This window comes from Callionymus lyra, chromosome 11 (genome assembly GCF_982586985.1).
Source record: "Callionymus lyra chromosome 11, fCalLyr1.hap1.1, whole genome shotgun sequence".
NCBI lineage: Eukaryota > Metazoa > Chordata > Actinopteri > Syngnathiformes > Callionymidae > Callionymus > Callionymus lyra.
Genome location: NC_141828.1, coordinates 20,602,544 through 21,047,170, shown reverse-complemented (window position 1 = coordinate 21,047,170; position 444,627 = coordinate 20,602,544). Strand labels below are relative to the sequence as shown.

Sequence of the window (444,627 nt, the reverse complement as noted above, 5' to 3'; positions counted from 1 at the left end):
TCGGGAACGGTGTCAAGGGCACTCGGAATCTCCGGAGAATTCCTCAAATATCATAAGGAGCAGCAATTTCAGGGTGTTATGATGAAACGAGAGGGCGACCCGCTCCACACAACAGCGCGAACCCACCACTCAGGAATCAGTGGACAACCCCGAGACTGAAGTGTGCAATTTCACACTCCCGTCATCAAACAGTGGGTCAGGAGAGGAACCCGCCCTGGCGTTTGTCCTCGTTCATCTCGCCCATGTGCAAACACCATTACCCCTGGGTTATCGTAAGTGGTGGTGGTGGAGCTCCTTCGCTCGTCCTCCTGCCGGGGCGAACAATGGCGGGCGGGGAGACGCTCTCGGGGCGGAGGGAGGGGTGAAGAAACTGGCGGAGCAGATGTTTGTTTGGCTGCTGATTTGTTGGCCAGATAAGGATGATGCACGGCCAGTCCAAATTGATGGCTTGTTAGTGAGGACGGGCTCCTCTGTGAGATGTTTTCAAAATGATTGATTTACAATAGAGTGGCTCCGGGTGGACGCATGCAAGCAGAACTGATGCAGATCAATCCCAGAGAAATTGATTGATCAGCCATTTAAGCTCGGCTTGTGTGTTTACTGAACGAAGCCGTGCAAGACTCCCACCTTCACCACTTCTTTTCCCCCCCCCCTGCACCCCCCGAGAAATGAGAAATGCTGTCCCCGGGCCCGTCATGGCTCGAGAGATAGCTGCGAAAAACAAACCATATCAGGATGAGAACCATAAAAATGTAATCATCGGGTGAGAAATGCTGGTGTAAATGTTTATGATTGTGTACTTTATTCTGCTATCAATGTGTCCCTCTTATTCCTTCAAGAGTAATGACTCCATGCAAGAGGAGCAACACGATTTTCCTTATCAGGGTTTGCACGTCGAGGCGTTTAAGAGAGTTTGCTGAGCGAGGAACGTTCTTTCAATCAAGTTGTGTTTCAAAAATCGCTGCTTTGAATTCCTTCATGGTTTGATGTCGGTGTCTATCAACACAACATGGATGACAAATTCAAAAAACAACTTAACACGTGGAGATGTTGTCTTTTGAGAGTTTAGATAAAGTCTTCAAATCTCTAAACTTGGGAAAATGTTGTCACATCACGATCTGGAGTTTATAATCCATGTGTCTGTGTCTTCTTGTTTCGACTATTGTAATTGTTTATTCTTTTGTCTAAATAAGTCTCGCCTACAGTTAATACAAAACTCTCCAGCGAGAATTCTGACCTGTTCTAGTAGAAGAACTCACATTTCCATGATCCTTAAAACTGCCAGTTTCTTTCAGGATCAATTTTTTAAATTCTGGTTCTTACTTTCAGAGCTATTCATGGTCAGGCTCCTCCTAACATCAGTGATCTGATCCAGCCTTACACCCCAGCTCGGGCTCTGAGGTCTGTGGATCAGAATCTACTGATGGTTCTGTGAACACGCTTCCGAACCAGAGGAGAGAAATCCTTCCAGACTGTTGCTCCTAAGCTTTGGAATGATCTTCCTCTCTCTCTGTGTTTGATGGAGTCTACTGACTGAAGAAACATCTCAATACATTATACATATTTGTGCAGGCTTTTCCTTGATTTTCTGGGACTCCTGTGTTTGTCTAGGTGGTGTCCTGACCTTTTAAGTATAACTATAACTTACGTACTTGTTGTTTTCTTTTATTTAGAATTGATGGTGGAGAAGCATTACAATCGAAACATAACTGCACTAACCTTGTGTTATTAGACACATTGTTTTGCAGTTTGTGTCTCCTCCTAACTGCTTCATGTAGCTCTTGAAGATTCTTAACCAAATATATTCCTATAGAATTTGGAGATAAATATACAATACCTGATTTCGTATCAAATATATAAGTGGGCACATGTCGTGATGGTCTGATGAGGCTTCTTGAAGCACTGTATCTATTTTCGAGGCCATTAGATGGCGGTCTGTGCCCAATTTTCCTCTGTTTTGATCATTTTTTAACTGATGGCGCCACCTACTGACCTCTAAACGACATGATACTGTTTCATGATGCTTTATCAGCACATCACTAGTCAAATGGACTTTCTTTCTCAAGATGACACGAAAATAAAAAGGAAATATTTCCTAAATAAATCTGGAGAGATCCAAATAGGTTTCTATAAATTCAAAAACTTTTTAGAAAATACAATAATTAAACTTAAAAAGAAGAGACTCTTCGTTAAAAAAACAAAACTTTAATCTCCAGAAAACTGGTTATTGAACTGACAGACAAAAGAATAATATAATGGAAACATGCTTGGTATGCTAACATTTCTGAAGAGGGAAGTTTTTATTATAAAAGCTTGCTTTTGTTCTGTATTCAAAATAATTCCCAAACTCTGTTTGAAAACTAAAGAGTTGATGATCTCTCACATGACTCCTAGTTTTTAAGGAGCTCCCTAATATATCAGCAATTTGTCCAAACATTGCATGAAGAGTGTTTTTGTGAAGTAGGTTTATTGTTGGGTATATCATCAAGGACAACATTTACCAGGTGACCTCTGTGACTTCCACCGCACTTCCTGCCAAAACAAACCTCTCCAGGTGCTCCGCAAAGAACTCGAATCATCTCTCCTTGGCTGCCCAATCCTGTTATTTGGATAATTGCCCACCGGGACAAGGTTTTTCTATTGTCGCGATGACATGCGGCGGACACGTCGTGCTCCTTGTTATCAATTTTGCACACTTGGTCGCAGCGAGAGAGTGTCACAATGCCAATAATATTTACCGTCTGCTGTGCGGGCTATTTAGTGTGGCTGATTGCCTGACACAAGCTGACAGCGGCGCGGACCTAAGATCCTTAAAAATCGACTTCCCTTTCTTCTTTGTGCAGGTGATTGAGCCTTTTAATCCCGGTACATGAATTATGACTGTGTTGAGCAAACCTTAGCAATATTTTTTATGCTGATGTAGGTTGTTTCCAAGATGGCAGTAAGTACAAACTTAATTCTTATGGACTACATATTTTCCCAGAGTACACAATTACAGATGTTTGTCAAGTTCAACCAGGTTTCATTTCGAAAGCACGTCTGTGGATGTGATGAAACGTCAGGCAAGCATGTGACCTAATGCTAGTCTACGTTTAACTTCACTAGATATTTCTCTCAAATCTGTTTTTCGTGTATTTCAACTTTATTTTATACTATAACTATAACTATATATTCAGACTATCAACATGTCTGCAAATGTATCCTTTTTTTATTAGATAATGTTTAATAGATGTTGTTAATATTCTTCATGTGATTGTGTAACTGAGCTTTCCAACGGAATACAATACGCTTAGAATAAAACTAACTCGACCACAATATACCAAAACATTTACTTTATGGAATTTCACTTTTTAATTTACAAGGTGTAGATATATCATATATTTGAAGTTATAGTTCCCCAAACGACCTAGCTGTTAGGCTAACTGCTAGACAACATCCTACACAGACAGGAAGAATTTTGGGTAAATATTGCGAGCATTTCCACTCTTCTGTCTATACTGAAAATCCTTGCAATATTTATTCGGAGTACTTCCTGTCTGTGTATAATGTCGGTGTAGCAGCTAGCTTAACAGCGTCCGCTAAAACGATCTTCAAATATAAACTTTTTTTTTTTTTTTTTTTAACAATTCTTCATGTCGAGGCTTCAATACATTCATTTTCTACCGCTTAATCCCTTACCGGGGTCGCGGGGAGACTGGAGCCTATCCCAGTATCAGAGGGCGAGAGGCAGGGGACACCCTGGACAGGATGCCGGTCTGTCACAGGGCACACAAAGACAGACAACCATTCACACACACACTCTCATACCTAAGGACAATTTCCCAAAGTTATCAATCAACCTCTGTTTTTTTTTTGGACTGTGGGAGGAAACCGGAGTGCACAGAGTAAAGCCATGCAACACAGGGAGAACATACCAACTCCTGCTTCAATACAATTAATTTAAATTAATTTTTTTCAGTCGTTATTTTTTAATTAGTAGACTCCAATAGACTGAGAATCTATTTTTTGTCTTATTACAACAGACTATATAAGTAATCCTAATCAATTAAAATATTAATATGTAGGAAAGTATTTTTCCTCAGGTAGGAAACTAATGAAAGTTGACAATGAGACGATCCATCAGTCTTAAGTCGAACCTTGTTGACCCCTGAAGCCTTTGACCATGATGGTGAGCAACAACAGGCCATCCATGTGTGCATCAGATTGAAACCTAGAAGATGAGGGGGGGTGGGTGGTGCTGGTCTGAAGATGGAGCCCGGTCTCAATTCAGCAGTGATAATAGTTTCCATGACGATGAGGCATGCTCGGCGCATCAGTTGTGGCCCAGATAAACAGTGATCCTTTACGAAAACAAGAAGGTCATTACAGCAGCTTGTCAAATCAATGCCCAGTGTGTCCGAGTTGATTAAGACGTCTCCCCTCCACCCTGACACTCTGTCAATAGAGCAGCAGCGCACGTCCTCGGCGGGGGGAGGTGTGTGTGCGTCTCATTACACACAAACACACACTCCTGCGCAACACGCACACACACACACACACAGATGATTGGAGTGAAATACCCATCAGTCAGGGAGTCGAGGTGGACTAATGATTCCCTGTGCTGCCTATTAGAAGTACATGACAACTCAATCCTGCTCACAGAGAGAGAAATGGAGGCGAGACAAGTGTCGGCGTGTGAGGAGTGGAGGGTGGACTTGAATACAGAGACAGGAGAAGAAAAGAAAAAGTGACCTTGTAGCAGCAGCGTCTTTCCAGGCGGAGCTCGATGGGCGAGAGCAGCTAATCTTTACCTGGGGCCGATTAACAGAATTAAAGGAGAACAACAAAAGCATCAGGGTTTGGCTTTTCCCCTTTTTTTTTAATCTGCCATGGCTGCCAGTCCTGATCTGTGTCAAACGTCTTCTTCGGGAAAAGTTGGTGGATCTCTGGTCCCTGTGTGGAAACACTGATGAATGTCTGGGCAGCAGATAGAGTTTATTTCGATAGACCAGATCTAAATCCGAAAACGTTTAAACTACTTTCCCTATAGTCCACGAAAACAAAATATACAAAGTGAAGGTCTAGAAAACAACCTTACTTATCTTTGTTTAAAAGTGCAACAAATGTTGTTCTGCATCTGAAGAGTCTTTTAAAGTTTAAAGTGATAGTTTCAAACTTCACTCATTTTCTACTCACCCTCATGCCGACTAAGGGTTGGGATTATTTTCAGAGTAATCTGTTCCTTTTTAGAGTTATAGACAAAAATGTTTGTTCATTTTAATGTAGCGACTGGAGCTCAGTTGTCTTCATCTTTGTCCAAAAAGACACTTAAAAACATCCAAATACCTCCATACTGCCCTCTTGTATTGAAGCCTCGACATGAGGAATTGTTTATTAACAAGTCGACATTTTAAACTTGTTTGTAAGAGAAGCTTAAAGGCTAACATGCTACAAACAGGAAGTTTTTACCCGGAGTTCTTCCTGTTTGTAGCATGTTAGCCTTTAAGCTTCTACTACAAACAAGCTAAACATGTCGACTTGTTAAAGTCAAAAGGAATATTACAGACTTGCAGAAGTGAGATGTTTGGATGTTTTAGGGGTGATTTTGAGCACCAGTCGCTACATTAAAATAAACATAAAAAAAATGTATGACTCTAAAAAGCAACAGATTACTCTGAACATAATCCCAACCCTTAGTCGACATGAGGGTGAGTAGAAAATTAGTGTTTGAAAAGTTTGGGTGAACTATCACTTGCACTACACTTTAAAAGAGAAAAGAAAAACTGGTCCCAGATAATTAAATAGAAGTATATAAAATGCATCCTCCTTAGGAAAAGAAAAAAATATTTGCTACAAATCCAAGTAGAATGAATCCAAAAATATGACCTGGTAATTAAAAATAATTTTGTGGAAGAAGGGATTTTTCAAATCCTTCCAATACCAACGCCTGTAGAAGAATCAATCAAAACTAAAAATACAAATGTAGGTCTTGAAAACAACCTTGTGTTTTTATCTTTGTTAAAAAAAAAAATCAAAACAAAGCGCACCAAATGTTTTCCTGCATCTGAAATAATTGTTGGGAAGAACGCTCTCACGACCTGATCAATATGTTTGGAAAGACTGGCAAGGTCGGGTCAATCCGACTGGAGGCGAGAAGAAAGCGTTAATACGACAGACAAGGTTCACGGCTGGTGTTTACACACATGGAGGAGAGAACCACTGAGACTCCTTAGAACTGAGGTCATCGACCTCTGTTGCGCTTGTAATACCAACAATTTTTAATGATCACATTAGATATATTCTGCGATATATATATGGAACATTCAATTTGATCTAAATAACAAATCTAAACATATTTATCTCAAGACACTTCACAGTTTAAACAACTTTTTATAACAGAATAATTTATTATTTAATATATCGGTATGTAAAAAGTATAACATTTGAAGCGAATATAATGAAACGTTTACATGTATGTGCGTATGTAAAAATAATTCACATGATTCAGTGAAGTATCGCATAATTTTTAACAAACAAACACACACACAGAAAAAAACAAAAACAACACAATAAGAACAAGAAACATGAGGGATTGTCCTGGATCGTTGTAAAACATCTGCATGAGTCAATAAAAATACATTAACCCCCTCTGTTATCTCTGGGTCAAGGTGACCCGATGGCCTGACACTAAATGTGTTTGAGGTATCCCTTGTGTTGCATTCACCTGGACCCAGAAGCATCAGATGGGATACCACAAACACGTTTGTTTTTAGGCCACCGGGTCACCTTGAGGTGGGGTGGCACAAGGGTTAGGAACAGCTAACCTTTGCTTAGCTATACATTTACATTTAAAAAACGTAACATTCTGTACATAAAATGTCAGCTTTACATATATTTAAACTTTTTTTCTCTACAAAGCAGCAATTCGAATACAATTTAAAGATTTAGTTTAGATTTTTAGAGAGTTTCTCTTAGCTATTGCTTAAAATTTCTTTTTGTATATTATTTAAGTTCAAAATATGAAAAATACATTATAAAAATGTAAGCCTGCTCAACTATCTCCAGCTAAACGAATATAAAATGGAGGCCAAGTATTTATCATCAATTATTGAATTGAAATGTTCTTGATAGAATATAAATAAATACGCTGCAAACGATCAACATGGTAGTCAAAAGCAGAATCCACTGATGTACTGATCTCATTGGTAACATTTTTTCGCCTCCCTCTTTAAGAAGCCCTAACTTACGTCTCCCTCGTCATTATTTCCGCCGAGCTGCCGACTTTCATACCTTAGAAGACGTATGATTTTCAATATGGTGCGTTCAAGTGCCGTCCGAGGTAAAAGAGTAACAGCCTACTTAAAGCGCGAGGCTGTGCGCTGACCACCGGTATTACTGTCATAAATGGAGGATGAGATGCAGTAAATAGCTGCTCAGTGTTATTCGTGATTCAAGGTTTTAATTTGTACACCGCCAACAACCCCCCCCAGGACTCCCCCAGGCTGGCCCCGTGTCTCCCGGACTGGCCGCGACACAGATCTGCCTCACCTTTTCCTCACCATTAGTCATGGCCCCGTGTCGAAAATCGACTGCTTCTGTTCGTCATTGTCATCGTCCAAGGCCAAAGCCGTTTGAGGGGTCTGCATCCCACCCCCCCCATGCCCTCAAGAGATGTGACCAGAGGGCTGCAAGAAATACCAACCCCCCCCACCTGCCCCCCCTTTGGTCATATGTGTATTCATATGAAACGTTTACACTTCAGAGACATTTACATTGATGGGGCTGCAGGGGTGATTTCTGCGCTCACCGGCGGCGAGACAACATATCAGCGGCGGGCGAGCATCACTTGAGGATGTGTGTTCAACCGCCGAGCTCGTCCGACCCCTCCTGCCTGGCTGGACTGAAGCAGAACAGGCCATGTGAGAACATCTCTGTCTCCTTCAGGCCTTTTTTCTGGATCGTGACTGTTTTTCTCAGACGCCAATGCTCGTCTGCTGCCTCGGGAGCTGCCAGAGAGAGCCAGGAAATGCCAACAGATCAACCAACGGGCGTCTCAATTGGCGAATAAACACAACGCTCTGGTTGAAATCATGAAAATATTTCCAGTTTAACATGTGGAGTTCGTGGCGCAGGTTCAATTGCTTAGTAATGTTAGTAAAAGTTGTGTTTCACCAGAAAAAAAATCCTTCTTCAAAATAGATCTGTACCAAAAAAGGAACTTTTGAAAACCATCAAAACTGGATCATATGTTGATTGTCAACATATAGAATAACCAATAGCCTTGTGGTTGAATCCCAGCTCTGGATATGTTGTGACCCCTCAAGAGACTTAACACGGATGAGCTGGCGCGCTGCGTCACAGCCTACTCCCATCCTTGGTTGAATGAGAGCCTTGGTGTGAAGTGCTTTGAATGCTGAATAAGCAGAGAGTGCGATTTAATATACAGAACTATTAATGCGTTGATGAGGGGGTGTCGAAAGTAAAGAGGACGCTGCACAGATACAAAACCCATGACCCTTAAATTCCAGCCTCGTTGTTTCCCAGACGAATACTCTTGGTTATACAACTGTAACAGACTGTGTCTCTACTGTAAGAATAATGTTGGGGCAAATTTATGTGCAGGGCAGCTCTGGCAGCACTGTTGAGCATCTGCACAAGTTGAGAAACAAAAGAAAATAAACGCTTGTCCACTTTATCTTCTCTAAACGAAGAACGCTTGGTTACACTAACTTTCTTTTCCAGTAATTGCGCTTCTTTTTAGATCTGTATCTCTACGTAATGCTGTAAAATTATATGATATATACTATTTTACAGACGTCGCTTATCCCAAATAACAGAGGGGGGGGGGGTAATTTACAAAACACAGAGGTACCCAGGTAATACTTATGCCGTGCGAATAGGGCTTCAGTGAAGACACTGTATCATGATATGGTAACTTAGTTTTGAAAATGATATGAGTTTTCATTGAGATTAGATAAAAAGATTATGAACCAGAGAATAATGAAACAATGTCTTGAACTTCAAAACGATTTCAAGTCTTAGTAGATCAAATGTTATAAAGCACATAGTTCCTGATTTATAATCTTTCTCTGATCTACTCATTCAATGAATTATCATAATTTTCAAACTCAGTGTGACGTCTAGTGACCTCTAGTGAACTCTAGAATACACCAATCATTATCTGTGTCTTCACTTCAGAGCTGTATCATGAGGCCTCATTTCAAGTAAGAACCATTTAGCGAAACCTTAATTCAGAACCTTGGACAGAGACAGAAGAGAATCGCAGAATAGGAAATTAAATAAATAAATATATATATGTACACATGTGCTGCTGATTTAAGTCCTTGTTTTTGACATCAGACACAAATGAAACACTGCAGTATTTTTCTCTTTAGACAAAAGCATATTTTAGAAACAGCCCTTCTAAAATAATTGTTAAAGAGAGAAATTGCACTTTTTTTTCATTTCTACAAGCGTCCAAAACATCGTTTTTTCAACATTTAAAACTCACTTGATGAAAGGTAGTCGTTCAGGGAAGTGCAGATCTTCAGTTGTGGGCAGCAGGGAATTGAACTCTACAGTCTTCTCAGACTTAACCCCTGAAACGCCTGATTGCTCCAGTCAAGCGTGCATAATCGATGGCTGCTGCTTTGTGTCGTGATAAATACAGCCACGGGGCTTCTGGGCGCTAACATTCGAATGCAAACATCACATGCCATCCACCGTTCCATTTGTGTAATCACGATAACGTCGCCTGTCAGATGAAGCCCCAAAACGTGGAAGTACGATTCGTCTGAAACGTGTGAGCGATTTATTTATACATCTGTGTCACAGGACAAGACAATAATTGACCTCATCAGCTAATTATTAATTACCTCTTACATGTTTTGACTGTACCTGTCACTGTGTTGCACACAAAAAAACTCTCTAACCCCCCCTCCTTCCTCCGTGGCCCTGTCATTACAAGACAAATTAGCGACAGTGACTGCGGATCAGTGGGAAGGAATCCAACTCTCGCTGCATCAAAGGATGTTCCTCTTCAAAAAAACAAGCGCGTTGCATTGTTGTCGTACAGAAGTCGGCGGTGACACTGACGGTGATTAATATTCATGAGAGTGCGACTCTGCGGCCCCTCAGGATGGTTAAATTAATTATGCTAACAGGGTCATTTAGCCGCTTTATTCAAAGGATGCGGCTCGACTGCAATAAATGACACAATAATTATACACACAATCTTAACGAGGAGACGGTGACAAGTGGAGGAGTGACACACTCATCTACATAAAGCACAAACCTACGCACGCGAGCTGAGCTGAAACGTATTCATCGTCGCAGTGAGTCCCTTGTCGTGACCATGTTTCGAAGTTATTACTTTATAAAGTTCTCCCCCGTATGAAATCTCGGCGAACAAGAGGTTACAAGAGCGGGGTCCATGTAGTTGTAATAGTGGCTTCGCTCCTCCTCCAGCCAGCTGTAATCACGCCTTGCTTTGTTTGTACAATGAGTTCCTTGGATGAGGAGACTTCCTGGATTGATGATGCGAGATGACAAACCTTGATGTTTGACCGAACATAGCAGAGTGGGTGTGGTTATGGTTAATAAGAGTTCATCTCCAGAAAAACAGTGTTTTCAGTGGGCAGAGCTTAAGAAACATCAGATTTTCTAATGAAAAGAGAGTTTTGTACAAACAGACACATACTGATGAGTACAATAGAGTCCAACATCTATTTAATACACACTTAGTGTTTTCAGGAAATACTAAAATACAATATCAAGTTTGAATTAAATAAACCTGAAGCCATAATGTGCACTGCTTAAAGCTAATCTAGCATTTCTAATTCCAAAAAATGTCTTTGTCTTTATTTATGGCAGTCAAATCAAGTCTCCTTGGTGATTAGAAATGCTATATTAACTTTAAGCAACCCACATTATGGCTTCAAGTTAATTAAATTTATACTTGATATTATATTTTACTATTTCCTGAAAACACTTTGAATAACTTAATAATAATAAGTACTTTCGTACATTAAAGGCTAAATAATGTGTTGATTTAAGTGTTTCTTAAATAGATCTTGGACCTCTATTCATAAGTATGTGTCTGTTTGTACAAAAACTCTCTTTACATTGGAATATTTACTATTAGAAAATACACATAACTCCCACCCACTGAATTGACTTGACTGCCATAAGTAAAGACAAATACATTTTTTGGGACATACTAATCCCGTCACAACTGGGTTGAAGGTACCATGCCAATAATTCTGTGCACATATAGTTCTCTATGTCTCATTAAATCACAGGAATTTACCTGTTTTAACAAAAGATGATCATTTTGACTTAAATGAGATAGTTTCTCGCCACTAGATGTCGCTCGATTTTTACCCCCAAACTGAAGAACAACCGGATGCAGGTTTTTTTCCTACTTCTGTGGGTTTAAAAGTAGATATGAATTGTTACTGTGTGTTATTATTGCACCTTATTCATCTTCCCTGTCAGCCGGCGCGGAGGGGTAATAGAAACGCCAACGCGGCGGCTGATTTACTTAGTAAAATTTTCATCTCAAGGCCTGCGAGTTGTGATTGGAGCCGGTAAGAGTAACGGGGAAATCATGCATTATGTAGGCGAATGTGACGCAACCTTGAGACTCCCCGGCCCCCCGACCGTATATTACCACCCGAGCGACCTTCGTGCGCGGAAGATACATCAGATGTGTTTAAGGCTGTTTTACAATGCATTAGGAGGCTTTACATGCGCTGAGCTCACTTTATTTGCTCATACATTTCACAGGAAGAGTTTAGTGTCAGGCTGATGGCGACCATTCCCGGTGACTGACTCGCTTGTCGAGACAAATGATGCCGTGAAAGCGGGCGGAGAAAGTGGATAATAAGCATTTCAAAGCAAATTCCCACTTTTCTCTTTTTTATTTGCTTCCAATAAACCCGGGCCGGGCTAATCTCGGCACAGACTCTCACCTGCTGCCATTGATCAGCCCCTGCATCTTGAAGCGGGATATAATTTCTTTTCCCATGGATGGATGGAGTGTCGGGATCAATATTCCCACTGTTGCTTAAGCTTTTGCAACCTTTAGAATATCAGCTCCGATCGATCACTCTCACGTAATTGTCTTCGCTTAAAATAAAGTCGTCTTTCTCGTCAGGCTTTTAAACATGGCACTGACATTTTAAATGCCTGCCGGTCGAGCTTTATGACCCGGAGAAATGCTCAAGGTAAAGGGCACAAAAGCAGATTCATTAGCATGTTACATTTATTGTCATGTCCCCGCTCTGCTACATTTCAAGCTCTATAAACATGTTGTATTTCCATATAAAAGCCCGTAATTACAAGGGGGCTGGAGACGGTTGTCCCCTTATCGTGGAAATGATAAGAGACTTCCAGGCTGCCCGTTTGACAGAACAGTCCATTTGGATATAATTGGCAGCGGAATTATTTATGACATTAATTGCCACATTATCGACTGGCTGTCAGCTCCCATGTCACTCTGTCCATCTTTCTTAACGGAGAAAAAGCCAGCTCAGCCCGCTGCCCGCTGACAAGCTAATTACAACAGCTCGGCCCGGAATGACAAATGCGACTCATCTAAGAACGGGCCGGAAATAAGAGCCACTCTCTCGGCGGTGGAGTGCTGCCAAATGTTTCAGGTGCAGGACGGGTTTGGATGGAGTAGGCCTGGATCCAGAGCTCGACTGGATCTTCTGCAGTCTCTTTTTGAAATGGCGGGAAGATGATTCCTGCTGCATCCACAGAGTTATATGGTCTGGTATCACTAACCTGTGGTTGGAATTTGGTTGGTTGAGATCAAATGTAAGTATGTGTTGGTCTTTATATACCCTGAACCAGCAAATCTCTAGTAGGCCACCTTAAATATAAATATGTACTATTGATGGGTTGATAAGGTTAATGAGGACATTTTCAAATGGCACCGTTGGTTCTGACCAACTATTTAAGGTGATAGTCCACCGAAAATCCCTCGCATTTTCTACTTACCCTCATGTTGACTGGGATTATTTTCAGAGTAACCGTTCCTTTTTAGAGTTATAGGCAAATATGTTTGTTCATTTTAATGTAGTGACTGGAGCTGTCGTCTTCGCCTTCATCTTCATCCAAAAAGACACTTAAAAACATCCAAATACCTCCATACTGCTCGCCTGTAACGTCCATCTTGTATTGAAGCCTCGACATGAGGAATTGTTCTGAAATATATAAATGATTTATTCTTTAAATTTGTTTGTAGCAAAAGCTAAAATGCTAACATGCTATAAAGAAAACACTCCAGGTAAATATCGCAAGAGCTCAAAGTTTAGATGCTAGTTTGAAAGCTCCCAGGATTTTGGACGAAGATGAAGACAACTGAGCTCCAGTTGCTACATTAAAATGAACAAACATTTTTGTCTATAACTCTAAAAAGGAACAGATTACATTCCAACCCTTACTCGACATGAGGGCGAGCAGAAAAGGAGTTCACTTTGAATTTCGGGTGAACTATCACGTTAATGAAAAATCGTATCATTGTTAAACCAACGTGACCACCTGGTTGTGTAGTGGTTAATACTAGTGATGGGTTGATGAAGCCTCATGAAACAGATATAGATATAGTAAAATCACTGTATATTGATACAGTGTTTTTTATTTTAAAAACGTCGCTATATGGCCTTGGGATCTGATCTACTTATTCAATGAAACCTGTTATTTTTTTAAGTCATTTCAAATAAGCTCCTTGGCAGAGGCATGAACTGTCTCAAAGCCTTTCTAGTTCCTTATTGCGCATAGAAGTCACAGTAGTCAATTTTCCTGACGTCCAGTCCAGGGCAGCGACATCCCGTCTTGGTCTCTCAGCATCAGGAAGGCGAATGAAGTCCTGCTTTTTAAAGAACACACTCGCTGCAGGGCTTCCACGGCAGAATGTCACTGATCTGCCGTGATGAAGTGGCGTGCCATTTGTGCAGCAGCAGAGTTCCCAGGGAGCGTCGGCGAGAGATTGAGCCCAGGGTCAGGAGGGACTCCGGGGGTCTCGTACCTTAATTAATCTACCTTCCGAAAAAGAAAAAAAACGCGGCGACTCAAAACAAAGACGCGCGTCAAGCATATGTCACCCTGTCGCGGCACTACCCACCCATCCCATAATGCAGTTTGTGTTGGTGTGGCAGCTCTGGTTGCGTCCTTGACGAGGATAGGAAGTGACACGCACCAAACTCAGTGTGTCCCCAAGCCAGCTCCGGTGGCTCGGAGCCTGTCAATTCCAGCTCCGTCAGTGGCACTGGCTCAATGGCACTGCCTGTGACACATGTCACAAAGTTTTAAATGTCTGCTCTTTTCAGCAGGATGGTTGGGCTCATGCTGCAGCCAGGGGAAGGATGACATTTTGTATTGTGTGTGGATGGGGCGGGGGGGTACTTGTTGTGGCTCCCTTCTTCCTGCCTTTCCGCGCTGTCACTCCCGGTTTCCTCTGAGCATATCAAAACACAGACAAATAAACCTTGTCATTTTGAAACGCCAGCACTAGTGACCGGGCTCCTGAACGACATGTCAGCTGGAATATGGTCATCGAGTCCCTGTAAACACTCGCGGATTATCACATGCGAGGAGACACGCGGCTGCTCTTCGGGTGTAATCATGGACACCTCCGGTCAGGCTGCCATCTTTTCGCACCTCGACATGTGAACTGAAGTCGCCCGAGACCAGACGCCTATAAAAATAGCCAGGATTTGCCGGCTCATGTGCAGGTCAAACCTGTACCAGAGGTGCGCGAGATGCGACTTTTGTCGTGAATAATTCCATGTAGTGGCGTCAAAGCAAGCTAGAGCGACGTCTTCTGTGGGGATTTGATCGAACGGATCGAATCTCACGAGCCGTTCTAGCTCGTGGATCATTCCAGTCGACAATTATCCTCGACATGTTTGGGTTCCAGTGACTGGTCGGAGAGAAACTTTTGGTTTGAATCCTTTAATCACTCATCAACATAGAATCTCATGTCTTTCGAAAATATAAAACATAAATGTAAACATTTAAAATGCATTAAATTTATACAATCATTGAGTTGAATGCACTTCGACATTCACAATTTACAGATAAACATTTGAAACAAAGGTTTGAAAAAGTTGAAAAAAAATGTTGTTGAATATTTAGCCCAATAATGATTGTGTTAATCTTTAATGATTAAAATGGTGTTTACATGATAAAAAAAAAGGTCAGGATAAGCACACATCAGAACATTTTATTCAATAGACTTGATAGTGCACATATTTAGCAATCTAGAGCAGCAGAGTTGAAAAGACGAGAAAGAAAGTGGTACAACTGAACATGATAAAATTAAGAAGAATACAAACATACCAATAGTCAAATCTCTTGGTCCTAAATCTAGTGGGAAATTCTGGCGCTTTTTAGTAAACCTTTTACAGTGCATTTTAAATTAAATTCTCAGCTCATTTCCCCATAAAACAGCTGAAAGATCTGATAAACTTTTAATGTAATAGTTTAATAGTTTATGTAATTGGTGTGTTTAAAATTTAATTTTCTACTCACCCTCATTTCGACTAAGGGTTGGGATTATTTTCAGAGTAATCCGTTCATTTTTAGAGTTATAGACAAAGATGTTTGTTCATTTTAATGTAGCGACTGGAGCTCAGTTGTCTTTGTCTTTATCTTTGTCCAAAAAGACACTTAAAAACATCCAAATACCTGCTTGTCTGTATCGTTCATTTTTTATTGAAGTCTCGACAGAAATTATTCCTAAAAAAAACTTTAATTAGTCTATATTTTAAGCTTATTTGTGGCGAAAGATTCCAGTCTCTCAGCTCCTGCTTCAAGTGTTTCAAGTGGGACGTTACAGACGACCAATATGGAGGTATTTGGAGGTTTTTCAGTGTATTTGAGGACGAAGACGAAGATGAAGCTCCAGTTGCTACATTAAAATTAACATACATTTTTGTCTATAACTCTAAAAAGGATCAAAATACTCTGAAAATAATCCCAACCCGACACAAGGGTGAGTAGAAATATTTGAATTTTGCCTGAGCTACCACTTTAATGACTAACAAAAACAGTGGTGCGAGTTTGATTCCTGAATATTTTTTGATTCCTGAATATTTTTGTCATGATTCAGCTCTGGAATGAAAGTGGTTTTAATTGTTTTAAATTGAAGGAAGAAGATCCTTGAAAAAGCCATTGAAATGAAAGTTACATTTAAGTTAAATTTAAATTTCAATCCTCAATTTCTCCCTGAACGATTCATAAATGTGCATGTTTTTTAATAACATTATTACACTAAAATAATACTAAAACATTCACTGGGAACAGCGTGTTTTCATTCTCACTGTGGTCTTTCGATCGTGACGACAGGAAGATGAAGCCTCGTGGTTTTGTCGCTGCAGTTATGTTTTAAACTGCACTTGTGTGTGTGTGTCTGTGTGCGATACAGAGGAGATGAGCACATGTCGGGCCTCAGGTGTGTGACCGTCACCCCTTTCACCCTTGATTAGTGGCAGCAGAAGACAGGTGATCCATCATGGCTGTCAACTGCCGGCACTGCAATTGGCTGGATCCGCGTGTCACTGACTGGGTAAGACACACCGAGGATGGGAAGGTGTGTGTGTGTGTGTGTGTGTGTGTGTGTGGAGATGGCTCATGCTTAGAGGCAATCATGTCAGTGGGAGTGTCATCTCAGAGCTGGAAGCAGATGCAGCTCAGCGGGGGCAAAAATTTATGTTGTTTTAAAAAGGCTACTGCTGCACATTCCTGCACTTTGCTGCGAGACGAAACTGTATCACGACTGGTGTGAATAAATACAACGATACTTGATTGTGTCTCCGTCTGTTTACATCCATTGCCACTCATGTCCCCCTCACCCCCCCCCCCCTCCGTTCGCCGGCGGCCGTCCATCAGAGCTGGTCGTTCTGGATGAATCTGTTGCCCTCCGAGTGTTTGCCGTAGTAGACGTAGCGACACTTGACAAATACTCCTGCCAAGAACAGAGGAGAAAAAGGTATCAGGGATGATGTCTTGCTTGTCATTTTTTGTTTTCTTCCGTGTTGAAATGACATTTTTATAACAGACGGATTCATGTGAGATAGTATTACTTGAGTTTCCTCAGCCTCGAGTGAGAAAAATACAAAAAAATAGTTCTTGAGGAACTGTTGGGTTCACAGATTATATTTATATAATACTAATCTGAGTTTACAATACTAACTCGTTTGAAAACCCAACTCTCCTGACTCGCTCACATGTTTTAAATGTTTAATTCTTTCTCTCCAAGATGCAGTAAGTCTCTCATCATGACCATGTATTCAAGTTAATACTTTATAAAGTAAGTAACTAAGTAATAGTTATTTGTAAATTGACTTTCTAGACCAGGGTCACAAAGCGCTTGAACAATGAACAGTTAAAAATACAAAACTCTTAATGGCAAGGACACAAATGAACATGTCTTAAGATGTTTCTTGAAGGAGTCAATAGATCCATCAAACACAGAGGGAGAGGAAGATCGTTCCAAAGCTTAGGAGCAACAGTCTGGAAGGATTTCTCTCCTCTGGTCCTGAACTGTGTGCGAGGAACCATCAGTAGATTCTGATCCACAGACCTCAGAGCCCGAGCTGGGGTGTAAGGCTGGATCAGATCAGTGAAGTAAGGAGAAACCTGACCATGAATAGATCTGAAAGTAAGAACCAGAATTTTAAAGTTAATCCTGAAAGAAACTTGAAGCCAGTGAAGAGTTTTAAGGATCAGAGAAATGTAAGTTCTTCTACTAGAGCAGGTCGGAATTCTCATTGCAGAGATTTGTATTAACTGCAGGCGAGACAGCTGCTTCTTGTTAAGAAATGAAAACAAACTGTTGCAATAGTCTAAACAAGAAGACACAAATGTCTGAAATCTTGGCAAAAGTGAGGTTACAAGAGCGGAATCCATTATGACGTAATAATGTCTTCACTCCTCCTCCAGCCAGCTGTAATCACGCCCCCCTTGTTTATACAACCAGTCCCCTAGAGGTGGAAACTTCCGGGATTGATGATGTGCGGCGACAAACATCACAGCAAACCAATAACAGCAGAGTGGGCGTGGATAGGGCAAACAAGATTTCATTTAAAGTGAAGTTTTTTCAGTGGGCGGGGCTTAAGCACATTTTCTTATGTTAATATTATAATAATAAGATTGAGCAAGGCTGCGCCTCTTCTAATTACGACTGTAGAAAAAGTTGAACTAAACTCTAAAGAAAGATTTTAAAATGACACGTTCATTCAAATTCACTCTGAGTAACAAAAAACGCTTGTCGGCTGCATTTTGACACCTTAGGTACTTTTTACTTCAACAAGGATTTGTGATAAATCTATTTCCCTCCCCGTTCATCTGAAGAAAACCTCCTGAAATACAGTTCTTCCACAGGTCCAGGAGGACATGTATCTCTGGTATAATGAGAGGTGCATCTGTCCAGGAGGAACGCTGCCCTGCTCTCGCCACACGAGGCAAGGACAAGTGGCATTAGTGCCGTCCATGATGCTCTGACAGCGTCGGCGATAAGAGCTCTCGCCTCCTTAAAACAGACATCAAGTGCATTATGGGAGGGCGAGGTCCGGGGGGCTGCGAGACAGGCCAGGGGGGTCGGGGGGGAGTAGATGAGGGGGTACCGAGTACGATCACGTAACCCAAAGAGACGCTGTCATGGCGGGGAGAGGATGGCAACTAAGTGACAGGAAGCAGAGACAGGGACAGAGATACCGGTGCCATATTAGTGCCAAACATATTCTGATGCCACCCTCCATTCTAACCAAACCTGACACGTCGCTCGCTCTCCCCACTCCTCAAAGTAGGATCTAGTAAGTCTCTCGCGCACACACACTGGCGTCTCCGGGAAGAGAGACACAAACACACACCAGTCCCTCGCAGCGGTAGTGGGTGTTCTGTCAGGGAGAGCAGCAATACGACGGCGGCGGCCCACAGGCCCGAGGACAAGCTCAGTCAATCTAAATCTGGACTTTGTAGTGGAGCAGTGCTCATTTCCCCTCATCGCCCAGCGACTTGAGGTGATCCAAACATTGAAGTGTGAGGAGCTGTCACCTCCGATAAAATCCGGGACCAGCTCCATGCCTGCCTGCTCCCCTGTGCGCGACTACATATTGTGTGACACCGAGGAGGGTTGTAGAGAAAGGGGGGGGGGGTTGAATTCCAGCTGCCATGATTGGCCGAGGGGATGTAGGTGCCATGGTGGTGGACTGGGTCTGACACCACAGGACCAGGGTTGTCTCAAAGCCACTCTGATCACATGAGGACCTTTCACTTATTCACAGTTTAGCTGGAGAAAAAAAGTCTCTTTAGGGACAAAAACCCCTCAAAGAGATTTTTCCACTGAGATAGCAGAGCCTTCGTTCCAATGTAGGTTTTGAACCAGAGACTTTTAACAACTAACCTTCACAGTTGAAGCAGCTGAACATAAAGACCTCTGAACACAGACGACCATGAGGTCCTGCAAGACTGAGGTCTCAATGTGACCCATTGGAGCTAAAAAAAACATTTATTGACAGGAACTTTCTTCTAGATTTAACTTCTGGTAGCACTCAATTCTTATTAAAACAACAAAACCTCAGTGTTTATTTTGTGTTTTAAACATGCCTATGGTGGCCTGGAAGTGAAAAACAAACTTATAAACAACATTTTAACTTCCTAAAACAAATTGAAGAACTCTTGAAACAAATTCTAAATGTACTAAAACAAAGGAAATTGTCCACTTTAAAAAAAGAAATCTGATTTAAAAAAAAGTATTTATTATTAATCTTTTTAATTAATCTATTAATCTGTTTTTAGTGTTTAAACATTTGTTTTACTGATTCACAAATTTGTTTCAGATTTAATAAATATTTAACAGTAATTAAGAATTTGCTCAAATTAAAAAAATTAATTTGTTTCAGTAAATTGGAATTTTGATCCACAAAAAAGGTACATTTGTTTCATAGTTTGTAAATAATTTTTCAAGGAAATTGTAAATATGTTAAGGGTTCTTACATTTGTTTAAGAGTTTTTATATTTGTTTTTTGAGTTTGTAAATGTGTTTCATCAATTAGTAAATTTGTTTCGGAGTAGTTTGTGATTGTTGTTTTCAGGAGATTTTCAATTAGAGAAACGCATTTGTTTCAATAAATTGTAATTTTGTTTAAGAGCTTTTAATTCTATTTGAGCGAGGAATTGTATTAGTTTTTTCAGAGTTAGTAAGTTATTTTTCTAGAAATCTATAAATTTGTTTCAGTGAAATGTGGGGATTTTGTGTCATGAAATTACAAACTTGTAAAAGTGCTACAATAGTAAAGTGTTTTTTATAATGTATACATTTATTTTAGATAGTAAATGTGTTTTTGATAAATTGAAATTGTGTTTAATAGTTTGTTAATGGTTTTCAGGAAATTGGAAGATAGTTTCAGCTCCTGAACTCAAGCCACCATGAAGATAGGATACATTTATAGTAACAACAGCACTGGTTACAAACCTATCAAATCCACAACATGTGGTCCAATAATCAACAACAACACATTCTGTCACATGATTCATTTGAGTGATATGATTGGATGCTGGGTCTTTTACCTGACACACACACACACATGCGGATAGTGTGAGTGTAAAGCATCAAACACACCGACGATGATCACAACATTGTCCACGACTACACTTCCAGCGCACAAACACAACACGCTGGGAGAACAGTGGGGTCCGCCATTAGCGTGACAGATTAACAAAGACGAGTGTTTTCATCACGACCTGGCAGAGGAACACGCCACCCTTTGTTCTGTATGGACACCATGTTGTTTTTAAGGGGAGTAACTAAGCGTCTTGTCTTTATTAAAAGGCACTGCGGTCGCCATCGCCGTGAACGCGGCAGAGACACTTTATCGTGGAAGAGACTCTTCAGAGCTGATTACCCTGAACATGTGTCGTCGCCACAGGAGCCTGATGCTCGTTCTACCACCAGTCACAGAGTCACAGAGTCACAGAGTCACGGAGTCACTTCAGCATCTGCAGCCACACTCTCTACACTCTCTACACTCTCTACACTCTCTACACTCTCTACACTCTCTACACTCTCTACACTCTCTACACTCTCTACACTCTCTACACTCTCTACACTCTCTACACTCTCTACACTCTCTACACTCTCTACACTCTCTACACTCTCTACACTCTCTGTGGGCATCATGACACCAGCCTGAGAGGTCACATGTGCGACCTGGACCCGACACAGGTCAAGCAATTTATATTATACAATATATACTGTGTATATATATATATACAGAATAAATATTGTATTTGAAAATATTTAGTTTTACAGCGACATCCTTATGGGGTTGTACTTATAGTCTTAGACTAAGATTTAGATTAAGTTTTAGATAAGGAGATAGATTTAGTCTTAGATTAAGATTTAGATAAAAAGTGTAGGTAAGTATTTAAATACAATTTATATGAAGACTTAGATTAAGTTTTAGATCATGACTTGATTAAGATTTAGTTTGAGTTTTAGATTCAGATTTAAATTCAGTTTTGGATAATGTTTTGGATTAAATTTTAGATTAAGATTTAGATACAGAGTTGGATTAAGTTTTACATTTAGAGTTAGATTTGGTTTTAGACTAAGACTTGGATTACAATTTAATTTAAGTTTTAGATTTAGTCTTAGATTAAGTTTTCGATAAAGAGTTAGGTTAAATTTCAGATTAAGATTTAGATCCATTTTTAGATTGAGTTTTAGATTAAGATTTAGATTTAGTTTTAGATTATTATTTAGATTGAGTTTTAGATTAAGATTTAGATTAAGATTTAGATTGAGTTTTAGATTAAGATTTAGATTAAGATTTAGATTGAGTTTTAGATTAAGATTTAGATTAAGATTTAGATTGAGTTTTAGATTAAGATCTAGATTAAGATTTAGATTGAGTTTTAGATTAAGATTTAGTTTAAGATTAAGATTGAGTTTTAGATTAATATTTAGATTAAATTTTAGTTTTAGATTAAGATTAAATAGACATTTAAAATGAAGAAGTAATACAATATATGAGTGAAGAAAATAAAACCAAATGTAATATATATATATATTTTGTCATTTTAAAATAATAATAAATAAACAAGTGGAAAAAGTACTCAAGTAAAAATACTATGAATGTACAAGACCCACGGAAATTACTCAAGCATTCAAGTGCTCACGTACAAAAGTGCTTTGTTACAAATGTATTTGAGTTTAGATAATCAAGTAGTACTCGGAAACAAAAGTATTAGAGAAAGAGTATTCATGTTAAAATACTCAGAACAGTTATCGATTAAAAATACTGAAGTAAAAGCATAGGTGTACAAAAGTAAAACTTGAATAAGGGATAATTGTAAAAGAAAAAATAGTAAATATGAAAAGTATATATTTTTTGAATAATAAATAAATGACAGAATACGACGCAGTGTCACGTCAACACGACGACGGCTCATATCTCTTGGGTGAAAAGGGCATTTAATCATCATGAATCATGCATGCGCTCACTCTCTTCAAGAGAAGGAGGGAGATGGAGTGAGTTTAATGATTGTTCGCCGCATACAATCAGCTTGACTTGATTCAAGGGCCATCAATATGTCACGGAGAGACATCCGACGGATGTAGCTTTTAACATCAAGGTTATCTATTCCTGGCATGAATCCACTCAGAGTTTCTCATCCCGTCTCCTTCTCGTGCCCTCAAACTTATTCCTCCCTTCTCCCCTTTCTTCGGACTTTTCCCTTAATTTCCCTTCTTGTCTAGACCTGCAATATATACGCAGAAGAATCCTGTAAGAATAGAAGATTCTAAAAATATTAATAAAATCAACAATTTTTTTTTAAATTAATTGATTTAACATTTTTGTCCAAGTTTACAATAAACGTTTCATTGCTGTTTAATTTCCTTTTTTTTCATTATTATTATCGCTTATTATCCTTTATTTGATTTCTTATGTAAATTTTGAATTTATCTAAAAAATTATGTTCTTGATGAACACTGTTTACTATTTTGAGTGTATTTTGTACTTTATTTCTTTCCTTTATTGTATTAGATTGTAGATATACATATATATTTTGGATATTGTAAAGTAAACAAGTAAAAAGACAAAAAAACATTATGTAAACTTGGTAAGTAAAGTAAGTAAAAAAAGTTATTGGATTTAAACATAATCAAGTAAAATACAAAAGTAAAAATACTTTGATACAAGGATAATCAAGTAAAAATACTGAAGTAAAAGTACTTTGGTACGAGAATAATCAAGTAAAATACTGAAGTAAAAGTATTTTCATACAATGAAACTCAAGTACAAATACTGAAGTAAAAGTACTATCATAAAACTTTCATCAACTGAGAACAATGAAGTAAAAATACTTTGATACAAGAAAAATCAAGTGAAAATACCGAAGTAAAAATACTCTAATAAAACAATAATCAACTGACAATACTAAAGTAAAAGTACTTTAATACAACAATAATCAAGTAAAAAATACTAAATTAAAAGTACTTTGATAAAACAGTACTCAAGTGGAAATACCAAAGTAAAAATACTATAATAAAACAATAATCAACTGACGATTCTAAATTAAAAGTACCTTAATACAACAATAGTCAAGTGAAAATACTGAAGTAAAAATACTCAAAAAACAATAATCAAGTGAAAATACGTTGAGAATACAAAAAGTAATCGTGAATTTTTTTTTTAATAATAAATAAATAATGAAAAAAACAAAAAACAGTGTCAAATCAACAGGACAAAGTCTTGTATTTCTTGTATACTTGCAACATTCGTTATATTCATTTTAAATTTTAGTAGAAGATCTTCAGGTTAGAAAAACATAGTGAACACAAAACTATTTAACACGTTATCCCAACATAAGGACTCATAGCAGCAGTAATATTATTTTAAAGCTGACATTCGGGACATAAAGCCTGAATGGGAGTGAAATGGTGAAATTAAACTGTCCAGCACTGTCCACCCCTCAGTGTAACTTTGAGAGCTAAAGTGACGTTTGTCTAAAAATATTTAGTCCATTACACATAAATCGCTGTCGTGATGATGCATGTCCGGAGCTCTCTCGCCTCCCGAGTGTTTACTCCGGTCCAACTACTGCATGTTTTCAACTTCAGCGTATTGATTCAACTTTCAAAATGGCCGCCATACAACCCTGGGACATCAGGAAGATTCATTGGCGTCAATGTTCATCTGTAATTCATTAGCCATTTATTCTCTCCACGCAGGCTATCAGGGAGATGCAGACCATTTTTCAAACCACCCAGGATGTGGAGCGCGGGAGGAAGGGGGAGGAAGGGGGGAGATTACAACACGGGAGACAGTCACGTGTGCAGGTGCTAACAAACATTAGCAGTTAAAAACTATTTATCATTTGATGTCACTGGTTGAATCTGACGTGTATTAGCAACGTCAAATCAACATTTTTTCAAATTACATATAATACATAAATACATATATACATGAAGGATAATCTGAAGGACCTCTTCAACTTTTAAATTACAAAAATAAACATTGATTTGTTTTTAATTATTAAAGGGATAAACAGTGATGACATCAACAATATAAACAAAAACAAAGTTAATTTTACTTTGCAATTTATATCGATCTAATCTAATCTAATGTAATCTATTAATTTGTTGAAGTTTACTTATGGAACTAAACAGTTAATTATATATATATATTTTTAACGATTATTGCTTATTATTTATTATGTTTATATGTATATATTTTTAAATATCTTTTGAATTGGTTTTTAAGATTATCTTTTTATTTTGGATTCATATTTTTTGTAGTTGTAATAAGTGGTTTATTGTATTAATTTTTATAAATATTTCTTTAATTTTAATCTTTTCTTTGCCTTTACATTTAAATCATGCACGATTCAAAAACAATATTTTGCTCCTACAATAATAGAACTTTGGACTGTAATCAAAAGTATCAATTGTAGTTCAACACTTGACAACTATAATCAAACTATTTTAGCTGTTATAAAACAATAATCAACTTTAATCCATTTTTAACTAAAATCAATACGTTGTGAACTATAATCAAACAATTATTTATTATCATTAAAAGATGGATATGAAGGGCATAGTGGTTGTAGGAATAGTATAACAGTAACAGTACAGAAGTACTTAAAGTACTTGAATGCAAAATTTATCAAGTAAAAATACTCATGCAAAAGTACTAACGTAACCAAGCAAAAAAAAGGAAAGTAGTAGATTATAAAAGTACTGAGATAAGAAATAAATACAATAAACAAAAAATAACATAAAATTAATAATCAAATAAATACATACTAAATATTATATAACTAGATTAAATAAAATATTAAGCAATAACCATGAAGAAGGGAAATTAAATTTTAATTAAATACAAAGTGTTATAGATAACACAAGTACAAACATGCTGACAAAAGGAGTAAAAATTCTCAAGTATAGTTTAAAAAAGAAAAAAATAAATTTAATAATAAAGTAAAAGTACTGCAATACAAACCTGATCAAGTAAATATACTTAAATAAAAAATACTTTACAAAGGCATAAAAGTACTCTTGAAAATTGTAAATAAAAAGATGATAAATTATCATGTAAAATAATATATAATATACAGTATATAAATGTAATATAAATGATCGAGTAAAAGTACAAATACAAAGGAAAAACACTCACGTACAAAACAGTCAGGAAAAATACTGACTATACATCTCTCTATATATATATAAAATATATATAATGGTAATAGAGTAAAAGGTTTTGGACACAAAGAAAATCAAGGAAAAGTACTCAGACACAAGAGTAATCCAGTGAAAGTACGTGGATACGGTGAAGGATTCAAGGTACTTCGGTTCAGACTCGTGGAAGACGTGACCTTCAGTCGTGCACCTGAAGGCACCACTGGAACATTTGGCCTCGGTCATATTGTGATTCACTGGTTAGCATCCAGACAACGGCTAATCCTGACAAATACAGCAAAGCAGATCAAGGGTATTAATGCTCCGACGCTGTGGTCGATAATATTTGGCATCATTAATTTCCAAGCCCCCGAGAAGACGTCCGGACCCTATTATGTGGGAAATCTCATCCCGGGCTCCTCCATAGCTCAGCTGTGGCTCAACCAAGCAGCCGAGCAGATAATACGCTCCGAGCTCTGAAACATGTAGCATTATAATTAGCTTTGTCAGGTCCGAGCCCTACAACCCTCATGCAGATAATATGATAATACGTCTTCATAACCGACTGACCTTACACACTCAATATTTCTCTCCTTATGGAGATTACGTGTCAATAAAGTCATCGAGTCCCGGCCTGTGTGGCAAGTGAAGATTTAGATTATTGGACTTTGGCCGTTGTGAGCTACGAGCGTTATTATTCCACCTGTCTGGAGATATGCGGGGCTGAGGGCGGTCCGAGGAGAAAGGGAGGGCCAGATAAGGGCGAGGCGAAGGAGAGGGGACGGCGAAGGAAGGCGAGACGAAGACGGTGGGATTTCTTACAAGAGGGGACGGATATTTAGTGATTCACTGGCTTCACCGAGAAGAAGTGGAGCTACATGAAGCCGTCATACTTCAATATACATCAATGTAAAGACAGATCTATCGACGAGGTCATCATCTCAGGACACACCTGACGTGAGAAAAGTGTGACCAAGGGGTCAATTACGGTCGCTCCAAGCCAGACCAGGACAAGAACCAATGGCTGAAGATACAACGATATGAACCACAGACTTCAAACTCTCAGGTGGTCATAATCTGGCAGCTCACAGACAGAAACAATGAGATTTACTTTTTGTTTATTTTATTCTCATCTTGTCCTTCACATGGCTTTACACTATATTTTATACAATCGTACTTACCAAATCAAAACCAATATAATCAACAACAATTTTCAACTATAATCAAACAATTTTCATTTATATTCAAACAATTTCCAACTATAATCAAATAATTTCCAATTTAATTAAACAATTTTCAATTTATTCAAACAATTTCCAACTATTATCAAACGATTTCCAACTATAACCAAACAATTTTCAACTATAATATAATAATTTTCAATTTAATCAAACAATTTCCAACTATAATGAAATAATTTTCAACAATAATCAAACAATTTCAAATGTAATTAAACAATTTTCAACTTATTCAAACAATTTCCAACTATTATCAAATGATTTCCAACTATAACCAAACAATTTTCAACTATAATATAATATTTTTCAATTTAATCAAACAATTTCCAACTATAATGAAATCATTTTCAACAATAATCAAACAATTTCCAATGTAATTAAACAATTTTCAATTTATTCAAACATTTCCAACTATTATCAAATGATTTCCAACTATAATGAAATCATTTTCAACAATAATCAAACAATTTCCAATTTAATTAAACAATTTTCAATTTATTCAAACAATTTCCAACTATTATCAAATGATTTCCAACTATAACCAAACAATTTTCAACTATAATATAATAATTTTCAATTCAATCAAACAATTTCCAACTATAATGAAATAATTTTCAACAATAATCAAACAATTTCCAATTTAATCAAACAATTTTCAATTATAATGAAAAATATATAACTTTAATTTAAAAAAATATTTTTCTATCGTCAGTGAACATAAGAGATGTGTAAGGTGCTCACCAGAGGTCAGAGGTCAGACAGAGACACAAGTCAAGGTGGGACAGTGTCCAGAGATGTTTTAATGTCCTTCCACATCAGGCCCACAGACTGACACGCCTCAGTAAGATGGCGCTCACATGTGAGTGATCCACTCCCTCCACGGTTGTGACAAGCAGCTCGCGGCTAACACTCATCCGTGTTGATGGGCCCACCCTCGGCCCACCAGGGCTAGCAGAGCCACCTTCCTGTGAGTCGCACCGCCATCTTCCTCCTTTGATTCTCGCTGCCCTTCTCTGCTGTTCTCTGTCACGGTGTCATGTCCAATCACTGTTGGTCCGGCCCGGCAGCAGCCTCAGGTACTAAAGTGCTTGACAAGCATCAAGATAGGCACCGGAGTGACTCTAATAACAGGGGGTTCTGTGGGGACCAGAAGGACGTGTCAGTCAGCAGGGCCGGGATGCTGAGGAGTAACTATGGGATGTTTGCTGGGAGACAATTTATAGAGGGTTGGACCAGTGTTGAGCAGGTGGACTCAAGACACAGCTGCACTCATGGAACATCCAGCTGGAGTCGCGTTTCTTGAACTTAACATATATTCTAGGATGGAAGGAAGTGTAGAAATATTTATTTTTATTAATATCTATTTTTTCTTTCATATCATAGTACCTGGACACAATGTTGTATTTCATCAAAAACACCTTTAGAACCGTAGTTATCAATACATCAGAAAATATATGAAATATTTGTTATTCCCTATTCCTACATATATATACACACACAAACACATATATATAAATATATATACACACATATATACGTATATACACACACACACATAAACGCATTTATATAAATATATATTCATACATATATACGTATATACACACACAAACACATAGATATAAAAATATATACAGACATATATACGTATATACACACACAAACACATAGATATAAAAATATATACAGACATATGTGCGTATATAAACACACACACACACATATATATATAAATATATAAACACAAATATATACGTATATAAACACATACACAAACACATATATATAAAAAATATATATACACACATATATACGTATATACACACACACACACAAAAATATGTATAAATTCATATACACACATATAATATATATACACGTATATCCACACAGACATATATACTGTATACATATATACTGTATATATACACACACACACACACGTACGTACTAACATGTACACACATTCATTCCAACACAGAAACACATACTGGCATGCATGCATGCATGCACACACATGAACACACAAGTATATGCACACACACGTGCACACACATACACACATAGGGATGCATACCTGCATACAAGCACACGCATATCCACACAAACACACACATATACACACACACGTATATGAATGCAGTTATGTGTGTGTGTACATATATATACACAACACACATATATACATATACACACACACACACACAGATACACACACATATATATACACACATCTATATATACATATATACACAAATATATATTTACATATACACACACATATACGTATATATATATATATATATATATATATATACACACACACATATATATACACACACACACAAGTATATGCATACAGTTATGTTTGTGTGTACATATATATACACAACACACATATATACACATATATATATATATATATATATACACACATATATAAATATATATATATACACACATATATATATACATATACACACACACATATATATATATATATACACACATATATATATACATATACACACACACATATATATATATACACACATATATATATATACATATACACACACATATATATATCTATATAGTTGTTCTAAAGTTGTTTTCATGTGTAATTGTTTTAAAAACGTCCCTCACACTCGTGTCAGTCTCGATCCGTCCGCTTGACTGATTCGTCAAAACGTTACGAACACTCGGTCCAAACAGTCCAAGCGCTTGTCTTCTCGTGGCTAAACGCGCCGGCAATCTTCGATTTGATGGAAATTGCCGGTGACAGGTAGCGAGGTGCCATTTTGTCCGGCGACGCGTGAAGTCCATCATTGTCTGTGCGGTTGAGTTTAGTTAACACGGCACTTAGCGAACCGACGCCGCCTTCAAAAGCCGGTAAAACACCGTCATTGTCATGTCATTTATCTCTCGCTCGCCAATTTTCATCCTGTTCCTTGATGTAACGTCTCGCCGCGGCCTTTCAAGTGCAGGCACGAGTGTTTTACCAGCCGTCGGGATCCACGCAGAACGAGAACCTGCGGGTTTTTTCCCAGAAACCTCCCCGGGATGAAGCATCTGCCGCGGCTATCTGGTAAACTGGCTGCTTCCCTGCGAGCACTTTTTATGTGGCTGTAATTGACCTGACAATGGGCTTCATTATGCAGACTCGTTCATGCTGTTTTGCCTGATAATTATTATTTAATGTGTTCAGATGGAGAGCATCATTAATTCATCCCTTCCTCCAATGTCAAAGAGATGAACAGTGAAGTTATCACTCTCTTGGTGATTAATACGACGCTCTTTTGTTATTGAATCCTGTCCCAGTGATTAAACCTTCATCCCGTGACTCGCCGGCCGCCTCTTATTAACGCCACCATTAAGAAGCTCTAATTGGCTTTTTTTTTATTTTGGGGGGTTTCAGGTTTGAGACACTTCTCTGTGCTTTTTTTCTTTTAATTAGAAAAACTCTGGCTGTAATGAAGGACGCGATCCATCAGTGTCAGACGCGTTCATTTGTAATCCACATGTTGACGGAGAAAATGAGCACTTATGATTACTGGCGTCATTAGAGGCTTCATCCGCCCTTAAGGGCACAAGAAAACTCTTAAGAACTCCGTAAATAACCAGCTTATCATCGTCTTCCTGTCTTTCGGCTCGTCTCAGGTTGGCTTCCTGAGGAGAACCTGACGGGAGTAAACGTGCGCCGTCAGATTTAGAATATGAATTTTGTAAAGGTGAATTTTCACAGCATCAAAATCAGACATTGTGATTTTAAGCTCTGTCATTTTTTCGCCATCTTTTTTTTCCAATGTTCAAAAAAATGTAATGTGATGTTCAATTCTTAATGTAAAAGAAACTTGAAAAAAGGTTGTAGTGAACATTATAATCAAACAATTTCAAAATGTTATACATTTTTCAACTATAATCAAACAATATTCAAATATAACCAAGCAAATCTCAAGTATAATGAAACCAGTTTCAACTGTAATTAAACAATTTTCAAATGTAATCAAACAACTTTAAACTATAATCAAACAACATTAAACTATAACCAAACAATGTTCAACTAAAATCAAACAATTTTCAAATGTAATCAAACAATTTTCAACTATAATCAAATAATTTTAAACTATAACCACACAATGTTTAACTAAAATCAAACTATTTTCAAATGTAATCAAAAAAAATAAATGTAATCAAAAAATGTTCAACTATAACCAACCGATTTTCAACTAAAATCAAATAATTTTCAACTATAATCAAACAATTTTCAAATGTAATCAAACAATTTTCAACTATAATCAAACAATTTTTAACAAGAATCAAACAATTTTAAACTATAACCACACAGTGTTCAACTAAAATCAAACAATTTTCAAATGTAATCAAACAATTTTCAACTATAATCAACCAATTCCTCAACTATAACCAACCAATTTTCCAACTATAATCAAACAATTTTGAACAAGAATCAAACAATTTTTAACTTTAATAAAACTATTTTCAACGGTAATCCAACATTTTTTAAATGTAAAACAATTTTCAACTAAAATCAATCAATTATCAAATATAATCAAAATATTTTGAACTGTAACCAACCAATATTCCAACCATAATCAAACTATTTTCAACGAGAATCAATCAATTTTTAACTTTAATCAAACATTTTTTAAATGTAATCAAACAATTTTCAACAATAGTCAAACAATTTTATTTTGATATTGTAACAGTTAATTGTTCATTCATATTCAAAGTTGCACGGAAGTTAACACAGATTTATTGTCACTGAATATATTACACTGAATGTTTTTTTTTATACCATAAATTGTAAACCTTCATTTCTTAAATTAATCGTTTAATTAATTTCTACAATTAATTGAAAAAATAGACAGTGGAAAACAACTGTGCCTAAAACTTGATAGTGTGTAAAAATGAATTTAATGCCTTAAATGTGATAGAAATCCCGTCTTGGACACACATTCACTTCCATACACTCTGACTTGAACCGCGGCTCTTATCTCCACACAGCAGAGACACTGTAACCCATGTTCCCTCGCGGCTCGACCTGGAATAAATGTCACCGAAATTAATTTCACCATTTCTTTTTCCCATTAGACCCCCCGCCACGGTAATCTCATGCCTCGCTCAAAATTTATGTGCCTCAAAATTCAATTTCCTCCTCATCCCCGTGAGTTAGAAGTACAACGTCTGATAGGCATTTATCTGGTCATAACTGTAATTCAGCCATCAGTGAAAAATGTCATCCTCCATTTTAAGTGTTTGATTAAAGTCATTTGGGAACTGACAGGGATGAGACTTTCATTTTCGTATGCAACGCTGACAGGTTTACAGCAAATACACAATGTCTTTGACGAAAAAGTCGATTTTACCACAATGCGTTTGGACGGCTTCGACTGTTGCTGTGCATTTTGGGGTTCAGGCTAGGAAGGATGAGGGGTCGGTAGGTTTAGTGTTGGTGAAAAAGAGCTGAGTCAAGAGGTAAAATCTTGCTACGTTATCGCTCTCTTTGGGTAACAAGAAAAAAAAAAACGTAGCCAAAATTATCTTAGCTTTCTGAAGGAACTTGATGACTAATATCTGGATATCGTAGTTAAGAATCAACAAAAGTATACATATATAGTAGTTTTCAATATAAAAACCAACACTATTTCTGGACTGTCCCGACGTAAACGGTTTCTATCCACATGTCCAGGACCCTTTTTTTCAGTTTCCATCCACACGATAGAAAAGTGGAGCGAACTAAGAGAGATACGGTGCCTTCAAGTGCTGTGTAAAAGTGATTATGAGCTGTTAAGTGGCTCTTCTTCAGCCCTCGCTGATAGCATGAAGGACGGATGCCTCCGGCCGCTATCGCCACTCTTCCCAAGGTTATCCGAAAATCACGGCAGCGGTTTCACAAATACAATTTTCCGTAGCTACACGGAGCGATAACACGAGTGATGAAGACCAAGACGTATTGTGAACTATAAACTTCTAGTAACCAGTGACCATAAGAGGAAGATATTTCAAACAGGCGTCATCTCACGAAAAACTCAACAGTTATTTTGAGATAAAAATTCTCAAGATTACTGAAAACATATGATGCGTTTAAGTGACCTTTGTTTTACCATTGAATTATCTTTATACTGAGTCAGCTTTGTTACTCTCTCACAGGTGCTACGGAGCTGCTCTTGGGCTCAAAATGGCCGCCAAGAATTTCTCTGTGTGGGCGAAAAACCGTCTCCCTTATGTTAGTTGAAAATGAGCGTTAGTAGGCTAATTTTTTATTATTCCAAGGTACTTTTTGAACTTATAACAGTTCTGTGGCTTGAATATTAAGCAAGTTACAGCTTTTCAAAAACTGGACTAAGCTGGATTTCTTGTTTTTTTTTCTTGTTTTTTTTCTTACGGTTTTCGTCCACAATGGCCAAAAACTGTCATGCGCTAACTACTCCCTTATTATTAGTGCTACAACAACGCGAATAGGCAATAGTTTTTAAATTCATAACAGCTCTGTAGCTCGAATATTTAGAAAGTTAACATTCTAACATTTTTGGCCTTCTTTTAGTCTTTTTCGTAATTCTCGGAATCTGTCACAACCATCGGATAAATTATGCTATCACCATTTTTAGTCCAATCAAACATGCTATAGTGTAAGTAAAATATTTTAAACCGAATTACACAGCCTTTTCATTTTTCATTTAAAATATTCTTTTGTGGTTTTGTATCGTTGGCTAGTTAATAATATAGGGTACCTTCAGGCAGCTTGGTGACCCACTCACGGGTGCTGCAAGGGTGCTACAGAACTACAGAAGGTTTTTGATCTTATTTATTCGCAATGGCCAAAACGGCCGAAAATGCTAGTAGCCCTAACTACACCCTTATTATTAGTGCTACAATAGCGTGAATAGGCTCATTTTCTTTGGACTTCTAGTCTTAAAACTAAATTAAAGCTCTGAAAATAAAATATTAAGCAAATTACCGCCTTTTAAAAGTCCAAACATGTTTGGCCTTCTTTTAGCCTTTAGCACCTTTCACGCCTTTTTTCGGAATCCGTCGCGAATGGCCGAAAAAATGGTGCTACCACACTTTTTAAATCCATGCAAGCATGATAAAAGGGACACTACAATATTTCAAACTAAATTTCATTAACTTTTTCCAATTTCAATTTTAGTTCTATTTATATTTTTTATTAAATCTCTGGGTAAAATTTAGGTTAGTTTCCTTGAATTGTCATTGAAGGTGATCTATCACAAAATCTTATACAATGGCACGAAAAGCTACAATATTATTTAGCATTTTGAAGGTATCCTTTCATCTCATAAGGGAAGAATACACACAATAAAAAGGAATAGTTTGTGTTAAATGTCACTCAAGTGTGGTTTGATGAAATAAGATCGTAATAAAACCATGAAATCTGCAGAACATGTAAATCTGCAGCAAATAAAGCTGCTCTGTCCGTCATTTAAAATGACTTGATGAATAGATTTTAGCTGAGCTGAAACACTGACATTATTAGACTCAGCAGCAGACGTATGGAACTTGAATTCATGCCCCATTTTTATGACGGATTAAAGGAATGCTAGATGCACTTTAAACAAACTTTGACTTGGATTAACAGCACAGGAAGGGAATAATAGTCGTCTCTTTACGAGCCGAGAATCCAAACAAGGCTTTTTATGTGACCTGAGGCGATGAATAATCCTAATGGCACTTAATGTTGAGCTATGCAGATACTCTGACAATAGTCTGTGTTGAAACATCACAGCTTAGTGTCTCCCAATTGTGTATTGATGCCGCGGCAGCTGACGATAAATCACCGGGTTCGGCGGTGAGTGAGAAAACTGTTTAGACAACGACCCAATGGAGCTTACCGTAATTGACAAATGAGTTTGGCTCTTTCCACAACAATAGCAGCGGAGCTACCTGGGAATAAGTGATTCTGGGTTTCGTTGCCACGTCGGAGAATAACCGCATATTTATCAGGTTTTATACGACGCTTTTGGTTTACGAAAATAGACATTGTCTTTTTAAGATAGCTTTGCAGCATTTTTTCTTTTTACTTGATACGATGGACGAAAATCAGATTACGTCAAAAGCTTTAATAGATTCTTAGTTTTGCGAGTAATATTTAAGGTGGAATTTTTAATCAAGGTAAAATGAAAAAAAGGATTTATGAATCTCATATATTTGCTAATGCGTCAATATAACCAAAATTACAATGATCTGGACATACATAGATATTTTTTTAAAACGACATAATCTTTTTTATAAATTAATATAGCAGTACTATGCTAACGCATAAACTCAAGAAACCAACTATATTTATTTTATTTAAAAAGAAATGACATGTTTAAAATGATGATGAATAAAAAATATGTATATTCATCATTTCAATTTTTAAACTATTGTAATTAAAGAACATATAAACATCTATATCATTTAGAATTTAAAATAGCGTATTTGGTAATCAACTAAATTTTATTTAAAGGGCAACTAATGTGATTTAATTGTGTCTTAAATAGATGTTGGACTCTATTGTTCTCATCAGTATGTGTCTGTTTGTACAAAACTCTTTTTTCATTTAAATAATAACATTAGAAAATGTTTTTAAGCCCCGCCCACTTAAAACACTGTTTTTCTGTAGATTCAATGTTATTGACCATAACCACACCCACTCTGCTTTGATTGGTCAAGAATTGAGGTTTGTCATCAATCCTGGAAGTCCAAGGGACTCATTGTATAAACAAAGGGGGGCATGATTACAGCTGGCTTGAGAAGGAGTGAAGCCATTATTACGTCATTATAGACTCCGGTCTTGTAACCTCCCCTTCGCTGAGATTTCTGATGAGGGAGAACTTTATTAAGTAATAAATTCAAAAAGTGGTCTTGATGAGAGACTTACTGCATCTTGGAGAGGAAGACTTCAACATTTGAAACATGCGAGTGAAAAAAGTTGGGTTTTCACATTAGTTCCATTAAAAAAAGCATGTACAAACTTTTTACCTCTCAGCTGCAATAAATGAAACCATCAGGACAAAGTTTGATCTGATCCTTTCCCCCCACTCTTGATGGCAAAACTGTTCACTCAAAGCTCTTCTGGAATATTTATAAAAGAAGTCAGTATATCAGAGCGGGGAATATTTACTTTCGTGACAGGAGATGTGGAAGCGAACACTCCCGAATAGCTCTGAAGTTGACAGTTCCATCTTTTCATTTTAACTTTTCGCCCCGTACGTCCGACGTCAGCCGAGGAACTGAAGGTGCTCGGCGAACTCTCGCAGCTACATCAAACGGTCGGGTGGAAACAATAGTGTCAGTGACATTTCCCCAAAGTCGACACAAACAGAATTATTCAGAAAGTGCGAGAGGAGTGCCATCCTATAATGGAGGGATAATGACACTTGGTGGAAGGCAGCTTCCTCAAAGCTGGCACATCAGAGATCAGCAGTTAGGCCTGTCACGCAAGTTGAAGAGGTTACGGCGGTGTTTTAATCTTGGCGGCTGCTGGAGGAGGAGATGTGCAGGATGCACCCGCACTGGGTAATAACAAGGGGAGGCTCGCTGCCAAAAGAAGAGCTATCATGGCTTTGGAAGTGGACAATAGGCTGGGATATTAGGGCCAGAGTGATGGACCGAGAGGCCAGGTCGTCCCGTTCTGTCTCCGATCATCCATCTCAATATGACAAACATAATGGATATTCATGCTACCGAGAGTAGCCGCTCCAGGGAGGGACGGCTAAACATCATCAGACAAATATTTTCTGTGTTTATTCAAAGCTACTATGTCCCAGTTTATCCTCCATGACTGAGCTAATACCTTGATAATATACATATTTTATATCAAATTAAACCATCACTGGGAATCCCAAATTCAAGATTAGGAAACAACTGAAAAAACCAACACGTTGATAATGGGAAAACGACAAGATAATTCATAAAACTATCCATGCATCTTGGAAGGTCTTTGTAGTGAGACAGAAGCACAATCGATAGCAAAACTTCTTGAGGTTGAAATATAATCTTGAGCTGAATTAACACCAAAAGCTATTCATTTTGTCAAAAGTATTTAAAATGTAAAATATGGATATATGTAAATAAAAGTAAAGTAAGTAAAATAAAAAGTATGACAAGAGTATTGGCTTTAAAAAAAATGGAATTATGGATGAATGAATGAATTATGGATGATCGACGACTGCACATTTGTAATCTCTGATGCCAGTATTTTAGTTTCAATTGAATACCATTAGAGTAAAAGTTAGGACTTTGGACTCTAAAAACGGTAAGAACAATTTTAGATGTTATTGTAGCTGTCAAGAAGTTATTAGAATACATTGTGAGGAGGCAAGGGTGTTGGGAGGTTGTGAGATAATCCCACAATAAGTAAAGTAGATTATATGTTAGAAATGCATTTATAAGATTAAAAAAGTACTTGAACAAAACACTATTACATTTCTTTTTAACCTAAAGAAAAAGAGAATAATTGTAACATTTTTTGAGAATGATCTGAATCAACCTCAGTGCAGGTATGGTGCATGGTATTTACACACTGGCCAAGCACGTGCACTATCTTAATGTGTACTGCAAAGCAGTGCACTTGGAGAACGCGATTTGGGACACAGCCAAATAAATTAAATAGATAGTTCACCTAGATTTCTAATTTTCTACTCGCCTTCATGTCTACCAAGGGTTTGGATTATTTTCAGAGTAATCAGTTCTTTTTTAGAGTTATTGACAAAATGTTTGTTCATTTTAATGTAGCGAACGGGTGAACTATCGCTTTAATAATTGTCGCCAGGTTATTTATTTGTCACAACATTCTTCTTCTGACATCAGATGGGATTTTGTCGTCATAGAGCTCAAAACACCGTCTTGAAAAAGCTTTAGAACATTGAGCCATCAGTCAAACCATCAACCCACCTCTTCCTCATGACAACAGTTAAGTTCCAGCACAAGCAGTGTACGCCTCCATTAGTCATGTATCTCGGCCAGATGTCTGCTGGTGGAGGAGGAGATAGCAGCAGGTGTAGATCTCTGTGAGCCCAGCTGAGCTCTAAAAGCCAGTGCTTAGCACCCAGCGCTCCGTCATCTGGCCTCTCCCTCGTCTCCAGCAGCCTCCCGACAGCCCATTCCTCATCATTTACCCCTTTTTGGCAAAGCCCACAGCCTTTCTAATGGGCTGCGCTGAATGCTTCCAGATGTTTGTTTATTTGTTGTGCAGCAACTGTAAAACAGTTTACTCTAAGTTTGGCTCTGATCCCATGACTCCGTGTTTTTCGGGGGCGCGGAGGGACGTTGCGGTGCAGATCGGCTCGACGTTTAATGAAAGAGAACCGCCAAGCAAATGTGATGTGCCCCACGGGTCTCGTCAGGGAGTCCATTTTTTTTTTCCTCCTTCTTTTGTTTGGAGCTTTGAAGGCTGTTTTATCCTCTCGGGATTTTAACAACAGTTGTGCACCATTTAAGGTACATACATGCGAAGCAGTTGGATGTGAGCCCAAAAAGTGCACGATTAAAGGGGCCCTAGTTCCTGTTTACTGTTCGTCTGGTTTCATCAAATAACTGCAGTTTCAACGACCTCTGCACAAATCGTATGTAGAAAATTAGAGCATAGATTTTAAAATAAATGAGTATATTTATTGTGTGCATGTGTGTTTCTATGCAGGAGTGTGTGTATTTGGGTCGTCAATGGACATTATTATAATGTATTAGAGAGTTGTTTGTACTCATAATTAATGAAGCATCTACTGAACGTCTACAATGACTTCTGTACATGTTATTGTGATTATTTTTTAATCCTAATTATTTGATATTATTTTAGTGAAAAATAATGTCGGTCTTGAACTGTTGGACGATGAATCGGGCTGACAATTGTAACCAGCAGTGAGACTAAGAGTTGAGGCGACAGTGTTCAAGGATCCTCCGGCCCCTCTTGTCAGACCTAATAGTCCGACTCCTCTATGTGTCATGTCTTCGACCACAGAGTCGCTCTCTCATGAGTATTAGTGTCAACTACTTTGATATGTACCTTGATATTCTCATGTATATACAGTGGAATTCAAAATATAATTACTTGTTATTCTCTAAACATTCTCTGATACTATAGACAGTAGTACTAGACGAATCAATTAATACTATTTTTGCTATGATATGAAAACATTTTTATATTTTTTTGGCTCTCTAGTTTCTTTTCTTTTCTAACTAATGAAATATTATAAGGCAAGAGTATCCTCTGATGGATTTCATTTACCGGTAATTTATTTTGGAAAATAATGTTTCACCAACACATGTTAGAACAAATCCAATAATAACAATAATATTAATAATCAAAATAGTAGATTATTTTATTTACCTGTGGACCGATAAGTGAATGAAGAAGAGGAATACAAATAATGATAAAATATACATTATTATGTCATAATGGACTCCGCTCTTATAACCTCTCATTCACCAAGATTTTTGACGGGGAGAACTTTATAAAGTAATAAGTTCAAAACATGGTCATTAAGAGGGACTTACTGGATCTTGGAGAGGAAGACTTCAACATTTGAAACATGAGAGTGAGTCAGGGGAGTTGGGTTATCACATTAGTTGACCTTTAACCCTTGAACCGTTTTTTCAGGATCAAGGTGACCTGGAGGCTGAAAAATAAATGTGTTTTTTGTACTCTTTTGTTGTCTCTGGGTCAAGGTGAACAACCTCCACCACGAACTGAACTGCATATGTATTTCTTGAAGCCAGGGGAGTCGTTGACCTTAAACCAAAGATAACACAAGGGATACCACAGACACATTTATTTTCCGGTCTTGGGGTCAAATTTTAAGAATAAAAATACATGTGATACTGGAGGATGATCAAACAGGTTAAAGTGGAGGATGATAAAACTCTTTTACACATTATAAAAACAATGTTTTTTTGTATGTGTGACACTTTAGATCTTTTGCTCCAGTTTCTCTGTTGGGGGTGAGAGACCCTTGAGTATATTCATTCCTCCCACACACCTCTTCACTTCCTCCTCTGGTTTAAACCTGAGCAGAAGTGAATTTGGTGTTGAGGCTTCACTGTAGTCGTCGCCTCGGCGGAGACGACCAACCGTCTCCCACCTCAGGGAGCTTCAAGCCAGGCCTAATTACCTGTGGCACCTGAATCTGGGGGGCTTCCAAGACAGGTGATAACGTAAAACTGGGGAGGGCACACAGGGACGGGAAAGAATTCGACTTTAGTCGCCATGATTAAGATTCTATGTCGTACATTGTTTAATGATTGTTACAGAAATATAGTAAAAGCAAATCATTCACTCCCAGCATGAGTTAAACTATTTAAGAAATACATTTGATAAAGTAAGAAAATTATCACATGAACTGAAGGCAAGTAACAGACGTGTGAAAGGAGTTGAAGGGCAGAGTTGAGGACTTCCTTATCAAGGAGTGCAGTGCCACATTGTAACAGTAACAAATGGAGACTGTCACTGTTGCTCAAATCTGAGATGGAGGGGGAAAATATTTCATGTGTCAGTTCGCTTCACCTTTAAAACGGTTGTAGGCGAGTCTGACAAATCACGAGGCCCTTCTGTCGGCGAGCTGAAACACTGAGGATGCTTTATGAGCAGGATAGCAAAACAGACGTATGGAAACAACTGTGTCAAAGATGGAGGCTTGTTTTTAGTGGTTCACTTGATAATGGATGTAAAGATGGTTTTAAAAAACCATTACTCAGCAACATTTTATACTGAGACTGTTGTGACGGGCAATAAAGCTAAACTACAAAGGGAAGGAACAAAAAAACTAGGACCATATTAAGATGGTATAATTATAAAATAAGCACCTAAATAGGTACAAAAGTACCAGATTTAATTATCAAGGTAAAAACCCTTTTTCTAATATATTTTAAGGGAAAACACAGCATAAAAGTAATTTATATAATGAACTAAAAAACATTTAATTTAAAGGATAGTTCACCAAAAATTCAAATTTCACTAATTTTCTACTCTCTCTCATGTCGACTAAGGGTTAGATTATTTTCGGAGTAATCTGCTCCTTCTTAGTTATAGATAAAAATGTTTGTCAATTTTAATTGTTGTCTTCATCTTCATCTTCATCCAAAAAGACACTTAAAAACACCTCCATACTGCCCGTCTTTAATGTCCATCTTGTATTGAAGCCAAAAAGATAAATAAGTCTTGATTTTAAGATTATTTCTAGTGGAAGCTCCAAGTCTACAGGTTTATCCTCTTTAAAACACACTACAAGTGTCAGTGAGAAAGATTGAAAGACGAAGATGAAGACAAAGACAACTGAGCTCCAGTCGCTATAATAAAAGGAACCAACATTTTTGTCTATAACTCTAAAAATAAAAAGATTAATCTAAAAATAATCCCGACCCTCAGTCGACATGAGGGTGAGTAAAAGATGAGTGAAGTTTGGGTGAACTATCACTTTAACATTTCAATATTATTGTTGGTATGTGACAAAAACAAAATATCAAATAAAGAAGTTGAAAAGTTTGAATAGCAAATTAGAGTTACGTCGCGAAAAATGTATGTTCTGGTGATAAAAAATTATAGCAGTGCAAGTCCGATTGAACTGCACGTTTTCATGTATGTTTTGTTTTTATGCGCTCAACAGTGCGGGACGTGAAAAGTGCCAAAAACGGGGATTAAAAATAATAAGAGACAATTATGGCTCTGCTATAGAGCTGGCCAGCACAGCCACCTAAAAAAGAACCAGGAAAAACCAAAAGTACATTGAATCAATTTTGAAACATGGTCAGGAAACATTGGTATCTGATATTGACACAACATTGGAAGTGTGCCCAACTGGCCACAGATGTCCAAATCCATGCCACAAATGTCCCCATCATCTATTTGTCTTATGTTGAATCAATGTTTTAATGTTGAAATGGTGACAGTAAATCAACATTGACTAAACATGGATTACTCAACACCAACCAACACTAACAAATCTGACTAATAATCAACATTGAATCAATTAAATGTATTATCTGGGAAGACAAATATGGTAATTATTAATTGCATGTCTGTTGGTTAGTGACCAGTCAGAAGCTATTATCCATCGTAAGGACCACATTAATATAGGCACAGGGCTGCATGTGGCTCACAGACCGTGTGTTCTAGTGCACAGTTGCTGATCTCCTGCTAACCTAACATTTGGCCTTTGAACAGTTCACCTACAATATGGAGTTCATGAGTGACTATTATTCTTCTCAGAATGTTTGATGCACAATTAGATCAACTGCCAACCGCAGGTCAATACCAGGTCGGATCAATGTCTGCCAATAGATCAAGGATCCTTCATCCTGAACATGAACACGGCGCTCCCACGCATACGTTCACTTCAGACCTGATTACCCGGACTTATTTCCACTATCTACGAACCGCACAGATGACGGGAGATCAATAAGAATAGATAGCATAACTTCATGTTGAACACGAGTTCAATAGATTCCCACTCGCCGCAGCCAGGAGGGTTCTGACTTTCATTTCCATAATCCATGAGTCTGGGGTTCTGTTTTAATGCATGATAATACTGTGCGGGAGATTCCTGTTTATTTGGACGAGCAACATCTGAAGCCGCTTCCTTGAAAAGGTTAGAGAGCCTAAAGGTCTTTGCTGTAACTCGTACCTTTGTGGTTCTTTGCATCTCTCGAACCTCGGGGTAGAGGAGTGTAGGGTAGAGGGTGACTCTCTGATCTGCTCTCATTAGACGGCTGGAGGAAGAACATGGAGAAAGAAAGAGAGTTAGTGTAAGGATTGTACAGGGAGGGAGGTCATCACATGGAAAAACAACAGTTCAAGGACGCTCAAAAGAAGAAGCTTGTTTGATGGAGAAATGGACAGAAATGTCAGACTTTACTGTATTATTTATAGAATAGTAATGGTTGTCGTCAATCAAAGAGCATATCAAATGACAGATTGAGGATACAAAAAATTAACCCTTGCGTTATCTCTGGGTCAAGGTGACCCGGAGAAGACATAAGGTATACCTCAAACACATTTGTTTCCGGGCCAACGAGTCACCTTGACCCAGGGTTCAACTTTTTTTTTTAGTTTACAGAGCAGATGTATCAGTGTGATGCAAAAAAAAAAAAAAAAAAAGTAAAAAAAAAGACTAAGCATGTTTTTCAAGGAGCTTATTATTATAGCAAATCAAACAACAACCTTTATAATGACTCAAGATTTGTTTTGGTCCCCAAACGTGCACTCAAAAGGACCCTGAAACTTGAAATATCTTTTATTTTTAGTGATTCCATTGTATTCTACTGAGCCCCAGACATGACTTGGCCACAAGATAATATTAATATTTTAATTTGTTAATGTCCGTTTACCCCACTCATATCATCACATCAACATATGGCTCCTGACACGAAATCTCGGGATCCATACCCATCTAGTTATTGTCATTTTTACATGATCACTTTTTTAATCTTATTGTGATTTAGCGATTGATATATTTGGGCATTATCCACAATGAGAGACATTGTTTTGAGGAATAACTAAACCTTGACAAACTGTTTGATTTATTTTTTCTTTTTCTCAAGACATTATTTATATTCTCACATTATTGACACCAGAGAGTTTATTCTGAAGAATGTACTACCCCAATATTACTAACATGTGTTGGACTTGAAGAGATATATTAAATTGTATTTTGTAAAAAAAAATCGGAATATTTATACGGAACCAACTTCAAAACAGAGAAGACTTCGGTTGTGGCTTCAAGTAAGTAAGTAAGTGACTTATATTTGTAGACCAGGGACACAAAGCACTTAAACAATCAAAACAATACTCCATAAACTATATACTTGAGCCTGACCACGAATAACTATGAAAGTAAGTAAGTAAGTAAGTTTTATCCTGACAGAAACTGGCAGCCAGTGAACAATTTTAAAGATCGGAGAATTGTGAGTTCTTCTACTAGAGCGTGAAGATTTGCTCAGTTATCCTATTTTCCAAGGTTTAGTTATTCCTCAAAACACGTCTCTTATTGTGGTTAATGTCCAAATATATACATCGCTACACCATGTCGTGGAGAATTAAGGGTTAAAGGAGCAGCTATGTGACCAGAGCACACTTTCAGGAAACCCTGCCAGAAGTGGATGGAGCAGAAGACAGGATGGCCAAATACGGTACAATAATGTGGTAACATCCGTTGTTATTGGGGAATCAGGGAACTTTCGGGAAAACAAGTCATATCTTAGGAGGAGCTTCAGTATATGGGGAAAAACCCACATTGTATCATGTATGAAAGTATCGTGAGATCATTGATGTTCTTGGAGATGATTTTTGTGAATTTGTGATGTACTATGGAGGGCCGCGTCCCTAAACCCAGACATCCCGGTGACCTTGTGACCTCTCATCTTTTCGAGTCGACTCCCTCCTGCGCAACAATCATAATAAGATTTAGAAATGAATCACGAAAAACGTTTCCCTTTACTCTTCTTTCCGGTCATCGCTTGCCTACTTTATTTTACCAGCTAACATAGAGAAGAGGATTGCACTGCATCCTTGACAGAGGAGTCAAAGTATAACTTAGGTAACTACTGTTGATAAGGCTAATGTTTCAGAAAGAATGAATCAAAATTAAAAAAGCATCATAACTCATAACTCATATTAATTGCCTTCATCTGAATATTATTATTATTTATTGGTATCATGCCCACTTAACTATCCCCGGAGACGTATGGACAGACAACCAGTCACACCCACAGTTAGTTGAGTTTAATCTAGCAACACGTTTCCAAACAGGTCAAGAGTTTCTCATGCTGTATTTCTCTGATGCACTTTCAAGGTCTTTAACTTCCCCTTTTCTTCACCGCAGCGAGAGCAGGTACTTTGTCATGACACAGCGATATCTGATGCCTTTGGAGAAATACTTTCCTCTCCTGCAGGAAGGAATGGACCGGCCTTTTAATCATCGCCACTAAGTCAACTGACAAATGGGTATTAGAGACGCTTCTCTGCTGCACTTTTATTGTTGTTCCTCTACATGCCCATGCATAACCTTGAGAAATGGAAGAGCGGCGCTTCTAAATGGAAACATAGTCCTCGTGGGCAGAGAAGACACTTTGAAGAAGACTAAAGATCACATTATATTCTGGGAGATAAGATCTCCAAAAGGCATTAGCGTCTGATAAAACGACAAATATATGTTTGATGGAAGCGGAATATATTTCTCTTTAAAGCACTTTAACTGGTAAAGCTGGTAAAGCTTTTGATTTGATCCATTGTATGGACTTAAAGATGTTAAAGGACGGATATGAAGAATATGAAGATGGTTCATCATTCATTTTTCACTCTTTACTGTCATTAACGGATCACGTGGTGCACAAGTTGTCCCAGTTACATTAGAGAATAGTTAGAGGAAACCCTGGAAAGGTTTAGAATCAGACTCTCAAGAGAGAATTTTGTCCAGAAGTCTGCAGTCCTGACCCCACCACCAGACTTGGCCAGAGCAGTTTTGGCTGTTGGTGAAGTTGTAGACATACATATATGTAGTTTCTCTGTTGTATTACATTTTTTATATCCCAGCTTAACTAGAACATATTGCCACGTTTGATTTCTGAATATGGGATTTTACTGCAACAGTTTACATTATATTTTTAGAAGCATTCTGAAAGACCAAAATATAATTTGTCAGTTTCTGTCACTGGCTGGAATTTAGGATTATTTAGCTAACTTTACTAACAAGTCTCAAAAACACAAAAATCTCAACCTTTAATTTTTTTTTTTTTCAAAATGTCGTTGTTTAAAGTTTTATTAATATTTGTGTGGTTTCACTGTAAATTTGAGCCATTTTAACAATTTGTTTTATCCTAACAAAAAAAGAAAATCACATCACAATCCAGGTAGATCTGATCCCTCCACGCACTCTTCTGGCTCGAATGATCACACACCCGGGGCCTCCTCCGGCCCACTTGGCCCCACACAGCTCCTCCTAATCCTGCTTGCCCACAATTAATCTTCTTTGTTGCGGCACTATTAGCAGCACCACCCACAGTCTGAGGCAGATGTTAAAGGAGAAGCGCCGGGGTGGCATGGAGCTTGAATCATGGTTCGGATGGATCCTGCTTTTTAATCCCTAAAGTCGCTCACCAGCCACCCCGATTCATCCCAGCGTTCTACCGTCCACTCGCTTCACGCCCGCTGAGTACCAACAAATCAATGCCGCTGATGTTCGCTTGAGTACATTTGCTTAAATTTTCCTTCGTTCAATAGTCCGGACAGAACATTACCTGAAGTCAGCGTGAGTGTCTTAGCTTCCTTTATTTACTTTTATTGACCGAGAGCTCTGATAATGGACAAAGGAAGTACAGAAGAGTCAATGTAAGGAATATAAACGGCAAAATTTTGACACCATGAAATGTAAATGATCAAGGTTTTTTCAAAGAAACACAAATTAATTAATTAATTTTTCGATTATTTATTTGAATTTGTAGAAAAACGCTTTTTTTTTCACTATTCTTTCCTGTATTTAAAGTGATAAGTCAACCAAAATCCAAATCTCACTCATTTTTTACTCCATACTTTCAAACAATTTCTCTTGTCGAGGCTTCAATACAATAGGGACGTTACAGACGAGCAGTATGGAGGTATTTGGATGTTTTTAAGTGTCTTTTTGGACGAAGATGAAGACGAAGACTACTGAGCTCAAGTCGCTACATTAAAATGAACAAACACTTTTTAACTATAACTCTAAAAAAGAACAAATTACTCTTAAAAATCATCCCTACCCTTAGTTTTTGGGTGAAATAATCCTTTTACCTCTACTGTTTTTAGTGCAAGTCCGGGGTCCATGTATAATATATATATATATACTGTATATATATATTTAATATATATAAAACAGTTTTATGTTGTGTACAGTGTCTGGTTGCTAGACCAAGTCTTGAGCACTAAGAAGAGCAGAAAGGTAAGACAAAAATACGAGAAAAGCACTGAAGAAACTCAAATCAATTCAATCTTCTTGGAGCTGTTCCACCTCCAGACAGGGGGAGGTGCTGCTGCGTTGTCTATTCAAGACGCTGCCAGACCACCTTCATCTCTGCCTCTCTTGCAGTCTCTCTCTTGCTGTCCAGATTAGTCTGCTCATCAAGCTGAGCATTGTTTTAATTTGCTCGGCCCGGGGCATATGCTGAGTGTTCACATCATTATTGTCTCCGTACAGTGTGAGTTATCGCCGCAGCTTATTATAATGTGGCACGAATTTACACGCACGGGAGTCTCCATGATAATAAAAGGCCGGACAGAGAAAGAGAGTGTGATGTTATGTGTGTGTGTGTGTGTGTGTGGACATGAGTTACAGCGCTGAGGAGAATCTCCATGGGCGGCGTTATGAAAGATGATCCTGACAGAGGATGATACATCACACAAGTCTGTCTTCTACCTTCATGTGATGTTGGAGGGATAAATGCTGATGAAGCCACCGGCAATCACGGTTATTACTCCCAACCATCCAGGAGAAGACGGGGACGAAATAAAAGAAAAGAAAAGTAAAAACTCAAAGAGAGCAGCTTTAGAAGTACTAGCAAAAACTGTCGAAGCTTCTAGATCAATTTAAAGTTTGTTTTTACATCCCTACACTTGACAGTACTGTGGTAACATCCAGCGCTAACATTTTTTGTAAATCATTACTACAAATGATGGGACTGCAGCTCCGCTCAGTCGACATGATAATTGAAACTTTTATAAATAATGTAGTAGAAAAAAAGGAAAAGAACTAATGCACTTTTCTATAGAGATGCTTGCTTTCTCTCAAAGTCTGAAATTTACCAGACGTGAACTCATTTTTGAACAGTAACTTGTGCAATGGCAGCAGGGATTCAAACCAGCACCAGGTAGAAAGAAGTGGATCGAAAAAAAAACAAGTACTTTTAAAAAGAGGTTTTTTGTTTTTGTCTCAAAATAAATCAATGTCCAATAATCACGTACGTTCTGAGTACCATGAGGCCCACAAACCTCCATTGGGTTAGATCTAAAAGACAATAAAGAACAGCATTAAAGGTACTAGCAAAACTTTAAAAATATATATATTTTTATATCCATACAATTGACAGTTCTTCAAAATCCAGCGCTACAAAAATGTTATTGTCATTTGACGATACTAAGTGTCATGCATACAACCTTCACTACGAATTAAATGAATACATCTTGACTTTTGTGAACGTTACCCAAGTAAAAACGATAATTGTGCCTTTTATTAAAATCTAAAAGCAAGAGCTAATTGTACAACTTTTCTTTTCGCTTGCCATCTCTATCCGTCCAAAAAAAACTACCTGGAAATGTACTAGACAAACTAATGCTGAACAGTAACTTGCTCATTGGCAGCATGTATTCAAACCAGTACTAGGAAAAAGAAAAAATGTTAATAAAGTTGTATGTTCTGAGTAACATTTGGCCACACAAAACTCCATTGGAATAGAACTCAGACAACATAAAAGAAAATGACAGACAATAAATGCGAAGAGTCTGTAGTGACTAGTTTGACATCTAAAGTCACATTTCTAAAATAAGGCTCGTAACCCCTTTAAAACATCATCCTGTGAAATATATCTAAGCTCAACAAAAGTCTATTCTATGTTTTCTCAAAGTGCGATATCATTTATTTATACTCCATTTATAGCACTGTTTGGAGTTTCTTCTTTTCTTTGCACTTTGGTTTTATATTTTGTCCAACCAATTCCGAAGACATCGACAGCCACAAAAGATTCCACGTAAATACTGTATATCAATAAATACTGGTGAATAAAGCTGCCCTTGAATAATTCAGAAAATATATCTTCATGAAAGCGTAAATAATACTTTTTTTAGCAGTACTTTCTACATCCAAGTGTTTCTATTATCACTTTTAGTGTTAGTTTAATGAACTTTTTGTATTGGCCGGTGACCGAGGCTGTTCAATTCCATCGCCACGGGAGTGAGCTTTGTATTTTTAAAAGAGATAACGTCTGAAAACGAAGATCGCGGGGCCGTGCCTCCGAGGCCCTCAACCCCAGCAGCTCCTTCCTGCCCGGCCTCACCTCCCTCCTTAAGACTGACCAGCAATACAATCTAATTACAGGCGCGCTACAGAGGGAGACCAGTGTAAACACCAGCCCTTTTTATCTCCTTATACATCTGGACAAGTAGACAAAGTGCTAAAAGGAAATAAATGTGGCCTGACAGCCACATCAAAGAGTTCAGCCAGAGGCTTACTGCTACTTAGGGCACAGGAATGTTGTTGCTAAGCATCAGCTCGCAACCTATCAGGGTGCAAAGAGGACCCTGTCCTGCCTCCGAGAGCGAAAAAAAAGGGGAAAAGAGAGAAATGAAGAGGGTGGAAGGGAGGGGGAGGCTGACATTGAGTAGAGGCTAGGGACTCAAGGAGATTTTTGTAGCTTAAAGCAATTGTTGGAAGAAACAAGCCTTCTGTTTTGTTTTCTCTTGACACCATTTCAGCTTTTTGTACTTGCAAAAGACATGTAGAAAAATGTCTTTTGATATGTTTTCTCTCTGGGTCTATATCAAAATAGTTCTTTTGTCTCTGCGCATGGAACTTTTTTCTTTTTTTTTTTTCCTTCGCTCCCCTTCTCTTCGTGTCTTGTCTCGGCAAACTGGTGCCGCTTTCTGATCATGTTAGAGATCAGAGGGGACGCGACTTGTGCACTTATTCGAGTCAACGTTTAATGCTCGGCATGACACGTTTATTTGTTTGCTTGATTGAATTTTTTATGATTCGCGTCTCATCCTTCTGAAGTTTTGCCGTTACACACAAAGAAACACAACACTTTGAGAGATAAACTGTGAACACGTAAATAGCTCGCGGCTGCAGATACAGAATTCCTTCGTTGGTTTTTGAATATTAAACCTAGTATGTGGTGAACTAACACATTAAGATTGGTGTTTAATAAACTACCCTCATTTGTTTCATTTTCATTCATAAACTGCACTTTTTTTTTTTAATTCAGTTAAGCAGTACATTCAAAAGCCTCCACTGGATTCAGCTTCTTAGACACAATTTTACATTCTATACATTAAAATACTCAATTGTCAGTGGTATGGATAATATTAAGATGAGGATCCACCACTAAAAAACCTTTTTTTAAACAATAATTTAGTGTATTTTGTTGATACGCCTTTAAATAATATGTCACTAGCATTAGGTTAGTTTTTTTTAGTTTTTTTAAACCAGATAACAACACAATACTCATCAAAGGTATGTTAGCTATATTTGACTTAAGCCAAAGCAGCTACCTTTAAATAGTTACTTAGTTACATTTATTAGTTACTTTTTTCAAAAGTAAGTCAGTAACACGATATTTTCAAAGTAACCAGTTACCAGGAAAAGTAACTTTTCTATGAAAGAAGGACAAAGGCAGATTGTACGTATGTAAGTTTGGATGCGGTGATAAAACAGATTGTGAAAAATGGAAGAACAATAATTAATACAAAATATATAATTAGATAAATCAGGGGAGAACTGATTATCGTTTTTTGGGCCGATACAGAATTTTTTTTAAATACAACATTTTTCTACCGTTTCTGTTTAACACTGTTTTTTTTCACCATTGATCACTGAAACTTGAAAGTATAGTAAATAACTTAAAAAATAAGGACAACAGTAAACTAATCAAACCCACAATATAAACTTGACAAAAAGGAGCGTTTATGTCGTATCACCTGACAAACATCCTCTTCATTCATGCAATTTTAGCAAATAGAACTGTATTGAAAGTCCATGTGTTTTATGTTCATTTTTCATCGCAGTGATAGTGTTCAGTTATACAGTGTGTTGCAAAGAGGGGCAGTGAAAGTTTGCATCAGTCTCATAAACGTATATATTGTTATTTTATTTAAAGTAGTGACTACATAAAATAAGTAAATATATGCTTAAAATGCACTTTTGAATTTTTGTTGGCAACTTTTGAATGATTTATTCATGTCTTTTTATATGTTTTGTATGTATTTATTGTATTTATGTGATGGTTTTTACATGTATTTGTGTCTGTATGGATGGATGTGTTATTATTGCTGGACAAAAATAATTTCTCCTACGTGGGATCAATAAAGTATCCATCCTTCCATCCATCCATCCATCCATCCATCCATCCATCCATCCATCCATCCATCCATCCATCCATCCATCCATCCATCCATCCATCCATCCATCCATCCAGCATCCTGTATAAATATAAATAGCATCTTGTAAAAACTTAATGCAAGAGTCTTGTATGATAAACATGCCGGAACGTTGTTACTCTTAAAGATTTGGACAGCTGTCTTGTCCTAATATAAATAGCAGATTTTCATACCTTAAACTTCCCTATCCTATTTCAATAAAGTGATTCAGGGAAAAAACAAAAACAAAATAAAATCTGTGTTTACATGAAATCAATGAAAAGGATGTTATACACATGGCAGGCTTGTTACAACAGCAACGCGACTCTAAATCTAAAATGGTTACAGTGATACAACATGTTAGCTTAAACAGTAGTTTCTGGACGTCGACTATCTTTCTTTGGAAAGTTAAATCCACATTTCCTCGGATAACAAGACCATTAGATACAACTTTTACTTGCCTTTAATGCAGATTTTGGGGGTGAAAACCTTATTTTATAAAATCTTATTTAGTTCCTACAGGTACTGGTGGTTATGCCAACATGTACTGTAGTGAAGTATTACTTAAAGAAATAAAACTTTTTTAAAGAGAGATCATAGTGTTAAGAAAACAATAAGATGAACTTCTATTGCTCACCTCATATCCGTGCACATACGCGACCATTAACAACAAACCTGCCTCTTTGCAAAAACCAAACCTAATATTGCAGTGTAGTAATCTGCAAAGTATTACATTTGGATGTTAAAAAACTTACCTCTTAAATTCACATTTGCCTTTAAAATCAAACCTGCTTTGCTCAAACGATTCATCATCATTTTCAAAGTGTCCAAATTCAATTGTGAGCCTGATACGTTTGGCTTGGGGGGTGGGGGAGACAGAGGAAATGTAATGTGTTTTAAATTGCTGTTGTGCGCAGGAGAGAGTAGTCCTCGTGTTTTCTTAGGTAATGGCAGAGGGAAGAACATTTGATGTAATGGCGGCTGCACTCGTGGCTAGTAAAGCCGGGCCCAGCAGGACGACTGCTGAGCGTGTGTTTAATGATTTACCAGTTCTACTCCAATGAACTGGCTCTGAGTGAATGTATCATATGATCAATGATCACAAGAGCAACTGTTTTGATGTTTCGCTCTGGGCTCGGAGGCACATGGAGCGAGACCGGCAACAGAGGACCGCGGAGGGTTCTGTGTGCGGCCGAGGCGGCCAAAGGTTGAGTGCTGCCGGACGTTAATCATCCGTGGCCATGACTCACGGATGGTAATGAGGCCGTGTTTCTTTTTGAGCTGGAAATTTAGAAAGTCATTCGACCTTTTCCCGGGGAGCGTCTCGCGGAATAAGTGCAGGTGACTTAAGAAATGTAAGCCCACGTTACGGCAGCGCAGAACAATTAGCCTGCAGCTGTTTCCTATCTTTTCGCCAAGTCTGACCTTTCCAATCGTTCCAACTCAGGAGAGAACAGAACAAACATTGAATCACATAAAATAACTGTAACGCAGTCAAAATAAACAAATAAAGAACAATAACTTTTCTAATGTGTTATATTCATCTTATTAATTCATTTTCAGGGAACTAAACCTGTAAGTAAACTAACTTTTCCTAAATTGTTTATGTTAAATTTGAATTCATTGGTGCATTTAACCAAATATTGTTCAAAATAAGATTCTATAAATAGTTCAAATGCAATATTTATTAGTGTTATTATTACATATCCAAAGTTATTTGAACGTGATGAATCCTGGAAGTCTAAACTTTTCAGAAGACGGACGTATTTGATAGCATGAAAACAAACGAGGGACAAATGTTTGAAAACAAAAACTTCCTTATCTAAAAACAGTCGAAAGGACTTATTTTTACAATTGAAAAGTTTGTAGTTTACATTTATTTCTATGTCACTTGATGGCAATGTTCCTTGTTTTCTTTTAATTGATTGTATTCTATTTTATTTATATTATTTCATTTGTATATTCTGCAATGCCAACACAATAAATTGTGTTGTGTTTACAACATTGGCAGTACAGTTTTTATGAATACACTGATGTTTAATAAAAATTGTAAAAATGCAAGTGAGAATAAATCTATCATCCCAACCAAAATTAAAGTTCATATAAAGATGGTTATTTTATTATAGGTCAATTTAACTTATTTAAATACTGTCAAGTTTTACATCAACATAACAACTCAAAGTTACAGAGATTTATAGCCATTTATTTATTACAGTTAACCAATTTCTTAAATTATTCAGGGGATTTTAAAAACAAATTGATGATCATATTTCATTTAATAAATCTATTAATTTATTTATATCATGTTATTCATTTTTTATATTCTGTAATACCACCACAACAACTTCATTTGTTATGTTTTCAACACTGACAATTAAAGTTTTTCTAATTAAATTAGATCCTGATCTAAAGCTGTGTTGAACTTAACTAAAGAAAAACTACTTAATTAAATAAAATAAAATCCAATAGTAGTTTTACAACTACTACAATGTATGGTCGTTTTCATATTTCTTCAAGTTATAACCTAGATATCGATCAGACAATTTCATTATTATAATTAGGTAAGATAAAGAACCAAAAACATAAAAAGGAAAAATTAAATACCACTGATTATTGAGCAAAATAACATTGAATTATGGTTAGTTAGTATGAAGATGCCAGACAATATAATTTACAACCACAATGATTTTGAAATAAATAGTATTTAAGTCATTTAAACGTATACTTTGAATGGACATCAAAGTTTAAAACAGTAGATAGAAAAACTTTTAAACTCTTACGTCATAGCTGCAGAACATTTCTACTACTTTTTAAAAAACTTTAAACGCATATATATAAAGTTATAATGTTATGTGTTCTGTTTTCAAGCACTTCTTACAGATCACTCCGAGTATCTTTAATCCAGAAAAATACTTGAACCTGAAACACACTGAATCTCGTGATGTCGCCCCCTATGGATCAGTCGTGGAACATGCTGACTTTTAAAAAAATGTTTTTCTTGTTTATCCGTTTTCACCTGAACTCACAAAACCACAGCAACTCAGGAGTATGGCATATCATGACGCTTTCTGTTTCGATTAGAGGCTGAAGCGAACGTCAGGCCTGTTTTCGCGAGTGTTGGATGTTTAATAATTGAAGAATCCGGGAGCGGGCCTGTCACACCGGCTTGTCTCCAATGTTTCCTATGCAATTAGACGCCGAGAGACATTTGAAGAGGACCCACAAAAAGAGGCACAAAAAAGTGACATGTGAACTTAAAGGAAATTAGCTCTTCACACGAGTGAAATGTGAAGGTTACTTAGCGATGCTTAACTCAGACTGCCGCTGTGTGAAGTGTGTGTTTGACTCAGCCCCGCTACCGAGACGGCGATTTTCTTTCTCTTTGAGCCGGCTTCAGTCAGTAAGATCACAGGAGGAATGAAAACTAATTTTGACTCAAGGCATACAGGAAGAAAAAAAAAAAAAAAAAAGAAAAGAGGGAGAAAGAAGAAAACCTGAGACGTGTCAAAATAATGAGATCTCTTGATGTTTTCCGGGAAGATATGTGATGATGCAGACAGATGCACCACTTGCATCTTCAACCCTGGAACACACACACACACACACACACACACTTCTAAACACACACTCGCCTGGACTGTTTTAAAGCTCACGCACAACATGTGTAGGCAGATCTCTGACCTCGATGTAACGCAGTTCAAAAGGAATCCTTGTTTGTGCTCGAGGGTGTTTGTATTTGGGAGATAAATTGATCGAGTAAACGCACGATAATGAATCATAATCCAGACTTTCTCAGGCGACATCTCACCCCGAGAGAATGACACTTGCCTTTCATCTCTGCATAAAGTGGGTTCGTCTAAAACAAGAACAGTTTCAAACTGGTTGGTATTATTCAAACTCTCCAGACTTTTGCTTAGTTTTATCGACTTTTATCCACTTTACAAATATGTGGGCAGCAATAAAATCAACATGTACTTTCATAGGCTTGTATCGTTTCCTTCAGGCACTCCGGTTTCTTCCCACAGTTTTAAACCAAACACCGAAACTACTCTTTTCGTAAAAAGACGGCTGCCGTCCCCTGCCTTGTGTCCCAGGTAGCCTGGGCTACACCAAAAATACTGCACCAATAAAGCTACATTTTTAAGAGTCTTGTACCACTAGAGCTGCAACAGAAGCATAGAGCAAGTTTGAACTCACAATGTATAATTTACAAAGATTTAATCTGTGGTTTTAAGAGATCTGTAATCTCATGGTTTATTATTGACAAAGATCACTCTTTTCAACACATGAACCACAACAACAACAAGGATCAACACAACACCATACAACATTATTTGCATTTTTCTGTCTGCTGAAGTATCTGGTTAAGGTATGTTAATTAATATATATATATATATATATATATATAAATATATATATAAACCTTTTAGTAGTATCATTTTTTATTTTTAATTGATTCTCATCAGATTTATCATGTTTTAAACACAAGTTAACGATACTAATGTAATGCAAAAATGACCAAATTTCAAGTGAGAATAAATGGAAAATATTCCAAAAATTCTAAATTACCTGATTTAAATTTTTTTTTTAACGTTTGGTAGAATTTGTTACAATTAATCCTTAAAAACTTTAAACAGTGTATTACACTTGTGTTTTTATACATCATGTATTAGTCGCTATCAAAGATCTGCATTTATTTAATCATTTGAACCTAAATTGAAGTGTCTATTTTATTTAAGTCAATGGAAATTCTTTTAATATTGTCCTTAACTTGTTTTACACCGACACAATAAAACAAAGTGATTGCCAGCGTTGTAAACACAACACAGGAATATGTCGTGGTGGCATCACAGGATATGAAAATAAGAAAATACCAATTAAATAGATTAAAAGTATACAATGTATTAAAATAAAATAAGAAACATTACCATAAGATGGCATGTAAATGTATATATTAAGAATTAATTTAATTAATTTAATTGAACAATATTCATGGTCCGGGCAGCAGAGGGATAGAACAACTACATGTTACAGACATTTATTGCAATTTATTTATTACAGTTAACCAATAAAATTATGCAGGGATCATTAAAACAAATAATAAAGTATGACATAAGAAAGGAATATTCAGTACATAGAGAAGAGATACATTTAAAAGGTTGAAAATAATCAGCAAAGAGCGACATATTTAGCCGAGCTAAACCAACATGTAATTGTGCGGTGGCGTAAAACAAAAGATAAGTGATGTGTCACAGCTCCCTGACAACAGTAGATCTCCCCGCGCCCTCATCTTTTGAGTTCCAACATAGCTGTGATAACGCTGTCATCTTCCACACCGATCATAAGTCACCGACAAACGACCCAGATTCTGCGTGGCGAGACAGAACCCTCTGCGGGCCTGTAAGCTGTATCATTACACCATGTCATCTTTATGGCACGGAGCGAAGCCCGGCGCTCTAATTACACTCTGCCTCCTCCATTTACACGGAGCAGCAGGCGAACATTAAAAATGGAGCTCTCCTCTTCCTGCTCGACGGTCGCCCGTGTCGTGCTGCTGGTGGCCGTCATCTTGTTGTTGTTGTTGTTGTTTTATGAAAATCTGCAGAGGGAAGATAGCGCCCTCGCCCTCCCCTCCTTGACTTCCCCATCCTTTTTTTTTTTTTTTTTTACCTCAGAAGGACTTGTGAAGGTGAGTGGCGGCGTGACAGCTCCGGGATAAGAAATTAAATAAAAAAAAGTAGCTGTCTTAAATAGTAATTGCACTCCTTTGCTGAGCGCGCGTTCAGATATATAAACCTGATTTACCGTCCGTGTAGCTGCCACAAATCAGAAGGCCCCTCTGAGAAACACTTGTGCTATGAAATTGTTTAATCTCATCAAGTTGTGCTTTCACAGCAGGCCATAAATCACATGGTCTTTGTTATCATAGACCTGCACCAGCGCCGCCAAGGCTGCCACCGGAACACGGGGGCTATATATATATTTATATATATATACAATCTTGACGGAGCAAATACTCAAATACTTTCAACAGTAGCCGAAGGGCAGATGGTGCACGAGGGCTAACGACGATGATGAATTTGGTGTCGTCGGTTAATTCGTTTAGTTCAAATGATCACGACAGAGAGAACAAGGATCTACTATCCGGATTTAGTTCATCTGTAACTATGTATTACACTTAAAATTGACACAATCTTATTAACGAAATGCATTTACTTGGTTTAATTCAATAATTATAATTATCATAGTTATAATAGACATGTCGTTTTAATGCTAACTAGGTCATTCTACAAAAAACGTGCCAATATTTTTGATAAAATAATCTTATTTTTTTTAATAGAAATAAAGACACTGTTCCTTTAAATCTAAAGCAGGTAGTTAGATTTCGATATAGATTCCTTTTAGCTTTACCTTGTTACCCAGTATCGCCTGATGATTCCTGAAACTTTTTTAAACTAAATCAAACATCTAGGCTTGATCTAGTTTTTTAACTTAAGTTTTAAACTACAATTAAAGGGATAGTTCAACCAAGATTTCACTCATTTTCTACTCACCCTCATGTGGACTAAGAGTTGGAATTATTGTCAGAGTAATCTGTTCCTTTTTAGAGTTATAGACAAAAATGTTTTTTCATTTTAATGTACCGACTGGAGCTCAGTTGTTTTCATCTTCGTCCAAAAAGACACTTAGAAACATCCAAATACCTCCATACTGCTCGTCTGTCACGTCCATCTTGTATTGAAGCCTCGACATTAGAAATCTTTCTAAAGAAATTTAAAGAAATCTGTATATTTTAAGATTGTTTGTAGCAAACGCTAGAAAGCTAACATGCTACACAGACAGGAAACACTCAGTGAGCTCTCCCTGTGTAGACAAAATACTTTTTTGAGAGTGTATTTTTGGACAAAAAAAGACTGAGCCTGTTTGCGACTTTCATAAGGTCTATATAATTCTATATTTTGAGATAATTTATAGCAGAAGCTACCAGGCCGAAAGCATAAATGTTGCGCACGGACACTTGCAATGCGTTTGAATGAGGATGAACTTGTAGCCACAGCTGAGGGACGTGGAGCTTCTGCTACAAACAATCTTAAAATAAAGACTTATTGATTTAAAGCTTCAATACAAGATGGAAGTTACAGCGTGCAGTATGGAGGTATTTGGATGTTTTTAAATGTATTTTTGGATGAAGATGAAGACAATTGAGCCCCAGTCACTACACTAAAATGAACAAACATTTTTGTCTTTAACTCTACAAAGGAACAGATTACTCTGAAAATAATCCCAACCCTTAGTCGACATGAGGGAGAATAGAATTTTTTTTTTTATTATCACTTTAATGCTGCTATGGTTCACCCGTCACTCACAAATAAAACTACCAGATAGCAGGGCTATCATCTTAAACAAATATGCTTGTTGCATGGAAATATATATCGGCTTGTTAACTTAATACGAAGTACTTTCACAGCGACTACTTCTATCTTCACATGAATTTCGATCAAAATGATTTCCAAATTATTTATTTTTTCACCTTAAAAATCCAGATGCGGCGTCGTCGAAACTGGGCCTGCGATCGGAATGAATTATTCATAAAGTGAGGTGTTTGTGGGGGTGGCGGAGGTTGTTTATTCAGCTTGGGCCGTTTATCAGGCATTGAGGATCCCACGGCGGGGATGAGCCGGGAGATTTATCTGTGTTTGGGCTCCGAAGCAGATAAATCAGAGGCGGTAATCACACTCCGAGTGGCCCAGCTGTGACCTCGTCGTGAACTAATGACACGCGGATATCTAAGCCCCTCTTCCTGTTCCTGGGTTAGACCCTTGGCTTATTCTGCTGTCAGGCAAAATAAAAAAACTTTCACGTCCCTATTGTCCTGTTTACTGCACACAACAGCCCGCTGGGATTGTTTAGCCGGGGCCCTGAAACACACCGAGGGCCCGGGATGACAATGTTTGCTCAAACAATAGGAAACAGTATTGATTGCAAAAGGGACGAGTCCACGAGCTGTGATTCAGAACAAGACCATGTAAAAAGATACCGCCGCTTGGCTGATGATGTCTCCGGTTCTTCCCTTTCCCCGCAAAAGGATTTCTCTGGAAGTCTGATTTATCATGTCTTCTGCTAGCAGGCTGTCCACTGATTAAGCCAGTGGAACTTTGTTTCACTCCCCTCTCTCCTTAATCTGTCTCTCAGCGAGATAAATTAGCCAGTGCAGTGCCAGCTTCTGCTCCCTTTACCTCCCTCCCTCCATCTTTTCCCCCTGTTTATCTTCTCTGTCTGTCACACATCGAGAGGAGAGCCGACACATCTGCTCCTGTGCTGCTACAGGAGATAGACACTCTTATCAAATCGCCCTGTAGTACACTAATGCTGCGATTCCAAGGATGCTACGTCACAAACGCCGTTCCATTTCCAAAGTATGGCTACTTCCTCCCTAGACAGCTCCGTATTTAGGGTCTAACAATGTCAAGCATTTAAGTTAAGCATTAGTTATTAAGTATTTATTTTGGATTAACAGAACACACCAGGATACCAATGACGCTGACATGGTTTACAATACACTACAAATAAGGACAATCTATGCTATCAAATTAGCTCAAGCACTGGTATTAACACGTTAATCAATGCTGTTTGTTTTTAAAGTTAAACTTATGTGTTGATTTAAGTGTGTCTTAAATATATATTGGACTCTATTGTATCATCAGTATGTGTCTGTTTGTACAAAACTCTTTTCATTGAAATATTTACATTAGAAAATGTAAGTAAGCCCCGCCCACTGAAAACGCTTTGTTTTTCTGGAGTTTAAATCTTGTTCACCTTAACCACACGCGTTGTGCTGTGATCGGTCAAGCATCAAGGTTTGTCACGCATTGTCATCAATACCCAAAGTCTCTACCTCCAAGGGACTTGTGTATAACACGTGTGGTTTGAGTTGGGAGTTAAAATGTAATGTAATGTCTAAAAAGGACACATTTCACAGAACACTAACCTACGTTTGCTTCATTTAAGACCAGCTGTATTCAATTATATTCTGTGTTTTTCAGGTTTTTAACTTTGTTCTTGTCTCTCGGATATTTAATAAAATATGATCGAGTATAAAGATGCGACCGAAACAGTTCTTACTTCAGAGTGAAATTATTTCTTAAAGAAGGTTCTGTATTAATCTCTCCTTGCAAGTAAAATGGTTGTGACTTTAAACCAATTCTGATACCTGATATCTTATCTTTAACTTCACAGCTTTAAGTCAGATTCCTATCCTGACATAAACCAATATATATGTAATTATTTGTTGATATTATAATAAATATAATTAAGTCTGATTTTGTGAAGAACATGAAGTGCTTGAGACCTCAGAGGATTCAAAAAAATCCTTGCATATCTCTTGGCTAATAACCAAAATCACAACTGTTACTGCTTTTAATGTGTGTCAAATTGAGGTGACATATAAAATATACTCTAAATATTGTATATACAGAAAAGATAATTTGTATCTAACATTGTATTTTATATTTGGAAGCTGCTGTAGAAGTATTTTGATGATATTACTGCCTTCTTGTTTTCGCCTAAATAACTTCAAGTGGTTCAGGAATTGTTTAAAGAAATGTGGTTAAAAATGCATCACGAAACTAAAGGGGAAACATGAACTGAGGAGATGAAGTTAAACAATTAAAAAACTACATTTTACCTTTTACAAGTACACAGATACATTATTTATTTCTTATTTTTTTGGCTGGCAAAAAAACAACAAGGTCACTTTATCGCTCTTACACGTAGATATAGCCAATAAACACTTTTAATATAATTCAACCAAATTAAAGTTTAATAAAACTTTAAATAATGTTTTAAAACTTGTTAACAAAAGACAGCTAAAAATCTGTTTCTCCTCAGACGCAACAGAAGCTGGACGGACATGCACTATACGACCCTTCCAATCGTCCTCTCTTTGTTGTCCGACTCTAAATCAGGAACTATTCACGATCCGTGATCTCTACTCTGGTCTTTTAACGGCAACACGTTTGTGGATGAGTTAAAGCTGGCTTTCATGCTTCAGGCGGCGGTCCAAAGTGAGGCCTCTGAATGTTTTCTCTGCTCCACTCCTGGACAGGCGCTAAATCTCGCTCAGCGTCAGCCCGTGCTACGTCCCTGCGCGTCACTGGGGAAAGCAGGAAGCACTGGGCGTAATTCTGTCCATCACTTTAATTTACGGCATTGGTAGCTTTGTAATCTCTGTCCTATAAATCGCGGCCGCTGACAGACAAGAATTTGGTTTCGGAGTTAATCAGGATTCCGGCCCCTGAATAGAGACTTTATTCCTCCCTGAGCTTTCTGCTTTCAAATTAGGCAGAGAGATAAATTTAAAATTCAAATACCACGTGTCGGAATTGATTGAATTCAACTCTATAAACCCTGGTTGAAGCTTCCATGACGCTTTTTTTTAAAGAGTGTGTGCCAGCTCGGGTTGTAAAAAAAAGGGCCACAATAGTTCCACTAAAGGTCACATGATCACTGAAAGAAACAAAGTTAGTTGACTATTAGCCAACATTCATATGTATATATATATTAGACAGAACCACCAGGAGGGAGGCGTGACCTTGTTTGAGGTTTCATTCCAGGTGAAATATAAAGCCCAGCACAAGGGCACTGCCGCGGCATCTGCTTTGCAGATAGTGCACTTGGCTCCTGTTCCGTGAATAAATCAGCCGAGGCATCTCAATGGAAGGTCTGACTTCTAGAGGCCAACAAATCTTTAACATGAGATTAAGGCCTCAGTGGAGTCATCCATCGTTATGTGAGATGGAGGAAAATATGAGCCCAGCTCAATGGGCAATATGGTTTTATTGAGTCAGCACTGGCCGCACTGGAATGTGAAAAATATTTCTTATTCCATCCTTTTTATTTATGAAGAGAAACATTTTTATGTGGGCATAAGATCAACGTGAGTCAAAGGGAGAATCAAAGAATAATAAAGACGGGGGATTTTGAAACCGCTTTAGATATTTAGATGATGGACGACTATGCTTTTTGATTCATGGCACATTTGCCGACTCACAGCGGCAGAAGATTAGAAGCTAAAGTGAGTTTATTGAGTCCTTCTAGTTCAGCTCGTATTGTTTGGGAAGGCAACAAATAGCAAACTACAAAAGCAAGAGGCTGAGCATACCTCTGCCAAGGAGCTCAATTCACAAACACAGCATAGAATAAAACATAAATCATTTACAATTTAATTTATCCATAGAATCACCAACACATTAAACATCAGAATTTTCTTGTGGCTTTGGTTACTGATGGTATAAACATATATATTACAATGAAAATAAGGGGAAATGAGTAAACCGAAAGTCAAAGATAATAATCAAAGTGAAGAGCAGTTTATATATATTCCCTGAAAGTGTAGATGAGAATTTTTAAGTTATGTTGCACAGACTAAACGGCAGATAGATGAACCCTGTCATCAACATAACCACCATGTCAAAGGTCAAATTAAATAGTTTAGATTCTTCAGATGTCGGTCGACAGTTTCAGAGTTTGCTCTCCTGTGTAAGGAATAATTAAAGAGCAACTAATATAAAAACCCAGATGTTTGAAATGATTGCAGCAAATGTTAAGTCTTCCTCTCCAAGATGCAGTGAGTCTCTCATCATGACCATGTTTTTAAATTATTACATAACAAAGTTGTCCCTCATCTGAAATCTTGGCGAACGAGAGGGTACGAGAGCGGAGTCCATTATGACATAATAATGGTTTCAATCCTCCAGCTACCTGTAATCATGCCCGATAAACGATAAACATTTGTTGATACAACGAGTCCCTAGTAGGTGGAGACTCACTGGATTGATGACACGCAGTGACAAACATTAATGTTTGACCAATGACGTGGTTCTGGTAAATAAGATTTAATCTTCAGAAAAACAAAGGGTTTTCAGGGGGCGGGGCTTAAATTCACTTTATAAATGAAAAGAGAGTTTTGTACAAACAGACACATACTGATCAGTACAATAGAGTCCAACATCTATTTAAGATACACAATAGTTGAAATGTATGTTGAGTCACATACAGTATAAAAGCTACAAAGATTCTATTTGCCTACCGTGCCTCATGCACATAAGAGATGAAAGTATCTGTAAATGATGTTCTCTATGTTGCGACAATAAAAAGGAAAAGTTAGCCTTAAAAGAAACCTGTGTTTACGCTAAAAGCAGTGTTTTGTGAGTTTGACCCGCAGATGACAACGAGAAACATGCTCATGGGAGACGATTGTGTCGCGCATAAAAGAGAACACAGAACCCGAAGGGCGTTCGCCACAAAAACATATCTCCCAGAAGCCCTTTCAATGCACTCATTTACATATCAAGCCACCAGCTCCATAAGTAAACGCATCTTTTCCCGACGACTGTCATTTTCATCCTCCTAGATAGAGCAGACAGGACCGTCCTGTGTCATCATCCACGGGAGATAATGGTATTGTTGCACATCCTTGATCAGAGGGGAGTCTCACGGCTTCTTGCTCCGTCTTCTCACTCATCTTTTGTCTCGCCCTCTTTCAGTGCGTGCACACAAACACGGGCGAGCAAGAATTCCAGCACACTTCAGTGCGATAGCTCCTCTCCTCTTCCAGGGTTTCATCTCAATAGCTTTTTTATCTGAGCACTTCAATTTGCAAGCCTGGCTGGAAGGCAGCTCCTCCTGATATGTTAATTGCAGGGTACTTAAGCGCTAAAAGATTAACATAAAACCCTTTGGAAACAAGCTAATAGTTTATGATAATTTGTGCATGGCCTTTGTCTGTCTATCATTGCTTTGCCTCTAGCAGTAATTTTATCAAGGGCCTGTAAAATATCATTTAAACAAGTTCACTATCGGATAATTAACAGGAGAAAGTGTTTGATTTCAATTGAGTCCCCAGCAGAAGCGTTAACAATATACGCTGTGATTAAAGTATTTTATTTCATTAACCTCAGGGTATGATGACAACGAGACGGTCGTGTTACACACAGAGACACACACACGCTCATGTGTGCTGAGCAGGCAATTTCAATCATCGTTGCTTCAAAATAAATGTGTGGTTAGCGCGATCGCTTAAAAGCAAGAAGGTTGCTGGTTCGCTTCCAGGTTCGGGAAGGAGCCAACTTGTGACCCTTTAAAACACAGTTTGTATGTTCTCCCCGTGTTGTGTGGGCTTACTCTGGGCACTCCGGTTTCCTCCCACAGTCCAAAAACATACAGAGGTTTATTAGGAACTTGGGGAATTTGTTTGTAGGTATGAGTGTGTGTGTGTGAATGGTTGTCCGTCTTTGTGTGCCCTGTGACAGACTGGTGTCCTGTCCAGGGTGTCCCCCGCCCCTTGCCAGACACTTTTACAGACCCCAGCCCCCCACTACCATCAATAAGGGAATGAACAGCAAAAAAAATAAAAAATTAATGAGAGTAGAAATGTTTAAAAGCTTAGAATGTGCTCTTTGTTGTAATCAGTGTCGGGAGTAACACGTTACAGTACACCCGCGTTAGTTGTTGTGGTGCAGTAACTAATTACCTTTTCAAAAACTGTAATGCAGTGGTCCTCAAACTGTAGCCAAATTTGCCCGGCCCCCTGAACAATAGCAGAGATGTTTTTTTGGGGGGGGTTTTTGCATATAAAGTGTGTGACAAAAACATCACATATGTTAAGCAATAAATTATTCCTAAGAGTAGCTAAATAAAAATAAAGACTATGATTTTTGTTGTTCACTTACCTACATGTGTTTACTCTCTAAGAAGGAATGGTTTGAAATATATCAACATTTTAGGGCCTACAATTTTGAATCCAGAGATGTATTTTTGCTCATTATTTATTATATAAATAGTGTTTTGTTTCCTGACTTCCTTTTTGTAAAGGGAAATTTGGTTACGTCTGGAAAACAATACATTTTTACTGCGATCTTCACACATTTTCTGTTACAAACTGACCCCAGCCCTGCATCAGAGAAGGCTAAAGTTAAGTGGCCCTCACAGGAAAAAGTTTGGGGACTCGGGCGTCATTCGGTTCAGTTAGTTAACTTGCAGAGCAACATAGTCTCGTACGATGGTAATTGATCAATGGTTCCAAAACATTTTTTTTTTGCAACCAGTGCTGGGAGTAAAATGTTGTTAAGTAACGCGTTATAGTCACTACATTGGTTTTTGCGGTAACACGTTCAGTAACAAATTAATAACCTTCTCAAAAACCGGAATACAGTGGTCCTCAAACTGTGCCCGAATTTGGACAATACCAGTGATGTATTTTTAGTATTTTAGTTGTTAGGTGAGGGTTAGAATTAAAAGGATAATAGAGACACATTGGCCACTTCACACCTACATGCACACACACACATACGTGTGCGACATCTTTTCATGAATAATACAAAACCCCTCTTTCACCAAACAGCGAGTCATTCATCTGCATACCTTGAGCTCTGCAAAATGATTGGCCTGCCATTATTGAAGAAAAAAAAACAGACAGAGAGAAATGTTCCCCAAACAATTTGCTTCAAAATGAGACAGGAATGATTCTGTTCTTTTCACCCACAGAGACAGGGCCCTGTGCATAATGATGTTAGCGTAATGGGGTGACAGATAGACTGGGAGACCATGACATTAGCATGAGAAACGCACCAGTGAGCAGGCGCTCAACTGTGGTCTCAGAGGGCCCTCAGACATACACTCTGAACATCATTTGTCTCACAGCTCTACAAGCCTGACAAATGAAGACACACCGGGTTTTACACCGAGCAATATAACATTCCACTTTAGCGAAGGCATGAGTTAATGACAGGGGGGGGTCTCTTCAGTCCGTCCACTGTCTCTTGTCTTATTAGTGAGGAAAACGCTCACTTAAGGATGGAATAACACGTTTCCTGGAGATGGAAAAAAACCAACACTGTAAAGAGGAGGTAATAAAACATTTCTGTACAAATAAATGCAATTGTAAGCAATGTATTTATGTTAAATACAAATACACGTATGCTCCTGGACTGGCAGGATAGGAGGTTTTAAGTCTTAAAGGGATTGTTAACTCAATTTAAAAATGTAACCCATTATCTACTCACCCTCATGTCAAGTAAGGGTTGGGATTATTTTCAGAGTAATCTGTTCTTTTTTGTTCATTTTAATGTAGCAACTGTAGCTCAGATTTCTTTGTCTTTTTCTTCGTCCAAAACGACAACATCTAAATATTTAATCCCAACCTTTAGTCGACATGAGGGTGAGTATAAAATGAGTACAGTCTAGGTTGCTGGCAGGACTAAAAGTATATTTAACAAACTGTATTAAATGAGGAGTATGACACTGATTTCAGTATTATCTTTTCATAATCTATGCTCATCTTCTATGTGTTTGTCGTACTTGAATAACAGTCCCATAATAATTAAGCTAATCTTAGCTAGGAAACATATATCATATTAACATTAATATAATTAAATTTTGAGCCACCAATCCAAAGTTCATAAGACATTTCACTACTTTAATTTAGTAAATAAATAAAATAAATAAATAATAATAATGAAGGCCTTTTTGCTATGGAAATCTACAGCAAAAATCTAATGTAGACTGTAGAGTTTCTACCGCTTATATGATATTCCAACTTAAATATATATTTCAACTTATATTTTAGTCATTTTTCTTAAAAAAAAACAAACAGGCATTCCCAGATTTGACATCTTCTTGTATTGTCCGCTTTTAATTTTTATTATTTCGTACAATTATTGGAACCAAGCTTCAGATGGTTCGCGCATGTTGGAAGTATAAATTTGAAGATAGCAAAATCAGGCAAAAGAAGAAAAAGCAAACAATGAGGATCAGTGATGCTGAAGTGATAAGCCAGTTAACAGCTCATCTATCAACAGAGTGTAAATGTTTAGACTTGAAGAACTACACAACTCATCTATTTATACAGAGCGACGTGATTGTATATTTCCTTCAGCCAGTGTTCACAGTTTGAGATAGAAAGTTATACACTAGGCTACTATCAGTACAGGATTCTCAAAAGAATGACACGGTGGACGGGTGAATACCTCCTGTACAACATTATTTATCTCCTCAGAGTGTGTGTCTGCGTGTGGTTTGGCCTGGCGACAGGAGCTTCTCGGAGGCTTTATCTGTGGCATGACAAGACAACCTGTAATATACGAGCATCTGGAGCTCTTCTTCAAACACAGTCTTATCTCATGCCAAACATTCCCCGAGGCCGGAGTACAGAGTGGCCCCCGGACCGACCAGACAGGACCTCACACACACCGACAATCCCACTAGAAAGAGTCGGCAAACGTTTCCACGTTCGTGTTTACAGGCGGAGTTCGACAGCCGACGACAACAACGTGAGGGAAATCGTCTGCTCGGACTTTTGCTTCCAGTCTGTAAATCAAGCCGAAGGTTAAAGGAAAGCACACAAACGGACACGACGCCACTCATCATACTTGCTGCTGTTTGGGGATATTTATTTTACATAAAAACCCTGGATAAACAAGCCATGCCATTACTGACACTACAACTGCAAGTTCGAACTCTCACGGTGAGTTAAAGCAGCCCCGAGAAGATCTTTCAAACAGTCGAGTGCTGGGATGTTGTAATTACAAACTCGCTGGAATCGACTTCTATAGTTGTGTAAACATCACACGAAATAAAGAGTTTCACAGCCCAGAGCACTGGTTCATCTCATGTGTGGGTGAAGACTCGGCAGTTTGGAAGTTTCACGCGCTGGTCTGCTCGGACCGCTGCCTTCAGCCTGCCTGTTGGGGGGATGCAGAGATGCCCCTCTCTGGGGTCTGTCTCTACATATGGCCTGTGCCTCACTTCAAAGAGAGGGCACGAGGGCAGAACACCCCCTCCCGTAAAAACAATTCTCTCACAGCTGATTCGCCTCAGTGTCTATGTGTGGATGTGATGCATGTCTCACTTTGACTCTCTCTAGGCCCCTCTAGCTGTTAATGTCAGACTACTTTTGATCCTTTGATTCGCTCTTCCAGAGGACACACAATAGAGGGGATGAAAGAACAAACACTTGTTGGCGACTGGTGGAGAGAATTCTGTGATTAAATAAATACAAACAATACATCCCGTTTCTACTTTTGAAATCTTTATAGTCTTTATTTAAAAAATAACAATTGAATGCATTTAAAACTAGAGCTATTTTGGAAATAAAAAGGCTGAAATGTACTATCAATCTGTTGTATCGTATCTATTGTATATAACTATCGTAACATATTGTATCATATCTATCATATTGTATAATATCGATTGTATTTTATCATATCTATCATATTGTATCATATCTATCGTATCTACCTATCATATAATTTTGTATCATATCTATCGTATTGTATCGTATCTATTAAGCGTATCGTATCTATCGTATCGTATGTATTGTATCTATCGTATAGTATCCTATAAATTGTATCGTATCGCATCTATCGTATCTACTGTATCATATCTACCTATCGTATCGTATCGTATCCATCGCATCATATTAAATCGTATCGTATTGTATTCATTGTATCGTATTGTATCTTATTGTATAGTATAGTATAGTATAGTATTGTATCGTATCGTATCGTATCCATCGCATCATATTAAATCGTATCGTATTGTATTCATTGTATCGTATTGTATCTTATTGTATAGTATAGTATAGTATAGTATAGTATCGTATCGTATCGTATCGTATCGTATCGTATCGCATCCATCTTATCCTTCGTATCTATCATATCTTTCTATCGTATCTAATCCATTTTTTTATATCTATATCTATATATGGTTTTACTTTCATCAGTATTGGACGAATTGGAATCTTGGAATATTGTCATTTATATTCGGCCCTCTTCTCTGACCCCATAAAGAAGCCCTGGCGACTAAAAAAAAAGGGAGGTCAGAAGTCTACTTGCTTATCTTCAAGACATTTTGTCTTCACCAAAATTTGGATTTATTTGAATTTTGAGCACCCTTATAATTAAGAAAGGGATTTCTGGAAATATACCCTCAATTTAGTATTTAATAAATATAGTGTAACTATCATAAATATTAATATAAAATCTGTATTTTATTATGTTAAATATTTTTTTTGTTAATGACAAAACACTGATGTTTTTTAACCAAGGTAATTTACAAACATCAAACTCTAGGTCAACCACTGAGCTATGAGAACCCTGCGAGGCACATTCAACTGAAAAACCAGACCAGGAAGTATTTGATTCCAATCTCTTTGGATTTACAGGCCAGCTCGTTGAAGCACCTTTCATTGCTGCCTCCTGATTCCCCGGCTCGTCCTTGTACACCTCCCCTTCATCGTCCTTATCTCAGATTATAATTGTGGCTGAAAGACGACCCCTTTGATTTCACCTGCATGCCGAAGTGCTATCAGGGAAGAGGGTGTCGAAAAGTGTCGTGAGCTGCTGTCTGCCTGCAGGATGCGAGGAACGGACCAACTTCTCCTCCAAATATATGTGGCTTCTCTCAACAAGTCAGACAATATCAAAGCTGTCCGTCACCGCCGAGGGCAGAGGGTCACCGGAGTGGGGATGGAAACAGGTTGGGCAAAGAACAAAATAAAGCACTCTCATAATAAATCCCAGATTCCTGGTCTTCCTTTTATTTTCTGTGACACACAATTGCAGCCATCTGACCACTATAGTGTGTTTCTCAATGTTTAAAATCACACTTGAGTGTCCTTGCCTTTTGATAATCCTGCTGATGGCTGCTTCCACCTAAACATTTCAACAAATGTTTAAATTTCATGTGCTGGGTAATGAAGGTCCAATTTATCAATCTAAGTGGAATTTTTCTTTTGTTCAGTTTGTTTCTGTTTGTACAAAACTCTCTTTTCATACATTAAAAAAATGATCAATTAAGCCCCGCCCACTCTTTCTTTCTGGAGATAAATCTTCTTTACCATAACCACGCCCACTCTGCCGGGTGTTAGTCAAACATCGAGGTTTTTATACACGTGTTATCAATCCCAGAAGTCTCCACCTCCAAGGGACTCTTTGTATAAACAAAGGGGGAGTGATTACCGCTGGCTGGAGGAGGGGTGAAGCTATTATTACGTTATAATGGACCCATGCTCTCGTAACCTCTCCTCCGCTGAGATTTTAGACATGGGAAAACTTTATAAAGTAAAATCTTTAAATCCTCGTCATGATGAGAGATGTTTCAGACATTACAAGTAGAGTCAGACAAACAAAAAGCGTAAAGAAAACAGCAGAAAATGTTTTAAAATCAGTTTTCTTGGATTCAACCATTTCATAAACGCATAATAAAAATGTCTTATGAATAGAAACACTTTGTTTTGTCCTTTTTTTTAATGAACAGATAAAAGTACAAGCTTCCCTCTGTAGCTGTTTTGCTTCTCTTTTAAAATGCCATCATTTGTTGCTGCTCAGCAGAGGTTGTGTACCCTTCCATGTTTGCCTTGTTCACTGTCAGTGTTTAACCTTTTCAATATGATGTTTCAAAGACCTTTGGTGACTACCGTGCCGTTACAGGAAGGCTTATTGTCTGGAGGTTTCATATTTTTAGGAACTCACCGAATGCTTTGACCTACTCAAAGAAAGGAAATGTATTCCGCAGGAGCCGCAATTAAATTCAACTTGATGTCGGCTCTGGGAGGGAACATCTGCTTTCATTAAACTAGAGAGTCGTTTCAACACGTGACGAGTGACTCAACAGAAGCTCAAAGAGTCCGAATCAAAGTGGATATTGTGTTGGAAAATGTTGTCATTTCTCTAGTGTTAAAAGGATAGTTCAAAATTCCAATTCCACTAATTTTCTACTCACCCTCATGTCGACTAAAGGTTGTGATTATTGTCAAAGTAAACTGTTCCTTTTTAGAGTTATAGACAAAAATGTAGGTTAATTTACTGAGTTAAGTTCTGGGCATATATATGTGTGGGAACTACTGTACTTCTCTAACGTAATACTGTAATACTCTGCACCTCTACACACCATCTTGAATGTCAACCTTTTTTCCTGATGTGTGATCTAACCCGAACAGTTATCATGATTGATTTGATGTGTAGAAAAACATGTACAAACAATATATAGGAGATGTATCTATATTTGTATAGGGTATGTGACAAGATGGGGGATGGAGGGTGAGAATTAGTGAGCGCCTCCTGGGGAAAGACATTCTTTGTTATCGGTGCTCTGACTTCTAAGCAGACAGCTATCAGGAAGAAAGAGTGCACCATGGAGAGAAGAAAATACGTGAGTCACAATTTACCCCTCCTCCTTCTTTTCTCCCCGAGGTTTGAGATCTCCCTTCCCAAAAAAAAAAAAAAAAAAAAAAAGTAAAAAGGATCAAGTTCCTGTCACTGTCACCGAACAAACATAAACTTTTCTGGCACCTAATAAATAGGCAGTGTGGCATTGTTCTCAAAGCCAGACAGGTGTGTCTGCCTCGGTGATGATGGATTCTATTATTCTGTATGGAAAGCCTGTTGGCTTTCTTGTCACATGTTGTCACACATCTCTGTCTCCGGGGAGAGAGGGAGGTTTGAAAGATGGCCAAAAGTAATTACACAGTTGCTTCCCTGATGCCGGTGCCATGTGTTTTTTCTCCTGCTCATCACCTGGAAGGGTAGAGTCAAAATGTAACCCACAGCTATGGTTTTAGGGAGACGTGCTCGTCTTGCTGTGTTGATTGCGAGCTCATTAACCCGTCAGAGTTTTTTTTTTTTTCCCAAGCTCTGGGAAAAAAAGGGCCTCGGGCGGCTTTACTCATCACCGGGGTGGAGCAGCAGACCTGGATTTGGACGTGTGGTGATGACATTATTTGTGCCTGAATGGATGTAACATCAACATCACCTTGTAAACGCATCAATGGAGAGACAGCGTTACCTTTGTTCTCCTCGCAGCCCACTTGGGTTCCTGACAGCTGCTGATTGATATTATCATCCCTAATGTCGGCAAACAGTGCCGTGATAGATAAAGACTCGGTTTCCTCTTGTTGCTGAAGAGCTCATTTATCTCTCCACAGCTCACCTTGGCGTCTGCCAAAAATTGGAGACGGAAGTCCATTTCTGATCTTTGCTTTTCTTTTAAGTCATAATCTTGCTCTCACTACTGCAACCTCAGAGAGTTATGCAGGTTTAGTACTCGTGCATGAATCAATAATCTAAATGATTAATGGAACGTAAAGGTAAACTACTATGAAAACCCAACTCTCCTGACCCATGTTTCAAATTCAAAAGTCTTCCTCCTCTCAAAGATGCAGTGAGTTCCTCATCATGTCCATGTTTTAAAGTTATATTTTATAAAGTTCTCCCTTTTCTGAAATCTGGGCGAAAGAGAGGTTACGAGAGCGGAGTCCATTTTGACATTAAAATGGCTTCACTCCTCCTCCAGCCAACTGTAATCACACCCCGCTTTGTTTATACAACAAGTCCCTTGGAGGGGGAGACTCCTGGGATTGATGACGACTGGTGACAAACCCCAATGCTTGACCAATCACAGCACAGTGGGTGTGGTTATGGTAAACAAGATTTCAACTAAAAAATATATATATTTTCAGTGGGCGGGGCTTAAACATTTTCTAATGTGAATATTTCAATGAAAAGAGAGTTTTGTACAAACAGACACATACTGATGAGTACAATAGAGTCCAACATCTATTTAAGACACTTAAATCAACACATTAGTTGACCTCCTAATACTACAGAAAGCCCCCCACCCTCCAAACACCACAAGTTGAAGCCTCAACATGAATAATTGTTCCGGAAAAACTTAAACAAGTCTATATTTTAAGTTATAGTATACTGAAAATAATTCCTACACTTAGTCGACATGAGGGTGAGTAGAAAATGAGTGAAACTCAAATTTTGGGTGAACTATTACTTTAAGTATTATGAGATAACATGAGTATATTGAGTAGCTGTGCTATCAGTGACAATAATGGGGTTGAAATCTGAGATAGCCCAATGTTTCTGGTAGGTTGATTGTTATTCTAAATCAATTAAACGACCAAAATAATTGCAATAATACACGCGGTAGGCCGTGAATTAGCGAAATAGGTGTTTTTTTTATTCTTAATACACACACCAACCCTGGCTGTCAAACCGCCATGTCGCCCGAACAGCCGCAGCCGTCATTGTTACAGTTAATAATTAGGCCTCCCTCGGATACAATACAGAGTGCCACGCTGACAAAAGCCAGTGGCGATTGAGGTGGCGGCTCGGCTGTTTCATTATAAACAGTCTGACCGGATGATTAATGAGCGAGGCCACCGAGGTAAAGCCGCAATCTAGCACGCGAGACAAAAGCCTGCCACGGTTGCGGAGAGCGAACATTAAACAAAACACAACAAGACAAGCCTTGTCTTCAACCCCCCCAAAAAAATTGAGGCAGGAAAAACGTGCCAGGAAAAATAAAAGATTGAATCTTAACCGACAGGATGTGACAGGTGGGAATCCTCATTAATATTTTGACACTCTCAGTTACATGGCAGGACTGGGCAGGTTCTGAACATGGACGGGAATTGAGTTCTAAAGGTGATTAATCAGGAATTGCAATTGAGGTAGTAAAAATGTAAAAAAAAAAAAGATGTAAAATCAAACACAAGACAGGAAATAATGACAGATCTATGCCACTTACAGGTTCCTGAGGAAAAGTTTCTACTCTGCCGAATTTATCTTGAATATTTGGATGTGAGGTGGCGCTACAGCAACTTTATTTTCCATTAGATGGGTCTCATTCTTCTCCTCCACTTTGTCCTAGTCATCCAGCCGAGCTCTCACTCGTCACAACATCTCCTTTTAAATGCCCCTGACAGGGGGTTATTTGCTCCCATATATGTTTTCTCTCCAATTACACCATGGCAGACCGGGCTTCTGTCAAGTCCCGCTGTCGAGATGCTGATGGTCACCTCTTTGAGTAGTCCTTCCTGCCGTCTGCACTATATTTTTCATCTTTTTAGATTCTATTGGAAAGGAGTACACCCTCATTTGTCTGTCCTTGGTCCAAAGTGTTGTTTAACACTTGACAGGCAACGGCGGCACAATGCCAACTCTTCTGTGAGAGGGACCTCAATTTTGCCTTCAAAGTGTACAACAGGTAAGAATGTGGGATGAATAATTGAAGAGCTCCAGAGAGCAATTCTTAAAATTCTAACAACATTGTTCATATTGAAAGAGAGGCAGACCTTGGGATCGATACAAGAGGCAGAGTCGATGGTTCTTGAATACAATTCGCAATATGGATTTCTCTGAAATATTTTGAGAAAAGAAAAAAAAAAACACTTGAAAATGTTTCTCATTATTTTCAAGCTAAGATGAAAAATATGTTAGTTGGTTCTCTTAACAGAAGTACACCATTGCTATTATGAAATATATGACTATTTATATATAGAAACAAAATGTTAATTCATTTACTCATTTTAGACAGAGGACCTGCAAAACAAATTTTCCATTAAAACATATGTTGTTGCTTTTCCAATTTCCCAATGCTACTGTACATTTATGAATTGCTAATATAGTAACAAAGAAATGTAATTCTTTCACAGCTTTAGCTCATTTTAAACCTTTATCCAAACCATTTATTTCAAAATAATTGCCAAGAAGATTCATAAGGACAATGTCCGGACAATTTAAATCCTTCCCAGCAAGGAAGACGTAGCTGTGCTGTGAGTATCTAACACTCTTATTTTATAATATCGTTTCTTGACTTTCAATGATTCTGTCACGTTTCCTATTTTATTTTGTTGATTCCCTTCCGGGATAATGTGCGAACGGCTGTAATGACTGATTAATGACAAAGGACTTCTCCAGCCACGAAGAACGCAAAGAATTATGTGGCTTTTAAAAATTGTAGATGCTACGTGATTCCCATTTCCAGCCCTGCCTCAAGGAGACCCGTAGGCCAGAAAACAAATGTGTTTTTTGTATCCCTTGTGTTATCTCTGGGTCAAAGTTAACGACCTCCCTGGCTTCCATTAATACATATGCAGTGCTGGAGGTCATTCACCTTGACCCAGAGACAACACAAGGGATACCACAAACACATTTGTTTTCGGGTCTTTGGGTCACATCGACCCAAACATAACACTAGGGTTAAAGACTGTTTGAACTCTTCCTGTTGGACTTTGATTGACCGTTTCTGCACTTCGGTTATTTGACTTATGTATGACTGCTACATGACAGATTGAAGGATTCAAAATATTTTCTATTCTAATCACTAGGAATGGAATGAATTTAGATATCGCGGCCTAACAGAAAGAGAAAGCGAGACAACATCATGTGGAAAAAACATCAAAATCGAAATAAAATTACTACTTTTACCACTAATAATAACGATAAGCCATTTTCTACTTTCAAGTAGAGTAGAGTATTAGTTCACCCAAAATTCAAATTTCACTCATTTTTTACTCACCCTCATGGCGAATAAAGGGTTGGGATTATTTTAGTATTCTGTTTCCTTTTAGAGTTATAGACAAAAATGTTTGTTCATTTTAATGTAGCGACTGGAGTTCAGTTGTCTTCGTCTTTGTCCAAAAAGACACTTAAAAACATCCAAATACCTCCATACTGCTCGTCTAACTTCTTCTTGTATTAAAGCGTGGAATTGTTGTGGAAAACTTAAACAAATCTATATTTTAAGATTGTTACAGAAGCTTAAAGGCTAACATGTCACACAGACAAGAAGAATGGATGTTTTTAGTGTCATTTTGGACAAAAATGAAGACAAAGACAACTGAGCTCCAGTCGCTACTTTAAAATGAACAAACATTTTTGTCTAGAACTCTAAAAAGGAAAAGATTACTCTAATAATAATTCCAACCCTTAGTTGACGTGAGGGTGAGTAGAACTTCGGCGAAATTTGCATTTTGGCTGAACTACCACTTTAACACACACACTTACTTAATTTGAACAAACTGTCTACACTTGAATATTAAAAGCAAATTAAACTCTTAATCTCCACCAAAAGATTAATTGGGATAATTCATCGACTTCTTCAGAGGTTGTTTACAACAATCATGTTGATCAAAGACACAGTAAATTGATACCAGGGGAGTGATATCTCAAGTACACAAACCCACGAATCAATAGAGCAAAAGAGACAGCATTTGTGAGTATAGCTTTAAGCTAAATGGGATGCCAAACGCAAAGGCTGCCATTGATACCAGCATGAAAAATGCATGATTCCAGCACGAGCACTCTTTTATCTAGCAGGCAAGATCAATAGTGGGAAGGGGTTATGGAATCAAAGTTGTTTTTGCAAGAGTTGTTGCTAACTGACACTTAAAAACATCTAAACACAATTTGAGAGAACAAAGCCTGCTAAAAGACAATCGGAGGAGAACGAGGTGAAGTTCTGTGGGCTGATAAACTTTCTTTTCACATTCAGAAATGAAGTATCAAACACTGAGAGAACAGGGCACCGGGAGCCACGTTCATTTACTTCTGACAAGCTCAACACTGAGTTCTAACTTTGCCTTCTTGACGTTGTCTGCTCTCTAAAAAAGACTAAAGAAAACATACCTTGTTAAACTGCTGCTTTTTCAGAGCTATGTTTGTGGTGCCAAGTAGACCTTGTTGTTCATGAATGTCATTTGCTTCTGCTCCCTGGAGCACTTTAATAAGTTTAATGTTTGTTTTTTTTCTTGGGATATTTTTGAAACTTTACTCACCACATTTGATCGCAGCAGAAACAAGAAATGATCTTTAAAGTAGGAGCAATTATTTCACAGTTTGTCCATATTAGCCCAAACGTATTACTACTTATCTATATCTTAACAGTTTAACTACACTTATTGTACATACACACAACTTTATCTTTCTAATTTTTTTTATCTTTTTGTATTTGAATACAATATTTCAACTTGTGTGTTTTCATTTAAATTGCTATAAGGAAATGTGGCTTAAAGGTCATAGTATCTTTGTGCTGAAAGATTTTAAACCTCATCGTAACATTTTAAATTTTGTAAAACTTAATTAGGTCATTGAAATGCTTTTTTTAAGCAACAAATATTTTTTTCTAATTTAATTAAATAATTTCTATTTTATATATATTCTTTTTTATTGAATAATCTAAATTTAAAAAAGAATATAATTTTTTTTTAGAAAATTAATACATTTTACATGCTTATTACAATAATTAAAAAAAAGAAGGTTTTCGTAGCCTTTTAAATTCCTTTAAATATTATAATATAATAATTTGTATATTGAAATGTTGAATTCACTTTTATTGAATATTCCAATTTAAAAAAATAATAAAATAGTTTTAAAAATGAATGAGTTCTTTTTTCTCTCTTTTTTACACAGAGTTTACGCAGATTTTTTTTTAATTCATAGGCTTTTAAATTCAATATTTTAAAACTCGAAGCCCTTTAAATTCAATATATAATGCCCCTATAATAGTGCCACCAGATGATACCAAAAAGAGTCCCAGGCTACTTTCAATTTAGATAATATTGTGTGTCTGGAAAATTGGCTAAAAGTTCGATAGCTTGGTACTTTTTCAGAATTGCCTGGCGGCACTATTTTAGGAGTATGTTATATTGAATTCAAAAGGCTACATACTGGAAAAAAAATATTGAATTTAGAAAATTCATTTTTGAATCACTGGAATAATTCAATAAAAACACGAGAAACGTTATATATTAATATTAAAAAACAAATTCAACCTGGTTTAAACTTGATAAGGATAACTAGTTCTGAATCATTATTTAAATACAAGTTAAACTCCAATGACCTACTTACCATCTATTAATCTAAGTGCATTGCTTTAAAAATCACTCTAGAATAAGCACCATTGTTATACATTGTTCGCACAATCAAAATTGTCAAATGACTCTGAAGTTTGACCATCCTTTGAGAGTGTGGACCGAAGATCTGTCCGGCCAGAGCTGAGACGGGAGAAAGCCAGAGCAGAAAGTGGGAGAAAAGGAATCACGGCATCTCACACTCTGGAGAAATTGAGACGCGAGAGAATGAGACAGAAGAGAGGCACAAAGACGAGGGGAAACATGAGAGACGGAGCGCTGCTGAAAGTCAGCCAGGATGAGTGACAGACAGACAGGCAGGCAGACAGACAGACAGGAGGCGTCGTCACAGAGCAGGAGTGAAGGTTGGGGGGCCACAGAGGGACCCGGCGAGAAAAGCTAACAGATAGCAATCTAACTTTTCACTCAGAGGCTAACAGCTAGCAGCTAGCCTGTCACTGCAGCCTAAACAAGCCCAGCGGTTTCATCTCCATATACACAACGCGGCACTCTGTCTTTTCTTCTGATGGAGATAAGATGTATAAATTATGAGCAGCTGACAAAGTCTACTCCAGCGCCCCCGGCATCTCATCAATCACTTGCCCGTGTGTCAGCAGGTAACTGACGTGGCCCCTGGAGGCACAGCCCTCCTCTTTCAGGAGTGTGTGTGCAAGAGTTGTGTGTTTGCTACTGTGCGTTCGGGGCTTTTGTACATGTCTGAGTAGCGAGTGTCGGTGCGAGCAGCTGCCGTGAGAGACGGCTTGTGTTAACAGCTGATTCAATCGAAAAATCTCTGCTGCAGAAGGCAACAAAAGGGGGCCCGAAAAAAAATCACACCAAAAAAAGAAAAAGCACAAACAACTCTGGAGGATGAGAGTGTAAACTTGATGTTTGGCTGGAACAGCTCACGGTTATCTAATGTGCTGATGGAGAGAGAAGTGGTGGGCACTAGAGGGGCACTAGGGTCGGACCCGAGGACCCAAGAAGCCCCAGTAGCAGACTAGCTGTGATAAAAAAAACAGCTACACACACGCCCAAACAAACACAACACCAATTACGACTCTGTTGCTGTGTGTCGACAAAACGGACAACGTCGCTGCGTAATTATAGGAAAACATCGTAATTATTAGGATCTGCAAGTCAGTCAGTGTCGGATTGAACAAGTTTGGCTCTATTCACGTTTTGACGCAAATACTTTTGACACGAAAATTACACGACATAAATTCAGAGAATATTTTATGTTGCATCAGATCCCTGTGAGTTATTATAACTTATAATAATGACTCTTTTATTATGTACATGGTCTTTACTTTTCAGTTGGTATTACTGTGGACAATATATCTATGCAATCTCAACACTTTTTTCTATTTTTGGTTGTTTAAATAACAATTTGTATTGGTTATTATTGTCAGAAATGTGTTTTGTTTCGACAAAAAGAAGTAAAACTAGCTTGTTAATCAACTTTATTTAAAAAAAAGAGTGAAATACAAACTATACAGGATTTATTTGATCTTTTTTTATCTGAAAGTAGGTCCGTGGTGCAAAGAAACATTGGGGAACCCCTGGTTTGAATAATCATGTTTTTGCCAAACCACCATCATTTTTAGTTGAACACATTAGTGAACTGCTACCAAAGTATCTTTCTGATTGGTTGAGTACATACATGAGTATCAGTGGCTCTAAAACTGGGCGAGAATTGGGTGTTTAATACCAGGCTGAAGATTAAACACTATATTGAGTATGTTTTTAAAATATTGTGTCCCATGAGGGTGGATGTTTGTGGGCAACTTGTCACTAAAAGAAGGGCAACAAACAAGGATAACAACATGATAATGTCCCACACATTTGTAGTGATGCAGGAACATTAACATTAAGAAACTATTGAAGAATGTGCAGATATTCAGCGGAATTTCAAGATTCTGTTTTGAACCCAGGAAGTGACACAAGAAAGAACTCATCTCGGTTCCAAAGAGAAGGAGTGCTGTCATGTTTTGTGTGATGAGCTGAAAGACTGGAGGCTTCCTGCAGCAGCAGGATATTCCTTTTCCTCCGAAACAAAGTGTTCTTCGCCACAGAGAAGGAGACGAGACCGTCAGACAACACCAGAGGTTTTTCAGCTCCACTTCATGACACCATGATGGATGGTAGCTCGAAACAATCTACTGAACCTGACCTTAATAGCAATAAGAACAGACAATAATTACCCAAATGATTGTGTTTGAGAGAGAAAGAGAGGATGACAATGTCTGGAATCCACCTGACAAAAGCACTCAGTCAACCTGAAATCTGATCGGGCTGACAGGATGTGAGTCCATCTAATCCACCGCTGTCTCAAACTTCATTCAATTCAGAAGAAAGACGAGGACAGGCGACAGCGTTTTCAGTTCGGGTGTGATGAAAGTTAAACTCACTGAGGCCCGGCCCGCCTCTCAGGTTACCCTCAACGCGTCGGCGGAGAGACGCTGTCAGCTGGCAGACAAAACTCAGGGGAAACGATGCCCATTGTGTGACGCGTAGAGGACATGTGAGGTGAAGCATCGGCTTATCTTTATTGTGTTGTATCGTATCTTAAATGTCATTATCAAAACGAACAATAATTAATAGCGTTCTCTTTTTTTAAATGTTATAAATAAAGTAAATAATAGTAAATAAAATATTTCCAATAATAGTAGTTTACAAACAACACTTTAACATCATTATATAACAGATTAATTTTCTAATTAATTCCAATTTAATTGGCATTAACCCCCTAAAAACCCGCTACATCCGCGCCGATCCTTCACAGGCCTCGCCAACACTTTCATGAATGAAACCTTTGAGTGTCTCTTGACCTGTCCGACCCCTGGCTGACCCCTGTAGTAGCCTAGACGGCCCTCAACTCTTTCAAATATTCTCACGGTCGGGAGCAGGAATGCGTCTCCTCTTCTTCTCTGTTTCAAGTTAATTTCCTCTATTCATGTTCAAATCTCCCACCACCTTGTCCGTCACCTTCTTCTTCATTCACAACTAAAGAGGGGTTTTTTGAAAAAAGAGAAAGAGGCGATTGATCTGAGCGATTGGTGGGAAAAGAAAGGTGGTCATTTTTTTTTTTCGGATGTGAAGTGGAACTGGTGGAGACGTGGATGGCAGGTGCACATCCTTTGAATGTGAACTGCAACCAGGATAAATTGAGTTTGAGAAATGCTTGTTGTCACAAATAGCTGTTTTGTGTGGGACTTAAATATGAAACTTAAATAAGGTGCGGTTAAAATAAAGTTTCAGAAAAGTGCAAGATTGCGATTTGAGTTTGATTTTGTCATAAAAAACGAAAACACTGATGTCTTCACCTCCATGACAGTTATGGCATAAACCAGATGGTTAAATTATGATGATTCAATTATTAATTTATACAAAATTATACATTCAAATGTTAGAATTTATTTTTACTTCAAATCTTAATTTAGTCATTGAATTCTTATATGTGTGGATTATCAGTGGCAAAGTCACTGTAACTTAACAACAGCATCAAACTGCTGTCAAGATCCGTAGTTCGGGTTTCTCCAATCATGATGCACTTAAATCTGAGTTCTTACTAGAATTTACAGTAAATTCCCCTAAACGCCATTCAGAAGGAGGAAATTAACTTCCAACTTTCAAATTAAGTTTGAATTAAGAGCATCAGAGGAACGCTCAGTCTGCTTCGTTTCACAGTCATGCTGTTTAAAGTTTACGTTTGGTTACTTTTTTATTATTTATTATATTTTACCATATATAATTATTTTTATTATTTTTTTGTTTCAATATTTTTATTGGAAAACAAGAAATTAGATCGTACTATACATCAAAAAACTGAAAAGCTAATTAAAGTGTAAGCTAATTTAAAATAAGTTAAAGTTGCAAAATAACAACATTTTATAATATTTGTATATAGAATTTTAGATAAAATGATGATTAAAGCATAATATTTCAGCTGTGACTCATACACGTCATTTTCAAAGATGACATGTTTACGATGTTATGAACGAATAATGATCCCAAGTTACAATCCTTTATTGCGTCAGATCTCTCCTTGAAGATTTAGACATCTATCCCACAAAATATCACAACTATTTATTGTAGACTTAATTAAATCATCCTATTTTAACCTTATTCATACGTCTCTGTCAAAAATGACAGGTTCATGGTGCTATAGCTGGAATGAAGGCGTGAACATCAGTCGTATTAATTGTATAAATGGACATAAAAATTAAAGTTGTTGTTTTTTTTGACGAGTGCTTCGTGACACTCAAATCTCGCTCTTGTTATTTTCTGAATTCTGAATTCCTGGATAATTAGAAGAAAATATGTAAAAAGGTTTCTTTTTAATTTGAGACTGTTAAAGTTAAGTTAAAGTGACTTCAATTGAAAACCATGAATCGGGAAACAGTCGCAGGACAGTTTGAAGAAGACGTGTTCAGTGTCAACTGCGAGCGTCTCCCTCCGTCACCGAGACTCTTGACAGCTTAAGCCCTTAATGGACAGGATTTGACTTGTTAATCCGTCTTGTCTCTCAGGTGAATAAAGGTTGCGAGGCCGGTCTCGGCTTTCTTCCGACCGCGGTCCTCCTCTCCCCCCTCTTAGCCCGCAACCTAAACACAGCTTCAGCCCCTCATCATCGGCTCCCCTCACCCCTCCTCGCCCACCTACGCCGCCCCACATGCTACAAAGCTGGAGGTGTCAAGACTACCTGTCTCAACAGCTACACCCTTGCCTGACCAGCGGATCGCCCTCGGGGACATTAATTATAGAGCAGTCTGACTTGTTGAGAGGGACGAGACAGACAGACAGTAAGAGGGAGAGACATAGGGGGGTGAACGACAGAGAGAGCAGAGGAAAGATAAATGCAGAGATGTTGTTACAGAAGCTGTCACCTCCTAATCATGTCATCCTGCCGCACAGAGGTGATGCTGCGGCTTCACTCGATCAGGTTTCCCATTCATCACCGGAGCCGGGAGGAGCTTTCAGGAGGGGATGATGTAGAGTCGCGGCTTTTATAGTCAGACGTGAACGACTGGATATGGCAAATGTCAAAAAAGAAAAGACCTTAATGACACTTCCAGGATCCGTCCTAAAGTCGGGCCATGTTAAAGTTATAGTTCACACAGAACTGAGTTTTCACTTATTTTCTACTCACCCTCATGTCGACTAAGGGTTGGGATTATTATTAATTTTTAGAGTAATCTGTTCATTTTTAGAGTTATAAACAAAAATGTATGTTCATTTTATTCTCTATATTTTAAGCTTGTTTTTAGCAGAAGCTACTACACCATTAGTGTAAATCTGTGTGTCAATGGCAAAACACTTGCTGAAAAACTGGGAGCTTCTGTCACAAATAAACTTAAAATATAGACAATCCCTGATGTCAAGGCTCCAATACAAGACGGACGTTACAGACAAGCAGTATGGAGGTATTTAGAGGTTTTTAAGTGTTTTTTTCGACGAAGATGAAGATGAAAATAACTGAGCTCCAGTCACTATATTAAAATGAACAAACATTTTTGTCTATAACTCTAAAAATGACCCGATTACTTTGAAAATAATCCCAACCCTAAACCGACATGAGGATGGGTGGAAAATTAGTGTAGCGTTTTTGATTAAGTATTATTTTAAGATAATATATTGCTTTATAAAGCAAGTTTTGCTTCAGGGGCACAGATATACCTTACTATATACTATATATTAAATACTCTATATATATATATATGAACAGAGGTGCAGTATTGTCAGAAAACAAGTTGCAATGACAGAGAAAGATTCTTCATTCTGTTCTTCAAATAACAAGTACCTTTTGAGAACAAATTATTGCAAAGTAAAGAACTGGCTTCTCGTTGATCAGACAATATGTATTAATCTGCAGGTAAACCACATTTGGGCCTGACTAACTCACTTGTTTAAATGTTGATTGAATCTTCCTCTCCAAGATGCAGTTAGCCCCTCATCATGTCCATGTTTTGTAACGTATTACTTTATCAAGTTCTCCCCCGTCTGAAATCTCAGCGAACAAGAGGTTACGAGATCGGAGTTCATTATGACTGAACAATGGCTTTACTCCTCCTCCAGCCAGCTGTAATCACGCCCCGATTTGTTTATACAACGAGTCTTTAGGAGGTGGAGACTTCCGAGATGAACGATGCGTGGTGACATGTGACCAATCACAGAAGAGTGCGTCTAGTTATAGTAAAAAGTTATTTAATTTCCAGAAAGTTTTGTATACTTATTATACATTTTTACTAATCTTTATTTTGTTTATTGTAGCCACACAGAACAACATAAAGAAAACAATTATTAAATACAAGTTTAAAAAGCGTCTTCGCACCTTAAAATGAAGTGCAAAGTAAATAACCTAAACTTATAGAAGTGGAAAACAAGCTACTTTAAGAATTCCCTGAGGAACAACAATAGGCTGAAGCACCTGAAGAAGAGCCATCTACAGACTTGTTTTTGAAAACATTATGAACAAGATTTAGTACAAATAAATACAAATACAAGAGTAAATGTTTGGAATACTTGTGACGTTTGTTTTCAGATTAATGGAAAAGCAACTAATATTGCTTAGCCTAATGCTAGTATACTAAAACTCCATGGATATCCATTTGTGTCCAGCAGCATGACATATGATAACGTGACATTTGCGTGAGTCTACAGCGACATCTACTCTGCAACCATGTGATCATGACAATCTGTCCAAACAAATGGAGTCTCCACACGCACCGTACAGTGTGAGATTAGAGGAAGTGTCGCCATTTAATTCCCTACTGTCCTGACAGCTCCCGCGTCTAATGGACAAGGGAGGGGTTCCCGGGGAGAAAAAAAAAAAGACAAAAACACAGGCGAGGGTCAACATGTTTGAAGGTTATCCTGTCGGGGGAATCAAAATAAATAACGTTCAGGTGAGCTATTCTCTGTCAGGCTACTGTCTTAATGACGCCGAGTTAACACGCTAAATAAGAGCGTCTCGGTGCGCGCTGACAGCCTCAGAAATAATTGACCGGCCTGCTCCGAACTGAGACTCCGTCGGCACAGAATTCAATCCTTGCCGCTGACAGAACCCATTGAGCACGTCACCAGACTTTGCATTATACACAAAGCAATGTCAGGTCAGGGATGCCGCCGCCTGCTAGCTATCCGCCACTGCATCTCCGCAGGTAAATTACTCGGCGTTCCATAAAAATGCTCTAGTTAACTAATTTCCCCCGTCCCCCGGAAGAAAAAAGTCTCACACCTGTCATAACGTGACTTCTTTTTTTTTGTCTCTCCTCTATTCTGCTCGCCAAAAATACTTGGCAGCCTCGCCACTTGGAGTATTCAGTGTCTTTTCTTCCAGAGGACATCTCTTATTCCCGACAACAACATACGGCTGGAAAAGAACAAAAAAAGGGATTATGTTTGAAGGCTAGCGGCAGTGTGTCATTTCATCCACATGTTCCCATGCATGCTCTCCGTGAGGAAACAGGGAGAATCCATTATCAGCTCCCCCCCCCCAACCCCCCGCCCGGACCTGGGCGCCTTGACATGTATCCACACAGTCCGCGGTGTCCTGTCATTTTGTTGTTACACATGTGCAAATCATTCACGATCTGTCAGACATGAGGCTTCGACAACAATGCCTCACCTCGCCCGGCAGGGTCACGGCGAAATGTGATCCCCCCGCAGACAAAGCAGGAGTTTTATCTGCAAGAGTGCGACCTGCCGCCCCCAAAGCGAGGCGATCACGAGGAACCCGGCGAAGGTGCAAAAGACCGCCTTAGAGATCGGCGAGTGGAACAATAAACCCGTCAACTTAATCTTAACTTCACAGTCTCCATCTTAAAACTCCTGGTTTAGCCGAAGACATCACAAAAAGCGATATTTTTTTTATCAATTTATACTTTATAATTCTTTGCAGAATTTATTCAAAATCTATATTGAAATACTTCTTGAATTGTGTTCATTTATTTTTTCCTCTACTTTGAAATTGTGTCTTATATTTAATATTTTATATTTATACGTTTCTTGATAACATTTATACAGATTCATATGAATTTGTTTCTGGTCATGTTTAGTAACAACAATAGTTTGTGTTATTCTTTCCTTTTTGTTTCTTAAGGATATTTGCTGGAAACGGAGGAATACTGGAGAAAATCTTGATCGCCATAACCCCACACCCTCTGCCGTGATTGGTCAAGCTAGGGACTTGTTGTATAAACAAAGCGGGGGATGATTACAGCTGTGGACAAGTGAAGCCATTATTATGTCATAATGGACTCTCTTTCGCCGGGATTTCAGACGGGGGAGAACTTTATAGAGTAATAAGTTCAAAACATGGTCATGATAAGAGACTTGGTGCATCTTGGAGAGGAAGACTTCAACATTTGAAACGTGTGAGTGAGTCAGGAGAGTTGGGATTTCACATTTTCACCCAGAAGTTAAATGGTGAATCTAAATTATCTGTAAATAATAAATGGCTTTTACTCATAAAGCTTTATTCTATGCATCCTTCAGCAACCAAAGCGCTTTACACCAACTTACACATTGCCCCGCTCACAATCACACACCGATGGCAGTAGGCTGCGACGCAGCGTGCCACTTCATCAATTGGCAGCAAGCAGGGTAAAGTGTCTCGCTCAACCAGATATTGGAGATTGAACCAGCAACCTATAAGGCTGCAAGCCAACCACTCTACCATCAGTATTCTGTTCTGAGTGTCTCCTGCCTCTCACCCTAAGTAGCTGGGATTGGCTCAAAAGGATTCGAGCCAATAAAGGTATAACAAGAAGACAGAGAAAAGGCTTTATGAAACAGGTTAAGTGAACAGAAACGTCATGAAAGTGTGATCTGCGTGACCTCCTTGTTACCATTGTCACAGACTATGTCAAAAGTTCTCGGGGCGTCTTCTTTGTACGGGGTCCAGCTGGACGATGTGGTCGGAACAATGACAGAAGGTGGAAACACGAGCTTTCATTACACACAAGTATAAATAGTGTAATCTATCAGGCCCGTCAATCAGGATGATTGATTACCCTCTGTCGCGGAGGGTGAGTGACACATTAGAAAAGTTTGGTTAACAATGCCTGTAGCCGGTGCCGAGCCCGCCGCCACCCAGCCCGGTGATTAATGCGTTGTCAGCCTGTAATCCCACACCCACGCTTAATGAGGCAAGAATTTATCATCGCGGCGGAGTGGCAGATGTCACGGGCAAAGGAATCCAAGTGGCTGGAAACAATATACTTTTTTTTTCTAGACTTTTCGTCTGACACGCCTGACAAGCGGCGAAAAAAGCCACAAAGAAGGAGTGTGTGAGCACAAACTTCACGTGCTCATGAAAGTCACAGCCGCTGAAAGACGACTCCGACTGTAATGACGAACAAACACAAGCGCTACAATGGATTGAAATGATCCCACACACTGAGTGATTGAAATGTCAGATGCTACCAAACTTTTTACACCCCCCCGAACCCCCCGCCTCACTTCACACTTTGATCTTTAGAATTATAGCGGTATCTAACCCATCTTGATGTCGACATCCAGAGTCAATTAACTTTTTCATACCACATCTGTGTTCCATAAACATGAATTATCTGATAAAAATCAGGGTGAAAGCACGAGTGTCGAGCGCTGGTTCGTATCACAATCGACTTCAAAGTCAACTATAAATACGAGTGCTGAAATGGTGATTAATGTGCACTGTCAACATCAACAACGCAGATAGGAATAACTGATCTCTCGGAGATTTAAAAGTTTGGCCAGATCTTGTGGAAACACCCAGTGGGGAAAGAAGGATGGGATTTTATTTTTTTTTTATAGCCGAGAAAACAGTGAGCCAGCTGTCTCTCATTAGGCTAGCAGCATCTTCCTGTCACCGCGGAGACCAACGCAAAGGATTAGCTCTGATTGAGCTGATAGAGGAACACGCCGGGAACGCTTGCACTACGTAACAGCTAAAAAGCATCGTTTGATAAGAAGTGTAATTGAAGTAATGCCTTAGTGGCTGTCGGGGGGCGAAGCCGCAGTACTTCGGCGCGCGGTAGTTTGCGCTGAAATAATGCTTTATAAGGAGCGTAATATCTGTGAGTTGTGGCCGCGCTAAATCTCCCTTGCATGTGGGGAAGTCATTAAGTGTTCGCCGAAACATCGGGAACTGTAGTTTGGAGCGCTCCGACGGGACGTTTAATAAATCCAAAGTTATTGTGAAACCTTCTCCAATAAATCCAGGTCGAGCATGTTCAGCCAGAACGATCGCTCTGAATAGAAAAACACAGCGGCGTTGTGTCTCGAAAGACAATCTGTTTCTCTGTGGGAACACAGACATTTGAAGGAAACTCTTTTTTTTTAATGACAGGACGTGCTCAGTGTGGATCAATGGATTCAATTCAAAATCATTCTTGCCTCACTTTGCTAGGGAATTAGGTAGTAAATCCTAAAATCCCAAACAAGTGTTATACCAGAAAGTAGATTTGTTAGGATGTTAGAATAAAATATTAAAATCTGACAAAACCCTAAAAATGGAAACAAGTATTTAAAAAAGCCAAATGATTACCAACATTGGAGATTACATTAGTAAAATAATGGTTTTTAGCATTGAAATAATTGTACTTCTTTAATAAGTTAATTTAGAATAATTATATTACAAAGGGAAAACAATTCAGTCTGAATTATTGTATTATGGCATCTTTAATGAAAGAAGGTTCAATTCCAGACAAGGGCAGAACTGGGTTTCGATAAGTGGGTCCTTGTTCTGTGTTTGTAGCAAGTAGTCGTGATAGCTTTTAGCTCCAGATCCATTTCATTAGTATATACAGTTGTCATGATACAAACCTTTCAGTAGTAAATACAATATGCTACGAGGTTTTTTCAACCCCTGCCATGAAATTAGGTAGTAAATCACAACATCTGAAAGTTTCATACATGAAAGTAGATTTATTTTGCTGGTACGATAAATTATTTATATCTGAAAAAGCAATAAAAAAAGCATTTAAAAACCCAACATTAAGATTACCAACATTGAATACTTAAATTTACTCAATTTATGATTCTAAGCCAAAGAGATAATTACATATATTTGATTTCTCAAAATCATCCTTTACCTTTTCCACCTAAAAAAGTTAATTTAGAATAATTTAATTAAAAAGCAAAAACCTTTTTTTTCTTTATGGAGTTTTAACAATTGTTTTAATTTATTTTTTATATAATATAATATATTTATATAATATTAAAAACCAAGGATTAAAAAGAAAAGAAAAGTAAATAACAGTGAGAACTGATGATATCAAATTAGTTGAAATAAGAACTACAGCAATATACTTTATATATATATTATTATTTTTCAGTGCTTTAATATAATAACAGTGTTTCAGTTATTATGTGGTACTGACATTTTGATACAAATTTAACAAATAAGGTTGAGAAAACAAATCAGCTTTCTTGTTACTTATTTGAAAAACGGACAAAACTCAATCACACACACACTCAGGGGCTCACACACACACACACACACACACACACACACACACACACACACACACACACACACACACACACACACACACACACACACCTTCTTCATGAGGCAAGAATAAGCAAATCTGTTAACACAACATGGTGATACATTCCTGACACAAATATGCTCCGGGAGCGAGGCCAACATCCATCATGCTAGCACGTGAGAGTGAAAACCGCACAAAGGTCATGGACTCCGAGTTCAACAAAAAGCTTTTACACAAATCAATCCCGGGCCCATTACTTTCAATTAACGGCGCTTTATAGTTTGACGGCGTGTTTACGATGGGCTCGGCCCCGACGTTTTATGTGGACGGTGTGAGTCACGGCTTATAATTGCTGTTTTCTCTAGCGGCTAACCTTTCCTGGACCTCCTGTCTTGAAGTGCCATAACTTCAGAACTGATCCTGTCGCAAAAAAATCCAAACACTGGTTTCGGATCTTAAAAAACCCACAGGCCTTCCCCCCTCACACACACCTGAGAGAAAAAGCACATGTGGCTGGATTTATTAGACACAAACACGCACGTCTAAGTGTTTATAAACAGTGTTACGATGGGTGACGAGGTGTCACTGGAAGACAGAGAACAGCTTGTGATGTCGTTCACAGATAACAATATGGCCAACAGATCTGACAGTGGGATTACTCGTGTGATACAAAGCAGATACAGCTGTAGTGTCGTCCTCACTTGCCCTTTTGTACCGCTCCAGGACATGAGCAGGAATGAAAACAAATCCCCGGCATGTCGTAACATTATCCGTTACTGATGCAGAATCAAGGATAATAAACCTGCTACCGAAGCAATCCGCCGGAACATATCTCCTGCTCTTGTTGAGAAGCTGGCGGGTTTTTCCTCCGAGGACACATTTGTTTGGTGAAATGATTCGCAAAGGGCTATATTGCATGTGTTTGTTATGTTGGAGAGCTGCGAGGAAAGTCGTAACTCTGAGGGAAAAGGAGATGAACAGGGCGACTTCATAAAGTACACTTGAGGTTTTAAAAGGAGGCGAAACGAGCGTCTTTGAGCGAAAAAACATGAGTGTTTTAGAAGTCACAGATGCAAGGAAGTAAAAATCTAAATTCTAGTTCAACCTATGAAAGCTTTGTCACATACAAATGAAATAGATCTGGAGCTAGAAGCTATATTTACTACAAACACAGAACACGGACCTTACCATACAATATGTTTTTTCTCAAAAAAAAGTAATATATATATAAATATAAATAGTATATCTGAATTTTCAACTCTGAAAAGTACTTTGAACATGCTTCCCCTTTCACGACACAATCCATGTGAAGTTCTGTCAGAACTATTTTGGGATAAACGGTGTGTTTGATTAGTGCATGAGGAGCTTTGTTTAGCACAGCAGAGTAATCTGTTCCTTTTTAGAGTTATAGACAAAAATGTTTTTTCATTTAATGTAGCAACTGGAGTTCGGTTGTCTTCATCTCCGTCCAAAAAGACACTTAAAAATATCAAAATGCCTCCATACTGCTCGCCTGTAACGTCCATCTTCTATTAAGCATCTTAAGATGTTTTTTATTTGTTCAGGCTTTTCCTTGATTTTCTGGAACTCCTGTTGTGTTATCAGTTTTATCTTGACCTTTAAAGTATATAATTTAATGAGTATTGTTTTGATTGTTTAAGCGCTTTGTGACCCTGGTCTGAAAAGCGCTATAAAAATAAAAATTACTTACTTACTTACTTATTAAAGCTTCCACATAAGAAATTGTTGGGATGAAACAAGTCTATATTTTAAGCTTGTTTTTAGCAGAAGCTTAAAGGCTAACATGCTACACAGACAGGAAACACTCGGGTAAATAAAAAAGCTCCGAGTGTAGACGGTAAACACTGGGAGCTTGCACAAAATAAATAAATAAATAAATACATTTCCACCGCGTTGATAGAAACTCATGCAACAACACCGTAGCAAACTCATAATATCGTAGTCAAGTCTTAGACGAAGACTGTGGCCTTTAGCACCACCGCTGTCAGCTGAGAAGCAGGTTGGTGCGTCTGGAGAGGAAAAAAAACAGAACTGAAAAGATCCACTTGAGGACTTTCCTGGCTCTGTCACTGTCAATTCATTTGAAGAACTGTTACTCTGTGTACGGGCCTCCCGGGACCTGAAGCTGGCTCAACCACCCTGCACTGCAGTCTGCTTTACATTATACGCAGAAGGATGTGAAGGGGAAAAACTCATGTTCCTGCAAGAAAATCAAGTCAAATCCTCCGTCCGGGCAAAATCTAAATGACACGCGGGGAACATTTATGTCCGCTGACGTAGATCTAGGCAGCGCTCGGTGAGAGGAACCATGGAGTCACTTTATTCGCTGTGAAACGCTCTTCAACATGTGGCGGCGAGCAAATGTTATTCTACTGCTTCAATTTGCCGTGCACTTTTTTTTTTTTCATCGCTGCGCCCAAGATCTGAAAACAGAATGTGCCGTCATGGTTTTTTGATGGACAAGCGAGTTCAACCCAAGACTTTGACAGCTTTAAGAGGGCAGAGGGAGGTGGTGGAAGGAAGCCAAATAAAAGTCCCACAAGCTTTTTTCCAAACACTGCACAAAAGAGTCTCGATGGCTCGATGTGGTTTAACGCCTTTACATTCCCAAGCTTCCAAGAATTATCACATTATAACGTCCAAAAAAAGATCAATTTCTTTAGACCAACCAGCTTTTAACCAGTTATGTTACTAGTTTTTTTTTTATCTAGTCCTTTTTAATCAGATGTAAAGTTTGCTCTTAGGCTGTTCTACAAAAATATTTTTGTTAAGTCTTTTTCATGAGCTCCTAAAAGGGTATAAATGTGAAAAAATGTATTTTCATAACATAATCCATCATAATATCATTGTTAATGTAAATAAAACATTTGAAGTCTTTAGTTCTTTAACCAAAAACATGGTTAATTCTGACTTGATTTTCATGCATTCCATTATTTAAAGAGAAACTAATTTGACTGTCATGAGAATGTTTTGAAGTTATTACTTTATAAAGTTCTAGCCCGTCTGAAATCTGGGCGAACAAGAGGTTACGAGAGCAGAGTCCATTATGACAAAATAATGGGTTCACTCATCCTCCAGCCAGCTGTAATCACACCCCACTTTGTTTATACAACGACTCCCTTGGAGGTGGAGACTTCCACGATTGTACAATCCTCAATGCTTGACCAATCACAGCAGAGTGGGCGTGGCTATGGTAAACAAGATTTCTGCACATAATACTCAGTATATCCATACATAAGTACACTTTAAAAAAATAAAAATCATGACTCATGAGCATATTTGCCATCCAGTAACTCTTGCATGTCCTGTGTATTAGAAAGACACTGTTTTTTTTAAAAAGTGACATCAAAAAGAACGGATCAAATCTTAACTCTTGCAAGAGCCAAGGTCCTAAATAGGCCAGTTTCCACAAAATTGTATGTTTGTTTTTTTGGCAGTTTGATTTAATTAAATTATAACCATAATGGTAATAAACAAGTGCTAACTTAGCCTTTACGATTAATCTCTCATTAAATAACAGGGATTTTCTGCTATGTCAAATTGACCCGAAAATGTATAATGTTTGAAATAAATTGAATTATTATGTCTTATATAATGTGCGTCTTGTCTGCTATGAGTAAAAATAGAATATAAAATGAATAAATCCGCTCTAGAAACAACGTTAAAATGATAATACTCTTTGAATTTATTCCTGACGCACATGTCATTTGTGTATTAAATACGGAGAGACCTCTGTGACCTTTTTAAACATCCCATAGACTTGGAAAAGCTGTGTGACACTTTGGATTAGATCATCAAGACATAAATAGATGTTTCCTTCCACCATTTTGAATCATCGCATTGTCTCGTCTTTGAACGGACCCGTGAATATCTGCTAACTGCTTTCTCGCGTCTGGATTTCATTTGGACAACATGGAAAACATTGGAAAGCCTTTAAAAAAAAAAAAAAAAAAAAGCGCCACATGGCTTGAAACCCACAAGCGCTTCATCAGTACCACGTGACTTTATTTAAGGGCCATATCGGCACAGAGGAGAAACTGGTTTGAATCAATAGGACTCAAGCGAGTCGAAAGTTCACTTGTGTTTATTTTACAGAGACTCCTGTCAATCAAAGCCGCGGCACAAGAAAGACTTTTCACAAATCCTTGAATCGCTTCTAGATCTCGTTGTGTGCGACAGCCCGACGGCTAATTAACATCCATTGTAATGAAGTAAGAAGACAGGGAGCGACACCCCGCTGTAGCAAACACAAATATCTTATCACGCCATCATCCGGGCTCGTCTCGCCGCTTCGCTGCAGACGTTTCTTAATTGGTGGCCTGCACTATTGGTGATCTCCAAATCGCTCGGATGATGTGAGCAATTAGAGCCGCGAGTCACTCACGGCCCATCGCGTCGGTGAAAGTTGAGGCATCAAATCAAGCTCAAAAAAAAAAACATTCTGCGGAGGCACCTCCTGGCTCGCGTGAACTTACGGAAACTTGTCTCCTTGAATATTTCTCCCTTCATTTCTACAAACTTTACTTGCTGCTGCCTCAGAGCCAGACGGTTGCTGGTTTGATTACAGACGGATTCAGGGTTCGTAGCAAACCCTTTTGATCACCCAAATATACATGTAATTGCTTGTCTATGAGCACTGTAATAGCTTTCCAGGGTGTCCCCAGCCCCCTGATGATCAGGTCATGGTCATAGACATGCTCAGTTGCAATTACACTTACAGCCGCTAGATGGCAGTAGTCATTACGCCCTCCGCAGCTAAATCAACATTGAAAGATCCCGGGGACGACTGAGGACGAGAGGATACAGTGGACTCCAGCGGCTTTTAAAGCTGATGTTTGGACATATTTTGGTTTCAAAACAAATGAAAGCAGTTACGACTTCGACAAGAGTCATGAGGCCTGCAAATTCTGCAACACCAGATTCAAGTACTTGTCAATACTAGAAATATTATCATGGTTCCAACGACTGAGAACGAGAGGATACAGTAGACTCCAGCAGCTTTTAAAGCTCATGCTTTGACATATTTTGGTTTCAAGACAAATGGAAGCAGTTACGACTTCGAAAAGAGTCATGTGGTCTTTAAATTCTGTAACACCAGATTCAATTACTTGTCAATACTAGAAATATTATCATGGTTCCAGCTGTATCGCAATATATTGTATTGTTGTCCGTATTGTATCGCCACATTCTTGTCAATACACAAATCTAATATTTAGTATTTAAGTCATTAGAATCATAGCAGAAAAAAAGGAGACATTTTTTTAAATAATTTGACAATCCAAAATTATTAATAACATTTTTAAATAATGACACTAACATTTGCAATATTTGAATGATACTTCAAATACAAAAATCGCCTGAATTTATTTATAAACAGTTATAAAAAAGTTATTTAATGTACACAGTAAACTTTACTTTATGTGCAAATAAAAATATTTATAAAAAATATATTTTAGTTCACAGCAGTTCTGAAATTACAGTTGAATTTCAAACTTAAAAAGACACATACGTATTGTGAGTAACAATCCCTGATGAATGGATGTAGGGGCGCCATTACCTTTTGTTTAAAGATTAGAATAAATAATGAGGCAAATTCAATGTCACCAATACTTAAAAAACACACTTCATGTCATGTCAGCAGGATTCATTGATTATCTCCACTTTCATCTGCTGCTGTGGTGACAAAGGCAAACATTTCCCCTTTTTCCCCACTGACAAGCTATGTAAACAAAATCTCATGAAGTGACTCCGGTCTGCCAAAAAACCATCGCCAGGGTCCTCCGTTTCTTTTATTTAAAGTGTATGAACAATGTTTTCATTCCACTTTCCTCCCTCTAGCAAACATGCCAGACAGAGGTTCAATTCTATCAGTGTTTAGCTTCGCACTCGCCACTTGCATGAGCGGATCAAGAAGGAAACGTGCGAGAGCCAAGAGACTATTTTTCCTTGATTGTCTGATTGAGTAAATATTTTGTTTTGCTTTAATCTGACTTTCATACACATGCTCTTGATTTTGCCTTCACTCTGTTTATTTCTCCGTCAGAACCCCGGAGAGCCTGGAATGACAAAGCTGAGCTGAATATTTCATGACCTTACAATTACGCCAAATGAAAATCAAAGGCGCCCGGATGTTCATTTATGTCGTACCATCAAAAGGAAGACGCGGTGAATCCACAAGCTTTAATTAAAGAAACGGAGAAGGGCGTGCGACAATTAAGCAATTGTGAACGGGTGTGTGTACACGAGCTGTCACTCCGATAGTCAGCCACGTCACGTCTTCTGACGCTCCGGCGACCGGACAGCCGCCCGTCGTCTCTGATCTGGTGCTCATGCGTATGGAATCGGGTCAGCCCGTGGTCAGAGTCGCACAAGAAGACGCGAGTCAAGAGCGACACTTTATAAAGGGCATGCTTTTCGGGACCTCTTTTCGGGAAAAGAGACCGACAGTCGTGGGCATGAACGCAGACAGAAGGTTTGGATAAAGAAGAAGAAAAGGAGGATGGAATTCCGTAGAAGGAGCAAAAAAAAAAAATGGAGGCTTGACTTACAGCGTCGGATTTGGGCTTGACCACTTTCATGAAGGCTCCTCTGGCTTGAGCCTCCGCCACTTCTTTTCTCGTGACTCTCCTCGTGTCCAGAAACTTCAGCTGCGGCAACTTGTGCAGAACAAAGTACCTGCGACAAACAAGAGCGTGTTTTATTTTTACCATGAAAAGGCTGCCGCGTGTGAAGTCGAGCGAACCCGGGATGTATTTATCAAACGGACGGAAATGTAAATGCGGGCGTCAACAACTCTCACAAATATGTCGTGTTAATGTAGTGTTAATGATTTTTTTTTTCCTTCTTGTATCTAATAACCTTCAAAGCTGATACGTTTGACATAAATAGCACGGAGAGAGGAGACGCAACCCGTCTGCCAGAGCTGTCATTCCGGCAGCATCACAGATATCTCTCCGAGCTGTTCAGACTGACTCCGTCTTTCATCGGGAGGGAGAGGAACGTCAAAAGATAATGGTTGGAATACATGGATGACAACAGATCCTTTCACAGGCAGGCAGTGAAGGAGGAACCGGTGTGTCAAAGACTGAGCCGGACACTCCAAAAAAAAAAAAAAAGACATGAAAAGCAAATGAGAGGGTAAGAAAGACCTGTGCTGAGGGATGAATTGATGAGATGGAGATGGCAAAGCTTGTGTCGGGGATTAGAAGCTTGGAATGGATCCGGTTCAGGGGTACACCCCCCACGAGAATACATCGAAAGATAAAGAGGATGAATATAAACCACACAAGGACTCCTGAGGTTAAGAGAGACTATATGATATTTGCTTTAAAAGATGACGGTGAAGGGACTTTGTTCGGGTCATGATGAAACGTGAAGATGCCCTTGGGGAAGACGCGGTGAGGTTATTCTCTGTAGGTAACCTACCATCACAGGGTCAGAGCAGATGACACGGCTCTGTCAGCCAGTAGGGATATTAATGATTCAGACAAACCGCAGAGGGGGGTGAAAGACATGAGGTGTTTGGGAAGAAGAGAAATGATGGAGGGGAAAAAAAAGTGTGTACAGTTGATAAACACATTTGGAAGTCAAATTCATTCTCTTGAATAATGTGTAGCGACTTGATTTTGTTAGTTATATTTGATTATCTGATGTAATAATGTACTGTGAATTGGTACGTATAAAGTACACAATTAACTAGATCAGTACAAACATATTGTAGCTATTTGATCTGCCTTCTTATCCATCTATCTATCTATCTATCTATCTATCTATCTATCTATCTATCTATCTATTCTCATGAATAACCCAACACAAATGAAGCAACTCTATTCAAAACTTAAAAACAGTTCGCACAAGCTTCAAAAACTCAAAATTATACTTTAATTAAACTTAAAATGATTGTACACCAAAATTTCACTCATTTTATACTCGCCCTCATGTCGAATAAGTAATGGGATTATCATCAGAGTAATCTGTTTCTTTTTAGAGTTATAGACACAAATGTTTGTTCATTTTAATGTAGCGACTGGAGCTCAGTTGTCTTCATCTTCGTCCAAAAAGACACTTAAAAACATCCAAATACCTCCATACTGCTCGTCTGTAACTTCATCTTGTATTGAAGCCTCAAGGAGAAGAATTGTTGCAGAAAAAAGTAAAAAAATATATATATATTTTAAGTTTGTTTGTGGCAGAAGTTTAAAGGATAACCAGCAAGGAAGTACTCCGGGGAAAACATCGCAAGCGATTCCAGAGCGCATACGGTCTACTGATTTCTCTGGGAGTTCTTGCAATATTTTACCTGGAGTATTACTGGTTATTTTTTTAAACCTCTGCTAAAAACAAGCATAAAATGCAGACTTTTTTCCAGAACAATTCTTCATGTTGATGCAACAATACAAGATGGACGTTACAGGCGAGCAGTATGGAGGTATTTGGATTTTATTAAGTGTCTTTTTGGACAAAAATGAAGACAAAGACTGAGCTCCAGTCGCTATATAAATGAACAAACTTTTTTGTCTATAACTCTAAAAAGGAAAAGATTACTCTGAAAATTATCTCAACCCTTAGTCGACATGAGGGTGAGTAGAAAATTAGTGAAATTTGAATATTGGTTGAACTATCACTTTAAGTGAAATCCAGAACATGGAAGGTCAAAAAACATATTTTGAAATTGTGGTTAAAGTAGACTTTTGGATTCATAAACGTGCTAAAAAAACCACATAAATGTTATGAAGTGAGCATCTTAAATGAGCCATGAAAGCAGCGAGGTGCAGTTCCTTCGTCGTCCTCTAAGTACACGCATGGTTGGCCGGGAACAGTGTGACTTTTAATCTCCCCCTCTGAGCGCGGCGTCCTGTGTGAATGAATACCGTTTCTATGTCATTGCACTAATTGGGGACTCGTTGCGACGCACCAGCGTATTTCACTTGAGAGACCGCAAGCTCCTGAGGCTCCGGGTGGGGTATTTATCGCCCAGGGCCAGTGCTGTCACGACCTGCACGTAGCCTAACCTTGTCAGACATGAAATCTGCATCACGCTCAAATTGATGTTTTACTATGTGACACATTATGAATATTACATTACAGGACCAAGAGACGCTGTCACTCAACGACGGGAACGGCTTTCCTCACCAGTAGGATTGCGAGGAGAAAAAGGGGAGCAAGGGAGAGGAGGGGGTGGCGAAGGGAGGATGAGGGTGAAAAAAAAAGATTATTCAAGAAAAGGGTGGTAAATGATTAATAGGCAACACGGAGTCAGAAACAAGCACTTAGGGCTAAAACAGACAAAAGAGAGTATGCTTTTCGCCTTTTATCACATTTCATGTAAAGGACCTTGACAAATGGTGGTCATATTGCATGGCTTCGGGCCTCGCTTGATGTTTAATGCATCATCTGCTCTAGTAAAGGCAGGGGAGTAAACACTCATTTGTGGCGGTGAGTAGTCACACATGAAATCCATTTTGCAAACTGGAGTGTAGAGGGGCCAGTTGACAAAGCTTTTAGAGGGAGGCAGCCCCCCGATCGGCAGGAGATGTAGGCATGTTAAAAAGAACACGACATCTCCGAGCCCATTACGTACCAAAGCTATCAGTCCGAAGAGCTCAGCTTCAAACTGTCTGGGTGTTCAAACACACCTCGACCCACTTCACACCTACACAGACGCTCTTCAGCGTTAGCTCGTCGTTAATGCTAGCAGACAGACACGGGGTTCTGAGGGCTGGAAACCGACGGACTTTAGCGTCGCGAGCGTGGTCCACCCACGTGTGGCCCTGTGACTGTACGTTCTGTATATGATCAGTGTAAAATAATAATTAAAATCTACCGTCTTTAACTGTTTCAAATCATCAATATTCAGAAATCAGAAAACCTCTATTGCCAGTTTTTTAAAGACAACACAGTAATTTGTTTCTGTGGCATTAAAGGATATAAAAAATATATAATAATAATATGAATTAAATAAATTAGATTAATAAAAAATGTCTATAAAATAAGAGGCATTACCATACAATGTCATATCGTTAAATAATGAGCAATTAAAAAAAACAACATTACGTTTAATTAAGTAATATTTATGATCCAGACAGCAGACGGACAGAAAGAGTTCTTTCATCATGACCATGTCTTGAAGTCAAGTTCCCCTGCCTGAAATCTGGGCGAATGAGAGGTTACGAGAGCGGAGTCCATTATGACGTAATAATGGCTTCACTCCTCCTCCAGCCAGCTGTAATCAGCTTTGTTTATACAACAAGACCTTTGGAGGTGGAGACTTCAGGGATTGATGATGCTGCGTGACAAATTTCAAGGCTTGACCAATCACAGCAGTGTGGGTGTGGTTATGGTACGCAAGGCTTCATCTCCAGAAAATAAAGTGTTTTCAGTGGGCGGGGCTTAAGCACATTTTCTAATGTAAATATTTCAATGTAAAAATACTTTTGTACTAACAGACACACACTGATGAGTACAATAGAGTCCAACATCTATTTAATACACACTTAAATCAACATATAAGTCAAACTTTAAAGCCATTATTTTACCCCTCTCTCTTTTCCTGTGACTATCACAATGGTATATAATGTGACCCTAGGGAACCACTGAACCCCCCCCCTACCCCTTCTTTCAGTTTAGACTCTACGAGTGACTTTTCTGTCGCTATCAGGCTAGCTCCAGCGAACATGAACTCTGTCCGCCCATCAGCGACCATCACACGAAACGTCCATGTTCTTGTCGTGTCGCGAAACTGACCTGTATCTCTGGTAGTCGTCCTCGTCCTTATCCGGGCTGACCAGCTGGTTGGGGCAGGCCTCATTTCCCAGCAGGCTCAGGTACCGCAGTGACGGGGTCACGTCAGCCAAGTGCTCCAGCAGGGCCTCGATATCAGTCAGGTGTCAAAGGGCGAATGTCAAGGACCCCGTTGCTGTTAATTACATTAGCATTTACTCCGTCCCCCCGAAAAGCCTGTCGGCACTAAAACACATCACTGTCAAATTTACCGCGGCGCTCAAACAGGGCCAGTCAGTGGCTTTGTGCGACCGGGCAGACAGAGGGGCAATTTAAGGTGCAGGCTTTTGGCATATAGCAGTGACACAATTTGGCTGCCGCTGCAGCTCCTTTTTTTTCTCTAGATCCCTTTCATTTCCTAGGTGGCCGGCTGCAGAATAGTGACAAAATGATGGATGCCCTGCGGTTCGAAGCGTTCGTGCCTACCAGAGCCGTGCCGTGGAAAACTTTTGAGAACCGTGGAAAAAAACAAACAGCCGCTAAGCAGGCACATTCATCACTAATACATTCACTTGGAAAATTGAGCCCCAAAGTGTCAAAACACAACAGCGCTAATGCAGCGCTCCAGCTATAAAATGGCACAGTGCCACGACAGGATGTACATAATTGGCCTATTAGCATGTGCCGACCACTTCACAACCAAACCCGGCACACAGTCCCAGACGCACACTTCAAGGAGCCCCAGTTTTAATGTTGACTCTGGAAGTTGTGTGTTTGTGTGCGCAAACGCGGGGAGCATCGTTACACAGACGGATCTGCACAACCAGAGGAAAAACAGGACACATTGCTAAACCTGTTCAGAAGGGAAGTTCAAACATCCCTGACTGATCATAAACAGCCTCGCATTGTGTCACAGCCTCCAGTTTTCGGGGCAGCCGTGCCGAGCTTTTGGTTGGAAATGTGTTTACAGTCGCTGGAAAGTAGGACAATCAATCATCTATATCCAAAACAAGGTCTGGTGAGTTTATCTAAAGTTTGGCTGAAAAGCTTTTAATTCAGGGGGCGAGTAAGCAAAGCTGATGTATAGTTTTTATTCCCTAGTCCAAGTTACTATTTTAGACCCAAAAATTTAATACACTGTTCATTGTGTGTATATTTTTTTGAGGTTACTTGACGATATTTTCCAGAATTTACTCGTGAGCGTATGCAGGAGTAATTTTTATTTATGTTATTCGTTTCAACGGTCTATAGTTTGATTGTTTGTTTTTTATTTAAAGTATTTATAAGAACAAATGGAATACACATGTTTAAATGTAAATGTGCAGGTGACCCCTTAAAACAATGTTAGGATACCATTTCATTGAGCATATTAAATTTCATATATATATATATATATATATATATATATATATATATATATATATATATATATATATATACATATATATATTTATTTATTTTTATAAAATTTAATATATATTATATTTGATGAAAAAGTATCCTAACAATAATTATTTTTAAATATATATATACATATATAAAATAAATAAATATAGGATAAGTAGTAGATACCATAGTTATATACTGTATATATAAACTTCATTACATATATTTAATTCAAAAATATCCTAACAATAATATTACAATAAATATCTAGATTTATATTAAAATAACATATATTGTATAGAATAATATATTTATTTGTTCAATTAATTTATACTTACTTTCATAAATTAGATATTTTGCATATCATTATTTCTATTACACACTATTGTAAATTAAGCATCTTTTTATTAACGGTACTGTCGTGTGATTATTTTTAGTTTTTCTGTAAACAGAGACGCAGTAAAAGAAAGAACCAGTAAGTTAACTGTCACTGGATTTATCTGTTATATTAAAATATGACAAACATATTTTTCTCTATGAGTGATGTCACTAGTGAGACACACATCCTGTCGACGACAGTTAGAAGAAAAAAAAAGGTCTTTAAACCTTTTAAAAAAAACGAGAACCCAGACTCCACTAGAGGTCTCTGTGGTTCAGAAACTGCTCCTGCACCCTCCAGTATTCCACCGACCTGACCACACAAACCTTAAACATCTACAGAAATACTGAATTAAAAAGGATATATAGTTCTTGTTGACCATCAGGGTGTGGAGATTGGGTAACCGTGGCAACCGGAGATCGTTTCCCAGCAGATTGTTGTCGGCGATCAGCTCCTCCAGCTCGGCGAACATCTTCAGGCCCGCCAGTGACCTGCAGTGATCGTGGCGAGAGGAGAAAAGTGTTATTGTGCCGGGAGTAAATATTTAAACCTTTCCGTCTTTGACGGAACGCTGAGAGTCGGAGCCTGTCAGGGAAGTGAATGACAAGAATTAGTGGTGCTGAGCTCCCCTGGCATGGAGAGGCATCCTTCAGCGCTTGGCAGGATGAGGGATGGGGGTCACTTGTGAGTAGCCAGGATTCAAAACAAAAGGCTTCAGAAACGCGGCCGGCAGGATGAATTTGTCAATGTCTTGTGCCTTGAGGCGCCCGGTTTCGCCTGACCCTAACCCTCCATTCCCAAGACAAATCACTCTGTCACAGTTCACCTTCACTCCGCAGACACAAATTTAACTTGTCATCCATCATTTCCACAGAATACACTCACCAAGAAATGGAAAGGAAACTTTTGACGGCTGCACCGAGTTAGGTCTTTGTGGAATCGATGCCGAGCAGTGAATGTGGACGAGTCGCTTTGAAAGGAGATGATTCAAAGATTTTTGGTTCAGAAAAAGCACTGAATAGAAGCAGACGTCTGCCAAGCAGCTCACTTGTTTTCCATCCTTGTTGTGGACAAATGTTATTGTCCTATGTTTATTTGACTTTAGAAATGAGCTCAATAGGGCATTTAAGTGATCGCTTGCACAACACACACAATATTCATGAGACAAGAAGGAGAGCAGACAGAGAGTGCTGAATATTTGTGGATCCAGATGGTAATTTTGAACACTGTGACAAATGAATGATCTCTTCTTTGTCATTCAGTATCCTTGACTTAATATAGGAGTGCCATGAAAATCTATAGCTTTTATTAAACTATGATTATTTAACTGAGATTTGTTTGAATTGCAATTGTTGCAGTGCAGTATGGGATGACTTGTGGGATTTTTTGATAAAAGCCATTATGACATGAGTAAGTATATAATGTTCTGGATGTTGCCCACAAACATCAGGTTTCATATGAATATTCAATATAAAGTGTGTTTAAATGTAAGCTCCTAAGATTGTTGCAGTTTAGTACGGGATGACTTATGAGGACTTTAATTGTGACATGAGTATATTATGATCTGTATGTTGCACAAAAGCTTCTTGTTTCTTATGGATCATTTATGAGAAAGTTTATATAAAGGTAAGTTCTCAAAATGGTTGCAGTGCAGTATGGGCTAACTAATAGGAGACATTAATAAAAGCCATTGTGAAATGAGTACGTATATTGTTCTGGAAGTTGCCCACAAGATTCTGGTTGCTAAAAAAAATAAATATAAAGTGTGTATAAATGTAAGTTCTTAAAATTGTTGCTGTGCAGTTTAGGACATATGTGAGAAATTAATAAAAGCCATTATGAGTAATTAAATAATGTTCTGGATGTGGGCCACAAGCGTCTGATTTCTTATAAATAACTAATGCAAATTATATGTAAATGAAAATCTTAAAATTGTTGCAGAACAGTATGGGCTAACTTATAAGACACAGTAATAAAAGCCATTATGACATGAGTAGGTATATTATACTCTGGATGTTGCCCACAAGCTACTGGTTTCTTATAAATAATGAATACAAAGTGTATATAAAGGTAAGCTCTAAAAATTGTTGCAGTGCAATATGGGATGAATTATGTGAGGAATTAATAAAAGCCATTGTGACATAAATCAGTATATTATGTTCTGGATGTTGCCCACAAGCTTCAGGTGTTTATAAATAATTCATATAAAATGTATATAAACCTAAGCTCTAAATTGTTGCAGTGCTTCATGGGACATATGGGAGACATTAATAAAAAACATTATGACATGAGTCAGTCAGTATATTATGTTCTGGATGTTGCCCACAAGCTTCAGGTCTTTATAAATAATTCATATAAAATGTACATAAACGTAAGCTCCTCAAATTTTTGCAGTGCATTATGGGACATATGGGAGACATTAATAAAAAACATTATGACATGAGCCAGTATATTATGTTATGGATGTTGCCCACAAGCTTCAGGTGTTTATAAATAATTAATTATAAGTGTATATAAACGTAAGCTCTTAAAATTGTTGCAGTGCATTATGGGACATATGGGAGACATTAATAAAAAACATTATGACATTAGTCAGTATATTATGTTATGGATGTTGCCCACAAGCTTCAGGTGTTAATAAATAATTAATTATAAGTGTATATAAACGTAAGCTCTTAGAATTGTTGCAGTGCATTATGGGACATATGGGAGACATTAATAAAAAAACATTATGACATTAGTCAGTATATTATGTTCTCGATGTTTTTTTTCCACACAAGCTTCTTGTTTCTTATAAATGATTAATATAAAGTATATATAAATAATAAATATAAAGTGATTAAAATTTCAACACAATGTTCAATAGATAGGACATCGAACACACACGAGTAGGTCAGTGTCAAACACCCCAAATGATGACTGGGGTAACAACTGAAGATATTAAAACTATAATAAAGATTAAAATGTTGTTTTATACGATCTCATGTGATACAACTGCATGTATTTATTTACACGTCAGAACGTTCGGTAACTGTTGTTTGTACGAGATCATTTGTTAAACATCTTGTTGATCATAATCCGAAGGTGCTAACTAACTTTTAACATCCGTGGTTGTGTGAATCATTGTGTGTGTCACACTGGCTGTGTGTGTGTGTGAGTCTAGGGGTGTGTGTGTGTGTGAGAGTGGCGTCAGTCCACTGGGTTATGTTATTAGCTGCTTGGTTAAAGGGAGCCGCCTGGCACAGGGGGGAGCCTTATTAATTGTTGTTTTCATGTCACCACTGCTGCGTGCACCGGCTGATTTAATCAGTTAAATTCACAGCCAGGGGAGAGTTGCTAAGTCCCATCCAGCATTAACTACAGTGCAGGGATTGAACTCGTAACACTCCCTTGGCTTCGCCTGCGAGCTCCCTCCAGATTTCCGTCACCGCTTTCATTAGTTTTTATAAGCCGTTTTAATGTGCTGCTTGGAAAACTAACAAAGTTGTAGCAGTAAAAGCGTTTCTCCTTCGAAAACAAATGAAGGTGTTTGCTGTAAATTCAGTTAATGAGAATAATGGCTTCATTCTTGCAATACAACGTAATCAACAACGCAAATTCAGGAAGTTCTAAATTAACAGTTTGTTGCAAGGAAACAATGTTTTCAAAGAGATTAAGTGGCTTCTACCAAGTACGTGTTTTAAATAAAAATGATTAAATGATTTAAATCTTTGTTTGTAGTAAACTTGGCTTAGTCTATGTTAAGCAGTGAAAGGTAACACCTTAATGTATTTGTATAAAAACACCATGTGCCATAAAAACACACACATACAACGTATTCAATTGGCTACTGGTTATTTCATATCTCAACAGCATTCTTCACACACATATAAAGATGGTTTAAAAAATATATGATTTAATTCATAATTATTGAATTGTAATGATATGTTTTGGGATATTAGTCTACATCCTCTAGATCTATGGCAGTAATCGATTGTGGATAATTATTGATTTATAGTTTCATAAACCTGTCATGTTTGACATTGACATAAGAGTCAAAGCTGAGATATAATGTTTTAATTATTAATTAATTTAAAGTTATGTGTTCAAAATCTTTAACCATATTTAATGATCTCAGACCTTTTAATTGCCTGAAAATCTTAATTTGATTTAAACAATCAATGGATATAGAAAAAGATGATTGAATGAATTAATAATTTTAAAATAATTAGCAAACAGTATAGAGTATGACCGTGATAGTAAAGGATTACAAGGAAGACGCAACTGAGTTGTAATGACAGATGGAACCGTCTTTTGTTGCTTCTGATTGGTTAATATTGCGTCAGGCCTTCTGTGATTGGCTAGACTTACGAAAAACGGAACAATGTTTATTATGGTGAAAAGATCAATTTTGAGTATTAAATGGGTCAATATAAGCATGAGAAAAACAAATATTTTTATTTTATTTTGTTTTTAAATATTTTACTGTAAATCGCAATAAAATAAAAACATGATTTAGAGTCAATTTGAATAATATTATACGTTTAAAAGAACTAATTTTGTAATGTAAATGATGTCATTCCAAGAAAGAAAAATAATACTGAAGAAAAGAAATGGCAAAATAATTAACATGATGGAAAAAAAACACAGCTAAAGATAGTTTAAGAAGAATTTAAACAAAATACCCTCAAGAAAATATATTGAAAGCTAACTTTTAATATTGTAAAAAATATATATATTTAAAATAAAAAACAAACAAGATATGCAGTTATATAGAAATATGGAAAACTAATCGATCGAATACAAAACAGTTGTGTTGTGAGAAGGTGGACTTTGACTTCTATTGTCGAGGAAAGAAAGAAACCAATGTGTGTGAGATGATGGATCTGCTGCTTGTTAAGATAATTATGATCAGCGTCATTGTCGGGCCCTTCTTCACGCTATGATTACCACTTTGTCTTTGTAACTCACACTCATACATCATATATGTGTGCATCCAAGTGTGCGCTCGCACGTGTGCGTGTCGAGACTCGTCGTGTGATTATCTGTCGTCACACCGTTGACTTAACACAGCTCATAAACAAACGCTCGAGCTGCAACGCACATTCGGCAGGAAGCCGCGGAGAGAGAGTGGAACACAGCGGCGCGATCAATAGAGTAATAGTGAAGTAGACAAAGTGATTGATAAACCACAGCTGACAACGGAGGGAAGAATGCTCTCCGCCATTATTGGCTAAAGTGTCACTCACTCTCGCCAGTGTTGTGCACACGTGTCATGTCACATCTTGGACAGCCCATGAAAAATGGAGAGCGCCAGGCGGAGCTCCTTACGCAGTTGAAGAGTCAACCTTGACATCATCTCCCCAAAATCTAATAACTCAATGCGACATTTCTTCACCTTTTGCTGAGAAAAAAACCCATGAATTTCACATAGATTGGGTTGTTAGATTATTATAGATTGTGTTCCTGTCTGTGTAGCACGTTAGCCCTTTAGCTTCTAAGCTACAAACAAGCTTAAAATATAGACTTGTAAAACATTTTTCGTACAATTTATCATGTCGAGGCTTCAATACATGAGGCACGTTACAGACGAGCAGTATGGAGGTATTCGGAGGTTTTTAAGTTTCTTTTTGGACAAAGACTAAGACAACGGAGCTCCAGTCGCTACATTAAAATGAACAAACATTTTTGTCTATAACTCTAAAAAAGAACTGATTACTCTGAAAATAATCCCAACCCTTAGTCGACATGACATATTTATATGAGTATAATAATCTTACAAGTGTATTTATACAATTGTATATGAATAATTTAACATATATAAAATGTTCTAAAACATCGTAGAATTTTCATCCATATACAGATTTTTATTGATATATTTTCTGCCAGTATTTATTTATTCATTTAAACATTATTGTGTAAAAACAGCAGAAAATAAGTTACAAAAAGACAACTGAATGCTGCCATTTTTCATTTAAATGTTGTTCTTGACGGTGAGGACTGACGTGCAGACGGTCCATGTATACATGTGTGATGAATAGATGTAAAGAAGGCTGTCAGATGTGGACAATAGACTTTTCAGAGTAGACTTGAGATCAATACATAGGATAAAGGACTGCGAAGAATCTGAGAAATGGCTGCGGAGACAAAAAAGCCGCCATGTCGTCTTTGATAGACGACCATCCTGGATGTACTAGTAGGTCTGTGCATTGGCAGTAATATGGCGATACGATACGTACCACGATGCAGGGACAACAGTATAATATATTGTGTATAGATTGCGATACTATAGGAACAAGGATAAATATTTGTAGTATTTTCAAAGTACTTGACTTTGTTTTGAAACCAAAATATGTCCAAAACATCAGCTTTCAAAGCTGCTGGAGACGACTGCATCCTCTCATCCTCAGTCATTGGTGGTATCTCGCGGGATTTTATTGTTCCTTTAGCTGCGGAGTGACTGTCGGAAGTTTAATTGCAACACAAAAATGGTAAAAAGCCGTGAATATTTGCATGTAAATTGTAAATAAATTTGAATTATTTTATTTTAAAAACACATATTAATTCACTTTACACCATTAAAGAACTATGATAGACAATAGAATATAAGATTAGAAGCCTAAAAAAGCAATCAAAACATGTTAAATATCAATACAGTATCGTGAAAATAATGTTGCAATATATCACCATGTCAATATTTTCTAACACTCCTCGTATCTAGTATTATATTAAAACTAGGGATTTAGGATTTTTGTCTCAAAACTTAAAACATGTTTTTATTAGATAACTACATTTAGACTCGGGTTGGTTGCAAAATATGGAAAAAGAAGATGCAAATAAACATCAAAAAGTGAACATAGAGCATCAAAAGAATATCAGGATTAACTCAAAGCAAATAACGTGGCATTATCTATAAAGCAAATTGATTCCCTGCAACCCTTCAAAACCTCCAGCATCCACTCCCACCACCTCCACACACTCTCCCCTCCAGCGACAGACCCCACCCCCTCTCGTCTCACCTTCCACTCCCCTGACGTACACACCGTCCGGCCCCCGACACCCCACTCTCGGGAACCATCAGGCCTCAGGTGGCATTCATTTAAAGATCACACGTTCAGGACACACTTGGCCCGCCCCGTACCGCATGTCAATTCACACATGGGAAGGGGATTACACGTCTCTTTCCAGGCAGCTGTAAATTACTATTAATGGCAATGCAAATCATTAGAGAACATTCGGCGCCGCCAGCGTATCGCTTTTCTTCGCGGAGCTTCACTCCTAATCTGTTTTGAATGCGCTCACTCCCGTGTAAACACATGACAAGCTACAAGCCCGAGAATTGAACGTGACGCGTCAGTTAAAATTTACATTGAGTTCCCGCCTTTGATTGGCAGACGTATTGTTTTGAAAGGGAATCTGAGTTCTTCTTCTTTTTTTCCTAATGTAAAAATCTCTCTGCTGGAGCTTTCGGCAAAGGCTGGAACACAAAGACGAAAACAGAGGTTTGCTCTCTAGAAGTGACGTCTGTATTAGATGGTCCTTCACTGAGGATTGAATGGAACCACTTGTCATGATTGGATGTGACCTTGGATGAGTTTCTCACAGCTGAAGATTCCTTTTTTTATTACAATCCTGAGATTCTTCATCAGTGTCAGGTACTCTGCTGCATCACAACATAGAAGAGGTTTTGATAGCTTAGCCGCAAGTGGTCCTTAAATCGTGCAAAGGGTGGATTTCACGTTAAAAAAAACATGTTATTACTTTACAAAGTTCTACCCCGTCAGAAATCTCGACGAACGAGAGGTTACGAGAGCGTAGTCATTATGACATAATAATGAGCTGGGATTATTAATCTGTTCCTTTTTAGAGTTATAGACAAACAATGTTGTTTATTTTAATGTAGCGACTGGAGCTCAGTTGTTCTTTATCTTCGTCCAAAAATACATTTAAAAACATTCAAATACCTCCATACTGCTCGTCTGTAACGTCCATTTTGTATTGAAGCCTTGACATGAGGATTTCTACCAAAATAAATTAAAGAAATCTATATTTTAAGAATTTTTTTAGCAGAACATGCCAGGCCACCAGTGTAAATCTTGCGCACTGACATTTGTAATGTGTTCAAAAGAGTATAAACTTCCGAGACTGGGGCGTCCATTACAAAAAACTTAAAATGTACATATTTATTTAAGTTTTTTCTGTCAAGTCTTCAATACAAGATGTACGTTACAGACGAGCAGTGTGGAGGTATTTGGATGTTTTTAAGTGTCTTTTTTGATGAAGACGTAGACAACTGAGCATCAGTCACTACATTAAAATGAACAAACAAAAAGACAAAACTTAATGGGTGAGAAAAAATGTCCCCTCAAGACTGTGCAACAATCCAGTGTTGCCTGGGATGTGCTCACGGACACGGCAATGCATCTTGTGAATGTTTGTGTTGAAAGATTAGTTGTCTATCCACATGACAAACACTCTCAGCAGAGAATCAATTCACTGACGGTGACTCAGTCGGCGAGGACATCAGTCCAGCACCAACAAGAACACGCTGGCCAATCGAGTGAGCTGGAAAACCAGACGCATATCTTAGACTCACAGTGACGACTATCAAGTGTAGCATAATACGATTGGTTGCATTTCAATATAAAAATAGAGTTAAGTTGTGATAGAAGGTGCAAGGAATGGTTAGATCAAATCAAACAATGCTAACATGTTGCCGTGCTACATGCTAATTAAAACAAAACCTTAATAATTAATTGAATTGCTCCTTGTCCAGGGTGTCCTGCTCCTCTCATCCTACTGGCTTCAACTCCCAGTGCAAAAGAACAGCTTTTATCAAGCTAATACATTTGCGTTTACGTTTTTGTTAGTGTCCCCTAAATGAACAGAATAGAGGATGTGTTGCCAAAGTAATATTATTTAAAGATTGCCGATGATGTTAGATATCTCTCATCTTAATTTTGTTGAATTAAAATGAAAATGTATTGAAAATGATCCAAACCTTTGAAGTTTACATTGTTATCCCTTTGACTAATGTTAGGATGGAAATGCTTATATTTCATATTCTTAATAGATTAATTATAATTATAATTAATTACAATAATTATTTATAATTACCTTAAATTATTGCTTTAAATAATCAGACATTCTGACCTAAAATTAAAGAGAATTTTGACCCAATAATCTGAATATAATCGATTTGTTAGTATATAAAACACGCCAGAGGAAAAGCTTTGTGTAAGAAATTGCTCCAAAAACAAAGCCTAAATTGTTGTTTTTCAACGGAATACATTGTGAACTATTAGCCCATTAGCATGGGCCAGTGTGTGCCACGTGTTTTTTTTTCCTTAAATAAATTCTAAGCGAACCAGGACGAATGTTCTCTCGGTCCGTCTGTGAAGCAGTCTGTCATTAGGCTGTTCAGGCTTGTCAACATTTCCCTGAGAGGGGGAGCCATCCCACATTACGTTTGAGTGAGTTCAAACTGTCAAATGCCAGCCATTTGTATGCCTCAGCATCCACCTAATAGCAAATAATCACTACCCTGCGCTCTCTTCATGGCAAATGATCGATGTTGTCTTGAAGTCTGATGGATGACCCTGCCAGAGTGATGTCCAGGCATGCATTGAAAACCACCTCTATGAAATGTCTGTCAGTCTGATGAAGCGGCGAACGGAAGAAAATCACAAACGTGCGAGCGCGTTGACAGTGAGGAATGCGCGAACAGAAGGGAGAAAATTAACTGTGATCCGTTTCAAACCATAAAGAAAAAGGGCCGTAAATGTCTGTATTAGCAAAAGACGGAGTGGAGCGTAAAGAGCCACGATGATGGGATTGGTAGACCGTGTTATGTATGGTCTAGATATGATATACATATAATGGTTAACAATACATTGAATTTGCGATAAAAATGTATTTCTAGTAGAAATAGGAAATGTTACCATTGATCTCACGGGAAAAAAAATAGCTTTACAAACTAAATAGACAGAGGGAGGTGTTCCAGAATGAGCTTGAATTATAGAAATCAATAGTATATAACAAGCATTTAATATGGTATACATTTCAAAGAAATTTGACCCATTTAAAGGTTTAATTTAAACTTCACTGTAACCTTTACTGTAGGAAATTAAACGTTAACATTTTTAAGACACTTAGTCAATCATTTTGAGAGTCTATTCGTCATGAAGATGGTGCCGTAACAGACAGACCGACTATCCTATATGTAAACATTAAAATAACATTTTATATTTATAATAATTTATAATAAATAACTTAAATATTCCAAACAAACCCGTCGTTACCATCAGCTATAACTACATATAGCAGGACGGAAGCAGTGAATTTTTGAACCTCGTTCAATAAAACTCACTGTATTTGAGGATTGTTTCTCATAAAGTTTGGGTAAAATTATGATAAATCATTGCTAAAATTATAATTTCACTGTGGAACTAAGCCTAACATGGGAAACTGTTAAAAAGTTCAACACAAAGGAAAGAGCGTACAGTCAGTTGGATGTACCTTCAACTAAAAGATGATTAAAAAAAGAGCTTAAATGATGTTGCATCCTGTAGAAATAGACATTCATTACATTACAGCATCAACTGAGAACTGTTCCTTATGTCTGAAATATCCCTTAAAAATTACTTACAAATTGAAGTTGTTACTTTATCAACCCGGCAAACGAGAGGTTAAGAGAGCGGAGTCCATCATGAATAAATAATGGCTTCACTCCTCTTCCAGCCAGTTGTAATCACGCCCCGCTTTGTTTATACAATGAGTCCTATGGAGGTGGAGACTTCCGGGATTGATGACGCATGGTGAAAAACTGATGAGTAAAATAGAGGTTCATGATCTATTTAGGGGACACTTTAATCAACACATTACCCTAACTTTCAGAAACAATGATTCAAGATTCACAAACTGTATTATTGTTGTGTTTACTGCATAAAAGGGCAATCAATACAAGTTCAAGCTGAATATTGACACCACGAATGGTGCATGTGAATTCAAGCCTCAACATATTTCCTGCAAAGGTTATGGTACATCTACTGTTGCTCTAGTGCGGCGTTGGTCATTCATCGCTTCACAAAGACTTGAGGATGAGCACGTCGGCGACAGCATCAAGGAACATTTAAAAGAACATGGAACCCAGTAAGGGGTCCAAATAGCTGCTCCCCCCCTTGACAAACCTGCGCTCCACAGGGGAACTTGTAATGACTGTTGTAACAATAAAGCAGGAGGAATCATAATTGGAACACACTAGCACAGTAAAAAGGGTTTGGAACAAAGTAATTCACTTGACAAGGGATTCAATTTGCTCAAAATATCATTTGAGACGAACATATCATTTAGCGGGATTTGCATAATGATTACAAATGCTCTAAATTCTAGAGGGAAGACGATGAACAAACACGTTGTAATTAAAAAAAAGAACTTCCTGTTTAGAGCCGTTTCAATATTTTTAAGATGAAGCGACAACTTGAAAGGTGCGATCATTTATCCGCCGGCCCGCCGTTCTCCCTTCAACGAGCCATTATTGTGATATAATTAGCTGCCTTCCTCGCCTGTTATTAAGTGGCTCGCAGGGTGTCAGGTACGCAGACGCCGCAGAAATGACACACAACAAAGCAATCGCTTCCCTTGTTTCACAAAAAAAAAAAGATAATTACACGATCTCAGCATGAAAAGCAGGAGGGAGAGTGATAATTAGACAAGTATTACCGCCAATTAAAGTATTAGAGTTTGTATTTCAACTGTGCGCTTCACTACGACGCTGTATCGCGGAAGAAGGAAACAGTTTTGATTGTTTGAAAAACACAAAAATAATTTAATGAATGTCTGAAAAAAAATCTGCCTTTTCTTTTGAATATCTCCACTGATGAGCAGTTGTTGTTTTGTTATCATTTACAAGAAGCTCGAATGGTTTTATTTTCATAAATTTGAGTACACTTTTTTTTTTAAATAAAGTATTTATTTTAATGAAATAGTTATTTTAATTAAACAAGTGATTTATGAATAATATATTTTATTGTATTTCAGTATTTCGATTTTAGGATTTTCTTTTAGTTTAATATTCAAATAGATGAAAATGTCTTACAAAAACTGTGTTTTTTGTGTCCATTTAACTCCTACCTAAAAAGGCAAAACATAAATTTGTCATTGTGAAATTAAAAAGATCAAAATTGTTGCACAATGCATGTTTAAATGCCACTTTAAGAAGACAAACTGTTACTTTATTTATTTTTTTAAACAAAGAACCTTGCCATTAATGTTACTATTTGCATAGGTTTCTATTTCTATTATTGTTGTTGTTGGATGAATTTAAATTAATTGTTGCGTATAAATAAAGCGAAAATTTAAAGTACAAGATCTAATACCCCTTAAAACGGAGGCTTTTAAAACCATTCCTGTGCTTTTATAATATATATATATATATATATATATATATATATATATATATATATATAGTTTATGATCAAAGAGGTTATTATGAAGGACTACTGACACAAAACGTATGTTTTCACATCAAATAATCTATTTGTCACCAGCGTCAAAGCTATTGTTAGCATATTTACTTTGATGTGCGATGTGACAAACAAATGACAATCGTATTTATTAAAAAAAACAACTGATATTTCTGCTCTTTGTTGCTCACTTGCTTTACCATGGTCACATATTTACATTGTTTCTTGGTAAATCTATCATACCCCTCCGTTTCAAGTGTGCCTAAGACCTCCCTCGTTTTCAAGGGCTAGCTAACCCTTAAAGTAAGTAAGGGTAAAGGTAGAGAGGTTTAATGAACAACAATACAAGTTGTGAATTTGTTCCAAATTTGTCCAGATGTACGATTTAGTTCGGAGAAGACGGTAAATCGATGATGGACAGGAAAGAGTTCCAACATCAAGAAAAAACACGGAAACAAGTAGAAAGTTATCGATCTGACCTTTTTAACAGCGTTACTTCTTTTATCTTGTCGCTTCTCCTTCTACAAGGCGACATAATGGAACATGTCAGCACACAATGCAGTTGGAAATTGAACGCCATCATTTTAATTTAAACGTCACATTCTCCTCCGACACCTCCCTGGATGCATAATTGGCACTGAATCCCAGTTAGGATGCACATATTTATCATTCAGTGCAGGGTGCTCCGACGGCAGCAGATATGTTACTTTGATTGCGTGACAGTGAAAGATATGAGGGGGAAGTAGACGCACAAATCAACTGTCACACTGTCAGTTGAGCTTTTAGTCACAAATGTGAACATAAAAATGCCTGATTATGAACAGCAAACGAGCTTTACGTTTAAATTAGAATCTTCTCTGAACCACCGAGTCAAATAATAGCCTCCATCAGTGTTCTTTCTTAAAGGTGCGCAAATTGTTAGCATGTTGGGTTTCAAAAATACTGACTTTATGGTGATTCTCAAAATATTAAATCAGATTTTCTTTCAATCTGAAGGTTCTAATGTGTTTTAAAATGATTTTACTGTAAGAAAAGACATCACACTTTGTGCTCTCATATTCTACACCAGTCTTCCTGTTTGCCTTTTTTCCTGGCATCTCACCATTCTAGTCCAACCCATCTCACCCTTCCATGAGTAAATACTTCATTTAGTCTGATCTGATATCATAACAGACCAATAACCATTAAACCAACAGAGAAAAATGATATGAGAATCTTACGTATTGCTGCTTTAATGAATCATTGTTTTTCACCTAATCAAGTGCTTTATATTCTGTCTAATATAAGTCTTGTTTATTGTCCTTTTATGTCTTATGTACCATTTTTGTCATTGTCATTTAAACTTATAAAAGTGTAATTATTCTTTCTTTTTCTGCCTGAGGACTGCAATTTCATGTGTTGTGCATATGGTATATTTGACAAATATCAAACTACAACTGATAAATATTTCCTTTCATTAAATCTATTTGTAAAAAGGTTTCTGGAACTCACTAGCACAACACACATTGTAGCAAGTATAGTTGATGAAGCTATCAGAAAAAAGGCAACGACTGTCTTTACATAGTTGTCAAAATTTTCTTCAAAATGAACTCCAATGATTACAAAATCTGCTTAGCTGAGGTAAAAATAAAAGGTTTGTTATGCTACACATTCAAAAACTAATGTAACACTCACTTAACTGTACAATATTCTACTTAACGTCTGGAATTTAGATAGCAATTCACTGAATATATTTATTAATTTGTTTTTTTTTCCACTCCTCTTTTTACTGATTCACAATCAACATTAAAATAATTGTAAGTTTAATATTTTTTGCAAACATTTTCAACTTAAAGCGAAGAGCCAAGTACATTTAAGTTAAGAACACTAGGTGGTCAGTGAACGCCTCATTAGCAATACAGGCCAAGAGACAACGAATTGGGGAAGCATTCTACAAAGTATTGTCGTAATATGAATTAAATTCTGATTAAAAAACAGGGGGGGAAAGGAGACGATTAAATATGATTTTATAGCTATTTGATAAGAATGTGCAGTCCTTAGCTGAAGGTAGGCAGCTAAGTCAAGGATTTTTGCTCTTTTTTCATGTTTTGTTAAAGAAAGAAAAGAAGGTATTCCTACATTTATTTTTAAACTTATAACACTTCTAACACAACACTATTTAGTACATTTTGTCTAATCAATAATAAATAACAATTGATAAGAGAGAGAGATTAAAGAGGGCAGTATTTGTATTTCACATATACACTGATCCAAAGACAGCACCAACTCAACCTTAAGAGTTCACAGAGGGCTATTTCTAGAAAGAATAAAATGAATAAATTCCTCCCTCCTTCTCACCGTTTCCCCTCTCCCCGTCTCACCGCCGGCCCATTACCTTTACAGAGTGAGGCTCATTAAAGACGGCAAGTTGAGTCAAATCTTTCTGTAATTCAGCAGAGGTGAATTGCTGTCAACATCATTAAACGTCATCTCTCCAACTCACTTCAGTACTTACGAGCTTGTTCTTTATTGTGTAATGATCCAAATCTCTTCTCTAAATCGCACCTCTTGGAAAGGCCCCAGAGGACGTACCACCCAGGCAGCCACCTGACATGCTGGTGGGCCACATTTCACCTCATCCTCACATTCCTATGGAAGCGTCAGGCCGGACGCTTTTCTTACTTGACAGGAGTTTATGACCCATTGAATGAATTTATGAATTCATTATCCAAATATAATCAATTTTTTATGTTCAATATGGCTCTATTATTTACAGCATTTCCTATATAAAATATTGGCAAAAATACAAATGAATTTAGTACTTGAAGTCTAAATTAGGTCAGTTACAAAAATGAATAGTAAAAATACTTTTACAATACAAATGAATTACCTTTAAAATCTTGTCATTTTCATTAACATATTTTAAACTATACTTTAGCCCGGCCACCCCACAGCAAGGAGTTTACAGGTTTGTTTCCAGTTTAGAGAAACCTGCTGTCTGGAATTGTGGAGACTTCCTGGATTGAAGACACAAAATGAGAACCTTAATGCTTGACCGATATATTCAGCTTACGATGCGATACATTCACCTCACGATACGATATATTCAGCTCACGATACTATATATTAAGCTCACGGTACGATATATTCAGCTGACAATACAATATGTTTAGCTCACGATACGATATATTCAGCTCACGATACGATATATTCAGCGCACAGTACGATATATTCAGCTCACGATATATTTACCTCACGATATGATATATTCAGCTCACATTACTATATATTCAGCTCATGGTACGATATACTCAGCTCACGGTTCAATATATTCAGCTCACGATACTATATATTTAGCTCACGGTACGATATATTCAGCTCACGATACTATATATTTAGCTCACGGTACAATATATTCAGCTCACGATACGATATATTCAGCTCACGATACTATATATTTAGCTCACGATATATTTAGCTCACGATATGATATATTCAGCTCAAGATACAATATATTTAGCTCACGATATGAAATATTCAGCTCACGATACGATATATTCAGCTAACGGTACGATATATTCAGCTCACGATACTATATATTTAGCTCACGGTACAATATATTCAGCTCACGATACGATATATTTAGATCACGATATGATATATTCAGCTCACAATACGATATATTTAGCTCACGATACGATATATTCAGCTAACGGTACGATATATTCAGCTCACGATACTATATATTTAGCTCACGGTACAATATATTCAGCTCACGATACGATATATTTAGCTCACGATACGATATATTCAGCTCACGATACGATATATTTAGATCACGATATGATATATTCAGCTCACAATACGATATATTTAGCTCACAATATGATATATTCAGCTCACGGTACGATATATTCAGCTCACGATACGATATATTCAGCTCACGATGATATATATATTCAGCTCACAATACGATATATTCAGCTCACAATAATAGTGGATATGGTTATGGTAAACAAGATTTCTGCTCCAGAAAAACAAAGCATTTTCAGTGGGCGGGCTGGCGATAAGATACATTCAGCTCACGATATGATATATTCAGCTCAAGATACGATGTATTGAACTCACAATGCGATATATTCAGCTCACGATACGATGTATTGAACTCATAATGCGATATATTCAGCTCACGATACGATGTATTGAACTCACAATGCGATATATTCAGCTCATGATACGATATATTCAGCTCAAGATACGATATATTCAGCTCAAGAGACGATATATTCAGCTCAAGATACGATATATTCAGCTCAAGAGACGATATATTCAGCTCAAGATACTATATATTCAGCTCACAATATGATATATTCAGCTCACGATACGATATATTTAGTTCACGATATGATATATTCAGCTCACGATACGATATATTCAGCTCACAATAATAGTGGGTATGGTTATGGTAAACACGATTTCTGCTCCAGAAAAACAAAGCATTTTCAGTGGGCGGGGCTTATGCACATTTTCCAATATAAATATTTAAATGAAAACAGAGTTTTTTTTACAAACAGACACATACTGATGAGTATAATAGAGAGTCCAAGATCTATTTAAGACACACTTAAATCAACATTTTAGTTCCCTGTGTCAATCAAGCCAAGATAGTTTGAGTGTTAAAAGGGTTATTGGTAGTTTGGTGATCTCATAAGGCGATTGGTCAAGCTGGCTCCATAGCTAATTACAGTGAGAGCTGCCCTGCTTATCATGCTAGATGTCCTGTCTTCAGAGAGGCCTCCTTTGTGCCTCCGCCATTGTGTGTCCCGCGGTGCTCAGTGTCATGCTATTAGATGTCCTCTAGGCCTTGTATTGGGGGAAGCCGCTTTTGTACGCACACCATTGTGTGTGCCCGGCGCTACACCCCCTGCTGGGTGGAAACATAGACAGAGTGCAGCAGGGGAATGCTTCTCAGGGTCCTAAGACCTACAGTAAATCTTCAAACAATTTCCACAAACAAAACCCGCCGCTGCGCAGCGGCGAGCGTAGACAAGGAAAAGCAGATGAATAAGCAACATCAATTACCGGGACTTTGACCTGCGAGCCCCCACACCATGACACACATTTCACACCAAATCGCCCCAGATTGAAGTTGACACTGCTGGAGTGGAAACACTGACCCCTCACAAGGCTAGCGCCTCAAAAACTTCAGTCCAGAGAAAGGCAGGGGGGAGTGACAAACTACAGAGGCCAACGTGGAAAGGAGAGTGAATAACAAAAAAAAAAACAGGCGCATAATAGGTCCTAGTTTGTTTCAAAGTGAGACAAAATGGCTCAATTTGTGCACTTAGGCCGTCGAATTGGTCCGGCTGAGGGACAAGAAGAACATGCGAGGGGACAACCGCGTCGGGCCACTGATAAGAGGAACAAAGCTGGATGTCCAAGAGGCTTACGAGTGAACCTGCGAGGAGAAGCACCTTCTTTTAAAGTTGTTTGATGAATAAAGTGTCGCTTCCCCGAAAGCTTTTTCTGGACCCCCCCCCCCCCTCTCCACTCCCCGGTACTTTTTGTGGACCGGGACAAAGGTAAAATAAACACATGGGTCACATTCGTTCAAGACATCGCTGTAAACGCAAAAGTTCCTGAAAGACTTCTTTCACCTCCAGAGAGGTAGCGGTGGTGTTATCTCTCACTTTCCGCTTTGCACAAAAATAGCCTTTTTTTTGCATCCCGACCCGATTGAAGAAGAAGCTTCAAAGGATTTTCTGGCGAAGGTGAGAATATCTAACCCAGTCCTATCAGCGTTTGTCAAAACAGTGTTAATTAAATTAATAACAAACTCTTCCGCACAACATGCCCTGAGCTGACAAGCAGACGCGCAAGTCTAGCGTCTGCATCGACACGTTTGGGGGCATCAGGCTCCTGTGCATCCAGACAGACCTAAACCATCTCCCAATTAGCCAGGGGGGGAAGCACAAAATATGTCTTGGGTTCAGAGAGCTAGCGTGAAACCTGATAATATGACATGGCATCAAAAGAGAGAGCACGGCTTTTTATAGGCACACGAAGTGAAAAAAAAAGATAGATTGTGAAAATAATTAACAGCTTTTTTTTCAAGGTAGTGAGATGTAGAAATTGTCCACTGATCTCAAATAAACTGAAAAACTAAAACTATATGTTCAATATTAAAATAAAAGTTTTGTTATAATTAGTATTATCTTAACACAAAAGTCCAATTTAGAATAATACTATAATTATTACTATATTATGTTATAGTTTTAGTTGTATTTATTGTGTGGATATCTGTGTAAAACAAAAAAAATAATTAAAGGGGTAGGAAATAAATGAAAAGTACTTTACTTCATCCTGCTCCTATTTCAAACTACAGGGTTTTGTTATGTTTTATTTTTTTTATTCTGCTTTTTTGTTTAATTTATGTTTTGTTATTTTGTATGTACAGATAATTTACACATTTTCTGTGCAAAAAATAAGTTAATTCATTCATAAAGTCATAATATCAGTTTATTTTAAGGTAAATGTGTATTACTGGACAATATGAAATAAAAATTAATTAATTCTAAATCAATTTAGTGTGCTTGTTTCTAGATTCAATAAACATACAAAAAAAAACACTTTTGGTCTGTGCCATACTGTATTTTTTTAATTTGTGTTTGTAATTTATAAACATGATATTTTAATTTATACTCAATAGGATTTTTTTGTAAATATTATTTATTTTTTTTCACTTTTGATTGATTTCTAGACTAAATAACAAGATCAATTACATTCAAATGTGTCACATGATCGAACAATGAATCACAGACATTTTGAATCAAACTAAGACATAATGATTTAACGGCATCAGTCGTCGCTTAAAGTTAAACAAAATTAAATTATTTGTAACAATTAAATAAAGTTGTATAGAGAAATACCTTTCCGGTTGTGTTGAATAATCACAGTTTAGTTTGTACCATAGTGTAGTTTTTATTTGTATTTGCAATTTAGAAACATAGTATTTTAATTTATACTCAATATTATTTGTAATTATAATTATTATTTTGTGTACAAATATTTACAAAATTGCTTCACACCCATACTTTTTTCTCAGTTTTCTTACGTCATACATATGTGATGTGTTTGATAAAAAATAAGTTTAATTTCAAAACATATTTGTTGGAAAAAAAACTTTTTTATCAGAAGATAAACATGTTTTTTTTTACCAGCATTCGTGTCAGATCTCTCCTGAAACCCTGGTCATAAGATAAAAAAAACCTTGTGAATCTGGTCACAAAAGCTAACAATAGATGTGAAGTCAGAAGTTAACCGGTTGACAGATAAAAAGATTCTTCAAGAAATCAATCATCTAAAAACTCTATGAGCCTCAGCACCCTTTAAACAATGACACCACTCGCCTCCTCCGTCGCAGACGTTCACACAGTGATAATGGAGCCGATGCCTGTCACTCAAGTGAGCCTCTGCAAATGGAAATCCTGAGACAAGGTGGATCATTCTATTCAGCTGACGCACATTACAACGGCGAATTTTTCAAACCGGAGAGCGTTCAAAGCTTTCAGGTCAATTACCATGTCGAGACTGTCAGTGCAATATGAAATGTATATCTTCCGAGCAGGAGTGAAGAAAGGATGCAGAGATGAACTGGTGGAGATTAGGAGAAAATGGATAGTTGTTCTATTTCCTTAAGAGTGGTAACACAATTATGATGGATTCGAGTGTTATTACATCAACCTGATATGGTCCGAGTCATCAAAAGAGATAGATTTGGGAGTTTATAGTAACTTTCCTAGTTGGCCTTAGGCTGCCCCAGGGCTTCCTCAAAAGTCAACAAGATCAGAATCCATCACTAGAAAACTTGAAACAATGGAGGAACCATATTATTACACGGCATCTGTCAATCATAAGGTACTGCAGCTCTATTTTGAGTGTCTCCAGAATGGCTGAGTTCCCTTTGCGTCTACATTAGAATTCTGATGTATGGTTTACAGGTGAAAGTTAAAGATGAACTAATGTGTTGATTTAAGTGTGTCTTAAATAGATATTGGACTCTATTGTACTCATCAGTATGTGTCTGTTTGTACAAAACTCTCTTTTAATTTAAATATTTACATTAGAAAATGTGCATAAGCCCCGCCCACTGAAAACAATAAGATTTTCTTGAGATTAAATCTTGTTTACCATAACCACGCTCACTCTGCCAACTAGTCAAACATCGAGGTTTGTCACCATGCGTCATCAATCTCAGAAGTCTCCACCTCCTAGGGACTCGTTACATAAACAAAGCAAGGCGTGATTACAGCTGGCTGGAGGAGGATTGAAGCCATTATTACATCATAATGGACTCCGCTCTTGTAACCTCTTGTTCGCTGAGATTTCAGACAGGGGAGAACTTTATAAAGTAATAAGTTCAAAACATGGTCATGATGAGAGACTTACTGCATCTTGGAGAGGAAGACTTCAACATTTGAAACATGTGAGTGAGTCAGGGAAGTTGGGTTTTCACATTAGTTGCCCTTTAACTATTATTAATCGTAAAAAAAACAACAACAATTGGTAGAAAATTAAATTGGGACCTCAATAATCTTAAATCAATAGAACAGAGAAACAGATGAAACCATCCTAATGGTCACTGACAAAAACAAGAAGGAGATTCAGTTCAGCAAACCTACACAATCCACCTTCAAAGAAACAAGAAACAAACTTTGTGTTCCTGAAGTAGTTCTTTTATTCAAGCCGGCACATCTACAAGGAATAAAATAGCGGCCGTGCGACAGTGACAGACAAGTGGAATTAAGAATAATTGCGGTGTCAGAAAGAGAGACAGCTGCATGATGAGATTCTATGTCATTTAGACAATCAGAAACTTAAGAGGCAATGTGACACATCACTCCCCCTCCATCCGACAGGCCTCGTGACATGGCTGGTGATAATTTCCAGAGGAGAGAAAAAAAGAGTGAAAAGTGGAGGGAGTTCAGATGAGAAAGAAAGTCACAGAAGGAAAAGGTGTGATTCCTGAGCTTCTATATGCAGTGCCTTCATTCCTGGAATCAAGACGACATATCCCCTTTACATGTCAAGCTGCCATGCAGATAAGAGGTGTCTGAAGCTCTGTTGGTGAGATTAATACTTCCCCGCCACAAATGACAGGAGCTGAAGGAGGGATGTTGATCTTTGTGCTGTAAATCCACTTTGGCAACACTACAAGACTTACTTTACAAACAAAATGAGATATTTGTCTAGAAAAAAATTACACACAAACAAACACGCAAAAACGTGTATAATATGTTTTGGTGAATATACAGAACAGTGGGCAAGATTATTCATTAAATAATTTTAACCCACACTGTCACTTTTCAATAGTAGCAACACGTTATTTAAGTTATTTTTAAGAAAATAATTCATTAACATCAGAGAGTGTCCATGTGTTCATAAGGAACCAACAAATATATTTTTGTGCCATGTAATGATCACCTGTTTCGGGTTTAATAGCACAACTCAGCTTGAGTTCCTGTGACTCGTCTTACTTGTCAAAAATAAATTTGAAAATTAATCTTAAATACAAAATGCTAGTTGAAACTTAATGGGAATAAATGATGGAATTCTTCGACAGAGGATTGTCCCTGAGACACTTCAACCCTTATATTATATGGTTTAAGTTTACTTTAAGACTATAGAATAACATTTTAAAAGAATAGTTAAACCAAAATAAGGGTTTGGATTATTTTCAGAGTAATCTGTTCCTTTTTACAGTTATAGACAAACATGTTTGTTCATTTTAATGTAGCGACTGGAACTCAGTTGTCTTCGTCTTCATCTTCGTCACTTAAGACACTTAAAAACATCCAAATACCTCCATACTGCTCGTCTGTAACGTCCATCTTGTATTGAAGCCTCAACATGAGGAATTGTTCAAAAAACATTTTTTTAATGTCTTTATTGTGACGGTCTTTGGATTTAGTGCTTCCTGTCTGTGTAGCATGTTTGCCTTTTAGCTTCTGACACAAACAAACTTAAAACATAGAGTTGTTTATATTTTTCTGATTGTTTCCTCATGTCAAGGCTTCAATACAAGATGGACGTTACAGACGAGGAGTATTTGGATGTTTTTTAGTGTCTTTTTGAACGAAGATGAAGACGAAGACAACTGAGCTCGAGTCGCTACATTAAAATGAACAAACATTTTTGCCTATAACTATAAAAAGGAAAGGATTACTCTAAGTCGACATAAGGGTGAGTAGAAAATAAGAAAAAATGGAATTTTGGGCAAGCTATCACTTTATGAAGAAAAAAATTACCTCAATAAGTAAAATTAGAGAAAATTGTATTGTTTCATTCATTTTGCCAAATAATTAGTAAAATGTCCAGGTGTACCAAATAATCTCGATTTCTCAACACTGCTCTGTCTTCCTCCTCCTCCCACTCAGTGAACTCATCGCTATAGCTGCATGTGCTTCTCATCATCATGCATCTGTACGCCACACTTCAAATCTTACCAAGATTGTTTTCGCAAGATGGACGGTTAAAACAAAGAGACCCACACCTCTTTCTCGAAGAAACCTCCCAACGATCCGCCAGAAGATCAATGAGGTGTCCACAGAGATACAGGGCTGGTCTCCTTCTGGTCACTTGTGATCCAATACATCATCGGTGCAGCTACACGGGTGAAGCTCAAGGTTGCACTTGGGAATTTTAGGCAAGCCATATGAAGGTATTTAACTTTTTAAAGGGGAACAAATAATAGCATTTTGATTGTTCCTTCGCTTTTTCTCTTAATATATATATCAACAAGTTGACCTTTACATACATGCCGTGATTCACGTCTTTTAAAATAAGTCGTTACAATACAAACTTTAAAAGTTCAGAAAGGAAGCAGCGAACAAAAAGTGAGTGTAAGTCCTTGTTCCCCGACTCCACATTTCATTCCCTCCCTATTTTTTCCTCCCTCCGTTCTGCAGTTGTGTGTCCTGACCTTGCAGCTTCTATGGCCCATCCATCTTGGGCTGCTTAGCCATTTCGCTGGCTTCATACTGCGCAGATTAACACAATTCATCACCACAATCATCCTCCATTCATCACCCTTTCCAATGAATGTTTTGACATCCAGTTAATTTTCTGCTGATGATTTATCAAATTATAATTACCATGCTCTGAAGGGCTCATTTATTATGTTGATACATGATAATGATGCCAAAGTGGATTGAATTTTAAGTAAGTTCTCTCTGCGATTATAGCATATGCGTTATTGTGAATAATGCTGTGCCAGTGGATTCTTTACGGCCTGGAAAATTACAGAGTTTTAATGCCCGTGTTGAGAAAAATCAATGCAGAAAAATATAAATAACAAAGTAAGGGCTGGTAATTCAATTTCTCCACAGAACAAATTGTTTGGCCGCGGTGCAGCAGGCATGACAATGTTCAATTACATTCCGAGCTCCCGTCTTGGATGCTCAGTAATTAAAGGCAGCGCTAATTCAATCAGGTCGCAGGACTCTGGGAGTCGGCCATTTCTTAATGGGTTATAGGTTATTTCTCACACACTGCCCACATAGGCACTTCATTAGCCTCCCACTTTACAATTCAATCGGCTTTTTTTTTTTTTTTTTCCCGGCCTCATTATTATCCAGATCTATTAAAAAAAAATCCTACGTCTATCTGTTTCTATTAGCGAGGGGCTGACCGGCGTAATGCGGCGGGTCACGGCGGAGGGCAGACGTGTTTATGAACGGAATCGTGCTCGGCTTGGACGAGCAAATATTGGTGCGAGCAGAAAGTGCCCCTTGACCGTAACCTGCTTCCATACCATACATAATTAAACCTTCTTTTTTTTCTTTTCAATTGGCCAGTGAATTCTACAGGACAAATCGGATTTAATTTGGCCCGGATCTTTCGCCTTTGCGTTCGTGCGCAGGTGCTGGCATTTGATCCACGCGACCCGTACTTAGACGCCGAGCTAAATCACTGGTCAAAAGATGCGGTTGCTGCAGAACAGCAGTGCATTCTGGGTCACAGGCAACCCAGCTCAGGGAGATGAGGGCTTAGGAGGAGTTAAAGGTTATTGAATGCAGGAGAATTCTCCTGGCGGCGGAAGCATTGTTTACAGCTATCTATTTTTTTGACTCTTTGCCCTTGGGCTGCGGCCCATAAACAGAGCTGCTACGCCTCCCCCTTTTTTTCCTGCCCCAACCCCTGCTAGTGGAGAGCGCGGAGCATAATTGTGAGTCCCCCTTGGATGTCCCAAAAGTGAAAGATGTGTCTGGTAAGTGAGAGAGGTCAAACACGAGCATGGATATTTATTACATGCACTGCAACCAGATGGAGGCGGCCCATCCATCAAGTGGAGCTGTCACGCTGGTCACAAACGTTTCCCATAAAGGCATCCCCCCTCTTCCAAATACTAAACCCACCCCCCCTGAACCCCGCTCTTGCATCCGGATCTGTGAGGGCAGGAGGTCCACTTATGTGAGAAGAAGACGAGGACTTTTTCGAACTTAAGGAAGAGCACATCTTATGGCTAGAATCTTGTCGGACCGGACATTGCCTAGTTTTTAGCCAAACTCTGTGGATAGAGTTTCTGGAACATACACACTCAAATGCTTGGATATAGTAGAGGAATTTACCGGGTGAACCTAGATCTTGGACCTCTATTGTACTCATCAGTATGTGTCTGTTTGTACAAAACTATTTTAGTTGAAATATTGACATTAGTAAATGTGCTTAAGCCCCGCCCACTGAAAACACTTCTTATGAATTTGACATATTGTTAACCACGCCCACTATGCTGTGATTGGTCAAGCATCAAGTTTTGTCACCGTGCGTCACCAAACCCAGAAGTCTTTATCTCCATGGGACTTGTTGTATAAACAAATCGAGGCATGACTACAGCTGTAAAATGTGTAAAATTAAACATGAAAAATCGATATTTTCTTTAAGTAATATTGACAAAGCCATTCGTTTATTTTTTGGAACCGAAATTGTATGAACTAGGCAGGGGTTTGTGATAACAGGAAACAAGCGAGTCCACGTCTTCAGGAACAGCAACGGTTTGGTCAGATAGGAGAGAGCAGGACAGGAAAGCAAACCGCCGGGCAGCTTGGGAGATATTAAAGGAGTAGAAGGGGGAGCAGTGGAAGGGCGTTTCTGACACTTGCTCCCTCATTCATCAGACCCTCATAGGCCCGTCGGTGACAATGAAAAGATTTCACAATACAGCCGCGGCAGAAACTCATTCTGGCCCTCATCCATCATGCTCAGCCCGCTAGCCGTTCCACTGACCTAATCTGTGATGCCTCGCTGCCTGCACCCCGCTCCTTAAAGGCAGGCTTCATTACTGTGAGCGAGAGCAGGAGATAGAGGCCAGGGGCCAAGGGCCTGGAGAGAAGGGCCAGAGTAGTCATATACACACAGAGACTCAAGGTACATAAAACACCGAGACAGTCTATTGTCACAATCTTTAGTCGGCTGGAATGCGGCGTACAACCAGCGTCGTGTCAATAAACGGGAGGCGGGGACTATAAATACAGCAGGTGGTTCGAAGATCTGATCAATTCCGCTGTCGAGGAGACGTCCGACCATCTACTTTCCAGCCATCAATCAAGTGATTAGGCAGCTTGTTACTGTCACAAACAATTTTCTTAGATGACTGATAAAACTTGAGGCAGAAATGCCAAACTCACGGAGGCAGCGTTTCCTTCAGATACGATCACTGATGCACAAAGAGATACCTGGTTTTATAACCTTCAGCCTCACTCAATAATGACTGAAAACAAGTGCGTCTTAAATAAAACCCTGGACCTTCAAAGAGACATAAATAACATCCTAATTTAATTAAAATGTTTTTCATTTATTCACGTAAACTATTAATTTGCAGTACAATTATAAGCAACGCACCATGAAAGTTTATAGGCCCTTTAAAATCAGCGGCAAATACATTAAATGTATTATTGTGTAATAACAAAAAAATGTTATTACTATGTACAATTAGAATTCTTCAAGGGCCACATTAAATTCTGTGAATGTTGTTAGGGGCCGTCAAGAAAAAACGACGAGAAAATCCGTAAAAAAAAATAAGCTGCAACTTTATTCTTGAATATATTAGTTTTTTTCAAAACATTTTTTATAAGTTAGTTGAAGAATTTTTTGAAAAAAACTCATATATTCAAGAATAAAATTGCACCTTAATTTTTTTTAGGGATTTTCTCGTCTTTTTGCTTGATGGCCCCTAACAACATTTACAGATATATACTTGAAAAATTACACACAAGAAAGGAGGGAACATTTAAATAAGTGTGGAAATGTAAATGTAAATGAATTATTAATACAAAATACATTTGTTAATGCATTAAAACCATTAATACATGATCATACTTTGACATTAAGAGGGCCGTGTAAAAACAGTCAAAGGGCACCCGGACCGCACTCTGTCCAGGTCTGATTTAACCGATAAAACCAAAAACGCGTTTGATTCTCAATATAACTCTGAAATTATGGAGTGATTTCAGGATAGATCCGCTCACATTAGATTAAAGCTAATTGACGTAAGGACGTACAAACAAGACGACTCAAAATGAGGGGAAATGTTTTCAAGCCTTGCATCAGCTTTAAAGCCACGTTTCTTCAAACAAGTATGCCGTTAAAAAAATAAAAAATGTCAAACCCAGGAGTAAACTCAACATGAAAGTGGCTCTTTTTTTATTCATGGTATAATGAAAACAAAAGGGAAAGTATTTTAACACATTTTGTCTAGGATAAAAAAAACAGGTCTGTGAGGAGCATTTTGTGTCTGAAAAGATGCTTTTATAGAAAGCAACTAAGGAAGTGCACAAGTGATGCTTTTGACAATTTAACTGGTTCTGCTGACACACAAAATGACTTTGCTGACAACTTAACTGCCCTGCCAATCAATATTTCCTATTACTTTCATTGTCAATGGGAGGAAAAAAAAAAACACGGTGTTAAGGTCACACCAGGAGTGACATGATGTTTAGGTCCCACCGACAAGGTCTTATTAATGCAAATAGTGCATCAGAGAGTGAAGGACATGACCTATGATTTGAGAATCGCTTTAACAATTTTTTTCTTTTTTATGAGTGATACATTACAGCAAATATATTTACAAATCAAAGTATTTAATACACAATTATTTATCAATATGGACATTTGTCCCATAAACGGTTTACTAATGTCCAATTGAATTTCCCATAGGGCCACACTATGTACTGTGACTGTTGTGAGGGCCACTTGTGGTTCTGGGGCTAATAAAACAATAAACAATTGGAAACAGGAAAAACAACAATTTCCGTGATGACCTTATGGTGCATAAAACCTAATAAACACATTTATATTACATTGTAATATATAGCTATAAAAGGCAAAATTAACACCATGAATTACTCTGTGTCTGGACTAAGCCTTGTTTTGTCAATTTTGGTCTCATTTGTCCGCAAAGGCCGGAAATTGTTGTTTGCCTACTACTACCTTATTGTTGAATAGGCTCCTTTCTTTGTCTCAATCCAAAGAAACTGAACTAAATTCATTTTTGTGTACCTCAAATATTAAGCAAGTTACAGACTTTTTAAAAGTGGTCCGCCTTTTTTTGTCCTTAGAAATTTCCCCGTAAATTTTTGGAATGGAAATATTTGGAAAAATATTCAGCTGGTGTTTATAATGCTTTATAGAAGAATTAAAGTAAATTATAATACTATATATATATATATATATATATATATATATATATGTTATAAAGAGTGGTGGACGTTAAGAGCTAACCTAACACAACATTGTAAAAATATGTCCAGATCAGTGTTATTTGTAATTACATTGTTATTGCAAGAAATTAACTTAATTTAAAGCTCTTAACATCCTCCACTTATATAACATCATAAAGCTAGATATACATTGTCACTCACCATCAATTTTAATCTTACAAATGTTTTTTGGAATGCATTACAAACGAGGCGGATGATGTATTAGTCTATCCTGGTGATGGAAGAGCTGAGCGAAATAGCAATTTGAGCAAAATACTCTACATGTGGTACTTTAAACGGACACGGGATAAGGGTTTCATGAGGGCAATATCAGCTCTTTACAGGATTTGAATGCGGGTAAATGAACAAATGACGTTTCACTGAACAATAGCACCCGCACTAAGCTGCTTCTCTCCGCCCACAGCATTAGAACCCAGCAGGTTCCACATCAATGTGAGGAGGAGGAGACAATTAACCAGGGGTTTAACCCGTCACTCAGTCCCTGTCAAACTTTCAGATCCGCCTCCTGCTTAACTCCCTCTGTGATATGCTGCTGGCAGTTTGGATGGCTTGACTGACAGCGGCCCGGATACAGGCGATGGGAGGCGCCTCGCCCGGACGTCTCGGCCCGGAGACGGGCAGATTGAGGTGGACGTGTGATGGTGGAAGTGCTAAAGGGAGAGGAGCGCGTCAGAAATGTCCTGTTTTGTCCTAATTAGCTGTGCAAAGAAGTGAAGCGGCGGCTGGATGGAAGAAGAGTGTGGAGGCAGATTTACAACTAGAATATTGACCCACAGTTACTCAACGGTACTTCATTAACAACTCTTGATATAATCTGGACGAATACGGACCTGGATGTCAGGGTGATAGTTAGAATTAGTTATAACCCAGATAGAAGAGATTCATATCACTTTAAACCAAATTTGTAGGGAATATATTTGGTCATTTTTGAGGACTTTGAGGTAGCAAAGTGTATTCCACAGAATGTGCAGTCTCGATCCGTTGTGTTAACTGTTCCCAAAAGTTTCCCTGACTCAAAGTAGTCGGTCAACTTTGATTTTCTGATTTAGCTGCTAAGACTAAAGCTCTTAAAGGTGCGTATGGTTTGATGGAAAATAAACAAAAAAAAAGGAATAATAGATAAAAAATAATGCACAGCAAAAGTTTGATTTTTTATCTTTTCCACTTCTTTTACTATATGCTAAATCTGAGGTACACTATTGAACAAAAATTGTCATTTTAAGTCTGGGAATATTTATTTACTGGATAGCTGTTGAAATAGTTTGTTGCTAAACTTCTGTCCATTGTGTTTTCAGATACAAATATTCAGGGTTTCATAGTGGACTAAACACGTACATTATTAGCACGAAGCTAGCTTAAACATAACTTATATCGGTGGTGTCTCAAATCTCACACTTCTCTAAATGCACTGCCTTACAGTACACTGTAAAACAGTGCACTTACTTGCCCAGCGCAAATTTGAAGGGTAGTACTGTCTCAAATCCAACACCACACTACACACTTACCGGAAATGACTCGACAGCTTCTTCTTCTACTACTTTTTAAAGCTGATTTCAACCAGCTGTTGGAACCCTATCGTTGACAGCGCTTGTCTCCAATCGAAACAAGTTATTAAGTTGTTTTTCATTGTGTTATTGTTGTTGTTGTGTTGTTTTGTGGTAAAAACAAGTGTTTTCTCGAGACATTTACACCAGTATCTGCTACGAAGATGTGTCGTCGGTGACATATCTTCCATTTAAAGTCGTCTACGGCACTAAGATGGCGGCCGTTAAGGGTGAAAAGTGTCCATCGATCCACACTCTGGACGCACCGATGGTACCTAAATAACCGTCAACTGAATATGCTAACCAGGATTTCCAAAAAAAGCCACTTTGGGTCAATCAGAGCCTTATTTAAGAAACTCTATATCAAGACACTCACAATTATTAATTGCGTAAAATTAGGGAATATTTGAGATCAATAATGGTGAAAAGATTTATTTAAAAAAAAAAACATATTTTATATCTCCAGAGTCTTCCCTTAAGATGCCAAAACCGTCTATCATTCGCTCGCCTCGGATGGTCCAAATATCTTCTCAACTCATTGGCTGTGTGTCCCATTATTCTGCACTCTCCTTCCAAGCCGTTGGATTCCATACTGTTCTGTTAACCATCAGCAATTATCTTCCTGTCAGTGCTAAAGGTAACAAATTTTCCTCATCCAGCCAGCCGCTATCATCCTCTGGACACCAGCATCAACTGACAGGAGCTAAATCACACCAGCCAGCCAAGACTCCTGACAGACAAATGGACTACCTTGGAAAACCTGGGCCCATCACTCTAAGAGGGAAGGGGGGTTGAAGGAGAGGAGGGACTCTCTCCCTGCTGACCTTATACTTCTTCCTTTTCTCCCTCCCCACCCTTCTTTTTTTTCTGCAAGAGATGAACGGCCCTGCACTCTGTAAGCACAGGGCCCCGTTCCCAAATAAGAGAATTATTAATGGAGCTTTCCTTGGTGCTGTTTTATCTTGTAGCATCACACCAGGTCCAGGCTTCCCCTCCATTACAGATGGACACGTCGGGCCAGGGCAATGACTTATCTCCACAGTAGCCACGATACAACACTGAGGTTTAACCACACACACCATATTTCTGCCACCTGGGAAACTTTCGAGCACCTGCTCCTTTAGCAAAGGTGAAACAAGAAAGTGTTCCATCATTCCCAGGCTTATCAGCAGCCAAACAAACACGGGAACAATGGAAGCACGGGAGTTAAGCTCCATTTGCCGGAGCAAAGACAAACTTATTTGGAGGAAATTGATGTTGGAAAGAATGCAAAAGTAAGGGAAGGGTTATATCGTGAAAAAGATAAATCTAGAATGTTTCTAAAGGTCAAGATGAATATATGAATGTTTTAAATGTGTTGGTTAAAATGATTCAATGATTGAAGTCAGGATCATCGTCAGAATATTAAAATATAAAATCAGTCCCAAGAGATATAAATATATATATATCAATTTTCCGATACTGAAATTATGTCAAAATGGGTGTCATGTAATTTTGCTAGCAGTATCACTTGTGAGGGTCAGTCAGTGTCATATTTTGTTTTGCATGTTTATTCCAGAAAAAGATAAATAAAAAAAAAAATAAATAAAAAATACTTAAACAAATAAATAAATGAAAACAAAAGTAAAAGTGAATACTGATTAAAAAATGATATTATAGTATGCTACGGACTTAAAATATTAAATATACAGTATGTATATATTATAAATACAAAAACTGTACTGAAAGAAATGTATAAAAAAGTTAACATTTCTTTTTAAAATGTCACATACATAGTTGGATAAAAAAGAGATTATATTTATATATATATATATATATATATATATATATATATATATATATATATATATATACATATAATGAACAACATGAGGGTCAGATAATAACTGACAAAAGGTCACATGTGGTCTGCATACCACACTTTGAAGACTTAGTCAGTTCATAAATTGCCATTATTGTACTGTAAGGTTTCAATATGATTGTAGTCATAGACACACAAACACACACACAGATTAGTGTGATTAATGTAGGACACTGACAGGTGAAGTTGGAGCCATAAACCGATTCTGACTCTAATTGACACGACCTTTTCTGGGAGTCAAACATCTTCACTATCAAAGTCATTGGCATGTCAGCGCCGCCAGCGTCTCACCTTCCTACTCCCTCGTTTCATCAGAGCACCTTTTCATGTCTGAACGACGTGGTCGGGGGTTCCACAGAATAGTACAGGAGGGAAAGTGCGCAGGGATAATTCTAAGTAACACACAGTTTAAACTGGTCACCATCAGATACGTCTGGATTTCAGGTGGATGTATTTGACCCTTTTTATCAGTGGAGGGAGGGAGCACATGGCAGGGACCTGTCAAACCAGATCTGAGGTAGTAAAGATTAGTGCTTGTATCACACACACACACACACACACACACACACACACACACACACACACACACACACACACACACACACACACACACACACACACACACACACACACACACACACACACACACACACACACACACACACACAGAGGATTCAAGGACATTTGAAAAACCACAGAGGTCAAAGGGAAGAGGAGGGTCAGAGGTTAACTGGTTTGGGGTTTTAAAATATCAAATTGTCTAATTTGCTGGAGTGAAATGTTGCTACAGAGTAATAAACAATAAACAAATGTTTATGTTTGAAGTAATTAGTTTATATTATGAAGTTCTCCCCGTCTGAAATATGGGAAAACTAGATGTTACGAGAGCAGATTCCATTATTTCGTAATAATGGATTCACTTCTTTTCCAGCCAGCTGTAATCACGCCGTGCTTTGTTTATACAACGAGCCCCTTGGAGGTGGAGACTACCAAATGTTGATGAACTGCGGTGACAAACCTTGATGCTTGACCAATCACAGCAGAGTGAGCGTGGTTATGATAAACACAATTTAATCTCCAGAAATACAAAGAAAGTATTTTCAGTGGGCGGGGCTTAAGAACATTTTCTAATGTAAATATTTCAATGAAAAGAGAGTTTTGTACAAACACAAACATACTGATGAGTACTATAGAGGTCCAATATCTATTTTAATACTGTAGCCGTTAAGACTGATGCTTTCAGTACAACATCCATTGAGAGAAAATGTGTGTTTCTGATGCAATCTCACGTCAATGAGACCCTCGATAATAGCAAACAATAGCAGATACAAACATTACGCCTAAAAAAAAAAATCAGCATCCTCCATAAAGACAAGGGTTGAGTGCGATGCAATATAGACGCGAGTCCACTAGGGTGTGCTTGGAGGAACTAAACGTACACACATGCACACCAGGCAGGATCAATATTTGTTGGGATTGCACCTTGTTCCAACAATGCAAGATTTACGGCAGGCGTGGGGATTTACACTTTGTCTTCCGAGCAACTCATCAGTGCGACCCAATTACTAACCCCAGACAGACAGCATTAACATGGTGTTGTTGCTTTATGGCCTTTCAGCCGCTCTCATTCCCGCCTGTTCAGGTGCTGCCACCGTAACTGATACTACACTTAAAATGTGCTCACAGGAATGAATTCTCTGTCTTTCATTACTCCTTCTGTGATTTACCTCATATCATTCCACATCCATGGACAAAGATAACACAGTAAATTATTGTCATCCTGTCAGAGCACTACAGGGGAGAGCGGTAAGGGGGAGGCAGAGGGAATAGAGAGGGGTTGGTGGTGGGGGGGGTGTAGTAGCAGGGGGCTCAGGTGTCTCCATCAGGGGTCTCTTTTGACAAGGATTCATTTCTGTTAGAGAAATCATTCGTCTTTGTCAAACCTGGGATGTCGGGGTGGTGTCAAACATGTCCTACAGTTGAGCGTGAGAGTTTAAATATCAGACAAGTTCACTGTCAATTTGGTACAAATGAGAAGAAATCCATGATCAGATCTGCTTACAGCCTTCCTGGGACACTTACAGTAGTTCCTGAAATACAACAGTGTTCATGGAATACCACCACCCACCCCTGCTAATGTTGCTATTAAAAAGTCATTTTCTACTCACCCTCATGTCGACTAAGTGTTGGGATTATTTTCAGAGTAATCTGTTCCTTTTTAGAGTTATAGACACAAATCTAAGTCTTCAGTACAAGATGGACGTTACAGACGAGCAGTATGTAGGTATTTGGATTTTTTAAGTGTCTTTTTGGAAAAAGAGGAAGACAAAGACAATTGCCCTCCAGTCGCTACACTAAAATGAACAAACATCCTTTTCTATAACTCTAAAAAAGAGATTACTCTGAAAGTAATCTCAAAAAAATGAGTGAAAAAAGGGTGAAATAACACTTTTTAGCCGAAATTCAAGATAAAAAAAAACACAAATATATTGCACAGGAATGTATAAGGAATGGATTTACTTTAAAATGTAACTAAATGTCTTCATCTGCTTAGCACCGTCAGATGACGAATTCCCCGTCCACATTCAGTGCTAGTTTATGTTTTGACATTTCTATTTATAATGACAGATATGAAACCGAAAAAAAACATTGAACACAAAGTAAAAATAAAACTGAATAATATTACGGTTCCACTATTTGGACATTTTCAAATCACAACTTAAAACACACCTCCTCAAACTGTATCTTTCTCTGTGGTATTTTAAATATATTTTACTGTGTATTTTCAGAGTTTTTATTGTGCTGCTTTTATCCTCTGTAAGGCGTGCTTGGGTGTCTTGACAGGTGCCATTATATGTTATGATTTTTTGTTATTATTATTAATTGAATATGGAAAATGTAAATCTTAAAAACTTTCTCAAAAGTACCCATTAACCCAACAATATTTTCTATATGTAGCATTAGCTTTGTCTAATCAGTAGCTTTCTTTGGAAGGTGAATTGAGTATTAACCACAAATGTGTTCGTTAACTTAAGGGCATTGATGTTGACTGTCTTTCTCTCCTATAAAGCACCTTATTTTGTATATGAGCTGATTTCTGACATGAAAATGTACAGAACATATACAGGTTGTTTAGACTGAAAAATATAAAAAAAATGTTTTATTAAATAAGACAGATGCTTTGTTCATGTGTAAATAAAAGGAAATTAAAATACGTTGGGGTAATGTAGTGTAACTTAAATTAAACTACAGTCCCAGTGTGTTTCCTATAATGTATTGTATTAAAATGTGAATTAACATCAAAACATTAATTGGTAATAAAGTTAAGCTCAAAGCAAAAACTTGGTATTGAAACACCAAAACTAAAATAAAAAAAGTGACACATTATGTTGTCACAAGCGTATGTCTTGGCTGGTGTCACTATTTTGACCTCAGGCAATTGACACTTGCAAGTGCTCCTCGTGTCCACTTTTGACACCCTTGTGTGAGTTCGGGAAGACTCTGCCACAGGCCTGGACTCCTTGTTAAATAAACCCTCTCAGCCTCTGGGGCACATTTTTGAACTAAAGCTCCGTTCAGTCCGTCAGTCACTGTTGAGTGAAGTCAAAACTGCAGCAGTTGGATTTTTTTTTTTGACCATGACTATGAATAAATGAACCACCTGTCAAGTCCAATAAGCACCAAACTGGTCATCCCATGGTTTTCCGATTATACTCTTTAGTATTGACCCACTCAAATAAAAAGAAACAACCAAGAATACAATGAATAGATCTGCGGACATGTTGGTGATTTTGTTGTCTTGTTAATTTCCGTTCATGGCTGTTAACCTGTTCATTGACCGTGTCAGGAGTTTTAATGAGATATTATATTATATTATATTGTGTAGTTATGATCTTCTCAGGGAGTGAATGTGGCTCTTCAATGTTTTTTATGTTGGTCCTTGTCTTTGCAAAGCTCACTGGAGCAAAATATTTTTTCATTGTTCATAATACAATTGTTATATATGTAAACTCTTTGGTTTTACTTGTGGACCCAATAAGTCCAACAAAGACACTAGTGACTTCAAACCTAATCACACAGTTGTACAATAAGTCTTAAACTTAAAATGAGTCTTAGATAAACAAAGTCTTACCAGACCTTTGTATGTTCTCTCCTTGTTGCTTGGGTTTATTCCGGGCACTCTGGATTCCTCCCACAGTCCAAAAACATTCAGAGGTTGATTGAGAACTTGGGGAAATTGTCTGTAGTTATGAGTGTGTGGTTGGGTGTATTTGTGCCCCCCACACCCCTACTCGACACTAAAGATTCTGACACAATTTAACTCCACATAGTAGTATCCTATTTTAGGGGGGAGTATGGTCGCCCTAAAAGTAGGTATTGTATGCACACCAAATACATTTCATGGACATCTGGGTAAGCAAAACGAGCGCACCTTTCTAGAAACTGAAACCAAAGCATGCCCTGTATATATAATAACAATACATACATTTATATGAAGCATTTCACAACAAAACTATCAGCAAATAATGTTCTCCTCAACAACAAGATTGTAATAATTGTGTATAAATATATATTGTATATATATTATACTATATTAATATAAATATTCAGATTTTGTACAAAATACAATCTAATATCTCTCTTCTAATCCAACCAATTGGAGAACGTTTAAGGTAGCACATTTTTTTCAGAAAAAAACTATTTGGTGTCAATTATGTGAGGATATAAATAAAGTCTAAACAAAAAGAAAAAATAGAGTTAGCCTCTTCTTCAAGGGTTAGTTGTTCCTAAAAATAATGTCGCTCATTATTGCTAAATCAAAAAATATATAAATAACACGTCGGCACTAAACGAAAAGAAAGAAGTAAAGGAGGCAACGCAATACGATTTTAAAAATACCCACGTAAAAATGAAAATGCTGAGTCGCGGTCAAACTTGATGTTCTTTAGCATTGAGCTATCTGAGCTAGTGACGTACCGAGGTAAAATACAATCCAAAAGTATATAATTGTTTCTATTTTATTATAACATTTCTTGTCTGAGGCTCCATTATTCAGAATGAAACAACAGATTCGCACTTTAAGCTATAAGAAGATCAATTTAAATACCTTTTTTCGGTAGATCCTATTAGCTTTTAGCCTAGCAGCATTTTGTATAGTATAAAGTGCTTTGACCATAGTCGCGAAAAAACCTACATTTATGACCTAAATACGTGTTGTACAAAGATAACGAGGCAGCGGTAATGTTATGCAGAGCTCGATAAAAGGGAATTTGTAAACCAATAAAGAAGACACACATTTATAAAAACAGAAGAGGCTGTTTTCTCCGTCAACACACTTGCAATGGTGGCGTCGCTGAGGACGAACCCATTGATGTGGGCAGTAGTAAACCCCCCCCCCCGCCCCCCGCTCTCTGTAATTTCCTCCATCCTATTTCAGTGCCTGATAACTAAGAACATTAGTTTTATGCCACTTGGCAAGCTCAAATGAAAAGAGAGCTAACTTTAATGACACCGCAATTAATCGGCCCAATAGACAGACAGCTAAAAGACGAGATATTGACTTCATTAAGGATAATGTATTATGTCATTAAGTCAGGAAGGGTCACCTTGTGTATCATACAAGCCAGCTAATATATTGGCATTTGCCATGAATAAGATAAATTCACGGCGACGAGATAAAGCTGATTAGAAAATGCTTCATCGGCGGTGGGGGGTGTGGGGCTGTCGGCGAGTCTGGCGAGTGGAGGACCTCGAGCGGGAGAGAAAACAGATAATGTGTTACCAATCATACTTAATTAGATCGCAGATTGATTTCGCCGCATCGTTATTGTTTAGCTCTAATCTACAAAGAGGGACACTCCAGACACAAATGTCTTTATAGCGCAAGTCATTTACTTCCAAATGTTTACACGATTAAAAGAGAGGAATAAACTTGAAGTGTTGACAGTTATAGAGGCAAATCTTTTTGCGATCGGAAATATAGAGCCACTGTCCACTGCGATGACCCTTTGGACGTCTCCCTCAGGGTTATTGAGAGGTATGGGCTTTCTACTGCGACCTTGCCGCCTTCTTTTTTTTGGGGGGGAGGGGGGTGGGGGGGGGTCTGTGTGATTATCGGCAGTTTCTCATCTGGCGGAGTGGCCGGCTCATTTGTCATGATTATTGCGGAGTTCTGGCCTGTCATTGGCCGCCCGAGATCAATGGCTTTGGACTTTCTCTCTGTTGTACAGGCAGCCTGAACAGTCTTTTCTCTGCTAAATGAGGCTTTCCCTCGATCCATCCATCCATTCTATCCGTGCAGCTTTCTTTCTTTCTCATCCCCCCACCCGCCCGCGAGTCGTTTCATCAATTCACCGGTCTGTACATCTTATTTTCCAATCAGTGTGGAAATAGTTACTCTGAAGGCAGTAATGGAGGCGCGAAAAAATAGTGCCACCGCTTAAGAAACCACATTTTGCTGCCTCTTTTTTTTTTGTTTGGATCAACAATAGAGTTTAATTCTTATATAAATTGCTTTGTATTAACAGTATGTTAATAGAAAGAAGACCTGGTTAATACAAGAAAAACAACAAATAAAAGCCAACAAAGCAGCTCAAGAGTTATAACTAAAAAATGCATTAATCCGTCTTTTCTTTACTATGATTATTTTCGGAACAAAGATTAAAATCTATAATCCCTCAACTAATAACTGTCGAATTTAAAGTTCAACTAATGTGTTGATTTAAGTTTGTCTTAAAAGGATCTTGGACCTCTATTGTACTCATCAGTATGTGTCTGTTTGTTTGTATGAGTCCGCCCACTGAAAACATTTTGTTACCTTAATCACACCCACTCTGCTGTGTTGGACAAGCATCAAGGTTTGTCACCTCACATCATTAATCCACTGAAAACTCTGTTTTCTGGAGATGGAATCGTGTTTACAATAACTAACCCACTCTGCCATGATAGGTCAAACATTCAGGTTTGTCATCAATCCCTGAAGTCTCCACCTCCAAGGGGCTCATTGTATAAACAAAGCGAAGCGCGAAGCCATCATTACATCATAATTGACTCTGCTCTCGTAACCTGTTACCCAGATTTAAGACGGGGGAGAACTTTATAAAGTAATAACTTCAAAACATTGTGTAATTTAAACACAGAGTTAAGCAATAAACATTGTACAGTACAAATAGTTTTCCACTCCACTGCTATAACCTTTATTAACCCAGACAACTAACAGTGTTAAGTAAACTGGCATGTGTAAGGCAGTTGTCAGGTTTAATTACTTACACATATTTTTTTTTTCCTTTACACAAAAAGTCCTTTTTGATGTCCGGATAATGACATTGATAGAGACCAACACATTCCAGGCTGTTTATTTAGTACGTTCAGTTAAAAATATTCTACATGATGTAATACACTCCAGGTGTACACCTGTGTGATGTCACCAAATTCAAGTTATTAAATGTAAGATATGACAAATTACATAACGTTAGCATCAAATGTGCATAAATCCTTTCTCTAAACAAAAAAAAATACTATGGGGTTTGCAAGGTTTACACACATTTCTGATCTCAAATGCTATGTTAATAAATATGTAATACATATGTTTGTTATCAAGTTTGACAAAACACATTTTCTGCCCTTAATATGAATGGGATCTTAGAAACATCTGTGATCTCTATTGGTTCGCTGTAGACAGTCAGGATCTCACTGACTCAAGCAGTACAACCTGTAACTTAACTTATTTCATGGTAGTTACCCTTAAAAGACATTAGAATTAGAAAAAACAAAGTGTCAAATTTACGGTTTCTTCTTTCGGTAGGATCTCTGTAAAGCACCAGTAGGAAGTTAGTGAAGAGCAAATTTTCGAAGGTTTCATATTCCAAGTCTTGGGGCGTTAGGAAAATGTTTACCCAGATCCTAAAAAAAACCCAACAGACTGTTAGCGTAGATTAGCCCAAAGCCGCTTCCAGCAGGCGGGGAAACCATTGATAACCTCCCAACCTCTCATTTTAAAAAACAAGAACTAATTAGGAAGATTCTTCTGCCAGTGGGTAGAATTCTGATCTTTGGACGGAGCAAGTTTGACGGTTTATAGCTTTTCATCCCTTCCATGTCCGACTTTTGGCCATGACTTGAACTCGGACGTTAATTTGAGCCATAGAATAATGAATAATAAAAAGAAAAGCTCGTTGATAAAGTGTTTCATCTCAAGGGGCGAACAACTGGACACAGTCGAGCAGCACAACCGTCCTGGTCAGGTCCTAAAAAAAAAAAAAAAAATCCTAACCTTGTGGAATAACCTCGTGGATTAAGTGGATGTGAGACGCTCGAGGCAGTAGCTGGAATTTAACTCGTGCAAACAAGAGCAGCCTCTAATGTCCTCGTTAAAATCCATACACACTCTCTCAATCAATCGCTGGCGAGCATAAAGTTCACAAGCGAAGACATCATTATACAGTGATCTGTGATGATATGTTCTTAGAATAACTCTTTTTTTTTTTTTTTTTACGATGCGAGTCAGTGGTTAGTGGCCCTTACATGTGCGGAAAATGAAAATGGAGAATCTAATGTGGAAAGAAGCCACAGAGAACTTTAATTATGTGTCCTTAATGAGAAATAAATTATGGCAAGACTAATTACTTTTGAATGTGGAGTCGCAAATCATGGCTCTGCCTCGTGCACACACACACACACACACACACACACGTGCACATCGGAGACAATGGAGACTGTTTTGAACATTTAAAATAAGACATATTTTTTAAATAATAAGAAAGTAAGTGAGATGAGCTGAAAGATGATTTAGAAATAAAGACAACGAGATTATACATAGGGTAATGGGCAATTCCCTGTCGTGGAAATCGCAAGAATGGGCTGACCGCTTTGCCCCGTGACGAAAAAACTATAAAAGCTACAAAATAATTAAAATCCCACGTTGATTATTTGGACTTTCATCTACATTTTAAAGTTTGAATGGTGTTTCTACGTTAACCTATGCAAGAGCAGGAGATGTTTGAAAACGTTGCAGATTTGCGACTTTTTTGACCTTGTCCTATTCATTCCTTATGTAAAAAAAAAAAAAGATTTTCTGCTGTTCAAATCAGATCGAGGCGCACGTTTAGATGTATTTTTCGTTTGTATGCACTCAGCGGTGCAGGGTGTGAAAATGAAAGGAGGATGAATAAGAAGAAGAGGCGCGAGCAATAACAATAGCCCGATAATTATGTGTATGATTGAAGAGCCTTTGTTGTGAAACTTGATCATACAAGGGTCAAAATAAACATGTATTTAATAAACAGAAGTGTGGGTGTTTTATTTTGTATCATAATTACGTAATAATGTGCGTTTGCTCTTCTTATACTTTCTGTCTTTTAAAGACCGCTTTCCTCCAACATCGGTTTGAATCTAATTGGAAGTCCTTGTTTGATTGTTTACATGAAGAAAGTGTTTTTATTTATCTTATCCTAAACCATGTTGCCTTTGTAGGTCATGATATTAACATTATTTTAAGCCACTTTAAATGACTAAGATTATTGAGAGGTTTAAAATAAATTGGGGTGAAAATGATAGATGCATTCTATAAACCTTAAAGTGAAACTAATATGTTGATTTAAGTGTATCTTAAATAGATATTGGACTATATTGTATCATCAGTATGTGTCTGTTTGTACAAAACTCTATTTTCATTAAAATATTTACATTTGAAAATTATCTTTAGCCCCGCCTACTGGAAAAACTGATTTTCTGTTTACTATTACCACGCCCACTCTGCTGTGATTGGTCAAGCATCAAGGTTTGTCACTGTGGGTCATCAATCCAGGAAGTCTTCACCTCCAAGGGACTCATTGTATAAACAAAGCGGGCTTGATTACAGTTTGCTAGAGGAGTAGTGGAGCCATTATTACGCCATAATGGACTCTACTGTCGTAACCTCTCATTCGTTGAGATTTCAGACGGGGAAGAACTTTATAAAGTAATAAGTTCAAAACATGGTCATGTTAAGAGACTTACTGCATCTTGGGGAGGAAACATGTGAGTCAGGAAATTTCTAACATTAGTTTCCCTTTCAATCATTTATCAACTGATTGATTAAAAAAGCATCAAATAGGATCAAGACTGAAACTTCTGTAGAGAAGATCTCAGGAACATGAGGGTGTGGACGGCGGGTGAACACAGGTGGACCTTCATTAGACGGAGCTCACCTGGATTCACAAGGCTGATGAGCTTCATCACCTTCCCGACCACCTCACTCTGCAACTTCTAATTGACGTCTGGGTCTGGTTCCTCCGTCCCACACAATTTCCCCATCATGCCTCTCTCTCCTTCCGCCACGTAACTCCTACAACTCATACCACGGTTCCTCCACCTCCATCTCTCTTCCCCTCCGTCTTGCTTTGTTTTTTCACCTGTATCTGTTTTCTACCTCCTGTTCCTGCCGCGCCGGGGCTCGTCGGAGAAAAGGCCCTGACAGGCGGATCCTTTTGCTTTTCACTGCATTAAAACCACTTTCTTGCTCTGACAGCATGCTCTCTCCTGCCACCTCATAGCTCTGGTTTCACACTTCTGTGGGCAGCCACTGCCTCTTGACAGACCACTGTCACTTCCCATCATGCTCTCTGCTGATCGCACCTCCCTCCTCTGCCGCTCTGACACCCCCCCCTGTACTCAGCCAACCCCTCCTCGCATGAGCCCACTTCCATACCGGTGCAATTATTTTTTTGACAAGCCATCCATCAGCCTTAACTTTAAAAGCACTCTGCGCTGATATCCATTGTTAAGCCCCCCCCCCCCACACTCTTTTGCCGCCACAGCCTCCGAATAGAGCTTGCATGAGAGAGTATGATATCAGACATCGCCAAACCTACCAAACCATGTAAATTTACTTTGTTCTCCGCTATGTTTCCAATTTCACGTCCAATTTTTCGGTACATTATGCGTCGTTGTTGTGCCTAATACAATCTTGTCAACACACATTAGACTTAACTCCCTCAGCCGCCTCGGAAAAAAACAGGTTACCATCAGTATTCTATACGTGCATCCCCGGTTGAATCTTGTTAAAAATGATCTGTTCAATTCTCACGTTCTTTTTGGTCCGAGCAATTTGCAAGCATTAGCAAAGACACATATGAAAATGTCAGCGTGTCAACCAATAACAACTAAGGCAAAGGGAGCGCATCACCGCGAGTCAATAACGCCGCCTTGCTGGTGACACAAATTTGATGGTAATCTAAGAAAATGAATAAGGAGGAGAAGCTCGGCGCCGTTTTGAATGGGAATCTTGTCCTCTGTTGGATCATTTGGCACTCTTCCACTTGGCCTACATCTTAGTGAGGAGTCAGGGGGTGCGGCGGGGGGGCACGACAACAAAGTGCTCGCCCATCATTGCTGTCTGGTGTGTTCCAACTGCACACGTTACATGTGCATGATGAATTGGCTACATTATGCACAGCTCAAATGACTCTTCCCTTCATCCGACTCTCGTGTAACGGCGAGGGATGAAATGTCTTCGGACGACAAATGCGTAATTAAAATAATGTCCCGCCGCAGCATAGATCTTAGGAATTAAAATAATGAACCCTGTTTTTTTTTTTTTTGTATATATGGGCCACAGTGTATTAAACAAGCTGGTTAGACGTCAAGAGACTTATGTATCCCATCATGGACTCTGAGTTGCATTTGCAAATTAAAATAATAACCTTTTCAATAACAGGACAAGGGAGCTAATAAGCTAATAGCGGGGAGTGCTAGGAAAACAAATCATATTTCGGTCAACAACAACAATTATAAACTTTGCAGCGATTTACAAGATTAGGTAAGTCATGATTCATTATTTGGACTTTATAAATGATAGTTGTAATAAAAGCCAGAAACAATAAAGCTTGTTTACTGTTTTTTTAATCTGGGAGTTGCTTTACAAAGCTAACAAAGCTAGTTTAGCTGCTCATAGTTGTTGATCAAATGTCATATTTTCATTCAAAGTATATTATTTATTCATTTATTTTCTTCAGAAATTAAACAGGAAACACAGTTTCCTAGGCCAAATTAGATTTATTAAACTTGAACTAATCATAAAAAAAATTAGGATTTGGAGCTTTTTGTCAGAGTACTACTGCATTGTATTATGGGACGTTGTAGTATGAGTTTCTAGGGTGTCTAAACTCTTCTACAAAACAGTTAATGTGGTCACAGTTGTCAGGTTTGCAAACTATACAAAAAAATGAGATAAGAATCATTTATAGAGCTCCACGACCAGGCCCCTGAGGACAAAGATTAAAAAAATAAATGAAAGAAAATGTTCAAGGAGCATTAAAAAAAACTACAATCACTAACAGCTCAATGTGTTTTTTTTTTTTAAACAAATATGTTATTAAACTTAAAAACAAATCACCAGGCTTAATTGCAAACATCTTTTCCAATACTTGTTCCAATGTTTTAAAAAATATATTTATTTTCAGAACATTGGATTTTGCCATCTAATCAAGGGCCACAAATGGCCCCCACGCCTGACTTAAAAAACCCCAAGGTGTGCCCCAAGCCAGAAGTTGGACATGACAGGTGAAGTTATCGTCAAGAAAACTATTTTATAAGCTTTTTGCTGCAGGTCACGGCACCAGTTGCATCGATTCCATTAAATACATATGAGGGATGAACTGACTGTAAATCTAAGTTCTCATTTATTAATCCAGGTTTGGAGATAAACACAGTGGAAGCATTTTTTAAATACTTCGGCCCAATTGCATTCAAAACCGACTCGTCACAATAGGGAAAAACAAAATTGGCATTCCATAGAAGGACGTGCCAGCATGTGTCTCTACAACTTAATGAACATAAGATTATACACAGACACATATAAATCACCATTATCCCCCCAATTTAATTGATCCCACAATTAAAAAAAAGACAAATGCTGCTCATGGAAACTTCCGCCATCGGAGAAGATCCGTCTTCTTCCTCGTGCTGGAAGCTAATTTCACAATAGCGAGCGGCTAATTAACAAGGACAGACAGACTATTTTAGCAGGAGCTCATTCCATTGTTTACAGCGGGGAGCCTTCTGTTGCGAATCATTTGCGGAGCTCATAGGAATCCCGGTCGCACGTGATGACATTTATCACAATGAGCCATCAGCTTTTTGACTGACACAGTCGTTCGCCTCGTAGACCAGATTTAGGATATTACCTGTCAGCGTTTAAAGATTTATAACGCGGAGATGTCCATCAACACGCTTTCATTACGCTGTCACTTCATCACTTTTCTGCTAGTTTGAGAACAATTAAGTAACATGTACACCTGTTGGATTAGCAATACATCACCGTGAGTAACCAGACAAGTGCAGTCAGTCTTCACTGACAATGAATATTAAACGTTTTTAGGTGGAAAAGTAATTTACTTTTTGGACCCATTTCAAAATTTCATCCCATTTTAACATTAATTAAATCACCAGAAGTTGTATGAAGGTATGCTATTAAAATGAAGAGAGAAACATGTGACCCAGTTATAACCCTTTACCTGCATTCATTTTATTAATTTTTATTTTTTTGTCTTTCACTGACAGAGAAACTGAACCAAATAAACCTTACTGCAAAATCTTTATATATACATCATACTAAGACAGGGGTGGACAATTATAATTCTTCAAGGGCCGCATTCAATTCCGTGAATGTTGTTAGGGGCTGTCAAGCAAAAAGAAAGACGAAAGAATCCCCACAAAAAAAAAAGTTATTCTTGTATATACAAGATTTTTTCAAAAGATTTCTTAAACTAAATTAAAAAAAAATGTTTTGAGGGATTAATATATACTCACAAAATACACACAAAAAGAAGGAAAAACAAAATAAATGCTATGTGTAAATGTAAATGAATAATAAATACAAAATAGATTTGTCAATGCATTAGAACCATTTATACATGTTCAAACTTTGACATTACAAGGGCCGCATAAATACAGTCAAAGGGCCGCATGTGGCCCCCGGTCGGCACTTTGCCCAGGTCTATACTAAGAGATGTTTCCTGAATTTTAACTTTTTTTTATTTGATTATAAATGTGGACAAGGGAGGAAGAAGACACTCCCATAAAAAAGTTACATGGGTCCAATTTCAATAAAATATTTAATACATACTCAATATATAAGTATAATAGTATTATTATATATTTAGCCTCCCATAATCCTCCTAAAGTTACTCTCTTCTCCTCTTTTTTTGTTAGGAATTTAATTGAGTTGTTATTCTATAATTTTTTTTTTTTCGCATTACCATTATATTGTTTTTTTTATTGATTTCTTTCCAAACATTATCCCAAAAATCTTTGTTCTATTCTTTTTCACTAACATTTTATTTTAAAAAGTTAAACAAAACAAGGAAAAAAAGGCCACTTTAAACTTAAATTTGACCATTAGTTGCAGAATTTATTTTTAATAAATGGTATTCATACAATATTTTGTCTCTTAAACATGTTTAATAAGTATTACATTCAGCATTAAAGGATGAACAGCATAAACCAAAAAAAAAAATTGTAATTAAAGGCTTTGTCGTGCGTGTGGATCATATTTTGTTGGCGTGTTCATGACGTTTGCTTGTTGTGTTACAACATCTTCAGTGGTCCTGACAGCTCCGGTCTCTCCCGAGCTCGGGCGTCAGACATCAGCATATGCTAAGCCAAGATCCAGATGGTTGGTGCTCGTCTGCAGACTGACAACTCGGCTCCTCCATTATCAAACACTGGTAATTAACCACAATCAACAAGGTGTTAATGAGACATAATGAAGCAATTTCTATCTGGTCAGAGAACCACTATTTGCCAATTACTTCCACGATAAGCTCCGGGTGCTGCGAGTCTCCGTCGGGGGAGCAGCAGGAGGCCAGATGAGCGGCGGGGTTGTTGTCGGGGTTTTTGATTTGTTTCAAGATTTGGGGAAATTGAAACCAACAATTCCCTGATTGGACAGTTTGTGGGCGCCGTCAGACTCAGGGAGGAAGGCGTGTGTCAGAGTGGTCGATGACGGCTCAAGCTAGGTTTGAGGTAAAATCTAGTCATTAAACAGGTTGCACTTTGACCCTGAAAATTGAACTATACACACAACTTGAAACATCAAATTGCTTTTGATATGATTGAGTAAAATCGTGGGAAATTAAATTAAAAACTTCGTCACTTCTCTCCTTATATAAAGAAAAAAAAATGTCGCATTTCTGTGGTGAAAAGCTTTTATTCTTTCAGTAAAACATGCCGTGAACACACAAACGATTCGCGATTTCAAAAGTAGTTGTTACTTTAAAAGTAACTAGTTACTAGGGAAAGTAGTCATTTTTAAGAGAGAGATTAAGAAACATTGGCCAAGTGAGTAAAATCGTGGTGAAATAAATTCAAAACTTCGTTTTTTTCGCCAATGTAATTTGGTTGCTGTGATTAATACATTCAGAAAAAAGTAAAAAAGAAATAACCAAATAAATAACATTGGCGGTGCACGGATCGTTATTTTTGTGACCCGATATAAATCACCAAATTTTTGGAAGTCTTAAAAGTCAGACACAGATTTTCAACCCTGAGCTAATTGAGTTGAATATTAAATTGTGAAGTAACAAGAGAAACGAGCGTGTTTAAATCGTGGTAATGAGTAACGCGTTATGGTTTTAATGGACGATATGGACAAAGTCATTAGTGACATTACCTGGTACCAGAAAAGACTGATGTAATTACGGTTTATTAAGCGTCACATCCAACACTAGTCTTGAGACATATTGGGCCACTGACAGCACATCATGTTTAAAGTATGATTTAAAAAATCTTGCGGGCAGAAGTTGAACTATCTTATCTGGACTAGCTGCGCTTGTTTGGTTTAGTTGCCCCTGTATGAAGAGTTTGTGTAGCACCGTGCCATCCAGTGGATGCAGTTAGAACAGCTTCCCATCTTTATTTTGTTGCAAATGTGGCTGAATGTTGTACAAAACAATCTTGAGGATTGAACCTGTTGGGATGTTTAAGTCGGACTATAGGCTCATTTTTGGACAAAGATGAAGACGAAGACAACTGAACTTTTTCGTCTATAACTTTAAAAGGAACAGATTACTCTGAAAATAATCCCAACCCTTAGTCGACATGAGGGTGAGTAGAAAACTAGATTCATTTTGAATCTCACTGTCAATATGTGTGTCTTACAAGTTGCTTCCTTCACTCGTCCACGCCGTTGACAAGTTTGAAGATTGAGATATAAAAAATGATGTTTTGCTATTTGAGAAATGGAATCTTGAGATTCCTTCCCTGAGAGGTGCTTCTTCTTTTGTCATGACATAAGAGTCATGAGGGGGATGTGGACAAGAAGGCTGCCGAGGTGCTGAAGCCTGAACTGCTTGTCAGTGGCATGACGGATCACCGAGGCCAAGTCTAAAAGGATTGCTGGTGGAAATAAAGACAGCAGCATGTCAGCTGTAAGCTCCTCAGAAGGACCCATCAGACGAGCTGATGCGTATTGACAGGCCGGAGACAGACAGCGAGCGAGAGAGAGAGAGAGAGAGAGGATAGAGAGAGAGAGAGGGGGAAGACAGACAGAGAAGAAGTGTCCGACAGTTGCTCACCTTGGCTCGGGCTGCAATGTCAGCCGACCCGGTGGCCATCACTCTCCGGACCTGTCCGGGGTATTATTTAAAGCCAAACAAATACCCGAAGCCCTGAATGTCACCGCAAGGACACCGGTGCCGCATCTCCACCAATCAGTGTCTCGGGTTTCAAATCACCCTTTCTCCTTCCTGCGGTCCGCGAATCCATCTTTCTCATTCCGATAGCTTCACACCACCCCCCCCCCCCACCCCACCCCCCGCTCGACCCCTGACTACCGCGCTGAGGGGCGGCGCCGCACAACAGATTTACGAGGCCGCCATCCCGGGCCGAGCAGGATTTATTGGCATTGGTTGTCAGCTTTCTTTTTGAGGAATTGCACGTAGAATTAATTTTAACTATGTCTTAATGTTAAATATCCTGGAAACACTAAATTTCATGGAAGGTGATGCTCAGCGCCGCATATATCAACTTCTTGGCTGCCTTTTTTTAAGACCTTAATTTAATAAGGAGCAGCTCATAACTGCCTCATCTCAGATGTTAATTACTCATCCTTTATGCTGAGGAACGAGCTTGGGATGCTATTTAATGCACCAAAAGTTTAACTGATTTAGTTTTATTATTTTTATTACTTAATTGTGTTCAAGGCCAGATCAAGACAAAAGGAGCGCATTGGAACAAAAAGTACAAGTTCCCGTCAATGGGAAAGACTTGGGCTCTAGTCAGAGTCTCTCCCGGTTGTTCTTGTTTCTCTGTTGGCTCACCAACCAATCAGAAAAGAGGCAACATATAGGATGATGTATAGAGAGGAAAAATGTATCAGCAAGATTAATAAGCAAAATTTTATAGTGATAGTTCGCCCAAATTTCACTCATTTTCTACTCACCCTCATGTGGATTTAGAGTTGGGATTATTTTCAGAGTAATCTGTTCTTTTTTAGAGTTACAGACAAAAATGTTTGTTCATTTTAATGTAGCGACTTTTCTTCTCTTCATCTTCGTTCAAAAAGATACTTAAAAACATCCAAATACCTCCATGGTGAAGTATTCTCATCTCAAAGGTCAACACAAGGCACAAGGTACCCTGGGTAAATATCATGAGGGTTTTCAGTCTACTGATAACACAGGAAGTGCTCACAATATTTACCGGGAGTACTTCCTGTCTGTGTACGATGTTTGCCTTGGAGCTAGCCTAGCCGAATTTTCTAAAAACAAGCTAGAAATATAGACTTTTTAAAGATCTTTCAGAAAAAAATCCTCTTTTCGAGGCTTCAATAGAAGGTGGATGGTACAGTCGAGCAGTATGGAGGTATTTGGATGTTTCAAAGTGTCTTTTTGGATGAAGATGAAAACGAAAACAACTGAGCTCCAGTCGCTACATTAAAATGAACAAACATTTTTGTTTATAACTCTAAAAAGGAACAGATTACTCTAAAAAAAAATTCAACCCTTAGTCAACATGAGTATGAGTATAAAATGAGAACCTTTTCTTGATATTTTATACTAAATAAAGTGTATTACATCAGGTTTAGGGATGATAATATTCAACACACAAGCAGCATTTTAGAATTTTACATCCTGGTATTTTTGACAGTTGACAGAGAGGCAAGTTCTTTCAATAAACATGTAAATCTCCATCAGTTTTTTTTGCATTGCCGTCAATAGCAGCTGCCATAAAGGCCTGCTGAGCACCAGCAACCATAAAACTATGTAAAATAAATTAGGGGAGCGTAATGAGAGGCTCCAGACCCCCCCCCCCCCCCATAAATATAACATAACGAGCACAAATAAAATGTCACCGAAACCCATAAATCAAATTATCGGGGACAACAGTGTCTTTACGAGCTGATCACATATTTAGACTAGTTTTGTTAGTCCTCTCTATCATAGCTTCACAGAATGATTAACCGTCTATGGATCATTAAACTTGACTAGAATCTGAGCAACCACTGTGGAAGTTACGGTGACTTTTACAACAGTTTATGGAGGTTGACGAAAAAAGATAGAGATTTATGTGGTTATACCTGAAGAAGAAGTTGTTTGTCAGTTGGAATGTGCTTTGGTAGAGATTTTGCTTCTCACTTACCGATAGAGGGGGAGGAAGGTCAACTTTTTTGGACGGTTTATCTTATATTGCTGACACTTGTCTGCCTCTGAAGCTTTGTTACTCACTCCCCCTTAATCTCCTGGATTTTCTACCAAAACTGATTACCTCCATGTCTGAGCCTACGAACATGTGTGCCTGGTTGCCATCTTACCTTGTCCACCTTCCTTATTAATTTCTGGTGTGCTCATTAGGGAATCAAACCATGTGACAAAATCCTAAATTTGCATCTTGGGTCCTATACTGTAGTAATACATATGTATATCTCAAATAGTTAATGACTACATTCAAAATAAACGGCATGCTTTAATTCAACCTCAAGACCATGTATATGATGATAAAAGTTGCATAACAGTGTCCTACATGACAAAGTGTGTCCTAGTGTTTTTACAAAGAGAGGGAGATGATAAACTAGACACTAAGTAGGTTTTTATGACCAGCCAGTTAATGTTTGGCAGATGTTGACTGACTCTAATTTCAACCTGTAAATTGTGAACACGCCATTTAGGGCAGTTCGGACAATGTGTCACACAATACATGTCATGCTTGAGTTCATTTTAGGGTTTACATTGCACTTGGAACCGTTAAACTGAAAGTTCACCCTGAATTAAAATTTCACTCATTTTCTACTTCATGTCAACTAATGGTTGGAATTATTTTCAAAGTAATTGGTTCCTTTTTAGAGTTATAGATAAAAACATTTTGTTCATTTTAATGTAGTGACTGGAGCTCAGTTGTCTTCGTCTCCACCTTTGTCTGAAAAGACACTTAAAAACATCCAAATACCTCCATACTGCTCGTCTGTAACGTCCATGTTGTATTGAAGCTTAAATATTGTGTATGTGCACAGATACAGATGTGTTTTAATGAGAATAAACTTAAAACAGACTGGGAAATTCTGCTAAAAACAAACTTAAAACGTACAAATAATTTAACTTTTTTCGGAACAATTCCTCATGTCGAGGCTAGTTTTTTGACTTAAGGGTGAGTAGAAAATTGGTGTCATCTGAATGTTGGGTGAACTAACTGTTTAATGGTAGAAATCTTAGGACTACTGGTATGTATCAGGCCATATACATTGACAAAAAAGGAACCTATACAAGTTTGTTTTTTTAAAACAGACAGTTGAAAACCCGCTGGTGAAGATCTGCCGTCAGCAAGGGGATCATCCTGGACGTTGGTATGAAAAAAACAAACAAAAGCCTCTTGCACACTTCACCCATTAAACCAATAGAAGACTAACCTATAGGTTGGGATTTAAAATACGGTCTGACCCAGTGTGGTGAACTGTAATGTGGGAGAGCAAATTACAGCTCAACCTTCTCTCATGTGTTCAGTTCTCCTCTTAAACTCTGTCCATCAGACCCAGTCTCGAGAGGTGGCTTGTTCATGAAACAATTAGGGAGGTATACAGAGTCATTTGCAGTCAGCCGGCCTCGCTGGGCAGACCGGTCCGACTGAGCACCTCTCACAACTGATTTATAACACTGTCGTCCTGGCAAGGCAACATAATTAATAGGAGCATGGACTTCTAATTCCAATGACTTCCACACCAAGTGCTTGTGGTTTGATTTATGATGGCCGGCAACTTTGCATTTTATCAGTTCATTCGGTCGTTATTTATGCTGATGACTAATTTCAATGGGTCTCTATCATCCAACGTGCAACTAATCAAAGAGAATTAAGGTTCAATGCATTATTTAGAAGCTACTAATTCATCTTTGATCCAAGGGCACTTTCTGCCGCACGCCATAATGAATCTAGCTCTGCCATCCCTTTCCCTGTGTCCGTGTATGCCCATGAACGCCTCATAAAATAAAGCACAAATCCTCTGGAAAAGAGTTTTAGATGGTGTCATCCGAGGTCCCGTGCACCGTGTGAGGGACGAGGGAGTGATGGATTTAAATATGTTCCGAGACAGATAGAAAAGTATCATTTAGATCATGAAAGAGCATAAGAGAAGCAGACACTTTTAAGACTCCAGATTTTTCATTAAGTCCAATAAATGCCAAGAGTCCAGAAATCAAAGCGGTTGCTAACTAGGCAATAAGAATCCGCCTTAACTAACATCAACCTTTTGCCTCTTCACATTAGACGCCTCGTCGGCTTGTAGCCTATTGATTCTGACACGTCTCAGCGCATATTGGAAGATAAATTGGGGTGGAGCACTCAAAAAAGTGGATTCACACAGCCAACCTTCTCAGCATGGAGTCTAATTTCACTTCAAAAGGTGACATATTCCCAATTTATGACTGGTAAATCTGAAGTGATTTGGGGAATCGGCCGGCATCGCGATGACCAGCTTCTGCCCGAAGGCTCAGATGGACTTATCAAAGCAAGACGTCTCTCCCGGTGTCAATATCAGAGCTCATCATCTGGATGTGCTCAGTGCACGGAATGATAAGCAGATTTATACGAGACAGACATCAGTTGATTTGGAAGTAAATTTCCCTTCACTTCAAAGGCACTTCTTAAAATTCAGTGGGCCCGGCATGAAAAATGCAACGCGCAATTTATGTCCACCAGAGAGCCAGCAAAAGTGAAAACAGGTACGACTGTTTAGAATTCCTCTGAAGCTTAATAGAGAAATATTTACCAATAACATAATTTGCTTTAAATTATAACAACACTTTCTAGGAATTAGCAATGTGGAACAACTTTGTTAAGATTTGTTAGCCTATTGGTATTCAAGCCGCTAACTTACAACTCCTCACTCATTTTTACTACCTAGATCTTACATTTGGCATTTTAGACATGTATTTTTTTTGTACGTGTATTGATTTTACTCGATTTTAAATTAAATAACACCTACATTTACATAATTATATCATTTAAAATGAGGCAACAGTGCAAAACTAAAAAAAATACAGTAAAGAAAATTGTTAGAATCAAAAGTTATTTACCCCTATTACGTTTAACAGTTTTAGTATATGTATATGTTTATTTAAAAGTTAATTTTACTTGCAGTGGTCATTAAGGTTTGACAAAAGTACTATAAAGATTAATATGATAATCCTCATTCTTAGTCAAGACAGATGCAAGTACTTTTTTTCTTTTCAATGCCAGGATCATGAATAAAGGGTGAGCTAATGGCTGCGCTCGAACTGCAACTCGAAAGTAAGGGTTTTCTTCTACACACATCTATTCTAGTGAAATGTCAAACCAAATCTTCAATTTCTTCTGAAATGTTATTTCCTCACAAATAACAGTTAAATTAACCATTTTTAAATTGTGATTTATGTGTGTTTTATTTTTCCCAACATTTTGAAGACATTTAGATATTTTTACATTTAAATTTTGTGATAAACTTTTACAATCAAAACGAATAATTGAATGTAATTTATTCCTCACATCCTTTAAATATTTTTATTACTAAACCTCTTTTGTACCATATATCATGGGGAGATGTGATTGAATTCGAAGTCAAGGACTTTACTTTCTTCACTACTCAATAAAATATGCAACAACTCACCTCCAGTCCCTTTGAAACAACACACACACAGAATGCAATTTACTGTACTAAGATGAAAAATGCACTTCTCAAACATTTGACAACAGGAATAACCCAAATGATCAGATTCCATTTGTAAGCTTGTTCCCTTTGCCCAATAGCGCGGTGATGAATTGCATTTAGCAACTCGCGGGAGGCTAAGCATTGTTGACATGTTTTTATTGATTTGCATGAGCTATATGCATGTAATCCTGTCGGCAAGTAAATCAGACTATGATCAAATTCACTGCGGGTTTGCTCAGGGAATACAAAATGGGTCGGTTCTGGGTGGGAGGTGGAATAGCGCCGGGGCTGAATGGGATAGAGATGTGGCCGCCCATTGGTATCTGGGAACCTCTATTAAGATTTATAGGTGTTGGGATTCGGGGGACCTGGAGCATTATTCATGGTAAAGCCTTTCTGTCTGGCTCTGTTTATAGAATGACGCCGGCCTGACAAAGATGGAGGCCCAACACGACAGGGCCAAGCTGCTCGAACACGGGGCTCAGTCACCTGACCCACCCACGCCATCGCTGCAGCATTTAAGATACATTATCACGAATAACACTTTTGAGTGGAATTGATGAAAACATGTGTTTATAGATGCATACATTTAACAGTAAGAGAGGGAATAATAGTGCTATTAAGTGTATCCCTTTTATGACTGATGTTTAAGTGATTGTAAAGGTTATAATCACATGAATAGAACCAGTACTGACTGGATCAGATAATCACTCGAAATTAAACTACAATGAAAATGCAACTCTCTCCAAGGAAGACAGACTAAGATGGTTCCTCAAAACTTCACTTTTAACATAGTGTGAACTCAAACACTTCACATACAAACAAATAATCGACTAAAATAATATAATGCAATAACAATAATAGAAATACCTTTTTGGCCGCTTGTAGCAAAAAAGTTTCTTGTGATTTAATGGTACGTTCCAGATGCTGTGAACCTATATGTGACAAATATTTGGATGATTCTTAACTCAAACTATCATTTTCATCTTATTCAATAATCATATTCATAGACCTCAAGTATCTTATGATCTTTTAAGGGGAACCCATCAGTGATGTACTCTAAATTGCAATTTTCCCTGGAAAGAAGAAGCTCTTAATTTACTGGTTGACCCACATCCTGACCCGCACGTACAGTTAAAAGCTCAAGTGATTAAAATGGCCGCAAATATCAGCGATAGAAATGGAATTCTGGTTGAGATGGTGAAAATAGGATATCATTTAGAAGCATTAACTATACTTACTCCTAACTAAAACTATAAATATATATTTACACACTAATAACCAGAAGTATAATTGACGTTGTATGATGGATTTAGCCAACGGTTAAAACATTACTTAACAGCATTAAACATGTAATAGATTTGTGCTGGTTAATAAATGATATTGTGTAAGCAGTAAAAGGAGAGAAAAAAACCCTATCTTTTTTTAGAACAATGAATGAATGGATTGCATTTTTAAGTAATTTATCATAAAGAAAATGATAAAAGATTGTTGACGATTGTTGACAAAATAAAGTTGACAAAACAAAATTGGGGCAAAAATGAATTCCCAAAGTTATCACTTAAAGGGAAAAATCTCCCAACTCAATCACATGTTTCAAATAATGAAGTCTTCCTCTCCAAGATGCAGTAAGTCCCTCATTATGACCATGTTTTGGACTTATTACTTTATAAAGTTCTCCCCCGTCTGAAATCTCAGCGAAGGAGATGTTACAAGAGTGAAGTCCATTTTTGACATAATGATGGCTTCACTCCTCCTCCAGCCAACTGTAATCATGCCATGCTTTGTTTATTCAATGAGTCCCTTTGAGGTGGAGACCTTCCGGATTGATGAAGCCCGGTGACTAACATTGATGCGGGACCAATCAAAGCAGAGTGGGTGTGGTTATTGCAAACAATATTTAATCACCAGAAAAAAAATGGTGTTTGGGCTTAAGTACATTTTCTAATGTCAATATTTCAATGAAAAGAGAGTTTTGTACAAACAGACACATACTGATGTGTACAATAGAGTCCAATATCTATTTAAGACACACTTAAATCAACACATTAGTTGTACTTTAAAAAATAACATTTCATTGAGCAGTAATTAAAATGTTAAAAAATAATGTAAAACTTTATTTGTACTTTATTTGTAAGAATCAGAATCACAAAACGGCTTCATTGCCAGTTTAAGAAAAACATTAAAAAAATTACTACAATATTGCTTATATTTATGCCAATCAAACTATTCGTTCTAGTACTAATGATAGCAAAAGTACAAACCACCTACCTACTAAACAAATATAGTGATTCATGAGCAGACGATAAATCTTAATAGTTTAATCCAGTCTTCCGCAGTACAGCGGTGAGTAAAAGAGCGTGTCAAGAACTCCACTGACACCGTTTTCATCATTTCAAGCAGACATGAAACCAGACAAAGCACCTTTGGTTCTTGTTAAACAAGATACAGTCGTGTTGTTTCGCTTTAGTCAGCATTTTCTTCAGGGTCTCTCATACTTTATTTGGCCCTATTAGATAAAAAACATAAGCACCACCTTCAACGTTATTAATGACGCTTCTCCGGGTGAAAGATTCCGCTGGAAATTTGCAACATCTGTTTGCTGCATTCACTTCTTAGCGGGCTCCACCTATTCCTCATGCCTAATGATGCCGATCCGCTCGGCAAGTTTTACGGACAAATGTGTATTTGCCGACATTCATCATCATGAATGAGTGTTGCTGATGAGGCATCCCTTGGCCTGTTTCACCGTTTCTAGCATGAGTTAACAAATGACAACTCCTGCCACATGTTTTCTATTTGGGGTGATACAGGCAGAGCCAATGAGAGGGTGATGGCTAAAAAAAAAGGACAGCTAGCTTCAATGGAAAAGCTCTAAAGACTCTCCCATCCTCCATTAATTATTAAAATTATGTAAAGCTTCTTGAAAAAAAAAGGCCCGCGTGGCATTAGCTTGTGACTGACGTAGGATAACCACTACAGAAATAACTGGTTGGACATAAAAGAGCCATGAGAAAAAAATATATAGCTCCGGTCAAGAACATTAACTTAAAAAAAACAAGTCCATGTTTCCTGGAGTCACTTCCTAATAAATCACACTGCATTTGATGTGCAGCTGTTTATGGGTTCAGGCGAGCGGTGGTTGTAGAGAACATGATTCTGGCATCAGGACAAGAGCTTTACTCAAATCTTGGGAATCCAAGTTAAGCAGAACTCTGGGGACGAGTAAATGTGGTAAATAAGGTTATAAATAAAGAGCTGAGCCAAAGCAGATGTCAGTGATTACATTGCTTCACTCAATAGTGCATCATGGGTAACATATCTTCGTTATCACCATTGCAAAGATATTTAACGTAATAAAGTGATACGCAGAGAAGTAACTTTGTTAAAAAACACGGCAACTTTCGTTGATTTCATGACCTACAAAATAACATTATTTAAGCTGAGATAAAGAAAAGATTACACAGAGATTTCCAATAAGATAAAAAATAAAGTTGACGGAAAGGAAAAACCCAACTTTCCTGACTCACTCACATGTTTCAAATGTTAAAATCTTTCTCTCCGAGATGCAGTAAGTCTCTCATCATGACCATATTTTGAACTTATTACTTTATAAAGTTCTCCCCAGTCTGAAATCTCAGCGAACGAGAGGTTACAAGAGTCTTTTATGACATATTATTGGGCTTCGCTCCTCCGAGAGCTCAGTGGTTGTCATCTTCGTCCAAAAAGACACTTAAAAACAACCAAATACCTCCATACTGCTCGTCTGCAAAGTCCATCTTGTTTTGAAGCCCAGACAGACTTCAAGCTTGAGCTGAAAGACTGGGATGTTCCACTAAAAGCAAACTTTAAATAAAGACTTGCTTAATTTTCTTCCCTAATGATTCCTCAAGTACAGGCTTCAATACAAGATGGGCGTTAAAGAAGAGCATTATGGAGGTATTTGGATGTTTTTAAGTGTGTATTTTTGGATAAAGATGAAGTTTTGTGAACATTTTGTCAAGTCGTTACAACTAGAAGGTACAAAAAGGTCCCGATGCCAGCTTACTTTGGAAAATGGGACTCACAGACTTGTTAGTTTGTGTAAAAACAAATAAATAAATTGCCTCCCAACATTATTAATGACAACCATTTGGTCCAAGTCTTTGATTCTGCACTAAAAGTACAGAGTGATAAATGGCACTAATAGAGAAACATCTGTAAGTTGTAAGAGGTTGGGATTTAATTTGCATTAATTGAAATCCTGTAGCTCTGAGCCGAGTCTCCCTTCTGCTCGGAGCACACGTGGGCCTGCATGCACAGATGTTTTTCCTGAATACTCCAGGGGTTTGCAATGAGCCAAAAGATTTTGCTGCGGCAAATGAATGTTCCTTCAATGGGATGGTATGTGTACGTGCGGTGGAAACAGCTGGGCTGCTCGGTATGAATCAAAATTGGGAAGTCAAAACAGATGCAGCGTGAAATCTCAAGGTTTTGAGTAATGGACAGTAGATGCAGATGTACCAGTGGCTGCCATTCTAAACAGACCCTCTCAGGAATTACCTCTGAGGTCACATTCCGGAAGATTCCACACCTTTAGGATTATTTTCAGAATAATCTGTTTCGTTTTAGAGTAATAGAAAAGGGCTTGTTCATTTTGATGTAGCATCTGGAGCTCAGTTGTCTTTGTCTTCATCTTCGTTCAAAAAGACACTTAAAAACATCCAAATACCTCCAAACTGCTCGTCTGTAATGTCCATCTTGTATTGAACTTAAGTTAGTAAGTAAAGGTTATTTGTAAAGGGACTTTGTAGACCAGGGTCACAAAGCACTTTAACAATCAAAAACAAAACACAGTTAAAATATATACAGTACTTTAAAAGGCAGAGACACTGTAGGAATTGTTCAGGAAAAAATAAAATAACAATAAGTCTATATTTTAAGGTTCTTTGTAACAGAAGCTAACGGGCTAACATGCTACACAGACAGAAAACCATCTGGGTAAATATCGTGAGAACTTAAAGTCTATTGTCTGGATTTGGAGTGAAATATCCCTGAAGATGGCCAAACAAAATGTATATTTATCAAACTGTCTTAAACAAGAATTATGAGTTTGATTGTTTCATTCTTGAAAGACCAATCCATCTTAATTATCAGTATCTGTGACATCAGTTTTACTTTTATCAATAATTGTTAATGTTGACCCTCCCAGTTCCTTGGCTGATTTTAAACTTAAATCTAAATAGGTCACTTTTAGCATTGAAATGAATCCATTTTAAATTTGAGCCAACCACCCGAAGGGCCACATAAATTGACTTGGTGGACTGGATTTGGCCACAGGGACTTCTCAGTGTACTTTGACACAGTAAATTCCCAAGATATCATGCAGGGAACTTCTGTTTGTTGTGATCTCTCGGACAACAACATTTTTGGAGATTTTTTCATGTGTTTTGTACGACTGTGTTCATACAACGTGCCGTGGAAAACACAAAACGTATCCAAACCGAACAACTTAAGTGTTTCAACCCCTTCCCGAATCCCATCGGCACCACGGACAAGTGTTTCATTAAACCATGTTGGTTTTTTTAATCTTCATCTTCTCACAAAAATGGCTAAAGTATCATGAGATCCAGATTTCCATCTGCAAGTATTCTAAAAATCCAGAGTATCTGCACTCGGACTGCCAAGTTCTTGTGAAGAGAGCGCGAGTCATTGCAGGGTATTTGTCTGCGTCGGCCCTTCATGACAAAGAAAAGCTAAATGGAATCTGACTTCAAGACCGCAGCGAGAGTCATTAATGGAGAGACAAACACCAGCTCAAAGTAAAACATGAAGGTGGATATGTTTATCACGATGTGCTCCGCATTAGGCTCAGATGATCAATCAGAACTGGAGCACATTACTCCAATTTTCTCTGACCCTTGTAACAACAAAGTTCATAGACACCATATCAGTTTTAAGGGAACCCGGGGGCTACAGGCACGGAACACTGTGCAGTATGAGACATTTATAATTTATGTGTATTTGATGTAGTGATATGTAAAAAAAAACTTCAGAGGAATTTTAATGGGTTTGAGGCAGAGAGAAGGGAGAGAAAATCTCCCAGACGGTTGTTAGGCCCATTTCTTTTCTGGTTCTTCAACACCAAAACTTATTTTTTTGGAATCCAACAAATTCTGTCGTCGAGTGAGGAATCAATGAAGAGAGACAAAAAAAATGGGATTTCATCCTCTTATATCAACACTTTATCGATTCCAGCGGACGGGTTCACATAAGCTCCATTACGTGGCCGGAGCGGTGGCCGGCAACACTGTCCAATCGGGTGGACGGCGGGAAGCTATTTCCATTCATCAATGTCTCTCCACACATAACAGATAGAGATTGATAATACACTTCAGCAAAAATCCAACAGTCGATTAAGGCTTGATGAAATAAACAGTCTGTGCCGGGACAACACATGGCGTCGCGAGGCGGAGGCAAACTAAATCAGCGAAACTGGAAAGTGTACACCTTCCCTTTAAACGAAAGCATAATTTATTAATCTCTCAGACAGATGGCGCGTGTTTGTGTAGGCTATTGATCAGCAGTAACCTTTTATTATTGTTTCCCCCATTAGAGCTCCAGATTAAAATAGATGAGAGTTGTTTAAATCGCTAACACCCACCTCCCCCCCGAATCAAGACGCCCTCTGGAAGTCCAAATGTTTTGCACCGATTCTCTGGTCGAAGGAAATCATTGCGGAGCAGCTTGAGCTTGCACATTAATTTGTGGGCATATTAGGAAGAGAAAATTAAAAAAACAACCTCTCCTGACGTTGATCTAATCTACACAGGGGAGTGTCTGAGCTCATTGAGCAGCTTTATTTCATCAAATGCTAAATTTGATAAGGAAAGTCAAACTGAGTAGCAGGTTTATGGACAAGGAGACAAGACTGTATATTCTGTTTGATACTTAGTAGAACATTTAGACTCATGATTCAATGCTAAAGACAGATAATGATGATATATCAGTAAACAAGTAGCGTTTCATATTTTGACGTAGATAAATGTGTCAATAGAGACAGAAGGATGAGTGAAAGTAGAGGTAGAGGCAGTAATGAAGATGAAAAAGAGAGTGCAGGCAGAGCGAAGTGAAAGAGAAGTTTTAAATGACAATAATGAGACCTACCGTGCATGTTCATTTAATGGAAATAGAGTTAGAGACGAGAAACAACTATATCAGAAATTAGTATATTTGATGAGAAATGCCAAACAAAGATCTAAAAACCTATTGACATCATAGACTGGCTATAAGTTTAATAGAGATTTACGTTGTTAAACATATTATTCATTGACTTTTCATCACTTTCTCGTCCAACTTTAATTGTATGTGATGAATATTTGATCAAATTACTTATTACTATACTTATTATTATTATTGTATCGTTGACTTTGACTAATGGAGAAAAAAATTAGGGGGTTTGACGTTACATTTTTAGAAAGGGATTCAAAAAGGGAATAAATTAATTTATTTTAGCAAAAACCTTTATCACACTCAATTTGATATTCTCCTCCTTTTATATCATGTCACGTTTAATTATATGTTTTAACCAGCATAGCATGTAACCATTTGAGATATACAATGACGGCACAACAAATACAAAGTATTTTGATTAGTATATTATTGTAAGTTTAAAATTTATATAAATTTTAAAAAATCATCAATTAAAAAAATTTGCAGTAGACATTTTTAAATGTATATGTACATATTATCATTTACTTTTGGATCTATTGCGTATATTTAACAAGAAGTACAATTAAAGATTTAACCTCATAAACCTGACCATGTTAAAAGTTTTCTTCTTGTAATGTTTCTGCTTTTATGTGTCAGCTTGATCTGGAAAGTGATTTAGACGATGGTTAACTGATGATAGTGATGTTAGAAGAACATAAGGAACTTTCTTTATCCAAGAGTCTTCAAGAATATTAACCTTATCATTACGATTTTACTAAGATCTTAAATTTGAGATTTTTCACAAAGATTCCAATCATCAACGAGATACTCCAGGAAAAGCGTTCAGTTTATCGTTCTGCAGATCCGGGGCCAACACAGTCCCTCAGCCAATATCCATCAAAATTAGGCTACATCGGCTCCAGGGACAGTACTTCAATATATATATAAATATTCGATTGTTCCATGTAGGACAAAAAGCATCAGTCAACTTACCAGCCCTCCATCTCCCCCAGATAAAACCCACTTTCCCTTCATTATCCTTTATCATCAAGTCCACCGGGAAGAAAAGCTTAGAAGTGCTTTAGTCACTCTCCGCTTTCCAATTTCCACCAGGAAGCTATCTGATCCCACATACCATCCCCCGAAAGAACAGAATATTTGTGGATTTAAATTAAAATCTGTATCATTTATCCCAAATGTTTTCTCACGGTGCGATCAATCACTAAAGTCAAAATGCCACGCGTGCTCTTGAGATGTCATGGCTATACTCTCGCTGAAAGCTACGATGTCGAACCGCGGATTTTGAGACACAAAAAAAAAAGACGCCGACATGCTCCTGCTTGTTTGCCTCGACGAGTGTGACGAGTGTGACAGCTGTCATATGCGCGTCAACTGTCTGGATCTTAGACACTCCGCGGAATGATGGAATTTGAAAAAAAAGAAAAAGTTCATCCGTCTCCTTAATAAATCCATTGTCTTTCTTGAATGAGACGCGGAGTGACGGACACATCCGCGGTGACAAACGGGCGTGCGGTGAAATATCGCACATTCAGACGCTCGTTCAGTTTAAGTGAGAGTGAAAAGTGAGTTGATGTGCTTGAGTAAACAACTCAACATCACTCAAGGGAAAGACTGACAGACAGGACAGGACGTCGCAGCAACTTAGAGGATATGAATTACCAGTCAAGTTTGGTTTACTTTATCCAGAAAAGTTTCTTTTCGCGGGTTCAAAGTTGAACCAACATCAAGCGCATCACTCCTCAAAAAAAAAGGTGTTCGACCAGAACACCACAAATATACTTTTTCATGTTGCCAAAAAAAAAGAGTGTAGCCTGGTGTTTTTCACATGACCTGTCAAGATCACGCAACAACGAGGCCAAGCCAGAGAGAAAGCTTCTTACGTAAACTCCTGCACCGAGCATCCCACTGCTGCAACCCGGGCAACAATGCCTCCTTCTGTGCCCAAACAGAAGCTTTTGAACAAAACTCAACATCTTGTGTAGCGAGGAGTTGAAGGGTCATGTAAACTTGCAGCGGACTAAAAAGGTCCGGGAAAGAAAGGAAAAAGAATCCTCTTTTCAATCTCAGCATTGTTTGTGGAGAGGGATCCCTGCCATCACAAACATGAGCCCATTTTTTTTTTTTTCCTTTTTTTACCGGGCAAAGGCGCTGAGACAAAGAGGGCCCAAAACAACATGATAGTGTTTAAACACCGAGTGTGTTAAAGAGGTCCTCTATCCAGCATGAGGATCACTGACAACTGAGGACCCCCTGGGGATTTTTGGAAGGATTTGCTTTCCGTTAAAAGAGCCCGAAGCTCCGTAAAGAAATGCAAAGATCGTGTTGTCAGCCTGATGTACAGAAGCCATGTTGACAGAGCTTGTTTGAGCTTCATTAAAGTGTCATGAAACAGTAATCCAAAATGTTTGGGGAAAAAAGTCACAGTGTAAATACATTAGAGTGAATAAATTAAAGTGTGATAAAGACCAAATCTAGAATGTACTTTTAAACATGTCACATTTTCTTGGAAATTGTCTACAATTCTTGGCATTGGTGCAAATCAAATTACCGTATTTTCCGCACTATAAGGCATACTTAAAAGCCTTTAATTTTCTTTAAAAAAAATGACACATATATGAAAATTACCTGGTGAGTGACTTGTTTACAAAAACTTTCATGACTCTGCGCCGACTGAGCCCGCACGCCGTGGGCGAGATTACGTCATTGTGTCATCACGGGCTGGGATTAAAGACGCACGTCATATCATGGCGGATGGCTATGGAGTGATATTACTGCCACCGGTTTGAGCGAGTGTGTCTTGGTTGTTGTACACTCAAAATCACTCTGCTGCGCACTCAACCAGTCATACACGTGCGTTCAACATGTCATACACGCGCGCTCTGGCTGTCATACAGGCGCTGAACTTTACTGCTGCTCGCTCAACATTTGTCTGCTCACAACACCAGTCTCGCATGCTGCTGCTTGAAGCTTTTTAGACATCATTTGAACATTGTTACCATGGGCGTGAACAGAGTTCAGTAACACTTAATAAAGTTCAACCCTATCTGACTGTTTTGTTGACATTCCCTTAAGCACAGCTTTATCTAGTGGATGTATAACGCAACCCCAGTCAAATGTTTGACTGTATCTTTTATTGTATGCGCCTTATAATCCGGTGCAACCTATTTATGAAAAAAGTTCTAAAATAGGCCATTCATTGAAGGTGCGCTTTATAATCCGGTGCGTCTAGTAGTGCGGAAAATAGAGGTAATTGATCCAAAATCAGACCGATGACTTCTACTAAGCTAAGACTAATCATTTCAAATGTTATGGCTAGCAATTAACTCCATGGGACAAAAGTTTGCAAACGCATACAGAAAACCTTCACAATAATAAAGCAAAAAGAGGACGTTGCTACAGAAAGGTCATTTTTTTTTCCCATGAAAGATATTGGAAACGCCACGAAGTTGGAGATTAAAAACAAACTTATATCAAAATGAGAGTGTTTATTATTTTAAGACTGGATGTTTATGTGCAGTACTTTGCTCATGGCTAAAAGAAAGTATTATTTCGATTAATCTGTGGTATAACTATCTTCCTAGAAATAAATAAAATGAAATGGTGATCAATCTCATTCCCTGTCTATCATTCCATACAGTCTTTATAAAAATTATTGACATCGTCTTCTAGTGTGAAGGAGTTCCATCGTCCAAAAAGAATCCAACTGGTTTTAAAGCTAACCTGGAAAATTAAAATTCAAACTTTTAATCATTACTTTAACTCATTATCTCACATCCAATATGTTCTTTTCCTCTATGTCCCAGACAAGTTTGGCTGATTTCTCAAATCCAAAAGTACCAGCAAGTATTCAAAAGAACGTGCACTTTGAACAAATATAGTCTTCCACAAAAAAAGTCCTGTAAGTACTAAAAATGGTGAGGCGATATGTTTCCCATGTTAGAGGTCAGAAAGAAACGAGAAGTGGAGCATCTTCAAATCTTCTCCACCCACTTCCATCGTGCCATGAGTTCTCGTGTCCACAGAGATCCGGCATTCTTGCAGCTTTCATCACTAACTAGCCGGCCAATCAAAGCCTTCTGGCCATGGAGCAATTACCAACTCTCCAAGGCAGAGGTGGAAAAGGAACCAGCAACCCCTGCAGCTTTTTTTCCTCTCTCTCTCTGTCTCTCGAAATAACTACAAACGCCTCACTGGGTCTCCCACTTGTGTCTAATAAAGAGGGAAAAATGATTTTTATTCCACGGAATCAACCGAGATCACATTTCATGCCATGCCAAGTGCAAAGGCAGAAATTGCAGGGGTGGATTTTTCATGTCTCCGTTTTGCAAGGCGTGAATTTGTGTCATTACGGCAATTTATTTCAATGTCATTTCCTGGAGTTTCAGTTTGTCTAAATATATGGAAGACAACATGAGTCAAATAGGGAGTGAAAACTGCCCAACCCACCTACTGGACTGATAGAGATACAAGGGTATTGACACGTTGAGTATAATAAACATAATGTAGTGAAAAATTTATATTTTCTGAGGTCAAGTCTTTGTTGAAGGCAGAAATGCTTCAGGAAATTACTATTCTGCTTCCTGTTAAAGAAATTCCAGTGACGAACAATGGTGTGGTTGTTTGACTGAGGTTGTGTGTTGACAAGTTTTCCCTAGTATTGGTTAAAAAGTTACTCAACTTTGCTCATTGTGAAATCCTGACCCTTTATTGAACAATCAACTTCAGTTTAGAACGTTTTGATAGAGAGTTTGGAGATGTAACAAGGTTTGGCTGTTTCTTCAGCAACACTGTCCAGCGGCCTTTGGCTGCACTCGGTCAGATCGGCGCTTCTCTGTGAAATCCAAACCGACTGATCCAGGACAGAGCCAGGATGGCAGCGATCCCCCCCCCCATCTAAGTTCTGTCCCTGACAACAATGGTTTTCCTGTAGCCACAGTCAAGTGAGTCGTTAGTTGGTCAGTGGGGCCACTGGGCAGTGGTTCGGGTCCACTGTGGGAAAAAGGAAAAGGTGTTTCTACATAATCATCGAGGTTTCAAACTACAACGTGTCCAGTTGCCCATTAGGAGCCAACGATTCTACAACTTGTTTCGAGTGTTTGGGGAAGTTGATATGTCAGTCACAAAACAAATACCAATGGAAAAGACGTGAGAACGTCAATTAATAATGAAATGATGAGTTGCTGTGTAAAACTTTACGTCCATGACATTTTAAATGGAAACACAGATGGAACAAAAGTCACCTTATCAGCATCACTTCCTTACTAGAATGAATCGTAATCAACAAATAAAACAATGAAACCTTGTTCGGCCCAGGATCAATAAAAGCGATAATTTACTTAGAAACCACACTAATAATTGAAGGTTTTAATAATACATTTAAAGATGTTTAAAATTAAAATAAGATGTTAATACTAGACAAGAATGTTGGTATACATGGTAGTGGTGTGTATTGAAAATATGTTTAACGATACAAGGGCTACGATACAATTGTTGTGATACTGTAGGAACAAGGGAATATTTGCCATATTGTCGAGTACTTTACTCCGGCGTCGCAAAATTTAAAACTGCATGATTATAGACAAAGTCGTAACTGCTTTCATTTGTTTTGAAACCAAAATGTGTCCAAACATCAGCTTTAAAAGCGGCTTGAGTTTATTGTATCCTCTCGTCCACAGTCATCGCCGGGATGTTGCAGGATTTCAATGTTCATTTAGCTGCGGAGAGCTTAAAAACTGCTTCCATCTAGTGGCTGGAGGATGCGACAGAAAAATAACCAGTGTAAATATTTGTTATTATGTTAAATATAAAAAAAAAATGTTTTTTTTTGGACAAATTATTGAGCTATAAACCATCAATGAGGGATCAATAAAGTTCTACCTACCTAACCTAACCTATCAAAAACTATAGTAGCACATAGAATGTGATTTTTATATAAATATTTTTTAAGTACTGTCAAATATCAATACAGTATCGTGAAAGAATATCGCTACTTATGTAGGCATAGCTATATTTTCAAACACCCCTAATACACTGTATTAGGTGTATTGGAACATCCTCAAATATGCATTTATGAACCGACTCATTCACTTCTGGTCCCTGCACGCCACACAAAAGACAAGACCTCTGGTTCAGCGCTCGATCACATCTCGGTGACAAGCAGCTCGATACCTCCCTCTACAACTACACACGCCCGTGCTATTGATGATCGCTCGCAGGACACAACAGTGTATCGTTTGACCAGAAATGATAATTAGACGTGGAATGCTCCGGACCTGCCAATAGTCGTGTCAATAGGAGAGACTTTTAGCGTCTGTCATCCTGCGGATCGATGACGATTTTCAGTGACACAAATGATGGTTTTCAAATACACGGCAGGGGAGCATTCAGCCGTGAGAGTTCACACATAATAATAACCATTTAAATTCATAGCTATAACTGCCTACCCCACTGAGGTCCAAATGAATATATTCAATTACTATTGTACGTGGATCAAACAATCCGTTACAAAATTAAAAATATATTTTTAGCATTGAAATGTATCCTGATAATATTTTGTATTCCATTTTCATAAATACATGATTATTATTATTTATTATTATTAATTATACCTAATGTTTTGAAGTACATGTCAAGGGAAGCTCAACCCTTTTTTTTTACGATGTTCAAGTCCTTTTTTTAAGTTGGTCAGTGATGCCATTTTTAATGTTGCCCTTCCAAAATAATCCTTGTCCCCAGACAAACCAGAACCACAAGCAAAGAAAGATGACGGTCTTCACGGAGGTATCGGGGACCAGTGAGTTGGGGAATCTTCCAGAGAAAATGAGAGCCACTTATCCACTGATGAGAGCTTAATGAGGGTCCCGCTAACTAGCTACAGTTTTTCTATTTCCCTGGGAGAAACATTCGTCTCGGGCGCAAATGTGATTCATGCATCATTTCTATTGTGAGCGAGAGAGTTCTGTAATAACCAAATAAATCACCAAAGGGCTTAGGTTGGGGTAATGAGACTTAAATCTCTTAAAACAACACCGTGAGCTCATGTGAATGATAAAACGATGTGGCGAGGGGAAAGACTAGCTTCTCGGGGTAAAGCTACACTAACTCTCTCTGCAAAAGGCATAGAAGGCTTTTGGCAGCGCTAAAGCTCTACTTCATCTACTTCTGACAGGCAATTTAATACCACAAAATTACTAACCTTAGGTTTGCAATTACTTTTCCAGCACTGAACCTTCCAGAAAGCCCTCTATTGATGTAATGTTCAGGTTAAAGCTCCTGGTCAAGACAAACCTCAAGGTCTGAAGTGATCATTTGACAAAAGGAAATTAGGTCTGTTAGATGTAAAATAATACATACTTTCTCAAAAACATTGATCTTCTTCTTCCACCATCTATTCTCTCTGTGATCTCATCCATGAACCTCACTGGTTGTCGTCCTCTTTTATTACCTAGTATATCTCCAACCTTCTCTGTCCACCATGTCTCACCATCTTTGACTTCTCCATCCCCATGACAATCTCAGAATCTTTATATCATCATAAACTAAAGTTGTATTTCTCTAAGCCAAGTTTTTAACATTGTTATTAAATACGAATTTTACATTTCCTGTGCAAATATATGCTTTAAATTTTTGTAGTATACATCAAAATCCTTAGATCTTATATTAACTATTATATAATAGGATACTTAATTAATTACATTTCAATTCATGATGCGAGTAACAATACATACTTTGTTTTTCTTCTCTTTAAATCCAGAAATTCTATACATACCTTCTGAACCTGCGAAATAAATAAACTTTTGAATTAATAACAGTGCAGTACCAAAGATAACAGGTACTTTATAAACCTTGCAGCAAACTTGAAGTAAAAACATTTTTGTAACGTCTGTTTTCCTAATCTTTCCCTTTGATTCTATTACATGTTTCGGTTACACTATATAATGGGGAACACATATTAAATAAGTAACTGTTAATATACATTAATAAGATACTTATTGATATCTGTATTAACAGCAAATTATCCATGTATTATCGATCATAAAGTACTAACCCACACCTTGTTCATTGTGACTATATTCTTCTGTTATTAGCATGATATTAAGGAGTTCACTCAGAACTACACCTTATTTTTTACTGATTATTAACAGGGAATAAAGCAGTAATTAAAGATAAATTTGGGTGAAAAATAACTTCTCTCTATTCACCCCTTTTTAAATCTACCATTAGATAATTAATCCACTCTTAATAAATACTGTCTCTTAAAAAGAAAAAAAGAAAAACAATAAAAGTATTAATAACATATTAATTTATAAAAAATAATATTTCTAATTGTGAATCAATTATGAATATCCTGCCACTTTAGGACAGGGAACATTTTCACAAGTATTTGAGGGTTTATAATGCCAAAAAGTTTAACACTTAGTAATAGTAGCATCCTAAATATGGACATTTTGTGTTGACCCCAGGTAGAAAAAGACTTTTAAAGTTGTGCTTTTTTCCTTTAAAAGGTAATTTATCAGAAATAGTGAATTCATTTTCTCATTATACTTCAACCTAATTTGGGGTAAATAGGGGGAAGTTAGTACTTTATGATGGTTAATATAGGTCTAATTTGCTGTATAGATATCAATAAGTATCTTATAAATAGGGAATATGTGTTCCCCATTCTAAAGTGTTACCTATGTTTCTCTTAAAATTTAATTTAATTATTTTTTAAGTTGTTTTTTTCTCTCTTTTGACCCTTGTGCTTCCTCCTGGTCAAGATGAACAAACTCCCTAGCTTCCAGAAATACATTTGCAGTGGCTGAGGTCATTTACTTTGACCCACAGATATCACAAGGGATACCATAAACACATTTGATTTTGGGCCTTTGGCTGACCTTGACCCTGTGATAAGGCAAGGGATTAATTACCTATTTTTACTTGAATCGTATCCTTCAATTCCATGGATTATAGGTCGTTTTTATGGTTTTAATGTTTTAATAAGTTTAAAAAAATGAAATGCTGGACTTCACTCTGGTCATCGGACCTAATCGTGCCTCATTTCTAATTTAGTCCTCGGGAATAACCTTCCGAGTGTCACTTCTTTAATGAATGGCCTCTTCACATGAGAGACAGTTTTATCAGCGGGTGAGAGAGTGAGAGTGATTCGCGCTGATCGCTCTCTGCTCTCCTCCAAACTACAGCGTCACTGAACATCTGACAGATGTCCTCCTGTCTAATTAAGAAAATGGTCATTTTTCCAGCTCGCAACGTGGCGCGCTAACCTTTCATTTGAAAGATGACTGCCACGCCGCCGCTGACATTCCTGCGTTTCCAGGTCCACGGGATGAATATTGACATTCAGATTCCGCTAAGCTTTCATCTTAGAACAGATGTCACACTTGGCAAGTCGTCTAGACGGGAACAGCAGGTAGGACGCGACTCAAGGGGTGGTGGTGGTGGTGGGGGGGGGGACAGGACACGACATGCAAAACAAGCGGCTGTTTCACATCAGTCTGTCGTCTCCTGTCCCAGCGTCACCGCGAACCTGATGTCCTGCTAGCGCCCGACCTTTTCTGTTGTTCTGGTCGGCTCACGGCCTTGGCCGAGTGCCCGAAAAGACAAATCAAGGGCTTGCACTTATTGACAACGGGAAGAAACCCAATCCCGTGGATAGCGTGGGCGCGGATATTCTGATGTCACGTCTATTTGCAGGGGTGTAAACTTGTGGAAGAGCTGCTATCGGATAAGATATCAAAGTCAACAAGTCTGCTGCTCTTCGCTGATCTCTATGTCCACTGAGAGACTCCATCAAAAGCCCAGAGGACTCTTCAAATGCTTCCCCAAGTGCAACCTGATCCACAACAGACAGAGTCACGCAGCTCCGGCGCGCTATCAACACTCGGCGCTCAGCAGGAGCCCTCTTATGCCCCCATTCCTGCCTGGCAGCCAGGAAGCACTTGAATAATCACACAGTCGAGCAGGGGAAGTTCACCGACACAGCAGTCGCCGTTTATCACCCACCTGCTGACACTCCGCTAATGGACGCTAAATATAAAAAACACGACGGTTGCGGATGCACGATTCCTCAATTGCAGAGGAGGCGAGTGAAAAATCACTGCATCAGGTCAACATATATTTATCTACGTTTACGTTTTAAATCAATCCTTCGGTAGGTTTTGAGACAGCCGAGGACACGATGACTAGATCAATGTGACTGGAGCGTTCTGCACTTTCTAACATCTAAGAGAGGGAAACATCTTTTCCCGCCTCAAATATATATGATTTATTTTATCCTTTTTATATTATTGTAGGAATGTAATATTAACTTAAAGGGCAACTCATCCTGACTTTGTTACACGTTTCAAATGTTGAAGTCTTCCTCTCCAGTAAGTCTCTGATCATGACCATGTTTAAAACGTATTACTTTATAAAGTTCTCCCACATTTGAAATCTTGGCGAACAAGAGGTTACGAGAGCGGAGTCCATTATGACGTAATATTGGCTTCACTCCTCTTCCAGCCATCTGTAATCACGCCTCGCTTTGTTTATACAACGAGTCTCTTGGAGGTGGGGAATTCCGGGATTGATGACACGTGGTGACAAACGTTGATGCTTGGCCAATCGCAGCAGGTGGGTGTGGTTATGATAAACAAGATTTATTCTCTGGAAAAACAAAGGTTTTTTTCAGTGGGCGGGTCCAACATCTATTTAAGACACACTTAAATCAACACATTAGTTGACTTTAATTGTGTAAAAACATCATTCTAAAATGATTTTAACTTCCCTTGAAATCCATCAGGTGATGTAAGGTTTTTAATGTTTTCTGTCCAGAATCTTTTGATCTATTTTTGACATAATACAGACATGAAAATACCACAATTTAAATGTGTTTGATGTAAGCAAAAGCCAAACTTTATTCATCTTAAGCAGGTAGCACCATTGTGCTTATGGCTACATTTGATAAACGTATACAAATATGAAAGAAAACGGTAACTTAAAAAATAGAGTTTAAAAATGTTTAAATCTCAGTGTCAAACATGGAACCCTAGTAAAGCCTTCGTAGCACTTTTCATTAGTCCAACACGATGCTAGCGTCGCTGGTTAATCACAGCAGCAGCTCCAACAACCCTGTCAATCATCAGAGATCAGCGGAGCATCTCGGTGTCAACAACAAGTCACGAGCGGAGGCTCCTCAGGTGATGAAGGTACTTATAAACCTACATATATTTATGGGTGCCATTAAAAACAAAACTGCTATAAAGAAAATAGCTGACTGAGAGCAAAAAGCCCGAAGGACCCAATTTCCTCCTGAAGCACCTGATGGACACACTGACAAGCAGATTGCTTTCCAGTACCAATTTTTGGAGCATGTGAAAAATGGTCGGTGCAGCCGCTATGTGGTCTGAGATGAGTCATAAATCTTATTTTATCTCCACTGTGGTGGTAGCAGAAAAGGATGAGTTGCTTTTTTTTTTCATCTCATTCACATGTCTATCTGTCTGTTATCTGTGCCCTTGAGCAAAGATTACTGATGCCCTGTCTTTGATATATGACACATCACAGCGAGCAGCTTTTCATCCCGTGAATTAACCCAGAGAGGGAGGGATGAAAAAAAAAAAAAAAATGCAAACCTGACTGCCGTCAGCCAGGGGCCTCCTTCTCTCGGTTCCTTTGTGCTCCTCGCACCCCACCGTCTCCCCACCTTTCCTCTCCTCAGACCCCCCCGGTTCCCCTCCTCTTCCTGCTCCTGTGATATAGTGGCGCGGAGTGCATCATGGGTAGCCAAGTTTGGTGGCAAATTGTTTATCTGACCTCTGTGCGTCTCTGCATTTTATAATCTAGTGTGTGTCATGGCTGTCTCATCCTCATAACAAATAGTCCCTGTCACTTCCCGCTTCCTTTATCAGAGGGAAGTGTGAGGCCACAGAGTCCAACCGGATGAGAACAACCGTCGCACATCGGGGAAAAAAAACTCAACACAATTCACGTGACGTGAGATTCCTATAAGGATGCATTGAGGGCAAGAAAAGGGAAGAGAGTTAGATATTTCAGGAGCTCTCAAATAGATTAAAATCCATATTATGAAGCGAAAAAACAGACGATACCATTAACTTGTTTCCAGAGGTATTCAAGGTTCTTTAATATGTTAATAGGTGTGTTACATCTAAGAGCAAACCATAGTATTAAATCAACTATTTTATTTATTTCAATTTTTTAAAAATATATATTCTGATTTAAATATTCACTTAATTATTATTTTATTATTTTCATTTTAAGACTGTTTTTAACGCACATGTACCTAAAATCACTAAACACATTCACCATTACATTTTTTCAGTAATAATATTACTAATAACCTTTGTTATCTTTTATTTATTTATTCATTTTTTAATTATAAATATATATATATATATATATATATATATATATATATATTTACATATATACACTTAATTTTATTTTTATTATATATGTATTATTATTATATTATATAAATTATTAATTTGTATGTCATTTTATGGTAATGTATCTCAATTAATTTTTATTTATCGCATTTTATTTTGTTAATCTTTTTTTATTACATTCATATTATTTCATTTTTTTTTATATAATGCCACCACAAAACATTTTCAAGTTTTCTGAAACCGATTATAAAGTTAACCAAATGGCAAATATATTTAAGGTAGCCCTTGTGTTGTCTCTGGGTCAAGGTGAACAACCTCCACTAGAGGGATCACAAGGGATACCTCAAACATATTTGTTTCCAGGCCAATGGGTCACCATGACCCAGAGCTAGAACAAGGGATACCTCAAACACATTTGTTTCCAAGCCATTGGGTCACCTTGACCCAGAGATAGCACAAGGGACACCTCAAACACATTTGTTTTCAGGCCATCTTGACCAGAGATAGGACAAGGGATACCTCAAACAGATTTGTTTTCAGGGCCGACAGGTCACCTTGACCCAGAGATAGCACAAGGGATAAAGGATATTAGATCTTGTATTGATAAGGAAAATGACTTCCTGTACAAAGACAGGTATTGTTATTATACTTCCATATAACATGTAGCTAAAGCCAGTATTTTCTCCTGGAGGTTATTTGTCTTTGTTCCTTTACCTTAAGCAGCTGAGATAAGACCCTCTTACCCCAATATAGGAAGAAGCAGCATGAAAATGAATAAAAGACTGGAAAGGGAGTGAAGTATATTTGACCAAATAAATATGGTAGTCTTATCAGGCTGACGCCCAAAGTCCACCAATTTGAACATTATCGCAAGAGGATATTCTGGAAAGAAATGGTTGAAAAAGCATCGAGAGCTAACGTATCATCTGCTCATACATCTGAATAATGGAGTTTAAACGAGGAAGACAAATAGCAGTGTCCACTTTAAAGCAATCTAAAACAGAATGTAAAATAACACATTAGGCCCGACTGCCAGGGTGAAAATTAAAAGACTACATTACCGGGTAATAACCATTCCTCTTCTGACTCCAGACTTCATTAACCCGCCGCTAATCTCCCACTCAAACGGCATGATCTTCACATGCCTGGGTTGGAAACGGCCTTTGATAAATACTTATGTTCCGACCACGGAGCAGAACAACTTTCTTTCCGTTACTTATCCCCATCCAAAAAAAAGGCATAAATAACGGATGGCACCGGGAGGAAATCGCAGTCATCCGTTATCATAATGGCAACATTCATGATCCATTTCATTAACATGCAGTCTTTAACCCAAACAAATGTGTTCCTCACCTCCGTGCTGCAGACCTTTTTTCACCGTACAAATGTGCTCGTGTGTCTTCACGCAGACAAGTGCAGGTGCCATGCATCACCCGCGCAAACAAGCTGAATTAAGCGTTTGCAAAACGTTCACTGTCTCTCTAAAGATTATGTTCAGGCAAAGCCAGGGCAGCTGTGGGAAAACCTGTTAGTACGGGTAGATCTTTATTGGACAGAACATGAAGTTTAAACTGAAATATGAAAGTGTATTTTGAAGGTAAGTTAATTCCATTTAAAGTCGAACATCGATCAGAATGTGTTTAGTTTGTTTCAAGCGTGTTACTAAAGATGAACACATGATCACATGCGTGTCGTATTTGTAAACCATTGTTTAATTGTTATTGCCTCTCAAGATGGGCGCCATCTTTAATGTGTCACATTTAACAAGCCAAACTCACAGATGTCATCAACCAATTATAACTTGTGAAAGACGATATATCACTTTTTAAATAAATATTATCCATGCATTCGTAACAACATCAGCTATGTCAGGTTTGTGTTTTTAGTACTGCTTTTATTAGCAGTAGCATAGCTTAGCTTTAGTAGCCTAGCTAAGCTAGCATAGCTTACATTAGCTCCCAGAGTTTTTTACTCCTAAATTATATCACTGACAGAAAAGAGTTAAAATGTTTAAAATTATATATTCAGATAGATGTTGACATATATATATGTTTAAAATCATATATTCAGATAGATTTTTGACATATATATATATATATATATATATATATATATATATATATATATATATATAAGTAAAATTATGTAAAGTATAATTGCACGGATTCATTATAGAATCAATTGGATGTTAAAATGAGTCCAGAGTGAACCAGGAACTAGTTTGTGTTTATCCGTTGTATTAAAGATGTATACAGAATTAAATGGCATTAGAAAAATAAATAAAATATGATTTCTATCTTATTATCAATCGGGTCATTTATTTTTCCAGCTAGCTCAGAGTTTTAGTTTTGTGTGAAAATGTGTCAATTTTAATTCTGCTGCTTGTTTGCTCTGATAACTACAATACAAATGAATCCACTTTTTAATTTTATTTTATTTTATTCCTACAGTCGTATGATGTGTGATCTCAATTAAACGTACATACGGTATGTTTGTAGTCGTTTTTTTATATCGCATAGTATCACTTCTTAAGACTTTTTACACTGATGCATTCAAAACTGGTCCCTAATCTCTTCAATCTGGGATCTTGTAAAATATAGAAATATCACTATCAAAACAAAAGTAACATTTTTAGTCAAATTTAACGAAAAATGTATCATTTCCCTCACACCAAAGATCCTTGCATTGAATTGTTTAACTTAATTTCATCAACAATTCTCTTGATACTTAATTTTATAAGAATAAATGGTTATTATCTCTTAAAATAATATTTTTACAAGCTTGCCCTGCAATCTTGAATACCAAGTTGTTACACTTTATCTGTCATTAAAGACGGTAGATCAGTCTAAATAATGTAAAGTAGTTAATAATAAACACTATTATCAATGTCTACCAGGTGTTAATTCTGATGAGCATCTCTGAACCTGATGGAGGGTCAGTCGAGGTCTACTCACAGACGTGTCCCGCTGACATTCACACTCCAAGATGAATCCCACACGAGACGGCAACATAAAGCTAGAAGGCACAGGAGCTTTTACCAGCGTAAGTGTGACTGTAACCTTTTCATCCAGTGGCCCGATGGCTCTCCCGCATCAATCCCCCCTCAGTGTCCCTCTGCGTCGGTACTCCTGGCACCTCTGCAACTTGTTCCATTTGTTATATTGAGCTCCATCTGGCCCGGGTCATTTGGCTTTTTAATTCAGTTGTCTCCTGCTCTCTCATTTGTCTCGCATTTACAAATGGCGCGAGCCGCCCTGTACCAAGCTGCCCCTCATCAGAGACACGAGTACATTCTCCCCAGAATCACGGCGGCTCGTAAATCTGCATCAGGGCCGTATTAATGGATGGTAGCAGATGTTTACTGATTGTTGATCACCAGTGCTGTTGACCAGTAAAATCTGTTCATAAATGCCACGGAATTTATCACAGGAATTAAACTTCAAACAGGCAAACGTGGTGTAGGTACTCTCCTGTTTGAAGGAGACGTGATTGACTCTAGGTATTAGCAAGTGTTGATTTAAGTCTTAAATTGTGTCTTTAATAGATGTTGGACTCTATTGTACTCATCAGTATGTGTGTGTTTGTACAAAACTCTTTACATTGAAATATTTACATTAGAAAATGTGCTTAAGCCCCGCCCACTGGAAACACTTTACAGTTTATCTGGAGATTAAATCTTACTTACCATAACCACACCCACTCTGCTGTGATTGGTCAAGCATTGGGTTTGTCACCACATTTCATCAATCTCAGGAGGTCTTTACCTCCAAGGTACTTATTGTATAAACAAAGCGGGGCGTGATAACAGTCGCCTTGAAGAGTGAAGCCATTATTACGTCATCATGGACTCGCTCTCGTAACCTCTCGTTCACCAGGATTTCAGACGGGGGAGAACTTTATAAAGTAATAAGTTCAAAACATGGTCATGATAAGAGACTTACTGCATCTTGAAGAGGAAGACTTCAACAGTTGACACGTGAGTGGGTCAGGAGAGTTGGCTTTTCACATTACATACATAAATACCTTATATGAACAAAATGAAAAGATATTAACATATTCCAGAATATATATCAACTTATATGTGTCATTCCCTTTTGGTTACAGCTCTGTAACATGTAAAGAACTGACACATTTTAGTTGTCACTCAGAAGATGTCAGTCTGACGTCGCCATATTCCTGACAGACTTCAAACTGGTTAAACATCCTCTGGTCCAAAATGCAACACAACCCAAGATCATGCCGTAGCTACTGCTAACCATTCCGCTGTCAGAATGCAAGTCATAGTAATAATAAGTCATACATCTATCAATTGTATTCATTTCCCATCTTCCTTTGGATCTGTCGTCCAGAGTATGACTGAAGACCCGATGCAAGCCTTTAATCAGCTTCCATGTGGGTTATACATTTAAATCTTTTCCCCTCCTTATCAAACCGTTAGACACCCATGTTTTAGTATCACAACTAATAGTAGTTCAAGGTTTGTTCCACAAGGAGGAACATCAGTATACAAGGAGAGATTACTTCTAATGGAATTGTGTATCGTGACACTCCCCCAGCACTGGTAGAGCTTTTCATTTTGTAGTAAGAAAAAGCTTAAAAAAATGACACAGTAAGTACATGGATGAAAAACTTCTTCATCAGTTGTCTCACAACATAGTACATAACAAACTAGGGGTGTTTGATATGGAGATAAATTGCTATATTAGTTTCCCCAATACAGTAGCAATATTATGTTGCAATTACAGCTAATTCACTCATTATCATTAAGTCCTACGCAGCTCAATGAACATTGCAATCCCGAAGATGACTGAGGACGAGAGGATACAGTCGACTCCAGCAGCTTTTGAAGCTTTTGCTTTGACATATTTTGGTTTCAAAACTAAAGAGAGCAGTTACGACATCGTCCGGAGTCATGTGGTCTGTAAATTCTGCAACACCAGAGTCAAGTACTCGGACAATACCATATGAAATTATCGGAATATATCATATCGTTGCACCTGTATCGTGACATGCATCGTATCGCAAGATTCATGTCATCATGTTTTTGTAGGTCATCATCAACCAGTTTGATGAATTATAAAAGGTTTTTTCTTTGAGTCCTTTGATCTTTATTGGGACTGAGCTAAATATTATAAATGAAAGAACTCTGTTTTTGAACCTTTGTAGTTTTCTTTCCTCCTGTTTTCACTTATTGACTTATACGACTGACCCTTACCTCTGCGTCTGCTTTAGACAGTGCTGGGAAACTGGAAGCTCCACACGACACGTTGCAAACTGCGACAAGTAATAAAAGTTTAAAGCAGACAGTAAATAGCTCCGTCACTCAATCCTCCGTGTTATATTACCTGGACACGTTTATCTGACGGGTGGTAAATCTAAATCCTCCCTTTTTTTTTTCTTCCTGCCCCCCCGAAAAAAAAAACCCGGCACAGCGAGCAGACATAAATGCATAAAGAAGGGCAAAACTATTTGATCAAATGAACATGATGTTTGGGAACAGAGCGTCATTAATAACGTCGACGACATGTGACAGTGCGGAGAGATGCAGGAGTCAGAAGAAATTAATTTAGAAATGCTTCTTCCTGCCAACGGTCTGCGGAAACATGTTGTTTTTCCTAATCATGTTTCTTTCTGTTGCTTCACCTGCCTGATATCCTTCAGCCTTTTCCTTCACTAGCTGTCAGAGCCGCCAAGTATAATATATGGCCTCTCCAATGAGAACAGCTGTAGCTACTCTCTCCGCCGCCGCCGCTACCCTCCCCTGGCATGAAATAATACATCAAGATTAATTGATTTCCTGTCACACTCTGAGAGAAAAGAAAATTAATTTTCATGTATCTTTTCCCTCCAACCTCTAGCATACGAATTTCGTACATGGCAAGTAATTTGGATTTTTTTTTTTTTTTTAATTATTCATGAGGACTAAAAACATGATTAAGTGTTCGACATCAGGCCCCAAGGCCGTGGCCGAGAGCACATCGTGTTCCAGGACAACAATCGCCTTCCAAAGGCGCCTCGGTGAATTATAGATGTATTTACGTTCTTCAGGGGCCACAGGAATCCCCTCCAGAGAGGTGAGTGTTGATTTAGAGAACGTACACCGATGTTTAAGTAGCGACGAGGAAGGTTTTTTTAAAACGTTTTATCTGGTCTTTGTTTAGCAGTTTTAACTTGAACGCTTCTTATTCTGCTGAAAATGTGTTGATTTAAGTGTGTCTTAAATTGATGTTGGACTTGTCTTGTTTACCATTACCACGCCCACTCTGCTGTGATCCCTTAAGCATCGAGGTCTGTAATCACACGTCACAAACCCCGAAAATCTCAGCATCCATGTGATGTGTTGCGGTAAAAACAAAAGGGGGTTTAAGCCATTATTATATCATAATTAACTTTACTCTTGTAACGACTTGTTCGCCAAGATTTCAGACGGGGGAGAGCTTTATAAAGTATTACGTTCAAAACATGGTCATGATGAGGAACTTACTGCAAAATAGACTTTAACATTTGAAACATGTAAGTGAGTCAGGAGAGTTGGGTTTTCACATAAGTTGCTCTTTAATGATATTTGAAAATTTCATAAGATGTTTTAAGGCCATTACAAAAACAAAACTGCCTACTTATAGTCAAATTTTAACAAAAAAAAAAGAAAGATCCTTTACCTTAATCGATCAATTTCCCTTTTTTTTAAAAAATTAATTATCCTCTTCATTCATACTTCAAAGTTTATAAACACAAAAGGGTAAATTAATATTTATGAAGAAATCTCTGTATATGCGTAGAGACAGATAGAATCACTTGATTCCTTGCTGGAGCCAAGATCTTAAGCAGGCAAGTTCTCACTGGTCTTTTGAACCATGGAAAGATGAATTGGGGTCCACTAGGATTAACATTTGGAAAAACTATTTAAAATAACTTTGTTCTTTTTTAAGTGTTATGTTAAGTAAAGTGACCTTTACATTAAATGCTATGCTTGCTAGCATAGCTAGTCGATAACCCCTTGTATCTTTAAATGTGTTGAAGAATTGGTTAAGAATTAAATTAAATTACAAACAAAAAAAAAACAATTTTTTCGTTAGAGGGTGGATTTGCTCTATGAAGTTAAACTAGCAATATTTCGAAGGATTTAGGTAAAAGAATAATAGTAATTAAGAGAATGACGAGCAACACAGTGTTGGTAATAAACAAACATTTAACAAGCATTTCAAACAAACAAATAAATGTATGACTTTCAACGTAGTCTTTCAAAATTAACCAACTATGTGTTGAGAAATATGTTTTCTCCAGGCTTATAAAAGGAGGCCCACAGCTTCCACGCCCGAGCCAGAGCAGGATGGCGTGCTAGCCAGCGCCAGTGTTTGACTGGCAGTCGAGGCTGCAGGCCGACGTGCGTGTGGCACCGGGATCTCTGCTATAATGTGACACCAGCCACGGTGATGATCGCGAGGTTATCACATTCTCAAATGTATCTCAAGCTACTGTGCGTGCAAGGAAGTGCTAAGTGAGGGCGTAGTTCTGCATTCTTGCCAAAATATCTTTGGTCGGATCATGATAGCATTAGGTTCGTGACTCACGGCTGGTTTAGGGATGTTGTTTTTCCTGAAGTATGCATAAATAAAAAGGAGAAATAGTAAAAAAAAGTGAAGTGAAAATTGAAGCATCTTGAGAAAACGAAACCAGCCTACAGATAAAATGAGAAAATAAAAGGGTGCACTTTTAGATTATCAGTCAAACTAACGTCGTCCAATTATCTTATTAAGACTAACCAAGTTCTCGGGAACAAAGGATCCGTTTAAACACTCGTGAAGGTGCAGGAGCGTTGGACTCTCTCTTAGCTAGTTAGCGAGAGTGATTATGAGGTGGGATGTGTGTGTGATATCATGTGTGTGTGTGTGTGTGTGTTTCATCACGGTCCGTCTCGTGGAAGCGTCTAATTATGGTTGTAGAGTCTAATTAGCATTGAGTATAACCGCAACAACAAATGCTGAGAAATCACACTCGTTTCAAATGAAACCGCTCCCGTCGTAAATCATCCAGCTGCTTCGCCATGAAGTAAGAATTAATAGCAACACATGGCAACAGAACAATTTGCCACTCCTGCTGGGCATGTTAAGTCATTTGCTTCCTTCGGTTTCTTCCCCATCGACGGGGAGTTCCAGGAAGCCTAACAAGCAGCACTTTCATATTATACTTTCGGAAAGTACATTAGTAAACTTTTAAAGAGGTTTTTTTATGATCAATGTCAAATTTACTACCGAACAATCCCACCGAGGTCTGTTGAATTTAGAAATAACTAGTTTTACCCATAACACACTGCAATAGTTAGAACTGTTATGGAACTTTATTTTAAAAGAAACAAAGGTTAAATACCTTTTTTTTTATTCCTTACTAAACAGTCAGTTTGACAAAATGAAACTGTTTTTTGTTGTTGTTGTTTTTTTACTGAAATTTGTGATCAGTTTGGTTTTATATCTAGACTGTAACATCAAATAAAAAAGCTGTAAGAAAATATTTAAAAGTATTGAAATGAAGAGAAACAAACGTATTCACATTTACAAATATTCACAGAATTTTTGTTTTTAAATCGAGTAAAAAAGTGGCTTTAAACATCAAATATATCAATTTAAAGACATCAGAATAAAATAAAAATATATATACTGTAAATATATATTTAAATATAAAATAAAATATATGAATAAATATAAATAGGCTTAAAACACGAAAAAAGTTACTCAATGTCAACGTTAGAAAGAGAAAAATATTTTTTAATTAATTTAACTTTTAAATTCCACATTCAGTTAAATTATTATCCTGATTAATCACTTCATGAATATTTACCGAACATAATATCTGCATTTCTCAGTTCTTGGTTTATTATTTTTCATCTGGATTAAAACGAAAATATCTTTAGTTTTGACAAGATAATCTTGATTTAATGCTGACACTAAATTCATTTTAGTCGGTCATCATTTGTTTTTGTTAATACTGTGTTATATGTATTTATATCCATGTTTCAAACATGCTTATTAAATATCCCTTTTGTACACTGAAGAACAAGGGTCCGGACTTGACCTCAGACACTGAATTTGCATTTAAAATACAACAAAACAAAGTTGAAAATCCAAATATTTATCCATGTTATTTTAATATCTATTCATCCCTGGAATTAAAACTATAAACTTGAGCAACTCTGTCCACCTGTTTCCACCGGTCCAGGAGTACAAGGTTTTTGCTGTCACAACAAACCTCCCTCTTGTAAAATATGTTAACAGGCAACCCTGACTGATGAAACTGGCAATAAATCCTCAGAAATGACTTCATTAAAAAGGAGCCAACTGTTGAAAAAAAAAAAAAAAAGGCTCCACACATGCGATCAGAAATATTAGATACAGATGGTTGGCTAAATGACGATATGGAAAGATGAAGATTGGTGAAAGAATGCGTATGCCAATAGATGATTGTGTAAGAAATAAAAATCTTCATTTCAGCACATAATCGCTGCCGACTGATACATTATTTACTCTCGCTGACATCTGGAGTTAATGTTCCTTATCTCGCTAACAAAAACAATTTAGAAAAGCAACTTCCACAAGTCAAACTGCACATTTCCCACAATCTCGCTCGCTATCTGTCTCCAGTGAAATATTCACTATTTATTTTGGAAAACTTAAACAACTGCTGTTGTGTCCGCCTGAAGCTGCCACAAGCCGAGGAGCAGATTCATCACTATAATACTTAGCGGGCGAGAGAGGAGAGCGAGGAGCTTTTGCTGCAAACATGATTTAGACTCCGCAGTGGCCACAGGAATTCAAACTGTCAGACACTAACGTAAATTTAGTTCCAGTAAATAATCAGAGGGTCCAACGCTAGCAAATGTTGTTTGTTGTGCCAACCTGAGGGAGGATTGACAGGAACCCAGCACAGGAATGAGCATTGAAACCAAGAAGCAATGGCAAGTTAGCTATTTCTGAGAATGAATGAACATCAATGTGACCGTTAGCTACTGAATATGAATAAGTATAAACAAGGCAGCTAAACAAAATATAAATTGTATGTAGCAAAAGGCTTTGTTTTGGCAAGACTCTGGCCATACGATACACAACATGATACAGGGGCAACAATATAAAAGTAGTATTGTTGAGTACTTGACTAGGTTTTTGCTGAATTTACAGACAAAGTCGTAACTGATTTCATTCGTTTTACAACCAAAATATGTTCAGCTCTAAAAGGTACTACAGTCGACTGTATCCTCTCGTCCTCAGTCATCGCTGGGGATCCCGCAGGATTTCTCAGGTTTCTACACAATCCATGTGGTTTGAAAGTGAATCAACTGGAGTGAGCGATTGAAGAACACTTTCTACCACACATAAATAAATGTATGTTAACAATCAGACCATCCTTGTGAATCGGATCTTTTTCCAAGCATCCGTCTCGTTGTCACTTCTTGGTCTGACGACACGCATGAATATGTTCTGGCTACATGTGACAACGACGCTTATTTGCTGAACCATGATTGACTAAAATAACTTTTAAACGTACATGGATAGACACATTCCGTCACAGGCCTGTTTTTGCTAAAAAAAACATGTTTAATGTTGGTACAAAGTGTAATTTATTAGCTCAGTTGACGTTCTATTCACTCATAAAAAAAGATTTAAAAAATACGTTTTCGGTGTGTGACGTCATCACGTAGGAAGTGCCCGGACCAAAATGACAGGGTGGACCGAAATGGTACTGACACTTGGTATTCCTCACTACACTGGAGAGCATACAACGCATTGCTCCGTTTGTGCCTGGGTGTTTTGAATGGACCAACGTAATGAATGCTGCCATCCAGTGGACGGGAGTTTAATTGCAACATAAAAATGAACAAACTGAGATTATCTGCGTAAAATGTAACAGTTTGATTTTACACACAATACAAACCATTAAAAGAATTATGATAAAAAAAATAATGTTTGTAATGTGCGATATCATTTTTAAACTTCAATCAAGAAGGATGCTAACAAAAGTAGGATGTTTTTATCACTGGCCGCGTATATATGTCACATTGTATTTCATTGACTTTGTCTTTATAGTTTTAACATAAATTTGATTAATCTTACATTTTCAGCTGTATTTAATACATTATCAGTCTTATAAATATTTCTAAACAACTAAACGCAAACTGAACTAAAACAAAAAAAACACACTTTAATTTATCAAATTGTATGTTCAGCAACATCTAGTTATAACCCATGTTACTCTACAAATAAAAATGTTTTTTTTTTCTTTTTTCAAGCCACAGTCAGTGACGAATGACTGATGAACTGACCGAGTGGACTTTCTTCTCTATCAATATTGACATTGCGAGGACGAGTGAGAGAGAAAGCACTGATGTCGACACTATTCCAGAAGCTAACATCGCTATAAAAGCTCGCTTTTATGATTCCTCATCAGTGGAAGTCCAAGGGCTAGAACATAAAACTGCTCAGCTCCGATGCGTTCTGTGGAGACGAGCACGGACCTGCAGACTACAAGCTCCACTAAACTGCTGAGCACAAGGTCGCGGGGACGTACGCTGGTGTGAATTCAAACAGCAACTTTGCTGTAAAACCAATTGGAAGTGAGAAATGATGGTTTAAATAGTCTTGACAGACCTTAAAACACTTCACTATATCTAGGCTTTGGGCATCATATGAATTTGATACTATAATTGAAATTGTTAATGTTGAAATTGAGATTATAAATCACATTAAAACCTCACAAACCCACGGATAAAGTGTATTAATCAGATTTTACTTTTAAATTAAAACTAATATATGATTAATACTTCTTCTTTTACACATCATCAACTGATTTTAATCATTTATTTGTAGTCACATGATTATTTTGTTTCATCGCTTCAGTCAGAGTGTCATTGTTTCCTTATGCATGTCAATAAAGTTTAAAAATAAATAAATTAGTGATTTTTAGCTGATCATATTCAGTCATGACACCATAGAAAGTGAACTTATTTGAAATAGAAGTTCAAAGAAATGCATGTAAAACATACAAAATCACAAGAACAATTTACTTTGCAACATTTAGGGAGAAACATGAATCTATGCCAGGGGAGGGCAAAGAAAATCCCATTAGGGGCCACATAATACAATATACTGTGACTGTTACAAGGGGCCGTCAAGCAAAAAGGAAGAAAAAATAAATAATAAATAAAAGATCTTAAATAATTTTTTGTATTAATAGTTTTAGTATTAATTAATTATTGTTTATTATTAAATTTGAATATGCATTTTATTCAAGGATTCTAAAATAAGGACATTTCATATATTTTTAATTTAAAATAAAGTATATCAAAAACATTATGCCATAAACTAAATTTTGTAAAATTTAATTTAATTAAAAAATCCATTTGAAAATGTGATAGAAAAGCTCTTTATTTTATGAAAATTAAAAATAACAAATAAAAAGAACAGAGAAAAAAACAAGAGAAATAAAAATTACCAATATCTTTAACAAGTTACATGAAGAGCTGTACTCGTAATAAAATAGCTAGAAAGACATCAGAAACGTTTGAAAAAGGTTTGTTTTATGCTATTAGTTTGACCTCAACCGTGCCGCATAGATAAGGTTGGGGGGCCAACTTGGGCCTGCCAAGTCATTTTACATGGCCCAACGGATGGTTATCTTAAAATCAAAGTAGATTAATGAACATGTTTATTTTTTGGACTATAAATATGTCAGTGTTTAAGATAAGATAAGATAGATAACAGAGATTCAGGGTGTCTACAATTATACAGAGACTTATTCTAAGAATAAAACGGAGGTTAAGGGTTTGAATATAATTGAGTTTGGTGAAGAAGGACAAACAAGTAAGTTACGAATAATCCCTGTTACAGATGGTTTGTTCAATATAGTTTTAGTTTGATGCCTTTGTTATCATAGTATGAAAATGATCAACCAACTATCACACAAACTATATTAGAAAAAGCTAATTTCAAGGATTTACAAACCAAAAATGTGTCAGAATTGTATAGAAAATAAAAGCGGTCTGCACTAAAAAGGCTTTAATTTGAATTCATGTCACAGCATCTAACAATCGAGGAAGCCAAAAACAAAAAGGGTATTCTGAATATTCACAAATCGGCTTGTGATGCGATTAACAGACTCTCCTATAAACATGTTATTGTTTCATTCGTCTCTGTCACTAAATCCTATTTGTGCCTTTCCTCGGGTCCCCTTTAAAAAAAAGGCTACATTTGAAAAATGAAACCTGCAAAGGATGTCGGCCTCACTCCCGATGCCAGACGCAGGCATTTATAAGGTAAAAAAAAAAAAAAAAACTGACTCGTGCGTACCAGGTATCCAATTATTCTTCAGCCAGGAAACAGTTCTAAAGCGGAGCGCTGCAATGATTTACTTGCTAACCTCTCCTTTTATTAAAACACTTTGTCTTATTGTTTTATTGATTTACAATCCGTCCTACTTTTTGGCATCTGAAAACAATCAAGGCGCAGGGCAGCAGAATGTTTGGACATTAATCGTTAAAAGACAGTGTTTTATTCCTGGCCTGGGGTTTGCCGCGCCAGCTGCTGTGCATTCTGGTACGAGGCAGTGATTTATGAGGCGGCCGCAATAACGATGAGGCGTGCCCATTAACATATCGACAGGCTCCAAGATGGATCATCAGCATTGATTATTTCATGGCCTGTTGATGCCCATTTGTTAAAAAAAACAGGGAGGAGCGGGGGAAGCGAGGAGGAGGAGGAGGAGGAGGAGGAGGAGGGAACGGCTAAGTTCTCGGAAGGTGTGAGGATTTCTCACTCGACGGAAAAAAGGAGAAAAGACCAAAAAAAAAAGTGACTCCTTCAATCACCGCAGCCATCACTCCGGCGTCAAGAGAGTGAGATCAATGATTGACAGCACTTAACCAGTCTTCAGCATGTGGTGGATCCATACAGAAGAAGAAGAAAAACATAAATAAAGGTGCTTAGTCGGGGAAGGTCTTCACGGATCTGGCTGTGAAACATTACTTCACAGCGAGGATTACAATATCAATCAGTCACTGCGACTCTATTCAGAGACGTGGAGCAAAAGTCGGGTGTCATTCTTGTCTGGGCTTCTGGCTGAGCTTTGGTAATGTGCCCGACTACTGATCTGCTAAATGGAGGCACGTTACCAAGAGGTTTAGACGCCAAGTCTTACGAAAATAAAGAAGCAGGAACTAACTTTCTTCGATACATCATCAAAGCTCAAATAAACTTAAAGGGCAATTATTATTGTTATTTATCTAAAATAGATGTTGGACTCTATTGTATCATCAGTATGTGTCTGTTTGTACAAAACTCTCTTTTCATTTAAATATTTACATTAGAAAATGTGCTTAAGCCCCGCCCACTGAAAACACCGTCTTTCTGGAGACTAAATCTTGTTAACCATAACCACACCCACTCTGCTGTGATTGGTCAAGCATCAAGGTTTGTCACCACCAACATCTATCTCGGAAGTCTCCCCGTCCAAGGGACTCGTCGTATAAACAAAGCAGACGTGATTACAGCTGGCTGGAGGAGGAGTGAAGCCATTATTACTATTATTACACTCTCGTAACCTCTTGTTCGCCGAGATTTCAGACGGGGGAGAACTTTATAAAGTAATAAGTTCAAAACATGGTCATGATGAGAGACTTACTGCATCTTGGAGAGGAAGACTTCAACATTTGAAACATGCGAGTGACATTGACATTAGTTTCTCTGTAAATTGCTAATAATTTTAACTCTACACAGTTCAGTTGACTCGCTTTGAATTTTAAAAACAATAGAAATATCTACTGAAGAATATGTATTGTTGCATAAATACATGAAACAATAATCTTCATAAACTAGCTTCATTAAGTTCCTACAACATTCCTAAAATGTATTGACCCACTTTTTTTAAGTTCCATCCAATAAGCTACTTTAAATGGCAAAAGGAATTATTTACAGAATTATTATCTTTATTAATGACATAAAAAAAATCACTGAGGGATACTGTCAAATTATGAATACAAAAATAAAGTAAAAAAGGCAGTATAATTAGTGGATTAATTGGAGTAAATTAATATTATTTAACTACCAAACATGAAAACATTTTTTAAAAGGTTTTGTAAAAAGTAAAAAAGAAAAATGAGGCCAATGTCGTATGTGAACATAATTTTGTTATAATTAAAAAAAAAACTGTAAACAGACTCAAAAGTATATATTTAATTTGCATTTCTGAATTATTTCATTTCCTGGATGTTTCATTTTTAGCCAAAAAAATAACAACAAAAACCCTTTAGTTGAAAAAACGTTATTTAATTTGTATGATTTGCATGAGAACATAAGCAAATATTTAACATGTTACGTTACATTACAAGAGTAAAAATTATACTTATGATATACATTAACAGTTTGACTAATGAATCATTAAAACTACAGTACAATACCAGTAAACTATTCTTAATGAATGACTAAAGTAAAGATCTTTCTACTGTGCCATCGGATCCCAAAGATCGGCGCGAGGACAGTGTTGCCACGGCGACAGGTGCTAATTGATGTGTTCATCATTCATAGTTGAGTGACAGCAGCACCGCCAGTGACCCTGACCAGCATTCTTCTCGACAACTGTCACTGAGGGACACAAAGCAGCTGCGAGTTTACTGTGTGGTCACTCGTAAATCCTAAAAGAAGTCTTTCTCACACGCACACGTGAGCGTGCACGGTGTGAAGTCGCACCCGGATCCTTCACACAATGGCCTCCTGACATGTGAGCCGATAAAATGACGAGGTCAGGAAAAATAAAGCAATCGTGTAAAACGTTTATTAACGTCTTGTTATACGCGTCAATTCGTGTGGTTAGCTTGTGGCTAGCATAATGAATCAATAACAATACTAATCATCAGCTGTCATATAATTGGCCACTAATCCTCGCTAATGTCCCGGAATAACCCGGGACCCGGGCCGGAGTGTTCGGTTAATACGTGGCCCTTACCGACTCTTCCCTGAATTCATTTGAATACATGAGCTTTCGTAAATCCCAGCGGGACCGTTTTCCAGTTCCAAGAACTCGATGATTGAGCTGTGCATTTGTGAGACTATGTTGGCGAGTCTCTGCGAGAGTGTGTAGGTTGGAGGGAAGTGTCCCCTCACCCTCCTCCCCCCCGACTGTGGGGGCTTGCCCTGCCTCTTGTACTGTAAAGACGGGGGCTTTAAATTGCTTCCGTCACCAGGTCCTGAGTAATGAGTGTGATTCTAATCGCAGTTCCTGGGGCCATCGACATTAGTCTTAATCTGAGTGGGGCACTCCGACACCACTGACAAGTAATGCAGAGCAGGTAGAGCTGTAATGAGAGGATGCACACATGCACGCCCGCGTATGCTTCCCCACCCAAGTTGCCGGGGAAGGCATTTGTAGTTGGACTAAGATGCAGGAGAAATGTACATCTCCCTCCTCCAGGCCTGGTTGGAAAAAAAAAAAAAGTCTTTCTTATGTGACAAAAAGATGGTCGACCGAGAACAACTTTAACTTCGGCTGAGTCAGCATGTTATCGCAGTTCATTTATATATACATTTCCAAAATCTTAAAAAGACTATTAGTATTTTTAAACGGGAAGAAAGACAGAATCATCTACATATTTGTAAGTAAGTAAGTAAGTAATATTTATTTATATAGCGCTTTTCCAGACCAGGGTCACAAAGCGCTTTAACAATCAAAACAATACTCAAAAAAGTACATACTTTAAAGATCAAGATAATACTGAGAACAACACAGGAGTTCCAGAAAATCAAGGAAAAGCCTGAAGAAATAGAAATGTCTTAAGATGTTTCTTAAAGGAGTCAGTAGACTCCATCAAGCGGAAAGAGAGAAGAAGATCGTTCCAAAGCTTAGGAGCAACAGCCTGAAAAGATTTCTCTCCTCTGGTCCTGAGCCGTGTGCGAGGAACCATCAGTAGATTCTGATCCACAGACCTCAGAGCCCGAGCTGGGGTGTAAGGCTGGAGTAAATGATTAAAATAAAACAAAAGTTATTAAAAAAAAATTGATTAACATCAAATTAATCTGGATTTAAATGTAAGTAATACAATCGTATGTGTTTATGCATCAACTAGCATCAAGCTAGCTCCTAACACGGCATGTTAAACACATGTTTACACACTTTTATATACACGTCTATTGCAAATGACTTGAAATTGACGCCCAAGCGATCACACAATATAGTCTGTCATGTGGGGTCTTTAAGATGTTTACTGCACTCAAATTATATTAAAAAAAAACGGTTCAAACCCATTTATTTGGGATCATGGGGACGGCATTTAGCAAGATGATAACAATGCAACCAATGCCTAGTTTATTTAACCCTGCCTAGCTCTTTGACTGTATTTTTGTCACGTAGACACTAATCATTTCATTTCCATTAATCATTACTAGTCTCTAAATATGTGATATGTTTTTTTGTTTTATGACTTTTGTCGTTGTTTGTTGCCCCTCAGGACTTAAGAGAAGTACGATGTAAAGTGATAGTTCACCCAAAATTCACTCATTTTCTACTCTCCCTCATGTCGACTAAGGGTTGGGATTATATTCAATCCGTTCCTTTTTAGAATTATAGACAAAAATGTATGTCGAAAAGACGGTCCCCGAACGAAACAGTGTCTATTGTCTACACTGGTAGCACTTTCCTTTCTGTGTAGCATGTTAGACTTTTATCTTCAGCAACAACAATCTTTAACTATATACTCGTTTAGTTTTTTCTTTTAATCCCTCATGCCGAGGCTTCAATACAAGACGTTACAGACGAGCATCATGGAGGTATTTTGGATGTTTTTAAGTGTATTATTGGACAAAAAAAGGACGAAGTAATTGAACTCCGTTCGCGACTGATATACAAACATGTTTTTCTAAAAATCTAAAAATGAACAGAAAATAACTACTTGTCAACATGAGGCTGAGTAGAAAATGAGTGAAACGTTAATTCTGTGTGAACCTTCACTTATTTAGATATTTAAAAATTACAAATATATACGTATTAAATACCAAAATAAACCATATTTAGCATATTTATCTTCATTTTAAACTTTTTGCAACGGCCACTGCTATGAGGAAAATATTTTGCTGGGTAGTTTATAGACCAGGTGAGGGTTCTTCACAAGAGGAGTCAAGACCTAGCATGGATAGCCCTCAGAGCTAAAGGCTACATTAAAGAAAATAATACAAACTGAAGAATCTGGTAGTGAAATGATCACAGAAAGTGAAATCCTAATGAAAGTCATGTGAGACGGTACCATGACTACGGACAAAAACACATGAGCATGAAATTAACAAAACTTAAAACGACAGGAAAAGGCTTCTCATGATTCAACTTGACATTGCGATACAATTGCAGCAACCCCTGAATTCACTCCGGAGTCCTCCGGCCTCTGCATAGTTGATAGTGGCACCGCCGCTACTGGGTTAGCGCCGAGCTAAATTGCTGTGGGACCGCGAGCAGCCGACTCGGGCGAGCAGGTCGTTCCTCTCTGTCTCTCTTTGTTTGCCGATGTTAAACTCCCTCCTCTGCTCTCATCCATCCTCTTATCCAGTCTCCACCTCTGTCCATCTATCAATCCCAGCACTTTGTCAGAGCCCACTCCATCCTCACCGCTGCAATAACAACAGAGAGTCGGCTTGAAGGGCGGCGAGGGGGGGAATGGTGGAGGGGGGTCACGAAGAAGCAACAGACAGATTCAGAGAAGGAAAAAAAAAAAAGTCTCTGCTTGCACCTTCAACTAGAGTCTTGGTGGCAACACTGAAGAGCTTTTCAGCTCCCATCTGCATCAGCGCTGATGTGCTGACAGAGGCCCTGACGCGTGTCGGCCTCTATTGCACCGGCTAGCAGAAACGCTAATGCCGCTGCACCCCACCCTAGCTGGACCACTCGCCCCGGCCCAGACATCAGCTGACTGGGGTACGGTGGACGCAGAGCGGGAGGTGAGACCTGGATCAGAGACCAAGGGCTGCAGTGGGAAGAATGGACTGAGAAGGTCGCAGATATACAGTGATTGAAACATATACACGGTGTTTTAACACCAACGTTGCCATCCCATAATAACATATCACAAGCCGATATGATTCGTTTGTGTAGTAACATGACAAATTCGCCATGAACCGCAACGATTTACCGTTGGACAATATGTGTATAAAGTGGATTCCAGGGGGGCCGTAATCAAGTGAAAGAGTATTATTAGATAAAGCAGTAGAGACAGGACGAGTGCGGTCAATGGTTTGTGCGGTCCGCAGGGATAATGGGTCAGTTTGGTTTTCGTCTCCAGCATCGATAGGAATCACGGGGAGAAAATATCTACTTAATTAAAGGCTTGATCAGCGGCATGTCACTGGCGGTTTGTCGGCCGAGCACCGCGCCGACTAAAGCGAGCACTTGATATATACAAAGAGGAGTAAACAGGCTCCTAGCAGACCTTCAAAATAAAAGATTTAAAACATTGGATTTTTGTTGTTTTGTACAGTATTATTATAAATAACTTTTATCTGACCATTTGTAATGGACCAAAGTCAAAGATGTTGATGTGTGTCTCTCTTTTCATTGAAATATTTACATTAGAAAATGTGCGTAAGCCCTGCCCACTGAAAACATTTTTATTATGTATATGAATATATGATCACTGCATGTCTTTAATCTAGGAAATCTCCACCTCCAATGGATTTGTTGTATAAACAAAGTGGGGCGTGATTACAGCTGGCTGGAGGAGGAGTGAAGCCATTATTACGTCATAATCGACTCAGCTCTCGTAACCTCTCGTTCGCTGAGATTTCAGACGGGGGAGAACTTTATAAAGTAAAAAGTTCAAAACATGGTCATGATGAGAGACTTACTGAATCTTGTAGAGGAAGACTTCAACATTTGAAACATGTAAGTGAGTCAGGAAAGTTGGGTATTGTACTTTAAATATAATAAGACGAACAATTGGGAGACATAGAAGACATACAAACAATAGATACATATGTAACATGTAAAGGAGCAAAAATCCAAAAGGGTAAACAAATATAATGAGTCGAGTTGACAAGTATAACAGATTTAATTTATAAAAACAGTGCTGGAATAAAAGGAAAAAACGTTCACATTATTCTGCATTCATTAACGTGATACCTCACTATTTGTTTTATACCTATATTTATGTTATTGTGCAACAAATTGTAGTAGGTTTTACATAAAGAAATTACTTTTAGAGTCAATTTACGTATTTAGTCACCTATTCAAGCTGTTCATCGAAACAGATGCATATACATTTTTAATACTTTTTTACTCATTTTTGTAAAGTGATGACAGAATATATAAACATATCTTCCTTCCTTGTCCTTGTTATGTTAAATAATATTCAACATATTGAAAAACACATTATGCATCATCCTAAAGCAGAGTCTTGGAAGAAATAAACCCAACACTGCCATGTAAAATGCAACAAAGGCAGTGCGCTAAGCTAATCTCATTAATGCTACATCTCTGAGCCAGTCGTTGCATGATCTTCAGTCAATCTAAAAAACTAGAAATCCGACAAATTTATTTTTATTTATCTAATTTAACGATGAGCTAAAATCTATCTGCTGTATTAAACATCTTCCCGCTATGTCTTTAAATCATAAAGAACTAGGATCAACTGGTGTATCTGTTGATGGTGTGATGCTCCTGGAGTACAAAGATGCTAGAATGGAGAGAGATAAAGTCTCTCATTAATGGCCGTCGTATATTTACGAAGCTGCTGCAGCACATTAGCCGACCTGTGCCTGGAGAGAGCTCTTAGGTCTGGAGAAATGTCTATTGACAGAAGAGAGAGGGACAGGCTCCTCCAAGGCAGCTGAGACAATCTATTAAGTGTGTTTTTCAACATCTTGATTTCCACCAGTTTATCAGGCCCATGAATTGCGTCTCTAGAGGAACATTTATGACGGACTGTGATTGGATTACACTGAACACTAACCAAGCGTGATTGGTTTAGCTGAAAAATATTAAATTCCAGTCTAAATGGACCGAGGGGGTCGATATCGTGTATTTTACTGTTGGAGACGGGGCGAGGGGTGAAGGTAGAGGATATTATATTTCATTACTCATTTCATGCTTTAGTGCAGCGTCGAGACTGACACTAATGCATCGGAAAGACGTGGCGCTGACAAGTCAGCAACAAATTTCGTGTCAAATCACCGCAGCTTCAAGAATCTTCCAAGGAAATACATCCTGAAAAGTTGAAGTGGGAGTTGGAATGATCATCTGGTTTTCTCATAGCTGGTTATGGGCTGCGAGATAAAATAATAACCATGGGATAGAAAAGGATAATAAAATCCAAGAAGGTGTGTGTGTGTGTGTGTGTGTGTGTGTGTGTGTGTGTGTGTGTGTGTGTGTGTGTTCTTTTCGACAAATATAAAAATCAGTTGTTGAGCAGTTATAGTCAAGATAGTTACTAAAAGGGTTATCAATACGTGTTGAGTTAATAAGACCTATAAGAAACGGTTCATTTTACAGTCACTGAAGCAGGACACATTAAATAGTGTTTATGTGATAACTGTGTAGTTGTCAGGCAGTTTTCACACACTGTTGAGTGTCTCATCCCCACAAACATTTCAAGAGTCAATCTCTACGTAAGCAGCATCTGACGTATCTTCACAATTTCCAAGTTGCATTTGCCTTCAAGCCACAGAAAAATCGGTGTTTAAAAGGGCAACTAATGTCAAAACTAAACTTTCCTGACTCACTCACATGTTTCAAATGTTGAAGTCTTCCTCTCCAAGATGCAGTAAGTCTCTAATCATGACCATGTTTTGAACTTATTACTTTATAAAGTTCTCCCCTGTCTGAAATCTTGACGAACAAGAGGTTACAAGAGAGGAGTCCATTATGACATAATAATGGCTTCACGCCTCCTTCAAGCCAGCTGTTATCATGCCCCGCTTTGTTTACTAAACGAGTACCTTGGAGGTGGGGACTTCCGGGATTGATGACTTGCAGTGACAAACATTGCAACTTTCCCAATGAAACAGAGTCTGTGTTGTTGGGGTAAACTCGATTATATCTCTGGAAAATTAGGGATTTACAGTAGGTGCGTCTTAAGCACATTGTCCAATGTAAATATTTCAATGAAAAGAGTTTTGTAAAAACTAACTGATGATTACAATAGAGGTCCAAGATCTAGTTTTTCCTGCACGTCAGAAACATAGTCGTTCATGCATCCAGACTTTGTTCTATAACGTATGGTATGTGTAAAGCAAAATAAAGGACAACTTTCAAAATGAAACACTGTGGACAGAAAGCTGTCAAGTGATGATCAATAACAAATAGACAACATCACAGATTTAAAAAAACAACACATTTTTCTATTGTAAAAATCGAGTGTGTGATACACAAGCAGCCACTTGGTGGCGCTAGTCAGGTAGCTGCTCAAAACAAACAAGGAAAACATTTAAACACAATTTATTAAGATTAGAAAATTGTTATTGGTCGTATTAAGAAGCAAACATAATGAGGCACAGATATATTTTCACATTGAAAACAATAATAAGAAGCTTAGCATTGTTTACCGTTTAGTCAGGAACTTTTGACTAAACCAGAACTAGTTTTAGTTTTGATGTTGGTCCATTCCAATCATCCTTGTAACTTACGATAAGAAGGCGATTTTTTTTTTTACTTTCATTGTTGACTGACCAGTAGATGGCACTGCATAGGTCTGAGAGGTACAGATTGGATATGTACTAATTTTTAAACTGGTTAATTTATTTAAAATACATCATCATGAAGAAGATGTCTGAAGTGACGTCCAGAAAGAAAAGGGGGGGAATTCTATAAGAGAACCAGGTGTAAAAAAACGTGGAGAGAAATCTATAAGATGCAAACTTTGTGTCCTGTGAAGAACAAATATGAAAAAAGGGGCCTCCAGTAATGAAAGATTGTTTATGTATTCTGGCATGAAATGAGGCGGTGTTGTGAGGGCGGCAGACACAAGGAGACGGATGGACGAGAGTGACAGGCTGGTATTCATCCTGCACGCCCCAGCGGCCGGACTGCTACTGGCGCTCGACAGAGCAATAAATCACCGGCTCTCCAGTCTGTACCTACAGCTTATTACATCCAAGATGACAAATAAATAATAATCCCTGTCATGCCGGGCCTTTGCTCAAGGATTGAGCCAGAAACCTTTGGCTCATCACTCCTGATCTTAAGTGAAAACACTAGAACAAGGGAATTGAAGGCCATGCTTTACTGAGCTTATGAAAGTTGGAGTGAATGAGAGAGAGAGGGGGGGGGGGTAGTGAGAGTGAGAATGATGCTGCAGCTACAAAGCTTTCCTGGGTAAGAAGGGAAATGATCCAAATAAGGGGGGCAGGACAGGGTTGAGTGAGGTGGGGGTATGAGTGATGCTCATTCAGTCGAATTGGACTCTGGAGGATACAGAGAATCTAAAACCTTCATCACTAAACAGAACCAGGAAAATGGCCCGTGAGCATTTAAGCAGGAACAACTTGCCGGACCATTAGGGGTCTCTGGTGGCGCTCAAATTAAAACCTTAATATTTATCATTTACCCTGGCTCTTCGTGGGGAAGCTTGAATATGAGGTGTGAACAGGAAATACATGAAATAAAATGCATTTTGTGTATTCTTTTTTTTTTTAAATAAAAATGTTGAAGTCTTTCTCTCTAAGATGCCGTAAGTCCCTCATCATGACCATGTTCTGAACTTTATAAAGTTCTCCCCCGTCTGAAATCTTGACGAACGAGAGGTTACAAGAGTCCTTTATGAAATAATACTGGTCTTCACTCCTCCTCCAGCCGGCTGTAATCACACCCTGTTTTGTTTATACAACAAGTCCCTTCCAGAATTGACCTCTTGGTGGCAGACCTTGATGCTCGACCAATCACAGCAGAGTGGGCGTGGTTATCAAATGGGTTTTTTTTAGTGGGCGTGGCTTAAGTACATATTCTAATATATTTCAATGAAAAGAGAGTTTTGTACAAACAGACACATACTGAAGAGTACAATAGAGGTTTAGAGAGTTTGATACACTGAAATCAACACATTAGTTGCCCTTTAAAGTATCATTAGCATGCCAAGCACGTAGCATTGGGCAGAAAACGGTTCATAAACAACACTGTATGAGGTCGCTAACTCAACATAAGAGTTAATATGTACAAATGTATTTAAATTGAGGCTTATACCCTTTGATGCCCACATTTGTTTTAGGCATTTGAGTAGCAGTTTTAAAATTCCCCTTTGGATGTTTGGAAAAGTGTACTTGAGGTTATCGCTAAATTTATTTGTATTAATATGTAGTATAATTTGTGTTACGTAATTAATTTCATGCTAAACTGGGACGTGGAAAGATGTTAACTACAATTGACCATGTGAACTAGAGAAACTTCAAAGAAAATTGATGGGATAGAGAGACAGATGAAGAAGTAAAGTATATGTTAGCACGGTAGCTAGTAATGTTTAGATCCACTTGTCCACCACTTGAGTCAACATAAATAATTTCCCAACTGTGGTTTAAAAATACCTTGTTTTTTTACTAAAAGTATTTTCTTTTTCACCTCCACTTATTTGTAATATGACAATTGCAAGATGATGTATACTGTATTATATACCATACAAGCATACTAGTATAGTACTGTAAAACCCCTCAACCAAACCTTTCCTGACCTCCTATAAGTGATTCATCCATCCATCACAACAAAATCAGCTCCTCATTAAAAATGCAAAAAAAAGGTTTTGGATATTAAATCACAACGAGAGTCTCAGGTTGTGTTTCTGCATAAGTGTGCGACTGTGTTTTTCCACTGAGGAAATGGGGGGTCTCTGATTAAAGAGTGAACTGTCATGGAGGTTAGCGAATTGCAAATGGTCCCCTCCATCTTCTCTTTAATGGTTACACGAAAGACTGTGTGTGTGTGTGTGTGTGTGTGTGTGTGTGTGTGTGTGTGTGTGTGTGTGTGTGTGTGTGTGTGTGTGTGTGTGTGTGTGTGTGTGTGTGTGTGTGTGTGTGTGTGTGTGTGTGTGTGTGTGTGGAAGCGAGAGAGCCATGTAGCCATGATAGGAATATAAACACGCGGCCTCGACCAGTCCCTTCACTTCAGGGGACATTAATCACTAGATCACCAAGCCATGGTTAATTGCATGTTGTATATCATGCAGCATACTCTGGCTAAAGGGGGAAGGAAACTCATTATTTCAGTTAGCTGGATGCAAAGCCGGGTGCGTCTCATCTGGACTGCACCACCTCTGCCTCTTCGTCAGCGTCCACCTGGGACCGAGCGAATGTGACAAGGAAAAATTGACTATGCAGTCACCTCCTAATTAATATAGCGCTGCAGCTATTGTTGTAGCACTGAGGGCTTCACAGCTGATCACAAGCACACTCATGCGATCGCAGACTGACGGCAGGATTTACAGTCTCTTCCTCGGCGATCTTACACAATAGCATCCGCGCGACTGTCGAGGTCACAAAACCGCACTTTCAGCTGAAAGTAAAATGGGAGCAACTCCCAAATGAGCATTTATCGGGTCCCCGTGCTTGTGTCGCCAGTATGGTAATGATAAGGACTTGATGAATTACTCCTAATATTTCCCCGACATTTGGCTTCTCCTCTGAAGTTTAGCAAGAAGCTAACAAGACGCGCTCGGCCATTAGATCAATTTTAAGCTAGCTTGATATTGCCTCGCATGTTAGCGATGATGGGGGGAAAATAAAGAGCTTGAAGGCAGAGACCAGTGATCAAACATTGTCGTCGAACATAGACACACAGAATAGATGATCACAAACTGGACTACACATACGTGTGTGTTTGTGAACACACTTCACAAGATGAGCTAAAGTGTTGGTGAATGATTACAGATAATAAGGATAATACACATGAAATATTGTAAATAATATACAATATAAAGAAAGCCAACAATGTTGTCATAAAAAAATAAATTAATTCATTGATATTTAGGCAAAGTTAAGTTGAGTTACGATTTGAGCAAACTTTCTGAGACAGGAGTGTTGGAGTAATTTGTTAATTAATCACATTTTATATTCTTTATATATATATATATATATATATATATATATATATGAATCAACAAGTTAATCTATCTTTCTATTCCTAATAGAAATGCTCTAGAATTTTACCTTTTATTACCTAAAATAAAAATAATTTATATAAGTTATTATCAAATTGCTCACTTTTCCTAATTTATCATTATTGTTTTTGTTTTTTTTGTTGTTGTTTTTTGGCGATTAACTACTCAAAGTATGGAAATATATCACAATATCATTCACAAGATAATGTATCGATAATTGACGGCAGTGAATACAATATTTTATTATTTATTATTTTATTTGTTACCATAGCTTTCATGCAGTTCAATTAGGTAACGTGTAAAAAATCAGGTTATTTGTTCATTTTTGTGTTGTTATTAACCCTCCGGCCGCTAGATGGCTGCAGTCATTATGTCCCCCACAGCCAAAATAACTTTAAAAGCCTGCAAGAGCCTGGCAATGACTGAGGACAAGAGGATACAGTGGACTCCAGCTGCTTTTAAAGCTGATGTTTAGAAATATTTGGGATTTAAGACAAAGAAAAGCAGTTACGACTTTGCCAAGAGTCATGTGGTCTGTAAATTATGCAGCACCAGAGTCAAGTACTCTACATACTAAATACTACAGATATATCGTTTTTACTACAGTATCGCAGTATCGCAATACCCAAACCTTGTTTGGGCAGTATAATAAAGTGGCAACAAAAAAGTATATAGTTAAATTCAACTTTTTGAAATATATTAAAGTATATTTCCTACACCTTTACCAAGAAATAGGAAAGCCACTACTTTACTTTCTCACTGAGGGAACTTTAGATGACCGCGACGCTCTTGGCTGCTCGTTGTTAAACTATATGACCTGTGAGGACCAAAAGGTCAACCGCCTGATGGTTAGCCAGGAGGTGAGGGGTAGGTTCCCATGTAGATGTTAAAAAAAAGTATTGGCCAAGACGCTTGGGAAGTAGTCAGTTGAGGGTCAAAGTGCACGTAAAGTTCACAGGGCTAGGAAGGCGGAGTTTTACTGTCACAAAAGGGGGAAGCTACAGAAATACAGGACATGCTGGAGTTCATTGATGAAGTCTGCTGCTGAGAAGTTAACTATTGAATGCTATTCAAAACCACACCAGTTAAATAGTCATGCTTAGATAGTTAATAGGTTATTGATGCAAACAGATAAATGCACGAGGCTTCATAATAAAACATTTGTTTACCTTTTATTTTTATTCACAGAAGATTAATTGATGAAACTATCGCAAAGTTTAAAGAGAAGTAGAATTCTGTAGCAACCCTAGTTTGCTTCTAGACAATATTATGTTATCAGATTACCTTGTTTTTAATCCTCCACTGGATTAAACGTCTTTTTGTGTTTGTTTCCCTGCTTGTTTTGCAACATATGTAGCAAAAAAAAAAAAGGTTAAAATCACATGTCAAAACATTTATTTGACTTAAACTATACATCATGCACACTTTTGATTCAATATTAATGACACAAATAGATATTTGAAGTAAAAACACTCTTTAAATAAAGAATTTTGTTGCTGTAAGGCACCTTTTTCTTTTATTTGCAGCATCAAAGCGTCTGCTGCTTGTGTGAAGCCAAAGCCGAGCAACAATGCACTCGCCAAATTTGGCAGGTAGTAAATTAGTCAACAATAAATGCCTTCTTTTATCAGATCATAAAATCTGCTTGTAGGCATTTAATTTCCCCCCTTCCTGCTTTAACAGGCAAACAGGCAGCCCGGAGATACGCGCCTTTGTGTTTTTATAGAGGTTACAGGAAAAGTTGTATGTGTAAACGGGGCTAAGCCACGCACTTCTTATAGATTTGTTTTTGCCTGCGAGCGACAGCAACAGCGCCGGGGAACTGCCAGTCTTGTTAAAGCAGGTACGAGAGCTCTACAGATTTTACTTGACAGGTGAATGAGGGAAAGATTGTAAATGAACGCCTCTTTTCAGCCACTCACGAGGCGAGTGCTGCGAGGCAATATCAATGTTAACTGTTCACAGTTGAGAAGATTGAACCTGGATGAGGTGAGGTCGCAATTCGACTGTCCTGGTCCGTGAGGTCGCGGTGTTTTGTTCTTTTAAAGCCACTCACGGTCAAGGATGAGCTGTTCTTGGATTTAACAACAACACTAAATATTTATCAATTAAGCAACTGTTAAGTTGTATCTTTAATTGTCTAAACTTCACTTAAATAGTTGCAGAACATTGTGGGTATGGAATAATTGTAAGTAAGTAACTAAAGGTTATTTGTAAAGCGCCTTTCTAGACCAGCGTCACAAAGCGCTTTAACAATCAAAAACAATACACAGTTAAAATATATACTTTAAAAGGCCAAGACACGTAAGACAAACACAGGAGTCTTAGAAAATCAAGGAAAAGCATAAATAAGAATGTCTTAAGAATTGTGTCAGAGACCTGTAACTGAACATAAAATAATAATTAATTTTATTTCATGGTTCCCTTTCAAGACACCCAAAGACGCCTTACAAAGGATAAAAGCAGCACAATAAAAATATTGAAAATAAAAAACGTAAAAGTACTGGTTATAAATGGATTGTAGGTCACCCTGTAAACGCTCTATTTAAGCTGGAAAACATGACAAGATTTTGATTTGTGAAAAAAGATTTGGGGAAATCAAGCCATACTATAAATATTTTGTCATATTGTATATAGTTTTATCGTTGTTTTCCATATAATTTTCTTACAAAAATACTTTTTCTTTTAATTATTATTCAACTTAAATTGTAGTTCCTTAGATGTATACTTACAGAAAGGTTGAAATTATCATTATGAAGTAGGAAAGCATCCAATAATATCAACCACCCTTATAGAAACAACATAAAAGTGGAAATTAGGTATCACTTTAGCATCTAATTTATTCTCTCCATATATATCCATTTTGTTTTGTTTTTATATCAATATATATATATTTTAATGATTGTGAATATTGAATCAAGTAATACAGAAATTAACAGGGGAGAAAGATAATAATAATAATAACTATGAGACAATTAAATCTCAAACATATTAGCTAGACTTTATTAAACCATCAATTATTAAATCAATAAACACCTCAAACATATTCATTCAAATCTTTTTCAGACTCTTGTTCTGAACCAGATGATGTCGTATCCTTCTCGTCCTTTAGAGGCAGCATTCCCTCGACTTTCCTCGCGGCTCTTTGTGTCTCGAATCCCACTAAACCCCTCTGGCCTCTTAGAGCAGCAGACCATATAAACACCATTCACTGAGCTCCCTTTTACACGAGGTGAGGTCAGAAGTTCAGCCTTCAGGTTTTAACGTTGAAGGCCGAGCTGTGAACTTGTGACCTCCCGCGGTGACTGGGAGGTAGGAGGCGGGCAGGAGGAAAGAGAGGCAGGAGGGGTCATCCCTCTTCAATGCAGAGTGGCTGGATTTACAGCTGCATGCTGACTGCATTGCAAGCACAGCAGAAAACACCTGATAGCATCTCCTTGGGGGACGAACCGCCCGACCCCTTTGTTGTCTCACTAACAGTCACCCCGGCGCCATAAATCATGTTAATTACTTGACTGATGGAATAAATCTTAGAAAAAGTCAGTTCTGTGGCAGCCAAAGTGGGACCGGGAGGTTCCCGGCTCTGCAGTTCTGCTGGCGCTGCCTTATCTGTCATCCCTTAGTCACTGTGTAATCTGTCCGGTTCTTGTTGTCAGAGCCGGACTTTTGAAGTTGCGGACGGACCCGGGGAGGGCCGCATGTTTCCGACACAGATACGCCCGTGGCAATCCGTCTTCCTACAGGTGGTCCTTTCGAGACGACAAAGCTGATGGTAATGTTCGCAAACAATGGCCACTTCCTTCTTCTTATGAATACGTGTCGAGCCTTTAACTCGCGCAGGACAAAAAACATGGTAGAAAAACTGTGAAAATGTCACTCATTTTCTACTCACCCTTATGTCGACTAAGGCTTGTGATTATTTTCAGAGTAATCTGTTCCTTTTTAGAGTTATAGACACAGTTGTATGTCCATTTAAAAGTCACAATTTTTTCGAAATGCCTCAATACTGCTTGTCTGTAACTTTTTAAAGCCTCGACATGAGGAATTATTCATAAAAAAACATAAATGAGTCTATGTTTTTTAAGATGAGCCAAAAGGTTTGTTTGTAGCAAAAGCTCCCAATCACCAGCTTAGAGTATTTCCTCATTGAAACAGATTGCAAGTGTCGGTGCACAAGATTTACGCTGAAAATGTGGGATCTTCCACTAAAAACTAACTTAAAATATACTTTATTCCTCATGTCAAGTCATTTGAATGTTTTTAAGTGTCTTTTTGTACGAAGACAAAGAAGAAGACCACTGAGCTCCAGTCGCTACATTAAAATGAACAAACATTTTTGTCTAAAACTCTAAAAAGAAACAGATTACTCTGAAAATAATCCCAATATTTAGTCGACATGAGGATGAGTAGAAAATTAGGAAAATTTCAATTTCGGCAAACTATCACTTAAAACTTCTAATTAAAAAGTAATCAAAAGTTGTGGCCACTATAAAGAGTTTACCTATATAAAATATTAGTGTACTACATTTATCATTCCCTTTGATACAAAGCATTTTTATTCTTTTTTTTTATTCATCTCCTAGTGTTTTTCTAATCATTTTAATTTCTAAGCCTTTTTTTTCCAATAACATACAGAGTGTCCGGATAATTAATGTTGGCAGCTATTTATACTTTGTCATCCCTTGCTCTTTGTTCTTTTGTTGGAACTTTGTTCTTGTTTTTTATGAAACTTGCTGTATTGAACTGGAAACACAATTTCCCGAAGGAGATCTCCAGAGGGCCATCCATCTATCCATTCATACATCTTTTTCCAAAAGGTGATATGATTCAATGCTCCAGAGTTTAATGTATACATCACAGTACAGATTGGAATCAAGTATGATCTGGAATCCTACTAGTACAGATTGGATTCCAATCTAGTAGGAATTCCAATTTGTACTAGTAGGATCTGGAATCCTACTAGTACAAATTGGAATTCCAATCTGTACTAGTACATTAGTAGATTGTAGTTCCAATCTGTACTAGTATAGATTGGAATTCCAATATGTACTAGTACATTAGTAGATAGGAATTACAGATTGCGTTGGACGGTATTTTAATTGCATCCTATGACAAATTTTGATTCCAATCTATCTATTGGGACAATCCACAATTGGTCCAAATGAATAAGGTCTATGACCTGGACCATACGGTGTCACCATGGTTACAATGTGTATTGGAATTGGAGATTGTCCTGGTAGAATTCCAATCTCTACTAGTAGAGATTGGAATTCCAATATTCAGATCCCGATTTCAATCTCTACTAGAAGGGTTCCGGACTCTACTAGATTCCAGTCTCCACTGTGACATATATATGATATATCAATATATAAAGGTTTGTCCACCTCTGGTGTTCATAAATGGCTCCACTTGAATACATATTATAGTGGAGGTCGAGGACCGACCCCTTCAAAGAATGTTATTATCTCCACTGTTATTACACAAAAGCATTCTTTCTGGAAGTGATTATCTACCGAACTACATGTTTATCACCCACAACAACATGCTAGTAGGTAACACGGAACCGCACCAGTGCGACTCGGAGCCACAAACCTGCACGCCAAAGACACGAAAGGACATTCTTATACAATAACAATCCTTCCAAGAGGTGCACTCACAGGCTTGTGGGTAATTACAGTTCTTTGGCTGGAGTGTTTTGTGTTTCGCTTTGCTTGTCCTGTCTCAAGAGCTAACAACCGTTCATTATTCACGGTTCGAGTTGGCCTTTTTCTTCCGTCGGCCCGGGCAAATTACATGCGAGAGTGACAGCTCTCAGAGAAGGAGAAGGACCGAACGGCCTCGCCAGGTTCTGGTAAGTGCAGTCTTAAATCACAGGGGCAGGGAAGCTGACTGCAGCCTCGCAGTCTGTTGACTTTGTGGCAAGGGCAGCGAAAGGTTAGGGATGTGGATACAGTGCGCTCTCCAGACCCAAACAACGATGAAATACGACCCGTAAACACACGTCAAGACACTTGATAGGTAGAACTAATGCTAAAAACAATGCGGCTACGTTTCCTAGCTGCGACGACAATACGCGCCGTAAACACGATCTTGTTAAACTTTTTATTTATGACTCAATACCCAAAATATTTTTTTAATTATTTCCAAAAACAGAAACAAAAGTCAAATGTGGATTCTCATTGTAGATTGTTGGTCTTGCGCGTCCTTTTTCTTACCTTATATTATTATCGTCTTTTAAATATATTTGACCAGAGAGACGACGACGCGTGTTCATACTTGGCTAAGTCCGGTCCACTGTTGAGCATTAGTTACCTCTGCCAAGGAGGTCATTGACTGACTGACTGTTAGCATTATCACTTAAAAGGTTTAAATTTATTTTACATGTTATTTCTAAAGCAGGTTGATAATATGATATTGTAGATTGCTGCTCACGCTTTTAGCTCCCTTGTGATATCTCAGGGTATAGGTGCCAGAGACAAAACAAAAATACAAAAATACATTAAAAAAAAACATTTGTTTTCAGGCCTTCGGGTCACCTTGACCCTGAGATAACACAAGGGTTAAGAACTAGCAAAAAAAAAACAGACTAGCTTGAATAACATATATAAACCAAAGTGAATAAATTGTTGAGAACTTTTCTCATTTATTCATGTACCGTTTTTTTTTTTTTGTGAATTTGTTTTATTTTTTTTTGAAGAATTCATGGTGTTTGCACAGTGTAATACATAGTTTACTTTGTGCAAAGTAAATGAAAAAAAAAAAAACACAGATTAATGTAACCATTATGTACACACTTGATTTATTGATCCAATTATTTGTTTAGATATGTTTGTTTGTTTATTCAGCCGTCCTTTGAATAGCAACATATTTTCCAGTAAAAATTTAATTTTACAAAATGTGGGGAAAAACTACTAGTACAAAATGTAAAACATTTAAAATAAAACAAAGTATTCTATTCAATATATCTGACAGTAGAAAAAAAAATGTTTTCCTCTCTTCCATTCATTGATTTAAGATTAAAAGAAAACAGATTGTGTTACCTGTGGTTATTACCGTTTACCTATTTTGCCAAGATCCAAAAGAAACATGTAGTTCATTGTTTGCTGTCTTTAAGCTTACTTCTGCGCATTGGTAAGTTACACATTATGTTTGTGCTGAAAAGTTTGTTTGATTAAAATAAAAAAAAGTATTTTGCATTTTATGTTAGCAATACAGGGAAAATATTTAGCTGAAATGAACTTATATTGTACAAAAAAGACTCAAACTGTTATGTCGTTGCACAGAATCTTTCTTAACACAATATTTAAAAACAATTCGAGATACATTAAGGTTTTAACATTTGATTTTATGAATAATGTTTTATTTATACTTGCATAAGTTAAAAGTTAAGGCAAAAAGTGTTAAATCTCCCCGCTAACAAAAACTAGCAAAACTAGCATAAAAGGGTTAGCATTTTGTGCTAACTCTAGTTACCCGGCACCATTATTTGGTTTCCTTGTGTGAACAAGACAATGTTTATCTTAGTTAAATATAATTTATTGGAATAATTAAAAAGAAAAGAGTAATGGTCAGATTAGGGAATATAAAAAAGACATCTTTCTTCTGCTTTCAACACATCTTGTTGCGTCACACACACGTTCTCACTCCAGCCAGCTTGGATCTACCTACACAGTTGAAAAGCGTTTCATCTCTTGATGGATTTATGTTGGCAAACAAGATAATGAAACACAGAGAGATGTTTACTGGCACTGTCAGAGCTTATTATCATTGTGGAGGAAAATGGGGTCAACTTGAAACACGTCCTGAACAAAAAAAAAAAGGGTGTTGTCTTGGAGGCTGAAACAAAACAACAATCTTGCGTCTGTGTCACCGGAGCGCTGTGATCTCAAACAGTGGGGTCAGTGTTGCAGCATCAAACATCAGCAGCAAGGCGAGAATAAACGAGCGATTCACTGGAAAGGTCTGTTATTTCGGATCATCTCACCACGCCGCTTCTTTTGCCCGTGGTGTTCTGTTTAATTAGTTCGCCACGCTCCATAACTTTTACAGTGCAGCTGATGTGGCATCTCTCTCCCTCTCTCTCTCCAGTTCACGACGTCGCCATGTGAAGATGATTTATCTTCCTCGCAACAAAAGAGGGTCTGATGTCACCGGCCGCTGTCAACAACAATGACGAGGCATTTATGAGAGAATCTTGTTTCCTACACAAGATTGTCTTTGATAGTTTAAGAACCTTGAGCCTTGTATATACATTTTAAAACATTGGGATTTATGATTAATGATGAGGAAAAACTGGTTACATCTGATTTATTTTCTTTACTTTTCTAACATTTTTTATTTTTGCATTAACTGTTTTAAGATAATTAAAAACTTACTATTGACAATATTTTTTAATGCATAGCATGTTTTTATTCCTTGATATTTTCAAATTTTCATTATTATTCATTGTTTTAATGAATGGTTAATATTATAATTATTGATTATGTTCATTTTAGATGATAAGTAAAATCACATTTTCTGGGTTTATTGTTACATTTAATACATCTTTTTAATAAATGTTTGTATTTTGTTTTTGAATGGAAAACTGGACACAATAACAAAATGAAAGCAAAACTTTTTTTTTTTTTAAAGGAATGAAAACAATGTCAAAAGCAAGTTTTTAATGATCTTATCCGCTTGTTTATTTTACAATTTCTTTTTATATCAATCATGTTACTTTATTATTCATGTTATAATATGATAATATATTTAAAGATGATCATTTAAATCACTTTTTTTATTCCTTTCGGGTTAATACGTTTTTATTGTTGCATTAAATACAGCATTTTAATAAATATATTATGATATGATACATATAACCACTATAAGAAAAACTACAAATATCAATACAATTATGTATTTATAATTAACAATTTTCGAATTAAATAAAATAAAGTAAATAATAAAAATATATATATTATATTATTGACCTATCAGAATCATAAACCTTTTTTGCCAATGTTGTAAACACAACATAGGGTATTGTTTCTGTGGTAGCATTACAGAATACAATTATGAATTAATATAACTCAAAAAATAGGCAATAGAAAAACAGAACCAAGCACCATTCTATGGCGCCTTTGATGAACATGTTTAAATATTTGGCTTCAATAACTTGCAGAATGGTTGTAGGAAATGTATTTTTAAAATATAATTTAAAAGTTAGCAATATTTAGCAGCATTAGCATTCTGCAACAGTGGATGTGTGGAGGGAAATTGACATAAATCTTCATTATACACATATTTCATCTCATCAACTGTCTAGTCTGCAGAACAATGATACATAAACTAAAAGATTATTTAACCATACAGGGTTATATTGAAGCTGGCGTTGAAAATAAAACATCCAGGTAGCATATTCTGCTAATGTGTCAACCCAGCTTGTCGATATTGGAAACTATTCATCTCATTAGACCATCAAGGGGACATTTTCTATTCGCACAAAGTCACTGTGATCCTGCTCACCAGGATTATTGTGATGATGCGAGCCGATACATCGCATCGATCATGGCATTTAACTTGACTGCCTAAGAAAGGCTTGTCAATACAATCAGGTGAAAATGAACGCGCTGTCCAAGCTCACGTCTCCGAGGATAATTCATACGTCCACGAGGCCTTAAGAGCAGAGAGAGGAGGGATCTGTCCACGCAGTTGTCAGGCTGAGGTTAGAGTGGAAGGAAAGAGAGGATGAGTATCAATGCAGAGTTAGCACCACAAGAGCAGAGATCACATGCTTCTACTTAAGGGATAGTTCACCCAAAATCTCACTCATTTTCTGATCGCCCTCATGTCGAATAAATGTTGGGATTATTTCAGAGTAATCTGTTCCTTTTTAGAGTTATAGACAAAAATGTTTGTTCATTTTAATGTAGCACATGGAGCTCATTATCTTTGACACTTAAAAACATCCAAATACATTTAAAAAAATAACTTAAAATAAAGACTTATTTAGGTTTTTTGGAACAATTCCTAATGTCGAAGCTCCAATACAAGATGGACGTTACAGACGAGCAGTATGGAGGTATTTGGATGTTTTTAAGTGTCTTTTTGGACGAAGATGAAGACAAAGATAACTGAGCTTCAGTGGTTACATTAAAATGAACATACATTTTTGTCCATAACTCTAAAAAGAAACAAATTACAAATAATCCCAACATTTAGTCGACATGAGGGAGAATAGAAAATGAGTGACATTTGAAATTTGGGTGAAGTATCACTTTAAGATATTCATTAATTGATGCTCATAAAGTAAACCATCACTTATACTTATACAAAACTGGATTTTGTACAAATTTCCCAATGAAACTCTGAATAACAAATCAACAACAGACGCCCAGAAACGACTTTCAACAAACAACACAAGCGAGCTACTTTCTCACCGGCAGTCACCTTGTATCCTTAACTCTCCACCGTCATTTCCTTCGGGGAGACAATTTAAATAGATCACATTGTTCGACTTCCATTATCCATCACGGCGACCTCATTCATCTTAAACGCATAATTTCAATGGGTGATGTGTTGCAGCTCCTAATGCATCAACGTTATTTATGGTTTGACATTATAAAAGTAAGGGGAATAATTTATGGACCCAAATTAATGCACTACCTTCCAGTGCTCTGTCTGTTTTTCAAAGATCTAAAGCCAGATTGCAGCATGCCAAAACTATGGAGCAATCCCATTTACTGCTGCACAGCTCACGGCGGACATGATTTATGGCAGCAAATTAAAAAGAATGAAAAATTTATGACAGCAATTTGTGGGTAGTCATAAAACTATTATAGAACTTTGAGGTTCCGTTGTGTCCTTTTGCGTGTAAGTGAGACAAGATGATCCGACCGTACAGAAATATCACGTCTCATATTAGGAAAAGCCGCCGAGTAGCTAAGCGACCATGTGTGTTAAACCTAAATAGTGTTTTATCGATTAGCTCTAATGAGGAACTGGAATCTGTGGCGGTACCAGGGTCACGAAGGAGTCCCACACACCTATTTTCATTTAAATATCATTAGCTTTCAGGTCCTGGTCGTAGGAAATGTAATACATCTCACTCTTTAAATGTTGCTCAAGTCAACTAACGCAGGAAATGAGAATCTTTATTATGCTAGTCTGATGGATGGCTAAACCCATAAACCTATACTTTTGAAAGTTTTGTATGCGATAGTACGAATAGGCAACCATGTAGTTACTATTACTTGTTGGACATTAAACAGAAACATAATCCATTAAAGTGATAGTTCACCCAAACTTCAAATTTCACTTTTTTCAGTTTCTACTCAACCTCATGTCGACTAAGGGTTGGGATTATAATAATCTGTCAATTTGATGGGTTGGAATTTTTTTTCTTTTTTCGTCCAAAAAGACATTTAAAAACATCCAAATACCTCCATACTGCTCGTCTGTAACGTCCATTTATTGAAGCCTCGACATGAGGAAATGTTCCGATCGAATTAAAGAAATGAACAAACATTTTTGGCTTTAACTCCAAAAAGGAACTGATTACTCTGAAAATAATCCCTTTAACAACACATTTCGTCAATGGCATCTGTTTGTACAGTTGACCATTGTTACTTAAAACCAAAAAAAATCCACTTGTTGATGTAGTTTTTCGAAAAGTAACCCAACCATGATACATGTTTGAGAACCAATATCAAACATATGTGTTTGTAGCGGTGCTGGAACCGGAAGTTTAAGTTTCAAAACAGTGGCATGATAGAACCTTATCATCGTCACCATTCATATCAAAAGTAAATTTCTATCACAAAAGCTTCCAGTATACACAGCAGTTATTACAAGTTTTTTCGTTTGTATATGGTTAACCATATGATTTTGTTTCCAGCTTGATTGATACCAGGAGATCTGTACCTTCGTTAGCTTCTGCGAAGCCTTGGATAAACAACAGTGTCAAGTCCTCAGAGTGAACCACAGATGACTTTACAACATTTTATAAAGTTAAAGTGGTGACAAGCATGAACGGCCTTATATAAGTAGGTCGTTAAACACTTTCTATAAAGAATCATATGAAAGGAGTTGACGCTGAATTGGTCCAGAATTTGCAGACATTGAACATGAATTCTAGGCTTTGTCTTTTGTCTTATTGGTTTAATCTGGAGAATATTGGTAAGTAGAGTCATTGAAGTAAAAAAAATACCCTGCAAAGAAGTTTGCTTTTTTTTTAAATATTGCGAATAAAAACAACTTTCCTGACTCACTCATGTTTCAAATGTTGAATTCCCTCATTGTGACCATGTTTTGAACACTTGAAACTTTATAAAGTTCTCCCCCATCCAAAATCTGGGCGAATGAGAGGTTACAAGAGCGGAGTTTATTAAGACGCAATAATGGCTTCACTCCTCCTCCAGCCAGCTGTAATCACGCCCCGCTTTGTTTATACAACAAATCCCTTGGAGGTGGATATTGATGACACGCGGTGACTAACTGTGATATTTGAACAATCACTGCAGAGTGGTCGTGATTATGGTAAACAAGATTGAATTTCCAGAAAAACCAAGTGTTTTTTCAGTGGGTGGGGCTTAATCACATTTTCTAACGTAAATATTTCAAAGAAAAGAGAGTTTTTTTTACAAACAGACACATACTGATGAGTACAATAGAGGTCCAAGATCTATTTAAGACACACTTAAATCAACACAACTGTTGCCCCTTTAAATCCTCGTTACAAGTAAATCAACTTATTATCCTGCCCAAACCATGGCCTCAGACTTCAAGGTTGACTCTCAAAGTACCACGGACGAGCAAACCTGCAATCCCGAGGACGCTCGTCCGCAAACAGTCTTGAAACCAAAACCTCATTCCAGTCCAGAGTCTGCTCAGCGTTGAACTTCTCTTTTGCATGAAATGGAAGATCCAGATGGCATTTGAGAGCGTGCCATGCCATGATTGAATGAAAGCCCATCGCTGACTGACAAATGATATATTAAGCTTTCAGTCAGCAGGGGGGGGGGAACCCGGCATGTCAGTTACCTGCCCCGGCAGAAACTCAAGTTGTCAATCTGCCATTGGCAGGTCTAAACAAGATCTGAAATGTTAAAAGCCCCGCGCTCGCTGTAGTTTCTCACTTCCTCGTGCGTCCCCGGCACTTAGACACATCAGCCATGTGACGGCTATGAATCACCGTCGGCCATCAATGTCAGGGTGTCGCGTTTATAAGCGAAATACCATTTGTTAGAGCCCCGTGGGCGCCGCCACAGATTCATGCCAGAGCATCAAAAAAACGACTTGACGCGACCGTGACCTTCACCGGGTGGAGGGGGGGGGGGGATATTCTATCAGGTTCATCACGGCGACACGTTTTCCTTCGCGGGAGCATTAGCCACGCTCGATTAGAGCGCGAGTTAAAGTTGGTGGTTACGTGAGCGATTATGTTTGTGTCTGGTCTGTGTGTGGCCCATTAATAAAGATCCGAGGCGAGCCATTCTGACGGAGGTCCGTGGGCAGCGTTCGGGAAGCACGGGGTGACCCCTCTCCTTGACTCTGACAGTGTTGATTATGGATGATTAATGGCATCGAGGGACAGGTGAGGAGAGGTCATCTCCCGGGTTGGAGAGGGAGCAGCTACGTTGGGAGTAATTAAAACACTTGTGTAAGCATGATTAATACGCACACGGCGAGGCTGAGCGACCGTAAATAAGGGAAGCAGATGCTCGAGCGATGCACCGAAGGGGGTTCTATTCCTGTAAGTATGACCGCTTTAATAGTGGCTCTGTGACAGGAGTTTCATGCTAGAGTCTGTTTATTTTGGATAGTAAACAGCTTACCTGTTTTGTTGAACGTCGTCCAATAATCCGGGGAACAGATGGACATAAAAGAGAAAAGAGAAGGATGAAAAAAACGTTAAACACGGCTATACATTGTAATACATGAAATATTAGATTCAAGTGGCAAAAGTGGTTTTCACGTAAAAAAAAAATCATCCTCCAAATTTACAGCTGCTTAATTTGCTGGATTGATGAGCGTCCGTTTAGTCGACTTGCCAAATGTGGAACAACTTGACTGCTAAAAAGGCTACTTATCCATCTGCTACATTGGCCTCAGCTGAGAAATGATAAATGACTCGCTGGCCAATCTTTGAACACATCTAGCTGGAAAAGAAATTGCTTAATTACTTTCCACAGTAAAAGTGTAAATCAATGTATTTTCTTAAAATTGTCAATATCTTTCAAATAACTAGGTATTCTAAATGCTAAACACCACTAAAAAATGTTCTCAAGATGACCAAGAATGTCAGGATCTATTTAAACATGTTGAATGGACATATATGCTAAAAATGTAAAATATTTAGCTGGTTTTATGCTTCCATTTATCATAGGAATGCTTTTACTATGCATAGTTATTTCTAGCAAATACACTGTTATTGCGAAATACAATGTTATCCACTCAATTGTTTTTAATTGAATGGAAATGTAATTTTCTTTTACCATGACCTTTCATTTAATTTGATTTAATGTGTCATACATATATTTACACTAAAATGCAGTTATTGATGTTGATGAATAGGTTTCTGTGATCAACAGTAAAAGAAATAGTGACTTTTATGTGGGTTTAGTTTCCTTGGGAGAAAAAAAAATGGCAAACATTTCTATCAGCCTTGAGAGTTTAAAAGAAATGGCGATCTATTCTCCACAAAAACAGTGCAACACTAATTTATTTTATTTTCAATTTGTATTTGTTTATTTAATTTATAGTTATTACCTTTTTGTCTGAATTGTTTAATCACAGCATCCAAACACACACTGGCCCATAGACTTCTCTTACAAAAAGTTACTTTCTAAGTAAACTTGAGTATTAAATATCTTAAACATGCTACCAAGCCATACTATCAATTTGTCATTTTTAGAATACTGCAATTTAGTTAACATTTTCATCAAGATAAATGCTAAATTCTACTGATATCCTGAAAACTTTTATTTTAAACTAGTTAGAAGGCAACTTTTTATTAAAATAATATGCTATATTTTTTAATAATTATACTACTTTCCCATCTGTGGAACGAATAAAAGGTTTATTTTATCTTATTACAGTGCAAATCTAGCCTGAAACATGAAGAGTATTGAGATTGTAAATGACAAACGGCAGATGAGTCTAACATAGCACAGAATAAGCAGCTACAGTGTTTACAAGAGAAGCAAACGGCTGAGAGTAAGATCTGAAAATGTAAATGAGGGCGACCCAAGTTGACCCTTCACCTCAGAAAACCGATCAACGTCAATATGTTCTCACTCCAGGCGACTCCTGGAGAGAAGCGATCAGCACATCCTGTAACCAGCTCCTGCTCATGTTACCCTCGTCGTAATGGATCCAGCACACACAACACAACACATGCGCTGCAGGACAGCAACGCAGACCGAGTTCATCATAAAATATCTCTCGTAATAAGTGATGCTAATGCAAGACATTTGGGGAAGACTGACTCCCTTGTTCAGGCCTCCCGCTCCCTGTGGCCCTCTCTCCGTCATGTGACAGACTTCAGGGGGATTAACTTCATGGTGTGCATGAGTTAGGCCACTCTGGGAGACACATGTCACTTCACTCCACTAAGCAAAGTTAACTTCTGTTCATGGTGCCGTTGTTCTTTTACCAACCGTGTCTGATTTAACAAGTACCCCAGCACAATCCTGAAGCTAAGTGAGGTGGACAAAGAGAGGGGAGAAAAGATTCAGACTCCAGGCTGGGTGTACATCACATGATCGTCTCTGGTCGTCCACGAAGAGCCCGCTCTGGAAAATTGTAAAAAACCAAACTGGGATATAGTTCGAGGTCGTCTACAGCAGTGGTCCCGGACTAGTGTTGGGAAGTTCACTTTCTATGGGAACTATTCAAAGTTCAGTTTACCTGTTTTAAAATGAACTAGTTCATAGTTCATAAATGAAAAGATTTTAAAAGGTCAACTTGTTTATTTTTTCCATACATTTCTACAAGCTATTATCTTTCCAAATGATTGCCACAGGCTATTTATAACCATAGACAGCAATTATTTTATGTTTTAAATTACAATTATGGACCATTTTTCATTGTAATATCAGAATCAGTAAACATTTATTGCCAATTTGTTAGTGGGGTTTTTAAATGAATTATATAATTAAATGCATTAAATAAAATGCATATAAAGGAAGTATGATAATTAAAACACAATATAAATAAGTGAACTCTACATTAAAGAAGGCATTTAAAAACAAAAAAAAACTTAAGTGTTCAAGATCTGGAAATTCGTTCAGAGACCCCTAGAATGAACTTGTTCCCAACAGCATTCATTGGGTAAAATACACTACATACTAGTTCACGTTCACCCCAAATAGGAACAAGTTCATGAACTGTCATTCACTGAACTAGCCCACGCACAACATTGACCCCAACCACGATATTGGGGGACCAGTACCGGTCCACAAGACATGTATTACTAGGCCACACAGAAAAAGAAAATACATTTCTGTTCATCCGATTATAGGTGTCCAAAAGGGGTTTTATTTCAAAATAAAAGCTGGTCATATAAGAATGTCACTCTTGACATGTCAAGACGCCATTTTCAGTCAAGTTAACCCACAATAAAAGTCGAGAAAAATTAGTAAAACAAACTCTATATGGGGCCATTTTGTGGTAGAAGAAGAAACTAGCCAGGGGCACCTGCTGATTCAGTGTTATGTTGATTTTTGGTTTAATTTTTGTAGGTCGTGCCATTTTATTTCGGTTATTTTTCTCCGTTAGCCGAACAGTGAGTGTTATCCAGACATTAAACCCCAATGTATGCATTTTTTCTGAACATCTTAAAAGTGGTTCCCACCATTTAATAAACAATTCCTGGACGTTCCCTTCCTATAACTGGTCCGCCTCTACAGTATTTAACCTCTGGCGTTTGTTGATATTATCAATGTTATTTATAAATATACTTAAAGTGATTTACAATATGGTGAGTCTTTACCGTATAGCTTTTTTAGTAGAGTTGAAACATGCACACAATTATTATTAATAATTTCCATGAAAGTATTAATACAAAATCAAAGGGTAGTTTGAACAGATATACAGTAATATTTACAGAATATGATAAAAGTATTAGACTTAGCCAAACATTTCCAACTTATAAATAGGATTTTAAAAAGCTTTTGCATCTTTGACATAACTTCATCTAGTTCACATTAGCACAAGACATAAACTAATGTCTCTTCACCATCAAGTTCACGATGACTGATGATGGTGATGGTCACTAAGGACTCAAACTAATCGCGCTATTAAAATAATAGCTGACAAAGGTCTTTATATTCCGCTGCAGTCTAACAACCACCGACAGTAGAATAGTGCAGCGATAATCACGCTGACGAAACTCATCATGAAGGCACCGGGGCTCGGGGACCGGGGCTGTTGGGATGTGAGGGTATCGAGACCACAATAGATCTGAGGAAGGGGTTCAGCGATTGGAGATTTACATCAAGAATCCATGATATGTTTTTCTGATTCTTATTGTTAATTGTTTCTATTCTAGTTGCTTTAAGAGTTTGTGAAATGATACATTACAATAGGAAAAAGGTGGCCAGCTTTAAGATGTGAAGAATTTCCCCCAAAGACTTTACTGTCAAACTTTCAGCGGCAACACTTTTATTAAATGGCATCAAAATCCACACTTGGTTTAAGAAAAGTTAATAATGCCAGTGGCTGGTGCTGTGACGTCTGTGGAGTGTCATAAGATTAGAAAACAAAAAATATTTCAAGTATATACCGGACTGAAATCAATTAAAAAAACAAAACAAAACAAAAAAAACAATGATAACTAACTCTTGATTGTCCATCGTTGAGTACTCTTCCTTCAGAACCATCACACCATTGGCAACTATTACTTCATTTAACTTTTCACTTGTACATTTGAATTATTTCGCCATTTATTAAGGTTACATGTTGGTGTGTGTTCATTTCTCTCCATCTATAAGCAAAACAAAACCTTAATACTTCAATAACATTTTCAGGAAATGTTAAAACTACTTATGCTTACATCTGGATCCACAATTATTTTGAAGAATCTGTCATTCTCTGTATAAAAAGAGCACCTTCTTCTCCTTAAGTCTATTGTGTGTTAGGTGCCAGCAAATCCTATTTAGCTCAATATAGATTATTTAAAAAAAGAAAGTATTTTTATATTTATATATATATATATATATATATATATATATATATATATATAAATACTTCAGGATCAGGTAAAAAATACAGCAAGGAAAAAGTGAAATCAAATGGGAAAGATAACGAGAAGAAAAAGGGGATAAATAAATAAATGATCAATCAATTATGATTATATTTATTATAAGTATGTAATATTGTATAAATAAAATGAATAAAATTCACAACTTTTTAATTTAATTACCACCTAAAAGTTTAGAAAAAATAGCTACAAAAACAAAAATAATTACCATTGTTTTTTGTATTAACTTTAATTAAATGCTCCATTCAACGTTCGTCAACAGAAAACCATCATGGATGGCTGCAGTCTTTCACTTCCTGTTCATCATCTGATTCCCATTTAGGGTTTTGCATTCTTTCAGCGTGAGGTCAACATCTGTTTAAAAGCAGCTGAACAGTGGCCGTCATGACGGATTCATGCTCTTCGGGACGGCACACAGCTGTCTCCTCCCTGTACTCGTAGAGGCGGAAGGGTCCGTGTGTCATACTCTTTCCTGGCTAATTGTAAGTGAGTTTAAACATCAGGCCTACAGTTTGCTGCCCGGCTTCACTTGTCAACATATGGAGAAGGAACAGAGCTGACAGTCACCAACAGATCCACACGCTAACCCGACCAGAGGCTCAGTGATCTGATTGTTCTCAAGAAGACAAAGGGATGGGCTCCATATGGCCATGAATCACAGCCTTCAGAAAGAAAAAATGAATTGATCTGTGACGAAAATCGCAAAGACGGTGCCAGTAAACTGGGGCCAAATGCTGGTTTAAGGCGAAAGCTGTTTGCAATGTAAGAGAAGGACTGATTCGAGAACTAATCGGCACGTTCATTTCATTTTTGTTTTCCTGTGATGACCTGAAATATGTTTAACAGTCTGACCACACAGTTCATCAACAGCGGAGGAGCCGAGCACATATTTGTACAATCAAGAAAACTCCAGATTCCCGGGAGGAGACAGAAAGCAGGACTTCTTACTTCCTTACACAAAGTGCTCACAAATGTTGGCAGCATATTTCCTGTTGGAACTCTGTGTCTACTTTGTCCTGTCCAAGTTTGTTAAACCGCTGTCATTTCAATTGTTCTGCTATAGAAAAATTATAATCCACCTGTCAACAATGACAGGGTGTTGGAAAACTTGGATAATGGATTGTGTAAGGGCCTTGAAATTCCAAGCAGAACACTTACCGCCAACTAAAACTATTACCGACTGACAATTCTTTCTCAGTTTATTTGAAATTGCACTGAATCACCGCTGTCTCTGCGGCCATCTAACCGCAATCAATTCTCCCGACCAGACCCAGATATGAATGAGGGAGGGAGGAAAAAAATGAAATATAGACTCATTTGGCAAAAGCTTTTATCGCTGTTCATTGTTGACAACGCCATAATAAAACGTCGGCTCACTTAACCATTTCCCTAACTTACAGATAACAGATGGCCCTTTGTTTTTCAGAATATAAATGAATTTATAATTTGAAAAATTGCAAGACATTTTCTTCTAAAATAAACCTTTTTTTTCTTTGGATTATTGTTACAATAGAGCCAAACACAGTTAACCTCAAAAGATAATAATCATTTTTGAGACATTCTTTATAAGACATTGTATAAAAAGCTTTAGTTTTTGAAAATTGTGGTTTGATTGAAAAGATAAAATGTACTAACACATGATCAGCACAATCCTCTGTGTTCTTAACACTACTTAAAATCTAAAAGACTAATTTTTGTGTGCAAATTGTGATAACACGTAAAATATTAGAGGTCTTGGGTCAAATCTGGGGATCTAATGAAATATTGAAAATAAAGAATTGGTAAAAAAAAGACAATTATACATTTGTTCATTCGTTAATTTTCTACCGCTTATCCTTTACCGGGGTCGCAGGGAGACTGGAGCCCATCCCAGTATCATAGGGCGAGAGGCAGGGGACACCCTGGACAGGATGCCAGTCTTTCGAAGGGCACAATAAGACAGACAACCATTCACACACACACTCATACCTATGGACAATTTCCCAAAGTTATCAATCAACCTCTGTTTGTTTTTGGACTGTGGGAGGAAACCGGAGTGCCCGGAGTAAACCCACGCAACACAGGGAGAACATACAAACTCCACAGAGAAAGGTCACAAGTTGGACTGTGACAAAGACAATAATAATCAAAACAAATTAGAGAAAAATAAAAGAAAATAATAAGAGCTCCAAAAAAGTTGCATAAAATCCTTAGTTTTATTTGGAAAGTAAATGATTATTCTTAAAGCACGTGTTAAATAAAAAAGCAAGATCATAGATAAGCAAACGATCAAAGAAGTTGAAACAAATGCAACATGTTTAATGTTATAAATATTTTGGCGAGAGACTCCACAAGCTAGCCGTCAGGTGCAAAAACAAGAAACACATTGTCAGCAGATGTTGTTATGAAGCCGTCCAAACATATTAAAAACTATCATAAAAATCATCAGTACAACAAAACAAAATCACCTCTTAACACGAAACGTGCACCGAAAATCATACAGTATAGCATTCATAAAAAAAAAGTAAACGTCTTGTGCTTCGTTAGGATAAAATAAATGAATCCGACGACTGGTCTCAAAGTTCAAAGAGCCAGGAAACGTCAAGAAAATGTAGTGCCGCTCCATCTGCTGACCTCGGCACAGTGAGCATGCTGGGAGTTCTCCAGTGTTGTAGGGGATTGGTTTTGTTCACACTCGAGGTCCGCACACCAACAGCCCACTGACAAAGGCGGAGAGCGATCGCTTTGATCACCATGGCTCACTAAATCAACACCAGACAAGGTTCACGCAAAGGTCAGCGAAGTCATCTGATCGTCACATTCCAAGAGCCGGTATTTCTTGACAGCCATAAGCTTGTACGGGTCAAATGTCACCCAGAGTTCACGGCATGACGAAGGAAGACGGACAAATTTAGCATCCAACACCGGAAAAGAAATAGATGTGGATTTATGACGGGGGGGGGGGGTGGGGTTGTCAGAAAGTTTCTACGGCTTTGTTTTGAGGGGAAAACTTATTTCGTTTGACCTTGAAGCTGAACTTAATGGTGAAACACATTGTTCCGTGTTTACCTTTTACTATACCTTTGATTTGAACACTACTGTTCATCAGAACAAACATGTTTGGGAGGAAACTTGTGTTCATAAATCATCTTAATCCTGCTTCTGTGATTCCATCAGAAGCAACAGAACGTGACCAAGTGCAGATTCCAGATGACTCAGACTCAGTGTGTCCACTCAAGAAGCGTAACTTTCTAATCCTGAACAACTGAAATAGGAATCAAGCAGGGAGGGGAAAGTACGTTAGGCTACTGAAGCCTGTTGTTCCTAGCATTCATCACTCAGGTCAGGTGTTTCTTTATGTTCTTAGGTTTTAAGGATCGTTTTATTTACTTATTATTAGTTGATAAAACACTCTCGAGATACCCCAGAGGCAGACTTGGGTACTGCTAGCATAGCAGGTTGTTCAAGGTTGGTTTTGGTATTGTGTGGTATTCTAGGAGCTAATTCATTAACCATTTTCATGACTTGACATACGTTGTCAGAGCCACGTCTTGGTGAATTGGTAGAGGGAAAAAACACTTTCTTTTAGCATTCCAGGTATTCTGTGACAAAAGTTTCCCGAACAGGAATCAAATTTTGAAACTTTTTGGACCGCTGAGCCACCAGTGATGTTGACTTGTGATGAAGTAATTTCGTTTCATTTCAGGGAAGAATTACATGTCGTTTTACGCCACCGAAATCCTAGCTAAGCTAAACAGGATGGTGTGATATGGTACCTTCGTTCAAGAACATGGATGCAGATGTTTAGAAGCTGATTTAGTCCTGTAGTTTTCTTACTTTTATACACGTTAATAAATAAACATTGTACACTTTGGTTGATGGACAGACTTTAAGAAACACGATGTATGTTAACTTTTTCTTTGCCGTTTCTCACACGATTATTTGTGTTGCCATTATCAGTGAAGGGTTCACCAATCAGGAATTTGCTTTGGTAAAGTTGTGCAACATTAATGAAAACACAGTCAAACTATTAACACAATTCAGATTAAGAATTAGGGGTGTGTTACTGTAAGTTTGTGTTCTAGAGTCGTATTGTCGAGGGGATAAAAACAAGAGGTTCTGGTTGCATTTAATGTGGTTGGGATCGCTATGGTGCGTTCTAGAGCATATGTTTTACTTTATATCTGAACTGTTTTTACTTCTATGGACAAACTAACACACGTTAGCTAATTTAAACAGACCTCCTGAGGGATCAATAAAGTTTTACCTTACCTTACCTTACGTAAACTAAACACATTTCGCTTTCCATTTTAAGGCTTTATTTTTCTTAATTTTCAATTGACAAAGGGTTATTTATGCATTGTCCCGTTTGTAATAAAATGCCTTTACACGTCTCATATGTCAGGCAGAATACCAGCTCAACTGCTCCTCTTTTCTTTCAGCTGTTGCACTTTGTTGTAGTAACTCTACATATAAAATACACTTTACTTAAACACACTTTATTTGTATGGGAGAAAAGTCATGTGCCAAATAAATATTCTCGTAAAGTTGTGATAGAATTATTATTTAAAGTTTTTAGAAACTATAGAAATGCCTTGATATTTGTGAGGTACTAATAATTCAAGTTCTTTGAGGGTTTCCATCCTTGGTTACCTGGGGCCTCATGTACTTTGGGGTTATACGCACAAAAACATGCTGAGCCACCTTTCACGTCAAAGTCCATATGTGTCAATACTGAAAAGAGCGAGAAAAGTTTGTAATTCCTTGTTTGTAAGTCTGTAGATCGCATATGCCCGGATCAGCTGCTCAGATGCATGTCAGCCTCACTAGTCACGTTTAGTATATTCACGTTAATAACTGTATATAAAAAATATAAACATTTACACCGGAGGTCGTCTGCACTATTTAAATGTAAGTATGTGATCCATGTCAGAAATGTTTAAATGAACAAATATAAACGGTTCATCCAGTTTACATTCGTTTGCTTCCGGATATATTTAGTAGAAGATCTTCGAACTTCTTAGGACATGAGGCCCTTACTTTTTGGCTTTCGGTTTTTGAACAAGAATCTTTATTTCATTGCGTCCCTACTCCCCAAATATGGACAGCAGTGGTCTGAGTTCACCGTGATTGAGACCGTGTGTTGAAGGAGTCTATAACACAGAGGTACAGCCGGGTGTGTGTACTCCATGCACAGAGCCGTACACTCATTTCCGGGGCTTCAGGGTACGAGCAGCAACAGTCTCGGATCAGGGAAACACAGCAGTCGACAGTCATTTACACGGGGTCACTAGTCTTCACAGCAGAGCAAACTTATCATAACACAGCTGTGAGCGCGGACCTCCTTTGTGTTCAGAGGAAATAAAGGGGGGTTAAAAGATGATCCAATTAAAGTTGTATATCATTCTGTTCTCTTCTGTCAGGGAATACTTCTGCACCCCCCCCCTCCACCATAGACAGTGTAGCTCAGTAATTACACCTCCTCTCCTGACAACCTGCATGATTGTTTTCCCAACACTGTATCCCAGGCTTTATTTTTAAAACTGTCACTTTGCGCGCCGACTCGTCCCCCTGATCTCCTGCGCGTCTGTTTATCATAGCAATCATTAATAACTGTCACTTGCCAACATCCATAGAACAAACTCATTGCCTCATTACCATGTTGCCGGCGTTTGTTGCCGGCGCCCGTGTATCGCTCACAACAGGGCCAAGCCAATTACTTTGCTGAAATGGAATCGCATTAATCAAAACTTAACAAGGTGGCAAATTTAAAGATATCACATTGCAAAAGACAGCATAACTAATATGTCACTGTCGCGGCCCCGGCTGTGGAGGTATGCGGGCGGACGTGGGCGGAACGCGTCAGCTTCCAGAGTACATATGAGTTTTGACGTCCCGGGTTATACACGCGGGATTAAAGAGGAAATGGACGGAGCGGATACGAGGGTTTGGTCGTGTCCAATAAGTGCTTGTCTCCTATGAAGGTATACAGTTTATTAATATATATATATTTATGTATATATATATTAGGAGGAGGCAATATATTACTGTCACACTATAGCTGCGCTCTAGTGGGGGGAATTCCCAGCACAGCTTGTTTGAACTTGGACAGAACATTCTTCTTTTCTACATGAAATGTTTGTCCAGTTTTTTTATCGTAGAATGCTGGTGTACGTTGGGTGGAAGCCTAGCAACTTGTGGCAAAGGAAATCCCCTTTTGACTAATGGAAAAAAAATATTGAATACCACAGATTTACTTAACTTAAAGATGGGGACGACACATGACAAGGACTTCTTACATTTTATTTCCCCTTTTTCCAGTCACCCTTATGTCTATAAATGGTTGGATTATTTTCAGATTAATAAATTTTTTTCTAATTTTTTTAAATTCCAGGTTAGAATGTAGACATTGGGAGCTCTTGAGATATTTACACAGGAGTGTTTCCTGTTTTTGTAGCATGTTAGCATTTTAGCTTCTGCTACAAACAAGTTTAAAATATAGACTTAGTTAGTTATTTTGAGACGATTTCTGTTGTCCAGGCTTCAACACAAGATGGACGTTACTGAAGAAAAGTATGGCGGTATTTGGATGTTTTTAAGTTTGTCTTTTTGGACAAAGAATTGAGGCGGGACCGTCAACTGGACTTAAAATTCTGCTTCTATATCTATCTAAAAAGGAACAGATTACTCTGAAAATAATCCCAACCCTTAGTCGACATGAGGGCGAGTAGAAAATGTGTGTAATTTTTGGGAGCCATCTCTTTGAATTTCCATGTTAATGTCCTTTTTTGGAATTATTCAGTCTGGGAGATCCAGTAAATTGATTAAAGGAACAGAGAAATGGTCCAACAGGTAAAAACATCTGAAAATGAGAAGGTAGGAAGAGAGCGAGGTGGAAGCACAAGAAAAAAAAGGGGGAAAAACAAGAGAAAAGGGAGGGAGGAAGCACCAAGCGTGTCTCTGTGAGCGCCAGCAGGCGGCAGTTCATCATGTCTGCCTTCACAGAGACGTTTTCTTTTACACTTTAAATGATGATACTCATCAATCACCTGCTGACAGCTGCATCAAGCCAGCTGCAAACATGCAAAGGCCAGCAGTGTGAAACCTGCTGACGACACCCATCGCGGCGTACAGGAGGAATCAGTCAGTCGGCCTCCGCCCAGGATTTATCTGCTGGTGCTCGACACCAACGTCATTTCTCTTCCAGCAAACCTTGAGCCAACACAGTCCAAACCAAGAGGAGGAATGTGTTGATATTTCTAAATACATTTAAATGAAATTAAAACAGGAACTACTATAAGATTAGGGCTGGGTATTGAACTATCGTTATTCTTTGGAAAATTTGGAAAATAACTGACCAGTGACAAAGGTAGTAAACCTCATATTTATTAGTCACTTTTTAGAGTGTTCTTTTGCACTAGTTTTTTTTAAATGTAAGAAAACACGTGTTGAGTAAATTTACTGATAATACAAAAAAGAATTACAAAACATTTGTACTATATGTAATGTTTATTTCTTCCTGGTATAATTAATATTATGAAATTGGTATCAAAAAAGGTTGGTCCAGGAACCAGTATCGAATTAAAGGTATAAGTACTTTTGGATCAATACTCAGCCTTATATGAGATCCACTTTATCCTCATTAAACATCCATTAGAAAGTTCGATTGGTGACCAGAATAGACAGTATTTAGAATACATCTAAATAAACTAAATGAAACTATTGAATGAAAAAGCTAAATAATATGTCTGTCTGTGAGCAAAATAACCCAGAACAGATTTTAGGAATGTTGAAAGTGGGAAAATAAAATGATGAATTTGGCTAGTTTTCTGTAAAGTCAACTGGATCCACATTTATTTTGAGGGATCTGATACGCATTTCCACAACACAATTGACACAAACTTAGCAAATTTAGCTAAAATTGCTAACAATAAACGATAATTGAAATCCTAATATGGGTTGAGAGAATAAATATGATCAAAAATATGATCATTAAAGATCTTTGTGATGAAGTTGCATCAAGTTAGCATAGCACTCAAAAGTGTCTTCTAGGTGAATGTAAAAAGTAAAATAAGTAGTAATAGTGTTGACCAGTGACAATAATATACATTTTAAATTGTATTTAAATTAGCAATATTTAATGGATTTGCAAACAAGTGATAATAAACATACAACGTTTATTTCTACCAGTGTTGTCCCCATTACAGAGTGGTTACTTTAAGTGATAAGACTATTGTTGATGATGATTCTGTGATATTTTCATGATCATAATAAATTGTTCCTATTTTGCGAGAATGTTTAATCGATCCAAACAGGGGCTTTATTGATTCAAGATTGATTGTAATTTTTCTCCATCAAAGATCCATCCCTCGGTGAGAGCCAAAGGTGATCCATGCAGCGATGACCAACACCGCTGCTCTTAAGATTGCTCCCTCCAGCTCACACTCTCCACCTTCTTCTTATTTAGCGTTTCAGTGACTGCTGTTTTTTTCGGGACCGGGGAGGGGGGCCGAGCCGAGCCGCGTAAAGCAGATGGATGTGAATTCAAAGTTTCCTGATCTTTAGCAGAAGTTATGGAGGGTTATCTTTGGCTGTATATCTGGGCCTTGGCAGCTCTCCCCTGGTGATGAAGGATTAAGCAGCACAGCTGTCTCTTCCCAGAATGATGCAGTGCAGTGCTCCCCGACACGACAGCATCACTTAATCTTAATGTCCGCTCCTCCAGCGCAGACGCACAGGACAAAGCCAATCAGCATCACATGCCACGGGGATGGACCCTGCTGCCTGGCCCGGGAGTCTCTCACCCTCACAGGCCGATTAATCAACTTCAGACAGCCCAGTTCAATCCCAACCACAGCTCCCCCTGCTCTGATGTGCTCACTCTGTCTTTCTTTCTCGCACACATACATATATAGGCGTGCACGCTCTCCGACCGCTGTGATGCGTGGAGCAGGGGCAGGGCTAGCACGATAGGATAGCTTAACACAAGCGGACCATAATATGCATGACTTCCTGTTTAAGACTGCACAGCGAGGGGAGGAGCCATTATAGCCCCACGGCTGTCACACAAGTTTAATTGGTTAAAAGATGAGCCGTCAGATCCAAATAAGAGGTTAAGAATTATCCATGGACGAGGAGAATATGTGCTTTTTAAATGAAGAGGCATTGGCTATAGTCGGTACGTTTCAATATTGCAAGATTTTTCGGGCATATGTAGCGCTGCCAGTACCACAATTTGAAATAAGTATTCACACACTGTCTCTGGACAAAGTGGAAGTTGTGTAGCACAAATGTGTCAAACACAAGGTAAATCAGGGCCACAAACTAATTGTATGCAGCTCAGTAAAAACAGTTTTAAAGTGCTTTTAAGTGCATCAAAAACCTTTATTATCCACTCCACTGTACATCTTACACGTCATGCTTTACCTGGGGATATATCAGAAAGAGATGGAGGAAGTTTCGGTAGGTAAGCCTGGGTCGCTCTTATTCAGCTGCTACCAATCTCAGATTAAGAACATGGATGAATGGATGGAATGTTGGGCCATATTTGGACGGTGATATCATACCAAGAGTTATGACAGTGAGAGGTTCAAAATAGAAAAGCTTCTATATCTGCATCAAAACTTGTTCACTGACGGGGGGAAAAAGTTATTAATATTTAAGAATTAGAGACAATTAGATACTAAACTTGTATGGGCTTAGAACAGTGCCAGATTAAATTGATATTGGAAAATAAAATATAGGCTAAACAAAAGTGACATAGGAATAAAAAAAAATAAAAATAAAAATAATTATTTTTACAAAAAATATTTTTCACTAATTACAATATAATACAGGACATTACCTTAACAATGGATGTGAAAAACATGAGGCTTTAACTTATATATATTCTCAGCATTTTTTCCATGTCATTTTACTTATATTCAAATATGATATTTGAACTGACATTTCAATTCCATCTTTTTTTCCTGGCAATATTTTTCAATTAAAATTTTGGCTGGGCCCATTTAAAGCCTATACGTTGTATGCCTTTTTTTTCATAGATAATATTTCTTTGAAAGCCTCTGTCGCATTAAAAACTTTCAATTTCTTACAATTCAAAAAGTAAGTTTTCTACATTCTTTGGTTCATCCGTGTGAAATCTGTTCAAATCAGTGTAACTCTTTGTTTACCAAGTTTGAATTAAGCTTTTAAACATATCTATGCATTTTTGGTGGAGGAGATGTTTATTTTGTCTATTTATTTGCGATTATATTCTGCATTTGCTAACAACGTGATGATGACGTCTGTATTCAAGTTATTTTGATTTAATATGCGTTATCAGCATATAGTATCACATAAAGAACTAACCATATTTATTGTATTTTGGTCTTACTTTGCTCCCTCAATCTTGATCATTGATGATGAAGATGTTTTATCAAAGGTCATTCATGATGTTGCCAAACATTACAGAAGACAGACAGGGCTGTGATTTGCATTATTGGATGTTTGAGGTGTATGTTTATGACGAGACATGGGGCTTAGTTTGTGTATAGATACAGAATATTAGCTCAATAAATTATTCTCAATCTGTAGTGTGTCTCATTACTCACAGGCAGTTCACTGTTTTGGAAAATGATGAATTATTTTTGGTGTCAAGGAGAATAAAGAGCAGAATAGTACATTAATACATGCAGGACATTCAAGCATATAACCTAAAAGACAGCCTTGATTTAGGAGATCTAATTTAGGGCCATAAGCATTGACCACCATGAATGCATCACGGCGATTCAAGTACACTGTACGACCTTGGATAAGCAGTAAACCAACGTAATGGCGTTCTTTATCGGAGAAATAGTCTAATCTTTCCTCAACACACTGTCTAATATATGTGTTGCTGCGCCGAGCTTTAATAAAAGACATAAAACCTGCAATGTTTACATTGTTGTATCTGTTTCACCACTGAGCTGCGATTCATAACCCAAACCACCGCAGGGTTTGACAATAAAGTCTCGTGTTTGTTATAAGAGTTCATTCTCATAAACAAAAGAAGGATATTTGGAGTCTAATTCAAGTAGAGAAGTTATGAAGAAGTCCAGGCCAGATAGACCAGGAAAATCTGGTTTCGCTTACCGCCGTCATTCTCAATCTGGGAGATTTACATCCTAGCAGTCTACAAATCTAATAAGTCAATGAGGAAATAGAATATTCACCAGCGGTCATTTACACATAGTTATGTTGTTTCAGGGTAATCGACGTTGGCGGAGGCACAATGAACGGTCCCGACTGTTGGTGGCGTCAGCAGCCGATTTGTAGCTTTATAATTCATTCTTGCCTGAGCGCCTTGATGGAAAACCGCTCCAGTTTTTTTTTTCCCCTGATCAGAGGTTTTGCTCACAGACTGTAAATTAAAAGATTCAACATGTCACCCATAATTCTAGTCTGTTTTTCAGTAAACCGAATACAGAAAGTCTACAGGAATGTGAGCCACATCGGTCAAACATGTGCCGAATGCAAGGTTATTGCTGCCCAGGTCATGTTGGATCTTTAGATCTAGTCATATTTAAAATGCCCTGTGCGAAAGATAAAATATCATTATACATTTTAGAATATTCATGAGTCATGAGAGTTGTTAACTAGATTATAATAAATGTATGTAATGCAACCTAAAAAAGCACATGACAGCGTATACCTCCCTCAAGGATCTAATTCCACATGACATAAAAAAAACAAAACAAGTAGCAATAACATCAACATTTTTCAATAATTATAATCACCCGACCACATATTTTTTTGTGGTCAACATTCCAAAGCATCAAAGCGTTTATCAAAGAAATAAGATATTAAATAAATAAATTATTCATCAATTGAGTCAAATAAAAGTTCTCATATTTAAGTGATTTAAAAAATTAAAAAGTAAAAGCATATTTATCTGTTTTTGTGCCAACTCCTGACAGAACTGGTTGCATGAGCAGCAGCAGCAGTTAGAGGCCATACACATGGTGATTCCTTCAAAAGCTTACCAAATCCAAATGGAACCCAATAACAACACTATGTTCCTTTTACAAAAAAGAAATCCATTTTGAATTAGAAAAACCACCACATAAGACCCAATAGTTGAACCTAGACGCACCATTTACTTTGGTTATTGCTTAAAACTCAAGGTGTAACACTGTACCCTGGGCTTAAAGCACCAACTTTCATAACCTTTGCGTTATCTCAGGGTCAAGGTGACCCGAAAACACATTTATGGTATCCCTTGTGTCGCCTCTGAGTCAAGGTCAACTACCTCCCTGGCTTCCAGAAATACATATGCAGGGGTGGAGGTCGTTGACCTTGACCCAGAGACAACACAAGGTTGAATTTAATTAAAAAATAAAAGAGATGATTAAACACCATTAATATCATATAGAATATCAACATAAACCACAGTCAAATCACACTCTGTGTCCTGATAATACAGGGCACTGCCCAAATATTACCGCAGCACTGCGCCGTTATAGATCTCCACCTGCACTGTGAAACCATCAATGGTCTTCTAATGATATGATGATAGAGCCGGCGACATAGTTCCGTTAATTCATCATTCTATATTCTGCTCCGCAGCTTCCAGAGGAGCCCGCTAATACAGACATCATCTCCTGTCCCATGCACATAATAAAGGCCTGTCAGATCTACAGCGTTATTAATTAGCTCTTCTCCGAGGTGAAATTCAATCAATTGCGGGCTCGCTGATAGCTTTTTAGTCGGGTACGCAGAATCGAACGTGACCAAGCGGTGTCGCTTCCAATGGCGGCGGGGTTAGGATGGAGTTTTCCCTGCTCTGCCACTCTCACCCTGTCACACACTCATTAGTTTGAACCTCCAGACCTCTGAAGGCATCAGACGGGGCGAGGAGAGAGTGGCAAGAGGGGGGTGGTGGAGCCTTAATGTTCCTTTAATTAGAATAAGACATATGGCTTCTGGAGCACAGAGGGTGACAGATCCCGCAATGACTCACCTGAGACAAATGGAGCGGCAGCACTCAGACAACATGACATCATAGGAGTGTAAAAATGATTTGAGGGTCATAAATCAACCAACTGTCCTGAACCGCGAGAGCAGGATTTGAATGTTTATTACGACCAGACTGTAAATGGGGTTCTACAGCAATTCAGCTTTAGCAAGAACGTCTGTGCTTCCGAGTCCCAAATGAATTCATCCAACCTCATAAGTATAGAAAAGTATAATCATACATTCTTTTATTGACACTGATCAGGAATAAAAAGTGGACTATTAAAGTCAAAGTGCATTGTGGGACCTGTAGAGTTTGTTTACAATCGGACGAAGACAATAGCTCGACGAGGTGGAGATAGTGGACAACTATAGGTACCTCGGTGTGTGGATGGACAGTAAACTGGACTGGTCCTGCAACACAGACCATGTATATAAGAAGGTTCAGAGTAGACTGTACTTTCTGAGGAGGCTTCGATCATTTAACATCTGCAAGAAGCTCCTCTGCATGTTCTACCAGTCTGTGGTGGCCAGTGTCATGTTCTATGCTGTGGTGTGTTGGGGTGGAAATGTGTCCAAGAGGAGTGTCAACAGGTTGGACAGGTTGATCAGGAGGGCTGGTTCTGTGGTTGGAATGAAGCTGGACTCACTGGTGACAGTTGCTGAGAGGAGATCAAACTACTGTCCATCATGGATGATGACAGTCATCCTCTGAACACTGTCATCAGTGAGCAGAGAAGCAGAATGAGTGCACGAATGCTCCTACCCAGGTGCAAAACAAATAGACTCAGGGACTCATTCATCCCTCGGGCTATTAAATTGTACAATTCTGAGTTCGGGGGCAGGAGTGGAGTGAAAGTATCTGGATGTTCTGTTCCATGTTAGTCTTTGTATCCTTTGTCTTTGTTGTTTTTCTTTCCTTGACCTATGTTCTTTGTCTTTAGACCTAGATTGTGTCATCTTGTTCTTCCTCTTTATGTTCCTCTTTATTTCCCGAAGGAGACCTCCTGAGGGATCAATAAAGTTTTACCTTACCTTACCTCAATTAAGCCTGTTCGTCAAATTTTTATCTAATGTCATAACATTCATGTATTGAGAGAGAGAGATAAATTCAATTTATTGAGTAATGTCACCAAACTATCAGAAGGTTGTGCTGTACACAAATCCAAACCTAGTTGGCAGCTGTTGAAGGGGCAACTTATGTGAAAACTCAACTCTCCTGACTCACATGTTTCAAATGTTGAAGTCTTCCTCTCCAAGATGTAGTAAGTCCCTCATCATGACCATTTTTTCTTTTGTTTAAAGTTATCACTTTATAAAGTTCTCCCCAGTCTGAAATATCAGCGAACGAGAGGTTACGAGAGCAGAGTCCATTATGATGTAATAATGGCTTCACTACTCCTCCAGCAGGCTGTAATCACGCACCGCTTTGTTTATACAACGAGTCCCTTAGAGGTGGAGACTTCCGGGATTGATGACTCACAGTGACAAACCATTATTCTTCACCGATCACAGCAGAGTGGGTGTGTTTATGGTAAACAAGATTTAATCTCCTATGCTAAAATCAAAATGGTCCCAAATATTAGTTTATTTAAATATAATTAATTAAACAAAATGGCTTCTATAAAACTTGTGAGAAATATTGAGCTAAAACCAGGACTAGAAGCTGATTTAATCTAAATGATGCTAACATTTATTAGGCGTAATTAGCTGGATTTCTTTAGGTAGTTTAGAAAAAAAACAAAACAAAGCTCTTTTATATCGTATGATTCATTCAGAGATGCTATGATGATGATACTTTGATATTATTAACTAGTATCTTTTACATCCAAATACAAACTAATTTTGCTTTGTCTGCATTTCGGCCTATAGTAATATACAGTATATAATTGCATATATTACCACTATAAAGTATTTATTCATGAATGATTACATCAAATTTCAAGAGTGAAGAGTTAACCAATTTATCTTAATCGTTCATTAGCGTGTGTTTGGATTTCAACTAGTTTAAACAAAAAAAGCTACTTGACTGAAAGTGCTTTTTCTACGAAATAAATAGGTTTTCCGCTGCCAACATCGTTGGACACCAAATCGTCAGAAGCTAAATGTGATGCAATGTAAACAAGGCGGTGTCAAGCAATGATGCAAAACAGTCCTCTCAGCTTTTTTTTCCCCTAATGTAGCCATAAATCCTGCAGCCGTCTCCTGCACAGTCAGATGTTTTCATTCCTATCATATCAGACTCATTGAAATTACCGGGGACCGCGTGTTTTAATAATTGTTGGTTCTGCAAAAGCGGTTGTAGCAATTTTCGAAAAGGGAGATGCAGCCCTGTATTCTGGATCAATTCCCTGCTCTCCTGGGACCGGAGAAGGCATGTGGTATTGGAAAAAGGCACAGGGGCCCTGATAGATTGTGTAGTTACCCCGTGACGGAGACAAACAGTTTAAACTGTTGTAAATCGGCAGGCGCGGTACAAGATTGTTTTATACAGGGATGTAAATTGCGGTGTCAAAATCAGTCATCTTCTGCGTAAGGGGCTTAACAGGAGCCACTTTAGAACGGGAAAAGACAAAAGCTTATCTTACTCCACAAACCCTGGAGGAGGCACCGAGCCACCTGGCTGGCAGGGAGGAAAACACTGTCAACCGAGAAGAAGCGCAAATACCTGCTGAATAAGGTGTTTGGGATGAATCAAAGCTGAAAACTATGACACAAATGTGTGCATCGTGCCGACTGCAGAGTGGTTTTCTTATCGTTTCACTCTAATAGGATCTTGGTGCAACCGAAAACAACAAACTTGAGGTAGGAAGAAAAAAAAAACCCACGACATCGTAATATAATAGTCAGTTTAAAATGGCCAGGCAGCAGCGGTTATGGAGGTAATGCATGTGTTCCTCCTGTTTGAATTATCTATGGTCTATCTATGCATAATGCATACTGGGATGGCTCCCATTATTATGGCGGAGCCGGGCAAATGAAAAATCCCTGGAGTTTTCCCTGCGACACAGTCCACTAAATCAATGCAGCACTTTGATAAAGCTGTGTGTCTAGATAATAAGTCAGCAATAACTACTTGCAATCATTTCATTAGGTACAGTATGGATGATACAGTTAGGGAAATGAGAAAAAGAGGCTTGAATCTCTAATGTGGAAAGTGCTGGCAGCGTGCCCGATTCTCTGTACTGCAACTTTGTCATTTGCTACTTCGTCCAAGCCACTGTAGACCTGAGAACATGTCAAAAGACAAACAATATCAAAGGAAATCTTGGCCTTTAAGACCAACCTTCAAGTCGTTTCTCTTTTTTGATCTATATAATTTTTTTCCCTGTATTTGTATACCATGTTCTTTCTGGATTTTAGTGAGATTATACTGTAGACCAATGTGCCTGTTCTTAGTCTACCTCACTTGTTCTAGTTGTTGTGTAGTTGATTTGAGTTGTATAGAAAGATTAGTAACATTATTTCATTGATTTTAAGTCAATTTTAGAGATATAGACAAAACTGTTTGTTCATTTTAATGTAGCGACTGGAGCTCAGTTGTCTTCGTCTTCATCTTCGTCCAAAAAGACATTTAAAAACATCCAAATACCCCTTTAATGCTCTTCTTTTGAAGCCTTAACAGGTGGAATTGTTCTGTAAAAATCTACATTTAAGCTTGTTCTTAGCAGACGCTGCTAGGCCAACATCCTACACAGACAGGAAGTACTCAGGGAAAGTATCACGATTGTATCCAGTCTACTGTCTACACTGGAACTGCTTGCGACATTTACCCAAAGTACTTCCTGTTAGATGTTAACTAGCCTAGCACCTAATCTGGCAGTGTCTGCTAAAAACAATCTTAAAATATTAACTTGTTTAATTTTATCAAGAGGGATGTTGCAGACAAGCAGTATGGAGGTATTTGGATGTTTTTAAGTGTCTTTTTGGACGAAGGTTAGGACGAAGACAACTGAGCTCCAGTCGCTACATTAAAATGAACAAACATTTTTGTTTATAACTCTAAAAAGGAACATATTACTTTGAATATAATCCCAACCCTCTGAAAATATTAAAAAAAGAATTTTGGGTGAATTAACACTGAGAGATGGACATGGGCTAGCTTGTCAGGGAGGCTAAATGCTAGTAGCGCTAGCAGCCTTTAACATTCTTCCTAGCAAACAACTGCGCAGCAACAAAAAAATGGCTGTAACAACTAAGATCTATGGCTTATAGCTTTTACACAATAAACACTCTTGAATACTTTGACGAAAACTTTCGTATACTTTATATGGTATATTGAAAATATCAAGAAATAGTCTCTTGGTGGCTTGTTATGGTGACAGAAATAGATGTAAAAGCCGGAATACATGAATGAGCGCTCTATTGATGCGAACAGTCAACAGCGTGTTTACCATGAGTTTCCTTTATACTGTAAACATAATTGGGTTTGGTGTGGTGCCCAGATCGTAGCGACTATACGTCCTTCTTCACACACATCCACACCAACCGTTTGTTCTCATTAGATCCCATTTTGGCCGTCCGCAAACATCCGACAGCTTTACGCAATTGTCGACAGTAGATATACTCCTACATGACGTGTCTTACTGCACTTAACAGGCATTACATTTTAAAAGTGTCACAAGAAAAGGCATGGAAAACCACTTCCAAGTCACACATGGGAGGAAATGGAGAAAGTATATTGGCAAGAATCGATACGGACAATCAATCTCTCCCTGCAGACGCGCCATAATTCCTCCCATATTTTCCCCCGTGCTGCTTGGAGAAGAATCACAGCCTTCAGATCTCAGAACCATTCATTACATTACAATACAAGTCTGTCATTTGCCGGGGAAAGAAGAAAAAAAAAAGAAAAAAACACGTCGGAGTGACAGTGAGGAGAAGCATTAGCAGGCAGTCTTGGGTCTGGATATGAGAGAAGAGCCGGGGTTTTTTTCTTTTTTTCGTAGCAGTGTGCACAGACAAGGCTGCAGTGAGAAAAGCTAATGGCGATGATTAATGACAAAGGGCCAGAGGAGAGCCGGGACACAGACGCTACATATATCATCCTCTCCCATCAGTCTGTGCACCTCCCAAGACCCTCTCTCTGCAGAGGAGAAAGGGGAGGGAAAAGAGGGAGAAAACAAGAGGGAGAGAGTTATCTACGCCAGTCCTTTACACACAGGAATTGCTTCTCTCTTTCTTCTTGGGAGAAAAGTGGAGGAAAAAAAACAGGTGACAAAGAGGCGATAAGGTGAACAAGAAAATGGCGTGTAAAATAACCGGGAGATATTCTGTGAGGGAGGAAGAGGTATGGGAGCAGTCGGTGATCGCGCCTGATTTGAAGCAACTTGACTCTTCGCATGCCGAAGCCACATTTCCAAGGTCTTATCTGCCATATGGTCGGCCCTGTTTAGATGATTTATTAGGTGAGGAAAAAAGCGCACTGATAAATTTTTACTGCGTTTCGCTGCATCGGCAACCTGTGGTGTCAATAACAAAAACTCGGGCCCGTTTTTATGAAAACTTTTAGCGCCCGTAAGAGTAGCCCTTCCATTTATGAGTCACGATAATATTACACCAGCGAAAAGACATTATCTGAGCTTCTCACGCACTCCTAGGGAAAAAAGGGGGCTGAATTAAAAAAACGGAGGGGCGAGAGTACAGATCATATCCATATGTCAGCGGCTCCCGAGCGCCTTGAATGCAACGCGGTGCTGCTGTATTTCTGCTTAATTGAAGCATTCAGCTGTTTACTGCTCACACAAAAACAGCACGGGCTTATTTATGGCCAATTATAGAACAGTGTTTTGAGTGAAGGAGGCCCATTATGGATTCCAGGCCTTTTTGATTCTAATTAGTCACCGTGTTCAGGTTTTTTGGTTTACATGATTTACTAGAGGGTGAGGCGCAGGGGGTGCAAATTAATTTCCTATTAAACAACATATGCCTGTTTCTAAATCAGACAAAGGCTTGCTGGGGATCGCAGCACCCCAACAATAAATGCCAAACCCCGGTGTTTACCTCTCAACTCAGGCTTTTTATGTGCAGAAGTGGAAACAACAGAGACAACTATGGACGTGGTTTATTCCACCAAATACTCATTATTTTGGATGAAGTTGCATAAGAGCATTTTACAGCTCCATTAGTCTCATATAAAGTTGTTTTACGATACAAAAACAGAATATACGAAACCCTTTGAGGGTTTTTATTTACCACCTGGATCATAATTAAAAATGAATATTATTCTGATTAGTGAAGCTAAATAAACACATCAAATACAAAACACAAGGGCCAAACCTAGTCCACCAGCTCATTCTTTCGTCCACAGGATGTTTAGATACACATTGATGGCTGAAATTAGAATTCAGTGCTACCATAAGTACCATAAAAGAGGTACCTCTTTTTTTAACATTGGCTCAATTTTAGACCGTTATTGATTAAGGTAAACTATTGCTACTTTTGGACCAATATACATTATGCAATACTATGATGTTAAAATATGCATTAGGGTTCCTAATGTGTTTATTAATATAGACTTACCTGGGAGTGTTGTTGGAATGGCTAACAGAAGCTGGGATGGTCTTAACATTTGTAAATAGAAGTCTGAAGATTACAAATGAAAAAAAAATGTTGGCAATTTGGAAAGTCTTCCATCTGACTTCTGCAATCCGTGACACTAAGCTTCCACATCCTCACTTAAATATTAAAATTAAACTGTGAAACTTTAATGATGCAGTATTACTTCTGAACTTCAATAAGAGTGCTGAGGGCTAAAAGGTTTTCTCAATAAGATTTTTATCACTTGAGAAGAGAAATCTATAAATGAGTGGTCGATCATATTTTAAAGTAGAACTAATGTGTTGATGTAAGTGTGTCTTAAATAGATGTTGGACTCTATTGTACTCACCAGTATGTGTCTGTTTCATCGAAACATTTAAGAGAACTAAAGTAATAAGTTATGGTCATTGTGAGAGACTTACTGCATCAGTAAGTTAGGACATTGTTTAAGCTAAATATTTTTTGCGTTACGTGTTTGAACCTTTTCTTTGCTACTTTGACAAAGTGGTATTTAAATGAATAACGTATAAAATGACAATTTTTCTTTCATAATGTTACAGTTAGAACCTTACCAAGAAAGCTTGTGTGTTCTTTTCTGTTCTGGCCCAATCAGCAAGATAAATATTTAACAGCACCTCTTCTTGTTATTTTTGTAAATATGTTGTATATATAATATGGTGCATATTTCTATTTTATTCTATTTAGATTTTTTTCATTTTATTATTTTATTTCTGGGTGTTTTTATTTGTTTGTATATTGCTCTGCTGTTTAAACCGAATTTCCCCTCACGGGACAAATAAAGGATTCTGATTGTGGTGGAGTCAAGCCTGCAGACTTGGCTGGCCTTGACAAGTAAATTCCTCAAATTCTCCTTTTTCAGATTTCTGACATTTTCTGGGAAGTTTTATAAAACTGATCATACTGTTTTAGTTTGTAGCTAATAAGTAAATAAATATGTATCATTCAAATATACTATACTTTGGACAATAATGGTGTTTTTTTTTTTTTTTTTTCCAATATTGTTTTATCCCCGTCAGTCTTTCATTTAAATAAAACCAAAGGTGGAAAAGGGAAGGAAACAACTGCAATTTACATGTGAATATATATAAATAATATTGATGATAAATCACAGGAGCACAGGACAATAGTTTACGTATAAACCTTTCATTACACTCTCCTTACAATCCAATGACATCTGTAAGTCATTCATTACGTGAAAACCAGCTTGCCAAACATGTGTCAACAGCAAGCCGACAAAGACCTGTTAATTTGCAACCAAAAGAAAGTTTTTTAAAAGGTTTAATTTGCAAGCCAAAGGTGGATTCTTTGAAGTAGAAATATCTTTCATTTAACATTGAATAACAAAGGGTCAATGAGGACAAAGGGGATGATTCACGGAATTCTCAGTCAATATGTTACCAAAAGCCTTTTGTCGCCAGTTCTCATAGTGAACCAATAACCCAGAGTGGCGCTGAGGGAAAACTGTTCTCGTGCTCCGCGGTATGAAGTCAGATCAGATTACAAGAAGGCAATAAAAGTAGTTGTGTTTGATTTAATGTTCTCTTATTTTATGAACATCAAATACCGTCGTGCTCTACTTCTTTTTCCCTTCATGGACTGCGCGGCAATTAATACCGCACGGACTTCATTGTCATCTTTCAGGCCGTTCCCCTGGAAATGTTCTACACCCCGGTAATGGCCCCTATAACGCTGTAGCTGTCATGTCCTGGACAGCTGCATCTTTACAAGACAAACTTAGAGACGTCACGCTCACGTCTCTGTGGACAAACTTGCTGCTTCATTGCTGAACAATAAACACACATCCGTCGGAGCCACACAGAGGCCAAGGCCAGCAGCTGTTAATGGCAGCACGAGAACTTTGATTAATATCTCACCCCTTGTTATGGGGTTGTTGAGCAAGTGTCACCTTCCAAACCCAGTCCCGGGAAACCATTTCTTACCGGGGCCTCACCTTGTGAGGCAGGGATGATAAATCTACCCTCCCTTCCCAAAACAAAAAAAACGCCATCAAGCTAATTATGGTGTAGCCATGCAGATCTGATGCACGGCAATGTCTGTGCCAGCGTGCACATGTTCGGGTTTGGACTCCAGCCAGGTGAGCAGGAGTAAAGATTGAATTGTCACCTTTCAAATTAGCAAGATTCAGATGTTCAGCGTCAGCTCAGGAGCGTTTTTTTTTTTCGGAATTTGGTGCAACCTTCACGGGATCATTTGCTGTCCAAACTCTGCTCATCCCAGAGGAGGCGTTTTGGCTTAGAATTCTGACTTATTCAGATGTGACGGGTATGGAATGTGGTACACACCCGGATGCTAGCTAGCGCTTCTGCCTATAAGGAGCTAAATTATAGCAACAGAACTTATTTATATGCTTCACAACTCATGATCAAAAACTACTTTTTTACCCGACATACAGTCTTATAACAATATTTATCATGAACCTTAGCTATTGTAAGCATACTACGTTAAAAAATCACTAAAACTAAAGCAAGCTTTTTTTGTGTGCTGTCGTCCATTTTAAAAAGGATTCAAAGCCTTAAAATACTAGATTCCTAAACCTTTCTGTTGTTTTTAGCTATTCAGTATATGGGTCATGTGCAAATTTCCCATACCTGTTAAGTCTATATTGGTTGAGCCAAATATTTTCTCTAACAATTTATTTAGGCCTGTTTGATAGATCAGCAGGACAGCAAAAAATAAAATGTCATTATTAAAGGACGACTAATGTCAAAATCCAACTCCCTAACTTACGTGTTTCAAATGTTGAAGTCTTCCTCTCCAAGATCCATTAAGACCCTCATCATGACCAAGTTTTGAACTTATTACTTTATATAGTTCTCCTCTGTCGGAAATCTCAGCGAATGAGAGGTTACAAAAGCAGAGTGCATTACGACGTTATTATGGCTTCACTCCTCCTCCAGCCAGCTGTAATCACCCCTGCTTTGTTCATACAACGAGTCCCTTGGAAGTGAAGACTTCCGGGATAGATGACACGTAGTGACAAACCTTGATGCTTGACCAATCACAGCAGAGTGGGTATGGTTATGGTAAACAAGATTTAATCTCCATAAAAACCAAGTGTTTTCAGTGGGGCTAAAGATACTTTTCTGATGTAAATAGTTCAGTGAAAAGATAGTTTTGTACAAACATCCAAATACATGAGTATTCAAGACACATTTAAATCAACACATTAGTTGCCTTTTAACATGGAATAGTAAAAATGTATTTTCAGTTTACGTTGACTAACTCAGCAGAGCATGCAAGACAATTATTGGAGATTAAAATCACACATTACACATCCCAAAGACCTGATTAGGTGTTAAAGAGGTGTTATCAGTCACAGCCCGTTACCCGTCTTTTGTTTTCTCACTTGTAAGTGGCGTTTTGTGATTATCACCCAAAGATATAGACACGGCAAAGAGAAACGTCAGTGAATTTGATTTTTTTTACACCGGGATGGCGGAGCGTTTCCGTCAGCCGTTCTCTTTTTGTTTCCACACATACACCTTGCATTGTTTGCAACACCTGTCGTCCCCTGCTGCGGCGGTTTGCGGAGAAGCATGGAGGACGGAGAAGGTGTGCGTCACCTCGGGTCCCTCGGCGGAGAGAGGCCCGTCATGCCCATCACTGCCCCCAGCAGGCCCGCCAATCACACCAAGACAGACCCACGCTGAGACGAAGGCCAAAGAAAACAAGCAAACAAGACAACAATCTTTAAACACGCGTGTCATTCTCCTCTGAGAGATTTCCATCTACTTAAGTGGCACAAGACAACCGTTCCCGCACAAGAACAGTCGTTTTTAAGTCCTTGGAGAAATCGCCTCGCTCGGTTATTTAGACGAGAGACGGATAATCTGCAGATTGAGGGAAACTGGCGCAACATGCGTTAGCGTGTCACACCCTCACTAGGTTGTGTACAGTGTGGCATGTCATTTTCGCGTTGTTGCTCAACATCAAGAGAAATCGATGGGTTCTCCACAGGGGTGGAGAGGCCTGTGGAATAGGGGAGCTCCTCAGGTCTCTTTGAAGTCATTTTCTTTTCTGGGCGGTTGCCCCCTCACTCAGCCCCCTTAGGCATCTCCCTCACAGCGGGCCCTGACAGCTTGACACATTGACAGCTGCCGCTGAATGACAACTGATTTGTACAAATTTCAAGCCTTATAAATCTACCTGTCACAACAAGAGCATAAAAGAGCTCGGACCCAGCAGGTAATTCGGAAGTGGTGGGGGGAAGAAGAAAAAAGACCCGCTTCCTCTCTCCTGACAGCCCAGTCTGAGCGGAGGACGACAAAGACGAGGGATAGAACTTTTTCTTTTTTAAATGAGTTCTTTATTTATACCTCTCTGGCCAGGACACCGTCATCCTAGGGTTCGCTTCAATGAGAACTGGTGGGAAGGCTTTCATGGCGACAGGCAACAATCATTTAGAGATTGTCGATGTCAGACGAGGAAGAAAGAAAAAAAGGGGGGATTTTATTTTACACCGACGATGCAGTCGCAGCACCTGCGACTCCCAGGATTATCACACCAGAGCGTTCATAGGACTCTCACTGGGCTAAATGAGAGGGCACTTTTTACGCCGTTTAAACAATATCAGAAGTTGCTTCGCCGTGGTTGCCGAACCCTAGCAACCCCCCCATCGCCAAGCCTTTCATCTGTTGATAATGAGGCCCTAGCAGGGAAAAACCTGCAGGTGTAAAAGCCTTCTCCGGCAGAATATCTTGAAGATTCAGGGGGGCAGAAATATCAATAACAGCGACAGAGATGAGAGGTTTTTATGTATTCATACGAAGCGATTTGGTCGGGTGAAACGTCATTACACATTAAACACAGATACATGCAATATTCATCTTTTGTGTGCATCTGGTTCTTCTAGGGAACAACATGAGATTTGGGGAAACTAAAGAGAAGTCATGAATTTGGATCCCTGTAGAGCTTGGAATGCGGCTAAACTCAACCGACATTCCATAAGTGACTGATGGCGTTTGCCCACTGGTGGGTGAACAAAAATGTCCAATAAACGAGGTGTTTTTGATGAATACAATTCGGTCTTTAATTCTGTAGGAAAAGAAATGGGAAATTACTGTTTATATGTATATAACAACATGAAAAAACTTCTTTGTTGGCAACTTTTTAGTCATTTTGATTGTTTTTAACCAACTTCAAATAGTCCAGCTTCTATCATTAGTTCTTATGAAAGGATTATAGTGGTAAGAGTTGTTCATGTAAAAACGGTATAAACATCACAAGACCGAGCCCTTAGCTTTATTGTTAACTTGCATTAGCTCATACGTTCATGTTGTTTTTTTAAACAAAATACAATGAAAATGGCAGAAAAAAGTGAAGACAACTCCTTCTCTGAATTTCTCAATTTGATTCTGAAACAACAAAAGTATTTGTGTCTTTAAAAGGATACCAGACTTGAGATAAAATGGAAACAAATGTTTAATCACAGAGAAATGCTTGAGAAAAGATTTTATCAAGGAGAAATATGTCAACCCCTCCAAAGAGGCTTGTTTGGTTTGCGGAATCTGAAACATTAACATTTGAGTTCATTAGAACAAATCAGTTATTTTCTACACACCCTCATGTCAACTGAACTTTGGATTATTTTCAGAGTAATCTGTTCCTTTTTAGAGTTATAGACAAAAACATTGAAAAAGACACACTTAAAAGGAGCCACGTCCCTCTTGTATTGAAGCCTCAACCAGACGAATTGATCCAAAAAAAACTATACAAGCCTTTATTTTAAACTTGTTTGTAACAGAAGCTTAAAGGCTAACTAGCTACAAACAGGAAGTCACTATGGGTAAATAAATAGCTATTACTTTTATAGCACTTTTCTATACTATTTCACTCACACGATCACACACATGCGCTTCCAGTCTACTGTCTTCACTACAGTTTTTTACCTTAAGTACTTCCTCTCCGTAGTACTTCCTGTCTGTGTAGCATGAACAGATTACTCTGAAATTAATCCTAACCCTTACTTGACATGAGGGTGAGTAGAAAATGAGTGACAATTGAATTTGGGGATGAATTATCACTTTAAGAATTGAAACAGGAATCAAACAGATACGAAAAGATGATTTTGAGGGACAGTTTGTCATCAGTACCATTTAATCCCGATGATGAAAACCACACAAAGTGCTTCCGTGATTTAAAGCTTCAGGGTGAAACTATTTGTAGGAGACTAAACCTCCACTTCCCTAAACTCCAGGACGTACTCTATCATTACTCCAGAAGAAACAGCTAAACCTCTCATTTGCACGCGGGCCAAAGAGTCTAATCCTTCATTTGTGGCTATTCACCCTCGCCCTAAATGTGCCCTCCCAAGCTCCAACCCCTGAAAGACACTTCCCTTCTTGGAGCCAGCTACTTCGGCTGTTTGATTAAGACTTAGCCCAACACTTTATCTGGACACGACCCCGGCCCGGCCTGAGGCGCGAGTTAACTAAAGGATTATCAGTGGCTCTCCGACCGAGGACAACGGACACAGATCAAAGAATCTTCCATCAGTCAATCAACCAGGGTGGACTTTCACATTCAAATGTGAGGAAAAAGTGCATTTATCAAATTAAATATTTGCTATGTTTACAGATAAAATGAGGAAAAAAAAAGTATGGCCAAATCAGGTGTACAACAACATTTATCATAAAGCTATTAACAGATATTATCGCTCAAGAAAGAATATTTTAATTGTGTTCAACTTGTAATTTGTCACTTAAAAACACTTTAAAGTTCCAGAGACCCTTCCAGAGAAGAAATGTGTTCTTTGACCATAGGATAGAAACACACACTGTGTCGCGATATCACAGCTAAACAAACATTTTACTGAACGCAATGGCTGGAATGTCAGAAAAAAAAGACCTCTAAAGCAACCACAAAACGAAAAGTTAAAACGTCAAAATGTTCATAGTAGTGGTTGTAGTACTAGTAGTAATCATAGTAATAAGCCAACAGTTGTCATGAAATGACCGTTTCTTTCCCCAAAAACGTTTTTCTCCACAAAGAAAAAGTCTATTTATAACACCATTTAGGTTCTTTTTATCCCATTTTCCCAGGGGGGGATACAAAAAACATTACAAAAGAAAGTATTTTACAGCAGATGTTAGTAAAGTATGTAGGTATATGGAAGTGCTATGAAGGCACATCTTATCAGATGGATACGATAAAGAAAAGGCTTCTGACCAGTAAGACATTCATTATAAGGCGCTGAATGATTCCTATTATGGCTTCTGAACCCCAGCTGGCCTTGGTCGCCTGTAGTTCAGCTGAGGGTCTTGTGATCCAGAGTGTGTGTGGGTGGGTGGGGGGGGAAACACTTGTGAGAGAAGGCCTTGGTAGGGGCAAAAGGGATGACTGATGGGCTTAGGGTTGAATGCCAAAACCATAAATCCAACCTCGGTTTGACCCGGGGTTGCTATAAAGTTTATTTACATTTGCACATTGAGCCCTTCTTTAAGACGTCTATGTTTAGACGTTTGAAAGCAGCAGGACCGGGCCGTAAATCCTGCCACCACAGAGGACCAGTTTATCTCAACCAACCTGTCCATCTACTCATATTCTTCCTTTTGATGATCACGCAAAAGAGCTTTTATGATTTTTTTTCTTCCATTTAAAGTGTCCTGAAGTTGAGTGTGGGGCTACAATCTGCTTTTAAGGGAATTAGTGGCTTTTAACTGTGTATTGTGTTTGATATCTTTTCCACATGTTATTCCCACAGTAATTCACTGGTGTTTACTTAGTCTATGATTCAAGGCTTTATTTAAGAGATTAAATTAGATTAGCTGGTGGATTTTGGCAGTCGTGCACAAACCGCAGTATCACTTTCCCCAATGTAGGGTGTCGGGGGAATCTCGTGTTTACACTTTCATTTCCTTGATTATTTTCTTGAAGGAATCAGTTTAGTGTTTGCTCATCAGATCCGGCTGAAATCACTCCTGGCAACTCAACAGTCGCGACTAGTCAAGTCAAATTAAGGGAGTTTTTCACCGTTTCACACGACTTTTTAAAAAAAGGGCTCCAGATGGTGCTTAATGAGAAAACATATTTGAAAATTAAGAACAAAAGACGATTTAATTGACTGGGGTGAAGTGAATTCTTAGCGCTTTGACTTGTTTGAGGTTTTGTAAACGTAATTCTAGAAGCTGTTTAACTCGGTGTGTCTCTAAAAATGGAGCTCCTGAGTATAAACAACCAGTTGACAAGATTGTTTGGGGGGGGGGGGGTCCGGGGTGTAGTTCATACATAGATACAGCCCCTGTAATGTCAATTCTGGATTTATATTTTAAAAGATTTATAAAGGATAAAACAAGACTAATTTCGAGAAGCATCTTTGGTTCCCAGCTACTATTGTTCTTTATTTACATGATATCCTTCTTACCTTAAGCACTTTTTTTTCCCAAGAATTACAATCATAGGTTGGGATGCATCGAGACATTGTAGTCTGGCTCTATTCTTGTAGTATGTATGTAGACCAACAGAGGGTTGAAAATACTACTACGATCCCTCTTTTACTCATTTATTGAAATTCTCCTTCCTTATTAAGACAACTTGAATCAAAACTCATATCCAACATGGTGTGGGCATTCATCCCATCACCTTTCAAAAAACAATTTACCAGTTTAATGCTCCATTTTTGGAAATATAGACGTATAAATAAATACATGAAAACAGCGTCGTCCCCGTTCTCCTCCCTGCAGCCTTCATACGCTCGTCTTTTTGATGTGAGGGCCTGTTGAGAAACCTTGTTTGGACAGCCACGGGGAGGAGCTGCCAAGCTTATAAGTCTGCAACATGAACACAGGCACACACAGGGCAGCCCGCAGGGGTCCTCTCTTCGGCAGTGGGAGGGGATTCTAGCACCTTAGCGGGTGAGAAAGGCACAGTATTATTACACCCCATCAAGGAAACTCCAGCTGACAATAAATCCCTGAGTGCTTTACAGTGCAGACAGTGAGCACGGACCAGCGCCACTGAGAAGAGAAGGGAGGAGGCTGGGAGATGAGAGGGGGAGATGGGGGAGATGGGGGAGGTGGACCATCCCTAAAAAGGCCATAAAGCCTTCACTCTGCTTTTTAGGGTGAGATCCATTGCGATGTAAAGCATGGGGGAGTGATCTTTTTCAGTTATTACCTAACCTTTCAGATGAAAATAAAATCTCTTATTTATATCAAATATTTCAAACTTAAGGGGGGCCAAATCTGAAGCGCCAAGTTAATTTATGTGGCCAACTGGATGGTTGGCTCAATATCAAAGTAGATTAATGTTTATGGGGATTAAGTGATTTGTATATATTCCGCTGTTTAAAATAAGATTATGGATCTTAGCAATTATACAGACACTTCCTTTAGGAAGTAATTCCCAGAATTAAAATTGCAGCGACGGATGTCGTTCACGTTGATCCAGAGGAAACACAAGGGATACCACAAACAGGGAGCCACCGGGTCACCTTGACCCAGCGACCGCAAAAGAGTTAAGTGAAACTAAGTCTTTGGCCGAGGTATGCACTGTCCCAGTGCCTTTTTATCAGTAATAAAACATAAAATTCAAGTTCAAAACACAAAAAATGGCTGCTATAACAAAATATATAATCTGTTTTCGAGCCACCGGGTCACCATGACCCAGAGACTGCACAAGACTTAAGTGAAACTAAGTCTTTGGCCGAGGTATGCACTGTCCCAGTGCCTTTCTATCAGTAATAAAACATAATATTCAAGTTCAAAACACAAAAAATGGCTGCTATAGTAAAATATATAATCTGTTTTTGAGCCACCGGGTCACCGTGACCCAGAGACTGCACAAGACTTAAGTGAAACCAAGTCTTTGGCCGAGGTTTACACTGCCCCAGTGCCTTTCTATCAGTAATTAAACATAAAATTCAAGTTCAAAACACAAACATCGCTGCTATAGTAAAATATATAATCCGTTTTAAAGCCACTGGGTCACCTTGACCCAGAGACCGCACAAGATTTAAGTGAAACCAACTCTTTGGCCGAGGAATGCCTTTCCGCCAATGCCTTTTTATCAGTAATTAAACATTAAATTCAAGTTCAAAACACGAAAAATGGCTGCTATAGTAAAATATGTAATCCGTTTTCGAGCCACCGGGTCACCTTGACCCATAAACCACACAAGAGTTAAGTGAAACTAACTCTTTGGCTGAGGTTTGCACTGTCCCAGTGCCTTTCTATCAGTAATTAAACATAAAATTCAAGTTCAAAACACAAACATGGCTGCTATAATAAAATATATAATCTGCTATTGCTGCTGACTTACTGTTGACTTCTGCACTCATCGCACACAAGCTTTAAAATGTAAACGTGACAAGTCAAGACGGTTTGTTTTCGTTTATTTTAGAAACTGAAAATTGGTGGTGGTGTAGATGTAACCATCTAAACAATACACAGGGCAAGTGGCCTCGGGCAAACCCATTATCCAAAGAGTCTGCCGTCAGAAAAATCTGCCAAAGCTTAAAGAAAAAAAGGCCACAGCTGAAATAATCACTGATGATTCTGGGCTGGCGTTGTGGTGGAGACAGTGCTGTATGGCCTTGTGTGAGAAAAGAGGGAACATGCCTAAGTTATTACTGCAGGAAGGCAATCTGTCAAAGCCGGGCTGTTCTGGCGTAGCCAATACCACTGGTGAGATCAGAGAGTCAGATTCTGCTTGCAATTACTGCTAAAGGACCTTGGATGCAGGCAGCCTGCTATCAATTATTTTCCTGGCCCTATACACTTGGAGCTGTCAAAGCCCTACTGTCTTCTGTTTTGTAACAGAGGGCCCTCTGAGGTTTAGAGGAAGCCGAGCCGCTCTCAGACAGCGAGGGGAGATAGTTTGTGTCATTAAGTGGTGCTATTACACATTCACACACACTTCAGAGTGTGATTCGCCCACTTTTTTTTTTTTTTTTATGAACTCTTACTGTATCTTTGCCATAGTGCATCTGCCCCGTTTATCCTCCTCCCGCTAGCATCGACACAATAAAAACAGAAACTTGTCTGAATTTGCACTGCGGGCAAAAAAAACGTTTGCGGCGCATCTGACGCAAATAAAACGGTTTTTATGTCGAATCTGTTTGCCTGAGTCAATCTTGGCTATTGTCGGGGATCATAGGCAAACAACACGACCGACCGAGAAGTCCTTTTCAGACCGAGGGGAGGAAACTAGAGGGTCTCAGTTAAGGGAGTGGATGACATGATGGACCCTGTAGAGTCAAAGATGATGACAACATAATGTTAAACCATTCATGCTTCTGTTAACAAGATTTAATCTCCAGGAAAACTAATGGTTAACAGTGGGCGGGGCTTAAGCACATTTTCTAATGTAAATATTTCAATGAAAACAAAGTTTTGTACAAACAGACACTGATACTGATGAGTACAATAGAGATCCTTTAAAGATGCCTTTAAAGACTTAACTCTACTCTTCTGTAGCTCATGTCTCCACTAGAAAAAATAAATGACGTCTTCTTAGATTTTCAGACAAGCTTCTACAGGCAAAAACAAGGCATGGTCTGTTTTAGCAACAATAATGACACCTCATTAATCACGTCTCCTTTAAGCCGCTGCCAGGTTTAAGAGCATTATCGGTGACAATTGCGTTCTCATGGTAAGCAAATGTGCTCCAAAGCTACCCCACGGCCAATTGCTTGAGTGTGTCAGTGAAGCGCTGAAAGGCCATATCAGAGACAAATGTTGTGTGCTGATGTATGGCCCGGGTTCATAAAACGATGGCCCGGGTTATTGTTATAAAGGCAGTGCGAGGTCAACCGGCGCCATCAGCACTGGTACGACCTTCTCTCGCTGGCGTCCATTTTAATGAATTGCCTTGTCCGTGAGGTTCCAAAGTGGTGGTCAAGCAGATTACATATGTTTTTTGCCCTGAGAAAACCCAGTTGAAAAAAATTGAAAATTATTTTAATAGCCTGATGCTTTCCTGAGTTTCTGTGGGTGTTTTTTATTAAAAGGGCAACAAATGTGTTGATTTAAATGTGTCTTAAATAGATGTTAGACTCTATTGTATCATCAGTATGTGTCTGTTTGTACAAAACTCTCTTTTCATTGAAATATTTACACCCACTATTTACACAACACTTTGTTTTTCTAAAGATGAAATCTTGTTTACCATAACCAAACCAACCCTGCTGTGATTGGTTAAGCATCAAGGTTTTTATCACTACCTGTCATCAATCTGGGAAGTCTCAACCTCCAAGGGACTCGTTGTATAAACAAAGCAGGGCGTGATTAAAGCTGGCTGGAGGAGGAGTGAAGCTATTATTACGTCGTAATGGACTCCGCTCTTGTAACATCTCATTCGCCGAGATTTTAGACAGGGGAGAACTATATAAAGTAATAAGTTCAAAACATGGTCATGATGAGAGACTTACTGCATCGTGGAGAGGAAGACTTTAACATTTGAAACATGTGAATTTGTATGTTTCTTCAATCAAATCTGACTGTCACAGTAAGAATCATTATTTTTGATAGGTGGATATAATTGTTGGGTATTTAATTTTTACCTGTAAATATCTCTAATACGAATAATGCTGAACTACACTGTATTTGGGTAATAAGAATGCCAACATTTTTTATTATGAAACCTAAACCACAGATTTGTTGAACTACAATAGAAAGTAAAGTCAACTTTTGTGGCCTACTTTAAAACTTTTTACCCATTTTAAACTCATCCGCTCCCCACCTCCAGAGATGATCTCCGTTTATAGAAGTCAGATACAACTAAAGTGTTTATTTAGTATAAATTGTGACGAGATTAGCCTCAATTTTTTTTAATTAATTCGAGAGATTGGACGAGCACAATAGATTGAGACACACCGACAAATCCGCGTTACATCAAGTGAGGGGGGAAACCTGACAAACACGTAGCATCTAAGAGGATTCCAATCACACTTTGTCGGTTCGCCACCGACTTGTTTTGGTTGGGAAATTAAACTGTGGCTTAGAACCTATTGAGTCTTCTTATCTCTCTTTTCTTCAGCAGGTGAAGTCAAGCGCGGAGAAGGTGCTCTGAAGTTTCCAAATCACTCCGGAGAGATGGGGAGGAAACTCCCGATGTCAGGATCTTTTGTAAAGGGGTTTAAAGCTTAAAACCTTTTGCCCCATACATCGGTGACCCCCTTTCCCCCCCCTCACACTCTGAAGTTTCTCCAAACATCAAACTTGGGATTATCTTTTGATTTCCCCCTTAGGTGAAAAGAGTTCTTAAGTCCACAGCTGTGGGGTGCAGCCGACAAAAGGGGGGCAGGATAAGTGACTGTTAAGTCTCCTGTGATCTCGGGTGTGCCGACTCTTTTTTTTTTTTTTTTTCCTCCCGACTCCTCCACATGCTAATTGATTATATATCACACACTTCTACAAACAACCTCAAAAGACGAACCTTTCAGCACCACCCCCGTTTATTTAATCCCACTTTCCCTTTTTCCCCGTCCCATTTATTTCCTGTTTTACCCCCCTCACCCCCCCCCCCCCCACAAACAGACCCCGCACCCCCGCTCCGGGCTGACGCTCTGTGGGGGGACGCGAGGTCTGTCAAATCAAGTCAAAGGCCTATTAGCATGCTAATCTACAATAAAAGCTCGATATCTCATGGGCTATATGTGTCTCTTCCCTAAGGTCCAATCAGACATGCAAGGAGGCGCCGATGACTTGTAGCCAAATCTAACTGATTTTCTTTCAGCGGGGATTCGGAGCATAAGCTCGTGGCGATCACGAAATCCAATCAAGAGATTGAGAACTGACGGATCCCAAACATGCACGGGGAATGACTCGGTAATGTCACACTATGTCATTGAAGGAGACGTTTCTTGAAAAGCCGCTGACATTTATCACGGCACCACAGACAGAGAGATGAAAACGCTCGGCAGACATCATCATTCGGATGCCGACCCAAAGCCAAGAGGGACGCTTTATTGACAGCAGAGGACTTTTTAAAAACCACTGTAGGCTGTTAGTTCACCCACCTACTAGACTTTGAACGCATCCTCACAGCATTTATGACACATGAGACGGGTTTGTTTTTAAATACTTTTGAAAAGATTATTGTCCGTTTGAATATCCAGATACCTACTATATTTTCTATGTGACTTTAAAAAGCCTTTATGGTCCCTTTTGAGTCCAGTTTAATATATTAAAACGATCAAAACTGTTTATTTTTGTCAATTACATGATTGTTTCCATGTCTTTGTTAATATGATACTAACTAATAGCTGAAGAAGCATTTATATTTATTGTCAGCAAATACTTACTTATAAATAATTGAAATAAATATTAATGTGATACGTTAATTATCGTTTCCCAAAGCATTATTCCCAATAATAAAGTAGAATCTTTCAATTTGTTATAGTTACAAATTGATTATAAATAAAAACCCGATTAAATACTGGTTTTGAAAAGGGTTACCTTATCTTATATTTTGTGCTTTTGGTAATATATTGTATTTTTAAAATAATCCAAAAATAAAGCAGTTTTACATATGACTCTGTCATGCTTTTATGTTCAGACATTGTTTAAGTATCACATTATCAACATCATAGACAACATATTTGATAACTCAAACCCTTGTAGGAGCCAAGGTCTCAAGGTAAAAAAAAAACAACAACCTTTTTTTAACTATTTTATTTTAGTAGTCATTTGAGATATTCTTTATACCCTATAACAGTGGTCTCCAACCCCTGGTCAGGTCCATGAGAAATGTGTTACTGGTCCACAAATAAAGAAAGAAAGAAAGAAAAAAAGATTTTATTATTACTGCCACGAAGGTGTTTCATATGAAAAAAACACCAGATTTCTTTTAAAATAGCACTAGCATGTGTCTCTTGACTCGTCAAAATGAGTAAAACACAAACTTCTGTTTCCTCATTCCATATAAATAATGGCAAAACACGAACTCACACATCGGCACAAAGTCTCTAAAAGCTAGGAGACACACACATACAGAACATCATCAGCATACAATCAAATGTGCAATGATGAAAAAAACACCTTGTCCAAACCACAGCTCCTGCTGATTCAGCGTTATGGTGAGATGTTGTTTTTTTCCATGTACTTAATTGTAGTTTATTTGCAGGTCATGCTATTGTATTTTTACTTTTGTCCATCTGAACGTCGGCCCGTTGCCCCTAAAAAGGAATTAAGTAAATATAAAAAGAAAAAATGTATCAGATTGTTTTTAAATACATTTAATATAAAAATTACTTGATTTTATGCTTCTTTATTTTTACTTGATGGCCCCTTATAAAAGCAACTAGCTTTTGGCTAACGTTAGCAGCTAGCATGCTAACGTTAGCAGCTAGCATGCTTGCGTTATCATTTGTTACCGTCAAATTGTATTTCATACAGTCATTCAACCACATTCTCATCACACAACATCTCTTATAACCGTCAAAATAGCTTAGCATTCAGCCACATGTACAGTTGAAAACGATCGGGCCCCTGAAGGAATTGGATTACCAACCACTGCAGCAAGTCATGATCAATAGGGAAACCAAAAGAATAAAAACAATAAAAAAAATATTCTACTGAAGCAACTGAAGACTTGCTTTCCTAGCCAGTTAATAAATACAAAACGTGGAGATGGCACCAGTTTTAGAATGACCCACGTAAAACTACTTTGAATAATACTATTATTATTAATAATAGGCAAGAAAAAACATGTGTTGAGATCAGACTCAACAGCTCATAGTGGTTCAGGACGCGGAAGATAAATCTAAACCTGAGACGAACATGAGAGGAAATATAATGTGTCCCGCAGCAGTTTTGGAAAAAAAAGAAAAGAAAAAAGAATCCTGCTTTCCGGAGAATGGCAGAGATGGCTTTCACATAGGGAGATCAGAGAACATGGCCGCTGTGGTTCGCCTGCTACCATCAATCAGACCCCAAATGGCTTCCCTGACAAGACCACTACTCATTTTCCAGTGTGCCTTATGTGGCCGCCATCCTGAAAAGAGCAGCAGGGAAAGATTGGTGAGGAAGAAAGGCGATTTTCGAAAGACAACACAGGCAGGGGATATTGGCTGAAATCACACGCGGCGTGTTTCCAAACATGATCTTCCAGAGGCCGACTGTGGCGTCGTCGCAGCGAATCTAGATCTTGTCAATACGTGAGTAGCAGTAATCACTCCATTCTTCACCCGCATGTGTTCCTCTTGCCCTCCTATTCCCCTCCTCCCCCCCTCTCTCTCCGCACAGGCCAGAGTCAAATTTACAACAACTGTCAAAGTCACGGATGACAGATAAATTAATCTTCTCTTCATGAGTTTACATCCCAGGCATCTGGGCTGCTGATCTGGCCCCTAACAAGCACGGGGTCTCAACGAGCTGTCTTTTAAAGCTGATGTTTTCATGGCCAGAGATGAATTACCCTGTCATGGGAATCTATTTATACAGCAGTTAAAGGGCGGGGCTCTGGATGCAGGACAGCATGATTTCATGGGTTAAGGTCCCCTTGAAGCATCTGTTAAATCCGGTTCTGTCAAGACACACGTCAGCAGCCAGGCACATCCTCGGAGCGTCGTTTCGCATTGTGTGCGTCTTTCTCCGCACGTTGTTTTCATCAGAAGCACGTCTGCTTCGTACGTCCAGGCGCGTCCTCTGAAAGTTCTCACTAAATAGATTCAACCTTCTCTCTCTCTCCATTAGAGGGTTTTAGAATATTGATGAGCCTCAAAAGCATAATGTACAAATGTGAATATCAATATCTCAAAGTCAGAGGGAAGATGGTGCTGATGGATGTGGCACTCTGCTGCTGGACGCATAAACAAAGTCAAACAGGTAAATGCTTCGCTTATAAAACACTCTTGATGATGTTCCAGGGAAGTAGAAATAGTCCTGCGAGGGCCTGTATGAGCTCTTAAATTGTATTTTTATTTTTTATTAGATTCTTGGTTATAAAAATCTGGAAATTCTATGATGAGGTTGTATTAATGCTTTTAACAAAATGTATTTGAGTCTAGAATAATTGATAACACAAGCAGTCAAAAGAGTGTTTTATAATTTAGTATAAATATTTATATTTTAAAAGTTATCAATGCCATGTGCTCTTGGTTGTGCACAAAAAAGAAAGATCCAACCTCCGATTTGGGTTCATCTTTATTATATATTATTATATAAACTTGGGGTGCGGCATCTGGTAGCTTTTGCGGGGGTCCTAGTCGGTTTTAAGAGTTGTCGGGTCACGCTTTTAAGCCATTCTCACGCCACAAACGCTTATATTTACCAATTTAATACTCTTAATTGTTTTTTAATGGTGATAAACTTTGGCCAATCACTGCGCAATATTAACCAATCAGAAGCATCGTAAGGCGGGTTTTGGCGTCTCTAACTATTCATAAGGCAACAGCGTGATCGAGTCATCGTGACTTAAGTAATTAAGTTTTATTCGTATAGTGCCGTTCACAGACCAGGGTCACTTAACAACATTTAAATACAACAGCGCTGACATTGTTCTGCGATCAAGCTATACGTCATTCAGGTTTCATGCATTCATGAGCCGCACTTTAATCTAGAATGTCATTGATTAACTTCACGGTAAATTCACCAAAAGTCATTAAGAAGTAGGAAATAAACTTCCGTCTTTCAAAGCTTTCAGCTCCGCTCCGCCTTCCTTGTAATCCTTCAATATCAGGGTCATACTCACTACTGTTTAAAATGCACATGTGTTATTCATTATTTTATTCATCAAATGACTGTTTATAACAAGTTTTGAATGGTCAGCCAGTTAATAGGTTTCAGATTATTCAAATGGTTAATTTAAGATTGTGATAAATCAATAGTTTCCATTGCTGTCAATCATGGACTGATACTGATCTCTTCTTGAATATGTGGACTTTCCCACACAATATCACATCATTTGTATGTCGAATTGAGAGAAATTGATAATTCAATCATAATATTGTAGCTAGGACGCGTATCATTCATTGTCAAAGACGACTGGTTTAAGATATAAATCAATTATTATTAATTAATTATCCCAAGTTAATATTAAATGGATGCGGTACTGGCCTGATGACAGTACATTCGGGGAGATGATGCATTTGCTCAGAAGGGGAAAAAAAATGTTGAAAATAAATTAAAAAAGTTTAATGTTTAAAATATGTTTTTAAAATCAGAATAAAGAAAAAATAATTTACAGAAAATTGAACAAATTGGGGAAAATAAATGCATCATTATAATGTTAACAAAAATGTAAATACTTTTGGAAGTAGGTTCACATTTTATTCATAGGTTTACAGTGTTCTTGATATTTTTAAGTGTAGTTTCTCTTGGTAACACAAATCCATCCATAGTTTTAACACAATATTAAAATATGATTTGTTGTTGACAGTCACAAACTGTCAGAGAAAAATGTTATATTTAAACAGCGAGTATGTCTTGTACTAAAGAAAATAATGAATAGATTTGTTAATTTTTTGGCATTTATTTTAACGCGTTTAGTAATACATTAAAAGCATTTTTTTTGCTCATTGGGTTCTAAATAAGCTCTATAAAGCCATTCAAGTATCAAGTATTTTTGGCTTAAATGTCACATTAAAAATGACATTAAATGCTCTTTTCATTGAGCAGACGAGTAGATCACAGAACCAAAAACAATGTTCAAAATGATTCACAAAAAAAGCTAAGTTATGATTGTGGCCACGGCTCTTGAAAGTGCTGATGACTTTCTTGTTTCCCTCTCTCTCTCTTTCGCTCTCTCTCTCTCATACTGCCTCCTCGCAGCTCATTCATCTTAAAATGGATTGCTCTGTCACCTGGACTAACACTTCACTGAGAGCAGCCATCAATACTTTTTGTCAAAAGCTGCAGGCTGAGCCAGACATGTCATCAATCAACATTTACATAAAACAAAGAGCCTTCTATGGCTGCCAGTCAGGGGGCGCCACTGCACTCAGGTTAGTGGAGATGAAAAGAGCCGTGTCATAGGTCTGGAGTGAGACACTGTCTGCTCTGTGGTACTTCGTGTCAATCACACACGGCTGTTTGTCAAACAAAAAAAAATAGTTATTTTGCGACGTCAGCAGTTTGATGTTGACAAATTCTGTTTTTTTTAAATAAGACAGCGCTCGTGCTAACCGTTGGAACCCTGAGCTTAAAGAACAATGATGAGTTGAAGCTGTGCATCAGGTTGCATCACATGCATCTGCGACTCGTCAGGGTCCATCTGTGTTTGGACGACTTCCTGAGAAACATCAACGCCATTCCCACACCCGCCCCATCCATCACCGGGAGACCAAAATAAGCTGCTTTTTCTTCTTTTTTTTATATGAAACACGCCGGTTCCAGACGTCCGCACTCATAGCTTTTGACACCCGGAGGAGAAAAAAAGCAAGATTTCATATCATTTATTTAACACCGGAAATATGGTAATCGAGCAAATAATTGTAGCCGCCGCGATCCATATTTCGCAGACAAACGCGGTTAGCCGACGGAAATATTCAGGGATAATCTTTTCATCCTATATGCTTTGTTATTTTGGAAATAATCTATTGCCTAAGCACAAAACTGATTCACTAGAAAGTAACAAGATTGCGTCTGTTTCCTCTCTAAGCAAATGTTTCAAGCGCACAAGCGAGCATGAAAACACACACACACACACACACACACACGTAAAGAATTCAATTTGGAAACCATCATTGGAGCGCAGAGGAGAACTGGAAAGTCATATTGCTATAACGCTCAGATTATCAATCATTCTGACAGTTTATTGGCTTTATCACTGTACATACCATTAAAATGATGTCTGGGCCAGATTGTCAGGGGGCAAACATTAAACAGGCCCGGATTAAAATGCAGATCCCAAACACCTTCCCTTTTTGGAGCTGAAATTGCACAGGACGAGGCAGCTGACTAGTGAACGTGCTGTCAGAGGAGACACTGCATCACCGCCGAGCTGAACTGACGAGGAGATAGATAGTGTCACACTCAGGAAATGCACAGGATTCCCTCCATTTATCACACACTGTTGTCAGTCATTGCACTAAAATAGTGATAACAAATGAGGAATGGCAACATCTGTTAATCTCTCCTTGCTCTTCTAATCAGACATCACCGGCAAACTCTCCTGCCCTTGAACGACACGACGGCGAGTCGCCGGCTAATGATGCACTTTCGCACCAACAGGCCTTGCGTGAATCATTCTAGTGGCCCTGAAGCTGTGATAAAAATAAAACATGAATATTTCAAGAGGTGTAAAAAGGTTGTTAATGGTCATTTAAATGATACTTTCACCAAACCAGCCAGAGACCTAATAGAGGGAGAACTTCGATTCTGGTACCAATGGAAATGATTTAGTAGTATAGATAGAGTATCGAAACATGATTTGTCTTTCGGTACAAAGTTTTGGTACCCACTTGGGATCAAAACTGGTTGATATCTGGATTTTCCTGAGCAAAAACTGATGTAGGAAGTGAATATCAGATTGACTTGACAAGTGTTTTTTTGCACTTGAAATATTTTGTATTTATTTATTTCTGTAAGAAAACTGCTTGGAGTGGAAATTGAACAAAGCCGAAAAATGAAACTCGAGATTTCTTGTAATAATGTCCTTTTCTTTTTGTTAGAATCGATCTTGTGAAATTGGTATCGAAAAAGTATCATTTAGAAAGTATTATCAAAGTTAAGATATCTGTATCAGCACCAGTATCAAAAATTTCCAATCAATACCCAGCTCTACGAAGCAGCCTCATAAATGAACAAATACATGCAAGAAATTCTACTTATTAAGAGTTTAGTGACAGTTAAAATCTCAAATGAACAACAGCTACGCCAAAGAGTGTAACCTGGTGTGTTTCTTTGTTTGTTTTAAACTGAAATGAAAAACAGATTCATGTATTTTGATGAAACTAGATTGAAAATTGACTAGCTTAGCATGTATGTTTCTTAGGGCTATTCGTTTTTAAAGGGAAAATAATGTGAAAAACCACCTTTCATGACCTGTTTACATGATTTACATTTTGAAGTCTTCCTCTCCAATTTGCAATAAGTCCCTCATCATGACAATGTTTTGAATTTATTACTTCATAAAGTTCTCGCCCATCTAAAATCTCAGCGAACTAAAGGTTATGAGTCCTCTACGACGTCATAATGGCTTCACTCCTCCTCCAGCCAGCTGTAATCACACGCCGCTTTGTTTATACAATGAGTCCCTTGGAGGTTGAGACTTCCAGGGTGATGACGTGTGGTGACAAACCTTGATGCTAACCAATCACACCAGAGTGGGCGTGGTTATGGTAAACAAGATTTCCTCTCCAGAAAAACAAAGTATTTTCAGTGGGCGGGGCTTAAGCACATTTTCTAATGTAAATATTTCAATGAAAAGAGAGTTTTGTACAAACAGACACATACTGATGAGTACAATAGAGTCCAACATCTATTTAAGACACACTTAAATCTACACATTATCTTCTCTTTAATAAGGTCTAATAGTAACATCACCCTGTTACTCATTAATCTCTCACAAATGTAACAGAAATATTACATTTTAATAGAGTGAGTCTAATGACCAGAAACAATATTTCCAAAAAAACAGTTCATCTGCTTCTTTTGCCAAACACACACTTCAAGAAATACTTAGGGAAGTGGATTGTGTGCGACTTCAATCTCTCTCTCAAACTGAACAAGAGCCCTGGAGATCTGTCGAGCCAAAAAGCGCAACAAATGTTGAGATAATTGTGTGATAAAGTCTTGATCATGCGCTAACCTTCGTAATGAAGTGTCACAGAGGAAGAGCTGATGAACAGCCGCCTGAGATGAAGAGACACGAGTCCTCCTGTACTGGGACTTCGGGGGCCGCCACAAAAGGCTCGAGATAGCACTGGTACTCCCATTAATCTCCCAGTGGGGGAAATGAATGGAGCGACAGAGCTCCACCATTTTTGTTCTCTCATAAAGAGAAACACAGAGAGGAACTGTGCACATTATGAAAGCTATTATCTTCAGCTGCCACTCTCAGTGAGAGCAAAAGAAAGCTGGTAATCCAAAACTAATAGGCAGAATGAAAGGTGTAAAAAAAAAGAAAAAGAAAGACTGGGTCAGACCATCTTCATCACTTTCCCCCCTCCAATTACTGACAGACAGCTGAGTGTATGAAGTCAGACTGAAGGATGAGAAATATTCAGATTTCCCCTGAATGAAATTAAACCCTGACAAAATAAAAGAAAATGGTTTCAATGTTGACCGTGGATTAAATCTGACAAGATATTAAACTGATTCAAAACACAGACTGTGTGCATCAAGCCAGAGACTAAATGGGATGTTCCTGTCTTAAGTCATAAAGGGAGATTTAGAACTCAAATGACACAAATTGACATTTTCATAATGACGGTTCCAATCCATCGCTTTGACCAAATAATCAGTCGAACGGGCTGTCGTCGAGCCCAGACACGTGGTGATCTTGGGAGTTGAAATACTGATGCAAGCGACGACTTGATCTGCGGTCAGTCAGTGCAAACAAAATCCTCTAAATCCCGGATGACAAAAGGAAAGTCCTCCAGCAAACACATCCATCATAGCAGAGGTTGCCAGAGGGTAATTGAGGAAAAAGACACGGTTGCGATCAAACCTATCCGAGATCAGACTCAAGAGTCCTTCATTTATTGTTTTCATTTGACTAGTAAATCCTGTAGATAACACCAACAACTGGTGTTTCTCCTCAAGTTCATCAAGACCATTGTTAGTTGTTTTTTTACTAAAGCATCAGCGGGAGCGAGGAGGAGAGTGCAGACAGGGTGGGACAGATGAAGAATGAGAAAGAGAAGAAGAAAGAGAAGCAGATATGACGATGGTCGGGCCGTTAGAAGTAACCAAAAATACACTTAATGTTCATCAGGTCAACACTCTAGGAGAAGATGGGTCTGGACGGGTTTGGGACATGCTGGACAATGGAGATACCTCAAAAAAGAAAAGGGAGACGATAAACAAGGTTCATGGATGTAGGACCTGACGATAATACTGTAGTTATTCTTCGGAAGGATGGTCAAGATAAGCTTTGGCAACCTGTGATGATGGATTCATTCATTCATAACAGCTTAAATACTACCTTATAGTATGAGAAAAATGGTCATTTCACAATCGCAATTTTGTTTCTCGAAATTGTGATTAATTTAATATATTATTTAAGCTATGTGATCATGAAACCAAATAACTGCTTATATTTTATATTGGTTTATTTGAATGCAAGATACATTTGCAGGATTTCATCTGGACAGCAATTGTAAGAATTGTAATTAAAAACAACTTCACACAACTGTCACTTTAAAATTATTCTTCCTTCTCGGTCAGTTTGAATTTCCTTAGGCATTATTCATTGTATTTTATTATCCATTATACCCAACATAGGCCATCGTTACTTCATTTATTGACCATTATATGAACTTAATTTTTGGATTGATAATTGAATAATCTCATAAACTATGATTTTCTTTAACTATCAAAGAACTATTTAAGACACTGTTTACTCCAGAAACACATCCAGAGAGTAAGTCACAAAAATCCAGATCTTTGTCTCACCAGCAAACGGCCACAGAAGCCTTCTAGCTCCCGGATATTCTTTTCAGCTGGAGCTACCTCGAGCATCCTCCACTGACTCCTGCACTTCAAAAACACACCTCATAAAAAAATCAGGAGCCCTGTCTGACATGTGTCCCCGTGCCCTCATGGCATGCCAACACCAAAGACCCGCATTGATTTTCTGTAACACCGGGTCGGATTAGCCCTCTGCAGGGATTAGCTGCCTGTGCACGGCCTCGGGGTTCGCTATAAAACTAATAATTAATTTAAACAGCCAGACCCATGGAAGGATATACTCGGTGTAGACTGCGAGCATGAGGGGGCAAGTGTGAGTGACAGGATGCCCCACTGTAGATCAGGAACAGCTGTGAGTTTGTAGTGTATGTTACACACAAGACTATTAACGAATGAATACATTATTTGAGCTGTACGATATGTATTTTAGTGTGTGTTTGGAATGGCTAATAATTGAACAAAATAACCAAAGATCAATTTTATGGTGTAGTATTGAGCTCTGATTTTATGTACACCTTCATATGTTCAATATAAATTGCTCGTGGAAAAAATGTCAAATATTAAACGTTTGAAAAGAAATAAAGTACAAACCTATTTGTCTTCCAAGTTCTTTAATGCCTGATCTCAACTGTAAAAAAATATCTTTAGTAAATGTTGTTTTGTAAACAGAATGTTGGTGAAAATTGGTATAAGAAAATTAAATTAGAAGGCACAAAGAAGCAAACCATCTGAAAATAATTATCTCTAAAGCACAAACGATACTGAATCTGATAGGGTTCCACTACACACTATTATTTATCAAATAACTCCAAAAGGAAATCATTTTTTTTATCATCTGATTTTTGTTCTGAATGACCAATAAGGCTTGTTTATAAATCATGTAAAGTGTCATTAAGGCTTTTTTGGATCAGGAATACATAGAAAAAGATGATGACGACTCAAATGAATATAATTTGTATAAAAATGGCTATTCCAAGGCTTAAAAATCATTTATACCACTGAATGTAATTCTTATTGCTACTTTTACCTCGTGTTTTTTTACATACAGTAAGTTTATTTTATCTTTATCATTAAATACATTTTGGTATCCATACAATGCTATGGAACTTGCCACAGTAACTGAACAAGAAAATGGGTCAAACTAGCGCTACGGTTCGAACAAGATGGTAGAGGGTGTTGCTTGTACAAGATCCAGATGGTAATTCATGACATTGCCAAGATTTAATAGTGTGTTCCTATTGATGTTGAGTAGTCTTTTTAGTTTGTTTTCTAACAGACACATACATGTTGAGGAACAAAAAACATTACCGAGTTAAAAATATAAACGGGTTAAGCATGAGACCAATTGTTCTATATTGATCCATATCTTGAGCATTGAAATATGCATTCTCAGGGTCAAGTGACCCGAAGTCCCGAAAATGTGCGTTTCTGCTATCCCTTGTGTCGTTTCTGGGTCAAGTTGAACGACCTCCCTGGTTTCCAGAAATACATATACAGTGGTGGAGGTCATACACCTTGAACTACTGCACATGACTCTTGACTAAGTCATAACCGCTTTCATTTTTTTTTTTAAACCAAAATATGTAAAAACAGCTTTGAAAAGCTGCTGGAGTTGAATGTATCCTCTCGTCCTCAGTCATTGCTGGGATCTCGCAGGACTTCAATGTTTATTTAGCTGTGGAGGACATATTCACTGCTGTCATCTAGACAAGGGCTTAATTGCAACACAAAAATGAATAAACTGCTGGTAATATATCCATCTTAATTGTAAAAATAGAAATATTTTACTTTAGACACACATTTTCTAACTATCAACCATAAACAAACTATGTTAACCCAAACAATTTCACACAAAAAAAATTATAAATCGATACAGTGCAGTCGCATTTCAATAGAGTATCGTGGAAAATAATTTCGCAATACAACTGGACGTAAAAAACACAGCCAAAATCACTGTAGTGTGTCAACCTTCTTTTGTCTGCATCTGTCCAGCTAAAACAAAAACAACAACGACCAGATGTGTGTTTACCTCGCAGTCACAAAACAATGCGCTACGAGTTCAAGTGCCTGCATTGTCTGCTATCACCCCCGTCTCCTTCTGAGCCCTCAATGCGGTTTCTCCATAGTCGGAGAAGCTAAAAGGGATTTCTTGTGCTCTTCAGCAGACTTTGATCAGACTGACACACAAACGGGCCTCAGATCACAAGTCTGCAGACCCTGTTGGGCCTCTCTGCCTGGTCTGCTTGTACATGTTCAAGCCATCCCTAAGAGGATACCTTTCCTCCTCCCTCTGCACTTCCTCACTCCTTTATACCTTCTTCTTGCTCATCGTTTGCCTCCTCCTCTTCCTCTGCTATCCTGTTTTTCAAACATCCGAGTACAGGAATATTCTGAGCCGTGGAAGACCCAAGAGGGGGGCCTGGATCCAGACAGAGGAAGAAAAATAAAGAAACTCCACAGTGCCCCCGGTACAAAAGCTATCTCGCTCGGCACCGCTGGGGAGAAACTCTGAAACATCACCAAACGTCTGGACGGACTGAGAAGATCAGAAGCACCGTTTGCTCTGTTGTTCACAATCTTACTGTCAGTTAATGGTGTAGTCGGCCCCTCGCTGAGGAGCCGCTGTGATGGAAGTCAACGTATTTTTCCTTATGGACAGACAGACGGGATTTATGAGAGAAAACTGTGAATAAAGAGAGCTGTACAACACACGCCGCTAGTCGCTTGTTTCTTGTAGTTTTGCAGCAAAGATATGTCAGCAGCTTGGACATGAAACATGCAGTCACTGTTTCTTATCTGAATATGTCCCTGGTTGGGAAAGTGAGGCAACGGCTTACTGATGTCTTGCAACGTGTCCGACCATTAAAACATATTTCCATTCTGATGGATGTCAGATGTTGCCTTAAGAAACCCCATTGTTGCCAGTGATAACTGAGCTCATTCTTATTCACACTTTTCTTAACTTATTCCTCATGTTTCTCAAAAGGACGAGGCAAGAAGGACTAAAATCAGATTGCAAACCACTTTCTGGTCGACTGGATGTCAACAATAACTATAAGTGGTTGACGGTTGACAACCTAGTGGGGTTATCAATGTGGTTCCTTAATGGAAGTTCTAAGTCACTTTGGATAAAAGCATCTATTCCGAGACACGTCTTTTTTTCCTTTTTACTAAAAGTGATAGATCACCGGAAAATTCAAATTGCACTAATTTCCAACTCACCTTAATATCGACTAATGGTTGGGATTATTTCCAGAGCAATATGTTCCTTTTTAGAACTACAGGCAGAAATGTTCTTATGATGTTACGAACTGTACTCACTTTTCTTCATCAAAATAGATACACTCAAAAACATCCAAATACCTCCATACTGCTCGTCTGTAATGTCGCTCTTTCATTTAAGCCTTGACAAGAGGAATTGTTTGGAAAAAAGATTTTTAAAAGTCTATATTTTAAGCCTGTGTTTAGCAGAAGCTAAAAGGCTAACATGCTACACAGACAGGAAACACTCCAGGTAAATATTGCCAAAACTATTTATCAAATGTCTTTGGCATGATTCAATAAACACTGGTTGTAACTTAATATTGTTTTATAGTGGTATAAACAAGTCTACAGGTGTATCTTTTATGACAGGTGTGAGAAACACAATAATAAGACGGACATTTTGGCACTGCAAATCATTTCATGCAGTCTGATAAATCATAATACACGTTGTTGAGTTGAAAATAAATAAAATGTGAAAGAATTAAATTATTGAAGTCATCAAAAAAGAGATCAACCTCAATACAAGTTGTTAAAGTCCTTATCATGGATTGCCAATTTATCAACTGCTTTCTAGCAACCCAAGTTCACCAAAGTCTACAGTTTATAAGTTAATATCTACTTATTGAAGGGTTTAAAATTGAGTTCATTGTCATAAAATTGCACATTGTAAATGAAGAAATGACTTTCTTTGCAATTAGCATCAACTACATTATTTATTTATACAAAAGCCGTCTCTAACAGGTGAAAAGTCAGTTTCCTCCATGTGAAAACGTGTCAAAAATCCCGAAGATCACCAATTAATATTGGCTCATTAAAAGGCTTATCCATGGCTGACATTCCCAATAAGAAGGTAAAACCAAACTCTATACGTAAACGCTTTAAACATTGAGACATTTAGTGTTCCTCCATGGAAATTCAAAGTTCAACATAAACGGCAATCTTCCTCTAAAATCTTGGCAGCGACACATACACATGTCTGTCTTCACTCTTCACCTCGCGGTCTTCTAGGAAAGTCTGAGTGAGATTGAAAGCCATGAAGTGACTGAAACTGCCAGGACCATGCGAGAGTAACCCGCTTTGTTCTTCTTGCCAAAGCAGACTCCAAACTTTTTTGTTCTTTTTTTTTTCCCAATTGGGTCTCGGCCAAGGGAAGTGGAGGAATGGTTGGCCCTCTCCATGCTCTGTTCTAATATGTTCCATGCCTTCCAGTTGCTTACATCATCAATCTGCAAGACGGCTAAGTGTGATAGAGTGAATATAAACAGTTCATGAGGCATGAGCTATCAGAGACACATGCTGTGAGTTCAGAATAACTGGCTCGACTCTCAATTCTGAAATGGAAAAAACGTTTAGGGAAGACACAAGCGAGGAGGTCATGATCGGTAGTGTTGCTTAAATATTTCCGTGTGTTTGTTCTTTAACCCTGGTTTTTAAAAAATGACACTTTACTTCCTCATTGCCCACATTTATCAACACGCCTTAGATACCTCGGCTTTAACAGATGACATCGTTCCTACCATGATACTCAAGGTGAAGCAAAGCCCAATGTAGACATGTTTCCTTAAGATAGTTCTTCAAGTCCCTTAAACCTTGTGTTTTCTCTGGGTCAAGGTGAATGGGCCACCGGGCCATAACACAAGGGATACCTCAAACACATTTGTTTTCCACCCAATGGTTCACCTTGACCCAGAGATAACAAGGGATAACTCATAAAAAATGTGTTTTCTGCACACAGGGTCACCTTGACCCATAGATAGAACAAGAGATACCTCAAACACTTTTGTTTTCCACCCAACGGGTCACCTTGACCCAGATATAACACAAGGGATAACTCAAACACATTCGTTTTCCGCACACAGGGTCACCTTGACCCAGATATAACACAAGGGATACCTCAAACACTTTTGTTTTCCACCCACCGCGTCACCTTGACCCAGAGATAACACAAGGGATAAATCAAAAAGACATTTTTTTCCCCCCACTGTGTTAACTTGACCCAGATATAACACAAGGGATACCTCAAACACTTTTGTTTTCCACCCACCGCGTCACCTTGACCCAGAGATAACACAAGGGATAAATCAAAAAGACATTTTTTCCCCCACCGGGTTAACTTGACCCAGATATAACACAAGGGATACCTCAAACACTTTTGTTTTCTGCCCACCGCGTCATCTTGACCCAGAGATAACCAAAGGGATAACTCAAAAAGACATTTGTTTTCCGCCCACCCGGTCACCTTGACCCAGAGATAATACAAGGAATAACTTAAACACATTTGTTTTCCGCACACGGGGTCACCTTGACCCAGATATAACACAAGGGATACCTCAAACACTTTTGTTTTCCACCCACCACGTCACCTTGACCCAGAGATAACACAAGGGATACCTCAAACACTTTTGTTTTCCACCCACCGCGTCATCTTGACCCAGAGATAACCCAAGGGATAACTCAAAAAGACATTTGTTTTCCGCCCACCCGGTCACCTTGACCCAGAGATAATACAAGGAATAACTTAAACACATTTGTTTTCCTTCCACTGGGTTAGCTTGACCCAGAAATAACACAGGGGATATCTCAAACACATTTGTTTTCTGCCCACTGGGTCACCTTTAACCAGAGATAACACAAGGGTAAAGAACCTTAAAGGTTGCAGAAGCCTGAATGGGCTGCCATACAATTGAAATATGTATACAAACGAACGATCACCCATATTTGCGGGTCACCAGTTATGTCTTTGGATTATGGGAAGAAACTTAAGTGCCCAATCAATCAGAGGAATGACCCATACTCTACACATCAATGACCCAGGGTCGCTCTGAACCCAGAGTTGCCTCGTATTAGATTCAAAATAAAAACCACGAACCAACAGAACTACCCGGTTTAATACTGACGGCTAAATGTCACTTTTCATAATGGACTTTTGGACGGGACTTAAAAATGCACACCCAATGTCAAAGCCTTTCGTAGACACCGACTCGCCCCGAAAGCCTCGTTGCTAAAGATGTCGTTAATGAATAATAGATCTGACTTTTACCCACTTCTCTCATATTTACATGTTTTTTTTCAGGCGAGTAGTTGTAAAGTATTTAATAAAATATGTAGGAGACTAAAGATCCAGGCATGCTGTGCACACAGATGTTAACACGGAATCAAAAGACTTTGTAGATGTGATCAACAAATTAGTGACATTTGACAAGAAACATATTGTTGCCCTCACAACATAATACACAGCTATTGATCAAAAAACAATCTTTTAGTCATCGGAGAATCTGCGTAGATCCATCACTGGTGCTACTTTGAAGTCAGTACGTGAAGAAGTGAGACTGTAACGGATGCCAAAGTACCAAAGAGGAAAATGAAGCCGGTGGTCAACCTAAAATATTAAAACGGCACGCTATCACATTTTTCAAAAAAAAATAAAGATAAAAAAATGATGTAATGGAAGCTCAGCCGGCTTAGAGGGGCAATGCATTGAGATATATTTAGTGGGTGATAATTGAAAGCCTCGCTGAAGTCATTACTGCTGACAAGTTTCTAAATAATACTCAATAAATCCAGTCTCTTTAGCAACGGCCCCAACGACAGCTGCCAGTGCGCAAGATATAAAGTACAGAAACAGAATCTCTTTTTGTTTCTTTTTCTTTTCTTTTCCTACCAGACCTTAACTCTCCGTTCCTTCACTCCATTCCCGAGCCAATAAAATGTCAGCTTTTATTCTCCTCCTCCGGAGTGTTGGCGTTATGTCAGCAGGCCCTTCTAAAGCTCTGCCACTGCGAGCTGAAGGCCTGTAAATCTGCGTGTCAGAGCCTCGCCATTCGTCTTGGGATATACAATAAAAAATGTGACGGGCTCGTAAAAGGAAAAGCACTGCTGCCCAGTATATATAATGTGAACAATAGGAACATAAAGATGTTCCTTTTCCATTCAGAAGCCACAAGATGGCCTGAGATTGAAGAAGAATGTTCCAGAAGGTTGATGGAAATCCTAAAGGGGATTAATAGACTTTTAGTTTGGATTTTGTTGTGAACACAAACGCTTTTGTTTTATTGTAAAGCAGCAACATGGAAGGATGTTGTTAAATATTACGACAAAAGCAATGAAACAGCAATGTCAACAGTACATCCTTAATATTATATTTTACACATGGTGCGTTTACTTTCTGTCCGGCCACACAGACTTGTCAAAACAGCATCTGAATTATTTTTTTATTATCTTCATTGTACAGCTGTTGTCATTCTTCAAACGTCTAAAACATTGTATCATACATTTCCAAGATGTCGGAAGCTTAAAGTGATAGTGATAGTGCCCGAATATTGGCAAAAATGTTTGCTACTGGGACTCAGTTGTCTTTGTCTTCATCTTCGTCCAAAAAGACACTTTAAAACATCCAAATAACTCAATACTGCTCGTCTGTAACATCCATCTTGTATTGAAGCCTCTACATGAGGAATTGTTCCAGAAAAAAACTTTAATAAGTTTATATTTGGAGTTGGTTTTTAGCATAAGTTATCAGTCTCTCAGTTCCTGCCTTATGTCATTTCTTATTGAAAAACATTGCAAGTGGCAGTTTTCATGTACGAGTTAGGCAGCTAGCCTAGCAGCAACTACTAAAAATAAGCTTAAAATATAGACTTTTAAAATGTTTTACCGGAAAAAATCCTTATGTCGAGGCTGGACTAGGAGCTAGCCTAGCAATTTCCGCTAAAAGGAATTTCAAAATATAGATTTGTAAAATATTTTTCTTAACAATTCCTCATGTCAAGGCTAAAATACAAGATGGACGTTACAGACGAGCAGTTTGAAGGTATTTGGATGTTTTTAAGTGTCTTTTTGGTGGCAGATGAATCATCAGTTGAACATTACAATTACAACTACAATTTACATTTTTGCCTACAAAAATTAAAAAGGAACAGATTACTCTGAGAATAAATAAGTCGGACTTCAAGTCGGTGTGAGTAGATAATGACAAAGTTTGAATTTTGGGTAAAACAACCCTTTAAATATCTCTGTATACTAGACTATTACAATCAATACAGAAGAAGTTAAACACGGTCAAAAGCAGGAGCAATCTAAGTCCATTTTTAAAAATGGATCTACACAATCATGTAGTCGAGTATGGTGCATTCCCTAATTTATCAATTGGTACGTACCAACACAGAAACATTACACACTTTATAACAAGAGGAACGTGATAGCATACACTGGATCAATAAAATAAATATTTTCAGGATTTTTGAAGAAGCCATACAAGTGATACACCGCTTAAACTACTCAATCTTCTTCCATACAAGAACATTGTCATGTAAACTAAATACACAGATTTCAACAAAACCCTCAGTTCTCTGAATGTTGGCAAGAGGGATTTCGACACAACATTCCATTGCCAAGTGAAGTGACAATTTACCAAACACAGTTACAAAGTTTATTTTTTTTCCGGCTGCTTGACACATTTGGCAGCTGCCTCTCGAGGAAATTGATGTGTAAATCACTGTCACCCTCGGTTATCCTTCTTCACGATCTTGTCAGGAAAAACAAAAAGCCGATTTCACAAAAGTTGATGGAAAGTTTTGTTGACGGTACGACATGTCACTTCTATAAATAAAAGTGACGGAAATGGAAATAGGAATCTTTCCCCCCCCCCTCCACCATTATCTTGTGGCATTTTTTAAGATGCTGCACGGTCTTGATGGATCAATAAACTTCTCTTGATTTTGAGTCGATCTTTATTATATCGGCCTGATTTTTTAGGTTGGGCGTCTTGCGACGGTAGTCATCCATAAACAGATAAAAGCGTACGCTCTCCACTGACCGTTTTAGCCAACCTAAACAATTTTATCAGCAATTGGAAACTCTATTATAATCTCCAATTGGAAATATGGGGGGGGGCGCCAGACAAGTCATCCATTAAGCCTCTTGAACTCGCGTCTCCCACTTCCCACGGGTAGCACATCATTTTTGAAAATATATTCCTGATCAAATTAATATGGTTATTCCACTTTCATTGCGAGAGGAAAAAGACTCCAAATATCCATGCCCTTGACTTGAATAAGTTATTTCCCTGTCAGACCATGTCCCTCTCATCTTCCTGGTTTAAAATCTCTTAAGGCTGCAGGAGCGCGGCGCCTCCTTAATTTATGAGACGCCGATCAGGTTATGCAAGAATATGGGCCTAAACAGGCTTGATAGATCGGATATGGAATATATTTCCTTCTGCAGAACAGAGCGCACCAGCAGTATTACAAGGCGCACACACACACACACACACCGAGTTAAGTGATTTGAGGACTTCATACTGCCAATGTTTCATATCCTCTCCTCCTAACTGACACTTTATCTGCATACCGGCATCCCTGCAGATTGAACACTTAGTGCGAGACAATGACAGGCTCTCTTTTCCTGTTGTCACTTCTCATTCCGGGACCGGGTCTAATGCTCCTTACTGGGGCCACCGCTGGTAGGAGACGTCACCCCCACCTCGCTCCACAATCAAACCCCACCTAGCCGGGGACGGAAAGAAAAAAAAAAAAGAAAAAGGAGCGCTTGATGCCGGTGACACTCATTTGTCAATTAGCGGCCCCTTCCTGTGTTGACACACAGCGACTTGAAAGACGGAGTGCAGCCGTGATGAATTAGGAGAGACGGATGAGTGAGGCATGAGCGGCGGAGTAATACTATAATGTTCTTCAGATATGAATATAAAATGACACGGCTGACAGGCCATACACGGTTTTATTTCATTTTTCAGTGTAGCAGGCCTCCCTACTTTGTCTTCTTTGTTCTCCCTTCATCAGACTACTTACAGCTCATCTTGACAACCGGGCGACTTTTAGAGCATTTTTGTTTTAAAACTCAACTTTGCATATTTGATTTAGATTTAGAGGGCAACTAATGTGTGGATTTAAGTGTGTCTTAAATACATGTTGGACTCTATTGTACAAAACTCTCTTTTTGTTGAAATATTTACATTAGAAAATGGGCTTAAGCCCCGCCCACTGAAAAATTGCATCATTCTTCTGTTGATGAAAGCTTGTTTTTACCATAACCACGCCCACTATGCTGTGATTGGTCATTGACGTTTGTCACTGCACGTCATCAATCCTGGAAGTATCCACGTCCAAGGGACTTGTTTTATAAAGAAAGTGGGTGTGATTGCAGCTGGCTGGAGGAGGAGTGAAGCCATTAGTTCATCATAATGGACTCCGCTCTTGTAACCTCTCGTTTGTCGAGATTTAAAAAGGGGGAGAAATGTATTCATCAAATAATTTCAGAAGGTTCTTTTTTAAAATACTAAGAGGAACTAAACTTATGATGCATCCTTTTTTACACCCATGCGTGAGTGCATGTGTGTGGGTGCTAATAAACAGTAAATGTCTATCATTTGTTTAACAAAAGAAATCCATGGGAAAATGTAACGCAACATAATGATATGAGTGTTAGTGAGCTTCTATTTTGCTTCTTTTTTTCTCACAGTGTAAGTCGGATGACACTGACCAGAAGCAAGAGAAACTGCAGCTAAAGTCAAAGAGAATATATAAAAATATATGCTTATTAAAACTGTTTAAATGTATATTAGTTGGAGTTTTTGTTATTTATCCAAACATTCATAAGAAGAAAAAACAAATCTGCTCATCAACACCATTTGAATTTATGATAGTTGTTGGTATTGTTTGTGTGCATTTAATAAAGTTGTTAAAAGAAAAGGTCTCTTTTTTATATAACCATGGTATCCAAGTATCGTAAAAAAAAAAATAATCCTGCTATCAGACTTCTGAAATGTTTGTATCTTGACAACCCTGATTGGTTCCCACCCCTGAAAAAAAAACATTTTTTCATTTTGTGTTTCAGAAACAGGAAATGTAAAAGGACAATCTAACAACATCTCGAGTCAGATAACAGAGTGATAACAGCAGGCTGTGAAGGCAGGAAATGCGGCACTGGCTCTTTTAATAGTCTGTTACTGTCTTCCTTAAGCGCCCGTGCTGCTATAAAGCACTTTATACTGGCTGTTAAAAAGCCAGTCAGCCGGAATGAGCTTCATCATAGTTAATAAAAGCTAATGTCCCAGTTGTTTTTTTTACATGTTTACAAGAATACGACAAGCGCGGTCGCGAACCAGCACATCACATGACAGTCATTCTTTTGGCACGGTTGGTTTTCGTCTTGACGTCACATCAGAAGGACGAGCCCAAAATCTAACAAGGGGTAGATTGCAGCACAGAGTCACACACACACACACACACACACACACACACACACAAACACACACACAAGTCCAGAGCGATATCATGGCTTGTAAAAGATCATGACACGCCGTCACACAGTGGAATCGTGTCAACACAACACATGCCCACTCTGAGCACCACATGCACACCTGACCTGAAACAAAGTGGACGCCACGACAGCGTCTCCCCGCCTCGTCCGGAGACAGGAATCTTCCGGGGGCCCAGCCAAACTCCTCACCACATTGATGAGACAGAAAGATGGCGCAGCACACCTCGACAGGAAGGTGTAGGTGTGACAGGCCGCTGTAATAATTCCATCCTGCCATTACCTGCCCAGCCACTCGCCGTCACGCTCGCAGCACCCACACACAAACACGCGGGGCGCACACATCCCCGAAGTTCAAAGTGACGCCGGCAGCTCGTTTCTCATGGTGACTCGTTGTCAAGTCGCTGGATCACCTTTGTCAATGGTGTGGACAAGAATAAGCTTATTTGCCACAACAGACTACGGCGATGTCTCAAACTAGATTTGAGTCCAAAAAGAACAAGATGTATCGGAGCTCCAGTGACGGGGGGTCGGACATTGACACGCGAACAAGGGGTCATCGTGTTGAATGTCTTCACCACAGGAGCCAACAGAAACTAGACAGCGAGGGGTCCGGCTCATTTTTAGAAGCAGCATAAATACAACTATGGACGGTGGAAGACACTACAAAGACATGTCAGTGTCAGAACAAGCCGATGACTAGGATAATATGAAATCATCTTTTGTCTTGAGTACGATAATACTTTTGAAAAAGCTTGATTTTAGCGAAGCCTTCAGTGCATCCCAAACATTATATTTTTAAAGATCAGGAAGTAAAGTTACAGGTATTAAATCTAACCAATTATACCTAAAACTTAAACAAAAAAAAAGTCTATATTTTTAGCGTGTTTGTAGCAGAGGCTAAAATGCTAACATGCTAAACAGACGATAAATATTGTGAGAGATCACAGTGAAGACAGTCGACTCAAACGGACATACATCTTTCCTTATAACCCCGAAAAGAGACGGATTCATCTGAAAATAATCTAAATTCTTGGTTGAAATGAGGGTAGAGTAGAAAGTGAATTTTAGGGGAACTATCACTTCATGGGTTGGTAAATTTAACTAGCATTGATTTGGAACTACTGAGAAATAAAATGAAGTAAAGTTTTACTTAACACAATTTATCTTACCTAAATTCAAAGTGGGAGGTGGGAATTCCATCTTGAGGACTTGGCTCCTTGGTTTCATACATAATATGACATCTACTGACTGTGAAGCCACTTAAAGAAAACAGTCTCTTTGTAATAGCCAGAAGCATCTAGGTTAATTTGCAAGGTCCTATTTAACATAGCCTTTTTCTATTTTGAAAAATAAAATATTTCTTGATTGACTCCATCATTTGAAACAAACCTCCCTAAAGTGTAGTGTATATGTTTATGCAAGAGTTTAGAACTATTTTGAAGCGGATTCAACGTTTATTCGCACATCGAGGGATGTTTTTCGCTAAAACATAGCTCAAGAAGGAAATGAAAACACATACAAATGCTTCCACTTCTCATTGAAAGTAAAAACTAATGATGCCACTTCACGACCTGCCAGTCCTGCAACCTCCAGACAAGAGCTGCACAACAAACCATCATCTCCGCACCTCGACACGCCAGATCAACTCAGCTCACCCTGCTGCTGAAATGGCAGCCCCTCTGAAGCAGCTGCCTTCATGTCCCGACCGTGGCATCTCTTCCCTTCGAATTAGCGAGTCACATCTATCGACCGCACCTTTTTTATCCTGGCCCGGCGTGGGCAATGATAGCCGCTCCTGCACCGGCTCTACTCTTTGGTCGTGCACCTCAAATACAAGGCTCCAGAAGACATGTAAAGACAGCATGTTTGAAGGACGAGTCCCTCACCTGAGCAGGTTGAAGCTCAAATCCAACCGCGTGGCAAAGTGGCCGTAGGTGTTCCCGAGGAATTCTGGGATTTCTTGACAGTCGTGTCCGATGAAGGCGATCTGAAAAATAATAAAAATATTCAAATCGATATCCTCTTATGATAAATAACCCTGGGCCAAGAACCAGGGGTCCCAGAAATAAGTTGATGTGTCCCTATCAGATGCACAAGATCAGGGGTGGGCAATTACAATTCTTCAAGGGCCACATTCAATTATGTGAATGTTGTTAGGGGCCGTCAAGCAAAAAGAAAGATGAAAAAATCCCTAAAAAAAAAAAAGGACATGCAGCTTATTTAGCTTTATTAAGCTAAATGAGCTGCAATTTTATTCTTGTATTTTCAAAACATTTCTTCAATTAACTTAAAAAAAACTGTTTTGAGGGATTAATATACACACAAAAAATACACACACAAAGGAGGGAAGTGTTATGTGAAAATGTAATTGAATAATAAATACAAAATACATTTGTTAATGCATTAAAACCATTTATACTTGATCATACTTTGACATTACTTACTAGGGCCGCATAAATAAAGTCAAAGGGCCGCATGTGGCCCCCGGGCCGCACTTTGCCCAGGTCTGCACAAGATAATTGATTGACATATAGTGTTTTATTTTTTAAATCTAAGATGAAAAATGGCTCTGTCAAATATATGTTGGACAACCACATTTCACCTTCTTGTCAGTGTGCTGCTCGTTTTTATAGCCAATTTTAAAAAAAATAAACATTACTTTGTTTATATTTAATGATCTATAGCAAGTCATATGACATCTATATGTTTTACCCGTTTTATATCATCAGTTTTTGTTTGTTTGTTTTTACTTTTCGGCGGTATTTTGAAGGAATGAATGAGGAGAATGTGAAGTAGGAGGAACCAACATGGATTACAGCAGTGAGTCACATGACTTCAATGATGACGATAAGAAAAAAACAGTTTTAATTTTGTTCTTCATATATATTAACCAACATTGAATGAAAAATAAAGTAATAAACGAAACCTTAACTTGGAAGACTTGGAAGAAAAAAAAAAACTTACGTGAGTTCCATTGAGCGCGACCAGCTTCTCGGCGCGCGTCATAACTTTATCCATAACAGCCTGGTTGACAGTCCGCTCCAAGTGCGTCCTCCGATGGTTTTATAAAAGTTTCTATTCAACGTGTGGCATGAGCTGCAGCGGTGTCGTCGCTCGATTTGGTAAGATTTGATCTCGTTTAACAAATGACTTTACAGTTTCCGCGTGTCGCATGTGTGTCAGCTGACCTGCTCATGTGCGGAAGTGAAGGAGCCGCTGCTGCTGAGCGTGAAGTCAGGTTTAAGAAAACACTGATGTGTCTTAAGGTTACACTTATTCATGGCTTTGAATTGTAAGAGAATACAACGAGGGTTAGTTAAAGGAATACATTTGAATAGAAAAACATTGCAACATGAATAAAAGATGAGTTAAATGTTGTTGTTTTTTTTAAATAAATATTTTCAGATTATGTTTATGTTTGCTGTGTAAGGACTGTTAAAAATGTTTTAATTAAATATAATATATTATAATATAATGATAATCTCCTGTGTTGTTCTCGGTGGTATCTTGACCTTTTAAGTATATATTTTATTGGATATTGTTTTGATTGTTTAAGCCTTTGTGACCCTGGTCTGGAAAAGTGCTATATAAATATAAATTACTTACTTACTTACGTATTGTTAAGTGATGATATGTCATTGATTCAAACCCATTTCATCATCATTCTAAGCTTGCTAGTTGCTTTTTAATTTTGGGAGGAAACCAGAGCACCCGGATAAAATTCAAGTAAGCACAAGGAAGATATGTTCACCCTTTGTCTTACTTTCCTAAATATTCTTTAATATAAAGCAAGTTGTTACACTAGCAAGTCTTTAATTCTAAACATCACCTGTAAATATTTCTCATTATTCTTAGACGTGACTGTTGATGGTCAGCAAGCAGGATTGACTAATAGAGTTATGGTCTTATATGGTTATATAAATACTGTTGTCTTTTACACATATAGACTTAATGTAAGTAAGTAAGTAATTTGTATTTATATAGCGCTTTTCCAGACCAGGGTCACAAAGCGCTTAAATGTTGTATTGTTGGGCCAAAACTCGAAGCTCAGGAGCCAAATCCAGGCAAGCTAGTCTTTTTCACATAGCCGAAAACTGAAAATGAAATTGACAAAATCATTTTGTTGATGATACTTGGTTATTTTGTTTGGTACTGTACCATTCGACAAGATGTTTCCTAGTGACAGGAGATGAGCGGCGACTTCTAACAACAATGCTCACCACAGGAGACCAGAGGGACAATAGAAATCGTAAAACATTGGCGAAGTAACCTCGGTGTTAGCAAGTCATGTGATCTTCAGAAATGCTAAGTTCTTTGTGCATGTTAGGTAATAACAACATGACTGATAGATCTGTTGTGATGGCAAAACAAAGGTGTTGGCCGACTGCTGTCTTCGCTGTAACAGTTACGTTCTAGTTTCTGTTAGTCAAAACAGCTGATAAACGTTCATCTACTTAATTGTGTACATATGTTTTTTGTGTTTAGATGTAATGGCAGTAATTTTGTGTAGTAGCAGAACGGTTTCAACATTTCTCAATCCTCACGTCATTGTTCCCTTTTGATACACAATATGAAACAACCATATAATCTAAAAAAAAAGGCTGTGATGTAATCTTCAGATAAGTTCCCTTTTATATTGTAAGAAAATATATGCAAAAGGGTTTCAGGAAAACAATTTAATATATTATTAAGGGCTGTAGCGATATACTAATCTCAATATATTCAACTCTCAATACAATATATTTTGATACAATTTAATCCACCTAAAATGATTACGGAAATAATGCATTATTTCCGTAATCATTTTAGGTGGATTAGTATGTGTTTGCTGAATTTTAGTGGCATCTTGTGATTCTTAAATGAATACAACTGAAAGCCAAAATATGTTTACTATCCTCTCATCCTCAGTCATCACTGGGATCTTACAGGATTTCATTGGTCCTTTAGATGAGGAGGACATAATGACCGCTGCCATCTAGCGGCCGGAGGTTTAATTGCAACACCAAAATGAACAAACGCTGTGATGACGCATGTTATTTGTACATTAACATCAAATTACTTTACTTTACAGACACTAAATTGAATATAAATAAACCAAAAAATATTTATGATAAACATATAATGTGATGTAAATTCAAAAAACAAAAAATGAACATCTAGTATGGGGAATAAAGTATTAATACACACACACTACACACTACAACATAATACCTTTGTTCTTCCCACTTTGGGGATATTTGAGATTCAAGTCCAAATCTGCATTTGGGTTGCATATTATTTCATTTGTATAATCATTGTATTAAAAGATCATTAATAAGAATCAGTGGAACAAGTAAATTGTAAAATAATCATCAAGAAAACATGTAAATATAATAAAAGGGAATTTTATTTTAAGGTGTTTTTTTGTTTTTTTCAAATGTCTTTACCTTTTATTTAAGACCTTATATTTGTGGTTGAACTAATAATGAATACGTTACAAATAAAATGTTGTTTGATGTTAAAGTTCAGTTTTGGCCCCCACTTTTTAAGTTTCGCTCATAGTACATACTGTATTTATAATTTATATTCTAGAAACAAGTTTAAAACAAACTATATATGTATATTAGTATATGTATATATTAGTGTCAAATACACTATTTGATTAATATAATATTAATATTCTTGCTCAAAGCCGTGGCTTACAATGCCGCTCCTGTGACGTCACTAGCCACCTCCCCTTCATGGAGGAGAGAAAGGAGAGGAAGGAGCGAGCGAGAGCTGAAGCTTCAGTCTCCTTCCCGACTCCTGAGAATCTCTCCACTGGATTTATTTGACTTATCTTTAACCTTCCAATTTTCACGTGTATTAAAAACAAGGGGATCGCTTTCTAGTGACGTCACTCTATCGCCGGGATTTATTTTTTTAATTTATTTTTTTTAAATAAACATTGAGTCAGGTAAAGTGGTGATGAGACGGACTTGACTTACCTTTCACAGGATTAAAAAAATAATAATAAATACATATTGTTACAGCGGATCATTATATTTTCGATATTACCTGAAGTATTTTTTTGGGGGATAAATATTTTACGCACGACGTAAACTTTAACGAGACGCGGCTTCAACTTGTTCACGCTCCCAGACAACATATATTTAATTTTGATTTTTGGATATCGCTTTTTTATTTTTACTTAACCTATTTTGTGTACTGTGTATATACAGTATATATTTAATTTTTTTATTTCCACGCAAATGGTTTTAAATGTGAATTATTTTTTTGTATGAAATAAATGTCACGTGTGAATACTTTGAAGGGTGTTCGTGTGTTGCTGGTGAGACATTTCTGGGGTGTCTGGAGCATGAGATCACTCCTCAGCGGACATTAAAGAGGGTTTTTCGAGCTGACAGGTAAAATTGATGGTCGTCCTTCTTCGCCCTAATAACTCACCTACTGACAGCCAGCGCGTTATCAATCACACAGCTTGCGGGGAGAGAGAGAGAGAGAAAATAAGCATCCAAAATAAGAATATAAAGAATAAAAATGAAGCTTTGGGAAGTACAAATGAAGTGTGTTAATCATTAGGAGTGCACCAAAAGCAGGATCAAATGAAGCAGATCTCCCTCCGTTGGCCCTCCACTCCTAGCTTTTCTTGACCTGTCAAGCCGATTATCTCAGAAAGAGATTAATGGCCGAGGCGGGTTTCGCAATAATAATCGTTTTTGTTTGATGTGACAACTTTGATTTACTCACAAACTGATAGACTTTTAATTGAGCGTCTCCATTCGGATCGAGATGAAAGCAGGAGCGATCGCCCCCAGACTCAATACTGATTAGCGATCTCAAGTGGTGAAGAGTTCACTGCTTTTCTTCTTGTACTTCCAGACCTGACGGACCACGTCAACCTTTTTCTTCTTTTTTTTCTTCCGAGAAACATATATCCCAGCCCCGGGCATTATTTGTTAATAAAAAACCCGTCAAAGTGGAGCTTCTTATTATATTAAAAAATGTCACTAAAGTATCATCATTTGATGTAAAGACAACGAATAATGTATTTAGTGAAACTATTTTGAAAATACCTACTAAATTATTATAAACAAAAAAAGACTAGTTCCAATTGAAGACAGAAGAAATACGTATGAAACTGATACATTTCCAGTAAATAAGTTAAGTTATTCAAAAATATTTGTTGTCAAATTGCTTCGTAGATTTAAATAGTATCGCTATTATTCAAGTTAAGACTAAGATTAACTTTATAAACCTAAAATAATATCTAAATCTAAAACTGTATTTTAATGATGAGTTCATCCATTTAGGAAGTTGTTTTTTTAACACACACATTTAAGTAAAATGACGTGTCAAGATTATTTTATATTAACATTTACTAGCTGTATAACTATTAAGGAAGAAAAATATATAATATGAAAAATAAATTAATTGTTGATGCCTGATAATATATGTTTATATAACATTATAAGAATATATAGTTTGTTTTATCTGTAATAGAATACACGATATTTACCCAAAGTTAATATATATCTTTTGTTCAATGCTTCTTATTTTTTTGGACATTACACTTTAAAACTGTTTTCATCATCTAAAGATTACTAAAGTTTATTCTAACAGCAGATTGCACTCAAATTGAAATTAAATATAATCGACAACGTTGAAATTATATTGTTTTTTACTTATTATTTGGCACTTTTTCATGCTATTCGAGGCCTTTTATGTGAGATGAAGTGAGGCTGTATGACCAGCCATACCTACCACTAGAAGTTGCTTCATGGTTCCCGAGGACGTCACTTATTGTCAATCCTTACCCCGAAAGACAAATGCGTCCTAACTCCTGAGCGATTTATTTGTTGTAGGAGGCTGGTGTGTGTGGCACCAGAGCCATTTGTTGTCGCGCTGGCATGTAATCAGACACAATAGCTGACATAAATCAAGGGCAGGATTGACAGCGACTGACAAATAACTGATTGATTGCGGTGGAGCAGAATTGACACTTGACGGAGGGGTGGAGATGGAAATAGAAGGGCGGTGTGTATTATACTGAAAACATGTGACATTCACGTCCCTCCATCACTGCATCGCTCTAGTCCTGTCAACGCTTGTCTGTGCGAGGAGCTCGGCGGCGCTCGCTTGGTCTTATGGATGACGGTCGCTCCCCGAAGATGTGTGTCCCCCGCTCCATTTCACGACTATGTCAAAATGTATTTTTTTAAAAGAACCAAACAAGTATTTGTTTGTATTCAAGTATTTGGATCATAAATTGTATTTTTTATTAATTAGAAATATTCACGGATAATATGGAAAATCTGTCGTAGACGTTGAGTTATTGTCTTGCGTATTAAAATATGGTATTTTATCAATTTATTTTCTTTTATGATGACCCTTACGCTCGCACACTCTGTTTCAACTAAACTCCTGCAGGAGCCAAGGTATCAAGCAGGTAGGTTGGCAAGGTCAAAGCTGAACTTTATCATAACTCACAAATAACAAGACTTTTTAAGTATTTTTTTTAAAATTCATCTGAATAAAGTGAAGTTTAAGATATATTTGCTAGTATAGCTGCTGAATAGTTCCACACTTAACTAAAAACAACTATTTGTTTGTATCAAATTAAAGACATTTAAATAAAAGTTTGCATTGTGACTTTATTTGAGTAATTAACTGGCACATCTCGTTTTTTTTGTTTTGTTTTAACTTGACATTGTTTAAGTTGTAGCTTTCATGAAGGATTGTCCTAAACTACTTTAATTTCAAGATATATATGTATTTACTAAAAGCAAGACAAGTCAGGTGGACCAGGATTACACATAGTATAAGATAGGTCAGTATGAACAGACGAGTAAACTCAAATTAATGTACGGAAGTATTTAGCAGATATTTATGAGTATGTTTTCTGTGAAATATTTATTAAACGGATAAAGTTGCGTCGAAAAGTTTGCAGTGTGTGTATCTCACTCGGTGCGGTGAATAAAAAAAACAGTGCAAGCGCTCCCGCCAGCCAGACTGCTCCCCTCCTCCGAGGCTCCTCCCCCCGAGCTGTCAAAACAGAGGCGCTCACAAAGAGGAGAACGTCACATCCCCTTGACCCTCCAATCACCTCGGGGTCCCATTTGATTGGAAGGCGGCAAAGGCTTTAATCTCGGGACTAATTCAGATGCTTTTGAAGTGAACATTTCTACCAGTTCGAGCTCCGGGACTACAGCGAGAAGACCTGCTGACTGACGCACTGAAGGAAGACGCTGATGGTGAAACGCGCGGATCTGTTCTCTCTCCATCCTACCTTCCGAGGATTACTGCTTTTTTAAACACTTTTCATTCTTTTTTTTTGTTGCTTTTTCCTCGTTTTTTTTTCGTAAATGCATCTGAACAAAGCGTCGCCGTTTAACTCCCTGACTTGCGGGACATGAGCACATCGCCCTCGGTGTCTGCTCCTAGTACTCCTGATCGCGTCCGCGCCGCCGCCTGGGAAAGCCGCAGTTCCAGTCGGAATAGCAAGTCGCCCGCCGTCCTCCACCCGGAACCCCCGCGACACCCGACACGGCAAGCGAAGCGACTTCCGATCAAGGTTCTGAAAATGCTCAGCGCACGGTCGGGTCACATTTTGCACCCGGAGTACCTGCAGCCGCTGCCGTCCACTCCCGTCAGTCCGATCGAGGTGAGAAAATAACATTTTTAAGACGATTTAAACGTTTTTTATGTGCTTGGAATTTAGATTTTATTATAAGATGTATTAGGAGTGGGTGGTAAATGGGGCGCTATCTGTTCAAAACAACAACAACAAAAATGTTTTTATGTCGATTTAAACGTTTATTATGTGCTTAGAATTAAGCGTTTATTATAAGGTATATTACGAGTGGGTTGTGAATGGAGCGCTATCTGTTCAAAACAAAAAAAAAGGGTCTTAAAGATTATTTTCCCCCCTTTTTTTATTTTTAAACAGCTGGACGCCAAGAAAAGTCCTCTGGCTCTCCTGGCTCAGACCTGCTCTCAGATCGGCAAGCCGGACCCGCCGCCCTCCTCCAAGCTCTCGTCCGCCGCGAACGGGTCCACCGAGAAGGATTCTAAATCCGGTCCCTTGAAGCTGAGCGACATCGGCGTGGACGACAAGTCCAGTTTCAAGCCCTACTCCAAGCCCTCCGACAAGAAGGACGGGTCCTCGTCCTCGTCCGGAGACCACCGGGAGAAGTCCGGTTTCCGAGTGCCGAGCGCCACCTGCCAGCCGTTCACGCCCAGGACCGGGAGCCCCAACTCGTCCAGCACCTCGGCGTCCCCGATGCCGTCCGAGGACAGGAAGTGCGACGACAAGAAGGAGACCGGAGAGTGCCACAAGAGCGGCGGGTCCCCGGAGCGATCCGGGACCACCAGCCACAGCCGGATCAGCGTGAGCTGCGGTGGGATTAACGTGGAGGTGAACCAGCACCAGGAGAGCAACGCGCACAACGGGGGGAAATCCAGCTCCACGTCCGAGGCGGTGACGTCGGTCAGCTCCGCGTCCGTCCTCGGCTCCGGCGGACTCGTGGCCCCGGTGTCCCCCTACAAACCGGGTCAGACTGTTTTCCCGTTGCCGCCCGCGGGGATGGCGTACCCGGGGAGTTTAGCGGGGGCGTACGCCGGGTACCCGCAGCACTTTCTCCCGCACGGGGGGAGCCTGGTGAACGCGCAGCTGGCCAGCTCCCTGGGCTGCAGCAAGGCGGGGTCCAGCCCGCTGGCGGGGGCCTCACCCCCGTCCATCATGTCCGCCAGCCTGTGCAGGGACCCTTACTGTCTGAGCTACCACTGCGCCAGCCACCTGGCGGGGGCCGCCAGCGCCAACTGCACCCACGAGTCGGCCCTCAAGTCCGGGTACCCCCTCATGTACCCCACGCACACCATGCACTCTTCGGCGCCATCCTTCGGCGGCCACCCGCTGTACCCCTATGGCTTCATGCTCCCCAACGACCCCCTGCCCCACGTTTGCAACTGGGTGTCCGCGAATGGACCATGCGATAAGAGGTTCTCGTCCTCAGAGGAGCTTCTGAACCACCTGAGGACTCACACGGCGTTCACCGGGGCGGAGAAGTTGATCTCGGGGTACCCGGGGTCCTCCTCACTGGCCAGCGCCGCGGCGGCAGCCATGGCCTGCCACATGCACATGCCTCCCTCAGGGGGCCCCGGGAGTCCAGGGACTTTAGCTCTGAGGAGCCCGCACCACGCACTCGGACTCAGCAGCCGCTATCATCCGTATTCCAAAAGCCCCCTGCCCACCGGGGCCCCCGTCCCCGTCCCCGCAGCCACCGGCCCGTACTACTCCCCATACGCACTGTACGGACAGAGACTGACCACAGCGTCTGCGCTGGGATACCAGTGAGAAAAAACAAAAAAACTCTATCAGAATGCAAATATAAAGACTTTTATAGAAATGGGCGGGATCCGTGGACTGTATTTATTTATATTTCAGCTTAAAAGCTGCGAGATGGAGTAAAAATAAATATTTGAGCAACTCAAAAAGTGCATTAAAAATGAAAACACACACACGTTAAATTCAAAAAGTTTTTTGATTGTCTTTGATTGTATTTGTTCTTATTTAATGTCTCATCGAGAAGAAGAAATATTAATTTACATGCATGTTTGTTTCTTAAAAAAAACTCGGAAAAAAAAGTGTCCACGTTATTTTTCAGGTGTTGGAAAGAAAATTGGTATTTTTTTGTATGTATTCTGGAGAAAATAAGAAACAACTCTGTTCCATATAACTCCGTGTGCCTCATTTTCTGAATTGTTTCCATTATTCACGTGTTCTTCAAATATCCCTGTCATGGAGGGGAAATTGCGCTGTGATGAACGAGCAAGGCCCGATACAGATTTAAGAAATTTCTAAAAATGTAAACCCATTTAAAGCTTATTTAAAATCTAAAAACAAGTCCATTTTTTATTTAAACGAAACGGCATATAATTAACTTATTTTTATTCATTAAAACAAAAATATTAAGAGTAAAGTTAGAACTACAATTGCACTTTTTAACATGCATTTTTTTAATTCGTAAAAGTGTTTTTACGAGGCCTCGAATGGAAAGGACAAATGTCTGTTCGGAAATAATATTTATTTACCAAGATTGAAGCTTTTTTTTTGTGTCTAGTAAGGAACACGGGTTGACATTGTTAAATGTAAATCGTCAAACACGCTGGATACGTTAAACCAGATAAATTATTGTGTATTACACACATATTAAATGTACTTTGGCAAAGTTAAAATTTACCCCAAATCGCCATAGGCCTAAAACATATTTTTTAAATGCAAAACTCTTAAAATTATTTGTGACTTTTAAAAAAAAACACGAAGGTTTCCTTCCATTATTAAATACTTGTTTCAGCTGCTGACCCACCGGCGATTATTATTATTTATCTTTAAATGTATTTATATTTTATTAATAATATTATAATCAATATTGTTATTTTTTATGTCCTTGGACTCGACTGACAGTTCTTCTCTTTTGTGAGTGTTCGGGGTCCACACGCGTCCTAAACTGATGTAATGACGGTAAAAAAGGAGCAATTTCCATTTTTTTTTACCCACATCACGGTGGCTTCGGCTCGGAGGTCCCCGGTGGAAGGCAATTTATCATGCGCCCCTCCTCCCACCCCGGTGCTGTCACTGGAGGAACAGGCAGGCACATGTGTGCATGAATTACCGACCCACCTCCCACCTTCCAGCCCTCTTCCTCACCGTGGAGAGGTGACACGCACGAGAGAAAACACGAGGATTAAAGTCTGCAAGAAAGTGCATATTCACTTTGTCCATCACGACCGACTCCATTCGGGTTTTGGGGGGAGTTAGAATTAACATAAAACACGAGGAGAAAACTAAAGGCAGTAGTTTTGTCTGTGACAAACTTTGAAAACAAAACTATAGTATAATAAAGTATAATTTCTTTATATTTTGGTAGAGGATTCTAAATACATAAAAAAAGAATCTTGTTATAACTTGCATAGAACAGAAAATAGTTTATTCAAGCATTTGAATTGAAGCTTTAATTTATTAAACTTAACGTCATTAAATCTTCCCTAACATTTTTTTAACTGGTTTAAATAAGAATGAACTGAAGACTAATTTAATATTTTATATATGTATAACACTTGTGGTTAAACTAATGAAATTATAATACATTACATTTAAATGATCCTGCAAAATAGAGACTTAAAGCCTTAAAAAAATAAAAAGATGATCAATTAATTTCATTTTGAAATGGTAAAATGTATTAAACATTATTTACATTATTGTCTACACATTTTTGGATATTATTTATATCATATATGGGAAACGAAGTGGAGGAAAAAGAGGCATGAATACACTTTCATACGTAGGAAGAGAAAGGCAGGATCTCCTTTTTTGGTCACAACAATCGTTTAGAACATTCAGAGGAGTTGTCAGACTGGCTTTTACTACTGGCTTGTCCAGTTCCCAAACAAAAAAAATTAACAGACATGATTGTAGTCTAGACACGACTAAAGAAAAGCTAATTTTATCTCTAAGGATAAAGTTTTTTATTTAGAACCATCGAGATCCGGACAACATTCTCTTGTGGAAGATTATTTACAAATTTGTAGGTGAAGAAATCCTTCAACAAAACCAAATAAACTTTCAAGACTTTATAAAACATTTCCATTGCTAGTGTTTTTAAATTTATACATCAAGATTTTCTTTACATTTGTTACATACATTCAATATTGTTTGACTGATGGATTCAAGGACAGTCGACCAAGGTGTTAAAGGAGGATTTTTTGATAATGTGAAAAGAATTTAAAAAAATATGAGGTATAAAATACAAATAATTACTTACTCTGGTTTATAACACTTAAAACATAGGATTTGGGAAATAAAACAAAAACCTATTGAAAAAAAAGTTTCAATGATTAAAAAAAACAACATACGCAGGAGATTTTAACACATTTTAATACTTTTTAATACTGAATTATTAGCCAAAACCATGGAATACATTCAAGCATGGTCTAGATCTTTTTATTCGTCTAATAACAAAAATGTAATATGAAGCTATAGCTTGTGCTGTCAAGATTATTCATATGCATTATTGCAGTAACCCAAAGCACCACTAGACGTCACTGGATCATGGATACTTCTGTATTTAAGGAAAAATTAGGTTAATCTTTAACTTGATAAACGTTTTAATAATTATTTTCATCATTAAAATATGTAATGGATCAAAACTAACCAAAAAAAGAAATAAAATGAAGTAAAACATTTTCACTCTGTGAGATTCTACTGACTTGGTACCATTTTCTTTTAAGATTCTTGCTTCACAGTTGGAAACCTGGCATGACATCTGGCCTGGACGTGACTCATACACCTTCCACCCCCCCAAGAATTACCAGCACTAAAGCTGTCATTAACGAGTGTGTGTGGCGCGATATAAAGACGCGTCTGTAGTTCGGCTAACAGCTGTGTGAATGTACGGAAGCTGCAATAATAATGTTCCAGATATGATTAAAACAACAATGATTATGTTTTATGTGCTCGGTTGTGCATGACAAACACAGCAGACCCATCAATAGTTCCTTTTGATCCGCCTTTAAGTTGCAATTATGTTTGACAAGACGTCACTTTCTTAATTATATTGATTTCAGTTGGTTGCCATGATCTCGAACATTCACACACAACTTTACTGTACGTGTTCACATCCCTCAAGAATGTTAAGTGTCACGTTTTGATACAATTATCTAATGATTTGTTGCCGTCAAGCATCGAGTCACGTATCGACACTTAAATGGATAGTTCACTCATTTTCTACACGCCCTCATGTCGACTAAAGGTTGGGATTGTTTGTAGCACAAACTAAAAGGCTAACATGCTAGGCTAACTTCCAGTCTACTTCACGGCGTGTCTAAAATCACATACTTGTGTACTTAAACTTAGTATTTTTAGTGCATAAGTGCGTCTCAATTCTTAGAATGCAAAATGTAGCACGCCATGCACACTATATTGGCGTACTAAAACGCCCACAAAACTGAGTTTCTGAGTAGTAGAAACTAAAAGGCTAACATGCTAGGCTAACTTCCAGTCTACTTCACGCCGTGTCTCAAATCACATACTTGCGTACTTAAACTTAGTATTTTTAGTGCATAAGTGCGTCTAAATTCTTAGTATGCGAAATGTAGCGCGCCATGCACACTAAATTGGCGTACTAAAAACGTCCACAAAACTGAGTTTCTTAGTAGTAGAAACTAAAAGGCTAACATGCCAGGCTAACTTCCAGTCTACTTCACGGCGTGTCTAAAATCACTTACTTGTGTGCTTGATGGAGTCTACTGACTCTTTTAAGAAACACCTTAAGACGTTTCTATTTGTTCAGGCTTTTCCTTGAATTTCTCGAACTCCTGTGTTGTTCTCAGTATTATCTTGATCTTTAAAGTATGTACTTTTTTGAGTATTGTTTTGATTGTCTAAGCGCTTTGTGACCCTGGTCTCGAAAAGCGCTATATAAATAAATATTACTTACTTACTTACTTACTTACTTACTTAAACTTAGTATTTTTAGTGCATAAGTGCGTCTCAATTCTTAGTATGCGAAATGTAGCGCGCCATGCACACTAAATTGGCGTACTAAAATGCCCACAAAACGGAGTACGGATCGGTGAACACTTTCTACCCTACATGGCCGCCATCTTAGTGACGTTGACGTAAACGGAGGTTACGTCACTACCACTTAAATGGAGTGCATTTTCAGGTGCATTTTCAGCCAGCAGTAGGAGGATGACACGTCTTCGGTGCTGCGTAAATATTTATTTTCTCATATTTCTTGATCCAAACTTGAGAAACGTGCTGCCAGCAGTTCCTACAGCTGGTTGCAATCATTATTAAGTAGTAGTAGAAGAAGAAGAAGCTGTCCCAGCCTGGTTCTATTTTAACCGTTTTTCCTCATTTTCTTACCCACAATTCAAGCCCCTCTAGCCCGCCACCTGGTGGGGGAACATGCCGCCTGCCCTGGTTCTATTTTATATTTCAGGTAAGTGCGTGATTTGAGACATAATATCTGTCGAGAATTTCCGTGCTAGTTAGTACTAACACTATCCTGATGCATACTAGCCGCAAGTATACTAAGAGAAGTATGAGGTTTGAGACACAGCGCCAGTGTTTCCTGTCTGTGTAGCATGTTAGCCATTTAGCTTATGATTCAATCAAGCTTAAAAAAGACTTGTTGGATTTCTTTCTGGAACAATTTCAGGTCCAGGCTTCGATACAAGATTGACGTTACAGACGAGCAGTATGGAGGTATTTGGGTTTTTTTTAAGTGTCTTTTTGGATGAAGATGAAGACAACTGAGCTCCAGTCGCTACATTCAAATGAACAAACATTTTTGTCTATAACTCTGTAAAGGAACAGATTACTCTGAAAATAATCACAACTCTTAGTCGACATGAGTAGTACCACTCTCAGACATGCCTATCTTTGTTATAAAAAAGGGCTTGTCTGTGAGAAACTACAGTATACACTCTTGTACACAAACAACATTTTTTCAGAAACCAATGCAAAACATACAAATCCCGCACAGAAAGCATTCGTGTTCAGTTGAAAACTCTCTGTTTGTCATCCACGAATGTAGTCGCACAGTTCTCGTCGTACGTGTCAAGCTTTTCCGACAGACTGATCCTCAAATGTAGTTCCCAACTGAGAGCAGTAATGGGAGTAATTTGGATCTCAAAAATCTGTGAAAACCCCCCTCCCCAGCGCTCGTGCACATGGTTACCCTCCTCATTGATTTACAAATGTGAAATGCTCATCCAGGTGATGTGAGGGAAGTGGCAGCGTTGATCTCTCTACGCCACTCAGATCCGGAACCAGCGCCACACTTTCTTGTGCTTAGACAGACTAATTGGGGTCATTTCTGTCGGCTCTAGGATCTACAGTGCACCGGGGTGTTCTAGTGTTCAGATAATTTGCCCATTTTCTCATTCCCACAAAGAATATTTTATGAAAATGCGCCCTTATTTCTGGCACCTTAATGGAGTGTGTTGGAGCCGGATGCTGATGAGGTTGTTGTCCGTCCCGATGAATGTTGGAAACAGAGGAAATGTCAGTGAAGGTTTTTTTTTTACGACCATGTCTACAGCAGCGTCTGCAGGGCGTAGCTGCATCACAAGGTTATCCTAATTATTTAAAGTCTAATATAAGCAGATCTTAGCGCATCAAAGACGGCGTCATCCATCTTAATTTGATATAAAAGACGACGTTTTTTTTCTGACAGGTTGAGGTTTCTCTCGACCACATAATTGCCGTCTTGTGCCGTTCTCTCCGTTCGTTAAGTAAATCCTCATGATGTGTCACTGGCTTGACATGACAGCACGACTATATGAAGTCATTTCCATGGGTGTGGATCACTGGTCGCCATGACTCACAACATTTTTAACAACACGACCATGAGACCAGACGGCAACTGATCACATCCGCCATTTTTTTTCCTCATAAACTCCACAAAAGTTATTAATTAATAAATAAAAAAGGCAAAATTCGTAAATAAAGAAGACACTTTTTAAAGACGAAGCATCACATCTAAATATAGCACAGGCAAAAAAAAGGAGGTTTTATAGTATAGTTTGTTTCCTTTTTGTTTATTACAATCCAAACTTATCCTTTACATTGTTGAACAGTATATTTGTACCTTTTAATACAATAGTACACATTTCTGTTTCAAATACATCATACATAAGAATTAAATGAGATTGAAAAGGAAACAGTTGTCTTATTTTTCTGGTCTCTTTCTTGTTCATACTTTCCTATATTATTTAACATAATATTTAATTTAATTTAATTCTTCACCCTTTGAACGTCAAACTCAATTAAATAATTTCTTCTTTTTTAATTTAAATTAGATTTATTTATTTTCTTTATTTAATTAATTATTTAGATTTAATTTCTATATTCTGTTATGCTACCAGAACAAATTCCAGTGTAAATCTCTGCACTGGTTTCACAAAATGTAAAATCCGCCTCTGTTTTAATTCTTCAATGCCAATCTCTCAGTAGTTAAATTTTCCTTCCCATTTTTTATACTTTATTATGTGTATTTATATCTCCGGCTAAATAAAGAGTTGGCGGGCCAGTGTTGTGTTTGACAAATATGGTTAGCAAAGCTTTTTTTTTCTTCTTTTAACCACAGTGAGCAACATTACAATAGTTCAAGGAAAGAACACTTGTTTGTAGATCTGTGTCTAGTTTCAACATGACTTACTCATACAAAAAAACCCAAGTAAAACAAAACCACAAGTACATATTTCAGTGAAAAAAGATAAAACTCAAGACCTCAACCATTTATTCACTTCAGTTTTCAGAATTTGTAAATCAAAACTAATGTGGTATAAGTTGTTTTTTTCAGCAAGTTGAAAAAGGGCAAAATACTTTGTCCAGTTTTTGAGAATGCCTAAATCTTTTTTATTTCGAGAAGTACAGAACATCTCTCACCCAGTGAAAAAGGAAGGGGGGATAACCAATTTCCAGTAAATAAATATTTTTTTCTTGCAAGAAGAGTAACTAACGCTATGACATCTTTTGTAAAAGAGGATATGGAAGTAGAAATCCCGAATATAGCTGTTAATACATCAGGTGACACATATTTTTCCAAAACATCTTTAGCACATATGAAAACAACAACTGTACATATGTGACTCAAATTATTTGATTTACTAGCTTTTAACCGCAACACTTCTTACTACTCAAAGAAAGGTGCGGCTTATTTGGCTTTTTGACTATGGAGTATTTGCGAGAGCATTCTTTGGCTCACCAGCCGTCATCCACCTACACACCGAACTAACAACCGAGTGCTGCTACGACGACTCTCTGAGGAGTTATCAAAGAAACACCGAGTGGGCGTGAATGAATGAAGATAAAGGGAAGTCGACCTAGCTGATACTTTAGAGCTTAGCAGTGTTTGCGAACGCTTAAGTTTGCGAGTTTGTTTATAATGCGAGTTATTAGTGATATCAGTGTTTTTTACACCTTTTGAACTGTTGACATGATACCGTTTTTTCAAGTCTAGCTAGCTTACGAAGCCACTTGTAACTCGAAAGAAAGACAAAAATAAGTGGAATTAAAAAACAGTGCATTCCCAGAAACACTGTTAAAAATACCACAGATCTTCTAAAGTGAAAAATATTCCAGCACTCCAATAACCTCCAGCGACTCCTTGTCAGCCCAGCACAAGCTAAACAACAATATATACAGCTCAGGTGATTTATGAGAGCTATATTTATCAAGTTGATAAAGCCTATTCAACTATTACCAGACTCCATATTACTCCAGTAATCCATTCTTGTCACAAACAAATACCCTCCCGTCTACGCCCGCTGGGCCCCAAAATACACTTCTTTGACTTTCAATAGAGACCTCGCTCAGAGGAAATACAAATGCGGTAAGTTATGATGTCGAACATTGATCTGAGTCATTTCAGGAAGCCAAACGTATTAAGGAGAGACAACAGTCGACTAATGTGGCTGACTGGGAGACAAATCTAGCCAGGAATACAGCAGTACAGCCGGGGGATAAACGTGGGCTCGTCTCCTTGTTATTACCTAAAACACATTTTAGTCTTAACTGGGAAATTGAACCGTGGACTTCCCACAATCTCATTCTTTTTTTCCGGTACAGGCAGGTATAATACAGGCGAGTATTCCACACCTCCAGTTAACGTTTGTTTTGCACTTTTCCCAGCAATAGTTGCGTTTAATCTCTCCCGCATAGTCTACGTGAACTGAACTGAAATTATATTAGTCCTGCCTAATATTTCTGGGCCAATTTTTATTTTCTTAAAGGGTATTACAATTAATATACAAACATGATACCATGTGAAATAATCTCTCACTAGTTTTCTTTGTCACTTCAAATCTCACAAAATTGACCTTTTTTGGGTCAATTGCTAATTTAACGGTTCAACATGTATGTGAAAACGTAAATTTGAAAAATGGAATAAAAAGATTAGTATTCACTGAGCAGAGAATGTCTGCTTTAAGTTGCCTATCTAAGAGATGATCCAGGAGGTCTGGATGGGCATCAAGGTTCTCAACTTGAAAAACTGTAAATGATAGTACGACCAAAATTTCACTCATTTTCTACTCACCCTCATGTCGACTAAAGTAGAGTAATCTGTTCCTTTTTAGAGTCATAGACAAAAACGTTTGTTCATTTTAATGTACTGGATTGGAGCTCAGTTTCTTCATCTTCAACTTCGTCCAAAAAGACTCTTAAAAACATTCAAATGCCTACATACTGCTCGTCTGTAACGTCCATCTTGTATTGAAGCCTCGAAATGAGGAATTGTTCTTGAAAACGTATATAAGTCTATATTTTCAGCTTGTTTTTATTGGACACTGCTAGACCATCAGCCTAAACCTTGGGCATTGACACTTGTATTGTGTTTGAATGGGGAAAAACTTTCAGTCAGAATCTGAGAGACTCATAATTTAGGCTACAAACAAACTTAAAATAAAGACTTCAATACAAGATGGACGTTACAGACAAGCAGTATGAAGGTATTTTAATGTTTTTAAGTGTCTTTTTGGACGAAGATGAAGACAACTGAGCAAAAGTCGCTACATTAAAATGAACAAACATTTTTGTCTATAACTCCAGAAAGGAACAGATTACTCTGAAAATAATCTCAACCCTTAGTCGACATGAGGGTGAGTAGAAAATGAGTGAAAATTGTATTTGGCGTGTACCATCACTTTAAAACTACACAAGGAGCGCCAACAGCCTTTAATGAGGGAAACATGTGTTCAAGGCAAAATACTTTCCTGGATATAAAGGCAGAAACCCAAACATGTAATCCTGTTAAAATTGAAGAGCAGAAAGTGGGTTTGAAATAAGTATAATCGTCCTTCAAGACAAACATACTCACATAAAAGCATTTCACTGCCTTACTTGTACAACTATAACTGCCCCCGGGGGCCTCCATTTGGATTCTGTGAAATCAAGATTTGAGGGACTGATGTCTTGGAAATGTCCGAATAACCATCAAGATTTTCAGGGAGAGCGTCTGAACGGATCCCAATCAGTTCCTGCGGTCTTTTTTTTTTATGGTTGTTGATCAGATTAGTAACAATAACACTGGAAAATAGCTGAACAGAACCAGAAGAGTAATAAGAAACAATGATAATTTGTTCATCTGCTCATCATACGCTAATGACTCTTTCAGGACGTCAGTAATGTGGATCAGCTCGGAACAATCTTCCAATTGAAGCTCATTCACAAATGAATTCCTGAATGGAAACTAGGAAAAAAAGGTCTTTAAAAAGAGATCCAACCACTGTCAACAGCCACTCTTACAAGTCACAGAGCTTGTTTTATGCTAACTGCTGAGCAATTCCCAGAGTGACGCAGGCAGAGCAAACGTACGCTGTAAATCCTTCACAGAGCAGGAAATGGTAAAATGTTTCTCATAAAAAAGTCAGAATTAGTTAATTTTCGCAAGTGTGGCAGAAGCTTGAAATATTCCAAAAGTGAAGCCGAGAGAAAACACACGCGCTGACACGCAGCATAGAGGAGCAGTCAGTCAGAGGAAGAATAAACAGATGAAAATTGAGTGAAAGTTTGAAGACAGTGCAACTGTCACCGCCATGATTCTCCCCACAAAGAAAGTGGGGGAGACAAGTGAAGGGATCTTTTGAAAGCTTGGGTAAATAAGAGAAATCAGGCATTGAACATCCAGGTAATAACTGATGCTATGACTTGGCATTTGCTCTGACACAAATGTAAGACAGGAACATTAAAAGATATCCAGTGTTTGACAGGTATCACGGTTCCCCCAGGCTAGAAGGATTCTCAGTTTGATGAGTGTGTCAGTCACTGTGACGCCTGTCGACAAGGCGGATCTGAAGCCCAGACACTCAGGAATAAACTCCTGCCTCAACATTTGTTTCTCTAAAACATCTGATTAAGAACATATGTAAACTGTAGGGTTCAACAGGAAATATACCATAATTACTACTTCATCCATCTTTAGCTTCAAAAGTATCACCATTTATTCATTTATTTGATCTCAATACAGTCATTTGGAAGTTTTGTTTTTGTGGGAATTGGATTTTTTTTTTAATCAAAAGGTTAAACTTTGTCCAACAAAAGAGGAACACAATCTTTATTGAAAACTAACTGGTTTTAATATTTTCTATTAAATTGGTCTTACAGTCTCAATGATAGCCAAAAAGTGATGGAAGTCTATGGAGGTGTCAAAGTGTCAGGTAAGCATTTGACTTAAGGCGTATTTGTCTCTGGTTTATTTTATGATTTAACTGATAATCTAAAGGAAATAATGTGAAATTTGTCCATACATATCCAATAGAAGAGGTGTTCCCAACTTTTTTTGTACCAAGGACTGGTTACATTTCAGGAATATATTCACGGGCCGGTGTTCAGATAAAAAATAAGTAAAAATACAATAGCATAACCTGCAAAATAACGACATCTAAGTGCCTTAAAAATATTTCACCATATCGCTGAATCATCAATAGATCTGGACTGGCTACAACAAGATGTGTGTGTGTATTTGCATCCATGTATATTTGATTGTATGCCGACGATGGTGTGTCAATGTTTTTTTTTTAGCCTTATTGATATGGAATGAGGACTCTGAATAGAAGCGAGTGACCATCATTGACCACCAACTGACGAACCAGTAAAATTGAAAAACAGATCAGGGCTGCCCAACCTTTGACTGGTTTAAATGTAGATGTTAATTTCACAGATCAGCCTCCAAAGATAGATGAATGGCAGAAAATAAGATTAAATATTAGCTAATGTGTGGATTTAAGTGTGTCTTAAATATATGTTGGACTCTATTGTACTCATCAGTATGTGTTTGTTTGTACAAAACTCTCTTTTCATTGAAATATTTACATTAGAAAATGTTCTTAAGCCCCGCCCAATGAAAACACTTGGTTTTGCCTCAAGCTAAAATCCTACCATAACCACAACCACTCTGCTCAGGAAAGTCAGGTTTTCACATTAATTGCCCTTTAAAACCAAAGTTCAGAAAATGAAAAAAAACAAACCATTACAACGGTAAAAATCAGTTGGTGCCGTGACCTTGTTTCTCTGGTACAAGATGGTCTGATCTAGTGTTGTGCCTTTTATTTGTAGCAGGTTTACATGTGACCGAGATAAGAGTCATCATGTGAGGTGAAAAATACAATAACTTCAGTAGCAACGAAACAGAAATTAGATCAGGTATTACATGTACATTGTCTTTTGCCTTTGGGGGAATTCTACAGAAAGTTTTGTGATTATATTATCTTTGTATTGGATCTTAATACCTAAATAAAGGCACAACCGTAAAAATCAAAGAGAAAGATTCTGGTTAAAACTTTCTCATTTGCGACAGATAATCGAGAGCTATTGTTTGTTTATGTAGAAAGGGTCTACTTGTATTCATCTGTGAAGATTTCACCAAGAAGAGGTAGATTCCATTGTTTTCAACCTGGCCGTGAGCATCTATGCGCCCCAAGAATAGATCAATAAATACGCCAGTTTGATGTATGAATTATAAATTACGTTAATTTTAATAAAAAACTAGCTTTCAGAGAGCTCGACTTTCCAATCACAACCCCTCGAAATCCCCAAAATGTATCACCCGTGATCAATTCCGGTAAATGAGTTGTGACTGAAGGCGACAGGGCGGCGGAAGAGATGGCGGGCGACAGAGTTTTAAATGCCACGCTCGACGCCATGAACGGTGGCTCTGTATGCATTTTTCACTCTGGCGTGTGTCATGTTCAGTATATGACACTCATGCTGATTTACTGCTGACTCGCCGCTAAATAATTCACAGGGATATGGGTCTCAGTGCTTTAATGGCTGTTGTATAGACCTGCTTGCCTTTAAAATGTTCCACAGGCAAGCAGCCATGCCGGGATGGATGGGAGAGCTCTCAGCTCTGATTAATAAGCTTCTCGCTGCTTTACTGCAAACACGGTGACGGGAAACAAACACGACGAGAAGCAGCAGCAGCAGCCGCCGAGTGTGTTCTCTGTGTGTGTAGGTGTGTGTCTGTGTAATTGCTGTGCATAAGTCTCAGTCCGAGTCAATCCCTTTGTTGCAATAGCATCAAATATTAACAGCATCTTATTAAAAATATTACACTGAAAAAGTATTTGCTACTGAAGCTCCTCCCCCCTTTTTTAAATAAATACACAAATATACACAAGAAAGACCTTTGAAATTAATATATTCTTAAACGTCTATTTTGCTTTAGACCATCAATTCATGCAGTACATTTTGGTTACTTAAATAATTATAATATACTGTATAACCACAATATAAATAGACAAACAAATACTTATTTTTTATACTTTAGCAAAAAACAATCTTACTACTACTGTCAACTAAACAACAATGCTTTTGATTCTGAGGACATTTACAACACTGTTTGGTTTTTCATTTTTAATTGAATTTAAGTCAAAATATTTCTTCATGTACTCCAAAAACCTTTTACTTGACAATGATATGGAGGTAGATATGTTCCTTTATTATTCTCTTTTTTTAAAGAAAAGTTACCGTGTAATAACTTTTTATAAAAAATGATTATAAAAAAAGACATTTTCAATAATAAAATAATTTTTTTCTCCAATCTAAACTAAATGAGACTTATTTGAGGATTAAATCATGAAGGCACAAATATCCTACCTGACACAAAAAGATTACTTTAATCAAAGAAAACCATTGAAACATATTTATTTATGATTTAAACAAATATATTTGAAGCACCTTTTTTATTGAAAGTACTGTTTTTGATCAAATTAATTGTTAAATTGAATCATTAATTATATATATAGTTAATAAATACATATATAAATATAAATAAAATATATAAAGAAGTATATAATAATTATACTGAAGCAACGTTTTTGATAGAATTAACTTTTTTTAAACTGAAAATATTTTTTTTAAAGGGAAACTGCAAACGTCTTAAATCCAGGTGCCGGATTTATCTTCCATTTTTACTTCCGCTTTTACTATATTTAATTTCATCAAGCTTGGTTGTTAAATTGTCAGGTGAGAAAATGAGCATTTGAAATACAAAAATAATTTAATTTCAAATTGCAATCTAGTGTAGTATCCGACTTTTTAATCCCACTAAAGATCTGCAATATATCACGGATGTCAGTGGTGAACCTACAGATGGTGAAGTAAGCAAAGACAGTGGTGCATAAAATGTAAATCATTTATTCAACATCACGGTCCATTTAGCGTTTAATTAAATTCTATTAACACGCTTATAAACATGTTGCGTTGCACGCCAATTCAAACAGACACACCTTCATCATCCCACCGCTGTTGGCAAGCAGAGACCGTCGTTCATCATCACTATAATACTCGTGTAATGTCATGGGTGCTGCCAATCAAAAGGTATTATGAGCTGCAGTCAACTTCATCGGCAAACAATCAATTATCGACGGCTATTCTTTCACTGCACCTCCATCATGAGCCTTTTGTAATGCTCATTACAGCATTTTGCACTGTCTTCTTTGGGGAAAATAGACCAAATTCTTTCCTTGTTCAACCTTGTGTTATCTCAGGGTCAAGGTGACCCCGAAGCAAACAAATGTGTTTGTGGTATCCCTTATGTTGTCTCTGGGTCAAGTTGAACATCCTCCACCACTGCATATGTATTTATTGAAGTTCACCTTGACCCAGAGACAACACAAGGGATACTACAAACACATTGTTTTCAGACCTTTAGGTCATGTTGCCCCAGAGACAACACAAGGGATACCACAAACACATTTGTTTTCAGACCTTCGGGACACCTTGACCCAGAGACAACACAAGGGATACTACAAACACATTGTTTTCAGACCTTTAGGTCACGTTGCCCCAGAGATAACACAAGGGATAATACAAACACATTTGTTTTCACACCTTCAGGTCACGTTGCCCCAGAGACAACACAAGAGACACCAAAACACATTTGTTTTGAGGCCTTCGGGTCACCTTGACCCAGAGACAACACAAGGGATACTACAAACACATTGTTTTCAGACCTTTAGGTCACGTTGCCCCAGAGACAACACAAGGGATACTACAAACACATTTGTTTTCAGACCTTCGGGTCACGTTGCCCCAGAGACAACACAAGGGATACTATAAACACTTTTTTTTTTCCAGACCTTCGGGTCACCTTGACCCAGAGACAACACATGGGATACCACAAACACATTTGTTTTCAGACCTTCGGGTCACCTTGACCCAGAGACAACACAAGGGATACCACAAACACATTTGTTTTCAGACCTTCGGGTCACCTTGACCCTGAGAAAACCCATGGGTTAAACAAGGAAAGAATTTGGCCCTGAGATAACACAAGGGTTAACGATGTCCTGTGAATATACGGAAATGGGATGAAGTCGTCTCAAGGTTCAAGTGAGGGTCGTTCATGTATCCCCACCCCTTTTTTTTAAAATCCAACTCCACCTAATCGTTGGAACATCTCACCACCATCCCACATTCAGATGCCGACGCGTAGTCTAGCTTGCAATTTCCATGAGGCGACTTCAACTCATCGGCTAAATGTGCTCGTTGAAAACGGCTCAGGCCAGGGATCTGCTTCAGATTTAATTTCCAAACACACTCTGAGCTTTTAGCTGCTAGCTGACGCTCTTGAGAGAGAATCCTGGCCCCGCGCCATCGGAGAGTCCATCGTTTAGGTATCGCATGGTTAGCAGGGCTTCCCACTGCTTAATTCATGCACTCATACTGTATCCCCTTTCATTGAAAGCCTCGCCAGCGGCTGGTTTTTCTTCGTAAGAGAGAAACCATTTACAAGCAGACGGGCAGCGGAGGAAGACTCGTTAATAGCTTGAATTATTTTTCTCACTAGATGAGATGTACGGAAGACTTCAAGATTTTTTTTTTTTTTGCCAAACTTGTTGAATGTACATTATTAGAATATAATCATAAAGTGTTTTAGGGGAAAAATAACAATTAACATTGTTCATATTACATGTATAAATGGTCAAGTGTGTGTCATGGCTAGTAGTATCTGTCAGTGTTTAAATTTTTAACTTTAAACTTTGTTTAAAAGCCTAAACGAGTCCAAACATAAGCTCTAAAAGCTACTTGAGTCTGGTGTATCTTTTCTTTTTCACTCATTTGCTGCCATTTCGCCAGGTTTTGTTGTTACTTTGGCAGAGGAAATGACGAATGTTGTTCTCAGTTTTATCTTGACCTTTAAAGTATATATTTAAGGGAGTATTGTTTTGATTGTTTAAGCGCTTTGTGACCCTGGTCTGGTAAAATGCTATATAAATACAAATTACTTACTAACTTACTTACTTTCGAATGAAGTGGCCAACTAGTGGCCAGAGGTTCAATTGCAGCACACAAATGAATAAACACTGTGAATATTTAAGTGTTAATTGTAAAATAAAAAATCGAAAGATTTTCTTTCATACACACACTATTAATATGTAAACCATAAAACAACTAAATAAAAAAAAAAGTTATTTTAAAAGTAAAATAAATAAATAATATTGATTCAGTTCTATTGAATATGGATAAAAAATATTGCGATATATTTTTATATTGATATTTTCTTAAACTGATCAAAATATATTTATTTTACTAAAACTGGCTATTTTTCCATCAAGAATAAAAATGTAAACTATGTTTTGGTTTGTAATAACTGGTGCAGTGCATTATGGGGGTCGTAGTATAAGTGGTAGTAGTATTTGTGATTTGACCATTGATTATAGCAACATTTTTCAATAGCTGTTGAGTTTGAAACTAAAGTGCAGAGGTAACATTAACACCCGCTCTTGTCTTTCCTGCATCAATTTGGAAAGTCTGTCTCCCTTGATGTAATTGCCCTACGTTTCATAAAAAGATTTATTGAAAATCAAATCTCAGGTTACGGGGCCTCGGCGACAGCACAAGAAAAAGGTGGAATTTATAGTCTGCTTTTACAGCCGGATTTCAGGAATAATTGTTACGGGACATGACGGTGAGTTAGCAGTTATAAACCTGTCCTCCATATAAATTACCTAATCAGGAGATCCCAGTGGTTAAATAAATGGAGGCACTCATTCGTCTTCAATGGCCTGTGTGTGCATATAAAACCACAACGACCATCGTATACTTGGCGGGGAAAGAGGGGAGCTGTTGCTGTTTACAGAGTTAGAGGGGGGAATGGATGACTTTTTGCATGCTCAATCAACTGTGAAATGTCCATTTAATCATCCCTCGAAACCCCCTCGGTTTATTTGTGCTGCAGGACAGATTTACATTTTCAAACATCCTCCATATTAATCATTACTTCATCACGCCCTCCAACTGACAAGACGCATAAACTAACTCGGTGTAACGGCGACGTCTTCCAAGAGTGTCTAAGAGGAGAAGCACGGACTTTGATTCACCCGTTTAGAAATATTGCGACGGCACTTTTGGTCATCATGGCTCAGTTAATGGTTTACTGCTCAAATAGCAGGACCGGTTGATCTGGAAAATAATAATTATAATAATCTGTAGCAGATATAGGCAAAACAATTAAAAATAATGTTTCTTTTTGTGGAAACTGACCATATTTTATACGTACAAAAATACAACTGTCGCCCCATACTATTGTCTGGTGGAAAAGCTTTTTTAATGGGCTTAAACAGAAACAAAACAGACATTATTAAGTAGTCAGGTGGGTAATACGTTATTATATATTGTGTGTTTCTGCTGTAATGCTTACAAGCGTACACACAAACCATTACACAACTGTACATGACGAACCCTAGACATGATCCAAGTCATCTTCCATCACATTTTTCCACCCAGTCAGCACTTTCACAATACTAGCAGAGTGTCAAACTGAATGACGCAAAATATATATTTATCGAACAGTCAATGTATTAAATAGAATCTCGCTTTTGTTTATTGGATTCTAATTGGTCTAATTTTAACATAAAATATATTTTAAGATAGTTTAAGAAAAAACAACCTGTTTCCCCATCATTCACCAAATTCATTGCCTTATGTTTCCAGTTTAATTACAATTGTTAGTTGGATTAATTTATAATCTCTGCCCAAAAATGTAATCAAATTGTGATTGTTTGACACCCGTGCTCCACAGCAATGCCTGGTTGTCACTGAACAACCGGCAAGTGTTGGAGCGACAGTATATTAGAAGTCATAACCATCAAACAAGATGGGGAAACGCATAAAGAAGAAACTTAAAGTCAGTGCATGTCTTGTATATTTGAAGCACTATATGGACACTGTAGCACTTACGCTAGCTGTAAATCTGCCTTGTAGGACACTTTTATTCGTGCAGGCTTTTCCTTGATTTTCTGAGACGCTTGTGTTTGTCTCGGTGTTATCTTGACCTTTTAAGTATATATTTTATTGGGTATTGTTTTGATTGTTTAGCACTTTGTGACCCTAGTCTTGAAAAGCGCTCTATAAATATAAATTACTTACTTACTTGTACTTTATATGAAACAACGCATGTTAGCAACAACAGGCTTAAGAAACACTAAATAAAAATACTAATAATGAATCAGTTTATTTGATATCTGTACAAAGTCAAATTTGGTGAACCCTTTAAAATTGTAAATTAAGATTGTTTTGCAAAAATCATCATGCAAATCGCTACAGAACAAAGAAACAAATGAACAAACCTTTGTACATATGTATCTATTTGAAGTATAAATATGATGCTGGCTGACAAATTTAAAGAGATAGTTCACCCAAAATTATAAATTTACACATTTTCTAGTCTACTGTAAACACTGGAAGTGCTCGCAATGTTTACCCAGAGTACTTACTGTTTGTGTAGCATGTTAGCTTCTGCTACAAATCAGCTTAAAATATCGACCTATTCTTCTTGTCGAGGCTTCAATACAAAATGGACATAACAGACGAACAGTATGGAGGTATTTGGATGTTTTTAAGTGTCTTTTTGGACGAAGATGAAGACGAAGACAACTCCAGTCGCTACATTAGCATTGACATACATTTTTGCTACATATTTTTTTTTTGTGACATAGTATTTTATCATATCAATATCCTGGCCTTTGTACATGTACATTCAAGAAAATTCAAACAAATGAATCCTCTGGATCTTTTTGTCAAGGTCCATGTTTCTACCTCCGCACCGTCGGAGAGAAAGACACTATGGAAGTTAAAAGCATTTCGTCTCTTTTGGCTAAAACTAATAAAACGTCTGGGATCAGCCCTCACAGCCCGACAGCTTGAGTAATTTACATGTAGCGTGCAGCTGCGGGATTACCTTGGAAGAGACACTCTACCTGCTTCTATAATGAAATTCAGGACGTTTCGCCATCAACAATGAATCCTTCATAGAGGAGTGAAGTATGAGTTTATCACCCAGGATGAGAAGCATGTTACATTTGCCACTTTAAACAAGATGAATGGGTCACTGAGCCATTTACATTCTCATACATTTTTATGACTCTGCCATGAAGTGAATTTGATCTATTGGTAACAAGATAAATGATGAGCATAAAGCTTTGGCAGCTCTGACTTTAAACAATCTTTCATGTGTTGCCGCTCTTTTACATTTACATGACGCCGTGTCACTCGTAACAACCTTACATTAGAATCATAGATGAATTAGGAGAAAATGTCAACACTCTGTTGTGATGGAGGTTTTTTTTCTCTCAAGGAAAGTCATTTGACCTCCACCGTGAACAAAAGAACATTGTGTACAGCTCAGCGTTGTATCAACACACTGGCAAAAAAAGTCAATCGAGAGCTTCAATTCCTTCCCCGACTCTGACAAAATCCATGTGGAAAAATGAGCTGGACGGCGGGAGGTTTTACATCAAGTGTTGTAAAATGGCAAATGAAGCAAAAAATGCGAGTGATAGAAGACTGTGTGTCTTTTGTCTGCTTCCCATTCGTCTCATCATATTTAACCGAGGTACGGCTGGTCGGACGTCAGATTCGGAAACATTGAGAGTGTAATCCATCTCTCACTGTCACACAGATGAATCTCACAGGACGGCAGATTAAAAAATGTTCCCGTCAGAACCGCATTGATGGATACTCGTGGAAAACCCCTGAACCGCAGCGGTGGAATATGCGACTAGTGCTGCCACATGTGGCCATCAGTGCACACTGCAGACGTGATCATTTGTGAGGTCCCTGTTAAAGGGTTAGTTCCTCCAAAAATCTAATTGAAAACCCTTTCTTTTCACCCTCATGTCGACTAAGGGTTGGGATTATTTCCAGAGAAATATGTTTCATTTTAGAGTTATAAACAAAAATGTTTGTTCATTTTAATGTAGTGACTGGAGCTCAGTTGTCTTCTCCTTCGTCCAAAAAGACACTTAAAAACATCCAAATGCCTCCATATTGTTCGTCTGTATCGTCCCCCTTGTTGTCACACCTGGACCTTAGCAATTGCCCCTATGTCTATATTTTAAACAGGTTTTTATCAGAAGCTTAAAGGCTAACATGTTACAGACAGGAAGTACTAAATATTCCAAGAGCCATCAGTCTACACTCACGTCCGAAGACGGACAGTGTGAAGGTATTTGGACGTTTTCGTTTTTTATGTATTTTTGGAAAAAAAAAGAAGCACATAAAAGCTCTTGAATTGTATCTTGTCTGAATATGAGTTAAAAACATTCTGGCTCAACTTTCAACCATTTGCAGCTGAACTAATAAATATGTCATGCTTGTCTCTGACTAAAAAGGCTGAATATTTTTTCTATCATCCCACAAAGCTATTTTTATGGCCCCATCCATCTGCTGTCGGCCACCGTCATGACGGCAGGAACGGTTGCTACACTTTTATCATGTGAATTCTGCTAGGTAGGTAGATAGATAGGTAGTTAGGTAGTTAGGTAGTTGGGTAGTTAGGTAGTTAGGTAGTTAGGTAGTTAGGTAGGTAGGTAATCAGGTAGGTATGCAGGCAGGTAGGTAGGTATGTAGCTAGCTAGGTAGGTAGGTAGGTAGATAACTAGGTAGCCAGGCAGGCAGGCAGGCATGTAGACAGACTGGTAGGTAGGTAGGTAGGTAGGTAGGTAGGTAGGTAGGTAGGTAGGTAGGTAGGTAGGTAGGTAGGTAGGTAGGTAGGTAGGTAGGTAGGTAGGTAATCAGGTAGGTATGCAAGCAGGTAGGTAGATAACTAGGTAGCCAGGCAGGCAGGCAGGCATGTAGACAGACTGGTAGGTAGGTAGGTAGGTAGGTAGGTAGGTAGGTAGGTAGGTAGGTGGTTAGGTAGGTAGGTAGGTAGGTAGGTAAGTAGGTAGGTAGGTAGGTAGGTAGGTGGGTAGCTAGGTAGCCAGGTAGCCAGGTAGCCAGGCAGGCAGGCAGGCATGTTGGCAGACTGGTAGGTAGGTAGCTAGATAGATAGGTGGGCAGACTGGTAGGTTGGTGGATAGATAACTAGGTAGGTGGGTAGGCAGGCAGGCAGACAGGCAGGCAGGCAGACTGGTAGGTAGGTAGGTAGATAGATAACTAGGTAGGTAGGCAGGCAGGTAGGATGACAATATTTATTTTAGTTGAGAAACAATGAGACGATTGTAAATTAATTAAATCAAAGGAAAGTTTATTTGGAAATTAAAAAGGAATTAAAGTAAAATTGTTTGGTTAATATCAAATTGTTGTTTTAAAAGAAAAGAAAGTTGGAAAATCGTGTTTCCTGCCGTCACACCAGCGTCAGTTGGGATAAAATGGTGGGTTTTCAAAACACTTCATAAAGTAGATGTTGAGTGACGTGACAATAGACGGTTTTGAGTACAGAGCAAAAAGCAACTTTACAAAAAGACATACACACAAAAGAGAAATAATAAGCTCATCAGACTTGATTCACGATATATAGCGTCACGAGCAGGATAATTCATAAGCTGGTGAGTCTGACTCTGTTGCTGCAGAAAGGCTACTGTTACGAAGCGAGTGGGAGGTACGAGGAAAGGGCTTCATCATGGAAAAGGGAGCTCCTGTCTACTGCCGGTGTGGGACAAAGCTGAAAGCTCCCAGACGCCCCGGTATGATTAATGACTTACGGCCACGCCGTGTGGAAGGCTGGTAATTAGCTACAGGCTGATTAAAGACAAGTAAACTTCTGCTGATAACCCGATTCTGTTTCTCCCGAGCGCCGGCGCTGGCATGTGGAAGCTCTTACTGCCAGGGTTGCAAGAAACAGACCAACGTTGAGTATGATGAATGTAGTCTCCAACAGGCGTATACAGGCTCTAATTTAAAACTATTTAGCGTGTGACATATTGGCATTGTGCTCTCTCTGTCTCCCTCCGCTCATGTTTTTGGGTTTGTGATGTGGTCCAAGTTTCATGGGGCTGTTGTTGAGCGTCTGGGAAAATCATGAATAAAGTTTTGTCTTGGCTGCTTTCCTAACCTACCCACTCCGCACTCCCCCCTACCTTTTTTTTTTTCAGAGATTTCCTCGTCCAAAGCAGCATTTTTTAAAAGATACAAATGAACGAGGAGAGCCTGCCACAAAGATTCGTCAAGCAACAGATTTATCGTTTCTTGTGGTTCAGAAGTTGACGTGAGAGTTAAAGATAAGCCAGGAGTTTTGACAGAGTTACTCATGATTTACCTTATAAATCCTAACTTAAGCAGTTATTAAAGACACGTCCAAGTTCTGCGAAGACATTCTCACAACACCGTCCAACATTTTGACCCTTCATGCGGGACAAGGGGTGGAAGATAAAGATTAATGGGGTGCAAGCTACTTGAAGCTGGTGTCAGTTGCTTTGAGGTTTAGTTAGAAGAACACACACTAAGCCTTTAGGAGTGAAAAACAACCATCTCCTATGTTTGTTTAGACTTTTTCTCTGACGCCAGAATTATGGAATCAACCTTTTTGAGTTGTGAAAATAGAGAAAATCACAAAGATTAGTTTAGTTTGGGCCTGGGAAAGTGGAAAAGTTGCATCGATACAATCGAGGATGGATTTAACAGCAACAGTCTGGAAGTCGTCTGGTCCAGAAACGTTTTTGCGGAATCATAAGTAGATTCTGATCCAAGAGCCCGAGCTGGGGTGTAAGGCTGGATCAGATCACTGATGTAAGGAGGAGCCTGACCCTGAATAGATCTGAAAGTAAGACTCGGAATTTTAAAATTGATCCTGAAAGAAACTGGCAGCCAGTATAGAGTTTTAAGGATCGGGCAAATGTGAGTTCTTCTACTAGAGCGGGTCAGAATTCTCGCTGCAGAGGTTTGTATTAACTGTAGGCGAGACAGCTCCTTCTTGTTTAGACACGAAAATAAACTGTTACAATAGTCCAGACGAGAAGACACAAACGCATGGATTATAAACTCAAGATCGTGTTGTGACAACATTTTCCTGAGTTTAGAGATTTTCCTCAATTGAAGAAATGAAGGAATTGCAGTGTTGAACTAGACATGTCTTTGTCAAATACAACACCCAGGTATCAAAGCTATATGTGGCACGGAGGTGAGAACATACGATTTATTTATGGTATAAATCTACATTAAAAACGCCAAGCATGTGTTTACACTCAAATCTCACACTTGCTATTTTCTGAAACTCACCAGCTCTGATATATAGTAACTCATTTTAATTTTTTTTGCAAATACTATCTTCAAATATAAATCACAAACGATAGAGTAACAATTGAAAGCTACCACATTTTTTTTTTAATATCGTATGAGCTTGTAAATATTTTTAACCCTTGTGTTATATCAGTTTCAAGGTGACCCGGAGGCCCGAAAACAAATGTGTTTGTGGTATTCATTGTGTTCTGTCTGGGTCAAGGTTAACAACCTCCACCACTGCATATGTATTTATGGAGGCCAGGGAGGTTTTTCACATTGAAACAGAGGCAACACAAGGGATACTACAAACATATTTGTTTCCGGGCTTTCGGGTCATCATTAGCCTGAGATAACACAAGGGTTAAAAGGTTAACAGGTAATCAGTCTTTTTTCTTTCAATATTTGTATTGTTTATTGTTTGATAACAACAAGTACTATATTAAATCCAGTTAAGTATGTTCTGTGTGCTGCAGTTTAACCAGCAGCAGGTGAAAAATGGAGCGATCCCTTGACGACGTATTGGAGTGTTTCTCGCACGTTTTCTTGCTAGAAAAAAGGACAAAGCCACGGGGCAAGTCTGTGTGCGCCGAGATGAAATGGCCAGCCACCCACTCGTTCTCCTTTTATCACCCCTCTCATAATTAGGTTGGTTAACATACCGCCGTGAATGCGGTCATATTGACTGCAAGCTTAATCACATTACTATTGAGTTCCCGTCCTTGCTTGCCCCAGGTGGCGCTTGTAAGTCCAGAGTTATGGTCCTAACCTATGGGAGGAAATTAGCTGTGGACACAAGTTTGTTCTTGTTCTCCGCCCTCTGTGTGAAAATATTTAGCGAGCAGGGCGGGCGACAACAGTGAGAAATGGACCGGGCGACCACAATGTTCCATGTAGAGTGGCCATGAAAAATGTAAGAAGCGCAGAAAGAGGTGCGGAGAGTGTTCGTTTGGCTGGCAGTCCATTAGGCCTGATAGACGTTTCACTTACCAAAGTCAAATATAACAGTCAGGCATTCATTAATATGAGGAGGGGTCCTCGGAATCAAACCCACCATCTGGTTTAAGACGACAGTATAATCTACAACTCATGATTAGGTCTAAGGAGAGGAATTTCACTTTAATCTTTTTTTCAGGGCTTGAAATTTCCATCTGCGCCGTGCACCACATCATTTTTCTTCAAGACAAATGTGCTGTTTTTCATGTTCCAAAATTAGATCAGAGGAAAACGATTAATCATGTCATGGCCTGGGAAGGGAAACAAAGATCTGATTTTCCTCTCCTTGCTCTATCTTTGCACCCGTTCCCCTCACCTCTTCCTTTTTCTCCCCCTCAAGCATCCTCTCTTCCCCTTCACAAGACCTCCCCACCTCCTTCCTTTATCTCTTTTCCAATGACGCTCTTTTTTTCCCACCCTGTTGTGGAAACCTTCCTCCCTGTTCACTGATCAACAGTCATGAGCGTTTGTTGTTTATGTTTTTTATGGTGCAGTAACATTTGTTAGTCTGTATAAACTAAAAATTTGCATATTTAAAGATTTTAACACAGAAATCACTCACATTTATTGTCCCTGATATATTGACTATTTTCTTTGATGTTTAAAAAAAATGCAGGATCTATTTAGATTGTGGGACTTACTTCAAAAAAATGTAATTAAATTTGCATTTCAGTTAAATCTGAAGTCGCAGAGGAATTCTTATCATTTCAGCAATTGATACATAGGAAATGGTTTTGAAGAGGTTTTTTCTGAACAATTCCTTATGTTGAGGCTTCAATACAAGATGGATGTTACAGATGAGAAGTATGGAGGTATTTGGATGAAGACAAAGACAACTGAGCTCCAGTCGCTACATTAAAATGAACAAACATGTTTGTCTATAATTCTAAAAAGGAACAGATTACTCTGAAAATAATCCCAACCCTTAGTCGACGTGAGGGAGAGGAAAAAATTGAGTGAGATTTTAATTTCGGGTGACCAAAATGGTGCATTCTATTGTAAACAACTTTTTCTTATGTGATGTCAGTATTATTTTGGAAATAAAATTGCATCTAGCGTGACGACCATGGCCAGGTGAGTTCTGGAGTCTGGTCATTACAAGGTTTCTGCTAGTGGCAGTATTTTGTTGCCTTATGTCCGTGTAGGTTCTCATTCATCCAGGTTGTGGTTATCCAGAACTCATCAGAGAGGCTTTGTTAGTTCTAAATAATTAATCTAATTCATTCCTTGTTGTGCCATTGCTTGTTCTTGGTCATGCACTAGAGCTGCCCCGCTGCTATAGATTAAGTTGACTTCAAATGTTAATATTAAATTATGAATTCTCATACTAAACATGTAATATAGTACAGATATCTCACACTAAAATACATAAAAATTTGATTTTCTGGAAAATGGATACCTCAAAATACAGAACAGATTGTCTCATGATTGTTTTTTCCTCTCTATTTGTCATTAGTGAAGATATGTGTATTGATTACTTAAATATGGTATGTTTAAAATACACATGACATTTCTGTAATTGAGTTTTTAATTGAAAATTAAACTGTTCTCTCCCTGTTTCTTTTCTCAACTCCTTCTTTCTTCAACCATCTGTCCCTCTTTTCCATTCTGGCCGGTCCCCAGAGAAGGCCATTCGCACTGCATCTGGTTCTGCTTGAGGTTTCTGCCTGTTAACAAAACTCAATTTTCCTGACTCACTTATATGTTTCAAATGCTGAATTCTTCCTCTCCAAGATGCAGTAAGTCTCTCATCATGACCATGTTTTGAAGTTACTACTTATAATACAAATATAAAGTTATCCCCCGTCTGAAATCTGGGCGAACGAGAGCTGTAATCACACCTCGCTTTGTTTATACAACGAGTCCCTCGAGTGCCTCACTAATCACACCAGAGTGGATGTGGTTACAGTAAATGTGATTTAATCACTTTAATGTTTTCAGTGGACGGAGCTTAAGATCATGTTCTAATGCAAATATAAAAAGAGAGTTTTGTACAAACAGACACGTACTGATGATACAATAGAGTCCAACATCTATTTAAGACACACTTAAATCAACACATTAGTTTCCCTTTAAAGTATGTTTTTTCATCCACACTGTTGCTCATTTTGATTCACTTTTTTTTCCTCTTTTTTCAGTGTCACAGATCCGGTGGTGTGTATTTGGACTTGCTTAAACTTAATCTGACATTAAAAGAGATAAAAGAGGAAGATCTTTAATCATCATAACTTCTCATTCACCGAGCAGCAAACACCACATGGACGCCTGTTTGTTTCTGACTTCCCGTCCAAAGCCAGGTTTTGGAGTGCGAGTAATATGGAGTGCAAATTAGTGAGGCCACACAACTGTCGGGCCGGCGCTGACAGTTGTAGCCATTACGAGAACATTGATGTTTTCACAGTGTGACAAAAAGGATTCCTTTTTTTCCCCCCTCCTTACAGAGGACCTGTCTGTCAGCCTGCTCTCAAGTCATAACAAATCACTGGCACTCAGCTGAGGCAGAGCATTGGGAACGTCAGGGGAAGATAAATGACCTGCAGGTCTTTGAAGTGCTTTGGCAGTTCAGATGGCTCGGCGGCGCTGACAGAGAAATATACACAACAGCGTAACCAATAATGAGAACATTAAACATTCCTGCCTCCTGACAGGCTGACAGGAAAGCCCAGCCTGGCATCAATCATCTTCCGAGGCATAACCTTGACAATTAGTCTCCTCTCTGCCTCCAGCTCTCACCCGCCGCTCACAGGACTCAAATACCCACAGTGCACTGCCAGGCTGCGGGCGGAGAGAGGACGGTGAAGACGACAGCAGGAAGTGGTGAGGGATGAGGGGGCCCGGGATTGGTGGGCCGGAGCAGGTTTCCGATCTGGAAATGGCCCTTGAAATGGATTGAAGTGATGACAAACGCCTCATCCCTCTGTTTTCATTCAAAACTTTATTAACACTGAGCTTCCTATGTGACTCCTGATGATAATTCCTATTCATTAAGCGAGGGAGGAATACGTTTCAGGAGCTCTTGAAAATGTAAAATAAATTCTTTAAAGGGATAAAATAGTTGCTACATGAAGCTTTTTTTAAAAAGTTGTTGCCTATGAAATCCTTATTTTTATTTATTTATGTTTTCATTTTTACAAGGACATGGCCCATAGCCCCACATCAATAAAGTCTCAGTCTAAACATATTGATTTTTATTCCAAGAATTTCATTATAAAATATATATGAAGTTGATACTTTTCATTAAAAAAACACACAAAAAAATCACTCAAACCATTGCAGGAGCCAAGTACGGTATAATCACAGCAAACGTCATTTAAGAGCAGATCCTTTTGTAACTTTCTGCTTAATATGTACATATCATGTTGCGGAAACAATTCTAAAATAGTTATCAGATATCCCTTGGTTACTTTAAATTGAAGTATTTTTTTTCTTTTTTTTTTTTGTTAATCATGGAGCATTTTAGCACAAGTTATGTTAATTATTCAATACTAATACATTCAAAAGTGTTCAAGCTTCGTCATTCAATACATTTCTGTAGCAATCACAGATTATCAATGTTAACTGTTGTCTTATCTCAGGGGACACCACAATGGGACACCTCAAAAACATTTGTTTTTGGGCCTCGGGTCACCTTGACCCTAAGATAAATCAAGGGTTAACATTAAGAATGATAAGATGGAGAATTTGTTGAAAGACTTATCATGTTTTTGGGGTGTTTTTGCATGTTTTTTGCATATGTAAAATGGGGCGAAAGATGGTTTAGTAATAAAGAGTATTACTTGAAAAAGAAAAACTTGAACAAAAAATGTGACAAATGTCAGTAGTATTGTGAAAACACAACTTTCCTGATGTCCTGAAGTCTTCCTCTCCAAGATGCAGTAAGTCTCTCATCATGACTATGTTTTGAACTTATTATTACTTATTATTACAACTTTATAAAGTTCTCCCCTGTATGAAATCTCGGCAAATGAGAGGTTACGAGAGCAGAGTCCATTATGACATACTTATGGCTTCACTCCTCCTCCAGCCATCTGTAATCACGCCCCGCTTTGTTTATACAACGAGTACTTCGGAGGTGGAGACTTCCAGCATAGATGACGCATAGTGATAAACATTGGGGATTGACCAATCACAGCAGAGTGGGCATGGTTATGGTAAACAAGATTTAATCTCCAGAAAAGTGTTTTTATTAGGTTGTTGTTATTATATTCTAATGTAATGTAAATATTTCAATAGAGATTTGTACAAACAGACTCATACTGATGAGTACAATGGAGTCCAACATATATTTAAGTCACACTTAAATCAACACATTAGTCGACCTTTGACACCACTAGCCTATACGGTTCCGCAGCAAATCCAAACAACCAACATAGATGACAACGTCACTAAGTTCTTGAAGCACCGCTAAGCTATAAAAACCTCGTCAAGTGTCTCTGTCATTGACCGGTAAAGTCTCGCGTTACAAGCCCAAACATACCCATCGATCAATAACGTGTCCACAAACAGCATGAGAAGGCAAAGTCCCCGAGCTGCCACATTTTTGCATACAGTATTTCACTTGTGTTTCCTCCATTAGCCGTCTGCATGTAAATCAACACAGACAAGCTGACCCTCCGAATGTTTATGCTCTCCAGTTTCCAGCACTTGCACACTGCTTGGGCCCAACATTTCCCTGCCACCCCGGGAGATATGATTTATGTGGAATGAAGACATTTCCCCTTTGACTAGCACATTTGCAAAAAAAGGTATTCCAAGGATGCGAGGTGCACGGAACAGGCAACCTTTCAGGAGAGTATTTTTTTACCGGCTTATTGGAGGAGCAATAAATATCCGGGTGACACGGCCTTCTCATGGTTACAAAGCTTACCTGCAACTGAGCTGGATAATTAGCCGGCTCTGAAGATGATGTATGACTTTCATTACCCTTTGGGATGGGGCAAACCAAATGAGGACACAGTTAATTGCCGTGTAAAGCAGTCTGGCGTGATGGGGGGAAAATGCAGGCGGCACTTCTCCCCGGGTCCTTCTTTTGTCGCAAAAAAAAAAAACCTGCTTCGCTCCTGGGTCTATGATCTTCCTGCTCGTCCCTGCCTGCTGAGTCCACTGACTGTCCATAAATCAGGAGCTGCTTACAGCTGGAACTACCCTGAGTCATCAACATGCAATAACCCGAGTGACAGATTCCGTTCCGGGCTAGATTAAATCTCAGTTGATGTCCACTACTCTGCTTTCACATGCCTCTCACCTTTTAAACCGCTTCACTATCTCACAGACCGGCAGCCACATCTTTAATCTAAACCAAACCCTGAAACAAAAAAAAAAAGAAAAAAAAGGGGGTTTAATCACCAGAGATCGGCGACATTCGAAGGCCCGGCGATCTTGGAGAGTGATTCCAGAAACATCAAACTCTGGCGCCTGCACCTGAATACCTGCGCTTGCGTGACGTGTTTTAAGATTAAGTCATGCTCTGGATCAACGCTGTCAAGGAGAGTGTCCAAAATGACATCATTCCTTTAAATAATATTGTGACTATCAATCGCTTTTATGTCATCCCAAGAAATATTACTAATTTACAATTTTCAAATATGAAAATGAAATAACACAAATGAAATGAAAATACATTTAAACAATACAACTGATTAAAATTAAATTACCATAAAATGGCATAAATAAATAATTAATTAAAGTGCAATTAAAATTGATTCATGATTAAGGCCCATCCCAGCATTTTGTATAGTACTATGTAACTGGCTACTACAAAGAACCTGTTTCTTTAAAAATTTAATTTCTTTTTGCTTTTTTTATTTTCTATTCTTCAAGTTCTTGTTCTTGTAATCCAAAAAATAAATTAAAAATAAAACTAGATACATTACCATAAATGGCATATAAATAATAATGAATTAAAATCAAACTTAAAACATGAAATTTAATTAAACAATATTCATGATCCAGATGACAGAGAGCAATAAGAACCTTACAAATGTTTTATTTTTCTTATGAAGCGAATTTCAGGAATTTAAATATTACAATTATGACATAAAATTAAATAAAATGATTATTTTTCAGATAAAATTTAAATTTCTTATATATATCAAAAATCATGATTACAAATCAAATCAAAACGACTTTTTATTTATTAACAATGTTTAGAATTGAAAACAAATGTGGGCCACACTCATAATCAGACTTTAAAAGGAGAGATGCTCCTGCAACATAATGATGGCATTGAACAACTTCAATTCAAAAGATGTCTGATAAAATCTTAATGCGTTGTTTTAATTCGATACAATACATTTTAAGATATATTTCTTTGATATTGTCCCTCAAAATCTTGTGTCTAGTATGTGAACCAGCGGACGATCCCAGCACTAGTTCAATAATTACTCTTAAACGTATCATAAGTGGGCAAGTGTAGCGATTTGTGACCTATTTGATTGAATTTTGAGTGACCCGCCGCAGAGATCTGGCCTCGATTAAACTCATTTCCATTCTAATGAGGAGGTCAATCTCCACACAGGGTTAGATTCACCCACTTTTTCATCACTTCTGCCAAAGAACTATAAAACACAGCCCGAGAAGTCGATTAATTGAAGTCGAGTTCTTCTTCCGTCGGTCTCACCTCGTGCTTATCAAGGGATTGTTTCACGTGTCAGCGTTTGTTCAGAGAGACACAGAAAGGCTTTTGGGCTGTCAGGAGATGTTTGGTTTCTACGTGTCACTCGGGCAGATCTGAGAGAAGAATTTAGAGGTTCAGTTTAGAGTCATAGTCTTTAAATGGGTCCAGTTGGTTCTGACAAAGTTCCACCTTAAATGATTGGTCCTCAGAGTGTTTAACTCTCTAGTCAGATGACATTTACTTCTCATTATAGGAAATTAAAAGGTAATAAAACAACTATCTACTACTTAAACTGTTTACTTTTCAATATTATTTTGAGTAAAAATCCTTTATTTGTTCTATCCTATTTGTTCTTAATGGTTTTCACTCTATACCTCCTTATCCAGGATGGAATTGTTGCGGAGCACAGCAGGGAGCAAAATGAAAAAAAAAAAATCGTCTGTGATGCTTCTTGTTTATCTCAAGGTGAGAATTGTTTTGTTCTCACCATCTTCGCAATGCATCTCCCTCTTTGGCCTGCAGCTCAGGGGGGGCAGCGAGAAGGCGGATGATTCAGGAACAGAGATGTTTTCCGTCTATTCTCTTGTTTTTTTAATGAGACTGTATCGTGTATTTGTGGTGAAATGTAAACCTTTTGTGGTTTTTGACGTCTCTGAGAGCATGTCCTCTTGGATTTACAGTTGTTTTTTTTCATTTATTATTTTATTAGATAAACACCACTGGGTAAAGTTTAGCCGTAGATACGTCCATGTATATGCTTTGGTCTAAATCGGCCGTGGTTTTGCAAAGTAACAAAACTTTTATACAATGAGAAAACAAACTTAAGCACTCTTTACACAACCTTAAAGTGATAGTTCATCCAACATTCTAAATTCACTTATTTCCTACTCTCGTGTCGACTAAGGGTTTGGATAATTATCATTGGAGTAATACGTTCTTGTATTCAAGCCTCGACATGAGGAATTATTACGGAAAAAAATCTATATTCTAAGCTTGTTTGTAGCAGAAGCTTAAATACAAGTGCAGACAGTAGACACTGGAAGTCCTTGCGATATTTGCTCGAATTGCTTCCTGTCTGTGTAGCATGTTAGCCTTTAAGCTTCTGCTACAAACAAACTTAAAATATAGACTTTTTTTTCGTAATAATTCTTCTTGTCAAAGCCTCAATACAAGATGGACGTTACAGACGAGCAGTATGGAGGTATTTGGATGTTTTTAAGTGTCTTTTTGGATGAAGACGAAGACAATTGGCTCCAGTCGCTGCATTAAAATGAACATGCATTTTTGTCTATAACTCTTAAAAGGAACCCATTACTCTGAAAATAATCCCAACCCTTAGAAAATGTGTGAATTTAGACTTTTAGGTGAAGTAACCCTTTGATTCATGTACATTATACTTCTTTGTTTTTCACCTTTTTCAGTCAGGGGTTCCACAGAGGTTTAGCTTCCCAATCTCCCTTTCCCATCTCAATCCTCTTCATGTTCTCTTAAACAAACTCTGTGACCCTCAAATGTGGTCTTTCCCCTCGACACCTCCACTTCCAACATAATTGTTTGTTCTAAATGTTTCCTCTCCGCGTGTGAAATCCCAAGTTCCTCCCTTATGTTGTATCCAAATTTCCCCACATAAGCTCTTCATCTAATAAACTGAACTTATCCTAACAAGTAACTCCCTACAAGATACACTGCGTCTTCAAATCTGATTATTGTCAATGGTTCTGTCTCTAAACCAAAGCTTCCCTTTCACTCTTCTGTCCCTGATAACTGTCTCCTCCCTTTACGCCCTGCCTGCACTCTTTTCTTCACCTCAAAATTAGAAAATTGCAAAAGAATTTGATTCAGTTCTTCACACAAAGAATGATGGTCAAAATGTATGTCTATTTTTATATTTACCCGATTGCACTTTCTCTTTAGCAGGAAATTACTAACCAATAAATAAAAACCTATTGACTAGTAAGTGTTTTAGTTTTAAGGTAAATAAATTAGTTAAATTAGTTGTATCGAGTGACTTAAAGTGATAGTTCACCCTGGAACTCTAAAAAGGAACAGATTACTCTAATAATCCCAACCCTTAGTCAACATGAGGGTGAGTAGAAATGAGAGTAATTTCAATTTTGGGTGAACTATCACTGTAAGTTACTTTTTCATGGCATTATAAAACAGCAAGAATTTTGGATTTATTGCATGATTTCACCATTTATAGTACCTAATATGTTTCCATTCATGATTAAAAACCTTTAGAATGTCTTCTATAAACCCTATATTTTTGCCATGCATTGAGATTGTTGAAGGTGTTAAAGCAAAGTGGACCACTTACATCTCCTCTGCAGACTGAGGTGACCCTCTGATAATCACAAGATTTTTCAAACAAATCTGGGCCATATGTTGGGTCAATGTCAGCACTAACTGTTGAGTTCCCAGACGTCCAGATTTTTCCTGTGGATTTAATGATTCCGAGGAACAAAACGCCTTCAAAACAAATCCTCTCAGGCGGTGAAGGTAATTCATAACTGCTGTTTTAACTAATCCTAAATTCCTACCTGACCACGCTGAAGTTTTTGAACGTTTCTATCACGAGGTGTTTCTCAGAGATTTTTCATCTTGCGGCATCATGTTTCATTGTAGTTGGCAATGAGGAAATAACAGGAACAAATGAATTACAAACTTTGAATCCGGCCAAAGCTCTTAAGTAATGAATCACAAATGAAACCGTATCCGAACATCATCCGACTTTGTTGATATTTTCCATAAACTCTGCTGCTGCTGCTGAAATAAAAGTGGTGGAATTGGGAATGAAACCTGACAAGCGTCAATAAATCATCCTAAATCGTGAATCGATAACAAATGCATTCTAAATGATGAATAATGGCCAGGCAGTCATAGAGTAACACAAGCACAACTCAGCGGCCCGGCTCGCTTCACGGCAGCCGGAAAATAAACAGACACATTTCTCTCACAGCTCTAATACATTTCTGCAAAATAGAAAAACTCTAAGAGCAGTCCATCTGCTTCCAATAATTTTTAATTTCCTTCTCTGTCCTGTCCCTATTAGGTATTCCGCAGAGATATTCCGAAAATTGCTTCATTTACCTCGTCCCATATGCGTCCAATTACATTTCCCTGTTTCAGGCTGTTGCCTGCCCTCTCCTGAGTCTCCCGCTAAATTTTCCCCCCACCTGCATCTTAAGCAAAGTTTTTGCTTGTTTTATTATCTGTGAAATGCAATGAGTCATCCAGCTCCAGTGGTTTGGATCGAGATTTCGGTTTGATGGTTCTGGCTCTGGTCACTGAACACCTGCGCCTCCTTCCAGGCTTATCTATTAGCCAACTAATTGGAGCCACAGATGCTCCGCGCCGGCAACTGCGAGATGTTTAGACAAGATCCAGAGGACGGAGATGTGAGCTCATTTATGACTAAATCATCTTCATCAGGCTGATTCTCAAGGGGGTCGTCAGCTCTAAACGCTTTTAAAATGGCCCTTAACAGCGATTCCACCCGGTGGATAGTAGAGGATGCATGACGGAGAAATATGTCTGACATAGAACCGACAACAATTAATGAACCTGTAACGTAGTTTATCTTTTGTTCAGCCTCATCATTTCAAACAAGACATTTTTAGAGATATTTCCATTAACGTGTGACACAAACAACCGTCAAACAAGATTTACGAGAATAGATTCCATGAGTCGTTTAATACCTATAGCACAAACAAAGTTGTGTTAGAAATCAGCGGTGGCAGGTGACAAATATTCTAGGTGGGGCTCTCTTCCAGGACATTTTCCTGCCTATAACATTAAATAATCAGTCACAAAAATAGTCTTAACTTAGACAACATTAATTACATGTGGAAATCAACACTTTGACAGCTAATGATGAATAATAATGTTTATTATGCTCCTTCTTTAGATACAAATGAAAACACATTTTAATTATAGTCATATATATGTTCTACCCACTAATCCCAAACAGACACAAAGACACTGCAAATAATAAATAATAATAATAATAAAAAAAGAAGTAAATGTTTCTTCCTCGAAGTTCAAAATCAGTGAGTGCTAGCAAGTGAGCTAAACAAGCTAATGTCATACCTTGCTATCAGGGTCGCTTTTTCCAGCGCCCAGAAATCATAATCGGAGACGATGCTTCTGTTACTTTTGTGACGGTGTATGATTGGCTGAGTTACAGAAGCGTGTTGGGCTCTTCAAAAAGCGACCCCCAGATAAACTGGATATGACGACATAAACCAAGATTCTGATCAGAACGTGAACGAATGCAAGTAATGGTTTATCATTTTGAAGAGTTCTACAAACATGCAAAATCCTAAATGTTGATTATTATTTTCAATGTAAAGAAGAATAAATAATTAAATTAATTATAAAAAGATAAAGAAATAAAAAATAAAAAAAACACACCCAGATCTTTTGGATGGCAGCACCACAGTGTCCTCTATATTCCCCCACTACTGTTAGAAATAAAAAAAACATTGGTAGGGAGGTAGAAATAAATTGTAGAAATCTATTTTTGGTTGGTATATATACATAAAACTAGATAAGTTTGTGTGTTAGTTCACACACAATTCAAATTTCACTCATTTTCTACTCAACCTCGTGTCGGCTAAGGGTTGGGATTATTTTCAGACTAATTTGTTCCTTTTTAGAGTTATAGACAAAAATGTTTGTTCATTTTAATGTAGCGACTGGAGCTCAGTTGTCTTTGACTTCATCTTCGTCCAAAGAGACACTTAAAAAACATCCAAATACCTCCTGCTGGTCTGTAACGTCACTATTGTATTGAAGCCTTGGCAAGAGGAATTGCTCCGGAAAAACTTAAATAAATCTTTATTTTAAGCTTGTTTGAAGCAGAAGAATAACAAGTGACACAGACAGGAAGTACTCTGGGTAAATATAGCGAGCGCTTCCAGAGTGAATACAGTCTACTGTCTACATCGGAAGTGCTCACAATATTTACCCGGAGTACTTCCTGTCTGTGACTTCAGTGGAAGTGAAAAACTGATAAATGACAAAGGATGATATAAAAAGTAGCCCCTTCCCTCAAATAAAGGAAGAGAGAGGGGGATAATAGAAGAGAGTAAGTTCAGAAAGATAATGGAAAATATTTGTATTTAACATGTATTACATATGGTAGGAACTGCTTCAAAAAAAAGTATCCATATTTGAACTTTTTCTTCACCAGTAATGTTAAAAAGTAATTTGTTTTTGAAAATCTCCATTACTAATGAATAAATATTGTTTAAATTTCATCAAAATTAAACATTTTTGCTACTTGGACCCCCTTTCTCTTGACATGCTCGAGTTGTGCCCCCCTATGAACTGAGAGGTCAGTAAACTAAAATTTTAAAGACATTTTGTCCATTGGTTTAAGCATCTTTAAGACATTAGGTGGAGACACACACTTAGACTTACAATTTTTATATATATATATAGGAGTCAGATCGAGTCGCAAATTATCCCTATTTTTTTCCGATCACAGTACAGTTACAAGGTCTTCAGACAAAAGAACAGAGAAGTAAATGACTAATGGAGAAGGACAAGTGGACACTGGAGCGGAGGACAAAGGTCCATTTACAGGAACAGCCATGACTTTGTTCCCGGTGACAGGCGTAGGGGACTGACTGATAGCTGATTTCACAGTTGCATAGTTGGCAGTTTTGGACTTGAACATGTGGTTTGATTTACTACTCGGTTCAAGAGGACAAGCGTGACAAGTACAGGTTTAGATTGAATGACATGTTTGGCAAGAAAGACATAATTTATGGTTTTCTCGTTCTTCATCGTCACTTATGTCAGCCGCCGAAAGAACCGCAAACTTCCTCACCGAGGGTCATTATTTCCACGGAAAGACCCACAACAGGAGAAAACATATCCAAACAAATGTGATCGTGAGATTTAACGAGCTGGGTTCGGAGCTCTAATTTAAGTGATTTATGCTACGGCGTTATCTAGAATTACACCAAAACTGGGCACGACACATGAGGAAGGACTATTTAATTAATCTGTCTCTTAAAGATTTACAAGAGCAGTTATTACACACATGCAGAGAGCTCTGATAGCTGTCAGTGGAATGGTAAAAGATTGCAGTTAAGTAAAGTGCTCTTTGGAGAATTTACTGGCACTGCAAGGGACGAGGAGACGAGAAAGGGTAGATGCCTGTTTCTGCACTTGACAGTTTGATGGCCGTGTGAAACCCAAGAAAGGCCAAGCTGGTTTGTTTTCAAGCCGTTTATAAACTGTGCCAACATGCTCCCACTGCGCCGGAGCAGCTAACTCATTGCAGGGTTGAATCAGTCATCCTGCGATTGCTCATGGAGCCGTGTTGAGTTCTCTGGTGAGTTATGGGGGCACAGGTGGGAACAGATGAGGTGGCACAAAACTCGCTTTGACACGAAACGTTCTCGGTGACTTGTCGAGGCGACGCAAAAATATGGTCGCAATATTTAGCAAGTTGTCACTTTTGTATGGTTTACATCCTGGACAAAATAAGACAAGCTTATTTCTGATGAAGTGTTGATCTAATATTTTATTGATTTAAAGGTCTACTAATGTGTTAATTTAAGTGTCTTAGGACCTCTATTGTACTCATCAGTATGTGTCTGTTTATAAAAAAGTCTATTTTATTTGAAATATTACATTTTTTACTAAAACCCCTAACGTAAGCCACTTTTGCTGAGATAAAATATTGTTTACCATAACTACAACCACTCTGCTGTGATTGGTCAAATATCAAGGTTTGTCACCACATGTCATCAATCCCGGAGTCTCCAACTTCAAGGGACTCATTGTATAAACAAAGCGGGCGTGATTACAGCTGACTGGAGGAGGAATGAAGTCATTATTACGTCATAATGGACTCCGCTCTCGTAACCTCTCGTTTGCCGAGATTTAAGACAGGGTAGAACCTAATAAAGTAATAAGTTCAAAACATGGTCATTATGAAGGACTTACTGTAGCTTGGAGAGGAAGACGTGAGTCAGGAAAGTTGGGTTTTCTCATTAGTTGCCCTATAAGTCGTTTAATAGAGAGAATCTTTAAATTACCATGATAGTAGTAAGTAAGTACCAAAGTAATATAATAATTTGTATATAAGATATTTTTTAAATCGCCTAAGTGTCTAGGGCCTAGACTGATGTCGACACGTAAACAATAAGTTAAAACTCACTTTACATTAAAAAAATACTTTTACATTAGTTGGTGGTAAGGCTTAGCTTTAAATACAGTAAATGATATTGAATTTGTAGGAACTGCTTGAGACCTTGGATCTTGCAAGGGTTTGAGTTGTGTCATTATCTTTCTGTTGTGCCACTTAATGAAACAGTAATAGCCAGAGCATGATTTGTATAGAAGAAGTTGTACTTCTAATAAATAAATACAAAGTAAATAGTACACATGAATACTTATAAAAATGCAATTTATTACAATTTGGTTAAAAAGCAATATATATTAATACTGTTCATTCAAGTCATGCTCTGTATGTTTATAACAGTCTCATCAGAATTTTAAATTAAACATTTTTTAAATTAAAAAGTTCTTGTTATTTTAATCATTTAATTATTTTTTTCTATATCTAAAGGTGACAATTGTTTTAATGGACTCATTGAAAAATTATAACATTATTTTTTACCGCATAATACATTTTTCCAAAATTTAACTACTTTTAAATTCAATAAAAATATTGTTAGTATAATAGTGTCACGAGACAATTCAACATTCATCCAACTTTCAGCCAATCATGTGATGATCAGACAATCATGTTACGGTTTCTTTAAGTAGCTGCGACACTTTTTTTAATTATTGGAACTAGAAAATCAAACTCTATATTAAAAAAATATAGTATTTTTGAAAATATTCCATTTTTTTTAATTCAACTATTCTAATTATCCTTAAATATGCAATTACAAATGATTAGCAAAAAGAGGTTTTCGAAATTAAACAGACATTACGCAGTTTAAAGCACTTAAATGAATATATTTGACCATTTATAATGCATCGTGACACATTCTTAAAGGCTTTTTGGTTTTATTAAATGGTCTATAAATCTTGCAGTGACAAAAAGTATTCCTGTTCATGTTAAGCTATAATTGACTTTAATAGATGTATCAGTTCAGAACTGGCTCTACATATAAAACCAACTTAGACACACCTCATGCTCGTCCAGTGAAGAAGAGACCAGAACCTAAATATATACCACAGACCACAAAAAGTCCATATAGAATTTGAACCTTTCACAATGTTCAACTGCCCTGCAGCCTAGTAACTCAGACGACTTCATCATCACGGGTCTAATCTGGGTCAGAACATTCCCTTCATTCACAGGACAGTTGTCAGTACTCCCCGACAACAGATGCTTTCCTGTCAGAGCCACTTCAAGACGATGGATGGACGAACATGCTGCGTGGAGCTCTTCTCTTAACTTACAGTGGAAAATGCTTAACACTTTTGACCCTCCGTCCACTTAAGTGATAGGTGGGTGTCAAGGGGTCCCAGGCGAGTGACCCTGAGATCCGATGCAACCGGTGTTGATGGTAAGACCAGTAGGGTGTTTACCGGTAATCACAGTAAGTGACATACTGGCTCTTCCAACTGAAGACAGGGGGGCCCTTACTAGACCCAGAAGCAATTTCACGTGGGCCGCAAGAGTTTTAAGACAGAATAAAATTGCTCAAAATTAAATACCTTAAAAACAGAAACGGTGTCAAGGGACTCATTGTATAAACAAAGCGGGCGTGATTACAATTAGCTCTCGTATCGTCTCGTTCGCCAAGATTTGGGCTTCAAAATTGGGTCGCTAAGAAGGCTCTTATGAGTGGGTCACCTCGATCTTACATTTTCTTCATAGTGAAAGATCTTCTTAAAGAAAAATTGATTGTTGATTTAGAAAATATGCTTAAGCCCTGCCCACTGAAAATGCTTAGTTTTTCTGGAGATTAAATCTTGTTTACTGTAACCACACCCACTCCACTGTGATTGGTCAAGCGTCAAGGTTTGTCACCACGCGTCTTCAAACGGTGAAGTCTCCACCTCCAAAGGAACTCGTTTTATAAACAAAGCGGGAGGTGATTACAGCTGGCTGGAGGAGTGAAGCCATTATTCTGTCATTATGGACTCTGTCCCGCTCTCGTAACCTCTTGTTGACCGAGATTTGAGACGGGGAAATAACTTTCAAACGAAGCATCGTCATGATAAGGGACTTATTACTTATTGCATCATGAAGAGGAGTCATGAAACTTGGAGATTCACATTAGTTGCCCTTTAAGCCAAGAGCAACTTTCAAAGTATTCTTAAGAGCACTAAGAAGATCGTAGCACTTAAGAGGTTCTTAACAAATCTGGGAGACGTTGCGATTATCTTCAGCTGGGCTGTCAAGATTTTAGCCCTTTGCACTAAACACTGCAGAATTTAACCTACAAAAGTAGGAAATATAGCAAAAAAAAAATAAAGAGCTATACAAACATGAAAGAGTGACTGATACTGGAGTTCATATGAATGGTACAAACACCACTTTAGGTGACGTTCAACTCTGCCATCAGCGAGAGGGATCAGTCAAAATAGCTGTCTTTGAGGACCAGTTGAAATGGCACTTAATAGACTCCAGGGCCAAGGTTGTCTCCAAGGTCTCCGGTTTCACTGCTTCATGATTGAGGCTGCCAACCTGACAGTCCCACCTGCCCAGCAGCTCCAGCCAGCTGGCTCAGACAATGATTAACAGCTAGCGTAAACTTACTCAGCAGGACTCAGACACATTTGTGCATTCACTCACACTTCAGGGTGTTACATGATGCTATTACCAAACAGGGTGCTGCGCCGAGGAAGGAGGCCTGGCGTCCATTACCGTGGGGAGGGGGTGCACATTCTGACTCTTCAAGAAAAACAGACTGACGGTTGTCAATAAACACGTTACACCAGAGATCAATGCAGCAGATTTATGCACCGCCGTATGAGAAAGAATGAACCTGAAACCTGGATTTCATTCCTGCCTTGAGCTTTTACCCCCTGCCTCTTCCATAAAAAGAAAATGGCACCATAAAGAGTAAAACTGGGCTTGATATCAGACTTCCCAGCCCTAATCCCTTGGAGCTTTTTGGTACCTTTGATTTTCATTTTTCAAGGGTTGGCATACTATTAATCTTTTTTCTTTTTTGTTCAAGGTGTGAAAAAAACTAGCTCTGGGAAAGATCGTCAACAACTTTCAAGCTATCGACCTCTTTTCAGCGGGTCAGAGAGTCGAACTTCATCGGAGCTAGAAAAGTATCCGCTCGTCTTTCTGCCTGTCACCCTTGACTGGCGGTTATACTGCGCATAGTAAGACGAGATGAGACAGAAGTCTGAATTAGTCATAATGTTATCGGTGCTCATCGGATGGCAAGTGTCTGGCGCCTTAGGCGGGACAAGGCCTTTTTTGGACTCCAGTCAAAAACGCTGTTTGTAACAAAAGGACTGAACAAGAAAGTTTTATTTGTTTTCAGCACACATCGTAAAAAAAACATGTCCATCTATAATAAAAAAAAATCATGGCTTATCCTGCTTCGTTTACATTAGGAACAATTTGCCTGGGGTTCAAGTTAAAAAAAAAAAAATTACTAATCAAACATCAAGCTTCCTTTAAGCCCCGCCCCATTATCTGCTTCTGCAAGTTTACATGCTGGCACATGCAAGTAAATTACCATGTATCACAACATGTATTTAAAAGTTTTGAGATGGAAAGCAATATTACGTCTTTTAGTGATAGTTCAACCAAAAATTCACCCCCACTCACCCTCATGCCGACTAAGGGTTGGGAGTATTCTGTTCCAAATTATAGAAAAACTTGTTTGTTCATTTTCATGTAGCAACTTGAGCTAAATTGCTTCGCCTTCATCTTCGTCAAAAAAAGACACTTAAAAAAATCAAAATACCACCATAGAGCTCAACTTTAACGTCCATCTTGTATTAAAGCCTTGACATGAGGAATTGTTGCGAAAAAATTACCTTTCGACGAAGTGGGATGAAGACAAGTGAGCTTCAGTCGCCACATTAAAATGAACATACATTTTTGTCTATAAATTGTATCTATAACTCATATCCCATGAAACAATGCATTTTGGGTCTAAAGAGATTCAAGGTTTTAACATGAAGAGAAGGCAAACTAAGCTGCAAAATTCTTTACCAGAAAGGGTAGTTTATGATCTTTTCGTTTCCGGGTATTTTGGGCCGAGAATCTATATTATGATTGAAACCTGGCACCGCCTTGACATCATACTTTAAGACGAGACTGACACATTTTTCATTTTAAGCTGTCGAATTGCAAGAGTTAAGGAGTGCTTTTGCATTCTCTACATTACAGCAGTAAAAATGTTTTCTGCCGCATCATCAAATAACAATAAAACAAAAGACTATACAAGATTTCCACTTTTCTTACCACTATTGCTTTTTAAAGCATCATTAGAACATAAACAATTGCCGTCCGTTCTTTAAACCCAGCCATTTGTTCATTATGTGGATATCGATAAAGGAAATCAGCAAGTGGAGGATAGTTGGTATTCCTGAAAGGGTTCTTGGAAGAAAAAAAAAAAAGTCTTTTTTTTGTGTCCCTCTCTTTTGGAACACCGCGGTTGCTCCATTGCTCCAGCTCCAATTAAATCCTACACCCCATTCATATTACTCTTCCCGTGTAAAAGCAACAGTTTTCTAATTGCATCCATCACTGGAACCCACACTTAAGCTGGGCTAGTATATTTATTATCACACTAACTGGGTCTAAATTATTAAACCTTAATGATGTGGGCTCTGGAAATATGTTGTCCTTTATTTTCCCAAAAGAGAATCAATGTTTAACATTAGCAGTATAAATTAAGTAATACTTTACCTAGGCATGTTGCCGCCTTCAATATTCCTCCTCGCTGAGATGTATTCTCACAGTCCGGTGGCTCGCGGGCGCCTCTGGGGAGGGGATGATATAGTTCATTCTAATGAAAGAGCGCGCTGCTGCTAATGGTTTAAATGATACATTTGTGCAAGAGCTGCAGAGAAAATACATATGAAAGATCTGGTGAAAACAAGATAATTCATGCTCCCGCGGGGATATGATGTCATCGGACGTATCGTGTACTCCGAGACTCCAGGGAGGCCTCAGAAGAAACGGCATATTCCCAAGTGATATATGTGGGTCAGTAATAGAAATGGGCAATATACCATAAAGTCCATCACACTTAAAGGTTAATTACAACAGCCACAGTCGTCCTACCTATTTATGAGGAAAGTGCTTGTTATTAATCAACTTTAGAGTGCCTCAGAACATTATAAGGTGTAGAGAGGCTTAATAGTCTGACACAGTGTAATTTCTGTCTTTTTAGGATACTTAAATAAGACCTTTATTCTGAGATTATAACGGAAAAGTGCCAATTAGCAAACCAAATGAAGGATTAAACATTAGCTTTCATAAGGAAAGTAATGCGGGATTCCAAGAGAGTTGGAAATACCCATTGGATTGTCTTTTTTGGATGTAAGTGGTTGTGTCAGGTGGAGGGAAGGAAGGGAATGATCAGTGCATCGTCTTTAGTAATGGAGGATGCTGTTTAATTCAGTCTTGTTGAAGAAATAGCTTCATGTTAGAACTGTCAATCTGCTAGTCAATCTGCATTCCTGCCATGAAGTATGGCCAATTATGGTTTCAAGGAATGACTGAAAGAACAAGGTCACAGACTCTAGACTCTTTAAAGGTGGGACAGGTATTCTTCAGCAAGCTGCGTTTGGAATCCCAAAATGCAACCCCTCTTTCTTAAGCCACCCTTCAGCATCAAAATTTATACAAAAAAATTATAAGTACCATATTTTCTGGAATTAAGGCAAACTTAATAGTAAAATGTTCTAAAAAATCAACAGTACATTATATAATCTGGAGGGCTTTATATATGGATTATTTCGGGTTGTCCTCACCTAGAAGCGTTTTTGTGTTACATGGCGGTCAATGCGCTCTGTTAAAATGTTTTAGTACGACTTTGGTAAACCACACAGCCACAGTAATTGCAGCATTTACAGCTACCATAGTCAGGAGCGTTGCGGAGTAAAATATACTGTAATGTACTGTACTGTGTGAGGGACTCAAGTAAGAATGAGTGTTCTTGGCTTTATTCAACAACTAACGGAGTACTTTCCTGTCGTGCAGATCACCATCAAAACAAACACAAGAAACCGGACCCAGGATGCTCAATTTTGACCACGTCATTCTCGTGGTACGAACTGTTACTATGACAACATGAAAAAGAACATGCTTGTCAACATTGCGGCTGGATTAACTAAAGAACTCAAGCTAGATATTGGTATCAATGGGGCATTCAAAGTTGGGAGCGACGTGGGAGCAGTGGATGACAGAAGGTGAACACATTCAAGACATCCACCAACTTTTAAACCCGGACACTGAAGATGAAGAATTCAAGGGGTTTGTGGATGAGGAATGACGTTTGATTTACGCATTAAAACTGAACGAAGTGTAAGTTATTGTGAAAAGTTTGTCTGACTCACTTTTCTGACTGTCTTGTTTTGCTTAATGCACCTTATAATGGGGTGCGTTTTACACATAAAAAAAAGTTCAATTGACAGTGCGTCATACAGTGTGGAAAATACAGTATTATTTTAAAGTTAGACCTCTTATTCGACATCAGTCATCTGTCTTTTGACAGTAGTTTGAGGGCTGAAACGTAGGGGTTGGAGTTGAAATGGTGTAGCATGACGACAACGTTCAAAGCTGATTACACATTCAGGCCGAATCGAAAGGGATGTCCAGATATTTCACAGACGGAACAAGATAGGATCTTCCTGCCTTGTATCTCCTACAAGCAAAATAAATCCCCACTGATCGCTAATTGTGTGATTCTTCTTGTCTACATCAACTTGAACCCGACAGGTTATTTCAGCTTGTTATCGGGAAAACATTTATCCAGATGGAATTATTACTGTGCTCAGGCCTCTGGTGAACACAAACAGTAGTGAATCTTTGAGAGTTATGGTAAGGCCTCTCCTCATTAGACGGCCAATCGACTAGCGGAGCACGGGGTCCAATCCTGGCCCTTTATTGAGTGTTAAGGAGACACGCTCTGACATTTACATCTCTCGCTTCTCCACGACCGGCTCTGTAGAAAATGGCTGCCATAGATCCTGGCCCTCAGAAGTGGCACCTAAGGTCAGACAGTCGGAGGCATCTACATCTTAGAGCGATGCTTCACGGGCCAGATAGCGCATTTGCAATGAGACTGAAATGAAGGGCGGAAAATAGAAAGCGGAGGTAAGTCATATGTCATTCGGATGAGCGCACGATTCGGCGGCACGAAAACAATCGCTGCTCTCTCGGGGTGACAGAACTCACCAAAAACAAACCCAAAAGATGTAAACAAGACAAGTCACCTAATCTCATCTTGTCTGTATTGACTTATTGAGCAGACGCGGAGGAAAACACTGCTGCGTATAAAGCACCAACCAAACCTCAGCGGCCCTCCACTTGTGAGGCGTTTTTTTTCATTCATTGGCAATTACAGTCCACACCTGGCAACGCCGAAGACACCCCAATTCCTAACAACACCGCAGAGGAACTCTCTTCCAAAGTACCTTTCCTAAATTGGCTGTGCAGCAGCGACCCAATTAGGGCTGAAATATGGTAACTGCGTCAGCCATTACAGAACCATGGCGACGCAGGGAGAAGTTGTGAAGGTTAGGAGGGGGGTAGCTGCAGGAGTGATGCGTTACAGGAAGTTCTGCTTACACTGCAGAAAAGAGGACAATGATGAGGAGACAGGAGCGGGAATAAAGAAGCCAAGGAAGACTGATAAATTAAAGAGAAACAAACAAAGGATGGTACATTGCCTCTAGAGGGGAGGGGGAAAAAAGAGTAATGACTTTTTGGTGTCAGAAAGAAACTTACAGATATCCAAAAAATACTTGTTGACTTGGCAAACAAGGAAACATGAATGTTTTTATTTGAGAAAGCTCCATTATTTATATTTCTGTGCGACCTGCAAAAAATCACTTTTAGTTATTGTTGAAGGCAAAAAAACACATTTTAATGGACAGAATGTGTCTGAATATACTGTTGTGGTATTTCCTTGAGGCTCTAGAAATTCTCTACTGGTGAATATGTTAGTTTTGCTGGTCCTGTCTACATGTTTTTTTGTTAACCTACAGTAAAAACATGTTTTAGATGTCTTGGGTTTACTTGTTTTTAAAGGTGGAAGTTGTATTAAAGTCACAAGGAGAGAAAGAGTGAGAGAAAAAAGTTGTTTATTTTAAAGCTAAATGATAAAGTGATTGGTACCTTTTAAGGGCAACTAATGTGGAAACCCAACTCTCCTGACTCACATGTCAAATGTTGAAATCTTCCTCTCCAAGATGCAAGTCTCTCATTATGACCATGTTTTGAACTTATTACTTTATAAAGTTCTCTCCTGTCTAAAATCTCAGCAAATGAGAGGTTACGAAACAGAGTCCATTACGACGTAATATAGGCTTCACTGCTCCTCCAGTCAGCTGTAATCATGCCTGCTTTGTTTATACAATGAGTCCCTTGGAAGTAAAGACTTCAAGGATTGATGACACGTGGTGACAAACCTCAATGTTTGACCAGATCACAACAGAGTAGTTGTGGTTATGGTAAATAACATTTTAGCTCCAGAAAAACAAAGTCATTTCATTTTCTAATGTAAATGTTTCAATTAATAGAGAGATTTGTACAAACAGACACATGGGTGGCCCATTAAGTAAGTGAAAATAGTTTAAAAGCTCTTGTGGGCGAAACCTAATTCCGTCACTGACGTTGGTGGTCTTATCCAAGTGATAATCCTGTTGCTATTTGGAACTGATGTAGCAGCAGAAACATGGCCAAGAGAACACTCAGACGCTGGTTTTACAGCTCGACAATGACTTACAGGTATTCTGATAATTGCTCTCCTCCATTGACCTCAGATGAAAAGAATATTTTCTACATGATGAGAACTTATACTAAAATAATGAAACAGCTGCGTTTTTTTTTTTTTTTACATGTGTACCCTTCTTAAAATTCAATGAAAACAACTCAAATAAATGTTATTTATTTAACAAAACTAATTGTCTTCCCCTTACCTATGGTCATGATCAGTGGGCAGTGACAGAAGAAACAAGACGAGCCAAACTAGTTTCCTCCTCAGAAAGACTGGTTCCGCTGATGAGACCGGTCGAAGGGTTCTTGGACCGGGATGTTCTGGTCCGTATCAAGCTCAGTCTCCTGTTGGACGAAAGCAGTTACAATCCTGCCTGCACACCTCGATGTCCTGGTGATGTACAGCTCCTGCAGAGATGGAAGAGGGAAGCCAATCACCTTCTCAGCAGAATAGATGGTCTGTTTTTTTCTGTAACTGTTGCAGCAGAGTACCACACGGCGATGGAGGAGGTGATGAAGGACTCCACAATGGCAGTGTCAAACAGCACCGGCATCGATCGAGGGAGTTGGAATTTCCTCAACTGACACAGGAAGTACATCAGCTTCTTCCCCAGGAGTACAATGTTCATCTCGAACTTAAAACGGATTGTGGATAAACGCAACAATCTCGACCTGGAAACCGCTGAAGATAAGAGGATTTGGAGTGTCTAGAGCTCTAAAAAAAATATTTAGTAAGTATATAAGTAATTTATATTTATAGAGCTTTTTTCCAGACCAGGGTCACAAAGCACTTAAACAATCAAAACAAAACTCTATAAAATATATACTTAAAAGGTCAAGATAACGAGAATAACACAGGAGTTCCAGAAAATCAAGGAAAAGCCTGCACGAATAAAAATGTCTTAAGATGTTTCTTGCAGGAGTCAGTAATAGAGGATTTATCTCCTGTGGTGTGCGAGGAACCATCAGTAGATTCTGATCCACAGACCTCAGAGCCCGAGCTGGGGTGTAAGGCTGGATCAGATTTAAGTAAATTATTATTTACATTCATTTTTATTTAATTTGTTTATTATGTATTTTTTATGGCATTTTAAGTACATTTATCTTATTTTATTTTTGTATTCTATTAATGTTTTTTTATTTCATTCATATTGTTTAATTTTTTAATTCTTTAATGCCTCACACAAATTCCTGTGTTGTGTTTACAACATTAGCAATACAAGTTTCTGATTCTGATGTATTTAAGTCTGTGTTTTCTTTCCTGAAGCTGCTGCCCCTGTGATCCGACTCTGGATAATGAAGCACTCTCATTTATCTCAACAGTATTTCTAACCGGACGAACAAACAAAGCATCACCCTATACGTCTTCCTGGTTAGCCGTCTATCCCCTACGCCTGTTTCCGACAGCTGGATAACTGATGTTCCTCTGCTAGCAAAGGGTTCTGATTTGATATAAGCATTCTAAGCTGTCGTCGGTGAGATATGGCATCTGTCACCTACTGCAACGATTGATTCTCCCTCACTCTTAAATGCAGCGCTTGCAACGCACACGCCAAGGACACTCGCCTGCCTGGTCAAGTCATGACAATCGTCTTTAAGGAATAACGGCCCGAACGCTGCTTTTGAAAAGTTACCAGTCCGCGTCCGATAATGAATTCCTGGTCGATGACACATTGATAGATTCCTCTTCTTCGGGTAGGACACCGTAGCTCGCAGTTTAATTGACAAGAAATGAATTCAGGAGGTAGTAGAGGAAAGGCGGTAGGGAGGGAGGCAAGAGGGGAACTAAATTCTGTGTGATCAGCAAGGTTTCAAACAATCATTGGCGAAGTGAAGTCTCTGCCATATCTATAAGTCATCATGTTTTATAGGCCATTAGGATCTCCAGAGAAGGGCCGTGTTGAGACCGTGGCTTTTTGTCGAAATTAAAATGTCAGAGAGGAAGAAATAGAACAAAACAGGGAATCTGCAATTAATTACCTCGCCATAAAAATTCAATAATCGTGGGGCAATGCTGTTTTCTTCACAGCAGTAGTCCTGATCGCAGCAAAGTGCAATAGAATGCATCCATCTCTCCAAATTACATTTCTAATCTAAGAAAGGATGCACTGAAGTGGGAAGCTTCATCGCTGAAGTGTACACATGCTTTGGTTCTATATGAATAGAGATTTTGATTCCATTATACCACTGAGAGAAAAGTGCTAAACTGGTAGGGACATTGGACATGTGAACTGGTATCTTTCCTGTCCGGTCCATTTCATCAGCTCTAAAATATATCATGATTTTCCTTTAAACTATTTTTTTTTATTATTTAATTATCTTCAAGATACAATTATGTGTTTTTTCTTTTCTCCTTTTTTTTATTTCGAAATAAAGCTACAATTTATTTTACAAAAAAACATTGTTAATTCCCAATCAAAATCAAATGTTTTTTCTTGCAAAATCACTGAAAACAGGATCCAAGGTCTTAAGCATTCAAGTGCTCAAACAATTCAGAAATATTGTTTTGCTTGTTTGATGGTCATACGAAAGCTCTTTAAAATATATTGTTGTTAACCTTGCTAGCTTAGCAGTACACAGCTGTACACATTCCAATATTAATTTACCACCTCATAACAATATAATTTAAAGACTATATAAACTTAATTATTTTAATAACTATTTAAATGACAAACATGTGTATATATTATATTAAACTGAGGGAATTTATATTAACATTTTTAATTAAATTAATTTTTACAATTATTTTAATTGTCAAATTGTTATAGAGATATCTTAAGACTTTTTACAGTTTGAATAACATTATATAAGAGAAAAGAAAAAAAAAGGTTTCAACCAATCAGAATGAGCGACAGTGAAGAGGAAAATTCCGTTCAACAGGCAAAAACCTTGAGCAGAACCAGACTCAGTGTGAACAGTCTTCTGCTGTGAAGGCCTGGGAGGAAGAACAAAAACAGGGTGATGGAGAGCCTCAGTCTAACTATAAGCTACAGGGTTTAAGATCACTCTTAAAAAGAGAGGTTGTTTACCCAGCAGAGGGGCTTGATAACTGAATGCCCTGGCTCCTTATATATACTTAGAGATTTGAGGTATAACTAATAGATCTGAATTTGTCTATGATATTAATAATAATAACAAAATAATAATTTCCTCTTATACAGTGACTGCTTTGTTGTATTGATCTATGCGAAATAGAATATTTGGGGTGTATATGTTTTAAAGACAGACCTTATTCAACTGGTCAAAAACTGACCATTATGACAACACATTGCAGTAAGTGTGACTCAGCATTTTGTTGTATAAAGATAAACAGTTTTTACATATTAAATTTTCTCTCCCGTTTTTTGTCTCATATTATCTTGGTAAACATCCCAGGTACCAATATGATATATTCCCGCCAGAGTTCCATCCTATTTCCACAGTGATTAATGAGTGATGGATGGATAAGCGGGCGACGGAGATGTATGGCTCGCTGGCACATAGAATATGTATGATTATCAGCTGGTGCAAGAAGCCTCGGCCTGACTGATTGGTGCGCAGAGATAAATCTATTAAATGACTCCATTTCCCCAGCCCAACGTCACAGGTAGAAGACATTTTTTTTTGTCCCTTCTTTTTGTCCCATCCCAGGCCTAATTCCAGAGGAAGATTACAGGAATCCTTCTACTAGGAACAGAGGAGAAATAAAGAATTATGTTGAATATTGAAGTCAGTTTTCTGTTGATGGAACATAAAAACAACCATCACCTTATTTAACCCTGAAACACAACTATCCATATCACCAACATCATGTATTTTAGCTGGTGAACCACTAGTTCTGACCCAAACATTTTCCTTTACTAACATCAGTGAGCAGAGACAATAAATCATGAAACAAGAATTTGTCAAATTATCTTTAAAACCGTTGATTATCGTAGTTCAGTACTAAATACAATATGATTTTACAATCAAACTAGAGCAGAAAGGCTACTTTAAAACATTCAAAAAAATGTTTGTCATTCAATAAAAGGACATAGTTCTGCGCAGACAGTGATAAATGACACAAACTTTGTCTTTGGTTCTGAAAAGGTGAAACCATAATTGGCTCAGGGAAACACTGTAGATTATCTTTTGTGGCGCCGTAATTCCGTCTAACCTCTGATTTAGTTATCATACCCATCGACATCAGTGAGTGCTCTGAACATCCATCCATCCATTAGCTATATCGCCTTCAACAGTCGACTCCTAATTGATCGATAGGACGTTGCCATAAATCCCACTTCCAATGGAGCATATTGATCTTGGTGGAACACACACACACACACCTACACACACACTCGCACACAAGGCATATTTTATCCACCGGAGGCATTATCATATGCAGACTGCATTGTTTTCTGCATTTGTGAATTACTGCTCGGCAGCACGTCCTGGATGACGCCCTGGAGAGGACTTCATTTCCTATTCACCTTCATTTACATTTACACGAGGGTCATAAATAACACTAATGCAACGAGGCGGTTTGCTGGGAGTAATTGTTTATTTGCCTCTGAGTGGACATACTTGACAATATTGCTAATGAACACTCAAATATGTAACCTTGTAGATATCCAACTAGCAACTGTGACATCATGGATTGAGAACTTTTGGAATCTATGGGTGGAAAAAAAAAAACATTTTATTTCGGGGATTTTTTTTTCTCTTCAGGGATGAACAAAATTCAAATGAGGTGAAAATAATTGGAAGAGGAAAAATGGGTCTTAACAGAATGTGATACCAATCGGGCTTCGATTCTTTGAGACTACTTGGCTTTCTTATCTGTTCAGTCTCTCGTTCCAAAGATTGACCGTTGCCGGGTTTCCATTACCCTTAGATAACAGCAAAATCTCAATCGCGCGAAATAAGATTTCAGGTTTTTCGAGATATTTTCGATTTTTAAAATAATCAGGTTTTTTTTCTGCAATTGTAATTTCCTCCAAAAATACTAATACATATTACATCATAACCCAAGTACAATGTACAACATTGCACCTATTGTCAACATTTTGGTAACTTCAAATACAGTTTTGATGTATTTAGTTTATATATATAAAAAATAAACATTTAAAGGGAAACTAATGTGTTGATTTAAATGTATCTTAATGTGTTTGTTTGTACAAAACTCTCTTTTCATTTAAATATTTACATTAGGAAATGTACTTAAGCCCCGCCCACTTAAGAAGTTAGTTCATTTTAGAGTTTAAGTCTTGTTTACCCCAACCACGCCCACTCTGCTGTGATTGGTCCAATATCAAGGACTCTGCTCTTGTAACCTCTAGTTCGCCAAGATTTCAGACGGGGGAGAAATTTATAAAGTAATAAACATCGTCATGATGAGGGACTTAGTTGCAGCTGTGGAAACCAGTACATTAAAACACCTTCTGCACAAGAAATAATCCTTGAAGAACATAAATCTATTCCTTTCCTTATACGTAATGTTTCCGGATCATTGTAGACTTTTGAACCACATCACAAAGCACCTAAAAGGCACTTGGGTGTAAGACTGGGCCCCGGGCCTGGAGTTTTCCAAGTGGTATAAGGTGGTCCATTTATCATGACCACAAAATAAAAGACTCTTGAAACATATTCACTAGTTCATCGTATTTGATTATTGAAAAAATACCCACAAAGTAATAAATCTATCACTGGACCTCTCTCTGGATGACTTACGCTAACTATATATTTCCAGTTCTCTCAGCCGTCTATTTACCCCAGAGAACATGACCTGTCCTTGATGAATGACTCACGCCGGGCTCATCTGACGGTGGCACGTGTCCAAACAGAGTCCACGAGGTGAAACAATGAGAGGATTTGTTGTCTCATAATTGTAATTTAATAAAGATCTCACGTGGTATCAGCGAAGGTCTGACAGGCAGGGCCTTCCGGCACTTGTTAATGCAATTGTTCTGGTCAGCCAGCACCGACACAAATCATGTTGAAAGTTGGGTGACAGGTCGTAGAGCGGAGAAAGCTGAAACCTGGTTTGGATAAAGCCAATGAAAAACTGAATACAACATTTTTATTGAGTGGTTTCTGGATTTATTATTTGGCAGATACGTTTAATAATTAATGATGGAATATAATATCAATTCTAACATAACTATATAACAAAGGAAATATTTTGTCATTAAATATTAGCCTTATTTGGAGACATATAAACCTAATTCCGATATTTAGTCTTTCCAAAAATGGACGCCCTTGAGGTTTAAACAATGCTATGCCCTTCCACCTCCCTCCCTCCCCTGCTCTGGTTTCATCTCTCTCGTGGTGGTGATGTATGGCTGATGTGGGACAGGGGGAGCTCCAGTGAAACACTGCATACATGCCAAAATACATTTTACAAGCGTTGCTCTAATCAGGCAGCAGCTGAAGGCTCATAAATTGCCTCAGTGTGTCTGGAGTTAGTGAAACAAACCCGTGGTCACCGCTGATGGCTGGATATACAGCAGGCCACGCTCCCGGAGCAGATCCAACTCTGAGTGCTGCCGGTGACGTTTTGCACGTCCACTCGATGAAAGGCGGAACAACGGGTGCCTTTATATATCAAGAAATGACAAGAGCGGTAATTTACGTGGATGTTTAATCAAGTGAGTGCATGTAGGCAAATGTTTGCATACTGCGGCTGCTTTTATACTGTACTGGGTTGTCAGGCGTTACCTCAAATATTAGGGATGTTAGACGCCATGACAACCCAGAGTTATAACAAAATGATTTCAAGTCACCAGCAGGTAGACTTTGTCCCTGTTGCTGTCGGTGTGTTGTTTTGTTCTTTTTAATCTTGGCTGTAACCTTCAGCGTCCTCCGCTGACAGGAAATGCAATTTATCAAGCGGGGATGACACCAGCCGAGGTGATATATGCAGGACTGTACTTCCCCAGATAACTCTAATAGCATAAAGCGCTGCTCCCATTCTGCTCCTCAATTCCCCCAGCCTACAAGACAAATCCCGAGCTAGCTTGATCAAGTAAGTGATCTATTCGTTCTTCGTCTCACGATGACTTCACCGAGTCCTCGACTGACATCTCGCACCGAACCAGACCTTGTCATCATTCTTCAAAAGGCAAGTTTCATGTCTCGGTTTTTATGTGTGTTACCCCCCACACAGACATGTGGACTGCAATTGTAACCGCCACAGTGTGTATTATATACGACGACCCGAGGCCACGAGAGTTCATGGACGGGATAAATACATGATAGTAGGATCTCTGGCATTTATCAAAGGATAAAATGTGGCTTTTACTGAAGGTGCACCGACAAAAACACGTACAGGCATTGTCCCGAAAAACCTAAGGAATCCACTAATAACACTTTATATAGAACAATGTTATGAAGTGTTATTGCTTCTGCCAAAGACTTGAGGGGTTAAAAGAGTGTGTTGAGGTGATGTTTCTTTGTGGAGTATTATGAATAGTGTATTATGAATGTGTGTGATTTTAAATAACGATGTAATAAAAGATGTAAGTAACATGAACTAAAAAAACCTGCTAAAGAAACCCCAACAATTCTGGACTATTTGTACTGGCTTAAATTGAGGACATCGGCCAAGCTTTTATTTCCAGGACTACGATTTGAATCTTATTTGTATGACGTGCTGTTGTATTTTTGTCAATATCAGGCCTCAGAAACTAATTCCGCTATATTAATTGACTGGAATGCCAATAAAAACCTTGAAATCTGATGCTTCATGTCCTTTCTTAACCCACGTGGCAAAAGTGTTTTCTTAATTTCAACTTGTATGATGGCTGGTGTTTCAGGAAGGGTAGGGCGAAGCCTGAATCTCACCCAAGAAATCACAATTTGGTTCCTCAAATAAGGACTTGACATAATGTGTCCAGCAACATTGAACCTGATCAATGGATAACATAATACATTTGTAAAATATGCAACAACCGTTTTTTTTTTAAAGATGCTATTCCATCTAGAACCCAGACAAAAACTGTAACAAATTCTAAGACGAGATCGTAGATTAAAAAATATTGGACCAGACAAAGACTAGAAATTCACTTCCAAACATCCCGTCAAGCTTTATACATTTAAAAAAACAGTAGCTGTGTAAAGAGTCATATAAAATATTTGAGGGGAAACAGGAGTACCAGAAATGTGGAAATCCAAAACAACTACCAGCTGTGAAACAACTTCAAATCAATACACGACATGTTTTCCACATACAGACTGTGTCTTTAGGGGTTTCTGGGCAACAACTATGAATTGGTTTTCCTGTACGGTGCTTTATTTATTTCAATCATATGCGATGCAGAATTTACAACCCTTCCTGTCAGTGTACGTTTCGAGCAGATTTAGAGTTCGAGAAGGAGCACAGAGGATTCTAAAGCACGTTTATACCGGGTTTCACCTTCAACATTTCCTCACTTTTACATAGCTGGCAAATAAAATCCCCCGCAGAGGAAAGCTCATAACCACTCGGAGAGTATAGCCCACGTCTATGAAATCCAAGATTTGTAGCTTTTTATTCAAAGGATAAGGCTTGAGTTTGTTTACAAAAAAACATAGTCAAACACGCAGCGTATGCATGGCCAGTCAATAAGCAGACTTTGGCAGTGCTCTGTCTTATTTACAGGACGTTTGTTGCACTTGACATTTATCATGGCTCCGGGGCCGTGAACTTCATGCAAACGGCATCGAAGCATTCAATGCCAAGGGCCCGGGGCCTCCTGTCTCGTCATCATCACAAGTCTTTTCACGCTGAGATAAATCACTACCACAGGACCTCTGGCGAAGGGGATGGCTGGAAGAAGGAGGGGGTGGAGGGAGAGTTCAGTCATGGAGGATGGGAGAAGGGCAGAGAGAGAGTGATAAGGTTCGGAGAGAATTGTGTTCATGTCGAAGGAAATACCCGGAGGTTAATGCTCGCCCCATTTCTCCCTCATTAATTGTTGGGCACGTTCACACAAATATCACTAGCCATTATGAAGGCAGCATATGGTTTAGGTAAATGCTCTTTAGATCTTAGAGGGCTGTAAATCTTAACATCACATGACTCGGCTCGGGCTCATGACCACAAGACATAAAGAACCTCCTTTACTATCTGATACATGAATCATATGGACCGGAGAGCGGGGTCTGAAATGTCCATTATTCCTTCAGTTCCTTTCCTATAATCAAGTATAAAAACCATCTTCAAGAGAGAAGATTTATTCCCACGATAAAGGTTCTCGTGGAAGGGATAGACTTTAGAGCTTTTTATCTGATCCACATCTGACCATCACGATAATGTTGCAAGGTCATTATACCATATCTAAACATGTGAAGGACAATAGGATTCTTCTTGGTGAAGGCATATCAACTCGTATCTATCTATCTATCTATCTATCTATCTATCTATCTATCTATCTATCTATCTATCTATCTATCTATCTATCTATCTATCTATCTATCTATCTATCTATCTATCTATCTATCTATCTATCATAAGATCATAAGGGCTTGAGAATGAAGTATTGTAAATATGTTGATAGATCTCCAGATTTCCATGTTTAAGAGAAAATAATTCAATCAAGTGTAAACATACATACTGTACATATTTAGTAAAGCAATTAATGACAGAAATTGTACTAATAATACAATTGTTATAGTCAGTTTTATATTCTATTTTTAACCATCTTCTTATTCATCTTTACTTCTCCTAAGTTTCTGTCCATTAACTTTTTTCATCCACTTCCCTTGAACATATATTAATGATAAAACAACAAGGTCAAATCTGTATCTATCCATCAATAGCGACTGTAAAACTCAAATATATTTAATCACACATCACCAGCAAGCCTTGAGGTGTACATTATAGTCGTGTAAAAAAAAAAAGTGATAAATGATCAGCTATAGCCAGCAATGTTGTTGAGAAACACGTTGATTGAAAGGTCTGACGTACAGGAGGTGCTTTCGGTGCGATAATCTCAGGAACCGAACAAGACCTAATAGAGGTATGCATTAGAAATTGCTCCAGTGTGGAATGATAGATGTGTCTATGGTGTGGACCAAATCTTCCCTTTAGCTCTCAGGGCGATATATTTACACCCTGACAGCGTCGGAAAATAAATCAAACTTCTCACGGGTTCATTTGATTCATTACAATGTATTGACAATAATTTACTGAAGCGGTTTTCCAATGCTTTTAACTTTGCAGAGGCAGTAATTTACAAACCTCAAGAGGAAAAATGAAAACAACGCTGCGGCATTTTGTCTCCTTGACTGACAGTGCTGCAGCTAAGCAATATGGAGTGAAAAAAAATTAGAAGCCTGATGAAAGCCCATTGATTCAAATGCTTGATGTTCTTTCTTGGAAGTGCAGAAAAAAAGGGTGACACAGATGTATTGGCTTCAGGCTGCCTTCTAAGCATCTTACTGAGGGGCAACAACCACGGATAACCAGGCTTAGTGCGAAATATGATGAGAACAACAAAATACACCCAAGGCAAATAGAGTAAGCAAAACAAAGAAACATTTAATAAGATCAACAGCATTGAGCACAACAGGAACAAGAAGTATTACCCGAAGAAAACCCTGGATTTTTTTGTTTCTTAACAAAGCTATAGTTCACTTTTTAAAGTTCACTTTTCTACGATTGTAAGGTTGTCTGTTTTAGCTGCAAAGATGTGGGAATTCTAGGGAGGGCCTTGTTTATCAGAGGCACATTTGGACATCCAAACACTCACAGGTATTCAGAAACTTTAGAACACAGGTGTCAACTACATTTGTACAGAAATATTAGTGGCAGGTACTGGGAGGGCCTTGCTAAATTTTCATTTTTATTTTTAATTTTTTTAAACAACTTGTGCCCAAAAAAAGTGACAAACAGAGTTAATAGTGCCGCAAAAATATATGATCATTTTATCATCTTTAAAAGGGAACTACCACATCATGGGAAATAACCATTAGTCACACAGAAGGCCAGACACTTAAAGTGATTGTTCACCCAAAATTTCAACTTTTCTTATTTTCTACTCACCCTCATGTCAACTAAGGGTTGGGATTATTATCTGTTTATCTGTTGAGCTCAGTTGTCCTCGTCTTCATCTTTGTCCAAAAAGACAAAACATCCAAATACCTTCATACTACTCATTTGTAATGTCCATCTTGTAATGAAGACTTGACATGAGGAATTGTTCCGAAAATACATTTTAAAAGTCTATATTTTAAGCTTGTTCTTAGCAGACGCTGCTAGGCCGGCTTCATCTTCGGCCAAAATGATGCACTTTAAAACATCCAAATACCTCCACACTGCTTGTCTGTAACGACCATCTTGTATTGAAACCTCGACACGAGCAATGTACCGGAAAATTGTGTATATTTTAAACTTTTTTTTAGCAAAAGCTTGAAGGCCAGCAGCCTTATTCTTGCGCATTCACACTGACACTTGTTTTTGAATGAGGAAAGACATAAGGCAGGACTGAGATACTGATAACTTTCGCTACAAACAAACTTTAAGCAATTACTAATGTCCTGCTTTTTAAGATACAAGATGGAAGTTACAGACAAGCAGTATGGAGGTATTTGGATGTTTTTAAGTGTCTTTTTGGACGAAGATGAAGACGAGGACAACTGAGCTCCAGTTGCTACATTAAAATTAACTTACATTTTTTGTAAAAAAAAATCTGTGAAATTTGAATTTTGGGTGAACTATCGCTCTAACCGAGAATATAAATTATCAGAAAATGTTTGATTAAATATGCTTGATGGTCCAGATTACTTTCGGTGTCCAAGGTGTGGCCCACAGGCTTCTAGCTGGAAGTCCCTGATTTAGCATCAACTACTTACTTGGACTGTGGGAAGAAAATAGAGAAAATCAAGTGCCTTTGGGAAACCCACAACAGCTTGCTAATAATAAACAAGCTCCACACAGAAAGGAGTTGCTTAAAACTGGTATCGAACCTGTGACCTTCTTGTGGTTAGGCTGATGCGCTAACCACAACCACACTGTGTTCCCCCTAGCTATCCATTTTTATTAAATTATTAGTCATGTGTTGAGGAGTAAATCCAGTCACTTATACATTTTAGTAATTATTAATCGATATTGAAACATCGCACAGACATCCATCTACACAGTAGATGATGTTTTTAGCTATTTTTACTGTCATGGTTGGTAAATTCATCATTTTTTTCATATATATTATGTATTTTTTAAATAATTTCACTTTAGTAGCAGGGTAAAGGGAGTTTGTTTGCTGTCTAAAAATACTGTACAATAATTGAGAGAAAATGTTTATAAGTTGAGTGTACCAAATGCTTAAAATAATTAGAATTATATAGATAAAAAACTGTGTTAAAAGTGGCTTAATATATATGATAAAATGTTTTAAAAAATGGTATTATGCTGGAAAATATCTTATATTTAAAAAAAATGGGAAAATTTCTTAAACATAAAATAGTTGCTATGAGGGTCACGGATGTGTTATTTTCTATTTTATTTATTAATTTGATCACAGTGTTTTGTAAATGTTCTTCTTTGTGGTTTAAAGGTTTTTCACCCTCTAATAACCAACTGCTTCTATACCTACAAATTCCAAATACCTAAAACAATGTAAATTGAAACTGCCAAAATAAAAGAAGGAAAAATGGAAAGAAGTGTTGGTCATTGACTGATATTCTATCAGTTTGGGGTATATCGATCAGACCAAACAAAGAAGTTGCGCAAAACACTACTTGACAATCATTCTTGAAGAAACTTATCTTCCTCCCTTAACTAAGATCGCACAGTGTCCTGAAGAATTTGGTGATATGACTGGATATCAGCTTTTCTATGCTTAAAATCATCTCGCCCACATAATAACTATTATCTCTGAAGTGATAACATATTCAATTATGCAGCTCTTGGGAAGTTATTTTTTCTGTTGAGTTTTCAAGTATTATTTATCTGATTATATACAAAGAGAGCCCTTTGACCCCAGATCATTTAAGAGGAGGAACATTAACAGCTTAAACCGTTTCTATAAGGCTGATGGATGTCGCAATCGTAAAGTGGCCGCTTCTCCATTACAGGTACAAGAGCTGATGGTGACAACATTGCCAACCCGGAGCACAGACACTTTAAAGGTCAGGCCAAATGCGAGTGATGTGTAAGCAAGGACTGTCTTCCTGCTCAGCCTCGGGCGCTCCAGCTGACGAGGCTCTCCAAAAAAATTAGCACAGGGGGTCATCATCTCAAATTGAGAAGCACTTAACTTCTATGTGCGTCTCTTAGGGACGAGGTGGGTGACCGAGGGGCGCATGGATTCAGCGAGACCTTTCTCTCATCTCTCTGCGTATGTAGTGTCTGTTCCAGTCGCTGAGTGAATTAATTAATTACAAAGCTGGCGCCGAATCAAAGGTAAATGATTTAATTATATTCCCCGTGTCTTTGTTAAGAAGCCAACTGTCAGGCGCTGGTAAGTGAGGCCCTTTGTGTTGCCTCAGGCGGGTTTTAAGCGTGTCTTTTTGAATCGCAGAAGAGGAAAAAAAAAGGTTATCACAACATCATGTAACAGAAAATGTGGTATATAATGGTTGTAGAAACTTTAGTAAGAGCATGGGACCAACAAAGATCAAAAAGTAGCAACAAGAGATGAGCAAAACAGTAGAAAAGACAAAGAAGCTGAGTTCAGGAAGGTACATTGCTGTATAAACATATAGCTTGTTCAACATTTCGACTTGCTTAAAGGAAAAAATGCTCACAAGAGTTTCATTTAAAGTGTTGATTGAAAGAAATTCATCATTTTCTACTCACCCTCATGTCGACTAAAGGTAAGGATTATTTTCACGGGACTATGTGTCTTTATAAGGTTATAAGAAAAAATGTATATACAGTGGAGGCTCTTGCGATATTAAGCCTGAGTGGTTTCTGTCTGTGTAGCATGTTAGCCTTTTAGCTTCTGCTACAAACAATCTTAAAATATAGACTTGTTTTTTTTTTCAGAACAATTCATTATTGTTAGGCTTCAATACAAGATGGACGTCACAGACGAGCAGTATGGAGGTATTTGGATGATTTTTAAGTGTCTTTTTGGACGAAGATGAAGACAACTGAGCTCCAGTCGTTACATTAAAATGAACAAACATTTTTGTCTATTTCTCTAAAAAGGAACAGATTACTCTAAAATAATCCCAACCCTTAGTTGACATGAGGGTGAGTAGAATATGATTGACATTTGAATGTTGGGTGAACTATCCCTTTAAGAGCTAGTGTTTTATTGATAATAACCAGTTCTTACATGAATAGCTATGACATTGTACTGACAAAGAGAGTGCTTTTACGCATTCCACGTCTTCTTGTCTGTCTGTTAGTCGCACGATACACACAGGAGTTACTACTTGATTGAGAAAAACAAAGAAAAACCAGCTGATCTAATCATTTTTTACTAGACAGTATCTAGAATATATTTTGTAAAACAGCTTGTTGCTGGTGCGGCACGCATTTTATTTTGTGAACTGATCATTAATGAATTTATTTTCCACTGCTGATTCCCTTAAAGTGATAGTTTACCCACAATTAGAATTACACTTATTTTCAACGAGAATTTTCAGAGTAATCTGTGACTTTATGGAGTTGCAGGCAGAAATGTAAATCCATATCGCACCCAATATTCTCTGTCCTCCTATTAAAAAAAATACAAATACCTCCATACTGCTCATCTGTAATGTCCATTTTGTACTGAAGCCACAACTTGACGGAATGTTCCGTAAAAAATTTGAATAATAATATTTATTTTAAGTTTGTTTGTAGCAATAGCTAAAAAGCTAACATGCTACACAAACAGGGAATACAGGGTATATCTGTGTCTGTGTGTTGATGCTGAGTTAAATACTGAGTGCTCTCCCAAGATTTGTTTGTAATTGCATTATTAACGTTTTGTTTTTTAGTTGATGCAGAAAAGGTAGCTCCGTTCATATGGACATACATTTCTGCCTCTGGAAATAATCCCAACCCCTCGTGAATTTAAAATTTCGGGTGAACAATCAATTTAAGGTGGTGGTACGGTGCTGGAATCCCAACTACTTTGGGCAAGAAGCAGGAAAATAAATACGTTTTTCACAAACTTTTATTCAAACTAAGGGAACCACATGTTTGTCCAAATACAGACTATCAAGAGTCTAAATAAAACGCATTGACCCTTTGTAAATGGCTGTAATTGACAATACCCAAAAGACAATTTTATAGGCTCTTTAAAACGCATCCTAAAAAGTAAATCATTACAAACAGATTTTCAGGATTGATACTGGGGTGAATCACCACTCAAATAAGCCCCACAAGCACAAAGAAGTGTAAATGAAGCAAAGACCAAAGGCCATTACCAACCTGAAAGATGGCCGCCTTTTGTTTTAACTGTTTTAGAATTGAACTGCGGTGTCTTTTTTACTTCGTAAACCTGCATCAAACTGTGGGGCTCAATAATTATAATGTTCAGGATCCTTCTGAGGGGCGAAGAAAATCAATAGACTAAGGACAAAGAACCTATAGCCATCACTTAATTCTCTTATCGCTGTGATTTAGAGGAAGAGGAGGATGTTAAATAACTGTAAATCTTTGGCTATGACTTTGAGGGTGCTTTATGGCACTTCTTACAGCATCTCCCAGACAGAATGTCCATACCTTCCGTAGACCACACAATTTATAGCTTTATTACCCTTTGTCTTAAAGAGCAGGGAGACGGAGCAGGCAGGAAGGAGATAAGAGCCAGCCCGAGCTGCAGTGTGGCACTCGCGGAAAAAAAGGGAAAAGTAAGATGCCATCATCGACAGAGACATATCTCCGTGACAGGTTTATGGCGCAGGAGCAGGGCTTCCATTTGTGGGTGGCAGATGAGAAACGGTGGTGGAATTTTGTTTGCCAACCTTACATCTTCCACATGGACATGGACAGAGCAGATCTGAGTAAAACTATTCCTACATGGACCTAAAATCATCCAAAATAAAATGTATATAGACCTAAAATGTATCAGAAAAATAATCAAAATACATTGATTGGATTTAAATATATATATATGGCATAAACGTATATATGGCTATTTATGTAATCATAGTGTTTGTCTCATTTCAAATCCAATCAATGTATTTTGATTAATTTTCTGATACATTTTAGGTCTATATACATTTTTATATTGGTACTTTGGTCAAGGTAGGGGAAAGGGGGACTCAAAGAATGAATGAATGAATGAAAGATACTTTATTAATCTCCATAGAGAAATTCACAAGTGATGCTGTTGAAAATCTAGGACAAAGACGTGGTAAAAAAAAACCCATTTGTTCCATTTGTTTTTGTTTTGTTTTATAATTTAAATAATTATTCCATACCATCCTTTGTCATTTCTTAGTTGTGTATTTCTATTTTTCTACTTTCTGGAACTCAAACTTTGAATTACAAAAATGGAAATCACTTCTTAAAACCAACCTATCAGAATACAATGAAATTTAACTATCTATTTAGAGTTTTTGACTACTTTTGTACCAGTCTTGTCCTTTGTTTTTATAAAGCATCTTCGAAACGATAATTTTTCGTATTGTTGTTATTTTGTCCCTTTTCTTCCAAGGCTATTTTAGAAAGTATCTACATAGCCATGTAGGTACATGGCTTTGCTTTATCAGTTTGGTCATGCAAAGGTCACACTAAGAACTGAGCTAGAACAACAGTCCAAAAGAAGCACTTCTTCACAGTCACGGGTCCCCCCTGATTAAACTTTTGATTATTATTCCCTCCTGACAAATGTCTCATTGTTGCCACAGTGCCCCAATGATGAGAACCAGCCGGAAGCTGTATTTACTAACACGGAGAGTGATAGTGGATCAATAGATGACAGAGGATTTCCCATGAACTCAAAACCCACAAGTCGTATCAGCTGCGTTTTAGCGTGATTGCGAGGCCTCTTCTTTGACTTGGGGCAACACTTTCGGCTCAAACAGAGGTCGCAAATGAGAGTTAAACTCAGGCTGAACCCTGTTGCATGGATAATCTTCCAAACCTGTTCCTGTTTGTGTCACGCTGTGATGAATGGCTAAAGGTGAATGAGGCTTGTTGTGTTGAGACTCACGCAACCTTATGTAAAGCTTCTTAAGGTTCAAGGTTGACCCTTGTTTCTTCCTTGATAACTGCTCTCCAGCAAGTATTTCATTACTTCAAGATCCATACGACCTTCTGTTAACGTTGAACATGATACATAAACTGTCGGGCCTTGTGGAGTTTGATTAAAAATGGAGAAAAAGGCACATAAATAGGGATGGGTGGTGCTTTTATCAATCTCTATGAGAAAATATGAGGCAGGTTGCCCGTTATACTCTCCGTCAATGCCTCAGAGGAAGTTGAGTCCATGATGGTAAATGGTAAATGGCTCTTACTTATATAGCGCTTTCTATGCTTATTCAGCACTCAAAGCGCTTTACACTAAGTTACAAATTCACACACACAATCTCACACTGATGGGAGTAGGCTGCGATGCAGCGCGCCAGCTCAACCATCAGGAGAAATCAGGGTAAAGTGTCTTGCTCAGGGACACAACGACACAATCTCGTCCGGAACAGGGATCAAACCCGCAACCTCTCAGACCACGAGTCAACCACTCTACATTCTGAGCTATGATGATGGTCAAGAACTTCATATTGTCTCTATTGTGCACAATAGACTTTGCTGCTCATTCTAAAGGCTTGAGATTTATTTTCCTATTTTCTGATAAGCTTGACAATTGTTGTCGAATGTTCACTACTCCAGAATACGACAAAGTTTTTGGTTTTAAGAGAGACGGGGATAAAGAAACCATGGCCCGAAAACCAATGTGTTTGAGGTATCCCTTGTCATTCACCTTGACCCAGTAAAAAAAAAAGTCTAAGCTAGCTAGTTTTAACCACAGTTTACTGAGGTGATGATAAGACATTTTACAAAAATGTTCAACAAAAATGTTTTTTACAAAAATGCGTACATAAGTAAGATATTAAAAACATGTGTACAGTAAAAATATAGAAAATAAAACATCCATCTTCAGATGCAATAATGTCAAATACAGTTGCAATTAAAATTATTTAACCCCCACTGCAAACAAGTTTATTGGCAAAATGTAAAAATTAGCAACTGCAATAGCAATAAACGAATCAAGCAATAGCAACTTAGATAGCTCAACACAACTAATTTTAGTGGTTTCTCCAAAAACAAGACAACATCTTATTTTCAATGACCACTGCAGTTCCATAATTATTTAACCCCTTCATGACAAGCAACTTTAATACTTATAGTAGAGCACCCTTTTGCTGTTATGATCTCGTGACGCATAGCCAGACACTAGCTTCTGGTTTCCAGTGCAAGAGGAAGCAAAACAGCCCCAGAGCATCACTGAGCCACCACCATGCTTCACTGTAGGCAGTGTTCTTCTTCGCATATGCTTCATTCTTCCTCCTCCAGACATACCGCTGATCCATAGGCCCGAAAATTTCCAGTGTTGTTTCATCGCTCCACAGAACAGAATCCCAAAACCTCTTTGGCTTTTTAATATAGTGTTTAGCAAATTGGAGCCGACTTCTCTTGTGCCTTTGGGTCAGTAGTGGTGTATGTCTTGGAATTCGGGCATAGAGCCCTTCAGCATTTAGTGTGCGCCTTACTGTGGACACTGAAACCTCAGGGCCTGCTGCCACCAAGTCTTGCTGCAGGTCTTTCGAAGTCAGTCGGCCTAGTAAGGACTCTGGTAGCAGACATTGATAACTTCTTCTTTCTGCCAAGTCCAGGTAGTGTAGCCACTGTTCCTTTCACTTTAAACTTGTGAACAATGCTTCCAACTGTATCTCTAGGAACATTTTTATTTGTGCAGGCTTTTCCCTGATTTTCTGAGACTCCTGTGTTAGTCGTTGTGTTGTCTTGATCTGTTAAGTATATATTTTATTGGGTATTGTTTTGATTGTTTAAAAGCTTTTTGACCCTGGTCTCTAAAAATATAAATTACTTACTTAATTTGCAGTGGGGGTTGAATCATTTTGAGTGCAACTGTAGGTTTTACTTATTCAATCCATTTGGTCCACATCTTTTAAATTTCAGTTCGTAAAATGAAAAGTGTTTTGAAGTTTCAGTGACTATAAAAGGCCTGTTTCACATGGACAAAAGAATATTTTGCGGTAGTAACCATCCTCAATTAATGTGAGTGTTGGGAAAGCTCATTATTTTAGTCACTTTAATTACTTCATTTTACTGTGAACACCTGCTTCTCTTAACCCCTACCGAGGGAAACGTAACACCGGTATTAGCCAGACTTGCTTTAGCTATGAACTCCTTTGTATAATGCATTCAAAAATTCTCTTGACCTCACGACTCTTTTGCTCCATATCAACTTAAAGCAGTGGGGAAGCGACGGGACATAAATTTCAGGGTACTCAACCGTACCAATGGTCGGTAGGTGGAGCAGAAGTGAGGCTGTCCTGGCCTGACATCCCCCCCCCCCCCCCCAGAGCCATAGAATACATTAACCACAGCTCTGAGAATAATTACTCATCCCTGCCATGTGACACCCTCAATAACTTAAAGTCCTGCTTTAATCTTTAAAGGCAAACGCATACTGTGGCCATCACTTGGAGGTCGCCCTGTTTGTGCTCTTGAATTATCTCTTGTAACATTGTGTTACCACATGCAGTAACTGAATCCAGTGGACGAACACAGATGAACGAACAATGTGCCAAAATGTTAAAGGGGGGAAGAAAAGGAATTGCCGTGCAAAAAACTTGCATTAAAGAGTGAATATTCGCCTTCACAATTAATAAATTCTAGCCCATCAAACTGCAATCTAATTATGAAGTATGCCTTCATCTGCCATGAATCATCCCGGCCCTTTATTAGACACTTTGGGGGAAATAATCCAGACACATAAATGAGATTTAAATTAGTAATTCTTTTGTTAGTGGAAGTTATTACCCTTACAGAAAATGAGTTTTAAAACCCCGTAGCTAATGGCTTTAAAGAAAATGTAATTATGATTTAATAATTGACAAATTAAGCCTGGGCAGCTTACGGATTTTGGCAATGACCATGATCCATAAAAATCTGTTTCAGGAACAGCTGCATGTCTAAAAGAGGTAATTACATTTCTGTAAACACATATAAAACCCTCGGCAAACACACCCAGCAGACGGTTATGGATTAAGGGTGAGACGGAAATGTCATCCATGTCGTTACGGTGGCACATCTGGAAGATAACTCTAGAAACACAGCTGCTGATATGGTTCCCAGCGTTAAAAAAAAAGAAGAAAAAAGGCGTAGATGCTGGTGCTTGAACTGCTCTGACAAGCAAAAGACAAACTCACAGAGCTATGTTGACGAACGCCGACACGGCTGCTCGACAAAAACATGACAACCTCAAAAACTAATTACATGTCACACTGAGCTGATATTGAGATCACTTTAGCTGCTTTAGTTTACAATAATATATATATATGGAACGAGCTGAGAAAAACTCGAGGGAACAGACAAGGTAAAGGTAGTTTAAGGGGCCTGAAATGTTGATTTGTTTTTAATTCTAACAGTGACAACATTCTCAATAGCTCAAGTCCTCCCTGTCTTCCTCCCACTCTACCGCCAAAACTTGAAAATACACATCATCTTCCACTCTATAAAGCTGATAAAACTTTTCCTCCTTCCTGTTTTAACATTTGCTAATGATCCCCACATGGAACTTACAGCCAACACGAGAGGACTTGAGGCGTCTCTAGGCTAATATGATGATATATCATGAATAAAATATTCATCTTCTAGTTCACCTCTTTGGGAAAAAAACCCCAATGACATTAACTATAAGTTGCTCATAGAGAAGTTCCATTTATTTCCTTTGTAGAATACCTGGCAGAATTTGAGATTTCTTAGATTAAATTAGATGGTTGGGCATGAAAATATATCCAGAATCAAAGCGTCAGACGGATTCGCTGTGACGGATTCTAATTTAAAATGAACAAAAATGTTAAGATATATAGCCTTAACATTAAAATCAAATATTCTTATTTGTCTGAATGCCAACTTGACAATCTGATTTAGTTATTATAACACTGTAAAATATAATTTTAATAATATTTTCCAATTCTTATTATTGATCGCAAATGCAATTTTAAAATAAATCCTAAAAGAACTGGCAGCCGATGCCGAGTTTATGGATCTTGGAAATGTGAGTTCTTCTACTAGAGCAGGTCAAAATTCTCGCTGCAGAGTTGTGTATTAACTGCAGGCGGGGCAACTCCTTCTCGTTTAGACATGAATATAATCTGTTACAATAGTCTAATCGAGAAGACACAAACGCATAGATTATAAGCTCCAAATGATGTTGTGACATTATTTTTCTGAGTTAAGAAAATGTTAACGTATTATGGGTTTAAGAATACATTTAGCACTTATGTACACACACAGTAGATATGCTGAAAAGTCTATAAAAATTCCTGCAAAGAACCACGTCTGTTAGTGTCAGGAAGGGAAAGTGAATGTGATGTGCAAGATTTGTAAAGTGATTAGTCTTCCCTCTAACCTGGGCCTTTCCGTCAAAGGCAGAAATGTTAAAGATCACAAGACGCATCAGGAGACGCTCCGCCGTGATGAAGGTCCTCAGCTGCCGAAGCTCATTTTCATATTGACAGTGAGAGTGGTTGAAAGTGACTCTTAATGGCATTAAGCTCCAAACCTTCACCTTTGATTAGGCAGGGGAGGCGAGATGAAGAGAAATCATTTAGCGGAAGGTAAGTGTGTCAGAAGAAAACGGCTCCACAGGTTTTCACGGCGTCGGAAAAACGCAGCTCCTCCTCCTGGCGCTGATGAAACATTGCATCAATCGGAGAAATCGGGATGAGCTCGGGAGTTGATTTTATTTCTTTGACTTTCAACTTCAGCGTCAGCGATCCCTGTGTGACAGCGTTCCGAATCACAAAATACTCCCTCAAAATCAAGCCATGTCAGAAAGTAATTGTCTACAGAAAGTGCACTCGCTGAGCTCCTCACACATGTATGGTTGAATCTTAAATGAAGTCTGAGAAAGACGTCCTCGTCACCTGGAGACTTAAATCATATCCGGGAAAACACTAAATCCTTCAAAAACTTTATGAGTGTTCTCTCCGCCCTGGCCAAAACAAAACATGATGACAGGTGTCAGTTTATGACGGGCCTCTCTTTATCTCTCGTCTCCTCAATTTCCCCCGACAGAGAGAGGAAAGACGGGGAGAGACAGAAGAGAGAGAGGGAGCGCCGGGACCAGAAGTGTGTTTAGGAGGAAGATGGCTGTCAGTAGCTGTCAATCGTGAGCTTTTTGATGCCATCGTCTTAGTAGAGGCTTGTCTGTCTCACAGTGTAACAGCTATCAAAGAGTCACTCACAGCAGAGACAGACGCTCGGGTGCAAAGGCAAGAAAATCCACCCGTTCTCTCATTTACACCTGGCATATAAACTTGGTGAAATCTAGGTCTGGATTGTGATGGATGCTTCCACTCTCACCTGGCCTCGAAGCCATAAATAAAGTATGATCGATGCAGCTGACATGTACATGAAGCTGCTCAGCTCTTGTGATTTTAGGAATTGTTTGATGTAGAAAAAAAACAAATGTAACAATCGTGTGACTCAACCATCGGAATAATGAAAACACATGATTCGCACGAGCGTCAATTATAACACTATTATCTCTTTCAGTCTCCAAATCTTTGGAGTAAGATCTTTAATGTCTTGCGATACTGGGATGAAGATATAACAGCAAACTAACAGCTCTGTGCTTCAGAAAGGATTCTTACAAAAAACTCTGTGTTATTCTTCTTTCTCAGTTGTACACAAGTAAAATGTGTCTCTTTAAAGTTAAACTATTGTGTTGATTTAAGTGTCTACTAAATAAAACTTGGACCTGTACTCATCAGTATGTGTCTGTTTGTACAAAACTCTCTTTTCATTGAAATATTTACATTAGAAAATTTGCATAAAAGTGTTTTCAGTGAGCATTTACCATTACCACACCCACTCGGCTGTGATTGGTCCAGCATTAAGGATTGTCACTGCGTGTCATCAATCCCGGAAGTCTCAACCACCAAGGGACTTGTTGTATAAACAAAGCGGGGGTGAATACAGCTGGCTAGAGAAGGAGTAAAGTCATTATTACGTCACAATGGACTCCGCTCTTATAACCTTTCGTTCGCCGAGATTTCAGACGGGGGAGAACTCTATAAAGTAATAACGTCCAAACATGGTCAAGATCAGAGACTTACTGCATCTTGAAGGGGAATACTTCAATATTTGAAAGAAGTGAGTGAGTCAGCAGAGTTGCATTTTCACATTAGTTGCCCTTTAAATACTTCTTTCTTTTCCCATAATCAATATTTGCAGACATTTCCAGAAAGACGTGGACAAAAATACCCACTTATATACAGTATATAAACTGAGATCTGGTAAGGGTTCACTGTAATTAAAGATAAGTTAGGAACATCTCGGGATTTTCCAACATTCAAGAGGCAACTTACAATAAATGTCAACAACATGGTGATGACAAGACGACTCAATTATGTCTCAACAAAACAACATTTAGTTATTAATCTAGCAGAAGACAAGTTTATTAGGAAAACATTGACAAAATCATAAATAACTTTCTGATGGGATTTGATGAAAAAAAGTTTACTTGCCATTTACCTGTCATCCACGTCTCTGTGTCCTCGCGTCCTTGGTGGACCGCTGTCTGCTTCTCTCTTTATTGGTCCGAGACAGGATCAGGATGACTGCGTCTGGATGACCACATCAGCGCTGGACGGAGAGAAGAGGAGGTCCCGCCTGTCAAACGTTTGACTTTGACTCCTCAGCTGGCAGGTACTCAGACGGATCATCGAAACATGACAGGGCCCCGACTACACAGCTCAATCTCTGTCCTTTTGCCTGCCGTCTGCGGCTGCCATTTGGGAAGTCTTGTCAACGGTTTGGCCTTGAACCTCTGCTAAACTACTGACTTGATCATGCATAATACATGAAAAAAGATGCACCTCCAAAAAAGGCTCCGGCTGCCTGTTTACTGGCACTCCATAAAGCTTCCTCTGCAGGATGAGACGCGCATGCTCTACTGTACTATTGATGGTGTTAAACACAAAATATAAACCATAAAATGCAATAATAAACACGAGCGGAGCAGATAAATCAGATTCATAATAACCCAGAGGTGGGATTTATATGTAAGCAAAGACTCTTTGTGCAAATTGATGGCGCAGACGCTGTGAAGGCACCGCTGAGACACTAATGCAGTCTTATAAACACAGAGACAACGCTCTGAAGTAGTTTAATCTCTCTTCTTGGGCCAACCTCGCTGCTTAAGTAATGTATTGCTTTCATAAGTGTGCCACCTTCGCTCATGAATATATGTCTTCATCACCTGGGTGGTGTGATTAAGGCAAAAAAAAAAAAAGGGGTACAGTGTTACCATGAATACATTATCCACGAGCCATAAAGTACGACTGAAGCCGCTCTTATCAGCCTATAATCATGTGTTTGTGGCTGCACGGCAATAATCTCATAAAGAAACTGCATTTACAGTCGTTTATCAGCAGTCTTACCTGTCAGCCCAACTAAATTATTATTTCGAAATTATTCAACGAAGCAAATCCTAATCATAGCCGCGGCGCTCGTGTGTTGACGCCGTGTGTTAGTCACCTGTCTTGACTGAGAGGATGGCTGCCATCCCGGGGCCACACCAGTCAACTTTACAGCCTTCATTTGGTCTGAGGAATGACCAGCTGCCTTATCTGTCCCCTTGCCTGCAAACTCAAGTGGTTCCCCAGAGCTCCACGCTGCCTGTAGCTTCCTCTGCTCTTTCACTTGCAGCCTTCAACACATCTATTTTGAAAGACAGCAGAAGTACACAATTACACACTGAAGCCTCATTTACACACAAAGGTTGTTTTTTTTTTTATTAAAGAACAAAACAGACTTGGGAACCATTCCTGTCATATTTTAAAGCTTTGCAAGTTTTGCCTGATTGAGAGTGGTTAAAGATATTACTTATCATTTTAACTTATCTAAAGGTTACTTTATATTGATGACGTTATGAATGCCAGGATACAGGGAGCGTGTGGGTGGGTGTGTTGTTTGAGTAATTGTATTGCTTTTTGTTTTTCTTCTATTTTTTTAATTTTATTTTTATTTTTTGCAATGTTAAAAAAAAAGAAGGAAAAAGACAATGAAAGTTGTTTGATGTACACTGGGATCTAATTTGTTGTTTTCAATTAGAAAATATTGAAACAAAAAACAAACAAAACAAAAAAATCAGCTCTTTGCTTCAGAAAGGACTCAGACAGACATGTAAACTCTGTGTTTTTTCTCACTTGTATAAGTAAACTTGCAAGTAAAATGTGTGACTTGTATCACACATTTTATATATATATCTCATTTCTATTGTTTGTAAAAAAGTAAGTAAAAACGTTAAGTCAGATATCTTAACTGACAAAAACAAAATGAACATCAAAACACCACTACATTTAAATACTTACTGAAATTTTCAGAAAGACAAAGAAAGAAAAACACTAATATTTATAAACTGCGATCTGGTGAGGGATCATTGTAATTACACCTCAGTTAGGAACATCTTGGGATTTGTCAACATTTAAGAGGCAACTTATAATAAATATCAGCAACATGGTGATGACGAGAAACTAAATTATGTCTCAACTGAACAACATTTAGTAATTAATCTAGAAGACGACAATTTTTACTCACAACCTTCTACACATCTATATGAAAGAAAACAGAAGTACACAATTAGACACAAAGGTTTTTTTTTTAGGTTTTTTTAAAGATGCCGTCTGGTTCAGGAGACGTGATGGAATAAAAACAATCCACAGAATGTAGAGACGACTCACGCATCTAGTGGAGAATTCATCAATTTGATTTTTCCCGTATTGTCTTCACATAAAAAATAAAAAAAAAAACAAGCTCACAATTTTTTCCCTCCAAAGTGAACACAAAAGGAATCGCACCTTGCCTCCTCTTGCCAAAATAATCAACGCTCTCCAGAAAGGGACTTGTGGGGCGACAGGCGTGGAGGAGAGGCGGGAGGATGCAGACGTAGCTTCAGGGCTCTGGTTGTGGATAATAAGTGAGGAGCAGTCCTTGGGTATGCTTTACAGCTATCAAGACTCATCATATTTGACATGCATTCTGGTGTTTACACAGTCTCCTCCGTAAAATCCTCTGCAGCTACAGAGAAGGATACGGGGAGCACAAACACGGCGGCACGTACACACTCGACACACGAAAGTACTTAAAAAAAAAAAAGAAAAAAAAAAAAGAACCCCGCCATTGTCTTTTCCTTCGCCAGTCTTCTCTCGGTGTCCCATCTCACAATTGGCGGCGTTAGCACCTGTCAGCTGACTGACTTCTTGTTCCCGGTGGCTTATGAAAAAATCATGGCTGCTGGGCTTCAGAGACTGCTTTCCCATCAATATGAATTCACCATGGTCTTCATGCAACATTAGGCCAAGCCCTGTTTTCATACAGCCAGCCACACGCAGCTTTGCGTGTAATACACAAGAGGAAATGAATAGAGTAAATAGTCCTTTTAGAATGTTGCATTCGATCAAGGGTGGAACTAAGTCGCCTATGAAAGCGGCCGCTATACTCCGCTCTCAAAAGCACATTTGCTTTTCCATTCCCAGATGTTGCACACTGTTCTGCAAGTCTCTGATTAGTGTGTCCCTATTTTCCTGTAAAAGGAATAGTAAAAAACAGCTCAGAAACCATACCATGATTGCTTCTCTGTTAAAATGTACTTTGACACGAGTTCTTTTTTACGTATTCGAGCCCACAGAGATTATTTTTTACACTCTGATGCCGCCAACAGATCAAACCCAAGCAGAAAAACGAACTGAACTAGCTATAAAAAAATATAATAATTTACTCTTAAAATGCTTCATCAATCTAGCCAAGTCAAAAATGAAAAATAGCAATGCTAAAGAAATAAATAGTAAGTAAATAAGCAAGCAATTATTATTTGTAAAGTTCTGTATTACCAACTATTTGACAGAAAGTTGAAATGATGGAATAAACAAAAAAGACAGATGTGGAAAATTGGAAATATACAGAAAAAAGTTTAGGAGAAAATGAGTATAGAGGAAGAGAGAAGTAGAAGTAGAAGTAGTAGTAGTAGAAGTTGAAGTAGAAATAGTTGTAGTAGAAGTCAAAGTAGTAGTCACAGTAGGAGAAGTCGAAGTAGTAGTCCCAGTCGTAGTAGTACTAATCCTAGTAGTAGTAGTAATACTAGTCCTAGTAGTAGTACTAGTCCTAGTAGTAGTAGTACTAGTCCGAGTAATAGAAGTAGTATTAGTAGTGATATGTAACATCCTACAATAGAACCTAAGTCGAGTGTGTAATTTTGGATGAAGATAAAAAGGAAGACCACTGAGTCGCTACACTAAAATGAACAAACATTTTTGTCTATAACTCTCTGAAAGGAACAGATTACTCTGAAAATAATCCAAACTCTTAGTCGATAGGAGCGTTGGGATCATTCATCATGAATTTTGGGTGGTATTACTATAAGGGTATATAGGAGTTTTGGTACTTTTGATAACATTTTGACACAAAATACTCAAAGCTCATATTTTATCTTGGACATATTTTAGCACTGTATGCTAACATGCTAAAAATGAGGAATAAAAGTATAATTCTGTAAGTACAGTGTAGTTTAGCAATATCATCTTTACTCCAGCAGGAGTATCTTTGACTCCATGATATCTTTAAAATGAATTATAAGCCCCGTTGTGAGGTGAAGTGTATCTCTTCCAAGTGGTGTTAATGACAGTCTTGCTCAGGCTCGGTCTCACCTCCATCCGTCGGTGTATCCATCACCGCTGAAAGTCAATTATCCACACTACTTCTCCCTGACGTGGGCGCGCTAATACAAGCTGCTCTTGACCTTATGTTTGTGTGTCTTGTGTGGACGGGAGCTCCATGCTTCCCCCCTGATTGGATTAACTTCATATGTTGTGTGTGTCCGGGTCCATTACACATGCTGTGTCGTGATTTTGATCCTCGGGGTTCCCTCCTCCTCCTCCTTCCTCCTTCCTCCTCCCTCCTCCCTCCTGGACCCGGAGCCACTGCTCCAGCCCTCTCTTATACACCTCCCTGAAGGCCTGGCTCCCTCTGAACATGCCATGCCCTGACACCCCACACACACACACATGCAACCCTTGTCACACACACACATACATATGCATCTGCTCAGGCCTCCCAACAGTCATATCCCATGTGTCTCCTGCTCGCTGATGGAATGCCTGCAGAAACGTTCACATCTCGGCATCCACACCCTCGGTCCACAGGGTCACCACAGCGCGATCAACCCAATTAACTGCGTCCGATGCTAATTTGAGTAATAAGATTATCATCAGAGCCCTGAGTGTGATGACTGTGATACAGAGGAGTCCACAGGAGAAGACTCTTTTACTGGAGATTTAATAATATAGATGATTAGCTTAAATATTCACTTAAATAAAAACATGTTTTTTAAAACAATATTCTTGAAATATTTTTCATAAAATGACTTATCACCTCTTAAAATGTGGCTAAAACTCAAAGCTAACTTAGACTTAACCCCTGTGTTATCTCAGGGACAAGGTGGCCCTACAAACAAATGTGTTTGTGGTATCCCTTGTGTTGTCTCTGGGTCAAGGTGGACGACCAACACTGCGTATGTATTTCTGGAAGCCAGGGACGTCTTTTAAATTGGTTTTCCGGGCCATCGGGTCACCTTGACCCTGAGATAACACAAGGAATAGCTCAAACACATTTGTGTCCGAGGCCTTCCGGGTCACCTTGACCCTGAGATACAACAAGTTAAGATAAATGCAACCAAATACTTTCAACAGCTTTTTACGACCACAAGCAGTTTTACGTAGAAAAGATAATAGTCATACATTGAAATGTTTTTTCCCCTCGTAACATAAGAACATTGGAACCACGTCCTGAATGTCCTGAAACCTTTGTTGCCACGTTCCACACTTTCATTTGCTTACTTAACTGTCGTGGATCATGAATGCGTTTCTGGGTAATTTCAAGAAGTCTCCAACTGTTTGAGGTGAAACTAATCATCACAAAGAAAACATGTGAGTAGAGCAGGAACAATAAATGTAATTCACAAAAAGAGAAATATAGAACGTACATACCAGTGAGCGGAAAATTATAATCTGGCGCCTGTTGCTGAAGGAGAGGTTGCTTTGAACTCTGCTGCCGTGGTGTTGATTATTAGATGAGCTGCATCTGCTGTGAGAGCAACAGGCACCGTAGAACTCAGAACACAGAAATGAGTATCTAAAAGTGAAAAAACAAATATGTATAGTGACAAATCATGACAAAAGTATGAAACTATAAATTGTATTGTGTGTCCTGCATGTTTTAAGGATGCATTTGTGTTGTTGTTGTTCCTATTGAATCATTAGAAAAGTAACTATTTACTCTCCTAACACACAACTACTAGCTTAGCGCTCAGGAAACTTTCAAGGTATAGCATATCCCAGCTACATAGGGCGAGAGGCAGAGCACATATAGACAACTACTCAAACACTAAGTTAATTCTGATTTACTTAATCTAATCCTAATGCAGAATAATCTATCTGAAATAATGTTTAAATCTATTTAATCTTTGTTTATTGACTGAAAAAGAAGGCACTCATCCACTCGACTATCGAGGACATTTAATCTAATTTAACTATTTCGAATTATTGAGTCAACTTTCTACGACGTATTGTTTCACAGGATGTTTATATGAACCTTCAAAACAAAAGCTTTTTGAACTCTGACCTCCAAGATATTCAAATTGAGCCGCATGACATCTTTTTGTTTGCAAGTAAAGATGACAGCTGTCATAAGGCACGTATTCAGCGCAAGATTGATCATCCTTCATCTGACAGTGATTGACAGGCGGTTAAAGTTCGTCCACGACACTGCTGGTATTTCCAGTCATGCAACAACAGAGCTGCTGAGACCTGAAGCCTTTAGAAACCGCTGCGGTTCCACCCAGTAATTGTTTCTCAGGATATGACATTTGTCTTTTTTTTTGTGGCATGATTAAGGTGTCAGCACCTTTCATGCACTCCAGATTTCTCACCGCGTCGCTCGTGCCCCGCAGCGGCCCGTTTGATCTTCCCGAGGACTGTCAACGTAAGGCTCGACTCCATTGAGTTTCAATTCTCTATTTATTTACACACCGGTTTAATAGAATCGAAGCGGCGCTGATTTGAAAGTCAAACAACCTCACCTGCCATTCATTTTTATTTTTATTTTCTTACTTGCCAACGCAGATCTTTTTATTCTGGTCTAGCATGTGACACAAAGAAGTTTTGAATAGCTTTGCCCTTACACTGCAGCGATGAACCCCGGTTCTCATCAGCCAAGGGAAAAAAAAAGGAAAATTTAAACAAACAAAGCAAGCGTTGTTTCTTTTTCTGACAACATCAAATGTGGCAAAAATAAAGCGAGACATCACGGCAGATGATCTTGATATGTATCCCAGAATTGTTTCATGAGAATTAAACACCTGTAATTTCAACACAAAGTATTATCTCCGTTGAAATCATTTATTTTTCTAAATCTTTTATATTTATCTAAAACAAAGTATACGATTTGGCGAGGTTACCCTTGATAAGTTTTAAAATAAGAAAATAATCTGTTCATTTTAAATTATGTCAGGAAGAAAATTACTACAGAAAACATTTTACTATAAAGACGACAAATTTAAAGGTTCAAAAGGTGACATGTAGCTGTTTTTTTAAGGGAAAATATAATTTAAAAAAGGTAAATACACTCTTAGAGGAACTGGAGCTTCATAGGGAGAGACAATCAATAATATGCCTAATGGTACAATATATATATATATTGCACTTTATTTTCTTCCAACTGCGCTGTTGTGAAAGTGTGTTTCCCCTCTGGGGATGAATAAAGCCTTTCTATTCTTTCTATTCTATTCTATATTGCAATATTTAATGATACTGTTGGTACTTCTAGTACTGTCCGAGTACTTGACTCTGGTGTTGCAGAATTTACAGACCACATGACTCTTGATGAAGTCGTAACTGCTTTCATTTGTTTTGAAACCAAAATATGTCCGAACACCATCTACAAAAACTGCTGAAGTCAACTGTATCCTCTTGTCCTCGGTCACAACCGGGATTTTGCAGGATTTCAATGTTCATTTCGCTGCGGAGGACGTAATGGCTGCTGCCATCTAGCGTGCCAGAAGTTTAATTGCAACACTAAAATTAACAAACAGCATGAATATCATTTAAAAAGGTAAATACACTCTTAGAGGAACTGGAGCTTCATAGCGAGAGACGATCAATTATATGCATAACGGTACAATATATATATTGCAATATATAATGATATTGTTGGTACTTTTAGTATTGTCCGAGTACTTGACTCTGGTGTTGCAGAATTTAAAGACCACATGACTCTTGACAAAATCGTAACCGCTTTCATTTGTTTTGAAACCAAACTATGTCCAAACACCAGCTATAAAAACTGCTGAAGTCGACTGTATCCTCTCGTCATTCCCGGGATGTTGCAGGATTTCAATGTTCATTTTCGCTGCGGAGGACGTAATGGCTGCTGCCATCTAGCGGGCCAGAAGTTTAATTGCAACACTAAAATTAACAAACAGCATGAAAAATTGGATGTTGAATGTAAAAAATTTAATTATTTAATTTTATACACACATTATTGAACTATAAACCATAAAAAAAACTGCCGTAACAAATAAATATGTCAGAAATTAAGTATATATATTATGGATACGGTGTCGTCGGATACTCTATCGTGGAAAGGAATATTGCGGTACATCGCCATATCAATATTTTTTAACACCTCAGCTGGAATGTGAGTTCGGTTTGAGCATCCCAGTTAATAGACTTCTGGATTGAGTCTAGGTTCAACGTGAAGACTTGGCTGAGATGACATGGTTCAAGAGGGAGAGGGAGGATCTTCCTAAAGGGACTCTCATGCATTTGTCATAAAGTCTATCCAGGTACAGGCTTGTTGAGATGATGATGGAACCAGAAGCAACGTGGCCCAGTTTAAAAAAAAGGAAAAAAAAAAAAAAAGATCTGGATTGACATGAGTGAAAACTCTTGGTGAGCCACTTCAAACGATCGTGTCATGTCGAGAAGAAGCTGCTGTCAAACTCTGGAAGAATGCGAGAATGACACTTGAATGCTGTCACTCAGCCTTGACGTCTTGTGTCGTGATTAGCATCGTGTTCATAGTCACAGGGCTGGTGGCGGTTGGTTGCCGGTACGATCGCGGGCGAGGATGTAACAGACGGTTTTGGCGTCGATGTGAGGCGCCCCTGTGGACGAGGTCAAAGGTCAACTCAACAACAAGACAGTGATCTTCCGGGAGGAGGAGTGTGGTCGGGGAGCCGACTGATGGAGGATAGATTAGAAGAGCAACATCGTCACCTGCTGTTTGAAAGCCAGTACTGCGCCAACCCCTGTCAATAACAAGTCAGTTCTAAGGGTTTAATTCACCCCAAAATTCTTTCATTTTCTACCCACCATCATGTCGACTAAGGATTGTGTGTGAAAATGTTTGTTCATTTTAATGTAGCGACTGGAGCTCAGTTGTCTTCATCTTCGTCCAAAAAGACACTTAAAAACATCCAAATACCTCCATACTGCTCGTCTGTAACGTCCATCTTGTATGACATGAAGAATTGGTCAGAATTCTTTTTTTTAGGTCTATATTTTAAGATCGTTTTTGGCGAAAGATCCCATCAGTATAAATATGGTGCATGCGCACTGACACTGATAAGATAAACTTGTAGCTGGAACTGAGAGAGAAGTATCTACAAACAAACTTAAAATATAAAGATTTATTTAACTTTGTTGAGGCTTCAATACAAGATGGACGCTATAGACGAGCAGCATGAAGGTATTTGGATGTTTTTAAGTGTCTTTTTGGACTAAGATGAAGACAACTGAGCTCACTACATTAAAATGAACTAACAAATTACTCTGAAAATAATATCAACCCTTAGTAAGTAAGTAAGTAATTTTTATTTGTATAGCACTTTTCCAGATCAGGGTCACAAAGCACTTAAACAATCAAAACAATATTCAATAAAGTTTATACTTTAAAGGTCAAGATAAAACTGATAACACAACAGGAGTTCCAGAAAATCAATGAAAAGCCTGAACAAATAAAAACATCTTAAGATGTTTCTTAAAGGAGTCGGTAGACTCCTTAGTAGAAGTATAAAAGTAATGTTTATCTTGTCATTTGTGGTTAAACACACTGAATAAAAAAATATTAATTTGCATTTAAATCAATAATTCCACTGGGATTTATTGTGGAAAAGAAAAGGGAAAGCAAAAAAAGAAAAGGTTAGGTAAAAGCACTATAATATTCAATAAGTAAAATGATAATAATTCCTTCTTTAGGTTATTTTAACTAGTTTACTAAATGTGAATTATTCTATACTTTTCTTCAGCTTATAAGATAAAAATAAACAATATCTAAAATGATCTGCTGCAGTGCGCACAGGTTGAAATACATTTTCTACCTCAACTTGAAAATACGGTAGCGTCGCGCTTCCACTTGCTTCACACAGACGCTTAAATGCATCACAACAGGAACCTCTTGAATTATTTTGTTTCATATTAGCAGTTGTACGTGTCACTTTCTGTTCTCTTGTTTCTCCGCCACATTGGCTTTTTTTCCACCTCAGAGAAAGAGAGAAGGAGTGAGCGTGCGCCTTCATGACAGTGGCGGCCCGGGAGGAGGAACAGTGGTTGTGCTCGCTCGCAGATGGCAGCACACTTTTTTTTTTTTTAGTTCTTAAACAGACACAAAAAGCAGCTGAGGGACCAGGGCCTGTCTGTAGAATGTGCCGGCGAAGAGTAGGTACTTGGCACAAGTAGCAGAAACAATTAGCGTCATGTTAGCAGAGGCCTGGAGCAGCAGGGGAGAGAAAGTAGTGGAAGGAGGAGGCAAAAAAAACAAAAAAAAAACATGTCTTCCACACAAGAGCCTCGACACACTCCCAGACATCCCCTTCCTTTCTTCGTCACAACTCAAACATTCTTTTAAAAGACACTCGGTGTCGAGGCCCATTTAATTGACGCGCCGGTGTTTTTGTTTGTATCTCTGCATTCTTAATTATGGACGAGACAGAGGAAGTCGTGTGTCCTCGGAGAGCGCCGGCATCCTACTCACATCCCAAAAAATTCCCAGCTACAATGGGCTCCCTTTTTGAAGTGGCAACCGCGAGATGATTGAAGACATAAATCATGTAAAAAGAAAAGTTTCAGAAGCAGAACCCACACCAACACTTTTGTGTAAACTTTACCTGCTTATGGGGAATGTTTAAAATATTTCCAGAGCGTTGTTTGAACAAGGGTTTAAAGTAGTAGTAAAATGGTTATTACAACTCTTAATCAAATGAAAAGAATCATTTTAAATCATTGACTTTCACTCCCTCTTGGACTTCAAGCGGAAATTATGTCAGAGGATTGAGAGCTATGCAAACACAGCTGTTCATTACGAAACATTGCATATAGTATTCCGGAGAAAACCAAAGGATTTTAACAAAATGTCTTGTAGGTGTGTGTGGCCACGGATTGGGCCAACATGAACAGACCCGGGAACAGCATGTTTAGATGTTCCTAAAATGAAGAATTCACAAGTTCACTTGAGTCGCATGACTACACACTGCTGGCACTGACGATATATTCACTGGGTTTGGTCAAAACATGTGTGGTTTGTTAATAAAGCTCATTCAAACCCTCAGAAGAGGAAGCTATGGTTGAACTGGATAACATGATATGGACATCAGACGATGGTGTAAAGAGACTCATGACACATGAAAGATTAGAGAATACATATTCTGTTAGGTATGAGCGCACCTGATATCAGCTCAGCTGCATGACTGACATATACTGTAAGAAGTCAGAGAAGATTTTATATTCATATTTCATAAGATGATTCATGTTTTTGTCTGTGCTGACGGCATTTGCGCAAGATGCCGTTACCACCGCTATAACATCACACTGAAACCATCTCTGATCACTGCACTGCAAGTTAAACTTTTATACATAAATAGGCATGAGCCATTATTATTTTAGCAGATATTGTCTTTTATATTTGCTAATGGAAAAGGATGACATCTGTATGCTAACTAACTCTGATGAGACAAATTTCTGACTCCCGAGTTCATTTGATTACATTTTTGTTATCGGCGTATTTTAGATAAAAGTCCTACGTGAAAATCATATCAATGCACTATCACCGATGGATCATACAAAAAGTATGTTGAAAAAAACTCACTTTAAGACCTTGAGCTAAAACGGCTATCCGTGTTTCTTGTGCAAAAGTGAAAGGTACAAAGGCAAAGCCTTTCATTCATGACGCTTTTAATATTTAAACAAGAGAAGATATTTTAATTCAGACACGTGAATTAAAGAGTCATCATTTTACTTTCGTTAGAGTTGTTTATCCAATTCAGAACTAGGTTAATAGTTTGTACCAACAGAGGATGGTGACTGGTGCTGCTGTTTAAATGTTTAACGTCAATGTTGATTACAAGCCTGACCTCTAGTGGATGTTATGTGAATCGCAAGGAGATTTGAGTCCGTTTTTTGAGATTTCACGCTACGATCGTCTTAAAATAAACACTTGTAAGTGACTACAATGAATTGCTGATTCACGTGAAAAGGTAATTTCTCACATAGAATTTCAAATTTTACTCATGTATTTTTTTTAAATAAATTTACATTTATGGATATCACAACATATGTGCAACCATTTTGATATAATCTGTACTTCAGACAAAAGCCATGTTTTAAATCAGGTCACCTTGAAAATAATCTAATCAGAACGTATTGACAACTGCCAGTAACTAATGTGATGCAAAATAAATAGTTCCAGAAGGTTAAGCAAATGGAACAAAGTTCAAACTAAAGCAAAGTTGTATAAAAGAAAACTGAAAACCTACCGTTCTTTGGCTGAAACCCAGGCGTGACCATGGACTTCATTTATTTAGGGCTTTTTCTGCTTTTGTCAGGTGAGATGAGCAATAGAAAATCCTTAATTTAACTGAATGTTTCATAATATTTTATTTTGCATCTTCAGGTTGCGGAGAGTCTGCACTGACAGACAGTCATGACCCTGTGCTTCAATACGTCGCCAACAACTCGTTAAGAGAAAATGAGGTTCTTACTAAACTCCGACTGGTAAGTAAAAATAAAGGTCTTTTCTGAGAACCTGTATTTAAGAGGATAACTTTGAGAAAAACGATTTTTTGTTTTAAATACAGCATCAGTTGCAGTATATTTTCAGACCACTAGATGGCAGTGAATGTGATTACAAAGCCTAAATAACAGGATGATGTGATTTCAGAAAACTCTTGAAGAGCCTTCAGGCAGAATGATGGCTTCTAGTGAGCTAGCTCAACTCATGGCAAACCTCATCAAACTGATCAACGGAACAAAGGCCATTGAAATTGGTGAGCAAATAAATAAATGAAAGACAGAGGTTTGAGAAAGTTGTGATGCAAGTGAATTTGTCTGCAGGGATGTACACTGGTTACAACGCTCTCAGCATGGCTCTGGCTCTACCCGAGAACGGACGTGTGGTGGCTTGTGAAATAAACCAGATTTATGTAGACATTGCTGATGTATTCTTTAAAGAGGTAAGTAGATGGAGCGTTTTTAAATGTTAAACATGATGCACTATTTTTTCTTTTTAGGCTGAAGTCGAGAGTAAAATGGATGTCAAAGTACAAGCAGCGTCGACCACACTTGGTAGGCAATTAAACTCTTAATGAATCTGAAGCACTGACACTATGACCTTTGATCTCGACAGATGAACTTCTCGCCGCTGGAGAAGCTGGAACGTTCGACTTCGTGTTCATCGACGCTGATAAATCCAACTATGACGTCTACTATGAGAAGTCTCTGCAGCTGATCAGGAAAGGAGGAATCATCGCCATAGACAACGTGAGTGAAACAACTAGCACTGCATTGAAAGACGGGATTAAACATGGCCGTTTTGTTTGAAGGTGCTGTGGGGTGGAAGGGTCGTAAATCCTGCAGCCGATGACATCATATCACAAACTATTGACGCGCTCAACAAGAAGCTGCACAAGGACCAGAGGATCGACCTGAGCATGCTCAGCGTGGCAGACGGACTGACCCTTGCCATCAAGCGTTAAAGAATGTTTGTCAATATGTGAGAAATAAAAGCCACAGAGTTGATGACAGGCAAAAGATTGTATTGATTTGAGCATTAATGGCAGTGCTGGACATAAATATAGACAAGATATATAAATAATTTGCCACTGGGCGACTCCTGTACAGATGCAACTAATAGTTATGAAAGCAACATAAGTGTAAAATGCACCGACTAAGTCGGTACAAAATAAGTGTGACGTCTGAGCCTTTCTGTGGATCTCTTCATGATTTCCTTGCTGGTTTGAGTTGGAAATGTAATTTAAGGCCAGATAGTGTTGCAGAGTGAGGAACGTTTACGCTTCCAGTTCCAGGCCCAGACCCAGTTTGTGGCCTCCGGCGTTGATGTTCTTTCCATCGACCAGAGCAGACAGGTTGAGTTTGACACCTACAGATGAGAAACGATTATATAGTTGTCTAATACAGTGACAAGTTTAGATCAAAGAGCCAAATCTGAGATTGTGATGGTTCAACAGTGAAAACTTTTGTTTTATACACTCATAATTTTAGTTTAAATACACGTTTTTCTAGTTTATCAGCACGAGCCATTTTACCTGATCTGAGGGTCTGAGAAAAACCAAGACCAACAAGGCTGTTGTTGTTCACTTTAGCCTGAAATCAGAAACACAAACACAATAAGAACACAAAGATCACCACATGTCTAATCTTCACCTTTCAGTATGTCAAGTTACACCTTTGTGTTAAAATAGGATTGTACGCTTTAGTGTCAATAGACTATGCAAAGGCAAGACGATAGGTTTTAAGAAGCTTACATTGACTGAAGAGTCCTTGTCCAGCTGGTACTTTGCTGCGACTCCAAAAGATGTGCTGTTGCTGCCAGAGATCCAGGCCAGATTAACACCCATCTCCAGCTTGTCGTTCACCTTCTGGTAGATGGAGCCTCCGAACTCTGAGCCATCATTGCTGTAAATGCAATTACCAAAGTTCACAGTTTGAACGACCACAAGCTACTAGATGCCAAACATGGTACACAATTGTAAAATGCAAGAAAGAAGTTTGAATTCTGCTTCAAATCTTCTAGTCACTAAAAAAAGAAAATACTATAAGCCCAAACACAATGGAATTTCGAGGACTAAAAATCGCAAGAACAACCCTACACACTCTACAGTTTGAAGAAAATACTTTAACATGCTTGATAACTTTTCTGTGATGAACTAAAACAGCTCACAAGACCAACACTTACACACTAGTGTGGAACTGGAAATCATCCGTCTTGCAGCCAAGAGAAAAGTTGTTCTTTGTCATCTTAGACTTGGCGGTGTCAAAGGACATCTGGTAACCGGCGAGCAGGCCCTCGTAGCCGATGACGGCTGCTCCGTGGATGGTCGGCCCGGCAAAGTCAAAGTCAACATCACAGCCCAGGTTGATGTACTCGCGCTTGTATGCCGTCTTGACTTTGCCACTCTTCTTGCTGGTGAGAGAAAAAAACTTTGTGGTTATGAACGTTCTAGTGGCTTGTGTTTATACCTTCAACCTTAAAACACATCACAGGCAAATCACATCAACAGTTCATAATCCATTTTGGGACTGGAGTCAGATTACGCATCGAGTCACAGGCAACCAGATCTGAACTGCACATCAACACAACACTCTCCAGGCAGAAAGAGTAGCATATATTTTTTATTTATTATACACAGACTATATAGTTCTATTAAAAATAATTAAATTATTAAATCAAAAACCTACCCAGTATTTGGCGAGAAGGTTGTATCAAAGGTCACCTTAAGTCCCTTTGCGACCTGTAAAAAATAAAGAATTTGAACTCCAAATATATCCTCAAAATTACTTTTTGATCATCAAGGTTTTGCTCACCTGGTCTTCAATTGTGATTTCTGTTCCTAAAGTGTTGTCCGTGTTCCACTTCTCGGTGAAGGTCAGGCCGTACTCTGGTCGCTTGTATTTAGTTTCCAGACTGCCGGCGACTTTGCTCGTGTCAGTGTTGGAGGACCCTGTCGTTTTGAATTCCTTTAAAAAAATAAAATTAAGAATAATCATTTGTGAACCAATATTTTTTCAAAGGATTTCCAATTTGTAATTTCAAACTCTCCCATGAACACCTTATATAGCCATGCAACCACTGCATCTTATCTTTGGAGACCGTAAAGGAACCATGGGTAAAGAGTAATTCTAATATATATATTTTTTCTTTTCCACAATTACAGATTATCCTTTCTCAATGGTAACTAATTTCACTTGTATTCAGTGATACATTTTGTATGAAAAATATCATGTTTTTGAAAACAGAAATAGAAACTAAAATGTAAGTTACATTACATACATGTCCAGTTATTTACACTCAGTTCCTCAACTTCAGTAGTAGTTTTCTACTCCACATAGGCTTTGTTATTGGAGTGTTTTAATAGTCTCATAAATCTGATACACGTCTGTTGATGTAAATTATTTAACACTCCAGAGTAGTCACATCGCTGAGTAGTTTCCACATATTTGCTGGACATCCCTTCTTCTGTATGCTTATGTCAGTGTTTACAAACTAGTTTTTAAATGTCAGGAACAGGTCATGTAACAGAAAAACAAACGGCTCACAAATTTAAGACGATTAAGTGAGGGAATTATTTAAACGACAAACATATACTGCCCTTTACTGTTCTGGCAATTAAAAAGCATATCTTCAACTTAATTTCAAGTAGAAAAGACAACAGGTTGCGGAGCAGTCATACAAACCATTTCATTTTGTCTTAAAATCAGAAAGCTTTGTGGCCAACAAACGTAATTAAAAATTTCTGTTCAAAGGTAGGGGGCGTTACAATATATCAATATGGCGATACATTATGATATTCTTTTACACTGTTTTCTACAATACTTTTTAATTTAATTTGCAATAGTTTGCATAGTATTTTGTATGTTTCCATAGGTTAATGTGCATGGGCAAAAAAAAAAATGTTTACAATTACCATATGAATATTTACACCATTTTGTTGCAATTGAACGTCTAGCTGTCTGTACGTCGCCCGCAGCTAATAGAACATTGAAACCCCGCAACATCCTAGCAATGACTGAGGACGAGAGGATACAGTCGAGCAGCTTTTAAAGCTAATATTTGGGCACATTTTGGTTTCAAAACAAATAACCGTTACGACTTTGTCAAGAGTGTCCTTTATTTTATTTGTCCATTTGTTTTGTCCTTTATCAAGAAATTCTGCAACACCAGAGAAAAGCACTACAAATATATCGTTGTTACTACAGTATTGCAATATATTGTATTGTTGCCCCTGTATCGTGATATACATCGTATCACCAGATTCTACACAGCCCCATTTTAAATAATTAATTGCAATGGATCTAATAAAACATTAAAAAAGCCAACTTTACCACGCCATTGTTGGACTTCGTCTTGACATCAAGCTTCACGAGGCCAAATCCTGCAAAGAAAAATGACTTTTAAAAAAAACACAAAAACAGAAAAATGCAATTAAAAGTCGACTCAAAATCTTACCATAGCCTTTGTTGAAAATATCCTTGGCGGATTTCCCAAGATCGGCATAACAGGGAGGCACAGCCATGTTTTCTGATGAAACAAAATCTATGAGTTGCATTACATGTGAACATTTCCAACTTCATAAAACGTTACACATCTTTAAAAATGGATATTACGGTGAAATAAAATTCGTGCAGTGCGGGAATATTTACATTCAAACCGGGAAAAGAAACATGCATTTGACACCTCCCATCACACAAGGTCAGCATCTGTACATCCACGTTCGCAAAACATATAAGCTCACAATCTGGATCGAAATTGACTTGTTCGTTTGCAGATTTTAAATAAGTCTCTATCGTATATCCTTCTAAAGGCTCCATAGGCGACTATACGACCCCCAGTTTAATTCTCTTTTCATGAGGCGTGGCTGTGCCCATGCCGGTGCCAGATGGCGGGGTGGAATTGTATTTATTAGTTCGTTTACTATGCCAGATATACTTAATTTAACATCCACCAGTATTTAAAGTTCCAATAGCCCTCAAAGGTTTGTAGTATAATTCAGTTGTTTTTTACTATGCATGTGCTACACTTCATGCTAGCGACATTTAGCATTAGCTTAGAGCTACATCAACTTTGTGACCTTTTAAGTTTTTCAAAAAGTGTTCAATCCATGCCAAGTCACTTCACGGGGTCTTTGAATGATTTACCTGATGCAGAGCAATAAAGTTAAGTGCCTTCGGGAGATATGTTTCTAGCACCACACCGTGGAAGCAGCAGTCACCGGCTGGAGGACGAGCTGAAGGAGACTGCGCTCCAGTCAGACCTATCAAACAGCAGCTGAGGACCAGGGCTGTCCTGAGGGCTGCCTGACGATAATTTTGGCTAACGTTTGATATTAAAAAAGGATCGAGTTGAAAATCTAAAATTAAAAAAAATACTTTGTTTTTAAGAATTATATCATTCATTATTACAGTTTTAAATCAAAACAGGATCATAAAAAATAAGGTGGCATCTGTAATCATTTATATTTACAATAACAAAAATAATATATTGACTTGTGTTACACAACAATGAAACAATGTTTATACTTTTGAATCAAATATTTATAAATAAAACACAAATATAGGCATAACTGAAATTAAAACGTTATAGTTTTAAATCAATAAACATACACTCCAATGGTGACAATACAAACCAATGATTACTCACCTGGTTCTTTATCGAAAAATCCTTCCCATTTACTTCTTTCATCTTCTGATATAAACGAGCCACTAAAGCCTGTTTGACTAAACATTTTTTTTCTAGATTAAGATTATTACTGTACTCCTATATAATTTATATAACCCTTTTCCTTTTTTTATTTTATCTTTATTAAGACCAACTTTCCCCCCTCTAACCTCTTATATTATTATCTATCCTTTTGTATAATCGGACATATATATTGGCTGTGTCACAAAGGTTTAAACCTTTGAAGTTTTAAATATGTCATCATCACTACATTAAAGGCAATTAACGGAAGCAGAAGGCAGGTATCTGCTGAAAGACAATTGGATTTAAAATGCCACAAAAACCACCCCTTTCACCAACGGATTAAAGTGATTATTCTTCTCTTTTTTTCTTCTCTTTTTTTCGCAGTGGTCGGATTTGTCTCAAGTTCTGGGATGGGCTATGACAGTGGATCTATTATCTTTGGGAATTTGTAACATCACAGGACGACTGGTTTTACTGTTTTTACTAACTATTCTATCTATTAAATACATGTTGGGCAATAATATTGAGGAACAATATCACAACAAAATCACAAGGAGGTGTGAGTTCTGAGTTCTTCTTCAATGTTATAATGCTGTTATATTTTTAAGCATTTAGTCTTTTTAAATGTTTTTTGGACTGTATAACCTTTATTTGTCTTTTTAAATGAGAAAGTGAAATATAAAAAAGGAATTTTTTATGAAGTACTAAGTTAAATTGTTCCTTATTTTGATAGTTAGAATGTGGATAAGATAAATAAAATAATTTATATATCCTGAAAAGCTGTTGATGTTTAAAGTATAACCAGCCATATGTGTTTGGATAAAAAGTATGTAAAGTTGCTCTTTTCACTTCTTACAATTGTAAATCTGTGCTTCACCACCCATGAACCTCACTACACGCCACTGTGACAGAAATTATGTGTATGTGATGACAAGCCCTCTTTTTCCATCACTTAAATCGTATTGACCCAAAGTTTCACGTCATTCATGTCCGTTCATTTTACAAATCCTGCATCCGGTGCAATTGGGACGCTCTTATTTTGAAAACTTACCAAATCCGTTCCAAAAAAAAAAGGATAACAAGCCGTTATTCTTTCAAATTACATAATTTATTTTAATTTGGTTGTTCGTCATACAAATTAAAAATTGAGCTTTTTGAATTGTGATTAGTCTTTTTGTATTTGTAAAGAAAAAAACGACGTGTATTGTTCCTTTTCTATAAATTAAAATTGAATTACCCCTCGTTTATACGTTTTTCAATAGCTGACCCTAAAGATACAACTTCCAATAAGCAAAAGTTACACCGAATATTCTTTATAAAAAACAAAACAACACAATTTCCCTCACCAAGATGGCTGACAAAAGTGATCGTCAACTGTTGATGACGCATTTATGTAACTCGTCGCAAATGCGCGAAAAACAAAAATCAGTTTCCTGTTTTGTAACATCCTGACGTGTTTCGGTTCTTAGGGTCAAATGTCAATTTAATAAACAGGAGATGGAGTACGGGAAGGAGCGAGTGGTCGCTTTGGTGGACATGGACTGTTTTTACGTGCAAGTGGAGCAGAGACTGAACCCGGACCTGAAGAACACTCCCTGTGTAGTTGCTCAGTACAAGACGTGGAAGGGAGGCAGGTGAGTTTCTGCCTCAGAGATACTGTTGTAATGATCCATGCAGCTCATCCTCTCTGGGCCTTGCCGTTCAGGTGTAAAGCTTAAAATACGTAGTATTGAGTTATCAAGAAAAACCTCTTTAGATAAATAACCCTTAGCAAAATATTCAAGTGTACTATGACTATACTTTATGTTAAACTAAAATTGAAGTAGTATACTTAAGGTTTACTTTTGACATCCCTTAGCAAAATACGTATATTTATCTGTACTATTATGGTTATACTTGTGTTATACTAGTATTTAAGTAGTATACTTAAGGATGACATACTACACTTCCAAAATATTATACTGACGTATGATTTTACTCAAGTAAACTTACAGTATACTACTTTTTTCATGGGGAAACTGTATTATTGTTGTGATCCAAAAGTAAACTTTGCAAAGGATTATGGGAGTGGGTGTCTTTGGGTGTTATTGCCATTCTTTGAGGTATTATCCCCATTATATATATACCTTAAAGACAAAGCAAAACTTTCAACTTTTTTTGTTGATCATGTTCTAGTCACTTACTGTGTCCTTGTATGTCTTACCTTTGATGCTTGATGGATCTATTGTAAGTAACTAATAGTTATTTGTAAAGCGTCTTTCTAGACCAGGGTCACATCATGACAATAAAATGTTATGTACGTCCAAACGCCAGGATCTACAAGTGACACACTGTGGCGTATGCCTGGGATACTTAAGGTCGTTGGTTAGCGTGTTACCATGTTAATCTGTTAAATGTAGTGCTTTTGACCAATATATAGAATACTGTACTTTAAGCATACTTCTGTAAACTTAACTACAGACTCAAAGTGTCGTAGGGCTGTGCATTGGCAAGAAACTGGTGATATGATGCGTAGCACGATACAGGGGCCACAATACGGTATATTGCAATATATTGCGATTGATTGCGGTATATTGCGATATATTTGTAGTATTGTCTGAGTACTTGACTCTGGTGTTGCAGAATTTACAGACCACATGACTCTTGACAAAGTCGTAACTACTTTAATTTGTTTTGAAACCAAAATATGTCCAAACACCAGCTTTAAAAACTGCTGAAGTCGAGTGTATCCTCTCGTCCTCAGTCATAACCAGGATTTTGCAGGATTTCATTGCTCTTTTAGCTGCGGAGGATGTTATAACTGCTGCCATCTAGCGGGCAGGAATATTGATAAAGTATCATAGAAAAGAATATTGAGATATATAGTCATATTTATCTTTATTAATATGTTCTAACACCCCTAATACATAATAAACTCGTAGTATATAAATAAGGAAATAAGTATACTTGCTTTTACTTGTACCTGTACTTCAGTATACTTGATAGATTTAACTTCAAATATACTATTTTTTTAAAGTGTTTAACACTTGTGTTTTCCATATTTCTCTTCTCTTGAAATTATATAGAGGTTTGTTCAACACCCATCTGTGTTTTTACAGGCATAGAAAGAGTTTTCAGATTAAGACAATAAAAAAATAATTAAACGACAAAGGTTATGGATGCTGAGCTGCGTGGATCATTAGAATTTGTGTCTCTGTGCTGGAGACTCACCCGCCTGACGAACCCCAAATTATTCTCGACGACTTCGACTCTGGTTTGTGTGTTATCTCTGTCTGTGGCATGTGTTGTTAGCATCATCGCTGTGAGCTACGAGGCCCGTGCACACGGCGTCACCAGGAACATGTGGGTGGACGATGCCAAGCAGCTGTGCCAGGACCTCCAGGTGGCACGAGTCCGGGAGTCTCATGGCAAAGCGGACCTGACCCAGTAGGTGAAAAAAACCATCGACGATGAAGGATAATTTGTTTAAAAAACTCTCCCGGTTGTAGCTACAGAGAAGCGAGCGTGGAGGTGATCGAGGTGATGTCGCGCTTCGCCGTGATCGAGAGAGCCAGTATTGACGAGGCCTACATGGATTTGACGGCTGCGGTCCAGCAACGACTGAAGGACACGAAGTCCACACTGATCGACCCGGATCTCCTGAAGACGACACACATCCAGGGTTTTCCTCACAGCAGCTCGGAGCAGGAGGAAGCAGAGGAGACTGTCCTGGATAAAGGTTGGATTCAAGAAAGTATACTTTGAAAAAATGAGTACATCAAGTGATTTTATACGGCCGCTATAGCTTAGAGCAGGGGTGGGCAATTAAAATTCTTAAAGGGCCACATTCAATTCTGTGAATGTTGTTAGGGGCCGACAAGCAAAATAAAAGACCCCTAAAAAAAAGGAAATGCGTCATTTGGTGGTGACATTTATTAAGCTAAATATGCTGCAATTTTATTCTTGTAAAGATGAGTTTTTTTCAAAACAGTTCTTCAATTAACTTAAAACAAATGTTCTGAGGGATTAATATATACTCGAAAAATTATACACAAAAAGGAGGGAAGTCTTATGTGAAAATGTAAATGAATAATAAATACAAAATACATTTGTTAATGCATTAGAACCATTTATACATGATCATACTTTGACATTACGAGGGCCGCATAAATGCAGTCAAAGGGCGCATGTGGCCCCCGGGCCGCACTTTGCCCAGGTCTGGCTTAGAGGAATCCATAATGCATGTTGCGACCCAGTTTTTTTTAATAAATAATTTTGTCTTAATACTAATAATAATACATTTGAATTAAAGATTCTGACTTCAGACTCTTATTCAGACATTGGCAAAGTGGGGCTTGGGTGCCACATGTGGCCCTCTGACTCTATTAATACAGCTGTCATGAGGTCATAGTTCATGAATAAATGTTTATGATGGCTTTGAGGAATTTTTTTCCCCCTTTTCTATCTTTTATTCTTTAATTTTCGGGGAATATTGTTGAAACGATAATATTTGATACATGACATCAAATGAAATATTATTAAATAATAATAAAAAAACATACATTTAGTTTTGTTTATGATGTCATGACATAACTTAATATTTTTCATTAGAATGTCTGTTGTTGTTGCTACCTAAAATATTAAATATAAAACGTTTTGTTTCTTTATTAAGAATCTTGAAATTAAATAAGAAAATATCATAAATTATTTATATATATATATATATATATATATATATATATATATATATATATATATATATATATATATATATATTGAAATACACCTTAAAGGACAACTTATGTGTTAATGTAAGTGTGTCTTAAATAGATGTTGGACTCTATTGTATCATCAGTATGTTTCTGCTTGTACAAAACTCTCTTTTCATTGAAATATTTACATTAGAAAATTTGATTAAGACCCGCCCACTGGAAACGCATAGTTTTTCTGGAGATTAAATCTTGTTTAACATAACCACACCCACTCTGCTGTGATTGGTTAAGCATGGATGTTTGTCACTGCGCATCATCAATCCCGGAATTGACACTCATGTCTCTTCACAGAGGTGCTCAGGTCCAGAGGTGTCCAGCAATGGTTGTCGTCCACATCCTCGCCTCTATCAGGAGAAAACAACTCCGCTGAGATGCAGCTGACGGTCGGGGGTCTTATCGTGGAGGAGATGAGGGCGGCCGTGTTCGAACACACCGGGTTCACGTGTTCTGCCGGGATATCGCACAATAAGGTGCGATGAGTTCATTCCGTCTTTTTAAACGCTCAGATCTTGTAGCTTCACGTTCCTCTCCGAAGGTTCTGTCCAAACTTGCCTGCGGTCTGAACAAACCCAACCGTCAGACGGTGCTGCCGTTGGACTCCGTGTCGGGGCTGTTCAACTCGTTACCCATCAGTAAGATGTAAGGCTGTCACTCAACATTACCCGAGGGGGTAGACGAAGTAAAGTTAAACTTTTTTTTTTTAACATTCAGACGGAATCTTGGAGGCAAACTGGGCTCATCAATCACTCAAACACTGGGAATCACAAACATGGGGGATCTTACTCGCTTCTCTCAGGCAGAGCTGGGGCAGCACTTTGGCGACAAAACAGGGTGAGTTTAGTTCACCCGAATTACACTCGTTCTCTACTCACCCTCATGTCGACTAAGAGTTGGGATTATTTTTAGAGTAATCTGTTCTTTTTTTAGAGTTGTAGACAAAAATGTTTGTTCATTTTAATGTAGCCACTACAATCAGTTGTCTTCGTCTTCATCTTCGTCCAAAAAGACACTTAAAAACACCCAACTACCTCCATACTGCTCGTCTGTAACAACTCTATGTGGATTTGTCTTCATCATCTGCTGTCCATCCCTCAGTCAGTGGCTCTATGACTTGTGTAGAGGGGTTGACTTTGAAGCAGTCAAGCCTAGGCAGCTCCCCAAATCCATCGGCTGCAGCAAAAACTTCCCCGGGAAAACGTCCCTCGCGACAAAGGAACAGGTATTGGTGATTGTCGCGTCACATTTTAGTGAGTTTATTCACTAGCTCTCGAACTGCAGGTTCAATACTGGCTGCATCAGCTCGCTCTGGAGCTGGAGGAGAGACTGACGAAGGACCGAGACGTGGTAAGACGTGGCTCACACGGGATCCTTGATCGACACGTATGATCTTACTTCACATCTCGTTTTTTGCTCCAGAACGGACGAGTGGCCAAGTCGCTGACCGTCGGCGTCCGTCAGCTCGGGGACAAGAGGCCGAGCGGCTTCTCCCGCTGCTGCGCTTTAGTTCGCTACGAAGCCGATAAACTGGCGAGCGACAGTTTCACCCTCATCAAGAGTCTCAACACGGCTGGAAACCAACAGGCTGCCTGGTAGATATACATCTTCAAATCAGTCAAACTTTGTAGTAAAATAGCAAAACTATTTACTCAAATTACTCCACCTTGTCAGGATTACAGTCAAAAATATGTTACGGGTTCATATTGGCAAGAATCTCTAATACGTATTACGATACATGGGCGATACGTTGTATTGTGATACTGTAGGAAAAAAGATATATTTGTAGTATTGTCGACCACATGACTCTTGACGAAGTCATAACTCCTTTCATTAGTTTGGAAACCAAAATATACTGTATGTCCAAACATCAGCTTTAAAAGCTAAAAAGAGTCGACTGTATCCTCTCATCCTCAGTCATCGCTGGGATCTTGCTGTATTTCACTTTTTCATTAGCTGCGGAAGAAATAATTACTGCTGCCATCTAGAGGCCGGAAGTTTAATTGCAAAACAAAGTTGAACTAACTGGGGGTGAATATTTGCAAGTTGATTGTTTTTAAAAATGTCTCTAAAATCTAGAATTTTATAATTGATAAAGTGCTGTCTAATATCGATACAGTATTGTGAAAAACATAATTCCGATACATCACCGTATCGATATTTTCTAACACTCCTAATATATTTGATATATTTTAAACTATGATTATATTAAATACACTAGAAATCTGACAATGGTCACGTCAATTGTATTTCTGAATTTACAGTGAGTCAACTCCAAAATCCATACTACATTACAAAGTGAAATGTAAAGAAACTTCTTCAGGTGTGGGAAAAAAATGGCTAAAAACCTTTTGGAAGCTCCTTAAAGTTGTGAAGTAATAGCCTCAGAGGGGGTTTGGTTCTAAACACCTGTTTTATGGTCGTATCGATTTAAACTTTATTGACGATTTCAATTGGTCTGCTTCAGGACTCCTCCTCTCACGCTGCTTCACATCTCCGCCAGTAAGTTCAGCGGCGCTCCAGCAGGGCGCGGAATAGCCGACTTCCTCTCATCCGATGTCTCGTCGACTCAAGCTCGTCTTCTCACCGACACCCAACCCTCTCCTGAACCCAGAGGCAAACAGCCTGGATCCATTCAGGGTCTCTTCAGGAAGGCGGCCGAGAAACAAAAGACTGACCGCCAAGAAGACGAGGAGGAAGAGGACGCTCCGGCTCCCACCCCGGCTCCCACCCCTGCTTCCATCTCTCCTAAAAATCGCAAAGACATTAGTTCGTTCTTCAACAGGAAAAGTGCTGAAAAGCGTCTGCCGGTGGATTCACTTCAGGAGACACCGGATGCTAATAAAGACGAGCCAAGAGATGAGAAAAAGTGCGACGAGCTAGTGGAGCCAGTGGAGCATGTGGACAGTGAGGATCTGATCCGTTGTCAGCGCTGTGGCCAGGATGTGTCAGTGTGGGAGATGCCGGAACACAACGACTATCACTTTGCGATGGATCTCCAGAAATCTCTCTCTTCGTCTTCGACAAATATTTCTTCATCATCATCATCTTCTTTCCATGGATCTCCTGGTTTGTCCCAGTCGTCCAGGGGTAAGACCAAAACCAAAGGTCAGGCAGGACCACAGCCTAAAAGACATTGCCATCAAGGCTCTGGAACTCTGGATTCATTCTTTAAAAAAAACCTGTGAAGCAAAAACTAAATAAAAGTATTTCATTAGAAAACTGGGTTCTTGCTTTTTAGATGGTACTGTATATATTATCTATTGATATTCACACTACATATAAAATGATAAAGACTTAAATGTAGATTTTGTGGAAGAATTATAAAGAAGTATTTACTACAATTGAGGATTATAAATTATATACAGTATATTTTATATACATGTAATGAATCATACATACGTTTCAGAATCATAATTATTGAATATTCATTATTGATAACATTTTAGTTTGTATATATGTTTATTAGCATGGCGTGTTTATTACCAATATCAATACATATTCATGGTAAAACAATATTCAAACTTTCTTTTCAAGATTTTACAGTTTAAATATATAAAGTTATGTTTAACAAATTAAATGGTGACAAGCAAACTGTCAAGTCCTTAAATTCCTCTATCTGGGATGAGATGAAGTCGCAGTAATCTTGCTCTGCCACTAGAGGCCACTACCGGACCTGTACACTTTTAAAATAATTGATCTTATCAGAGAATCGAACTTTGTTTACATGCGAGTTATTAGTACACATTCATTTATCAAGTTGTACCATCAGATTGGGACAAGATCACTGGTAAACATTCGTTTTCCTGCGTCTGTCAAATAATTTCTGTGATGTGAATGAACTTTTAACTTGGCATGGGAATTTAAACAAAAGATCTATCATGATTACAGCATTCTCGGGTGGAGTTGCTCAATTGTGTGATGTGTCATCGAGCAGTTTCACCGTCTTGCATCAGATATCGATTATGACGACGGTCTTTAACTCAGACTTTGTACATTTGTTATTAAAACCATGTGACTGATCATCTAATCAATATCTTTCCTTTTTCCTCCCATTTTCACAGCAGAAGTTTTATATTTTTGAATACATTTCTCATTTTGTTTTAATGATGCGTCAACAGAAGAACATTTTTAAATCTCTTTTTTATTTTCTGTACACATTAACACAAACACATTGTAACTGTGCCATAAGAAAGGTCCAACAATCGACGGCAATATATAGTGCCGGTGTAAAATGGGAAAAAGTCCCTGTGAAGAACGATATAAAATAGTTGAAAAAGTTCCCTCTTTAGTAAACAACAAAAGCCAAACTTCACCCACACATGCAGCAAAGACAGGAAAAGGGCGGTCAGATAATATACAATCAGTTTCAAATAGCACCAAACCAGATTATCTCCAGCAAAGTAGTTCCACCAGGCACTGTCTCAGACCCGCTCAGTAACTTGAGTAAAACACCTGAGCTGCTGCTTTATCTGCTGGTCAAGAGATGTTTTTGTTTTTTTGCATAATGAACACTCACAATCCCTAAATGTTTGAGTGGAGAATATATATTTAAAAATCTATATTAACCTGAGGGTATTTTTAAAGCTAAACACAAAAACAAATGAAAATATATAGCTGCATTAACCTCTAAAAGCATGCTTTCGACAGGTGTCATTCAAAGTCGTTAAAATAAAATTTACAAAGACTTAAAATATTGCATATGTAATTTTTTTTCTTTTTTTTTAAAGATGGGACTTTGCCAAAGGTTTGGGACCAATTAAGTCGTCTGGAGAGTTATTTATGGATTTTTAACGACTCAATCAAAAAAGCCAAATAAAAAGGAACATTAAATGAAATAAAATCCTCAAAACACAACAGAAAAAACACCAAAATAAACAAATTAAAAGTTATTCAGAATAAAATTTAGAAAGGTAAAAAAAATAAAATAATAATTATGCCGAAATATAAAGAGTTTCGAATTTCCTCCTAAACTTTTGTCTAAGATAGTTCAATCGTGGAAAGAGTGAAATATTTGTGTATTTTCGCATAAAAAAAGAAAAAAAGAAAAATCAGTTTTGTACTGATTCATTTAAAATCTTATGCTGCCAAAGTCAACATTTAGGCATGAACGGATGTTGAAGTGAATGAAGTTTTCACTCAGAAATGAGATGTGCAGTCAGTCAGACACGAGTGTTTCTCTACATCTGTGACAAACACTTTTTTGTAATGGTTTTTAACAACTTTCCCTGAAGTAGATGCTGGTGTTTGGAAGTCAGTCTCTGAGGTGTTTGAGTATGGAGTGTATTATTGTGAGTCCTTCTGCCCTTGTATGGTGTTCAGGTCACAAACGAATCATCAGGTTGATGAGCCACAAGATCATCATCCAGCTAATGGCTAGAACAATCCGCTGTGAGAAAAATATGAGATATCTAATGGTCTTTCTACTCTCCTATAAAGAACATCAGGAGATTTTTTTCTGTCTTCACAATGATTTTTCAGGTCTAAAGCTACACGAAAGTGAACACCATACAAGGGTAAAGATCGAATACACAGGTGTGAGGGAACAGTGCAGACCTGTCTTTGGCAGACTGAATATTGAGGTTTGTTTTTTTTATAAAGCACTTGGATGGTTTGTTTTTCCTGCCCGAGGGATCAGGCCTCCTCGTCGCTGCTCTGGGACGGCTGGTACTTGGCGATGGGCTGCAGTTTGGTGACGTGGCCGATCCCTTTGGTGACGCTGTGTCTGAACAGAACTTTGGTTCCCACCTTCAGGTACTCAGGGTTGCGCATGAACTTGAAGCGGACCACTGCCTTCTCGCCCGTTCTCAGCTCCTCCTGCGTCACGACAATGATCACACGTCTGCTTCGACGTTTTCGAGACGTGCCACACTTCAACTGACCTTCCCGTGAACCGCCTCCACGACCGCCGTCTGCCTCACGTTGCTGATGTGCACGGTGACCTGGAAGCCCTTGTGGAAAGTCTTGGCGTGGAAGAGCAGCACGATCTCCGCCTCAAACCTCCAGCAGATAGTCGGGTTCATGTCTGGACTCACCATCACCATTCCCTGGAGTTAAGATGCATCAATCATCTTAAATGTCACTAGTAAGTACTAAGTCGGGCAAGTTGCGTCTTATTTTTGCAGAGAAACTTATATCACATTTATAGAAAACAATGCCCCATTTAAATTCTTTTGATGATCTTCTAGTTATAACAGATTATTCTTTGAAATGTTGATAAATCGTTTTCTAATTAGAGTAAGTAAGTAAGTAATTCTTATTTGTATAGCGCTTTTCTAGACCAGGTGTGCATTAGCAAGAATCTGTTGACACAATAATACATATCACGATACAGGGACAATACTGTAGGAACAAGGATATATTTGTAGTATTGTCCGAGTACTTGAGTCTACTTGACAAAGTCGTAACTGCTTTCATTTGTTTTGAAACCAAAATATGTCCAAACATAAACTTGAAAAATCTGATGAAGTCAAATGTATCCTCTCGCCCTCAGTCATCTTCGGGATCTCACAGATTTTTTTTTCTTATCAATACGGTGCTGTAGAATATCGATATAGTATTGTTAAAAAAAAAAACACATAACACCTTATTTGAAATGTGTGTAAAATATTTCAAGCGTGGATAAATATGACGGATAAATATGACGATGAAAAACGACTTTTTTTTTTTTTTTTGGGATTATTTTCTGTTGGATTCAACAAACTCGAACATTGATCACCATTTTCTTTTGGATTTAAGAAATAGTAACTGTGATCACAGGCTTTTTTCTTTTGCGTTGATCGCTTTTTTGTTAATTGAAGGATGTTGAAGGAGCGCTTTCATTAATTATCTCACAATGATAAAGTTACTCTGAAGAGATGTTTTATTTGCCTCTGAAGTAAATTTGTCTGCGAAACTGTACTCATGTCTGTCACTTTATGTCAGCAGGACTGCATGGAAGCCGCTACCTCAGAGATTGCCTGTTTTAAGGATATGATTGAGGCTCAGGATTTTGATGGTAGATTGTTTAATACATTATTTTATAAAGAATGATTACATTAATGCCCTGGCATGGATATAATGCTTAGACATACTGTAAATTGAAATCTACAAACAAATATGTGTTACTGACAAGTACTGTTGATTTAAGTAAAAATCAAATGTTATGGCCTTTAAGTTCATGACAGTATATTGGTGCACTTTACAATATTTTTGAATTTTGCCTTAATAATGTGATTAATGGGGATTCAAAAGTTAACTGTTGCCTTATTATAAACAAGCTGTTTGTACAGATTGTGGCGCTCTTGATCCATCAAAAAAACTCAAAAACTTTAAAATTTTTAAGAAGAGAAGGTAATTTATTTATTCCTATATTAGACGTTGTAGCTGCTGCTGTCTGGATGTTTGGGTTGCCAAGACAACAATTGTTGTAAATCATTTAATGTGGTTGCTTATGTTTGATTTTTTTTTTTAGCGAGAGATTGTATAAGTAAGTGAGAAAATATCAACTAAGAAGTTTTTTTTTCTTTAGTTTGACGTCACTTCTGTAAGAAGTGAACATGTCGTGGACATCAATCTAATCATGGCGGTTATAAACGTTGCTAACCTTGCGTAGCAGCGTCCGGTCAAAGCTGCCCAGTGCTAGCGTGGCCGCCTGTCCTGCTCGGAGGACCCTGCAGGCCGAGCGGTTCCTCTGTATGCTGCCCACTGTCAGCTTGTGAAACTGCCCACGGTCTGTGGGCCCAACGACCAGTCGATCTCCTTCACGGCAAATACCACTGAAAAGAGTCCAAGAGAATTAAGAATGATAGTGAAGAGAGAAGATCTAACAAAACTCACCTGTACAAAGTTCCTCCCACCACAGTTCCCACCTCTGGTACTGTGTAGATCTCATCCACCTGTCACATGACCAACATCAATCATACAAGTCCATTCTTGCATCATCAGCAGCTTCAACCAACCTGGAACTCTGTTAGCTGCTGCATTAGCTCCTCCTGCTCCTTGCAGTTGCTCAGAGGAGGGATGATGTTGAAGAAAACCTTCAGCAGGTCCAGATTATCTCCAGACACACTGGACAAGGTGAAGATTGGTGTGATGCTGTCGAAGAAGAGCCTCCATTAAACTTACAGGTTAAGAGTTCAGATCCCTGATCCAGATCCAATAGCTTCCGCAGGAATTTTTAATACCAAAATATTCTTAAGTAATAAAAAAATGAACACAGCGATGGAATCATAATTATAGAAAAAAGATAAATACGTTCATTATAAAAACATCGATCTTACTTGGGCGACAGAGCAAAGTGTTGTGCCGCTGTCACGGCGTCATCTGTGTTGCTCACGACCATCGGGACTTTGTTGCAGCCCGGCTGCTTGAGAACCCGCTCCATCTGTCGCACTGTTCGCTCCACAGTGGCCCGCGTGCACAGGTCCACCTTGCTGACCACAATAAAGATGGGCACCTTCAGGGCCATGGCCAGTCCGAGATGCTCTCGCGTCGTGCCAGCTGGCGAAAAAAGACACACAAAGAAACAATATTTAATGATCAAAAAAAAAGACAGAAATGGCGCCAGATAAACATTATTTTGTCTTATGTAAATCCGTGTGTTAACAAGTAACACGATTACGAAATCTGTATCACTAATTTCTGGGTTAAACCACAAGTGTGCTGTTGGCAAACTTGCTTGGAGCAGCTTGTTTGCATACAAACCTGCCGTGTGTGGAAGAAATGTGAGTCCTGTGTGTTATTTGGGGTCGAGTGCAGCTGTCAATATTTTGGGAGTCATATTCTCTGTGTGCAAAAAACTTTTCTGGTGGTTAAACCTGAAATATAACACTTTTATTTATTTATTTATCATGTTCTTTTTTGGTAGCCGGAACATTAATTAAAACATTAATAAATAAAGTTACGTTTCATATCACTTAATGAACAAAATTGGAAAATGTTATATATATATATATATATATATATATATATATAATAACCTGGTTTTGATCTGATTCCTAGTTTTAATTTATATGTAAAATTATACTAAACCCTTGTGTAATATGACCCTGAAATAATACAAGGGTTAAATATTGTACATTTTATTATTATAGTTACTATCAAACCTGTGATATTACTAAACAAAAACATGGCCTGGGCCGTATTGAGTGTCATCTGAAGCCAACATGACTCCTGCATTCGTTCCAGACACGACTTGTGACGACGCCTCAACATGTCGGAGATCCGTTACACCGTTTCATAATTAACACACTAACTCTGGGGTTGGAGACACGCCATGTCCTCGGTGGCATTGCTGAGGTGGTCTCCATTCTTGACCCCGTTCCACCTGACAGCATGTCCTACTTTGAGCCAAGTAAACATAGCTAGACCAGCATACAGAACAAATGCAAAAATAGTTCTGACGAAAAAAGTTAAGTTAGATTTAAAGTTTACAACAAAAATTGATTTTAACCGGGTGGGATCAATATGTGAACCTTCGATGCAATTTAGACCCCCAACCCCCACCTCTTGGAGTAATAACTCACAAGAGAGCTGAGATAAGAAGTCAGGATGGCCGAGTGGTCTAAGGCGCTGCGTTCAGGTCGCAGTCTCCCCTGGAGGCGTGGGTTCGAATCCCACTTCTGACAGAAGGCTTTTTTTGAGTGTGACTGGTCTGAAGTGTGAACAAGGGACACAACACGTTCTCGTGTTACAGGTAAAACTGGAATTATACTCGTGTTTACAGCTGCTGTAAAGTCATATAGGTTTCAGGTTAGCCGTGTCTCCTTAGGACATGTCACTGTGCCAAAACTGTAGGACAAGTTCTCCTCTTATGAAAGGAAGGTATTTGAGATATTTTTGGACACATCATCCCCTTTGTTACATAATCACAGATATCACATGGTTAGAGCTGGTTGGTTCAAGAGCGGTGAAATGCAATACAGACTTTGGGTGTTGCTTCGACATTATCAGTTACCAGTCGGTGTCCCAAAGAGAGTCCACGAATGTAGACAGAACACATAAACACATCCTGCCTTCCTTACATTAGGGGGACATTGCTAAGAGGAGCAAGAGGAGTTTGAAAATGATTTGGATGATAAACTGAGAGCAGTTTATAACGTGAAATCATTCTTTCTTTTATTTCAGTGTGCCCTTATAGTTTTGGGAAAATAACTATTCAAGGTTAAAGGGCAACTAATGTAAAAACCCAACTTTCCTGATTCACATTGAACTTATTACTTTATACAGTTCTCCCCGGTCTAAAATCTCAGCGAACGAGAGGTTACGAGAGCGGAGTCTATTATGCCGTAATAATGGCTTCACTTCTTCAGCCAGCTGTAATCATGCTTTGTTTATACGATGAGTCTCTTGGAGGTGAAGACTTCCAGGATTGATGATGCATGGTGACAAACGTTGATGTTTGACCAATCCAAGCAGAGTGGGTGTAGTTATGGTAAATAAGATTTCACCTCCGGAAAAATGCCCACTGTTTTCAGTTGGCATGTCTTAAGTACATTTTCTAATGTAAATATTTCAATGAAAAGAGACTTTCGTAAAAACAGACACATACTGATGAGTACAATAGAGTCCAAAATCTATTTAAGAAACACTTAAATCAACACATTAATTGCCCTCTAAGTGTTTTGGCTGAGGACACAAAACCACAAACCCCCTCAGTCCCTAAGGAAAAGTGGTCACTTTAAGTGTCAAACGCAAAGGAAAGATAATTAAGGAAGCGTTTAATATTAAAAAAAACAGTTTGCTGCACATCAACTCAACAGATTATAACCCTCAAACTACAGACTTATGGAAAGCGTGAGCGAGACAGACTTGCTGTAATAAATAAAATGATGACACATTAAGGAAACATTTTGTAGTGAAAATATCTATAATAAAACTCACCAATTCCCGTGTTTGCACTGACAACCAGCATGGCGAAATCAGGGCAGTAGCTTGTAAGACCAAATATCGTGGTCTTCAGATATTTATGGTGGCCAGCCAGATCAATAAAAGTGATCATCTTTGATGCGTTCTCACAAATGTCCTCTGCTGTTCGGGAATCACTGTAATTGACTACCTAAAAAAGGAGAATATTATTTTTCAAAAATCCCTGAATCAGAAAATTGTAAAAATTAAATACTTTGCTAAGATAAACAAATGTTAATATTACTTTCTATTACATTGTTTGTGTAGTATTTCAGTTATATCGGTTATGAATTTCAACATAATGCAGTGAACTTTACGACCAATGTAATTATACATTTATACAATAATAATAACAACTACTAAAGGTGAACCTGCAATGTTATACCTTGTCGTGAAATAATAAGATAAACTTTTGAGTGTTTCTAATTGCAGGCATAAAAGAGATTTGAGGACATTAATACTGTTGTTGAGATAGTGTTGCACAGCATATAACCACCTACACTTGGACTCTACACAACCTTTCAGAGCAGATCATCTTTGATAAAGACATCTCTTATCAGTTGAATGCAGGGATGTTGGATTTACCTCTCCTTTACTGTTGAAGCCCAGGATCTCAAAGCTTATGCTTGAGGTGCGTCCCGTCTGGATCTCATGAAGATGTCTAAATAAGTTGAGTCTTGCTCTCCCTCGTCCATTATCCAGCTCGCCTTGAGTTAAAACACCCAGAAGAGTGGATTTTCCAGAGTCCACATTTCCAAGCACCGCCACCCGCAGATCTAGGAACTAAAGAAGAAAACACAGGCAGTGGAAAAAGAACCCTAATAAAATGCAATAAACCAATAAAGAAAGATGACTCCACGTCTGCTTACCTGTTGGTCATCAGGCACTTTGCGAATAAGTACCTCGGCAATACGACGAGTCTCCTCAGTGTCAGAGTCCACCTCCCGATGCCGAAGGATGGCAATATCAGCCCCAACTCTGGAGGTGCAGTTAATACATTTATACATGATTACACCCGTTTTCAAGAGTGTCATTGGAGCTTACTTCTCTGCGAGCCTGCGAAGAGTTGTTAGCGACGCCTTCATGTCATCCTCTGCAAGGCCCACTACCATGCCATTGTCCTCCACGCCAATCTGATAGACAGCCTCTCCTCGTCCTTCCTGTAGCCGCCATTTCATCTGTGTAGCTAGGTGCTCAAAGCGGTACTGGGTAGGATCCACCAGCTTAAGCTAGAGTGGGGTCAGAAAAATTAGGAATGTATAAAAAAAAGGATTCAAAGTAACACATATGTCAAGAGAATTAGTTTACATTATTTGAAAGTTAAGCATGTTTTGAATTCCAAGCAGTGAAATACAGAAAAGAAAAAAAATATTCAATTAACACTAAAGGATTTCTTCACTGGCAGTGAAGTTAAATGATGGCTATATTCTGTTTGAAAATATGTCAGCATACATTTAAACTGTTACTTATTTATACAAAAAGAAGTAAAAAAAAGACTCACCTTGTACTCAATGTTACCCTCTTCCACCTATGAGATAGAGAGAAAGAGCGAGTGTTAAACAAATTTAATCCAATTTTATTTAAAACTACCATATCATAACAAAGTAATCTTAAGACACTATACAGTTTAAGTAAGACTATATTGGAGAAAATAAAAAAACAGATCCCAGCGAAACAACAACGAGTGAATCACAGCGTGATAGTGGTGAGGAAAAACTTCCTTTTAGAAGGCAGAAGCCTTGAGCAGAACCAGACTCAGTGTTCACGACCTCCTGCTGTGACCGACTGGGTGGAGGGGAAATGTGGGGAGACAAAGGCAATAGCAAGGAAACATGTTATTGATCCACGGCGTGACAAATTGTTGTGCATATCCAGGATCTTAACAATAATACTCACCCACCTACAGCTTGTTTTACTTTTTAAAAAGCTGTGGAACGTGATGGAGTCTACCGACTCCTTTAAGAAACATCTTAAGACGTTTCTATTTGTTCAAGCTTTTCCTTGATTTTCTGGAACTCCTGTTGTGTCATCAGTTTTATCTTGATCTTTAAAGTATATACTTTATTGAATATTGTTTTGATTGTTTAAGCGTTTTGTGACCCTGGTCTTGAAAAGCGCTATACAAATAAAAATTACTTACTTACTTACATTGTAAACATTAACAATTAACAAGTTAACAAACTCACTCCAGCATGTCTTTAACCTCAGTCTACGGCTGGGGAAAGTACCAACTCTGTGGAAGACTTCCTGTATCGTTCCAGTCCCTAAAAAGATCCGACCGAGTGTGCTGAACGATTACAGACCGGTGGCACTGACTTCGCAGCTGATGAAGACACTGGAGCGGCTGGTCCTCAAACATCTCACGCCACAAGTCCAGCACGCGCAAGACCCCCTGCAGTTTGCCTACCAGCCAGCAGTTGGTGTGGAAGATGCCATCCTTCACCTCCTGCATCAGACCTACTCCCACTTGGATAAAGGAAGCGGTTCAGTGAGAATCCTGTTCCTGGAATTTTCTAGTGCCTTCAACACTATCCGACCCACTCTTCTGCAGGACAAACTGACTAAGATGCATGTGGACCCTGGTCTGGTCTCCTGGATTACGGACTATCTTACTGATCGACCACAGTATGTCAGGCTGAAGGACATCAAGTCTGACACTGTGGTGTACAGTACAGGAGCACCTCAGGGGACAGTACTGGCCCCTCTCCTCTTCACCATCTACACTTCAGACTTCTGCTACAACTCAGAGCTGAGTCTCGTCCAGAAGTATGCTGACGACACTGCCATTGTTTGATGCATCAGGGACAACAGCGAAGACGAGTACAGGAGTCTGATACGTGACTTTGTGGACTGGAGTGAGAGGAACCACTTGCAGCTGAACACCTCAAAAACCAAGGAGCTGGTCTTGGATTTCGGGAGGTCCAGGACAAAGCCACATCCAGTGTCCATCAGAGGCGACGAGGTGGAGATAGTGGACAACTATAAGTACCTCGGTGTGTGGATGGACAGTAAACTGGACTGGTCCTGCAACACAGACCATGTATATGAGAAGGTTCAGAGTAGACTGTACTTTCTGAGGAGGCTTCGATCATTTAACATCTGCAAGAAGCTCCTCTGCATGTTCTACCAGTCTGTGGTGGCCAGTGTCCTGTTCTATGCTGTGGTGTGTTGGGGTGGAAATGTGTCCAAGAGGAGTGTCAACAGGTTGGACAGGTTGATCAGGAGGGCTGGTTCTGTGGTTGGAATGAAGCTGGACTCACTGGTGACAGTTGCTGAGAGGAGATCATTGAACAAACTACTGTCCATCATGGATGATGACAGTCATCCTCTGAACACTGTCATCAGTGAGCAGAGAAGCAGAATGAGTGCACGAATGCTCCTACCCAGGTGCAAAACAAATAGACTCAGGGACTCATTCATCCCTCGGGCTATTAAATTGTACAATTCTGAGTTCGGGGGCAGGAGTGGAGTGAAAGTATCTGGATGTTCTGTTCCATGTTAGTCTTTGTAGTTTTTCTTTCCTTGACCTATGTCCTTTGTCTTTAGACTTAGATTGTGTCATCTTGTTCTTCCTCTTTATGTTCTTCTTATTTTATTTTTTATGTATTATTTTTTATTGTTTATGAAAAATTGCTGGCTATTGGTAAAAAACAATTTCCCAAAGGAGACCTCCTGAGGGATCAATAAAGTTTTACCTTACCTTACCTTACCTTAACTGCACACAACCTTTCCAGGGTGTCCCCTTTTCTAGCCCTCTGTAGCTTAGATTAGTAATTAAAATAGATAAAAAGTCATCGAATTTTACAAATATATCCAATATTTGTCACAATTCGAAGCAGATGAAGCAAAAATACTTAATGCAATTGCAGTTGGTTTTAAACTACGAGGGGTCGCGTTAGCAACGTTAGCCATAATTAGCTTTAGCTCAACCCCCGCCCCCTATGTTTAGAATATTTACAAACACAGCTGTTACTATGGATCAGACAAGCACGACCACAACAACGCAAAGGTCATTTAGAACTAGTTTGTTTGTTGTTTAATATCACTTTCTTATTTATTGAGGGGTTATATCGCCAGCGAAGAACTACTTTTTGTCTCGTTTCTCTTCACCGACCGCGCGGCTACGTGTCAATACCGCTTACAGGTTATCCACGAACTGTACAGAAGAGCTTCTTTAAAATGAACGTTTTTGACGTTAACGTTGTTTTCTGGTGGGTTTTAAGGAGTTTTTAAAAGAAGCAGAATGTTGTTGTTGTTTACCTCCGGAGGGAGATACGGTGTGTTGTTGTTTGGTTTGATGCTGCGGTAGCTCCTGTCTTTGCCTTTCTTGTGCCTCAAAGATTTCTTCGAGGATCCACTCGGAACATTCCACGACGTCGAAGCGATTCCATGACTTTCAAAACTTTGTCCATTTCCTGAATCAAATAGCTCGGTTACCCGCTCATCCATCAGCTTCTTCGGACTAAAAAAAAAAACACCAGCAAGCTCTCCTCTTTCTTAATAGAAGTGTAAGTTACATACAAACAAAAAGACAAATAATTCTTTAAATATGTTTTAAAATCTATAAAAAACGGCGAACAATTAATCTTTGGTTGAGGATGTATCGCTGCAGACGCCGGTGCAAGTGTTTTGAGCGGACCGTAAGGCTGACGTAACAGGACGTCACGACGTACTTGCGCGCTTGTTTTTAGTGACAAAGACACGCGGGTGAGCGGATACCTTGTGTCTGACTCTATCTCTGCCGAGGGTAAACGCCGGGTGTTTACGCAACGGACAGGAAGGTGAATAAACAAAACGCACACCGCTTTGCAACGTTTTGCATCAGACTTGGTGAGTAATGATCGCCTAATGAAACGTCATAGGCGACGATTCTACTGCCAATAATTAATTGGAAAAAATATTTTGATTTATATAAAGTTTAGAATGCAGTGTTACAGGATTAATGCAACTGGAACGCGTCATATGGTGACGTCATAACATGGGATCTGGTCTAGCATATTTAAATTAAAGGATATTCTAAAATATAAAATATCTCTAAATTGGAATATAGACCAATATAAATATTTGTTTACGGATGTCTGATTCATAGAGACGAATGAAGAATCTCAAGGAAAAGAGTCAAAATATTTTTTTAAATAAATAATACATGTATTAGGTATAATTTTCGATTTTGTAAATATGAATTGTCTCTAAAGAGAAAAGAAAATAAGTATTTGGAAAAAACATGTTTGTTTCTGTTTTTCGATTGAATTACTGTGTGTGTTCTTTTATTTCATCATTTTACTGCCACCACACACGCACACACCCACACCCACACAGACGCACACACTGATTCTGTTGTTTTTGCCACCACTTATCTAATTGAAATATATAATAACTTGATAAAAAAAAGTATTAGGTTGATATAACTTTCTAATAGATCATGATTTTACTCTTATGCTCTTACTTATGCTTGAAAACCATAAGACTTAATGACTTATTTTACTTTTTGTGAAGTCTAACCCTCAGAAAGGAGTTACAACATGTAGTCGATGCCATCTAAATGTCTTATATGACATCATACATGAGTTCAAATTAATAAATTATACAGCACTTGTATTATGACATATAACATAATACCTAATATTTACACTAACACTTGTGACGCAAGAGTAGTGTAACATAAAGCTGTGTAAAGGCTGAGTAAAAAACAAAACAATAAGGAACAGTGTTATCTTGTGGCAGATTCGCGTAACTACAAGTATAATCCTGCAAACACATTTTAAATAATGTTCTTTTATGAAAATGTGTTGCATATACGTGTTGTTTTTGTCCAAAGAAAAGTGACCCTTTTTGGGTGAATCTAATCTAACTTGTATAGGTTTCATGCTAAACATATAAATTAAATATCAAACCAAGACAATTCAAATAAAATTCTAGATTAATATTGTGTTTCAGTAAATATTATTTCGGTGCCAAACATGGTAGTTCTTTGACATGTATTGCTGTGAATAACAACACATCTGCTGGGGATTTTCTTGTTGAACAATTGAAACTTGATACAACATGTGTTTTTGATCAACTATAGTTCCAGAGATATTTCAGAAAGTATCCAGGGATTGGGTAAAAGATGTGGAGACTCCTGCCCAGTCCTCTTCTGTCTCAGAGCACTCTTGTCTTTCCTGCAAGTATCGAACGTTAACTCTCAACTTGCTTGTGGAAAAAATGAATCTTCCTCTTGCTTTGATTCTTTTCATGGGGCTCCTCCACCACTTCTCAAATGCTGTTCTCATGGATAAACTGGCAGACAACAAGCTCTGTGGAGACTCGGCCTGCTCGTGTGAGTCTGACAAGTGTTCCCTTGTCGGACTCACACACCGACAGTTAAGTGAATAACATTGTTTTTCTTCCTTAATCTTTTTTCTAGATGTGATTTCAATGGCTACAGCTTTGGACGACTTCATAGCTCCTGACTGCAGATTCATCAACATGAAGAAAGGCCAGATGGTGTATGTGTATTCTAAACTCGTGCCAGAGGAGGGCGGTGGAGTCTTTTGGTCTGGAAGTGTATGTGTCAATATTCCTTCAGTTATTTGTAAATGTCATCACAGTTAAAAAACTGATATCCTAATAATTCTGAATTCAATACTATACTGCATATATCGAATATAATATAATATTTGTTACATGTATTTATGGATGTTTGGATGTATTTTATCTATCTATCTATCTATCTATCTATCTATCTATCTATCTATCTATCTATCTATCTATCTATCTATCTATCTATCTATCTATCTATCTATCTATCTATCTATCTATCTATCTATCTATCTATCTATCTATCTATCTATCTATCTATCTATCTATCTATCTATCTGTCTGTCTGTCTGTCCGTCCGTCCGTCCGTCCGTCCGTCCGTCCGTCCGTCCGTCCGTCCGTCCGTCCATCCATCCATCCATCCATCCATCCATCCATCCATCCATCCATCCATATATGTCAAACATCCATCTATTTATCCGTCCATCCATCCATCCATCCATCCATCCATCCATCCATCCATCCATCCATCCATCCATCCATCCATCCATCCATCCATCCATCCATCCATCCATCCATCCATCCATCCATCCATCCATCCATCCATCCATCCATCCATCCATCCATCCGTTCCTCCCTCCCTTCCATCCATCCATCCATCCATCCATCCATCCATCCATCCATCCATCCATCCATCCATCCATCCATCCATCCATCCATCCATCCATCCATCCATCCATCCATCCATCCATCCATCCATCCATCCATCCATCCATCCATCCATCCATCCATCCATCCATCCATCCATCCATCCATCCATCCATCCATCCATCCATCCATCCATCCATCCCTGCCTCCCTCATCACTCCCTCCATCCATATGGACCACATTGAAAAATCCAATTTTCATTTTCTGAAACAGAAATGCTCGGCTGTCTTGAAAATAGTTTTGTTCTTTTCAATCCAACTAATGACAAAAATCTACTGCAGGTGTACAGTGAACGTTACGTGCACCAGATGGGTGTGATCGGATACTTCCCAGCCACCATGGTCAATGAGACCCACATCTTTTCTAAAGATTCTGTCAACATTCCGACAACTGTATGTTTCATCCTTAAGTAGAAGATGCTTAATAATCATCGTGTTTAATACTGTTTTTGTCTTTGCAGGACACGGACTTCTACTGTGATTGAGTGCTCTGGAGTGACAGTCATTCAGCAACATGCTATTTATGTATATAACAAAAAACAAATGTGATGCAATCTAACAGGATAAAAACGTTACACATTGAGCAGACTGTATATCATTTTGCCAGCTTTTAAACAACAAACAAAACTGGTACATTTCCATCAACCATTTCATTTATATAAAATATTCTGGTAGTTATGTGAATTATAAGTTATAAACAAGCCATTAGAGGTGATTTCACAATCCATATACAGCTGTTCTTTTATAATATTTGTACATGCTCGCCATTCAATAAAAAATGCAGGCAGGCTTTTATGTCATCAAGTATATCCTGTTTTTTCATCATAGCCATTTTTTAACTGATGCCAAGGTTTTTGCTTTTGTAACCATGTTTTTCATTGAAATCTCAAAATAAAATAAACTATTTTGAGAGAGTCACGAAAAATGTAGTTCACCGTGATTCTCAACGGTAGAAACCATGTGCCTAAACAAGATGAAGAATATTTCATTAGCATCCCCATCGTGAAAGAGAAATACATTTTTTTTTACAAATCAACATCAGTGTTCTTGTCAGTGCCATGTCATAGCAATTGATATTAGAAGTTAAGGGTTATGATCAGGGAAACAGGGAGAATGTCTTGTGCTCTTAAATGTAACTATTTTTCTGCTTATTTTCGTTAGTTGTACCACATGATAAATCGATAGAAAGGCAAGTAAACAAGCATTAATCTTTCATAAAGGATCAATAAAGTTTTACCTTACCTTACCTTACCTTACCTTACTTAGCCCAATTATTTTAGGGCGTATAGAATAAATAACTTAATAGAATAATAAAATGATGAAACAACAACTTTGATGTTAGTACTTTTGATATTTGATTGTTTTGAGGTATAATGAATAAGTAACTACACTCTGTTAAAATATCTAAACAGCACAAGGGTTATTTTTTATTAAATCACATTTAATTTGATATACTTCGTTTTCTTGTCATTTTTGCAGATATAGGCGAAGGATTATTAAAACTACTACTACTCTACAGATTTATTTTGCTTACTTTGAAAAATTACCATTTTATTAGCTATAGCATGTTTGTTTTTTACTTCTTGGGGTTTATGATGCATAGTTTTGATATTTAAAAACTCCCTCTAATGTGTAAAATATACATTTTAATGATCTTATCATCTGTACATTTTAAATGATCTACTCATGACCATCTGCTTTAAAAAACCTTGTACTATTTAAAACTGGATTTTTTTTTCCTTCAGGCATCTTGGAAGGATCTTGAATGAAAGCTAATTATCATTTGGACAATGTCCCTCTCTTGTTCCAGCTCGTCTGTCACTTACATGACAGTCACATACGTCCAGCACGTGTTTCCCCTCGAGCACCAGGTTATTTTCTATTACCTTTTGTTATGACCGGAGGCGTCCACACACGGCTTTCCTTCCCAGTTTAGGAAACAAGGCTGTCATGAGATCAATCACGCCCTCCCTCTCCCCTCGGATCAATGCAAACCTGTTAAGACATCGAACGTTAAAGGTCAGCATGTTAGAATCTACCCCAGGCTTTTCTTTTTTTTTTTTAAATCGTGAACTGTTCCCAGCTCTCTGCTTTCAAAAACACAGTGTCTACTTCCTGCTCCCGTCTGCAGGACACACGTGAAGTTGCTCATGTCTAAAATCAATCAGGAGTCGGAGGACTGTATCTTTCAGGGGTTACCATGGTGATGCTGTGGCCAGGATACTGTGACAGAAAACAGCGACGTGTGTGTGTGTGTGTGTTACAGGAGCAGCTGCCAGTGCTACACAACAGTAGATCATTTTACATCCCAGTTAGTGTTACTATAAGACTTTTTTTTTAAACTCTCCTCAAACTCATTTTCCTTGTCTAGTTGTTTGTCTGTATATTTTGTTGATATGAATTTAGGCCTCTTTTACTGTCGGTTAAAACATGTTTTGCTAGTTGAGAAAACATTTTTAACACATCACAGGACATTTAGTCACAGGTATTCAATGGCTTCCTCGCTTGTCAAGCACAGATGGACAACACAACTTCACTCGCTACTCGATCTTCTGTCTAAGGTCTAAAGGAAAAGGAAGTATCCTTCATGTTATGAATAAATGTTATAATATTAACCAGAGAATTTTACCCAGACTGACAATTTTTTAAAGATATTTTAATATTCCTGCTGTTTCCTCAAAAATAAATGAATGGGTTTCAAGTGAGTTCTCCTTATTACATTTTATTTAATTCTATGGAATTCCATCTGAATCCAGAAATGTTTTGAAGGATTCTAAAGAGTGAGCTGGAACATGAGCTCCCATAACAGTGTTCTTTGTCCACTGTGTGTGTTTAGCGAGCAAGGGCAAGAAGACAATGCTATCTTCAGTCCTATTACACTATTTAATGATATTTCAAATGCTAAAAAGAAAACTAATTATATAGAAAAAATACATTTTGGGAAAAAATAGTGTTTTTTCAGTATTTTCTGTTTGTCTTTAACATTTCCGTGTTAATTTATGAGATCAATTAGATGGTTATGAACTAATTCAAACAAATAATGTGTGTGAACATGAATTATTTGACTCTTGTGCGCCACCTTCTGACGCAGGAGACTGAAACCCTTTCGCTCTCGGCTTATGCCGTGTGTCGAGTCATCAAATCAAGAAGAAAAGTCCTGTGCGCCTTTTGTAATTGTGAGCAGTTCCTTGTTGAAATATCATCTGACCATTATCTTTTTGTCCTCTCTTTTATGATGTTATATATATGCAGAATCTCTCTGTGTGTGTTTCTACAACTGTGTGCGTCTGCCTGTGTGTGTGTCCTCTTCCAGTGTTTTCGATTTGAGGCGATATGGATTATGTGTTGTTCAATGGTCAAGATGCCAGTGGCTATAATTCATCGTTTTTATTTATGTGATGTTATTGATAAGCTGCATCAATCCATTAATGAAGCAACTTTATCAATAATTATAATAATAATAATAATAATAATTAGATTTATTTGTTTCAGATTTTCTAGGCCAAGACACTAATGTACAAGAAAATTATTTATTTTTATATTTTTGTTCATGATATTTACCGAATCACTTTGCAACCACATGTGTAGTGGAATTGAATAGTTTTGTATCTGCCTGGAATACAGTTTGATTACTCATTAGTTAGCAGATAAAGTCATTTTAATCGTGATTAATCACGATTAACTTATTTCTAAATTTGAATTTGGTCGGTTATTTAAATATATATATATTGACAGCCCTATTAACCCCTATTTTATTTTGATTTATTTTTTATTTTTTATGAAAAAATTGCTGTGGCTAATTGGAAAAAAACAATTTCCCGAAGGAGACCTCCTGAGGGATCAATAAAGTTCTACATTACCCTACCTTACCTAATTGTATTATCTTTTCTCAAAAGATACAAGAAGTGGATAAAGACGTGAATTGGCAACAACAAGGCAACAGGAGAGGTTGTTTTTATTCTTTGTAATCTCATTTTGAACACAGATCTGTTGGCCTGTCAGTCATTGAAACAATTGATTGATAAGAAGGTGAGATGAAATGTCACCTCAGCTCCGGTTTAAAGTTAACTCTATCAATCCGACACACTGACAGCCAGAGGGAAAGAAGTGTCCACCTCAATATGTGAACGTCGTCTGCTAGTTGTCTTCTTAGTTTTGTTTCAAGCTTCACAAATTATTTTCCTCCCACATTTCCCCCCTTCTTTTATGCCTGAATTACATAATTGCACACGCTTGTGTAATTCCACCCATTTTCTTTCATCCCACAACAGCACAAAGAACTCATTGATTTCAAATGGTCTCTATTCAGGCTTCTAAACAACCCAGGATCCTTTTGTGTCAATCAACAAACGTGCTTTTCTGTTTAAGAGTCATTGCCTATTGTGTTCGTAGTTGTATACATATTGAAGGGCTACGTTCTATTCAGAGGCATTATTATGTATCTTGAACAAATGTGTAAAATTTAAAAAAGACAATTTACAATTTTCACTGAATCAATGCGTACTTTAGTAACGGAAGGAGTGGCTTGATTTTGTTTCATTTGGTTCATTTTAAGCAGCATAATTAAAAGGGTTGGTAATGGATTTTCATAAAATTGTTGAATTGAGTTAGAAGTGATAACATTCTGTAAACTTGTTTTTATGAAACACAGCAATCATTCAAATGATTCTCTCATGTGACATCAAGACAAAAACATATGTTTTCATTTTTAAGTACGTGTTATTTTAACCCTTGTGTCATCTCAGGGTCAAGGTGACCCGAAGGCTAGGAAACAAATGTGTTTGAGGTATTCCTTGTGTTGTCTCTGGGTCAAGATGAACGACCTCCCTGGCTTACATATGCAGTGGTGGAGGTCGTTCACCTTGACCCAGAGACAACACAAGGGATACCTCAAACTCATTTGTGTTTGTGGCCTTTGGGTCACCTTGACCCTGAGATAACATAAGGGTTAAAGAATGTTGCAGAGCTAACGCTAAACTCAGAGGCACGTCAGGGGAATATTTTTGGGAAGAGGTGTATATCTCGGTGCTTTTTCTTTATTCATAATAATTATACTATTATTTGCAAAGCTTAAAATAAACATCAGGGCGTTTTGCTTTAAAAAGATGTACATCTTGTTGATATTTTGTTGCTATAGAAGTTCTTTCATTGCTTACCAACTACTCCTGTGTTGTTCTCAGTATTATCTTGATCTTTAAAGTGTATATACTTTTTTGAGTATTGTTTTGTTTGTTTAAGCGCTTTGTGACCCTGGTCTGGAAAAGCGCTATATAAATAAATATTACTTACTTACTTACTTTATTATAAAAAAAAATACATATTTCTTCATTCTTCATTAAGAAACATCTACTTTAATGTTTTTATGTCCTTCTATCATTTCATTATTAATTTCTCATTCAGATAATAATCCAGCATAGCACCATGTTCCATATGCCAAAACCTGATGTCAGTCTGTTCACTCGGGTTCTGGTTAAATGATTGACTCTGGTTCCTCATCTTTTCAAGCCTAATCTCACCCTTGCAGCCACAAGTAGCTTGTAGCCAGCATACTGTTACTGACAGGTTTTTAATAATAGAACTTCTCATCACAGGGGATGACAAGAAAAATCCATGCGTTGACAGAAGTCATCGTGGGTTCTGCACTCGCGCACTCATCTGACTTCTCGCCTCATGTTTGGACTTATCTGAAACACCCATGCCGTGTTACAGGTCTCAAAAACAATGTTTCCAGATGAATAAAAAGTCAGGACGTTATATTGGGAGCTTTACTTTGTACTCGGCAGAAGCTTGTGGGCGCTTTGAATTCAAAGCAGGTTTGTTAAGCTTAATGGGGCCTGTATTGATTGGTTGGGGTATCCATACAGATCGTGGAGGCGGAATGAACGATTAGCTTCTCATTGAGGAAATGTTTTTCAGCTGCTAGTTTTATTGACCCTCCTGGAAAAGCCAATGTGGTGGTTTATTTACGCACTTTGCGCTCACTGTGTATATAATGGCTCCATAATGGAGGTATTGGAGAAAAAGGCGGCATATTATCGCAACTTTATTCAACGCTTTAAATGAAATGCATTTTAATTATCATAATGTTACATTTTAATAGAATCCATAACTTGTGTTTTAATATGGCCATCACCGGGAACCCAATCAATTATTTCAAAAAAGCTTTAATGCACCTCTTCATCTTTCTTAATAGTGGTTGCCGCAGCAACCGTCTCCGCCGTCTTACATTTTGGTCGTCAATTTCTGTGATGGGAGAAGTGCAAGCGAGTTCAGGATTGAAACAAACTTGTGTCTCATTAAGCTAACTAATGTAAAAACCCAACTTTCTTGGCTCACTCACTTGTTTCAAATGTTGAAGTCTTCCTTTCCAAGATGCAGTAAGTCCCTCATCATGGCCATGTTTTGAACTTATTTATAAAGAAATTAATCTGAAAATCAGGGCGAACAAGAGGTTACGAGTCCATTAAGACGTAATAATGGTTTCACTCCTCCTCCAGCCAGCTGTAATCATGCCCATCTTTGTTTATACAACGAGTCCCCTGGAGGTGGAGGTTATTATTGACCATTCACAGCAGAGTGGGTGTGGTTATGGTAAACAAATTTAATCTCCAGAACAAGTGTTTTCAGTGGGCGGGGCTTAAGCACATTTTCTAATGTAAATTTTTCAATGAAATGAGAGTTTTTAACAAACGGACACATACTGATGAGTACAATAGTGGTCCAAAATCTATTTAAGAGAAACTTAAATCCACAAAATTCTTATTTCTTGAACTATTAAGTTGCCTTTTAGTAAACTATTTAATTATATTTAACTATTTGTTTCAATCCAAAAACAACCTAAGGTAGGTAAGGTAAGGTAAAACTTTATTGAAATTGTTTAAACCTATATTCATTATTTAAATCTTGATTGTTTTAGAATACAAACAACAAAGAATATAGATACACAACATTTGTCATGTTATAATCTAACTGCTTATTTATATTTATCTGTTTTCATTTAATCTAAATCCACATTTTGTGATGATTATTATAAGTATCTTAGGTTAGAGGTTGAGGGTTGAGATTAAATACCTCTGTTGTTATCATGATTGATGTTCTACCTCTTCTTTTCATTTAATTCAAACAAAGATGTAACAAGAGAACAACTTTATGTTTCCCTTTGAATGCTCACTCTGCATCTGCTAGAAATATAATATCATACTTCATTGTCTCAAGTTGTAAAGCTATTTTGCAGAGTATAAGTATAGTATAGTATTAATGAAAGAAAAGTGGTCACTGATATCACAATTACAATTTTACAAACCGTTAACTGTCAAACATAAGACACTTTATCGCTCAACATTGGATAACAAGCTAAAAACATGTCATTCTTATCAGTCACTTTCCGTGGTTGACGAAGCAGCCATTGTGTCCGTGTGATCCGAGGCAGCAGTGAAAAATACAGGTTCTCACGTCGATGCTAAGTGCCTGTTGAAAGGTGTCAAGATGCTTATTTCAACAAGCCTTCAGAGCATTGATCAGAAAGCTTTTCGCGTAGGTGTCACACACGATCGGTCAGCGTGGAAAAAACACCCAGGATTCCCTCATTATTGGCGAATGTTCAAACTGCAGTCTGACTTTAAGGAATTGTTAACTGGCTTATTTCATGATTGATCAGAAACAAAAGTGTCAGTATAAGTCAGATTGCTCTTGTTATGTTTACCTTTCCAGTTCTCTGAAAAACACCCTTTGTTTGCTTTCCTAATGGACTGTGATCTTTGACTGCTTCTCTACAGGGCTGTACTGGAAAGAGGCCTGGAAACCTCTGAGACACCATTACCATTAGCACTAATGTCCTTTTAAAATGGAAAGAGCATCAGAGCCCACACACTGAAGCGGCAGTCTGTGTGGTATATCCGAAGCTTTGTCATCAGTTCTTACCAAGGCCAAGCAAAAGACAATTTTGTCTTTTATATTTTTGATTCCTCAAATCTTTGCTTTTATTCAGGTGTAAACATAATATCCATCTTCCTTCATGAACATCATTGCAGATGAATAATGCAGCCGTTGATGCTAGCAGAGAAGACGATAAGATGGATGACCTTACTAGTAATTGTGGCATTTAACAGCGAGTCCACTTCTGTTATTGTGCTTGTAGACGGGGAGAGGAGGGGCGCTCACGTTGAAGCCAGAAGGCAATTAATTCTTGCGGCGCATCAAAGGTTAATCTGTTAAGAAAGTGTCAACAGGCTTGTTGTGAGCTGGGGGATCTAGTCGTGGCAGTCGCAAGCTAATGCGTGGAAAGAGAGACTTTGGCAAAACAACAACGCTTGATTAGTAAAATGAGGTTTTGTACAGTCGCCAGTCAATATCTTGAGCATGAGCTTTTCACATCTGGCGTTTGGTCAACTCTTGATCCGCCATGTATTCTAATCGACTCCTTTATATCATTCATATAACATTCTGCTCAAATATATTAGTAAGTAAGTAATATTTATTTATATAGCGCTTTTCGAGACCAGGGTCACAAAGCGCTTAAACAATCAAAACAATACTCAAAAAAGTACATACTTTAAAGATCAAGATAATACTGAGAACAACACAGGAGTTCGAGAAATTCAAGGAAAAGCCTGAACAAATAGAAACGTCTTAAGATGTTTCTAAAAGGAGTCAGTAGACTCCATCAATATTAGCTACAAAAATTAAACTACTAAAGTGAGACTCCCACTCTCCTGACTCACTCACATGTTTCAAATGTTGAAGTCTTCCTCTCCGAGAAGCAGTAAGTCCCTCATCATGACCATGTTTTCAAGTAAGTACTTTATAAAGTTCTCTGTCTGAAATCTGGGCGAATGAGAGGTTACGAGAGCGGAGTCCATTACAACGTGATAATGGCTTCACTCCTCCAGCTAGCTGTAATCTGCCCAGCTTTGTTTATACAACAAGTCGTTTCGAGGTGGAGACTTCCGGGATTGATGACGCTTAGTGACACACCTTGATGTTTCACCAATCACAGCAGCATGGGCGTGGCTATGGTAAACAAGATTTTATCTCAAGAAAGAGTTTTCAGTGGGCGGGGCTTAAGAACATTTTGTAATGTAAATATTTAAATAAGAGAGTTTTGTACAAACAGACACATACTGATGAGTACAATAGAGTCCAACATATATTTAAGACACACTTAAATCCACACAAAAGTTCCTAAATATGTGAATTTACATGTAAATCCTTGAATAAAATGATAGTTATTACCTCAGCCGCCTCACAGCAAGAAGGTTATTAAGACATTTTTCAAGCTGGGATGAGTAAAGAAAAACACAGACACACAAGGACTCATGATTCTTACATCAAAGAAACATACCTAATGCAACTTGAAGAGAAAAAGGCTTAAGATGGCCTTCATGAAAGATAAGTGGTGGTGATTCAAATACATTTTTCCTTATTCACGATATTTATAGAAACAACTCAGATAATAAGAGGCTGTGAAGGGAGTCAATTGCCAGCACACTATAGACTATATTATTCTTAAAATGCCTCTATGTAGTCATAATGTATTGGATCTTTATAAGGTAAAGGTGAAGCATTTCTACTGTGTGTTGCTTAGACCTGGTGTTATTTTAGAAAGGTAATATAATAGCTATTTGAATCTAGTAAGAAATGTGATTTAGAAAAGAGTTAAAGAAGTTAAAAAAGGGGCACATTTATTAAAGGTGTGTGGGTAGTCAAACATGTGGAATTATATCATCCTAAAGTAATAAAACGAATAGTCAGAACAGAAGGGACGAAATAACTGAGTTGCTACTTTTCTGCAATGAATACACACTCTTAACTGTTGTGTTACTGGACTCTCTCAGATTGTATTTGTGCCAGAGGTTGTGTAGATGTCACAGTGACTAATGTTATAGTAAGGATGCATCATTTTCTGATGTTAATTTTTTTTATAGGTGGGAAGACCTCATATACCATCTCTGATTCAAGAGGTCGTGTCACCAATTTTATATTTGTAAAAGTCTTATTATGTATATCCCAGTTTCTCACTTTGTGTATCCCTTAAACTGCACACTGATCCACAAATACAAATGGTTCTACTAATACTGATTCTAGTTACTCTGGTCGACGATGATTTAGATTCCACATTGAAACAGTCTTAGTATGAAAACGGCTGCGGGGAAGTGTTGTTTCTTCATATTCAGAGAGCGTTTGCTCACGTTAATCGAGACTAAAAATGTTTTTTTTTTCCTCCTCTCTCCTGCTAAACATGATTCATTCCCCTTGTTAATTTGCATGCCCTTTGAGTTTCCCGTCGAGGTTATTAGACAGCACAAGCGTCCCACCTTGAAATAAGTAACTCACAGAAGAAAATAATTGTTGTAATTAGGTGTAATCCTTTCTTGCGCTGTTGTTTTCCTCTTTCCAATTAACCCAAGTCTCGGTGTAGAAAGGCATGTAGATGGCAACGCAAGTGGGAGCAATATAATTTTTACAGTGCTTCAGGATTAATATGTATTTTATTTTACGATAACGCTTGTTGTATCTCCTGGACGTTGCAGGCAGAAGCCATATGATGGCGAAGAGAACCATCACTTCTCAATAGGCTTTGTGTTAGTCAAGCGTCTGCCTTCAAGAGCGGAATCTACCAACTTGACATCAACCCTGTCCACAACATTATATCAATCTATATTCATCTTTCTGCCTTATGAACATAAACATTTATACAACATATATACCACCATATTCTCTAATTGTAGCTTTACAGTTACTGCTTAAATGGCATCTAATATTTTAAGTGTGTCTTAAATAGATGTTGGACTCTACTGTACTCATCAGTATGTGTCTGTTTGTACAAAACTCTGTATAAACAAAGCAGGGCGTGATAACAGCTGGCTGGAGGAGGAGTGAAGCCATTATTACGTCATAATGGACTCTCGTAACCTCGTGTTCACCGAGTTTTCAGATGGAAGAGAACTTTATAAAGTAATAAGTTCAAAACATGTTCATGATGATGAAACATGTGAGTGAGTCTGAAAAGTTTTCACTTTAGTTACCCTTTAAATGTTGTTTTTAACGCGTTTGCTGGTTGAATTCTTTGTGCCCTTATGTTGACTGCAGTGATGTTATCAGTCTGACAACTTTATAGTCACTGCCCAGCATTACTCCAACTCACCCCAACGACTTTTGGGGAAGTCCTATCCAAAACCTGAAAAGGATATACTGTACAACTATTTTCGGAACAAGCCACATTGTTTTGGGCTCCAACTTCAAGGGACTCGTTGTATAAACAAAGCTGGGCATGATTACAGCTGGCTGGAGGAGGAGTTAAGACCATTATTACGTCATAATGGACCCCGCTCTCGTAACATCTTGTTCACCGAGATTTCAGACACAGGAGAAATTTTTAAAGTAATAAGTTCAAAACATGATCATGATGAGAGACTCACTGCATCTTGGAGAGGAAGACTTCAACATTTGAAACAAAGAAGTGTGTCAGCAATGTTAGGTGTTCACATTAGTTTCCCCTTAATCTGAGAACACTACTATCATCTTAAAAAAAAAAAATCCCCAAGTCACTGATATAATTATAGATTGATCAAGATAGATCGCTATCTCAGCATAAAACAGTATCAACCACTGGGTCGATTTTCTCACTGGTCACATTCTGCTTACTCTTCTGTAAACCCGGGGACTCTCCAGCTCAGATTGAAGCAGCAAATGGATTGGCACACTTTGCACTACATGTAACCATTTCATTAAGATTTGAAGGGGGGGGGGCGCTTTTAGCAGGCAATTCCATGTCCAGGCACAGACACAGTGGGAAACTTTAATAGTTTTGATATTCGCTGGTGGCCTGCGGAGAGACACATCAGAACATCACAGCACTGGACGTCACAAGGGAACTTTGAAGGACACTCCCGACAGGAGGTACATACAGAACACTTGAATGACAAGATGGCTTCTGTATGTTTACCTGAGGTTGGATAGATGCATTTGCAGAGAAGAAAAGATTTAGAGGGAGCCAGAAATAATTAAGAGTAAATGGAAGGCTTTGAACCAACATCTGGTATTTGTTGTTTGATCCATGATAGATTGAGTTGTTTTTCCACCTGAGCGGCTGTCTGTTCCACCTCACAGCACATGAATCCTCGTGTTGTTGCTGCTCAGGCTGCACCAGAAGAGGCAATAGATCAGTAAAAACACATTTGGAGTCACATTTACAGTTGCTGCAATTCGGCACAGGTCTCTGAAATCTGATTTATAAAAGAAAAACAAAGGTTTTCAAATTGAGCGTCACTGTTCCTGAAGTAGTTTTGGTAATGATATCAGCCTTCATTTAAGATGGATTAGTTGCAAATCTACAGCTTATGAAAAGAAAGATGGACGATGGATCAGAAGATATGATCTGCTGTAAGTCCTGGTTGTCGACAGTTCCAGTTCAATACCAAACAGTGATGGACAGACTATAAAAAGGGTTTTTATTTCTCTAGATGGTTCATTATCATGCTCCAGGTTTTGTGGAAAAAGAGGATCGAGAGTGGAGGTAATCAGAGCTGGAGAGTTAATACTGTCTTTCAAACGTTGAGCTACAGTTAGTTCTGCCTGCACCAGGCTGCTTGTTTTTTTCTAGTGAATAGTGACTGCATTTCACTAACATCTTAAACCATTATAACCATTTAAGCTACTATGGTGTCCATTTTGTAGTGTCATTTTCAGTATTCGATATTAATCTATCCACAAAGGCAGCAGACTTCAGATGGGGGAGAACTTAATAATGTACAAAGACTCAAAACATGGTCATGATGAGGGACTTAGTGAATCTTGGAGAGGAAGATTTTAAACATTTAAACAAGTAAGGAGAGTTGGGATTTGATATAGTTGAAAACACTATAAAACAAAAAAAAAAGTGGTGTCAACAAGTGAGAGTTGATATGTGTCCATACGTCTTATCTCTCATGGACAAAGGAAGGTGATAAGATAAAACCATCACTAGTGTACTTCCCGACACGATCCAACCTTAAAATCAATCATCAGATCACCCCACAACACAGGACTAGACCTGCCTTTAAATAATAACACTGCAACACAAGAAATTAACTGATATTACCTGCAATCACCAAAAAATAGCGATATCAAATTAAAGATTGCATTTATCATTTTGTGTATTCAATACATGGTTTGGACCTGTAAAGACAATCTGAAAATACATGCATGCAGCGGTATGTTACGTATGATGTTTAAAGCAGCTTGCCTCTGAATGAATGTGGGACTTCTTAATGTTCGCTCTATTACTAATAAATCCTTTATTCTTAATGATCTTTTCACAAGAGTTAATTTGGATTTATTATGTCTTTCTGAGACTTGGCAGAGAGAGGAAGAGTTTATTCATCTGAACGAACTCTGTCCAGTAGGGAGCGCTGTCCTGGGGAAGCCTCGCCTCTCTGGTCGTGGAGGAGGTCTTGCTACTGTTTTTAGGGAGAGTTGTTCTTGCAAAGTGATTCAGACACAGGAATTCACTTCTTTTGAATCTCAGATGATCTTGGTTGGTTCTACAAGACCTTTCTATTGTGTGTCAATCTACCGTCCGCCTGGTCCTGCGGCGATGTTCTTGAAAGACTTTAGTGACTTCTTCTGTCCTTATTCTTGGAGACTTTAATCTTCATGTTGATGACGTCACATCTTGTTCTGCTAAAGAACTTTTAACTTTAACAGAAGCCTTTAATTTTGAGCAACATGTTTCTGAACCCACTCAAAAAGGCCACATTTTAGACTTAGTTTTTACTCTTGGCCTGGACATTTCTAATGTATCTGTACATGATGTCCATCTGAGTGATCATTCTCTTGTATTGTTTAACCTGGACTTCATCCCTGAACCTAAGCCTTTGAAAGTTAGGTCTCAGAGGCGTGTCATCTCAGCCGATACTGCAGACAGTTTTTCTGCTATGTTTGACCGTCTTTCCTTTGATGACTGCCCAGACGTGGACAGTTTGATTCACTGTTTCACTGGTCATTGTGTTGAAATACTGGATCAAGTGGCACCTGTTAAATCGAACTTGAAAATTCAGAAAAAACGGTGCCCTTGGACAAATGAAGATCTCCTGAGTCTGAAGAGACTTTGTCGAAAGACTGAGCATCTCTGGAAGCCCACTAAACTTGAGGTGCATAGACTTCACCTCAGGGATCTGATGACTTCTTACAATGAGATTGGTAGAAACTGCTAGATCTGATTACATAAGAAAACTGGTAGCAGCAAATAGGAAAAACCCCAAAGTTTTGTTTGACACGATTAATTCTCTCGTGTCTCCTGCTCCTCAAATCACGCCTGTCTTCTGTGAAGCTGACAGCAATGCATTGTTGAGATTTTTCATTGACAAAATTAAATTGATCAAAGAGAAAATCTCTCCCCCTTTGTCTCTGAGCCCCTCTCCTCCTCTTGGTCCTCCTTCACTGCTGTATCTTTGGGTGATATTTCGGCACTAGTGAACAAGATGAAACCCTCCTCTTGCTCAGATGACGTCCTTCCTTGTAGGCTTTTTATCAAAGTATTTGATGTAATTGGCCCCTGGGTGACCAATATGGTGAACCTCTCCCTTTCCACAGGGGTTTTTCCCAATGCATTTAAACATGCCATTGTGGAGCCTCTGCTCAAAAAACCAGGCTTAGACCCAACTGACCTCAGTAATTTCAGGCCTATTTCTAAGCTCCCTTTCTTGTCCAAGATCTTGGAGAAGGTGGTGTCTGAGCAGCTGTCTTTGTTCCTGGATCAGAGCGACATCCATGAGAAGTTTCAGTCTGGCTTCCGTAAACATCACTCTACGGAGACAGCTTTATTGAAAGTGTCCAGTGACATCATGATGTCGGCTGACTCTGGTAAATTCACTGTTCTGGTTCTCTTGGATCTGTCCTCAGCCTTTGACACAGTTGATCACCAGATCCTGCTGAGAAGACTGAGGGATGAAGTGGGACTGTCTGGGTCTGTGTTAGAATGGTTCTCATCTTACCTTTCTGGGCGCAGTTTTAGTGTATCTGCCAATCAAATGAGGTCTGAATCGGCAGATCTGTTGTGTGGAGTCCCTCAAGGTTCTGTTCTGGGTCCTTTATTGTTTTTGCTGTACTTGATTCCCCTCGGTAAAATCATTCAGAGATTTCCAGATGTTTCTTATCACATTTTTGCTGATGACATCCAGCTCTACTGCTCTTTTGATCCAAAGGCTGAACAGCTTAGTCAATTGTTTGCTAGAAATCAAACAATGGCTGAGTGAAAACACTCTACAGCTAAATGTGGACAAAACTGAAACACTGGTGATTGCTCCTGATGATAAGATTCCAGGGTTGAGTCAGTACTTGGGTGACTTAGGTCAGTCTGTCAAACTGAGCCTGAGAAACCTGGGTGTTGTATTTGATAAAGACATGTCTCTTGTTCGACATTGCAGAAAACTGACCAGAAACTGTTTCCTTCAACTGAGAAAAATCTCTAAACTTAGGAAAATGTTGTCGGAACACGATCTGGAGCTTGTAATCCATGCGTTTGTTTCTTCTCGTCTGGACTATTGCAACAGTTTGTTTTCATGTCTTAACAAGAAGGAGTTGTCTCGCCTGCAGTTGATTCAGAACTCTGCAGCGAGAATTCTGACCCGCTCAAGTAGAAGAACTCACATCTCTCCGGTCCTTAAAACTCTTCACTGGCTTCCAGTTTCTTTCAGGATCAACTTTAAAATTCTGGTTCTTACTTTCAGAGCTATTCATGGTCAGGCTCCTCCTTACATCACTGATCTGATCCAGCCTTACACCCCAGCTCGGGCTCTGAGGTCTGTGGATCAAAATCTACTTATGGTTCCATGCACACGGCTCAGGACCAGAGGAGAGAAATCTTTTCAGGCTGTTGCTCCTAAGCTTTGGAACGATCTTCCTCTCTCTTTGCGCTTGATGGAGTCTACTGACTCCTTTAAGAAACATCTTAAGACGTTTCTATTTGTTCAGGCTTTTCCTTGAATTTCTAGAACTCCTGTTGTGTTCTCAGTATTATCTTGATCTTTAAAGTATGTACTTTTTTGAGTATTGTTTTGATTGCTTTGTGTCCCTGGTCTCGAAAAGCGCTATATAAATAAATATTACTTAATTACTTACTTACTAACTTGCCAATACGCGAACATGAAAGGAGAATTTTTTCACCTACATGACCTGATGAGAAGTGTTGTATTCAATGTCACACACTGCTTGAGATCTCAGTAGAAGCTTTTCTTGGATATTTCTTCCAAGGTCACATCCAAGCACTAACTTTATGTTTGAATGGGGCATTAAATCGTTTTTTTTTTTTTTTTCAACAATGAGAAGGATCACCACAAAGATCACCTTGATCATTTTCAGTGCCGTGGCATTGAACAGAATCAACACAGTCACAACATAATTCCGTGTGTCCTTGCTGTTGTCAACAGATTAAAAAACGATTGTGATGCTCATGGACAGTTTTTCTTTGACCATTGCACAACTTCACTCGTGTCCTTGGCTGAAATAAGACTTTCTATATTCGAACAATGGTTATCAATCAAGTAGTAAATCCTGTGGTAATCATGTGACAAAGCTTTTTTTCAGTACAATGTCTTTCTTGATTCACTCTCGTGTTTCAAATGTTGAAGTCTTCCTCTCCAAGATGCAGCAAGTCTCTCATCATGACCATTTTTTTTAAAATTATTACTTTATAAAGTTCTCCCATGTCTCAGCCACAAGAGGTTACGAAAGTGGAGTTTATTATGACCAAATAATGGATTCACTCCTCCTTCAATCAGCTCTAATTACTCCCTGCTTTGTTTATACAACAAGTCCCTTGGAGGTGGAGACTTTCTGGATTGATGTGTCGCAGGTGCTTAATCTGAAACACCATAGACAGACAATATAGCTCCTGAAAGGTATACAAGGGCTCCATTAGTGCTGGTCCATATTTGAATAATAACAACGTGTTTACGTGTCACTGCAATCACTAGCAAAATTGTACATAATAACACATAATAACCGCAATGACCTTCTAAAAATGTGCTTGATAAAGTTTTTTTTGTGAAAAAGTTTGAAGAGTCAAAGTGTTTGGTAAATACACATACTAACGCCTCCAATTACATATTTATTATAGGTACTTTCTTCACACAAGATATTTTGGACCGATTTATGTTTTCCACTATTTTCAAATCATATATGTTGGGCTGTGTATCTGCAACAAGCTGGCGACCCGATATGTATCACAATACAAGGGCAACGATACGATGTATTGCAATATATTTTGATATATTGTGATACTGTGGGAACAAGGTATAATTGTGGTATTTTCGAGTACTTTCCTCTAGAAACCAAAATATGTCCGAACATAAGCTTAAAAAGCTGCAGGAGTTAAAACTGGATTTTCATGTTTCTTCACCTGCGGATGACATAATGACTGCTGCCATCTAGTTTCCGGAAGTTTAAATGCAACACCAAAACGAACAAACACTGTATTTGCATATTAATTGTAAAAAAAAAAAAAAAAATTTAATTTACACACACATTGTTGAACTATAAACCAATAACCAACTATGGTAACACGTTAAATTATGATTTGCAAGCTAAAAATCTTCTTTTTTTAATATATTTTTTTTAAATAATCAATACATTGAATATCGATCGTTAATATCGATACAGTATTGTGGTAAGGAATGTCGCGATATATATCCCTATATAACTATTTTATAAACCCATATTTTTTAACCCCTATTATAATGATCCTAATTGTATAATGATACATTGAGAAGAAAAAAAAACTACCTTGACAAGCATATATTTCTCACATAGATAATTGAAAAGTGATTCGATTAAGACCACCAGAGGATTACGTATCCTAACAAAATAAAAAGATAATTCTTGCTGTCGTGCTCATTTGATACTCTTGATTCTAACCAATCTAGAGACTCATCTCATTTCTATTTAAGTTAATCTTCACGCTGCTTTACAAGTCCCCCATGTGAGGCTGATACGCCTGTGTCTGCTCTGTCTTGTCCACTATTTATCTCACAGCAACTCAACAGCAGGAGTGTGGGAGGAAATCTGCAGGGAGGATGGAAACAATGATTAGCAAAGCGGATCCATTTACAACAAATCCACTTTCAATTATTTTCCCAGATTGATGTGATAACACTCTTTGATTCAAATGCCGTTTTGCGTCTTTGAAATAAACAACGAAATGTTCAAAAATAATCATTCTGTATTTTTAGGTTCCTTGCAATACTTGCAGTTGAAGCCAAAATATCAGATGAAAAGGAAGACGGCAAGTTCACTGTGACACTTGTTATTTGGTTTTTCTATTGCTTATTTTTGGGTTATTTCAATCTTAATTTGTTCTTTTATTCTGTTCTTCCACCACAAAAAACAACCAATTTTTTGTTTAAATATTGTTTGTTTTTTTAAACAGGACTGTCATTTAACCTGGTTCATAAGTCAGTGAGTAATATAAGTCAGTGTGTGCCGATGCTAGCTATTAACTTGAGGATTGTTCATTTTTAATATTTTATTTCAATTAATATATAGGCTCAAAATTGCAATAGAAACTAGAACATATAAATCTGTTGTTGTTAGGATTTTTGTGTTAACATCCATGACCATATTCCAGATTGTTACTCGACAAAATCTTTATAGATTTTTTTCAATTTAAACACAAACATTGTGATATTCGCCCAGAATTTCTCACACTGCTGGTAGTGTATAACAGTTAAATATTTCACTTTTATTTTATTTCAACTGGTCCCATTTAAAAAATTTTTTTTTTTTTTGCTTCCTTATTGATAGTCAGCAAACAAACATTTTAAACATCCATATTTAATTCAATTTTTTATTCATATTTAATACTAGTTTCCTGTCATGACACTGAAGCTGTCGGTGTAGTGTTGTCCGAGGAACTCTTCAAGGTGCTTTAAAAATATATAAATAAAACACATTAATAATAAACATTTTCAAATATAGAAATTGTATGGAGTTCTGTTTTTTTTATGAAATATATTGCAAAAACAAAGATGGAGATAAAATAATATATCGTCACAAAATATTCAAGAGAACTGCAATATTTCAGTAACACATAGTTTACAAAAACATTTAAGCATGGAGATTATTTTGATCAAACATCCATATTTAATGCAATTTATTTTCATTTATTCATATTTAATACTAGTTTCCTGTCATGACACTGAAGCTGTCGGTGTAGTGTTGTCCGAGGAACTCTTCAAGGTGCTTTAAAAATACATAAATAAAACACATTAATAATAAACGCATTCAAAACTATAAAATGTATGAAGTTCTGTTTTTTTTTCAAGAAATATATTTAAAAAACAAAGATCAAGTCTTTGAGACAAAATATTTAAGGGAACTCCAATTTATTAGCAACACATCATTTACAAAAAACATTTAAACATGGAGATTATTTTGTTAAAACATCCATATTTAATATTCAAATGTACTAGACTTAAGATGTCTCTTCGAGGGGCTCTCCATCCTCTCGCGGCTCATCCGGGGCAGGCGGAGGAGACACACCCGTCGGAGCCCATTGGAGTCACGTCACGCACAGAAACTACCCCATCGATGAAGGTAAATGAATTACGGATGAGAGGAGGAGCGGGAGGAGCGATAGAAAAAGCTGAGGATGCATCTTCTCTCCCACGACCTCCTCCTCCTCCATCGAGCCGCAGCTGGAGCTCCACAAACTCCACCATCATCCCCGCACGAGAAGATGCAAAGCTTCTGATTCCCCCCCACCTCCTCTTCCTTCATCCCCTTCTTCCTCCTCCTCCTCCTCCTCCTCCTCCTCCTCCTCCTCCTCCTCCTCCTCCTCCTACCATCTTTAACAAGGAGCATCCCTCATTTCACTCCGTGGATTTGAAAGCAGCCGGTCACGATGCGTGGACATGGGACAGCCGTGGGATTTATGGTTCTTCTGAACACGTTCCTGCTGAGCACGCAGGCTGCAGAGAAGGTCCTGACGGACCATCTCCTGGTCCAGTTGCACGAGGACGCGCAGGACCAGGCGCACCAACTTGCGTTGCAACATGGGTACCAGAGCGCTCGGAAGGTGAGCTCGGTTCGAGAGAATGTGATGCTGGACGAGAGGCCAACCAAATGCACGTGAAACCTTTAATAATACGAGCATTCGGTGTATTTTGATCAATTTCTAGGTTGTTTTTTATGATATAAACAGAACAATGCTGATACCAGAGAGTGTCAAAACAAGCATAAACTAAACGATAACCAATCCAGAAATAACATTATTATACATTTAGATTGATAATACATTAAATCCAAAGAGAATTGATGAAACTACTACTAAAAAACCAACAATTGTATTTATTTTAACTTAAGAAAATACATTACATTACAATATAAAATGATCAAAAAGGAATTGTTTTTCCAGTTTAGGTAAAAACACAGCTGCTTAAAAAAAATAAAAAATAAAACACTTCAACAAAAACAACACCACATATTGTACGTAATTCTTTTTTTTAAAGGAAATATATTGCAAAAAAAAAAGATTTAATCTTTTAATGTCACTTAAACAAGATTTTTTTGTGGCAGGCAATATTCAGGTACGCCGCGACATTTTAGCAAAACATAATTAACACATTTAAATGGTGAATATTTATACTCAATATTTAAGCTATTATATTACTTTAATGTCACTTTATAAATGACAATATGATGGAAAAATGGGGGGGATTCCTGTTAGCCCAAAATAAAACCCCTATTCTTTCAATGTGTATACATTGATGTGAACTGGAAACCTAACACACACATATATATATAAACATATATACACACACATATATAAAATGTTTATTGACAAGCACCTTTTCATCTTGATAACTCCATCCCATCTTGTAATAACAGGCTGTTTATTCCAGAGCACCGGGAATGATTTCCTAACTGTGTGTGTGTCAGTTGTCAAAATAAAGCGTGTGGGTGAAATTGGCTGGGCCTGTGCCAGCGAGGCGTAGCAGCGACTGTGGAGGTGCTCTGAATGAGGATTTATATTTCTTTTTTTTTCTTCCCCCAACAAGCCAGCCTCCACAATGAGCACACTTTGTAACAATCTCCCATTCATGATGAGCATATCTTTGTGCAGCATCGCTAGATTCCCCTTTTCTCTGTGCATCACCTCTAGCACCCCCCCGAATCCCCCCCGCTACCATTAACGCCCCCAACCCCTCTCTCAGGTTATGTAATCGGTTGCTATATTTGTCATGATGTGATGTGCCCCATTAAACATGGTCCGTGTTATTTGAATTACCTTGTAATGTTCCCTAATTAACCAGGATACATGGAACGACAAATGAAGAGGCTTTTGTTGTTTTTCATTAGCTTTTGTCTCAGCAGAATACTATTTTAGTCCTCATCCACCTCTTCCAAGAGACCTGTCTTTCTCGTCGCCAAATTAGGTCTTCAATCTTCGCAGGAGGAGACACGTCCTGATGAGGCATCTCGTCCCTCTGCCCACGTCCTTCATTAATCGCTCAATCCAGCCCGTCGTCTGAAAACTAGGCCGAGGGATTTGACCTCCTTTGAATCTCTCCCACCGCTATGTCTGGAGCTCATCTGTCTCCATTGCCTTCCAGGTTCCATTCGGCGAGGGCTTGTTTCACTTCTACCCTCAGGACGAGTCGAGGAGGAGGAGCAAACGGAGCGCTCGAAGCAGACAGCGGCTCCAAAACGACCATAGGGTCAGTATGACGACTGACTGCAAAGGACAACAATGTATCCACGCACAGATTCATAGTTGCTAACAAGAACGACATGTATGACATACTCAGATGTTCTTCGCAGCAGATGTTTTTTTACTCTACACATTCCTTTTTCTATACTTTGTCACTTTCACCAGGAGTCCCCAACATTTGTCTTCAGTCATGGACTGACATTTAGTGGAAAAAAAAGTCAAATTAAATAGCATGATCTGTACAAAACTACAATTAAGTGCATGAAAAAAATCATCTCACTATAACGCTGAATTAGCAAGAGCTTTGGACCGGTTACGACAAGATGTTTGCATCTATGTATATTTAATTGTATGCCGACGATGGTGTTATGTATGTTTGTGTGTGTGTGTGTCTGTCTTTAGAGAATTTTCAGCCAATGTGTGAGCATGTTTGTTCAGAAGCAATATGTAAATGGCATCAGGACTCCTTATTGTCTGTTTGTCTATTCATATGCTCATTTAATTTATAACCCGTCTATGTTATTTTACCATCTAGAAATATCCATGTATTCGAACTTTACTATGTACTATTTATTACCTTTTTTTTCATGTCTTCCTGTGTATATTTTCTTTCCCCCAACAAATATTTTTCATTTATTTCCCTGATTCCCATGATTATCATGCATGTTTATATTTTTCTTTCCTTAAAGATCTATTAGGACTTTTTAATTCCTTGTTTCTCTCCATAATTCTGCATAAATTGGACAGGACGCCAGTCTGTCGCAGGGCATATATATATATATATATATATATATATATATATATATATATATATATACGTATATATATTTATTTAACTGGACTGACAGTAAATGGTGACGTAAAGCCACTAAGAGGGCACAGACCTCCACCAAGCAGCTCACTTCCATCCATAATGTGGTCCATACCGATCGTTATTCTCCTCCATGGAAAGTTAATTTCTGATCAAATGTTGAGCCCCTATAAGATCGAAAGCAGCAGCAATCTGATCAACAATCAATTGCCGTGTGATCGTGTGTCAATATGGCAGGTTATGCTCGTGAAGCTGGAAGTTAGAAATGCATTTATTTAAAGGATTTAAAACTCCACGAAGAAATATATATTAAAGAGGATTTGACTAATCTTTTGCTAACCTTGGGGGCACAGGAAGTAAAAGTGCTGACGCAGATAATCAGCTAAGCTCATAAGTTATTGTGAGACGTGCTAATGACGATAAAAGCTTGTACTGCCAACGAAGACAGCGCTGATGTGTTCAGGTTTATACAACTTTTCAAAAAATATATGTGACCTGCTCGAATGCAACCGTGCAGATATTGATTCCTTTGCATCACCTCCATGATTGAGGTCACACTGGCGGCATTAGTGTTGCTTGTTAATTTCTCTGCAGCTGCTATGGTTATATGCTGCTTTAACTGTTAGATTTACACAGTCTCTCCTCAATTTTCTGACCTGGGAATGTCTTGTATTGACAACTTTAACTCAATATATTTTTGACTCACTCAAACCAGCATTTTAAACATTTTAAATATAGACATTGATAACAACATTCACTATTTTTTCAAGGTTACAGTCGATTTATATGATAAATAATAAGATAAAAACATTGTATTTCACCTTCAAGATCATTGTTTGATGAAATATTCACATCATCTTTTCTTTTCATTAATACAAAATGTGTTTTTTTTATTCCTACATAATAAAACACTTCAGCAGTCAGACTGGGTTACGTCACATTGACTCTAATGATGTGTGCTTCAAGGTCTTAAGCACCTTCCATTGTTAGTCACATGACCTCGTTGAAGTGCTGTCAGCTAAAGATAACTGGAGCTACTCAACAATATAATAAGCATGCTTGTCTTTTTTATTTTATTATAATCATGATTTATTTTTCAATGATGCATTCATGACTTTCAAAAGATAGAAAGACTTCAAAAAAATGATTTACCCTTAATTATGAAAAATTAAAAATGTGTTCTGCTCAAAAATGAAAGCAGTGAATGCGATATAATCTTTAATAATTATTTCTTAAATAAAAATTAAAAAATCTTGAAATCGACCTCTGTAATATGTCAAACCCAGTCTGACTAGGAGCCACATAATAAAATCCAGTACTAGAGACTCTCAGGAAAAAAAAAAGTCTTCATTAAACAGTCTATAACTGGAAGTAAAAGTCTTTCATTTACATGAAAATATTTAGTTTAAAGCATCTTTGTTCCACAAATTTTAAATCCAGACTCAAAAAAAGATAGCATTTCTTCTTGAAAGACAAATATACAACTATACATCCTGTCCCCGTCTCAAATTTCATTACATCTCCAATTCTTAAAGATATTTATCATCCTGGCTCGGGATCTTGGTGGCAGAGCTTGAAGAGAAGGTATTTCGTGGGTTGCAAAGGTTTTTGTTGCACTCCGTTTTCTGGGGATTCAGTTTGACATGTTGATTTGTGTAAAGACTCCTTTTAAAAAAAAATACAAACAGGTTGAAACCCTCACTCTGCTCGATAAAAAACTGCTAAAATCTTATTTAAGCTTAATTTCTTGAGCATCATGTTCAAAAATCTTAACGCACTTATATATTTTATGCAAAAATATGAAAGAATAATGAAAACATAAATGAATAGAGGGCCAAGCTTATTAGATACAAAAACAACATATTATGGAAACACAAAAGTCTAAAAATATATGTTTTCAAACTCAAGTTGTTGCAGGATCCTTATGACCCTACTTAAGGTACATTAATGCGAATTAAAGCAGTGGTTTATGCCACATGGCCACAGTAAAGCAACTGAAGGTCGAAGAATCGTCGATCCTTATTCATCATAAGATTCTTGCGTCTGTCGACCTTTTAAAACATCCACTTCGAATATCTCATGATTTTTCAGCATTTCTTTAGTCTAATTAACTCAACGTACTGTTCAGCGGTGACTCAGGCTATTGGAGAGTCTATAAGATGGATTTCCTCGAGTCCCTGGAGACTATTTATTCATGGAAATCTATTAGCGGAGCTTCATGGCCCACTTCTGGCTTTCCTATTGTGTTTTTACGGACTGTTTACTCGATCATTTTTTTCTCATCTCACTGCAAATTGATCTTGCCATTAAGGGCCACCTTTCATGACCCTAAACTATAATTCAGAACGAGGTACAGAGGAAGATGATGAATCAGAAAGTTGTTTGTAATGAAGAGAAAGAGACAGGGTAAGGATAGCTGAGTGGGAATGTTGGACCAGTGTTTCCTGTACTTTAAGAGTGTTGAAGTGTTGTGAGTTGCAGGCGGAGACTGACAGAGGTTCACACACTGTTGTTTGATGTTGTGAGTGGGCAGCATGACATCCTGTCTCTGGGGGAATTCCAGCACTCCTGTCATATTATGAACAAAAGGATGGTAAAAAAGGAACAAAAATGCAGTTCAAAAAGATGATTTGGATTTGATGATGTATTTTGTGTTCAGCAGTCGATGATCGGTCGCAGGAAGAAACATTCATGTTGTTTCCCATCATATGTCGCTTGAATTAATCATGACTAAGTTAGTAAAAGTGGAAAATAAACTGGACGATAATATAAAATCTATTTTAAAGAAATGTTTTACATGGGTTTTCTGTTGGTATGACCCGTTCTCCAGTTTTACGATTATGAAGTGCACTCACAATAGAAATAAAAATGTTTCGTTATTACAAATAAATAATTGTTTTTTGAATTAAAATATGATTTTCTTTTAAAATTAGTCTCACTGTCTAGTGTGTTTCCAAACTACAAGCCAACTTCTTAAACTAAAATAATGTTAAATTTTTTTTTTAATATGAGTAAATAACAGTTTTTTTTACGGCCTGTTATGTGAAAGCAAGACAGACTAATATTAGCAGCTGATAAATGTATCAACAATTCAAATGATTTTGTAATATACTGACCATGAGCCGAGCTGCTGAGATGTAGCTAAAAGCCATTTTTGTGCACTCATCGCTTGTTTTTCCTTATGATTCACTGCTTTTTTATCTATATCTATTTTTCTGATGAAGGCAGGCCTGTCTGCGAGTGAATTATTTTCTGTATTCATAATATTTTGATCAGCGTGTAACAGCTCCAGGATTTACATTACAAGTAGATCTGTTTTTGCCCATAGAAAAATCTACCTAAAATGTTTTTAACTACACATATCTGATCTCATAATGTCACCGCTGACAAAGCAAACTGATTTAAAATAGTATTACCCAGATTGGGAGCTAAAAAGCCTCCAGACATATTGTAGTAACTCAGTTCTATTCATCGGCAGAACCACCGTATTCATGATGTATGTCGATGTCACATGTGGATCATATTTTACCCTTTCAAGGATGTTAGACGTGTAATTCTGCTGAATAACATTTAACAAGTATTAAAAATATGTCAACTTAGAAAATATATTAATTTTTATATGAACATAATAGATAATGTGTAATAAAAACATGGCGTCACATCTGCAGCCCTATTTATTCTTCATGATTATGAATAATATATAAATCTTTCTCTATTAAAATATTAAAATATCATGATAGGAGACATTGATATGCTTTTACACCAAGGCTAATATAACAATATAAATTCTCCATGTGCCTTGTATTGAAAACACAATTTGCCGTTATAATGAATTTGCGTCATAAAGGATGACTAATTTTCCATCCCAGTATAAAGTAAGTACCAAATTACTAAATCATATTTTTCATCCAGAGCAATTATTCATGACGTATGATATTCATTTAAAGTCATTTTTAACAATCACCACATCATGCTTATTTAATATGTATTACTTATAAGTTTATATTATTTGCCTAGAGGAAAAAATTCTCCAGACTTTCCTCTCTCCCAGAAACAGATTTTTGTAGTTGGAGAATAAAATGATGAAATAAAATCAGATTAATACAATTAAATACATTATAATGAAATATGAGACAACTATAAAATAAACATATAAACATTATTAATAAAAATAGAAATAGTGAAAATAAATCCTCAGGAGTTGTAGACCTGATATTCATAAGATCAGATAAATAAAACTCACACCTGTTGTGGTCATGAGTTTGTGTTCTAAAGCTGAAATTCAAAGAGAAATGGGAAAATCCATGATCATACTTTCTTTTATGTATCAAAAATCAACACATATATAATATAGTATAATGAACCGTTTTTCTGTGATTTCTCTGGTCTTCTTGCAGGTCAAGGATGTTTTCGAACAGGAGGGGTTCGGGCGTCAGAAGCGCGGCTACAGAGACCTCAACAACATCGAAGTTAACATGAGCGATCCTCTCTTCACCAAGCAGTGGTATCTGGTGAGTAATCATTCAGCCGTCTGTCTGACCTTTTCCCGAATTCTCCCATGCCAATTACTGGGACCTCCACGTTCCCCAACATTATTGTCCATCCTTAATAAGTCAGACTCCTTTCTGTCCCTTCTTCCTCCCTTGTGCTCGGATCGTGACTAAGATTGCGTCGGGCTGTCAGGATTTAACAATGTGTAACAATGTTGACATTTACCCCCCACATCCCCTCTCTCTCTTCCCACCCTGAAGCAATCTTTATCTCAGCAATCTCGTCCCAACAACACCGTCCATATTGACTAATTTTCTCTCTAATTGGCTCTCAACTGGACGCCATGACTCACGTATGTTGGCCATATTGTCTCTTAGATAAACACAGGACAGGCAGACGGGACCCCTGGGCTGGATCTTAATGTGGCAGAAGCCTGGCAACTGGGCTACACCGGTAGAGGCGTCACCATAGCGATCATGGATGACGGTAAGCGCGGAGTTCCCTGTGGTGTTTGATCGGAAGACCCATTACTCTAGACCTTAAGAGGCCATATGCCACAGGCTACCATGTCAATGATTAAAATATATTTGAACCATAATTACTAACTACTGTATTTGGGTTTTTTCCCAACTTCACCAAGTGGTTTTAACTTTGTCTTTTAGCAAATTAGCTCTAAAAGTTCAAAACATTATTGTGATGAAATGGAAAGATGGATTCTGGAGAGTTTTAAGTACGGTTGAGTCTGCACGGCCACTGTTTTTTTTCTTTACAGATTTATGCTTTTGTTGGTAGAAAGTTTTTTGGTTATAATCTTGTGGGTGACATGATTTTTATTTCATACATTTTATTAAATATTTTATTAACAAAATTTACAAAAAAAACCTTTTAAATCAAATTAATCTTGGAGTTGTTGTTGTTGTGGATGTCGAGAATTTTATCAAAACGTTTTAATCAAACTGTCAGTTGACGAAAATGAGGCATTGTTTTGCAACTGTTCCGGTCAGAACAGACCTGGACAAAAAATGTTGCCTGTATTTATTCATCCCACATACATTCAAAGTGTGACTAAACATGTAGAAAGGATGACAAAATTAACCTTTTAGATTTGCTGTTAAAATTGTTTATAAAACTTAAATATTTGGATATTTCAGTTTTTTCTTTCAGTTTATTCCCCATTTTGTGTGTCATTTAGCACCTCTCACTCACATTTTTATGTTTTAGGCTTTGACCCAAACAGTCAATATCAAACATATTTTATTGTCAATATTGAGAATAGAATGAAGACATGAAATCATCAAAATGAGTTCTGCTTATTTATATTTTCTTGTCCTATATACGGTTAATGCCTTATTTATTTCTTATGTTTTACAGTTTGACTGCCTCTTCTGACAGTTACAGGGTATACAACTTAAAAATAATTTAAAGTGATATTCTACTGACACTCATTTGGATTTAGAGTAATTTGTTCCTTTTTAGAGTTAAAGGCAAAAATGTATGTTCATTTTAATGTAGAGACTAGAGCTCAGTTGTCAACTTTTTCGTCCAAAGAAACACTTAAAAACATCCAAATACCTCCATACTGCTCGTCTGTAACTTTCAGTCTAATGTCAACCTTGGAAGCTCTCGCGATCGTGATATCACAAGTTTTTCCAGTCTGTGTTGCATGTTTAGCTTTTAAGCCTCTGTTATAAACAAGCTTCATATATACTAAAATAGACTTTTTATTTTTATTTTCCAAACAATTCCTATTGTCAAGATGTCAAAACAGGAAGGACGTTACAGAAGAGCAGTATGGAAGTATTTGGATGTTTTTTAGGTGTATATTTGGAGGAAGTTGAAGACGAAGATGAACGTACAATTTTGTCTATTACTCTAAAAAAGAAAAGATTACTCTGAAAAATAATCCAAACCCTTAGTCGACACGAGGGTGAGTAGAAAACTGGTGAAGTTTGAATTTTACTATCAGTTTCACTTTAAGCCACAAATCAAGATAAGAGAATGCTTTACTTTGGAAATATTGGTCTTGAGCATTGTTTAACAAAATAAAACCCTAAGCTATAAGAAACGTGCGTGAAACGTTGAGATTCAACCTTGACTCTGACTAATTATCATTATCACATTTCAGGCATCGACTATCTGCATCCAGACCTGGCATCGAATTACGTGAGTACCTGCACTATACATTCTCATTGTCCTTTGATGAAAGCCGCAGTCAGGTGGTGGACTTCAGCCGGTTTGTTTGTCGTGCGGCTGTCACTGACAGGTGCTTTCCGAGTCATGGCCGCCGGGTCTCCTTGTTCTCCTGGAGGACGCGGAGACAGGAGGACAGCCGGCTGGGCTGTTTAATGTTAATGCCAAGAGCGCTGTGGCAGCCCTGATGGCAGCCTGATCTGTCAAAAGCGGAGATAATGCCAGTGTGGTTGCCACTGCATAATGTGATGCACTTTCTCATGAATACTGATAAAGCCAAGAAAAGTGAGGATTTGACCACAAAGTGTGCGGTTCAGTGATACAAATGTGTTGAGCCTCCAGCTTCAAATCATTTTTTTTGACCCCAAGCCAACTCTAGTTTGCATATCAAATCTACGGACTCGGGTTGAAAATGGACGAAAAAACATTCAGCATGCTTCACCCTTCCACTTCAGCGTTCTCTTTTATGACTTTCTTTTACTGTCATTTGCCCGTGAAAGGAGATGAAACTCTGCCCCAAAATAAGCGGCAGTGATTCATTGCCATGCTCCACTGGATTGATGGATCATGCTGTGTGGAGGCCTACAGATTGTGTTTATGTGGGTGAAGGCAAGAGCAACAGAGTGCAATCTCTTCGCTTCTCTTATAGTCCCGGTCTCCTGCAGATGCACCTGCTGCCTGTTGAATAAATACATGACCAAAATAAATACAATTACAATTGACTATTGGCGGTGATCCAAGGTTGAAACATTCATGGGAAAAGAATAACATAAAAAAGGGGATTTCTATAAGACTCAAATTTAAAGCTATCGAAAAGAAAATGCAGTAAGTCCCTCATCATGACCATGTTTTGAACTTTTTTTATCACCCAAAATTATTTTTCCTCAAATCATACCCATAGGATAGAATTAACTTAACATCCATAATGTCGGTTTCTTACCTCATTCTAAAAGCACTAAAATCTGTGTGTGTCATCACATCGACATGAATGATATTCTTCTTTGATTTTAAGCCAACCATCTGGCGGACTGTGTGTTGCAGCCAGCCCATTACAAATGTACTGTATACCGTACATTAATGCATCTTCATAATCTCCACTTCCAAAATGTGTGAGGGAGTTTTTCACAGTTTCATGATGTATCACCATCAGGTAGCTTGAGTTGAATGTGAAAAAACAAGATGAATTATTGCTGAAAGCTCCACATTTGAGTTGTGCTGAAAGTCTGGATAGTGAATTGGATAGTAAAAGCCGTTAATAGTTTTCCTTGGCAGTGCATAATAAATGGTTCAAATAAGACACTGCAACTCCAACAAAGACATTTTTGCACAGGCTATTTTCTATATTATTTTCAATTTCACATTTAAATACTTTAAGAAACACCAAGACATAGATCAAATAAAATGTCTTCTATGTAGTGGTAGGATGTACTTGGAGATTAAAGCTGTACTAATAAACTATAGGCTGATAGGTATGAGGGTTTATTATCTAAATTAGTCATTATGAACCTTTTGGGTTTGACCTCCCTGAATTCCTCTTAGACAAGAAACAAAATTAGATAGACCTCAGACATTATTAATCCCTCTGGCGATCTCACTGCTTTATAACTTTTTACATAAACAGAACAGGAACAATGTACAAAGAAAAGAGCGAAGTGCAAACATTAAGAACATAGATCAAAATGAAGAACATCGATCAAAAGGAATGAACTCAAAGAAAAAGGATACAAAAGTTAAAATAGAATGGAATACATAATCTTTTCACTCAACTCCCCCAAACTAAGAATTTTACATTCTAATAGCGCGAGGAATTAATGAGTCTCTGAGTCTATTAGTGTTGCATCATGGGAGGAGCATTCGTGCACTCCATTTGCTTCTCTGCTCACTGATGACAGTTTTCCAGCCTTTAACCAGCCACTCCAGTGTCATCAGCTGTAAAGTCAGTGAAGTCTCTTTTTCTGGACTGAAACGATACAGGAAGTCTTCCACAGGGTTGGCACTTTCCCCAGCTGTAGAGAGATTGAAGACATGCTGGAGCGGCTCAGCTTAGATCTTTAGCAGCCGAGCCAAAATGTATCACATCTTGATATGTCAATTGTTTCATTTTGCTACTGAGGATTCATCACGTTTTGGTTTGTCTGTAAAATGTAATTTGCAACGTCTTTCTACACAAAAATATGTAATTTGCTAGTATATATTTTTAATTATATATAAAAATATATATATAGTACAGGAACTATTTTTGGCAGAAATGTTAAACTTACAACACAGTGTTGATATTTCAAATTCTTCATTAATGGGGTCTTTGTGGTGGTTTCCCCTCTTATCTGCCATTTTGAATCATTGTTTCTCAGAAAGACGTAGGATGTTCTTTGGTGACATTTAAAACGTAGCAAGATTGGCTCCATGAAAAGCAGCAACAGAATGACATATACTGCATAGTAAAATATTTAACAAAACTAAAGTGCAGAAAATCTACATGGACATTTCCTGCCTCGTGTCCCAATGACCACGCAAACATCTACAATATCGTCCATATTGTCATAATTGCAGGTTTTTCGCTGTCAGGTCACTCTGCTTTAGCTGCTCATCTCAGTCTCCGTCACCAACAGAGTCATCTTGCCTAAATGCCAGCTGACAGAGATGTCAATCCGCCCCCCCCGAGATTGATCTGATGTGTTGGCGAATAAACATGGCTGCAGTGTATCAAACACTTGTGACTAACACGGCTTTCCTTTTTAAAAACAGTGTTGTGACTTTAACTGAATTTGAATTTAAACATGACTGTTTTTGAAGGTTTGAGCATCCCCATCTATTTTTTAAAAATGTAATCATTTGATGGTTCATTTGGTTTTTCAATTAAAAAGAAATAACTCGTAGGGAAATCTAACCTGAACATTACTTTATATAGTCTGTCAGAGCACACAGACGGTTAAAAGGGTAAACTAAAATTGACAAGACTCAAAACAGCGAATTCACAATTTATTCAGCCACAAAAACAAACACCGGATTGAATACATGAAATACAAAAGGACATTTGTAAGAAAACAAAAATAAATACCAGGAAAAAAACGGAGATGGAAGATGGTCAAAAGAAATAAACGCAAGTGCCATCACATGCAATTAAAAAAAACCAACAGAGACGGAAACTTGTTTGTGCAGAAGATAAAAATCAAACTCACAGAAGAAACCTGAAAAGCTCACAGGGAGGTACCGAGAGAAGAACCAGGGAACAATTGGGAGGTCAACTCTTCCAGCATAGAAGTGAGGACGACTTGACTCACTGCAACCGTAGAGGCTTATGTCGCAGCTGCAGGGGGGCTAATGGCAAATTGGATTCAGATGTGTTTCATTAACCTGTCAGAGAAGACGACGAAGGGAGGGACACGGCAAGGATATACAGCAAAGTAAAAGGATAAAAAAACAATAAATAGTCCATAAGTAAATCCCTGAGCAGATTTTCACACGACCAAAAACTTCTGAAACTAAAAACCTATTCTAACTTTGGGCACATAGCGGACAAAGACTGGGCTGGGTCCTGACCAAATATTTAATGCCAAACTATCTTTATCTCTGTGAGTTAATCTTGCCTCTCTAGAAAATTTCACAGATGAATTGTAATGTTTGACATGAAACTGGAGGCAAATAAACGCACAAAAGAAACCCTTCAGCCACAGGAAGAGTGATCTCACAGACAAAAACAGCACCTGCTGACGAGTACATCGCTCGTATTATTGAGGAAACCTGTCAGTCAGGAAATACACCTGACTATTGTTTACATGTTTTGTCTTTCAAGCCTTTTATGAGACTATATTCTCATGTTTTATTTATATGATTTTTTTAAAACTTCGATCGTGTTGAAAGAAAGTGTTATCTATTAAGTCCATTCACATCGATAATTCACAATAATGAATGAATGAATCACGAAGACTCTTATGCAAGGCATTCAGAGTAACCCTCGACAACCTCTGCAAAACACTATGGCAGCTCAGAAGAGTAACTGCAGCGACAGGCTCCTCTCCATGCACTGCAGAATGAAACGCTTTAAGACATTCTCTGTTCCTTATGCAATAAGATGCTACAATAGAACTCTCCCTAATGCTTGACATGCACTTTTTTGGCAACTTTTGAACGATTTGTTTATGTAAGTTTATACGTTTCTATGTATTTATTATATTTATGTATTTATCTGAGTATATCCATGTATTTATTTGATTGTTTTTACATGTATTTATGGATGTTTATTGCTGCTGGACAAAATCATTTCCCATCTGGGGATCAGTAAAGTATCTATGTATGTATGTATGTATGTATGTATGTATCTTTTTAAGAACATAATATGGATTTTAATTGTATATAATTGTCAACAAATTGAACTAAATGCGATACATTAAGTTTTTTTAAATCATGTTTTTCAGAGGCATCCGAGTAACAATATAATTTAAAATATTTTCCAATAGTGACCAACATTACTTAAGCGCATTCTTAAATTAACACAAATTCATTTTGTGAGTTGCTCTGAAAAGATCGTAGCTACTAAAATATTGATAAATGTAGCCGCTGTTCACGTTTTATGTCCAACTGGATAATGTTAACGCACTTTCTTTTGTGTCTTTAGAATGCAGATGCCAGTTACGACTTCAGCAGCAACGACCCGTACCCGTTTCCACGTTACACGGACGACTGGTTTAACAGGTGAAACAACATGTATTCTTTAACCAGCGTCATGCATGCATGTTTTTCTCTGACTGTGGCAGCTTCTCTCCGCATACGTCCATAAGGGCTGTTACTGTGGAGCACAAAAGGCGCTATTGTTCAACACAATATGGAACACAATAGACGTTGCAGCCACACTGAAGAGGGTGATAAAGGAGGACTAGTCTTCTCTCTGTGTTCACACCAGCGACCTTCTCTCTGATAACGCCTTATCTGCTCACATCTCTGTGTGATCTACTGCGACCACGGCACTCATTTATGGTGCGCTTCTGCTCAGACGACGACTCAGTGTTTGGGTTTGTCAGTGTGGCAGTTGCTGACTGTCAGGGTGCACACAGCTCACTGGCTAATCAGCTGGGTGTTAAAAATAGCTCCCTGTCTGTGGCAAAGCATGCTGGGAGAGAGGGGTTGACTCTCCGCAGTGTCCCGGTGGGGGGGCGCAGGGACGGTGGGAGATGGTTCAGACAAACCACCGATATGTGCAAACACACTCGGCCGGGCTTCGGATAGATTATCGACGACCTCTGCGATCCATCAAATATATGTAACCACGCGAGACGCTCGCAGACAAAACCTGTATCCCTATCATAACACCCGAATCTGTCAAAGAGAGTAAATGAATGTGGATCCTCTGCTTCCTCCCTTCACAGTCACGGCACACGATGTGCCGGAGAGGTGTCCGCGGCAGCCAACAACAACATTTGCGGAGTGGGAGTCGCTTATAACTCCAAGGTGGCAGGTGCGTGTCACATCCAAGCCGCAATTCTGACAGTGACGGGAATAACAATGAGCCGACGGCGGGCGTGGGGCAGGAGAAGCAAATCCCATGTGATGTCGAAACGATCCGAGGTGTTTCATAACGGCGAATATTTTCCAGGCCCTTCTCGTGCTATCTTCAGAATATAGGTCGGCTGAACGCTTAAGGGTGTTATATTAGCGTTCACCCTCGTGAGGAGTCCAATTAGCACGAGAGATATTAATATACTGTAAAAAAAAATACATTTATTCCCGTGTCAAGTCAAGAGCATCTAAAAAAGAAAAAAAGAATAGTCCTTTTATATGTTGCGTTCATTCTTAATAAGAAAAGACACTATATTCAGTTTTGGAAAAGCAATGAAAAAGCAGTGGCTTTAAGGGAAATTCATTAGGTTAGCCTTTGTGTTAGCTCAGGGTCAAGATGACCCCAAGACCCCGAAAACAAATGTAGTTGTTTTATCCTTTTCTGTTGCTTTTGGATCAAGGTGAACGACCTCCACCACTGCATATGTATTTCTGGCAGCCAGGGAGGTCGTACACCTCCGGGTCACCTTGACCCTGAGATAACACAAGGGTTAAGTCAATGTTTATCAGAATCAGAAAACTTTCATTGCCAGTGCTGTAAACACAACACAGGAATTTGTTGTGGCAGCAGAATAGAATATATAAATTAAATAATACAAATTAAATAAAAAGAGATCAATCAAATAAATCAAAATGCATTAAAATGAAATAATATACATTACCATAAAAGGCCATATAGATAAATATTATGAATATAGATAATGAATAAGGAATAAAATACATATAATAGAACCAAATTCTTGATCCGGACAGCAGACTTACTCTCCCAATGAGCTCCTTTCAATCACGATATTTCAAATGCTTAAAAAAGTTGGAAAATTAAATTGTTAAAATAAATGCATGGCAATACTATTGTAGTAAAAGAAAAAATATCATAATATAGATGGGAAAATAAATCACTTACAACCTTATTTTACCCAAAAAATAGTCACATAAAGACTGGATTAAATGACTAGATGTTTTTTTTTATTTTTTTTTTTCTCACATGGCTCGTCAGATGACTAGTAATTCCATCACAGCCTTCTGGCCGTTCTGACACGATCTCCCACGACAGAATTTAAAACGTGCTAATTGAGAGCAGGATTTTTGGGAAGAACATTTCCCCAAATGCCTTTTTCATATAAATGAATGATTATTTTGTATTGAAATTGAAAGCAATGTGTTTTTTAAAAAACTCCATGTTCTTCATATGATGGGCTTCTTCAACAAACATATGAAGCCACAGTAGATGTCACTGAGTATAATTTTACGGTCAGTTCGGTTTCAAGTCAAAATCAATCCAGCCATCAATCTCAGTATTTCCACCTCACACTGATTGAACACGTTCTCGACGTGAGACACAGGAAATGGGAAAAGACTATTGATTGGGTTTTGCTCATCGCAACAAAAGATGTTGATAGAAGCTTCTGTACCAGGGATCAGGATGCTGGATCAGCCCTTCATGACTGACATCATCGAGGCCTCGTCCATCAGCCACATGCCGCAGGTGATTGACATCTACAGTGCCAGTTGGGGGCCGACGGACGACGGGAAAACCGTCGATGGACCTCGAGAGTTGACGCTTCAGGCCATGGCAGATGGAGTCAACAAAGTAAGAACGAATGATTTAATAATTATATCTGGACATATATCTTATATCTTTCTTGAATCTCAAACCCCTTAAATGGCTCCTTTCTTTTTCATCTTTCAGTCTCAGTGAACACATTGAGGATGTTTTAAGTGCAGCGGCGATACATTCACCGCTTTGAACTCCTAAAATGAGTCGCCGTAATCTTGATAAATTGACTCCAAAAGTATCTGTCAGCAGTTTCACAAATGGGAAAAACTGATTCAGCGCCCTCTGGGTTTCAAACAGGGCCAAGAAAGCCAAGAACATTTAAACGTGTCGTATTTATTTATACATTTTCACAAGCTTATTAATGTTATCTGTCAAGAAATGAGTCAGAGTAATCTTTATACATTTCAAAAGTATATAAAAATGTATGTATTTGTAACCTTAAACAATATACACCACTTTTATGTGAACCTATCACGGTGACGAACGAGTGACTCCGCAGGCAAGATGACATGGAATTAAGTCAAATGTTTCTCCCGATAAAGTCATCCATGTCTGGGTGACACACTTGATGTTGCCATGCCAACAGTGCCACTCTCAGTAGCCGGCTCAATTAATCATCATAAAAGATGCACGAGCGGGCGAGGGTCAGCTGAAGATGATCGTCTTGAATCATAATCATGGAGGCGACAGTGTAAAGAGGAAATGATGAGCTAAACATGTTAAGGAAGAGTCGGTAAGCACGACAACAGATGCGTTGATTTGAGTCATTAGTCGGCCGTGTTTCCGGCTGTTTGCAAAAAACTTCGTTATGAATCATATAAACTATAATTTGAAGATAAAGGCCACACATTTCTTTTTGTAATTTGGAGGTATAAATAAGCATTATGTAGCGAAGGACGTGACACTCCACCCTTCACTTGAGCTCTTTGTTTTCAAACAGGTGCAGCATCTGTTAGAGAAGGTTTTGCTTGAGGCAGCTTTTATGTTTCTGTTACACCTGTGGTGAATCCGCAGGTCTTTTTTAACCTCGGACTATTAATATAGAGATTTAAAAGGCTAGAAGTAAAGAGGAATAAATATGTGTTTATTTATTTGATTTATTTATATACATTACATTTGACCATTGATTATTCCCTAACCTTTTTGCAACACAGGTTTAATGACGGTCCTATTTTCACAGACTGACAAAAGATAAAAACATCAAAACACAACAAAATAAAATGGCACAAACTGCAAAAAAAGCAGTTTTAAGTAAACTTGACTGTAAAAGCTTGACATGTCAAAAGTCACTTTCTTATATGACTTTATACGAGAAATTCTGGTCTTTTTTTCCAAATTAAAACACATTTCAGACAGTAATAATCAACAGAATCGACAGAAATTAAATAATTGATTTTATTTTTCTTTGCAGGCACACTGTCAGGTACTAATTATTAATAATTAATTTTAAATTGACCTGAACGATCAAAATATGAAATAAAAATGACAAGAGAAACTTGAAACGAATGTATTTGTAATGCAATGCATGTCATTCTTATTTTTAGCATTACATTTAATTCCTTTGTGGTCCTGTTACAAATTAGTAATGTGTCCTAGATCTAACAAAATATTCTAGCTTGATTATTTAATTCCTCAAGTTATTAAGATTCTTTAACAGTTGAGTGTAAATATAAATGTATGCACACATTTCTCAAAATTCAATTCCTTTACTGCCAGCATCAATTTACAGAACTAAGCCTAAATATGTTTTTAAAGTATGGCTAGACTGTGAAAACAAACATTGTAATTGTTCAACTGACATTTCCTCGTCTGGCGCTGTGACTCCAGGGCCGAGGAGGGAAAGGCAGCATCTACGTGTGGGCATCAGGAGATGGCGGTAGCTATGACGACTGCAATTGCGACGGTTATGCATCGAGTATGTGGACCATCTCCATAAACTCGGCCATCAACGACGGACGCACGGCTCTGTACGACGAGAGCTGCTCCTCCACTCTGGCGTCCACGTTCAGCAACGGGCGCAAGAGAAACCCAGAGGCTGGCGTGGTGAGAATTTTTTAAATTGTCAGTATCTGTCAATCACTGTGTTTATGAAGATGAAAACATATTTATCTTAAAAAAAAGTTTTAGCTATAAGAGAGAATTAGTGTGTTGATTTGAGTGTCTTAGTACTTATCAGTATGTGTCTGTTTGTCCAAAACTCTCTTTTCATTCAAATATTTACATTAGTAAATGTGCTTAAGCCCCGCCCACTGAAAACTCTTTTTTTCTAGACATTATGTCTTGTTACCATTACCACACCCACTCTGCTGTGATTGGTCAATTATCGAGGTTCGTCGCTGCTCGTCACCAATCCTGGAAGTTTCCACCTCCGAGGAACTTGTATAAACAAAGCGGCCGTGATTACAGCTTGCTGAAGGAGGAGTGAAGCCATTATTATGTCATAGACTCTGCTCTTGTAACCTCTAGTTCGCCCAGATTTCAGACAGGGGAAAACTTTATAAATTAATACGTTAAAACATGGTAATGATGAGGGACTTACTGCATCTTGGAGAGGAATACTTCAACATTTGAAACATGTGATCTAGTCAGGTTTTGATATTAGTTGCACTTTTAAGGTATTTCGAGGATTGATAAGGCGCAGTGACAGACCTCGATGCTTGACCAATCACAGCACAGTGGATGTGATTATGGTGAACAAGAAATCATCTCCAGACAAACAAATCAGTCGGTGGGACTTAAGCACATTGTCTAATCTAATTGTTTTAATGAAAAGAGAGTACAATTGAAGTCCAACACACACTTGAATTAACACATTAGTTGCCCCTTTAAAAATGAAATGAGTCTTTGGCAGGCAGTAGCAACAGAAAGATGATTCCTGGATTAATGTTATTACACAAATACAGCTGGTTAAGGTCAAAGAAATTAGAATCCAACCGCACCTGCGAAAAGGGAGAGCGAAGTCATGGCGTCTCTGTTCGTTATTCCCCGACTTAATAAAGCGGCCATGTTTGCCTTTGTGATGATCCCTCCCGGTTATTGACCGAGTCACAACTTGCACTCGGGCTTTCCTCGCTAATTGCAATCAAACTACAATCACAACAACAATTACCGGTACAGCAAACGTATTTAATCAACCAACATAATAAACGCCTTTATTTTCATTCACTTTTGACATCACTTTTTCCCTGGACGGTCTTCCTGACGACATTGTTGTTGTTGTTGTTGTTGCAGGCGACCACCGACCTGTATGGAAACTGCACGCTGCGACACTCGGGAACGTCGGCCGCGGCCCCAGAAGCTGCCGGCGTCTTCGCGTTAGCGATCGAGGCCAAGTATGTCAAACACGCCACTGGAAGAAGAAAATAATATTGAGTGAGAGGAGATCTCCACTCACGTGACACTTTCTATTAGTAATCAGACCAAACTGCTGTGGCGATCAATAGGCTTTTAAAACGCTGCATTAAGAGGTGCTCTTAGTTATTTATCGCTTCTTTGAAACAACGTCCGGTCGATGCTTCTGACCTGCAACCATTGATCCGGTGCAGTACAAGTTCTTAACTCATTCTTGTCATTTTCTTGCCCTTTTTTTTTCTCGGATTTATAAAGACATTATTGGGGACTGGGAAAGGGTGAACCCCACTTCTAGATAGAATTAATGAATGGTAAATAAACAATGGATAAATAATATATTTTTTAATAATACATTTTCATTTACTCCCATCAGTATGTGTGAATGGCTGTCAAGCGCTTTGTGACCCTGGTCTAGAAAGGCGCTATATAAATAGAGATTATTATTATTATTATTATTATTATAGCACTTTTTAAACCTAAAATGATAAAACATTGAAAATTAAGGAGAGTTGGGTTAAAGGGGTTAAAAGTCGACATGACATAAAAGCCAGTCTGTAGAAATGCAAGACTGCATTAAATTACATTATGATAAATGTAATAAATACATTTTTAACTTTATTATGCATCACTTATTATCCTGTGTTTTCTCATGATAAAATAAAATAATCCTATTGTATTTAAGGAGTCAAATCATAACAGAGTTATCTCAAGACATTTTACTGTTTAATTAAAACTAAACAAAATAATAAATGATCATTAAGTTATGTAAAGAGAAAAAAACCTTTCAACCTTTAATATCGAAATTATCGAATGTTGTAATATATTAATTTAAAATATAATTTGATCATTAAAAAATGACAAAACATTTAAAATTTTGGAAGTAAATTGAATACAAATTTTAATTAAGCAAGCTTTAACAATTATACTTTATACCAAAGGGTCATTTCAAAAACATCTCCTAATCTCCTAATTTATATGAAACATTTAAGACAATTTTAGACACAATTGCATTCACTGTAGTAATAATGCTCAAATACGTTCTACAACAGCATTGACCTCAAACATGTTATGTTCAATAAATGCGTCATTAGCAAGAATCTGTAGAGAAAAGCATCCTCTTGAAGGCGGCCTTTGTGGAGGAGCTGAGTAAAGAGAGTGTTTGCTGCGCAAACACGATAATGATGCAGCTGTTCTACTAACATAATTGACAGTGTTGACCAGTCCAGACTGAAGACACTCGACATGTGCGAGATAATAGACTCGACGGTGTTTGGATTGAGACACTCGATGATTTGACTCGCAGCCCGGACCTGACCTGGAGAGACATGCAGCATCTGTCCGTCCTGACGTCCAAGAGGAACCAGCTCCACGACGAGGTCCACCAGTGGAGGCGGAACGGGGTCGGCCTGGAGTTCAACCACCTCTTCGGGTACGGGGTGCTGGACGCCGGCGGGATGGTGAAGATGGCCAAGGAATGGAAGACGGTGCCGGAGAGATTCCACTGCGTGGCCGGATCCATCCAGGAGACCCAGTGAGTCACTCTTCTCCATAAATTATGTTGATGATGCCCTTTTCAAGATGTAAAGGAGAGCCTCCTGCAAACATGAAACCATTCAGTAGTAAATGTCATTGACCCAGTTGAGCAAACGCTTTCATACTTATATGCATCTCATCCTTCTTTATAGTAACAAGGTAAACATTGTTTATCTTTACCACAAATACCTTTACTTTTATTTTCAGTCATTTTTTAATTTTTATAAAATTCAAGATTTAATGTTCTTTTTTTACATGTTTTTAATGTTTTTACAGTCATGAAGGGCCACATTAAAGCTTTTAACAGAACAGAGTTCACATTTTTTCTTTTCAACAAACGTTTCTGTATTTAATCTTTTGACTTACACAGATAATTCTTGAAGGGAAAAAATAATTCATACTTTTTTTTTGACGTATTGTTTTTTTTCCCATTTAAAAACTACTTTTTTGTCTCACATGTTCTTCCATTTGTATTAAAGGGCAACTAAATTGTCTCTTAAATTGATATAGGACTCTATTGTACAAAACTCTCTTTACAATGAAATATTTACATTTCAAAATTACTTTAAAAATTACCCCGCCCACTTTTTAGAGATTAAATCTTGTTGACCATAACCACGCCGACTCTGCTGTAATTGGTCAAACATCAAGGTTTGTCACCGCATGTCATCAATCCCGGAAGTCTCCACCTCCAAGGGACTTTTTGTATAAACAAAGCAGTGCATGATTACAGCTGGCTGGAGGAGGAGTGAAGCCATTAAAAAGACATAATGGACTCTGCTCTTGTAACCTCTTGTTCGCCAAGATTTCAGACTGGGGAGAACTTTATATAGTAATAACTTATTTGTATGTGAGGATAAACATTAATCATTTTAAACTTCCAAAGGCGACATCACTATTAACATCTGTTCCTTTTGACTTCTTCAAATACGGCTCTGTTTGAAAAAAGTTTGGACACCGCTCATTAACACAAAAGGTAAAATCTAGCGTAAACTGAAGGTCCTATATTTATTTTTTAATCCTTCATCATCAGGAAAAATATCTCATATCTCAGAGCTGGTAAATTGGATTTTTGCCGAGACTCCAGCTGCCTGCTTCTCTGAGTCTGACCCTTCATTTATCTTTTAGCAAAGCAGATGTTACCCTCATCTTATCCACTCCGTCTGCTCCGGTATCTTTATTTGCATCTCATCTTCCTTGTCTATCTCCTCCATATTTCAGTCATGAAGACAATGTCTTTCTCTCAACGCCATTCTCCCCCCCACCACCCCTCATCTCAGCACTTTCAACCATACATTGTTCCATTCAAACCCTGAAGCTTGACGACCGTTTGTGTGGATTATTGACAAAGGGAGTTGTGGATGCATGTTGAATAGAAATAATAGAAAGAAAGACATTTCAATCTTTATCTGCATTCAGGGTGGAGATGCAAGAATAGACAGATACAAAGGGTCTAAGGCTCTAAAAATGTAAAAAAAAAGGTTTTTAAAATGTCACAGTTATCCTTATTCTTTGTAGAATCCAAGGAAGACGTTTGTTTGGAAAATTTATTGCAAGCAACAGTTGGACTAAAAGATACATTTGTCAGGACTCGGAGCAGGAAACCTAGACTTATAAGTCACTTCACAAAAAAACGACTACAGTGTAATTCATGTACTAGAGATTTTTAAAAGGTGTGAAAACCCAATTTTCCTGACTCACTCTCATGTTTCCAATGTTGAAGTCTTCCTCTCCAAGATGCAGTAAGTCTCTCATCATGACCATGTTTTTCAAATTATTACTTTATAAAGTTCTCCCCTGTCTGAAATCTCGGCAAACAAAAGGTTACGAGAGCAGAGTCCATTAAAACAAATTCGCTTCACTCCTCCTTCGTTGTTTAAACAAAGCGCGGCGTCATTACAGCCGGCTTAATGACGCCCCGCTTTGTTTATACAACAAGTTCCTTGGAGGTAGGGGAATTCCGGGATGGATGACGAGTGGTGACAAACCTCGATGCTTGACCAAACACATCTCATCTCCAGAAGGATCCAGTTTTCAGTGGGCAGGGCTTAATCACATTTTCTAATGTAAAAATTTCAATGAAAAAAAAAGTTTGGTACAAACTTAGATCATGATTTATTCATCACACACAACATCAAACGCACAGGGATCAGGGCTTCAAAATAAAACCAGGAAATGAGACATATAGCCATATATATGACAGGAAATTACAAGATTATTCTAGTTGTGTCATCTCAACCCTCTTTTTTTTGTGTTTGCTTGAAATAGAGACTGAATAACAGCGAGCCTTCCTGATGAAAAAGTGGCAACAACAACAACACAAACCTGTTGCTTGGCAGTGATCCGCTATCTGCTCAGCCTGACAGTGACTTACTTAGCTGAAGGAGCAGTTCTCATTATCAGAGTCGCTGGCACACAGAGACCCGCGGTGCGCCGAGGTGGTTTTTAATCTCCACCGGTTTCGCCCTGAGGAGAGATTCTGCTCTCTCTTCTTCAGAAGCTATTAATCTACAAAATGTGCTGTCGAGCAGGAGACGACAAAAGAAGAGTCGTTATCATTATCAGCTGAGATCCAGAGTTAGATAATCACTAATAGTCTTAACTATGAACACAAACAACATTCAAATTATCTTGATTAGTTCACTATTAACCATTAAATTACTTTTCATTTTTTATTCCTGTATTTTCCATCCAACCTCCATCTATGTTTTCAAACATTTCATCACTAATGTCCTCAAATGCCTTACTTTCACTCACTCTTCTGCAAAATATCTGCACTTATAGTCTCCCCTCATCTGCTCCGCCAGGCCTGCATTCTCTTCTTCACAATTATCTCTAAATTTAGGGAAATTATGTCACAATCTGGACATCTGGAGTTTATAATCCATGCGTTTGTGTCTTCAAAATCAGACTATTGTTACAGTTTATTTTCGTGTCTAAACTAGAAGGAGCTGTCTCGCCTGCAGCAATACAAAACTCTGCAACGAGAATTCTGACCCGTTCTAGTAGGAGAACTTACATTTCACCGATCCTTAGAATTCTTCACTGGATGCCAGTTTCATACAGGATCAATTCAGGATAAATTTTAAAATTCTTATTAATTAATTCTTATTTTAATAAATTCCATCATATCTTCCTCTTAGCTAATCATTAACACTATATTATGATTTTATTTATTATTTAATTTCATTTTAAAGTGTTGTTTGTTCAATGAAATAGAAAAATTAAGTTGTACAGAAGCAAATCCAAATATTTTTAAAAATAAAAAGGAGAAATAACGATGCTCTGACATCTTCATTTACATCTCATTTTCCGCTTCAATCTCGTCCATTTTCTTGTCAACACCATTCTTTCTTTTTCTCTCATCAACTCCTCAACTGTTCCGGCTCCACTGGTCGACCTATATTGTTTTTTTTAACCGACAAGTCCAAATACTTTAAATAAAAACGAGTTATATCGTTGTCTAACACAAGTATACCCTGTAGTTTCAATTTGAATTTAAGTGTTCAACAATAATTCAAAGATCTCACTTCATTTACTTTAATTGAACTATATGTTTCACGATCTCATCACACCGACAGCTGCTCCTGTCGCTCCATCCTTCAATTTTTCAAAAATCAGTCTCACAGCGGTGATTTCTAATAAGCCAGCTTACATTCTTTGGACTACAATTCTGGCTTTATGTGTCTGTGTTCTTTTCCAATGATCACCTGGAGAGATGAGAGCAGCTGTCTGTCCTCACAGCCACAAAAATACGATACTACGTTGTTTCTGAACAAACCTTAGAAATGATGGTCACACTAGGGAGCTTTAAATATCTTTCATGCTCTGTGTGTGGTTGTGATCTTGTGTTGAGATCTTCATATTTTTCACGTTTTCATCTCGTAATCATCACAACAATAAAATGTCAAAGGTTAATACATATTTCAACCATGTATTAGAAAGGAGAATACATACGGAGAGAATGTTAAATGAGAACATTTACAGACAAAAAAATAATGGAATAAAAGAGATTGTTTCTTGTTTTGGTTTGCTAAAATCTAAGCAATTGTTTTTTAATGGAAAAAAGAAATCAACTGATTTTAAGTCGTAGACAAAAAAATTGTTTATCAATGTCAAGATCAGCTTTATTCACCAGTACATATATTTACATGGAATTTTCTTTGGTTGTGGGATCTTAGCGATTGGTTGTAACATAAAATTATAATAAGGAAAAGATAAGGATAAGCAATATATACAAAGATATACAAAAAGTAGTGCGGAAAGAGATACAATTAAAAACAGTGCAAAAAAAAGTAAAACGATGCAATAAATGGAGTATATTTCAAGATATTAAAAGACAGAAATGCTATCCAAATTGCTTACAAAAAGCGAGGTTGTTATAAGAAAAATGTTCTTCCCCCATTGGAGGATTTTTTAAACTAAAAATTAATGTATGAATTTAGTTGTGTTTGGATCTAAATACAAGCAAAAAAGTACAAAGAACCCTGTTCCCGTCAGGTGAATGAATCTCATCATTTAGTCGTTTTATTTTATTTTATTATCTCTTTATTATTTCTTTTTTTCCTTGCACTTTATTTTCAACTGTGCTGTTGTAAAACTGTGTTTTCCCTCTGGGGATGAATAAACATTTTCTATTCTATTCTATTCTATTCTAAATGTAAGGGTTTTTAACATGAACACTTCATTTTGGAAAAATCACAAGTATTTTCAAGTTTCATAATGGAGGATTCAATATTCACAATATAATGTCTAAAGTTATGCATTCCCGACCTCTCCGTTTGCCTATTTACATGATCATATAATTTAAGACTTGTTTATGTTTTTTTCCGTTCATATATTTCCATAATTCAAACTGTACTATTAAGTTTGTTATTCATGTCTTCCCGTGTATAGTCTTTCTTATTCCATCCCTTGTTTCTCTCCATAATTCCACATTAAGTTGTGATTTATTTCACTATGCCATTAACTAGAAACATTTTTTTCTTCAGATTGATACTATTTACATATTTTATACATTTTATTTTTTGAATGTTTTGATTCTATTGATTTACACTCAAATTGATGTTAGTATTTACTGATACAATTCATCCTGGCTCTTATTTTAAGACACTATGTTTAAATTATAAAGCTCCGAAGACGTCAATCTCTCACTCAACACTCAAACTCGGTTAAATTGAATGTGGAGAATCTCATCAGAGGACTGGTCTATTTAATTTCAAAATTCAAGAGACGTGATTGTGTATCCAGGTCAGAACAATCCGAGTTGGTCAAGTGCTGTATTTAAAGGGCTTCAAAAAAATCAAAAGAAAAATTGCCACTTTTCAAACTCGCTTGTTTCCTAAATTGCTGCGCCTCTGACGGAGCTTTTCTGATTCACCATTGTGTGAAACATTGAGGAACATCGAGGGGTGTATCCGTGTCAGAACGTTGATGTACTTTTTAAAGCTTCCAGGAAGAGAACGCACCAAACGACCTCCTTTTCTCTTTGCAGGAAAATCCAGTCGGGTGACAAGCTGGTGCTGAGCATCAACACTGACGCCTGCCAGGGCAAAGACAACTTCGTCCGCTACCTGGAGCACGTCCAGGCCGTGGTCACCGTCAACGCCAGTCGCCGCGGCAACCTTAACATCAACATGACCTCCCCCATGGGCACCAAGTCCATCCTGCTGAGCCGGCGACCCCGCGACGACGACTCCAAAGTGGGCTTCGACAAGTGGCCCTTCATGACCACCCACACCTGGGGGGAGGACCCTCGGGGGACCTGGGTCCTCGAGGTGGGCTTCCAGGGCGAGGAGCCGCAGCGCGGGGCCCTGAGGGAGTGGACTCTGATGCTTCATGGAACACAAAGTGCCCCTTACATAGACCAGATAGTGCGTGATTACGAGTCCAAGCTGGCGATGTCTAAGAAGGAGGAGCTGGAGGAAGAGCTGGACGAGGCCGTGGAGAGGAGTTTAAAGAGTTTGCTGAGTAAAAACAACTAGATCTCGCTCCTGCATGCTCCCAACCTATCTTGTCTCCGCTTGAACCCTCACAGCATTTCTAGACTCCCCCCTCAGTCTACCTCTCTTTGCCTCCTCACTCTGCTTTTTGTTACCCAGCAGCCTCCGATGAATGTTTCTTGTATCGACCCATAATAATAAAAGTATAACCTTCTCTCCGTCCGGAAACAAATACATTTTTACACTCTTTGTACATAAGCCAAATAGAACGTAACGCCGCTTAAACCGACCTGCACTTCTTCTGCCAGCTGTTGTACAGTTTGTGACTGTAAATGTCTATTTAAAGTTGAATATAACAGCAGTGACACTTCTTTCTGTTGATATTTCTTTCTGACACTCAAACACACACTGGTTTTTAGGTATAATGAAGAGATGAATGTGTGATTCATTTGCAGTCTGTGGTCTCTGGATCATGTTTCAGAATCTTTGACGATATACATGCTAAAATAAATCTATTCAGATGTTTATTAAAGAGTGTTGTCCAACGTCCTTCTAGATTTATGACACATTTAGTCGAGTTCCACGTCTTCAAGGTTCAAATACGTCGCTCTTGATCAACTCTCTCTCAACCTCCTCATCACCAGAGGTTGTTTTCCTTACAGTGAGCCCTTGGCCACTTAATGGTTATATTATGTTGCCAGTTGACCTTGAAACTCCTCGAGAAGAAAAGTCTGGGTGAGCAGACGACGCTGTGATGCTTCCAGTCGAGACAAACAAACCTCGTTTAACATTGTAAATG

At 38.1% G+C, this 444,627-nt stretch overlaps 8 protein-coding genes and 1 non-coding gene across 11 annotated transcripts; 6 read left to right on the top strand and 3 right to left on the bottom strand.

Moving 5' to 3' along the window:
* Positions 1-14,951: 14,951 nt before the first annotated feature.
* On the bottom strand, positions 14,952-277,349 carry lrmda (leucine rich melanocyte differentiation associated). The gene is made up of 7 exons (XM_087803117.1): positions 276,938-277,349; positions 275,860-275,960; positions 102,062-102,193; positions 99,962-100,096; positions 95,767-95,893; positions 42,549-42,633; positions 14,952-16,954 (listed from the first exon to the last, which is right to left on the bottom strand). Exons 1-7 carry the CDS (start codon positions 276,989-276,991, stop codon positions 16,875-16,877), a joined length of 714 nt encoding a protein of 237 aa, XP_087659243.1. The 5' UTR covers positions 276,992-277,349; the 3' UTR covers positions 14,952-16,874.
* A 5,140-nt stretch (positions 277,350-282,489) lies between these two features.
* On the top strand, positions 282,490-285,429 carry LOC148069583 (zinc finger protein 503-like). The gene is made up of 2 exons (XM_087802879.1): positions 282,490-283,616; positions 283,902-285,429. The coding sequence occupies exons 1-2, from the start codon at positions 283,365-283,367 to the stop codon at positions 285,306-285,308; spliced, it is 1,659 nt and encodes a 552-aa protein (XP_087659005.1). The 5' UTR covers positions 282,490-283,364; the 3' UTR covers positions 285,309-285,429.
* Positions 285,430-367,896: 82,467 nt separating this feature from the next.
* LOC148069582 (catechol O-methyltransferase domain-containing protein 1-like) lies at positions 367,897-369,175 on the top strand. The gene is made up of 7 exons (XM_087802279.1): positions 367,897-367,983; positions 368,052-368,152; positions 368,319-368,424; positions 368,492-368,610; positions 368,668-368,722; positions 368,784-368,917; positions 368,980-369,175. Exons 1-7 carry the CDS (start codon positions 367,944-367,946, stop codon positions 369,130-369,132), a joined length of 708 nt encoding a protein of 235 aa, XP_087658405.1. The 5' UTR covers positions 367,897-367,943; the 3' UTR covers positions 369,133-369,175.
* Positions 369,172-373,923, bottom strand: LOC148069581 (non-selective voltage-gated ion channel VDAC2-like). Of its 2 annotated transcripts, none has more exons than XM_087802277.1 (9): positions 373,815-373,923; positions 372,624-372,695; positions 372,500-372,549; positions 370,982-371,134; positions 370,856-370,908; positions 370,353-370,580; positions 369,922-370,072; positions 369,703-369,760; positions 369,172-369,536 (listed from the first exon to the last, which is right to left on the bottom strand). In XM_087802277.1, exons 1-9 carry the CDS (start codon positions 373,897-373,899, stop codon positions 369,445-369,447), a joined length of 942 nt encoding a protein of 313 aa, XP_087658403.1. In that variant the 5' UTR covers positions 373,900-373,923; the 3' UTR covers positions 369,172-369,444. The 2 variants fall into 2 exon arrangements, with proteins under 2 accessions (XP_087658403.1, XP_087658404.1); XM_087802278.1 differs by lacking the exon at positions 373,815-373,923 and adding an exon at positions 373,313-373,447.
* A 1,349-nt stretch (positions 373,924-375,272) lies between these two features.
* polh (polymerase (DNA directed), eta) lies at positions 375,273-382,020 on the top strand. Its single transcript, XM_087803026.1, has 10 exons — positions 375,273-375,490; positions 377,148-377,282; positions 377,345-377,574; positions 378,899-379,077; positions 379,143-379,246; positions 379,319-379,438; positions 379,703-379,826; positions 379,886-379,951; positions 380,024-380,196; positions 381,069-382,020. Exons 1-10 carry the CDS (start codon positions 375,354-375,356, stop codon positions 381,787-381,789), a joined length of 1,989 nt encoding a protein of 662 aa, XP_087659152.1. The 5' UTR covers positions 375,273-375,353; the 3' UTR covers positions 381,790-382,020.
* Positions 382,021-382,727: 707 nt separating this feature from the next.
* gtpbp2a (GTP binding protein 2a) lies at positions 382,728-439,036 on the bottom strand. Of its 2 annotated transcripts, XM_087803114.1 has the most exons (12): positions 393,749-394,118; positions 390,990-391,016; positions 390,533-390,717; positions 390,358-390,466; positions 390,074-390,271; positions 389,465-389,639; positions 386,863-387,082; positions 386,542-386,677; positions 386,420-386,478; positions 386,187-386,358; positions 384,484-384,648; positions 382,728-384,418 (listed from the first exon to the last, which is right to left on the bottom strand). In XM_087803114.1, the coding sequence occupies exons 1-12, from the start codon at positions 393,935-393,937 to the stop codon at positions 384,236-384,238; spliced, it is 1,818 nt and encodes a 605-aa protein (XP_087659240.1). In that variant the 5' UTR covers positions 393,938-394,118; the 3' UTR covers positions 382,728-384,235. The 2 variants fall into 2 exon arrangements, with proteins under 2 accessions (XP_087659240.1, XP_087659241.1); XM_087803115.1 differs by lacking the exons at positions 390,990-391,016; positions 393,749-394,118 and adding an exon at positions 439,023-439,036 and having other exon boundaries at positions 390,533-390,727.
* Positions 388,127-388,209, top strand: trnal-cag (transfer RNA leucine (anticodon CAG)). Its single transcript has one exon. It is a non-coding gene; the product is annotated as a tRNA-Leu (tRNA).
* On the top strand, positions 395,589-397,820 carry LOC148069578 (otoraplin-like). The gene is made up of 4 exons (XM_087803118.1): positions 395,589-395,807; positions 395,895-396,034; positions 396,997-397,107; positions 397,176-397,820. Exons 1-4 carry the CDS (start codon positions 395,693-395,695, stop codon positions 397,197-397,199), a joined length of 390 nt encoding a protein of 129 aa, XP_087659244.1. The 5' UTR covers positions 395,589-395,692; the 3' UTR covers positions 397,200-397,820.
* Positions 416,222-444,199, top strand: pcsk2 (proprotein convertase subtilisin/kexin type 2). The gene is made up of 12 exons (XM_087803113.1): positions 416,222-416,764; positions 418,302-418,406; positions 423,608-423,721; positions 424,079-424,187; positions 425,827-425,864; positions 430,507-430,583; positions 431,255-431,343; positions 432,860-433,035; positions 434,830-435,045; positions 436,234-436,334; positions 437,657-437,884; positions 443,381-444,199. The coding sequence occupies exons 1-12, from the start codon at positions 416,591-416,593 to the stop codon at positions 443,868-443,870; spliced, it is 1,917 nt and encodes a 638-aa protein (XP_087659239.1). The 5' UTR covers positions 416,222-416,590; the 3' UTR covers positions 443,871-444,199.
* The last annotated feature ends 428 nt before the right edge of the window (positions 444,200-444,627 follow it).

Bases quoted from the DNA above. Each gene is read 5' to 3' on its own strand.
- lrmda (XM_087803117.1), bottom strand. From the start codon at position 276,991: ATGGATAAAGTTATGACGCGCGCCGAGAAGCTGGTCGCGCTCAATGGA. The intron at 275,961-276,937 runs GTAAGTTTTTTT...ATTATTTTTCAG, and splicing joins TCGCGCTCAATGGAACTCAC to ATCGCCTTCATCGGACACGA. The intron at 100,097-102,061 runs CTTTTTAATTCA...TTGACACCTGAC, and splicing joins GTCAACAAGAACTATATATC to TGATATCGAGGCCCTGCTGG.
- LOC148069583 (XM_087802879.1), top strand. From the start codon at position 283,365: ATGAGCACATCGCCCTCGGTGTCTGCTCCTAGTACTCCTGATCGCGTC. The intron at 283,617-283,901 runs GTGAGAAAATAA...ATTTTTAAACAG, and splicing joins CTCCCGTCAGTCCGATCGAG to CTGGACGCCAAGAAAAGTCC.
- LOC148069582 (XM_087802279.1), top strand. From the start codon at position 367,944: ATGGACTTCATTTATTTAGGGCTTTTTCTGCTTTTGTCAG. The intron at 368,153-368,318 runs GTAAGTAAAAAT...ATGTGATTTCAG, and splicing joins TTCTTACTAAACTCCGACTG to AAAACTCTTGAAGAGCCTTC. The intron at 368,425-368,491 runs GTGAGCAAATAA...ATTTGTCTGCAG, and splicing joins AACAAAGGCCATTGAAATTG to GGATGTACACTGGTTACAAC.
- LOC148069581 (XM_087802277.1), bottom strand. From the start codon at position 373,899: ATGTTTAGTCAAACAGGCTTTAGTGGCTCGTTTATATCAGAAGATGAA. The intron at 372,550-372,623 runs GTAAGATTTTGA...TTTTCTTTGCAG, and splicing joins TATTTTCAACAAAGGCTATG to GATTTGGCCTCGTGAAGCTT. The intron at 369,537-369,702 runs GTAAAATGGCTC...TCTCATCTGTAG, and splicing joins TTCTCAGACCCTCAGATCAG to GTGTCAAACTCAACCTGTCT.
- polh (XM_087803026.1), top strand. From the start codon at position 375,354: ATGGAGTACGGGAAGGAGCGAGTGGTCGCTTTGGTGGACATGGACTGT. The intron at 379,439-379,702 runs GTGAGTTTAGTT...TCCATCCCTCAG, and splicing joins CACTTTGGCGACAAAACAGG to TCAGTGGCTCTATGACTTGT. The intron at 379,952-380,023 runs GTAAGACGTGGC...TTTTTGCTCCAG, and splicing joins TGACGAAGGACCGAGACGTG to AACGGACGAGTGGCCAAGTC.
- gtpbp2a (XM_087803114.1), bottom strand. From the start codon at position 393,937: ATGGATGAGCGGGTAACCGAGCTATTTGATTCAGGAAATGGACAAAGT. The intron at 390,718-390,989 runs GTGAGTCTTTTT...ACCCCACTCTAG, and splicing joins AGGGTAACATTGAGTACAAG to CTTAAGCTGGTGGATCCTAC. The intron at 386,479-386,541 runs GTTGGTTGAAGC...GTCATGTGACAG, and splicing joins AGCAGCTAACAGAGTTCCAG to GTGGATGAGATCTACACAGT.
- LOC148069578 (XM_087803118.1), top strand. From the start codon at position 395,693: ATGAATCTTCCTCTTGCTTTGATTCTTTTCATGGGGCTCCTCCACCAC. The intron at 396,035-396,996 runs GTATGTGTCAAT...AATCTACTGCAG, and splicing joins GAGTCTTTTGGTCTGGAAGT to GTGTACAGTGAACGTTACGT. The intron at 397,108-397,175 runs GTATGTTTCATC...TTGTCTTTGCAG, and splicing joins CTGTCAACATTCCGACAACT to GACACGGACTTCTACTGTGA.
- pcsk2 (XM_087803113.1), top strand. From the start codon at position 416,591: ATGCGTGGACATGGGACAGCCGTGGGATTTATGGTTCTTCTGAACACG. The intron at 430,584-431,254 runs GTGAAACAACAT...CTCCCTTCACAG, and splicing joins ACGGACGACTGGTTTAACAG to TCACGGCACACGATGTGCCG. The intron at 437,885-443,380 runs GTGAGTCACTCT...TTCTCTTTGCAG, and splicing joins GGATCCATCCAGGAGACCCA to GAAAATCCAGTCGGGTGACA.